At 62.3% G+C, this 474,544-nt stretch overlaps 43 protein-coding genes, 1 long non-coding RNA gene and 3 other non-coding genes across 76 annotated transcripts; 26 read left to right on the top strand and 21 right to left on the bottom strand.

The window, feature by feature from the left end:
• Positions 1-7,633: 7,633 nt before the first annotated feature.
• NDUFA4L2 (NDUFA4 mitochondrial complex associated like 2) lies at positions 7,634-12,658 on the top strand. The gene is made up of 5 exons (XM_054004771.1): positions 7,634-7,696; positions 7,857-7,967; positions 10,853-10,941; positions 12,161-12,221; positions 12,441-12,658. Exons 2-5 carry the CDS (start codon positions 7,911-7,913, stop codon positions 12,495-12,497), a joined length of 264 nt encoding a protein of 87 aa, XP_053860746.1. The 5' UTR covers positions 7,634-7,696; positions 7,857-7,910; the 3' UTR covers positions 12,498-12,658.
• Positions 12,659-13,263: 605 nt separating this feature from the next.
• SHMT2 (serine hydroxymethyltransferase 2) lies at positions 13,264-19,838 on the bottom strand. Its single transcript, XM_054004732.1, has 12 exons — positions 19,720-19,838; positions 18,161-18,355; positions 17,972-18,051; positions 16,991-17,191; positions 16,827-16,908; positions 15,743-15,865; positions 15,535-15,674; positions 15,283-15,448; positions 15,094-15,193; positions 14,478-14,633; positions 13,845-13,952; positions 13,264-13,670 (listed from the first exon to the last, which is right to left on the bottom strand). Exons 1-12 carry the CDS (start codon positions 19,741-19,743, stop codon positions 13,543-13,545), a joined length of 1,503 nt encoding a protein of 500 aa, XP_053860707.1. The 5' UTR covers positions 19,744-19,838; the 3' UTR covers positions 13,264-13,542.
• Positions 19,839-21,092: 1,254 nt separating this feature from the next.
• On the bottom strand, positions 21,093-35,166 carry NXPH4 (neurexophilin 4). The gene is made up of 2 exons (XM_054004763.1): positions 35,101-35,166; positions 21,093-22,543 (listed from the first exon to the last, which is right to left on the bottom strand). The coding sequence occupies exons 1-2, from the start codon at positions 35,149-35,151 to the stop codon at positions 21,770-21,772; spliced, it is 825 nt and encodes a 274-aa protein (XP_053860738.1). The 5' UTR covers positions 35,152-35,166; the 3' UTR covers positions 21,093-21,769.
• A 3,651-nt stretch (positions 35,167-38,817) lies between these two features.
• Positions 38,818-117,452, bottom strand: LRP1 (LDL receptor related protein 1). 7 transcript variants are annotated; one of them, XM_054004701.1, is made up of 90 exons: positions 117,373-117,452; positions 102,426-102,548; positions 97,425-97,562; positions 95,801-95,920; positions 94,465-94,593; positions 94,056-94,319; positions 82,065-82,227; positions 80,925-81,147; positions 80,201-80,390; positions 79,065-79,208; positions 78,667-78,903; positions 78,338-78,518; positions 78,005-78,227; positions 77,661-77,850; positions 77,202-77,327; positions 76,968-77,108; positions 76,584-76,709; positions 76,268-76,384; positions 76,078-76,158; positions 75,094-75,144; positions 73,864-74,031; positions 73,424-73,606; positions 72,830-73,030; positions 72,503-72,748; positions 72,117-72,314; positions 71,214-71,418; positions 70,952-71,116; positions 70,440-70,684; positions 70,059-70,190; positions 69,749-69,976; positions 69,437-69,611; positions 68,955-69,049; positions 68,528-68,677; positions 68,263-68,403; positions 67,940-68,068; positions 67,007-67,138; positions 66,643-66,777; positions 66,439-66,568; positions 65,854-65,980; positions 65,499-65,650; positions 65,260-65,384; positions 64,700-65,071; positions 63,466-63,655; positions 62,895-63,099; positions 62,149-62,341; positions 61,187-61,312; positions 60,973-61,101; positions 60,038-60,157; positions 59,334-59,447; positions 58,825-58,974; positions 58,445-58,579; positions 57,847-57,963; positions 57,521-57,649; positions 57,324-57,446; positions 56,770-56,910; positions 56,494-56,681; positions 55,823-56,006; positions 55,546-55,631; positions 55,174-55,293; positions 54,452-54,639; positions 53,839-54,044; positions 53,482-53,670; positions 52,936-53,084; positions 52,427-52,520; positions 52,031-52,147; positions 51,821-51,940; positions 51,264-51,386; positions 50,622-50,747; positions 49,276-49,392; positions 47,626-47,732; positions 47,350-47,482; positions 46,955-47,074; positions 46,424-46,546; positions 46,029-46,172; positions 45,817-45,951; positions 45,509-45,628; positions 44,930-45,201; positions 44,660-44,838; positions 44,338-44,444; positions 44,035-44,151; positions 43,776-43,952; positions 43,281-43,421; positions 43,004-43,177; positions 42,759-42,920; positions 42,195-42,369; positions 41,776-41,880; positions 41,518-41,582; positions 41,154-41,241; positions 40,899-41,043; positions 38,818-39,984 (listed from the first exon to the last, which is right to left on the bottom strand). In XM_054004701.1, exons 1-90 carry the CDS (start codon positions 117,443-117,445, stop codon positions 39,847-39,849), a joined length of 13,680 nt encoding a protein of 4,559 aa, XP_053860676.1. In that variant the 5' UTR covers positions 117,446-117,452; the 3' UTR covers positions 38,818-39,846. The 7 variants fall into 7 exon arrangements, with proteins under 7 accessions (XP_053860676.1, XP_053860677.1, XP_053860675.1 ...); XM_054004702.1 differs by having other exon boundaries at positions 58,457-58,582; XM_054004700.1 differs by having other exon boundaries at positions 58,445-58,582.
• A 3,332-nt stretch (positions 117,453-120,784) lies between these two features.
• Positions 120,785-130,906, top strand: STAT6 (signal transducer and activator of transcription 6). 5 transcript variants are annotated; one of them, XM_054004723.1, is made up of 20 exons: positions 120,785-120,910; positions 124,144-124,273; positions 124,379-124,517; positions 126,075-126,158; positions 126,245-126,549; positions 126,664-126,795; positions 126,897-127,085; positions 127,157-127,244; positions 127,334-127,456; positions 127,563-127,655; positions 127,800-128,006; positions 128,083-128,177; positions 128,272-128,408; positions 128,508-128,654; positions 128,837-128,906; positions 129,163-129,288; positions 129,374-129,475; positions 129,575-129,640; positions 129,902-130,045; positions 130,128-130,906. In XM_054004723.1, the coding sequence occupies exons 2-20, from the start codon at positions 124,158-124,160 to the stop codon at positions 130,303-130,305; spliced, it is 2,541 nt and encodes an 846-aa protein (XP_053860698.1). In that variant the 5' UTR covers positions 120,785-120,910; positions 124,144-124,157; the 3' UTR covers positions 130,306-130,906. The 5 variants fall into 5 exon arrangements, with proteins under 5 accessions (XP_053860698.1, XP_053860697.1, XP_053860701.1 ...); XM_054004722.1 differs by having other exon boundaries at positions 120,786-120,910; positions 129,902-130,048; XM_054004726.1 differs by lacking the exon at positions 120,785-120,910 and adding an exon at positions 121,363-121,483 and having other exon boundaries at positions 129,902-130,048.
• A 360-nt stretch (positions 130,907-131,266) lies between these two features.
• Positions 131,267-135,440, bottom strand: NAB2 (NGFI-A binding protein 2). The gene is made up of 7 exons (XM_054004737.1): positions 135,143-135,440; positions 133,381-134,182; positions 133,044-133,177; positions 132,540-132,591; positions 132,244-132,376; positions 131,957-132,157; positions 131,267-131,845 (listed from the first exon to the last, which is right to left on the bottom strand). Exons 2-7 carry the CDS (start codon positions 134,173-134,175, stop codon positions 131,751-131,753), a joined length of 1,410 nt encoding a protein of 469 aa, XP_053860712.1. The 5' UTR covers positions 134,176-134,182; positions 135,143-135,440; the 3' UTR covers positions 131,267-131,750.
• LOC128822804 (basic proline-rich protein-like) lies at positions 134,567-136,609 on the top strand. Its single transcript, XM_054004604.1, has 3 exons — positions 134,567-134,910; positions 135,054-135,243; positions 135,344-136,609. Exons 1-3 carry the CDS (start codon positions 134,567-134,569, stop codon positions 136,193-136,195), a joined length of 1,386 nt encoding a protein of 461 aa, XP_053860579.1. The 3' UTR covers positions 136,196-136,609.
• Positions 136,610-137,060: 451 nt separating this feature from the next.
• Positions 137,061-142,771, top strand: NEMP1 (nuclear envelope integral membrane protein 1). Of its 2 annotated transcripts, none has more exons than XM_054004752.1 (10): positions 137,061-137,262; positions 137,794-137,915; positions 138,855-139,065; positions 139,301-139,373; positions 139,476-139,569; positions 139,712-139,826; positions 139,989-140,214; positions 140,989-141,162; positions 141,370-141,578; positions 142,048-142,771. In XM_054004752.1, the coding sequence occupies exons 1-9, from the start codon at positions 137,163-137,165 to the stop codon at positions 141,575-141,577; spliced, it is 1,323 nt and encodes a 440-aa protein (XP_053860727.1). In that variant the 5' UTR covers positions 137,061-137,162; the 3' UTR covers position 141,578; positions 142,048-142,771. The 2 variants fall into 2 exon arrangements, with proteins under 2 accessions (XP_053860727.1, XP_053860726.1); XM_054004751.1 differs by having other exon boundaries at positions 137,090-137,262; positions 139,989-140,034.
• Positions 142,772-144,234: 1,463 nt separating this feature from the next.
• MYO1A (myosin IA) lies at positions 144,235-152,508 on the top strand. Of its 2 annotated transcripts, XM_054004718.1 has the most exons (28): positions 144,235-144,357; positions 145,076-145,191; positions 145,374-145,468; positions 145,577-145,681; positions 145,784-145,830; positions 145,976-146,039; positions 146,384-146,482; positions 146,577-146,680; positions 146,759-146,906; positions 146,995-147,113; positions 147,197-147,283; positions 147,367-147,432; positions 147,545-147,649; positions 147,897-147,959; positions 148,067-148,267; positions 148,932-149,158; positions 149,235-149,435; positions 149,515-149,608; positions 149,727-149,876; positions 149,975-150,043; positions 150,298-150,384; positions 150,654-150,728; positions 150,832-150,966; positions 151,068-151,174; positions 151,243-151,375; positions 151,533-151,685; positions 151,756-151,883; positions 152,252-152,508. In XM_054004718.1, exons 1-28 carry the CDS (start codon positions 144,235-144,237, stop codon positions 152,373-152,375), a joined length of 3,225 nt encoding a protein of 1,074 aa, XP_053860693.1. In that variant the 3' UTR covers positions 152,376-152,508. The 2 variants fall into 2 exon arrangements, with proteins under 2 accessions (XP_053860693.1, XP_053860695.1); XM_054004720.1 differs by lacking the exon at positions 150,298-150,384.
• Positions 152,509-154,642: 2,134 nt separating this feature from the next.
• On the top strand, positions 154,643-156,242 carry LOC128822894 (serine/threonine-protein kinase LMTK3-like). Of its 2 annotated transcripts, none has more exons than XM_054004769.1 (4): positions 154,643-154,756; positions 155,346-155,552; positions 155,647-155,740; positions 155,912-156,242. In XM_054004769.1, the coding sequence occupies exons 2-4, from the start codon at positions 155,457-155,459 to the stop codon at positions 156,055-156,057; spliced, it is 336 nt and encodes a 111-aa protein (XP_053860744.1). In that variant the 5' UTR covers positions 154,643-154,756; positions 155,346-155,456; the 3' UTR covers positions 156,058-156,242. The 2 variants fall into 2 exon arrangements, with proteins under 2 accessions (XP_053860744.1, XP_053860745.1); XM_054004770.1 differs by having other exon boundaries at positions 155,364-155,552.
• A 977-nt stretch (positions 156,243-157,219) lies between these two features.
• On the top strand, positions 157,220-161,951 carry ZBTB39 (zinc finger and BTB domain containing 39). The gene is made up of 2 exons (XM_054004728.1): positions 157,220-157,284; positions 158,591-161,951. Exon 2 carries the CDS (start codon positions 158,683-158,685, stop codon positions 160,810-160,812), a length of 2,130 nt encoding a protein of 709 aa, XP_053860703.1. The 5' UTR covers positions 157,220-157,284; positions 158,591-158,682; the 3' UTR covers positions 160,813-161,951.
• Positions 161,952-165,074: 3,123 nt separating this feature from the next.
• Positions 165,075-168,824, bottom strand: GPR182 (G protein-coupled receptor 182). 2 transcript variants are annotated; one of them, XM_054004753.1, is made up of 2 exons: positions 168,766-168,824; positions 165,075-167,762 (listed from the first exon to the last, which is right to left on the bottom strand). In XM_054004753.1, the coding sequence occupies exon 2, from the start codon at positions 167,752-167,754 to the stop codon at positions 166,660-166,662; it is 1,095 nt and encodes a 364-aa protein (XP_053860728.1). In that variant the 5' UTR covers positions 167,755-167,762; positions 168,766-168,824; the 3' UTR covers positions 165,075-166,659. The 2 variants fall into 2 exon arrangements, with proteins under 2 accessions (XP_053860728.1, XP_053860729.1); XM_054004754.1 differs by having other exon boundaries at positions 165,075-167,796; positions 168,766-168,819.
• A 1,951-nt stretch (positions 168,825-170,775) lies between these two features.
• On the bottom strand, positions 170,776-172,788 carry LOC128822897 (retinol dehydrogenase 16-like). Its single transcript, XM_054004774.1, has 4 exons — positions 172,446-172,788; positions 171,904-172,162; positions 171,129-171,292; positions 170,776-171,051 (listed from the first exon to the last, which is right to left on the bottom strand). Exons 1-4 carry the CDS (start codon positions 172,759-172,761, stop codon positions 170,831-170,833), a joined length of 960 nt encoding a protein of 319 aa, XP_053860749.1. The 5' UTR covers positions 172,762-172,788; the 3' UTR covers positions 170,776-170,830.
• Positions 172,789-173,340: 552 nt separating this feature from the next.
• Positions 173,341-175,405, bottom strand: LOC128822888 (retinol dehydrogenase 16-like). 2 transcript variants are annotated; one of them, XM_054004761.1, is made up of 4 exons: positions 175,005-175,405; positions 174,463-174,721; positions 173,875-174,038; positions 173,341-173,721 (listed from the first exon to the last, which is right to left on the bottom strand). In XM_054004761.1, the coding sequence occupies exons 1-4, from the start codon at positions 175,318-175,320 to the stop codon at positions 173,504-173,506; spliced, it is 957 nt and encodes a 318-aa protein (XP_053860736.1). In that variant the 5' UTR covers positions 175,321-175,405; the 3' UTR covers positions 173,341-173,503. The 2 variants fall into 2 exon arrangements, with proteins under 2 accessions (XP_053860736.1, XP_053860735.1); XM_054004760.1 differs by having other exon boundaries at positions 174,463-174,763.
• Positions 175,406-176,218: 813 nt separating this feature from the next.
• Positions 176,219-186,977, top strand: PRIM1 (DNA primase subunit 1). The gene is made up of 12 exons (XM_054004745.1): positions 176,219-176,417; positions 177,102-177,259; positions 177,335-177,441; positions 177,522-177,595; positions 179,155-179,291; positions 180,010-180,068; positions 181,190-181,299; positions 182,732-182,953; positions 183,794-183,863; positions 184,552-184,637; positions 185,669-185,767; positions 186,813-186,977. The coding sequence occupies exons 1-12, from the start codon at positions 176,315-176,317 to the stop codon at positions 186,830-186,832; spliced, it is 1,245 nt and encodes a 414-aa protein (XP_053860720.1). The 5' UTR covers positions 176,219-176,314; the 3' UTR covers positions 186,833-186,977.
• A 1,141-nt stretch (positions 186,978-188,118) lies between these two features.
• NACA (nascent polypeptide associated complex subunit alpha) lies at positions 188,119-198,331 on the top strand. The gene is made up of 8 exons (XM_054004772.1): positions 188,119-188,223; positions 188,607-188,678; positions 196,855-196,940; positions 197,032-197,109; positions 197,360-197,506; positions 197,640-197,768; positions 197,990-198,112; positions 198,204-198,331. Exons 2-8 carry the CDS (start codon positions 188,609-188,611, stop codon positions 198,216-198,218), a joined length of 648 nt encoding a protein of 215 aa, XP_053860747.1. The 5' UTR covers positions 188,119-188,223; positions 188,607-188,608; the 3' UTR covers positions 198,219-198,331.
• LOC128822868 (basic proline-rich protein-like) lies at positions 193,967-196,848 on the top strand. The gene is given in 2 exon segments (XM_054004729.1): positions 193,967-194,968; positions 194,971-196,848. Coding segments are annotated over 2 exon segments (1,779 nt in total). The 5' UTR covers positions 193,967-194,049; the 3' UTR covers positions 195,831-196,848.
• Positions 198,332-199,668: 1,337 nt separating the features above from the next.
• PTGES3 (prostaglandin E synthase 3) lies at positions 199,669-208,107 on the top strand. 2 transcript variants are annotated; one of them, XM_054004767.1, is made up of 8 exons: positions 199,669-199,909; positions 205,073-205,186; positions 205,280-205,349; positions 205,813-205,911; positions 206,117-206,206; positions 206,394-206,456; positions 206,758-206,782; positions 207,220-208,107. In XM_054004767.1, coding segments are annotated over exons 1-8 (483 nt in total). In that variant the 5' UTR covers positions 199,669-199,907; the 3' UTR covers positions 207,240-208,107. The 2 variants fall into 2 exon arrangements, with proteins under 2 accessions (XP_053860742.1, XP_053860741.1); XM_054004766.1 differs by lacking the exon at positions 199,669-199,909 and having other exon boundaries at positions 205,029-205,186.
• Positions 208,108-209,155: 1,048 nt separating this feature from the next.
• Positions 209,156-212,525, top strand: ATP5F1B (ATP synthase F1 subunit beta). The gene is made up of 10 exons (XM_054004730.1): positions 209,156-209,297; positions 209,835-210,017; positions 210,324-210,498; positions 210,651-210,772; positions 211,014-211,198; positions 211,311-211,469; positions 211,555-211,677; positions 211,763-211,975; positions 212,064-212,265; positions 212,346-212,525. Exons 1-10 carry the CDS (start codon positions 209,156-209,158, stop codon positions 212,441-212,443), a joined length of 1,602 nt encoding a protein of 533 aa, XP_053860705.1. The 3' UTR covers positions 212,444-212,525.
• Positions 210,058-210,131, top strand: LOC128822899 (small nucleolar RNA SNORD59). Its single transcript, XR_008441611.1, has one exon. It is a non-coding gene; the product is annotated as a small nucleolar RNA SNORD59 (small nucleolar RNA).
• Positions 210,862-210,936, top strand: LOC128822898 (small nucleolar RNA SNORD59). Its single transcript, XR_008441610.1, has one exon. It is a non-coding gene; the product is annotated as a small nucleolar RNA SNORD59 (small nucleolar RNA).
• A 797-nt stretch (positions 212,526-213,322) lies between the features above and the next one.
• Positions 213,323-231,224, top strand: BAZ2A (bromodomain adjacent to zinc finger domain 2A). 3 transcript variants are annotated; one of them, XM_054004710.1, is made up of 29 exons: positions 213,323-213,404; positions 217,027-217,164; positions 217,820-218,401; positions 218,732-218,917; positions 219,420-219,605; positions 219,829-220,053; positions 220,139-220,199; positions 220,564-220,672; positions 220,850-220,951; positions 221,039-221,249; positions 221,361-221,422; positions 221,514-221,579; positions 221,684-221,875; positions 221,968-222,222; positions 223,009-223,223; positions 223,336-223,410; positions 223,535-223,697; positions 223,791-223,850; positions 223,941-224,076; positions 224,162-224,739; positions 225,151-225,376; positions 225,461-225,616; positions 226,352-226,515; positions 226,590-226,873; positions 227,541-227,673; positions 227,755-227,901; positions 228,539-228,768; positions 228,849-228,992; positions 229,818-231,224. In XM_054004710.1, exons 2-29 carry the CDS (start codon positions 217,029-217,031, stop codon positions 229,984-229,986), a joined length of 5,253 nt encoding a protein of 1,750 aa, XP_053860685.1. In that variant the 5' UTR covers positions 213,323-213,404; positions 217,027-217,028; the 3' UTR covers positions 229,987-231,224. The 3 variants fall into 3 exon arrangements, with proteins under 3 accessions (XP_053860685.1, XP_053860683.1, XP_053860682.1); XM_054004708.1 differs by lacking the exon at positions 213,323-213,404 and adding an exon at positions 214,345-214,426; XM_054004707.1 differs by lacking the exon at positions 213,323-213,404 and adding an exon at positions 214,492-214,575.
• Positions 231,225-232,421: 1,197 nt separating this feature from the next.
• Positions 232,422-233,911, bottom strand: LOC128822893 (uncharacterized; the record flags this gene model as incomplete). The annotated part of the gene is made up of 1 exon (XM_054004768.1): positions 232,422-233,911. A coding segment is annotated over one exon (1,059 nt), but the record flags the coding sequence as incomplete, so codon positions are not given.
• A 305-nt stretch (positions 233,912-234,216) lies between these two features.
• Positions 234,217-242,684, bottom strand: RBMS2 (RNA binding motif single stranded interacting protein 2). Of its 2 annotated transcripts, none has more exons than XM_054004749.1 (13): positions 242,462-242,684; positions 240,750-240,898; positions 240,570-240,628; positions 240,389-240,480; positions 240,139-240,296; positions 238,697-238,776; positions 238,491-238,615; positions 236,762-236,809; positions 236,582-236,676; positions 236,424-236,471; positions 234,650-234,757; positions 234,484-234,562; positions 234,217-234,384 (listed from the first exon to the last, which is right to left on the bottom strand). In XM_054004749.1, exons 1-13 carry the CDS (start codon positions 242,525-242,527, stop codon positions 234,304-234,306), a joined length of 1,188 nt encoding a protein of 395 aa, XP_053860724.1. In that variant the 5' UTR covers positions 242,528-242,684; the 3' UTR covers positions 234,217-234,303. The 2 variants fall into 2 exon arrangements, with proteins under 2 accessions (XP_053860724.1, XP_053860725.1); XM_054004750.1 differs by having other exon boundaries at positions 238,506-238,615; positions 242,462-242,682.
• A 2,891-nt stretch (positions 242,685-245,575) lies between these two features.
• Positions 245,576-247,953, top strand: LOC128822891 (aquaporin-4-like). The gene is given in 6 exon segments (XM_054004764.1): positions 245,576-245,678; positions 246,428-246,748; positions 246,813-246,965; positions 247,041-247,121; positions 247,581-247,746; positions 247,749-247,953. Coding segments are annotated over 6 exon segments (777 nt in total). The 5' UTR covers positions 245,576-245,663; the 3' UTR covers positions 247,790-247,953.
• Positions 247,954-248,622: 669 nt separating this feature from the next.
• On the top strand, positions 248,623-250,587 carry LOC128822889 (lens fiber major intrinsic protein). The gene is made up of 4 exons (XM_054004762.1): positions 248,623-249,127; positions 249,648-249,812; positions 249,911-249,991; positions 250,333-250,587. Exons 1-4 carry the CDS (start codon positions 248,768-248,770, stop codon positions 250,552-250,554), a joined length of 828 nt encoding a protein of 275 aa, XP_053860737.1. The 5' UTR covers positions 248,623-248,767; the 3' UTR covers positions 250,555-250,587.
• Positions 250,588-251,224: 637 nt separating this feature from the next.
• Positions 251,225-260,390, top strand: TIMELESS (timeless circadian regulator). Of its 6 annotated transcripts, none has more exons than XM_054004712.1 (30): positions 251,225-251,268; positions 251,950-252,086; positions 252,160-252,313; positions 252,404-252,518; positions 252,593-252,655; positions 253,141-253,242; positions 253,333-253,491; positions 253,569-253,702; positions 253,782-253,869; positions 254,635-254,811; positions 254,886-255,103; positions 255,510-255,613; positions 255,691-255,860; positions 255,936-256,061; positions 256,139-256,290; positions 256,365-256,462; positions 256,543-256,660; positions 256,738-256,939; positions 257,683-257,834; positions 257,907-257,992; positions 258,073-258,196; positions 258,299-258,381; positions 258,454-258,602; positions 258,717-258,888; positions 258,965-259,033; positions 259,107-259,225; positions 259,320-259,458; positions 259,534-259,573; positions 259,696-259,799; positions 259,947-260,390. In XM_054004712.1, exons 2-30 carry the CDS (start codon positions 251,990-251,992, stop codon positions 260,066-260,068), a joined length of 3,636 nt encoding a protein of 1,211 aa, XP_053860687.1. In that variant the 5' UTR covers positions 251,225-251,268; positions 251,950-251,989; the 3' UTR covers positions 260,069-260,390. The 6 variants fall into 6 exon arrangements, with proteins under 6 accessions (XP_053860687.1, XP_053860689.1, XP_053860688.1 ...); XM_054004714.1 differs by having other exon boundaries at positions 251,231-251,268; positions 251,979-252,086; XM_054004713.1 differs by lacking the exon at positions 251,225-251,268 and adding an exon at positions 251,540-251,870.
• APOF (apolipoprotein F) lies at positions 260,385-261,578 on the top strand (the record flags this gene model as incomplete). Its single annotated transcript, XM_054004605.1, is given in 3 exon segments — positions 260,385-260,526; positions 260,529-260,573; positions 260,655-261,578. Coding segments are annotated over 3 exon segments (1,092 nt in total), but the record flags the coding sequence as incomplete, so codon positions are not given.
• Positions 261,579-262,906: 1,328 nt separating this feature from the next.
• On the top strand, positions 262,907-273,254 carry STAT2 (signal transducer and activator of transcription 2). The gene is made up of 23 exons (XM_054004721.1): positions 262,907-263,467; positions 263,581-263,712; positions 263,803-263,953; positions 264,030-264,128; positions 264,213-264,305; positions 264,378-264,456; positions 264,541-264,626; positions 264,710-264,858; positions 264,931-265,089; positions 266,462-266,614; positions 267,587-267,607; positions 268,322-268,415; positions 268,507-268,563; positions 268,700-268,783; positions 268,867-268,965; positions 269,644-269,779; positions 269,874-269,923; positions 270,394-270,482; positions 270,558-270,694; positions 271,121-271,309; positions 271,394-271,451; positions 271,784-272,454; positions 272,949-273,254. The coding sequence occupies exons 2-23, from the start codon at positions 263,582-263,584 to the stop codon at positions 273,104-273,106; spliced, it is 2,943 nt and encodes a 980-aa protein (XP_053860696.1). The 5' UTR covers positions 262,907-263,467; position 263,581; the 3' UTR covers positions 273,107-273,254.
• A 73-nt stretch (positions 273,255-273,327) lies between these two features.
• IL23A (interleukin 23 subunit alpha) lies at positions 273,328-274,866 on the bottom strand. The gene is made up of 4 exons (XM_054004606.1): positions 274,696-274,866; positions 274,288-274,386; positions 273,561-273,686; positions 273,328-273,468 (listed from the first exon to the last, which is right to left on the bottom strand). The coding sequence occupies exons 1-4, from the start codon at positions 274,864-274,866 to the stop codon at positions 273,328-273,330; spliced, it is 537 nt and encodes a 178-aa protein (XP_053860581.1).
• A 1,517-nt stretch (positions 274,867-276,383) lies between these two features.
• PAN2 (poly(A) specific ribonuclease subunit PAN2) lies at positions 276,384-291,381 on the top strand. 2 transcript variants are annotated; one of them, XM_054004641.1, is made up of 26 exons: positions 276,384-276,453; positions 277,664-277,950; positions 280,168-280,337; positions 280,545-280,665; positions 281,036-281,113; positions 281,206-281,473; positions 282,468-282,810; positions 283,677-283,773; positions 284,243-284,362; positions 284,487-284,606; positions 284,680-284,808; positions 284,935-285,134; positions 285,489-285,631; positions 285,892-285,998; positions 286,358-286,456; positions 286,871-286,947; positions 287,462-287,603; positions 287,776-287,913; positions 288,497-288,556; positions 288,634-288,724; positions 288,804-288,961; positions 289,066-289,209; positions 289,814-289,993; positions 290,107-290,200; positions 290,281-290,478; positions 291,130-291,381. In XM_054004641.1, exons 2-26 carry the CDS (start codon positions 277,678-277,680, stop codon positions 291,162-291,164), a joined length of 3,585 nt encoding a protein of 1,194 aa, XP_053860616.1. In that variant the 5' UTR covers positions 276,384-276,453; positions 277,664-277,677; the 3' UTR covers positions 291,165-291,381. The 2 variants fall into 2 exon arrangements, with proteins under 2 accessions (XP_053860616.1, XP_053860617.1); XM_054004642.1 differs by having other exon boundaries at positions 285,492-285,631.
• Positions 291,382-292,350: 969 nt separating this feature from the next.
• Positions 292,351-296,830, top strand: CNPY2 (canopy FGF signaling regulator 2). The gene is made up of 6 exons (XM_054004675.1): positions 292,351-292,450; positions 293,160-293,396; positions 293,769-293,884; positions 293,960-294,157; positions 294,240-294,336; positions 296,438-296,830. Exons 2-6 carry the CDS (start codon positions 293,180-293,182, stop codon positions 296,479-296,481), a joined length of 672 nt encoding a protein of 223 aa, XP_053860650.1. The 5' UTR covers positions 292,351-292,450; positions 293,160-293,179; the 3' UTR covers positions 296,482-296,830.
• Positions 296,831-297,732: 902 nt separating this feature from the next.
• On the top strand, positions 297,733-304,467 carry CS (citrate synthase). The gene is made up of 11 exons (XM_054004637.1): positions 297,733-297,912; positions 299,846-299,893; positions 300,444-300,551; positions 300,649-300,714; positions 300,789-300,920; positions 301,200-301,388; positions 301,482-301,681; positions 301,901-302,030; positions 302,711-302,812; positions 302,889-303,098; positions 303,691-304,467. The coding sequence occupies exons 1-11, from the start codon at positions 297,859-297,861 to the stop codon at positions 303,859-303,861; spliced, it is 1,410 nt and encodes a 469-aa protein (XP_053860612.1). The 5' UTR covers positions 297,733-297,858; the 3' UTR covers positions 303,862-304,467.
• A 142-nt stretch (positions 304,468-304,609) lies between these two features.
• Positions 304,610-309,668, bottom strand: COQ10A (coenzyme Q10A). The gene is made up of 5 exons (XM_054004638.1): positions 309,567-309,668; positions 307,660-307,800; positions 306,602-306,794; positions 305,687-305,788; positions 304,610-305,600 (listed from the first exon to the last, which is right to left on the bottom strand). The coding sequence occupies exons 1-5, from the start codon at positions 309,644-309,646 to the stop codon at positions 305,433-305,435; spliced, it is 684 nt and encodes a 227-aa protein (XP_053860613.1). The 5' UTR covers positions 309,647-309,668; the 3' UTR covers positions 304,610-305,432.
• A 1,235-nt stretch (positions 309,669-310,903) lies between these two features.
• On the top strand, positions 310,904-357,380 carry ANKRD52 (ankyrin repeat domain 52). The gene is made up of 30 exons (XM_054004607.1): positions 310,904-311,010; positions 314,826-314,909; positions 315,648-315,726; positions 316,471-316,541; positions 318,191-318,391; positions 319,791-319,878; positions 320,772-320,914; positions 322,409-322,621; positions 325,105-325,183; positions 326,476-326,590; positions 327,768-327,850; positions 327,943-328,060; positions 328,807-328,875; positions 329,693-329,833; positions 330,500-330,568; positions 331,397-331,508; positions 332,619-332,690; positions 333,773-333,901; positions 335,561-335,633; positions 336,531-336,618; positions 337,419-337,536; positions 339,396-339,615; positions 340,553-340,640; positions 341,553-341,636; positions 345,137-345,282; positions 346,550-346,632; positions 347,891-347,973; positions 348,875-348,966; positions 349,623-349,922; positions 356,544-357,380. Exons 1-29 carry the CDS (start codon positions 310,984-310,986, stop codon positions 349,904-349,906), a joined length of 3,252 nt encoding a protein of 1,083 aa, XP_053860582.1. The 5' UTR covers positions 310,904-310,983; the 3' UTR covers positions 349,907-349,922; positions 356,544-357,380.
• Positions 357,381-358,832: 1,452 nt separating this feature from the next.
• SLC39A5 (solute carrier family 39 member 5) lies at positions 358,833-364,023 on the bottom strand. The gene is made up of 11 exons (XM_054004665.1): positions 364,002-364,023; positions 362,904-363,294; positions 362,673-362,826; positions 362,377-362,551; positions 361,336-361,505; positions 361,117-361,254; positions 360,977-361,022; positions 360,686-360,886; positions 360,029-360,109; positions 359,748-359,938; positions 358,833-359,353 (listed from the first exon to the last, which is right to left on the bottom strand). The coding sequence occupies exons 2-11, from the start codon at positions 363,269-363,271 to the stop codon at positions 359,213-359,215; spliced, it is 1,665 nt and encodes a 554-aa protein (XP_053860640.1). The 5' UTR covers positions 363,272-363,294; positions 364,002-364,023; the 3' UTR covers positions 358,833-359,212.
• A 342-nt stretch (positions 364,024-364,365) lies between these two features.
• Positions 364,366-367,773, bottom strand: NABP2 (nucleic acid binding protein 2). Of its 2 annotated transcripts, XM_054004680.1 has the most exons (8): positions 367,710-367,773; positions 366,342-366,360; positions 366,152-366,236; positions 365,934-366,072; positions 365,786-365,857; positions 365,608-365,689; positions 364,694-364,760; positions 364,366-364,603 (listed from the first exon to the last, which is right to left on the bottom strand). In XM_054004680.1, the coding sequence occupies exons 3-8, from the start codon at positions 366,228-366,230 to the stop codon at positions 364,449-364,451; spliced, it is 594 nt and encodes a 197-aa protein (XP_053860655.1). In that variant the 5' UTR covers positions 366,231-366,236; positions 366,342-366,360; positions 367,710-367,773; the 3' UTR covers positions 364,366-364,448. The 2 variants fall into 2 exon arrangements, with proteins under 2 accessions (XP_053860655.1, XP_053860653.1); XM_054004678.1 differs by lacking the exon at positions 366,342-366,360 and having other exon boundaries at positions 366,152-366,256; positions 367,710-367,749.
• A 183-nt stretch (positions 367,774-367,956) lies between these two features.
• RNF41 (ring finger protein 41) lies at positions 367,957-381,182 on the top strand. The gene is given in 8 exon segments (XM_054004677.1): positions 367,957-368,151; positions 370,236-370,372; positions 374,876-374,988; positions 376,127-376,398; positions 377,438-377,573; positions 378,771-378,874; positions 380,734-380,761; positions 380,763-381,182. Coding segments are annotated over 6 exon segments (954 nt in total). The 5' UTR covers positions 367,957-368,151; positions 370,236-370,372; positions 374,876-374,898; the 3' UTR covers positions 381,087-381,182.
• Positions 381,183-382,961: 1,779 nt separating this feature from the next.
• On the bottom strand, positions 382,962-383,043 carry TRNAS-CGA (transfer RNA serine (anticodon CGA)). Its single transcript has one exon. It is a non-coding gene; the product is annotated as a tRNA-Ser (tRNA).
• Positions 383,044-384,236: 1,193 nt separating this feature from the next.
• SMARCC2 (SWI/SNF related, matrix associated, actin dependent regulator of chromatin subfamily c member 2) lies at positions 384,237-396,925 on the top strand. Its single transcript, XM_054004676.1, has 28 exons — positions 384,237-384,367; positions 384,512-384,631; positions 387,041-387,126; positions 387,406-387,487; positions 387,575-387,667; positions 387,764-387,833; positions 388,195-388,264; positions 388,354-388,429; positions 388,511-388,642; positions 388,725-388,840; positions 388,927-389,051; positions 389,141-389,200; positions 389,280-389,317; positions 389,546-389,676; positions 389,774-389,845; positions 389,930-390,043; positions 391,866-392,019; positions 392,145-392,237; positions 392,488-392,613; positions 392,682-392,744; positions 393,280-393,538; positions 394,761-394,922; positions 395,011-395,075; positions 395,150-395,279; positions 395,357-395,523; positions 395,610-395,744; positions 395,825-396,141; positions 396,722-396,925. Exons 1-28 carry the CDS (start codon positions 384,257-384,259, stop codon positions 396,834-396,836), a joined length of 3,282 nt encoding a protein of 1,093 aa, XP_053860651.1. The 5' UTR covers positions 384,237-384,256; the 3' UTR covers positions 396,837-396,925.
• A 915-nt stretch (positions 396,926-397,840) lies between these two features.
• On the bottom strand, positions 397,841-401,422 carry MYL6 (myosin light chain 6). 2 transcript variants are annotated; one of them, XM_054004681.1, is made up of 7 exons: positions 401,343-401,422; positions 401,038-401,065; positions 399,480-399,623; positions 399,225-399,398; positions 398,601-398,678; positions 398,458-398,496; positions 397,841-398,043 (listed from the first exon to the last, which is right to left on the bottom strand). In XM_054004681.1, the coding sequence occupies exons 1-6, from the start codon at positions 401,343-401,345 to the stop codon at positions 398,468-398,470; spliced, it is 456 nt and encodes a 151-aa protein (XP_053860656.1). In that variant the 5' UTR covers positions 401,346-401,422; the 3' UTR covers positions 397,841-398,043; positions 398,458-398,467. The 2 variants fall into 2 exon arrangements, with proteins under 2 accessions (XP_053860656.1, XP_053860657.1); XM_054004682.1 differs by lacking the exon at positions 398,458-398,496.
• Positions 401,423-402,311: 889 nt separating this feature from the next.
• Positions 402,312-418,578, bottom strand: ESYT1 (extended synaptotagmin 1). The gene is given in 32 exon segments (XM_054004683.1): positions 402,312-402,794; positions 402,908-402,957; positions 403,050-403,155; positions 403,237-403,368; positions 403,449-403,541; positions 403,648-403,802; positions 403,875-404,021; positions 404,110-404,196; positions 404,289-404,360; positions 404,453-404,552; positions 405,662-405,747; positions 406,568-406,616; positions 406,995-407,100; positions 407,859-408,036; positions 408,818-409,075; positions 409,077-409,172; positions 410,244-410,315; positions 410,317-410,331; positions 410,417-410,488; positions 410,581-410,673; positions 410,775-410,864; positions 410,949-410,997; positions 411,095-411,177; positions 412,046-412,222; positions 413,079-413,202; positions 413,278-413,333; positions 414,575-414,664; positions 414,752-414,824; positions 414,935-415,008; positions 415,649-415,783; positions 417,125-417,166; positions 418,302-418,578. Coding segments are annotated over 32 exon segments (3,270 nt in total). The 5' UTR covers position 418,578; the 3' UTR covers positions 402,312-402,760.
• Positions 418,579-418,984: 406 nt separating this feature from the next.
• ZC3H10 (zinc finger CCCH-type containing 10) lies at positions 418,985-421,527 on the bottom strand. 2 transcript variants are annotated; one of them, XM_054004643.1, is made up of 2 exons: positions 421,451-421,527; positions 418,985-420,410 (listed from the first exon to the last, which is right to left on the bottom strand). In XM_054004643.1, the coding sequence occupies exon 2, from the start codon at positions 420,388-420,390 to the stop codon at positions 419,218-419,220; it is 1,173 nt and encodes a 390-aa protein (XP_053860618.1). In that variant the 5' UTR covers positions 420,391-420,410; positions 421,451-421,527; the 3' UTR covers positions 418,985-419,217. The 2 variants fall into 2 exon arrangements, with proteins under 2 accessions (XP_053860618.1, XP_053860619.1); XM_054004644.1 differs by lacking the exon at positions 421,451-421,527 and adding an exon at positions 421,085-421,101.
• A 536-nt stretch (positions 421,528-422,063) lies between these two features.
• On the bottom strand, positions 422,064-424,324 carry LOC128822839 (uncharacterized). The gene is made up of 3 exons (XR_008441609.1): positions 424,192-424,324; positions 422,413-422,435; positions 422,064-422,260 (listed from the first exon to the last, which is right to left on the bottom strand). It is a non-coding gene; the product is annotated as an uncharacterized LOC128822839 (long non-coding RNA).
• Positions 424,325-425,995: 1,671 nt separating this feature from the next.
• PA2G4 (proliferation-associated 2G4) lies at positions 425,996-438,876 on the bottom strand. Its single transcript, XM_054004669.1, has 13 exons — positions 438,708-438,876; positions 436,574-436,702; positions 435,764-435,869; positions 435,466-435,535; positions 434,149-434,241; positions 433,805-433,868; positions 432,307-432,385; positions 431,128-431,206; positions 430,901-431,034; positions 429,848-429,942; positions 428,568-428,695; positions 427,432-427,485; positions 425,996-427,330 (listed from the first exon to the last, which is right to left on the bottom strand). The coding sequence occupies exons 1-13, from the start codon at positions 438,793-438,795 to the stop codon at positions 427,265-427,267; spliced, it is 1,185 nt and encodes a 394-aa protein (XP_053860644.1). The 5' UTR covers positions 438,796-438,876; the 3' UTR covers positions 425,996-427,264.
• Positions 438,877-439,621: 745 nt separating this feature from the next.
• Positions 439,622-461,137, bottom strand: ERBB3 (erb-b2 receptor tyrosine kinase 3). 2 transcript variants are annotated; one of them, XM_054004673.1, is made up of 27 exons: positions 460,992-461,137; positions 459,829-460,015; positions 459,079-459,204; positions 458,217-458,282; positions 457,987-458,105; positions 457,081-457,222; positions 456,875-456,988; positions 456,667-456,787; positions 456,507-456,580; positions 456,328-456,418; positions 454,478-454,677; positions 453,404-453,536; positions 452,449-452,539; positions 452,205-452,359; positions 451,304-451,357; positions 450,726-450,867; positions 449,905-450,024; positions 449,202-449,300; positions 448,123-448,308; positions 446,776-446,931; positions 445,769-445,844; positions 444,835-444,981; positions 444,014-444,111; positions 443,308-443,475; positions 442,335-442,406; positions 441,392-441,656; positions 439,622-440,741 (listed from the first exon to the last, which is right to left on the bottom strand). In XM_054004673.1, the coding sequence occupies exons 1-27, from the start codon at positions 461,070-461,072 to the stop codon at positions 440,200-440,202; spliced, it is 3,825 nt and encodes a 1,274-aa protein (XP_053860648.1). In that variant the 5' UTR covers positions 461,073-461,137; the 3' UTR covers positions 439,622-440,199. The 2 variants fall into 2 exon arrangements, with proteins under 2 accessions (XP_053860648.1, XP_053860647.1); XM_054004672.1 differs by having other exon boundaries at positions 443,308-443,478.
• A 4,413-nt stretch (positions 461,138-465,550) lies between these two features.
• Positions 465,551-470,454, bottom strand: RPS26 (ribosomal protein S26). The gene is made up of 4 exons (XM_054004625.1): positions 470,198-470,454; positions 469,003-469,180; positions 466,884-467,014; positions 465,551-465,642 (listed from the first exon to the last, which is right to left on the bottom strand). Exons 1-4 carry the CDS (start codon positions 470,198-470,200, stop codon positions 465,607-465,609), a joined length of 348 nt encoding a protein of 115 aa, XP_053860600.1. The 5' UTR covers positions 470,201-470,454; the 3' UTR covers positions 465,551-465,606.
• Between the last annotated feature and the right edge of the window lie 4,090 nt (positions 470,455-474,544).

Below are 474,544 nucleotides of genomic sequence, written 5' to 3' on the forward strand. Positions count from 1 at the left end.
TGTTTCCCCCCCCCCCCCCCGTGTTTTCCATGGCTGAGGGGGAGGGTTTGCTTGTCTGGGGGGCTGTTTCCCCCTCGGCGCAGGCTGTAAACACTCAATTAAGCGGGAGCCGCGGTCCTGCCTTCCCTGTCGCTGCGGGTAATTATGTCGGTTTTTCGGTGTCAGGCGCGGCGGGGAAGCACGATTCCAGCTAATTGGAGCAGCAATCCCAGCCCAGAGCCTTCCGCAGCTGCTGGTGCTGCCGCTTGACAGCGGCCCGGGCCCCCCCCGGATCGGAGCCCGCAGGACGCCTGGAGTCACCTGGCCCCCGGATCCAACCCCCCTGATTCCAGCTGTTCCCTGGATTCCATCTTCCCGCTGGATCCCGCCTGTACCCCGGGTCAAATCCATCCTCTGGAGCCCACCTGTACGCCAGATCTGACCCATCTCCTGGATCCAACCTACACCTGGATTCTGCCCACCTCCTGGATCCAACTCTCCCCCTTGGAGCCCACCTGCCCCTGAATCCAACCCTTCCCTTGGATGCCACCTGTACCCGGGGTCAAATCCATCCCCTGGATCCCACCTGCCCCTGGATCCAACCCTTCCCTTGGATGCCACCTGTACCCGGGGTCAAATCCATCCCCTGGATCCCACCTGCCCCTGGATCCAACCCTTCCCTTGGATCCCACCTGTACCCGGGGTCAAATCCATCCCCTGGATCCCACCTGTACCCTTAGATCCCACCTGCTCCCTGGATTCCACCCACCTTCTGGATCTGATTCTCTCCCTGGATCCCCCTCCCCCGATTCCACTTGTCCCTTGGATCCCACCCTCTCCCCCGATCCCACTTTCCCCACCCTTCGCTGCTGCGGGACTGCCTGAAATCCCTGCTGGGTGCTGTCCTCTGCTCTGCTCCCTGCTGCCCTTGGAGCCCCCTCCCAGCATTTCTCAGGGATCTTTTTGGGCTCCCCAGTCCCCCCAGAGACCTGGGGGGGGCTGAGCACCCCTGGCAGCCGAGGTGTGCAGGACTGGGGAGCCCTGGAGGATCCGGGGAAGGATCTGCAGGGAGAAGGGAGCTGCCCATCAGGGTGGGCCCTGCCAGAAGTGGGGTCTGGTGGGGGAACCCGGGATTTGGGGGTGGGGGAGGACCCGCTGGCGCCCATCCCAGGGGAGCCGCACCGGGAGCTCAGCGTCTGCCATTGATTTCTTATTATGGAGTTCAGGAAGAAAAATGAGGCGCTGGGGCTGCGGAGCCGCCACTGTGATTTGTTGCCTTCTTGGCGTGTCCTGGCGGGGATGGGAATTGATTTTGGAGGCTCTGGAATCAGTCAGCGGGGCCGGGGAGGGGGAAATGTGGGGGGTGGAGAGGGGACAGCTGCTGGGGGCTCGGCACGGCCCCCAGGGTGTGGGAGATGGGACCCCCAGGACCTGCTCGTGGTGGTCCCCACGCTGTGCTGGGGGTGACAGCTTCCATGGGGGGGGGGGGACACAGGTCCCTTTTGGGGTCCCTGCTCTGCTACTGGGGGTCCTGGGGCCGCGCTGAGTGGGACCAGAGCGGCTCATGGAGGGGGGGGGCTGTGGCTGCAGGAGGAGAATAAAGAGAAGGACTGAAGGAGCAGGAGCTGCAGGAGAGTGAGGAGCAGAAGGAAAAGGAGGAGAAAGAGGAGAAGGATAAGGAGAGGGAGAAGGAGAAGGAGGAGGAGAAGGAGAAGGAGAGGGAGAAGGAGGAGGAGGAGGAGGAGGAGGAGGAGGGCTCGGCGGAAGGCACGGGCCCAGCCGTGTCCCCCGCAGCCCCTTCCCGGTGCCCGTCCGGTGCCGGTGCCCCGGGCCGAGCCCCGCCGCCGCCACCAGAGGGCACCACAGGCCTCCCGCGGGCCCCGGGGCTGCCCCGGGCGGGACCGGGCGGGACCGGGCGGGACCGGGCCGAGACCCCGCGGGAGCGGCCCCGCTCTGCCCACGGGTGTCCCCGCCTGTGCACGCGTGTCTCAACGTGTGCACGTGCCTCACCTCTGGGCAGGTGTGTCCGATGTGCTCACGCGTGTCCCAGCCGTGTGTCCGTGTCCCAGCTGTGTGTGTCTGACGTGTGCTGTGTGTGCGTGTCCCAACCATGTGCACGTCTGATGTGCGCCTGTGCATGCATGTGCCAGCCGTGTGTGTCCCTGCCATGTGTGTCCCTGTCCCAGCTGTGTGCATGTCCCTGCTTGTGCATCCATGTCTGTGTCCCAACCACATGTCCACGTCCCAGACATATCCCAGCCATGTGTGTCCCTGCCATGTATATCCATGTCCCAGCCCTGTCTGTGCCCCAGCCGTGTCCCTCTCGTGTCCCAGCCATGTGTATCCATGTGCCAGCCGTGTGTCCCAGCCGTGTTCCAGCCATGTCCCAGCCATGTTTATCCGTGTCCCAGCTCTGTGTGTGTGTCCCAATTACGTGTCCATGTCCCTGCTCTGTGTATCCATGTCCTAGCCATGTCTCAGCCGTGTGTGTCCATGCCCCAGCTGTGTGTCCCAGCCATGCGCCAGCCGTGTGTCCCTGCTGTGTCCCAGCCATGTGCATCCATGTCCCAGCCATGTGTATCCATGCCCCAGCCATGTCCCAGCCATGTGTATCCATGTCCCAGCCATGTGTATCCATGTCCCAGCCGTGTCCCAGCCATGTGTATCCATGTCCCAGCCATGTGTATCCATGCCCCAGCCGTGTCCCAGCCATGTGTATCCATGTCCCAGCCATGTGTATCCATGCCCCAGCCATGTGCATCCATGTCCCAGCCATGTGTATCCATGTCCCAGCTCTGTGTGTGTCCCAACCACGTGTCCATGTCCCTGCTGTGTGTATCCATGTCCCAGCCATGTGTATCCGTGCCCCAGCCGTGTCCCAGCCATGTGTATCCATGTCCCAGCCATGTGTATCCATGCCCCAGCCGTGTCCCAGCCATGTGCCAGCCGTGTGCTCCTCTGGGCCCCACCGGTGTCTTTGGCAGATGAAGGACGAGGCCATTGTGTTTATTAAATTGTAGCGCGGCGCGGCGCAGCCCTCGGAGCCGCTGACCCCGGTTATTTATAACGCGGGCGGGGAAATCGTGGCTCCGGGCTGGGGCTTTTCTGGGGAGAATTATGGAAAAGAGGATCGATAGTGCGGGCTGGGGCCGAGCTGGTGGGGAATTGTGGGGTCAGTTCCAGGAATCCCTTCAGTGCCACGGCCGAGCTGAACCCCACAACTCCCCAGGACCACCCCCAGCTCCCCAGGATCTTACCTGGCTCCCCAAAACCCCCTCGGCAGCGGGGGGAGGCTTTTGCAGCAACACTGGAGGATGTCAGGGTCTGGGGGTGTCAGGGGTTTGGGGGTGTCAGTATTTGGGGGTATCAGGGTCTGGAGGAGGCAGAATCTTGGGGTTTCAGGGTGTGGGGGTATCTGAATTTGGGGGTGTCAGGGTTTGGGAGAACAATGGTCTGGGTGTGCCAGGGTTTGGGGGTGTCAGTGTTTGGGGTATCAAGATCCGGGGGAGTCAGGATGTGGGGGGGTCAAGGGTTTGGGGGTGTCCAGATCAGGGTCTATCAGGGTCTGGAGGAGGCAGAGTCTTGAGGGTTTCAGGGTGTGGGGAGGGGTCAGGATCTGGGGGTGTCAGGGGTCTGGGGGTATCAAGGGTTTTGGGGAACAATGATTTGGGTGTAGCAGGGTTTGGGGGTATCAAGGTCCGGGGGTTTCAGGGTGTGGGGGTGTCTGGATCTGGGAGTGTCAGTGTTTGGGGGTATCAGGGTCTGGAGGAGGCAGAGTCTTGGGGTTTCAGGGTGTGGGGGTGTCCAGATCCGGGGGTGTCAGGGGTCTGGGAGTATCAAGGGTTTTGGGGAACAATGATTTGGGTGTAGCAGGGTTTGGGGGTATCAAGGTCCGGGGGTTTCAGGGTGTGGGGGTGTCCGGATCTGGGGCGATCCCCGCACCCCGCCGCGGCTGTGGGTCGGAGCTGGGCTCTCCCGTGCTCCTCCCGCCGCTCCCGTGATTAATGGGGGGAATTAGGCCGATAATGGCTCTTAAATGACGGTGCCAGTCGCAGGCGCCGCGCCCCGATGGGTGATGGATGCTGCCGGGCCCTGGGTGGGGATCGGAGCCGCGTCACGATCAGGGCAGCAGCGAGGAGGGGGGGTTGTGACGTCATGGACATCAGTGACGTCACGGGACAGGTGTGACATCACACGCTGGCTCAGCGCCGCCGACCGCGGGCACGCGGGGTCTGGCGGGGCCGCGGCTGCTCCCCCGTTATGGGGCCGTGCAAATCACCGCGACATGTCGCGATAGTGCTGCGGTGTGACGCCCATTCGTGTCCCTGGCAGCAGCACGGGATCGCCGGGATCGCTCCAGGGCTGATCCCGCGGGGTTACGGAACCCATCCCGTTAATTCTCCCGTTAATTATCGGCTGTTTGTTTCTCGTTTGTTTGCTTTACTCGGGATGAATTTTTGATGCCGGTTTCCATCGTGCCACGCCAAAACCCCGTGGGAATTATGGCTCTGGAGGGAGCAGAGGGGAAGGGCTCGTGAGCAGCGAGCGGTGGCCCCGTGTCACACGGGGGCTCCTCCAAAAGTTGGGGGGGCACAACTCCAGGGGGGCTGGAGGGGCTGGGGGCGTGTAGGATTCCCTCCGATTGTAGGAATCCCTACAATCCCTTGTAGGGATTGGGAGGGCTCGGGGGGGGTTGTGACCTTGTCCCATGGGATGTGTGGGGCTGGGATGGGGACAGGGGGGGCTGGACTCGTTCCGTGTGGATTGGGAGGGATCTGGAAGGGCAGGAACTTCACCCCAGGGCTGTGTGGATCCAGAGGGGTCAGGGGGAGCTGGAATTTCACCCCAGGGCTGTGTGGATCTGGAAGGGTCTGGGGGAGCTGAAACTTCCATGGACCGTGTGCAGGAGCGTTCTGGGGCGGTTTTGACCTCGTCCCATGGGATGTGTGGGGCTGGGATGGGGACAGGGGGGCTGTGGATTTATCCCATGGGATGTGTGGATCTGGGAGGGCTCTGTGAACTTCATCCGTGGATTGTGCCTGGGAGGGCTTTTGGGAGGGGCTGTGGATTTGATCCATGGAATTGGGAGGGATCCATCAGGGCTCTGTGGACTTTTCCCCCTGGATGTGTGGATCTGGATGGATCCAGGGGGGAAGCTGTGGATTTGATCCATTGGATGTGTGGATCTGGGGGGATCTGGGGGGGGTCTCTGTGGACTTTTCCCGTTGGATGCGTGGATCTGGAGGGATCCTGGGGGGGCTGGGGACTTTTCCCCCTGGATGTGTGAATCTAGAAGAATCTGGGGGATCTCTGTGGGCTTTTCCCGTTGGATGTGTTGATCTGGAGGGATCTGGGGGGCGGGCTGTGGATTTGATCCATTGGCTGTGTGGATCTGGGGGGGCTCTGCGGACATTTCCCGTTGGATGTGCGGATCTGGAGGGATCCTGGGGGGGCTCTGTGGAGCCGGGGGGGCTCTGTGGGGAGGGAAGGGGCTCAATGCCGAGGCCGGGAGCCGGAGGAAGCGCGTGCTCAGGTGCAGGAGGCACGTTCATGCCGAGCCGCAGCATCTCCCATTAATGAAGCACTTCATCACGGCGCCGTGCCAGGGGGGGCACCCAATTCCGGGTGATAAATTCCCGGCGACGGCCCTCGCTCGCTCGCAGCAGCCGTGATTCTCCTTCATCTTGAATAATATTTTTGGAGCGGTTGTAAAATAACCCAACGCAGCGGCTGCCAGTGGAGCCGCGGGCTCCAAACCCCCCCACCCCCAGCCCCCCACCCCGACCCGCCCGGCCCCCCCAGCCCCCTCTGTGTGTGTGTGTCACACGTGCGTGGCCATAGGGACACCGAGCACGTACAGCTGCACCCCAGAGCCTCGGGGTGCCCCTCCCGGACCCTCGGGGTGCCCCTCCCGGACCCTCGGGGTGCCCCCCAAGCTGCTGGCAGCTCCCTTGATCCCTGATTTTTGTGGTCACCGTCCCCCTTGTCCCACCCACATCTCCTGAGTCCTCCCCTGGGTCTCTGAATTTTGGGGTGAGGGTCCCACCCAGGCCCTTGGGTGCCCCCCCGGATCCCTGAATTTTGTAGTGAAGGTCTACCCAGACCCCTAGACCCTCCCCTAAACTCCTGGATTTTGGGGTGAGGGTCCTACCCAGGCTCCTCCCAGACAGCTGGGTTCCCCTGGACCCCTGAATTTTGGGATGAGGGTCATCCCCAGACCCCTGGCCCCACCTTAAGACACTTCTGTCCCCCCATCCTGGACACCTGATTTCCTCCCAGATCACTGAAGTTCGGGGTGAGGGTTCCCCCCAGACCTCTGAGTCCCCCCAGACCTCTGAATTTTGGGGTGGGGATTCCTTCCCGGACCCCTGGGTCCCCCAGGTGGGTTCCCATGCATTGAATGGGAGCGCTGGTGTGGGTGGTGGAGCTGCCCAGATGTGCACATCTGTGTAGCACACGCATGTTCCCACATGTTCACATGTCCCAGCTTTGGCTGCTGTGATTCCTTTCTTTCTGAGAATCTGGGGAAGTTCTTCCCCTAAAATGCTGACCCCAAACTCCACGTGGGCCAGGCTGGAGGAGAAGCTCCCGTGGCACCTCTGTGCTGGTGGTTATGGTGCCACTCTCAGGGGGCTGGCGCCCACCTTGGAGCCCCCCCAGGTCCCCATCCCGGCTGCTCCCGAGGGCTCCTGGCACCCCCACGGAACGGGGAAGCACCGCACGGAACGAAACTCTTAATTACTGTCATTAACGAGCCCTGCTGGGCTCCGTGGGCAGGGAATCCCGTGGCATCCCAGGGGAGCTCCTGCAGAAAATGGGGGTCTGGGGGTGCAGGGTGTCCCAAAGCAGAGCTGGGAGTGACAGGACCGGGGTCCCCCAGACCCTCTGGACCCGGTGCTGTGGTGCTGGCCCAGCATCCCACCCCTTACACGGGTGCACAAATCCCATGGATCCCTCATGCCCCCCTCTCTGTACCCCCCCAGTGCCCCCCTGGCTGCCCTGGGCACAGGAAGGTGACGAAGGACACGCAGGCCGTGCCCAGGGCAGGCTGCTCCCTCTCGGGGAGTGGCACTTAATCAATCACATCTCAAATCTCTAATTATATCACCCGAGGCCTTGGATGCGCCTCAGCCTTCTCCTGTATCCACCGTACCCCCAGAAATTCCTCCCCTTTGTCCCTTGGACTTGGCTGGACGCGGAAAGGGGGGGATGGCACCGGGGTGGGGTGGGAGAGGGGAGCATCCCGGGGCGGCTCCAACACCCCCGAATTGGGGGCTCACGGGCTGTGCCGGCACTCGCTGCTGCCATAGCATGACCAGCCCCCCCTTCACCGAGGCTGGGGGTCCCCATCCCTGCTGGCTCCATCCCGCCGCCCGCTCCTTCCCTCTCGCGGCCCTTTGTTGGGCACTAATAGCCGCTTTCCATATGCACGGCAGCATCTGTTCCTGCCAGGGAGATTTGCATCGCTAAATGTAAATTGGGTGTTCTATCATTTATCATAACCGGGAGGGCGGGGGGGACGGGGGGGGGGGGCGGCCAAGCCCGGCCAAGTTGTCACGGGGAATCACACGGCTCATCCTTCGCCCCTGCGCAGCCACCCGCGATGGGGCTGCACGTGGAGGGACGGGGCTGGCCCCGCGTGGGGAGGGACAGCGAGGCCGCGTGGGGACACCGGGGCTCGCTCATCCGTCCCCCAGACAGCAAGGTCACCCCTGAGGTGAGGGGGTGAGGCTGGAAGGAGCGGTGGGCGCTGGATTTGGTGTCCAGCTTTCCTCTCCCTCCCCCTGCTCGTGTCCCCCGGGCCGGGATGTCCCGACCCGCCCCGTCCCTCCCAGCCCGGCCGCAGCGCCTCCCTCGCCTCCTGCCCACCCCTCCAGCCTCGGTCGGACCTCGGAACCCGCCGCCACCGCCGGAGCGATCCCACCCTGGCCATGAAGGGTCCCCTGCGTGGAGGAATGTTCTCCCGGCATGTCAAACGGCACCCCGGAGTGAGTGACCCAGCCCCCCCCTTTCCTCCAGGGCCCCCCATCCCTCCCCTGCCCTCTCCCCCTCCTCCCAAGGACCCCGTGCAGCCCCCAGCCCTCAGGCTTGTCCTTGCCCACCTCTCGCCACGTGCCTGGAGCCCCTGGCCTTCCTCACATCCTTCTGCCTCCATCCCATCATCCCACTCCCCATCCCTCCTGTTCTGTGTCCTTCCTCAGCCTCCTCTTCCTCCCACTCCCCAAAACCCTCCTCAGCCCCCCCAGTCCCGCCTTGTTCCGGCTCCCCCTTCCCGCTGTCCCCCCGCTCTCCCTGCACCCTCCAGCAGTCCTGAGGATCCCCGTTCCTCCTTCACCAAGGAAAGGTGAGACCACCCCGTGCTTCCCACCCCATTCCCTCCATCCAGCGCTGCCGAGGGGCCGGGGCTCCTTCACCGAGCCCGGCTGGGCCACCTCAACTCTTACCCACACCCCAACAGGCAGAGGTGGGTGAGGGGACCTTCCCCGTGTGCCTCCCCCCACCCATCTGGGGACATCTTTGTCAGGGAGGATGGAAATGAAGCCCCCTCCCCACTCACCCCAGCAGCCCCAGGTCTGTCCCTGTCACCCCTCGAAATGTCAAGCTGAGGGGTTTGGCTAAAAAATGCCTCAACCTTGGGCTGGGCACTGCCGGGGGGTGCCAGCACCGTGGGCACAGGTAGCTGGCACCCCCAGGGTGCTTCCCAGGGCAGCACAGGCTGAGGCTCCTCACTGCAGGACGGGGAGATTTGGGCTGTTCCTGTTCCTGCCGCCGCTTCCCCAGTCAGTCCCCGTGAGTGAAAACCCCAAAGAAAACCCCAAACCGGAGGTGTAAAACCAAGGGGGTGTCCTGGGTGCTTGTACACAGCAGCGCTGTTGCTGGGGCAATTTCTGTGGTGTCACCCGCTCCATGCAGTTCCGTCTGTCCGTCCGTCCGTCTGTCCGTCCGTCCGTCCGTCCCACGCGCTCACCGCGGCGTTGCCGGCCAGGTGTAGCCGCGCTCTCGCCCGGCAATGGCTCCTCCGCCGCAGCGTGCCCGGCTGCCTGGCAGTGATGGATGGCCCAGCCACGCCGCGCAGCACCGCGGCCGTGAGGCACAGCAGCGCTGGCAGGGCCACAACCCCGCTGGCACGGCTCGGTGGGCACCGAGCGGGCACCGGGCAGAGGCTGGCACAGCGCCCCGCCGCCCACGCACCCCGTGCCTGGGGGAAATCGGGCTCCACCGCTGGCACCTGCGGCTTGGCAGCCTCCTCCTGGCACTAATTCTTCCCAGCCATTAATTACCCAGACGGTGTCGGCAGCAGATGGCGAGACGGCCCCGCTGCCCCGAAACCTCTCCAGCAGCCACAGCAATTCCCGGCGCTGCGGCGAGCTCTCGATTCGCCAGCGCCTGGGCAGCGGCTGCTGCCAGCTCCGGCTGGCACTCGGTGCCAAGGACCGTCATCCGCTGATGGCCCTGACCTCCCGGATGGGCGCTGGCATCTGCCGGCCGCTCCGTCGTTCCAGCCTGGCTTGGGCACTGCCGGGTGGGAGCTGGGCCGTACTGGGAGCGCTGGGAGAGGCTGGGCAGGGGGACACGTCTGTGCTTCCCCCTTTCCCCGCGCGTGGATGTGCTTGGCAGCGAACAGATGGCCTGGACTGACCCTTTCCATCACATTTTCCAACCGTGCCCCCCCCCTCCCGCCGCGCCCGGTGTCATCCCAGTGGGGAAACTGAGTCACGGAGCGGTGGGCGTTCAGTCTGGGGGCACTTTCTCGGAGCTGCGGCTGCCGAGCCAGAAGAGCTGCGAGCAGAGCCAGGTGCTGGCGATGCGGCTCGGCGCGGAGCCGTCGGCAGCGCTCCCGTTAATGGGCAGGACGCGGCTCCCTCCCCGGGGCACGGGCTGGCGCCGCTCTCATTACGCTCCCCGCGTCCTCCCCGGCGCGGGGGCCGCGGCAATTTGGGGGAGGTCAAAGCCGCCTCGGCTCGGCTCCGATTGAGGCCGCGTCGCTCCGGGCACTGGGGGATTGGCAGCCCGAGCGGAGATGAGGAGATGGAGCCGAGGTGCGATGGGAGCCACCGTGGGCACGGAGCGGGGGGTGAGGGGACCTGCTGGCAGGATGAGTGTGGCGGGGCTGGGGTCGCTGAGTGCCCCCAGGACCCGCTTCGGACCCCTGGCTGCTCAGCCCCAGCGTGTCCCAGTCCATCCCAGTAAGATGAACAGAGCCTCCTTGTTTCGTGCTCCATCAGGAGATGGTGCAGAGGGGGTGCAGAGCCTGGGGGGCTGTGGGGGGACAGGGACCCTGTCTGGGGTCACAGACCTTGCCCAGGGCCGAGTATCACAGGGAGGAACCATGAGCCAAGGCTCAGCCCTGAGTGGAGTCACTGGGAGCACTGGGAATGATGGAAATGGGGTGCTCAGCACCAAATCCTTCAGGGAAGAACCATAAACCGAGGTTCGCTCTGACCGGGGAACACTGGGAGCACCGGGAATGGGGTGCCCAGGACCAAATCCTTTAGGGAGGAGCCATAAACTGAGGCTCAGCCCTGAGCAGAGTCCCTGGGAGCACTGGGAATGCCGGGAATGGGGTCCCCAGGTCCTCAGCAGCGCCAGCGCTGGGCAGCCACAGGCGGAGGGGAAGTGATTTCTCATTCCAAATCCAATTCCTCTCCAACACGAGCCGATTTTTCTCTCCCTCTTTTAATTCAGTCACTCAAGCTGACAGCTACACTGTGTACCGCAGCCCGGCTACAGGATTGCTCTGCCATATTCCCCCTGTAAATCTCCCGGCGTGTCAGCTCTCCCTTTCACTCTCCAGTCCGCCTGATAAATATTCATTTTATTGGGGTATTTTTCATTTCTCTCTCTCTCTCTCTCTCTCTCTCTTTCTCTGCAGCTCGTTCCCCTCATTGGCTTCATCAGTGTGGGCCTGGGCAGTGCAGTCCTGTACCTGCTGCGGCTGGCACTGTACAGCCCAGACGTCAGGTACGCCTTGAGGTGCCCTGGGCACCCCCCGGGGCACCCCTCGGGCTCACCCCACACCCCCAGAGCATGGGGGGGCTCAGCCCAGGTGTGGCAGCAGGTGCTGGCATGCCCAGACACAGCTTCACGGTGAATGATGGGGGGGAAATGTGGGTTCAGAGGTGTCCAGAGCACAGGAGGGAAGTTGGGGGGTTGGATCCCCTCTCCTTGGTTTGGGGGGATGGGAGAAGGGCCCCTCCAGACCTTTTACCCAGGTAAGAGCTGAATGTGGCTGATGGGCACTGGGCAAGGGTGGGACTGAGGGGAAGGGGAAATGGTGGGAGGGATGGCTGGAGGAGGGAGAGGGAGATGGAGGGAGGGAGGGACAGACAAAACGAGCAGGGAGGGCTGAGCAGAGGGAGAGGTGTGAGGATTAAATCCATGAGTGGTTTTGGGATGGATAGAGGGGTGTGGGGAGGGTGGGATGGTCAGATGGGTGGTTGGAGAAGGGATGGGGAGAGGGAAGAGGGAGGGACAAAACCAGTGGGGAACAATGAGCAAGGAGGCAGGTGTGAGGAGGGATGGGTGGATGGACAGACGGACGGACGGATGGATGGAAGGAGGGCTGTGGGATCACAAAGGATGGGTGGGCAGGACAGTTCCACGTGCTGGGGTGACCAGGCTGGTTTCCCCACATCCCCCCCCCCCTGCCCCCCACCTCGTTTACTCCTGGTAAAACCACTCCTGGATTTAATCTGGCACCAGGTGAGCTCAGCTCCACAATTAGCAGATCCAGACACCTTGGCTTGGAGGGTGGGAGTGCAGGGGGGGGGGTGTTTGGGAGGGAATAACACCCCCCCCACCCCCTAAACCCATTAATGCCATTAAACAGCTCCGGGGGGGGGGTGTGTTTGCAGCACGGCCCCCCCTCCATCCCTCAACACACACACAAACATCTTCCCAGATGGAAAATTCTGCTCTTGGCCAGCACCAGTGGAACGGGGGGGACAGAAGAAGGGGGGGCAGCACGAGCTGCTCTCTCCAGGGATCCCATCCCACGGCTCTGCTGGCCTCCCACAGCCCCTCCCGGGACAGGACGGGATGTGGCCAGTTTGGAAAGGCTTCAAGGAGAACTGGGGATGGTGGTGTTGGGGCTGGGGGCACATTGGGGGGCTCCAGTGGGGTATGGGGGGGTCTGTCCCCCACTCCTTACAGGCGCTGATGTCCCTGTCACCCCTCACAGCTGGGACCGGAAGAATAATCCGGAACCCTGGAATAAGCTGAGCCCCACAGACCAATATAAAGTGAGCACTGGGTGAACTGGGGGGGCTGGCAGTGTGGGGAGGGGGGAGGCAGCCACATTTAGGGCAAACACTGCGTTTTCCTCAGGATGGGGAAAGGGGGATCAGTCCTGGAGCTTGTGCTTGAATTTGGGGAAGGGGCACTGTGTGACACCAAGGCCAGGCTGCAGGGACAGTGGCCAGGAGGCCACGAGCCCCCCCTGACCTCCCTCCCTTCTCCAGTTTCTGGCAGTTTCCACTGACTACAAGAACCTCAAAAAGGACCGTCCCAGCTTCTGAGCCACCTCCGGGACGTGCTGGGGTGGAGGGGGAGACCCCCCCCCGCCCCCAAAGCCCCCCGAGCTCCACCACAGGTCCCACTGCTCCCCCAGCACCCCCAAACCGTGTGGTCGTGTCCCACCCCCCAATAAACCACATCCCTGCGGGTGCCCCCGCGCCCCTCACCCCGTGCCTGCATTAAACTCAGCACAGGAATAAATTATGGGGTGGGGGGCAGCAAACTGGATCTTTTATGGTTTCCCAGAGCCTGGAGAGCAGGGGGGGCAGCAAAGTGGATCCTTTATGGTTTCCCAGAGCCATTAACACGGGAGATGCTCTCACCCCGCCCCCCGGCAGGGCTGGGGCAGGGGGGGCTCACATCCCGCTGGAAGCAGGACAAGCCCTCGGGTGCTGTTTCCGCTCTCTCACGCTCCAGGGTCCCCTCCCCGGCCCCTCCGGAGAGGGAAGGAGCTGGGAGGGGTGGAGGGGTCACACCCACACGTGCGAGTGACGTCCTGGAGGCGCGTGCACCCTCTGGAATACGTGACATGGGACAGAGCCCTGCTGGTGCCCATCCGGGCAGGAAGAGGAGGGGAAGGATCCCAGGCTGTCCCCTCACTGCACCCCACATGTTCCAGGGCTCAGCATCACCCCCTGCCCTCAGAGCCCAGTGGGGGAAGCACCGAGATGGGGACACTGAGGCACGAGAGCGCCGGGGCTGAGGGGCTCCAGGGAGCTGCCCCCAACATCCCTCTGCCCCCCCCCCAGCACAGCACCCACACACCTCCAGGCTCTGCCCCCGCTTTTATTAGCAACCCCTCCCCATAGAAAAGTGCAAGATGAGGCTGGAGCAAGCAGTGCCCCCCACCCCAAGCAGGGTCTGGGGGTTCTCCGTACCCTAACACTGACAGCAGGATGGGCGCGCGCCGCCCCCACCCCAGGGACGCAGCACCCAAAGGTGAACACGGGGGAGAAGGGGAGGGGGAGAGGCAGAGGGTGGGTCTCAGCCTCTCTGTGCCCCCCTCCCCCAGTGAGCCCAGCCTGGCAGGAGGGGTGCCCCCCCCTCTCAGTGGTCGCTGAAGCCGGGCATGGGGAAGGCACGGGCGAAGGTCTCGACGCGCTGGCGGAGGTCGCTCAGGCGCCGCTGCGTCTCCGGGTCCTGCAGCAGGAAGGTCTTGAAGTCCTGGAGCTTACCTGGGGGTAGGGGGGGGCACAGGTGAGCCCCAGGGCAGCTCCATCCCTTCCCAGGTACCCACAGCAGGGGCTGGCACCGGTCTGGGGAGCAGGGCTGGCACCACAAGGGGAGAAGGGCTGAGGGGCACCCAGGAAGGTGGGAAATGGGGAGAGAGGGGCCCCCCCATCGCTCACTGGTTTTGCTCTTGACGTCCAGGGCCAGAGCGATGCCCTCGTCGATGAACTCCACGACCTTCTGGAAATCCTCCTCGCGGAAGTGGCGGGAGGTCAGCGCGGGGGCACCTGGGGACAGAGCCCATCAGGGACAGGACCACTGTGGGGGCACCAGCCCCACAAGGGGCTCCGAGTCCCAGGCCCCCAAGGAGCTTCCCAGCCCCACAAGGAGCTCCCTGGTTCCCAACCCCACAAGAAGTTCCCTGGTTCCCAACCCCACAAGGAGCTCACTGGGTCCCAGCCCCACAAGAAGTTCCTTGGTTCCCAACCCCACAAGAAGTTCCTTGGTTCCCAACCCCACAAGAAGTTCCCTGGCTCCCAGCCCCACAAGAAGTTCCCTGACTCCCAGCCCCACAAGGAGCTCCCTGGCTCCCAGCCCCACAAGGGGCTCCCTGAATCCCAGCCCCCCAAGGGGCCCCCTCGGTCCAAGCCCCTCATTGCGGCTCCCCAAGAGGATCCCCAAGTTCGAGTCCCTATGGGGTCCTGCCCCCTTTCCCAGCCAAAACAAGCTCCGAATTCCCACTCAGAGAAGGGTGAAACAGAGTGGGGCTGCTGTGGGGTGAAAATGGAGCCTGGGCAGGGCCTGTCCCTCACCGAGGCGCAGCCCCCCGGGTGTCAGCGCGCTCCTGTCCCCCGGGCACGTGTTCTTGTTGGCCGTGATGGAGACGAGCTCCAGCACCCGCTCTGCCCGCGCCCCGTCGATGCCCTTGGGCCGCAGGTCCACCAGCACCAGGTGGTTGTCGGTGCCACCTGAGGAGCAAAGGAGAGGGGTGAGGATCCCTGAGCACCCCCAGACCCCTCTGCCGCCCCTTTCCTGCTCTGCAGTGCTGCCTCTGTTCCGCCTCACCCCCAATCCCCCTGCACACCCCACTGCTGCCCTGAGACCGAGCAGAGCCACTCGTCCCCACCACAGCTCACCCTTCCTTGACCCCAAAAACAGCAGGACTGGAGCAATACCTGACACCAGGGTGTACCTCATCCCCACCACAGGGTGTACCTCGTCCCCACCACATCTCAACCCTCCTTGACCCCAAAAACAGCGGGGCCAGAGCATCACCTGACACCAGGGTGTACCTTGTCCCCACCACAGCTCACCCCTCCTTGACCCCAAAAACAGCAGGACTGGAGCATCACCTGACACCAGGGTGTACCTCATCCCCACCACAGCTCACCCCTCCTTGACCCCAAAACCTCAGGACTGGAGCATCACCTGACACCAGGGTGTACCCCCGCTGCAGCAGCGCCCGTGCCATGGCCTTGGCGTTCCTCAGCACCTGCTGGCAGTACTCCTGGAAAGCTGGGGAGCTGGCCTGGGAGCAGGGGGGGAACACCCCATCAGCACAGCGGGGACAGGTCACCCCCTGCCCCCTGCCCCAAGCCCCCCCAGCCCGGCACAGACCTGTTTGAGGGCCACAGCCACGGCAGCAATGGCGTGGTTGTGGGGTCCCCCCTGCAGGGAGGGGAACACGGAGAAGTTGATCCTGTCCTCCAGGTCGTAGAGGGTCTCCTTGCCCGTCTTCTTATCCACGGAGCGCACGCCCTTGCGGTAGAAGATCAATCCCGCCCTGGTGACGCGAGACACTGTCACCTCTCCTCGCCAGGGGACACCAGCCCCATCCCCACGGCCACAGCCCCGTTCCAGGGCTCTCACCTGGCGCCACGCAGGGTCTTGTGCGTGGTGCTGGTGACCACGTCCGCGTGCTCGAAGGGCGACGGGATGGCCTTGGCCGCCACCAGCCCGCTGATGTGGGCCATGTCGGCCAGCAGGTACGCCTTGACCTCCTCGCACACCTGGGGACACCGCGGTCACCGGCTGGCCCCGGAGCCCCGTCCGCAGGCCCCGGGCCCTCCCCACGTACCCTCCTGATGCGGGCGTAGTCGATGAGGCGGGCGTAGGCGCTGGTGCCCGCGATGATCAGCCGGGGACGGAAGAGCCGCGCCGTCACCTCCAGCTGGGCGTAGTCAATCAGTCCTGTGGCGGGCTGGGAGGGACAGACAGACAGGCAGGTCAGCCCAGGGACAGGCAGACAGACAGACAGACAGGTCAGTCAGCCCAGAGACAGACAGACAGACAGATAGGTCAGTCCAGGGACAGACAGACAGACAGACTGGTCAGTCAGCCCAGAGACAGACAGGCAGACAGACAGACCGGTCAGTCCAGGGACAGACAGACAGACAGTTCAGTCAGCCCAGGGACAGACAGACAAGTTAGTCAGCCCAAGGTCAAGCAGACAGACAGGTCAGTCAGTCCAGGGACAAACAGATTGGTCAGTCCAGGGACAGACAGACAGACAAACAGACAGACTGGTCAGTCCAGGGACAGACATACAGACAGGTCAGTCAGCCCAGGGATAGACAGACAGACAGATTGGTCAGTCCAGGGACAGGGGGACAGGTCAGTCAGTCCAGGGTCAGACAGATGGACAGACAGCCCCATGGCCAGCTGTGAGAGATGGATGAACAGTTCAATCAGCCCAGGGATAGACAGACAGACAGACAGAGCTCCATCAGTCAGCCTGGGGACGGACAGACAGAGAGGTCAGTCAGCCCCGGGGACGGCTGTGAGGGATGGACAGACAGGAGAGCTTGGTCAGTTAGTCCAGAAATGGACAGCCAGCTTGGTCAGGCTGGGAATGGACAAATGGATGGACAGACAGACAGCTTGGACAGACAGACAGCTTGTGGAGGAACCCCTCTGCCCTGAGCACGGCACGTCCACCTGAGCCCTGGGCACCTCCCTTGGCACTGGGACACGGAGGGGAGGGAGGGCAGGGGTTTGCCAGAGCAGCTCGGACACCTCGAGGACACCTTGGGGACACCTTGGGGACACCTCGAGGACACCTTGGGGACACCTCGAGGACACCTTGGGGACACCTTGGGGACACCTCGGGGCTCCCCTCACCCGCAGACCCTCCCTTCCCCCAGACCCTGCCCCCAGCTCACATCAAGCTTGTAGGGCATGGACTCGAAGAAGATGGAGGTGGCCGAGATCCTCTTGACGTCGGTCATGTACCCGTGCGTGAGGCTGCGGGGGAGGCACGGGGTGAGGCCGGGACCCCCGGGGGGCAGCGGGCCCCACGTCCCCCCCCCACCAGCTCCCCACTTACTGGCCCCCGTCGGGCAGGTCCAGCCCCATCAGGCGGTCGTGGGGCTGCAGCAGGGCCGTGTAGGCGGCGAAGTTGGCCGGGGAGCCCGAGTAGGGCTGGACGTTGACGCCCCAGCGCGCGGGGTCCAGGTCGAACGCTTCCAGCGCCCGCCGCTCGCACAGCAGCTCGATCTGATCCACCACCTCGGCCCCCCCGTAGTACCTGGGGACAGGACGGGGTCACCAGGGGGTCCCCGCTGCCAGCCCGACCCCATGGGAGGCTTGGTGCAGAGGGCGGCCCCCAGCGACGCCTCAGGTTTTAGTTTTTGTATGTTTCGGATCCTGTGCTGCTTTAGGGTGTAGTGCTGACATTCATGTTGTGATGCCTCAGGTTTTAGTTTTTATATGTTTCAGATCCTGTGCTGCTTTACTCTGTGGGTCTGGGCTTCATATTATGGGATGGTGAGCTCTGTTCACAGAGTAGGGAGACAAAACAATTCCTTCTCTAGCTGGGGACCAAGGACAACTGATCGAAATCTCAGGCCCAAGAGCAGAAATAACATGGACTGAAGAGAGAAAAACAAGGATGGGACTGGATAACCTAAAGCTGTAATTGGACAATTAACCCCAATATGCAAATGAACCAAAACTTATAAAAGTGAGAGACCCCGTGACCAGGCATCCATTTTTGTGACCATTTTGGGTTCATCCTGGCTTCATTTTGTGACCATTTTGGGCTCATCTTGTGACCATTTTGGGTTCATTTTCTGACCATTTTGGGCTCACCAGGCGTGTAGCCCTGGCTGGGCTCTTGTGCTGCTCAAGGTGGATCCATTGAGGCCTCCTAATAAATCCCTAATTTATTCTTTACCTCCGTCTAGTCTCTGTTCTAGGTCAGCCTTCTCAAGGCATCACCACTGTGGACCCTGGGGCTCCCTGGATGTCTCCTGCAGCTGAATCCCAGCTGAACCCCGGTGCCCCCCCAGCCCACTCCCCACTTTACCTCTTCCCAGGATACCCCTCCGAGTATTTGTTGTTGAGGCAGGAGCCCAGGGCTTCCAGCGCCGCCCGGCTGCAGAAATTCTGGGGTGGGGGGGGAAAAAGGTGGATGGGAATCGGAGCGGCCAAACCCCCTAAGCAGGGGGTCCCCCCAGCCCCCACCCCACCCCTGCCCAAGCCCCCCGGGCCCCACCTCAGAGGCGATGAGCTCCAGCCCCCGGCACTGCCGATCCTTCTCCTTCTGCACCAGGCTCCACATTTCGGGGTCGCTCTCGGCCAGGCTCTCCTGCCCCGTCCAGCCGGGGACGTGCCCGGCGGCGGCGGCGGCGGGGCCGTGCTGTGCCCGCTGGCTGCCAGTGCCCACCCGGCCCCCCCATCGCTGCAGGGTCTGCTCAGAGAGGGGGGGGGACACAAGCTGTGACCCCCCCGGAGCCCCTCTAGCCCGTCCCAGGACCTACAGGTGACAGTGGCAGGCGCCACACCACCATGATCTGTCTCCAGCCACCGGTGTCACCCTGCAAGGTGGGAGCATGGGGACACCAAGGACCCCACGGGGCACATGGGGATCCCACGGGGCACATGGGGACCCCAAGGACCGCATGGGAACCCCAAGGACCCCACGGGGCACATGGGGACCCCAAGGACCCCCCAAAGTACATAGGGACCCCACAAGCCACATGGGGATCCTCCCAAGGCCCCCACAAGGCACATGGGGACGTCCAAGGACCCCACAGGGTGCATGAAAACCCCTTTAAAAGTCCTCACAAAGGACACAAAGACCCCCGGAAACACTTGGGGATCCTCCCACGGCCCATGGGGACCTCCAAGGACCCCACAAGGTGCATGAAGACCCCCTCAAAATCCTCAAAAAGCACACAAGGACCCCCCCCCAAAACCCCACGGGGATCCCCCCCAAGCTCAGGTGCACAGCGGGACTCTCACCCATGGGACCCCCCCCCCTCGTTGTACACGGTGGCTGTGGGGGGACACCCGCGGGGTGCCCCCAGTGCCCCCCTCATCCCGGTGCCCGGTGCCGGGTGATGTAACCGCTGCCGCCCCATTGCATCACCCGCGGGGCCGCGGGCACCGGGCAGGGGCCAAGGCCGGTGGCGGTGCTGAACCGGCCCCGGGGACCTTTGGGACGGACGCAAAGTCCGCGGGGGTGGGTGGGGGGGGGGGGGGGGCGAACCGGGCCGCGGTGGGGGGGGGGGGGGGGAACCACACGACACCGGGATGGGGGTCCCGGTGCCCAGCCGGGGGCGAGGCGGAGGAGCGGGATGGAATTGAGAGCCCCGGGGGCGATGGAGGGTGGGGGAAGGGGTACACAGGGGGGGAACGGGGGCACCGGGACACCCCCCCCCCGGCAGCGGGGACCGGCACCCCGCACTGGGGACCGGGACCCGCCCGGTACCGAGACCCCTGCGCCACCGGGGCTGCAGCACGCTGTGGGCACCGGGATCCCTGCGAGCACCGAAATCCCCCGGGCACCGGGACCCCTCTGGGATCCGGGACCTTCCCTCCGTGCACCGGGACTTCCCGTGCACCGGGAACCCCAGCGGGTGTCCCCCCCTCCGCTGTCCCCCCGGGCACCGGGACCCCCTCCGAGCACCGGGAGACACCGGGACCGCAGCACCCAGCGCGCACCGGGGGATGCGGGAACCGGGGATCCTTACCGGGGATCCTTACCGGCAACCGGGGACCCCCCCCCCCCCCCCGCGGGCACCGGGCCCCGCTCCCAGCCCCGAGGCTCACCCTGCCCAGGCGGAGCGGCCACATGTCGGTCCGCGCTGCACGTGGGTCCCGGCCGGGTCCCGGCGCCGGTCCCGGTCCCGGTCCCGGCCCCCGCCTGGCCCCGCCCCCACGCGCGCGCTGCCGGGAGGGCGGAGCCACCGGAGCCGCGGGGGCCGACGGGAAACTGGAGGTCCGACACGTCCCCCCCCCCCCCCCCCCCCAACCGGGGTCAGCCCGATCCCCGCACCCCCCTTCCCTAATTCTGGGGTCCCCTATCCCTGCACCCCCCATCCCAAATTTTGAGGTCCCCCGTCCTTGCACCAGCCCCATCCCTAATTTTGGGGTTCCTCGTCCTTGCACCCCCCCATCCCTAATTTTGATCCCATATCCCCGCAATCCCCATCCCTAATTTTAGGGTCCCCTACCCTTGCACCACCCCTATTTCTAATTTTGGGGTCCCCCGTCCTCGCACCACCCCCATCTCTAATTTTGATCCCTTATCCCTGCATTCCCCATCCCTAATTTTAGGGTCCCTCATCCTTTCACCCCCCCCATCCCTAATTTTGGGGACCCCCATCCTTGCACCACCCCCATCCCTAATTTTGGGGACCCCCATCCTTGCACCACCCCCATCTCTAATTTTGGGGACCCCCATCCTTGCACCACCCCCATCTCTTAATTTTGAGATCCCCCGTCCTTGCACCCCCCATCCCTAATTTTGGGGTCCCCCATCTCTGCAACCCCCTCACCCCAACCCGGGGTCCCCCATCCCTCCCCCCACGCCTTATCCTAGAGTCCCCATCCCTGCACCCCCCCGTTCCCTAATTCCGGGGGTCCCGCCTCCTCGCTCTCCCCCCATCAAACACAATCCTTTTTATTTTCCCAGGCTTTCCTTTATTTTCCACTTTTTTTCCATTTTCATTTTCTTTACAAAAAAAAAAAAAAAAAAAAAAAGAGATGAAGAAGCCCCTCCCCGAGAGGAGGGGGCAACCCCCCTGGAACCCCCCCCCCGCCCCAAATCGCATCCCTAACCCCCTCCTGGCACTTTTTCACGGCGTTGGGTGGAGGGGCTGCACACCTTGGAGGGGGGGGGTCCCCATGGAGGTGGGGGGGGTCCATGGGGCACCGAGGGCTCGGATGTGGCACCAGTGGAGGGGGGGGGGGGGGGCTCCAGAATACCTGGGTGGGGCCTTGCACACGCGTGGTACAGGTGTGTCACACGCACACACGCGTTCCCCCCCACCCCCCCAGCAGCACCACCCTGACCTGCCCCCCGTGCCCCCCGTGCCCCCCCGGAGGTGGCATCGCACGGGGCTGTGCCCCCCCCCCAGTGCACCCCCACACTGCCAGCGACCCCAGCCCAGCCCCCAGCATGGGGGGGGGCTCCGTGCCTGCACCCCCCCAGCTGCAGTGTGGGGGGGGGGTCTCAGTGGGTGGGGGGGCCGGGACCCCCAGCACCAGTTGTACCCGATGGGTGGGGGGGGGGGGGATGGAGTTTCAGTGGGTGGGGGGGGGGTCTCAGTGGGTGGGGGTCCAGGGTTCTCAGCACGGGCAGTGCTGCAATGATGGGGTGTCAGCGGGGGAGGGGGCTGGGACCCCCAGGAACAGGTGTACCCCAGGGATGGGTCTCAGGGAGCGGAGGGGACCCCCAGTACCCCAATGATGGGTCTCAGGGGGTGGGGGTCTAGGACCCCCAGCACCAGCTCTACCCCAGTGATGTAGTGATGGGATGTCACTGGGGGGGGGGGAACTGGGACCCCCAGCACCAGCTCTACCCCAGTACGGGGTACTCAGTGATGGGGTCTCAGTGGGTGGGTGGGACCCCCAGAACTGGCTGTACCCCACTGTGGTGCAGGGATGGGATGTCATTTTAGGGGGGGAACCTGCAACCCCCAGAACCAACTGAATCCCAGTGATGGGACGGCACTGGGTGGGGTCCAGGACCCCCAGCACCGACTGTCCCACAACCCAGCACAGAGTGATGAAGAGGAGGCTGGTGTGGGGGTGACAGGGGGCCCCCGAGTGACACTGAAACCCCCCTGTCCCCCAGCCATCCCCTGCCCCGGTGCCGTCAGCCGAAGTAGGGGTTGTCGTGCTGGAAGTTGTAGTCGGGACAGACCTTCTGCACCAGCTTGTAGTCGATGCTGAGGAAGGAGATGAAGATGCAGATGACCTTGAAGGGCTTGGCGCAGAGCCAGGCCGCGTGGCTCTGCGTGTGCTCCGTGAAGCACACCTTGGACGGGTCGTACAGGCACGGTTTGTTCTTCCGCGCCCGGTTCGTCTTCTCGTACTCCACGTGACAATTGAGCGCCTTGGCCGGGCGCCCCTCGGGCAGGGTGCTCTGCTGGGGAGGGGGCGGTGGCCGCAGCAGGGCTGGGGGGCCGGGCACCAGCACCTCGAAACCCACCGCCTTGGAGGGGGGCACGATGCTGACGGAGACGTTGCCCAGGCTGGAGGAGTTGTGTCGGAAGTAGACGCTGAAGGTGCCGTTGATGTGGTCGACGATCTTCCCCGTCACCAGGAGGCTGAACTTGAGCGTCTTGATGTTGAAGTAGAAGTCGCCCCAACCAAAAATCTTCTTGGTGCGGCTCGACTTGAGGGTGGGCTTGCGGTGGGCGCGGGGGCTCAGCAGCTCCCCGGCCGTCTGGTTCTTCTGCCAGTCCCAGGGGCTCCGTCCGGTGCCCGCCGGTGTCCCCGCGCCCCGGGGGGGCTCTGCCGGAATCAGCCGCCCGGGGTCGAGCACCGGGGGCTTCAGGGTGCCGTAGGGGACATCCTTGAGGAGGCCGGAGGTGCCCATCTCCAGGTACCCCAAGGTCTTGGCGACGTGACCGCCAGCACACACCGTCTGGGGAGAGAGGGCAGAGAGGGCGTGAGCTGTGCCTGTGCCCTTCCCCGTCCCTCTGCCTGCACCCTCCTCATCCTCTACTTACTCCTCCTCCCTCCTTATCCTCCCGCCTGCACCCTGCTCATCCCCCTGCATGCACCCTCCTCATCCTCCTACGTACAGCCCCCTCCTCATCCCTCTGCATGCACCCTCCTCATCCTCTACTTACTCCTCCCTCCTTATCCTCCCGCCTGCACCCTGCTCATCCCTCTGCCTGCACCCTGCTCATCCCTCTGCCTGCACCCTGCTCATCCTCCTCCCTACAGCCCCCTCCTCATCCCTCTGCCTGCGCCCTCCTCATCCTCTACCTACTCCTCCCTCCCCATCCTCGTGCCTGCACCAGCTGGGCTGGCACCACACCAGCCCCTTCCCAAGGTTCCCCCAGTCACTGGGATGGACACCAGCGAGCAGAGCCAGATGCCAGCCCTAGCCTGGGACCCCAACTCTGACGTGTCCCCTGTCCCTCATCCCCCTGCCCACCTGCCCCCCGTGCCCCCATCCCTCATCCTCCTGCTCCCGGGGTGCCCGCTGTGCCCTCCTGCCCTGCCAGCTGCTCCGGCACGCGGGATGCTGCTCCGGCAGCCCCGGCCTCGTCAATCACTGTCGCCCTGAGCTGGCAGGTGCTTGGCTGCTCCGGCAGTTTCTGCTCTGGATGACCTGGATCCCGGGAGGAACGAGGAGGGGGAGTGGGGAGGGGGTGGTGAGCAGAGGCACCAGCTGGAGGGGCTGGGGGGAGCGTGGGGGGCTGTGCTCTCATGGGAAGTTGAGGCAGGCCCTGGGAATGGCTCCTGTCATTGCTGGGGGCTCATCCTGGCATCACTCACCCTACAGAATGGCTCGATGCCGTTTCCTGCTTGGGAATGATCCCCCATCGGGAATGACAGGGGTCCCATGAGCCCCATCTGAGAGGGGTGAGCCCCCCATGTCCCCTCCTCCATGGCTGGGCCGCTCTCAGTGCAGGGTCTCCCTGCAGAGATGGAGCAGCACCACGGGGGGAGCTCAGCCAGGGACCTCCACACCCTCTGCTGATCCAGAGGCTCCATCTGATCCACCCCTGGCATCCCCCCGAGCTGTGCCAGGCTGAGCTCCTAAATCTGCTCTGGCTGTGCTGCACCAGAGAGAGGAACCCTGGGCAGGGCATGCAGCCCCGCCATGTCCGTGGGAAGGGGATTTGGGGTGTTTCAGCCCATCGTGGGGGGCCAGGGTGTGCGGTGCAGAGCTGCAGCTCAGCATCCATCCCTGCACCCCCAGCCCGGCCAGCCCCCCGCTCCCCCCGGCTCTTTCCCAGCTCGGCTGCTGCCTTCGCCCTTATCTATATTTCAACGCAGCTTCAAAGCCGGGCGCCTTCGCCAGCCGGAGAGGGGGGGCAGGACCGGGATGGTGAGATAACGAGGGGAGCGGGAGAGGGGCACCCCCCAGCTGAGGGAGCTGCGTTTTTGGGAGAGGGGTGGTGTCAGCACCCCAACTCTGCTCCGTCTCTGCATCCGTCAGGCCTGGGACCCCCCACACCCCACTGTGACCCCTCAGCTGGGAGCCCCCCAAATCCTTCTGCACCCACGGCGAGGGGCTGGGGCTGCAGCCCACGGGGAACACGCACGGCAGCGCATCCTGCTGAGCCCCCACCACCAGCAAGGATTTCTGGAGGTTTCCGAGCTCTGCGCTGAATTTCCATCTCAGCCAGGGCTGGGAGCCAAGGCCGGTCCCCAGCAGTGCCGCAGGTGCCTGTGCCCTTCCTCCCCTGCCTCAGTTTCCCTTTCCAATCCCCCCTCTCCATGACTCCGTGCAGGGGTGAGGGGGTGTGATGTGATTGGATTGGAAGAGGCTGTGATGGGAATCGCTGGAGGGACAGGGAAGGGACAGGGAAGGGACAAGGAAGGGACAGGGATGGGCAGTCGGGAGGGGACGCAGTAGGAACAGAGGGGGACAGACACTGGCAGCCCCCGCTGTGCTCCTGGGGCTGCGAATCCCCAGGCCAGCCTGGCACGGGACAGAGCCAGGGGCTGGGGGGCACAGGCCGGGCACAGACAGAACCAACACCCCCCATCTCTGCAGAACTAGAGGTACCCCAGCCCCTGCGGGCGAGGGGCCAGATTGGCAGCCCCCCAACCCCTCCAGTCCCTCGGCAGGAGCTGCTGGGGGAGCGGGGGATGAAAGGGAATTGCAGAGCAGGGCAGCGGCTGCGATGCAGCCAGGGCGATCGATTGCGGCACCGGCGCAGCCCGGATCGCGGGGGGACCCTCGCTGCCCGCAGCCCCCGCTGAGCCCGGGCCGGGGGGCTCGGAGCCTGCGGGGATGAGCAGGGGTCGCTTCAGCCTCGCCAGCGCCGAGGGGAGCCAAGGTCACCCCCCCGCGCCCTGGCAGCGCTGTCGGCATTCAGGGCAGGTCCCGTACACCTCGCGTTAAATATTAATGCTCCTGCTGTGCCGTCGGGGTGCAGCCGCCCGCACGTGCCCCTGAACCTCCTGGACATGCGTTGTGGGTGCACGGGGGGGTCCCAGTGCCGGCCCCCTCCCGCCCTGTTCTCACCAGGAGCCGTGGCCAGTGCCAGGCCAGTGAGGGGCTCTGCTGCCACACGGGTTACCTGAGATGGTTGTTTTTCACCGTCACATGCACCGCTGGATCTACACATCCCTGCTGCTCCCCTCCTCGTCCCCTTGCCTGTGCTCCTCCTCATCCTCATCATGATCCCCACAGCATCATTCCGTGGTTTAGCTGCTCTCAAGCCCCTCGTGTGCCCTTCTGTAGCCGTGTGGGGCTGCCGTGTGTCCGCAGGCACCGTGTGCCACCCCCCGCCCCGTGAGCACACGGAGCCAGGCGAGGATGCGGGAAGGGCTGGAGGCAGCTGCAGAGGGACCGGGAAGGGCTGGAGGCAGCTGCAGAGGGACCGGGAAGGGCTGGAGGCAGCTGCAGAGGGACCGGGAAGGCTCTCGGTGCCGGCATCAATTTGGTTTGTCAGGCCCGGCTGTGATGGCCACTCACATCCCATTTGCTGCTGGGGCCGAGCGCCGTCAGCTGCTCCCCCGAGACCCTCGGTCACCTTGGTGGAGGGGAGTGGAGCAGCAGGGAGGGGGACAGGGGGGCCTGGCTGCCCCGGTGTGGGTTGGGATGAGCTCCAGCACCCCGAGAGAGGGGCTGGGAGTGATGGGGTACAGGCTCAAGGCAGAACAGCCCCACCAGCACTGTGGGGGGAGCAGAGCACCACAACACCCCCAGCAAAGGCCTCATCTCCACCACCAGCCTGTCCCTGTCCCAGGCGTGTCCCCATCTCTACTGCCAACCTGTTTCCATTCCTACAGCCAGCCTGTCCCTGTCCCCATGGCCAGTCTGTCTCCATGCCCACCACCAGCCTGTCCCCATTATTGCCACCAGCCTGTCCCTGTCCCTACCGCCAGCCTGTTCCCATCCCTGTCCCCATCCCCTTTCCCATCCTATCCCCACACCTCGGCGGGGTCCCTGGCAGCACGGACACTGCTCCACTGCTCGGGGGTCTCCTGCTCTCCCCATGGGCGCAGGGTCAAGCCAGCCTCTCCCCTGTCACCCCGACGCCTTCGTTAGCGCGAGGAGATTAATTGGAGGTGGTGAGCGACAATCCCCGCGGGCCCGCTCCCCCCGGCACGCGCAGCCCGGGGCGCCGTGGCATTTCCAAAGGTTAGCAGCAAACAAGGTGCCTCTGACAGCTCCCATTTATCTCCCGGCGCCGCGCGGGTGCTAATGCGGTGCCGCGGTGCCGCGCCGGGCTCCGCGGGGCTGCGGGAGGCACCCGGCGTGCCCAGGCGTGTCCGAGTGGGCGAGGGAGCACGGGGAGCTGCGGGGTGGCTGTTCCCGAGTCTCTGGGTGAGCGTGTGCACCCGTGGGTGCCGCAGGTGTGTGCCCGGGCCACCTGCGTGCCCGAGTAATGCAACGAATTGCCAGCGGGTGCTCTCGAACACACGCGCTGCTGCCCATGCAGCTGGGTGTGCATAAAAAACTCCACGTGTCCTGCATGGCCCCGCGAGCACGTCGGTGTGTGCACAAGCACGGTGACACGTGTGGTGACACACACAGGGTGACATGTGTGGTGACACACACAGGGTGACATGCACATGGTGACACGTGTGGTGACACACACATGGTGACACATGTGGTGACACACACAGGGTGACATGTGTGGTGACACACACATGGTGACATGTGTGGTGACATGCACATGATGACAAATATGCGGTGACACACACATGGTGACACGTGGTGACACAGGGTGACACGCAAACGGTGACACACACAGGTTGACACGTGTGGTGACACACACATGGTGACATGCACATGGTGACACGTGTGGTGACACACACATGGTGACATGTATATGGTGACATGCCCATTGTGACACGCACATGGTGACATGCACATGGTGACAGGTGTGGTGACACGCACATGCATGGAGCGAGGTGCTCAGTGTGGCTGCACATCCTGGGTGACGCATTCCCGTGCTCCCTGTACGCCCACCCCCGTCCCCACTGCCAGCCTGTCCCCATCCCTACACCCAGCCTGTCCCCATCCCTACACCCAGCTTGTCCCCATTCCCACTGCCAGTCTGTCCCCATCCCTACACCCAGCTTGTCCCCATTCCCACTGCCAGTCTGTCCCTATCAATGCCACCACTGCCATCAATGCCACTGCCAATGCCTGTCCCCATCCCTACCAATAATTTGTCCCCGCCCCACTGCCAGGCTGACGCTGTCCCTACAGTCAGCCCGTCCCAGTTCCTGCAGCCAGCCTGTGCCTATTCCTACCACCAGCCTGTCTCGGTCCCTATCCCCTACCTGTCCCCATCCCCACTGCCAGCTCGCTCCTGTCCCCATCGCTGTCCCCATCCTCACAGCCACGCTGTCCCCGTCCCTACCAGACGGGCAGGGCACGGCCGTGCTGCTGCCACACTGAGCTGCAAGTGACCATCCTGGGCAGCGCTTGGTGCCAGGGCAAAGGACTGGTGTGCTGCTGGGCACCCCTGGGCTGGGGGCACTGGGGAGGGGGCACCTGGTCCCTCCCCGGGATGGCTGCAGTCGAGGATACTGGCAAGGGATCAAGGGCGAAAGGACACGGAAGAGGTGACATGCAGGGACAAGTCAGGACATGCCCGAGCACGGCCACCCTGCCACGTGTACAACCACAGTGGTGGCTGGATGGATCCTGCCTGGAGAGGGGCTCAGCGAGACCCCCTCAAGGCTTCCTCGGTCCTTCCTCTGCCCCTTGTGTGCTGCTGCAGCCACAACCCCTGACAGGGGGGTGGGCAGGTGAGCTCGACACCCCCTGCACCAGGATGGGCATCCCAACACCAGGATGGGCACCTCCAACACCAGGATGGGCATCCCAACACCAGGATGGGCACCTCCAACACCAGGATGGGCACCCCCAACACCAGGATGGGCATCCCAAAACCAGGATGGGCACCCCCAACACCAGGATGGGCACCCTCAACACCAGGATGGGCATCCCAACACCAGGATGGGCACCCCCAACACCAGGATGGGCATCCCAACACCAGGATGGGCACCTTCAACACCAGGATGGGCATCCCAACACCAGGATGGGCATCCTAACACCAGGATGGGCATCCCAAAACCAGGATGGGCACCCCCAACACCAGGATGGGCATCCCAACACCAGGATGGGCACCCCCAACACCAGGATGGGCACCTTCAACACCAGGATGGGCATCCCAACACCAGGATGGGCACCCTCAACACCAGGATGGGCATCCCAACACCAGGATGGGCACCTCCAACACCAGGATGGGCATCCCAACACCAGGATGGGCATCCCAAAACCAGGATGGGCACCCCCAACACCAGGATGGGCATCCCAACACCAGGATGGGCTTCCCAACACCAGGATGGGCTTCTCAACACCAGGATGGGCATCCCAACACCAGGATGGGCACCTTCAACACCAGGATGGGCATCCCAACACCAGGATGGGCATCCTCAACACCAGGATGGGCATCCCAACACCAGGATGGGCACCCCAGCACCAGAATAAGCAACCCCAGCACAGAGAAGGGGTCCCCCAACATTGGGATGGGCACCCCCAACATTGGATGGGCACCCCCAGCACTGGGAAGGGCACCCCAGCAGTGGGATGGGCATCTCCAGCATCAGGACAGGTGAATCTGACACCAGCACCTCTTCAGCCAGAGAGCCTGGATGAACTCACCAAAGCCAAACCCACCAAATTCACCAAATCCAACCAAATCCACCAGACCCACCATCAGGTCCTTCCAGCCGCGTGCTGAGGTCCTGCTCCAGGTGACACTGACGTGCTGCGTGCCCAAGGCCTGGTGTCACCTCGAGCAGCACCACGACCCGCACGGGGCCGGCTTTGGATCAGCTTTGGATCAGCTGTGCCTTCACCCCACAAACAGACACCTCGCTCCTCGCTGACAGAAAAAAATATGCAAATGCTGCAGCTTTATTAACGCGCTCGGCACGCGCTGGCTAATAAATATTTCATAGCCCGAGTAGGACTTTTTTTCTCCCTCCTCCTTCTTTCTTTCGTTTTGGTTCCTTTTCCCTGTCACTCGTTTCCTGCCTTTTCTTTCCTCAGCCGTTGTTTTATTTATTTATTACTTTTAAGGGCTTCACGGTGAGGTAGGAGCTGGGAGGTGGATGGGGGGGAGCCGGGAAGAATGTACATCCCGAGTCTCTCCCCCCACGGGTGAAAAAGGAAAGTGCTGTTAAGAGCAAAGGAAAAAATATAATAGAAGGGAGGAGACGGCAGCAGGCAAAGGATTCGGGGCTTGTGTGACTCATTGGGCTGGAGGAGAAAAGGGAATGAATGGGAAAACAGGAGATAAACGGAGCGGGAGGGGGAGAGGGGGTGCGGGCGGGTGGGCAGCCGCCAGCAGAGAGGGGACACGGGGGCGGCGGGGGACAGGGACATGCGGCTGCTGGGCATCTGTCACCCTGCAGCTCCCTGAGCTGACCGGAGGCCAACAGGCCTGGGAACCCCCCTGGGCTTCGGCGGGATCCAGCTCCTTGTGGGGGTCACTGGGGCGGGGGGCTCCTCCCGGCCACCCCCAGTCACTCTGAGCAGGACGTGGGGACACGGGCAGCTCGCGAGGATGGTGCGTGGGGACAAGGAAGTGCAGCCAGCAGGGACGGGTCCCACGTCACTCCCGCATCTCCAGTGCCAGGGATGCCCCCCCAGGATGCTCCCCCTCCTCGGCCCTGCCTCAGTTTCCCCCCAGCAGAACAGGCTGTGGGGTTCCATCCTACCCCTCTTCCAGCTCTTCAGCAGATGAGAGCAGAGAGGCAGCAGCTTCCTCCGAGTCCCCCCAAAACAGGGGGACCCCAGGCCCTCAGCAATGCAGCCCCCACCTTATGCCCGGCTGCTCCCCCCCCCCCAGGCACCCCCACCCCTTGCCTCACCGATTCACTTTATTATTGCAATAAATGTAGCCATAAAAGTGGCAGGTATTGGCGCGCACAGAGATCGCTGCTCCTGAGCTATGGAAATGTAATTTCGAGTGTGCCCGGGAAATTTTATAAGATCGTATCAGGCGGGATCATAAATCCCATTCCCAGCCCCCCCCGCCCCCTCCCCACCTCCCTGGATGAGACAGGGCCAGTGCGAAGGTCACCAGAGAGAGGGAAAATGCCAGGCTGTCCCCCAGGTGGGACCCCATCCCTGCGGCCCCCACACTGCACATCTCCTCCCGACATTCCCAGTGCCAGCAGGGATCTGCTCCCCCCAGGAAGTGGGGGGGCAGCAGCAAAGACACGGCTGTCCCCACACCCCCCGGCAGTGGACTTTGATTGAGACCCTCCAAGAGACCCCCGGGGGCGGTGGGGACCCTCAAGGGCATCGCTGGGACCGCAGCTCCTCTGGGGTCACAAGGACTGTGACCCACCGCAGCCAGGCACTGGCTCCCACCAGGAGCAGGGGACAGCGTGTCCCTGCAGCCCCCTGGGACCCTCCTCGTGCCCCCCAGGGCTGGATTCAGCCCCGCTGTTCACCCATCACCCAACCCAGGCCCCGTGCCAGGTGCCAGGTGAGGCTTTGCTCTGCCTGCTGCAGACCAGGCTCCGCTCCTGTGCCGGGGGGCCCGAGGGGACAATGAGAGGGTCTCCCCCACTGTGACATCAGCCCAGCAGCTGGGACGGTCACGGGGGTCTCACGGGATCTGTGCCCAGCGCGGTGCACCGGGAATTGATTTGGGATTGATTCGCGTCCCTGCTCTGTTCCTCCACAATGACTTTCCTTTTGCAACAGGGAAAAAGGCGGGGGGGGGGGCTGGAGGGGGTGGGGGGGGGGCCACGGGGACGTGATTATTCCTTCAGCAGCAATCCAAGCGGCGGGAGAGGAAGCTTCATCTTTCCTGGGCCATTTACCTCCAGCGCCCGAGCGCGAAGGCTGAGCCAGGCACCGCGGCGAGCCTGGAGCTCGGCCAGGCCAGGGGGTGGGGGGGCTCCAGCTGCGGGGTCTCACCCCACGCTTGGGCCACCGGCCTCGGGGACCTTGGCTCCTTGAGAGGAGGAGCTGTGGATGCAGAAGGGGCGGGCAAAGTCATCCATCCGGGAGTGTTAATTGGCAAGAGTGTGATTAGCGGTGGGGGCTCAGCTGGGGGCTGCTGTCGCAGGGGGGAGCGCCCGTCTTGCCCCCCATCCCGGCTCGGCCACCTCTGCCAGTCCCCAGCGGAAAACTGGCAATTAAAAACAGGAGTGAGGGGGGAAAAAGCAATAAAACCGGCCCCGGCTTGGAGCCAGATCGGCACCGGGAAGCGCAAGGGTGGGTGGGTCTGGCTGGGGGGCACCCCTGGGTGCCCCCCCCTCCCCAGCCACTGCTCCCCCTCCTCGCTGAGGCTGCGCCAGCCACGCTCCAGGCTCCAGCCTTATTGAATCTCCCAGCTTGGGGTGCAAAGGGCACCAGAGGGAAGAGTTATTAAAAAAAGGGAAATGAGTCGCTTGGAAACCTTCTTTCGGAATAACAGTGTGTGTTTGTTTGGCGATAGATTAGCTCAGCCATGCTGAGCACACAGCACCCGCCGCAACGGCGGGCGGCTCCGGGAGCCGCAGGAACGGCACCGGGGGATGCACGGAGCCGATCCCGGCCCCGCGGGCACCGGCCGGGCACCGGCCCGCTGCAGCCCGGCCCTGGAGCTCAGCACCCCCAGGGACCCCCGGCCAGAGGGGGCTGCAGGGCAGCAGCACCACCACCCAAACCCCACATCCTCTCCTCTGGCCCCAGATGTGGTGCACACCCCCGAGCCACGAACCGGGTAAATTGCCCCTAAAAATGGGAGCTGGGGAGGGGGGAATTGGGGTGTCCTTGTGTGGAAAGGGCTGGCAGCATCTGCTGAGAGCAAAGCCATCTGTCAGCCAGCAGCCCAGGAGACAGCTCCTGGGTGACAGCAAGGCGAAGGAGGGGACAAAGTGGATGAGTTTGGCATCCCGGGCCACCAGGCTCCGGCTGGCATGGCCACCGGCAGAGCAAGGCGGCATTTTCCCGCGAAGGGTTAATCCAAGGAGGAAAAGCTGCCAGCAACACTCAGGTGCTTCACAGACAGCCGCTGCCTCACCTGCCTGTGCCAGAAAGGAGGGAAACCGAGGCAGGGGCGCAGGGGGTGTGGCGGGACACATTCTGGCAAAGGCAGCAGAGGTGGGGCAGGGTGAGGAAGGACAGCATTGTCCCCGTCCTGGTCCTGCTGTGGCGCTCAGCCATCCCATCGCGGCTTCATCCCGGTGTTCTTGCCTGTTCCAGCCTGTTCCTGCCCAACCCAGGGCCAGCATCGCTCATCCCTCCCCGGCTGAATCTTGCTCAGGACTGGGTGGGGTCACCCCATCGCCAGGGCATGGGGCACCCAGGGCCAAGGGTGGCATCTGTCTCCCAGGAACGCAGGGAGAATGGCCCTTCCTCCATCCAAGTCCTGCTGTGCCCAGCCGAGGGTCCTGGGTGTGCCTGGGGGACCGGCTGAGACCCTCAGCAGCGGGGAGCCAGGCTGGCCCCCACCCGGGGGGACCCCCAAGATTTAATGCTCAATGAAGAGAAAATAACGGGATGCATAAAAATAACGCAGGAGCCTGGGAAAGGCCGGGGAGGGGAGGGTGTCACTCGCAATCAGAGCTGGGCTCGTCCCCCTGCCTGCTCCAGCACTGCCAGCACAGCAGCAGCCACCAAGGGTGGGGGGGGCCGGGGAGGGGTGGGCTGCACCCCCACAGTGGGAACAGGCACCCCCTGGGCTGGCAGAGTTTGTCCATGCCGGCAGGGGTTGATCCCCGCACACCAGTGTCACCCAGCTGGCACTGCCAGCAAGCCCACGGCACGGGGGGTGACACCCCGGGGGTCCCACACCTTGAGGGTCCCACACCCCGGGGGTCCCACACCCCGGGGGTCCCTCACTCCTCCGCAGGGACAAGGTTGTCACTGCTGCCCTGGGGGGTGCAGCCCCCCCTGCCCCTGTGCCCAGTGCCCCCACCACCGTCCTGCTGGGATGTGGCACTGGGAGCCCCAGTTTAAGGTGCCCACCAGAGCCGGGGGGAAGCCAGTGGGATCCCCCCACCCATCCAGCTCCCTCCTGACCCCCAAAAGAGACCGGCAAAGTTTCTCCCCAACAGGCCCGCAGAGCCGAGGGGCTGGAATGGCTCTGGTACCCTTCCCTGGCACACGGTGGGCACACGGCTGGGCAGACCCCGGCCCCTCCTGGAGCCCTGGGAGCGGGGGAGGCTCCTGGACCCCCACGGCAGAGGGATCGGGGCTCAGGGCATCTCCCGGGGTAATCCCTGTGCAGGAGGCTCCTGCACCCTCGTGCCCACCCCATGCCCCAGGCCATGTCCGTGCCCCCCAGCTTTGAGCCCCCCGTGCCCCCCCCTCAGCACCGCCGCCTGCGTGGGCGGGGCGGGGGGGCCAGGGCAGCGCCCTGCTCCGGATTTCATCAAAACAAACCCATTTGTCTTGAAGCAGCTCCAGCACCGACAGATGCTCTGCAATGGATGGACACGGGGAGGGGGGGGGTCACGCCGAGCCACCCCCACACGCGGGCACACGTCTCCCCCTCCCCACGCAGGGAGCAGCGTGCCAGGGAGAGACAAGTTGCAGGAGCCTTTGCCTTGGGGGGGTCGCGTGGTGCGGGGCGGGGGGGGGGGGGGGTCCCTGATGTGCATCCAATTCCCGAGAGGGAATTGACTCGTTTGATTTTATTCATGAAACACAGAAAGTAAAAATGGAGTGTCAGGAAATCAGATCTGCTGGGTGATGAGCCCGGCCCCCCCGGCTGGGCTGGGGGGGGGGCTCCATCCCCCCCTCCTGACCACCACGGCGCTGGTGGATGCAGCTGTAGCCCCCCGAGGGGCTCCAGGAGGAGGTGGCAGAGGGGGGACACGCGGGGGTGAGTGGCCTTGGGAGGATTTAAGTATCTGGGACTGGGGGACATTGTGGGGGGGGGGGGTCTCTGCGGCTGCAGCCGCTCCTCAGCTCCCACAGAGCAGCAAAGGGGGGGAACAGGCAAAGTCCCCCCCCGCTCCCAGGCCTGTCCCGGCGGTCGAGACCCCCGTGCGTCCTCCCCATGGCTGGGGGGCACTCGGTGAGGTGGGAATGGGGCGGGTGGGAGAAGACCCCCGGCAGGGCTGAGCCCCCCCCCGTGCAGCGGCTGAGGCCGAACGGAGTCGGGACAGGAATGAGGCGTCGCCTCTGCAGGTGGTTTTGGGGCTCACGCCCTTGGCACAACCAGGGAACAGCTGGGCCCCCCCAGTCCTGTGTGGGTGCCCCCCCCCTCTCCCCGACACGGCCGCCGTGGGGATGTCACCCTGCTCCCCCCTCCCCAGGTGTGCTGCAGGTGCGGGGTGCGGGACAAGGGCTCCCCCCGAGCCCCCCGCGGAACCCTCGGGCAGAGGGTCCGACCCACCCACGCGTGGCCGCCCCCACGCTCACGCGCGGCTCCGTCTCTCTGCCCCCCCCCCCCCCGCACCTGCCAGACGGCGCCTCCCGAGCTCTGCAACCGAGGGGGGGGGGGGGGGACCGGAGGGGCTTCACCGGCGACGGGACCCCCCGAGGCTCCCCCCGACACCACAACTCCGCCCGAGCTCCGGGACAGCCCCGTGTCCCTCCAGCTTGGGGGGGGGGGGGGGGCAGGACCCCCCCATATGCGACCCCTGTCAGCCGCCCCCCCATACAACTCTCCCGTTCACCCCCTTACGCCCCCTCCCCCCGTGTCTGACCCCCCCAAACCGTCCGCGCTTTCCGTGACTGCCACAGCCCCCCCAATGCACGACACCCCCCCCGAACCGAACCGCGCCCCCCCCCACTCTGCACGACCCCCCCCAGGACCGACAACCCCCCCCCCAGGACCGACAACCCCCCCTCCCACTGCACGACCCCCGCCAGGACCCCACTCCCCCTCCCCCGGATTTGTCCTACGCCCCCAAAAACTGCACGACTTCCCCCCCCCCCCCCCGCCCGGTAATCGCCCCCTGCCCGGTAACCGCGCCCCCCCGCACGCCCCGCGGCGGCGGCAGCTCGCCCGGCCGGGGGTCCCGGATGCCCCGTACCTGCAGCAGCAGCAGCCCGGGCCCGAGCAGGGGCAGGCGGCGGCGGAGCATCGCGGGGCTCCGGGAGCGGCGGCGGCGGCGGCGGCGGCGGTGAGGGGCGGCGGGAAGAAAGTTGGAGACTTGCGGGGCCGGGCGGCGCCTCGGCGGCCCCGCCAATCCCGGCCGGCGGGGGGGCACCGGGGGGCGGCTCCGGGGGCGCCGGGACCCCGCACCGGCCCCGCGCGCACCGGCGGCTCCGCCACAGAGCGGGGCGAGGGACGCGGGGAGAGCCCCGCGCCTCGAGGTGCCTCCCATCCTACTCCCCCCGAGCCGCCCCCCCCCCCCCCCCGCATTTCGGGGTGCCCCTGGTCCTCCCCCCGCGCCTCCTTCAGCATCCCGGGGTGTCGCCGATCCTGCCCCCCGCCTTCTCCATCAACCCGAGGGGTCTCCTGTCCTACCCTCCCCAACTTCCCTCGCACCCCGGGGTATCCCCAGTTGTGCCCCCCCCCGTCTTCTCCATCACCTCGGGGTGCCCCCGGTCCTGCCCCCCCTTTCCTGGAGGCCCCCGCACCCCGGGACATCCCGGTCCTGCCTCTCTCTCCCGCGGACCCTGCACCCTCCGGATCCCGGTCCTGCCCCCCGATCCTCCAGCACCCCGGGGTGCCCCCCCCCTCCTGCTCCATCTCCCCGCTCCCCCCGATGCTCCCGGACTTGTCCCGCTCTCCCCCCCGCCCCCCGGGACGCTCCCGGTGCTGCCACCCCCCCCCGCCCCATCTCCCGGAGACCCCAAAGCCCGGTGGAGGCACGGGGGGGACACCGGCGGTGCTGCCCTTCCCGGCGAGGGCAGAGAGACCCCCCCTGCTTGGACCCCCAAAACTTCAGCAGGAAGGGATGGGGGCACCCAGGGGGGCCCCCCCAGACCCTGCCACACCCGGGGGGGGGGTTCCTCTCGTCCTGCACCCCCACCCACCTCGGGCTGGACACGCCACCTGCGTCACCTGCACGGACACGTGTGTGCACATGGACACGCGTGTGCGCATCCCCCAGCGCCGCGCCGGGCCCCTCTCCCAGGGGTTCTCACCCCCCCCCCCCCCGAGGGGTTTTGGCCACCCACACCCCCCCACCCCAGCCCCCTCCCCACCCTGTCAATTCATTGATCGTTATTCCCATTATTGCTGTTATTGCTGCGATTATCCCGGGGAGCTGCCGGCGGGGACTTGGAATCGGCGGGGCTGGGAACATTCGGGGAGGGGGGGTCTGGGGGCACTCGGGGGGCCTGGGGGCACGCGGGGGTGGTGGGGGCACGCGGGGAGGGCACTGCAGAACCGCGTGGACATGCGGAGACGGAATGATAAAAGGAGAAACGGGAAAAGGGAAGGGAGAGGGCGAGGAATGAGGGAGACGGAGCCGGGGAAGAGAGAGGAGAGAGCAGAGCCGCGAGGAGCGGGGCGTCCAGAGGTGCTGGCATCAGGGGGGGGGTCCCAGCCAGCCCCAGGCCAGCCGCGTGGGGGTCTTGGGCACGTGGGCACGCGGTCCTTTCTGCCCGGAGTCAGAGGAGCCTCCCCCACTTCAAGGAGAATCCCTCCAGCCCCCCCCTCCCCTGCTGCCCCGGTGCCAGCGCTGTCGCTGGGTGTGAGACCCACCGCCCGCCCCAGGGCCCCCCGCTCCTCCCTGGGCCCCCACTTCCCGCACTGCAGGAGCCTCCGTGCCCCCCTCCCCTTCTCTCCCACCGGGGTCCCCCAGCGCTGCTCCCCCCCGTGCCACATCCACCCTGCAGAGGGTTGGGGTGGCTGAAGCCTGCAGGGGCTCTGGGGGCACCCAGACCCCTCGGGACCTCCCCCCACATGGCCAAGAAAACTCCCCGGGTGGGTCCCGGTGCCCCTGATGGTCTCACCGGGGAGCAAACGCATCCCGGGCCCTGAGAGGGGTTGGGGGGCTCTGGAAGAGCCCCCTCCCCACCTAAACAGCCCACGGGAGGGGCAGAAGCAGGCGGGGGGAGGGTGGGGATGAATGGGGAAAAGGGTGAAAAATAGAAAATATTGAAGGAAAAAGATAAAAATAATTTGGTGAGGGGGGGGGGGGCGGGGGGAGAGGGGAGAAAAGGAGGAAAAACCTCGGGAGGAGATTTAAGGACCGATAAGTGAACAAAGAGCCGGTATTGAAATAGATCTGAGGCCGCCGGCACCCGGCGCGGGGCTGGGGGGGCTCAAAGGCAGCGGCTGCGGGGGGCCGGGGGCTGCGCCGAGGCCGGTAGTGATGGGGGGGGGGCGAGGGGCGACCCGCTGTGCTGAGCCACCGGCCGGGGGGCACCGGGACCTGCCATGGCCCTGGGGGTCCCTCGCAGCCACCTGGCACGTGGCGAGGCTGCTGGCGATGCCACCAAGGCTCCACGCCCTGAGCCCCCCTGAGCCCGGCCTGAGCCCCCCACCCCCGCAGCACGAGCCCCCCCGGGGCCACCACGAGCCACGGGCGGCAGCCCACCGGCCCTGCCCCTGGTCCCTGCCGCTGCCCTGGGTGAAAGGGGGGTCCCAGGTGAGCCCCCCACCCACAGACCTGCTGCTGTCCTGGTCACCCCTGTGGCCGTGGCAGGGCTGGAGGGTGACAGGGACACCCCCACGGTTGTGCCAGACACGGGGGGACGCGGAGTGGGGGGCACGGGGGGGGCACAGGGGAGGGACACGGGGGGGTACATGAGAGGGACACACGGGAGGGGAAAAAGGGGAGATGGGGGGACCTGGGGGATGCTCAGGGGACATGGGGGACACAGTGGGGGGACCTGGGGGATACTCACAGGACATGGGGGACACAGTGGGGGGACATGGAGGATACTCAGGGTGGGATTACGAGGGGGGATCCATGGGGGCATACAGGTGGGACACACGGGGGACACGTTGGGGGACAGCGAAGGAAGTACAGAGGGGATACAAGAGCGGATACACGGAGGCTCACGGGGGAGACACACGGGAGGACTGGGGGGGACACGGGACGGGATATGGGGGGGGGTTACACGGGGGGACACGGAGGGGGTGACATAGAGGGGGCCATACAGGGGGACATAGGGGGGCCACACAGGGAGACACGGAGGGGGCCACACGGGGGGGAAACGGAAGAAGTGACACTAGGGGACACGGAGGGGGTCACAGAGGGGGGGACACGGAGGGGGTCACAGAGGGGGGGAAACAGAGGGAGTGACACGGGAAGGACACGGAGAGGGTCACCCGGTGGGGGGGACACGGAAGGGGGACAAGGAGGGGGTCACGGGGGGGGGGGGGACACGGGGACGCGCGCGCTGCCCCCCCCGCTCGGTTCTCGATGGCGGTGTCGCCACCTGGCGGCGGCTCCCGGGACTGCGCGCGCCGCCGGCGCCGGTTCCCGGTTCCCCGTTCCCGGTTCGTCGGTGCCGGTGCCGGTACTCGGTGCCCGTGCTCGGAAATCCCTGTGCCCTCCTCACCCCAGCGCTGCTCGCCCTGCGCCACGCCATGGAACAAGTGGCCCTGGTGGGATTCTCCTGCCTTAGAGCAGCCAGCTGTGACCCCCCTCCCCATGACCCCCCTACACATCACTCCCCCCGAGCCCCCTCCTCTCCACACCCCATAACCCCACCCCGACCTCCCCTTCTCAGTCCCCGGGGACAAGATTGGCATCTCTGGGCTTTGAGGGCATCATGGCCATGACCCCCCGTGCCCAGGCTCCCCCCAAATCTGCCCCCCAAACTCCCCTCCAACCAGCAGCCTGTGCTTCAGTTTTTAAAAATTTTATTTATAACAATATCTGTTTTGTTTAGTTGTAAAGTAATCCAGCAAAAATTATTAAAACATTTCCCCCCAATAAAAGGATGGGGTCCCCCCCCCCGCCCCCCCACATGCGTTTATTTATTTCTACTATAAAAGCTAGGTCATTTCCAGGTTTTTTTGTGGTTTGTTTTTTTTTTTTTTCTTCTTTTTCCTGTTAAAAAATGTGCATGTTGGAGAGCGGGCGAGGGGCAGGTGAGAGGCTGGAGCAAGGGGGCTGAGGGGCTGGGGACCCCCCCGCACCGCAGTGGGGCTGGGGGCTTCATCCTGGCCCCAGTAACAGTCGGGCAGAGAACGGGGGAAAGGGAGGCAGAGAGAGGGAGGGGAAAGCTGGAGAGGGAGGGGAAAATGGGAGGGGGGAAGGCAAGGAGGGAGGGGGACAATGGGGGGGAAACGGGAGGGAGGGGAATGGGGGGCTGGGGGCGATTGCAGAGGCCAAGCTGCAGGAGAAGGGGGAAGCCGGGGAGCAGCAGATTTAGGTGGGGGAAGGAAACGGGGTCCCTGGGGAGGGGAGCTGCTGCAGCTGGGGGGGGAGGTTGGGAGATGTGGGACCCTGCTCTGCCTCCCCCCGAGCTGTGCCCCCCGCAGCAGTGACCCCACGTGTCCCCTCAGCCCCAGCCCCGGTGTGTTTGCCCCGGTACCGCCGCACGCCGGCCTGTCCTGGGGGCTGGAGGGGGTGAGAAGGGGCAGGGAGGGAAAGGGAAGGGATGTGTGTGTGCAGGAGGAGGGGGGGGGGGGCTCCATGTAAAGAGATTTAAAATAAATCAAAGCCGGGTCTGGCAATGAAGACGCCGAGGCCGGGGACCGGGGAATATACAGGTAATAATACTGCTCACATAGAAAAGTAATAATCCTTCATTTGTACATTTATACAGCGGCTCGTGGCCCCCCACCCCGGCCCCCCCGCCCGCCCCTGCGGCGGGGGCTGTGCCGGGCCCGGGCACCGCGGCCCCGCGGCCCCTCGCCCCCCATGCCCCTATGCCAGGGGGTCTCCCAGGTCGTCGTCCCCCCGTGCCAGCAGCTCCCGCTTCTCGTCCGTGCTGGCCAGGGAGTTGCGGCTGTTGTGGGCGCCCATGTACAGCGTGGCGTAAACCGGGTTGGTGAAGTTGGTGGGCTGCAATGGGGTGGGGGGGGGAGCAGGTGGGAGGGGGCACGGGCATCCCCCCTGCCCAGAACTGCTGTCCCCAGGGGTGTTCTCCACCCTGGGGTGACTCGGTGAGAGCCCCCCACCAGCTGTGACCTCCTCCTGGGACATGGGACAGCCCCGCTGGTCCTGCCTGCACCCTCCAGCCCCAAAGTCTTTGTGACCCCTCAGAGCCCCCCAACCCCAAAGCCTTTGTGACCTCTCAGAGCCCCCCAACCCCAAAGTCTTTGTGACCCCTCAGAGCCCCCCAACCCCAAAGCCTTTGTGACCTCTCAGAGCCCCCCAGCTCCAAAGCCTTGGTGACCCCTCAGAATACCCCCAGCCCCAAAGCCTTTGTGACCTCTCAGAGCCCCCCAGCTCCAAAGCCTTTATGATTCCTCAGACACCTCCAAGACCTGAAGCCTTTGCAGCCCCTTGGAGTATCCCCCTTTCTCCCACCCCAAAGATTTTGTGAGCCTTTGGAGCATCCCTCGGAGCATCCCCAGTTCCAAAACCTTTGTGAACCTTCAGAACCCCCCCAGACCCAAAACCTTTGAGACCATCAGAGCACCTCCAGCCCCAAAGCCTTTGTGAACCTTCAGAGTCTCCACCAGCCCCAAAGCCTCTGTCACCCCTCGGAGTTCCCCTAGCCCCAAAAGGTTTGCAAACCCTTGGAGCTTTGTGATCCCTCAAAGCCTTTGCAACCTTTCGGAACTCCCAGCCCTGAAACCTTTGAGACCCTCAGAGACCCATCAGCCCCAAAGCCTATTCAGCCCCTCAGAGCCCCTCCAGGGCTGCTGCCCAGAGAGCCCTGACAGCCACAGCAATGTGCCCCCCACCCCAGCACGTGTCCCCCCTGCACCTCCCACTTGGGGCAGGACCCTGCAGAGCCGACAGCCCCTCACCTTGTCGGGGTCCAGGGCAAAGTCAGCATCCAGCAGCTCCCCCACGTCATCATCGGGCTCCCCCTCGTACATTTTGTAGGTGGGATTCCCGATCTCCACGTTCATGGCACCGTTGGTCATCCGCTGGTGCTGGAAGCCCTTGGCACTGAGGTGGGGGAGGCAGAAGGTCAGTGCCACCCCCCGGCTGCCCCCCACCCTCGAGGCTTTCACAGCCAGCAGAGGCAGCTCCCGTCCCCTCCACCCCACCAGACTCACCCTTTAATTCTCCACTTGTACCAGACAAAAGCCACCACGGTGAGGAGGATGAGGAGCAGCAGGATGGGGATGACGATGGAAGCTGTTCCTGTGGGAGAAAGGCACGGGAGCATTCAGAGCCTGGGGTGGGGACAGTGCCCAGCCTGGGCTGGCCCTGTCCCCCACCTTTCCACCACAGAATGGGGTTCAGGAGTCGCTCAGGGGCAGCCCTGGATCACCAACAAACCCCCTGGGTGTGGCGTGGCATGGGAGGGGGGGTCACCCACTGCCCCCCACTTAACCTGCCCACCAACAAACTGCCCACCAAACCCCCTGGGGTGTGGCGTGGCATGGGAGGGGGGTCACCCACTGCCCCCCCACTTACGGCTGCTCTGCTGCTCGCCCACGATGAAATCCTCGCAGCGCGTGCCCGTCATCCCCGCGGGACACCTGGGAGCGCAGGGAGAGCACCGGGATTAGCGGGGCAGGGCCATGCAGGGAGGGAGGGAGGGAGAGCTGGGCACAGACCTGGGGTCAGGGTGGGGTGGGGGCACACAGATCGGGGTGTGTCAGTGATGTCTCGGGGGGCAAACAGCCCCCCCTGTCCCCCCCTCCCCTGCCCCCCGGGCCCCTCCTCTCTTACAGGCACTCGGGCAGCTGTGTCTTGTCGCTGATGGAGCAGGTCCCGCCGTGCAGGCAGTAATTGTCACAGGTCAGGCAGCTCGGTGCTATCTTCCCATCAGGGCAGCTGGGGGGGCACAGAGGATCAACCCCATGGGTACCCCATGGCTGCCCTGTGCCCCCCTGGGTGTTCTGTGCTCCCCCCAGCCCCTCGGGACTCGGCTGTTGGCTCATCCCACCCGCACAGCTCATGGCTGGGACACCAGGATGGGCTCTGGGGAGACACTGAGACACATCCACCTCCTCCTGCCAGGACCACCAGGTCCCCCGGATTTATCTGCCCTGAATTACCAACCCTGCCACAGGGGGACAGCTTTTTTCTGGGGTCCCTGCGCCCACCACCCCTTTTCCCCCCTCCAGCTCGACATTCCCAGCACCTACATGCAGGAGACCTCCCCGCTCTGCTTGTTGATGCTGCACTTGCCCTCCTGGCACCGGGAGCACTTGTTCTCCTGGCACTGGGCACCCTCGAATTGAGGGGGGCAGCGGCACTGCTTGGCACCGCTGGCTGTCATCTGGCACACGCCGTCATTCTCACAATAGTCAAAGCACTGCCCTGTGGGGGACAAGGGGGTCAGCGTGGGCAGCCCGTGGCCCCAGTCCCCCATGGAGCACCACCCCCCCCACACACAGCATCCCACCAAAGAGGGGGACCTGGAAATCCAATCCCACAGGTGCTGTTCCCAGGGATTCCCCCATAAGCGGGGGACATGGGAGCCCAACCCCTGATGCTGTCCCCAGGTATTCCCACGCAGATGGTGGGAAAAACCCAAAAGAGAGTTGGGAGCCCAACACTCTGGCACTGTCCCCAGAGGTCTCCCCCCAGACACCCCCAGGTGAGGGACACCCACCTTTCTGACCCCAGACACCCCTAAGTGAGGGACACCCATCCTCCCGACGCCCCCACTGCTGTCCCCACCCCGTGGCACAGCGGGTGGCACTCACGGTACTGGCAGCGGTCGCCGATGAAGGTGGGCAGGCAGCGGCAGGTGGGCTGGTTGCCCTGGTTGACGGTGCAGCTGCCGTTGTGCTGGCAGTAGTCCGTGCACACCTGCTGGTTGCACCGGGGCCCGGTGAAGCCGGTGGGGCAGCGGCAGGTCGGCATTCCTAGGGATAAAACCCGTTAGCTCCGTGCCCACCTGTCTGTCTGTCTGTCTGTCCATCTGTCCGTGACCCCCACCCCGGCTCACCTGAGGGGGAGGCGGCGCAGGTGCCCCCGTTCTGGCAGTAGTCCCAGCACTGGTCGATCTGGCACTTGTCGCCGTTGTAGCGCGGTTGGCAGCGGCACTTGGCCTGCTTGCGGGCGTTGAGGAAGCAGCTGCCGCCGTTCAGGCACACCAGGTCACACGTGTCGGTGGTGGGCACTGGGAGGGAGGCACGGAGGGGATGGAAGTGAGCAGGACTGCGCTGGCAGGACCCAACCTCCCTCCTCACATCCTCATCCTCTCCTCCTCCGGTGTCGCCTACCGACGGGGGAGACGGTGGGCGAGGGAACGACCACGCAGGTGCCGTTGTCCAGGCGTTTGCCGTTGGGGCAGGTGCACACGGGGCCGCTGGGGCTGAGCAGGCAGAGCCACTCGCACTTCTTGCGGTCACAGGGGTTGGTCACTGCGGGAGGGGAGGGCACAGGTGGCGAGGACAGCAGGGAGAGGACAGCGGGGTGGTGACAGCATGGGTGACCCGCAGCCCTTCTTGCTCCACAGCACCTCTAGGACATTCCCCTCCGCAGCCCTGTGCCCCTCCCGTGCCCTGAGGTTGCCACCTGACCGCTCATCACCGCAGTTGGACGCCCCCAACCCACCTCACCAACCCCCTGCTCTGCCCACCCAGACACCCCCACTTCGGGCAGGGAGGGTCTGAGTCCCCTCTTCCCAAGCTCTGCCAACGCCCCCCTCAGATATCAGTCCCTGGCAGCTCCCCACCACCCCAGGAGCAGGGTGGGGGTCCCGGGCCCCCACGCACCCTCCGGCTGCTTGTACTGGTGGTAGAGCACGACGTCGGTGGCGTGGTTGAGGCCGGACGTCAGGTTGGTGACGGGCTTGTGCCCGAACTTGTGAATCTTGAAGATGCGGTTGTTGATGTAGGTGACGCCGTAGATGTAGTCCTCAAAGATGTCGATGCTGAACGGGTGGCTCAGCCCTGGGGAAGCCAGGAGGGGACATGTGGAGGCAGGGATTTGGGGTGGGTCTGAGGCCAGGGACCCCCACGGGGCACCCCTTACCCTTCTTGTTGTCGATGGCCACGACGGGGTCGGTGCCGTTGAGCCGGATGCTGCCGATGACGGAGAGCTTGGCGTCGGCCCAGTACAGCCTCTCGTTGTGGTAGTCCACGGCCAGGCCTGAGGGGACACAGCCCCCAGTGAGCCCCCAGTCCACCCCAAGCCCCTCCTGAGCAACTGACCCACAGAGCAGCACCACCACTGGCCCTACATCCTCCTGCCATGGGGCTCTGAGTCCCCAGAACAACCCTCCCCAAGACAAATGGTTCCCCATCATGGCTTTTGTCCCTCTCCTGTCTCTCTCACCTGTTGGCCACTGGATGTTGTCCTGCACCAGGGTCTCCCGCAGCGTCCCATCCATGGCAGCTGTCTCGATCTTGGGGTGGTTGCCCCAGTCTGACCAGTACATCGTTCTGTAAGGACACAGGCAGGTCATTCCCAGGGGAACAGGACAGCCCAATGACCAGGGAGGAGAAACCCTCCCACACTATCCCCACGGCATCCTGGAGTCACCAGGCAACTCCGGGGCAACTCGAGAAGACACAGAGAGTGACACTGGGACACATGGGTGGGCTTGTGATGAGGGGAGTGTGGTGAGGGCTGGGCAGAGGGATGACAAGTCCCTCACCCCCGTAGTGGGTCAACCACGATGGCGTGGGGCTCATCGATCATCCCCGAAATCAGCGTCTTGCGGTTCTCTCCCTTCATCTGCGCCACCTCGATGACGTCCCGCCCCGAGTCCGTCCAGTAGATGTTCCCGGCCACCCAATCGATGGCGATTCCCCGCGGCATCTTCAGCCCTGAGATCTGTGCGGGGCAGAGTGGGGACAGGTGAGGGAGGAGGAAACCATCGGCCCGTCCCCGTCGCTCCCGCCGTGCCCTGGCAGAGCTCGCTCACGTTCAGGTGGGTGACGCCGCCGTCGATCTGGCGCCGGTTGCGGTTGGAGGCGGTGGAGGCGGAGGAGGAGGCGGGCAGCTCCCGGTACGAGATCCGGCCCGTGTGCCAGTTGGTCCAGTAGATCTTGTTGCCCTTGACGTAGATGTCCATGGCGTCGATGCGCACGTTTTCATCACCCTGGAAGGCTGGCTCGTAGGCCGAGTTGGGGTTGAAGGGGTACATGCTCCTGATCTTGTTGTCGTCCGCGATGTAGAGGATCTGGTGCTCGGAGCCTGCAGAGGAGGAGGAGAGGTTGGCATGGGCTGCACTGGGAACAGGGGCTCAGCCAGGAGTGGGGACTCAGCCAGGAACGAGGGCTCAGCCCAGCTCCCTGTTGGGACAGGGACAGAGTCACTGGGAGCTCGTCATCGCCTTGGGGCTCACTCTGCCGGGGATGGACAGACTGACAGCACCAGAGGTACCAGAAGGGTGGGCAGAGCTGCAGGGGGCTGGAGGGAAGAGCAAAGGATTCCCACAGGAGCTCTGGGGGGGGGTCCTGGGCACGCACAGAACCCATGTGGGTCCCTGTTCCCTCCTGACCTTCTGCCTTGCACATGTTGTCCGTCTTCATGAAGTTCTTGGCGCAGCTGCAGACGTGGGAGCCCTTGGTGTTGTTGCAGAGCTGGGAGCAGGTCCCGAAGCGCAGGCACTCATTGATGTCTGGGCAGTGGGAGATGGGATCAGGGGGAGAACTGAAGGCTGACCCCACAGACCCCAACTCCACCCCAAGGACACCATTCCTGCCACCCCAGTCCCATCCCAGCTGTGAAATCACATCTCAGGGTCAAAAAGCAATGCCAGACCCCACAGCCTGATCCCGAGCCCTCTCCAGCAGCAGCGGGAAGTACCTTGGCAAAAATTCTTGTCCGGCACCTTCTGGAAGCCTCTGCGGCAGGTGCAGTATGAGGTGGACTGGGACTGGACGCAGTGGGCCTCGTCCCCGCACATGGTGGTGTTGGTCATGCAGTCGTATGACTTGTGCTCTGCGGTGGGACGCGCCGTCACACGCGTGTCACAGCGAGGTCCCCCGCCCCCACCGGGCCCCCGGCTCCCCACCCACCGTGGGAGCAGGATTCCTCATCGGAGCCGTCTCCGCAGTCATCGAAGAAGTTGCAGCGGAGGTTGGCGCTGATGCACTTCTTGTTCCCACACAGGAACTCGTTCTTGTCCTGGCTGCAGCTCTTGGGCTTGGCCGTGGGTGACTCTGCGGGCGAGGGGCAGCAGCTGGGACCCCCATGTCCTGGGCACCCATCCCCATGGGACCCTCTGGGAGCAGGCAGGGACTTGGGACCCTGCATCCACACCCTGATTTTGGGAGGAAAGACTGGGCAAAGCCAACCCCAACACCTGGGCTGAACCCTGGGCTCTGGGAGGACCATCCCAAGGGCCACGGTGACCACGCAGGCACCTCGGCCAGGCAGGCTCAGGGCTGTGCCCGTGGGCAGCCCCACTCACCGCAGTCCTTCTCATCCGTGTTATCTCCACAGTTGTCAATGCCGTCGCACTGTCGACCGATCCACAGACATACCCGGTCGTTCTTGCAGCGGAACGGTCTGTTGGGGGGACACTGGAATTTCACTGCACCAGCAAACAGAAACAAACGGTGACGGTGAAAGGAGACGCCGTAGCCAGGCTGTCACACATGTCACGAGCTGCTGCTCGGCCTCTGCCCGCTCTCCGGGGAGGGCTGTCCCACGCGGGCGAGCGGGCTCCGGAGGCTGAAGCAAAGAGACTGAAGCAAAGACAATCGCCCGGCTGCTGTGAGCCCTCTCCTCACCCCGCCCCGGCCCCCCCAGCCCCCTCCCCACCACCAGCCCCTCTGCAACTCCTGTCCCTCAACCAGAGTCACCTCCAGCCCCTCACCCCCACTGGCCACCCCCAAGAGGAGCTGCCAGAGGTCCCCACAGTGGTGCTCAGGCTCCGGGGCTGTCCCCCCATCCTGGGGTATGGGAGGGCTTGGGGCAGAGGCATTGCAGTGTCACTCACAGCACTCCTCGGGATTCTCATCCGAGTTGTCCCCACAGTCGTCCTCCCCGTCGCACTTCCAGGCCAGGGGCTTGCACAGGGTGTTGTTGCACTGGAACTCGTCCAGGGGACACGTGCGAACTGCGACAGTGCAAGAGGGGACACGTCAGCTCGTGCTGCCCTGCTGCCAAAACCCCAGCCTGGGGCTGCAATTCCAATTTCCAGCACGGACAGGGGGTCTCCAGGGCTGGGAGGGCTCCAGGGCTCGGATACATGTCCGTGCGTGCTCCAGGGAGGGGCAGAGAGAGGGGGACACACACAGGGGAGCGCTCCCACCCGCAGCGGGGACACAATGACACCAGGGCAGGGAGTGGGGGACACAAGCAGCCCCGGGGGACACACAGCTCTGCCGTTACCCCCTGTGCCACAGTTCTCCTCGTCGCTGCCGTCCATGCAGTCGGCGTCGGCGTCGCAGCGCCAGCGCATGGGGATGCAGTGCCCGTTCTTGCACTTGAACTGGTCAAACTCGCAGCGGGGCGTGCAGTCTTTCTGCAGGGGACGGGCAAGGGACACGGGTCAGCAGGGACAGGGTGGCCACGGCAGGCCCCTGTCCTATTGCCACAGCCAGGCTCTGAGCCCCAGGGCCACCGGCAGGGGCAGAGGGTGGGGATGTGTCCCCGTCCTGCTCGTACCTCGTCGGAGCCGTCGGCGCAGTCGTGGTCCCCGTCACATTTCCACCTGCCCGCGATGCAGCGGCCGTTGGCGCACGAGAACTCGCTCTCGGAGCAGGGCCGGGGCGCTGGGGACAGAGAACACAGCGTGTGCCCTGAGCGTGGGGACAGCTGTGAGGGCAGGGGGTGTCCCTGGCCAACAGCTGGGGGGGCACAGGCTGACACGGACACACGGCCGGTGGCACAGGGGACAGGGGGTACAGGCAGAGCTGTGGGAGCTGCCAGAGGGGCACAGCTGGTACCACCTCCCAGCACCCTTCCCACCCCACTCCAGGGCTCCCAGATCCCTGTGTGGGTTCTGGGGGGGCACTGTGGCCGCACAGCCTGGCTGCCCCCCAGGTCATTCACTCTCCACAGGGCAGCACCAGCCCCACTGCTGCCCACCCCAGCTGCCCCCCAGGCAGGAGGAACTGCAGCAGTGCCCTGGCAGAGTCTCATCGCTGTTCTCCCTCACAGGGCATGGGGACAGGTACACAGCTCACAGCTCACTGGCACAGCCACTGCCAAACCCAGGAGGACAGCACGTGGCACAGCCGCCCACCTGGCACGGCTCTGGGACCCTTCCCCTCCCCACAGCCCCAGGGTATTCGGTCACAGAGACCCCCAGTCACAGCACAGGACAGTGGGGGAATAGGGGAACAGGGGGTGTCCAGGGGGAGCAGGGAGAGTCACGGTGGGGATGGGTTTTGGAGCCAAGTCCAAGCCATGCATGGGCCCTGCAGAGCAGCAGGGTTGGACCCTCCCTGGCTGTGGCTCCATGGAGGGAGATGCTGGTGCTGATGCTCAGTAAATCCACCAGGATTGTCCAGTCCCGACCCCTCTGCCCTCACCTAGAAATTATTGTCTTCATTGGTTTTAGAGAGACTGTACATGGAATTAAAAGATTTTGGCAGGAACCTACCTCTGAGCGCCCCATAACGACAGTGTGAAAATGGAGAAAAACATAAGATGAAGTGAAATGGCACAAACTCAAAAACACGACGGGAAATCAACAGAAAAGAAAACAAAAGCTGCACCCTGAAGAGCTGCAGGAAGACAGAGGGACCCAGTGGGCACTGCGGGGTAGGAGAGGGCTGGCAGCAGACCCTGGTGCCATCCCATGGGCAGCCTGGAACCCTCTGGGTGCTGAGGGGTGGGAGAGGGTCTGGCAGCAGACCCTGGTGCCATCCCACAGGCAGCCTAAACCCAGACCTGAGGTTGTGACCTGGGTCCCTCCTGACAGCTCTGTGCGTCCCCACCGCCATCCCAGGTGCCACTGGCAGGCAGGGGGTGACACAAGGGGTGATGCTTGGTGGCAGAGCAGGACAAGGTGCCCTCAGGTGACTCTGCTGGGCCCCCATGCTCCTGCAGGGAGTGTGTTGGGGTCACCCCTTAAGTGTCACTCGTCACCCTTGGGGTGTCTCCTTGGCACAGCCCCCTCCCCCTGCAGGGCCAGGCTCTCCAGCCCCCTGGAGTCAGGGGTGTCCTGGCTGGGGGACACGGTGACTCTCCCAGCCACCAGCCTGACACTCCCAGGCAGCAAAAGCGGGGCTGGGGGGGGGGGGGGCCAAACTTCTCCCCTCTCCACTGCTCCACCCCGGGGACAGCAAGGGCTGGGGGGGTGGCACGTACTGCAGCTCTCCTCGTCCGAGTTGTCCCCGCAGTCGTTGTCGTAGTCGCACTGCCAGCGGCCCGGCACGCAGCGGTTGTTCTTGCAGCGGAACTGGTACGGCTCGCAGGTGCGCTCGTCTGGGGGGCAGCAGGGACAGGGACAGGGTCAGGGACAGGGACAGCAGTGCCCCAAAGGAGGGCAGGGACAGGGACAGGGACAGGGACAGCAGTGCCCCAAAGGAGGGCAGGGACAGGGTCAGGGACAGCAGTGTCCCAAAGGAGGGCAGGGACAGGGACAGGGACAGGGTAAGCAGTGCCCCAGAGGAGGGCAAGGATGGGATGGGACAGGGTCAGCAGTGCCCTGCCATGAAGGGAAGGGAAGGGAAGGGAAGGGAAGGGAAGGGAAGGGAAGGGAAGGGAAGGGAAGGGAAGGGAAGGGAAGGGAAGGGAAGGGAAGGGAAGGGAAGGGAAGGGAAGGGAAGGGAAGGGAAGGGAAGGGAAGGGAAGGGAAGGGAAGGGAAGGGAAGGGAAGGGAAGGGAAGGGAAGGGAAGGGAAGGGAAGGGAAGGGAAGGGAAGGGAAGGGAAGGGAAGGGAAGGGAAGGGAAGGGAAGGGAAGGGAAGGGAAGGGAAGGGAAGGGAAGGGAAGGGAAGGGAAGGGAAGGGAAGGGAAGGGAAGGGAAGGGAAGGGAAGGGAAGGGAAGGGAAGGGATCAGAACTGCCCCAAACGAGGCAAGGGATCGACAGGGACACCTGTCAGCACCACCCCACACAAGGGGACAGAATGGAGACGGGGACAGGGGTCAGCATCGCCCTGAACAAGGCAACGGATGTGACAGGGACAGGTGTCAGCACTGCCCCGCACAAGGGGACAGGAGGGGACAGGGACAGGGGTCAGCACTGTCCTGAACGAGAATAAATATGGGACAGGGACAGGTGTGAGGATTCTGCTGCATGAGGGGAGGGACAGGACAGGGACAGGTGTCAGCACTGCCCTGCACAAGGGGACAGAGGGGACAGGGATGGGGTCAGCACTGCCCTACACAATGGGAGATATGGGACAGGGATGGGATCAGCACTGCTCCAAACGAGGGGAGGAATGGGACAAGGACAGAGGTCAGCACTGCCCTGTATGATGGGAGGATGAGACAGGGACAGGTGTCAGCACCGCCCTGAACATGAGGAGGGACAGGACAGGGACAGAGGTCAGCACTGCCCTGCCCTCCCTCTAACCCAGCCCTGCCACTCAGAAAAGGAGCAGCTGGAACTCCTGGGCACCCCAGAGGAGACAGCCAGTGCCAGGCCAGCCTGTCCCTCAGGGATCAGGGACACAAGATGACAGTGGCTTGTCCCCACGGCCCCTGCTCACCGCATTCCTCCTTGGGCTCATCGGATCCATCCCCACAGTCGTCCTCCCCGTCACACTTCCAGCGTGCCGGGATGCACCGGCCCGAGTCCTTGCACCGGAACTCGTCCACACCACAGGTCATTTGGGCTGGAGGGGACAAAGTGACACAGGCACAGGGCAGGGATCAGCACTGGTCAGGAGTGTGCTGCTCTCTGCAGGGCTGATGAACAGCCTGGAGCTGGGTGAGATTCCCCCTTCCCTTCCAAGCAGTTCTCCAGGGAGAAGTCAGGGGGAGGAGGATCCCAGCAGGACAGATCCAGACAGAGCCACCAACACCATCACCCACTGCCCACAGGGACTGAGCAGGGACCGAGGAGGGACTGGGGTAAACTGAGCAGGGACTGAGGAAGGATTGGGGTAGAACTGAGCAGGGACTGAGCAAGGACTGAGGTAGAACTGAGCAAAGACCAAGGAGGGACCAAGGAGGGACTGAGCAGCGACTGAGGAGGGACCAAGGTAGAAGTGGGCAGAGACTGAGCAGAGAGAGAGCAGGGACCAAGTAGGGACCAAGAAGGGACTGAGCAGGGACCTGCCACGCCACCAGCACACAGAGGTGGGTATTTGACAGGTGGGCAGAACCCCCTCCCCACACAGGTCCCTTACTGCAGTTAGCAGGTTCATCGGAGCCGTCCACGCAGTCGTTGTCACGGTCACAGACCCAGACACGGGGGATGCAGCGCTTGGTGATGGCACATTGGAACTGGTTGGGGGCACAGGTCACCTCCGCTGCAGGAGGGAGAAGGGGTCTCAGGAAGGACAGCAGGGCAGGCAGGGCCAGCCACCCCTTTCCCCAAAAAGCAGCCGTGGGGTTGAGAGGTGTGTGGATGCTCCAGGGATCACTGGAGCTGCTGTGCTCAGTGGGGGAGATGGAGCAGAGCCAGAAAATGGCCCCAGAAGACTCCAAGCTATGGGGGGACAGGGCAGAGGCAACCAGATCGCTCAGCTGGGCAACAGGCTCAGCCCAAATCCACTTCAAGGGACTTAAGGATTTCATTCCCACTAGGAAACAGCAGCGTCTGTAGGGGTGATGGGGACAGAGACCAGGGGTATGGAGAAAGCCCTGGGGCAACCCAGGGAGCCAAACACCCCAAGATACAGACCTGAGCCCCTCAATCTGACCCACACTTGCTCCCACCTGACACCCTGAGCCCCCCACTCACGACAGTCCTTCTCGTCCTCGCCGTCCCCGCAGTTGTCCTGCCCGTTGCAGCGGAAGATGCCGGGGATGCAGCGGTTGGTGTTGGTGCACTTGAACTGGCTGGGCAGGCAGACGTGGATGTCTGGGGAAGAGGTGACACAGTCAGGGGGTGGCAGGCTGCAGCTCCACGCTGTGGAGGCCTGGGGGTCACAAGGGGACACAGGGGACCTACCACAGTTGGCCTCGTCCGAGTTGTCCTGGCAGTCGTTGTCGCCGTCGCAGATGAAGGCGGGGTTGGTGCAGATCCCTGTGGAGCACTGGAACTGCCCCGGCCTGCACTTGAACTCAGCTGTGGGGTAACACAGGGCCACAGGTTTGCTCTGAGGAACATTTTCAGGGCACACCTCAACCTCAAACCCCCGCTCCACCCCTCTGGGGTCCTCTGCAGGGACCCAGCATGCAATTCTGGGCTCGGGCCCCACTCCATGGGACAACCCTGACACAGGGACAGATGTGTCCCACTGCTCCCTGAACCCTGTTATTGGACTGACCCTCCCCTCCACGGGGCTGTCCCAACAGCCGTGGGGTGCTGGGACTCGGGGGGGCTGTGTCACCCCCTGGCACTCACGGCAATCCTCCGGCTCGTCCGACCGGTCCCCGCAGTCGTCCTCGGTGTCGCATTTCCACCAGAAAGGGATGCACTTGTCGTTCTTGCAGACAAACTGATGGAGAGAGGAGCTCATGAGATGATTCAGGATGGGGAGGGGGAACCCCAAAAGATTTCATCCCAGTAAGCTCACTCAAGGGCACTGATCCTGTGCTGTCCCCTCCAGGTATTCCCAAATCCTGACCCAGAGCAAAGCCTTAACCCCACCCAGGCCCTGGGGTTTGAGGAGAGGGGTAGAAGAACATTCCAGAGCTGGAGGGTCTCTGGCTCCCCTGCACAGCCCCAGACATGAAGTGCCACAGGAGGGAGGTGCTGCCTGTACCCACAGAAGACTGTGCAACATCCCATCACCCCTGGGGAGATCATGGCAGGAGGGACACAGGCATGGGGAAATATCCAGGCAGGCAGGGACAGGCAGGGACAGGCAGGGACAGGCAGGGACAGGCAGGGACAGGCAGGCAGGGGCTTACCTGGCTGGCAGTGCAGTTGGACACGCAGGTTTTGCCATCACTGCCCAGGTAGAAGTTGGTGGGACAGGCACACTTGTGCCCCCCGCCCGGCGAGAGCAGGCAGAGGTTGCTGCAGCCGCCGTTGTTGGTCTTGCAGGGATGGTTGGGAACTGGGGAGAGCAGGGAACAACAGCAAATCAGACTGAGCTGGGGACCCTCTTGGTGGCATGGGAGTAGCAAGACCTTTGTCACCCTGCTCCTGCTCCCCCTGGCCAACCTGGTGTCCCCCCATGTCCCTTTCCTGGGGTGGTTCCCCAGCACCCCCAAGCCGTGCTCCGTGGGAAATTAATTTGTACTTCTGTTTCTCTAAAGTATCCAGTCTTATTTGCAAGGCCGCTCTTTGAAACTTGTTTCTAGTTCCATTTCTCTCTCAACAATGCCCGTCCTATTCCATGGCATGTGTAAGTCAGCATTTCTTATCTCCAGGTTTGCATACAGATGCACACTGCGTGAGCCTTCTGTCAGGCTTGGAGAATTTTCTACCAATCCATTCCCCACACTGCTCACCGTCGGGCTGGCGGTAGGGGTGGTAGATGTGGATGTCCATGGGCCGGTGCAAGGTGCTGATCAGCAGTGTCTTGTTGGCTCCTGTTGTCTTGTGGGCCCGGTTGATGGACTTGGTCTCCCAGTCGGTCCAGTAGATGAAATCCTCGAAGAGGGTGAGCGCGAAGATGTGCGGGATGTCCTGGCTCAGCACTGTGAGGGGAGCGGGCGCTCAGCGAGGGGCTGTGCGTTGTCCCCCTCCCACAAGGAAGCAGCCTGGACACAGAGGAGTGGCCAGAGCTGGGCACTGTCCCCAGCAGCCTTGGGGACACTCCAAGAGCTGACCCCCAGCTGGCACGCCGGGAGCCCCGGCGCTCTCACCCGTGTGCCGGTTGGAGCCGTCCAGGCTGGCGAACTCGATGTAGTCCTCGCGGGCATCGGCCCAGTAGATCCGGCTGTTGATGTAGTCGAGGGTGAGGCCGTTGGGCCACGTGATCTTGGTGTCCACGATGACGCTGCGGTTGGTGCCGTCCATGCCGATCTTCCCGATCAGAGAGTGGTCCCCCCAGTCCGTCCAGTAGAGGTAGCTGGGGATGAAACGGAAGAGCAGGAAGATGCTGAGTTGGAAACCACAGAAATTTCTCCCCGTGAGGGTGCTGAGGCCCTGGCACAGGATGCCCAGAGAAGCTGTGGCTGCCCCATCCCTGGAAGTGTCCGAGGTTGGAGGGGGCTTGGAGCAACCTGGGATAGTGGAAGGTGACTGCCCACAGCAGTGGGGTGGAACAAGATGGTCTTCAAGGTCCCTTCCATCCCAAACCACCCCATGACTCTGTGATAAATGGAGGTGCACAGGAACAGGGTAGGGAAAAGCATCCCAGTGTCCCAGAGGCCAAGAGGGAAGGCTCCATCCCATCTCCCAACCTCTGGGACTACGGCAAGATGACCACAGCTCCCTTCCCAGAGCAGAGCAGGTCCACGTCCCCTGGGCTCTCACCCGTTCTGCACGTCCACCACAAGCGCGCGGGGCTCGCGCAGGCCCGAGTTGACCAGCACGGTGCGGTACGCGCCGTTGAGCTTCGACACCTCGATGGTGTCCCGACCCTTGTCACACCAGTAGAGGTTTCCTCCCACCCAGTCCACAGCCAGCCCGTCGGGGTTGCTGAGCCCTGTGCGGTGAAGGACCTGCCAGGAGGAGTCAGAGGTGACAGGGCTGAGCAGAGAGAACCAAACCCTGATCTCTCAGGGGCGACAGCATCCCCCTCCCCAGCTCAGATCTTCTTCCTCACTCCCCTCTTAGGTTTAGATGGGATTTTGGGAAGAAATTCCTCCCTGTGAGGGTGGGCAGGCCCTGGCCCAGAGAAGCTGTGGCTGCCCTGGATCCCTGGAAGTGTCCAAGGCCAGGTTGGATGGGGCTTGGAGCAGCCTGGGATAGTGGAAGATGTCCCTGCCCATGGCAGGGGAGTGAAACTGGATGAACTTTAAGATCCCTTCTGACCCAAATCATTCCACAACTCCATGACCCTTCCCCCAAACTTCCTTGTCCCACATTTCAGGGCAGTGTGGAGCCCACCCTTGCTTGGGATGGGGCCGCAAAACATCCCACAGCAACTGGGGCTGACTCCCAAAGCCCAGTGATGACCCCACAGCGGGGCAGGAGGTGGGTGAGGCCCGGCTGCCCAGCTCAGGGGTGCCCCAGGGGCTGCCCCACGTCCTCACCTGGACGTTGCTGCCGTTGATGTGCATGCGGCGGATCATGCTGCCCTGCGTGGTGACATCTGTCCAGTAGATCATCTGCTCCCGGTAGTCGAAATCCAGAGCCACGGCGTTGTTCAGCCCCTGGAGAGCAGGGAGGGAGAAGGCTTGCAGCAGCCTCAGTGGCTGGCATGGGCTCTGGGGGGTTTTATAGAGCCCACAGCCTCCCTGCCTGCTCCTCGCTCACAGTGACCTCCTGACATTTAGATGGATCTACCATTCCCCAAGAGCCCAAACTCCTCAGCTGGCAGCTCCTGTGTCCTTCAGGGCCTGCTCCATCCCCAAATCCCAGCCACATGGGGCTGGTGTGCCTCCTGCTCCCAGCTCACCCCGCACCTGCTTGAGCAGAGTGTAGTTGGAGCCGTCCAGGTTGAGCTTCCGCAGATAGTAGCGGTTGGCGAAGATGAGGAAAGGCTCTTCATCTGCACGGGGAAAGAGGGAAAAGTGGCAGGGGAGCACTGCTGGGATGTGGGCAGAACCTCGCAGACCTGCCACCCTCCCAGCTCCACTCCCTCATGAGCCTTGCAGCCACTTCACCCTCCAACTCCAGCGCCAGGAGCATCCCACGGTCACCAGGAACATCCTGGGCTCTGCGCCCACACCTGGCTCTCACCTGTGACAGCCTTGCAGCTGGTGGGGTTGTCAGGTCTGAGCTTGTAGCCCTCAGTGCAGAGGCACTTGTAGCTGCCCAGGGTGTTGATGCACTTCTGGCTGCAGGGGTAGGTGGTGGAGCACTCGTCGATGTCGATGCACGTCTTCCCGTCGTCCTTCAGCCGGAACCCGGGACGGCATCTGCACTGCAGGAGCAACCCGGAGCTGTCAGACACCTCCAAGGCCCTCGCTGGGAGGTGGCAGGTGCTAGGAGGTGACAAGTGTCACCACGGGACACGCAGACTCAGCAAGGACAGCTGAGATCCACAAACACTGCCTGAAGCGCCCGTGTCACGTCCCTGGCCCAGCTGGCACAGGACAGACACAAGCCTCACGTCTGAGGAGGAGGAAGGAGAGGGAACAGCAGGAGCTGTGCCAGGGGAGGTTTAGGCTGGATATCAGGAAAAGGTTCTTCCCCCAGAGGATGGTCAGGCACTGTTGGCTGGCACAGCCCCAAGGCTGCCAGAGCTCCAGGAGCATTTGGACAACTGTCAGGCACAGGGTGAGATTGCTGAGGTCTCCTGTGCAGGGGCAGGAGTTGGACTTCAACAATGATTGTAGGTCCCTTCCAACTCAGGGCATTCTGTAATTCTATGACCTCTGCAGCCAGCCCCCCACCCCGTGGCCCCCTACCTTGTACCCAATCTTGAGGTCCTCACACTCCTGGGAGCAGCCACTCAGCTTCTTGTTGAGGCACTCGTTGATGAAGCAGTTGAGCTCGTCAGAGCCGTCGGCGCAGTCGTTGTTGTTGTCGCAGAGCAGCGCCTCAGAGATGCAATTCCCGTTCTTGCAGAGGAAGAAGGAGTCGTTGCACTTGTTTTCTGCAGAGGGGAGGTGGCAGTGGTCAGTGGGGGGTGGCTGGGGTTCCGCTATCCCCCCCCAGGACCCCACCGTGACCCCAGCAGGTACCTGGGCTGCTGCAGCGCGGGTTCTTGGGCGCCTCGTCCGAGTGGTCGTGGCAGTCGAACTCCCCATCGCATTCCCACTGCCGGTTGCTGAGGCAGCGGCCGTTCTGACAGCGGAACTCGTGGGGGCCACAGGTGGGATACTCTGAGGGAGGGTGAGGGGCTCAGCCAGCATCCCACCTTCCGGAAACTTCCGGAGGCACCGTGGAGCCGCTCGGAGAGATAGAGAGGCACCATGGAGCCAAACCTTCCTGAGCTGCTGGGAGTGACAGGGACACCACACTGGGACAGGGCTGCCCTGCACACACACTCTGTTTGGATCTCTCTGTGCGTTTGGATCTCTCTGTGGGTTTGGATCTCTCTGTGGGTTTGGATCTCTGTGTCAGGGATGGGGGGCTGCTCTCCACTAACAATCCCCTTCTGCTGCCTCTCTGGGTTCCCTCTCACCACACTCACACCAATCCCCCTCTGGGGTGATGAAGACCCTCCCAGGGTACTGTCCCAAAGCCCAGGAGGACACAGCTGGGTCAGTGCCCCGGGGGTCCCACAGACACCCACCACATTCCGGGGACTCGTCGGAGCCGTCGCCGCAGTCGTCGTCGTGGTCGCAGACGAAGTGCTTGGGGATGCACTGCCGGTTCCCACACATGAACTCCCGCTCGTCACAGGTGTTGTTGTACACTGCAACGGGGCACCACCACCGTCAGCCCCCGCCAGCCCCCGGCCTCCCCCAGCCCCCGCCCTCGGGCACTCACAGCAGCCGGCAGCGAGGGTCTCATCGGCCCCGTCCGCGCAGTCCTTGTCCCCGTCACAGAGCCAGCGCTCCGGCACGCACACGTAGCTGCCCGGGCACTGGAAGGATCCTGAGCTGCAGGTGGTCAGCCCTGGGGAAGGGAGGAGCAGGATGGAGTCCGGTCACCCCACTGCTGGAAGCTCTGGGGAGCCCCAAGATGCAGAGCTCGGGAGAGCGGTGAGACCACGGGTGGCAGAAGGGATGGGCAGAGGCAGGAACATGGATGCAGGAACATGGAGATGGAGCAGGCAGGGACTGAGAGGGGGAGAAGGGCTGGAGCAGACTCACGGCAGCGACTGTCCTCATCAGAGCCGTCCCCGCAGTCATCGGCCCCATCACACACCCAGAGCTTGGAGATGCAGCGGTGGTTGTTGCACTCGAACTGCACGGGGTAGCAGAACTTGTCTGGGAGAGGAGAAGAGGAGCAGATGGGGGTCAGAGCGAGGTGATAAAGGCAGGAAGCACCAGCAGAGTGTGGCCAGGCTGGGTCAGCTGGGCTCCAGGGGCCCAGGGGGGTGTTGGGGGTACTGCTTGTGGTCCCACAGGGCTGGTGTGGGACTCGCTGCTGCTGGATCTGAGGAAGATCCCCAGCTCCTGAGCACTGTTTGGGGCTTGTTCCAGGAGGTTAGAACTGAAAATGCAGCTGAAGGGAGCCATAACTGGTCCCATTCAAAAGGGCCACAGACACTTGTGCATGTGCTGAGCAAACCAGCACAAGAGGACATTTACACTGGTCACAGCTAAAAGCCCAAGAGTGTGGAGTAAAACCACAGAGGGGGGAAGAATCTGGGGTCTGTCCTTGGCAAATGGATGTCAGGGAGAGAAGAGGGTCCTGCCCACCCTCCAGCACCACCCCGTGCCCCAGGCAAATCCTGACTGTCCCCACCCTGCCGCTCACTGCACTGGGTCTCATCTTCGCCGTTCTCGCAGTCGTCCTCCTTGTCACAGGTCCAGGTCATGGGGATGCACCTCCCGCTCGGGCAGGCAAAGTAGTTGGATGGACATTTGGGCTTCCTCCCACCTACTTTGTGATGGAAACACCAGTGAGGATGACGACACGGCCACATCCTGCCTCCTCCCAGCCCAGAACTGAAGGATTCCTCCCCAAAATCCCCCTGAGGTCCCAGATCCCTGCGGCACCATCTGTGCGGGAGCCACACGAGCAGAGGACAACAGTCCCAGTGGGCAGACAAAGCCTCCACAGCCCAAGCAGACCCCAAAGGGGCATCCCTGCCCCCAGAGCCCCCTCTGCCCTCCTGCTCTCACCGGGGCAGTTGCGCTCGTCCGAGTAATCGCCGCAGTCGTTGGAGCCGTCACACACCCAGCTGGGCGCGTAGCACAGGGACGTGTGCTCACACTTCTGGAACGTGGTGCCCTTCACCCCCAGCTTGAAGTAGCTGCTGCAGTCGGTGGCAGCTGAGAGGAATCACAGCAGAAGCCCCGGTGACACAGCAAGAACCACGGCAGGAGCCCCCTGGTCTGGCTCCACCACGTGGCATTGGCCCTGCTGCCAGAGCCCACCACACCCCACACACCCCAAAATGTGCCCACACATGCCCAGAGCTGCAGGGATCCAGCAGGTGGTGGGGTGCTGAGCATGGCACAGGGGGGCTGCAGGGGTGGGCTGGGGCTGCCTCATCCCAGGACAGGAGCAGGACCCTCCTCCCTCCCTGACCCAGCCCAAATCCCAAAGCCCCAGGTCCCTGCTGCCGGCACCGAGAGCAGGAGCATCTCCAGAGCTGAGGAGGGGCCAGGGGCAGCAGCTGGGCACTCACTGCAGTTCATTTCATCAGATGCATCCTCGCAGTCGATGAACTGGTTGCAGCGGCTGGAATTCCCGATGCAGGTCCCGTCCCGGCAGCGGAACTCGGTCGCGGCACAGCTGGTTTCTGCCAGGGGGAAGAAGCCCCCACAGTCAATGAGGCAGGGTGGGGGGACCCCACGTGCACACCCACCCCATGGCACCCACACCCCCCCACTGCCCACACAGCTCTGGGATGCTCAGAGTGCTCCCAAACCTGATCCCTTTCTGGATGAGACCCGGTGCCTCCCAGCTCACAATCTGCCTGGCAGCCTGAGCCCCTCTCCCTGGCACAACCAGACCTGGACAGGACTCTGAGAAGCTCCCGACTGCCCCTGTCAGTTTGGAACCGAGCAGACCTATCCTGCAGCCCCCTAAGGGGATGCCTGGGAGCCATGAGGAGCAGTGACACTACGCCGTGTGCCCCTCCTGGCTGTCAAACCACTCTCTCTGGGAAGCTCCGGGTGCTGCGTGCCCATGCCCAGGAGCTTTTCCTCTCAGCTGTCACTCTGTAAGCTTTACTGAGCAGCACAAGCTTGACCTTGACTCTCCGTTAAGCCCTGGCTCTGCTCTGCTCCTGTCAAGCTGATGGTAACTCCCTCCTGAAGCTGCTGTCCCTGTCCCAGGCAGCTGACGGAGCCCTGGCAGGGGCTGGCGGGGTGCCAGGCAGACACTCACTGTTACAGGGCACCTCGTCCGAGTTGTCCCCGCAGTTGTCCACGCCGTCACACCAGTAGCGACTGGCGACGCAGCGCCCGTTCATGCAGTGCAGGTAGCCCTTCTTGCACTTGCGGCTGCCTGCCAGGGAGGAAGAGGAGGAAGAGGAAGAGGAGAAGGTGAGTAGAAGGAGGGCAAGCATCCCTGAGGGTCTCAGATCCTTGGGGACCTTCCAGCAGGGGAAGAAACCACAGAGCAGGATCAGGGAACCCACTCCCTCGTGGAGAGGGGAGAGGGCTGCTCTTTGAGGGTGCTGCAGACCCCACTGGCTCAGCTCCAGGGTTCCTGTGCTCTCCAGCATGTCCCCAGCACTGGGAAAGGTCTGGAGACCTTAAAGCCTGGCTGGGTGAAGCTCTGGGAGGACAGGAGGGACCGTGAGCACCTGATGGATGGAAGGACACCCTGGAGTCCTTGTGCCCTTTGCTGAGCAACCCTGGCAATGTCCAAAGCCAGGCTGGATGTGGCTTGGAGCAAGTCAGATGTGGCTGGGCTAGTGGAAGATGTCCCAGAGTGAAATGAGCTGAGCTTTAAGGTCCCTCCCAACCCAAACCATTCCATGGTTCCATGACCTTGAACATAGGAAAAAGGATTGATTTACTACAGTGCTGTGAATCCTGCCTTCCATCCTTTTAGTTTTTGCCTCCATCCTCTTTAAGATTTAATGGCAAACTGGAAGAGGTTCTCAGACTAATTAACGAGGGACAGACCTTGCAAGGCTGTGTGGAGGTACGTGCCTCGTGTGTTTGGTTGCCTTGAAGGGGAAGCCTCTGATTTTGTTCCCTTCCAACCCAAACCGTTCTGTGATTCTCTGAGTGGAGCTGGCAGCTTGGGCAGGGTGTCTGGGGGTGCTGGGGTGCGTGTGTGGGTGAGCAAGGCAGCAAGAGGAGGAACCTTACTGCAGTAGGACTGCTTCTCGTCCGACTTGTCCTTGCAGTGCACGACGCCGTCGCAGGTGCGGCTGAAGTCGATGCATTCGCCGTTCCCGCACTCAAACTCCTCGTGCACGTTGCAGGTGGAATTCACAGCTGGACAGAGCACGGGAATGTCAGCTCAGCCAAGCTGGGATCAGCCTCGCCCCTTCCTTTGCTCAGCCCCTCCCACCCCCCTCACCTTTGCAGGTGAGATCCTCCTGCAGGACCCGCTCCCCACGGCAGGAGCAGTTGACGTGGCCCTTGGGGGTGAGCAGGCACAGGTCCTGGCAGCCGCCGTTGTTCACCTGGCACAGGGACAGCTCGCCTAGGACAGAGGGACAGTGGTCACACCACAGACAGACCCAGCAGCCCTTGCCCCTCGTCCTCCCTGCTGGGACAAAAAGTAGGGATCCCTCCCCAGGGATCTCTTCCCATGGGGCTATGGAAGGTGTAGGGGGCTGGAGGCACCTGGTTTCCCCAGATTTTACAAGGAGATGCCCTGGGAAGAGCAGGGACAGGGCAAATCCTCTCTGTCTTCAGCCTGGACTGGGTTTGGGGATGGACAACTCCGGTGTGAGAGTCACAAAGGGGCAACAATAAGCTGGGAAGGACAATGGGATGATTCCCAAAGGGCTAGGAAGGATGAGGGGATGGATTCCCAAAGGGCCCGAACGGACAGAGAGCTGGCTTCTCAAAGAGCCACGAAAGGACGGTGGGATGGGTTCCCAAAGGACCATGAAGGATGGTGGGGTGGGTTCCCAAAAGACAAGGAAGGACAGTGGGATGGGTTCCCAAAGGACCATGATGGACCGTGGGATGGGTTCCCAAAAGACAAGGAAGGACAGTGGGATAGGTTCCCAAAGGATCATGATGGACAGTGGGATGGGTTCCCAAAGGACCATGATGGACAGTGGGATGGGTTCCCAAAGGATCATGATGGACAGTGGGATGGGTTCCCAAAGGATCATGATGGACAGTGGGATGGGTTCCTGAAGAGCCAGGAAGGATGGTGGGATGACTCCCAAATAGACAATGAAGGATGGTGGGATGGATTCCTGAAGTGCCAGAAAGGACATTGGGATGGGTTCCCCTTCCCCAGGACTGCTGCCAGGGTGAGGGGCAGAGGGCAGGGACACTGCAGTGACACCAGAGGGTCCTCACAGCTGTCGGTGTCGTTGGCCACGGCGATGATGCCCATGGGCTGCTGGGGGATGTCCACGCGCAGCAGCTTCATGTCGGTGCCCACGTATTTGTTGGCACGCTGCACGGCCCGGCGCACCCAGTCCGTCCAGAAGATGTAATCGCCGTACACGGCCAGGCCAAAGGGGTGCACGGGCTCCGACTTCAGGATCACCTGCCGGGCACAGAATCGTGGGAGGGGTTGGGTTGGAAAGGATCTTAAAACTCATTCGGTTCCCACATCCCTGCCATGGGCGGGTACACCTTCCAGGGTTGCTCCAAGCTCCATCCAACTTGTCCTTGGACACTTCACAGAATCCTCGAGGTTGGAAAAGATCTCCAAGATCAAATCCAACCTGTGACCAACTCCCTCCAGAGCAGTCAGTGCCATGTCCAGCAGTTCCTTGGACACCTCCAGGCATGGTGACTCCACCACCAACCTGGGCTGCCCCTTCCAATGTTTAACAACCCTTTCCATAAAGAAATTCCTTCTCATGTCCAACATGAACCTCCTCTGATGCAGCTTGAAGCTATGTCCTCACTTCTCAGGGACACGGCCCAACTGGGAGTAGGAGGAACCCACTGTGGGATGCAGCCCCACAGCCCCCTAAACACAGTGGCCACCCCAGTGGGATGCCTGACCTCTCCAGCCCCAGGAACAGCTCTGCTTCCCTCTGGCCACACTCCAGCCCCAGTTTTCCTCCCCATCTCACTGGCCTCAGACTCACATGGCGATGGGAGCCGTCGTATTCGCAGCGCTCGATCTTGTCCAGGGTGGCATCAGAGAAGTAAATCTTCTCAGCCTTGTGGTCGATGGCCAACCCGTTGGGCGTCCGTATGTCCTGGTCGATGATGATGAGGACGTTGGCACCAGAGAGGGTGGCCCGCATGATGCTGGGGTGCTGCTCATTCCAGTTGGTCCAGAACATCAGGCTGGGAGGGGAGGGACACACAACGGCTTTGGAGCCCCAGCTCAGCCACATCCAGGCTGGCTCAGCCCATCCCTCCACATCTGGGGGGGCTTACAGAGACTGGGGCACACATGGGACATCATTCCCACGTAAAACGAGTGGGAAGGGGGCGAATGAGGCTGCTGCAGCCAGCTGGGAAATGTGGCACCCCATGGATGGGGATGGGACAGGGGGTCTGGAGCTGCTTTGTGGGGAGGGGGCTACAGGGTCTTTCCTCCCTGGGGGTCCAATCCTCTCTGTGCTGGGATCCAGAGCTTCCTCCCCACAATGTCCACTGGGACCACGTGGATCCCTGGCGGGGCTGGCTGGACCATCAATGGCCACTCACTTCTGGCACTCGTCCAGCACGAAGGCTCGGGGGTGGTCGTCCCCTGACATGGTGATCACGGTCTCCCTCTCAAAGGCCCCGACCCGGCTCTGGTTCACGGTGTGCCGGGTGATGGTGGAGGTGGTGTAGCTGGTCCAGTACAGCGTGTCCCAGCCGCGGTGGTACGCCAGCCCCTCCACCGAGCCCACGTCTGTGGGGACAGCAAAGGTCACACCCAGCGCGGACCCCGGCAAGGCTGTGGGTCACCCTGCATGGCCAGCGCTGACCCTGACACTGGGATGTTGAAGTTTTTGCTTTTAATTACAGCCCAAAAATCCCTCGGAGGCTTTGGCTGCCGGGTGGGGACTCAGTAGGGCTGGGGGCTGTGCTCAGGGGGGCACAGAGACCCCTGAGACTCCGGAGTCTCGTGGGTAGAGCTGTGTTGGAATGACCCTCCCTTGCAGGAAAGCTGAGGGATGCACACCTACAATGCACCAAGGACTTGAATTTGGCTCTCAAACTCCACACCAGCCAGACCTTGCTGTGGGTCCACAGCAGCAGTGCTGGGAAAAGGGAGGGTTTCCCTCTGCCAGGGGACAGCTGAGCCTCTGGGGCACAAAGTGACAAGGCAAAGCCTGGTGGGGACCAGGGAGCCCTTCCCCGCTGGGAACTTGAACCGTGCACCCATCCTCCCCCTAATTAACGCTTGGAAAGGGTTTAATGAGGCGGCTGTGAGAGCTGGGCCATGCTCTCCCCTCCCAGGGAAAAAGCACCATGAGCACCACTGTGAATTCCCTCATTAGCAGCACGTCCAAGGCCCTGGCTCAGGGAGCTCCTGGAGCAGCAACCGTGGTTCTTTGAAGCTGCTGCAGGTGCCAATAAACCCAACCAAGTGCAAGGTGAGGCCTGGAGGTGAGGCCAGGGCTGGGCACTCCAAGGGTCAGGGCTTAGGGCGCTGCCTCGAGAGGTGAGTGTGAGCACAGAGCTGATCTCAACTTTGCTGCAGTGCCTGTTTCTAGAGCCCAAGCCTCGTGACACGCTCTCCGTGCCAGAACGAGCTCTGCAGGCTGCTCCCAGTGCCTCTGTCCATTGCCAGAGGCTCCTCAGAAACTTCTCACAGCTCAACATGTACTCACTGCCCCTCCAAACACCTCCAAAACCCCTTGGGCAAGAACAGAGGGAGTGTGGGAGGAGGTGGGGGAGCGAGAGACGGGTCTGAGGGCAGGCACAGAAGGGACAATCCCGTGCCACTCACTCTCCACGATGGTCTTGCGCCCCGTGCCGTCGTCGTTGATCTGCTGGATGTTGCCGAAGTGGATGTCGCTGTAGAAGATGCGGTTGCTGCCCTTGGAGCCGTAGCGGTAATCGAAGGCCAGGGCGATGACGTTCTTCATGTGCTCCGCGTCCTCGAAGGGCTTGATGGGCGCGTTGAGGTTGTTCTCGTCCGAGAGGTGGATGCTCTTGAGGATGGTGCGCTCCGAGTAGAGCAGGTACCCGTCGTAGTCCCGGCAGCTCACGCCGTCCTCCGACAGCATCCCGTGGGCGCAGGCGCACGTCCTCTGCCCGCCGCCGCGGAACAGGCACAGCTGCTGGCAGCCCCCGTTGTTCTGGGCACAGATGTTGGTGCCTGGTGGGGGGGACAGGGGGGATTGGGTGAGGGATGGGGCAGGACGCACCCACTCGGCCACTTTCAGCGCTCGGCACTCCCGGAGAAGGAACAGGCTCGAAGCACGGTGCAGCGCGGCTCCAATGGGGACAGTGTGATTCCATCCCTGTTCCCCACATGCGGAGCTGCCCCCCCGTGCTCAGACCTACCCTTCTGCCGGGCCCGGTTGAAGACTTTGATGTCCTTGAGCTGCACGCCGATCCCAGTCCGCAGGGACACCGACTCGGTGGCGTTGTCCTTGTTTCCTCTTTTGATGGAGCCGTTGGCGTGAGTCCTGAAGGAGGACAGAGTCACCAGATGACCAGCACAGGACCCCTCCCCACCTTGCCATGGCACCCATCAGCTCCCCCCACCCTCCACACAGCCCCCAGCCCCCTTGGCACCGCACCTATCGCTCCAGTAAATGTATTCCTCGAAGACCGACACGGAGAACATGTCCATGTTGTTGCTGGACAGAACAACCTCCCGGTTCTCGCCCGTCTCCAGGTCAATCCGTTCGATTTTGTCTGTCCGGGCATCACACCAGTACAGCTTCCCATCCTGCAGGGGTGAGACAACATCCCAGTTGGCGTGGGGGCAGCACTACCCTCTGCACCTCTGGCAGGATGTCCTGGGGTTCAGACCACCCTGGACAACCCTCCTGAGACTCTGGAGCCCCAAGGAGGGCAACCGTGTCCCCAGCAGCAGGACACGGCCACAGGGACCCTGGGGATTGGTACCATCCTCCCAGATGCCAACTGTACCTCGTAGTCCACGGAAATCCCGTTGGGCCAGCTGATGCTGACGTTGACCAGCACCATCCTCTCGGTGCCGTCCAGGCGCGAGCGCTCGATGCGGGGGTACTGCCCCCACTCTGTCCAGAACAGGTACCTGAGGGGACAGCGGGGATGTCACCACAGGTTCGTCACCAGGAGCAGCATTGACCCTTTGAGTAAAGGACAGACACCACCCCATTCATCCCCCCACAGTGGGGCCTCAGTCCAGACCCTGCTCCCAGACCCGGCATCACATCCCCTGCATCTCCATCCCTCCCCAGATCCAAACACCTCTGCTCTCCATGGGGCTCTGTCCAAAGCTGAAGCCACTCTAAGGAGGCTCCACATGGATTTTCTGAGGTGCTGACACCCACCAGGTCCCAGGGGGCTCCCAGGGACTTCAGCCCATCAGTGAAAGGAGGATTAAATCCAGGGTTTGGACTCCTTGGTGTGGCAGGAGACCTGCAAGTCCTTCCCTGCTGTGTGCACACACACGGCTCTGCCGGGAGGTGTGGGGGGTCTCACCCTGTGCCCACCCCAGAGGTGATGCCCCTCTTTGGGGCGGTGTCTCACCCCTTCTCTGGATGAACCGTGATGGCCCGTGGCTTGTCCAGCCCCTGCGAGATGACCACGTAGCGGAAGGACCCGTTCAGCCTGGCCACCTCGATGACGTCGAAGCCCTGGTCCGTCCAGTAGATGTTTCCTGCAAGAGGGGATGGTGAGCCCCCACACGAGCCCCACGGCCCCGCTGCCCCCGGCTCCAGAGCCCCATCCCACCTGCGATCCAGTCCACGGCGATGCCCTCCACGCGGCCAATGCCGTTGGTCACCACGTCCTCACGCCACGTCTGGTCCCGCTTGGCTCGACTGATGGTGCTCAGGCCCATGTCCACCCAGTAAATCGTGTCATTCTCTGAGAGGGACAAGGAGGCAGGAGGGGACGAGTCAGTGACCTCCTCTGGTCACTCCAGAATGGTAAAAACCTGCACCCTGGAGCCCTGAAATCCTTTCTCACCCAGTGCTGCTGAGGGGGCATTCCAGGGCAAAGCACTGCCAAAAGGGTGATGGTGATGGCCCCCTCATGCTCCCCCATCCCCTGTCCTCTTCCCAGCCCCCCTGTCCTGTTCCCAGCCCCTCATCACCTGCATGGAAGTCGATTCCCACAGCCAGGGAGGTCCCCGACACCGGCACGAGAGCATCTGACTTGTCATTGGGGTCCAGGGGAATGCCCCGGATCCCCTCGTGCACCGAGTACAGCAGGAAGGAGCCAACACCTGCGACACAGGGGCAGGGACAGTCAGACACATCCCAAAACCCACAGGCTGTCCCTCCACCGTGGAAAACTGTGACAGGGGAGGAGCATGGGCCTGGCAGGGCCCTGGGGGCTGCAACTCCCCGTCCCAGCCCGTTCCAGCGTCCAGCCCTGCTCCAGGGGGGCACGAACGAAGCCCCTTCCCACCAGCCACCACCCCCACCCCGGTGTTGGCAAAGGCTCCGCAGCGCATCTGGGTCAGGGCAGCACTTGTTATTCAGCCCCTGCCCTGACCCAGATGGTGCAGAGCTCTGCCAACCCCCCCCCCCCAAAACCACCCGGAACACTTTGCACACAAACAGCCTTTGAGAGGCCCTGGCAGCGCCCGAGGGGATGGCGGCGAGCGCGGTGGGGACGGGGGATCTGCAGAGCAAGGGCTGTGCCTGGCCCTGCTCCCAGTGAGCCCAGCCTGCTGCCCACAGCGAGGGTCCCACCTCTCCCTGGGAGGGTCCACTGTGCTGTCCCACTCCCCTCCACCAGTGACACCCTCGGTGGCCGGGCAGTGCCCCCACGCTCATCAGGGACAGCCCATGCAAGGCTGTCACTGCCACCTGAGCCCACAAGCCCTCCAAGCCCCCCCAGTGTCCCTCTGGTGCCCAGCATTCCCCTGCACTGACGTGGGACACAGAGCAGTGGGGAGGAGCCCATGTGCAGCCAGAGCGAGGGGTCACCGGCTGAGGTGGCCACAGGCATGGCCGGGGTGGCCACGGGGTCTCGCTGCACCGAGGGATGGTTCAGGGAGGGGACAGGGACAAGCACTCACCTTCACAGGACTGCTGCCCGCTCTTGAGGCTGTAGCCTGCGGTGCACATGCAGGAGCGGGAGGTCTCCGAGGTGGGGAGGCACAGCTGCGAGCAGTCCCCGTTGTTTTGGCTGCAGGGGTTGGTCCCAGCTGTGGCAGAAAAAAAGGGGTGAGGGGCTACAGGGGGCCAGGGTGCACCCACCAAGGCTGGAGCAGATGTGAGTGCCCTGCACCAGTCAGCAGGCTTGGCACGAGGGCAAGGGCAAGGCTTGGGCTAGCTGTCAGAGATGAAGCCACCACAGAGGGGCTGAGCACTGCCCAGCCCCACGGGACCCCAGACTGACCTTGCTGGATGCTCTCGTCGTACACCTTCATGTGCATCACCAACGTGGTGCTGTTGCGCAGCACCGTCACCTCCGTCCCGTCCTTCTTGTTGCAGGTGCCCATCCTCTCGGAGGCCTGGTCAGCCCACCACAGCTTGTCCCCTGTGGAGAGAGGCCAGGAGCATGTGGCAGCGCTCCCCATCCCCTCCCACCCCAGCTGAGGTGGGCAGGAGAGTTTGGGAAGGGCCAGGAGACAGGGGAAGGTGTCCCCCTTCACAGCCCTCACCCATGATGGCCAGGGCAGTGGCCTTGCTCAGCTGGCCCCGCACGGACTCGATCACCTCCAGGTTGCTGCCATCCAGGTCACACCTGTTGATGGTGCCATTGCCAGAGCTGATCCAGTACAGTTTGCTCTCCGGGTAGTCGATGGCCAGGCCTGGAAAGGACGGGAATGTCACCAGGGTGGTGGCACGCAGGGACCATCACAGAGCTGGAGGTGGGATGGGATGGGATGGGAAGGGATGGGATGGGATGGGATGGGATGGGATGGGATGGGATGGGATGGGATGGGATGGAGACAGCAGGCAGGTAAGGTCATGGTGACCCAGCACAGGACAGCTGCCACCCCCGCAAGGAGCCAGAGTGGGCACTTGAGGCTCTGCAGGACAGCAAGGTGAGGTGGGGGATCCCGGGGGCCATGGAGGGGTCCGTACCAACAGGTCCCTTCTGGTTGGTGAAGAGGAGCGTGCGGTTGCTGCCATCCATGTTGGCCACACTGATGTTGTCCCCATCTGTCCAGTACAGCTTCCTGCAAGGTGAGAGGACAATGGGCGAGGGGCCGTGGTGCCCCTGCACCCTCCCAGTCTTGCAGAGCCCCTCACTGCTCGTGGCGCAGCCTGGGCAGCCCCACAGCCCCTTGTCCCCACCCAGGAGGAGGTTTGGGGGTTGCCAAAGCCCCGTGCACACCTGGATTGTCACACACTGGTGGGTGCTCACTTATCACAGCCTGCTCCCCTTCACACACGTGTGTGCAGACACACAGCACGCCCCCCATCTCCAGTGACACTGCTCCTACACGCTGACACACAGGGACAGCCCCCGTTCTCTCCCCCATCCCAGGTGTGCACCATCACACACACACCTGTGCCTGCACACACACCTCTCTCCCATCAGCCCCACGTCCCACCAGACTCACCCCCGGAGTGGGTGCACCACCAGGCAGTGAGGCTTGTCCAGCCCCTGGATCACAGCGTTCTTGAAGGAGCCGTCCAGCCTGGCCACGTTGATCTGCTTCTTGTTGGCGTCGTAGCTGGTCCAGAAGAGGTTTCTGGAAACCCAATCCACGGAGAGGCCATGAGCGTTGGGCAGGTCTGCAAGGGAACAGAGACAGGAGCTCGTCAGCTGTGAGGACGAGGCTGGGATGATGCTCAGATGAAGAGGAAGGGCTGATCTCAGGGAGCTGAAGGCTCTGGAGGGCTGGGGGGGTCCCAGCTCCCCCCACACCAACCTGCAGAGACGACGGTCTCCACGCCGGTGCCGTTGATGAAGGCTCTCTTGATGGTCTGGGTGCGCACATCTGACCAGTAAATGCGCTGCTCCAAAGCGTCGTAGTCCACCACGGTGACGTTGTCGATGTCGGGCACGGTGAAGGAGATGATGTAGTTGTAGTAGGGGTTGTCGATGTCCACGCCCCGGATCTCCATCTGCCGCGCGTACAGCAGGAACTTCTTAAACTCTGGGAGAAGAAGAAGGGCAGCGGTGGGATCGCGGCTCCAGAGCACCCCCTCATCCCCCCAGCTCCCCTGGCAGACCCCTACCATAGCAGGTGGTGTTGTCCTTGTCCAGCTTCATGAGGTGGGGGCAGGCACAGGACAAGGTGCGGTTGTAGTTGATGAGGCAGAGGTGGGAACACGGCCCTTTGCCCCCGTTGGCTTCGCAGGGATTAGGAGCTGCAAAGGGGACAGGACTCAGCGACATCCCAGCCTTGGGGACACCCACCCAGGAGACCCCAAGAGCTGCAGCCCCCCCCAGACCCATCAAGCATCACCCTCATCACCTGACGGGGCAAAGGGGCAGCCACAGGGATGAGAGCAGCATCCACCTGCTGCTCCAAGGGGGTGTGAGCACAGACCAAGTGCCAGAGCCACCCCCTGTTGTCCCCCCACCTCGTCCCCCCTCCTGCACTCTCTCAGCCTCACCCAGGGGCTGCCGGGAGGGGTGATACACCTGCAGGTCAAAGGGCTGCGTGTTGGTCCTCTGCACCACGGTCACGTTGTGCCCCGTCCACTTGTTGGCCTTGGCCAAGGTGTTGGTGCGCCAGTCGGTCCAGTACACCTCGCCCCCGTACAGGGTGACAGCGAAGGGGTGGGACAGGTACTCGTGTCCCCTCAGCACCTCGATGTGCCCCGTCCCATCGTACAGGGCTGAGTAGATGGCATCCGACCTGTGCCGGGGTGAGATGAGGGCGAGGGAGGTGAGGAGGGGGCGCCACGGGGTCTTTAACCCAACAGCAACAGCCAGCAGGGTCTGAGCAGCCATGGTGGAAATCCTGCTGATTTACACCAGGATCCACAGAGGACACCACCCAGAGCCAGGCCTGGCACGTGTTGGAGCCCACAGCGTGAAGGCTTCTCTCTCCCAGCCCAGCACAACGCCGGAACCAGGGGAAGATCCAGACTGGGAGGGACAGAGAGAGGTGTCCTGGCGCTACCTGGCATCGATCCAGAGGATCCGCTTCTCCAGGTAGTCCACAGTGAGCCCGTTGGGCCATCCCCCCGAGCCCGTCTCCTTGTGGATGGTGCGTCGGCCCTCACCGCTCATGGAGGCAGCCTCGATGCGGGGCAGGCTGGCGTCCCAGTCCGTCCAGAACAGGATCCTGCCAGGAGGGACTGTGAGCAAGGACAGGAGCCCGTGGCCTCATCCCCCCACAGGTGCTGGCGTGTCCCGGTGAGCGCTGTCCCCTCCTGCCTCACCCATAGCGAGGGTCCAGGGCGATGGCGCGGGGGTGCTCGATGTCCCCGGCCAGCAGCGTGGTCCTCATGGTGCCATCCAGCTTGGCCACCTCGATCTGGTCCAGGTTGCTCTCCACCCAGTAGATGTTGCCAGCGATCCAGTCCACGGCCAGTCCCTCGGGGGTGGCCAGGCCGTACTGTATCACCACCTCGAAGCTGGTCAGAGCTGTGGGGCACAAGGTGAGGGCTCAGCCTGGTGCCCCTTCCCCAGCCCACCCAGCATTACCACCCCTGTATCCCCAACAGCTCCAACCAGCTCAGCTGGGGTTTATTGTGGGGGGACATGTCCTCCCCAAACAGAGCCTGAACTACCCCTGTCCATGGTCCAAACCCCAAAGGGCTCAGCACCCCCTACCCATGGTCAGACCCCAAAGAGCTCAGCACCCACAATCCATAGCCCAGACCCCAAAGAGCTCAGCACCCCCTGTCCATAGTCCAGATCCCAAAGAGCTCAGCATCCATCCATGGCCCAGATCCCAAATAGCTCAGCATCCATCCATGGCCCAGATCCCAAAGGGCTCAGCATCCATCCATGGCCCATATCCCAAAGGGCTCAGCATCCATCCATGGCCCAGATCCCAAAGGGCTCAGCCCCCCATCCCTAGTCCTGCCCCTGGGCTCCTGCAGGAGCAGCACTGATGGGGAGGGTGTCCTCTCTGTGCCCAGCTGCTGGGCTGCAATTACCAGCAGGGAAGCGCTGGGAATGCTAATTAACTACTGCATAATGAGAGCAGAACAGGATCACTATCAGGGCTGTGGGCTTCAGCTGCCGCATCACCGTGGGGTGCCACAGGATCACTGACCCCAGACCTGCACCCCTGCTTTCCCTCCAAGCCCCAGCTCCCCCAACCCAAGGCTCCGCACCCCCGTTCTCCAGCAGCTTTCCCCTGTAGATCTTGTCCTCCACCACGTCGGTCCAGTACAGGGAGCTCTGGTTGAGGTGGAAGTCCAGGGCGATGGTGTTGCGCAGCCCGGGCACCAGGACGCTGTAGTCCCCTCGGTGCAGGTCGATGCGCCGGATCTCGTGGCGGTTGGAGAAGATGATGAACGGCTTGAAAGGGTCTGGGGGAAGCAGGGCAGGGTCAGGGACAAGGCAGGGGACAGTGCACCCAGCCCCAGCTACACTGCCAGCACAGATCCCACCATCACCCAGCCACGTCCATCAGCACAACCCCCAGCTCCACCAGAGGACAAACTCCCCGAGGCAGCTGGGGAGCTGCTCCCAGTCCCTGGTGCCCCCCAAAACACACCCAGGCTGCGGCAGCTCTCGCCATCGGGCTCCAGCATCCAGCCCTCGTAGCAGGAGCACTTGACATTGTACTTGTCCTGCTCGCACTTCTGGCTGCACTTGAGGTGCTTGGCACAGTAGCTCTGGATCTGGCAGGTCTTGTTGTCAGCACCCAGCTCCATGCCCAGGGGACAGGAGCACACGATGCCCTCGCCAGGGGCCACGGTGCAGTTGTGGCTGCAGCCGCCGTTGTTGAGGGAACACTGGTCTGTGGGGACAGGACAAGCTTGTCACCTCCTCGTCCCACTCCCGGGTCACCCCGTGTCCCCACGCCCGGCCCCGCGCTCACCGCAGAGCTCGCCCTCGTCGGAGCCGTCGCCGCAGTCGTCGGAGCCGTCGCAGAGCTTCTCGGGGGGCAGGCAGATGGAGGTGTTGTTGGCACAGGTGTGAGAGGGGGGTTTGCACACCAGGGACTCGCAGTTCTCCTCGTCAGAGTTGTCCTCGCAGTCGCTGTCCCCGTCACAGACCCAGGCCTTGCTGATGCACCGGGCTGACGGGGAGCGGGCAGGGAGGGGGCAGAGCAGAACCAGAAGGGACGTTATTCCAGGCATTTCCAGATGTTATCCCACGCACAGGGGGCATGGGGGTGTTTGAGTAGCTCAGGGCTCCCCAGTAGTTGGACCAGAGCTGGCCCAGATGGGACAGGTCAGGGAGGGCCTGGGGGCTCACAAGGTGAGCCCCAGAACTGGTGTCCCACCACCCTTGTCCCCAATCCACCAAAGTGTGTCCCAGCCCCTTCCTCAGAGAAGAGCAGAAGGGATCTGAGGATGACAGAATCCATCAGGATCATGGTTCACGGGTCGGCTGCTTTCGTTTCCCCATTATCCCGGCACTGAGGACAGTCCAGCACTCCCAGGTGGGATCCCCTGCCCCCTGCTCTCACCTGAGTCCTTGCAGCCGAATTTGACGTTGGGGTCGCAGACGTGGGTGACCCCCTCGCAGTTCTTCTCGTCGCTGGAGTCCATGCAGTCCGTGTCACCGTCACAGCGCCAGCGCATGGGGATGCACAGCCCGTCCAGCCGGCACTGGAACTCGTCCGTGTGGCAGCCCCCGGGCGGGCGCGTGGCTGTGGGGAGGGCACTGCTCACTGCCTGCACCCCATGGAGCTGGGGGGCTCCGGGATTGGCTCAGGACCAGGCACTCAGCCAGCAGCAAAACAGCTGGAGGCACCCAGAGGCACAGGAGGGGGATCTGGCCACTGAGTGTGGCCAGAGAAGGCTGCAGAATTCCCTGCCTAGAAGCAGGGCGGCTCTGCCCGGGGCAGGGTTTGGCTCTTTGGGCAATGGCTGTGGTTGGGGGTCCCCCCCACGGGCTGGGGCTCACCCTGGTTGGTGCAGTTGGCGTGGGTCTCGTCGCTGTAGTCGCCGCAGTCGTTGTCCCCGTCGCAGGTCCAGTGCACGGGGATGCAGCGCCCGCTGTTGCACTTGAACTGGTTGCTGGAGCAGGAGTGGCTGCAGCCGGCCTCGTCACTGTTGTCCCCGCAGTCGTTGTCTGGAGAGGGAAGGGGGGCGGGCAGGGGGTCAGCAGGGGCCCGGCCAGGAGGGGGCTGGCAGGAGGGAGGACAGCAGAGACCCCTCGCCGGGGGAAGCGGGGAACAACAGGGACCGGACAGACCACGCCGGCAGACGGGGCGTGGGGTGACAGCAGCCCCTGAGTGCTGGCGGTGAGACCCCCGCCATGGGCTGCAGACCCCCAGCCCTCCCACCCCACAGCACCAGCAGCACACAGAGAAAATGAAACACAGAAACTGCATAGATCAGCCATGAACCTGAGGGGCCCTGGGCTCCACTCTGGGGGGAGCAGGGCTGGGGGACGGGCGCTCCTTTGGGGGTGCACCCATGGGGAGGGGGCTGGAACAGCCAATTGGGGGGGTCAGATTGCCTGGAGGAAACCCCCACGCCCGCTGTGGGCAGGGGGAGGTTTGGTCTGAGGGTACCTGGACACTGGCAATGCAGCCCCTCTGCCTGCCTGGCACAGGGGGCCTGGCATGGGGACCACCACAGGGCTCCACTGTGGATGCCCTACCTGAGACTGGTCAAGGGGATTTGCTTCCTGGTGCCTCAGGATGGGCAAAAGGATGATGGCACTGGTAGGGACAATGGCACTGACTGGGACAGTGGCACTGATGGGGACAGTGGCACTGCCAGCTGCCATGTGGCCTCGCCAGCAGCTCAGCTCCTGCAGCTGCAACCCTTGACCTCTCTAGTCTCCCACCAAGAGCAGCTTCCCAAGTGGCTCTGCTTGGTGAGCTGGGAGGAACCATGGCTCCCTGGCACCTGGCACGTCCCTCCTGCTGCTGGGGAGCATGAGGGACATTGCTGGAGAGCTGGAGGACATTGCCAGAGGCACCAGGGACATTGCCAGAGGCACCAGGGGGCATTGCTGGAGAGGAGGAGGGCATCACCAGAGGCACCAGGGGCATTGCCAGAGAGGACAGGGGGCATTGCCAGTGTCCAGCAGCAGCCCCCGGGGCTCGCAGCCCTCTGGAGGGGGCAGGTCTGGGGGCTCGGGGGGCCAGGTGGGGGTCTGGTGCATGTTGATCTATGCACTAACCGGTAGGCTTTGGACAGTTCTTTTCGTCAGAGCCATCCCCACAATCTTTTTCTGAAACACAGAACCACCAGACAGGAGCGTGGGCACGGTGACAAACACAACACACCACAGTGACAAACACGGCACACGCACAGCGGGTGGCACAGAGACACCGGGACGTGGACACGGACACGGACACACAGAGGCACCGGGCAGCCTGGGAGGCGAGACCAGAAGCAGCAGAGGGTGCTGGGGGAGCGGGGGGCAGCCGGGGTGGGGGTACCCTCGTGGTGCTGCAGCCCCTGCCCCAGGCACCTGGCGAGGCTTGGGGCTGCACGAGGGGCTCCACGCCACGGCCTGGCTGCCATAGTGGGGGATCCCAGGAGAAGGGACCATCCCTTGGCAGGGCCAGCTCCAAGGGAGCTCAGGAAGACTCCAGGGAGAGTCCTGCACCCACAGCTCTGCTCAGCCAGGCACCACTGTCTCGCCTGCTCTGAAGATGTTAATTATTCCCAACAAGGCAGAGCGGCTCAAAGACCGACATAAACTTGTGGGAAAGGAAAGCAACCTTAGGGCAAACCCTCTGTCCCAGGCCTGGCTCTGGAAAAATCCAAGGGCAGATGGGAGCAGGCTGGGAGAGCTCTCCTGCCTTCCCTGAGGCTGCAGGACCTGGCTCAGCCCCGCCAGCAGCTCTGGCCATGCCACACTCGGTTCCAGCACCAGGGCAGGGTTTTGGAAACCTTGCAAAGGGTGCCAAGGTCTGGAACAATCCCTGCCAGGTCATTCCTGCAGCTCTCCCTGCTCCAGCACCAAGGGAAATACAGGGCTGGGGGCTGCAGGATGGGCTCATCTTTGTCTCATGCCCGCTCGCCATGGGGCCTGCGTTCTGCCCTTCAGCACATGTTGAGAACCGGCCCAAATTGCCAAAATGGGGTCCCTGCCAGGCTGCACCCCCGCCTCGGGTCTCGCCGTCCCCTCGGGAGCACCCCGGGGCCGGGTCCTCACCGTTGTCACAGCGCCAGTTGATGTTGATGCAGCGCCCGTTGTTGCAGGTGAACTGTGTCAGGGGGAAGCAGGTCGGGTAGGCTGCAGGGGAGGGAGAGGCACCGTCAGCACGGGGGAGACTTCATGTGCACCCCAACCTCACAGCCCCGGGGAGCACCCCGTGCTCCCAGTGCTCCCAGTCCCAGCTCACCACACGAGGCAGACTCGTCAGAGCGGTCGCCGCAGTCATCATCCAGGTCACACGTCCAGGAGATGGGGATGCAGCGGCCACTGGCGCAGGAGAACTGGTTGGGGGAGCAGGTCCGGGCTGGCCAGGAGGAACAGATGGAGTGTTAATGGCCCACGGTACCTTGTTTTGCCAGGGGAAGGTGAGGAACAACCTCCTGGTCCCCTGCAAGGCCCAGGTGCAAAGCCAAGGTGTGGGCACATGTGAGACTGCAAAAGCTCAGGCTGTGGCTCAGCACGGGCTCTCCTGAGACTCCCTGAGGACAAGGCAGGGTCCTCACCTGAGCAGGTGGAGTTGGACTCGTCCTCGTTGTTCCCACAGTCGTTGTCCCCGTCGCAGAGCCAGCGGTTGGGGATGCAGCGGTTGTTCTTGCACTTGAAGCGGTCTGAAGGGCAGGTGTGCTGGTCTGTGGGGGAAACCACACTCAGGACCTGCCCCTCATCCCACCCCATCCCTCCTCTATGTCCAACAGAGAGAAAAACTGGGACAGAAAAGGGCTGGAGCCTCAAACTTGGCATCAGAATCCCAACCAACATTTTCCTCCTATACCTCCTCCTCTCCTCAAGTTGGAGAGGGGACAGAGGGGTTCTGGCTACCCAACCCTGCCCCAACCACTGCCTCCACATCTGGGGGAGCCTTAGCCCAAGCAGGAGGGGTCACGCACGGCAGAGCTCGGGGGCTTCGTCGCTGTTGTCCAGGCAGTCGTTGTCCCCGTCGCATTTCCAGCGCTCTTGGATGCAGCGGTTGTTCTTGCAGGCGAACTCCCCGGGCTGGCACTGCGGCGGGGGGATGTAGGACGGATTGGCTGCCAAGGGGAAAGCACAGGCAGGATTTTAACCAGGTGACCAAGTGCAGCTTCCCATAGGGAAAGAGAGTCCCCACGAGGGTCCCAGCCTACCCTCGCAGGTGACAGTGTCCAGCCCCAGGATCTGGTCCTCGGCACAGGCGCACTGACGGCCCCGGGGGGTGGCCAGGCACAGGCTGCTGCAGCCCCCGTTGTTGACACGGCATTTGTTGGAGCCCACTGCGGAGGCAAAGGGGTGAGGAGATGGCACCTCAGTGCCCAGGGACCTCTGCAGACCCACAGGGGTGCTGGGAGCCCCTGGCCCCCTGGATCCCCTCAACAGCAGCCACAGTTGGAAGCCAGCTGGAAATCCCTCAGGGGACACAGAGCCTGATGGAATTAGGGTGGGAAAAAGAGGGAAGGCTGGAAGGGCAGGGCACGAGCAACAGGAAAGAAAAACAAGGAGTATGGGGACGGCTAAAAGGAAACAAAAAGAGGTGGGGGGCTGCTTAGGAAGCTCAGACTCACCCCCCAGCCCCATCCCTCCGAGCCCAGCCCCCGGTGCCCTCGCACCTTGCTGCTGCTGCGCGTCGTACATGCGGATCTCGAAGATGGGCGGGCGCTCGTTGCGCAGCAGGCTCACGCCCTTGGAGGCCTGGTCCAGCCGGTAGATGCTGCCGCTGCGGTACTCGGTCCAGAACAGAAAGTTGCTGTAGTGGCACAGCCCGAAGGCGTGGTTCAGCTCCGGGCCCTCATACACGATCTGCGGGTGCGGGGAGGCGGAGAGGCTCCGTTAGCTGGGGTGGGCACTCAGGGACAGGGACAGGGTGATGGAAGGGGAGAGCAGAGAGGCCACGGCTCAGCTGCCCCAGTGCTGTGGGTGATCAGTGTCCCAGGCCCACGGGACCCCCACTCGCCTTCCGCTCGGTGCCATTGAGATAAACCATCTCGATGCGGTCGTAGAAAGCATCCACCCAGTACAGGATCTTGGCCGGGATGTCCAGGCTCAGCCCGTTGGGCCACAGGACGGTCTTGGAGGTGATGAAGATGTTGCGGTTGGAACCATCCATCCAGGCCCTCTCGATCTTGCCCCTCTTGCTGTCCTTGGGATCCTCCTCCCAGTCCGTCCAGTACATCCACCTGCCACAGACATTAAGCTGAGCCCTGGCCTGGCCACCACAGCTCGTGACAAGACCCAACCACGTCCCCATGGCCCTGCCAGACAGCCCTGCCCACCCAGGCACCCTCACCCATTCAGGGGGTCCACCACGATGGCGCGGGGGTGCGTCATCTTCCCCTCGATCAGCGTCTTCCGCGTCTGGGCGGCCTTTTCCAGCCGTGCCACACTGATGGTCTTCTTGGGGCCATCATCTGTCCAGTACAGGTTGTTCCCCATCCAGTCCACGGCGATCCCCTCCACGTTGTGGATGCCTTTGGGGGAAAAGAGGAGTGGGAGTCACCAGCTGGGAGGTGAAAAGTGGAAGCAACAGCCCCAGACGGTGCCTGATCCTGACCCAAACCGATGGGGATGATGGATGCCCGGCCCCACAGGCACTGGCCAGGCCCCTCGGCCACGCACCGTCCTTCAGGATGGTCTCCCGCTCCGTGCCATCGATCTTCTGGCGCCCGATGAGGTAGCTGGTGGTGTCGGCAAAGTAGATGAAGCCGGTCTCGGCGTGGAAGTCCAGGGCCCGGGGGTTCATGAGGTTCTCGATGGGGATCATGTGCTCATCCGGCACCTTGGCGCCCATGTCCATCCCACGGATGATGCCGGGACGCCCCTTCCCGTACACCAGGAACAGCTCGTGCTCGGGCTCTGTGGAGACACAGGGACAGCCGTGGCCACCAGCAGGGCCGGGGCAGTGCCATGGGGGTGGCACGTGGCACCGGGGCCGTTGTGGGGTCACAGCAGATAAGGCAGAGCCCATGGCTCCAGCCCCTCGCCCCCCACATTCCCCCAGGAAGGCCAGCACTCACTTTTGCAGGATTTCCCGTCGCTGCCCAGGCTGAACCCGGAGCGGCAGCGGCAGGTCCGGCTCTTGTGGCTGTTCCCCAGCAGGCAGATGTCCGAGCAGCCTCCCGGCTTCCCAAACTGATCCGGCTCGCAGGCGTGGCTCCGCACTGCAACACAGAGCAGGGCTGCAGCTGCCGGGGGCATGGGGGGACAGGGACTCGGGGCTGTAGCCACAGGGACATGGGGATGCTCCCTGGGGTCCTCCCCGGGCTGTAGTGGGGCTCATTCCTCCTGGGAGCTCCCAGGGAGGGGAAGGGCTGGGCACAGCACAAGACAGCACAGAGATGGGAAAGGATTTTCCCACGGGAAGGATCCCTGGGGAGAAGCCAGCATGCCCCAGCACACCACCACAGCCACATGGCCACACTGCCCCATCCTGCTGCACCGGCAGGACAAGCCCTGGGAGCAGTGACAGCCAGCACCGCCCGGACAGCCCCTTAATCACACTCCTTCCCCGCTCAGAAATCTCCTGATTAATTTTAAATTCTGGAAAATGCCGAGCAGGCTGCAGACACTAAGAGGATTTATAAGGAGTAAATTGATTAACTGCAGGAAGGTGCTGGGGGTGGAGCAGGCAGGCAGGGATGGATGCAGGTAGGAGTTGGTGCAGCACTGGAGCCTTCCAACTCCCTGGAAATCCCTCAGTGCTTGGGAGCACCGGGGTGAACATGCTGGCAGTGGGGGACAAGAGAGTAAGAGGGACCATTAATATTTTAAAATGCCACATTTGCTCCCATATCTCTGTATTCTCCATGATCCATCAACCATGTGGTGCAGCTCTCACAGGAAGAGACGCAGCGCTAGCAGGATAAAGGGGGCACCCCAGGATGTTCAGCAGCCCCCAGGGCCCTGGGGAGCAGGAATCCCAGAATCCTTGAGGTTGGAAAAGACCTCCAAGATCACTGAATCCAACCCGTGACCAATCCCCACCATGTCAACCCGACCACTGAGTGCCACATCCCGTCAATCCTTGGACACCCCACGAGACGAGGACTTCCAATGCCTGACCACCCTTCCCATGGAAAAATTCTTCCTGGAATCCCACCCAAGCTCCTGGCTGAGGAACCAGGGAGCTGTTACTCCAGAATCAGGGCCCCACCTGTGGGCTGGCGCCGCTGGTGGTAGATGTGCAGCGCTCCGCCCTTGTCCACCCGTGTCACCACCTGGTACTCGGTGCTGTTGAAGCGGTTGACGCGGATGACGCTGGTTTTCTGCTGGGCGTTGGCGTTGTCCGAGTTGGTGGCGTACAGGTAGTTCTCAAAGACAGTCAGCCCGTACAGGTGTTCGATCTGGAAGGTACCAGGTGAGCGTCCACAAGGGGTTTAGGAGTTGTGAGGGCCACAAGGGGTTTGGGAGTTGTGAGAGCCTCAAGGGGTTTGGGAGTTGTGAGAGCCACAAGGGATTTAGGAGTTGTGAGAGCCACAAGGGGTTTAGGAGTTGTGAGAGCCACAAGGGGTTTAGGAGTTGTGAGGGCCACAAGGGGTTTGGGAGTTGTGAGGGTCACAAGGGGTTTGGGAGTTGTGAGAGCCACAAGGGGTTTGGGAGTTGTGAGAGCCAGGCTCCAGGACACGCAAAACCCCCATCCCACCTGATGGCTCTTGTCCATCACAGGCCATCCGTGATGGCCATCACACCCAATGGCTCGTGTCCATCACTGGCCATCAGTGTGGTCTTGACCATCAGTGGCACAAGATCATCCTTGGCAGGACCATGCCCAGGGCTCAGCATGCTCGTCACTGAACCAAGTGACAGTTGCAACTGCAGAGCAGTAGCGCCCAGGACAGCGAGCTCCAATCCCAACCCTCTCCCCCAAACCCACTCACCAGGATGCCCTGGATGATGGTGTGCCTGTTCTTGCCCTCGTAGTCCACCACCTCGATGTAGTCCAGGTAGGCATCAGCCCAGTACACCAGGCGGTTCACCAGGTCCAGGGTGATGCCGTGTGGGAAGACGATCTTGCTGTCCACCAGCTTGGTGCGGTTCTGCCCGTCCATGTCGCAGCGCTCCACCTTGGGGATCTGCCCGTAGTCGGTGAAGAACACCTTGCTGTGAGAGAAGAGCAGGGCAGCGAGCTCAGAGCCAGGATGAGCTCTGGGAGAGGGAGGATAGGGATGTGTGGATCCCCACGGGGATGGCTGGGGTCCGGCACGGAGCTCCCAGGAGCTTCAGGTGTGTTGGTGTCACTGGAAGAGGTCCACACGCAGATGTGGGGTTGTACATGTGAAAACACAACCTGAGGCAGCTGCTTGTGCAGCCCAGAGCTGTCCTGCCTGTGGTGGCAGCTCCCAGCACAGCGCTTCCCAACGCAGCACAGCAGAGCCAGGGATCAGCACTGCCACCACAGAGCCCAAGGGACTCAACTCAGTCACCTGTGGGGCTTGTCTGCACCAGCCCTGCTCAAGCCTGGAGTTTTTCTCCAGGATTCTCTGTGGTATTTGTTTGTTTATCTGAAATACTCCTGATTTTCTGCTCAATAACACCAGCTTTTTCCATCCGAGCCTGGAGGGAAGTGCCCATCAGGAAAGCAGCTGGTAAGGGGGGAGATTTCCTCTTTAGTGGTTACTCTGCTCTGCCTGCCGTGGCCACAGCAGCTCCCAGGGGCTGGCAGCTGCCGTGGGTGCCCTGAGCTGCTCCCATGATTCAGCACCCTGGCATCCCCATCCTCGGGGCTGTGCAGAAGGCAGTGGCTGGACACGAGGGCACAAGGGAGTCACTCCAGCTCCCAAAAGCTGGAGCAAAGCTGTGACCTGGAGCTGTGTGGCACGAGCTGGAAGCAGCAGCTTATCCTGAGCTGGGCCAGGTGTGTCCCACAGGACTGAGCCCTGCACAGCTGCTGCCAGCGCAGGCTGGGTGGGAAGTGTCCCTGCAGAGAGGGCTCACAGAGGTACAGGAAACCCCCCACCCCAGAGGGACAGACCACCCTTGCCAATTGTCCCCAAGGGCAGTGAATTCCCAGGACTCACCCCATGGCTGGGTCCAGCGCAATTCCCTTGGGATTGTACAGCTCCAGGTCCAGCAGTGTGACACAGGTGTCCCCGTTCTTGTTGCACACGAAGATCCTGTCATCAATGTCATCCACGAAGTAGAAGTTGCCCGTGAGCCAGTCGATGGCCATCTGCTCCACGTCTGGGCCAGGAGAGGGAAGGAGGGGGGTGAGGCAAGGAGGGACAGAGCCAGGAGCCCCCAGGATCACAAACACCAACACAGCCAAGGAATGAGACCATGGGAGCCATGAAGGCAGTGGGACCTGCACCCATACCAAGGGTCTGCCCTGGTCACCCTGCATGGAGTCACAGGGCACCCACAGCACCCACAGCACCCATGGCAACCCATCCTCTGCTCCCCAGGGAGACCCGCTGCCCCCAGACAAGCCAGAGACATCACACACAAGCAGGAGAGCACCTGGTGTGAACACGGGGAGAGCACCCTGCAGAAAACACTGGGAATTCACCCTGCAGAAAACACTGGGAATTTATCCTGCAGAAAACACTGGGAATTCATCCCTCAGAAACACTGGGAATTCACGCTGCAGGAATACTGGGAATTCACCCTACAGAAACACTGGGAATTCATCCCTCAGGAATACCAGTGGAGCAGGGGGAAGCTCTGCAAGGTGGGTGCTGGAGAAGGGAGTGGGCAGCAGGGAAAGGGCTCCATCAGCAGCACTGGGATGAGACACATGGCAGCGAGGAGGGGCCGAGGGCAGATCCCACTGGGCAAGGTGGGAGCAGAGCTAATCCGGAGCTGCAGGGACACCCCGGGGCCCGGAGCAGGTGAGAGACAGCACCTGGCGTGTGAGTATTTAATTAAACCAGTGAAAGCCTGTTAAATCGGATAAACCCAATGCACCTGAATTCCTGCCTCGCCACCGGCTCAGTGCTCAGCGCTGCTCAGCCCCTCCTGAGCCAGAGGCCAGGCTGAGGGGCTGCAGCTCCCGGAGATCCCAAGGGCTCTGGAGGGCTGTCCTTTGGATCAGTGCCCCCCGAGACCCCACATCCCCACCACTGCAGCGCCACAGCCAGCACGGACAGGGCGGAGCAGGGGCAGGGGCACGGCAGCCCTGGTCAGAAGGACCCAGAGGTCAGAGGGACTCAGAGAGCCCTGGAGGAGGGAGCAGGGATGGGGCACAGTGACCCCCTAGTCCCAGCATCCCGAGGCCAGCAGGACCTGGGCAGCCCTGGAGGAGCAGGGATGGGGCACAGCAACACCCCAGTCCCAGCACCCCAAGGCCAGCAGGATCTGGACAGCCCTGGAGGAGCAGGGATGGGGCACAGCGACACCCCAGTCCCAGCACCCCAAGGTCAGCAGGATCTGGACAGCCCTGGAGGAGCAGGGATGGGGCACAGTGACACCCCAGTCCCAGCACCCCAAGGTCAGCAGGATCTGGGCAGCCCTGGAGGAGCAGGGATGGGGCACAGCAGCCTCTCAGCCTGAGCACCCCGGGGTCAGCAGGACCCAGACAGCCCCAGAGGAGCAGGGATGGGGCACAGCAGCTCCCCAGCCCCAGGACCCCAAGGTCAGTGAGACCCAGACAGCCCCGGTGGAGCAGGGCCAGACAGCACTGAATTATTAACCAACGCAGGAGCTCGGGAGGGAAAACATGAATCAAGCCAGGAGGTTTTGCAATGCCCCCACCCACCCTGGTCCCGGGGCTCTCCTCGGCGATGCCGACTCCATCCACGCTGCCGGGCTGGGATGAGCACGCAGAGAGTTCGGGGTGCACAAACCCCAACCCCCATGCCTGAGTTAGCCAGGCCAGCTCACTCAGCCCTTCGTGTCCCGGCCGTGGCCCTGGGGACGGGGATGGGGACACGCAGCCGGCGGTGATGCCGACAGTGACCCCCCCCCTCCGGAAGGGTGAGGCCGCGGCGCCCGCAGCCACCACCCGGCGAGAGGCAGCTCGTAAAAACAAGTGGAAACAGCCCGAGCCAAGGAATGAGCATCAACCCCAAACCGAGCCCGGCGCAGGGCTCCCAAAGCGCTGCCCAACGTGCCGGGGCTTGGCACAGGGCTCCTGCTCCAGCCGGGACCCCCTACCCCAGCTCCTGGGGTAAGAGGGGTTTGTGATGAGCACAAACCACCTAAAAATGTACACTGGGGTGCCAAGGGCCACGTTCTGCCCCCGAGACAGAGTCCTGCTGTCACAAGCAGCACCCACCGCCCTCCCCTGCTCCCCACCCAGCACCCCCAAACCCCCCCTGTGACGTGGGGAGGGGGCGGCAGGGCCCTGCCGGGGCGAGAAACACTTCAGCAAAGGGATGTGCAAGAATTCCCCAAAAAAAGCAGGTCTTGGCTGGCGCCTGCGTGGCTGAGTCAGAGTCACAGGACCGGGGGAGCGATCCAAGCAGGGGCGGATGGGGAGCGTTGGCAGAACGGCTCAGGGGCCCTCGCCCCCCACCCACAGCTGCAGACCCCCGGATTCTCCTCCTCGAGGGGGTCCAACCATCTCTGTCCCGTCGCCAGCGCCCCTGTCCCGGCGCTCTCCCGCCGCATCCCTGCGAGCCGGAGCTGAGCCCAGCCCAACACTCAAAGAGGAATCCAAAGGGAAAATGGCCAACACAAGCCACAGACATCCAGCTCCACACTCCCCTCACACCCATCCTGCCACAGCCCAGGGGAGCTGAGGGTCCTGGTGCACCCGGGGGTCTCTGGACAGGCCCCAGCTCCGAGCAGGGCAGCACAGGGCTGGGGGGCTGGGGGTGACGCAAGCACTTGCTCCTCTCCCAGGCTTTATTTTTGCAGCTGGAAAGCATTACCCTCCTCAAAGGCTTTTGTTTTCCAGCTTTGCTCCTTCCCTCCCTGCTCACCATCCTCCCCTCTCCTTCGCAGGAATCACTTTTTATTTTTTTCATTATTATCATTATTGTTATTATCATCATCATTGTTATTTTCATCATCACCATCATTATTATTATTATTATTATTATTTTCAGCTCTTTCTTGTAGCCTCAGCTAAACCTGGATTTCCTCTTGAACTTTTGGTGGAAGCTAATTTAGAAAACATCTATTTTTAACCCCTGGCGTTGGCCTGCAGAAACTTTAGCCCCCTCCTTCTCAGTCTTTGGAGAGGGAGGGAGTGGGGGGCACAGAGTCTCCCCCTGTGTCCCCAGCCCCCCAGAATGGGTGCCCAGGGACTGTGCCACGGCCACCCGTGGCCATGAAAACACCTTTTGTACCCATCTGAGGGGACCAGCAGGGACGAGCCTGTCCCCTGGAGGGGTCATACATGATTTCCACGGAGAATCCCGAGGGCAGAGACCACCCCCCTCCCTCCTGCAGCCCCCCTCGGGTGCCTCTCCCCACCAATTCCCATCCTGGAATCAATCCTCCTCCTTGCTCAACCTCGGCGGGGCGTTGCGGGCGATTGCGACACGCCGAGCTCATTTCCCAAGATTTATTTATTTGAGAGCGTTTGGAAGGGAGCTGGTGGGGGCAGAGAGTGGGGAATGTCGGCTTTCCAAGGCTCTTCCTGGGAGAGGCAGCCAAAAAAACCTCACGGGGACGGGGTCCAGGCCGGCAGCCCCACTCGGGGGGGAGGTGGCCTTGCCAGCAGGGAGGGCAGATGGAGGGAGGATGGAGGATGAGGGAGCACGGAGAACTTCATCAAAGTTGCTCAACATGGGCGGGTTGGCAACTTCAGCAAACCCCAAAACCCACCCGCACAGATGTTTCCTGGTTTCACACCCGCCAGGGCCCGAGTGATCCCGACCGAGCTGTCCCTGAGGTCCCTGCCACAAAAACCCTGCGTGTCACACTGTGCTTGGGTTTTCCCTTTTCACAGAATCCCGGAATGGTTTGGGATCTTAAAGATCATCTCAGTCCCACCTGAGAAACCTTCCACTGTCCCAGGCTGCTCCAAGCCTGGTCCAACCTGGCCCTGGACACTTCCAGGGATCCAGGGGCAGCCACAGCTTCTGTGCCAGGGCCTCCCCACCCTCACAGGGAGGAATTTCTTCCCAAAATCCCACCTAACTGTGCTCTGTGTCAGTGGGAAGCCATTCCCTGTGTCCTGTCACTCCAGTCCCCCGTCCCCAGTCCCTCTCCAGCTCTCCTGGAGCCTCTTCAGGCACTGGAAGAGGCTCTGAGCTTTCCCTGGAGCCTTCTCAGCTCCAGGTGAACACCCCCAGCTCTCCCAGCCTGGCTCCATGGCAGAGCTGCTCCAACCCTCAGAGCATCTCCATGGCCTCCTCTGGCCACATCCTTCTTCTGCCAGGATCCCAGAGCTCCAGGTGGGACAGTCCCACTCAAAGAACTCCTTGACACAAGCGGGTCATGGACCCCACATTTCCCACTGGAGCTGCAGCCCGAGGTTCTCCTCCCCTTTAACCCGGGCCCACCCGATTTACCTCACTCCCAGTGAGGCACTGCAGGGCTGTGGGTTTTTTGGGGAAGGAGCTTTGCTGACCCAGCACATAACTTTGCTCTGCATGAATCAGTTGCTGTGCAGTCTGCAAACGCATCAATTGTGGCCTGACAGGAGGAGGAAGGAAACACACAATCTTCCCTCAGATTAAACCAGGGATTTCGACAGTCCTCAAGCAGCTGCGAGGGGGACGCAGCCACTCAGCCACTCCAGACTCCTGCACAGTTGAGCAAGGAAAAGGAGAAACCCCCTATATCCACAAAGGTTCAACAAGTTCAGCAAAAAAATCCCTGAATTCCAGAATCCCTGAGGTTGGAAAAACCCTCCAGGACCATCGAGTCCAATCTGTCAGATCCCTCAGTGCCACATCCAGTTGTTCCCCGGACGCCTCCAGGGATGGGCACTCCAGCACCTCCCTAAGCAGCCCCTTCCAATGCCTGACAACCTTTTCCATGAAGAAATTCCTCCTGAAACGTGTGGATGTGGCACTTGGGAACACATTTCAGCCATGACCTGGGTTAATGGTTGGACTCGAGGATTTTAGAGGGCTTTTCCAACCTTAGTAATTCCATGATTCTAAATCTGAGAGAAACTCCACTTCCCAGCTACCCCTCAAGGGAGCACTCCCAGGAGAGCAGGACAGGGATGGTGGGCAGGAGAGGTCCCAGCTCTGCTTGAAGCAGCCAGAAACATCCCTGGGCACGGAGCTCCGACACCAAATCCTTGTTCCCATTCTGCTGAGGAGCATTTTCCCCCTTGCCCCAGCACATAGGGCAGAGAACAGAAATGGACTGACCACCGCTGCCGACATCTGGCTTTAAATAAAGAATAATAAAGAAATAAAGAGCAAATAAAGAATATCAAGGTCCTATAAACAGCTGGTTCTTGCTTCCCCAGGGTCACCCAGCCTTGACACAAACCCCAAGTGCCTCAGGAGAACCACGGAACCCATGGTTCACATCAGAGCAGCCCATCCACAGCACATCCCACGGAGAGCAGGACACCGCGTCCCCTGCTCCGGGCACAACCCACCCCGCGGGGCAAGCAGGGGCCGTGGCCAACTTGCCACCCAGCGAGAAGCCCGGGCGGGCTGGCGGGTGGCCCCACGAGCCCCCCGGGCGCCCGGAGCCGCCGGCACGCGGCCTCAGCGGAAAAACAGCTTGGAAAAGTTGCCGAATATTTCGGCTCAGAAACGCCGGCGGCGGCGCAGGAACGGAGGCTCGTCAGGAATGCGGTCCCCAGGGCTGCTGAACTCCATCGGCTTCCTACTTTCCTTTTTATAGGGAATGATCCGTTTGATACATTTACATAATGCCATAATCTGGAGGAATTTCTGTCTCTTCCCTCCACAGACATCCTCTCCGCGGGAGAACAAGACCGTCTCTGTGACGGCACCGTGCTCCGTGGATAAACACTGCTCCTGGGGACAATTTTCCTTAATTAGAAGTGTGTTAACAGGACGAGCACAAAGACAAACTCCCGCCCCCAAGGGCGCCGGACGGCCGGACGGACACCCCGTGCCCCCGAGGGTCCAGCACGGCCCCCCTGCTCCCAGGAACAGCCAAGTCCTTGTGTCCGAGCAGGGCAGGAGGGGACGGCTGCCACCACCACACACGGCCACAGCCGTCACGTCAGCCTCGTTCCCTCAGCAAACCAGGCTCAAAAATAAATAAATTCACCCCCCTCTCTGCTAAGATGTTTCGCTGCGAGGAGGAACCGCTGGGTGGAAGCCGGTGGCCCGCGGCCAGCATGTCTGACTGGCTCTGGGATGGATCCCTGGGGCTCTGCGCACACTCGTGCCCGCCCTGCACAAGCCAAACGTTTCTCCGGGGTGACACGGCACCCCCGGGCTGTGCAGTCCCCACAGAGGGACATCCCAGCCTGGGGACAGATGCTGGAGCGCTGCCCTTCTCCAGGGAGCCCTGGCACCCCCAGTCCACGTGCTGTCTCTGTGCCTCGGAGCCCCAGTGCAGCACCACGGCTGCATCTGAAGGGGAACCACGTCCAAGGGATTGCCAGCACCTCTCCAGCCCCTCAGTGACACCATCTCCAGCTCCCCAGCGTGGGGACACCCCAAACTTGCCTCCCCTTCAGGCCGTGTTCTGCTCCAGTGCAGCACCGTGGCTGCCTCTGAAGGGGAACCGTGCCCAAGCAGTCACTGGCACCTCTCCAGCCCCTCACTGACACCATCTCCAGCTCCCCAGGGTGGGAACACCCCAAACTTTCACTCCTCCCCATGTCCTGGCTCAACCCCGCAGCATCCCTGCGGAGCCTGGCTGAGGCACCAGAGGTGGGAAGAGCAGGAACAGGGATGGAACGAGCTCTGGGCTGCGAGCTCCGGGCTGCGTGGAGGGCAGCCAAGGGACCGCTAATTACTCTGCCTTAATGAGACCGTTCCATGGGCACAAATATTCCACAGAGGCTGAGGGAGGGACGGGGCACTTGGCTTCCTTCTGGGTGAGAGGAGAGAGACACAGGCTCGATGGGAACCTGTCACTGGGGTGACCTGGGGGGAGGGGGGGATGAGAAAGCAGAAATGGGGCCAGCGTGGGCAGGAAGGGTCCCAAGGGGCTCCTGCAGTGAGCCTGGCACGAGGCAGTGCAGGATGGACACACAGATGTGTGCTGGGACACACAGATGTGTGCTGGGACAGACACGCTCCTGTCCATGTGAAATCAAACCCATGAGCATCCTGATGACTCAGGACATTCGTGTCACCCTTTTGTCTCCAGCAACGTGGGAATGCAGCTCAGCCCTGCCACCACAGCCTGGGGGGGAATAAATCTCCCCTTGGGAGATTTATTTCTGTTCCCTACGAGGGGAAACACCAGGTAAGGGGAGTCAGAGGCGCTGGGCAGAGACACAGCAGGGTCCTGAGTGTCAGATCTTCGTTAACAGATTGATTAAAATCACCATCATGATGTTGTCCCCTGCTACACAATGAGCTGGTGGGAGTGCACAGCTCCAGACATGGCCCCCAGTCCCTGTTCCTTCCATCCCCTATTCCCCCCATCCCCTGCTCCCTCCAGTTCCTGCTTGCCTTCATCCCCTGCTCCCACCCAATTCCTGCTTTCCCATGTGGTCCCTGCTCTCCTTTATCCCCTTCTCCCACCCATCCCATTCCCTGCTCCCATCCATCCTGGTCCCTGCTCTCCCCTATCCCCTGTTCCCCTCCATGTCCTGCTCCCATTTATCCCCTGCTCCCATTTATCCCCTGCTCCCATTTATCCCCTTCTCCCATTTATCCTCTGCTCCCATTTATCCCCTGCTCTCCTCCATCCCCTGCTCTCCCCCAGCTCCCACTTTCCTTCATCACTGCAGCAAGAACAGCCATAAACGGTTAAAAAAAAAAAAAAAAACCCAACAGAAAGGAACCACGAGATGAAGTTACCAATCATCCCGCTCTCCTGCCAAGTGAGTTCACGTCGGAGCCTCTTTCTTGGCCAGGATGAGGCAGCAAGGAAGAAAAATAGCTTTCCATGCAAAGTGGGGGAAGAAATGTACTTGGATTCCTCTGCAGAGCAACACGGCCCTGAAATCAATCTGTCCCAGCACCCACAGCTCCTCTGCCCGCTGGCACGGGGACAGGCCATTCCGAGTGACAGTGAAATGGAGTCAATGAAAACACCCCCCGAGCCGGGCGGGCTGGGATTGATGCTGCCCAGGAAGGTATTTTAATGGTGGCCAGATTGCTGGCGTTTAGGGTTTATAATGCGCTCGGGATCAAATGTCCTGATATTTCAAACCCCTTCCCGGGGGCTTGTTTTATAAAGGAAAACAACAAACCTTAAACTGAAGAATAATAAATCACGGCACCTCCGCAGCCCTTCCCCAGCAGCCCCACATGGATCCTGCCGAGCTGCAGAATTCCTGCCTGCTCCTCCTGGGAAGGAGCAGTGCTGGGACTGGGAAGGAGCAGTGCTGGGACTGGGAGAGCAGTGCTGGACTGGGAAGAAGCAGTGCTGAACTGGGAAGGAGCAGTGCTGAACTGGGAAGGAGCAGTGCTGGACTGGGAAGGAGCGGTTCTGGACTGGGAGAGTGGCACTGGGACTGGGAAGGAGCAGTGCTGGGACTGGGAGAGCAATGCTGGGGCTGGGAAGGAGCAATTCTGGGACTGGGAGAGCAGTGCTGGGGCTGGAAAACAGTGCTGGACTGGGAAGGAGCAGTTCTGGACTGGGAAGGAGCAGTTCTGGACTGGGAGAGCAGCACTGGGACTGGGAAGGAGCAGCACCAGAGCTGGGATGAAGCAGTGCCAGCTGCAGGCACCTGCCAGCACAATAAATGCATTCCCTGGCATCACCAAGCTCAGCTGCTGATCAGATCCTCCCGGTTCTGACCATGCAGAAAGCCACAGAAAAGGGGAAGAAGAAAGAGAAAGAGTGTGAGAAGGGGAGGGGTGGGGCAGGGAGAGGGGAGCCACCCCAAGAGCCACAGAGAAGCCCAGTGCTCTGGCTCCTGACACGTGTTCCCCAGTATTTTTCCACAGCCCAAGCAAAGGGCTCCTGCCTTCCCCTGAGAGCCGAGTGTCACCCGATCACAGCGCACCGGAGATGGGGATTTAACGCCGCTGTCAACGCCGCCCTGGGGGCCCAGAGGTGACCGGCACAGCCTTGGGCTGCTGCCAGCTAAAGGTGGCCTCCTAAGGATGGTCCTGGCCTCTGTGCACGCTCCAGAGAGGTGTTCCCACCTCCTGATGTCACCTCTAGGGGATAGGGACATGAATCTGATGGAAGGAGGCACAAATCCCCCAGCACAGCTGCTTGCCTTGCTGTCCCAGCCCTGCGTCCATGGCCGAGCAGTGAGGATTGCTCAAGGATGTGATCCCTGACAAATGGCCCCAGGATGGGGGGACAAGGCCAGCGAGATAAGCTTGGAGAGCAGGGGGAGCTGGGGGAGCTGGGGGAGCAGAGAGCTGCGGCTGTGACACAGGAAGCAGCAGCACAAGAGCCCAGTAACAGATTTTAATTATTATTTTTTAGTGCTCTGTTTGGCTCTGAAAATTCCTTGGAAGCCCAACTCCAAACAAACAAGGACATTGTCTGGGGAAACACGTGGAGGTTGGAATCTGGTTGAGAAAACCCACGGGATCACAAAGTCCCCGGAGGTCAAGGATCTGCCACGGAGCACAGAGGGTCCAAGGGGAGCTGTGACAGGTCCCCAGCTGTCCCCTGCCCCACGCCAGAGGGGCTCAGGGCTGACAGGGGGTTCAGGGTGAACCCCCCTGTGCCATCCCCATGCTCCAAGGGGTCGGGCAGCCTGGGCACAGGCGCGTGCCTCCGTCCTTGAGCGCGAGCGGACGCGCGATGCCTGCCAGGATCCTCCCGGCCAGGAACACTGCGGGATTGTCACCCGGAGAGGAGGAGAGGGACAGCGGGATGGGAGGGAGGATAAGACAAGCTCCCCTTGTTACAGTTCAGTGCTGGCAGGAAGGACGAGCCCTTCCCGTGCCGTGGCTTGTGCCTCATCCTCATCACGGGGGTGAGCAGAGGGACACCGGGCTCCCGGGGCTGGCAGGACAGCGCCACTTCCAAGGTCCCTGTGGAGATGGGCACAGGCTGGACCCCTGCCCAGTAAAGGACCACATCATGCCACCTGTCCTGGCCATTGGCACCGAGCCCCACAGGTCCCCCCGAGGTGCCCAGAGCCCCCCCAGCCCACTCCGACTGATGGTGGAGAGAAATGATCCAATTCCAAGAGGAAGCAGGAATTTTTGTAAGAGAAATGGATGGAAAGCTTCACCAGCCTCTGATTTTTAGTGTGTCCCCGGAAAAAGACCTGGGGGTAGGGAACCAGCCAGCTCAGATCAACTGAGAAAATCAGTGCCTGTGACAAATATCCACGGGCAGCGAGGTGGGAGCCGAGGGGGCGGCGCTGCGGGAAGCCCTGAGGCTCCCGAGCCTGCGGAGAGCAAAAAGCTTCGGGAGTGTAAGGACCAGGCAAACAACAAAGCTCTGAGGACAGCGGGTCGTGCCAAGGGCTGTTAACAGCCTTCATTTAACACATCTCCCAGAGCACAAGTGACAGTAATCTCTGCAGGAGCGGAGCAGGACAGGGAGGCAGGGGAGCCATCGGAGCCAGGCTCATCCCGGGTCTCCCCCTGCAGCTGGAGCTGCTGCTCTCCAGCCCCTCAGCATCAATCTCCCCCCATCAGATGCCAGCTCAAGCCCCATTAGCAGCAGGCACCAGAGAGGCCCCGTTCCTGCTGGGAGCAGATAATGCCATAAAGAAGCAAATAAAGAGGGAAACCACTAATTGGATTCACGGGTCTCGCCAGTGTCCTGCAGGAGAGTGACATTATCTCCTCATCGTGACACCCAGCACTCAGCGCTGGGGGAATTCACTCCTCCTCCGCTTCCTTTGTGCTCTGAGGGAACCTTTGGACAGGGGCACCAAAACCAGAGACCCCCTAAATCCCAGAGACTCCCCCTAAATCCCGGGAGGGGAGCGGGAAGCCGAGCCCTGTCCAGCTCAACTCCACGCTATCGCCTGTGAGAGCAAAGGGTGAGGCCTCTCCCTAAAAATACACCCTGCCCTAAAAATACACAGGGTGAGCTTAAATTAACTGTGCACACACACCCTCGGCAGTGCCCGCAGCCTGCCCGGCCCAGCCACACGCAGACCCCGGGACCCCCAGCACCCCCAGGACCCCCAGGACCCCCGGGACCCCCAGGACCCCAGCTCACACCCCACTGCCCTCAGCAGAGAATCGCTCTCAGCTCCAAGATCCCCCCAGGACCTTCACTCCTTTGCACAGATCTGTTCATCCCAATTTGCTGGACGAGCCATTGCTCACCCAACAGCACAGTGGGGTGGGGTAAGGGGTTCCCTCTTGCTTCAGGCCCCCCTGGAAGCCTCCCCAGTTTCAGGAGGCAAAAAACACCCCCAGGGGGACGATACCAGGGAAGCAAAAACCTGACAGAGACCCACTGCAAGCCCCAGATCCCCCAGTTCCACCCCAGCTGACTTGGACAAAGGATAAAGCAGTGCCAGGAATGGTGTCCCACATCCCAGCTCTCCTGCTGTGGCACCCACCTGCTTTCCCTATGGGGGGACCCCACCAGCCCCACTGCTCTGTGCAGGCAGGGAAGGTGCTGGAAGCCCACAGGGACTCCTCAGAGAGCACCGAAATCCCAACCAGTAACTCTCCCTCCCGTCCTGACTGCAGAACTGGGACCAGCAAGCCCAAACAGGAGCTGTAACCACACTCATTCTGGCCACGGAGCCACCAGCAGAAGGAAACTGCCACCAGCCACTCACACCGTGACTCAGTGGCACCCACAGAGGCACCTTTGGGTTGGGAGTTTGTTCTTGGTCACTTTTTGGGGTGGGACTCGGTCACTTGTTTGGGGTGGGACCAAAGGAAGCAAGAACTGCCGTCCCAAAACCTGCTGCACAGGTAGCAGCTCCACTCCTCCCTGTATCGCTTCTCCCCATATCTGCACACCAAGGAACTACTGAACTGGACAGAAATAATAATAAAAGGGAAGGGAATGACCTGTGGGAAGCTGCCTCCTTCCCAGTTTCACCCAGCATGGCCTGGGAATTGGGGATGGGGGAGCAGGACGGGGTCCCCAGGGGAGTGGGCACTCACGGTGCAGGCTCAGGGAGATGTTGATGGACCGTTCTTCCACAAAGCCCTTCAGGTTGGGGATCTTGGCACACTTGAGGATGGTCTGGGAGGCGCTGTCGCCCACGTGGACCCAGCACACCGTGTCCTCCACGTAGTTGAAGTCCATGGCCGTGGTCTGCTTGGCACTGGTGGGGGTGATGTTGGGCACGGGGGCTCCGCTCAGGTACGTGGCCAGGATGTTCTGGGAGTTGGCAATGAGCAGCACAGGAGGGCGATCCACAGGCTCTGGGGGCAAGGAGGGGACAACAGGGTCAGGGCACACCTCAACCCCGTGGCTGTAACCCCAGGGAAGAGCCCGACGTGGAGAACTCAGGGCCGTGGTCTGCAGAGCTGCCCCGAAGCACCACGCTCGCCCTGCCGGGGCTCTCACCGTTCTTGGCTTTGCAGGATCTGTTGTCTGGCTGCAGGAGATACCCCTCGACACAGCTGCACGTGTAGGAGCCCTCTGTGTTGGTGCACGTCTGGCTGCAGGTCCCATACACGGTGCATTCATCGAAGTCTGGGAAAGACAGGAAAAAACCCCAAGGTTTGGACCAGAAAAAAAGCCCTTCTTCGATGTTTGAAGAGGAAATGAAGCTCCCTAGTTTCTCCAAGGTGGAGCTGGAGAGAAGGGGATGATCCCTGAGCCAAAGGGACCCTCACATCAGCCTGACAAGGAATCCAAGGGACCCTCACATCAGCCTCCAGAGGAATTGGAGGGACCCTCATATCAGCCTCCCAAGGAATCAAAGGGACCCTCACTTCCAAGGCCACCCCATGACCAGGCAGGCAGCTCCTGGTCCCCTGCTCCAGCATCAGCTGCAGCAGGACAGTCCCTGCCTGGCCACTGAGCCTCCCCCCAGCTCTGCACCTCCATTCCCACTCCAAATCCCTCTAATCTCCAGCTCCCAAACCCCTGCCTTGGCTGCTCTTTCTTCTGGCAGATGAAAGTGATGAATCCCCCAGAGCTCTGCACCAGAGCTGGGAATGGTCCCTTGCACCACATGAAAGGGATGCCAGCACAATCTCTCACTTCCAGATTTGTTTCCATCACACTGATGCCATCAATCCTTGCTGTGACCCTCTCCTATTTTCCCCATCCTCTCTGAGGCAGGGATGCCAGGAACAAGCACCAGCCCCTGACTCCGTGCACGAAGACAAAGCCTTTTCCTTATTCCCAGTATTCCTCACTCAGGCTTTTGGGAGCCACATCCACAGCGGAGGGAGTCCCATCCCATAAATCCCATCCCATAAATCCCATCCCATAGATCCCATGGATCCCACCAATCCCATAAATCCCATCCCATGGATCCCACCAATCCCATAAATCCCATCCCATGGATCCCATCCCATGGATCCCATCCCATGGATCCCATCCCATCAATCCCATAAATCCCATCCCATGGATCCTATCCCATCCTATGGATCCCATCCCATGGATCCCATCCCATGGATCCCATCCCATCAATCCTATCCCATCAATCCCATTCTATCAATCCCATAAATCCCATCCCATAAATCCCATCCCATCCCATCCCATCCATCCCATCCATCCCATCCATCCCATCCCATCCCATCCCACCTGCCCCGTGTTGAGTCAAGCTCTGCCCAGCCCCTTTCCCACGTGGCCAAGCCCCAGCGCTGCTGCCAGAGGGTGGCATTGGCCACATCCCCGGGGAGCCACGGTCACCAGCACGGAGTGGGGGCTGTGCCCACCCCAGACCCACCTCTGCAGCTCCTGCGGTCCTCGGCCAGCTGGAAGGAGTGGTTGCAGTAGCAGACGGGGCCGGACAGCGTCGGTGCGCAGTGGTGCTGGCAGCCCAGCGCCGAGCAGTTGGCCAGTTGTTCTGTGGGGACAGGGAAGATGGGAGAGAGAGGATGTCACCCAGGGAAGAACAGGATGGACACCAAGGACCAAGGGTTGGGTGAGCAGGATCACCAGACACCCCACCAGGATTTGCTGGGAAATTTCACACTTCTCCCACCTCCCCAGAGAGGAGAGAAGGACTGAGCCCCTCAGCAGAGGGAGGGAAGACAGGTGGGATACAGAGCTCTCCAGGGAGGGGGGTCTGAGCAGCCCCTGCCATCCCCAGTGCTGCTGATTCTGTGCCAGTTCCAGAGGCATCTGAGACCTGGCACCCCTTGTGCTGGGGAGTGGCATGGGATGCAGTTCCAGGGCATCCTGAGGGATGTGGATGCACCAGAGAGCCCAGAGCTCCCCTCCTGTCCAGCCCTGGAGTGCTCAGAGGGGACAATGTGGGGGTTCAGCACGGGGGATCCACTGGCATTACCACCCCCAGGATGTCTGCAAGGGCAGCAGAGAGTCCCCAGCTCCCTGGGGGAGCAGGATGGGGGAGCATTGGTCCAGCAGGCAGAACAGGAACAGGGGTTGGGGTGACAATTTGGGGTCATGGCTCAGGGTGACAGCTCAAGGTGATCACTTGGGGTGACAGCTCGAGGTGACAGCTCGGGGTGACAGCTCACCTGCCCAAGCCTGGGGCAGTGGCAGGCTGGGACTCGCAAGCAGCTGCGAGGAAATGGAGGAAATGCCTCCCTGGGGTGGCACCTGCCGTGGGCAGGGGGGACTCGGCATCTGGCTTGAGCACCACCAAGGGCTGGAGGCCCCAGCGTGCCCAAACCTGTGAGCACCAGGTGCCCAAAGCCCTGAGCAGCTGCCCCAACACGGCTCACGTGGCTCACGTGCTGCCCAGCCGTGAAAAATCAGATCCCACTTAAGTAACGAGAGCTCTTGCTGAAATATTAATTCTCAGCTCAGCCACAGCTGCAGGAGCTGCCCCGGGCTGCTCCCATGGGATCCAGGCAGTGGAGAGGAGCTGGGTGCCAGCAGGGAGCCCTTTGGGGTCAGGGGTCTTGGTGGAGCAGGACAGCAGCCCCCCAGCCCAGGCAGGGAAGGGTTGGGGAGCAGAGAGGCTCCGGAACGCAGGGTCAGCCCAGGACACACGTTTCTGAGCGATTAATCTGCGCAGCAGCACGCTGGTTTAGGGAGTTTTCCAGCAGGATTAGCCACGGGGACAGGCCAGGAGCGGGGACAAAGCTCCTGGAAATTAGGAAAAAACCACAGCGGTATCTCTTATCTGGACCAGAACCCCAGGCCTGGAGCTTTTAAGCCCAGGAGACAATGCAGCTATTTCATGGCTGCAGGCTCAGGAATGATGGGCATTTCACTTCCAAGCGGATCTGGATAATCTCTGGATCTGTGCTGAGCTGAGCTGAGCGTGGCGAGGCTCACACTCAGCAGGAGAAACCAGGGACCTCATCACTCCCACCCCACTGGGGGGTACCCCATGGGGCAGCCCCCCTCTCCTGGGACCGTGTGCCCCCCAAACCTACCCCGGCAGTGCGGCCCCTCGTCGGAGCCGTCGAAGCAGTCGTGGAGCCCATTGCAGAGTTTGCTCATGTGGATGCAGAGCTCGGTGCCCAGGCAGTTGTGCTCGTTGGGTTGGCAGCGGGACACTTTGCTCTGGGGACCTGCAGGGCACCAAAGGGCACAAGGGTCAGCACAGGGACCGTGACTCTCTGGGTGCCAACACCCTCCTTGTCCCGAGGCCGTGGCACAGGCGGGTTCATGGGGGGCCCCTCTGAGCCAAGCACAAGGAGACTTAATCTCCATTATTAACTGGAAAAATTACAAAGAAAGCCAGGCTTTATTTTTAAGCTCCTCTGAAAAGAAGCAAGGCATGGAGACAAACAACAAACACGCCATAAATCCATTAATGGCCTGAAACCCTCACGGAAAGCTCCTGCAACGTCCAGCACGGCTTCACCCCAGTCTGGAGGTGGCTGCAGGGGTGACAATGAGCCCTGGCACAGCCCCTGCAAATCCTGACCCCCTCCATGAGGTCTCCTCCCCTCCCTGCCCCAAATCCACATTTCAGGGCTGAACACGCGGCGTTTCACCAGAGCTACCAACACATCTCTGCCCAGCCAAAACACTGAAATCCCATTTTCCAGGGGCTGTTCACGCCTCACCCTCCCCTCAGCAGGGCTGGCAGAAATAGCTCCGTGGATCCCCCCGGGCCCCCACGAGCAGCAAGAAGGGCACAGCACACACCGTGTCCAGGCACGGTCCCATTTTAGCCCAGTCACCTTCACCAGAGGCTCCAACAGCAGAGTTTGCCCTAAATAAGCTCCAGCTCTCCTTGGAGAAGAGTGTGACATCACACACAGAGCTCTGTGTGCTGGTACATCCTCATCCCACACCTCTGAGAGACACTGGGTGTGATCCCACCGTGGCCCTGGGCTAAAGGAGGGGATTAAAGCCCTTGGAAGCACACAGGGCTGTGGGAAGGGGATCACAAAGCCCAGAGCTTGTGACACCTTCCCCCCCACACTGAGCAGGATCCTCAATCCACCCCAGCCAAAACTTCCCTCTGTCCATCCTGGGCACTGACCCCCATTCCAGCTCAAGGGGTGGCAGAAAATGGGAATTTAACAGGCTCCAGATGCTCCCCTGAGTCTCAAACACCTCCCAGTATGCTCCCAGTGAGCAGACTGGCCTGGCACTGGGGTGATGGGATCCTCCAGGATGCTCAGGACACCCAGGCTCTGTCACAGCCAGCAGAGATCTGAGCTTCCCAGTGCCAGGGCACCCAGCAGATGATTCCTGGGAGAATTTCTTACCGGGTGTCACTGCACAGATTTATTTTTTGCAGGGGGTGGGCCCCCTGTAATTGCCAATTATGGGTTAATTAAGTAACGTCGATATATGGACCAGAAGAATGGAAGGGCTGGAGTGAAGCGCCCAATTCATCAGTCAGAACTGCTCTGCCGTGTCCATTATTCCCTGCAAAGAGCCTGGATCAAACCACTTATCCCAAACAGGGCAGGATTAATCCACAAGCCACTTTGTTTGCTTTTGACCGTGTTGGCGCTAATAAATGAGCCAATTTATTACATGTGACAAGCTTGTGGTACACCCCAAGGAGCCAAATTAGATAGGAATGTTTAACCTCGAGAAACCACTCAGAAAAAAAAAAAAAAAAAAAAAAGGAAGGATAGAAGAAAAGCAATTCTTCCTCCTGCAGTTGATTTGGCAACAGCCCAGGGAGACGCAAAGGGGGGAACACAATGAGGGAAGAGGGAGGAGCAGGGGTGGGATGATCCCACTTGTCCCACCAGGATGGACATGGATGGCAGCACTGAGGGACCTGGTGCTGCCTCTGGGTCACTTCAGAGCTCATCAGGACCCTGCCAACAGCAGATCCAGCACAGCAAGATGAGGGATCCAAGGCGTCCTGAACCCTGGGATCAGTGGATGGACCAAGCAGGCACAGCTGAGCCACAGCAAATTCCTTCCTCGGAGCCCCTCATCTTTGATCTCCAACAGGATGGAGGCTCTTGTCCAAGTGTTTTCCTCTCAGGAAAACTCCCTGGAGCAAAAAACTGACGGTGCAAGAACCGTGCGCGAGCCACTCGCACCAAGTGAGCAGGAAGGGACCTGAACAAAGCCAGGGAATACTTCAGAGGATTCCCCAGGGAGGAAAACCTGGCACGTGCCTGACAGCATTTCAAGAGGCTCCGGCAGGAGAACGTCAGTGCCACGCAAACACCGCGGCACCGACGGGCTCCGGAGCGTCGGCAGGAGCGGCGCTCGCAGCCCGGCTCAAACACGGATTAAATGAGAGTAATAAAAGTCCTTCTCTCCCTGCCAGAGAGATAAGGGGGATGAGAGGCTGCTGGAAGCCCCGGTGCCGGAGTGGCGTGAGAAAAGCCGGCCTGGCAACCCCGGAGATACCGGGGGCCCACGCTGACAGGTCGGGCTCCACGGGAACAAGCCTGGGCAGGAGCAGGCGGGAGGCTCCACTCATCCCCTGGCCCATGGCAACGGCACAGATGTGCCCTGGCACCCCAATCTCCATGTCCTGGGGGGCACAGCATCCCCCTGACTCCCTTCCAGTGTCTAGGGGTGCAAAGTGGGAACTGGGGGAGGTGGGCAGAGCCACTCAGGAAGGTCCAGCCCCTCCAGGTCCCCAGAGATCAGCAGGGGAGGGAACTGCTTCTGAAGAACGAAGAGACGCCAAAGTCTGGGGTCTGTGGTGGTGATGGAAACACACGGATTCAGTCCCACACATGGTGGTGAGGAGAGAGGAGATGCCAGGCTTTGGTCTGTGTCTCACAGAGGCTCCCACTTCCCTGTCCTGGAAGTGCCAAGGGTGTTCCGAGGGGCACAGGAGCAGAGGGGGTCCCGTGTGCTCCAGGGATGAGCCCTGAGGGGGCTTGGACCAAACCCAAGAGTCTTCCAACATCCACGACCTCCATAAAGAGGGACACGAAGTGCATCCACAGCACCAGAGGCTGCTCCTGGCACCAGGCCCCTCAGCAGCCCCAGGGAAGAGAGAGGAAGAAGGTGGAGAGAGAAGAGCATCCCAGGGGTCCGCGCTGCGGTCACCTGTCCCCGTGGATCGAGCACAGATGCCCGCAGCAAGCGGAACATGCCAATCAGGACGGATCTCTTCCAGCCTCCGAGTCCTCCTGCTGTAATTTTCCAGGGCTGCTGATTGACTGGAGCCAGGCAGCCCATCCCAGCCCCCCATCCCTCCCACGGAGGGGCCATTGCATCATTTTGCCTTAAGGAATAAACAAACCCGGAGCCGAACCAGGAACGGCTCTGGAGGAGACGGTTCTGCCAAGCACAGCGTGAAGTGGGAATCTGGGTGGGATGGGGGACAAGGAGATTCTGCTGGGCCCCGTGGTGGCTGTCCTGTGTCCATGTGAGACATGGGGACAGGTGGTTCCTTGCTCCAGCCTGGCCACAGCAGAGCTCCCGGCACAGCTGCTATCCCCGGTGTCACCACAGCTCTGACCCCTCTGCTGGGACATCCCCCATTCCCACCCCCACACCTCACCTAACCCATCCCAGTCCTCTGTTTCCTCCCAGAGAGACTCCACCACCCCGTGTGAGGGAGCTCCTCCAGAGCTGTGCCCACCGGTGTCCCAGTGGCTCCAACAGCTCAGACCAGTGAACCCAATCCAGCATCCTAATCCCAAAACCCATCTGGGACAGCGATGTCCCCTTGCCAGCTGCTCCCTGGGACTCCCAGAGATCTCCTTCCCTCACTCCCCGTGCCCAGGAATGCCAAGGTGCTGAGGATGGGGTGACACTGCTGCTGGCTCTTCCTTCCTCGTGCACATCCATTTGGATGGAAAAAAACACAAATGAGCGATTCCCCGTTCCCAGGAGGCTGGTTTGGAACCGTGGATGGACGGACGGACGGACGGACGGATGGATGGATGATGGATGGATGGATGGACGGATGGATGGATGGATGGATGGATGGATGGATGATGGATGGATGGATGGATGATGGATGGATGGATGGATGATGGATGGATGGATGGATGGATGATGGATGGATGGATGGATGGATGGATGGATGATGGATGGATGATGGATGGATGGATGGATGGATGATGGATGGATGGATGGATGGATGGATGGATGGATGGATGGATGGATGATGGATGGATGGATGATGGATGGATGGATGATGGATGGATGGATGGATGGATGGATGGATGGATGACGGATGGATGGATGATGGATGATGGATGGATGGATGGATGGATGGATGGATGGATGGATGATGGATGGATGGATGGATGGATGGATGATGGATGATGGATGGATGGATGGATGGATGGATGGATGGATGGATGATGGACGGATGGATGGATGGATGGATGATGGATGATGGATGGATGATGGATGGATGGATGGATGGATGGATGATGGATGGATGGATGGATGGATGGATGGATGGATGATGGATGATGGACGGATGGATGGATGGATGGATGATGGATGATGGATGGATGATGGATGGATGGATGGATGATGGATGATGGATGGATGATGGATGGACGGACAGATGGATGGATGGATGATGGATGGATGATGGATGGATGATGGATGGATGGATGGATGGATGGATGGATGATGGATGGATGGATGGATGGATGGATGGATGATCGATGGATGGATGGATGATGAATGGATGATGGATGGATGATGGACGGATGGATGGATGGATGGATGATGGATGGATGATGGATGGATGGATGGATGATGGATGGATGGATGGATGGATGGATGGATGGATGGATGGATGGATGGATGGATGATGGACTGGATGGATGGATGGATGGATAGATGGATGGATGGATGATGGATGGATGGATGGACGGATGGACGGAATGGACACCCCCCACCCCGAGGGGCTGCAACGGGAGCTGAGGTAGAACGTTGTGAACGGCTGCTTGGGGCCCTGGAGCGCTCGTGGAGCGGTGGAGCAAACCCAGAGGAAGAGGATTAGGAAGGAAAGGCATACATACATATCTCGGGAGATTCATCCGAGCCATCCGGACAATCCTTCTCCCCGTCACAGCGCCAGCCCTTAGATATGCACGTAATCTGATCTTTGCATGCAAACTGTTTGGGGCTACAAGTCTTCGGTGCTGGATGAGAAAAGAAATAACGATAATAAACAACATCAGTTTCTTCCCAAGGACAAGTTGTTTCAAAAGAAAAATCAAATTTCAATTAAAGGCCAAGATTGGTTTGGGGTTTTTGGTTGTTGTTTCTGGGGGGGATGATTTCTTTCCTATGTCTTGGCAGAAGTTTGAGCCCGGCACCGGATCCATCAAGCTTGCCCCTAAGGAAAGGAGGAAATTTAAGCTGGAGCATTAATTACACCGGGAGAAAACAGGAGTCGAGCACTGTGATGCACTCGCGGATTTTAAAGATCATTTAACTTGGATGAATTAGCTCCTGGGAGCCAGAGGCGCTTCTTTTTCTGTGCTAGGCAAGAGAAAAACAGGGAAAAAACAAGAAAACCCAAATGAGAACAAATTAAAAAGTAATGCTTTTTTAAATCATGAGGACAACAGCGGGATGGGGATCCATCCATCCCATGTCCAGGACCCCAGGGAAGGCTGACCCCACATCCCTCACCTCATGGGGAGGGAAAATGGACAGAGGGAAAACCAGCAGGAAAAGCCAAAATCCAGAGTCTGGGGAGGGAGAAAGGCTGGGAAGAGCCTCCTGTCCATGCCTTGGGGGGGGTCACTGAAACGGGAGGGGACATTGCACCCTCCCAAAAGGAGAGGCTGCAGTGGGGGGCACTGAATTGGGGGGGGCACTGCACCCCCCAAGCATGGGCTGCAATGGGGATCACTGAAAAAGGGGTCACTAGAATGGGGGGGCCATGGCAATGCGAGGTCACTTGGGGTCCCCTCAAAACACAGGCTGCAGCTGGGGGGCATCACTGCAATGAGGGGTCACTGCAGCCCCCCCCCCCCCCCCAGAGATGAAACTGCAATGGGGGCATCATTGCAATGGGGGGGGTCACTTCACTCCCCCAATCCCAGCCTGCAATGGAGGGGTCACTGCAATGGGGGTAACTGAAATGAAGAGTCACTGAAAATGGGGGTCAGTGCTCCCCCAGAGCTGAGACTGAAATGGGGTGGGGTCACTACAATGGGGGGGGGGTGGTTACTGCACCCCCCAAGTGGAAGTTGCAATGAGAGGTCACTGCAATGAGGGGGGGACAGCCATGGGGGGGGGGGTCATTGCCATGGGGGGGGGTCACTGCCATTGGGGGGGGTCACTGCCATTGGGGGGTCATTGCCATGAGGGGGGGTCATTGTCATGAGGGGGTCACTGCCATGGGGGTCACTGCCATTGGTGGGGGGGGTCACAGCCATGGGGAGGGGTGTCACAGCCATGGGGGGGAATCACAGCCAGTGATGGTGGGGGGGGGTCACTGTCCAGCCCCAGCCCTGGGGTTGTTGGAGCTCTTGCAAACCCAACACGACTGTGAGCCCTTGTTCAAGCAAAGGCAGCCACACACGCAATTCCCAAAACATTCATCTCGTGGCATCCCTGCTCTCCTGCCAAATTCCCCGCTCCCAGGATCCACTTCACTTCCTGCTCAGGCCGGGAAAGGGGGGGGGGGGGTCTCTGTGCCTGCATCTTCCTCCTGCCACAGGGCTGCTCCACAGCACGGGAGGCTGCGAGGGGAGACGATGGGGATGATGCTGTCCCTAATCCCAATCCCATCCCCGAAGGATGGGAGGAAACTTCCCACCCTGTCACAAGCCTGACTGCTCCTCGGAGCTGCACAGGGCTTTGCCTGACGCTGTTTGCTCTGATGGCAGCACGGCTCCTCCTGCCAGCCTGCTTCCCTGCTTCCCTGCCTCCCTTCCTCCCCTGCTCACCGGCGGCGTGGGAGCTGCTGCTCGGCACAGCCAAGATGGAGCCTGGACGGATCAAAATGGATGGAGCATCCCTGTCCTTCCCCTCCACCTTCCCTAGGCCAGAGGCACAGCCCCAGCCTGTCCCCTTTCCCCTTCCTCCCACCGGGCTCAGGGACAGGATCCTCCTGGTCCGGCTCTGCTCCAAATCCAGCCCTTCCACCCCCTCTTCCCGCAGAGCTCATCTGACGCCTCCATCTCCCGGCCACAGGCGCATCCAAGGCAGGATTCATTAAGAAAACCACAGCAAAGAACTGACACTCTCTTGGATTTCCTGCTCCTCCTCATCCTCCCAGGTCTCCAGCAGCCGCAGCGTGACCTACGGCTGCGGCAGCCGCTGCAACCCGCAGGTTTCACTTCCCGAAGGAGCAGGCAGAGCTACAGGAGGGCAAATCCCTGGGAACTCATTGCCAGCTGGCTGTTTGTGGGATGGGAAACCAGGAGCTTGTTTTGCACTGGAGACACCAATCCTGGAGCAGGGATGCTGGAAGGAGTCATCACTCAGCACCAGCATGTCCGTGCTGAGCATTCCCAGCTCCAGGACCAGAGCAGAGCAGGAATTCCTTCCAAGCACTGACACACAACCATCCTGAGGACACCTGCCTTTCCAGACAGGTGCTGATCCATGCAGGATGACCCCAGAGGGCTCCTCACCACCACAGGGCACCCAAACCCACCCAAACCCATCCCCTCCAGCATTCCCAACCACGGGGAGAGCCAGAAGCACCGCGGCTCTGGCACGGCCACCACGGCTCAGGGCAGGGAGAGGACGGAAGGCGATCGCTCCCGGGGCTCCTCGGCGACCCCGCGCATTCCCTGTCCTCGCACAGCGCGTTCCCGGCGGGTTGGGTGCCAGGTGGACAATCAGAGAAGGTGTCTCTGTTCATGCATCCCGGAGCCAAATTCCCTTCCCGAGCCGGGCGCTCGCCCCAGCGGCGGCGATGGCAGCGGAGCTCCGGCTCCGGGATCGGGAATAAAGGCGCCTTCATCGGCGCACAATGGGCGGCTCAGAGCGGGGCCGGGGCAGCTGCAGGGACACGTCCCCGCCTTGGCAGCCAGAGGAGAGACCCCGGATCAAAAGGGGACTCAAAGGGGACAAAACTGCGCTAAAAACACGGCAGAAGTTTGTCAAAATAGCCGAAAGATTATGGGGGGACGGTGGGAAAATAAACCCACCCAAAGGAGGGTCCGAAAGCAGAAGAAATGGTTGGGGAAAAGGGCATTAAAATATGGCCCAAAAAAAAAAAAAAAAAAAAAAAAAAAGGGAATGAAAAGCGGAGAAATAAAAGTGCCTCAAATAGGCACATAAGAAAAAGGCCCCCAAAGAGGCACCAAAAAAAAAAAGAGGTCCCCAAAAAAAGGCCCTACCCCAAAAAAAGGGCCTCCCAAAAATGGGATAAAAAAAGGGCAAAAAAAAAGACCCTACAAAAAAAGGGTCCCCCAGAAGGCCGGAAAAACAGAAAGGCCAAAAAAACTAAAAGGCCCGAACCCAAAAAAGGTCCAAAACCAAAGTGGTCCAAATAAAAGGTCCAAGAAAGGGGATTGCTCTCCAGGACAGGTTGTGAACAGACGGCCCAGGTGGGAAGGGCACCAAGAGCCTGACACCAGAATTCCATGGACACGCAGAGGCTTTGTGTTGGAGCATGGTGGGCTGGGAAAGGGGTTGGCCAGCACAAACACCAAAAACAATCTGATTTTTTTTTTTTTGCCTTAAATAAGAAATGGACAGCAAAACGGGCTGTTGGAGAGGTGGAGAAGCAGATCCTGGAGCAAAGGGTGCACGACCTTCAGTCCACAGATGAGGACGACATAAAAATCTGGACAGACTGGAAGCAAAGCACAGAAATATGAAGGAGATCCTGCCCTGCTTCCTCCTCAGCCCAGCTCCTCCTCCTCTCCTCGGGAGGAGGCGTCCGGCCAGGAAACGGCGCTGGCCATAAATACGAGCTGGGACGGGCGCAATTCGCAAACCAGATGTTCTGGGGGAGAAGGGAGCACAAAAGGGAGGGAATGAACCCACTCCAGAGGGAAATATTCCCACTCCGTGCTCCTCCAGGTCTCCAACCCCACCTCGGGATGGAGCACCCCCAAAACAGGGCAGGTTTGTGTTTGGGGCAATTTCGGCCTTTCTTTGGCAGAGCCTGTTCCATCAGCAGGATGAACACCACATCTTCATCCCAGTGTTCCTCCTCTTCCTCCTTCCCTGTGGATCAAGGCTGAAATTCATGGCCACTCTTCCCAGCCAGAGCCGAGCCCACGGCCCCTGCGGGACCTTCCCAGGGCCAGCTTGGAATCTGTGACACGGAGCCTCCGAGTCACCCAAGACACAAACTCAACCACATTCAACACACAAAATCCACCAAAACCACATCAGCCACTTGAGGCTTCATTTCTCTCCCCCACATCATCCGTCCTTTGTCCCCGAACTACAGAAAAAAAAACAGGATTTGTTCCGTTTTTTGTGTTTTCAGAACTTCCAGTGTCCTGGAGTTTCTCTGCAGCCTCAGGACAGGCGTTGGGAAGGCCAAAGCCTGGAGCTCATCCTGCTCCCTCCTCCCTGCACTGGGGCTCGAGGCTGATCCTCAAGCCCCAAATCCAGTAAATTTTCCGCCTCCCAAAAGCTGAACTAGGTAATAGAGACATTTAAAATACCAAACCCTCAGGTTTGAGGCACATTTTTTTCCAGGGGGAAAGGGAAAGGAAGGCTCAGCTGTTTGTTTTGCATTTAAGCACACCATCCCAAAACAGTTCAAATGCATTTTTGCAATTCTTCCATCCGGCCCCCTCCGAACGGGGAAGATTCAAACCAGATCCCTGCTCCAGAGCTTCCAGGACCGACAGGGCTCCCGGCCATTCCCGCGGAGGAGCCGCAGGTATGCGGCCGAGCTGGGGGGAAGGGCACGGCCCATTGCTAAGTAAATATTGACTTTAAAATACGGTTTTCCCCCCCTTTTCCCTTCAAGTCGGACTATGGAATCATGAGGCATTCACCTTCCTCAAACAAACAAACAAAAAAAAAAGATGATTTGGAGAAGGCAAGCCTGGCTCTGCTGTGCCAGAGGTGCTGGAATGGAAGTGCTGTGCCATTCCTGGGACAGGCTCTGCCTGGATGTGGACCCCGGACAGGGTTCCCTCCGATTCTCCCCCTTTTTGGAACCCCCAAGGAGACAACAACAAATCCAAGCAAAACCAAACCCCACCATTGCCTCAGTTCCAGCATTCTGGTGCTTCTCTGGTTTTCCATCCCTGGTTTCCACCCGTGTTCCCAGCCCTGACCAAGGGATGATGCTGGTGGGAAGCAGCTGGAAGATCCCACCTGCCCCCAGACCCATCCTGGGGTACAGGCAGGGCTGTCACGCCCCTGTCACATGCCAGAGGGACAGGCAGGATGGGCCCAGCACCCTCTGCTCATTCATCCCAGATCCCACCAGCACATCCCTGGCCCTTTCCCACTGATCCTGCTCCACACATTCTCCCATTGTTGCCCCACCTGGACACTCCCCATGGCAAGGGACACCCATCCCTGCCCACGGGACGTGGATTGGGAGCCACTGGATCCCCACACCGGCTACCCCAGGGAGATGCCATCCCAATGTCCCCCTTTGGGGTCAAGCCCAGCTCCCAAGAGGTGACAACTCCAGGGTCCCCAGCACCCCCAGCACCCCCAGCACGGGCACTGGGATGGGATTCCCAGCAGCCAGGACCTGCCAACGCTGCCTCCAAACCCAGACAAAGGAGCAGAGCGAGGATGGGGCGGGGGGGGGACAGGGGGGAGGAGGAAGGACGGGCGAGCGCATCCCAAGGGAGGCAGGAGATGGAGGCAGGAGCTGGGAGCTGCCCACAGCATCCCCGCGGAGGGGGAAGGGGGATAAAATCATATTGCGGCTCCCAGGGCTGCGTCCATCCCGCAGCTCCGCGTCACCTGACTTCAAACGCATCCGGGGGGAGACGATTTCCATGCGAACACGCATCAGGAAATCTGCGAGGAATGCGCTCCCCCCCCGCCCAGCCCCTTCCCCTCCCGCTCCCCAGGCTCCAGCAGCTCCGCCGCCTTCAGATGAAATCCATTAAAAAGAAAAAAAAAAAAAAAAAAAAAAATGGGGGAATAAAGGAAAGATTTGCATTTTAAACCAAATTCAGGAGCCGGGAGAGCCGTGCCGGAGCGCGATCCCCCCGCGTCCCCTCCCACCTCCAGCCCCGCGGAGAGTCCGCAGCAGAACGAGCTGAAAAATGGCAGGAGATGGAGCCAGATGAAAGGAAAGCTCCGGCATTGCCAGAACTGGGGATAATAATAATAAAAGAAAGAAAAAAAAAAAAAAAAAAAAGAGCTGGATCATCCAGACTGTGGTGGGGAGGGGCAGCTCCAGCCCCACAGCCAAGCGGGATTCAAGGGAGAATCCCACTTTTTTGGTATTATTCTTTTTGCAGCTTATCTGCAATTTAAATGGGGAAAAAAAAAAAATAGGTGTAGGGGGGGAGGAAAAAAGGGGAAGAAAAAAGCATTTGCAGCCAAGAGAAAGGGGCTTAAGTCCTCTGGGTGCAGTTGGATGGGCTGCAGCCAGCCCTGGCCTGTGGCAATCCCTGCCAGGGTGCCCCGTGTCCCCTTTTTCCTTCCTCAGAGGAAAGATGGGGAGGGGGCAGCGGGCCTGCAGAGCCCCCCCACCTCCCCTACCTGCCCAGCCTTTATTCCCTGTATTTATCCCGGCAATAGGAGTGGGATGTTTATACCCTGGGCAGTTGGGAACCCAAACAGGATCCGCCGTGGTTATTTATGGCCTGTGGCTGGAGCTGATAACGCTCCCTCCAGAGCCCTGCCTGCGCTGGGAATAAAGCAATTCCACAGGATAGATTAATAGGCATTTCATCCTGGCAGCTGGAAGGGAGGGAGGGAGGGAGGGGAGGCTGCCAGGGGCTTGGTGGGGCAGGAGGGTTTGTGCTTCCTCCCGCCGGGCCGGGCATCAGCTCGCCAAGGCTTTCAAAGGGCTGGAGCCCGGCCAGAACCATTGGCCTTAATTCATTAGTCAACTCAATTTCGCTGCCTCCGCAAATAAGGACTTTGTCTGGGATGGGGAAACGGAGCAGAGCAGCTATTGTGCCCTGGGAGCGGGCAGAAAGGGCCCTTTGAGAGGACACTCTGCTGGAATAAAAGTCACTTTTATCCCAGAATAATTAGCATGCTCTGAGTACACTAATTATTCCGGCATAAAGGGACTTTTATTCCTGAGCAGCGCGGCCGCGCGGGGAGTTGCTCTGGATTCGGCTCCACCTGCCCGTGTGAACGCAGCCAGGGATGATCCAGCTGGGATTTGGGATCCTCGGGGTGGCCACACCTGTGGGTCCTCGCTGGAGGGCACACGGGAGTCCCACCCCAGCTGGGGCAGGGTCACCCCCAGGAGATGCTGGATGCTCCGAGAGGCTGGAGAACAGCAAGAGGGGCATGAGGACATGGAGACCCAGACCTGTTCCAAGCCTTCCAGGTCACCTCCTGAGGTCCCCTGAGGGACCTGGGTTCCCTGGGGCACCTCAGAGCATCTCCCAGCCCTGGGGAGCACAAGGTCACGGAGCCACCATGGCACGGCACAATCTGCTGCGACTTCAAGGTCTCTCCAGGGATAACAACCCCAGACAACACCGTGGCCCTGCCCTGCTCCTGCCACAGCTTTTGGCTGTCACCAATTCCCATCCCAGTCCCCAAAACCAAGCCCAACCAGCCCGTGGGGACACGGCTCCTGTCACCCATCACCCCCCCCCCCAGCACAGCAACTGCTGGTGAGGGCAAAGGTTTGGGAATTCCTTGACAGCACATCCTGAAAAAGCGAGTCCTGCACGGCTTCCAGGTGGCAGCTGCTCCACTGGAAAAACATCCCTGGCACGGTGAAATGTCCCATCTGTCTGTAACTGGTACAAATGGTGAAAGAGGAATTGGCACAGCCATCCCTGAGCTGATGCTGCGTCCCAGATGCTGCCTGACCCCTTGGCATCTCCACCGGATGCTCCCAGGGGGTTCCTGCAGCTCAGGGATCCTTTTTTCACTGGTTTTAACCTCTGTAAGCTGCAGGAAAAGAAAATTTAGGATTTTATGCAGCTGAAAGGGCGTAGGGCTGGGCATCAGAGCAGCTGGGGAGGAGAGCACGGCGCTGGTGAGTAACCCGGGCTCCAAATCCGCTCCTCCCGGGGGAAAACGCGCTCCAGGCCGGCAGAGGAGAGGCTGAGCAAACCCATCTGGAAGGGCCGGGGGCTGCGGCAGGAAGCGGGGCCTTGGCGTGGGCACCGACCCAAGGATGCGGGGCCGGGCCGGGGCGGAGACGCCGGCACCGCCCCGCTCCACGCGGCGCTCGCCCCGGTGCCCCGCAGCATCCGCCCGGGCGCTGGGAAGGCGGCTGGAGCGGGAAGTATTAAACCCAAGTGCTTCCTTTTCCAAACAATAAAAAAGCACCACGACACCCGCCGGGAGGAAACCCTTCACAGCCTTTCCCTGCGCTGGGGGCCGGGGGGGGTGCAGCTCCCGGTGCCTGGAGAGGACGGGACCACCGTAAGCACCGTGGTTTGGGGTGTCTGTGCCCCCCCCGAGTGTCATAAATCATCCGGAGCCGCTCTCCCGGCAGGGACAGAGCCAGGGACAGCCAAGGGGTGGTGACACCGGCAGCAGGGGACAGGCGAGACGCGTGGCCCCAGTAGAGGCTGGAGTGGGTGGGCACACAGTGGCAGCCCACCAGCAGCACGTCAGAGGGCAGGGTGGGCAGAGGGGCAACCTGGGCAAACAGGGTTTGTGTCCCTGTGCCATCCTTTAGGCCACGACATTCCAGTTCTGAGAAAATCACCGGGTGCCAGCATCGAGGGCGCAGGGAAGCAGAGGGAGGGGACACCGGGAGGGACTCGGTCCTGAGGAGCCCAGGGGGTGCAGACAGTCCTGCACGAGCTGTGGCCACGCTGCTGGCCAGCTGTGACTGTTGGTGGCCTGAACGAGCCATGTGTGACCCAGGAGCACGAGCCTGTGCCCACGAACAAAGAGCTGCAGGTAAACGGGTGACATTGATGCCATTCAAAGCTCTCAGCACATTTCAATTTTTGCCTGGCAGCCCCCAGCAAACAAACTCGGCCAACCCCATGGAGGCTGGGGCATGGGGGCAGCAGCAGGATGGCTCCCAAAGCCTCCCCCAGCTGGAATCCTCCTCAACTGTCACCAAGAGATGGATGGCAGAGCCCTGAGTCCAAGAGCAGAGACTCCTCTCCACCTCCTGACACTGCAGCCCCTCAATTCAGCAGCAACCCCCACACTCATCCCCCTCCTGCCCAGCTCTGGCACACCCAGGATGTGACCCCCAACACCTGCCCATCCTCAGGGTGAGACCCTCACCAATACCTTCCTGTCCCCAGGATGTGACCCCCAACACCTGCCCATCCTCACCATGAGACCCCCCCTATACCTTCCTGTCCCCAGGATGTGACCCCCAACACCTGCCCATCCTCACCGTGGTCTCATTTGGAGAAACAGCATCTGCCAAAAGGCTTAATTAGTCCACTCAATTAAAGATGCAACTTCCAACTCAATTAGACTCCCTCCCAGACATCCACAATTCCCGCTGCTGCCCCAATCCATGCGTTTTGGACATCACAGAGCTGCTCTCACCTTCCTGACACTCCCTGGAGCTCGGGATGCTCTTCCCATCCCTTCCCTTGGTGTCACTGCAAGCACAGTCCCACCGGAGAAGCCCAGAGCTGCCAGCAAGGTCATTATCCAACAATTGTGCTGCCAACCCCACGAGCGGTGCTGGGACCGTCTGGGATCCTGCACAGCATCTGCATGACTGCAGCTCCAGCCCGCTCCGTTCCCTGGCTCAGGAAGGACACTGGAGTCTATATTTAGCCCTAGAAATGGCCGGACCACGTTGGGGAACGCAACCTCTCACGATGGAATAACACCCAGAACAGCCCTCACGGCCCACCCTGTGCTTTTCCTTCAAAAATAAGAGTCGCACAGCAAAGAAAACAACAAGTTTGAGCTGAATTAGAAAATGCTGAAAATATTTGGTGTGGCCACAGCGGGCAGGTCGGGCTGCCCGGGAGCGGTGCGTGGAAAGGGCTGGAAAGTTAAGTCAGCAGCAAAACCTAGGCTGTAAATAGCTCGAGGTGGCCTTGGATTGCAAAATCCCAAGGAGAGGGGAAAAGCATCCCCTGGAAAACAAGCTGCAGCCGGGGCAGATGCTCCGTTTGGGAGAGCCTGAGGATGGCAGTGATGGAGGCAAAACGTCCCCGGGCACTCGGCGAGGCCGCAGCACCATCGGCCACCAAGCCCAAGTCCCTGGAGAGGGATGTCCATGGGAGCACAGCTGGACACGCTCTCTGGGAGGTGATGGAGATAAAGTTCATCCCAAGCACAAGGAGAGTCCTGTCTGCCTGGCAAAGGCAGGACTGTGGGAAGGAACCAGGCTGATGCATCCGCTGCTCTCAGTCCAAGCCAGCCGCCACTCCTGGGGTCAGCACCCACTCCAAGGAGCCCCTTCCCAGCCCTGGGACTGCTGGATTCATCCCAGGCACTTTCAGGGGAGCCCCGTGGCTGGTTGGGGTGAGCTGGGAGAGGACTCTGGGCAGGCAGCTCTCACAGAGACTCAGGGTTCAGACCCCATCAGGGCTGGGAGGTCTGGGAGGCACAAGAAAGGATTTATCTGCACCAGGAAAGTGCTTGGAGTGGATCTGGGAACTGAAATCATCTCTATGCCTGGAAGAGGAACCTCCTGCCCCATGACAAAGCCGCGGGCTCATCGTTGTGCTGACTCAGCAGCATGTGGCACATCCTGTGTGTCCTCCCCTCTCTCGGGGCACTCCAGGGCTCCCGAGGGCCCGGCCCTGGCTGTGATTTCAGGAAGCACCTCCCATACAACCCCTTGCTGGTCAAAGGACACTTGCAGAACCACGTGCTCCCTGCACCGTTCTGGAGAGGCTCCATCCAAAAGACCATCCAAGGGCTTGGGACAGCTCCCCAAAGGCACAGCCAAACCCCTGGAGTGCTGGTGGGGGTCACAGACACGGGCACAGCTCCTGCTGCCTCCCAGGGCAGCCAAACCCCGCTGTGGACACCATCCCCAGGGGCAGGCAGGGACCCCAGGAGCTGTCCCGTTCCTTGTGGAGCATCCCAGTGCTCACGAGATGGTAGCAAATCCTCGGCAGCAGGATCAGTGGGAGCAGATCCCTCCTCACCAGGGCTGCTGCACCAGGATGAGCCTCATGGGACACACCGGGCAGCCACAGGGCAGGAGAGTGCTGGCACAGACCCCAGTGCCCAACATCCTCACCCTGCCACCACCATCACCTCTACAGATGCTACCAGCACTCCCAGTTTCTGCCCAAAGGGTTCCTGGCCCTCACCCTGCCCACCCTCCATCCCCCTCCCCACCTCAGTCAGCACTGGGAGGTGACCTGGATGTTGTCACAACCTTAAGGGGCAGCCAGGTCCCCCCGTGCCCTCCTGGAGGGGGAAGGAGTCGTCCTTGGTCCTTGCCCAAACACCCTCATCCCAGGCAGTGGGAGGATGGATTTTGGGAGCCAACCCTCTCTCCTCAAAGCTTCTTGTGCCACCACCCCCGTCCCCTTGGGCTGACTCCAGGGCTGTTTTCGGGACCCCACCCAGCAGCTGGTTTACGCAGCTTTTCCCTTCATTTGTCTCTGATTTTCCACTCCAGTCTTGCTGTTTCTGTGAGGAGAGGGCAATGCCCGTGCAGCAGAGCAGAGCCTGGACAGCCCCACTGAGCAACCACGGGTCAGGCATGGGCTGGGGGCAAAGAGGAACCACGGAACACCAGCTGGAGCCAGCTCCTCCAGAGGAGGATGCTCCAGGAACCAGGGCCTTGGAGGCACAGGGAGGACCTGGATGGTTTTGCTCCCCGTCATCCCAACCAGTTCTTAACACTGGAGGAAAAGCATCACCAGCTGGAGCAGCCCCCGCTCCTTCCCGGTTCGCAGGCTCCCCCGGAGCACATGGAACCGGCACGGAGAGAACACGAGGAGCGAGTGGTGGGGCTGAGACACCGAAGGCGAGGGGGCTGCCACAGCTGCTCCCACCCCCACACCGCCCACTGCGCCTCGGGAGCTTCGGGAGCGGCGAGGAGGCAACGCCTCGGCTTCACCCCAAACCTGGCACCGCTGCCAGGGATGCTCCAGAGCTGCCCCATCCTCTTGATGCCAGCGCCTGTCGTGGACAGGGAGCCACTGGGAGTGGGATGGGGGCCACTGGACACCACAGCAGCACCAGGCACCTCTCAGGCCAGGAACAGAGCCCCACGGGGCTACTGGAAGCCCAAGCGTCCTGCTGGGATGCTCCACACAGGAATGCTGGACACCTCTCAGAGGAACCCCCGGCCACTGCCCCTCCAGCACCTCCTTCTCCTCCCAGCACCTCAATCCTCCACTCTTCACCTCCACTGAACCCAGCGCAGCTCCGGGCGTGTCCGTGCACGCTTAGGGAAGCGGCGTGTGCACACCCACGCGTGTGCACACGCACGGGAACACACGGAAAAACACACGGGAAAACACCTGGGAACACACAGGCACACGTGGGGACACCTGGGAACACATGCGGGCACACAGGGACGCACAGCGGGACGTGCCAGACCACCAAGGTGGCAAGAGGGAAGTGCTGCACCAAAACATCCCAGCCACCCTCAACCACAGGTATTTCCAAAACAGGAACAGGGTGATCCCTGCCTGTCCTCACTCCACTCCTGGGGCTCTGCCACCACAGGGTCCAGGGATGCCCCACACTGCCCCAGCAAGTGGCAGAGGACCAGGCAGGCAGGAGCTGCACACCAGTGCCCTTTGTTCCTCATGGAAGAGCTTCCTCCCACCCCACAGCTGGACTTTGTCCTCCTCTTCTCCAGAAACAAGCAATGAGCTTCCAGAGCTGCAAACAGAGGCCGTGAGTGTGAGGAATTGGCTCTCCAGACAAGGATGGGGACCTGCATCCTGCTCCCAATGATGTCCTGGCCTCTCCCAGAGCCCCACTGTACCCAGCTGGGACAGGGGGAGACTTGCATCAGGGAAACCAGAGCCCAGCCAGGACCACCAGGGTTGAGGCACCAGCTCAGGTGGCACCTTGGTGGCACATTCTGCCCCTTAACCAACCCAACCACATGCTTGCGGTGCCTCCACATCCGCCACATGCCTCCACATCCTTCCACCCACAGCCTCACACAGCTCCCAGCACCCCGAGGTGGTGGAACAGCACCTCGTCCCCATCACAGTCCCCAAAGGGGAGCCCCTCAGGACGGGGACGTGCACCAGGAGGAAAGGGTGTCTCTGCCCCACTCCAGCTCCTGGGGTGCGGAGACGAGGATGGAAGAACTTCCCTCCAGCTCATCATCTTTCCGCAGCCTCGTTTCCAAAGGCAACGCAGCTTATGCAATGAGCGATGCCTCCCTTCCGCCCCCACCAACTTCTGGATCCGCCGGATGCTCCGAGCCACCTCCGAGCGGGGACGATGCCTCTGAGCCGGGGTGTCCCTGGAGGGGTGACCCCGGAGGGCTCGGCTGTTGGCCACCTGCACCGCCGAGCTCACCGGGCGGGTGCCAGCGCCTCAATCAGCCCTGCAGGTGCCACCGAGGGGAGGCTGCAGGGTGCCCTGTGCTGCTCCGCTGCTGTCACCTCCCTCCAAGGGACACAGATCAAGTGTCCACATCCCCAGTAGGGTGAGGAGGGGCTGGAGGATGGAAACCACAGGCTCCGGCCTCCTGCAGCCCCAGACATGAATCTGGGCCAGGGATCTGGCGTTTGCCCAAACCTCCTCCTCCTCCTCCTCCATCCCTCCGACCCGGTGACGGGTCAGATGCTGCCACTGCCACGACACCAAATCCCTTCTCCCGCTTTGCTCCAAGGTGGGCAAAGAAGCGGGACAGAAAAACCTCCCCCTAAAACAAAAAAAACCAACCCCCTCTCGTTCATCCATCATTCTGGCCTCTCATTTCACCAGGCCGTTCCCGTACGGACAGAGGGGAATCCGTCACGGGAAAGCCGAGACTCCCCCATTTCGCTGCTTTTGAAGGGAAAAACAGCCCGGCGCTTCCAAGCGTTGCGAGAACTTCGCCACGGCCGCCGGTTCCCGGCTGGAGCGGCTGCCAGCGCGGAGCACGGGCGCTGCCAAGAGCGGCCCCTCGCACATTCCCAGCCCGGCCATGGAGCTGACGAGCTCAAGTATTTACTGAATAGATCAATAAGGGCCGGGAACGCGACGTGCACGGCTTGGGAACGAGCGGCTGGCAAGGAGCTGGATGGACCGATGGGGGGAGGCTGGGCAAACGGACACACGGACGGGGGGACGGACAGCCCCGGTCGCTGGATAAACATATTCCCAGTGCCACCAGGCCCGGTCACAGCCAAACTCCGCAGCCGGGCGTCGCGGCTCCGGGAGAAGCAGCCCCGGTTATGCAAGAGGGGGCGCGTGGGGCGAGGCCGGGCTGTCACGGGCACCCCTGGGACCGGCGGGACCCCGGACCCGGCCACCCCCGGCACACCGGGACCCCCGGCCCCGGCTCCCGCAGCGGTGCGGAGCTCCAACTTTCCTGCTTGGCTGCGGGGAAAACTTTGGATTCCAGAGGAAAATGGGATGGAGGGCGGGTGGGAGCCACGGGAACGGGCAAAGAGGAGAAAACGGGGAGCGCGAGCGAGCGGCCCCCGCGGCTGCGGAGGGACGGAGCGGGGAGTGCACCGTGCGCTGCGGAGGGGTGCGGGGAGGACGCGCCTCCCCAGTCCGGCCCGCTGCTCCCCGCTGCTCCCCGGTCCCTCCGGTGTCCCCACGGCGCAGCGGGGCCGGGCTGCGCCCGCTCTGCTTTGTCACGGCGGCGGTGGCGGCGGCGGCGGAGGGGGGGGGACGCGCAGCGCCCCCCGCCCCCTCCCCTCCCCGGCCCGGCCGAGCCCCGCGCCCCCGACAGCGGCTGCGGGGCCGCGCGGCTGCGGCGCCTCCCCCTCCCCGCCGGTGTCCCCCCCTCCCCGCCGGTATCGCCCCGCGGGGGTCCGGCCCCGCCGCCCCCCGACTCACCTTCGAGGGCGCGGGCGGCGGGCGCGGCCAGCAGGGCCAGGAGGCTCCCGGCGAGGGCCAGCAGCGGCCCCATGCCGGCGGCTCGGCGGCGGCGGCGGCGGCGGCTCCTCACGCCGTGCTGCCCGTGGGGCGGCGCGTCCCGGGCCCGCGCACCGACATCCGCGGGGGGCGGGCGGGGGCGGGCCGGCGGCCGGGCCGGGCCGGGCCGGGGGGCGGGCGGACCCTCCGGGCTGGGCGGCGGCGGCGGGGCCGGGGGGCGGCGGGGGATGGGGAAGGGGGGGGGGGGGTCTGCGCGCGCCGCCGCCGCGGCGGAGGGAGGGAGGGCGGTGATTTTGGGGGGGTGGGGGGAGATGGAGCGCGCGCCGCCGCCCGCCTGACGTCACCGGGCTCGAGCCGCCGCCGCGGACGGGAACGGGGAGGGGGGGGGGGACACGCGCGTGGCGTTGGAGGGGGGGGGGTCCCTGCGCGCATGCGCGTGCGGTGCCGGGGCTGCGCCCCCCGGTGGGTGTGGGTAGGGACAGGGTCCGGGCAGGGGTCCGGGGTCGGTACCGGTATCGGTCTCGGTATGGTCCGGGCAGGGGTCTGGTGTCGGTGTCAATAATGTACAGGCAAGGGTCCGGTACCGGTGTCAGTATGGTCCGGGAGGGGTCCGGTGCCGGTGTCGGTGTCGGTACCGGTGTCAGTATGGTCCGGGAGGGGTCCGGTGTTAGTGTCGGTATCAGTGTCAGTATGGTACGGGCAGGGGTCCGGTGCCGGTGTCGGTGTCGGTACCGGTGTCAGTATGGTCCGGGAGGGGTCCGGTGCCGGTGTCGGTATCGGTGTCAGTATGGTACAAGCAGGGGACCGGGGCCGGTGTCGGTATCGGTGTCAGTATGGTACAAGCAGGGGACCGGGGCCGGTGTGGTACAGGTACAGCGCTGCCGGTCCCGTGCCCACACGCGGTACCGGCCCGCGGTGCCGCTCCAGCGCCCGGCCCGTCCCTGCTGTGGTGGTCCCCAGGTGCGGGGGAGGCCCAGCTCCCCTCCACCGACACACGGTACCGGCTGCGGGTCAGAGACGGACGAGGCAGCAGGACCCCGTCATCCGCAGGGGCAGCGGGACCCTCGGCGTCCTCTCAGGGCTGCAGGACCTTCAGTGTCCCCCAGGGCACTGGGCCCTTCACCGTCCCCAAAGGCAACAGGAGCCTCGCCATTCTCCCAGGACAGCAAAACCATCACCACCCCCAAGGGCGGTGGGACCCTGACCGTTCCCCCAGGGCAGCAGGACCCTCGCTATGTCCGAGGGTAATGGGACCCTCGCTGTCCCCCAAGGCAAGGGGTCCCTCGTCACCCCCAGGGCACAGGACCCTCACTGTCCCCCCAAGGCAAGGGTCCCTCGTCACCCCCCGGGCACAGGACCCTCACTGTCCCCCCAAGGCAAGGGTCCCTCATCACCCCCCAGAGCACAGGATCCTCACTGTCCCCCAAGGCAAGGGTCCCTTGTCACCCCCCAGGGCACAGGACCCTCACTGTGGTCCCAAGGCAAGGGTCCCTCATCCCCCCCCAGGGCACAAGGACCCTCACTGTCCCCCAAGGCAAGGGTCCCTCGTCACCCCCAGGGCACAGGACCCTCGCCGTCCCTCCAGCCGTCCCTGCGGGGGCTACAGGAGCAGAGCTCAGAATCGGGGGGCCGGAACAGCCCCGTCATGGGGGTCCCGCCATCCACAAGGCCGGCCATCACTCACCCAACTCCAGCTTTGACTGAGAATCGTGACGTCAGAGCCATAGCCGTGACGTCATCAACTGGCCACTCCGCTGCCTGCCAAGGCCCGGGGCCGAGGAGGGAGATGGGCAGCGGTGCCGGCGCCGTCATCAGGCACCATCCGACCCCTCGGCGTGATGTCATATGTTTTTTTAATTATGTCATACGCCTGCTCCGCCCCACCCCGGTCAGGCAGCTGCGGGGGGGGGAGAGTGATTCAGGCTGCTGCGGCGCCAGATGTTCGGGAGGAGGTCCAGATGTTCCCGGGACGCCGCCCCTGCAGAAGCGCCAGGGTGGCAAAAAGCGGTGGGCTGGAGGGGTTCTGGGGGCCAGCTCTGTACCCCCCATTCCCCCAGAGCCCCCAAACGTCGCGCAGGACCCGGGGAGCGGGGGCGATTCTGATTCCTCCCACGCGTGGGTCCCGACCAGCGCTCCACAGCCCTGCCCACTCGAGACCGTCCTGGACGGGGGCGTGGGGAGGCCGGGAAGCCCCTTCCCAGTCCCGAACAACCCCGGCGGGTGTCCCGCTCTCCCGGGATGTCCCGGTGCACAGTGGACGAGCCGCGCTCACGGGGGCCCCCCGGGCACGTTTAGTGCTGGAAATGGCAGCACGGAGCCACGGCGGGAGGAGCCGGGTGGAACGCGGGGGAACCCCGTGGTCCTGCCCCAGCCCCGGTACCGCATCCCCAGCCCCGGTACCGCATCCCCAGCGCCGGTACCGCATCCCCAGCCCCGGTACCGCATCCCCAGCGCCGGTACCGCATCCTCAGCCCCGGTACCGCATCCCCAGCTCCGGTACCGCATCCCCAGCTCCGGTACCGCATCCCCAGCCCCGGTACCGCATCCCCAGCCCCGGCAGCCCCGGCCCCGCAGCTCTCGGTTCGCCCCGGCGGCACCGCGGTGCGGCAGCGCCCCCTGGCGGCCCCGAGGCAGCCGTGCCCCGTGCTGCCCCGCCGCTCCGGTGGGCGCGGGGGTCGGAACGGCTGAAGGAGCGCCCCGGGGCGGGGCGGGTACCCCCGTGAAGCACCAAGTCCCCCCAAGCAACGAGCACCCCTTTTCAGTGCCCCCGCTCCCGTGTTCGGCTCGGTACCGGAGGGCGCTGGCAGAGGCGGGCACAGCCCGGGACCAGCCACGGGCTCGGATCTCAGGACGGGGACCGGGGATCAAACCGTGCGGGGAAGGCGCAGTCCGGGACCAACGGCCCGGCCCGGTGCACACAGGAACAGCGGTGCCACGGAACCGGGCCTGCCCCGGTGCGAGAGCACCCGCGGGAGTGGGCGGGGGGCACCCACGGGGATGGGCGGGGGGCTTGGAAGGGCAGCAAAGAGGGACCTGATTAGAGCAGGAGTAGGGTCAGGAGTGGGTGTCACAGATGGGGCGGGGGGACACGCGTGGGTGCGAGCGGTGGGTATGTGAGGGCTGAATGGGGCAGATGTGCGGTCACGAGTGGGATATGGGGTAAGAGTGTGGTCATGATGGGGGACAGGAATGGAGATACAGGGCAGGAGTGGGGTCACGACTGGGTGGGGGCTGACATGGGACGGACGCGGAGCCGGCGGGTGCCTCAGCCCCTCGGTGGGGACGCCCGAGGATCCCAGGTCCTACCGAGGCTGGTCCCGGTCCCGGCGCCCTCCCATCCCTTCGCTCGCGCGTCTCCTCCCCCTTCCTGCGCTCGGCGCTTCCCGGCGGAGCGGGGCCGCCGCGGGGACCGGCCGCGCCCGCCGCCGCTATGGAGTGAACGAGAGGCCGCGGGGCCCGGCCGCACCGGCCGCCCCCCGCCCGCCGCTGCTCTGGCCAGGTAACGGCGGACGGGACCGGGGACTCTGCCGCTGCTTGGCACCTCCCGCCCCGGCTCAGAACTCGTGCAGGGGCACCGAGCGGGGAGCCGGGGGGGGGACAGGGCTCTGCGGGGTATCCCAGGGGTGGGGGCTGCCCGGGATCGGGGGGGCTGTCCAGGGGCACCTCCCTGCTCCGGGGGTGGGCAGTGCGACGTGTGACAGGCTGAGCGAGGCCTGTGAGGGGGAGCGGAGTGACTGTCAGCCCCTCACTGCGGTGTTTGGGGACGGGATGGGATGGGGAAGGGGCTCCGGGACCGGTGGCGCCGAGGCTGCATCGGCCGCCCAGGTGGAAACACAGCCCAGCTCGACCCAAAGTCCGGAGCACCCGCTGCTGGGTGTGTGCAGAGGATGGCACCCAGCTCTCCTGGCACCCAGCTCTCCTGGCACCCCGCTCTCCTGGCTGGGCGCTGTTTGGGGATGGGGCGTGCGTGGGGCAAAGGAAGACCCCTTCATTCCCCCGTCCCGCCGGCGGACGTGGACAGCAAGTTCCTGAGACGGGAGCGGCACCGAATCCAGGCCGGGCTCCCCGAGACGTGAGTCATCCTGGGCTGGGTCGGCTGGGAAGGCCCCACTCCTCTTCCAACGAACCAGAGGAACTTTCATGCCCCGAGTGGTCAGCAGTGGGCAGCTCCCCAACACGTGGGTGTCCTCCCCGTGGCACTGTCACCAGTGTCCCACCGTGTCCTGTGTTCTGGCCTCGGCCTGGGCTGGCAGCAGTGGTGTCCTCAGCACCCCGGGGAAACTGAGGCACGCTGAGGGGCAGAAATGTTCCTCGGGCTCTTCCCGGCGAGGGCAGAGTCAGTGAGAAGTCCGGGTGTTCATAGCATTTGGAAAACCTCGAGAGTCGGTGTGAGAGCCCCGAGGAATTTGCGGGCAGGATAGGGAGCGTGCTCTGAGGTGCCCCGCAGGGTGAGGAGGGCGCGGAGGGACCCACCCGCACCAGGCTGGGAGATCGCGGAGGGCAGCGGGGACATGGCCAGGGGTGGGATCCGTCCCCGTCTCCCCGACACAGCCCGCCCGAGGATGCGGGGCTGCGGTTGGCTGCCAGCAAGGGCTGGTGGTTAATGAGTAACATCCGTGGGATGTACGGCACCGCAGGACCGGGAAGGGGACGGGGAGCGTACGGCAGAGCCGGCTTGGGAGCAAGGTTTCCTGTTGCAGTGAGAGCACAAAGCCCGTACTGAGACTGTGGGGGTCCCTGAGCCCCCTCTCCGTGCCGGGGCTCCTCCTGAGCCACCTTTCTCGCCCGGGAGTCCCCCAGCCCCACGGGTAGGCAAAGCCCTTCGGGTGGAGGAGGAAGCGAAAGTGGCTGCGTCGAGGAGGTTTGGGGATGGGGAGCGGGTGGGGGGCGGCTGCTCCCCCTCCCCGGGGGCCGTGTCCTGCCCCGTGTCCAGCCGGTTTCCCCGACCACAGCACAGCTGCGACCTCGGCTTCCCGGGGTGACCTGGAGGAGGGACCCCACGGGATGTTGCCCCCAGGAGGGAACTGGGAAATGCTCTTCTGCAGAAGGAGAAGGAGAGGGAAACCTGGAAATTATGATGGGAAATATCCAGGGCACGGCTGGGCTGAAGGAGCTGCTGTGACTGATGCCAGGAGGGGACAGGCAGGTCTCCTGCCTCGAGCTCCTCCTGAGCTGTGGGAGGAAGGAGCAGAGCAGCTTCTCCTGCAGCCTCTCAGCAGATCCAGGCATGCCTGGCTTAAGGCTTACGCTGCAGGTTGGCGGTTCCAGCCAGCAGCTGCCTCCCAGGGCTGAGCAGAAATACAGGTTTAATGGGGCAGGAGGATGGGGATTAACCTCGAGGGTGGCAAAAGGAGAGGCTGTTTTTCCCCTCCTGCCAAGAATCCCGCTGGGACTGTGGGGAAAAGCCCAGCAGCATTCCCAGAATTGCTGTGCGCGTTTCCCACTGGGCATTGACCCCCTCGGAGTAACCTCATCCCCTGCGGTGAATCCTCGGGATCTGCTTGCTCCGGGCAGCGTGGAGTCGAAAGCCAAAAGCATTTCTGGAAGGCGCCAGCCTCCAGCCACCGTGGTCGGTCCCTTCCTGGGGTGTCACACGGTGCTCCGTGAGGGCTGGTGACCCCACAGGCAGCGGCCACGCCGGGGTGCTCCCGCTGCAGGGCCCGGGGCAGGCCGCAGGCGTTTGTTTGCTCCGGCTGCGACGTTGCCCAGTGACGCTGGCTTCCTTCCCCTCGCAGGGTTCTCGGAGTCTCTCAGCTCCACCTCCGCCCTGCGCCTTCGGCGGCTCCGCGCGGCCCAGGCCCGTGGGGAACGCGCTGCCCCCGCGGGGACTCGGGACGTGACGCGGCTCCGCGCTCGCCCGTTCGCCTGAGGGCACGGCGGGCCGGGCCTGCGCCGCCCGGGGGTCCCGCCGGTGCCCCGGCCCCTCGGCTGGGCCGTGAGACGCCGGCGCTGCGGGATCGGGCCTTGGCCCCGGGCGGGGCCGGCGGAACCGGCAGCGAGGTGGGGCCGGGCCCGCGGGGCTGCGGCGGGGCCCGAGGGTGCGAGCGGGGCGGGAGCTGTCGGGAAGAGGCGCGGGCAATGCTGAGGGGACGGGCTGGGATTGTTGGGGTTCCAACGCCCACCTTGGGGTGCGGTGGGGCCCTGAGCCTCCAGCCCGGGCATTCCAGGTGGAATTCCCCACGTAGCGCCTCATTCCAGTTCTGTTCTTGCTTTTCCTGATCTCTGGAGCCCAGCGAGCGTGAGGGGCGGCTGGGGAAGGGGCCTTCCTTGCGGGGGACACCTGAGGAAGTTCTGGGGGGCAGCCAAGCCGCCTCACTGGGGTCACCCCAGTGGAACGGCCTCACCAGGTTTGGGGGAGTTCACACTTCTCCCACTCCCCGGAGTTCCGCACTGTTCTGGCTCTCCCAGCTCTCCTATGCCCAGTCCAGCAGCACTTGCCCATCCCTTTGGATGTCCTTGTGGCAGAAGGAGCAGGGAATCCCCGGAGATGCGGGAAACTGAGGCACAAGTGGGCTGCCAGCCCGCCCAGGATTGCCCAAGAGGCTGATCCTAGATCAAGCTTCCCACTCCTCCTTCTCCTCCTCCCCAGCCCAGTGGAGCAGCAGGTTCAGACGTGGAGGGACAAGCAGCAGCTCTCGCCCCCTTCCTGAGGGGCTCTTGACCCTCAAATTCCCATGGCTGGGCTGGGGGCTGCTCGAGTGGCCCTGACCCCATCCCCTCTCCTGTCTGCAGGTGACTGTTCCAAGATGTCCCTCTGGAACCTCGTGTCCCACATGCCACCAGAGGAGTTCAGCAGCCTCTCCACGGAGTTTCCCCGGAGCCTGCGCTGTCTCCTGGCCGAGTGGCTGGAGAACCAGCCCTGGTGAGTCTCCCAGGACCCTTCCTCCCCAGAGCAGCGCGGGGCTGGGGGTCACACAGGGGAGGGTGGGGGATCCATGCCCATTCTCCCAACTTTTCCCCTCTCCAGGGAGTTCATCAATGGCTCAGACGCCTTCTGCAGCAGCATGGCCAGCAGGATGCTCTCAGACATGCTGGAGAAACTCCGCAGCGCTGCCGGCAGCGATGGGCAGCAGTGCCAGATCCTGCAGCAAGTCAGCAACATCGAGGTGTGCAGGGACCCTGGGGCTGGGTCACGCCAGGATTGCAGCCAGCTCCCAGGAAAACTTGATTATTTTATGCTGGAAGGGCTCAATGCCTAAGGACAGTCCCCATGTGACACCCTTTTCCAGGCTTGTGAGCAATGAGCGGACTCAGCAATTTGGTTTTTGGGGTCTCCCAGAGGACAGAGGGGGTTTGTTTGCATCCCAGGGCTGTCCCAGGTTCTGCAGCCCAGTGGCCCACAGGCAGCTGCCACATCTTCCCTGAAACAGTCCTGTGGGGCCTCTCCTGAGCCCCTCAGCCCCCACAGCCCCACTCGCCCCCAGTTGTTGGCACCTGGGGGCTGTCTCAGCAGATGTTCCCCATTTTCTGCTCGAGTGTTTGATTTCTCCTTCCTCCAGGCCGTGTGGGTCTGCATTTCCTCCTGCCGTGAGCTCTGGGTTTCATTTTTGGGGCTCTTTCTCTTATCAAGGCTGTTGGAGTTGCTCTGTTCCTTTCACAACCCTCTGATTTATCCCCTCTGGCCAGCAGAGCTCAGAGTGCCTCAGCTGAGCAGGGCTCACTCCCAGAGCCCCATTCTGGTTGAAAACTCTGCTTTTTTGGTAACAGACCTTTTTAATATCCAGCATTTGGGAAAGGATCAGCTTTAGTCACAACTTTTGGGGAGCAGGGTGACTTTTCAAAACAAGACTGTTGCTTTTTGCTGTAGGAAACAAGCAGATATTTCGGCTTAGGGATTGTTTATGATTATAAATGCTGATGCAGAGCAGCCCTCCTGTGTTCCCTCCTCCCTCCATCCCTCATCCCAGAGCACCAAATCTTCATTTCTCCATGCCTGGCCAGGCTGTTCCCTGCTCTTGGTGCTTCTGTGGCTAGGTGGCCCCCAGGATGGGCAACCACAGGGCTGGGAATGCAGGTGGGAGCCAAACCTGGGCCTCTCATCCCCTGAATCCCACGTTTCCCTTGGAAGAGCCCACGGGGCTACCAGTGCTGCATCCAGACCCCCACACTGGAGCTCCCACCAGCACAGGAACCCACCAAGCACGTCATCAGCCATTCCCCCATCGTGTTTCTGCTGCTGTTTTGGGAAGTAGCTAATTTGGGAAATGCGTGAAGGCCGGAGGAGCTGGCACGGGACACGGCAGGCAGAGCCAGCAGGGGAATTCCTTTGCCTGTTTTCAGTGGAAAGCATTGATCCACCCAGGGAGAGAGTCTCCCCCAGGTGTCAGGCTGGAGGCTGGAGGAAATGCTCACAGGAATGGAGAATTCCTTTCAGTTTGGATGTTTTTGGTTTTTTTTTCAATTTGAAGTTTATTCTTCTACTTTTTATTCCAAAAAATGGAGCCGGGGGGCCGATGATCCTGATGTTCCCTCCAACTCCAGATGTTCCATGATTCTCTGCACTATTTAAAGTGGTTTTAAAGCTGGAAATCAGCTCTGTGGTGGTTGTGGAGCCCCTGAATTGCCTTGGCCAGTTGTTGTGAGAAGGGGGTTGGTGGGAGGGGGCCAGGAACAGGGGGCACGTGTCCTGTCCCCCCTGACACCCCCCATTTGTGTCCCCCCAGAACACCTTCCGCCGGGACCCGCTGCGGCTGGTGGCCATCGTGAGAGCCGTCCTGGAGGGCGAGAAGGCGGCCGTGCTCAAACGGGTGGGTGCTCCCTGCCCCCCTCCGGGGCACCCCGAGGTGCAGGACCAGCCACAGCCCCCGCTGACCCCGCTCTGCCCTGCCCCCAGGACCACCACCTGCCCCTCAGCTTCCACCGGCGGCAGGAGGAGCTGAAGTTCAGCCTGGGGCTGCAGCGGCTGCAGCACCGAGTCCGTGAGATCCAGGCGCTCCTGGAGGAGGGGCCAGGGCCGGACAGGGCTGTGCAAAGCCCCGTGGCCCCCAGGGAACTGCCCACCCTCATCCTGGAGGCTGTGAAGGAGCTGGAGGCGGCCAAACAGCAGGTCCTGAAGAGGATCCAGATCTGGAAGAGACAGCAGCAGCTTGCAGGGAATGGGGCCATCTTTGAGGAGAATCTGGCACCGCTGCAGAAGAGGTGAGGGAGCACAGGGCAGGGCTGGGAGACCCTGAGCAACCTCCTGCTCCCTCCGCCGGCCCAAAGGGCTCTGGGTGAGTGAGGGTGGGGTGCTGAGGGTCCCCCTTTCCCCAGGTGCGAGAACCTGGTCGAGGTTTACTTCCAGCTGCAGCAGCAGGTGATGGCAGCAAGCACAGAGCTGGGGCCTGAGCTGCTGTCCCGGCTCCTGGAGCGCTTCAACGAGGTCTTGTCCGGCCTGGTCAAGAGGTAACAGGCTGGGGGCTGTGGTGGCCAGGGGTTGAGGTGGGCCTGCAGGGGCTGGAGGCAGGGCGTTGTGCCAAGTGCCATGGTGTCCCTTTGTACCTCAGCTCTTTCCTGGTGGAGAAGCAGCCCCCACAGGTGCTGAAGACCCAGACCAAATTCCAGGCAAGCGTCCGGTTCCTGCTGGGCCCGCGGCTGCTGAAGGCAGCGCCCAAGCCCTACATGGTGAGGGCTGACATGGTGACAGAGAAGCAGGCACGGGAGCTGGAGCTCAGCAACTACAGCAACACCCTCAGGTGAGCAGTGGGTGTGGGGCCAAGGGGGCTTCCCCACTGCTGTTCCTCCCCTGACCCCCTCCTCTACCCAGTGAGAGCACGGGGGAGATCTTGCACAACACGGTGGCCCTGGAGACCAACCCCACCAGCGGGAACTGCTGCGCCAACTTCAAAAACGTGGTAAGTGCCACCAGCAAGAGGCTGGGCTGGGGGCTCCACTGGGTTTTTGGAGGTCCCGAGGCTGGGGATGCTCAGCTGTCCCTCCCCAGCTGCTGAAGAAGATCAAGCGCTGCGAGCGGAAGGGCTCCGAGTCGGTGACGGAGGAGAAATGCGCCGTCCTGTTCAGCACCAACATCACCTTGACCCCCAGCAACGTCTCCATCCACCTCCAGGTACCATGGGATGGGGCTGAGCCTTCCCCTGTGGGACATGTGTGCTGCACTGGGACAGTCCCAGGGCAGCCACCACGCCTGGCTCAGGGCCACTCTCTGCCCCCAGGTCCTGTCTCTGCCCATTGTGGTCATCGTCCACGGGAACCAGGACAACAACGCCAAAGCCACCGTGCTGTGGGATAACGCCTTCTCTGACATTGTGAGTGCCAGGAGCTGGAGGGAAGGAGCTGGAATGTGGGGTTGACTGGGCTCTGAACTGGGGGGAACAGTGCAGGTGGGAGCAGGAGCCCAGGGGTGGTGCATGGTGGGTGTCCTCTCCTGATGATCCCCTGCCTGGCCACAGGACCGGGTGCCCTTCGTGGTGGCCGAGCGCGTGCCCTGGGACAAGATGTGTGACACCCTGAACCTGAAGTTCATGGCAGAGGTGCAGACCACCAAGGGGCTCCTCAAGGAGCACTATTTCTTCCTGGCCCAGAAGATCTTCAATGACCACAGCGCCAGCCCCGAGGACTTCCAGAGCCGCCACGTCTCCTGGGCCCAGTTCAACAAGGTGACTGGGAGGGCTGGCCAGGGTGGGCAGGGGCCAGCATGGCCATGGGGAGCCTCATGGCCTCTCTCTGCCTCAGGAGATCCTCCCTGGCCGGGGATTCACCTTCTGGCAGTGGTTTGATGGAGTCCTGGACCTCACCAAGAGATGCCTCAAAAGTTACTGGTCAGACAGGTGGGTGCCCTGGGGTTGGGCTTTGGAGGTCCTGATCCCACCCCACTGCCCTGGATGGTCCTGATCCCTGTTCCCCACCTGTCCACCTCTCCAGGCTCATCATGGGCTTCATCAGCAAGCAGTACGTGTGCAAGCTGCTGAGCATGCAGCCGGACGGGACCTTCCTGCTCCGCTTCAGCGACTCCGAGATCGGGGGCGTCACCATCGCTTACGTCATGCGGGGCAAGGACGGTGAGAAGGGGTCAGGTGCTGTGCAGGGGGGGGGGTCCTCACTGCCAGGGGGTGTGGGCAGTTACGGGAACCAGCAGTGATGTGTCTCCCCTCGCTCAGGCTCCAGCCAGGTGGAAAACATCCAGCCCTTCTCTGCCAAGGACCTGTCCATCCGCTCCCTCGGCGACCGCATCCGCGACCTGGGGCAGCTCCGTAACCTGTACCCCAACCTCCCCAAGGACCAGGCGTTTGGGAGTCATTACAACAGTGAGTGGGGAAGGCCGGGATGGGCCCTGGGCTGCCCCTCTGCACCCCAGCAATGCTGCAGGGGGGGTCATGTGTCTCACCCAGGTGGCCCCAAGGCTCACAGGGGCAACTGGGGCTGGCAGAGATGGTTGGCAGGGCATGGTGAGGGTGGTGGCTCACGGATGCTTCTCCTCCCTGAGCAGAAGAGCAGACAGGCAAGGACGGCCGGGGCTACGTCTCCACTGCCATCAAGATGACTGTGGAAAGTGAAAGGTGGGTGCGAGGCCATATCTGTGCTGGAGGCGTGTGCACATGGGCCAGGCTGGCCTGAGCATCCCCCTGGGCAGAGAAATCCCTGACTGGGAAAAGCAGAGCTGTGCTGGTGAGCGAAGAGCCCCCCCCGTGGGCCCCCAAGCTGTGCTGGGGCAAGTCTGTGCACCTCCCGGCCTCCCCCCGAGCACCCACTGGCACACGTCCCCTTTCAGAGCCTGGACCTGGCAGTGCTGAAGGGGTCCATGTGCTTTTGCAGGGACCAGCAGCCTCCAAGCACCATGGGGGCCCCCCCCGAGGCCCCCCAGGCGCCAATGTTCAACCTGCCCGTGCTGCAGCACGAGCTGCACCCGGAGAATCTGCAGGCACTGCTGGCCCCCATCTGGTGAGTGCCCTGCTGTGGGGTGTGGGGTGGGGGCTGTGGTAGAGCCCCCCCCCCCAATCTGAACCTCTGTGTTTGTGCACTGCAGCCCTCCCACTCCATTCTGCCCCCAGCCCATGCCCACGGGCTACCCCACGGTTGAGAGCAACATCATGATGGTCCCCGACAGGCTCGCCTCCCCCTTCCACAGGTAGGAGCAGGGCAGGGTGGGGGGCAGGGTGGACACCCCTCCACCCCCAGCAGGGTTAGGGGTGTCCCCCCCCTCTCTGAGTGCTCCTGCTCCCCACAGCCCATCACCGATGCTCTCGCCTCCTTCGCTGTCCCACTGCCAGGACCCTGCCTTCAGGCCCCCCGGGTAAGACCTGGCACGCAGGTGGAAGGGGGGGCACCCTGCCCTGCACCCCTTTCTCCCACCCCCAAACCCCCTTCCCAATCCCGGGCTGGCAGACCTGGAGTGGCCATCCCCAGCTGACCAGTGCTCCCAGTGCTCTGCTCTCCTGTGCTCCCGGGAGGAGCTCCACACCAGCCCCCCACAAAGCGAGCAGTGCCCCCCCAGTGCCTTGGGGCTGGTGAGTGCCCTGTGGGACAGGGTCTACACCGTTCCTTGCCACCCCAGACCCTTCATGCCCAACCAGTACATGCCTGGGGAGGTCTCGCAGCTGCTGCCCGCGGGTCCCCCTGCGGAGCCGCGGGACGAAGAGATGCCCGAGCTGCCCCCGTTCCAGCCCGTGGAGGATGCGTCGCTGCAGAGCCCTCCGAGGTGGTAAGCACGGGGAAGGGTCAGCAGGGGGAAGCCCCTCCCAGTCCCCCCCTCCCGGTCACCCTGCTGCTTCTGTCCCCAGGATGTCGCCCAGCATGGAGCAGCCATCAGCCTCGGAGTTGGAGCAGCTCCTGGAGGTGCCCCTGTTGCCCCCCTTCGCGCCCCTCCCGCAGCACAGCGGGTACCCCAATTCCAGCCTGTCCTCCTGGGGGCTGGGGGACGCGCGGTGGGATGACAGCATCCGGCCAGGACACGCGTGAGGGGGCTCCTGGGGTGGGCATCGGACTGGGGACCTCCCCCCCACTCTCTCCCAGCCTTGCCTGGGTTCATGGACTTGATACGACTCCTGCAGGAGTGGAAACTCCGGCTGGGAAAGGCGGGGTTGGGGGGATTTGGGGTAACCCCCGTCCCCCCCACCTCCGTGCATTGCTGCCCGCCCCCGCCGCTGCCGGGGGGTCCTCGGGTGAGGGGTGCAGGCTCAGGGGCCCCGTCCTGCGTGGGGAGCACCGGCAGCCGCACGCGGTGCCCCCAGCCCACGCCGCCGGCATGAGTCACCGCGGGGGCGGGAGGCGGCAGCGCGAACGGCGCCGGGGCGGAGGTGCCAGCCCGGTGCCCCCGGCGGGAGGGACACCGGGACCCCCGTGGAGGGGGACACGGCCCCCCTGCACCCCCGCAGTCAGCGCTTGCTTTGGGGTTTTGAGCTGTTTCCCCGCCCCTCCCTCCAGGCTGGAGCAGGGGGGGGTAGGAAGATAAGCCATAAAATAAAGTTTTATTCCAAAATAACAAAATAAATAATCTACTGTACACGGTACAAAGGAAGAGTCGCTAATGCTCTAAAAAGACACCACACAGTCCTAACGGGGGGTGGGGGGGAGGCGGGTGGGAACCCCGGGGCTGGGCACGGTTTGTAGGGGGGGAAGGAGAAGGAACCCCGAGGGTTTTTTTTGGGGGGGAGTGTGGGGCGGGCGGGGGGGGGGGGGGGGAACAGCACCTCCCCAGTGCCCGTCAAACGCCGCCTGCGTCGTGCTGGGAGGGGGGTGACACCCCACGGCACGTGTGACGCCCCCCGGCACAGGGACCATGCTTGAAGCACACGCAGGTATCGGGGTGCGGGGCGGGGGGGGGGGGGGCGTGCGGGGGCTGCGGGGTTGGGGGTGGGGGGGGTATTTACAGCCGATGCGGTGCTGGGGGGGGGTTTGGGGGGGGGTCGCAGGGTGGGGAGGGGGGGGGTGTGCACAGTGAGCTGGCACGTGCTGCGGGGAGGGGGCTGGCGGCTGGTGCGTGGGCGCTGCGGGTGGAGGGGGGGGGGGGGTGGAGGGGGGACCGTGTGCCCGGCGTGGGCGGCAGCGCTGACGCGGGAGCGCACAGAGCGACGCGTCTGTCCCCGCGCGGTGATGGGGCCGGGGGGTGGGTGGGGTGGGGGGGGGGGGACGGTCAGCACGGGGAGGGGGGGGGCTGTACAGGGAGCTCCAGTCCATCGAGGGCTCCCCAGCCCTGGGGCGGGATGAGGGTATTGCTGCTGCGGGGAGTCGCATCCCGCCGCGGCTGAGGTAACCAGAGCGTCGGTGTGGGACGGGAGGGGGCCGGGGGGGCTGTGGCTGAGACCCCCCCCCCACCCCCAAGCTCTCCGGGCCCGGAGCGCCGCCGCACCCGTCCCCCAGCACGTTATTGCTTCGTTAATGGTGGCGGGGGGGCTACAGGGGCCTCACTGCCTGCTGGTCTCCTGCTCCACCTTGATGGTGCCCCGAGGGGGGTCTGGGGGGGCCGGAGGACCCCGTTCTGCCAGCCCGTCCTCGAACTCTGTGGGGAGAACACGGAGATGGCGTCAGGACACGATTCTACAGCAGAAGGCAGCGGTGCCGTCCTGACCCCTGCCCGCGGCAAAGCCCCCCCGGCCCCGCGGGGGCTCACCTGGTCCCGGGGGCTTCCCCGGCAGGCAGGGGCTGAGCCGCCCCACGCGGTCGTGCGAGACCAGCCGGGCCAGGCGCAGCCCCTCGTCCATCAGCGTCTGCTGGAGGATGTGGCGGCTCCAGAGCCCGTGGGGTGCGAGGCCGAGGGGCACGTCCGGGGCCGCACCGGGCGGAGGGGTCAGCCGGGGACAGGCCCCCGCCGCTGCCGAGAGAGGGGCGACAGTCAGCGCGAGGAGCCGGGGGCCGACCACCACCAGCCCCCCAGGAAGGGGAGGGACCCCCACTCACCTTGCAAGTGGCCGTCGAGGCTCTCCCCGGAGAGGCTGCCCGTGTCCTCCTCCAAGCTGGCTCGGTACCCGGCCCCGGGGGGCTCCAGCCCCACCGGCAGTGCCAGGAGCTCAGGGCGGCTCTGCTCTCCCGCCTGCCAGGAGCACACAGGTGAGCAGGTCCCCTGCACCACCCACCCCAGAACACCCACGGCCGTCACCCCGAGCTGGCATGGGCAGCCCCGGGCACGTTGCACCGTCACGCCCACGCTCACAGGTGTGCACACCTGCACACGCTCCCGCTGCACCTGCACCCACCTCCTGCTTGAGCCGCTTGGCCACGACGGCACCGCTGTCCTCGGGATGGGCCCTGGGGGTGGAAAGGGGCTGTGTCAGGAGTGGGGGTGGCCACGCTGAGCAGAGCCACCAGGCAGGGCAATGCCAGAAGCTGGGGTTCTGGCACGGGTGGAATTGGGGGCAGAAAAAGAGGGAAGCAGCTGGAGAGCAAAGGGAAAACGCAGCCCTGGCACGGCGGGCAGGGGACTTTGGGGATGGAGGCAAGAGATAGGGCATCCCCAGCGGCATCCCTTTGCTGCCTGGCATCCCTTCCCACGCCTGGCATCCCCGTCATTCCCATCCTCCCCACGTCCCACGCTCCGAGGTCAGGCACAAACCACCCACGCTGGCAAAAGGGAACTGGGGGCTGCAGGGTCCTGGCCCCATCCAGAAGTGCTGGGCCATGGTGCAGCTCCCAGGGGGCAAGGGGGGTGACAGCCAGGCCCTCCCAGGCCTACAAGGGGGGTTTCCCAGGCGTGGGCTCACCTGGCGACCTTGAGCGAGGACAGGTAGGTGCTCTCCCGTGCCACCTGTCGTGACAGCGAGAAGAGCTCGACGCGCCGCAGCAGCAGCGAGTTGTCCCGCAGGCAGAACTGGGCCGCCGCCTCATTGATGATGAGCTGGGGGCAGAGATGATGCGTGAGTGGGGACAGGGACGGCAGCGCCCACGCAACCCTCGGCGAAGGCAGTGCCGGCTCCAGGCTGCCGGATGCCACCTGCGTGGGAGGAGACCTCGAATCCCACCCACTCACCACGCCCCCAGAGCCGCCCCGCTCTCTGTCCCAACCCAGCACATCCCAGGAACTTCAAGCTCGGAGCCCACCTCGTGCAGGGTGAGCTGCTTGCCCTCGCGGCGCCGGGCCTCGCCGCGGCCGTAGATCGCGCTGTGCCGGCGGATCTCCTCCTCCTTCTGCCGGTCACCATCCTCCAGCTGGAAGATGTGCCCCACGGCCTTGGCCAGCTTCTTGTTGAGCTTCATCAGCGCCCGCAGCTCGGCCTCGCCGCCCCGCGGGCAGCTCTGCAGCAGCCGTTCCACGCTCTCCACCACCGTCCGTGCCAACTCCGGCTCCAGCTCCGTGCCCACCGCCTGCTCTCCGCTGCTCCCGCCCGGGGAGAAGGGGGGACCCCCCGGCTCCTCGTCCCCGCCACCCTCCGACTCGGGGGTGCTCCTTCCCGGCCACGGTGGAGCCGCTGACGGTGACAGCTTCTCCCCTGGCTCCGTGGGGCTGCGGGCTGGGGGCGTCCCGGCGCTGCCCCCTCCCTTGCCCGCGGCCTCGCCGGGGCTGGCGTGCCCGTTGCTGAGCGCCTTGCGCCCGCCGGCCTCAGAGAGCTTGAAGAGCGGGATGCTGCTGACCGGGACAGCCGAGACGGGCTGGCTGAAGAGCCCCGGGTTGGAGGCCCACTCGCGCAGGGCCTTCTGGAGGCGGCGGACGTGGAGGGGCTTGGTGGCCATGCCCACCAGCGCCATGATCTCCAGGAACTCCTCCTCGCCTGCCTCGCAGAGCTGCTGCACGTCGTCCCCCCCTTGCTGGATGAAGGTCTCGTAGTAGCCCAGCAGGTTGGCTCGCTGCAGCACCCGGTACAGCTGCAGCTCCCCCAGCGTGCGGGGCAGGGCCATGACGAGCCTGTGATGGACAGAGGACAGACGGACTCACCACCGGGATGGACGGACATGCAGGAGAAACCCCCTCCCCACCCTTGGGCCTGGGGGTACAGGGCAGAGGGAGCATTCCCGTGTATGGGTGTTCCAGTAGTGTCCCTAAACCCCACGGGGTGCCCATCTCCAGGCTGGGATGGTCCCTGCAGCCACAGCCCCTGGACACGGCACAGACGTGAGTGGGGTCACCCTCATCCCAGCCCCTACCCCCTACCCTGGGCTGTGCCCAGCCTCTGCCCCCCCCCAACCAGCAGCCCCTCCATGTCAGGTCCTCACATGGGGCAGGATACACATCTGGGGGCTTCCCCCGGCCCCCCCAACCCCGGGGGGATGTGCCAGTGCCGATCCCACCATGGCCCCAGCCCCCTGCCCTGCCCGTGCCTTGTTCCCCTGTGGTCCCCTGGATCCCATCCCTTCCTTGGTGACCCCGCCCCGCTCGGTGCCCCCATCCTCACCCCGGTCCCACCAGGGCCATCCTCCCCCAGCGTCCCCGCACCTGCGTGGTGCCCTGCGGCGCCCCGAGCCCACCCTGTGCCCCACTCCCCCCCCCATTCCTGCCAGACCTACCGGGGTCACCCCTTCCCCGGGCTCTCTGCTCTGCCCGGTGACCCCCGCAGTTCCATCCCCCCCGCCGTCCCCACGGTCCCTCTGTGCCCCCAACGCGGCCGTCCCCCCACGAGCCCCCGACCTCTCCCGGTACCCTCCGGTGCCGCGGTGCCCCCGGTCCCATCCTCTCCCCGTGCATCCCGGACCCGCCCGGAGCCCCGTGGCCAACACCCCTTGGGCCCCCCGCCCTGCCCGGTGTCCCTCGTCACCCCGTCCCCCTCCGGTCCCCCCAGTCCCACCATGGCCACCGTTCCCCGGGACTCCCGCCCTGGCCGGTGCCCCCCGGTGCCCCATCCCCTCCCGCCGTCCCCCGCTCGCTCACCGCCGCCTGGAACCGCCTCCGTCCGCTCCGCCCGCCCCGCCGGGCGGCCGGGGAGGGGCGGGGGGGGCTCCGGGGCCGGCTCTAGCCGGGGGTCCGGGGGGGTGCCGGGGCTCGGGGGGTCCCGCGGCCGGGCCGGGCGCTCTCCCTCCGCCGCGCCGCGCCGCTCTGCGCGCCGCCCACACGGGCGGGACCGTGAAATAGCAGCGGCCCCGGCTGCGCCGCGCGTGGGAGGCCCCGGGGGCGGATCCCGCGGCTGCCGCCCCCGCCGAGCGCGGGGGGGGGGGGCAGCGGAGGGGGCGGCAGCACCGGCCCCCCTTCTTCCCCCCCCCCCACCGGCACCGGAGCAGCGGGAGGGGAGCGGGAGCGGCGCCCCGCACGGCGGCATCGGGGGTCCCGCAGCCCCGGCAGGGACCGGGCAGGACACGCGTGGCACGGGGGGTCCGTGGGAGAGGCAGAAGCCCCCTGTGGGGACACGGTGCTCGGTGCTGGCGCGGACACCCTGAATCCCGGCGGGCCCGCGCTCGCAGCATCCCCGGTCTCGGTGACAACCCGACCGGGCGCGGGGATGCTCCGGGTACCGGCAGCGCTGTCCCGGCAGTGCCCCCCTCGGTGCCGGAGCCCTCGCGGAGGGCTGGCACTCGGTGTCACCGGCACGCACACGCTGCCACCGATGGGCTTCGGGGTGAGCACGCCGGCGGCGCCCCGGAGCAGCGAGAACGGGAGCGGACGGAGGTTTCTCGGGTGGGCTGGGGGGATGCTGAAGCCCCTCGCCGGCAGCACCGGGGTCCCTCCCGCCGGAGCGGAGGGGAGGGGGGGGTGTCACGGCCCGCACCCCGCTCCGGCCCTGCGTGGCTCGGCGCTATTTATACCGCGGCCGGCGCCTGGCGTGGGGCCAGAGCCGCCCCCGCGCGATCCTGGCCGGGGGGGGGCCGTGCCGGTGGCCGGGGCACATCCCCGGAGCTGCCGGGGGGATCCCGCACGGGCTCGGTCCCCATGGCGGGGGTCCTGCCCCGGCCCTCCCGCTTCACCCTCTCCCCACCGCCCCCCCTGTGACGCCCCCCCCCCCCCCCCCTTTCTCCGCGACCAAGCGTCCGGCGCGGCGGGGCCGTTCCCAGCCCCGGCGCTGCCCCCGGCTGACGCACATCCTCCGCCCACGGCCCCGCCGCTTCCCGGCTCCGCCGCCCACGGCCCGCGGAGGGGGAGCGGGAGGGGCCGCCCGAGCCCGCTCCCCGCTGCCCGCCCACGGGCGGCCGCCGCCCCACGGGGGGCGCGGGGGGGACCCACGCGGAGAGCGGCGCCCCCTTCCCGGGGCTGGGTGGGCCTCGCCGCGAGGGGACGGACGGTGCCGGCAGCGGGGCGAACCGGAGCCGCCGAGCTTGACCCGTGGGATGCGGGACCCCCTCCGCGCCGCGGGTCACCGGTGACCGTCGCGCCACGCCCGCGCTGGCAGAGCCCCGTCCGGGCCGGTGGGACCCGTTGGGATCCGGTGGGACCCGGTGGGGCCCGGGACCCCGGGCTCGGCTGCCGGGGGAGGGGCGAGGGGCGGGGGGCGGGACCTGCGCGCCCCCCACGCGTGACCCGTTCACACAAACAACGCGAGGCCGCGCCCTGATAGGCGGAGGCGGTTGTCAATCACGCTGGAGAAACGAGGGGGGTGGTGGGCGTGGCCTGTGGTGCCTGCGCTCTGATTGGTCGAGGGGCGAGTCTGTCGGAGCCGTTACCGGGGTGGGGCGTGGCCGTTGGGTCAAAGGCGGGCACGTTGGTCACCGTGGTAACCGAGGGTCGGAACGTGGCTTCTTCCGGCACGCGCACTGCTGATAGGTTAAAGGCACTGTCAATCAACGTGGCAGAAGCAGAGGGGCGGGAGCGAGAGCAAAGCTGAATTTTGATAGGTTAAACCAGCTGTCAATCGACGACAAAGCCCGGCGAGCGCCTCTCCTATTGGCTGTGGGCGCTCCCCGGCGGCCGGGCTGTGCGGGCGGCGGAAGCGGAAGCGGCCGGCGCAGCCGCGGCGGGAGGGATGAAACCGGCTCCGGGGCGGCGGCGGCGGCGGCTGCCGGGACTGCCCGTGCTGCTGTTCCTGCTCCTGCTCCTGCCCTTCCTGCCCCTGGAAGCTGCAGGTGCGCGGGGCAGCGGCGTCCATAGGCGGGGACCGGGGCGGCGACAGCTCCCGGGGCAGCATGGCGGGACAATGGGACCGGCGGCCGCGGGCCGCGGGGAGCTGCCCGGTGCCCGCTGAGAGGCACCTTGCGCCCCCGGGGAACCCTCTGAGCGCTTCCCGGGGCCTCCACGCTGAGGGGGTGGGTGCGGCCCGGTGGGACCGGGATTTCGTGTCCCCCGGTACAGTCGGGCCTTCGGTGCCAGTCGGGAGCCGCTTCACCTCGGGGGGCGAGTGCGTGCCCGGAGGCACCCTCGGTGTCGGTGAGCTCGGATTTTGGAGCTAGGAGTCGAGCCGGGAGGGACGCAGGGATGGGGCTGATCCCGACGGCGCCGGGCACGGGGTTATCCCAAAAAAGAACCGGAGGGCGAATTCCGAGCAAAACAGCGGAAATGGGGAACACGGCAAAGTGCAGCATCCCCGGGGAGGGAAAGCGTGGGGCGGGCGAAGCAGGGGGCAGCAGGGCCTGAACCCCTCCCCGTGTGCTTCCCAGGCTCCAAGGATGCGATCGTCCCGCTGCAGGAGGGCCACGGGGCGCAGTACCGGGAATCCCTGCGCTTCTGCCACACCAACACGCGCAGCCCGCGCTGGAACGACGTCTGGACCAGGACACAGGTGGGAGGAAGAGGAGGAGGAGGAGGAGGCAGCAGGTCGTCCCTGCTCCAGCCCCTCCATCCATCCACTCACAGAATCACTGGCTTGGAAGAGACCCTCGAGGTCATCGAGTCCAACCCAGCCCCAAGAGCTCAACTCAACCCTGGCGCCCAGTGCCACAGCCAGGCTTGTTTTAAACACACCCAGGGATGGTGACTCCACCACCTCCCCCCGGGCAGAACATTCCAGAACTTTATGACTGTGACATTCACGTTTTCTGGACAGAGATACATAACTCTGTCTCTCAGGAGAAGCACAGAGAGAAGAAAAGAAAGCAATTTTTGTACTAAATTCCACACAGAGAAAACAAAAGAACAGAGGTAAAGATTGCTTTCTTTTCTTCTCTCTCTGCTTCTGCTGAGAGACAGAGTTGTCTCTCTCTCCAGAAAATGTGAATGTCACATATGACTCTTCCAGTGAAAAACCTTTTCCTGATATTTACTAATACTAATTTTCCTAATATTTACTGTCAGAACAAGAGGACACAGCCTCAAGCTACGTCAGGGAAGGTACAGGTTGGATATTAGGAAAAAAAAATTTGCCTAAAGAATAATAAATACTGGAATTGTCTTCCCAGGGAGGTGGTAGAATCACTGTCTCTGTTGTGTTTAAAGAAAGACTGGACATGGCCCTTGGTGCTGTAGTTTAGTTGAGGTGTTAAGGCATGGGTTGGACTTGATCTTAGAGATCTCTTCCAACCTCGTTATTCTGTGGTATCCAACCTCTGGCTCCCTTGATGCAGCTTGAGACCCTGTCCTCTGGTTCTCTCAGTTCCTGGAGAAAGACACCGACCCCCACCTGACCACAGCCACCTTTGGGGAAGTTGTAGAGAGCAGTAAGGTCACCCCTGAGTCTCCTTTTCTGCAGGCTGAGCACCCCTGTCCCCTTCTCTCCCCGCAGATCCGCGTCACCAGCAGCCGGATGATCCGCGTCACCCAGGTGGACAGCGAGGAGGAGCTGGAGAAGTTCAGCGTGTGGAACGTGGTGTTCTCCTTCCTGAGGGGCAAGCTCAACGACACCAGCATCGACGTGGACCTCTACAGCAACAAAACCTGCCTCAAGGTCGAGCTGCTGGAGCCCGGCACCACCTACTCCGTCGTCCTCTTCCGACGTACGTCCCCTCCCCGCTGGGGGAAGGGGGGGCCTGGGGCTGCCCCGGGCACAGCAGGACGGGGCAGCTCATGCTCCAAGGATCCATTCCTTCCTCAGGAAGGGAATTTGGTCTGCAGAAGGAATTTGGGGCACTTGGAGGTCCCATCCCTGTCCTTTGTGACCCCGTGGCAGGTGGGAGCTTCCCACCGTGCTCCTCTCCACTGGGATTAATTTTTTAAATTTTTTTTTCACAGGTTTTGACCCTAAGCTGTTCCTTGTTTTTTTCCTGGGCCTGCTGTTGTTTTTCTGTGGGGACACAATGAGCAGGTGAGCCCCCTCCTTTCCCTGGGGGCTGCTGGGTGGGGGTGTTTGTGCACAGGTACCCATAAAACACCTGCTGTGATTGATTCCCTGCTGTGATCATTGCAGGAGCCAAATCTTCTACTACTCAGCTGGGATCAGTGTTGGCTTGTTGGCCTCGCTGCTTGTCCTCGTCTACATGATGTCCAAGGTCATGCCCAAGGTAGGTCTCACGTCTTGAGGGGGTCAGAGGCCTCGTAGCCCTTTCCATGCCTGTACTGGGATGGACTGGGTTTGGTACAGAGCAGCTCAGCACCTGGGGGAGGTATCCACAGCCTGCCTGCAACCCCCCTGTGCTCCCCCAGAAAAGCCCTGTGTACTTCCTGCTGGTTGGAGGTTGGTCCTTTTCCCTGTACCTGCTTCAGCTGATCTTCAAGAACCTGCAGGAGATCTGCAAGTCCTACTGGCAGTACCTGTTAGGTAGGTGGTGGGAGCTCTGAGATTCACCTGTTCACCAGGTGAACATCTCCTAGTGGAGCTGGGGAGCAATGCTGAGGCTCCCTGTCCCTGCTGGTGGTGTCAGGTTCTCCCTCATCCTCACGGAGCCCCCAATTTGTGCCCCATCCCTGTGCTCTCCCACAGGTTACCTGCTGTTTGTGGGCTTCCTGAGCTTCGCCGTGTGCTACAGGTACGGCCCCTTGGAGAACGAGCGCAGCATCAACCTCCTGTCCTGGGCCCTGCAGCTCCTGGGGCTGCTGCTGATGTACTCGGGCATCCAGATCCACCCCATCGCCCTGGGCCTGGTGCTCGTCGCTGTCTGCACCAAGAACCTGGATTACCCCTTGCAGTGGGCCTTTGCTGTCTACCGGTGAGGCCTGTGGGACCCCAGCGTGCTCACGGCTCCCAGCCGGGTCAGGATGAGCTGCTGGATGGAGCCTGTGCCACACAACGGGGTTGTTTTCACTGGGGGTTTGGGAGCGGGGTGGGTAACTGTGCCCTTTTGCCTCTGGGATTGGTACGGGAGAGGGTCCTTGGGAGCAAGGAGCACAGGCTAGAGGGGTGTGTTCCACTTCCCCACTGCCAGCTGGCCCTGGAGGTCAGAGCTCGGGCTGCCCCAGGGATTCATGTTCCAGGAGCTGGTTCTGCCCCAGGGATTCATATTCCAGGAGCTGGTTCTGCCCCAGGGATTCATGTTCCAGGAGCTGGTTCTCTCCTGGGAGCTTGGTCTGTCCCAGGAATTCCTGTCTCAGGAGCTGGTTCTGCTCCAGAGATTTGTGTGCCAGGAGCTGGTCCTGCTCCAGGAGCTGGTTCTGCCCTGGGAGCTGGTTCTGCCCCAGGGATTCACATTCCAGGAGCTGGTTCTGCCCCAGGGTTCCTGCCCCAGGAATTCCTGTCTCAGGAGCTGGTTCTTCCCCAGAGATTTGTGTGCCAGGAGCTGGTCCTGCCCAGGGGTTCTTTCCCTGGGAGGTGATCCTGCCTCAGCTGCTGGTCTTGCCTTGGAGTTCCTGCTCCAGGGATCCTGCCCTGGAGGGTGATCCTGCCCCAGGGGTTCTGTCCTGAGAGTTCCTGCCCTGGGGTCCTGCCCCAGGAGCTGGTCCCACCCCATCCAGGCAGGCATTAACTGGTGTTGCCCCCCTGGCAGGAGGGTGCAGAGTTCCAAGCTGGGCCCAACACCCCCTCGGCTGCTGACAGAGGAGGAATTTCAGCTCCAGGGTGAGGTGGAGACCCGCAAGGCCCTGGCAGAGCTGAGGAGCTTCTGCCAGAGCCCCGAATTCTCTGCCTGGACCACGGTGTCCCGCATCCAGTCTCCCAAAAGGTAACATCCCTGACAGCGAGCTCGGGATGGCCACCCTGTGTCCCTCTGTGCTGTCCCCTCTGTCCTTAGACACAGAGACACAGATCTGTGGTGTGTGGGGGGAAAGGATGGATAACACCAGGTCCCAGCAGCAAAATGCTTTACCTGTGTGTGTCAGGGCCTCTCCAGACACACCTGCCCAACGTGCTGCTCCATGGCTTCTCCCAGGTTTGCTGACTTTGTGGGTGGTGCTTCCCACGTCACCCCCAACGAGGTGTCAGCCCACGAGCGGGAATTCGGCCTGGAAAGTCTCTCCATTGACGAGCAGCTCTTTGAGGAGGATGATGATGATGAAGAGGAGGAAAACGTCAGTGACTCCTCTGGTGGGAATCAAAAGAGTGATTCCCTGCCCCGCAGCCATGTGGATGTCCAATGAGGTCAGCTGCCATGACCTGGCCAAGGAGCAGAACCACTGCTGGGCTGCTCCAGGCACGGTGGGGATGGACCCTGTGGGCATGGTCCTTTTGGGGATGCTCCTTGTGGGGATGGACCCCCTCTGGCAGGGAGAAAAGGGCTCTGACCTCCCTTCCCCTGCAGCTCCTGCCTGAGGCGTGGATGCTGTTGTCAGCACAGCTCTGGGTGTTGGGGGGGGTGGGACACATGGGAAGCCCCCCCCCAGGCTGGGAAGTCACCAGGATGCAGCCTGGACCCACCCCAACCTTTGCAGTGGATGTTTGTGAGCTCCCAGGGTGGCACCCCCGGGGCAGGGACCCCTTCCCAAAGCTGGGTGCTTATCTGGCTCCATCCCCCAGTGCCACAGGAGCTGCAGACAGGAGCCCCTTTCCCCTCGCTGGGCACTGGACAGCCTGGGGTGGGGATGGACCTTCCCCTCCATCTCCTGTGCAGGTGCCTGAGGGTGACACACACCAGAGGAACTTTGGACCTGTCCTGCTGGTACCTGCGTGCTCAGCACCTGCCTGGAGCCGTGGTGAGGGAGCTGCCAGTGACCTGCTCCTCCTCCTCCTGTTACAAATATGTCAGAGGACTCCAGCTGGTCGGGCCACACCTCTGCTTGGCTTCAATCCCGTGTGGATACCAAAAACTCCGTCGCTTCCTCGATGGAGCTGTGGAGCCTCGGGGCCTGCAGGCTGCCCCTGGAAGTGGTGTTGGGGTAGAGGCCGTGCTCAGCCCCCTCTCCCCATGCCAGAGCTGAGGATGAGTGTGGATGTGCTTCCTCCCTGCCTCACTGCCCTTCTCCTGCTGTTACTCCTCTCCCAGTGGGTGTGAGCATGGACTGAGGGTGACCCCACTGATATTCCAGTGGGGAACTCTGGGGAGCTCTGCCAAAGCCCAAAGCTGGAGGGGACACCCCAATCTATGCAACTTCCTAAGCAATAACGCTGCCCTCACCTCCTCGCAGTGTCTCAGCTGCCCTGGGGATGCCCAGCCCAGCCCCTACCTCACCTGGAGCTTCTGCCATCAGTTTGTCCCAGTCCCAGGTCTGTCCCTGTCCCTGTCCCAGCCCTTGTGCTTTCCTCCCTGCTCAGGTGTGAGCTGTCTGTTACTTCATTCCCCCCCGCCTCAGCGTGGTGGATGACTGATTATATTTTTAATAAAGATGTATTTTTTAGGTCCTGAGCCTCATTTGTTCGTCCTGCTCTGACCCCAGGGCTCAGCCACCTGTGGGAGTTCATTCTTCTGGGGATGATGTGTGGGGACACAACCACCCCTGGGTGACACATTCCCTGGCTGGGCTGGGACCAGGTGTGCTTCCCTGGGGACAGGTGTCCTCCTTGGGGACAGGTGTCCTCCTCGGAGCAGCCCTGAACATTCCCAGTTCTCCAGCCCCAGCTATTCCCGGTTCTCCAGCTCTGTACCTTGCCCCTGTTTCCCGCAGCCCAGGAGAGGAAGCTCCCTTTGTTTGCTCGGCTCCAGGATTTTCCCTGCTTGTTCCTGCTCTGAGCTGCCGGGTGGGGAAGGCTGAGCCGGGACCGCAGGCAGGGGCTGTAGCCGGCGGCACTCTTGGGGTTGATCCCCGCTGGCTGCTCCTTCGTGCCTCAGTTTCCCCATCTGGGAGCTCTGGGGGAGGGCCCTGCGGCCCTTCCTCCCCTCCGTGGGCCGGACGGGGCCAGCACCGGGCGCTGGGCTGGGCTGAGCCCGCCGGTTCCGGGGCAGCTCCAGCTGAAGCCACTCCAGCAGCTGCTGCTCCGCGACCGGAGGTGAGTCGGGGACCCAGAGAGCAGCTGAAGCGCCCGAGCCCCCCAGTCCTCAGCTGGATGGGGGTACCCTGTCCCCACAACCCGCATACCAGAGCACCTTCATCCCGCGGGGCGTGGGGACCAGGTGTCATTGGGAGCCCCGGGGTGAGCCCAGCGCTGTCCTGGAGCTGCGGGGGGCTCTTGCTCTGGCTCCCACCCGTGGCTGCTGACCCTGGGGTCTCACCCAGCAGCACGGGGGGCTCAGACCCCTGGAGGGCTCTGCCATCTCTAGAGGCTGCTGGTGCAACCTCCATCACCCTTTTTGCCCCATATTTCCCCACCTTCTCGGCGCTCGTGAACTTTCCCCGGGGCACCGATAAGTGGGGCTGGGTTTACAGCCCTGCGCTCCAGCTGTAAAGTGGGGGTGAAGGTCACCCCCAGGAACGTGACTGCGCTGTCACAGACAGGTGAGAGATGGAGGAGAGTGGGGGGAAAGCAGCTCCCGGGGGTGACCTGTCGGGGGGCTTGGGCTCCCCTCCCCGCCTCGGCTTCCCCCTGCCAGGAAGGAGGGAGGAAATGGAGGCTGAATTAATCCCTGCCCCAAGAATAGGGACCAGGTGTCCGCATTTCCTGCCCGAGTCCTCGCTTCCCCCCAGCATCCGGCTGCCCCCAGCCCCACCACGGGGTCCTGGGCACCAGGATACCCCGGGAAGGTGCCCCCCGTGCCTCCGTGGGTGTGTGGCTGCCTTGTCCCCTATCCCCAGAGTTGGGGGGAGCACCCAAGATCCCAGAGACTGCTGAGGACCTGGTGGGGAGTTTTGGGGTGGGGGCTGCGTGTCCGTGGCTGCAGCCCCCGCCCCGTGCTGTGTCCCAGCTGCCCCGGAGCTGCCCGGCCATGGAAGGCGCCTCCTCGCTGCTGGACGCCGAGGCCGTCGCGGACCTGGTGCTGCTGGACCCGCTGACCGAGGAGTCGCTGGTCCAGACGCTGCAGGAGCGATTCCGCCGCCGCGACATCTACGTGGGCAGCGGGACGGGGGGGTTTGGGGGGGCGCGACAGGGGCTGCTGGTGTGGGAGTGGGATATGGGGTCTGGGATGGGGATTGGCAGGGCTATAGGGTCTGGAATGGGGAATGGGATATGGGGTCTGGGATGGGGATTGGCAGGGCTATAGGGTCTGGAATGGGGAATGGGATATGGGGTCTGGGATAGGGATTGGCAGGGCTGCAGGGTCTGGGATGGGGGGGTGAGATATGGGGTCTGGGATGGGGAATGGGATATGGGTTCTGGGATGGGGATATGGGATATGGGTTCTGGGATGGGGATTGGCAGGGCTGCAGGGTCTAGGATGGGGAATGGGATATGGGGTATGTGATGGGAAGAGGATATGGGGTCTGGGATAGGGAATGGGAAGGCTGCAGGGTCTGGGTTGGGGAATGGGAGGGCTTCAAGGTGAGCAGGATATGGGGTCTGGGTTGGGGAAAAGGATCCCCAACTCCCAGGAAAGTGGGAGAATTGCAGAGTCTGGAGTGGGGAGCAGGATATGGAGTCTGGGATTGGGAGCAGGAGAACTTTGGGGTCCAGAATGGGAACAGGTAATGTGGCTTGGTATGCGAAGTGGGAGGGCTGCAGGGTCGAGGGTGAGGAATGGGATTTGGGGTCTGGGATGAGGAGAAGGATCTGGGATGAGGATGGGGAGCACCAGGACCTCCCGACCCCTCATCCCTGCTGTCCCACAGACATACATCGGGAATGTGGTGATCTCGGTGAACCCATACCAGTCCCTGCCCATCTACACCCCGGAGAAGGTGGAGGAGTATCGCAACTGCAGCTTCTTCGCCGTGAAGCCCCACATGTGAGCACGGGGAGGCTGGTGGTGCCCTTGGTCCTTTGGATTGTGTCACTCTTGGGCAATCCCAAGATGTTGGGGTCTAAGAGAATGCACCTGGGGCAACACCACAGCCACAACGGGGAGCTCGTGACATTTCCTGAAGCCCTCACATGGCTCCGGCCCCTTCCAACCCCTCTTGCCCGCAGCTATGCCATCGCTGACGATGCCTATCGCTCGCTGCGGGACCGGGACAGGGACCAGTGCATCCTCATCACCGGCGAGAGCGGCGCCGGCAAGACAGGTACAGCCAGGGCTGCAAGGCGGGCTCAGGGCAGTGCGAGGGGCCGGTGGGGTGAGGGGCACAGCCCCAGCGCCCACGACCCCACAGCAATGACCCCCTCGCCGGCAGAGGCCAGCAAGCTGGTGATGTCCTACGTGGCAGCCGTGAGCAGCAAAGGGGAGGAGGTGGACAAGGTGAAGGAGCAGCTCCTGCAGTCCAACCCTGTGCTGGAGGGTGAGTGCCCGACATCCTGAGCCCCGCCTCCCGCATCCCGGACCTGCCAGGGCTCGGCGCTGTCCCCCCGGACCGCACCGTAACCCCCCTCCTCTCCTGCAGCCTTTGGGAACGCCAAGACTGTCCGGAATGACAACTCCTCCCGATTTGTGAGTGACCTGGGGACGGGGGCTGGACCCTGCTGGGGCCATGCGGGCCCTGATGGGGCTGGGAGCACAGAGGGGATGGGGCTGGGGGGAATGGAGCTGCCAGTCCCACCAGGACCCCCTCCCCTGACCCAGCCCCCTCCCCCAGGGCAAGTACATGGACATTGAGTTCGACTTCAAGGGCGAGCCCCTGGGAGGGGTCATCAGCAACTGTGAGTACCCACCACCCATCCCGGGGGTTCCACTCCACACACCCCAGTGACACTGACCCTGTGGGAAATTGATTTGTAGAAAATTCTCAAAACCTGACAGGAGGTTGACATAGTGTGCATCTGTATACAAGCCTTGAAATAAAAAACACTGACTTAAAAAAAACGTAGAATGAGACAGACATTGTTGAGAGAGAAACAGAACTAAAAACGAATTTCAAATTATAGCCTTGCAAAAAAAGGCTTCGTGAAGCTTTGCAAAATTCGGAGAATTTGCAGAATACATTATTAAATTATTCATGTTAAATTATTAACATGACTTAATCTAACATGACCCCTCCCTGCAGACCTGCTGGAGAAATCCCGCATTGTCCGGCACGTGAAGGGCGAGAGGAACTTCCACATCTTCTACCAGCTCCTGGCTGGGGCCTCACCACAGCTGCTCCGTAGGTCCAGACCCCACGGTGTGGGGGATTTGGAGGTGGAACAGGAGCTGGGGAGGATCATGGCTGAACTGCCACCTCCTCTCCCCTCTGCCAGAGCAGCTGAAGCTCCGCCAGGACTGTGGGCACTATGGATACCTGAACCGGGAGGGTTCCAACCTGCCCGGCATGGATGATGCAGCCAACTTCCACACCATGCAGGTACCCACGGGAAAACAGGACCCTCCCCAAAAATCCTGGAGCCCACCCCATCCCCTGAGCTGTTGTGTCCATCCCCAGGATGCCATGAGGATCATCGGCTTCTCGCCCGCCGAGGTGACAGAGCTGCTGCAGGTGACGGCCGTGGTGCTCAAGCTGGGCAACGTCCAGCTGAGCAGCAGCTTCCAGGCCAGCGGGATGGAGGCCTGCAGCATCACCGAGCCCCAGGGTAGGGATGGGGGATAGGGATGGGAATGGGGGGTGGGGGGACCCCCTCAGCCCCTCCTTGGCTCTGGCACCGCCGTCTCCTCACACAGAGCTGCGGGAGATCTGCGAGCTGATCGGGCTGGACCCCGGCACGCTGGAGCGGGCGCTGTGCTCCCGCACGGTGAAGGCGCGGGATGAGACGGTGCTCACCACCCTCACTGTCCCCCAGGTGAGCAGGACCACCCCCAGCCGTGGGGCTGATGCCTGGCAGCCCCCCATGAGCTGGCACCAGCCCCTCTCCCCTCTCCCCAGGGCTACTACGGCCGGGACGCGCTGGCCAAGAACATCTACAGCCGCCTCTTCAACTGGGTGGTGAATCGTATCAATGCCAGCATCCAGGTGAGCTCCAGGGGATCCTGGAGCGCCTGCAGGACCCTGGACCCCCACCCCACACAGGGCTCAACACCCCATTATCTCCCCAGGTGAAGTCGGACAAGCAGAGGAAGGTGATGGGCGTCCTGGACATCTACGGCTTTGAGATCTTCCAGGTGAGTGAAGGATCCACCAGGCCCCGTTCAGGGGGTTGGGAAAAGCATTTGAGACCCGGGGCAGGGCCGGGGGCTCGGGAAGCAGCTGCCACACAGGACCCTTCTCCCGCAGGACAACGGCTTTGAGCAGTTCATCATCAACTACTGCAACGAGAAGCTGCAGCAGATCTTCATCCTGATGACGCTGAAGGAGGAGCAGGAGGAATACATCCGAGAGGTACCTCCAGCCCCTGCCAGAGCACGGCCTCAAGGAGTTTCGGCCCCCCGGGATGCGGACGTGCTGGAGACGGCTCCGCCGCACGTCCCTCCCTCGCCCCGCTCCCTGCCGAGGCACATTCAATGGCAGGAAGGGATTCGGGATCCTCATCCCCGTGGCCGGACATCCGGTTCCTGCCCCACATCAGCAGGGTGTCCATGGGGCAGGCTCTGGGTTATCCGTGTGTCTGACCCACATCTGCTCTCAGGGCATCCAGTGGACCCCGGTGGAGTTTTTCGACAACAGCATCATCTGCAACTTGATTGAGAACGTGAGTTGCCCACCCAGTGCTGGGATCTTGGGCTTCCAGCTCCCCCCACAGCCCAAACTGGGACCCTCTGGGGCTGGTTTGGGGTGACACCATCCACCATGGCACAGAGCACCACCGGGATCCTGGCCATGCTGGATGAGGAGTGCCTGCGGCCCGGCGTGGTCAACGAGGACACCTTCCTCACCAAACTCAACCAGCTCTTGGCCACGCACAAGCACTACGAGAGCAAGGAGACGCAGAACGCCCGGCGTGTCACCGACAGCAGCCTGCCACCGCGCTGCTTCCGCATCCACCACTACGCCGGCAAGGTCCGGCAACGCCGGCTCCTCTTCCCAGTGCCACACTCTTATCCCAGCACTCTGATCCTCTTCCCAGTGCCTCAATCCTCTTGCCAGAGCCCTGATCCTCTTCCCAGCACCCTGATCCTCTTCCCAGTGCCACACTTCTCATCCCAGCACTCTGATCCTCTTCCCTGTACCTCAATCCTCTTCCCAGCACTCTGATCCTCTTCCCAGAGCCCTGATCCTCTTCCCAGCACTCTGATCCTCTTCCCAGCACTCTGATCCTCTTCCCAGCACTCTGATCCTCTTCCCAGTACCCTGATCCTCTTCCCAGAGCCCTGATCCTCTTCCCTGTGTCCAAATCCTCTTCCCTGTGCCCAAATCCTCTTCCCAGAGCCCTGATCCTCTTCCCAGACCCCTGATCCTCTTCCCTGTGCCCCAACCCTCTTCCCAGACCCCTGATCCTCTTCCCAGCGCCCTGGTCCTCTTCCCAGCACCCCAGACCTTTTCTCAGCACCCCAATTCTCCTCCCAGCACCCCAGTTCTCTTCCCAGTGCCTCAGTTCTCTTCCCAGTGCCCCGCTCCCCTTCCCAGCTGTGCACAGGAGATGTGGGGCTGGACTGGGAGCAGGCTGGAGATGCTGCACCGTGCCCCACTCCCTGCCCGGGTGCTGACCCCACTGCCCCCCCAGGTGACCTACAACGTGACGGGCTTCATCGAGAAGAACAACGACCTGCTCTTCCGCGACCTCTCGCAGGCCATGTGGGCGGCCCGGCACGCGCTGCTGCGCTCGCTCTTCCCCGAGGGAGACCCCCAGAAGGTCTCCCTCAAGCTGCCCCCCACTGCAGGCTTCCAGTTCAAGTCATCCGTGGCAATGCTGATGAAGAACCTCTACTCCAAGAACCCCAACTACATCAGGTAGCGGCCCCAGCAGAGACCCCCGGGGGTGGCTCCGGCGCCCCAAACCCCCCCAAACCACCGCTGCGCCCCGCAGGTGCATCAAACCCAACGACACCAAGTCAGCCATGGTGTTCACGCCGGAGCTGGTGCTGGCACAGGTCCGGTACCTGGGGCTGATGGAGAACGTGCGGGTGCGGCGGGCGGGCTACGCCTTCCGCCAGCTCTACGGCCCCTTCCTGCAGCGCTACAAGATGCTCAACCCCCGCACGTGGCCCCGCTGGGACGGTGGGGACAGGTACGGGGCTGGCACGGACCGTGAGGGTCAGGGGGCTGCCGGGGGGGCTCTGACCGGCCTCGTCTCTGCCGCGGTGCAGGGAGGGGACCGAGGTGCTGCTGGCAGATCTGGCGTTCCCCGCCGAGGAGCTGGCGTTCGGCCACACCAAGATCTTCATCCGCTCGCCACGCACTGTGAGTCTGGGAATGGGGGAGTCCAGGGGGGGGATCCAGACTTGTCCTGGGAGTTCCCGGTGATGCCACAGCCCCTGGGGCTGCTCAGTGAGCCAGCGCTTGCCGTGGTTGTCCCCAGCTCTTCGACCTGGAGCGGCGGCGCCAGGAGCGCGTGGCCCAGCTCGCCACCCTCATCCAGAAGACGTTTCGGGGCTGGCGGTGCCGGACCCAGTACCAGCTGATGCGCAAGAGCCAGATCCTCATCTCTGCCTGGTTCCGTGGCCACAGGGTGAGGACAGGGCAGGTCCTGGCCATGCTTCCCCTGCCCATCCCTCTCTCCCTCTGGTTCTCCAAGCCCACCCACCTCACCCCCTTGTTCCCCCGCAGCAAAAGAACCGGTACAAGCAGATGAAGCGGTCAGCACTGATCCTGCAGGCTTATGCACGGGGCTGGAAGGTGAGGGCTGGGCAGCCCCAGGGCCGCCATGGGACTGGCCTGGTGTGAGGGAGCAGGGTGGGTGGGGACAGGGGCTCTGCGTGCCCCACGGTGGGACCAGGAGCTCCGTGTGTCCCACGGTGGGACCAGATTCACCCTCATCTCCTCTCCCCGTCTTTTCTCCTTCTCTCCTGCCTCTCTCCTGCCTCTCCCCTCTCGCTCCATGTCTGTGTTGGTGTCTCCCCCTCGGGCTCCCTGGGCTCTCACCCCCACAGTCTCGCCGGCTCCTCCGGGAGCTGAAGTCCCAGTGCCGACGTCACGCGGCCGCCACCACCATCGCCGCTCACTGGAGAGGGTACCAGGTAACGGGGCCACGCGCCCTCAGGCCACCTCTGTCCTGCTGTCCGTGCCGCTGTGTCCGGGCTGTCTGTCTGTCTGCCCACCCTGTCGGGCTGGAGCCTCTGTCCTCTCCACTGGAGCCAAACAGGGAAGGGGGATGTGGGGGATGAGGGGGATGTGGGGGATGACGGGGACGTGGGGGATGAGGGGGACGTGGGGGTTGGGACACCCTTGAACTTTGTGGGGCTGGTGGTGGCGTCCGGTGTCCTCACTGCTGGCGCTGTCCCCGCAGGCACGCAGGACCTACAGGAAATATTTCCGTTCCAACGCCAGCACCTGCCTGGCCAACTTCATCTACCGGCGACTGGTGAGTGGGGCTGGGGGAGAGGGGCCCACGGTGCCTCCCCAGCCCCCTGCCCTGCTGGATGCCCCTGTCCTCTCCTGACCCCCTGCCGCGTTGTCACCCCCAGGTGCAGAGGTACCTGGTGGGGCTGGCAAAGAACCTCCCGCCGCTGTCGGTGACGGACCGGACCTGGCCCCCGGCGCCGTACAGGTTCCTGGATGACGCCAACCAGGAGCTGAAGAACATCTTCTACCACTGGAAGGTGGGAGCAGGGGGAGATGGGGAGAATTCCAGGTGGGATCTGGCTGTGCCAGCTCACCCGAGAGGTCTTTGGCGGCACCAAATCGCCCCCTCCCTCGGCAGTGCAAGAAGTACCGGGACCAGCTGCCGGCGTCGCGCCGGGCCCAGCTGCAGGCCAGGCTCTGCGCCAGCGAGCTCTTCAAGGACAAGAAGACCCTGTACCCCAAAAGGTGCCAGGGCAGGGGGCTGGGGGTGCAGGGGAGCTCAGGGCAGCAGTGGCTGATGGCCTCGTCCCCAGCCTGCAGCAGCCCTTCCGCGGGGAGTACCTGGGGCTGAAGCAGAACCCCAAGTACCAGAAGCTCCACGCCGTGGCCAAGGACAAGCTGGTGATGGCCGACACCGTGAGGAAGGTGAACAGGGCTAATGGAAAGGTGAGATCCTGCTTTGACCCCGTGCCCTGGGCAGGGGGAGGGCACACAGGGCCACCGTGACCCCCGGTTCTTGGTGACCCCCTGCCCACACTGATGCTCTGCCCATGCTGATGCCCTGCCCACGTTGACCCCCACCCACGTGGACCCCCACCCACAGACAGTCCCGCGCCTGCTGCTCCTCACCACCGAGCACCTGGTCCTGGCTGACCCCAAGGCCGCCCAGCCCAAGAGCGTGCTCAGCCTCAGTGACATCCGTGGCGTCTCAGTCACCCGCTTCTCCGACGGCTTCCTGGCCCTGCACCTCAAGGAGGTACCTGGGGAGGGGGGCCCTGGGGGCTCAGGGGGTCCCCAGCAGGGCTGACCGCCCGCTTGCCCCACAGGTCTCCACAGTGGGGGCCAAGGGCGACTTTCTGCTGGTCAGTGACCACCTCATCGAGCTGGTCACCCGCCTGCACCAGACCTTCGAGGCCACCACGGGACAGGCGCTGCCCCTGCACATCACTGACAGGTGTGGGCGGGGCTTTGGTGGGCGTGGTTGCAGTGGGTGTGGTTACAGTGGGTGGAGCCTGAAAGGTGGGGCAGGACAGGGCTGGGACACAGAGGGCGTGGCTTCTGTGGGTGGGGCTACCTTGGGTGGGGCCGGGAGGGTGGGGTTAATGTGGGTGGGGTTATTGTGGGTGGGACAGGGTGGTGCCCAGGGTGGGATTGAGGCGGGGGTGGAGCCTCCAAGGGTGGGGCACCGAAGCCGCTGAGGAGTGGGTGTAACCAAGGCAGCTCATTGGGCAATGAGGGGATGGGCGTGGCCGTGTCCCCCTCCCACCTCTCCATCCTGGCCCCTCCCCATCCGAACCCCTCCCCTCCATCCTCCCCTCCCAGGTTCTCCACCCGCTTCCCAAAGGGCGACGTGTCCATCACCGTGGTGGAGTCGCCCAAGGCCGGCACCAACGGCCCCGTCTGCAAGAAAAAGGGCAGCAACAAGATGGAGGTCCTGGTGCACTGAGGGGACCCTCGCCCCTCAGCAGGACCCCCACCCTCACACCCGACCCCGCCTTGTGTCATCCCCCACCCCTGTGGGTGCTGGCAGCACCCAGGCATCGCTCCAAACCCATTAAAAGGATGCTGAGGTGTCGGTACCAGGGTGGTGTCACCCCGTTGCAGGCGGGGTGGGACCTCAGGACACAGTGCCCAAGCCGGGGGGCACAGCCCAGCCCGGTGATGTAGCCCCTCACCCTGGCCTCCTGCTTTTCCTGACTTTTCCTGATGCCTGATTGCAGCCAGCGCTCAGCTAGTGGTGATTGGAAAGGCTCCAAATTGTGGCCACTTTTCCCATCAAGTGGCTCACAGCTCATGCTGCTTCAGAGGCAATTTCTTGGCGGCCGTGGGTGGCTGCATGTGAGGTCCCTGTCATCCTCCTGCCTGCACTGGATGTCCTTGTCCCCCTGCCCAGGGTCTCCCCACCCTGCTGCAGGACACCCGTGCAGGGGCTGGTGCTGGAGCTGCTCTTGGGGACCAGGGATGTGGAGAATGGGATAAAAGGAAGTCAGTGCACAGCCCCAGTGATGCTGCAGCCCAGGACCCGTGGGACCTCCATCAATCCGGCTCCCCCCAGGTGCCTCAGGACCCCCATCACGACCCCCATCAGTCCTGCAGTGCCCAGGACTCTCTGGACCCCCACCATTCCTGCAGCTCTCAGGATCTGCCAGTTCTCCAGCCTTGAGAATCCTCAGGAGCCGCATCAGCCCTGCAGCCCCCAGGTCCTTCAGGAGCTCCATCAGTCCTTCAACCCCCCAGGATCCATGGGACCCCCGCAGGCTCCAGGACCTGCAGAACCCCTGCCAGCCCCCAGAACCCTCCAGACCCCCATCAGTCCTCCAGCCCCCTGAACCCTCAGGACTCCCACCAGTCCTGCAGCCCCCAGGACCCCCGTGACAGGGTCTCCCCTGCTTTGCTGCCTTTCCCCCCGTGCACTCATCAGGCTCTTGAAGAGGGTTTTTATCCTGTCCCCACACATCACCCGCGTTACCTTCGGGAGCTGCCAACTCCCCGTCACGTCACCATCAGCACCAGCTCCCAGGTGGGCCCCGGAGCTCAGTTTGTCGTGCAGGGGGAGCGTGTGCGGGCAGCTCCCGCACGTGGGGGGGGCACGTGCGTGTGCGCGGTGACACTTTGGTGGCCTGGCCGTGTCCCAGCACCGAGGGCTCCCCGCTCTCCGCCGCGGGCTCCGTCACGTCCCAGCACAGGGACCTTCCCCCGGCGAGGGGCGAGAGCCGTAAACAAGCCCGGGGCACCGCGGCTCTTCACAGCTGCGTCGCACTTGGCATCGCACAAGTAGGTGTTATTAATTAATTAGACCGTCTCTGGCCAGGCTCCGATTTAATTAACGTTCCCGGCACTGCAGATGCTGCCCTGCCCCGGGCTGTGTTGCCACGTGAGCCGCCGCTGCCGGCCGCTTTCCCGAGGGGCTGCCGCAGCCACCGGAGCAGTCGCCGCTGCCTGTTGCTCGGGATGGAGTCCTTGGCTCTCATTTGTTGGCCCAGCCGTTCCCTCTTTCCTTGTGCCCCTCTGCTTTCCCCCAAATTTTCCTCCCCGTCTTCCACCTGGGCACATCCTGGCGCAAGAGCGGGCAGGCCGGGCACGCTGCAATGGGGCAGGGTGTGAGGTGCGTGCGAGTGTGTGTGTGTGTGTGTGTGTGTGTGTGTGGGCACACCTGCGCTTGTGTGTGCAGGTGAACGCGTGCGTGCATCGCGTGGGCACGGTGGGAGCCTGGCCCATCCCCTCTCCCCCGTGAGACCCCCAAACCCTGGCTGCAGAGCCCAGCATCCAGCCAGGACCCTTCCTCCATGCGTGTCCCCACACGTGCCAGCAGGCACATGGTGACGTCCCCACAATGAGGGGCCGGGGGCTGCGTGGGCACGGTGCCCGTGCGCTGACCCCCCACCCGGGGGTGCCTGCGTGGGCACGCGTGTGCCGCTGTGTGACTCCGCGTGTGTGACGAGCGCTGTCGGTGTCACGGTGCCTGCGTGGGCGTGAAGCTGCAGGGTGGGGGTACCACCCCACCGGCCCCCATTGGCGGCTCTCCTCTTGCCCACCCACGCCGTGCCATGGGCAGAGCCCCTTATTTAGCGTCGCGCAGCAGCCGCTGCCCCGGTACTTCACCTCCCGGCTGAGCCCGGGCCGGGGGAGCTGCCCACCACCACTGACCACCGCTGCTGACCACTGCTGCTGACCACCGCCCCTGCCCACCATCACTGACCACTGCTGCTGACCACCACCACTGACCACCACCGCTGCTGTCCACCACCACGCCTCGAGGAGTTCCTGCTCTGCAGCCACCAGCGGCGAGGGTCCCTCAGCCCTCGACTCCACCGGAGGGCTCGGCAGGTCTGTGTCCCTGTGCCCCACGGCTCTGGGGGCTCCCCAGGGTCCCGGGGAGCTGCTGTGGCCTGTCCTCACCCCGCTGGGGCTAGGGGAAGGCAGAAGGATGAAGTGGAGGTTGGGACAGCGCTGGGGAGGGCACAGACAGGAGGAGAGATGGGGTGAAGGTGTCGCTTGAATTTGGGGAGGGTTTGGTGTGGGTTCTAAAAGCAAGTCCGGCTGAGGGCAAGCACATGCGTGCCAGGGAGCGTGTCAGGGGACACGGGTGCGCTGAGACGGGTGAACGAGCAGGACGGAGCCCGAGCCGTGCCTGTGCCCCACACTCGTGAGTGTTTGCACGGCTCGTGTGTGAGCGCACAGCCGTGGCACCACGGGCACAAGCGGGGACACGGGACCTGCGGGGCCACAGCACGGCAGTGTCCCCCTGCACTGCCCGGAACGGGCCCCCCCACCCCTGTAATGCACGCCCGGCGTGCAGCCCATCCAAGGGACACCGGCAGCCCGGGAAGCGGCGCGGCCCCTCCTCCGCACACCCCAGAGGGGTCCCGCCGCCCCCGGCTCCCCCGGCTCCCGTCTCGCTGCTTTCCCTCCCCAGAGCCCGGTTCGGTTCCAGGCTCATCCCGGGCCGCCCTATCGAGGGGCCGCCGGCTCGGAACAACCCCCGGGCCCCGCCGCTCCGTCGCTGATCGTTGATCTCCCCCTGAGGATGAAGAACCGACCGGTGCTGGCCGTGCTGCTCTTCCTGGCGCTGCCGCTCGCCCTCGCCCGCCGCGCCCCCGCCGCCCCGCCGGGCCCCGCGCTGGTACGGCCGTCGCGGGGGGAGCGGCGGGCGGACCCCAGATCCCCGGGAGCTCCCGGACCCCTTCCCACCCCGCTCACCCGCTTCGCTCCCGCAGGGGATGCCCGTCCCGGAGCCGCTGCCGTGGAGCGCCCGCGGCAGCCCCGGGGCCGCCGCCGCCGCGCTGGAGCTGCTGCGGGAGGAGGGCGCCGGTGAGGGGCTGGGGGGCTCGGGTGGGAGGGTGTCGGTCCGCCCGGTCCTCTCTCACCCGCTTCGGTCTCTTCCAGGTCCCCCCGCGGCGTCGCAGAAGAGTAAGTCCCGCCCGGTGCCGGCGCCGCTGCCGGCGCCGGTGCCGGTGCCGCTGACGGCCGGTCTCTCCGCAGGAGACATGCACGATTTCTTCGTGGGGCTCATGGGGAAGCGAGCAGCGGAGCCCGGGCGAGCAGCGGGGCGGGGGGGCGGCGGCCCGGCCCCCCGGTGTTCCCCGGGACCCCCCGCGCCCGGCGAGGCCCCGCTGCGGGCGGCCTGAGCGGCGGAACGAGCCCCCCACGCGCGGAGGGGCCCGGGCGGGGTTGTGCCCCGTGTCCCGGGGACGGTGGGACCGACTGCGGGAGCGTCCCGGGCGCCGGCGCCCACGGAGCTGTCGTGGGAGCCGCCGGGAGCGCGGCCGTCCCGCCCCACGCGCGCGTGTCCGTGCACCTGTGTACACCTGGACGTGCCCCGCTATACACCCACCCGTGTCCGCGCGGGACACGCGCAAACTGCGGCTCTGTGTCTTGGCTGCGCCTCCGGGACCCGCTCGGGACAGCCCAGGGGATGGGGATCCACGGGGATGAGCCCACGGGACCTGCGGGGCCGGGGTTCGGGGGCTCTTGGGCTACAGCGACCTGTCCCTTCCCCGCGGCAGCCCCCGTGACTGGAGAAGTGCCCGTGACCCTGTCCGTGGGTCCCTTCCAGTGTCCATGTCCATTATTGTGTCCGTGCGTCCCATCCCTTGTCCCGCCCCGTGTCCGTGTGTCCCTCCCCGTGTCCGTGAGTCCAACCCCGTGTCCGTGTGTCCAACCCCGTGTCCGTGAGTCCAACCCCGTGTCCCTCCCTGTGCCTCCGTGTCCGTGTGTCCCTCCCCGTGTCCCTCCCCGTGTCCATCCCCGTGTCCGTGTGTCCATCCCATGTCCGTGTGTTCCTTCCCGCGTCCGTGTCCCCGCCCCGTGTCCGTGTGTCCGTGTGTCCCCGCCTCGCGTCCGTGTGTCCCCGCCTCGCGTCCGTGTGTCTCCGCCCCGTGTCCGTGTGTCCCTCCCCGTGTCCGTGTGTCCCGCCCCGTGTCCGTGTGTCCCGCCCCGTGTCCGTGTGTCCCCGCCCCGTGTCCGTGTGACCCCGCCCCGTGTGTCCATGTGTCCATCCCCGTGTCCATGTGTCCGTGTGTCCCTCTCCGTGTCCGTGTGTCCATCCCCGTGTCCGTGTGTCCGTGTGTCCCCGCTCCGTGTCCGTGTGTCCCTCTCCGTGTCCGTGTGTCCCCGCCCCGTGTGTCCATGTGTCCATCCCCGTGTCCATGTGTCCGTGTGTCCCTCTCCGTGTCCGTGTGTCCCTCCCCGTGTCCGTGTCCCTGCCCCGGCCGGTGCCCCTGCTCTGTGTCCTCCGCGCCGCGCGGGGGCGCTGCCGGCGGCGGGTCCCGGAAGGCGGCGCGGGCCGGGGCGGGCGCGGGGCGGGTCGGCGCCTTTGTGTGAGCCGGGCCGGGATGGTGCGGGGCGCCGGGCGGGTAAGGAGCGACCCCCGCCCGCGACCCCCGGCCCCCGCAGGGCCCCCGCGCCGCGCCCCCCGCCGCCAGCCCCGCGCCGACCCTCTCCTACCCTCCCCGGGGCCTCCCGCTGCCTTTCGTGGCTCCCCCCGGGGGCCCTTCCTGCCCCCCCTCCCCGGGCCCCACCGGGGACCCCGCTGTCCCCCCCCCCCGCCCCCGCCATCTCCTCCCGTTTCTCGCGGAGCAGCTCCGGGACTCCCCGTCCGCCGCCGGCGCGGAGCCCCCTGCCCGCCCGCGCCCCCCTTCCCGCTGCCCCCCAACCTCTGTCCCGCTCCTTCCCCTCCTGCCCCATCCCCTCCGCAGGGATCCCCACGCCGCAGCAATCGCCCCGGTGCTTTTGGCCTTCCAGAGCCTTCCCCGCGGCATCTTCATCCTCCTCCTCGCCCTCCCCAGCTGCCAGTGGTGTTCTCCCCATCCCTCCGCATCCCCGGGGAGAACAGCCCGTCCTCTGGGCCTCGGTTTTCCCCGGAGCTGGGGCAGAGGCAGCTCCAGCCCCTCCAAAGTCCTGCTCTTTGCTGCCTTCTGGGCTCGCTGTTCCCTGTCTCAACGAGGGGAAAGCAGGGAATTAGGAATAGGGGAATTAAGGATAGAGTTTCCTGGGTAAGTTCGTGAAATCCCAAGAGCTCTTGAGGCATCTGTGAGCAGGACAGAGGGACAAAGGCAATGGGATAAGCTGGGAGGACACGGGAATGGCCGGTGCTGTGGGACAGGTGTGATGGCAGCTGAGGAATCTGAGCAAAATCCCCGGGGAATCCATCCCAGGGGAATCCATCCCAGGGGAATCCACAAGGCTGGAATGCAGAGAATCCCACCTGGGAGCCTGACGTGTCCTTGTGGCTGCAGGTGGAATCTGAAGTGAAGGAATGAAGTGGCTGCGGCTGGAGGAGACCTAGAGGCGAATCCAACTGGCGTGTCCAGCCTGAGTGACATCTCTTTGGAGAGGAGCCTCCTCCCCGGCTCAGGAAGAGGGAGATGTCTGGAACAGGCTCCAGTTGGGTCTCAGGGTCAGCAGGATCTCTGTCCCTGCCCCAGTAGCCGTGGGACCTTCAGGCTGCCTCGGAGAGTCGGTGTCTTTTTGTTTTGACTTTGCTGCTTTGCACGTCCAGCCTTTTACTTCCCAAAAGTGAGGTGACAAGACAGGTTTAGTCCATCTCCAGCTGAGCAGCTGCTCCGTGGCTTCTCAGAAAGGTGCAAAATGGGAGGTATGACCAGAATGGGATTGCTTTGTTTGTTAAATAACTTTTTTTTTTGCCTTTCCCCTCTGCAGAGCCCCTTGCCCTGCCAGTTCCTGCTCCCGCCGCGGATGAAAGTGTGAAGGCCGAGCTGACCAGGAGAAGGGACTCTTAAGCAGCTGCTAAGATGGGCATGAGGATCAAGCTGCACAGCACCAACCACCCCAACAACCTGCTGAAGGAACTCAACAAGTGCCGGCTCTCCGAGACCATGTGCGACGTCACCATCCTGGTGGGCTCCCGCTCCTTCGCCGCGCACAAGGCCGTGCTGGCCTGCGCTGCCGGCTACTTCCAGAACCTCTTCCTCAACACGGGGCTGGATGCTGCCAGGACCTACGTGGTGGATTTCATCACGCCAGCCAACTTCGAGAAGATCCTGAGCTTTGTGTACACCTCGGAGCTCTTCACCGACCTCATCAACGTGGGCGTCATCTACGAGGTGGCGGAGCGGCTGGGCATGGAGGATCTGCTGCAGGCCTGTCACTCCACCTTCCCCGACCTGGAGAGCTCGGCCATCACCAAGCAGCCTGCCCTGTCTGTGGGGGAAGGCCGGGCCGGGCCGCTGAGCAGCACCTCCTCGGAGCAGAGCCACTCTTTGGGGGACATCCGGAGCGGCGCGGAGCACTTCGGCCCCGAGCGGAATTACCTCCTGCACGGGGACGTGGTGGGCAGCTACAAAGAGGATGACAGGAGTGCCGTGGGTGAGGCCAGCCAGGCTCTCCCCATGATGCACCCCCAGCAGACTCCCAAGACAGAGCAGGAGTCGGATCCGGGGCAGTTCGCTCCGGTCGCGGCTCTGGGGGCCCAGCCCGGTGGGAATGTCGTGGCACAGACCACCGGCAGCTCCTGCCCTCAGTACAAGGCCCAGAGCAACGGTGACTACGGCAAGGGCGGCTTCTTCCCCACCGACCCCTCCCTGGATGTCTCCACGGGGAGCAATTCCTGCCCCAGCAACAGCGACCACTCCAAAGAGCCGGGATTCGAGCAGATGGATGAGCTCCAGCTGGAGGATTTGGGAGAGGCCGAGCTGCATTTTGAGGATGCTGGAGAAGAGCTGGTGCCGTCTGAGGAAGTGATTGAGCTGAGCGATGACAGCGAGGAGGAACTGGCCTTCGAGAGCGACAGCCGGGACAGCAAGGCCATGCCCTGCCAGGTGTGCAAGAAGGTGCTGGAGCCCAACATCCAGCTGATCCGCCAGCACGCCAGGGACCACGTCGACCTGCTGACAGGGAACTGCAAAGTCTGCGAGACCCACTTCCAGGACCGCAACTCCAGGGTCACTCACGTGCTGTCCCACATCGGCATCTTCCTCTTCTCCTGCGACATGTGCGAGACCAAGTTCTTCACCCAGTGGCAGCTGACGCTGCACCGGCGGGACGGAGTCTTCGACAACAACGTCATCGTCCACCCCAGTGACCCCCTGCCGGGGAAGGTGGCCGTGTTTGGGGGAGGGCCCGGCCCCGAGCTGGCCTGCGCTGCCTGCGGGAAGCCCTTGGCCAAAGATTTCCACGCCGTCCGGAGCCACCTGCTGGAGCACGTGAACCTGAAGAGCCAGACGTGCGGCGTGTGCGACCAGCGGCACCTGAGCCTCTGCAGCCTGCTGTGGCACGCCCTGTCCCACCTGGGCATCTCCGTCTTCTCCTGCTCCGTGTGCGCCAGCAGCTTCGTGGACCGGCAGCTCCTGGAGAAGCACCTGGCCGTGCACCAGCACGTGGAGGAGGCTCTCTTCCAGTGCCACTTCTGCAGCCAGAGCTTCAAGCTGGAAGCCGCCTATCGCTACCACGTCAGCCAGCACAAGTGCGGGGGCAGCCTGGACATCCGGGCGGGATTTGGGGAGCGCCTGCAGCCGCAGGGGCTGCCCAAGAGGAAGCTGCCCGAGGAGTTCCTGAGCGAAGAGCTGGCGCTGCAGAACCAGCCGGGGAACAGCAAGTACAGCTGCAAGGTGTGTGGCAAGAGGTTCGCCCACACCAGCGAGTTCAACTACCACCGGCGCATCCACACCGGGGAGAAGCCGTACCAGTGCAAGGTGTGCCACAAGTTCTTCCGCGGGCGCTCCACCATCAAGTGCCACCTGCGGACGCACTCGGGGGCCCTCATGTATCGCTGCACGGTGTGTGGCCACTACAGCTCCACGCTCAACCTGATGAGCAAGCACATAGGGGTGCACAAGGGCAGCCTCCCGCCGGACTTCACCATCGAACAGACTTTCATGTACATCATCCATTCCAAAGAGGCCGAGAAAAACACGGATAGCTGATGGGGGCACGGCTGGCGGAGGAGTGTTAACGATGGAAGCTTTGGAGGAGGAAAAGGAGGGGAAAAAAAAAAAAAAAAAAAAAAAGTTGTTTTGTTTTATTTAATGGTCAGGCATCATGGATGGAATTCTCTTTTGGTTTTGGTTTAATTTTTTTTTATTTTTGTTTTTTGGGCCTTCCTAGGGCTTTTTAGATTGGTGGCGTTGTACAAATTAACAGCACGTGAGGTACATCACTGTTCCAAGGAGTCTGTCGTGTTTACTTACCTCTGGTCCTGTTAGAGGGCATCAAGTTCTGTGCTTTTAGCATTTCTCACTAGTTTTTGAGTCTAGATTCTATTTTTTTTTTTTTGAGCCTTTTAGCCCACTTGACCAGGCTAACCCTGAGCTTGTCCACAAACTGATGCTGCTAAGATTTTCACACCTGACCTCAGTGGAGAGGGACAGAGCCAGAGCAGGCGCTGGACTCGAAGGAAAGGAACAAAAGAGAAAGAAAGAAGGAAAGAAAAAGACACTCTGGGCATCCCTGGTGTTCTGCTGCTACTGCCAGGAGACGAGCAAAGCGTGCTCTGGGATCGGCCATTGCTGTGTTGCTGGGGAGAGGAGCAGGAAGCACCTGAATGTGTAAACAAGGAGGGATCCCCGCAGGGAACCAGGAGCAGGGGATTTCACAGATTCCCAGGCCGTGTTTGCTCTGCCGTGGCTGGGACTCGCTCGTGCCCTGAGACCCGGAGGAGGAGCTGAAGGAGCAACACAACCTCCCTGCAGAGCTGGGCACAGACGGCTGCGTGAGCACGGGGGTCTCCTGTAGGACTGGAGAGGGAGGGGGGGAGCAGGTCCAGGCTCCCTGTGGGGTGATTTGTGGTGGCCACAGAGAGCCAGGAGTCTCCTGGCTCTGCTCTGCCCCAGCCTCACGCTGTGCCCCGGGCAGACGAGTCAGGCTGAAGCTGTTGCCTTAACTCCCTGGAAGGAGGAGGGACCCTTCTCCTGCCAGAGGGATCCCCCCTCCCACGCCCTGCGTCGCCACATCCCGGACGCGCTCCGGTGGCAAACGTGTGTGCTTGGAGTGATGTGAGTTTGTTCATGGAGTGGGAGCCACAGCGATGGCTTGGCCTCTCCTGCTGCATGCTGGGCACTTCTGGGGGCTCCCCTGGGCGTGGGGGGGCTCTCCTGGGCATGGGGGGGCTCTCCTGGGCATGGGGGGGCTCTCCTGGCCGTGGGGGGCTCTCCTGGGTGTGGGGGGCTCTCCCCCTCTACGTTTCAGTGCCCCTTGGTGCAGGAGGCACTTCTGGGCATGGGGAGCTGTCCTGGACACGTGTCAGGCTCTCCTTGGCACAGGGGGTCTCTCTTGGCCCTGTGTCAGGTCCACCTCAGCATGGGGGGCTCTCCTGGCCACTCCTGGGGGTCTCTCCTGGCCACCCTGGTGAGGTCAGCTGGTGCCAACAGTGTTAACACTGGGAAGGGCATGGATTAGCTTCTCCCCTTGTTATCCTGCTGTGGGGCAGAGGTGGGGAGGAACAGATCTTTCCAAGCTGGGACTGCCCTCGGGTAACTCATTCTACCTCACAAACAAGGAAGTGCTCGGGGCTCTCCAGCCTCGGCGGTCGTGGATCGGCTCCTGCGCTTCTGTCAAGTTTTACTGTTACAAAACTAAAACTAAAACTAAACTAAACTAAACTAGTGATTTGCAAACCCTGGAAACTCACCCCGCTGCCCTCTCCCTGTGAAGGGACACCCAGGAAGGGACCCCTGGGAAGGGACACCCAGACAGGGCCATCCTGCAGTGGGGGCTGGACTCAGAGAGCTCAGAGCACCCGGGGTCTCTCTTCCAGCTCCGCCGTGGCCTTGGGCAAGTCACTTCACCTCTTTGCCTCAGTTTCCTCATCTGTAAAATGAGGGTGGTACCTCCCGTGGTACCGACCTACCTCCGGGAGCAGGGAGGGTGCCTGGAGCCTGGCTTTGGAGGAGGGGAGGCCCCAGAGCCAAGGTCAGCTCTGGGTTGGCCTGGCTGCTGCAGCTCTGAGTTCTGAACTCCAGGCTCGTGGTCCTGGGGTCACTGTGGAGCTGTGTGGAGCTGTGTTAGGTTTTACAAGAGAAGGGGTCATTTTGGGAATGGCGTGGTGCTCTGGGCAGCGTGGGAGCTGGTGGGCTCCTCTGAGCTGCTCTCTGGGTTCCAGGGTTTGTGTCATGGAATCGTGGGATGGATGAGGCTGGAAGGGACCATCGGGGGTCACCCAGTCCCACCCCCTGCTCGTGCAGGGTCCCCTCGAGCGTGGAACTCAGGGCTGTGCCCGGCTGATGACAGGCTGGGGACAGGGACAGGGACAGGGATGGACGCGAGCTGCACTGCTCTGGAGGTGGCTGTGAAGGGTGTGAGGGACAGACAAGGCTGGGAGAGCCTTGAGACCCTCCTGGAATGTTCCAGAAGTTGTGGTGAGCTTCAGGGAGGGTCTGCAGCCCCGGATCTCACTAAGCTGAAAAGCAAAAGCCTTTTGTGCACATAAACCAAAAAGAGAAGCTTTTACACCGAAACACCAACAGGCACAGCCAGCCCTTGCTCCTGCCTGGGGGGGGGGAAAGCAGGAGCCCCCCTCTTGCTGCTGCCTCTGATCCAGGGAACTTCTGTTTGCCTGGGTTAAAACGGATCATTCCCATGTGGAACACCCCAAATCAGCAGTGGAGGGGCTGCAGGGATGGGTCTGGACCTGCTGCTGCTACTCCTGAGGGTGATTCCCAGAAGGCTCAGAGACCTGAGTGGGGGTCCTGGGTGCTCCCGAGCCTTCAGGGGTTGGCAGGGATGTCATCCCTGTCCCCAGCCTGCCTGGGAGCTCCAGTTCAGTGTTGGGAGAGCCAGAGCAGTGGCTCCATGCCGGATTTCGTTCCTTCTCCACCACCACGGGCAAACCTGGCTCTCTCCTGTCCCCACGGCCCTTGGTGGCTGTGGGGACACCAACCTACCTCCCCTGGGGCAGCCTGAGGTGTTTGCAAAGTGCTTTGGGATCCTGGGGTAGGAGAGGGAGTTGCGGAGGGGAAATTCTGGCAGCGTCCAGGTCACGGAGCCTCCAGGGGAGCCCAGACAGAGAATCCCCTCTGAGGGCCCAGCTCTGAGCCCAGGCTCACTCCCATCCCCAACACAAAATTCACTTTCCCTGTTCTCAGTGGATCCAGGTCTGTCATCACAGTAATTGAGCAGAAGAAGAAAGAACAAGAGTTGAACTTGCTGTCTAACCTTTTCGTTAAGTTAATCGTAGGTACTGACCTCCTGCTATTTAAGTGTTTACTATCTATTTGCTGTAAAGTTTTGTATATTTTGTAAACTTTCCCCCCCCAAATCGTAGATGTCTAAAATCGTTGTACATCGGGTTCTTTTCTACTCCATTGTTCAGCACAAAGTGTGGTTTTTATTTAGAATAATAAAATGGAAAACATTGACCTCTTGTAGCTGCTTCTTCATGAAACATGTTCCTCCCAGGAGTGCCTGGGAAGCAGGCGAGGCCATCCCTGTATCATGCTCCCACTGGATTTGTGACACGGCTCCAGGACTGGCTCAGGGGAACAGTTTGGGACATTCCTGTGGGATACAGGAGCAGGAGGGAGAGAGGGGTGCAGCAGCAGGGTGGGAGCAGAGCCAGGTTTGCGTGCCTGGATGAGCCTTTTCTGCACCATGTTTGCCAGGAACTGGAGCTCCATGGGCTGGGAACTGAGCTCAAAATGGTTTTGAGGGGTCTGGAGCAGCTCAGTGATGAGGAGAGACTGTGGGAGCTGGGCTTGATTAATCTGGAGAAGAGGAGACTGAGATGGGATTCTATCAATCCATAAAAATATCTCAGATGTCCATATAAACATCTTATTTGAGAGGGGACCAATCCATAAAAATATCTCAGATATCTGTATAAATATCTTATTTGAGAGGGGATCTCAACAATCCATAAAAATATCTCCAATAGCTCATTTGAGAGGGGATCTCAGTCCATAAAAATATCTCAGATATCTGTATAAATATCTCATTTGAGAGGGGATCTCATAAATCCATAACAATACCTCAAAGGTGGGTGCCAAGAGGATGGTGCCAGACTTTTCAGTGGTGGGACAGGACAAGGAGCAGTGGCCACAAATGAAACCACAAGAAGTTCCACCCCGACACAAGGAAGAACTTCCCATGGATGTGGGAACAGGGTGCCCCAGCCCAGGTCACCACATGAGTGACAATTTATTTGAGGCCACTCTGGCCCTAAGGTCTATGGACAAAAGTGCAGAGAAATTAAGACAGTTAAAAATTAAGTTTATTAGGTAAAATACCAAATTTTACATGTTTAAGTATCTTGAATATATTTTTGCCCTGCTGAGTGGCTGGTTGTTTATTTATCATCCATTTCTTCCTTGGAAATGGGAGGGAATTAGCAAAGGGAAGCTCAGGGAGGATTTGGGATCAGGGAATGAAGGTGGTGGGGTCCTGAGGGTGCAGATCTCAGCCTGGGGGTCTCACAGCCCCGGGGGTTCTGCACTCACAGGTGTGAGGAGCAGAGAAGGGGAACGGCCTGAGCTGCTGCCCTGAGCAGGGAATTCTGACCAGGGGGCTGGAGCCTTCCCAGGGTTTCTGTGGATTTGGATTGTTCCCTCAGTGCTCCTTTCCCGGGATACAGAGGAACATCCCTGCAGAAGGAACCCTGAGGAATTTAGGGTTTTTACCCCATCAGGGACCCCTGGAAGTGGCAGAGCTTTCCCAGCCAGCCCCGTGATAACTCCGTATCCGTCTCAACCCCTGGCCATGGGCTTCTCCCGGGACATCCTGCTCCCACCCCTGCGCCAGCATCCTGTCCCCAGAACTGCTTATGCTTTGCTTTTTTCACGACGTGTTCCTCGAGCAGCTCAAGGCCTTTGGTAGATTTATGGTCACTCTGTCACCTTCCCCCAGCGAGGGCCTGACCCGCAGCACGTGACTGGGATCAGGATCCAGACAAGGATGAACTTTCTCCGGATGCTCCAGTTCCTTGCACAGCACAAGCCCAGCCCGTGCTCCAGCTCTGAGGTTTTCTGCACATGCCCGTGCTCCCACAGGGACTTTGGTGGAAGGGGAAGGGCTGTTGGGGCCTGATGGAGTTCAGAAATGTATCCAGTGGCCATAAAATTCTGCCAGGGACGCTCCAGAGGAGGCTGGAGTTAATGGGATGGGGGACCAAAAATCAGTCTGGAGTAAAACTCAGTTTAGCCCTTACTAATTTACAAGCGGGTTTGCAAAATTGCTCTGAAGGAGTGGTTGATCTCAAATCCAAGTTGTTCCCCCCCTCAGATCTGTGCCCTGCTCAGCCCCTTGGGCTGCTTCGCCTTCATCTGTCAAAAATCAGGCTCTGGACGTTGCTGGGCACTGTGGGGGGAGTTTTGTGTTCCAAAGGGAGGATTCCTTCTCTCCCACCCGGGATGGCTCTCACCAGGCAGTGCCGTGCCCAGGGCTGGGAGTCAGGGGCAGTTTGAGGATGCAGGAATGCCCGTGATGGGGCAGATGGTGCACTCCAACCCCACAGCTTGGGGCAGGATGGGGCTCTGATCTTGGGGTTGGGTTGTGTCAGACACCGAGTGGAGTAACAGGCTTTATTATTGCAAGGGTTTCTCTTGTCAAAGAGGAAATACAATTTTCTCTTATCCTTTCTTTAGGCTGGACACAGCAGCACTCCAGAGGCAAGATGTCCGTAGCTCCCAGCTCTCCTCAAACCTGGCACCTCAACCTGCCACGGGAGGTGCCCAGCCAAGAAGGGCTGTGCCCAAGCAAGTTGTGTGCTCAGCAGCAGGAAAACCAATCCCGCTGTCCCTGGGGAGCCACCACAGCGGAGGCTGGGAGAGTCTGACCCCCCCTTAGTTGGGAGGGCTGTTGTCCTTCGCGATGACTATGGAGTGCTGCGTGCTGGAGGAGGAGTTGCCGGCGCCCTTCTGGCCGCCGTGGTCCTTGGGGATGTACTTGACCACGGCAGAGATGAGTTTGCTGCGGAAGTTCTTGCTGAGGAAGTTGTAGAGGATGGGGTTGACGACGCAGTGGAGCAGCGTGAAGCAGTCTATGATGTCGTAGAAGAAGTAGAGCAAGTGGGCGAAGGTGCAGTGCAGGATGATGTGGTTGCCCTCGAGGGTGAGCAGCGTCAGCACGGCGTGGAAGGGCAGCCAGCTGAGCAGGAACACCCCGATGTAGGCGTAGATGAGCAGGCAGTGCTTGCGGCTCTCCGGCTTGGTGCGCCGGATGAACCGCGCCGTCAGCACGTTGAACACCGCGATGATGGGGAAGGGGATGAGGAAGCCGATGGTGGTGGTGGCCAAGCTGACCGCCAGCGCCCACTCGTCGTAGGTCTCGAAGGGGGCCATGAAGATGCAGATGGGCTCCCCGGTGTTGACCAGCTGCATGTGAGCCACCTCCAGGACGGGGATGGCGGCGGCCAGGACCCAGCTGCAGGCGCAGACCACGCGGCGCGCGCGGTGCTGGTGCCGCTGCCAGAAGAGGGAGGAGCTGGTCAGGGTCACGTAGCGATCCACGCTCAGGCAGGTGAGGAAGAAGATGCTGGCGTACATGTTGGCGAAGTAGAAGTAGTGGGTGAAGCGGCAGAGGAAGCTGCCCCAGAGCCAGGTGTAATCCAGCATCACCTCCAGCATCCAGATGGGCAGCGAGAGCAGCACCCCGAGGTCAGCGATGGCCATGTTGATGATGTACAGGTTGACCAAGCTCTTGTTGCCCCGTGTCTGCCAGTTGACCCAGATGACGAGGAGGTTCTCCACCAAGCCCACCACGAAGATGACCAGGTAGAGGATGAAGAGAATCACTCGCTTGATGTTCTCATCCAGGCTGAACTCACAGTAGGTGTAGGTGTGGTTCAGGAGGTAGAAGAGCTCAGACAAGTTGTGGTAGTCCCCGTACTCACTTGGGACAGTGTGTGTCTCCATGGGGACAGTGGTCACCTCGGCCATCCTGGTGGCTGCAGGGAAAGGGAGAGCACTGAGCTGGGCAGCCTGAAACAGAGACCCATCAAAAAGATCCTTCAAGGGGCTTCTAACCTAATTTTTACTCCCATGGTGACTCCCTACATCAACCTTCAAAAGATGCTGAGTCCACCCAGGTGATCCCCTCATATCCCAGGATAAATGCCAGCCACAAACAACAGTCACCACGTGTGGTTGCTGTTCCCTGTCCCAGAGCCTGGCCTGGGACACAGACAGGTGTCGGTGACTCTGTCCAGGAGACAGCTCCAGCGGGAAAGCCGCCGTTCCCACCCGAGCCCTCGGGGCGTGGTCACTCGCCAGCCACCCTCACTCTGCCGGGAGCCATCGGGGACATCCAAGTAGGTGACAAAATTATACATTTCAGGGAAATGCAGTTGACCTGAACATCCTCTTATTGCCCCAAGTGAGAGCTCCGATCCCAGCACAGCTGCATCCGCACCGCGAAGACGCTGCGGAGCCCGTCCAGCCTCGTGCTGCTGGAGCAGCCGTTCCCTTGGGAATGCTGCGGGACTCTGCCCTTCCAGAGGGGTCTCCCTGCTTCACTTGGAGCTTGGCAAGCCGGGACCAAGCCACAGCTGGTGTCCCCCGTGAGAGCGTCATCCCTGTGGCACCCACCCAGGCTGACACCCACCGGCCCCAAACCAGGGGGAGGCTGGACCTGCCACCCCCAGGGCTCCTGAACCTCCCCTCCTCTCTGCACTGCAGGTCCTGAGAGGCTGCTGGGGCTGAGAGACAGATGGAAGATGGGACAGATGGACGGGAGAGGGGATATATGGACAGGAGAAGGGGCAGAGAGATGGGCGAGGGGACAGGTGGATGGTAAAGGGGACAGACGGACAGGTGAAAGGACAGGCAGACAGGGCCAGGGACAGACAAACGGGAGAAGGGGCGGACAGATGGGAGAGGGGACAGATGAAGGTAAAGGGGACAGACAGACAGGAGAAGGGACACGAGGGAGGAGGGACGGTGCTGGCTCACCGGCGGCTGGGCAAGGGCTGTGCTGGGGTTGTTCGGGAGCGGGGGGATCGGATCCTCTCGGCTCGGCAGCTCAAGCGCCTCTGGGCACGGAGCTCGGGTGGGCTTGGTGGCCGCTTGCTGGGCAGGAAATGACCGTCGTGGTGCAACATCCTGAGACAGCCCAGCGCGGGTGACATTTGACTGGATTTCCAGCGCCGGGACTCGGCTCCCATTTGATTTTGCCGCAGGGTGGGGACGGGAGTCGGGAGCGGGGAGGCCCCGGGCAGGTGTCGGTGTGGAAGCCGCAGGTGCCTGGGGAAGGACGGGGGTCCCCGAGGCTTCCTGAGTGTCCCCTCCACTGTCACCCCACCGGGCTAAGAGGCTGGATCCTGCCTGGATCCTTCTGTGGGGAAAATGCATCCCAGGTCCTGCCCCGGCGCTGGGAATCCTGAGGGGTTGGGGTGGCTTATAACAAAGGTGCCAAAGCTGTCCCTGATGCCACCCCGATATCAGGGTGAGCTCAGGGTTCTTTTCGGGGGAAAGCTGAACTCTGCCGGGCAGCGCTCCTGCAGGAGCCGATGGCTGATGGATGTCGCCAGAAAAGCACCTCTGGCCAGGCAGCAATTAATCACAGAGCCGTGATTGCCCCGCGGTCTGGCAGGGGAAGCCAGGGGGCTCAAGCCTTGCCCCGGCGCTGGGGAGGGGGCTGATAGGCAGAAAATTTTGCATCGGGCTGCAAGTCCTGCGAAACAATTGCAGGAAATCTCCTTTTTTCCAGCGCAGCCAAGACTGCGGGATCAACAATTGGCTCGGAAGGAAGGCACGGGGAGCGGGGAAGCGCGAGGGCACTGATAAGTCGGGGCTCACAACAACAAGCCCAGCGCTGGTGACCCCGTGTGCAGGTACCAACCCCGGCAGGACCGGCTTCCAAACAGGAACTCGGCAGCTTCGTGCTGGCCCCGGGCACATTTTGGCTCAGCTGGGGCCGTGGGGGTGGTGAGGGGCCGCTCTGCCACCGAGGGGCTGGGGGGGCTTTGCCCCACCCGAGGGGCAAGCAACGCTCAGCTGGTTCTATTTTACGGGTCAGGCAATTTCCACACCGAAATCTGGGGCTGAGCGGGATCTGGGAGCCGTCAAGGATTGTGCAGGGGCTGCTGATCCTGGTGGCAATAGCGAGGTCTGGGAGCCGGCTGTATTTCCAAGCCAGCGGGCTTGGGGCAGGCGGCTCAGCCCCTTCTGCCCATCCCTGCCGCAATGTTAGGACGCCCCAAGGCTCCCAGCACCCCAAATTAGTGCCCAGGAGCCCCCAGCCTCCCTCAGGGTCTGGAGAAGTGGGCTCCAGGCAGAGGCAACCCGAGGATCTGCCGCTCTCCCGCTCCTTCCCTCCCCGGGCAGCCGTCGCCGGCCCGCGGTGCTGCCCGCGGCTGCGGGCACGGGTGTCCCACGGCAGGTACGGCCAAGGCTGCAGCTCCCGGGGGGTTGGCACGACGCGACCCGGCCCCTGGGGACACGCGGGCCCCGAACGCGACGTGCGGGGGCTGCCGGGCACGTTGTACTTTCTAAGCCAAAGAAAACACTTCGGAAAAGCTTCCTTGGCTGGAGAAGCAGCTCGGCGAGCTGAACGCAGCTTGTGCAAGGTCCCGGGTCCTCCTCATCCCTCTCGCCCTCCCCGTCGCATCTCGGGGGTCCCGGTCAGGCGTGGGCTCGGCCTTTGCCAGAGCCGGGGGGAGGGGGACTGCATTGGCGCTGCTCTGGCCCCGCAGGCAAGTGCACAATCTCAGAGGCCTGCCCCTCACCTACTGATCGTTAATCAGCTCTTAATTAGCTCGATGAGTGACGCAGGGATCACCGCCCACGAGCCCAGGGGATGGATAAACACCGCGCAGCCTTTCCCAGCCCGTTCCCTGCCAGCCGAGCCTATCCCGGGTTACGCGGCTGCTCTGGGCACAGGCAGCAGCCGGGATCCTGCCCCGGTGGGACGGGGTCACCAGCACCGTGGCCATCGGACACCGCCAAGTCCCAGCACTGCACCGCCTTTACTGAGCACGTTCTCGAGGCCGTGAGACACCCGCGGGCGCCCTGTCCATCAGGGGATCCCGCTGGCCGGGATGGGCAGGAAGAAGCCAAGGATGGCGTCGGCCAGCCAGGCCGGGCAGTAGCTGAGGGGCAGGAAGATGAGCCAGGCGTCCCAGCCGGCGGCGTAGCGGCTGCGGGGGCAGCGGGACAGCAGCGCGTGTGTCATGGCATCGGTGACGAGCGACAGGCGGGAGCTGCTCAGGCGGTGCAGCAGCGTGGTGCTCTTGGCATCTGTGTGGGCAGAAGGGGGTCAGCCCCATGGATGTAGGGTCAGCAGGGGTGGTGGTGCGGTGTGGGGATGGACTCACATTTGTCCAGGTAGTGGCGGCCGTAGGCTGCCTGGGCTTCTGCCGGGAGCCGCTCCCAGAGGCGAACGAAGCCCTTCACCAGCGGGGCGGGGTCGATCATTCCCGTCTGGAAGCCTCCAGGTTCGATGATGGAGACCTGCACCCCGAAGGGACGCAGCTCCCGCCTGCCCGAGGTGGGGGCGTCAGCAGGAGCTGCTGCCCCGAGGAGGGCAGAGACCGGGGGGGGGGATGGAGCGAGGGGCTGCTTGTGACACCCCCCAGGCATTCCATCATGGGCACAGGGGAACCTTGTCCTTGCTCCATGGACCCTCCTGGATCCTGAGACATCCCCCGACCTCCGTGCCCCGGGACCCCTCTGGATCCCGGGATCCTGGAATCCCCCTCAGTGCCTCGGGACCACCCCAGACCTCGGAGCATTCCTGGATCCCAGGACCTCCCCAAATCTCAGTGCCCCAGGACTCCCCCGGCCTCCAGAATTCCAGACCCTGGGACACCCTGGGACGCCGGGACCTCCTGGACTGGTCCATCCCCCCCACCCAAAGATCCTTCTAGAGCTTTGCTCCAGAGCTCCTTGAAACCCTTTCCCCAGGTTGCACACCCACGGCTCCAGCCCTGCCCACGCTCCCAGCCCGCTTGTGGTCAGCGTTTCACAAGTTCTCTGGGGAAAATGAAACCGGGAATAAATTTGTAAATAAAACCCTGCCAGAGAACAGCAGGGAAATGCTGGGGCTGCTGGACGAGCACGGGAGAGCTCCGGGGACTGCCACAGCCGTACCTGAGGCTGTCAGAGAAGGCTTCCACGCCGAACTTGGAGATGCAGTACCCACCACCGAAACAGGACACGCGGCCCATCACGCTGGCCACGTTGACCACGCGGCCCCGCGCCCGCCGCACCAGCGGCAGGAGGCTCAGTGTCACCTCCACCAGCCCCACCAGGTTGACATCCAGCACCTTGACAAAGTCCTCCTTGGTCAGCCACTCGTTCGGGGCGGTGGGGATGGCGATCCCTGCGTTGTTCACCAGTCCCCAGAGCCCTGGAGAGGGGATGGGATGAGCTGGGGCTGCACCAGTCCCGCCTGTGCTGGCACAAGCGAGCAAGGTGGCAGGAGAGCTGTTGGGGCTCTTAATTAGCTGATTTTTGGGAGGAAATGGCTGAAAGCTGAACTCTCTGCCCAGGCAGCGCTCCTGCAGGAGGCGATGGTGGAGTCGCCAGAGAAGCACCTCTGGCCAGGCAGCAATTAATCACAGAGCCGAGATTGCCCCGCGGTCTGGCAGGGGAAACCAGGGGGCACAACAGGGCTGTCAAGCCCGTTTTACCTTGGTCACCCACACGCTCCCGGACCCAGGCGGTGACGTGGGCGATGCTCTTGCTGGAGGTGACGTCCAGCAGGACGGTCTGCAGCCGGCTGGAGGTGGCCGCCCGCAGCTGCGCGGCCCCGGCCTCGGTCAGGCAGGCGGCCAGCACCCGCAGCCCCCGCGCGTCCAGCTGCCGCGCCAGCAGGTTCCCGAAGCCGCTGTCACATCCTGTGATCAGCACGTGCTTCTCCCAGAGCCGCGGCACCGTCTGCCGCTCCCGGTGCCAGCGCCGCAGCAGGAGCAGCCCCAGCAGCACGGCCACCACGTACAGCCACATCCTCGGCGGTGGCACCGCTCGGTGACAGCCCGTGCCAGCCGCGCTCCGGCCGCATTTATAGAGCCGGGATTGCGGCAGCACCCGGGATGAATTTTGTCACCCTGATTTGTAGTTTTTGTGATTCCCGGCTTTGCCTTGCACCATTCCCTGTGCCTGGGCTCTGCTGTGCCCTTAGCAGGTGGATCCCAATGTCCCACGGAGCTGGATTTGGTGGAACCCCCCCAGACACCGTCAGCAGCACCAACCCTGCATCTTTCCCTCTCTCCCAGCGTTGGGGGGCAACAGTGTCCCCAAATGTGGTGATGGAGCTGGACAGTCCCCCCCAACCAGCTCTGCAGGAGGAGGAGGAGGAAGCAGAGGAGGAGGATTCTGTAAGAGGTTGCTTGGTTCTTTGCCTAGAGGGAAATCTGTTCTGGTTGGAACAGGTCTGAGTTTTACCTGCATGTGTCAATCCTGGGGTGCCAGTCTGGGCAAGTCCCCTGGCAACTTGTCCGGGGCTGGACCCTGAATGCAGCTGGTGCTCGGGGATGTCAGAGCCTCCAGGCACAGCCTCGGTGCCACAGCCTGAGAGACACCACGCTCAGCCAGGAGGGGACAGGGGTCTTTATTCAGGACAAACCCATCCATGAGCCGGGGACAGAGGGTCAGACATGCAGTCACAAATTCAGGGACCTCGGTGCGGCCTTGGCTGCATCCAGTTTTGGATCTCACTCTGATCCTGGCTGCCAGCTGCAACCCCACCTTAGGCTTTCCCAACAGATTTGGGGTAGAAAAAGGTGAACAGGGCATCGCTGAGGGCTGAGGGCAGGTAGCTGAGGGGGAGGTAGAGCAGCTTGGCGTCCCAGCCAGCAGAGTAGCGGGTGCGGGGGTGGAGGCTGGTCAGCGCGTGCTCCATGCAGTTGGTGACCAGTGACAGGTTGGAGTTGAAGCTTTTCTGCAGCACCTTGAGCAATGCCACAACTGCAGAGGCAGAAAATGTCCCTGAGACCCTGGAGCCGAGCAGAGCCAAGTGGCTCCATGGGGTGTTGGGTCAGTGGGACCCTCGTGGCCCTGGGGATGTGCCTTGTGTCAGGAGAGAAAGAGGATCACTCAGCCTTTGGGGCAGGTACTTACACTCCCTTAAGTAATTCTCCCCATAACTCGCTTTGATTTCCTCAGGAAGCTTCTCCCAGCTGGCATAAAAATTCTTCTCCAGGTTCTCAACATTGGTGATCATCGTTTTGAAGTAGCCCGGCTCGATCACACAGACCTTCACCCCGAATCTGTGCATCTCGAGCCTGGAAGGGATTGAATCCCGTGGGACATGGGAGCAGCACCCGAGCATGTCCGTGCCCACATCTCCCATGGCATGCAGCCTCATGCCAGAGGCGTGGAGCAGAGCCTGACCATGCCAGTGGACCCTGTGCCAGCCTGGCACACGGCTGAGATGGTGTATCAGCAAACATTTGCCACATCTGGATGGGCTGGGAACAAAGAAAAACTCGGGGCAGCAGGGTCATGTCCTGCAGGATCTTGGACAGGGGCAATGTCCACAGGGGAGGCTCCATGCCAGGATAGGAGCTGCTCACACTTCAGCAGCAGATATGAGTTCAAGCTGCGCTCAGTCACGGTTGTGCGAGGATGGGAGTTGACCGCTGTGCCAGACAAAGTCCAGAAAAACAAATGGGGAAACCATGACGAAGCCTGTTTGTCTAGTCTTACCTGAGGCTGTCAGAGAAGGCTTCCACGCCGAACTTGGAGATGCAGTACCCACCACCGAAACAGGACACGCGGCCCATCACGCTGGCCACGTTGACCACGCGGCCCCGCGCCCGCCGCACCAGCGGCAGGAGGCTCAGTGTCACCTCCACCAGCCCCACCAGGTTGACATCCAGCACCTTGACAAAGTCCTCCTTGGTCAGCCACTCGTTCGGGGCGGTGGGGATGGCGATCCCTGCGTTGTTCACCAGTCCCCAGAGCCCTGGAGAGGGGATGGGATGAGCTGGGGCTGCACCAGTCCCGCCTGTGCTGGCACAAGCGAGCAAGGTGGCAGGCGAGCTGTTGGAGCTCTTAATTAGCTGATTTTTGGGAGGAAATGGCTGAAAGCCGAACTCTCTGCCCGGGCAGCGCTCCTGCAGGAGGCGATGGTGGAGTCGCCAGAGAAGCACCTCTGGCCAGGCAGCAATTAATCACAGAGCCGAGATTGCCCCGCGGTCTGGCAGGGGAAACCAGGGGGCACAACAGGGCTGTCAAGCCCGTTTTACCTTGGTCACCCACACGCTCCCGGACCCAGGCGGTGACGTGGGCGATGCTCTTGCTGGAGGTGACGTCCAGCAGGACGGTCTGCAGCCGGCTGGAGGTGGCCGCCCGCAGCTGCGCGGCCCCGGCCTCGGTCAGGCAGGCGGCCAGCACCCGCAGCCCCCGCGCGTCCAGCTGCCGCGCCAGCAGGTTCCCGAAGCCGCTGTCACATCCTGTGATCAGCACGTGCTTCTCCCAGAGCCGCGGCACCGTCTGCCGCTCCCGGTGCCAGCGCCGCAGCAGGAGCAGCCCCAGCAGCACGGCCACCACGTACAGCCACATCCTCGGCGGCGGCACCGGCACCGGCACCGGCACGGAGATGGGGAGTAGTAAGCGACCGGGAGCGGTTTGTCCCGGCCTTGGCTTTGTGCTCCGGCCGCTGTTAATAATTAATTAGCGGATTCCGGGGCAACGGTCGCGGAGATTCCGCTGGGCCGCCGGACGCTACCAGGATGCGGGATCGGCTCCGCCCCGTCCTCTTACGGGGCTCGTCCCGCTGCTGCCGCCTGGAGCCCGCCGGGCTCCGGCCAGTGCCCCGGGATGTGTCCCGGGGCTTCGCTCCCGCCGCTCTGCGGGGAGCAGTTAACGGGAGCAGGGCAGCGCCCCGGGGTTCCCGCACCGATGCGCTGCCCTCCCGGGAAGCACCCGGACTCCGCGACCACCCCGGAGCCCGGAGCATCCCCGCGCCCCCCCCGCCCCCGCCCCGGGAGCTCTCCGGATCACGGGACTACCCCGGGACCCTCCCAGATCCTGAGACCATCCCGAAAGCCGAGACTCCTCTGGACCTCAGCACCCCGGGGTCTACCGGACTCCGGGACAATCCCGGACAGCCCTTCCTTGGACCTTCTTGGACACCGGGACGCCCTCGGACCCCCACGCCCCCGGACCTCTCCGGATCCCGGGATACCCCCGAACACCGGGACATCCCGGGACCTCAGCGCTCCCGGACCCACCCGCCCCGGGGCATTGCAGACCCCGAAATCCCCCCTAACCTCAGCTCCCCGGCTCCCACCCACCTCGGGACCCCCTCGGATCCCGGGACATCCCCGGACCTCACCACCCCCGGAACCCCACGACCCCACGGACCCCGGGACATCCCCTCCCCTCCATCGCGGGACCTCCCCGGGGCTTTGCTCTCCTCTCACTCCCCCCGAGCCGCGCCCCCCCGGTCCCCGGTGCTCCCCGCCCTCGCGGCCCGGGGCCGGACTACAACTCCCGGCGGCCCCCGGGCCCGGCGCCGCCGCTTCCCGCCGCCTCCCGCCGCTCCGCTCCCGCCATGGCGCGGTTCGAGCCGGCGGCGCTGCCCGAGCTGCTCCCGGTCTTCTACCGGCGGCTCTTCCCGCACGGCCCCTACGGCCGCTGGCTCAGCTACGGCGGCGGTGAGCGGGGAGGGGGGAACCGGTACCGGGCGGGGGGGCACCGTCGGGGATGCGGCGATACCGGGCGGGGGCACCGATATGGGGCAGGGGGCTCCACCGGGAACCGTGATACCGGGCGGGAGGCGTCGGTACGGGGCGGGGGGCTCCGCTGGGAACCGTGATACCGGGCGGGAGGCGTCGGTACGGGGCGGGGGGCTCCGCTGGGAACCGTGATACCGGGCGGGAGGCGTCGGTACGGGGCGGGGGGCACCGTCGGGGATGCGGTACCGGGCGGAGGCATTGATACCGGACTGGGGGCACCGATACCGGGCCGGGGGTATAGCTGGGGACACCATGGGAGGAGCGGGGGACACCGTGGGGGGCAGCGATACCGGGCCGGGACCACCATACTGGAGGAGAGGCACCGATACCGGGCGGGGGGCAGCGATACCGGGCGGGGGGCACTGATATCGGGCGGGGGGCACCGATACCGGGCGGGAGGCAGCGATAACGGGCAGGGGGCACCGGTACCGCACGGCAGCACCGCGATCCCGGGTCCCACAGCACGTTGGTGCGCCGGGGCGGGCAGTGGGTGGATTCCCTGACCGGGACCCCGGGAGGAGCAGGGAAGGGGGGTCTGGGGGTGACTGTAATGGGGGGATTTAGGAGGGCATTGACCCCCCCGAGCCTCCCGTGTCCCCGCAGTGGTGAAGAACTACTTCCAGCTGCGGGAATTCTCCTTCACGCTGCGGGACGATGTGTACCTGCGCTTCCAGTCCTTCGGCAGCCCGCAGGAGCTGGAGCGGGAGCTGCAGAAGATCAACCCCTACAAGATCGACATCGGGGCCGTCTACTCCCACCGGGTGAGTCCTGGCCGCCGTGGTGGGGGGTCTGCAGGGGTCTCTGGCCGTGCTGAGCCCACCCCGTCCCTCCTGCAGCCCAACCAGCACAACACGGTGCACCTGGGAGCCTTCCAGCCGCAGGAGAAGGAGCTGGTCTTTGACATCGACATGACGGATTACGACGACGTCCGGACGTGCTGCAGGTTCCCCGGGGGGGGCTCTGGGCTGGGAGGGGGTTCGGGGATGTGGGGTGTCCACCTGACCCCCCTCGCTCTGCCCCCAGCTCGGCCGATATCTGCTCCAAGTGCTGGACGCTGATGACCATCGCCGTGCGCGTCATCGACCGCGCGCTCGTGGGTGAGGGGCTTGGGGACCCCCGTGGGCCCTGGCTGTGCGTGCCCAGACCCCAGAGAATTCACAGAATTCACAGAATCGCTGGGTTGGAAGAGACCTTCAAGATCATGGAAGGTCAAGATCATCCAACCCAGCCCCAACACCTCAGCACCCAGTGCCACATCCAGGCTTGTTTTGAACACATCCAGGGATGGTGACTCCACCACCTCCCCGGGAAGAACATTCCAGAACTTGATCACTCTTTCCATGAGAAACTTTCTCCTAATATCCAACCTCAGTTTCCCTTGGCGCAGCTTGAGACTGTGTCCTCTGGTTCTGACAGTTCTGCCTGGAGAAAGAGACCGACCCTCACTGTGGGAAATGGATTTATAGAAAATTCTTTGAGTTTGATAGAATCGACTTTATTCCAAATCCCCTATCAGCTTAAACCACACTGTACTGTAAATACCTTAAAACTAATCATTTAGAATTACCCCTCGTAAGTCCTACTACAATACATCTTCCATAGTTCTATTTCTCCAAAATATCTAATCTTACTTACAAGACCATCCTTTTAAACCTGTATCTAATTCAATCTCTCTCTCAACAATACCTATCCTGTTCCATAACATTTCTAAGTCAACATTTCTTATCTCAGAATTTACATACCAATACACACTATGTGAACCTTCTGGCAAAATTTAGGAATTTCCTACAAATCCCACACCCCACCTGACTACAACCTCCTTTTAGGAAGTTGTAGGGTGATGAGGTCACCCCTGAGTCTCCTTTTCTCCAGGATAAGGAACCCCAGCTCCCTCCTCAGAGGGCTTGTGTTCATGGGGTTAAAACGTGGGGTTAAAATTAAAACATGGGCTTAAAATGGGGTTAAAATTAAAGGAGCCTTGTTGCCCTCCTCTGGGCACGCTCAGGAGGGGCTGGGCTAATGCTGTCACCGAGCTTGGGGACACGGCAGGCTTGTGGCACCATCAGCTTTGGGTGGTTGCCACAGCCTGTCCCAGTGTGGCCCCAAACCCATCTGTGCCCCCCTAAAACCTATCTGTGTGTCCCTAAACCCATCTGTGACCCCCTAAAACCTATCTGTGTGTCCCTAAAGCCATCTGTGCCCTACCAAAACCTATCTGTGACCCCCAAAACCCATCTGTGCCCCCCAAAACACGTCTGTGCCCCCCCAAAACACGTCTGTGCCCCCAAATCCGTGTCCCCAAACCCCTCTGTGACCCCTCAAAACCCATCTGTGACCCCCTGAAACCCATCTGTGCCCCAAATCCGTGTCCCCAAACCCATCTGTGCCCCCCCAAAACCCATCTGTGCCCCCCTAAAACCCATTTGTGCCCCCCCAAAACCCGTCTGTGCCCCCCAAAAACCTGTCTGTGCTCCCCCAAACCCCATCTGTGCCCCCCAAAACCCATCTGTGCCCCCCCAAACCTCGTCTGTGCCCCCCCAAAACCCGTCTGTGCCCCCCAAAACCCATCTGTGCCCCCAAATCCGTGTCCCCAAACCCCTCTGTGACCCCTCAAAACCCATCTGTGCCCCCCTAAAACCCACCTGTGCCCCCGCAGAGGACCTGGGCGTGCGGCACCGCCTGTGGGTGTACTCTGGCCGCAGGGGTGTGCACTGCTGGGTGTGCGACGACGCCGTGAGGAAATGGTCCCCAGCGCTGCGGGCGGCGGCCGTGGAGTACCTGAGCCTGGTGAAGGTGGGTGCAAGGGGGGCCAGGAACCCCCTGCCCACCCCTGAGCCCGGTGAAGGTGGGTGCAAGGGGGGCCAGGAACCCCCTGCCCACCCCTGAGCCTGGTGAAGGTGGGTGCAAGGGGGGCCAGGAACCCCCTGCCCACCCCTGAGCCCGGTGAAGGTGGGTGCAAGGGGGGCCAGGAACCCCCTGCCCACCCCTGAGCCTGGAGCAGATGGGTTTGTAGGGTTTGGGCACCCCTCACCCTGTGGAAGGTGGGTTTGGGGGATTTGGGCACTCCCTGAGCCTGTGGAAGGTGGGTTTGGGGGGGTCTAAGCGCCCTGTGACACTGATGAAAATGGGTTTGAGGGGTTTTGGGCATCCCCTCACCCTGTGGAAGGTGGGTTTGGGGGATTTGGGCACTCCCTGACCCCGGTGAAAGTGGGTTTGAAGGGTCTGGGCATCCCCTGAGCCTGGAGCAGGTGGGTTTGGGGGGGTTTGGGCACCCCTGACCCTGGTGGATGTGGGTTTGGGGGGTTTGGGCACCCCTCACCCTGTGGAAGGTGGTTTTGTGGATGTTTGGGCACCCGTGTCCCTGGAGCAGGTGGGTTTGGGGTGCCCAGCACCCCCTGACCCTGGAGCAGGTGGATTTGGGGGGATCTGGGCACCCCCTGAGCCTGGAGCAGGTGGGTTTGGGGTGCCCAGCACCCCCTGCCCACCCCAGGCTGACCCCGCTGTCCCCCAGGGCGGTGCAGACACCGTGAAGAAGGTGAACCTCTCCCACCCCATCCACCCCTTCATCAGGTGGGTGAGGACCTGCCAGACTCAGCCTTTTTCTGGCTCACAGAGGAGGCAGCTGAGAGGTGCTTTAAACTTTTATTCTAAAACGTAAAAACTTGGCTGCTAACAAGTATTCTAAAAAAATTTATTTCCATTCTTGCTACTTTTTTTTCCTTTCATTACTGTGAAGAAACTTTTGAAATTTTATCATTTCAAAGCCTGCTTTGCCTTTCTCCTAATCCTATCCCACAACAAGAAATCAACACATCGGTGATTGGGCAGAGATAAAAGCAGCCACAGCCATCAACACATGAATGATGAACGTCCCAAAATTAGGAAAAAAATTAAAAATTAACAAACCAAAAGCACTACAAACAACCAGTGTAGATGAACAAAGCTGCTTTAGTCATGGTGAATTATATATATATATATATAAAAATATATATCTAATATACATATATATAATACATATTATAATATATAATATATACTATAATATATTATAGTATATATATTTTATATAAAAATATATGTTATATATAATATATACAATTAATATAATATAATACTATATAATACTATATAATACTATATAATACTATATAATACTATATTATATATCGTATTATATATTCTATATTACACATTATATATTATATATTTTATATTATATAATATCACCTATAAAATATAATAGTATTATATATTATTATATTGTATTATATAAATATACATAATATAGATAATATGTAGTATATATTTTATATAATATATGCAATATAAATATAAATAATATGAATATATTATATATTATGTGTTATGTATTATATACTACATATTATATTATATCATATTATATTATATTATATTATATTATATTATATTATATTATATTATATTATATTATATTAATTGCAGATATATATTTTTATATATATATATTTATATATATATATTTTATATATGTAGGTATATATTTTTTAATATATATATATAAAATTAAAATATATATCTATAACATCTCTATTGTCCCACCCTTCACATGAGAAAATAGAATAAAAAATTTATAAGCCACCTCTCAGTTGCCCCCGATTTGGGTCAGGAAGGGCCCTTTGGCTCTGAGCCCTCCGTGCCTCGCCCCGCAGGCGCTCGCTGGCCCTGGTGGAGAAATCCTTCGAGGAGTTCGCGCTGCTGGGGCAGGACATCCTGGGCAGCCCCGAGAGATGGGCCAAGGTGCTGGCCCTGCTCCCGGAGGGTATCCTTGCACACGGGGCTGCGGGGCGGGGGCACACCGGGGGGGATGTGGGCTGAAAATGGGGATGGAGTTAAAATATGGGGTTAAAATATGGGGTTAAAGTTAAAATATGGGGTTAAAATATGGGGTTAAAGTTAAAATATGGGGTTAAAATATGGGGTTAAAATATGGGGTTAAAGTTAAAATATGGGGTTAAAATATGGGGTCAAAATATGGGGTTAAAGTTAAAATATGGGGTTAAAATATGGGGTTAAAGTTAAAATATGGGGTTAAAATGGGGATAAATTTAAAATATGGGGTTAAAGTTAAAATATGGGGTTAAAATGGGGATAAAGTTAAAATATGGGATTTAAAGTTAAAATATGGGGTCAAAATATGGGGTTAAAGTTAAAATATGGGGTTAAAATATGGGGTTATAGCTAAAATATGGGGTTATAGTTAAAATATGGGGTTAAAATATGGGGTTAAAGTTAAAATATGGGGTTAAAATGGGGTTAAAGTTAAAATATGGGGTTAAAATTAAAATATGGGGTTAAAATATGGGGCTAAAATTAAAATATGGGGTTGAAAGTTAAAATATGGGGTTAAAATTAAAATATGGGATTAAAATGGGGATGAAGTTAAAATATGAGGTTATAATTAAAATATGGGGTTAAAATTGAAATATGGGGATAAAGTTAAAATTAAAACATGGTGTTAAAACATGGGGTTAAAATGGGGTTAAAGTTAAAATATGAGGTTAAAATGGGGTCCTGAAAGGCTGAATGGAATCCTGGAAAGGGTAAATGGGCTCCTAGAAGAGTAAATGGGGTCCTGGAAGGTTAAAAGGGATCTTGGAAAGGGTAGATGTGCTTCTAGAAGGGTAAATTGGGTCCTGAAAGGCTAAATGGGATCCTAGAAGGGTAAATGAGATCCTGGAAGGGTAAATGGTGTCCTGAGGGCCAAGTGGGATCCTGGAAAAGGTAAATGGGCTCCTAGAAGGGGAAAAGGGATCCTAGAAGGGTAAATGGGGTCCTGGAAGGGTAAACGGGGTCCAGGAAAGGGTCAATGGGGTCCTGAAAGGGTAAATAGGCTCCTAGAAGAGTAAATAGGCTCCTGGAAGGGTAAATGGGCTCCTGGAAGGGTAAATGCACTCCTAGAAGGGTAAATGGGCTCCTAGAAGGGTCAGTGGGGTCCTGGAAGGTTAAATGCAGTCCTAGAAGGTTAAATGCACTCCTCAAAGGGTAAATGCACTCCTGGAAGGGTCAATGGGCTCCTAGAAGGGTAAATGGGGTCCTGGAAGGGTAAATGCACTCCTAGTAGGGTCAGTGGGGTCCTGGAAGGGTAAATGCACTCCTAGAAGGGTCAATGGGGTCCTGGAAGGTTAAATGCGCTCCTCAGAGGGTAAATGCACTCCTGGTAAGCCGCGGGGATGAGCCTTGACCCCCGGCAGAGCTGCGGGAGCCGCTGCAGGCCGAGTTCCCGCGCAGGAAGGACTCGGTGCAGCGCTGGGAGCTGCTGCGGGCCCGCGCGGAGCGGGAGCGGGAGCGGGGCCGGGCCGCGTACCCCGACTGGGAGGTGATGCTGCAATTCTGCTTCCCCCGGCTCGACATCAACGTCAGCAAAGGGCTCGGCCACCTGCTCAAGAGCCCCTTCAGCGTCCACCCCAAAACAGGTGGGAACCGGGAAGAGAGGAGGAAAACGGAGCTGGAAAGGGGTTTTGAAAAGTGGACTCCAAAATAAGAGTGGATGTTTTAGTGGCTGTGCTGGTAATGTATTGGGGTGAAGAAATAGGTTCTAGTTGTAATAGCAGTTTTATTGTATTGTAAATTGTAAATATTATTGTATATTAATTATATTATATTATAGTATATATAGTATAGTACATTGCATTATATATAATATAATATAATATAATATAATATAATATAATATAATATAATATAATATAATATAATATAATATAATATAAATATATTAATATATTAATATCAATATATTAATATATTATAATATAATATAATATAATATAATATAATATAATATAATATAATATAATATAATATTATATTATATTATATTATATTATATTATATTATATTATATTATATTATATTATATTATATTATATTATATTATATCTATTCTATTAATAATAGATATTAAAATATCATATATGACAGTAAATAACATATAAAAATATATAAAATAGATAAAACTATTTAGATATATTTTAAATATATAATTTATATATAAATTTCAAATAATATCTATTATATAACATAATCAAGTATTAGACTAGCTTAGCTGTGATCTTATTTTATAATTACAATTTTAGTAGTATTAAATTGTTATTATTATAAATAATAATTACAATTGCGATTATAAATTAGAAGATCTGTATTATCCCACCCGTCACATAGAACTAAACACAAAACAAAAGCTTTGAGCACAGCTCTCAGTTTCCCCATGGCCAAGTCCCAAAGTCCCTTGTCCCTCCCCTGCTCTGTCTCAGGGCGCATTTCGGTGCCGCTGGACCTGCAGAGGCTGGAGCAGTTTGACCCCTTTGCCGTGCCCACCATCAGGTACAGCAGCCCTGAGCCTGACCCGAACCCTAAACATAACCCTAACCCTAACCCTAACCCTAACCCCTAACCCTGACCCTAACCCTAACCCTGAGCCTGACCCTGAGCCTAACCCTAACCCTAACCCTAACCCTGACCCTAACCCGAACCCTGACCGTGACCCTGACCCTAACCCTGACCCTGACCCTAACCCTAACACTAACCCTGACCCTAACCCGAACCCTGACCCTGACCCTAACCCTAAACATAACCCTATCCCTAACCCTGACCCTAACCCTGACCCTGACCCTAACCCTAACCCTTTGCCGTCCCCACCATCAGGTACAGCAGCCCTGATCCTGACCCAGACCCTAACACTAAACCTAACTCAAACCCTAAACCTGACCCTAAACATAACCCTAACTTGACCCTGACCCTAAACCCTAACACTGACCCTAACCCTAACGCTCACCCTGACCCTAAACGCTAACCCCAACCCTGACCCTGACCCTAAACCTGACCCAAAACTTAACCCAAACCCAAACCCTGACCCTAAACCCAAACTCTAAACCCAAACCCTGACCCTAAACCCAAACCCAGACCCTAAACCCAAGCCCTAAACCCAAACCCTAACCTAAACCCAAACTCTAAACCCAAACCATGACCCTAAACCCAACCCTGTCCCTGCCCTGCCCCGCCTGTCCGGCAGTTCCCTGTGCCAGGAGCTGGACGCGGCCGGCAGCGATGGCGAGCAGGAGGACGGGGGGGAGACGGAGCCCAAACGGCGCACGAGGGGTGAGCGGGGTGGCTTTGGGGTCAGGGGTTGGGGTCAGGGATGGGGTTTGGGGTCAGAGATGGGATTTGGGGTCAGGGGTGGGCTCTGGGGTCAGGGATTAGGGTCAGGGGTGGGGTTTGGGATCAGGGATTGGGGTCAGGGGTGGGCTCTGGGGTCAGGGTTTGGGGTCAGGGGTGAGGTTTGGGGTCAGGGGTGGGGTTTGGGGTCAGGGTCTGGGGGCAGAGATGGGGTTTAGGGGTCAGGGATGGGGTTTTGGTCAGGGATTGGGGTCAGGGAGGGGGTTTGGGGTGCGGGGTAGGGTGTGGGGTCAGGGTTTGGGGTCAGGGGTGGGGTTTGGGGTCAGGGTTTGGGGTCATGGGTGGGCTTTGGGGTCAGGGATTGGGGTCAGGGATGGGGTTTGGGATCAGGGGTGGGCTTTGGGGTCAAGGTTTGGGATCAAAGATGGGGTTTGGAGTCAGGGCTGGGCTTTGGGGTTTGGGGTCAGGACTGGGCTTTGGGAACAGGGGACAGGTTGGGGGTCAGAGGTGGGGTTTGGGGTCAGGGATGGGCTCAGGGATGTGGTTTGGGGCCAGAGATGGCATTTGGAGGTCAAGGTTGGGGTTTTGGGCATTAGGGTTAGGGTTAGGTGGTCATGGCTGTGGTTTTGGGGGTCGGGGCTGTGATTTTGGAGGTCATGGCTGGGGTTTTGGGGGTCATGGCTGTGGTTTTGGGGGTCGGGGCTGTGATTTTGGGGGTCGGAGCTCTGGTTTTGGGGGTCATGGCTGTGATTTTGGGGGTCGGGGCTGTGGTTTTGAGGGTCGGGGCTGTGGTTTTGGGGGTCGGGGCTGTGATTTTGGGGGTCATGGCTGTGGTTTTGGGGGTCGGGGCTGTGATTTTGGGGGTCAGGGCTGTGATTTTGGGGGTCATGGCTGTGGTTTTGAGGGTCGGGGCTGTGGTTTTGAGGGTTAGGCTTGGGGTTTGGAGCTCAGGGTTGGAGTTTGGGGGTCCCCAGCACCCACTCCTGGCCCTGCCCACTCCCCAAATCCTGCAGACTACAGGAAGACGAGCCTGGCCCCGTACGTGAGGCTCTTCGAGCACTTTGTGGAGGGGATGGAGAGCGCCCGGCGGGGAGAGCGGATCCGTCGCAGCGGTGGGTGCCCCAAACAGGACCCCAAGAGGGGCCTCTGCCTCTGATAACGGATTTAGGGGGTCTCCTGTGGGATTTGAGGGTCTGTCCCGTTGGATTTGGGGGCCTCCGATTAGATTTGGGGTGTGTCCCTTTGGATTTGCGGGTCTTTCATTGAATTTTGGGGTCTATCCCTTTGGATTTGGGGGTTTCTCACTGAATTTTGGGGTCTGTCCCTTTCAATTTGGGGGTATTTTATTGAATTTTGGGGTCTGTCCCTTTGGATATGGGAGTCTTTCATTGAATTTTGGGGGTCTCTGATTGGATTTAGGGGTCTTTCATTGAATTTTGGGGGACTGTCCCTTTGGATTTGGGGTCTGTCCCTTTGGATTTGAGATCTGTTCTGTTGGATTTAGGGGTCTCTCACTGAATTTTGGGGTCTGTCCCTTGGGATTTGTGGTCTGTCCCTCTGGATTTGGGGGTTTTCATTCAATTTTGGGGGGTCTCTCATTGGATTTGGGGGTCTCTCACTGAATTTTTGGGGTCTGCCCTGTTGGATTTAGGTCTGTCCCTTTGGATTTGGGGGTTTCTTACTGAATTTTAGGGTCTGTCCCTTTCAATTTGGGGGTATTTTATTGAATTTTGGGGCCTGTCCCTTTGGATTTGAGGTCTTTCATTCAATTTTGGGGATCTGCCCCATTGGATGTGGGGGTGTCTCACTGAATTTTGGGGGACTGTCCCTCTGGATTTGGGGTCTGTCCCTTTCAATTTGGGGGTCTCTCACTGCATTTTAAGGTCTGTCCCTCTGGATTTGGGGGTCTTTCATTCAGTTTTGGGGCTCTGTCCTGTTGGATTTGGGGTCTGTCCCTTTGAATTTGGGGGCCTCCCTTTGGATTTGGGGGTGTCTCCCTGAATTTTGGGGGTCAGTCCCTTTGGATTCGGGCTCTGTCCCATCAGATCTGGGACCACGAGGTGACAGGGAGGGACACAAGGAAGGAGCTGAGCCATGGCTCTCACCGTGACAGCTTTGTTTTGTCTGGAAAAACCTTCCCACTTCTCCTTTTTGCAGATCTTCAAGGAGATTTCTGAGGCCTTGACACTGCCAGTGTCTCACGTGTTGTCACTGTCACCTCCTCATGGAGCAGCCAAACCACCGGGGCCCCCTGGCCCTGCCCTTATTTTTTGTACTTTTTGTACTGTTTTCTACACAAACACCATTAAATGTTTCTGGTCACCCGTGTGCTGGGACGTGCTGAGGTGAGGGGGGGGTCCCCTCCCTGTGGGGAGGAGCTGGGGAGGGGTCCCTGCTCTGCAGTGTGGGGTCACTGCCCCCAGTCCCCTGCCTGGACCCCGCCCTGACCCCCTAAACCTGCCTGGACCTCCTTCTCTGACCCCCTAATCCTGTCCTGATCCTCTAACCCTGCCTGGATCCCCTGTCTGACCCCCTAATCCTGAATGGACCCCCTGTCCTGACCCCCTAACCCTGTCTGACCCCCTAAACCTGCCTGGAGATCCTGTCCTGACCCCCTAATCCTGAATGGACCCCCTGTCCTGACCCCCTAAACCTGCCTGGACCTCCTACTCTGACCCCCTAACCCCACCTGGATCCTCTGTCCTGACCCCCAACTGTGCCTGGACCCCCTGTCCTGACCCCCTAACCCTGTCCTGACCCTCTAACCCCACCTGGACCCCCTGTCCTGACCCTGTAACCCTGCTCTGACCCCCTAAGCCTGTCCTGACCCCCTGCCTGACCCCCTAATCCTGCCTGGACCCCCTACCCTGACCCCCTAAGCCTGTCCTGACCCCCTAATCCCACCTGGACCCTCCCACCCCGGGGGGGATCCCAACCCCCACCCGGGGATCCCAAACTCCCCCCCTCAGGAGATCCCAACTCCCCCTCGGCATCCCAACCCTCCTCAGGATATCCCAAACCCCCTCAGGAGATCCTAACCCCCCTTAGGAGATCCTAACCCCCCTCAGGAGATCCTAACCCTCCTCAGGATATCCCAAACCCCCTCAGGAGATCCTAACCCTCCTCAGGATATCCCAAACCCCCTCAGGAGATCCTAACCCCCCTCAGGATATCCCAAACCCCCTCAGGAGATCCTAACCCCCCTTAGGAGATCCTAACCCCCCTCAGGAGATCCCAAACCCCCTCAGGGGATCCTAACCTGCCTTAGGAGATCCCAAACCCCCTCAGGGGAGCCTAACCCGCCTTAGGAGATCCTAACCCGCCTTAGGAGATCCCAAACCCCCTCAGGGGATCCCAAACCTCCTCAGGGGATCCCAAAAGCCCCCGGGGCCTCCCCGGACCCACGCTCGGTCCCGAACAGAGCCCGGAACTCCGGAGCGCGGCCGTGGGGGCCGGGCCGGACCGTGTTGCCGGTTTCTCCCCCTGCCCCGGAAGTCCCGCGCTCCCGGAAGTCGCGCTGCGCTCTCGGTCTCTTTCCGCCGCCATCTTGGGCCCCGCTCCCCGCACAGTGAGTCCCGCGCCGCCATCCGCCGCCATCCACCGCCATCCGCCGCTCAGGGCGCCGCTCGCCGCTAGTGGGATGAGCGGGTGGCAGGGAGGACCCGGCTGGGGCCACCGATGGGGTCGTGGGCGCGGCGGGCAGGGCGGAGGGGGCAGCCGGGCGCACCGGCGGGGGGGGGGGGGAGGAGACGGCCTAGGCCCGGGACCGGGACCGGGATCGGGATCGGGCTCTGCCTGTCCCGTGCGGCCGAGTTGTCCTGCTAGATTCTCCCGGTAGTGGGAGGCGCGCGGTGTCCGAGCGGGGTGGGAAGGACGAGTTACCGGTGGTGGCCCCCGGGCTGTCCCGGAGCCCCGGCGAGCCCGGGCCTGTCGGTTTATCCATTCCCGTAGAAATGCCCGGCGAAGCCACAGAAACCGTCCCGGCCACGGAGCAGGAGCTGCCGCAGCCTCAGGCGGAGACAGGTGAGGCCGGGGGGTGCTCCGGGGCGGTTTTGGGGCTGATTCCCGGGATCAGCTCCGAGCGGGGAGCTGCAGCTTCCCGGGGAGGGTGGGTGAGCCGGGACCCGGTGGCGGCGGGGGTTGTGTGACCCCGGTTCGAGTCTTGTCACGTCCCCCGCGGGGGTTTTGGGGTGTCCGTTCCGTGGTCTCGCTGTGGCCGAAACAAACCGGGCCGGTTCTGTGGTTTCCCAGCCGAAGCACGCGGGTTATCCCACGGGGAACGTGAGCGGAGTCGGGGGAGCGGGGACTCCTCGTGTCCCAAAATCCCGGGGACGGGCACGGGGGTGGCTCGGAGCCTGCTTTGGGTGGGACGGGAGGGCAGCGGCCGTGGCCGGGTCGGGCTGTAGGATTTGGGGCCCCGTCCCGTTGGATTTGGGGGGGCCTGTCCTATTGGATTTGGGAGCCTGTCCCATTGGATTTGGAGCCCTGTCCTATTGAATTTGGGAGCCTGTCCCATTGGATTTGGGGCCCTGTCCTATTGAATTTGGGAGCCTGTCCCATTGGATTTGGGGCCCTGTCCTATTGGATTTGGGGCCCTGTCCTATTGAATTTGGGAGCCTGTCCTATTGGATTTGGGGCCCTGTCCTATTGAATTTGGGGGGTCTGTCCTATTGAATTTGGGAGCCTGTCCCATTGGATTTGGGGGCCTGTCCCATTGAATTTGGGGGGGGCTGTCCTGTTGGATTTGGGGCGCCTGGCCTATGGGACTTGGGGTCATGTCCTGTTGGATTTGGGGGGCCTGTTCCACTGGATTTGGGTGTCTGTCCCATTGGATTTGGGGATTTTCCTGCTGGATTTGGCTGGATTTTGGGTGTTGTCACCCGATCTGAGGGTGAACTGTTGGATTTGGGGGTCTCCCCCGTTGGAGTTGGGGGTCTTCCAGTGGATTTGGTGATCTGCCCCGTTGGATTTGAGGGTTTCCTCCACTGGATTTGAGGGTCTGTCCCTCTGGATTTGGGGATCTTTCATTCAATTTTGGGGGCCTGCCCCGTTGGATTTGGGGGTCTCTCACGGAATTTTGGGGGTCTGTTCCTATGGATCTGGGGGTCTGCCCCTTAGGATTTGAGGGTCTCTCACGGAATTTTGGGGCTCTGTCCTGTTGAATTTGGTGTCTGTTTTGGGGGGTATTGGATTGGGGGTATTTCATTGAATTTTGGGGGTCTGTTCCTTTGGATTTGGGATCTGTCCCTCTGGATTTGGGAGTTTCTCACTGAATTTTGGGGGTCTGCCCTGTTGGATTTATATGTCTCTCACTGAATTTTTGGGATCTGCCCCCTTGGATTTGGGGGTGTCTCATAGGATTTGGGCACTGTCCCATTGGGGGACCACCACTGAGGGTTGGTGACAGAGAGGGGACACAAGGAGGGAGCTGAGTGATGGCTGTTGCTGTGACAGCTGCGCCGATGATTCCCAGGAGCTGCTGAGCTCCTTATCCCTCCCGGCGTGGCTGGAATTCCTGTTTGGGGCCCCCTCCCTGGCATGGCTCTTCTGTCCCTCTCAACTGACAGCTCCCAAAATTCTGCTGCTCTCAAGTCTCTGGTGGGATTCCTCAGGCAGCTCCTTGGATTTTCATCTTGTTCCTTGGAGGTCTCTGGAAAAACCATGGAGATGGGGCTGATCCAGAGGGACTCTGGGCAGAAATCCCCTGGTTTTGGGGAATGCTTTAGCTTGGGATGTTTGAGAAGGGCCCAAGGAAAGGTGGGGCTGTGGGGGAGAAGGAACAAGCAGGAGTGATTGTGTTCATCGGGAATGTGCTCAGACGGTGCCAGTGGAGCTGGTGAAGGAACAGGGAGAGCGGGCAGGGACAAAGGATTGTTCTGGAGAGGGTGGCTCTGCACGGCCTGTTCTGTGAGGGGCCGGGCCCAGCGCAGCCCTTGGCAGCACTTGTTCCTCCTTCAGGAGGCACCAGGACGTTCCCTGGAGCAGGAAGTGTCCTGGCACCCGCTGGCACTGCTCCAGGCCTGCCCATCCTTCCCACAGTGCCGTGGTTTGGGGTAAAACAGGGCATTAAAAGCAACTTTCAGGACCCCATTCCTGGGACAGGGACGTCATTCCCTGCATTCCATGCACGTGTCACTGCCCTGGGTGGCAGCGAGAGCAGGACACGACTGTGACCCTGATCCCAGGGTGGGACAGGGTCCCTGGAACGGGGCTGGCTCTGGGCTCCGCAGCTCCCGGTGCTGTGCAGGACGCGCTGCCCGAGGGCGGCACCGTGCCCGGGCCGGTTCTGCTCCCCCAGCCAGCAGCACCGGTTGGACCAGCACTGCCCTCCCTTGCATCTCGAGCTCTTCCCTCCCTTGGATTTCCAGTGGGTGCTGGGAATGACGTTGGGAATGTCAGGGCTCTCTCCAGGCTCAGCTCTGGCTTAGGGGCTGGAAGCTGAACCCTCTCACGGCCTCTTCCCCAAAGAGTGCCCTTTGATTGCTGGTTGGCATTGGGAATGTCATTGGGAATTTCATTGGGAATGTCTCTCCAGGCTCTCAGCTCTGGCTCAGGAGCTGGAAGCTCAGCCCTGGCATGGCCTCTTCCCTCAACAGTGCCCTTTGATTGCTAGTTTGCATTGGGAATTTCATTGGGAATGTCAGGGCTCTCTCCAGGCTCAGCTGTGGCTCAGGAGCTGGAAGCTGAACCCTCTCACGGCCTCTTCTCTAAACTGTGTCCTTTGATTGCTGGTTGGCATTGGGAATGTCTCTCCAGGGCTCTTCTCCAGGCTCTCAGCTCTGGCTTAGGGGCTGGAAGCTCAGCCCTGGCATGGCCTCTTCCCTAAACGGTGCCCTTTGATTGCTGGTTGGCATTGGGAATGTCGTTGGGAATGTCAGGGCTGTCTCCAGGCTCTCAGGAGCTGGAAGCTCAGCCCTGGCATGGCCTGTTGCCTGAGCAGTGCCCTTGGATCACTGCTGGTGCTGGGAATGGCCAGGCTCTCTCCAGGCTCTCTTGGACCTGGCTGGGGAGCTGGGAGCTGCTCCTGGTCAGTGGGACTTGCCTTAATAAACTCTTGTTCTCCCCGTTCAGCTCCAGCTGCCCCCGTTCCTGCTCCCATCCCTGCTCCAGGTACTCGGGACCCTCCTGTAACCCCTCGTGTGCCGCATTAACCAGCGTGTGCCATTCTGGGGGTTGCATTCCATTAACCCTAACAGCTGCCAGGGAAGTGGGGGGCACTGGGGGGCCTGGCCCCACCACCCCCATGTCGTTGTGCCCTCAGGGCATCTGCCAAGTCACTCACAGCTGGAGGGAGGGGGCTCCCAGGGCACTCCAGGAGTAATTCCATATGCTGGTGGGTTATATTTGACTTTTCCTTCCTCTTCTTCAGTGGGTCTTTGTTCCCCCCATGCTCCCTGCAGCTTGGGGGGTGACCCCAGGCTTGTGAGCAGCCCTGGGTGTCCTGACAGACCTCTGGGGCTCCACAGAGGTTGTGACAGCCCCTTTGGTAGGGCAGAGCCTGTGGCAGAGCTGCATCCCTGCATTTCTGGCCCACTGGGGATTCCTGGTGGTTCAGGGAGTGCCTCCTGCCATTCAGGGCTCTCAGGAAAATCTGTTCTAGAAGGGGATGAACATCCTGGTCCGTGCTGACCCTGGCAGTGCCTGCTGGGCCACAAGCCAGGCACAGAGGCCAGAGGAATGCCAGGGCTGGCTGCACGCCCCCTCCCTTTCTCTCCCTCTCTCTCTCCCTCCTCTCATGGCTCACTCTGTTTCTCTCCTTTAGCTGTTCTTCATGCTGCTCATTCCCCACCTCTGACTCCATCTCCATCCGCCCAGGCTCTCCCAGCACAGCTGCCCAGCACTGCCCCAGCTCTGCCGGGCCCCCCGGGCCCCGTTTCCCCCCCCATGGTCCCGGCTGCAGCCATCCCCGTGTTCTCCATGCCCCCCCAGCCCCCTGCCCCGGCTCTGCTGGGCCCAGTCACCACTGCCCCTCCTCCAGCTCCGCAGGCCCCCGTGGGTTTTGCAGCCCCAGGATCTCCAGGGCCTGCCCCGGTTAGCCCAGTGTCCCCAGCATTCCCAGCTCCAGTGTCACCTGGCCTGGCTGCTGCTTCTGCTGCAGTGACAGTGGCTCCTCTTGTCCCCCCAGTGAGCCCCAGTTCTCTCCCAGCTGCTGTCAACTCTACCATGAAAACTGCTCCCACTGCATCCTCTGTGGCAGCTGCATCTCTGGCCCCTCTCCCTGCCTCTGGAGCAGTCCCAGCTCCTCTCCCTGTCTCTGGAGCAGCCCCAGCCCCTCTCCCTGCCTCTGGAGCAGTCCCAGCCCCTCTCCCTGCCTCTGGAGCAGCCCCAGCCCCTCTCCTACCTCCCCCATCCCGTCCCCTCCTGGCATCTCCCCCACCAGTGCCTCCCACTTTGCTGCCTGCTCCCACTGTGGCAGTGTCCCCCCAGAGTCCAGGATCACCCCCACTTCCCACAGTCCCGGTGTCTCCTGGAATTCCTGCTGTTCCAGCCTCTCCCCGAGCCCCAGCTCCAGCCCTGGTCAGTGCCATCTCTCCCCCTGTCTTCCTGGCTGCCCCCAAAGCTCCCTTGTCACCCCCTATCCCTCTGCTGCCAGCTGGGATGTCCCCTGGGCATCCTGCTGCTGCCCCACCTGGCCCAGCCCCTGGTGCCCCAGTCTCACCACTGCTCCCAGTTGCTCCTTCTGTTGCCAAGGCCTCTCCCATGGGCCCTGCCCCGGTGGTCCCAGCTGTGGGACACCCAGTCCCTCCCTCAGTAGCCAGGACCCCTCCTGGGAGCCCAGCTCCTCGGGCAGGGCCTGTGGCAGCTCCGGCGGCTCCTGCCCTGTCCACACCCGCACTGGGAGCTGCCACCTCTGTCCCAGGGCCTCCAGCGAGCCTCGTGTTCCCAGCAGCAGCTCCTGTGCCTGCTGTCCCCTCTGCCAGCTGCCCCACTGTCACACCGGCCATGGCAGCTCCAGCCACCCCTCCAGTGGCCAAAGCAGCTCCTCCAAGTCCAGCTGCTGCCCCCTCTCCTCCTGTCACACCGGCCACGGCAGCTCCAGCCACACCTCCTGTGGCCAAAGCAGCTCCTGGGAGCCCGGACACTGCCCCAGCTGTCCCCTCTGTCCCTGTCACAGCTCCCATGGCACCTCTGGCCACCCCTCCTGTGGCTAAAACATCTCCTGCTGTCCCTGTCACACCGGCCATGGCAGCTCCAGCCGCCCCTCCAGTGGCCAAAGCAGCTCCTGGGAGCCCGGTGACTGCCCCTTGTGCCCCTGTCACACCGGCCATGGCAACTCCAGCCGCCCCTCCAGTGGCCAAAGCAGCTCCTCCGAGTCCAGCTGCTGCCCCCTCTCCTCCTGGCACACCGGCAGTGGCAGCTCCACCCTCTCCAGCTGCCCCTCCCTCAGCCAAAGATGCTGCCAAGGGCTCTGTTGCTGCCTCAGCTGCCACTCCAACTCCCCCCACCCCAGCTCCAGCCGCCCCACCTGCAGCCAAAACCACTCCCAAGAGCCCAGTTGCTGCTCCCCCATCCCCTGCCACCCCAGCTCCACCAGCTCCAGCTGGCCCCCCAGCAGCCAAAACACCCCCAAAGAGCCCTGCCAAAGCCACCCCAGCTCCAGCCACCCCCACTGAGGACAAGGCACCCCCAAAGAGCCCTGCCAAAGCCACCCCAGCTCCAGCCACCCCCACTGAGGCCAAAACACCCCCAAAGAGCCCTGCCAAAGCCACCCCAGCTCCAGCCACCCCCACTGAGGACAAGGCACCCCCAAAGAGCCCTGCCAAAGCCACCCCAGCTCCAGCCACCCCCACTGAGGCCAAAACACCCCCAAAGAGCCCTGCCAAAGCCACTCCAGCTCCAGCTTCCCCTGGAGCAGCCCAAAAACCTCCCAAGGGCAGCCCCATCACTGCCCCATCCACTCCTGTGGCTCCAGCTGCCCCTGCTGAGGCCAAGACACCCCCAAAGAGCCCTGGCAAAGCTGCCCCTGCTGAGGCCAAAGCACCCCCAGAAAGCCCCGTTACAGCCACCCCAGCTCCAGCTGCCCCTCCAGCAGCCAAAACACCCCCAAAGAGCCCTGCCAAAGCCACCCCAACCCCTGCAGCTGAGGCCAAAACACCCCCAAAGAGCCCTGCCAAAGCCAGCCCAGCTCCAGCAGCCTCTCCTGAGGCCAAGGCACCCCCAAAGAGCCCTGCCAAAGCTACCCCAGCCCCTGCTGAGGTCAAAACACCCCCAAAGAGCCCTGCCAAAGCCACCCCAACCCCTGCAGCTGAGGCCAAAACACCCCCAAAGAGCCCTGCCAAAGCCACCCCTGCTCCAGCCACCCCTGCCGAGGCCAAAACACCTCCAGCTCCTGCCCAAGTGCCTCCCAAGAGCCCTGCTACAGCCACCCCAGCTCCTAGTGCCCCTCCAGCAGCCAAAACACCCCCAAAGAGCCCTGCCAAAGCCACCCCAGCTCCAGTGGCCCCTGCTGCAGCCAAAGGACCCTCAAAAAGCCCTGCTGAGGCCAAAGCACCCCCAGAGAGTCCTGTCAAAGCCACCCCAGCTCCATCTACCCCTGCTGAGGCCAAGGCACCCCCAAAAAGCCCTGTCAAAGCCACCCCAGCTCCAGCCACCCCCACTGAGGACAAAACACCCCCAAAAAGCCCTGTCAAAGCCACCCCAGCTCCATCTACCCCTGCTGAGGCCAAGGCACCCCCAAAAAGCCCTGTCAAAGCCACTCCCCCTCCAGCCACCCCTGCTGCAGCCAAAGGACCCTCAAAAAGCCCTGCTGAGGCCAAGGCACCCCCAAAGAGCCCTGCAAAGGCCACTCCAGCTCCAGCAGCTCCAGCCACAGCTCCTGCTCCAGCCACGGGTGTTTCTGGTGCCCCTCCAAAGCCCCCAACCCCCGCCAAAGCAGACGCCGGCCGTCCTGGCTCTGCCCCGAGCGCTCCCCCTGCCAAGAAGCAGCAGCCCCCCGCCAATGACAAGGTGGCCAAGCCGGCCGCTCGCCCCCCCTCGAAAGCCCCGCCCGGCGCTGACGATGAGGACCTGCCGCCTCTGCTCCCCCCCGAGCCGCCCGTGCTGCTGGAGCTGTCCCCGCCCGCGGGGGTCCCGGCCCCCCTGGCGCCGCAGCCCGTCCTCAAGAATGACAAGGGTATTTTGCGGCCGCGGTTTGCCGTGTGCATGGAGTGTCACTGGCTGCCCACGGGGTACTAACCGCGCCCGGGGCCGCGGCGTGCCGGGCTAGAGCGAGCCGAGCAGCCGGTGAGCCGGGGCACGGGGAGGGACGGGGCTGGGCGCGGTGCCGGCGGTCACTAACGCGTGTCCTCGGGCACGGAGCACGGTGTGGTTTGTGGCATGGGCACCGCGAGCTGAGCTGGCTTCACACGGAGGAGCTGCCACGTGCCTGTCCCTGCTGTGTGTGGTGCCCACGTGGTGTCCCCGTGGCCGGCTGGCGGCGGAAGGGGGGCAGTGGGCAGTGTTGGTGCCAAACTGGGCTGTCCCCACGCTATGCCTGAAGTGTTGGGAGCCCTGGGCACACCCTGACGCCTGCAGAGAGCTTTGCCAGGGCTCCTGTGTGCCGTGGGCACAGAGGATTGAATCCAGGTAATGGCTGCACGGGAGCATCGTGGTCGCCTCCAGGTGACCTCTGGCCTCCGAGGCTGGGGACACCCAGCTCTGCTTCGATAACTGGTGTGGTCGGTGACGTGGGTTACAAGTGGTGGTGGCACTCTGGGCACCCAGAGGTGCTGTTCCCTGGGAGGGGTTCGGGCTTATCCCAGATCATCCCTGTAGTGAAGCCACGGATGTGCAGCAGCCCTGAGGGCTCGGTGAGTCGGGTCTCGGTGCCATGTGTCAGCTCTGGGTTTGAGGGGAGTCAAGAGGGGCTCTGTCACACTGGGCTGCTGCCACCTCAGCACCCTGGGAGTGCCACCCACCTCCTCCTCGAGCCGGTGCCACAGGCTGGAGCTACCTTGGGATTCATTCCAGAGCCTCCGGGCACCTCTGGGGCTCTGGCACCCGGCTCCCACCATGGGCCGAGGCTGAGGACCCATTCGTGCCACCCTGCTGATGCCATTTGGGGCACAGTGGGAGCTCCTGATGGCACTCAGAGTGCAGGGAATGCCCCATCCACCACCTAACTGGGCTGACTGGTGGCTTCACTGGGAGCCAGCAGCAAAGGCCTGTGTGCCCTGGACCTACCTGAGGTGGGAAGAGTGAGGGGTGTGTGTCTCTGCAGGGTCTGGCACAGAGTCCGACAGCGATGAATCCGTACCAGAGCTCGAAGAGCAGGACTCCACACAGGCCACGACACAGCAGGCACAGGTAGGGCAGGTGGCACAGCCGTGGTGGATCAGAGTCCCTGCAGTGTCACCCCAGCATTGTCACAGATCTCTCTGGTTTTCCCTCCCTGCAGCTCGCGGCAGCAGCCGAAATAGACGAAGAACCCGTCAGCAAAGCAAAACAGAGCCGGAGTGAGAAGAAAGCTCGGAAGGTGTGGCTTCACCTGTCCCTGGTGAACAGCCCCAGGGCTCAGAGTCACACTGGGGATCTCACCAGTCCTGGATGGGAGTGTTCCCTCCAGCTGACGGCCCGGGAGTGCTGCTCCGTGGCAATACACGCACATTTCCACGTGCATCCATGCAGCAAATGTCGGATCTGGGACTCTGGAGAGAGGACTGGGCACATCTGGGCTGGCTCCAGAGCTCTTCTTCCCTCGGTGACCTCTCCCCGGTGTTTTTCAGGCAATGTCCAAGCTGGGCCTTCGCCAGGTGACAGGAGTCACCAGAGTCACCATCCGGAAATCCAAGAACATCCTCTTTGTCATCACAAAGCCAGACGTGTACAAGAGCCCGGCGTCAGACACCTACATCGTCTTTGGCGAGGCCAAGGTGAGCCCACCCTGGAGCCAGCAGGACAGGGTTCCTTCCTGTCACCTGTGCACTGTGTGGCTCCTGCCAGGGAATGTGCTGGCACTGCCTAGGACTGGCCTCACCGCTCCTTCCCTTCCCTTCCCTCCTGCAGATCGAAGACTTGTCCCAGCAGGCTCAGCTGGCAGCTGCCGAAAAGTTCAAAGTGCAAGGAGAACCCGTTTCCAACATCCAGGAAAACACACAGACCCCCACCGTGCAGGAGGAGAGCGAGGAAGAGGAGGTAAGGCCTTCCCCGGGCTCTCTGTGGGGCCGTGGTTTGGGTTAATCCATAAATTCCTCTCCTTCATCTGCGTTTCTGCCGCGATGGCAAAGGGAGAGCACAGGCTCCTACCCCGGGGGTGTTTAGAGTGCAGGCTTGGCCTCCTGGCTTCCAATCCAAACAATCCCAGCCCGTGCCAAGCCTGGAACTGGCACCAATCCTGGGCTCTGTTTCTCTTTGAGGTTGACGAAACCGGCGTGGAGGTGAAAGACATCGAGCTGGTGATGTCGCAGGCGAACGTGTCGCGGGCGAAGGCCGTGCGAGCCCTCAAGAACAACAGTAACGACATTGTAAACGCAATAATGGTGAGTGCTGGGGGGCAGCAGCTTTGGGGGGGGGGTCCCTGGGGGGAGCTGCTGGCTCTGGGCTGGCTCCTGACTCCTGTTCTCCCCACAGGAACTGACGATGTAGCCGCCGGAGGGAGGAGCCTTTTTTGGTGTTTCAGAGAAAAGTAAAATACAGCTAAATTTAAAATTTGTACTATTTCTATCGGTTAATAAAGTTGTGGCTTATTGTTGGTGAAATCGCTGCTCCCTGGTGCTTTGCTGCCCGCCCTTCCCTGGGAGCCGAGGCCCCAGGGTGGAGCCTTCCTCCCGGGAAGATCCCGGCGCCGATACCCCGTCCTGGAACACCACCTGCCCGTTCCCTCCTTTCCTTCCTGTCCCAGAGCCTGGCTGGACACGAGCCCAGGTCAGCTCAGTCAGCTGCAGGGTCACCCCTTCATCCCCTCAGGGTTCCCTTCGGAGGGGGGCTCCTCACTTCCCTGCAGCAGGCAGGAGCGGGGATCATGGGATGATGTGGATGTGGGCTGTGGGCTGCAGTAAAGCCTTTGGGACATGTGCACTCCTTGGGGTTCACACCTGGTGGGGAGCTGGGCTGCATCCAGGTGGTGGATGGACATGTCCCCTGTCAGGGACAGCCCTGTGTAATGCCTTTATCCGTGATCTGGGTGAGGGGATTGAGGGCACCTTGGTTCGTGGATGACACCAGCTTGGCTGGGATGTTGATCTGCTGGAGGACGAAGCTGCAGAGCCAGCTGGACAGGATGGATCCATGGGCTGAGGCCACTGGGTCAACAAGGCACCACCAACCCCGTGGAACACTCCAGGTTGGGGGAGAGGGGCTGGAAAGCTGGGAAAGGCCCTGGGGGTGCTGGTGCCAGCGGCTGGACAGAGCCCAGGTGTGCCCAGGTGTGGCCAGGATGGCACCTGGGCTTCCCAGCCATGGGCACAGGGATTGTCCCCCTGTGCTGGCACTGCTGGGGCCCCCCCAGTGCCGGGTCCAGCCCTGGGCCCTCCCGGCCACACAGACATCGAGGGGCTGGAGCGTGGCCAGAGCTGGGGAAGGGCTGGAGCAGCAGGACAAGGGTCTGGAGAGGCCCTGAGGGAGCTGGGAAAGGGGCTCAGCCTGCAGGGAAGGAGGCTCCGAGGGGAATTTCCACCCCACAACTCCCTGATGGGAGAGCAGGGTCGGGATCTGCTGCCAGGAACAGCAGGAAGAGAAGGAACAGCCCCAAATTCCTCCAGGAGAGGTTCAGGGTGGACATCAGGAGGAATTTCCTCCTGGAAAAGCGGCTCAGGCTCTGGAACTGCCTGGAGGGAAGGAGGCTCAGGAGGGACCTTTCCAGCCCACAGCTCCCTGACGGGAGAGCGGGGTCGGGTCTGCTCCCGGAACACACCGGGACCAGGACCGGGGGTGGTGGGGGGGGGTCCCGGGGGTCCCTGCCCGCTCCGCTCCCCCCAACCCTTTCACCGGGCCGCACTGCGCATGCGCGCCGAGAAGCTGCTGGAAGGGCAGCGGGCGGGGGCGCGCGCGGGGCGGGGGCGCGCGGCCGCGCACGCGCGGCGGCGGCGGCGGGAGGAGGCGGCGCGCGCGGGGATTTTGCTGCGTCACCACGGGCCGAGCGCGCGCGGGGCATTGTGGGAGCGAGGCCGCGCCGAGCCCCGAGCCCGCCCGGAGCCACCGGAGCCGCCGCCGGAGCCCCCGGAGCCCTCCCGGCACCGCCCGAGCGCCACCGCGCCGCCCGCACGGCCCCGCGACACCGCCCGGAGCCCGACCCGCAGCCCGCAGGAGCGCCCGCCGGAGCCGTCGCCATCCGCCATGTGAGGGCCCGGGGATGGGAGCGGCGCGGGCAGGCCCCGCCAGGCCCCGCCGGGCCGCGGGAGCCGCCCCGGCGCCGCCGAGCGCGGGCTCCCGCCGCGTGCTGACCTTGGGCGGCCGCACCGCCGCGTCTTGCCCCGGTTATCGGGTGGGCCCGGCCCCGGTTGCCGGCTGAGGGCGGAGCGCCCCGGCTCGGCCGCCGGCCCCGGTTGCTGGCTCGGCCCCGGTTGCTGGCTCGGTCCCGGCGTACCGCGATGCGGGCGGGATCTCCCGACCCCGCTGCGGAATGAATGGGGCCGCGCGGGTGGCGGGGGGTGCTCGGGGGTGTCGCGCGTTTCTCGGCGGGTCGGTGGCCACCGGCACCCGCCGAACGGTGGCGGCCGAAACCGCGGAAAACTCCCGGTAAGTAACGCGTGGAACAATCCAGAGCGTGCAGGCGAGCGAATCTGTTTGTATACTTCGGATTTTCCCCGTAAAATCCGTCCCTGCGCTTGGCGCTGTCCCTGGAAGTGTCCAAGGCCAGGCTGGACAGGGCTTGGAGCAGCCCGGTCCGCTGGAACGGGATGGGATTTAAGGTCCCTTCCAGCCCAAACCATTCCAGAATTCCACGGAAAACCGAGGAATAGCGAAAAGGCCCCTGAGGAGGGGGTGGAGGCTCACGGAAAGCCCCGGGGCAGCCGTGGTGCTGCTGTGCCCGGTGCAGGTGAGCCCCTGGATCTCCTCCCCGAGTGTCTCCACGTGCATCCCGGGCGGAATCCCGCGCTCCCGCCTGCCCCGGAGCTAATTAACCCTAATTAACCGCCTTCCTTCCGCCACCCGAAACCAGCTCGTGGTTGAGCTCTGGTGGACGGGAGCGTTCCCTCGAGAAGAGCCGGAGTTTTCCACGTGCAGGGTAGAAAACACACTCAGGAGGGAAAACTGGCTGGGGAAAGAAGAGCTGCAGGCAGCATTCCCACGTCTCCAGTGGCATTCCCACGTCACCAGGGCTTCCAGCTGCCAGAGAGCAGGGTTAGGTGGGACACTGGGGGGAAAATTCCTCCCTCTGAGGGTGGTGGAACACTGGAATGGATTTTTCCAGAGGATGCCCCATCCCTGGAGGTGTCCAAGGCCGGGTTGGACAGGGCAGGCTGGGATAGCTGGAGGTGTCCCTGCACATGGCAGGGAGAGGCTGAATGAGCTTCAAGGTCCCTTCCAAGCCAAACCATTCTGTGATTCTGTGACCTCCACATGCCTGGCTGGAAGGACTGGAGGCAGTAGCACCTCCTGAGGTTTTGTTTTGTCAGGAATTCGGGCTGGGGACAGCGTTAACCGATGGTCCCTTATCCCCAGCCAGGCTTTTACTTTTCTTCTGAAGCCCTGAACAGTGGAGATGCTTCATCTTAACGTGAGTGAAAGTGAGAGAAGTGTGATCAAGTTGGAGTTTTTTCATGTAATTTCTGTAGATTTCATCATCCTGAAACTGCAGCGCTGCTGCATCTGCATAGAATTGTCTAAAATCTAAAATGAGGCTTATTTTAATGAAAAAAAAAAAAAAAAAAAAAAAGGTGCCTTTCCAGGGTGTAAAAATGAAAGGAAAAGTCATTTTGTAAAACAGGTTTTATTGGTGTCTGGATGGGGAAAGTCTTGTTGAGGGCCTTGAGCTGTAGGAACTGTCAGGATGCTCCCAGGAGACAAAGATGAGATTCCACAGGCACAGGATACAGACAGAGAACACAAGAACAGGTTTGGGAACTTCCTCAGTGCCACAGATGGGGAGATTTGAGGTTCCCCTGGTGAGTTCAGCGTGCCAGAGGCCAGGATACATCCAGGGCTATCCAACAGAGCCCCCCTGGATCAGGCAGAGCCTTGAGGGCTCTGCGGTGAAGCTGAGCCTCCACGCTGCCCATCAGTGCTGCTGGGAAGCTTCTAGAACCTGTTCCACAGTGCTGGAATAAAGATTGCCATCGGAATGTGGGGACTGGAAGAGCCAGAGGAGCTGCAGGGGTGGCTGTGGCTGCTCAGGAAGTCCCCAAAGCACAGGTGGATGGGACAGAGGAAATCCTCACTGGAACAGAGCGCTGGGAACCACCCAGGACAGAGTTCTAAATTCCCTTTTAAACGTTTCAATTCCCTTCTCTTTTCCAAACCCCGTGCTTGGTGGGGGTGCTGGATAAACAAAACACCCTTGGCAGGAGGCTGAGCTCCCTCGGGGTTTGGGTGAGCAGGATGGAGCTCTGCCAGGTGCTGGGTCAGTGCCTGTGAGAGGAGATTTTCCACGGGCGTGTGGGAGCACTGGGAGCACGTGCAGGGCTCCCCACGGGCTGCTCCTGTGTGTGGTTGTCTCCTGGGAATCTCCGTGTGGGCAGGAGACAGAAAGGAGCTGTGGCTTCCGCCTCATCCCAGCTCCCCGGCGGGTCCTGCAGTACTGGTTGGAACTGGTGAGTCCTGACTGAAGCTCGCAGGGAGGTTTCTCTCCTCCCTTTGGGAGGATGAGATTGGAAAAGCAGATAAAAGGAGGAGAGGCAGCTCCAGCACGTTCCGAGCACTCTCGGGGTGAGTTCCCAGAAAAGCAGAGCAGGATTAGGCTCAGAAAGCTGGAATTATGAAAATTAGGTCCCAGAAACCTGGAACCAGAATTATGGCAGAGTCAGACTTAGCTGGGATCTCACTGCTCTGCAGCTGGGACGTGCGTGTGCAGCCTCGAGCTGAGTGGGATTTCTGGGAGGTCACGGGTTCCGAGCACTCTCAGGGTGAATTCCCGGGAAAGCAGAGCAGATTTAGATTCAGAAATGTGAATTATGGCCAAGTAAAACTCATCTGGGATCCCGCTGCTCTGCAGCTCGGGCGTGTGAGCCGAGTGGGGTTTCTGGGAGCGCTGTGAGTTCTGGTGGTGCCTCAAATCCCCCATCCCGGCGGAGCTGCCGAGGTTGCGGGTTCCGAGCGCTCTCGGGGTGAATTCCCATGAAAGCAGCACAGATACAGGTTCAGAAATGGGAATTATGGCCGAGTCAGACTTATCTGGGATCTCACTTCTCTCCAGCTCGCACGTGTGTGCGTAGCCTTGAGCCGAGTGGGGTTTCTGGGAGGGCTGCGAGTTCTGGTGGTGCCTCAAATCCCCGATCCCGGCGGAGCTGCCGAGGTCACGGCCCAGGGAGCCTCCCTGGGAAGGCTGGAGATGTCTCCATTGACATTGAAAGCTGGGAAGTGTTAACACCATTCAGCCCCTGCGTCACCCGGGCAGGGACACTGAGATTTCTGTTAATAACGGGGCTGGAGCGACGCTCCAAGCGCCCCACGCTGGGGGGTTTTGTCTCCCAGCACAGAGGGAGCAGAGCAGGGCATTTCTCATCCTCCTTTCCTCTTGAGAGTCTTTCATTCCCCATTAAAAGAGGAAATCTGTGTCCAAGAAGGGTTTAAAAATACCACAGTAAGAAAATTGCTGCTCTGCTGCTGCACTTCACCTGAATAAGGTGATAATTAACATTCCCTGAAATGCTGCTACGAGGGAAAGCAGCAGGTTTTCACCCCTGGAACAGCTGAAACTCAAGGCTGAATTCAGAATCCACTTGTTTTTATGCTCTTGGAAATTAAATCCTTGGACATTGGTCTCTGCCCAGGTGCTGTGGCACCTACAAGAGGTGTTTGGGCTGCCCAAGGCATCGTGGCCATTCTGCTGCCTTTCCCTGAGCTGGCAGCAGTGTGTGCAGGACCTGTGGCACTGGGGGAGCTCAGAGGTGGCTGGTTTGGGGTTCAGCTGGAGCTGGGCTGTGCCATGGTTGGATTCCTCCCCAGGAAATGTGGATGGGAGCAGCAGGAGCCTTTGGCTGAGTCCCTTTGCTAAATGTGCCACAGCTCACTGCCAACAATTAATTGATGATGAGGGGAGTCAAAATCTTCATCTGGAAGTTTAGCAAAAGTCACCTTAATAAATGGTCTGAAAAGTTATTTTTTGGTCAGACCCTGGCTTAGAGAGCAGCACAAAGGGCCTCACCTTGGTGAGGTGGCAGCTGCTGTCACAGGCCATGTCACATCAGCTTCCCTGGTTTAGATCCTTGTCCAGCTCAGAGCCTTCCCCCTCATCCCACTGCAGGTCTCTGCAGGGCCATCAGCTGGGAAAAATTCCTCCCTGTGAGGCTGGTGAGGCACAGCAATGGCAGATAAAGGGGGAGATAAAAGGTTAAAGAGTAGATTAGGATGGGATATTGGGATGAAATAGCTCCCTGTGAGGCTGGTGAGGCCCTGGAACGGATTCCCCATCCCTGGAAGTGTCCGAGGCCAGGTTGGACAGCCCGGGCTAGTGAAAGGTGGCCTTGCCATGGCAGGGGGTGGCACTGGCTGAACTTTAAGATCCCTCCCAAGCCTTCCACTGCTCTTAGGAAGACAAAGGAGAGTGAGGAACACCCGTGGGCTCTGTGCCTTTGCAGCAGCCCTGCTGGGAGGCCGTTTGGTTCTGGAATGCAGCCGTTCCCTGGGCTGGGCCTCGGTTGCCAGGGGAGGACTGGAAGGGGGAGGAGGTGTCTGAGCCCAGCCAGGTCGTTTTCCCCGCTCCACGGAGCAGTGCAGGTGAGTTCTCAGGGTGGGACTGCAAACACAGGAGTTGCTCTGGAGCTCTGTGGCTTTCCCAGCTCCCCTGGACGCGCTGTTGCTTTCCGAGGTGGTTGTGCAAAGGCAGAAGAATTCCAAAGTGCGTGGCAATCCCAGTGTGAGCACTTGGGAGGCTGTAAAGAGCTTGGAGCAGTGATTCTCCAACCTGTGCTGGCTTAATTGAGTCTTAATCATAGCAGATCCATTTTTTATAGTATCAATACCCAAAGTGGGGTTTTTTTTTGGTAGTTTTCTTTAGGTTTTGCATGACAAAAACCACTCTGAAGTCTGCCCGTGCAGCTGCTGGAGGTGGTGGAGCTGCTGCCACAGTCTGTAGTAGCTCATCTTGAAGTTTATCAGAATTTTGATCTGCTGAAATGTTTATTTCAGTCTCAGATTTCAGTGGCTCCTCCCAGGAGCTTTCTGGGGGCGTCACACTCCAAATACATAATTTCTTTTTATTCCAGCTCTCTTTTCAGCTTAAAGCACCTTTAAAGAATAACAGTAAGCTCAAAATGCAGATTTTAAGTGCAAAAACCTTTTTTTTTTTCTTGGATTTCTTGATGAAAATCAATGCCCTTGTGTCCCTGCTGTGCCCACAGGCAGCCTGCCTCTGCAAAGTGGTACGACCGGAGGGACTACGTCTTTATTGAGTTCTGTGTTGAAGACAGCAAAGACGTAAATGTAAATTTTGAAAAGTCCAAACTCACGTTCAGGTGAGTAATTCAGGCACAACGAGTGCTAAGGAGAAGCAGATTTGTTCTATGAGATGTTTTTGGGCTAAATACTGATTTATTTTTCTCTTGCAGTTGTCTTGGAGGAAGTGATAACTTTAAACATTTAAATGAAATCGATCTTTTTAATATTATCGATCCAAATGTGAGTATCCTCCTGACTCTTCCTGAGTTCTTGATGCTGGTGAGGGGCTGGCACAGCTTGTCCAGAGAAATTGCAGATATTCCATCCCTGGAAGTGTTCAAGGCCATGTTGGAGCAGCCTGGGCTGGTGGAACGTGTCCCTGCCCATGGCACGGGTTTGGAACTTGGCTTGTAAAGTCCTTTCCAACCCAAGCCACATCCCTTGGTTCTGTGATCCTAAAAAATACCATCTGTTCTTTAGGCTGCTCCCAAGATTTTATTCCTTAAAAGTAGGAATATGGAATATTTTCTAAGGAAAATTATTCCTTAGGACATAAAAGCTCCAAGTCAGATCCAGGAAAGCTTCTCTGGAGGGTATTTTTCAGGACAAGGAATAGGGGAAGAGGTGAAGATAAAGGAAGGATGTCAGCAGTTCCTGGTGAAGGTCATGCTGATGGTGCTAATGGATATTTGCTCTTTTTCAGGAATCAAAGCATAAAAGAACAGACAGATCCATCTTGTGTTGTTTACGAAAAGGAGAGTCTGGTCAGGCATGGCCAAGGTTAACAAAAGAGAGGGCAAAGGTGGGTCTGGGCATCTGCTGCCTCCCCTGGCTTTTAATTTAGTGAATATTTGGGTCACGTTCAAACTCTGGAGCAGTTTTGGGTCACTTTCCTGCTCCTGATCCCACGGCAGCTCTTGTTAACCTGCCTGTTCCAAGTGACAGCCACTCACTTCCTTGTCCTTAAATAATTCCTTGTCCTTAAATAACTCCTGGTGTTGCTGCAGCTCAACTGGCTCAGCGTGGACTTCAACAACTGGAAAGACTGGGAAGATGATTCAGATGAAGACATGTCCAATTTTGACCGCTTTTCTGAGGTAGGGAACGACAAATTCCTGGAGTTCTGGGAGTTGCCAGGCAATGAATCCGAGCTTTTTGTGCACCATCACTTTGTAATTCCTGCATGGGGGCAACTGATCTGTTACAGCAAGGGGGGGGCTGTTGGTTTAGGATTGTTTTGGGGTTGGATTCACCCCAAAGCGTGGCTGTTCTGTCTCTGAGCAGATGATGAACAACATGGGAGGAGACGACGACGTAGACTTGCCAGAAGTAGATGGGGCAGACGATGTGAGTATGTGGGTGTAGTGAACACCTGCAGGGCTGGCTCAGGAGTCCTGCACTCACCCCTCAGCACTAAAAAAGGCTTAAATAGCCCCAAACCTTGTTTGTATGTGTGATGTCACCTGGGGAGGCCCTTTCCCTCCCCTCTCAGCAGTGCTGAGGGTGCTGGGGACACCAGTTTGGTGTGTGTGTCTCTCTGCAGTGAGGCCTCAAAATCCAGATTTGGGAACAGCAGCTCTCTGCTGGCAGGGGAGGGTGGTAGAGGAGCCGTCTGCTCCACTTAAAGGTTGTTTGTTCTCCTTTCCAGGACTCACCAGACAGCGATGATGAAAGTAAGTTGTTGTCTTTGTTGTTTTCCCCTCACACACCTGCTGAAGGCTCCGAGCCGGCCTCGGGCAGGGCCGGCAGATGTTCATCCTGCCTGCCAGCTAAAGCCAGCCCTGGGAGACAAATCTAATCTGGGAAAGCCTCTCCACACAAGCCCCAAATACCAGTTTGACCTTCCCAGGCAGCTGCAGTCCCAGGGAGGCTTTGGCTTTAGGGGCAGCACGTGCTCGGGGTGGCTTTCCCTTGAGAAGAGCCAGGGGGGAGGGCAGAGGCCCCAAACTGCCCCGTGACCTCCTTGGTTGGAGGCCAGGTCGTCTTGCTCGTGTCCCTTGTGACATAATAGTGCCCTGGGAGCTTTTAGAAACCAACCAAGCAAAAAATAATAAAACCCACAAAGCAACCTTAAAACCAGTAATTCTCTTCTCTTCTCTCTTCCCTCTAGAAATGCCAGATCTGGAGTAAGGCAAACTGTCGTCTTCAGGGTTTTGGGGAAAGAAGTTCATCACAACATTTCATAATTGAGATAAGAATTCCTGAGTTGATAGCCCTAAAGGGAGATCCTGCATCCTTTAACCCATTTTCAGTCCATTTTAAATGGCTTCACTGATGGTAGGTGTGTCCCATGGCACGGGGCGGTCTTAAAGCCACGAGAGGCAATAACAGTTATGCATGAACCGTTTTCCAGACTTCCAAAAAAGAAAAAAGAAAAAAAAAAAAAACCAAACCAACCCAATTGAGGTGTAGGCAATCCGTTGAGAACAGTTGCAATAAAGTTTACAGAGCCTCCTTGCCTCGTAGCAGATGTAATTACAATGGGAGAACCCTGAATTAACACTGAGCGGTAAACGAGCTTTTTATTTTTTTTTCCCCCTTTCCCCTCTCCACGGCCTGAAATTGTCTGTTTGTACTGGGAACAAAAACTGTTGTCATTGACTCCCCAAATTCAGCAGGCGAGGCGCATCCCTCCGTGGTGTCTTCAGGTCTGTTCCACTAACTAAAAAGTTCATCTTGAAAAGGAAACTTCAAAATTCTCCTTGTTTTGGTGTTCGCCCCCGAGCCCCGACCGGTGCCGGTGGCCGGAGCCTGCCCCTGGTCCCGTGTGACCCCAAACCTTTCCACCTCCTCGCCCGGGGTGCGAGTGGCTGTACATTGTTGCTTGTCAATCTGTACATTTAGACCAAATCGTATTTGCACTGTGGGTTTGGCAGCAAGTGACAGACCGTGGGGCGCGCGGGCGCCTGCGAACCGGGCTGAAAAACCTCAATTTATGTTCAGAGCAGCTGGGATTTTTTTAATGTCTGCATTCTTTCTAATAAACTGTTGAAGACTCCCTGGCTCTCCCTTCGGCCTGGGCCCTGTGCATTCCTCAGCGCCGCGGGGGCAGGGGGGGCAGTGGGGTGGGATCCCCTTCTTTGGGGGTCATTGGGGTGGGATCCCCTTCTTTGGGGGCTCAGTGGGGTGGGATCCCTTTCTTTGGGGGGGTCAATGGGGTGAGATCCACTTCTACTGGGGATCTGTGGGGTGGGATCCCCTTCTTTGGGGGCTCAGTGGGGTGGGATCCCTTCTGAGGGGGATCTGTGGGGCAGGATCCCCTTCTGAGGGGGGGTACTTGGAGTGAGATCGCATTTGGGGGGTCCGTGAGGTGTGATCCCCTTCTTTGGGGGATCTGTGGGGTGAGATCCCCTTCTGTGGGGGGCACTTGGGGTGGGATCCTCTTCTGTGAGGGGTCAGTGGGGTGGGATCCCCTCCCACCGGGGACAAGAGTGATCCGTTCCCCTCGCGCGGGGAAGCAGGAGGGTGGGATCCCGTCCCTTGCGGGGCAGGGGAGGAGTGGTGCGGTGTCCCCCAGACCCCGGGGGGAGCGATGGGGTGAGGTTTGGGCCTCTGGGAGACAGCCCGGGCCGGTGCCGCGGGGCCAGCTCGGTGCGGGGGGCGGCCCGCGGGGCACCGCAGTGACACCCGGGGCGTGAGGCGGGCACGGTAACCGGGCGGGGCTGTGCTGTGGCGCGGGGTGGAGCGGGCCCGTCACGGGCCCGGTGCGGCTGGCGCGGCCTCGGCCGCGGTCACGGCGCCCGCCCAAGGACAAGCGCGGGCCACGTGCGCCGCCACTTCCGCTGACCTTCGCTCGGGACACGCCCCTTCCCACCGCTCTGCCCTATCAGGCCGCAGCGCGTTTTGACGGATGGATCCACAACCCAATGGCGAGGAGGCGCAGAGAGGGCGCCGCATCGGCGCGACCAATGGGAGCGCGAATCCACCCGGCGCCCCTCCGCGGAGCGGCCAATGGGCGCGCGGTGCGGCGGTGACGCGCGCTCGGCGGCCCCGCCCCGCGGGGGCCGTGAGGGGCGGGCGGGACGCGGGGCTCAGTCGGCGCCGCCATGTTGGGGCTCGCGGGTCGTTCCGCCGCCGCCGCCGCCGCCGCGGCCCGGCCGCTGCTGCCCCGCGGGGCCGCCCCGGGCCGGGACCTCCTCCCGCTGCTCCTCGGCCGCGGGGCCGCCCCGGCTGTCGCCGTCGGGGCGCGTGAGTGCGGGGCGGGCCGGGGTCACCTTGGGGCCTGCGCGGGCGGCGGACGCGGGGTGCCGGTGCTCAGGGCCCCGTTAGCGGGGCGCGGTGAGGGGTGCCAAGCGGGCAGGGCGAGGGGATGGGCTGCGGCAGAGGAGCAGCGGCCCCGGGGGGTGGGCGTGGGGGCACTCGGGGGCTGCAGGGACTGCGGGTGCAGCGGGGAGGGGGCTCAGGGGGTCCTGGCAGCGCTGAGGGAAGGGGGCTCAGGGGGTCCTGCGTGCACTGAGGGCGTGCAGGGGCTGCGGGTGCACCCGGAGTGGGGTGCAGAGCTCCTGGGGGCACCGAGGAGGGGCCGGGGAGTCCTGGGTGCACCGAGCGGGGTGTGGGGATCCAGGGTGCGCTGAGGAAAGGAGTTCAGGGCTGCACGCAGGGAGGTTCAGGGGTCTCGGGCACACCCCGAGCCTTGCAGGGGAGCCCCATCTCCGCACCCCCAAGGCCGCCACAGCCCGGAGCTGCCCTGCCCCGGCCGACCTTGACTCGTCCCTCTCCCCCCAGGACGGGACTATGCCGCCCAGGCAGCCCCTGCCGCCAAGGCCGGCTCCTCCACCGGCCGCATCGTGGCCGTCATCGGGGCCGTGGTGGATGTGCAGTTCGACGAGGGGCTGCCCCCCATCCTGAACGCCCTTGAGGTGCAGGGCAGGGAGACGCGGCTGGTGTTGGAGGTGGCTCAGCACCTGGGTGAGCAGCTGGCACGGGGAAGGAGGGGACGGGGAGGGCTCCTCCTGTGATGATGTTTCCAATGACTTTCGTTCTCCTGAGCTTGCTGAAGCCACGGATTTCAATCTGAGGAGGAGGAAAATGGCTGCCCGAGGGCTGTGGCCGCAGGGCTCGATTTTCCTCAGGGCTATTTTATTCCTGCTGCTCCTCTTGGTCCTTCTCCCAGCAGAATGTCCCCTTGGCAGGGCCTGGGGGAGCCAGCAGCAGCTGTCCCCAGGGTCAGCCCGAGGACGCTGTGGTGACTGTGCTGTCCTTGGGCCTCGGCAGGGGAGAACACCGTGCGCACCATCGCCATGGACGGCACGGAAGGGCTGGTGAGGGGACAGAAGGTGCTGGACTCTGGTGCTCCCATCCGCATCCCCGTGGGCCCCGAGACCCTGGGCAGGATCATGAATGTCATCGGGGAGCCCATCGACGAGAGGGGCCCCATCACGACCAAACAGTGAGTGCTGAGGGGCTGCAGGGCACACCAGGTGCCAGCAGGGAGGTGGCTCTGGCTCTTCTGGGTCACAGCAGGGACTGTCCCCTGCCAGCCCCCAACCCGGGGGGCTCGGAGCAGCTGCCCACCCCCTTCCTCTCCTCCTCCTGCTCCAGGTTTGCTGCTATCCACGCCGAGGCCCCTGAGTTCGTGGAGATGAGCGTGGAGCAGGAGATCCTGGTGACGGGGATCAAGGTCGTGGATCTGCTGGCTCCCTACGCCAAGGGTGGCAAGATCGGTACGTGACTCCCAGAGCAGGGGTGGGTCTGGGGAGTGGGCACCTGCTGGTCCCTCTGGGATTTCCAACAGTTCCTCTGGGGAACTTTTCCTTCACTGATGATCCACTCCGTGACTTTCGTTCTCCTGAGCTTGCTGAAGCAACGCTTGTTGTATCTGAGGAGGAAAAAGCTGGAGGGAGACCCTGGGGGCAGCCAGGCTGGCTTGGGGCTCAGCAGGACCCTTATTTCCCCCCTTCCCAGGTTTGTTTGGAGGTGCTGGTGTCGGCAAGACTGTGCTGATCATGGAGCTGATCAACAACGTGGCCAAGGCTCACGGTGGTTACTCGGTGTTCGCCGGCGTGGGCGAGAGGACCCGCGAGGGCAACGACTTGTACCACGAGATGATCGAGTCTGGGGTCATCAACCTCAAAGATGCCACTTCCAAGGTGTGCAGAGACCCTGAGGGAGGATCTCCTGAGGAGGTTCTGGTTCTGGGACCCTTGATGTAGTGCCAGGTGTGGCAGTGACAGCATGCTGACCCCAGGGTCCCACCCGCAGGTCGCCCTGGTCTACGGGCAGATGAACGAGCCCCCGGGCGCCCGCGCCAGGGTGGCCCTGACGGGGCTGACGGTGGCCGAGTACTTCAGGGACCAGGAGGGTCAGGACGTGCTGCTCTTCATCGACAACATCTTCCGCTTCACCCAGGCCGGCTCCGAGGTCTGTGCTGGGCACAGGGCAGTGCACCTGGCCCCCACCTGCACAGCCCCTCGTGCTCTGTCCCTCACGCTCTGTCCCCTCACAGGTGTCAGCCCTGCTGGGCAGAATCCCCTCGGCCGTGGGCTACCAGCCCACGCTGGCCACTGACATGGGCACCATGCAGGAGCGTATCACCACCACGCGCAAGGGCTCCATCACCTCCGTGCAGGTGAGGGCAGGACCAACCCCGGGGTCCCGGGGGGCTGTGTCACCTGCCTGGGACCCACTGTCCCCCCTCCCCTCCGTGTCCCCAGGCTATTTATGTGCCGGCCGACGACTTGACTGACCCTGCGCCCGCCACCACCTTTGCCCACTTGGACGCCACCACGGTGTTGTCCCGTGCCATCGCTGAGCTGGGCATCTACCCGGCCGTGGACCCCCTGGACTCCACCTCCCGCATCATGGACCCCAACATCGTGGGGCCCGAGCACTACGACGTGGCTCGGGGCGTGCAGAAAATCCTTCAGGTGAGGGGGGCTGGGGCAGCCCCTCCCCGTGGGCTGCTGGGGTGGGGGATCAGCTCTGGCCACTCACCCCCTGTGTCCCCCTCCCCAGGACTACAAGTCACTGCAGGACATCATCGCCATCCTGGGCATGGACGAGTTGTCCGAGGAGGACAAACTGACCGTGGCCCGCGCCCGCAAGATCCAGCGCTTCCTGTCCCAGCCCTTCCAGGTGGCCGAGGTCTTCACGGGCCACATGGGCAAGTTGGTGCCGCTGAAAGAGACCATCAAGGGCTTCAAGCAGATCCTGGCAGGTGAGGTGGCCCTCGGGGGGAGCTTGGGGGTGCCCAACTGGGCCTCCCACTCCCGCCGTGACACGTTGTGTCCCCCCCAGGTGAATATGACCACCTGCCTGAGCAGGCTTTCTACATGGTGGGGCCCATCGAGGAGGCGGTGGCCAAGGCAGAGAAGCTGGCAGAGGAACACGCCTGAGCCCCCCCCGAACACCCCCGGCTCCGCTGGGGCCGGACCCCCAGTATTTAACATTTCCAATAAAACATCGGTGAAAAACGTTCGCAGGCTTTTGTGTGCTGTGGCTCCTGCTCCCGGGGGTGGGGGCTGGAGGGATCCAAGTCCTGGGAGCCCCCCAGCCCTGGGGCTCGCCCTGGCCCACCCACCCCAGGATCCCCTCCATGGGGGGGGGGGGTTGTGCTGGGTTCTGTCTCCCTGCTCCACTGCAGGGACCCCCAGCCCTGGGGGGCTCCCCTTTGTCCCCCTCCTCCCTCCCCAGAACGGCAGCGTCGCCCCTCCGCTGCAGGGACAGCCCGGGGAGGAGGGGGGGGTGACAGATGCTGGTGCTGTGTCGCTGCCCAGCCCTGTGTCCGTCTGTCTGTCCCAGTGCCCGTCGTTCCCCCCCGCCCCCCCGCGCAGTTCCAGCTCCACCATTTCGCAGCACAAAGAAGGCGCCCCGGCCCGGCCCGGCCCCGGCAGCTGCCACTTTGTCCACGGGGTCCCGGGGGGCCGCTCCGGCCCGACCTCGCCCACTGCGGGGCTGGGGGCCATCCCCCGAGGGTACCGGGACCACCCCCAACTCCCGCCCCCCCCCCCCCCCGCACCGCTCCGCCGGTGACCCCCCGGTGACGGGCTCTGCTCCGCCCCACGGAGGAGCGGGGTCCCGGGGGTGTTCCCGCGGGGGCGGCAGCCGGTGGTCCCTGCGGCGTGCCCCCTCTTGGGGGGTGTCCCCGGCCCCCCCCACACACACCCCACGGAGGGCGGCGGTCCCTTTAAATGGCGGCGCGGCCCCGGTGGCGGAGGGGGCGGCGGCGGTCGCTGACATCACGCGGGGCCGGGAGCACCTGCGCCCCGCCCGGCTCCGCCACCGGCACCGGCACCTCAGCGCACCGGGCCGGGCGGGCACCGGGGCTGGTGCGGGCCGCCCCCGCCGCCCCCCCAGGTACGCAGCGCGCAGGACGGGACCCGCGGACGGGGATACCGGGACCCACCGGGACCCCCTAGGGGGCTGTGATGGCTGTATAGGGACCCCCGGATCTGTACCGGGACCCCCTGAGACCGGGCCAGCTGCACCAGGACCCCCGGCTCCGTACCGGGACCTCCCCAACCCCCCGGGAGCCTCCAACAAGCGGGGAACCCCCGCACCGGGCTCCGCTGCCCCGCACCGGGAAGGGACACCCCCCCTTCCTTTCCACTGCGGCCGCACCGGGACAGCCCCCCCGCACCGGGATCCCCTTCTCCCCCCGCCGCCCCCGGAGCCGGTGTCGCCCCCGGGCCCTGCGCAGCGCGGCCCGGCCGGTGCCACGTGACGTCACCGGGGATCCCGGGGGCCGGGGGGAGCTGGGGGGGGCCGGTGACCCCGCGGCCGAACCAGGGAGCACCGGTGCCCGGCAGGGTCCCGGTCCCGCTGCGCCGCCGTTCTCGGGGGTCGAGTTGGGGCTGCGGGGAGCGAGGGGGGGGGAAACGGACGAGAGAGCGCGGGGAGGGGGGGGGGGGGGGGGAACGGGGGGGACGTTCCCGGGGGGTGCCGGTGCGGGCTGGGGGAGCCCCGGGGGGAGCCGGGGGTCCCGGAGCCAGGGGTGGGGGGGCGTCCCCGCGTGGGGATTCCCCCCGCCCTGACCCCGCCGGGGGCGGGGATCCCCCTCCCACGTGGGCGCGCGCCCGCCCCCGGTGACGCCACGGCGGCGCCGCTCCCGGTGACGCCACTGCGGCCGCCGTGACGTGCGGGGGGAGGCGGGGGGGGGGGGGGAGGACGGGACGGGACGGGGGCGGTCCCGGGACCGCCCGGCGGCGCGAGGCGCTTCCTGCCGCGGCCGCGGGTTCGGCTCCGCGGCCCGGCCCGGTACCGGAGCGCATCGGAGCGGAGGGGCCCCGGCCCGGCCCGGTGCGGCGGAGGGGCCGCGCCATGCCGAGCCGCCCCCCGCCCCGCGCCGCCTGAGCGGGGCCCGCGCCGCCGCCTGCCAGGTGCGGGGTCGCGGCGGAGGAGGGGCGGGCGGGCGGTAACGGGCCGTTAACGGCCCGGCTGAAGGGAGCGAGGGGGTGGGAGGGTCGGTTGCGGCGGTTTGGGCCCGGCGGCGGCGGCGGCGGCACCCCGCTCCGCTTTCCTGACCTCGGTGAGACGCCGTCCTCTCCCCGCCGATGCCCCCTGCGCATCCCGGTCCCATGGCGTGACCCCCCCCCTTCCTCCTCCGTTACCGGCTCCCGGTGACCCCCCCGCTTCCCTCCCTGTGCAGCGGCCAAAGGCCCGGACCGGGAGCCCGAGCCCCGTCCCCGGTGGCCGGTGCGGTTTCCCCGCAGCCCCGTCCCGGAGCTCGGGGGGAGCCCCCTCCTCTCCGGCACTGCCCGTCCGTGTCCCCCCTCCCCTCACTCTCCGGGACCGAAACCCCCCTGCGGCGGCGGGGGGGCGCGGACACCGAGCCCCCCCCAATCCCTCGAGACCCGGCGGGGGGCTGGTGAGAGGGCTGGGGGTGTCCTTGCCGCAGGGACCGGGGGGTCCCCGGCGGGTGCGGCGCTGCGGGGCCGGGGGGGGCCGGTCCCGTGTCCCCCCGTGTGTCCGTCCCCGCAGGAAGTGGCCGGGAAATGGCAGCCGGTTGTTGCGTCTCGTTGTTTTTGAAACGTCCTTTTTAATCAGGTCGCGTCACGCTCCCGGGGCCTCCCGGTGCCACCGGCCCGTGGGGGCCGCAGAACCGGGCAGGCCGAGCTCTCTGCCCGGGGAATGGCACCGGCTCCACGGCACCGACAGTTCCCCCCCAGCTCAGCTCCCAGGGGCAGTCGTGGCCCCGGTGTCCCCGCGGGGATCCCAGGGCCCGGTGGTGCCACCGCCACCGGGTTTGACACCCAGGCGAGCGGCGCTGCCACGTTGGCCGTGCCCGGTGTGACAGGAGCCGGGGTCAGCCGCGGGCTCAGCGCCCACCTTGTCACCCGCCATCACCGAGGTCCCTGCAGTGCCACCATCCGAGGCTCCTGCCCCTCGCCCTCCTCACCTTGCCTGGCTCCGGTTTCTCTCCGTGGCCCAGTTTCAGCTCCACACTCGGTGGCTCAGGGCGGGGGGAGCGGGGCCACAGGAGCCCCGGTGCGGGTGGGAGGTGACGGGTGGCCGTGGATGGCCGTGGATGGCCATGGATGGCCATGGATGGCCGGTGTCCACAATGCACCTGGCACTGGCTGAGCTCCCAGCGATGCCAAGGGCGGCTCTGGCCTCTGCTGGGCCTGGGCTGTCCCTGGAGCAAGGGTGACATTCCCACTTTGCTGGCTTTTATTTCCTCCCGGCCCCCATCCCACGCTGGCACGTGCCCCGACCATCCCAGTCCACCTCAGTCTGCGACCTGCAGCCGCCACCTGCCCGGTTCTGGCACATCCCTCGGCCGCCTGCTCTGACCTCCAGAGCCGGCAGCGCCTTCCTGGCCGGCACATCACACGCGGGGTGGGACCGGAAAGGCTTTTCCTTATCCAGCCCTGCTGCTCCCGGTGTCCCCACGCCCGGGGGTTCCAGCTGGGTCGGGGCAGAGGCCGGTTCACGGCTCAGGGGAGGCGGCTGCGGGTCCATCCCGGCGTGTCCGGGAGCCGCGCGCGTGTGGCAGCTGCGTCACCGCCCATACGGGTTTCTCCGGTGGATGAATCACCGGGTGGCCCTGGCCAGGCTCGGTGGCCCCTGCGGCCCCTGCCAGGGCACCAGCTGAGGCGGGCGAGGGTGTGATGAAATCCGGGTTTCGACACGGGCTGTGCCACCAGCAGCTGCTGAAGGGCCGAGTGTGGCGGCCTTGGCCCTTCCGGAGAGGTCGGCGCCGCCTTGGCCGGTGGTGGGTTTGGCAAGCGTGGCACAACCAGGAGTTGCCGGCGGTGGCAGCTCTGGGGGTGTCCCTGTGGGTCCCCACCAGCACTGGGGCTCCCTCCTCATCTGCTGGGCTTGCAGGGCTTTCAGTTCGCCTGTGCCCCATCCCAGGGCTGGACCCACTGGGATCTCTCCTTGCAGCCTCGGGTTTGAGGGAGCGTTTGGGGTTCCTGGGGGGTGAAGGTCACCAGGCTCCTGCCCGAGCCAGCGCTGGGGCTTCAGCTCCTGCTTGCTCCCAGCATGGCCTGGCCTCAACCCCTGGAGGTGTTCCTGGGGGACGGGGTGTGGGGGAGATGGCAGGGACACTGTCTGTCACCACAGGGTCATTGCTGTGCCAGGGGCGTTGGGTTATGCTGGCTCCTCATGGGGTCACAGAGCTGCTTTGGGGGGGTCTGTATGGTCCTTGGCTGGGAGCCCAGGACCAGCCACGGGATGGTGGCACACGGTGATCACACCTTGGCGGTGGCCGTCCCCGGGGACGCCGATGACAGGCTGTGCTCAAGCAGGTGGCAGCTCATCCAGCTGGGGTGCCTGGGCCTGGGCCAAAGCGCAGCACAGGTGGCATCTCAGTCCTGGGGGGCTTCACTGTCACTCCTCACCCTCCCCAGCCCTCAAGCCCCAGGCTGGGGACTGCAGGGAGAAGGAACAGAGGGTCAGTGGTGGGTGGGTCACCACACTGGCAGCCCCAGTCCACGCCAGTGACTGACCCGGGTCCATCTTCTCCCCCGTGCAGAAATGGAAACAAACAACCATTTTAACTTCACTGGCCTTTCCTCTGCACCCGCTGCCTCAGGACCGAAACCCACGCCTGCCTCAGGGGACTCCCCCTTCACCCACAGCTCCCTGCTCAGCTTCCCCCAGCAAGGGAAAAGTAAGTGACCCCACGGGGACAGGGATGGAGGGGCTGCAGGGATGGGGTGGCCGTGGGGCCAGAGGGGACGCAGGGATGGGAGGGCTGCAGGGATGGGGTGGCCGTGGGGCCAGAGGGGACGCAGGGATGGGAGGGCTGCAGGGATGGGGTGGCTGTGGGGCCAGAGGGGACGCAGGGATGGGAGGGCTGCAGGGATGGGGTGGCCGTGGGGCCAGAGGGGACGCAGGGATGGGAGGGCTGCAGGAACAGAGGGATGGAGGGACTGTGGCCGGCGGCAGCTCCAGCGCGTGGGGCCAGGGCCGGGGTCTGTGCGTCCCTGCCGCCGCCTTGGCCTAGAAAAGCGGCCGCGCCGGCACAGGGGCCGTGCGTGGATTTGGCTGGTCAGCTGATCCGGCACAGCCCTGCCAAGCGCTCGGCTAATCCCCGGCGTCCTGCGGCGCTCGGCCCGGTGCCGGCAGAGCCTGTGGCAGAGCCGGTTTGGCAAACGGGGACTGTGCGACTCCCCCCCCTCTCCCCCTGCTTCTCTCCAGGCACTGGCGGGGGGGGGGACAAGAGCAGGGCTTTTGCAGCTGCCCAGCCTGGTCATTGATCCATCCTCAAACCCACTGGAGAGACCCCGCGGCGCTGACCTCGCCGTCCCTCTGCTCCCTCGCAGGTCTGAACGGGGGCATGAATGTCAATGGCTTCTCTACTGTATCACACCCCGGTACTTCAGGGACCTTCTCGCCCGGCTCCGCGCCCGCCGGGGCCCAGCCCCTCCGCGCCTACGACTGCCTGTGGGACTACGCGCCCTACGCGCCCGCCGGCGGCCTCAAGGACGGGGGCCCGCCCGCCCTCGGACAGTTCCCCCTCAACGGCGTGGCCGGGGGGTCGCGGCCGGCGTCGCCGGGGCACGGCACCAACCTGCGGGCGGCCGGGCAGGAGTTCTGGGGCAACGGCACCGCCGGGCCCATGGGGCTGAGCTTCGACTCGCAGGAGCTCTACGACTCCTTCCACGACCAGAGCTTCGAGCTGATGCAGAACGGGCCTGACGGCTTCTACGCGGCGGGTCAGTCCTCGCCCATACTGAGCTCGGACACGCAGCCCTTCCCACTGGCTCCGGACGAGCCGGACCCCGGCCAGGGGGATGCTGACGGCGCAGCCAAAGAGATGCCCACCACCACCACCACCACCACCACCATCACGGAGAACGGGGGTGGGCTGGTGGGCAGCCAGGAGCTGGAGGAGGCACAGCCAGGTAGGAGCCCGGGAGGGGTGGCAGAGCTCTGGGATGCGGCGCTGGGGCTCCAGCACGTGGGTGCTGGGTCCTGGTCGAGTTGGGCATCGCGTTCCTTGGGGAATCGCAGCTGCTCTGACCCGCCTGCCCGGTGTCCTGGATGGGGTTTGGCCAGTCACAGCTTGGAGTAGGCGTCGGGATCTCATAAAACCAGGCTAGGCACAGCCCGGGGTGTCACCACCCAGTGCCATGGAGGGCTGGGTGTCCCAGCACAGGGAACGGCAGCGGGGATCCCCCGGCTCTGTCACCGTCACGTCTCAGGGTCTGTTTTCGGTCGATTGTTCCCTTCAGACCTGAAGATCTGCAGCTACAACGGGGCTGCAGCCGCTGGCGCGGGCTCGCTGGGGCCGGAGGGGCCCGTCCTGGCACCCAGGGCCAGCGGGTGCCTGGGGGACGCGTCGCCCATCGCCCCGCGGCTGGAGGACACCCACATCCTCAGCGAGGACCCCCTGGAGCCCTTCGAGTCCCTGGCCAGAGGTACGGGGGTGTCAGGGAGGGGGTTGGTGTCGGGGTAGGGCGCGGGGGGGGGCACAACCATTCCCTGGCCGCGGTGCCCGGGAAGCAGCGCCAGCCCTTCCCCGTCCCGGTGGGGCGATGCGGCGGCGGAGGCGGCGGTGGCCGTGGCCTTCTCCCGAGGCAGGGGCGGGCCCGCGTCCCCGCCGCGCTGCCGGCCTTCCCTGCCTTCCTTCCCGTCCTTCCCAGCTCCGTGACGAGGCGGTTACTCAGCGCCTGAACTTCCGCGCTGCTGAGCATCGCCACGGCCATTTTGGGCTCCTCCGCTTCCCAGAGGAGGAGGAGGAGGAGGAGGAGGAGGCGGGGCTGGGGAGGGGGGGGGGGTGGGCAGCCCAAACCCCTTTTAACCCCTCTGCTGCCGGAGCCTTTTCGGCTGCTCCACACACACACACACACCCCGCTATTCCCCGGGAGCGGAGATGTGGGTCCGTGTGCCCCCAGCCCTGGTGCTCACCCCCCTCCCCAGACCCCGGCACCGGCGACCTGTACGCCATGGACGACTCGCAGCTGGTGAGCGACAAGTCCTCCTTGGAGGAGCCCCCCGACCTGGCCGCCAGCCCCCCACTCCACGCCGGCCCCTTCAGCCTGCTGCCCGCCAGCCCCTCGCCCGCCCCGCTGCTCGATGGCCCCGGCTCGCCGCCCGCCCTGCCCGGTACGTGCGGCCCCGGGATGTCCCCCCACACCGGGTGGGAAGGGGGGGGGGGGGGTCACCCCACCGGTTCCCCACGAGGGATGGAGCGTGTGCCAGCGCCGGTGTGGAACGCGTGAGCCCCACGGGGGTCTCGGTGGCACCAGCGAGGCCCCCGGGCAGCGCAGGGAGGGGACGCGCGGCCCCGGTGACGTGTCCGGTGACGTGCCTGACCTTGGCTCCTCAGGCGACAACGCCGAGCTGAAGAGCGGCGACCACGCGGGGCTGCGGGAGTCGGGGTCCCTGGAGCTCGACCCTCCGCTGGAGCCGGAGTCTCCGGCCCCGTCTGCGGAGGAGGAGGAAGAGGAGGACGAAGAGGAGGAGGAGGAGGCTGCCGATAGCTGCCCGGACACTTCGGCCGCGCCAGAAGGAGAGAGCGAGGAGCCCGCCCTGCTGAGTGCCTCGGGGGCAGGTGTGGCGGCCACCTCACCCCGCCGTGCTGACCCCTCGGTGCCCCCGCCCGCCAGCCCATCGTCCCATCTGTCCCCTCCCCGCAGGTGATGTCCCTCGCCGGCGCATCGCCACGCAGGAGGAGGTGCGCTTCCCGCTGCAGCACGGGTACGTGGGGTGGCCCCCGACCCTGTTCCCTTTCCACCGCCCTGTCCCTGTCCCCCCCCCCGGCCGTCCTGCCCCACAGCTCTGGCCCCCTCCCACCGTCCCCTCCCCATCCTGCCTCAAAAACTACCGTCCCCTTGCCACCATGCTGCTCCCGAAACTCTCCCCGTCCTGTCCCCATCCCCATCGCCATCCCCTTCCCATCCTGCCCCTGTCCCCACCCCTTTCCCATCCTGCCCCTCTCTCCATCCCCATCCCGTCCCCATCCCCACCCCCTCGCACTACTCTGTCCCCTCCTCGTCTTGTCCCCGGTACTGTCCCCTGCCCATCCCGCCCCACGGCCCCGGGCTGACGCTGCCGTGCCCAGGTGGAGGCGGGAGGTTCGGATCAAGAAGGGGAACCATCGCTGGCAGGGCGAGACCTGGTACTACGGCCCCTGCGGGAAGAGGATGAAGCAGTTCCCGGAGGTGATCAAGGTACCGCCCCTGGGGACAGCGGCGCGGGGGTGGCTGACCCGAGATGTGTGTGGGAGGGGGGGTTCTGCTCCACCACAGACCCCCCCAACGCCCAGGACCGCAGCTGATGGAGGCTGTGGCGAAGCGGGAGCGCTGAGCCTTCCTCACAGCCTTCCTCCTCCTCCTCCCTGTCGCCAGTACCTGAGCAGGAACATGGTGCAGGACGTCCGGCGAGAGCACTTCAGCTTCAGCCCCCGCATGCCCGTGGGAGACTTCTACGAGGAGCGGGACACGCCAGAGGTGGGTCTGGGGGCGGCTGAGCCCCCCCTGTCCCCCCCCCACAACCCCTCGCTGTGCCCGGGGGTGACCCCAGCTCGTGCCCCACAGGGCGTGCAGTGGGTGAAGCTGAGCCCCGAGGAGATCCCCGGGCGCATCCAGGCCATCACGGGCAAGCGCGGCCGGCCCCGTAACGCCGAGAAGGCCAAGCCCAAGGAGCCCCCGGCCACCAAACGGGGCCGGGGCCGCCCGCCCAAGGTCAGGATGGTGGATTTGCTGAGCAAGACGGACGCGCGGCTGCTGAAGAGGCTGGAAGCACAAGGTACCCCCCCTTCCCAGCCCCGGCGTGGGGGGTGCTGGGGAAGCCCCTCACAGCCTGGCCCCGGTGGGATCCCAGCGCCCGCTTCATGTCCACTCTGTGCCCCCCCACCAGAGGTGCTCAGCGAGGAGGACAAGCTGAAAATGAGCAAGATCAAGAAGAAGATGAGGCGGAAGGTGCGGGCATGGGGCTCGGGGGCTGCTCAGGTTTGGTGGGGGGGTTTCCCTGGTGCAGGGGGTCTCTGAGCGGGTCTTGTCCTCCCCTCAGGCCAAGAACAAGCAGAAACAGGAGGCCAAAGCCCCGAGGGCCAAGGAGGCCAAGAAAAAATCTAAGGTCAGTCCGTGGGCACGACTAGGCCGTGGAGAGGGAGGAGTTGAAAAATGGATTTTCCCCTTTATCTTTTTTTTTTTCCCCACACATCCGGACTCTTGACTCAGGCCAAGGAGAAGAAGGGGAAGCCAGAGAAGGGCAAGGACAAGGCCCGGCCCAAGGAGAAGAAGGGCAAGGGGCCTCGGAAGGCGGACAAGGGGCTGCTGGCCCAGCGGCGCCTGGAGGAGCGGCAGCGGCAGCAGCTCATCCTGGAGGAGATGAAGAAGCCCACGGAGGACATGTGCCTGGGGGACCACCAGGTGGGCTGTGCCAGGGGGCTCACAAAGGTCACCCCAGGGAGCCTCCAGCTGGTCCTGACCCCCCCCCCCCCCTTCTTCTCCCTGCTCCGCAGCCCCTTCCAGCCTTCTCCCGCATCCCGGGGCTCGTCCTGCCCAGCCGCGCCTTCTCCGACTGCCTGACGGTGGTGGAGTTCCTGCAGAGCTACGGGAAGGTGCTGGGGCTGGAGCCGGCGCGGGACGTGCCCACGCTGGGCGCGCTGCAGGAGGGGCTGCTGGGGGTGGCCCCCGGCGCGGGGCAGCTGCAGGACCTGCTGGTGAGGCTGCTGCAGGCAGCGCTCTGCGACCCCGGGCTGCCACCCTACTGCCAGGTGAGACCCCTTTCCCTGCCAGGTGAGACCCCTTTCCCCGCCAGGTGAGACCCCTTTCCTTGCCAGGTGAGACCCCCCATTAGGTGAGACCCCCACCCCCACCAGGTCAGACAATTCCTTCCCTTCCCTTTCACCCCTTTTCCCCTTCCCTTATTTTTCCCCTTCCCCTATTTTTTTCCCTTTTCCTTTCCTTTCTCCCTCTTCTTTTCCCTTTCCTTTTCCCCCTTTCAATTTTGCCCATCCCTTTTCTTCCCTCCTCTTTGTTCCCCCCACTTTCCTTTCCCTCTCTTTCCTTTTCCTCCCTTTTCTTTTTTCAATCCTTTTCCCACCTTCACCGTTCTTTTCTTTTTTCTCTCATTTTCCTTTCCCTTTCACCCCTTTGTTCTTTCTTTTCCTTCCCTTTTCTTCCTTTTCTTCTCACCACCTTTTTTTTTTTTTTTTTTTACTTCTGCTTTCACTTTCCTTCCGTCCCCTTTCATTTTCTCTTTCTTTCTCTCTTTTTCACCACCTTCTCCCCTTTTTCCCCCTCCCCTGGCTGGGGCTATTAGTGCCTGTAAAACTCGGGATAGGGAATCCTAAATTTGGGATGTGCTGCGTTCCCTGCTCTCCTCCCCTGTGGCCAGCCCCCTCCTCACCCCCAGCATCTTTTGGGGTGTCCCCCCATCTGTCCTTGTGGTGGGAGCACACCCAGAACACCTTTGGGCAAGAACCCCCTCCTGACAAACCCCCATGGGGGGGGGGGGGCAAGGAGGGGACTCCCCAAACCTCTCCATTTGCTCTGCCCAGTCCCTGAAGATCCTGGGGGAGAAGGTGTCGGAGATCAGCCTGAACCGCGACACCGTGTCCGAGGTGCTGCGCTGCTTCCTGACGGCGCACGGGGCGGGCGCGGAGCTGTGCGAGGGGCTGCGCACCAAACCCTTCCAGGCGCTGCCCCCGGAGCGCAAAGCCGCCATCCTGGTCTTCCTCATCAACGAGCTCAACAGCAGCGCCCTCATCATCAGGTGGGGCTGGCTGGGGGGGGGCACCAAAATCCTCTGATTCTGGATGCTGGAGTGGATCCTGCTGCGCTCGTGCAGCTGCTCACTGCAGCCACCCCCATCCCCTGTTCTGCAGCGAGATCGACAAGACCCTGGAGAACATGTCCAACTACAGGAAGAACAAGTGGATCATCGAAGGCCGACTGCGCAGGTTGGTGGGGAAGGGGCTTCGCTTGCAGCCTCAGCACCTTCCCCTCCGGGTGACCAGGTGGCCTCAGGGGGCGTGGGGTGAGCAGGGGGACGGGTACCCAACGCCTCCAACTGTGTCCCGGCAGGCTGAAGTTCGCCCTGGCCAAGAAGACGGGCCGTCCCGAGTCGGAGATCACGGGGCTGGAGGACGGCCGGCGCCGGCGCAGCTCCCGCCTGACCGAGGACGTGGGGCTGGAGATGGAGGAGGAAGAGGAAACCCGGGGGCGGAGATCCCGCCGGGAGGAGGAGGTGGGGTGCTCCGGGCTCTGCTGGGTGGGGGGAGCAGAGGCGGGGGTGCCACCTCGGGGATCCCTTTTCTGACTGATCCATGCCTTCCCCCAGGTTGACACGTCTGCATCCAGCGTCCCGGAGCTGGAGCGGCAGATCGAGAAGCTGGCCAAGGTGAGCGGGTGCTGGAGGGCTGGAGTTCAGCCCTGCTGGGGGGGATGCAGCCCCCTCACCACCGCCCCCCCCGCCCCACTCTCCCCACAGAGGCAGATGTTCTTCCGCAAGAAGCTGCTCCATTCCTCGCAGACCCTGCGTGCAGCCTCCCTGGGCCAGGACCGCTTCCGGCGCCGCTACTGGGTCCTGCCCCACCTGGGCGGCATCTTCGTGGAGGGCGCGGAGGGTGAGCGGGGAAGGGGCTTTGGGGGGGGTTGTCACAGCTGGGAGAGGACCCCACATCTCACCTGCTCCTCGTCCTCCTGTCACAGCAGCTGAGCCGGTGGCTCAGGAGCCTCCAGAGGAGAAGGTGTCCCCGCACGTGCCCCCGGTGAAGGAGGAGCCGGCCGCCGTGCCCGTTGCCAGCCGGACGAGCTCCTCGGCCTCGCGCGCCCGCGGGCGGCCCCGGAAGAGCAAAGAGGAGCTGGCACAGCACTGCGAGCCCTGCCCCGTCCCGCTCAACGGGGTCCTGGAGGAGCCAGAGCCCCTGGGGCAGAGCCAGCACGACCTCAGCCAGTCGGCCTTCCTGTCCTGGCTGAGCCAGACCCAGTCGTCCCTGCTCAAGGACTCAGTCCTCACCCCCGCCAGCAGCCCCGGCAAAGGGGACACGGGGCTCCCGCCCCCCGGGGCCCCCTCGGACCCCATGGAGGAGGAAGAGGAGGAGGAGGAGGAGGAGGAGAGAGCCCCGGAGGCTGTGGCAAAGCGAGGGCCCTGGTTCAACCTGCTGCCCCGCACGCCTTGCGATGACCGAGCCGCCCTCGCTACCTCCTCGGCCGAGCCCTCGCCGCGAGCCCCCGCAGCCCCCCGCAGCCAGAGCCGTGGGGAGCCCCCCAAGGGCTCGGCACGGCAGGTATGGGCTGGGGGGGGCTGCACCCTGCACTTGCACCCCGACCTGAGGGGTTGTATGGGGAGGGGGATTCTCCCTGGGCAGCTGCGGGGAGTGGCGTGGGACCCTGTGTCTGACCTGGGCAGGGGTGGTGGCACAGGGGGCTCAGTCCTGCTGCCCTGGACAGGCTGGTGAGAAGGGAAACAGCTCCAGGGGTGGGGAGGCTGCAGGACTTGGGGCTGTGGGGTTGAGGGGCTGAAGGATTGGGGGTTGTAGGGTTGGGGGGCTTTGGGATCGCGGGGCTGCAGGATTGGGGGGGGGTGCGGGATTCAGGGGCTGAGGATCCAGGTGTGCTAATCCTTGTGGGTCCCTTCCAAAGCAGAATATTTTATAATTTCCTGTGTGTCTTCTCTGATATTCCCCCTGTCCCTCCAGCTGAACGGCCTCCCCGCAGACGACCCCACGGCTCCCCTGCTCGCCTCCACGCCGGTGCACGCCGGCCCCAGGGCCCACGGCGCCTGCCCCCGCAGCCAGGGCAGCCTGGAAAAGCTCCAGGACGTGCCGGGACAACCCAAACGCCGAGGGAGACCCCCCACCAAATTCTTCAAGCAGATGGAGCAGAAATACCTGACGCAGCTGACGGAGCAGCCGGTGCCCACCGGTGAGAGCCGGGAGCCCCCGGGACCCCCGTGGCGGCGGTGCCGGTGCCCCGGCACGGTGCTGAGCTGTGGCACTGGCCTTGCAGAGATGCAGAGCGGGTGGTGGTGGCTGCGGGACCCCGAGGAGCTGGAGGCCGTGGCGCGGGCGCTGCACCCGCGCGGCATCCGGGAGAAGGCCCTGCACAAGCACCTCACCAAGCACAAGGAGTTCCTGCGCGAGGTTTGCCTCCGGACCACCACCGGTGAGTCTGCCCGGCCCCCCCCCAGAGCCCACCCCTGCCCCCAGACCCACCTCCCTCCTGCTTGTCCTTCTGTGAGCCCCAAGACCTCACCTTCCACCCCTCCCCTGGGGCAGGGGGCTGCTCCCTGTTACCCCCCTGAGCCCATGCTCTGGTTCTCCAGCCTGCTCTCTAGGTTGGGGGGCTACTGCTCCTGTGCCCCCCCACCAAGCCCACCCTCTGCCCCCCAGACCCCACATTCCACCCACACCACCAGGGTGGGGGGCTGCCGCCTGTCCCCCTGTGAGCCTCCCCTGTGCCCCTCCAGACCCCCATCTTCTTGCACCTCCAGCTTAGGGAGCTCCTCTCCGTCCCCCTTTTCTCCCCTCAGACCCCATCTTCCCCTTGTGTCCCAGGATGGGGCTTTGCTGCCTGTCCCCCCTTCCCGACTCCCCATTTTCTCCTCTCCAGACCCCATTATGTCCCAGGATGGGGCTCTGCTGCCTGTCCCCCATCCCTGACCCCTTTTCCTCCTCTCCAGACCCCATCGTGTCCCAGGATAGGGAGCTGCTCCCTGTCCCCCTTTTTCTCCTCTCCAGACCCCATCTTCCCCCTGTGTCCCAGGATGGGGCTCTGCTGCCTGTCCCCCCTTCCTGACTCCCCATTTTCTCCTCTCCAGACTCCATCTTCCCCCTGTGTCCCAGGATGGGGCTCTGCTGCCTGTCCCCCCTTCCTGACTCCCCATTTTCTCCTCTCCAGACCCCATCTTCCACCCGCGCCCGGACTCGGCCGCTGCCGCGGTGTCTCAGGAAGCCCTGGCGCAGTGGTCAGTGCCGGACAGAGCCTACGAGACCGACCTGGGCGTCCTGCAGTGGGTGGAGGAGCTGGAGCAGCGCGTCCTCATGGCCGACCTGCAGATCCGGGTGGGTGCCGGGCAGGGCGATCCTGCTGCCGGGGTGACCAACTGACCACCGCTGACCCCGCTGTCCCTCCGCAGGGCTGGACGTGCCCCAGCCCGGACTCGACGCGGGACGACCTGAGGTACTGCGAGCACAAGGTGGAGCCCCTGGAGGACATCACGGTGCGCAGCCGGCGGGACGGGCTGCCCCTGCGCCGGGAGCTCACCAACCCCCTGGACCTGGCCGTGCTCCGGCTGGCGGCGCTGGAGCAGAACCTGGAGCGCCGCTACCTGAAGGAGCCGCTGTGGCCGCTGCACGAGGTGGTGCTGGAGAAAGCGGTGCTGAGCGGCCCCGAGGAGCTGAGCCTGGGCCCCACCGAGATGTGAGCACCCCACACATCCCCCCCCTCCCTGAGCCCTGCCCTGGGTTAGGAAGGGGTCATTCCTGCCCTCCCCCGGAAATGTGGGGGGCCAGCAGGGTCTGTCCTGGGGGTGGGGATGTCCCAGGGATGGGATGAAGGTCCCTTGTGTGTCACCGGTGTTCTTCCTGGGATAGGGATCCTTCCCAGGAATGTGGGAGACCCTCAGAGGTCCTTGGGGTCTCTCTTGGAGGTGGGAGTGTTTTCTGGGGGTCCCTCACAGGAATGAGGGGCCATCGGGGTTCCTCTTGGGGATGAGAGTCTCTTCTGCGGATCAGGACCCTTCCTGGGAATGTGGGGCGCCAGCAGGGTTTGTCCTGGTGGTGGGGGTCTCTCAGATGCCATCGTGGTCCCTCTGGGGGATGAAAGACTTCCCTGGGAATGAGGAACCCTCACAGGGGTTTGGGGCTCCCTTGGAGACCCTTGGGGACGGGGGTCTCCCCTGGGGACGGGGGTCTCGTGAGGGTCATTGCGGTCCTGCTCAGGGCTGAGCAGGGACCGAGGCTCCTCCTTCTGGGACCCCTTCTGGCATCACCCAGGTGGGCTGTGGGGGGGTTCCCCATGACCCAGCTGGGAGCCTGGGCCAGGGCAGGACCCCCGTGCCGGGCTGAGCCCCCCGCTGTCCCCGCAGCGCCTACGAGATCACGCCGCGGGTGCGGACGTGGCGGCAGACGCTGGAGCGGTGCCGCAGCGCGGCCCAGGTGTCCCTGTGCATCTTCCAGCTGGAGAAATCCATCGCCTGGGAGAAATCCGTCAACAGAGTGGTGAGAGCCCGCGCCGGGGGGGGACGGAGGAGTGGTCCAGGGGGTGCCAAGGCGGCTCTGAGCCCCCCCGTGTCCCCGCAGACCTGCCTGGTTTGCCGGCGAGGGGATGACGACGAGCACCTGCTGCTGTGCGACGGCTGCGACCGCGGCTGCCACCTCTACTGCCACCGGCCCCGCATGACAGAGGTGCCCGAGGGCGACTGGTTCTGCTCCGTCTGTGTGGCCCGGGTAGGTTGGGGGGGGGGCAGCCCTCACACCCCACCAGGGTGATCCAGGAGGGATCCCAGACCCTGCTGGGCCCCCCGTCCCCAGGAGAGGTCCTGGGCTCTGGAAGAAACTCCGGTTCCCAAGAGGGACCCTGATGGCCCCCATGGGACCCCCGTCCCCAGGGGAGAGCCCCATTCTTGGAAGAGACCCCCATGGTCTCTGAGGGACCCCCATGTCCCTGGGAGGGGGGGGGGGTCCCCTTTTCTAGAAAAGACTCTCATTTCCAGGAGGGACCCTCATGGACCCTCATATCTGGGCAAGACCCCCGTATCAGTGGGAGGGATCCCCATCCCAGGAGGAACACTGGTGACCCCAGGGGGACTCCCACCCCTCTGGGGTGAGGACTTGGTCTCCAGGAGAGACCCTGATGGTGTCTGAGAGACCCCCAGCCCTAGGAGAGACCCTGGTGGCCCTTCCATTGCTGCGAGGGCTCCTGACCCCCAGCAGAATCTCTCATCCCCCAGAGACCCCGATGGCCTTTGAGGCACCTGATATCCCTGTGAAGGACCCCTGGGGGTCACCTCGGGGCTCAGGCAGTGGAGAAATGAGCCCAGGGTCCGGGGGGGGCAGAGGGTGACCCCCTTTTTCCCCCCAACAGGCAGGGCAGTACCGGGACCCCATCTCTCCGCGGCGAGGCAAGAAGCGGAAACGGGGCCGCGGGGTCGGGGGCAGCCCCGGCGAGGAGGAGCCGAGCCCGCGGCGCCGCCCAGCCCCGCGGCGTCGGGAGGGGCTGCCCGTGTCCCCCCGGTGCCCGGGGGAGGGTCTGACCCCCCCCCGCCGGAGGAGCTCGGCCCTGCGGGGCCAGCCCAGCGACCTGACCTTCTGCGAGTGAGTGGGGCCGGGGGAGCGCGGGGAGGGGGCTGCGGCCGCGCCCGCCGGGGGCTCCCCCTGATCTCCCCCTCTGCCAGGATCATCCTGATGGAGATGGAGTCGCACGAGGACGCCTGGCCCTTCCTGGAGCCCGTGAACCCCCGGCTGGTCCCCGGCTACCGCAAGATCATCAAGAACCCCATGGACTTCGCCACCATGCGCACGAGGCTGCTGCGGGGCGGGTGAGCTGGGCCGGGGTCCCTCGTGGGGCTGGGGGCACCTCCTGGGGGTGGGGGCTCCTCCAGGGCTGGCAGGGTCCCTCCCAGGGATTAGGTGTCCCTCTCAGGCCAGTGGTGTCCCTCAAAAGGATGACCCTTAGGGGTTTGGGGGCTCCTCCAGGGCTGGCAGGGTCCCTCCCAGGGGTTGGATGTCCCTCAAAAGGATGACCTTTATGGTTTTGGGGGCTCCTCCAGGGCTGGCAGGGTCCCTCCCAGGAATTAGGTGTCCCTCCCAGGCCAGTGGTGTCCCTCAAAGGGATGACCCCTGTGGGTTTGGGGGTCCACCCAAGGCTGGCAGGGGTTAGATGTCCCTCCCAGGCCAGTGGTGTCCCTCAAAGGGATGACCCCTGTGGGTTTGGGGGCTCTTCCAGGGCTGGCAGGGTCCCTCCTGAGCGTGAGGGTCCGTCAAAGGCCCTTGGGGATGGGGTTTCTTTGGGGCTGACAGGGATCCCTCCCAGGTTTGGGGTCTCTCCAGGAGATCACCTCCCTTCCCAACCATGAGGCTCTTGCCATTAGGGTTTCCTCCTAGGGATGGGGCCCATCCTGGGGACAGAGGTTTCTCTTGGGAATGGGGGTCCCTCCAGGGCTGTTGGGGTCTCTCCTGGGCTATGGGGGTCTTTCCTGGGGATCCCATCCCCTCCTGGGAATGGGGTTCCTTAGGGGGTTGATGGGGATGGGGGGATCAGTTCTCCTCCCAAAGTTCCCTCATGGGGACAGGGGTCCCTCCCAGGGACGGGGGTCCCATGAGGGGTCCCGGCCGCCCCCCACCCACCCCGTGCTGTCCCTCAGGTACTCGAGCTCGGCGGAGTTCGCTGCCGACGCCCTTTTGGTGTTCGACAACTGCCAGACCTTCAACGAGGACGACTCGGCCGTGGGCCGCGCCGGCCACGCCATGCGCCGGTTCTTCCAGAGCCGGTGGGAGGAATTTTATCAGGGAAAACGCGCTCCCAACCCGTGAGCGGGGGGGCCCGTGCCGTGCCCCCCACCCCCGGGGCCGGGGGTCTCCCCACGCCCCCACGAACTGCCTCCTCTGGAGCTGCTCTCGCTGCCTGCTGATCCCACACTGGGGGGGTGACCCCACAAAACCTCTGGCAGCGTGAACGGGCCCCCCCCCCCCCCCGCCCCTAAACTCCCCCTCCCCACCCTCAAAGCGGCCCCTTCCCGCTGCCAGGACCACCCCCCCCGCCCAAACCTCCCCAAAATCCTGCCCGGTTCCCTCCCCCCCACCCCGTCCCCCCCAATCCCCCTTTTTTTTTTTTCCAGCACCACAAACTCACAGACTTGTGTAAGCCAAAAAGGAAAAAAAAAAAAAAAAAAAAAAAAAAGAAGAGGTGGTTTTTTTTTTTTTTTTTCTTGCTTTCTTTCAAATTTCATTTTCGAATTAAGAGCAGAAACAGGCCCCACCCACCCCCTACCACCACCACCACCTTGTCCTCCACCCCCCCCCCCCAAAAAAGGGGAGATTTTCCCCCCCCCCACGTTGGGAATATTTAACGATAGCAATAGTTTAGTGAATGTCCGAGCACTCCTGTGCATCGTCTCATGCATTAACGGCCAGTAAAGTGGACTTAGCCCCCCCCCCCACCCCGGCCGGGACCCCCCCCCGCCCACGCAGACACTTTACGGGGAGGGGGACCCCCGGTGCCGCCCCCTCCCCATCCCACTCTGCTCTCGGACCCCTCCCCACCCGGCTCCAGGGACCAAACTGGGGAGGGCTGAGTGGGGGGGGGGGGTCCCGGCACCCCCCCCTTTCCCTGCCTCCACTTCTCAGGAAGAGCCCGGCCCCCCCTCCCCGGCACGCGGACCCCCCCCCTCCCCGGGGAGAGCTGGGGGGGGGGGTCCTGGCCGCCCCCCCACCCCCGACTGAGACCCCTCAGGGATGCTACTGCAGGCCCCGGGGCTGGGGGGGGGGGGGTCCAGCCCCCTGCCCACCCCCCCCCACCATGGACTTGAAGCCTCAGGCAGGTGTGACCCCCCCCAGACCCCACCGGGGGGGGGTTGCACTGGGTGGGGAGAGGTCCCGAATTTGGGGCAGGGGTCCCCCCCCCGGGTCACCCCATGTTTGGGGGTGGCCAGGGAGGGGAGCCAGGACCCCCCCACCCCCAGCCCGGCCCCCCCCCCCCCCGGCCAGGATATTACGGGTACTCGCTCTGGGGGTTCTGCGGCCAGAGGGGCTTTTTGGGGGGGGTCCCGGCACGTCCCCCCCCCCTCCCCAGCCCCACAGAGCACTGAAAACAACTCACCTACCTGGGCAGGGGGGGTCCGGCCGCGCCCCCCGCCCCCCAACCCCCCCCCCCCCCGTCTCAAAGTAGCCTTTTTTCTATCAGATAAACCTCAGAAACTTTTTATTTTATTTTATTTTTTTGCTTTGAAACTAAGAGGTGATTTGAAGTCTATTTGAACTGACTTTATATTATGCATAAATATTTATATTTTATCTAAATAACTGCGCTGTAAACGGACTTTTTTTGTGGTTTTAAGTCACGTTTTCGGATCTGTCAGGTTTTTTTTTTTTTTTTTTTGCTTTCTGGGTTGTTACTTTTTTTTTTTTTTTTTGGTTTTATTTTTTTGGTTTTTTTTTTTTTTTTTCAGTCGTGGGAAACTTTTTCGGGAGTCTCCGTATTGTTCTCGTGTTCGTTCAGTTAAAAGTTGCTCCCCCCCCCCCCACCTTTCCCTCTCCCTCCCCCCACCCCAGTTTGACACCCCCCCACCCCCAAAAGCTCCCCCCGGCTGGCCCCCACCCCCTCGGGGGGGCTGGGGAGGGGCTGGGGGGGGGTCTCTCTTTGTCCCCCCCCCCCCATTTACGGTGTGGTCGGGATCATTGTGCCCCCCCCTCATTTGGGGGAGCACCGTGTTCCCCCCCCCCCCCGGTCCCCCCCCCCCACCCCACCGCCGCCTTTTCTATAACCAGCCGTGTTGTTTTAGTGACTTTTTGATAATTGTACAGGTTTTTTGTGAATTTAAATTTATTTCTTTCTATATTTTTAGGACCAATCTCGTTTTTGATAAGGTTTAGAGGAGGGGGGCGGCCCCCCCCCCCGCCCCACCCGCCCTCCTCGCTGTTGCCTGTTGATGTCCCCCCACCCCGACCCCCTCCCCAAAAGAGTTGTAGGACCCCCCCCCCCCCCACCCGCGTGTTGCGTTCGAGAATAAAAAAATTCACGTTTGATAAACAAACCATGGTCTGAGCCTTGTTTTTTTTGGGGGGGGGGGCGCTGTGGAGGGGGGGTTTGTGACCCCTGAGTTTGGGGGGGCGTTGTGGGATTCCCTTCCCCCACCCTTTTCTCACCACACAAACGCTTTTTGTCCTTTTCTTGCCATTTTTTTATTTAGAAAAAAAAAAAAAAAAACAACCAAAAAAACAACCTCGAAGGGGGGGGGGGTGTCGGGGGCGGGGGGGGGGGGTCGCGGGGGTGTTTTTGGGTGGGTGGGGGTCGCGGGGGAGGGGGGGGCGAGCGCGGAAGCAGGAGGAAGAAAATACAAAACTAGAAACCTCTCGAGTTTTTTTTTTTTTTTTTTTAAAAAAAAGCAACTTAAAAACCTGTACAAAATGCGCTACGTATAAATTAAAGGGGGGGCCTGGGGGGGGGCCGAGGGGGCGAGGGGGGGGGGGGGTGGTCTCGGCTTGGCAGCTCGAGCTTCCCCCCCCCCCCCCACATCGCACCCCAGGACCGATGGGACCCCAAATCTCAGCCCCCCCTCCAAACCAGCAGCGGGGCAGGGGCTCAGCACGGGGGTCCCAGCGCCCCCCCCAGCCCCGGGGGGGGGGGTCCAGGGTGTGGGGGGGGGGGGGGTCTCCCTCTTTGGTTCCTTCCTTGGGGGGGTCACAGCCCCCCGACCAAAGGGGCCGTGCCCGGGGGGGGGGGCCGGGCCGTAGCAGCAACGGGGGGGAGGTGGGTGATGGCTGGAAACCGGGGGGAGGGGGCGTCACCCCGGGGGAGAGGGGGGGGGGGGCAAAAGACTGAAGCCCCCCCCCCCCGACACCCCCAGACCAGGGCTAGGCGCCCCCCGAGCTGTGGGGTGAGGTAGATGTGTGGTGGGGGGGGGGGTCCCACTGCCCCGGGGACCCCTCTGGGGACCCCCCCTGCATTTTGGGGGGGGGGCTGGAAGAACCGGGAGGCCCCTGGGCAGAGCTGGGGGGGGGGGGGGGGGCACGGCTGGGCCCAGAGCTGGAAGCAGTTAAGGGGCTGGGGGGGGGGTTTTGGGGGGGATGCCCCCCCCCCAATAGCGGGGAGGGACGGACGGACAGACCCCCGGTGAGGGGGTGCGAAGCTTTTTTGGAGGGGGGGGCCGAGGCTGCTCAGCTTCCTCCCCCCCCCCCCGCGACCCCCCCCCCAATCTTTGGTTGCAAGAGCCGCCCCCATGGGACCCCCTGATTGTCGCTGGGCGGGGGGGGGGGGGGGGGGGGGACAGCGGGGATGGGGGGGGGGCCGGGGTCCCCCCGGGGGGGGCACGGGGGCTCTAAAGTGCCTGGTTGACCCTCGGGGTGCCCGTCGAAGCTTGGGGAGGGGATTTTGGGGGGGAGTTGGGGGGGTTATTGCACTTGACCGACCCCCCCGGGGCAGGAATGGCTGGGGGGGGGGGGGGTGGGGAGGGAAGCACCCCCGGCCCTGCGGGGGGGCTGGTGCCCGGAGATTGGGGGGTGGGGGGGGGTTCTCCATGGCCCCCCCCCCAGCACCCCGGACCCCGAGCCGGGGGCACCGGGCAGCAGAAGGCACGGGGGGCACCGGGGCCGGCGGGGGCCGCGGGCCCTGGAAGCACGAGGGGGGGGCGGCCGGGACCCCCGGACCCCCCCGGGGCAGCGCACGGCAGCGGCGGCTTTTGCCTTTTTTTTTTTTCCTTTTTTTTTTTTTTCTCTTCCCCTTTTTTCTTTTTTTTTTTTTCCTTTTTTCTTTTTTTTCTTTTTTTCCTTTTTTTTTTTTTTTATCGCGTGTATGGACTTTTTTTTTTTTTTTTTTCCCTTTTTTTAGTTTTTTAGAAAACGCGGGAGGAAGAAAAGCCCTCCGAGGGGGGGGAGGTGGGGGTGGAAGGTGGGGGGGGGGGGCAGCGGGACCCCATCCCCACCTAGCGCCGGGACCCCCCCCACCCCCACCCGGGCTCAGGGACCCCCGGCCGGGGCTCGGCTGCGGTGGGGGGGTGGGCACCGGGCGGGGGTCCCGGCGCGGCCCCTCCCGGTGGGTTCGGGGTCCCTCGGGCCGGGCGGGGGTCCCGGCGCAGCCCCTCCCGGAGGATTTGGGGAGGGGGGGGGTCCCTCGGGCCGGGCCCCCCCCCGCCGCTACTTGGGGTAGGGGTAGGGGAAGGCGCCGGGCTCGGACGGTGACTCGATGGGGCCGTGGGTCGGGGCGGCTCCGCCGTCCTGCGGGGAGGGGTTAATGCACCCCCTAAAATCCTGCACCCCCAAAATCGTGCACCCCCCCCCAGCCCAAACCCCCTCCCGGACCCCCCCCTCACTCACCTCCAGCGGGAGGGCGGGGCGGCACCGGCGGGTACGGCGGGATGAAGGCTCCGGGGACGGCGGCGGCAGCGGGGACGTACTGGGGACAGAGGCGGGGGCGGGGGGTCAGGGGGGGACGGGAAGGGGTCCCGGGGGTTTTTGGGGGGGGGTCTCGGGGGGGTCTTACCGTGCCAGTGCTGCCCAGAGAGAGGTGGCCGAGCTGCTGGGCCAGGGGGGCCACCACAGAGGGCTGGAGGGGGACAGCGTGGTCCACGGCGGGGGCCAGCACCGCGCCCTGCACGGCAGCGTCAGCGCGGGGACACGGGGGGGACACGGGGACACGGGGACATGGGGGACACTGGGGACACTGGGGGACACGGGGACATGGGGGGGGACACTGGGACATGGGGGGACACTGGGGACATGGGGAGGACACTGGGACATGGGGACTTGGGGGGGAAACTGGGACATGGGGGGACACAGGAGGGACAGGGGAGCGACACAGAGACACTGGGGACACAGGGACATGGGGGACATGGGGGACACAGGGACATGGGGGGACACGGGGACATGGGGGACACAGGAGGGACAGGGGAGGGACACAGAGACACTGGGGACATGGGGACATGGGGGACATGGGGGACACAGGGACATGGGGGGACACGGGGACATGGGGGGACACGGGGACATGGGGGACACAGGAGGGACAGGGGAGGGACACAGAGACACTGGGGACATGGGGACATGGGGGACACTGGGGCATGGGGACATTGGGGACACTGGGGCATGGGGACACAGGGGGACTCGGGGCACATGGGGGACACTGGGGACACTCAGGACACGGGGACCGGGGCCATGGGGGGACATGAGAGGGACACAGGGACATTGGGGACTTAGTGGACACTGAGACATGGGGACACAGGGGACACTGGGGACAAGGGTCTGGGGCCATGGGGACACAGGGGGGACACAGGGACCGGGGCCATGGGGACAGGACCTAGGGGGACACAGGGACATGGGGGACATGGGGACACTGGGGGACACAGGGCCATGGGGGGACACTGGGACATGGGGGACACGGGGACATGGGGGGACACAGGGGCATGGGGGGACACTGGGACATGGGGGACACGGGGACATGGGGGGACACGGGGACATGGGGGGACACTGGGGACATGGGGGACACTGGGGGACACAGGGGCATGGGGGACACTGGGGCATGGGGACATGGGGGACACGGAGACTGAGGCCATGGGGACACAGGGGACACTGGGGACAAGGGTCTGGGGCCATGGGGACACAGGGGGGACACGGGGGGGACACAGGGACCGGGGCCATGGGGACAGGACCTAGGGGGACACAGGGACATGGGGGACATGGGGACACTGGGGGACGCAGGGACATGGGGGACACTGGGGATGCTGGGGGACACTGGGAACATAGAGAGACACGGGGACACTGGGGGACACTGGGGCATGGGGGGACACAGGGGACACTGGGGACACGGGGACTTTGCAGCCATGGGGAGGGGACACCGGACAGGGCCCAGGGACCCCCAAAAGTGAGGCCAAAATGGGCGGGGCCTGTGACATGTGGGTGTGGCTTTATGGCAAAGTGGGAGGAGCTTGACTGCAGGGGGTGGAACAAAGGTGGGTGGGGCAGGGGTGGGGCTCCAGCATCCCTTCCCCCATCAGGGTGGGGCATGTGTGGGTGGGGCAGGGGTGGGGCTCCAGCATCCCTCCCCCATCAGGGTGGGGCAGGTGTGGGTGAGGCAGGGGCGGGGCTCCAGCATCCCTCCCCCATCAGGGTGGGGCAGGTGTGGGTGGGGCAGATGTGGGTGGGGCAGGGGCGGGGCTCTGGCATTCCCTCCCCCTTCAGGGCGGGGCAGATCCAAGCAGGGTTCCCACCACCCCTCCCTCCCTCAGGGCGTGGCGCCGGGCGTGGCGCCGGGCGTGGCTCACCGTGGGCTGCACGAGGTAGGACTGGTGCATCCAGGTGGGGCCGTGGACCTGTGGGTGACACCGGGTGGGAGCACCCCAAACACCTCAGCCCTTTCCCAGGTGAGGACCCCACCCCAACACCCCGCGCCCCCCCAGGACCCCCCCAAACTCCCCCGTACCTGGTAGGAGGAGACCGGGGAGGGCAGGTAGGGGGCCAGGGCGGCGGGGGGGCAGCATCCGGCCGGGGGCCAGCCCGTAGGGCGCGGGGTAGAACCTGCGGGGCGGGGGGTCAGGGCTGGGGGGGGCCGCGGCCGGCAGCCCCCGCCCCGCCGGGCCCGGGGGGGCCCTGGGCCACCCACCCGTTCTGCAGCGCCGCGGCGGGGGTCGTAGGCCAAGGTCACGGTGCCCTGCGGGGAGGGGAAATGCACGTAAATAAACACAGATAAAATAAAAAATAAGTGTAAATATCAGTTAAAATAAATAAAATCTATAAAATAATTGTATCAAGTATTAATGCCTGATATTGATATATTGAAATAAATAAAGTATATGTATATATAAGTAAAAAATAGAAATATAAATGTAAATATCAGTTAAAATAAATAAAGTATATAAAATAATTGTATCAAGTATTAATGCCTAATATTGACATATTAAAATAAATAAAGTATATGTACATATAAGTAAAAAATAAAAATAAAGTATATAAGTATACTTATATATAAATAAAAAAAGTATATGTATATATAAGTAAAAAATAGAAATATAAATGTAAATATCAATTAAAATAAATTAATTAAAGTATATAAAATAATTGTATCAAGTATTAATGCCTGATATTGATATATTAAAACAAAGTATATGTATATATAAGTAAAAATAGAAATATAAAATAAATGTAAATATCGATTTAAAAAAATTAATTAAAATATATAGAATAATTGTATCAAGTATTAATGCCTGATATTGATATATTAAAATAAATAAAGTATATGTATATATAAGTAAAAAAGAGAAATATAAAATAAATGTAAATAAAAATTGAGGTAAATTAATTAAAAAATATTAAATATTTGTATCAAATACTAGTATCTGATATTGACATATTAAAAAAATAAAATATATGTATATATAAATAAATAAATAGAAATATAAAATAAAGGTAAATATAAATTAAAGTAAATAATGTAAAATATATAAAATAATTGTATCAAGTATTAATGCCTGATATTGATATATTAAAATAAATAAAATATACTTATATATAAGTAAATAAATAGAGATATAAAATAAATGCAAATATAAATGAAAATATATGAAATAATAATAATATTAAGTATTAATATTAATGTTTGATATTAATATATTTAAATAAAGTATATGTAGATATAAGTAGGTAAATAAACTAAAAAATAAATGTAAATACAAATGAAAATAAATAACATCTATAAAATAATATTAAGTATTGTTAATATTTTATATTAATATATAAAATAAAAATATATTAATATATAACATATAAGCATATAATAATATATATTAGATATATTATATTATATATTATATATTTATACATATCTATAGTATTATACATAAATAAACAAAAATATGACAGAGCTGACAAAGCCACTATATATAATATATAGTATATTTATACATATTATTTATATATATAGGAACTTCTGTACTTTTATTTATAATAATTTTATATTTTTGTTTATTTATGTTATTAAATTATTAATTTATATTAGTATTATATATAATATATTATATAATATATTAATACAATATATTAATATAAATCTCATATGATTATGATATGATATGATATGATATGATATTATATTATAATTATTATATTATATTATATTATATTATATTATATTATATTATATTATATATTAAATAATATAAATATATTATACTAATTTCTTTACTAAACTAAAAATTAATATATCTATTACATAGAACATTTAAAATTTCTAATCCTTAAAACTCACAAAATATTTCTTCGTAAATTCGGTCCAAACGCATCATTTTTGAATAAAAGTGACACTAAATTATAAAATCAACTTTACAGCCCCCCACCTGCCCCCCCCTCACCGTGTCGCCGTCCCGGGCCCAGGCTCTGCCGTTGGACACGAACTTGCCCTGGCTCTGCCGCTTCTTCTGCCCCCCATCAGCAAACTTGCAGAGCAGGGGGTCTGGGGGGGCTGTGGGGGGGGGTGTCAGTGCTGCCAGGCAGCCCCAGCACCCCCAAAATCCCCTCCCGGGACCCTCCCCCCCCAACCCACCTGGCACCCCCGGGGGGGTCTTGATGAATTTCCCGTTGAAGTGGGTGATGACGGCCTCGCATTTCTCCGTGGATTCCATCCTGGGGGGAGCGGGGCTGGGCTGGGGGGCCACAGGTGGGGGGCCCCCCAAGATTTGTGTGCCCCCCCCCCCCCAGATTCATGTGCCCCCCCCAACGCCCTTCATCCCTGCAGGTTTCCCCATCCTTATGTGCCCCCCACCAAAGCTCCCCCCCAAGTCCACACCCCCTCCAGCACTCCCCATCCTCCCGAGCCCCCCCCCAAACCTGTGTACCCCCCCCCCCTTAATTTCAATGCCCCCCACGGAACTCCTCAATCTCCTGAGCCCCCCCAGCCCCATGTGCCCCCCCCAGTTCTGTGCAGCCCCCCCAAGTCCCCGTCCCCACCAGCCTTCCCCATTCTCCTGAGCCCCCCCAGCCCCATTTACCCCCCCATCCCCTGCAGCCCCCCTCGATCTCCTGAACCCCCCATCCCCTGCAGCCCCCCCAGCTCCAGAAGCCCCCCCAAGTCCCCGTCCCCCCCAGCCCTCCCCATTCTCCTGAGCCCCCCAGCCCCATGTGTCCCCCCATCTCTGCAGCCCCCCCAGATCTGTGCAGCCCCCCACAAGTCCCTGTCCCCCCCCAACCCTCCCCATCCTCCTGAACTCCCCCAGCCCCATCTACCCCAAATCTGTGCAGACCCCCCCCCAAACCTGTGCAGCCCCCCCGAAATCCCTGTCCCCCCCCCAACCCCCAAATCTCTGCAGCCCCCCCTAAGTCCCTGTGCCCACAACCCTCTCCAACCTCCTGTGCACCCCCAGCCCCATGGACCCCCCCATCCCCTGCAGCCCCCCAAATCTGTGCGGCCCCCCAAATCCTGCCAGCCCTCCTCATCCTCCCGAGTTCCCCCAGCCCCATCTAACCCCCCCATCCCCTGCAGCCCCCCCAGATCTGCCACGCCCCCCAAACCTGTGCAGTCCCCCCAAGTCCCTCTCCCCACCAGCCTTCCCCATTCTCCTGAGCCCCCCCAGCCCCATGTACCCCCCCCATCTCTGCAGCCCCCCACAAGTCCCTGTCGCCCCCAGCCCTCCCCATCATCCTGAGCACCCCCATCCCCTGCAGCCCCCCAAATCCTGCCAGCCCTCCTCATCCTCCTGAGCTCCCCCAGCCCCATCTAACCCCCCCATCCCCTGCAGCCCCCCAGATCTGGCATGCCCCCCAAATCCTGCCAGCCCTCCTCATCCTCCCGAGCTCCCCCAGCCCCATCTACCCCCCCGTCCCCTGCAGCCCCCCCCAGATCTGGCACGCCCCCCACATCTGGCATCCCCCCCAACTCTCCCCATCGTTCTCAGCCCCTCCAGCCCCATCTACCCCCACCCCCTGCAGCCCCCCCAGGTCTGTGCAGCCCCCCTCCCAGCAGTAGCAATCCTCCCGGGCCCCCCGTACCGTGCGAAGCCCACCCCCCGGCTGGCCCCGTGGGGGTCCCGCAGGATGCGGGTGGAGACCACCTGCCCGAAGGGCTTCAGCAGCGCCTCCAGCTCCTGCTCGTCCACGCCCAGCGGCAGGTTCGAGATGTACAGGTTGGTGGGGTCCTGCTCCTGTTGCTGTGGGGAGGGGTCAGGGGGCTGCCTGGGCTCCTGGGGGGGGTCCCGGGGGGGCTCTGGGGGTCGGTGGGGGTAGGGGGGGGCGTCCATACCTTGGCCATCTGTGCCTGCACCCCGCTGGCCTTCAGGGCCGTCACGGCTTTTTGGGCGGCTGTGGGGCTGTCAAAGTCCACGAAGCCATAGCCTGGGGAGGGGGGGAGAGCTCAGGGAGACCCCCCCCCCCACCAGAGCCCCCCCGGACACCCCCCCCCTCCAGCCCTGCTGCCCCCCAACCTTTGCACTTGTTGGTTGTTTTATCCAGGATGGCTTTGGTGGAGACGATCTTCCCATAGCTGGGAGGGGGGAGGAAAAAGGGGGTGTCAGAACCCAGTGGGACCCCCCAGCCCCCCCCGAGGGGCTCTGGGGTGAGGGGGGGGGGGTGTCAGAAGCCAGCGGGACCCCAGCCCCACTCACGGCTGGCAGAGCTTGACCAGGTCCTGGTCTGTGGTGCCGGGGTGCAGCCCCCGGATGTAGAGGTTGGTCTTGCTGAGCTGGTCCGGGGCCCCCCCGGCCGGGCTGGGGCTGGGGGGGCCCAGGGGCTGTGCCGGGGGCACATAGGGCTGCTGGGGGGGGTGGGCAGGGGGTCAGCACCCACCACGCCTCTGCTGCAGCCCCCCAAAATCCTCCCCTCCCCAAGGAGACAGGCAGAGCCCCCCCCAAGTGGGGTTCAGCCCATCCTGGGGGGCTGCGGGAAGCCCCCCCGGGGAACCCCCCCGCCACTCCCGGGGACCCCCGAGCCCCAGCGGCAGCTGGAAACCTCCAGGCTGATGTCAACGTGCAGCCATGAACCACCCCCGCACCCCCCCGGCCCCCCCCAGACCCCCTCACCCCCCCCGGGAACGCCGTCACCGCCCCCGGGAACCCTGGACCCCATTATCTCCCCCCTGGACCCCATAATTTCCCTCTGGACCCCATTATCCCCCCCTGCACCCCATTATCTCCCCCCGACCCCATAATTTCCCCCCTGGACCCCATTATTTCCCCCTGGACCCCATTATCTTCCCCGGACCCCATTATCCCCCCCTGGACCCCATTATCTCCCCCCAACCCCATTATCTCCCCCCTGGACCCCATAATTTCCCGCTGGACCCCATTATCTGCCCCCTGGACCCCATAATTTCCCCCCTGGACCCCATTATCTCCCCCCGACCCCATTATTTCCCCCCTGGACCCCATTATCCCCCCTTGGACCCCATTATCCCCCCTTGGACTCCATTATCTCCCCCCGACCCCATTATCTCCCCCCTGGACCCCATAATTTCCCCCCTGGACCCCATTATTTCCCCCTGGACCCCATTATCTCCCCCCAACCCCATTATTTCCCCCCTGGACCCCATTATCTCCCCCCGACCCCATTATCTCCCCCCCAACCCCATTATCTCCCCCCCTGGACCCCATCATCCCCCCAACCCCCCCTGCTCCCCACCCTCCCCTCCCGGGGGTCCCCACCCTCCTCCCTCCCCCCCCGGGGACCCCCCCGACCCTCTCCCCCGAGGCTCCCCATCCCCCTCTCCACCGGGCTTCCCATCACCCCACTCTGGGGGTCCCTACATCTGGGGGACCCCCGCACCCCTCACCCCCCCCCCATCCAGAGCCCCTGTCACCCCCTGTCCCGGGGTCCCCTCACCCCCACAGGGGGGGGTGTCCCTGTCGCCTGTCCCCCCCCCCAGCTCCGCGATCCCCCCCCAAATCCCGCCCCTGCCGAGCCCGGGGTGTCCCCCCGGTGGAGGGGGGGGAGGGAAGTGGCCATGGGGGTCCCCCCCGCCTCCCCCAGCACTACTGACCGGGGGGGGGGGGGGGTGGGGAAACTGAGGCACGAACGGGGTGGGAGGGGCGAACACACACGACCCCCCCCCCCCCCCCGCCGGTAGAACCGGAGCGGGGCGATAAGCGGAGCTCCGGTCGCCGCCGCCGACCGGGGCGTCCCCGCTCCGTTCCCGGTGGGGGGGGGGGGGGTTGGCTCCCAGGGGTGTCCCCCCCCCTTCCCAGAACCCCATTCCCCGCCCCCCACCCCGGGCCTGTCCCGCCGGGACGGCCCCGGACCCGCCCCCGCTCGTTCCCCCCCCCCCCGCCGGGCCGGGCCCCCCGAGCCCCCCCGGCCGCCGTTCCCCCCCCGGGGCCGGTACCTTCTTGCCGCCCTTGTTGTAGGCGAAGGCGGGGAGCCCCGAGCGCGGCGGCACCGAGAGCAGCATTTTCCCGAGCGCGAGGGGCCGGGACCGGGCGTGACGTCACACCGGGAGCCAGCCTGGAATCCGGGCGGGCCCCGCCACGCCGGGTCCTAGCGCCGATCCCCGCCCCGGTGCTGCCCGTTCTCCTCCGGTGTTCCCCGTCACCCCCCGGTGCTGCCCCGTCCTTCCCCCGGTTTTTCCTCGTCCTCACCCCGGTGCCTCCCGTCCTCCCCCGGTGTCACCCCTCGGTGTCATCTCCCGGTGTCACCCCCCCCCGGTGCCGCCCGTCCTCCCCCCGGTGCTGCCCGTTCTCCCCCGGTGTCGCCCCCCGGTGTCACCCCAGGTACCGCCTGTCACCCCCCCCCCAGTGACCCCCGTCAGCCCCACGACAGCCAAGAACCCCCCGGGGGTCTCACCCCCCCCCTCCCAAATGAGGCGTCCCCCAGTGAGACCCCCCCAGACCGCCCGGGACACCGGGGGGACGCGGCGGGGGGGGGATCCCGCACCCATCCTCTGCCGCAGCGGCGTCAGCCGGGAGGAGGGGTCACTCTCACGAACCCCCGGGGGGGCTGCACCCCCCGGGCCCCCCTCCGCACCGGGGGGATGTCACGGACTCCCCACCCCGGTACGGCGCGGCCCCTTTAAGTGAAGCCCCGCCCACCGCCGCCATTACCCCCTCGGCCCCGCCTCCCCGCCCTCATCGTGGGCGCGGCCATTTTGGAAGCGTTGGTCACGTGGTTCGACACCACACCCCGCCCGCCGCCATATTGGAGTCTTTCCTCCGTCACGTGACTGTGGCAGGCCCCGCCCCGTTCTGAGGGAGCGGTGGGGGCCGCCATCTTGGAGTCGGGAAAGGGAGAATTTGGGGGGCACCTGAGGGGTCTGGGGGGCACCTGAGGGGTCTAGGGGGCGTCTTGAGGGTCTGTGGGGCGAGACTGGCGTTTCTAGCGGGCTCTGGGGTCTGCAGGGCAGGACTCAGGGGTGCTGGGGGTTCTGTAGAGTAGGATGGGAGGATTCTGAGGGCACCTGAGGGGGCTCTGGGGCATCCTGGGTGCCCACACAGCTGAGTGTCTGTAGGGCAGGACTGGGGGACCCTGAGGGGCGTCTTTGGGACAGGTTGTGGCATCTTGGGGAGTCTCTAGGGTAGGACTGGGGGTGCTGGGGGCACCTCTGGAGGAGTCTGTAAGGGAGAAGGGAGCTCCTGAGGGAGTCCATGGGCAGGGTTGGGGGGGGTCATAGGACACTTGGGGGGGCTCTGTGGGGCATCGTGGGGGCACCTGAGCTGGAGAACAGACCTGGGAGTGCTGGGGGGGCCTGTGGGGCAGGATGGGGCAGCTGGAGGGTCTGTAGGGCAGGGTTAGGGGGATCGTAGGGCACCTATGGGGGTCTACAAGACAAGATGGAGGGGGGGGTCTTGGGGGCACCTGAGGGGTCTGTAGGTCTTGGTGGTCCCCAGAGGGTCAGTGAGGTGACACAGAATCCCAGGAACATTCTGTCAGGACAGAATGGGGGGTCCCAGCCCTCGCATGAGCTCAGCCGGGGGGACAGGGATGGCACAGGGGGGGCACAGGGTCTTGGGGACCCCCTCCATTTCTCTCCTTGTCCCACTCAGTATCCCCCCAAATGTCCCCTCCCTGTGTCCCCCCCGTGACTGTCCCACCACAGTGTCCCCCCAGTGTGTTCCCCACATGTCCCCCTCGAGTGTCCCCCTCATCTCCTCTCCCCATTGTCCCCCCCTTATAACCCCCTGCGTCTCCCCCACATATTCCTGCCATATTTCCCCTGGAACCCCCCCCCAAGCCCCCCAGGCCTGTCCCCCCGGTGTCCCCCCCGGATAGAACTCCCCCCCCAAGCCCCCCAGGGTTGTCCCCCCGGTGTCCCCCCCGGATAGAACCCCCCCCCAAGCCCCCCAGGGTTGTCCCCCCGGTGTCCCCCCGCGTGTCCCGGCGCTGTCCCAGCCCTTTGTGGCCGCGGATTGTTCTGGCTTTGCCGGGCTCAGCAGCGCCGGGGCCCCCCCGTGCTGAGCCAGGGCTTCGCCCGCTGACTCACCCCACGTGCGGGGCCGGTGCTGAGCCGGCAGAGCTACGGCCCGGGGGGGGCACCGGGGCTGGCCCCCCCACCCCCGGACCCCTCCCACCGCCCCCACGGGGACCGGCACGGTGGGCTCAACCCCGGCGGCCCCGAGCTCGTCCCGGGTGTGTGACCCCCCCCCAGGACAGCCCTGTCCCCCCTGGTTTTGTGGCAGGTAACCCCCCCCCACCCCCTCGGGGACAGCCCTGTCCCTGAATTGTGGCAGGGGTGTGACCCCCCCCGGGTCACCCCTGTCCCCCAGTTCAGGTCGTGGCAGGTGTATGACACTCCCTGGGACACCCCTGTCCCCCAGTTTGTGTCAGGTGTCCCCCCCGCCGGGGACAGCCCTGTGCCCCCCAGTTTGTGTCAATTGTGTGACCCCCCCGGGGTCAGCCCTGTCCCCAGTTCTTGTCCCAGGTGTGTGACCCATCCTGGTCCCCCTGCCAGGGACAGCCCTGTCCCCATCTCAGTCCACGTGTGTCACCCCCTCCTGTTGCCCCACGAGGGACCCTGTCCCCACTCTTGTCCCACGTGTGTGACATTGCCACCCCCCCACCACCACCACCAGGGCACAGCCCCGTGTCCCGTGCTCATCTCAGGTGTGTCACCCTGTCCCCTGTGACCCCCTCAGTCCCCCCAGGACCCTGTCCCCATGCTCATCCCAGGTGTGTCACCCTGTCCCCCGTGACCCCCTCAGCCCCTCCCTGAGGGTCCCTGTGCTCATCCCAGGTGTTCAACCCCCTCCAGGGACAGCCCTGTCCCCACTCTCACCACAGATGTGTGACCCCCCCCCATCCCCCCCAGCCTTTCATCCCAGCCTTTCATCTCTGGTTGTCCTGGCAACATCTCAAAGGGTCCCGGGGGTTGCCATGGCACCCAGGGATGCTCCAAGCCAAGGACCCCCGCAGCCCCCTCCCAAAGTCCTGCCCCACCCTCAGCACCTCAGGGCTGCCCTGTGCCAAGGGGGTGGCAGTGCTGGGGGGTGACAGGAAAGCGGGGGGGGTGACAGGGACAGGGGTGGCAGTGCCAGGGGGCAGGAGGTGCCCCCGCCCCGGGTGTGCTCTGCGCTCCCCTCTCCCACAGCTGCACCATGGCCATCAGGGAGGTAAGACCCTGCGAGCAGCCCCGACCCCCCAGCCCCCCCAAAGCCACAGCCCCAGTCCCTCCCTGCCGGGGGGGGTGGGTGAGCAGCCCCTAACTCATGGGGACTCCCCAAGCCTGTCACTTCAGTGCCCAGCCCGTAGCCCTGGCACAGGGGGTCTCTGCGTGCCCCTCACCGTGGCCCCTGGCCCTGTTGTGGCTCTGTCCCCACCTTCATCCCTGTGACCCCCCTGCAGCCCCATTGCCAGGACATCCTGTCACCGCAGTGCCCAGAGACTGAGGGGTCCCATCCCTGAGGTACCCCATCCCCGTGGGTACCCAAAAACTGGGGCATCCTGTTGCCATGGCACCCCATTGCCCTGGTACCCCCCCAATGTGGTGCCCAGGTGCTGAGGGGTCCCATCCCCAAGGTACCCCAACTCTGAGGTACCCCATCCCCGTGGGTATCCAAAAACCGGGGTATCCTGTTACCAGGGCACCCCATCACCAGGGTACCCCATCATCAAGGGACCCCCCCTCTGTGGTACCCAGGTGCTGGGGGGCGCCCTCACGAAAGTACCCCATCACCCTGGTACCCAATCACTGGGGCATCCTGTTGCCAGGGCACCCCATCCCCGAGACACCCAATCCTTGGGCGCCCCACCCCTGAGATACCCCGTCCCCAAGGCCCCCTGCCCCCATGTCATCCCCTCTCTGTGCCACCCCCTGCTGGCAGTGCCCGTGGGGTGACCCCCGGCCCCGCTGTCCCCCCAGGAGCTGCGCAGCGGCCGCTTCTGGCGGTGGGTGCTGGCGGAGCTGGCGGCGACCCTCATCTTCGTGGGGGTGGTCCTGGGGGCTTCGGCAGCCCCGGGGCCACTGGCACCGGCGCTGGCCGGGGGGTTGGTAGCCGGGGGGCTCGTCTGCACCCTCGGGGGGCCCCAGGCCAACCCCGCGCTGACGCTGGCCCTGCTGTGCACCCGCAAGCTGAGCGCCCTGCGCGGGGCCGCGGGGGTCCTGGCCCAGTGCACGGGGGCCACGCTGGCCTCTGCTGCTGCCCGTGCAGCGCTGCCGGACGACACCGGCCTCGTCACCACGGTGAGTGCCCCCATCCCCGTCCCTGTCCCCGTCACCTGGCACTGCACAGGTGTCCCTCCCGCAGGTGAGCGCGGTGGGGACAGCGGGGACAGCGCTGGCCTGGGAGACCTTCGCCACCTTCCAGCTGGCACTGGCCGCCTTCGCCGCCGCTGAGCACACGGCCCCACAGGCCGGGCTGGCCCTGGGCAGCGCCGTGGCCGCCGGTGCCCTGGCTGCAGTAAGGACCCCGCTGTGTCCCACCCGCCCCGGGGGTCCCCACGCCACCAGCCCCTGACCCCCCTGTCTCCCACAGGGGCCGTTCTCGGGGGGCAGCATGAACCCCGCGCGCTCGCTGGGGCCGGCCATCGTCACCGGTGTCTGGGATCATCACTGGGTGAGTTGGGGGCACCCTCGGGCTCCCCCGGAGTCCCCAAGTAAGGGTGGGTCCCCCGTCTGCAGCGTGTGACCGCTGCGGCCCCATCCCCACCCCAGGACAGCGAAGGTTCCTGGTCTTTCCTTCCCTTGGCTGGGTCCCCCTGGCATAGGTCAGCACCAGCTGTGTCCCCCAGGGTCCTCAGGGTGTCACCATCGCAGGACCGGTGTGTCCCCCGTATTGCCATCCTTGGGACAAGCCCCACCTCGTCCCCATCCCCGGGATTGGCCCCCTTCCCCAGTCCCCCTGCCCCAAACAAGTGACACCCCCTCCCCACGGCTGCCCTCATCCCTGGGGGCGGGTTCCTCTGCTCAGTCCCCATCCCTGGGGTGGGGTCCCCTGTCCCCCCCCACCCCCGGGCAGCCCCCACCCCTGCTCCCCCCCGTCCCTGGGACACCCCAACGCTCTGTGCCCCTCCAGGTGTACTGGCTGGGGCCGGTGCTGGGCGCGGTGCTGGCCGGGCTCTCCTACGAGTTCATCCTGGCGCCCGGAGCCTCCCGGGAGAAGCTGGGTGCCTGCCTCGCCTGCCGGGACGTGGCTCTGGTGGAGACCCCCAGCCTGTCCCCCTCCTCGGTGGCCCACGGACCCCGGCCCCCCCGGCCGAGCAGCGGGAGCAGGGCACTGCCTGAGCCCCCCCGCTCCACCGTAGCCCCCCGATCCTCCACACCCTGGCACCGGATCCTCGCCGCCGCCAGAACCTTCGTGGGGCACCCACAGGATGGGGGCCTCCGTGCCCCCTCCCCTTTTACTGTCCTCTCCCCCGTGCGGGGATTAAAGGTGTGTTGGGGTCGCAGGTGGGTGCGGAGTGATGCTGTGAGGGGACGGGGGGGGTAACGACCACCGCCCTGCGCCCTCGGTGTGCCCCGGCACCGCGACACCGGGGCTGCGGGCGGGCGCGCCCTCCCCGCGGCCCCCCGGCGAGGGCGGGGGCCGGGACCCCCCGTCAGCCCGTCCCGTGCCGGGGAGCTGAGCGCAGCAAAGCCCTTTGTGGTGGCCTCTGCAGCCCCGGCAGATTCCGGCGGGCGCCAATGGCCGGGCCGAGCCCTAATCCCCCCGGCCGGGGACTCAGCGCCCGCTAAGCCGGGCTGAATAAACCCTCCCGCAGACAACAGCACCGGGGGGGGGGGGACACCCCGCGGCCCCCAGCGGGGCTGGTCCTGGGGGGGCCCACCCAGGGCCCCTCCCGCGGGGTGGGGGCGGCTCCCAGCGGTGGTTGCCCCAAAGTGTCCCCAAAACATTTTGGGGGGGGGGGGTGTGGGAGGTGTGTCAGTGCTGGCCCCGAGCAAGGCGGTCCCTTAAACCCCCCTAAACCCCACTGACGGCACCAGTGGGTCACAGCCCCCCCCTCCCCAGGCAACCCCAGGGATGGGGGCGGCGCAGCTCTGGGGGGATCCCCACTATCGGGGGGTGCGGGGCTGCGCGGGGGGCTCGGGGGGAGTTCCTCGCCGCGTGTCACCGGTCCCGTGCCCCGGGCGGCGAAGCGGTTAACGGGGGGTGGCGGAGGTGGGATCCCACCCCCGGGGCCGGCCCGGGGGGGCCTTATAAAGGTGGGCGCGGGCGGCCCCCGGGGAGGGGAGCGGGGCCGTGGAGGGCAGCGGGGCCAGGCCATGCGGGAGCTGCGCTCGTCCGCCTTCTGGAGGGCCGTCCTGGCCGAGTTCCTGGGCAGCCTCCTCTATGCCCTGCTGGGGCTGGGGGCCTCCCTGCGCTGGGCCCCGGGCCCCCCCAGCGTCGTGGGGTCCGCCCTGGCCTTCGGGCTGGCCCAGACCACCCTGGTGCAGGCGCTGGGCCATGTCAGCGGGGGCCACGTCAACCCGGCCATCACGCTGGCCTTCCTGATGGCCTCGCAGCTCTCCCTGCCCCGTGCCCTGGGCTACCTGCTGGCCCAGGTGCTGGGCATGCTGGCCGGCGCCGGGGTGCTCTACGGGGTGACCCCGGGCCCCGTCCGCGGCACCCTCGGCCTCAGCGCGGTGAGCAGGGGCACGGGGGGGATCGGGGGGCTGGGTGTGTCTGCAGGGCTGGGGCACCATGGGGTGGGGGCTGGAATGAGGGTTTGGGGGGATTGAGGGCTCCAGGAGGTGTTTGGGGGTCTGAGGTGCTTTGGGGATTTGGAAGGATTGGGGGAATGCAGGGATTGTTTTGGGATCTGGGTTACCATGGGGCGGTAATGGGGGGATGAGGGGTTTGGGGGAATTGGGGTGGGGGTGGTCCAGGAGGTGTTTAGGGATACCATGGGGCTGTAATGGGGGTTCTGCGGTTCAGAGGTGTTTGAGGGGTCTGATGGTGGATCGGGGGGTCCAGAAGATGTTCTGGGGTTTGGATTGATGGGGGACAGTATTGGGGGCTGGGCGTCCCGGAGGAGTTTGAGGATGAGGGGGGTTTGTGGTACAGTGGGGTTTTGGGGTGTGGAAGGATAACAAGGGAGGGTTTGCGGTGCTGGGGGGAATGGGGGAGCAACTTTTCGGGGTGCTGAGCCCTCTCCCCGCGCAGCTGCACCCCGGCGTGGGCCCGGGCCAGGGCACGGTGGTGGAGCTGCTCCTGACCGCCCAGTTCGTCCTCTGCGTCTTCGCCAGCTTCGATGACCGTCACGACGGGCGCCCGGCCATGGCCGCCGTGCCCGTCGGCTTCTCCCTCGCCCTCGGCCACCTCTTCGGGGTAAGGGCGGCCGCGGGGACCCTCGTGCTGGGACCCCGGGGGTTGGGAAGGGGGTGGGGGGCAGTTGTCCAGCCCCCCACTGCCCCATCCCCCCACAGATCCACTACACGGGCGCCAGCATGAACCCCGCTCGCTCCTTCGCCCCCGCCGTCATCACCCGCAACTTCGCCAACCACTGGGTAAGTGGGGGGGACGCGGGGACCCCCAAAAAACCCGCCCCGGGCCCCCCCCGGTCCCTCCCCAGCCGCTGTGTCCCCACCGAAGGCGGGCGGCTGCCGGTGTCACCACGGTGACAGCAGCACCCCAGGGTGCTGGGTACCCCCCGATATCCCGGGGAGCGGGAGACGAGTCCTGCCCCCCGATATCCCGGGGAGGGGCACACGCGGCCGTCCCCCGCTCACCGGGAAACGGTGAGCCCCGACTGGGCTGGCGCCCGAGCGTCAGCGGGGTGGGCGCCGTGCCCCGAAGGGCGGGGGGCCGGGGGTCCCCCGATGCCGGTGCCCACGCCGCCCCCCCGCAGGTGTACTGGGCGGGCCCGCTGCTGGGCGCGGCGCTGGGCGCGGTGCTGTACGAGTTCGCGCTGTGCCCGCGGCCACGCAGCCTGGCCGAGCGCCTGGCCGCCCTCAAGGGAGAGCCGCCCGCCCCCACCGCCGTCACCGCCGCCGTCGCCGTCGCCGCCGCCGCCGAGCCGCCGCCCGAGCCGCCGGCAGAGCCGCTGGAGCTGAAGACGCAGGGGCTGTGACGGGGCCCGTCCCGGGGCGCGGCCCCGCGCCCGCCGCTGCTTTGCTGTGACGGGGCCGCCGCGGTGCGTGTGGTGCGTGTGTGTGCGGCGCGGCGCGGCGGGCGGGCGGCGGCGGGGCCCCGCTGCCGGGAACCGGCCACTGGGCTGCCCGGGGCTGCCCGTACCGGGCTGGGGCCGCCCCGCCCCGCCGCGGCGGGACTTCTGTGTTCGGTGAATTAAACCTGCTCTTTTATTTTGGTAACCGCTCGCGGCCGTGCCCGGCGCCGGGAACCGGGAGGGACCGAGCTGTGTGGGGGGGGGGACACCGGAGCCCGCTCGGCGGGTGGCGGGAGGTGCCGGCCGTTCCCGCGCCCGGGGCAGGCTCCGCCCAGCCAGCGCCGTTCTTAAAAGGGCAACGCCGCCACCGCGTGTCTTCCCCGCAATGAGCCCCTCCCGTCTTCCACCCCTCAACGCCGCGGGCCGGGGGGCGACGGCAGGGGGATTGGGGGCACCCCGGGGCACCGAGCCGCCGGTTTGTGCCGGTGGTGGACGGCGGGGGTTGTGCGGAGGAGGGGGGGGCACCAGGGGGAGCACCGGGGTGCTCAGTGCGGGTTGCCGCTTGAAGGGTGCGGGCGGGGCGGGGCCTCGGCCCGCGGGAACTGGGGCGGTTGTGTAACGCCGCCCCCGCGCCGGGACCGGGAGCGCGGCCGTGAGGGCGGCGGGGACGGGGCGGCGGTGAGCGGGACGGGGCCCGGCACCGGGGGAGACCGGGATCGGAGGGTCCGGGGGCGGGGAGTGTCCCAGGACCGCCCGGGACCGGGGACTGGGAGTCATCCGTGGTCACCGAAACCAGGGGGGTGTTTCGGGATCGGAGGGGATCGGAACGGGGGGGTTGATACGGGATCGGGGGAACCGGGACCTCCGGGTGCTGCGGGCTCTGGAGGGTGTTCCGGGATCGGCGGGCCCGGGGAGTGCTCCGGGATCGGGGGGGAGGGTGTCCAGGGGAAACTGGGGGCTGAGATCCGAGATCGGGCGAGGAGGGGGTCAGGAATGCTCCGGGATCGAGAAGGCAGCGGGGCCGACTGGGATCCGTGGCTGGGGAGGAGCCCAAATTGGAAGGGTGTTATGGAATCGGAGGAACCGGGGCTTGGGGTGCGCCGGTATCGGGGTGGACCGAGACTGGGAGGTGCGCTGGGATCGAGGCGGTAACGGAGCCTGGGCGTTGCTGTGGCATCGGTGGGGTCCGGTACCGGGCGGGACCGGGCCTGGGAGGTTTGTCGGTGTTGGGGAGACTGGGACCGGAGGGTGCCCCAGGATCTGGGGACCGGGACCAGCAGGTGGGCCTGTACCGGGGGAGCCCAGAACGGGTGGGAGAACTCCAGCCCGGGGGTACCCAGTGCTGACAGCGGCCCCCAGGTGGCCCCCGGTGCTGGTCCCGTGTGCAGCCCCGCGCTGCATGGACTGGTACATGATGAACTGCGAGCTCCTGGCCACCTGCAGTGCCCTGGGCTACCTGGAGGGCGACGTGTACCACCGGGAGCCCGACTGCCTGGGTAGGTGGGCACCGGGGGGATTGAGGGGTGGGGCGGCCGGGGATGGCGGGGACTGATGGCCCCGTGTCCCCAGAGAGCGTCAAGGACCTGATCCGGTACCTGCGCCACGAGGATGAGAGCCGGGACGTGCGGCAGCAGCTGGGGGCAGCCCAAATCCTGCAGAACGACCTCCTGCCCATCCTGGTGCAGTACCCCCAGGAAAAAGTGCTCTTCGATGCTGTCATCAGGTATCGGGGGGCAGGGTTGTGGCCTGGGGTGGCCCTGTGGGGGGCTCCTTGCTGGGCAGGGGTCCCTCACACGCCTCTACTCCCTCACAGGTTGATGGTGAACCTGACGCAGCCCGCCCTGCTCTGCTTTGGGAAGGTGCCAGCAGATGCCACCTCCCGCCACCACTTCCTCCAGGTGCTGTCCTACCTGCAGGCCTACAAGGAGGTGAGTCTGCCCAGGGACGTGCTGTGGGCGAGGGGCTTTGCCCACATTCCCGTGCTCACGTGGGGTCTCTGCAGGCTTTTGCCAGCGAGAAGGTGTTTGTGGTGCTCAGTGAGAAGCTCTACAACCTCCTGCAGCTGGTGAGTGCCCTGTCCTCGGGGGGCTGTGGGTGGGATCCTCAGGGGGCTGCAGGCTCTGTTCCTGCTGGGGGTTCCTGTGGGGGCTGCAGGGTCTTGGAATTACCAGGGGGCTCCAGGGTCCATCCCTGCCACGGGTCCCTGGGGGCTGTGGGATCTGTCCTTGCCGAGGATCTCTCAGGGGCTGCGGGGTCTGTCTGACCCCGTCAAGGGTCCCAAGGAGGCTGCAGGGTCTGTCTTTGCCAGGAGTCTCTGCTGAGTCCATCTCTGCTGGGGTCCCTCAGGGGCTGTGGGGTCTGTCCCTGCTGGGGTCCCTCAGGGGCTGTGGGGTCTGTCCCTGCTGGGGGTCCCTCAGGGGCTGTGGGGTCTGTACCTGCTGGGGGTCCCTCAGGGGCTGTGGGGTCTGTTGTCCCACAGGGCTGTGGGGTCCCTCCCTGCCAGGGACCCCCAGGGGGCTGTGGGGGGCCCTGACAGCTGTGTCCCCCCAGGATTGGGAGCAGCGGCAGGAGGAGGACACACTGCTGATCGAGAGGATCCTGCTGCTGGTGCGCAACGTGCTGCACGTGCCCCCAGACCCCACGGAGGAGCAGGTACCGAGACAGGGCCCTTCCCTGGCTCCCTGACAGATCTGGGGCCTCAGTGGCTCCACGGGGACCCTGACACCACGCCACCATCCCCAGCAGGGTGTGGACGGTGACGCCAGCGTGCACGACCGGGTGCTGTGGGCGCTGCACATCAGCGGGATGGACGACCTGCTCAAATTCCTGGCCAGCGCCCAGGTGGAGCAGCAGTGGGCTCTGCACGTCCTGGAGATCATCTCCCTCATGTTCCGTGACCAGGTGAGCTGGGGCAGGAGTGGCAGGGCAGGGACCCCCCCCACCCAGAGCCCCCACAGTGCTGACAGAGCTGCTGGCAGAGCCCAGAGGAGCTGGCGGCGCTGGGACAGGGGACAGCAGGGGCCGAGCACAGGGAGGACATGCAGGAGCTGGAGACCTTGAGGCAGAGAGAGCTGGCAGAGAAGAGAACCCGGGCACGGCAGCGCCCATCCAGGTGAGGAGGGGGCACCCCCGTGGCAGGGATGGGACCCCCGAGGTGGGGACAGCATCACTCAGCCCCTGTTCCCTGCCAGGCATTCCCGCTTTGGTGGCTCCTACGTCCTGCAGGGCGTCAAGTCCATCGGGGACCGGGACGTGGTGTTCCACAAAGGGCTGCACAACGTGAGTGTGGGGCAAGGGCTCAGGGCTGGGGACGTGGCAGGGGGACAGGGACGTGTGTGGAACGTGGTGCTGGGGATGTGGCACAGGGTGGAGGGACAAGGACGTGGTGGGAGGTGCAGGAATGTGGTGAGGGGCATGGGGCTGGGGACATGGTGGGGGCACAGGGCTGGGGACACGGTAAGGGGTAGGGGAACAGGAACGTGGGTGGGACACGAGGATAAAGATATGGTGTGGGGCATGGGGCCAAGGATGTGGCAGGTGGCACTGGGATGTAGGTGGGGGGGTACAGGTATGGGGGTGTGGTGGGGGTCACATAACCAGAGGTGGCAGTGGGCACAGGGACAAGGACATGGTGGGGGTTACAGGGACAGGGATGTGGTTGGGGGGCATGGGGCTGGGCAGGGGGCACAGGGACCCAGGGCCAGGGATGTAGAGGGTGCTATTAGGACAGGAACACAGTAGGGGCATGGGGCCAGGTACATGGTGGGGGGACACTGGGACGAGGATGTGGCAGAGGTCATTGAGATGGGAATGTGGGTGGGTGGCACAGGGACGGGAACATAGGTAGGACACAGGATTGGAAGATGGGATGTGGAGCACAGAACCAGGGCTGTGGTGGGGTCGCAGGAACAGGGACGCGGTGTGGGGCACTGGAATGGGGACACGGTGGGTGGCACGGAGGCAGCAGGGGGCATTGGGATGGGATGTGGCAGGGGGCACCAGGACAATGCCACAGGGATAAATCTGGCACTCCATGTGCTGCAGCTGAAGAGCTACACCCACGACCTGGGCAAGGAGCCCCGGCGGCTGCCCCGGCGCCGCCAGGCCGCCCCCGAGGCCGAGCCCTCGCGCCGCTCCGCCCGCAACGTCCGGCTCTTCCTGCGCCACTTCTGCCAGGACTTCCTGGAGGGCTGCTACAACCGCCTGATGCTGCTGGTCAAGGTGAGGGGCTGGGAGGGCCGGGATCCCCTCTTCAGGCTGTGGGACCCCCTCTGAGACCCCCCGGTCGCCCCCAGGACCAGCTGGTGCGGGAGAAGGCTCAGCAGCACGATGAGACCTATTACCTGTGGGCCACCGCCTTCTTCATGGCCTTCAACCGGCTCCACGGCTTCCGGCCCGAGCTGGTGTCCGAGACCGTGGGGGTCCGAGCCTTCCACTTCATCGAGCAGAACCTCACCACCTATTACGAGATGGCACTGATGGACAAGAAGGAGGCGACAACCTGGGCCCACAGGTGAGCAGCTGGGATGCCCCAGGGCACCTGGGACACCCTTTGGTGGCGAATCCCAGTACCTGGGGTTCTCCTTGAGTACTTGAGGCTCCCCATGGTGTCTGGGACCATGGGACTCCCACAGTACCTGGGATACCCCCAGTGCCTGGGACCCCTTGGATACCTGGGACACCCCTTGGGTGTCTGGAACCCCCAGCTACTTGGGATCCCCTGGTGCCTGGGACCCCTTGGACACCTGGGACCCCCCTGGTCACCTATGACCTCCCTGGTGGCTGGAATACCCTGGGAACCCAGGAACCCCTGGACACCTGGGACTCTGTGTTGCCTGAGACCCCCTTGGGCATTTGGGACTCCTGGGGTACCTGGGAACCCCCCATGGCACCTGTGACCCCCCCACTGCCATGCCCAGGATGCACTTGGCCCTGAAGGCGTACCAGGAGCTGCTGCGGACGGTGCAGGAGATGGATCGCTCGCCGGAGCAGGCGGTGCGGGACAGCAGCCAGGTCATCAAGAGTGAGTCCCTCCGTCCCTCTGCCCGTGCCTGGGGTGTCCCTGACCCACCCCGTCCCACTGCCAACCCTCCTCCCCAGGCAACATCTTCTACCTGATGGAATACCGGGAGCTCTTCCTCACGCTCTTCCGCAAGTTCGACGAGACCAAGCAGCCGCGCAGCTTCCTGCGGGACCTGGTGGAGACGGCCCACCTCTTCCTCCGCATGCTGGAGCGCTTCTGCCGCGGCCGTGCCAACCTCGTGGTGCAGGTGGGGTGTGGCTGCCCTGCCTTGGGGGTCCCTGGGGGTCGGGCAGCCCCTCCTGACCCCGTCCTTGCCCCCCAGAGCAAACGTGTGCGGAGGAAGAAGAAGAAGAAGCCTCATGTGCCTGAGGCCCCCGCCCCGCCCAGCGCCGCGGAGCTGGAGCAGCTGTGGGAAGGATTGGCCCCGCAGGTCCAGGCCTGCCTGGAGGTACCAGGGAAGGCTCTGGCCCCACGGGGGGTTCTGGGGGTGCTGGTGGGGCACAGGGTAACCCTGTCCTGCCCCAGGGCGAGGTGCCCCTCCCCGAGGACATGGTGCCCTTCGACGCCGCCTCGGAGACGCCGGTGGAGGAGCAGCGCGCGGAGGCTGTGCTGCGGATCCAGGAGTGCCTGCGGGATTCCCGCGTGCCCCAGGCCCTGCAGCTGCTGCGCTCAGCCAGGTACCAACACCGTGATGCCCATCTCGTGCCCGGGGCGTGGGGACACGGTGCCAGCCTGTCCCCACTGTCCCCAGGGAGGTCTGGCCCGAAGGGGATGTGTTTGGATCCGCGGACGTGGGGCCGCCCGAGGAGACGCAGCTGCTTCGGGAGATCCTCGTCGCTCCCCTGCCCAGTGAGTCCCCACCTGCGACCCTGGGAAGTGGGAAAACTTTGGGCCATGGCGCTGCAGACCCTCAGCACATCCCACCGCAGGGAACGCACCCGCCGAGCCCGAAGAGCCGGAGGAAGAGGAAGAGGAGGACGAGGAAGAAGAGGAGCAGACCCTGCAGGTGTCGGAGAAGGAATTCAACTTCCTCGACTACCTGAAGCGGTGAGAAGGGTTTGGGGAGGGTCGGGGGGGGGGGGGTCCCGCTGCGGGGCGGCCGCACTGACGGCGCTGCCGGGCAGGTTCGCCTGTGCCCCCGTGGTGCGGGCGCTGGTGCTGCTGCTGCGGGGGTACGCGCGGAACAGCGCCCACACCAACCACTGCGCCGCGCGCCTGCTGCACCGCCTGGCCCGCGACCTGCACATGGAGCCCCTGCTCTTCCAGCTCTCCCTCTTCGCCCTCTTCCACCGCCTGCTCAGCGACCCCGCGGCCGCCGCGCACCAGGTCAGACACGGCTTTGAGCCCCCCCCAGGGAGGGATCTGTCCCTGCAGCCCCCAGCCCCAGTCAGTCCCCAGCATCTCCCAGCCCCCCGATTCCCCAGCATCTCCCAGCCTTGCTCTGTCCCTGGAGCCCCTAGCCCTGCTCTGTCCCTGCAGCCCCCAGCCCCGCTCAGTCCCCAGCATCTCCCAGCCTTGCTCTGTCCCTGGAGCCCCCAGCCCTGCTCTGTCCCTGCAGCCCCCAGCCCCAGTCAGTCCCCAGCATCTCCCAGCCCCACCAAGTCCCCAGAATCTCTCAGCCTTGCTCTGTCCCTGGAGCCCCCAGCCCCGCTCAGTCCCCAGCATCTCCCAGCCCCACCGAGTCCCCAGAATCTCCCAGCCTTGCTCTGTCCCTGCAGCCCCCAGCCCCAGTCAGTCCCCAGCAGCGCCCAGCTCTCCCTCTGTCCCCACCGAGTCCCCAGAATCTCCCAGCCCTGCTCTGCGCAGGCCCCAGCCCCACTCTCCATCCCTGCTGTCCTCCAGCCCTGCTCAGTCCCTGGTGTCCCCCAGCCTCACTCTTTGTGCTCACATCCCTCAGCCCCTCTGTCCATCCCTGGTGTTCCCCAGCCCTCCTCTGTATTCCAAATTTCCCTCAGCCCCACTCTCTGTCCCCAGTGTCCTCCAGCCCTACTTTTTGTCCCCAGTGTCCCCCACCCCCACTCTCTGTCCCTGGTGTCCTCCAACCCCTCTCTCCCTCCTGCTGTCCCCAGGAGTTGGTGACCTTGGCCAAGTTCATTCTGGGCAAGTTCTTTGCGCTGGCGGCCACCAACAAAAAGGCTTTTGTGGAGCTGCTCTTCTGGAAGAGCCCGGCCATCGTCTGTGAGATGACCAAAGGCTACGGCTCCCTGCAGGAGGGAGAGGGGTGAGTGGGGCCGGGGAGGGGGCTGCCACTCCCTCCTCCCCTCCCCTCACCTCCCTTCCCTCCCCTCCCCAGGACCACCCGGAGCCGGGTGCCCCCCTGGACCCCTCAGGAGGAGCAGGAGCTGCGGGAGCTGTACTGGAAGTACAAGGAGGTGGAAGGTACTGGGGGTTTCTGGGGTCTCAGCAGGACCCCCGAGGGGTGGCAGGGGCTCTGTCCCTGCATCCTTTCTGTCCCACAGGTGGGGACATCATTGCTGCCATCCTGGCCCATCTCCCGACGCCCGGGCGGACGCGGAAGCAGGTGGTGAAGCAGCTGGTGCGGATGGGGCTGGCCAGCAGTGCCAAGGACTTCCCGCGGGAGAGGTGGGTCAGGGACCCCCGGGGACAGGGCAGGGACCCCTGGGGACAGGGCAGGGACTCACCTTCCCCCAGGGCAGGGACCCACAGCTGTTTCCCACCCCCCAGGAAGGGCACCCGCATCGTGCTGTGGACGCAGGAGCAGGAGGAGGAGCTGACGCGGCTCTTTGAGGAGTTCCACGGCTCGGACGGTGAGCTGGACACGGGGGGCAGACCCCAAAAATCCCCCTGTAGCCCCCCCACCCTGACCCTCCTCCCCACAGACGTCCTGGGGAACATCATGAAGCACCTGACGGCGCGGCGCTCGCGGGCTCGCGTGGTGGAGAAGCTGCTGGGGCTGGGGCTGGTGGCCGAACGCAAGGAGCTGTACAAGAAACGCCGGAGGAAGAGCCACGGCCCCGGTCCCGGGCAGGTACAGGGGGCTGGAGGATGCTGGGCTGTGCCCTTGGGGTGCTGTCCCACCCTGGGGGCACCCAAACGTGGCCTGTCCCCATCCTGGGCACCCAAACACTGCTGGCTCCCACAGGCTGCCACAGGTGTCCCGGCCATGCCAGCCCAGGACAGCTCAGGAGATGATGAGGACAGCGAGGAGGAGGAAGAGGAGGATGAGGATGAAGCAGAGGAAGGCCGCATGGAGGAGCACTGGGTGCCCCAGGAAGGGGCTGGGCAGGACCTGGCGCAGCGCCTGCATCGGGAAGGTGAGCGAGGGGCTGCAAACCCCGAGCTGGGCTTGGCCGTGGGGCCGGATCCTGTGTCACCTCCTGCTGTCCCCAGGGCTGGCCGGGCCCCTGCGGTGGCTGGAGAACTGCCTGCGGAGGGCGGCGGGGGACCGCGAGGAGGACGGTGAGCGGGGTGGGGGTCAGCTGGGGGGGGGGGCTGCGGGGTCGGGGGCTCGCTGACGGCGCTCCCGGCCCAGGCGTGTCCCACCCGGTGCCGCTGGTGCCGCTGACGGAGGAGAACGAGGATGCCATGGAGGACCGGCGCTTCCGGAGCCTGCTGCGGCAGCTGGGGCTGCGGCCCCCCGCCAGCGAGCAGGTGAGGTCCCTGTCCCCATCCATCCCTGTCCCCTTCCCTGTCCCCAGCCCCTGGCTCCCAGCACGGCCCTGCAATGTCCCCCCTCTCTTCCCAGGAATCCTTCTGGCGCATCCCGGCTGCCCTCACCCCGCAGCAGCTCCGGCGCGCGGCCGCCTCCATCGCCCACCGTGGCCCCTCAGGGTCCCCCCAGGAGGTGTCAGAGCCACCCGGGTGCCCCCAGGACCCGGCTCCAGGTGCGGGGTGGGGCTGGGGGTGTGGGACCCCCAGGTGTGGGGCTGGCTCTGAGCCCCCCTCCTTGTGCTCCTCAGCAGAGCCGCTGCCGGCGGGGCTGGGATCAGACTCGGAGAGGTGAGAGCGGAGTCCCCTTCTCAGTTTGTGGGGTCCTGGTTTGGGGTGGGGGGTCTTCTCCCTGCCTGGGGAGGGGATGTGGCCCCCCACCATGTGGGGCTGAGCTGTGCCATCCTCTGCAGCGAGGAGCCCGTCCCTGTCCCCGTCCCCAGCCCGGTGCAGCCACGCACCAAGAGGCGCCGGGAGCTCGCCAGCGAGGACGAGGATGAGGATGGTGGGAGCTCAGGTGGGTTCAGCCCCTCTGCTCACTCCTGGGGGCTGAGGGGGCTCTGGGTGTCACCAGGGGCACTGCTGGCTCGGGGTTGTCCTGTCCTTGTCCCTTTTACCACATCCCTGGGGGGCTCAGCCCTCTCCCTTCTCCCTCCATCCACAGGCACCAGGCTGGCCCCCCCAGCTCCCCGCTCCGAGGAAGATGAGGAGGAGGAGGAGGATCCACAGCCCCGGGGGCGGCGGAAGCGCATCCGCTGCGTGGAAGAGGAAGAGGAGGAGGACTGAGTGGCTTCTCATACCCTGCCTGTGCCCAGGCCTTGTGCTGTTTTCTAGGATTTTTGCAGACTTTATTGGATTTCTGCAGTTTTTCTGGGGTTTCTACAGGTTTTCTGGGGTTTCTGCAGATTTTCTTCTGCAGATTTTGATGCTATTTTTAAACGCTACATAAGCAACCAGGTTCTCCACCTTCCCCCACTTCCCCTGGTGTCACCATCTCCGTTTTACCCCAAATTCCTTCTTTTTCCTCAGCTGTTGGGTTTGGTTTTTTTTTTTTCCTAAAACTTTTTAAACCTGGACAGGGCCTAAATAAATAAAAGTGACTTTTGGCCTTCTTGGGTGTGTGTGGGTCTGCAGGGGGGCTGGGGGCTCGAGCTGCCCTGGCCTCAGGGAGTGCCCGGTCCCTGTCCGTGCGTCGGACGTGTCGCAACTCCCTGATAACAACGGCTATAAAGGGGTCACGGGGCCGGCGCGGCCGCAGCGGCCGGACAGGGCAGGGGACAGCGGCGAGCGGGTGAGCCGGGGCACGGGGGAGTCGCGGGGGGCTGCGGCCACGGGGCTCTGACGGGGCTCTGTCCTTCTCCCACCTCCACAGACCCTCCTGGAGCTGCCACCATGCCCCGAGTTCTGCTCTTCCTCCCGCTGCTCATCCTCGGCCGTGCCATGGCTGTGTCCGTCGTCACCCCAGGGCTGGCTGCCGGTGACCGGGCGCTGCTGGCCGAGCTGGAGGGGCTGGCAGAGCCCATCCCGCCGCGGGCGCCGGGGGTCCCGTGCCAGACCCTTCGCCCCGACACCCTGCCCGGCTTCTCCCGGCTGCCGCCGCTGCCCCGCGGCCTGGCCCGTGCCGCCATGGCCCTGGCGCTGCGCGGGGCCGGCTGTGCCCCCCAGGCCGAGGCCGAGGCGCTGGAGCTGGCGCGGGAGCTGGGGACCCCCACGGCCGCGGCGCTGCTGCGGGGGCTGGCGTGGGTACCGGGCGCTCCGGCCCCACGGCCGCTGGCCCTGCTGCTCCTCAGCCTGGCACGGCCGGGGGGCTCTGCCTGTGTGGATCCCGCCCAGCTCCGGACCCCCGCGCCCGGCACGGAGCCCTTGGGCCAGGGCGGCCGGGAATTCCCGGGGGTCCGGCCGTGCCGCGGCGCCGTGCGGCGCCGGCGGGAGGACAAGGACGCCTGCAGCCCGGTGGGGGAGCAGGAAGCCCACCAGGTGCTGGAGTGGGTGCCAGGAGTCAGCATCTTCTACAACCTGGGCACCAGCGTCTACTTCGCCTTCCAGGGCTGCGAGGCCAAGGCGTCCACGCGGGCGCTGGAGGCCGCCGAGGACCTGGGCTACACCGGGCTGGCCGCGCTCACCGGGGGCCTGGGGGGCCCCGTGGCCATGGGGGTGCAGCTGGGGCTGCAGCCGGGGCTCAAGGCCGGCGTGCGGGCGCTCATCAGGTACTTCACCTCGGCCGGGGAGCCCTCGCCGGTGCCCACTGCCCACAGCGGCGCCGTGGTCATCGTCTGAATAAAGGCCGCATGTGGCAGGCGGTGCCGGGTCGTTGTTTGGGGCAGCTGGGGACGGATTGATGCGGGGTCACCCTGTCCCGGGGCACCCGGACCTTGGCCACGTGGTGGCCTGAGCCACGTGGTGGCAGCGGGGCTGGGCCTGTCCCTGTCCAGCTGTGGCTCTGTCCCATCCCCAATGCCTGTCCCTGTCCCTATAGCCCCAGCTCTGTCCCCACAGCCAGTCAGTCCCAGTGGCCACACTGCCTTGTCCCTTGTCCCTCTTTCCCTCTCTCCCTCCAGCCTGTCCCTGTCCCCAGGGCTCTGTGTCCCTCTCCCCACAGCCCTGACCCTGTCCCCACCCCTGCAGTTTCTCCCTGTCTCCCTGACTCTGTACCCGTCCCCACAGCTTGTCACTGTCCCCAAAGCTCTGCCCCTGTCCCCATGGCTCTGTCACTCCTGTCCCCATGGTTTGTTCCCATCCCCATGGCCTGTCCCCATAGCTCATCCTGCTGTCCCCATGGCTCTGTCCCTGTCACCTTGGCCTCTCCCTGTCCCCATGGCTCTGTTCCCAGGGCTCTATCCCTGTTCCTATAACCTGTCCCTATAGCTCTGTCCCCGTCCTTGCAGCCTGTCCCCATGGCTCTGTCCCTGTCCCCAGACTGTCCCCATCCCCCTGTCCCCATGGCTCTGTCCCCATCCCCCTGTCCCCCTGTCCCCATGGCTCTGTCACTGTCCCCAGGCTGTCCCCATCCCCCTGTCCCCCTGTCCCCATGTCTCTGTCCCTGTCCTTACGGCCCGCCCTTGTCCCCATGGCCAGTCCCGGTCCCCTCTGTGTCTGTCCCTGTCCCCCCGCCCATCCCGAGCCGCCGCCGTTCCCTCCCCCGGTTCCCGCTAACCCCGCCCCCATGGCCACGCCCCAGCGTTAACTCCGCCCACACCGCCCCGCCCCGTGTGACGTAAATTTGGGGAAATGAACAAACCGGCCCGAAGCCGCCGCTCGCGGGGGCGTGGCCTCGGCGCCGCTCTCCGCCAATCACCGAGCAGAACGGAGAGGGGGCGTGGCCAGCCCGCCTTCCTGCTCCGGCGGCGGCGGAGGTGGGTCAGGGGTCCCGGGGGGACACCGGGGGGACATGGCCGGTTCTGGAGCCCGGGGGAGCCCGCAGGAGGGGGGCACAGGCAGGGGACCCCGGCTGGGCCACACAAAGCGTCCCTTGGAGGGCTGTCCCGCTGTGGCGGGGGGCGTTCGGGGGCACTCATCCTACTGGGGGTGCCCGAGGGGTTCCATGGGGGTCCGGTCTAGGGGGGCCTCTGAGGAGGGGGCTGGGGTGATGCACAAGGGGTGCTGGGGGCCCTGCTGTGGGCGTTCTGTGCGTGTGCCCCCCGCCCCGGGTGGGGAACCCCCCCTCGGCTCACCCCCTGCTCGCACCGCAGGACGCGGCTGCCGCTCCGCGGCCACCCCAGCGGGAGCTGCCGGGGCTGAGGCAGAGCAGAGGGACCCCCGGGACCACCCAGAACCAGAGCAGAGGGACCCCCGGGACCACCCAGAACCAGAGCAGAGGGACCCCCGGGACCACCCAGAACCAGAGCAGAGGGACCCCCGGGGCCACCCAGAACCAGAGCAGAGGGACCCCCGGGGCCACCCAGGACCGAGCAGGAGCAGAAGAACCCCAGGGACCGAGCAGGGGCGAGGGGACCCCCGGGACCACCCAGAACCGAGGAGGAGCAGAGGGACCCCTGGAACCGAGCAGGAGCAGAGGGACCCTCGGGACCACCTAGGACCGAGCAGGGGTGAGGGAATCCCCAGGACCACCTAGGACCGAACAGGAGCAGAGGGACTCCAGGGACCGAGCAGGGGCGAGGGGACCCTCGGGACCACCCGGGACCGAGCAGGAGCAGAGGGACCCCCGGGGTCCTGTGCTGCAGGCAGGTACGTGGGGGGCAGAGGTGCCCACCTGGGCGGCACACGCAGGTGTTTCTCGTCCTCCGGTCCTGCCGTGGCCGGGGGCTCCTCGGGACGCCCCTGACCCGCTGTCCCCCCAGCATGGCGCAGTGGCAGGAGGTGCAGAGCTTGGCCAACACTTACCTGGAGCAGGTGCACCAGCTGTACGCGGGCTCGGCGCTGCCCATGGCCGTGCGGCAGTCCTTGGCCGCCTGGATCGAGAGCCAGAACTGGTAACGGGGAGCGGGGGGGATCCGGGGCTGGGGGCGGCACCGGGGGGCACGGGCAGGGTCGTGCCCGCGCTGAGCCCGCGCTGCCCGCAGGCGCCAGGCGGCGGAGCCGCTCTGCTCGCACGCCCGGATGCTGTTCCACTCCTTACTGGTGCTACTGGGAGAGCGCCTGGGCAGCCTGGGCTCGGACCGCGAGGATTTCATGCTGAAGCACAACCTGCGCAAGGCCCACCGCGACCTCCAGGTGCGCTTCGGGGCGGGGGGGAGCGCGATGGGGAGGGGTCTCCGCGCCGCGCTGACCCCGCCAAGCCCCTCCGCAGGCCGAGTTCGAGGAGACGCCGGAGAGATTCGCCAACCTGGTGGCCAACCTGCTGCAGGAGGAGCGGCGGATCCTGCGCCTGGGGCAGGCGGGGGGGCAGGTAGGGCAGGGCTGTGTCCCCCCCCCAACACACACCCCCCGGGGGTCCCGCGGCCGCTCCCACACCCCGTGTCTCCCTCCCCAGGGGGGTTCGGCCCCCACGCCCAGCCCAGCCCCGGAGAGCGACCGGGAGCAGCAGATCCAGCAGCGCTTGGGCGACTTCCACAGGGCCCTGCAGGTAACCCCCCCGCGACCCCCGCCGAGCCCCCCGGGGGCTGCCCGGCCCCTCCTGACCCCGCTGTGCCCGCAGGAAGCCGATCGAGCCTTCAGGCACCTGGAGGATTTGCAGGATGCCTTTGACTTCTGCTACAAGGTGCACTACCAGCCAGGTGAGCCCCACGCCGGGGAGATGGGGGGGTGGGCACTGCCCCGCGCCCCCCCCCAAAACCCTGAGCCCTCTCCCCTGCCCGCAGGTGAGGAGAGGAATGAAGACCCCGAGTACATCCAGGAGCTCAAATCCCTCCAGGACAAACTGCAGAACCTGGACCTGCAGCGGCGGGTGAGAGGGGCTCGGCTGCGTTTTGGGGGGGGGGGGGCCGTGCCCACCCTGAGCACCCCCCTCAGAGCCACGTCTCCCCCCAGGAGGTGCTGGCTCAGATGCAGCAGCTCTTGGGGCGCAGCGAGACCCTGCAGGAGCTGCTGCAGCAGGAGTTGGGGTGCTGGCGGGCGCGGCAGCAGCGCCTGTGCCTGGGGGGCCCCGGCGACACCAACCTGCGCCCGCTGGAGACCTGGTAGGGCCGGGGGGCTCGGGGGGCTCGGGGGGGGCTGCAGCCGGACCCCTCTGAGCTGCCTGACGCCCGCAGGTTCACGGAGCTGGGCCAGGGGCTGTTCCAGCTGCGGCAGCTGCTGCGGGCGCTGGGCGACCTGCGACAAAAGGTGACCTACGCCAGGGACCCGCTGGTGGCAGAGACGCCCCTGCTGGAGCAGCGGCTGCAGGAGCAGCTCACGCACCTGCTCAAGAGGTGTGGGGCGGGGTCGGAGCGGCTGGAGCCGTGCCAGGAGGGTTCGAGGGTGGAGATCAGGGAAAAAAAAAACCAAAAAAAATCTTCCCCCGAGGGTGGTTGAGCGCTGGGGCAGCTCTCCCAGGGAATGGTGACGGTCCCGAGGTTGTCAGAGCTCCGGGAGGGTTTGGACAACGCTCCCAGGCACGGGGTGGGGTTTTGGGGTGTCTGTGCAGGGCCTGGAGCTGGGGTCAGGGATCCTGGTGGGTGCCTTGCAGCTCTGGGTGTTGTGTAATTCAGGAGGTCAGGGAGGGCCCGGGCAATGCTCGCAGGGATTTGGGGGAAACTTTGTGGTGTCCTGTGCTGGGCTGGACTTTGATCCCAATGGGTCCCTTCCAGCCCTGGGTGATCCAAGAGGTCAGGGAGAGGTTGGACAATGCCCTCAGGTGCTGGGATTTAGGATTTTTGGGGGTGTCCTGGGACTGAAAGATTGCTGTGGGCCCCTTCCCACCTCAAGGAGCATTTGGAGAAGGCTCTCAGGGACAGGGTGGGGTTTTGGGGTGTCTTGAGCGTGGAGCTGGGCTTTGATCCCTGTAGGTCCCTTCCAACTCAGGATATTCCATAATTCCAGGGGTCAGGGACTGTTTGGACAACGCTGTCAGGCCCTCAATGCTCTTGGGTGTTGTGATGTGGGGACTGGGCAGGTTTTGGGGTTGTCCTGTGCCAGGCCAGGAGTTGGACTCGATGATCTTAGAGGTCTCTTCCAAACTCATTATTCCGTGATTCTGTGATCCTGATGGGTCCCTTCCATCTCTGGATATTCAGGAGGTGTTTGGACACCACTCAAACGTCAGGATTTAGGACTGGGGAGACTTTTTGGGGTTGTCCTGTGCCAAGCCAGGAGTTGGACTCGATGATCCTGATGGGTCCCTTCCATCTCTGGATATTCAGGAGGTGTTTGGACACCGCTCAAACATTGGGATTTAGGACTGGGGAGACTTTTGGGGTTGTCCCATGCTAAACCAGGAGTTGGACTCTTGATGGGTCCCTTCCATCTCTGGGTATTCCATAGCTCAGGGGGTGTTTGGACACCACTCAGACGTTGGGATTTAGGACTGGGGAGACTTTTGGGGTTGTCCTGCGCCAAGCCAGGAGTTGGACTCGATGATCCTGATGGGTCCCTTCCATCTCTGGATATTCAGGAGGTGTTTGGACACCGCTCAAACGTTGGGATTTAGGACAGGGCCGTTTTTGGGGTTGTCCCGTGCCAAACCCGCAGTTAAACCCGCGTGCCCCTCCTGGCTTCCCTCCACGATTATTCAGACGCGGGGGCAGCACGGGGTGGGGGGGGGGTCTCGGGGCAGCCCTGACTCCCCCTCCCCGTTTTCCCCAGCGCCTTCGTGGTGGAGCAGCAGCCCAGCACCCCCAACGCCGGGAAGCGGCCGCTGGTGCTCCGCACCGCCGGCAAGTTCTCGAGCCGCGCGCGCCTGCTGGTGCGGCTGCACGACCGCAACCACCGCATGGAGGCCAAGATCCACATCGACAGGTGGGACCTGCACCGCGCCAAGGAGTGGGGCACGCTGCAGTCAGTTATTGCATTTGTGGCATTGAATGAATGTCCTAAATTCAGTTATTTCATTTATCGCATTGAATGAATGTCTTAAATTCAATTATTTCATTTATCGCATTGAATGAATGTCTTAAATTCAGTTATTTCATTTATGGCATTGAATTAATTTCATAAATTCAATTATTTCATTTATGGCATTGAATGAATGTCTTACATTGAATAATTTAATTTATTGCATTGAATTAATTTCTTAAATTCAATTATTTCATTTATTGCATTGAATTAATTTCTTAAATTCAGTTATTTCATTTATTGCATTGAATTGTTTGCTTTCATAAATTCAATTATTTCATTTATGGCGTTGAATGAATGTCTTAAATTCAATTATTTCATTTATTGCATTGAATTAATTTCTTAAATTGAATTATTTCATTTATGGCATTGAATTAATTTCATAAATTCAATTATTTCATTTATTGCATTGAATTGTTTCATTTCTTACATTGAATAATTTAATTTATTGCATTGAATTGTTTACTTTCTTAAATTCAATTATTTAATTTATTGCATTGAATTAATGTCTTAAATTCAAATATTTCATTTATCGCATTGAATTGTTTCATTTCTTACATTGAATAATTCAATTTATTGCATTGAATTAATTTCTTAAATTCAATTATTTCATTTACTGCATTGAATTGTTTACTTTCTTACATTTAATAATTTAATTTATTGCATTGAATTGTTTCATTTCTTAAATTCAATTACTTAATTTATTGCATTGAATTAATGTTTTAAATTCAATTATTTCATTTATTGCAGTGAATTAATTTCTTAAATTCAATTATTCATCCCTTTAACTGATACAACCACAGCTGCAGGACCCCCCCGAGCCCCCCCTGCCCCCCCGGGGGTCCCCTGGCCCTGACCCCCCCTTGTCTCTTGCAGGGACCCGCCCAACATCAGAGGGTGAGAGCTGGGAGAGCGCCGGAGGCGGCAGCGGGGCTGCGACCCCCCCGGGGGTCCTGACCCCCCCCCATCCCGGGGGTCCTGACCCCCCCAGCCCAGCCCCTGAGGGGTGACCTGAACCCCCCCTGCCACCCCTGGGAGGATCCTGACCCCCCCCTCGTCAACCCTGGGGTGTCCTAAAACTCCCCCTGCCACCCCTGGGGGGGGGGGGTCCCGACTCCCACCTGCCATTCCTGGGGGTCCTGAACCCCTCCTGTCCTTCCTGGGGGGGGGGTCCCGACCTCCATCTGCCATCCCTGGGGGGGTCCTGAACCCCCTCTGCCATCCCTGGGGGGGTCCTGAACCCCCCCTGCCCTCCCGGGGGTGTCCTGAACCCCTCCTGTCATTCCTGGGGGGTTCTGAACCCCCCCTGCCCTCCCTGGGGGGGTCCCGACTCCCACCTGCCCTCCCGGGGGTGTCCTGAACCCCTCCTGTCATTCCTGGGGGGGGGTCCCGACTCCCACCTCCCATCCCTGGGGGGGTCCTGAACCCCACCTGCCATCCCTGGGCAGGGGGTGTTGGGGGTCCCAGGGGTCCCAACCACCCCCCGGCTCCTCCGGGGTTCCTGCCCCCCACCCACAGCCTCCCCCCCCCCCCCCACGGGGGTCCTGGCCCCCCCACGTGCCCTCCCGGGGGTCCCGGCCCCCCCTCCCAGCTCCCGCCCGTGCCCCGCAGGTTCCGCAGGTTCAACATCCTGACGTCGAGCAGCAAAACGCTCCTGGCCGGGGACAGTCCCCAGGAGGGGCTGGTCTGCGACTTCCAGTACCTCGTAGGGACCCCCCCAGACCCCCAGATCCCCCCCCCAGGAGCGGGGAGCAGGGTGAGGACCCCGCCCTGGGCTGACTCTGCCGTCCCCACAGACGCTGAAGGAGCAGAAGGACAGCAGGGCTGGCAAGGGCAAAGGCACCAGCGGCGAGGTGGGCACGGCGTGGGGCCGGGGGGGGCTTCAGGGGGGCCGGGGGGGCTGCAGGGGGGTCGGTGGGGCTGCAGGGGGGTCGGTGGGGCTGCACGGGGGTCGTGCCGGGCGGTGACCGCGGTGCCACCTCCCCGCAGGGTCCCCTGGTCGTGACGGAGGAGCTGCACCTCATCACCTTCACGCTGGCTTACGCCTACTGCGGGCTGGAGCTGGAGCTGGAGGTGAGGGCTGGGGGCGCTGGGGGGCTTGGGGAGGCCGGGGGGGGGGCTGGGGACAGCCAGCCTGACCCCTGTCCCCTCCCCAGACCACCACGCTGCCCTTTGTCATCATCTCCAACAACAACCAGTTCTCCAGCGCCTGGGCCTCCATCCTCTGGTTCAACATGCTCAGCTCTGACCCCAAGGCGAGCCCTGTGCCACCCCCAGCCCTGCCACCCCCTGCCTCGTGTCCCCCTGTGCTGCTCCCTGTCCCATCCCTAGCCCTGCCCCTCGCCCAGTCCGGGTGTCCTGTCCCGGGTCCCTGGTCCTGGTTGTCCCCTGTCCCCAATTCCGGGCCCGGTCCCTGCCCCATCCCAGGTGCAGGTCTCTGTCCCTTGGTCCCAGTGCCCTGCTCTGCTTCATGTCCTTGTCCCTGGTCCTTGTCCCATCCCCTGCTTTGATGCCTGTCCTTGGTCCCTGTCCCCTGATGCATTTCCCTGTCCCTTGGTCCCTGTCCCCTGCCCTGGTGCCTGTCCCCATCCCTCAAACCCCGTCCTCTGCCACTTATTCCCATTGCCTGGTCCCTGTCCTGTCCCTTGATCCCTGTCCCATCCCCTGGTCCCTGTCCTCCTGTCTGATCCCTGTCCCCTGCTCCAGTGCATGTCCCTGTCCCCTCCCTCTGTCCGTGTCCCCTTCTCCTGTCCCCATCTCCTATCCCAGTCCCCTCCTGGTCTCCCCATCCCCTCCCACTGTTCCCATCTCCTGCTCCAGTGCATGTCCCTGTCCCCATCCCTCCCCATGTCCCCTCTCCCGGTCCCCATCCCTCCCCATGTCCCCGGCCCCGCTCACCCCGTGTCCCCCCGTGTCCCCCCCGTGTCCCCCAGGCCCAGCAGTTCTTCTCGTCGCCGCCGCCGGCCCCGTGGCCCCGGCTGGCTGAGGTGCTGAGCTGGCAGTTCCAGAGCGTGGCCGAGCGGGGCCTCAGCCGGGACAACCTCCTGATGCTGGCCAAGAAACTCTTGGGTAAGGCCGGGGACACGGGGGGACACGGGGGGACATGAGGGGACACCGTGGGACATGGCTGCACTGTCCCCCCTCACCCTGCTCTCACCTCAAGGCTCGAAGCCGTCACCGGACAGCACCGTGGCCTGGCACAAGTTCTCAAAGGTCAGTAGGTCCTGTCCCCATGGCCCCATGGCCCTGTCCCTTCTGTCCCCATGGCCCTGTCCCCTCTGTGGCCCTGTCTTGTTAGTCCCTGACTGGCCCTGTCCTTCCATGACCCTGTTCCCCCTGTGGCCTTGTCCTGTCATCCCTCCATGGCCCTGTCCCTTGTCCCCCTTGTCCCTCCATGGCCCTCTCCCCTCAGGGTCCTGTCCCACCAGTCTTCTATGGCCTCACCCCCCATGTCTCCCTTGTCCCCCCTGTCCCCCATGTCCCTCCATGTCCCTCCATGTCCCTCTGTGTCCCCCCATGTCCCCCCATGTCCGTCTCCCCATGTCCCCCCTGTCCCTCCCCTCCATGTCCCTCCATGTCCCCCCCATCCCTTTGTGTCCCCATGTTGCCCCCCTCCCTCCCTGTCTCCCCATGTCCCCCCTGTCCCTCCCTGTCCCCATGTCCCCATGTCCCCTCTCCCACAGGATGGAGGCGCCGGTTTCTCCTTCTGGGCCTGGCTGGACGGGATCCTGGGGCTGCTCCAGGAGCACCTCAAGCAGCTCTGGAAGAATGGGTAGGAGCGGGGCTGGGGGGGGGGGGCTGGGGAGGGGGCTGGGGGTGCCACAGGGGCTGACGGTGCCTCCCCCAGACTCATCCTGGGCTTCGTGAGCCGCAAGCAGGAGGAGAAGCTGCTCAAGTCCAAGCGGACGGGGACGTTCCTGCTGCGCTTCAGCGAGAGCGTCCTCGGCGGCGTCACCTTCACGTGGGTGGAGCACCACGAGACAGGTGAGTGACCCCCCCCCCCCCCTCGCCCAGGACCCCCCCAGGGAGCCCGGGGTGCAGCCCCTGGCTGTGCTGGCCAGCAGTGGAGCAGTGAAAGCCTCTGGAGAGATGGGATTTCTCAAGTCCGTGGAGGGGTTTATCACGCCTGACTGTGGTGTGGACGGGGCAGACTGGCTGTTGCAGGCAGGTTTTGTCCTGGGGGATTACACCGGGACACCCTGGAGGTTCAGATCCTTCGAGAAGGTCGGTGCCTTGCTGTAAGGCAAAGAAGAGAAAGCTCCCTCCCCTGAAGTTTAGCGAGCAAGAGGATAAATTCAGATTTCGCTTAAAAATGGATGAGAATGGTGAAGCTGAATTCCCGTCTCCAGCAAGGCTTTCTGTGGGACGCGGTGTCACCCCTCCAGCTGACCCCCGCTGTCCCCCCTGCAGGGTCCCCCACTTTCCACGCCGTGGAACCCTACACGGCCTCGGAGCTGGTGTCGCTGGCGCTGCCTGACATCATCCGTGACTACCACATGAGCATGGAGGAGAAGAACCCAGAAAACCCCCTCAAGTTCCTGTACCCCAACATCGCCCGGGACGAGGCTTTCGGGCCCTTCTACAGCCAGAGGCTGGAGGGTACGGCCTGGCATAGCCTGGCACGGCCTGGGACTGAGCCAGGGCAGCACCTGCCACCCCCCTGACCCCCCTCTTTGTCCCCAGGGAACATGAGCGAGTCGCAGAAATACCTGAACCGGCGCCTCATCCGTGTGTCCTCCAGGTGAGGGGAAGTGGGGACACCTCCGGGAGCCTGTGAGATCCCTGACCCCAATCCCTGACCCCTGACCCCGACCCCAATCCCTGACCCCTGACCCTGATCCCTGACCCTGACCCCAATGCCTGACCCTGATCCCTGATCCCAACCCTGATCTCCAACCTTGATCCCTGACCCCAATCCCTGACCTCGATCCCCGACCTCGATCCCTGATCCCTGACCCTGACCCCAATCCCTGATCCCTGACCCCGATCCTTGACCCTGACCTCAATCCCCGATCTCGATCCCCGATCCCTGACCCTGACCCCAATCCCCAACCCTGTTGTCTCTCCCTCCAGGCCGCCCAACAAGCGGCAGACAGAGGAGGAGCTGTTGGGGGCCACGGAGCACCTGGAGATGCTGCAGCTGCAGCCCCGAGGGCAGGGGACACAGCAGGCTGGTGGCCTGGCATTGCCACAGCCCCAGAGCTTGGGGACACCGCAGGTCACCCCTGGGAAGCTGGGGACCCCTCAGGGGGTGGCCAGTAGGCTGGGGACACCACAGGTGATGGCCATGAACCCGGGGACCCTGCAGCCCACGGGCTTGGGGATGCTGCAACCACAGCCCCAAAGCCTGGAGCCACCACAGGTGACATCAGGGGTCCCCAACATCCACCAGACACTGCAAGTGGCACCAGGGGCTGTGGGGACCGTGCAGGTGCTGCCTGGGGGGCTGAGGATGCTGCAGGTGGGCTCTGGGGACTTGGGGACACTGCAGGTGCTGCCAGGGGAGCAGGGGACAGCGGCTGTGAACTCGGGGACGCTGCGGCCGGGGGCTGCGGAGCCACCGCAGGTCCCCGAGGAGCAGGGGACACTGCCACTGGAGCTGAGGGACCTGGAGCTGCTGCCGGGGGGCCAGGACATGCAGAAGCTGCTGCAGTCGCTGGAGGGGCTGGAGCCAGGCTTGGAAGTGGCCGAGCTGATGCCAGACGAGGTGCCAACCTTGGAGGAGAGTTTCCAGCTGAGCCCCGGTGAGTGTTGGGGCTGGGGAGGGGACAGAGATGTCCCCCTGGGCACTGAGCTGTCCCCTGGGCATTGAGCTGTCCCCCTGGGCATTGAGCTGTCCCCTGGGCACTGCCCTGTCCCCCTGGGCACTGCTTTATCCCCCTGGGCGCTGCTTTGTCCCTCTGGGCATTGAGCTGTCCCCTGGGCACTGCCCTGTCCCTTGTGCACTGCTTTGTCCCCCTCGGCACTGCCCTGTCCCCTGGGCACTGAGCTGTCCCTTGTGCACTGAGTTGTCCCTCTGGGCACTGAGTTGTTCCCCTGGGCACTGCCCTGTCCCCTGGGCACTGAGCTGTCCCTTGTGCACTGAGTTGTCCCTTTGGGCACTGAGTTGTTCCCCTGGGCACTGCCCTGTCCCTTGTGCACTGCTTTGTCCCCCTCGGCACTGCCCTGTCCCCTGGGCACTGAGCTGTCCCTTGTGCACTGAGTTGTTCCCCTGGGCACTGCCCTGTCCCCCCCGCAGGCAGCGCCGCGCTCCTGGACCAGCACGACCCGTTCCTGCCGCAGCCCGAGGAGTCGGTCCTGCCCGTCGTCCCCTCCCTCTTCACCGACTTCCCCCCCGCTCCACATCGACGCCAGCGACTTCCAGTGACCCCTCCCCGGTCCCTTCCCTTCCAGTGACCCCTCCCCGGTCCCTTCCCTTCCAGGGACCCCTCCCCAACCCCCTCGCTGTAAATAAACCCCTTCCCACCCCGCCGCACGCAGGAGCCGCTCGCTCGTCTCCGTCAGACCTTTATTAGAAACGTATAAATAAAGATAAATAAGGGAACGTCGCGCATCATAAATAAACCCCTCGGAGAGGGGCAATAAATAGTGGGGGGGGGGGCGGTGTCCGGGGGCGCTCAGCGGGCGCTGTGGTTGAAGACGCGGCTCATGACGGCGGCGAAGGAGCGGAGCCGCTTCAGCGCCAGGTGCCGCTGGAGCGGCTGCTCCCAGACCTTGGTGGGGGCCAGGGGGTGCCGGGGGGGGCGGCCGTGCCCGTCCTGCGGAGACAGCGCGGTCAGGGCGGGGCTGAGGGGGTCCTGTGCGCCCGGCGCGGCTCCCCCGGGCCCCCTGCAAGCCCCCGGTTCCTCACCTGGACGTGGCGCAGCAGCTGCTCCATCGTGGTCTCCAGCTGGGGCTGGGGCTGGTCCCGGAAGATGTCGGAGCCCAGCAGGTCCCGGTAGTGCTGGAGCGCCTGGCGGATCCGGTGCAGGCAGCGCTGCGGGGAGTGGGGTGGGGTGAGATGGGGGTCCGGGACCCTGCCGGGACATCCCCACACCGCCACCGGCATCCCGGGACCCCCGAGCACTCGTGGGAGCCACAGGCGCATCCCTCGGCATCGCTGGGACCCCTCTGGGACCTCCAAATGCAACCTTAGCACCCCCAAGACCCCCCAAGTGCATCCCCCAGCATCCCTGGGACCCCTCCGGGACCCCCAGGCACATCCTCAGCATCCTTGGGAGCTCCAGACGCATTCCACAACATCCCCGGGCACCCCCGGGCACCCCTGGAACCCCAGAGAATCCCTTGGACCCCCCCCCCCCGGACACATCTGGGAACCCCAAAGCACATCCCGTGGCACTCCAGGTGTATCCCCCAGGACATTTTGGGGACCCCCCGGGTACATCCTTGGGACCCCCAGGCGAACCCCAGAGCATCCCCGGACACCCCGGGACCCCCCAGGCACCCTCAGCGTCATCCCCGAGCACCCCTGGGATGCCCAAGCGAACCCCCAGCATCCCTGGGGACCCCCCCCCCGACCCCCGCAGCCCCCTCGGTGACCCCGGCTGCCCCCCCGGGCCCCCCGCAGCCCCCGGTACCGTGTGGTTGCTCTCCAGCGTCAGGGGGTCGCAGGCGTCGCTGCAGCGGATCCGGGGTGGCCAATTTTGGGGTTCCTCCTCCAGCAGCTGCATCCCCTCCTGGAGCAGCGATCGGTGCGGTCCACACGCGCCCGGTACCCCCCCGGGGGGACACCGAACTCCCGGTCCCACCCCCGCCGCGATGCCCCCGCACCTCCCGTTGCTTCCCGAGCCCCCCGGTGCCCCCGCCGAGCACCCCCGGTGCCTTCGGCCGAGCTCCCCGGTGCTTCCCGAGACCTTCGGTGCCCCCGCCGAACCCCCCGGTGCTTCTCGAGTCCCCCGCTCCCCCCGGCCGAGCTCCCGGTGCCCCGGCCGAGCGCCACGGTGCTTCCCGAGCCCCCCGGTGCTTCCCGAGCCCCCCGCTCTCACCAGCACCGGGTGCGGCTCTCTGACGGTCCCCAGCAGCCGCGAGAGCTCCCGGGACAGGACCCTGCAGGCGGCCCAGTCCGGGCGGCGGAGCGGCGCCGGCGCCGGTGCCGCGGGAGGCGGCGGCAGCAGAGCGAGGAGCAGCCAGAGGCAGAGGCGGCGGAGCGGAGCCATCGGAGCTCGGTCTGTGCCGCCACCGGCGCCGCCACCGGGCTCTTATGGGGCGGCGGCAGGTGGGGAATCCCGGGGCAGGTGGCTCCCGCCCCTGCGACATCGCCGCCGCCTCCCCTCGAAAGCAGAACCGATACCGGGCCGGGGTCCCCGCGCTGCGCCCGCCGCACCGGGACGGGACGGGACGGGACGGGATGGGACAGGCAGGAAAACCCGGGGCAGTTCCTGGCGGGATGGGAGGCACCAGCACCAGCACCGGCACCGGCACCGGCACCGGGGACGTCCCCTCGCTGCACCTGGGCTGCCCCGGCACCGGCACCGGGGAGCCCGCGCTGTCACGGCGGTGGAGCCGCGGGTGCCGCGGTGTCCGAGCCGGTGCTCCCGGCTGTCCCCTCGCTGTCCCCTCGGTGCCGGGCCGGACCGGGCCGTGCCGCAATCTCGGCGGCCCCGACGGGGCGGCTCCGGCGCTTCCCGCCCCGCCCGCCGGGGCTGCCCCCGGCCTTCCCCGGCACCGGGCGCGCCGCGGGCACCGGGGCTGGGGCGGGGACACTGCCCGGAGTTCGGGACACTTGGGGACCTCGTGGGGCACTGAGGGACCCCGGGGGGTGCTGGAGGACAACGGGGACGGTGTGGGACAGGGTGGGACAGGGTGGGACACCGAGGGACATTGGGGGACACTGAGGGACACTGAAGGACAGTGAGGGACACCGGGGGACACTGAGGGACACTGAGGGACACCGTGGGTTGCCAGGAGAGTGCAAGGGACACTGAGGGACATTCGGGACACTGAGGGACCCAGTGGACACGGTGTGATACCAGGGGGCTGCGTGGGGCACTGGGGGGGTATTTGGGGACACTTTAGGATCCTGCGGGGTGCCAAGGACACGTTGGGACCTCGTCGGGCACCGTGGGACCCCGTGGGGTGGCAGAGGACACCGTGGGACAACGGGGGACATCGTGACATGCCAGGGGACAGCGAGGGACACTTGGGGACACTTTGGGATGCCGCGGGGTGCCAGGGGACAGCGGGGGACACTGAAGGGCATCTGGGGACACTTTGGGGACCCCACGGGGTGCCCGGGACATCGTGGGACCCCACTGCACGCTGTGGAGGAATGCCAAGGGACCGCGCGGGACACCGTGGGACACTTGGGGACACTTTGGGGACCCCGAGGGGTGCCAGACACCCGCGGGCACCGCGGGAAGCCCCGGGCTGCTCCGTGACGCACCGTAGGCTCTCATAGGTGACCGGGCACGCTGCGTGACACCCGTAGCACCCCACAGGCCGGCAGCGCCCGGGAGTCCGAGAGGTGCTCGGGGGTCCCGGGACTCCCCCCGGGGCTCCCCCGCCGCGAACCAGCCGATTGCAGCCTTTTTGTCCCGTGCGCCGCCCCGTCCCGCCGCGCCGCTTAGTCCCGCCCCCCTCGGGCGCTGATTGGCCGGCGGCCCGGGGCGGGCCCGGTTTACCGGGCAGGGGGCGCGGTTGCCGTAGCGACGGCGGGAGCGGCCCCGGCCCCGGCCCGGCCGCGGCGGCGCAGCGGGACGAGCCCGGGAGCGCGGCCCCGGCGCGGCTCTGCCCGCGGCGGCTCGGTAAGGGCGCGCGCGGCGGGCTGTGGGTGGCGGCTCCGAGCTCGGTGAGCGCGGCCGCTCGGGCCGGGCCCCCGCCGTGCCCCGCCCGGCACTGCGGCCGCTGATACCGCCGATCCCGCCGGCGCCTTCGGTGTGGGCCCGCGGTGATAAAGGCGGCGGGTGCGGAGCTGGCCCGAAGCCCCGGGGGTGGGGCGGGGCGGGGCCCGGTTTGGCTCCCCGGGAGGCTGCCCGGTGCTCAGAGACAGTGCCCGGTGCCCGGTGCCACCTGCTGGGTGCCCAGGGACTCCTGCCCGGTGTCCTGGGACCCCTGCCCGGTACTCAGGCACCTGTGCCCGGTGCCCAGAGATCCCTGCCCGGTGCCCAGGGAACGTCCCTCAGTGTCCCCAGGTGTCCCTGAGGGTCCCTCAGTGTCCTAAATGTCCCACAGTGTCCCTCGGTGTCCCTCACTGTCCCTGAGGGTCTCTCACTGTCCCTCAGTGTCCCTCAGTGTCCTAAATGTCCCTCAGTGTCCCTCGGTGTCCCCGGCTGTCCCTCAGTGTCCCCGGGTATCCCTGAGGGTCCCTCAGTGTCCCTCAGTGTCCCTGGGTGTCCCCGGGTGTCCCTGAGTGTCCCTCACTGTCCCTCAGTGTCCCTCAGTGTCCCTCAGTGTCCCTCACTGCCCCTCGGTGTCCCCAGCTGTCTCTGGGTGTCCCATAGTGTCCCTCAGTGTCCCTCGGTGTCCCCGGCTGTCCCTCAGTGTCCCCGGGTGTCCCTCAGTGTCCCTTGGTGTCCCTCAGTGTCCCTCAGTGTCCCTTGGTGTCCCCAGGTGTCCCTCACTGTCCCTCACTGGGTGTCCCCAGCTGTCTCTCAGTGTCCCAGGGTGTCCCTCAGTGTCCCTGAGGGTCTCTCACTGTCCCTCACTGTCCCTCAGTGTCCCCGGCTGTCCCTCACTGTCCCTCGGTGTCCCTTGATGTCCCTCAGTGTCCCTCACTGTCCCTCAGTGTCCGTCACTGTCCCTCGGTGTCCCCGGGTGTCCCTGAGGGTCTTTCACTGTCCCTCACTGTCCCTCACTGTCCCTCAGTGTCCCCGGCTGTCCCTCACTGTCCCTCGGTGTCCCTCAGTGTCCCTCACTGTCCCTCGGTGTCCCCGGGTGTCCCTGAGGGTCTTTCACTGTCCCTCGGTGTCCCCGGGTGTCCCTGAGCCGCCGCCCCGTTTCCCGTCCCCGCTGCAGGGCCGGGATCCACCATGAACTTCGAAGGGCTCGACCCCTCCCTGGCCGAGTTCGCGCCTCCCCTGCACCCCGCGCTGGAGCCGGTGCTGGACCCGCACCTGCCCCCCAGCCTGGTGGAGCTGGACCCCGAGGGGGTGTCCCTGGAGGGGCTCCCGGTGCCCGACCCGGTGCACCTGATGGAGGGCATGTACAGCGAGCTGCACACGGCCGTCTCCGAGGTCGGCGTGCCCGTCTCCGTGGCCCACTTCGACCTGCACGAGGAGATGCTGTGGGTCGGCAACCACGGCGTACGTGGGGAGGTGGTGGGAGGCTCTGGAGGGGTTTGGGCAGCTCTGGAGGGGTTTTGGGCAGCTCTGGAGGGGTTTGGGGAGCTCTGGAGGGGTTTGGGGAGGTCCTGGAGAGGTTCTGGGGAGCTCTGGAGGGGTTTTGGGCAGCTCTGGAGGGGTTTGGGGAGGTCCTGGAGAGGTTCTGGGGAGCTCTGGAGGGGTTTGGGGAGGTCCTGGAGAGGTTCTGGGGAGCTCTGGAGGGGTTTGGGGAGGTCCTGGAGAGGTTCTGGGGAGCTCTGGAGGAGTTTTGGGAAGGGTTTGGGAAGGTCTGGGGAGGATTTGGGATGGTTTTGGGAGGTTCTGGAGAGGTTTTGGGCAGCTCTGGAGGGGTTTTGGGCAGCTCTGGAGGGGTTTTGGGGAGCTCTGGAGGGGTTTTGGGCAGCTCTGGAGGGGTTTGGGAAGCTCTGGAGAGGTTTTGGGAAAGGTTTGGGAAGGTCTGGAGAGGATTTGGGATGGTTTTGGGAGGTTCTGGAGAGGTTTTGAGCAGCTCTGGAGGGGTTTTTGGGAGCTCTGGGGAGGTTTTGGGATGGTTTTGGGAAGGTCTGGAGAGGTTTTGGAAAGGTCTAGAGAGATTTAGAAAAGGTTTTGGGGAGCTCTGGAGGGGTTTTGGGGAGCTCTGGAGGGGTTTTGGGAAGGTCTGGAGAGGTTTGGGGGAGGTTTTGGGAAGCTCTGGGAAGGTTTTGGGGTTTGGTGGAGTCGTGGGATGGAAAGGGAGAAGAAAACTCATCCAGTGATGCCTGGAGAGGTTCCCTAGAACAGAGGCTAGCCAGAGTTGAAGGATAAATGAAATTATTTATTGAAAAGCCTTCAAAGGTGCACCTTGGGCAGTGCAGGAGCTCGCAGAGCCCACACCCAGGTGGGATGAAAACCCACAAGATTTTCAGCCAGATAAAAGTTTGGTCTATTTGCATATCAGAGTTTAATTGTCCAATTACACCTTCAAGTAATTCAGTCCCATTCCCCCAGTTTGCTCCCCCCAATTCACTTTTTGTTTGCATTTTTCAGGGCCTGAGACAGTCAGGTGTCCTTGAGTGTCAGGCCTAGAGAGGAACTGTTTTGTCTGAGTAAAAAAGCAGCTGACAGGCTGTGAAGTTTTAGAGTTACACCCTAAAGCAGTCACTGATCTGGAAAATAAAAAACTCAAACTTAATTTGAGTTAAAACTCAAAATTAACATCACCTGTTCCACCGCCCTGCCATGGCCTCCCACCAGCCCAGCCTGCTCCATCCAACCTGGCCTTGCACACTCCCAAGGATTGGGAATCTTCTGGGAAATCCATTCCAGCACCTCAGAGGGAGGGGTTTCTTCCCAAAATCCTGTCTAACCCCACCTTGTGTCACTGTGGAGCCGTTCTCCCCTGTCCTGGTGCTCCTTGCTGATGTCCCAAGTCCATCTCCAGCTCTCTTGGAGCCCCTTTAGCCACAGGAAGGACTCCAAGGTTTCCACACTCATCCCATTCCTTGTCCTTCCACTACCCCAGGGTGCTCCCAGCCCTGTCCAACCTGGCCCTGGACACTTCCAGGGGCAACCACAGCTTCTCTGCGAGATCCATTCCAACACCTCACCATCCTCCCAGGGAGGAATTTCACCCCTCTGTCCCATCTAAATCTCCTCTTTTGGTTTAAAACTTTTCCCCTTTGATCTGTCCTTGTAAATTCTCGGAGCACAAACCTCTCACTGCTTTCCCTATCACTGCTGTGGGGTCGTGTGGGGATTTTTTATTTATCCAGGGAAAAGCCTGAGCTGCTTCTCTGGTTTGGAGCACCCAGGAGTGCCAGGAATGCTCCCATAACCTGGAAAAGCCTAACCCATAACCTGGGGTTATGGGGTTAATGGGTTTTGGGGTTAATGAGTTATAGTGTTATGGGTTATGGGAAAACCTCCATAACCTGGATCTGACAGAGGGTGAAGTGAGGCTTGGCTGTGTCACACCCACTGGGACACGGGGTTGTGACATCCCTGTCCCCTCTGCTTTCAGGGCTCAGGGGATGTCTTGGGACTTTTTATTTATCCAGGGAAAAGCCTGAGCTGCCTTCCCCGGTTTGGAGCACCCAGGAGTGCCAGGAATGCCCCCATAACCTGGAAAATCCAGGATCTGGCAGAGGATGAAGCGAGGCTTGGCTGTGTCACACCCACCAGGACAGGGGGTTGTGACATCCCTGTCCCCTCTGCTTCCAGGGCCACGCCACCTCCTTCTTCGGGCCCACGCTGGAGCGCTACTCCTCCTTCCAGGTGAACAGCAGCGACGACATCCGCCAGATCCAGAGCCTGGAGAACGGCGTCCTCTTCCTCACCAAAACCAACCTCAAGTACCTGTCCCGGGGCGGCCTCATCATTTTCGACTACCTGTGAGTGCTCCTGGCCCCTCCAGCCCTTCCCTGATCCCTCCAGGGGCTGGGCAGGGTCTCAGGGGTCTCAGGGGTGTCAGGGCTATCAGGGTGTAAAAGGGGTGTCAGGGTCTCAGGGCTGTCAGATTCTCAGGGGTCTCAGGAGTCTCAGGGGTCTCTGGGGTCTCTGGGGTCTCAGGGGTCTCAGGGTGTCCTGCCTGTCCCCAGCATGGATGAATCCGAGGACATGCACAGCCTCCTGCTGACGGACAACAACACCCTGCTGGTGGCCGGGCTGCAGAACCACGTCCTGGAGATGGACCTCAACACTGTCCAGGAGACGCAGAAGGTGTGGCAGGGCCAGGGGCTGCTCCCTGGAGCTTTGCTCTGGGATTTTTCTCTGCTCATCCCTGCTCTTCCCTGCTCTCATCCCTGCTCTTCCCTGCTCTCATCCCTGCTCTTCCCTGCTCATCTCTGCTTTCTTTCCTGATCATCTCTGCTCTCTTCCCTGCTCTTCCCTGCTCTCTTCCTTGTTCTTTCCTGCTCTTCCCTGCTCGTATACCTGCTCTCATCCCTGCCCACTCCTGTTCTTCCCTGCCCATCCCTCCTCTTCCCTGCTCTCATCCCTCCTCTTCCCTGCTCTCATCCCTGCTCATCCCTGCTCTTCCCTGCTCATCCTTGCTCTCTGCTCATCCCTGCTCTTCCCACCTCTCTCCCAGTACACCGTGGAGGTGCCCGGCATCACCATCATGAGGCAATCCAACCGCTTCTTCTTCTGCGGGCACACCTCGGGCAAGGTAACGCCTGTGCAGGGGGGGAAATCCCAGAATTTGGGCTCTTCCCAGAGCTCCAGAGGCTGGGTGGCCACGGCCAGGACGTCCCCTCGCAGGTGTCCCTGCGTGACCTGCGCACCTTCGTGGTGGAGCACGAGTTCGACGCCCACTCCGGGAGCTTGTCGGACTTCGACGTGCACGGCAACCTGCTGGTGACCTGTGGCTTCTCCAGCCGCATGAACGGCCTGGCCTGCGACCGCTTCCTCAAGGTCTACGACCTGCGCATGATGAGGGCCACCACCCCCCTGCAGGTCCACATCGACCCCTTCTTCCTCCGCTTCATCCCCACCTACACCTCCCGCCTGGCCATCATCTCCCAGACAGGTGCGGGGAGCTCCGGTCACGCTGTGGGTGACGCTTCCATCGAGGTTTAAGAATTCTCTACGAATCCATTTGCCACATGTGGGGACGGTCCTGGTGTCCCCAAGTTCAGGGTTGGGTCCTGTGGGATTCAGGCTGGAGCAGAGGAGGATGAGGGGAGAGCTCACAACTTCCTCACTTTGCTTTCTGGGATGGTGACAGGACCCGAGGGAATGGCTGGAGCTGTGTCAGAAGGGGTTTAGATGGGATTTTGGGAAAAGATTCTTCCTCCAGAGGGTGGTTGGGCACTGAACAGGCTCTTGGTCATGGTCCCAGGGCTGCCAGAGCTCCAAGAGTGTCTGGGCAGTGCTCTCAGGCACAGGGTGGGATTTTGGAGCGTTCTGTGCAAGGACAGGAGTTGGACTTTCATCCCTGTGGGTCTCTTGCAGCTCAGGGTATTCCATGATTCCAGAGACCAGAGAGTGTTTGGACAATGCTCTCAAGTCCTTAACGCTCTCAGGTGTTGGGATTTGGGGATTTGAGGAATTTTTGGGTGGACAGGAGTTGGACTTCAACCCTTGGAGGGTTCCTTTTAGCTGAGGATATTTCATAATTCCATAGGCCAGGGAGTGTTTGGACAGTGCTCTCAGGTGTTGGGATTTGGGGACTGGGGAGTTTTTGGGGTCCTGTGCTGGGCCAGGAGTTGGACTCAGTGATCCTTGTGAGTTTTTCTTCAGCTCAGGATATTCCATCACTTGAGAGGTCAGGGAGTGTTTGGACAATGCTCTCAGGTGTCGGGATTTGGGGACTGGAGAAGTTTTGGGCTTGTCCTACTCAGGACCAGGAGCTGAACTTTGATCCTTGTGGGTCCCTTCCCACTCAGGACATTCCACGACGCTTGTCCACGTGCTGTTGTCCCACGTCCAGCCACTTCCAGTGGCGTGACACCTGCGTGCCACCACATCCTGACTCCCAGCCACCCCCAATGCCACATTGCCCCACTTTTCCCTCCCCCCAGGCCAGTGCCAGTTCTGCGAGCCCACCGGGCTGGCCAACCCCGCCGACATCTTCCACGTCAACACCGTGGGGCCGCTCATCATGACCTTTGATGTGTCAGCCAGCAAGCAGGCGCTGGCCTTCGGCGACTCCGAGGGCTGCGTCCACCTCTGGGCCGACTCCCCGGAGGTCACTTTCAACGCCTACTCCCGGGAGACCGACTTTGCCCTGCCCTGCATGGTGGACACGCTGCCACACCTGGACTGGAACCAGGACCTGGTGCCGCTGTCGCTGATCCCGGTGCCGCTGACCAGCGACGCGCTGCTCTCCGACTGGCCGGCCGCCAACTCCGCCCCGGCGCCGCGGTAATTCCCTAATCCCCGGTGAAAGAACACGGGAAAGGCTGCCTCTGGAGAGTCCCTCTCTTTCCTCAAGCCTGGAGTGGCTACCTAGAACAGAGGATAGAGGAAATGAAAAGCAGGTGCTTATTGAAGGCCTTCAATAGGTGCACCTTGGGCGGTCAAAGCCTCCCAGAGGCTACGCCCAAGATGTTGGTCATGAGTTTTTCACACTTTTATAAGTTTGGTGTGTTTACATACCAGGAGTTAATCCTCCAATTACAGCCTCAGGTAATGGAGTTATTTACTCCAATTACAGCCTCAGGTAATGGAGTTATTTACTCCAATTACAGCCTCAGGTAGTGGAGTTACTTACTCCAAGTTTGCCCCCCCTCAATTCGCTGTTGTTTACATCTCTGGGAGCTTGAGATAGTCAGGTGTCCTTGAGTTTCAGAGAGGAATTGTTTCATTTAAATAAAATGGAAGAACAGCAGGCTGTGGAGTTGTAGAGTTACACACTAAAGCAGTACAGGGTCTGAAAAATAGAAAAGCTAAATCCTAAGGCATCATTCCTGCTTGCCTGTGAAACACCAGATGAGTTCCCTGCAGTGAAGGTGTGACTGGGCAGGTGTGAGGATGCTGGGACATGGTCCAACCTCCCTCCCTCCCACTCCCAGTGGGATCCTGGCTCTGCTCTGCCCCTGTGGGATCTCCTTTTCCCTCTTCCTACCCCCAGCACCCCCGTGCTCAGCGCTGCTGCCCCAGCACGTCCCTCGTTGGGATGGGAAATGAACGTGGGGAGGGGGGAACGCTCAGGACCACCCTCAGGGTGGGTCTCTGAGCACCCCCTGGGTGGGTGGGAGATGCTGCTCTGAGTCAGGGGGTGTTTCCAGGCGAGCCCCCCCGGTGGATCCCGAGATCCTGCGCACCATGAAGAAGGTGGGATTCATCGGCTACGCCCCAAACCCCAGGACCAAGCTCCGTAACCAGGTACCCACTCCCAGGAGGGGATTTTGGGAGGGTGGAGCTCTGCAGCCTGGGAGGGGATGGAGCTCTCTGCGTGCTGAGGGATCCCCGAGGTTCCAGGACAAGAGGTGGAATTCCCTTGGGATGGTGCAGGTGTAGTTTGGAGGTGGCAGCTTCTCCTGAGCAGAGAAAGGGATGGACTTTTCCCAGTTCCATCCCTCCGTGGCTCTGTGGGCAGGGGAGGTCTGAGCTGTTGGGAGATTCATGGCACGTCCCTCACCCTTGGGAAAACACTGCCCTGTGCTTTCCCAGAGTGACAAATCCCTGCGAGCAGGAAGGTGTGGAGGCCTCGTGCAGGTCCAGGGAGGGCCCCACTCCAATCTGGTGGATCCCTTTGCTCATTCAGGGAGGCAGGAAAGCCCGGGAGTTGCTTGTGGGGTTTCTCCCCACCTCAGGGTTCAGCTGCTCACCCCTTCTCTCTCCCTGCTCGAAGATTCCTTACCGGTTAAAGGAGATGGACAACGAGTTTGACAACTTCAGCCAAGTCCCCGAGTCCCCGATCGGGCGTGAGGAGGAGCCACACCTCTACAGGGTGGCCAAGAAGTACAGGAAGGTGGTGGCCTTGGGGGGCTGCCCCGGGCACGGTGGGGAAAAGGCTCTGTGGGGAGCACCGGGGGTCCCACGGGGGTCCCGTGGCGTGGGGAGGTGTTTGTTTCACCTGCCACGTCTCTGCTCAGGTCACCATCAAATACTCCAAGCTGGGGCTGGAGGATTTTGACTTCAAGCATTACAACAAGACGCTGTTTGCGGGGCTGGAGCCTCACATTCCCAACGCCTACTGCAACTGCATGATCCAGGTGGGAGCTGCCCCAGTCCCACCCAGACCTCTGTGGCCCCCCAGAGCCCCCCTGACTGCTGGCTCTCTACCAGGTGCTGTATTTCCTGGAGCCAGTCCGCTGCCTGGTCCAGAACCACCTGTGCCAGAAGGAATTCTGCCTGGGCTGCGAGCTGGGCTTGCTCTTCCACATGCTGGACCTGTCCCGAGGAGACCCCTGCCAGGTCCGTGCTGGGCTGGGCTGCCCAGGAGGGTCATGAGGCTGGCAGAGGAAAGGGAGTGGTGCTGGGCAGGCAGATGGAAACTCCTGTCACTTGACCTCGGTGACATTGCTCTTGCTCCATCCCCAGGGAAGCAACTTTCTGCGGGCTTTCCGCACGATCCCGGAGGCGTCGGCGCTGGGTTTGATCCTGGCAGACTCAGACGAGGCCACGGGGAAGGTGAACCTGGGGCGGCTGATTCAGAGCTGGAACCGTTTCATCCTGACTCAGCTGCACCAGGAAACCCAGGAGCAGGAGGGACCCCAGGCCTACCGGGGGGCTGGCAGCAGGTGAGGCCCTGGCATGGGGATGGGACAGGGAATGAGCCAGCTGGGGAGGGGGACTGGTCACCAGAGACCCCACCCATCCCTCGGGAAGTTTTCTTGCCACTCATGCCCTGAGGGACTCATTAGAGCTGCAGCTCCCCTCATATTTGAACCCTGTGCTGAACCTCTGCCCTCCTAAAACCTGTTTGGAGGCTTGAGGCTTTACAGAGGACACCAGCTGAGGGGCTTGGAAGGTTGGGACTGCTCAGATGGCTGATTCCCCGAAATCTGCTGGAATTTGGGAGCTGGCCCTGTGCAGCCTGAGCTGTGGGTCCCCAGCTTAGGGATCTCTGCTGATCCCAGTGCTGTTTTTTCCAGCAGCTTTGGCTCCTCGGGGGACTCTGTCATCGGGCAGCTGTTCAGCTGTGAGATGGAGAACTGCAGCATGTGCCGCTGTGGGAAGGAGACTGTCCGTGTGTCCTCCACGCTGCTCTTCACCCTCTCCTACCCCGACAGCACGGGTAACAGCAGGGCCCAGCCCCCTCAGCTGGGTGGGGTTTGTTATCCACGATTTTTCCAGCTGGAACACACCCACAGCCAGGAGCTGCCTCAGCTCCAGGGGTGGGTTTCCAACCAGCCCAGCTTTTGGCTTCAGAAAGATACTTTTGGGGCTTGACCTTCTGGCTGGTGGTTGCGAGGAAAACCCCAGAGGTTTGGCTGAGCTCAGCTGGTCAAGGTTTGTGTGTTGGGGAGGTGACGTTATTCTCCTTTCTCCCTCCAGAAAAACCAGCCAAGGATTACGAGTTCGCTCAAATTTTAAAGCGCAGCATCTGCTTGGAGCAGAACACGCAAGCCTGGTGTGAGAACTGTGAGAAATACCAGCCCACGGTGAGCCTGGCATGGGGGGACAGGCACGAGGGGCTGTGGGACACGGGCCCAAGGGGGGCAGTTTCTCCTTGAGTCACCAGGGAACCTCCTGAGCAGATGCCAGAGATTCGGTTCCTGGCCTGGCTGGCAGCCGTGGGGTATTTCCTGGGCTCTGTGAATTCCTCTCGCAGGGGCAAGGATTCAGCAGGGAGAAACAACCCCCCAGGAGCTGCTGGAGCAGCTCTGTTGTCCTGGAAGTGCCCCCAGGACTGCAGCCAGGCAGGGGAGGAAGCGCTGCAGGCCAAGGCATTGGCGGATGTCCCAAATCCCGCTCGGAGCCTCTCCAAGGCTCTCATTCCCATCTCCCCCTCTCCCTGCAGGTGCAGACCCGGAACATCCGCTGCCTGCCAGACGTGCTGGTCATTAACTGTGAGGTGAACAGCTCCAAGGAGGCAGATTTCTGGAAGACACAGGCTGAGGTGGGGGAGACACTCCGGGGCCGGTTGTCCCGGCACGCGGGGGTTGCGGTGCCCGGCCCCGCCGAGGTTTTCACTCTGCTCTCGCTGTCTCTGGCCTCTCTCCCTCCACCTGAGCCATGCTCACAGAGGACCTGGTGCAGTTGGGTCATGCCTGGGGCATGGTCCGTGCCCGTGGAGTTGGAAAAGACGAGATCTCCTGGCGTGGCAGAGCTGAAGGGACTGCAGGAGTGACTTTGTCCTTCCCCCGCCCCCTCTGAGAGCACCAAGGCAGTGACCTTGGGACATCGGGTTTCCCTTGCTTTTTCCCTGTCACCAATGTTAATATCCCTGTCTTTTCCCTGTTCCTGGCCTGGCTGTCACCCACAGGGCTGGCCTGTCACCGTGTGCTGACGCTTGCCTGTGTTTCGTTGCCAGTATTCCTTTCAGAAAGCCATGATGAAGAGAGGAGGCTTTGACATCACCAAGGGAAAGGAGATCTCTCTTGGAGAGTGGTAGGTGACTGTGCAGGAGGAATTTCTTCATGGAAAGAGTTTAGACCTGCCCAGGGAGGTGGCGGAGTCACCATCCCTGGAGGTGTCCAAGGAATGACTGGATGTGGCACTCTGGTCTGGGTGACAAGGTGGGGATTGGCCAGAGGTTGGACTTGATGGCCTTGGAAAGCTTTTCCAACCTCAAGGATTCTGGGATTCTTTTCCTGGGGTGGCATCTCTGAGCAGTGACACCTCCTGAGTGATTCTCTGGGCTATTTCTCATGTAAATAATGCTAATTTGATAACCTGCCTGTCTGAGGCTGCACCACATCCCCTTTGTCACCCACCTCGTGCCCCTTTTGTAACTGACAAAAGCCCCAAAACCACATTGGCTGAGCACCTCTCCCAGAGTCCTGCTCCAGGCAGCTCCAGCTTCCCACAGAAATGTCAGGAATCGGCTGGAGAGCAGGTGGGTGGGAGTCCTGGCCTGGGTGACATCTCCCTCCAGCTCAGCTTTCCATGATTCCCCATGCAGGAAGGATCTGGGAAACCCTGACACAGGGCATTCATATCCTTCCGTGGAGGAACTGAAGAACATTTGGATCCCTCACGCCATCAAGATGAGGTTGACCAAGAGCAAAGAGCTCGACGTGAGCAACTGGAGCGAGACTGATGAGGTAAAGTGACAGAATCGCCGTGGGTGAAGTGACAGAGGCACGTGGGGCTGTGGGAGCAGAGCTGCCTCAGAACCACTTTCTGCTGAGAGATGATGAGGAGATAACTCAGGGGAGCACGGAAATGTCTGGGCTGGTGGTTTGGGGGCTCGGACGTTCCCGGTTCCTCCCGCAGCTGAGCCCGACGGACGACCCCGAGTCCGTGTACATCTACGACCTCATGGCCACCGTTGTCCACATCCTGGATTCCCGCACCGGGGGCAGCCTGGTGGGGCACATCAAGGTGGGAGAGACCTACCACCAGCGGAAGGAGGTGAGACCCTGCGGGACCCCCACGGTACCCACTGGCTCCCGGGAGCCCCCCGAGGGGGATCTGTCATTCCCGGGTCTCTCAGCCAAGTGTGGAGGGTTTGGCTGAACGTGCCAAGAGCTGCTGGGGCCCCTCACGGGGAGGGAAGGGTTCTTCCCTCTTCCCACACCCACTCAGGCTGGTTCCTCCTGGCCACGGGCACCGTGCCAGCTTGTCCTCGTACTTCCAGGTAAGGGCAGGGACGTCATCTCCCTTCCCGAGGAAAGGGCTGGTCTGGGCAGTCCTGGTTTCTGCTGGAGATGCCCAAGGCAGGAATTCCCAGAGTGTGTCAAGGCTCCATCCCTGTCTCTTATCTCTTGCATCTCCCTGGAGTTTTGCTCGGGAGCTGGGCAGAGCCCGGAGCCCGTCCAGCCCAATCCTTTCTCGTCCTCTGTCACCACCCAGGGCAGCAGGGATTTCCCCACCGTGTCCCAGGAAGGGCGGGGGTTCCCACATGGCGCCGTCACACCCTCCTTTCCCTGGTAACTGGGCAGAGGAGTCACTCTCTGGCCTGGGGGGGCCCCTAAGGCTGTGCCTTTCCCCCCAGGGAGTCACACACCAGCAGTGGTACCTCTTCAATGACTTCCTCATCGAGCCCGTGGACAAGGTGAGCGCCGAGGTGACACCGTGGCCACCCCCGTGGAGCCACCCGGGCTTCCCCTGACCGTCCCCCATCCCCTGCAGTGCGAGGCTGTGCAGTTTGACATGAGCTGGAAGGTGCCAGCCATCCTCTACTACGCCCGGAGGAACCTCAACTCCAAGTACAACCTCGTCAGTGAGTGCCCGGCGTGGAAGTGGCGGCGGGGCCGGCGCCGCCGCGGCACCGCTGAGCTCCTTCCCCTTTCCCTGCGCAGTCAAGAACCCCATCGAGGCCAGTGTCCTGCTGGCCGAGGCCTCGCTGGCCCGCAAGCAGCGCAAGTGCCACGCCACCTTCATCCCCCTCATGCTGAACGAGATGCCCCAGGCCGGAGACCTGGTGGGGCTGGACGCCGAGTTCGTCACGCTGAACGAGGTGGGGGAGCCCTGGGGCTGGGGACAGAGGGGACAGGGGGGTCAGGGCACAGGGATGGCCCCTCTGGGGCTGTTGGTCACCACGTGTCCCGTCCTTGGTGGCAGGAGGAGGCTGAGCTGCGCAGTGATGGCACCAAGTCCACCATCAAGCCCAGCCAGATGTCGGTGGCCCGGATCACCTGCGTGCGTGGGCAGGGCCCCAACGAGGGCGTCCCCTTCATCGATGACTACATCTCCACCCAGGAACAGGTATGGGGGCCCACCTGGCCTCACGCAGCTCCCCAGGCCCCTAGGAGGGACATGGGCCTGCTCTACAGGTGACAGTGACCTCACGTGGGCCCCTGTGTTCTCCATGATGACCTCACTTGGACACCTGGCTGTTCTCCATGGTGACCTCATCTGGGCACCTGTGTTTTCCATGGTGACCTCATCTGGGTGCCTGTGTTCTTCATGATGACCTCACCTGGACACCTGAGTGCTCCCCATGAACTCCTCTGTCCTCTATGGTGACCATATTTGGACACCTGGGTGCTCCCCATGGACACCTGGATGCACCCCATGGACACCTGGCTGTTCTCCAGGGACTCCTTTGTCCCCTTTGGTGACCTTACCTGGACTCCTGTGTTCTCCATGGTGACCTCACTCGGACATCCACCCACCTGGGTGCTGACCATGAACACCTGGGTGTTCCTCTGTGTCCTCTGTGGTGACCTCACCTGAACTCCCATGTCCTCACCTGGACACCTCTGTGCTCCATGGTCACCTGGGGCTGTTGTCCTGCAACAACCAGAACTGGGGAGGGGGCAGAGCCCCTGGGCCCTGCAGCCCCCTCCAGGTGCCCTGGTCTCCACAGGTGGTGGATTACCTGACCCAGTACTCCGGGATCAAGCCAGGAGACCTGGATGCCAAGATCTCCTCCAAGCACCTGACCACCCTCAAATCCACTTACCTGAAGCTGCGTTTCCTCATCGACGTGGGCGTCAAGTTCGTGGGCCACGGGCTGCAGAAGGACTTCCGTGTCATCAACCTGATGGTGACGGCCTGACCCCCTCCCTGGCCACGGTGGGGGGCTGGGGTGGGGCTGGGAGGGGTCGGGCCGGGTCCCTGCCCCCCTGCCCCGGCAGCAGGACGCTGTCCCCTCCCCAGGTGCCCAAGGACCAGGTGATCGACACCGTGTACCTGTTCCACATCCCGAGGAAGAGGATGATCTCCCTGCGCTTCCTCGCCTGGTACTTCCTGGGTCGGTAACCGAGCTCTGGGATCCGGGAAGGCGTGGAGCCCCCCGAGGGTCCCCCCGCTGAGCCAGGGGTGTCCCCACAGACCTGAAGATCCAGGGGGAGACTCACGACAGCATCGAGGACGCGCGGACGGCGCTGCAGCTCTACCGCAAGTACCTGGAGCTGAGCCCGCAGGGCTCGGAGCCCGAGGAGTTCCGGAAGGTGCTCAAGGGGCTCTACGAGAAGGGCCGCAAGCTGGACTGGAAGGTGCCCGAGCCCGACAGCCAGAGCAGCCCCAAGCGTAAGATGTCACCGCCGACCCCTCCCCGTGTCCCCTGTCCCCTCCCCGTGTCCCCTGTCCCCTCCCCGTGCCCCTCTCACCCCGGTGTCCCTTCTCACCCCACCGTGTCCCCGCAGACGGGGCCGCGTTCCCCCCTGTCCCCTCTTCCCCCTCCCTATGTCCCCTCTTACCCCCATGTCCCCTCTCCCCTCCCCGTGTCCCCTCTCCTCCCGGTGTCCCCTCTCCCCCCAGTGTCCCTTCTCCGTGTCCCCTCTACCCCTGCCATGTCCCCTCTCCTCCCGGTGTCCCCTCTCACCCTTGTGTCCCCTCTCCCCCGGGTGTCCCCTCTCCCTCGGGTGTCCCCTCTCCTCCCGGTGTTCCTTCTCCGTGTCCCCTCTCCCCCCGGTGTCCCCTCTCCTCCCGGTGTCCCTTCTCCGTGTCCCCTCTCCTCCCGGTGTCCCCTCTCCCTCGGGTGTCCCCTCTCCTCCTGGTGTCCCTGCTCCGTGTCCCCTCTCCCCCCGGTGTCCCCTCTCCCCCCGGTGTCCCCTCTACCCCCGGTGTCCCCTCTCCCTCGGGTGTCCCCTCTCCTCCTGGTGTCCCCTCTCCCCCCGGTGTCCCTTCTCCGTGTCCCCTCTCACCCCCGTGTCCCCTCTCCCCCCGGTGTCCCCGCAGACGGGGCCGTGTTCCCCCCGGTGCTGGCCCTGTGACCGGAGCCGCCGCGAGGAGCAGCGCCGGGAGAGGCGATCACGCGTGGAACTGGAACCAGCAGCGGGGCCGGGGCTGTCCCCGACCCGCCCGACCCCCACCCCGGGCCCGGCGCCCCGGGGCTCCCCTTTCCCTGCCGGTACCGGGAAGCACTGCCCTCCCTCGCCCCGCTCGCCCGCCGGACCGGGCGCCCTCATAAAGCAGCCTCGGACCCCCGTGCGAGCGTGTCCTCCTTGGCTCCGGGGGGCGGGACCGGCACCGGGACCGGGGGCACGGCGGTGCCGGGACTGGGGCCGGGAGCGCGGCACGGAGGAGCCGGACCGGAACCGGGACAGGACGGGAAGTCCGGGACCGGGCACAGAGCAAGAAGCGGGGCTGGCACCGGGGACAGGGCAGGAATGACCGGGACCGGGGCTGGGAGCGGGGACATGGTGCAGCGGAGCCAGTCCGGGGCTGGCACCGGGGATACGGCAGGGACCGGATTCGGAACGGGACCAGCACCGGGGTACGGCGGGACGGACCCGGGCCCGGGCACAGACGAGGCTGGCACCGGGAATACGGCAGGGACCGGATTCGGAACGGGACCAGCACTGGGGCACGGCGGGACGGACCGGGACCGGACCGGGAGCACGGCAGGACGGACCCGACCCAGGTTCGGTCCGGGGCTCAGACCGGGGGCACGGCGGGACGGACCGGGACCGGACCGGGAGCACGGCAGGACGGACCCGGCCCAGGTTCGGTCCGGGGCTCAGACCGGGGGCACGGCGGGACGGACCGGGACCGGACCGGGAGCACGGCAGGACGGACCCGGCCCAGGTTCGGTCCGGGGCTCAGACCGGGGGCACGGCGGGACGGACCCGACCCAGGTTCGGTCCGGGGCTCAGACCGGGGGCACGGCGGGACGGTGACGGTCCCGGCCCCGGTCCCGGCGGAGGCGTGGCCAGACCGGTCCAGTGGGCGGGGTCACTCTAGCCCCCGCCCACTCGGGGCCGAGCGCCACGCGGCCGGGCCCTGGCAACGGCGGGGCCCTCGGTACCCGTCCCGGGCTGCCCGCGGCGCCGCCTGCTCGCGGGACGGCCCCGCCGCGGCCCGAGGAGCCGCCCCTGCCGGTCTGACCGGTCCGACCGGCTCTGCCGCTCGGCCCGGCTCGTCCGCCGCCCGCTCCGAGCGGCCGTGACCCGCGGTGGTGCGGGCCGGGGCGGGCGCGCCGGGACCGGCGGCGCCGCGGGCAGTCCCGGGGCAGCCGGTCGGTGTGAGGGGCGGTGGGAGCGGGACGGGAGAGCGGCCGGTACGGGGGGCGCAGGACGGGGGGGCTCGGCCCGGGCCCGGGGCTCGGGATGGGGGCCCGGGATGAGGGGGCTTCGGGGGAGGCGCTGGGCTCGGCCCTGGGGGCGAAGGGCTCCATAGGGGGCTGTGGGGCATCCCGGAGGGGAGGGGGCTCTGTGGGGGCGGCTGAGCGCTGCCCTATAGGGGAGGGGGCTCTGTAGGGTCTCCGTGCTCCTGTGGAGGAGGAGCATCTGTGGGACCTCTGGGCTCTGCTCTGTAGGGGAGGGGTCCCTGTAGGGGCTTTGGGCTGTGCCCTATAGGGGAGGGGTCCCTGTAGGGGCTCCGGGCTCTGCCCTATAGGGGAGGGGTCCCTGTAGGGACTCCGGGCTCTGCCCTATAGGGGAGGGGTCCCTGTAGGGGCTCCGGGCTCTGCCCTATAGGGGAGGGGTCCCTGTAGGGACTCCGGGCTCTGCCCTATAGGGGAGGGGTCCCTGTAGGGGCTTTGGGCTGTGCCCTATAGGGGAGGGGTCCCTGTAGGGGCTCCGGGCTCTGCCCTATAGGGGAGGGGTCCCTGTGGGGTCCAGCGGCACTAACGGGACTCAGAGCGGACCGGGAAGGGGAACGCCCTGGATGAAGCCTTGAGGAGAGCCGGGCTCTGCAGGGAACGGGGGTCCCGGAGGGGTGGGACGAGGTGTGGGGACAGCGCTGCTGGAGCTGCCCCGCGCCCGCAGGTGACAGCGGAGCCCTGAGGATGCGGGGCCGGATCCCGGGAATCTGCGGAGCCCTGAGGATGCGGGGCCGGATCCCGGGAATCTGCGGAGCCCTGAGGATGCGGGGCCGGATCCCGGGAATCTGCGGAGCCCTGAGGATGCGGGGCCGGATCCCGGCCCTGCTCGGCCTGGCCCTGGCCTTGGCATCGCTGCTGCCCACGGCCGGAGCGCGCCGGAGCCAGGACCTGCACTGCGGAGGTGTGGGGGGACACGGGGGACAAGGGGGGGACAGTGTGGGACACGGGGGACCGGATGGGACAGGGGGAACAGTGGGGACAGGGCAGGACAGGTGGGAAAGGGGGAAAAGGGAGCACAGGGACATGGGGACAGGATGGGACAGGGACAGAGGAGACAGCAAGGCAGGCCAGGGTGGTGGCACAGGGCTTGGGGGTGTCCACTGGGTCCAGCTGGACCCCCAATGTCCAGAGGGACAGGCTGAGGGTCTCCAGGCCATGGGGACTCCTCCCCGCACGCCCTCCATCCCAGTGTGCCCCAGTCACACCAGTCTGGCTCTGGGCAGCCACAGGAGCACCCGTGCCAGGTGTCCCATGTCACCGTGTCCCCTCGCAGCCTGCAGGGCGCTGGTGGACGAGCTGGAGTGGGAGATCGCCCAGGTGGATCCCAGAAAAACCATCCAGATGGGCTCGTTCCGCATCAACCCCGACGGCAGCCAGTCGGTGGTGGAGGTGAGGCCTCTCCCGGGGTCCCCGCTCCCGGCGCCGCTCCCGGGGGACCCCGCTGACCCCTGCCCGGGCCCGCAGGTGCCGTACGCTCGGTCCGAGGCGCACCTGACGGAGCTGCTGGAGCGCGTGTGCGAGAAGATGAAGGAGTACGGCGAGAAGGCGGACCCGGCCACGCACCGCAAGAGCTACGTCCGCGTCATCTCCCACGACGGCACCAAGATGGACCTTTCCGGGGTCAAGTTCGACGGGGATGTCACCTCCAGCCTGAAATTCGCGGTGGGTGAGGGGACGGGGAGGGGGGCGTGGGTGGGACGGGGGCTCCCGGGGGCTGGCGGTGTCACCGGTGTCACCGTTGCAGTGCGAGAGCATCGCTGAGGAGTACGAGGACGAGCTCATCGAGTTTCTGTCGCACGAGGCTGAGAACGTCAAGGACCGGCTCTGCAGCAAGAGGACGGGTGAGACTGGGGGGCATGGGGGGCTCTGCTTCTGCTCCTGGGGACGTGGCTGCTCCGCTGGTGCCGAGCTGAGCCGAGCTGAAATGAGCTGAGCTGAGCCGAGCTGAAATGAGCTGAGCTGAGCCAAGCTGAGCCGAGCTGAGCTGAGCTGAGCCGAGCCGAGCTGAGATGCCAGCCCAGAGCAGGGGCTGTTCCTGAGGGTCTTTGCTGCTCTCCCAGGGGGTCTCTCCTGCTCCATCACTGCTGGGATGGGAGGAGATGCCAGCCCAGAGCAGGGGCTGTCTGGAGTCTGTGCTGTTCCAGAGGCTGAAGCTGCTCTGTTGGTGCTGGGATGGGAGGAGATGCTGGCCCAGAGCAGGGGCTGTCCCTGGGGATCTTTACTGCTGTCCCAGGGGGTTTCTCCTGCTCTTCCAGGGGTCTCTCCTGCTCTGTCAGTGCTGGGATGGAAGGAAATGCTGGCCCAGAGTAGGGTCAGTCCCTGGGGATCTTTCCTGCAGTTCCAGGGAGTTTCTCCTGCTGTTCCAGGGGCTGTATCTGCTCCATTGGTGCTGGGATGGGATTTGGGGCTGTCCCAGGGGGTCTCGGCTGCTCCATCACTGCTCTTAGCCCAGAGCAGGGGCTGTTCCTGGGGGTCTTTGCTGCTGTTCCAGGGGTCGTGGCTGCTCTGTTGGTGCTGGGATGGGATTTTCTGCCAGCCCAAAGCTGGGGCTGTCCCAGGGGGTCTCTCCTGCTCTTCTGGGGGTCTCTCCTGGTGTTCCAGGGGTCGTGGCTGCTCTGTTGGTGCTGGGATGGGGTTTTCTGCCAGCCTGAGGCAGGGAGGAGCTGCAAGTTCTTCCCCAAATCCCAGCACCCCATTGCAGAGCCCAGACCCTGCTGGCACTGGGGTTGTTTTGGGATGCTGGGGCCGAGCCAGGGCAGCTGCTGTGCTGACTCTGTGGCCTCTCCTGGCGCATCCAATGGCCCTGTCCCATTCTGGGGCTATTTCCAGCTCAGAAACACCCAGGTCAGGGCACAGTGTGACCTTTGGGCCACTGCAGTCCTGGACGGGGCCCTGGACGGGGCCAGGGCAGGTCCCTTTGTACCTGGCACAGCCATCAGGGCAATGCTCTGCCCCAGGGGGTCCTGAGGGTCTCCACAGCTGCTCCTGGGGCTCTTCCTGCAGCGTGGGGGCCGGAGCAGGGACAGGCCAGGCTGTGGCTGTGTCCAAACAGCCACATTTGTCATTAACCACAGGATAAAGGCGGGGAAATGCCGCTGGCCCCGGCTCAGGTCACAGCAGGGACCAGCAGGGACCGGTCCTGGGAGGGGACAGGGCAGCAGGGGGAGTCCCACGGGGCTCTGATGTGTCCTGAGGGTCCCAAAGGGCTCCAGCACTGAGGGTCCCACAGGGCTGCTGTGTCCTGGGGGTCCCATGGGGCTCCAACACATCCTGGGGGTCCCACAAAGCTGCCTTGTCCTGGGGGTCCCAAAGGGTCTGGTGCATCCTGAGGGTCCCATGGAGCTCTGATGTGTCCTGAGGGTCCCACAGGGTTGTCATATCCTGGGGATCTTGTGGGGCCTCTGCATCCAGAGGGTCCCACAGGGCTCCAGCACTGAGGGTCCCACAGGGCTGCCATCTCCTGGGGGTCCCATGGGGCTCCAACACATCCTGGGGGTCCCACAGGGTTCTGATGTGTCCTGAGGGTCCCACAGGGCTGCCTTCTCCTGGGGGTCCCAAAGGGTCTGGTGCATCCTGAGGGTCCCATGGAGCTCCGACACCTCCTGGGGGTGCCACAGGGGTCTGGTGCATCCTGAGGGTCCCACAAGGCTCGGATGTGACCCAAGGGTCCCACAGGGCTGCCGTGTCCTGGGGGTCTCCTGGGGGGTCCCACGGGGCTCCAACACATCCTGGGAGTCCCACAGGGCTCAGATGTGACCCAAGGGTCCCACAAAGCTGTCGTGTCCTGGGGTTCTCCTGGTGCATCCAGAGGGTCCCACGGGGCTGTGGCCACGGGAGGTCCCACGGCTTTGTCCCATCCCTGGAGTCCCATGGAGCTCCAGCACACCCCAAAACTTCCATCGGGCTCCAGCACACCCCGATTGTCCCCCGTTGTCCCCGCAGACCTGTGTGACCACGCGCTCCACATCCCGCACGACGAGCTGTGACTGCCTCCGGAGCAGGGACCGGGACAGCGCCGGGACCCACCGGGACGGCCCCGGGACCCACCGGGATGGCCCCGGGACAGACGGATCCGCCGGGACCTCCACGGCTCCGGAGCTGCTGCCTCGCCCCGTGCGGAGCTCCCGTCCTATTTATTCCCCGTCCGGGGCCACCGGGACGGCCACGGGGCCGGGGCCACGTCCTCGCTCCTGCCGGGACATTTCAGGGACATTCCTGCCCCGCTGCCGGGGGACACGGGGGACACACCGGGGCTCAGCCCCCGCGGGGTGGGGGTTTGGGGACCCCCCCTCCCTTTTGCAGGCAATAAAGGGGCCGTGGGCCCACCCGAGGGCAGCTCTGGTCCGGTGTGGAGTGGGGTGGGGTGGGGGACAGCAGTGTCCCCACATGTCCCCGGTGGCTCGAGTGCCCTCGAGGGCAGCGTTCACCCCCTCGTGGCTCGGCTGGTCAGCCCATGGCTCTGTGTCACCCCAAGTCACCCACTGCAGGGGCACCATGGGGGTCTGGCCACCCCGTGTCACCCCGTGTCACCTCATGTCATCCACCGTGGGGGTGCTGGCTCTCAGCTGTCACCCGGTGTCACCCCACCCGCCCCCCCCCCCCCCCCCGCTGAAAGGGCTCTGTGAGGGTTGTGGCCTCTCTGCCGTGGCCTGTGTCACCTCATGTCACCTGGCCAAGGGACAGGAGCAGCAGGAGGGCTCTGCCCCTCTTCTGGCACCCGCCACCCCATGGTGTCACTCCACTGTGTCACCCCATGTCCCTCGGCTGTGTCACCCGTTGCACCAGGGGCCAGCAGGACAGTGCCCTGGGCTCAGCGGGGGTGGTGACGTCACCACCGAGCCTCATGCCACATCCTATCACCTCAAGCCACTGTGGCCACATACAGGATGACGTCATGGGCTCCCGTGACCTCATACAGCCCGCCCGAGCGCCTGGTGACGTCACGGGGTTGCCCCCCCGCCCCCGCAGCCGAACCCCACCGAGACACCGGCGCGGCCGCAGGGATGACACCAGACCATGACGTCACGCACTGCGGCCGGTGACGTCACGAGAGGGGGCGGGCACCCCCTCACCCCACCCCTGGTCCTGATCAGGCGAATGCGGCGGCCACCTATAGCTTGCGCCCCCCGCCACTTCATTAGCGTGGCCCCGCCCCGCGGCGCGCCACTTGGCCAATAGTAAGTGGCTCTGCCCCGAGAGGGGGCGGGGTTATGCTAATAACCAGCGCCGCGCTCCGCCCCGCCCTCACGTTGAGGACCCCCGGCCGCCGCCGCTCCGGCCCCGCTCCCGCCCCGGTCCCGCTCCCGGCCCCGCTCCCGGTCCCGGCCCCGTTCAGCCCCGGCCTGTCCCGTCCCGGTACCGCCATGACGCTCCTCGCCGCCGGCAGCCGGGCGGCCGCGCGCCTCCGCGGGCCCAAGGTGAGCGCGCCCGGCCCGGCCTCGCCGCGCCTTAAAGGGGCGACGCCGCGGGGGGAAGGGAGAGCGGGGGGGGTCCGGTTCTTAAAGGGGCGACGCGGGGGGCGCTGCCTTAAAGGGGCCGCGCGGCGGCGGCGGAGGAGGGGGGATGGGACCGGGGTGACCGGGATCGCGACCGGGAGCGGGATCGGGATGGGGACCGGGGTGGGCGCGGGGCCGCAGCGGCAGCACGTGGTGGGAGCCGGCGCCGGGCGCTCCCGCCGCAGCCTTCTCAGCGCCGGGGGCACCGGGAGTGGCTCGGGGAGCTCCGGGCCCGGTCCGCGCCCGGGGGGCTCCGCTGCTGCCTCAACCCCGTGTCGGGGCCTCCGCCCCGGGGCAGCCCCGCTGGGGGTTCCGGTTCCTCGTTGTGCCGCGCTGGGCTTGGGGGGTCCGGGACGCCCCCCGGGAACCCCGCACCGGCCCCGGGAGCCCGCGCCCGGTGGCACCGGCAGTCGGGGGGGTGGAGGCGGGGACCGTCCCCACCGCCACCGCCCTTCCCCAGCGTCCCGGTGCCGTAGAGGACACCGGGGTCACAGCGAGGGGACCCCCATGCTTGCCGAGCGCCGGTACCGGGCCGGGGCGGCCCCGGCCCCTCCGCTCTGTTTGCCTTGGCCGCGGCCCCGGCGTTTCGTAACGGGCGTTGCGGTGTCTTTATCGACCGGGCGATATTTTGGGATATTCGCCATGCCCCACTTAGCCCTGCTCTCCCGTCAAACCGGGCGGACCGGAGCCGCCCCCCCGGCTTGAGCCGTGATCCCGACCCTCCTCCTCCTCCCCTCGGCCTCACCCCGCCGCCTCGAGCCGCGGAGCCCCCGCAGCCCCGAGCACAACGGGAGCCCCCGGAGGGTCCCGGCGTGCCCCCGCACTCCCCCCGGCCGGTGCCCGGTGTCCCCGCCGACACGTGTGACCTTGAGCCAGCGGCACCGCGGTGACAGCGGGACGAGCCGTGGGGACCCCCAAAACGGGGCGACACGGGGGTGACACACCGGGGGGAGCGGGGGGGGGAAGGTGACGGGGCCCCCGCGGCGGCGGCAGCGGCCGCCTTGACCTTGGGCTTCCCGCTGCCGCCTCCATTGTTCCGCCGGCATTTTCCCTTCCCGGAGCCGCCTGTTGCGGGGGGACGCGGCCTCGCCACCTGCCACGGCCACACCGGGCCCACCGGGGACCCCCTGGCCGGGCCGGGGGCTCGCGGGGGGCCGGGGGACACCGGGGGGGTGGGGGGGGGGGTCGCTGCAGCGCGGCCCCCCCGCGTCCTCCCGGCAGCCAGTGGGAAAACCGAGTCATGTTCTGGCTCTGCCGCAGGCGCTGCCGCAGCTCCCGGCCCCGGGGAGTCTCCGGGTGTCCCTGTGGATGGCAGCCCCGGTGTCCCCCGGTGTCCCCCAGCCCCCGTTGCCCGGCGGGGCGGGCGAGCGCGGTGTCCCCGCGGCGGGCGCTGCCAGGCCCGGGGTGTGTTCCCGGGGAGTCCCCGCGGTTCCCGGTTCCCACGCGTGGGCGAGGAACAAAGTTCGGATTCCCCGGCTCAGGAAAACCGCGGCCGTGCCTGGCCGGGCGCGGCTCCAGGAAGGAGAAGGCGGCCGCGTTCCCCGTGCCAGGCCCGGCTCCGGCTGCGAGGGCAGCGCGGGGCCGCCCCGGCTGATCCCGGCTCGGCTGATCCCGGCCCGGCTGATCCCGGCTCGGCTGATCCCGGCTCGGCTGATCCCGGCCCGGCTGATCCCGGCTCGGCTGATCCCGGCTCTTGGCCGCGCCCGCCTGGGCGAGTGAAGCGCCCCTGGTGTCCTTGGGAACCGGGGTCTCAGCTCCTGCCACGGTGCTGGTGGGGGGCTCGTCTGGCTGCACCCCCCCACAAAAGAGGCTCTGCCCTGGTGACAGGGGGGTCTCTGTGTCCCTTGTCCCACAGAATGCACCGTGTGTCCTCTTCGCTGCTCGCCACGCCAGCACCGCCACGGTAAGGGGGGTCCTCTCCTGTGACCCCTGTCCTGTCACCTGTTCTCTTCTCCTGACTCCTCTTCCCTGTGGCTGCCTCTCCTGAGACCCCTCTCCAAGGGGAGGCCCTTCAGTTGTCATCCTCTTTCCTGTCCCTGTCTCTCTTTTGTCACCCCCTCTGCCATGAACCCCCCTCTCCTGTCACCCCATCCACTCTCCTCCAATGGGAGCTCTCTTTCCTGTCACCCCCCTTTCCTGTCACCCCCCTTCCTGTGGCCCCCTCTCCTCTCACCCCTCTTCAAGGGGGGGACCCTCTCTCATCACCCTCTCTCCTGTCACCCCCTTTCCTGTCCCCTCTCTCCAAGGGGAGCTCCTGTTCTATTGCCCCTTCTCCTGTCACCCTCTTTCCTGTCCCCATCTCTTTTGTCACCCTCTTTCCCATCACCCCTCTCCAGGGGGAGTCCCCTCTCCTGTCACCCTCTCAGTCGTCACACCTTTTCCTTGTCCCTCTTCTTCTGTCACCCCTGCCCTGTGCTCAGCCCCCACGTCACATCCCTGTCCCTCGTCCCCAGAACCTCAAAGACGTCTTGGCCACCATGATCCCCAAGGAGCAGGCGAAGATCAAGAGCTTCCGGCAGCAGCACGGCAGCACGGCCATCGGGCAGATCACGGTGGACATGGTGAGTGTGCGGCCGCACCGGGGCCACCGGGGCCACCGGGGCCACCGGGCCCTGCCGCCGCCGCCGCCCCTCACCGCGGCCTCCCGGCCCTTTCCAGGTGTACGGCGGCATGAGGGGCATGAAAGGGCTGATCTACGAGACCTCCGTGCTGGATCCTGACGAGGTAGGGCCCCGTCCCACCCCATCCCGTCCCCGTCCCACCCGGCTCCGGCCCCGCTGACGCTCCCGGCTCCGCAGGGCATCCGCTTCCGTGGCTACAGCATTCCCGAGTGCCAGAAGAAGCTGCCCAAAGCTGCGGGGGGAGAGGAGCCACTGCCCGAGGGGCTCTTCTGGCTGCTGGTGACTGGAGAAATCCCAACCCAGGAGCAGGTACCACCAGCAGGGGGCTGGCAAACGGCTGAGGGGGGTCTGGCAGCCCCCAGACCCAGGAGGGGAATGGCAAACGGCTGAGGGGGGTCTGGCAGCCCCCAGACCCAGGAGGGGAATGGCAAACGGCTGAGGGGGTCTGGCAGCCCCCAGACCCAGGAGGGGAATGGCAAACGGCTGAGGGGGGTCTGGCAGCCCCCAGACCCAGGAGGGGAATGGCAAACGGCTGAGGGGCTCTGGCAGCCCCAGGCCCTGCAGCTCAGCCCCGGCGTGTCCCCGTAGGTGACCTGGCTGTCCCGGGAGTGGGCCAAGCGTGCAGCTCTGCCCTCCCACGTGGTGACCATGCTGGACAACTTCCCCACCAACCTGCACCCCATGTCCCAGCTGAGCGCCGCCGTCACCGCCCTCAACAGCGAGAGCAAGTTCGCCCGCGCCTACGCCGAGGGCATCCACCGCGCCAAGTACTGGGAGGTACGGGGGGAGCTGCTGCCCCAGCGCTGACTTTTGGGGGTGGATTGGGGTGCAGGGGGTCGGGGGAGCACGGTCTCACCCCGCTGGTCCCAGTTTGTGTACGAGGACGCCATGGACCTGATCGCGAAGCTGCCGTGCGTGGCCGCCAAGATCTACCGCAACCTGTACCGCGAGGGCAGCGGCATCGGGGCCATCGACCCCAACCTCGACTGGTCCCACAACTTCACCAACATGCTGGGCTACACCGACCCCCAGTTCATCGAGCTGATGCGGCTCTACCTCACCATCCACAGGTACGGAGCTGGGAGCTGCACCTGGAGCAGCTGGGGACGTGGAGTAGGCGGGGGTTTGGCCCCGAACATGCCCGGGCTGCTCCTGGGGTGTCACCGGGAGCAGGCAGGGCTGGGGTGGGGCTGAACCGGGCTGGCAACACCGTGCTCCCCACCCCCAAAATGCTGTGAAAGGTGTTTGGTGGGGCTGGGGGAGTCCTGATGGCCCTCTCACCCCGGCAGTGACCACGAGGGAGGGAATGTGAGTGCCCACACGAGCCACCTCGTGGGCAGCGCCTTGTCTGACCCGTACCTCGCCTTCGCCGCCGCCATGAACGGGCTGGCCGGGCCCCTGCACGGCCTCGCCAACCAGGTGGGCACTGCTCCCTGCCCAGTGTGTCCCTCTCCCTGTCTGTCCCTCTCCCTGTCACTCTGTCCATGTTCTTCTCCCTGTCTCTCTCCCTGTCCATGTGTCCCTCTCCCTGTCTGTCTCTCATGTTCATGTATCCCTCTGCCTGTCCCTCTCCCTGTTGGTTTGTCCCTCTCCCCATCCTGTTCATGTGTCCCTCTCCTTGTCCATGTGTCCCTCTGTCCCTCTCCCCATCCACGTGTCCATCTGTCCCTCTCCCCATCCATGGATCCCTCTCCCCATCCTCGTGTCCCTCTGTCCCTCTCCCCATCTCCAATGTCCCTCTCCCCATCCATGGATCCCTCTCCCCGTGTCCCTCTGTCCGTTTCCCTGTGTCCCTCTGTCCCTGTCCCTCTCCCCATGTCCCCGTGTCCCTCTGTCCCTCTCCCCGTGTCCCTCTGTCCGTCTCCCCATTCTCGTGTCCCTCTGTCCCTCTCCCCATCTCCAATGTCCCTCTCCCCATCCATGGATCCCTCTCCCCATGTCCCTCTGTCCCTTTCCCCGTGTCCCTCTGTCCCTCTCCCCATCCCCGTGTCCCTCTGTCCCTTTCCCCGTGTCCCTCTGTCCCTCTCCCCGTGTCCCTCTGTCCCTCTCCCCGTCCATCTCCCCGTCCATCCCTGGCCTCACTCCGGCCATTCCCACAGGAGGTGCTGCTCTGGCTCACGGACCTGCAGAAGGAGCTGGGCAAGGACGTGTCGGACGAGAAGCTGCGGGATTTCATCTGGAACACGCTCAACTCGGGCAGGGTGAGGCTCGGGGCCGTGCTGGGGCTCGGGGCCGTGCTGGGGGTCAGGAGCAGGCCCTGAGCCCCCGTCCCTGCAGGTGGTGCCGGGCTACGGGCACGCGGTGCTGCGGAAGACGGACCCGCGCTACACCTGCCAGCGGGAGTTCGCCCTCAAGCACCTGCCCAAGGACCCCCTGTTCAAGCTCGTGGCGCAGCTCTACAAGATCGTCCCCAACGTGCTGCTGGAGCAGGGCAAGGCCAAGAACCCCTGGCCCAACGTGGATGCCCACAGCGGGGTCCTGCTGCAGGTGAGCCAGGGTCCTCTGTCCCTTTGCCTGGTTGTGTCCCTCTGTCATGTCTGTCCCTTTTCCCTGTCAGTCTGTCCTTTTCCCTGTCCATGTATCCCTTTCTATCTTCATATCCCTCTCCCTGTTCTGTCTGTCCTTCCTCCTGTCCATGGGTCCTTCTCCCTCTCTGTTCTCCTCCCTGTCAGTGTGTCCCTCTCCCTGTACTGTGTGTCCTCTGTGTCCCTCTCTCTGTCCTGTGTCCCTCTCTCTGTTCTCTTTCCTGTCTATGTGTCCCTGTCCTGCCTGTCCCTTTCCCTGTCCTGTATGTCCCTCTCCCTGTTTGTGCGTCCCTCTCCCTGTGTGTCCTCTCTGTCCTGTGTGTCCCTCTCTCTGTTCTCCTCCCTGTCTGTGTGTCCCTCTCCCTGTCCCATCCCTCCCTCTCCCAGCCTGTTCCTCTCCCCATCCACCCACCCCTCACCCTGTTGCTCTCTCCCTCTCCTTGTCCATTTGTCCCTGTCCCACCTGTCCCTTCTCCTGTCCTGTCTGTCCCTCTCCCTGTGCCCTGGGGGGCTCCTGGCTGCCCCCTGCCCACGCCGAGCCCCTGTCCCCGCAGTACTACGGCATGAAGGAGATGAATTACTACACGGTGCTCTTCGGGGTGTCGCGGGCCCTGGGCGTCCTCTCGCAGCTCATCTGGAGCCGGGCGCTGGGATTCCCCCTGGAGCGACCCAAATCCATGAGCACCAAGGGCCTCATGCAGCTCGTGGGCTACAAATCCGGCTAAAGAAGGGACGGGGACAGGGCTCCCCCAGGGAACGCCGCGCTGCCGGGCCCGGCCCGGACGCCCTCGGCACTGAACCCCCCTCGGGGCCCCCCCACCCCAGCTGCTCCCCCTCCCCCCCCACCCGCCTTGGGGAGGGGCAGAGGCAGCCCTGGGGTCCCCCCCCCCAGCCCCACACCCAGATCCCCTGCCCTGGTGGGGTGTGGGGGGCGCTCCCGTGCCCCCTCCCCACCCCAGCAGCTCTCACTGCGCACACTGGGAGCCCCCCCCCCCCAGGCTCCCCACACTTGGAGCCCCCCCCCCGGCTCCCCCACTGCTGGGCTGGGGGGGCTCCTGGGGGGGGGGTGGGGGGCACAGCCCCCGCTGCAGCCCCCCGAGAGGGGTTCAGTCCAGCCCCGTGTCCGGGCCCCCGCAGGGACTCGATACACTCCTCCCCGGCCGCGCCCCCGTGTTTGTGTGACCCCCTTCCCCCCCTTCCCCCCTGCCTGAAGCCCCCGGGAGCCAGAGCTGGGACCCCCCCCCCGGGCCCCCACCCCGGCTCCTCGCAGCTCTCGGGCACTTCTGTACAAACAACAACAAAAATGCAAAATAAATGTTTTTATTAACAAACCCCCAGCCTCCCACCTCCCTGCCCGAAGCGGGGGGGGTCAGGGGATGGTGCCCCCACCCCACCCGGGGGTCTCAGCATGCAGCCCCCCCCCCCCCCCCCCAGAATCCCCCCTCCCGTGCTGAATGAGGACCAGGAGGCTGCTGACCCTTGGAAAATTCTCTTTATTGGCCTGGCAAAGCCCGCCCTTCCTCGGGCAGCACGGCCAGGACAGGCTCGGGGGGCTCGGGGAGCCCCTCACCCCCCCGGGGGGGCTTCGTGGTGGGGGTGGGGGGGAAACTGAGGCCTTCCCATCCCCCCCCCCCCCCAGTGAGGAACCGCGAGTGGGGCCGGGGGGGCGCTGGGGGTGGGGTCGGAACCGTGTGGGTCCCTGCGGAGGGTGCTGGGGTGGGGGGCAGCGGGGGGGGGGCAGCGGGAGCCGCCCCCTCCCCACCCTGTGCGTGTGGCTTGTGCAAAGTGTGCGACGGCTCGGGGGGCTCCTCCCTGCGCCGGCTCCTTCCCTTTTGTTCCTGGAAGAGCTGGGGAGGAAGCGGAGGGGGGGTCCCAGCAGCTTCCCCCCCCCCTCACCAAACCCCCCCACCCCGTTCCTCCGGCTCTCCCGGAGCACGGCGGGGCCCAGGCACCGGAGCTGCCCCCGCCGGGGCCCTCCGGCCTGGCCGAGGAGTTTAAAAACAACCAAAACAACCAAAAATAAAAGGGTTAAAAAAAAAAAAGAAAAAAAAAAAAGAAGAAGAAAAAGAAACAAGAAACGCAACCAAAAAAAAAAAACAAAAAAACAAACAAGAACTAAAATATTAAAACCCCAAATCAGCTGCAAAACCAGGGAGTCCAGCGCCGGGACGCAGCTCCTGGGACCGGGGCTCACGGCAGCCCCGGGGGCGTTGAGGCAACAGCAGCGCAAACGCATTTATCGAATAAATATTTCTGGGGGGTGGGCACAGTCCGGGGGTGCCCGGCCCGGCCGCCCTCACGTCTGGTGCACCTCGTGGAACATCAGCTCCCGGGGGATGCGGGTCTCGGGCCCGAAGTTCTTGGCCGCGCGGCGCTCGAAGGCGGCCACCATCTGCTTGACCACCTCATCGAAGAACACGGTGGCCAGCTGGGAGTGCAGCAGGGAGCGGAACTCGAAGGAGATCTGGGCAGGAGGAGGAGGAGGAGAGCAGGTGAGCCCCGGCGGGTGAGCCCCGCCCTCCCCGGGGGGGGGCCCGGGCGGGGTCGTACCGAGAAATCCACGGTGCTGGTGCGGGGGTAGCCGGGGATGCCGGGGCTGAAGCGCCAGTTGGTCTCCAGGTGGTTGAAGAGGCGCCCGTCGGTGCAGACGGCCTGGGCAGGGGAAAAGGGGATGCTCAGGGGGCCTGGCAGACCCAGGGTTAGGGAACCCTCCAGGCTGGAAACCCCTCCTGGCTCCAGCCCAACCTGGGATCCCCCAGAGAGCCACATCCCGGACACCTCCAGGGATGGGCACTGCAAACTTCCCTGGGCACTTCCAGTGCCTGACAGCTTTTTCCATGGGGAAATTCCAACCTGAACCTCCCCTGGAACAATTTGAGGCTGTTTTCCCTTCTCCTGTTCTTCCCTGCGAGAAGATCTTGACCTCACCCCAGCTCTGCTCTCCCATCATGGAGTTGTGGGGTGAAAATTCCCCTCTGAGCCTCCTTTTCTCCAGGCAGCTCCAAAGCCTGAGCACCTTTTCCACGAGGAAATTCCTCGTGATGTCCACCCTGAACCTCTCCTGGAGGAATTTTTGGCTGTTCCCTCTCACCCTGGGAAACAGATCCCTGAGAACAGATCCCGACCCTACTCTCCTGTCAGGGAGTTGTGGGGTGAAAACTCCCCTGTGAACCTCCCTTTCTCCAGGCAGTTCCAGAGCCTGAGCACCTTTTCCAGGAGGAAATTCCTCCTGATGTCCACCCTGAACCTCTCCTGGAGGGATTTGGGGCTGTTCCTTCTCCTCCTGCTGTTCCCTGGGAACAGATCCCCATTCCTCTCTCCCATCATGGAGTTGTGGGGTGGAAATTCCCCTCGGAGCCTCCTTCCCTGCAGGCTGAGCCCCTTTCCCAGCTCCCTCAGGGCCTCTCCAGACCTTTCCCCAGCTCTGGCCGCACTCCTGGTGTCCAGCCCTTGCTCCCAGCTCACCTTGACGAGGTGGGGCCGCACCAGGGTGACGATGGAGGTGTAGCGCTCCAGCACGGGCGGGAACCCCACCTCCAGCTGCGCCTTGACGTGGCCCGAGCGCCGCGACACCACCACGGACTTCTTGCACCAGGGCACGAAGTTCTTGTAGTCCTCCACGTTGGCCACCACGTCGTACATCTCCTGCATGGAGTACCTGCGGCAGAGACGGGGTTGGGATGGGGCTGGGATTGGGGTTGGGGTCAGGGCTGGGATTGGGGTCGGGGCTGGGATTGGGATTGAGGTCGAGGCTGGGATTGGTCTTGGGTCAGGGTTGGAATTGGGGTTGGGGTCAGCGTTGGGATTGGGGTTGGGGTCAGCGTTGGGATTGGGGTTGGGGTCAGCGTTGGGATTGGGGTCGAGGCTGGGATTGGGGCTGGGATTGGGGTTGGGTTGGGGTCAGAGCTGGCATTGGGGTTGGGGTTGGAATTGGGTTTGGGACTGGAATTTAAGTTGGGTTGGGATTTGGGTTGGAATTGGGGCTGGGGTTGGGGGCCAGGGCTGGGGTTGGGATTGGGGTCAGGGGCAAAGTTGGAGCTGGGGCTGGAGCTCCTGCTTAAGGTCAGAGTTGGAGCCGGGGCTGGGGTTGAACAGGAAGGGGTAGGGGCTGGGGTTGGGGTTTTGGGGTCGGGATTGGGGCTGAGATGGAGATTGGAGCCGTGTTTGGTGCTGGGATTGGGGCTGGGAACTGGGACTGGGGTCAGGATTAAAGGCTGGGGCTGGGATTAGGATTGGGCTGGGAGCTGGGACTTGGGGTCAGGATCAGGGCTGGGGTCAGGCTCAGGGCTGGGGCTGGGGTCAGGCTCAGGGCTGGGGCTGGGATTAGGATTGGGCTGGGAGCTGGGATTAGGGTTGGGCTGGGAGCTGGGATTAGGGTTGGGCTGGGAGCTGGGATTAGGGTTGGGCTGGGAGCTGGGATTAGGTTGGGCTGGGAGCTGGGATTAGGGCCGGCTCAGGGCTGGGGCTGGGGCTGGGGTCAGGCTCAGGATCAGCGCCGGGGCCGGGCTGGCAGCCTCACCCACCCGATGATGCGGCGCTCCGAGTACTCCTTGCGCTTGTTGGTGAGGTTGAGGAAGCCCCGGCTGGGCTGGGCTCGGGGCTCCCCGGCCGCGGGGCACGGCCGGCCCGGCCGGGCGAGCCGGAGCCCGCACGGGGCCGTGTGCCTGGGGGGACAGCGCTGTCACCGGCAGCACCGGGACCCGGGGCAGCACCGGGACCCGGGGCCCTTCCTGGTGGACAAGGGCCCCTCCCGAGCTTCCCAAATTCCTTCCAGGGCTTCCCAAATCCCTCCAGAGCCTCACAGGTCCCTACAGAGCTTCCCAAATCCTTCCAGAGCCTCACAGGCCCCTCCAGAGCTTCCCAGGTCCCTCCAGAACTTCCCAAATTCCTTCCAGAGCTTCCCAAATCCCTCCAGAGCCTACAGGCCCCTCCAGAGCTTCCCAAATCCTTCCAGAGCCTCACAGGCCCCTCCAGAGCTTCCCAGGTCCCTCCAGAACTTCCCAAATTCCTTCCAGAGCTTCCCAAATTCCTTCTAGAGCTACCCAAATCCCTCCAGAGCCTCACAGACCCTTCCAGAGCTTCCCAAATCCTTCCAGAGCTTCCCAGGTCCCTCCAGAGCCTCACAGACCCCTCCAGAGCTTCCCAGGTCCCTCCAGAGCTTCCCAAATTCCTTCCAGATCTTCCCAAATCCTTCCAGAGCTTCTCAGGTCCGCTCCAGAATCTCACAAGCCCCTTAGAGCTTCCCAAATCCCTCCAGAACTTCCCAGGTCCCTACAGAGCTTCGCAAATTCCTTCTAGAGCTACCCAAATCCCTCCAGAGCCTCACAGACCCCTCCAGAACTTCCCAAATTCCTTCCAGAGCTTCCCAAATTCCTTCTAGAGCTTCCCAGGCCCCTCCAGAGCTTCCCAAATTCCTTCCAGAGCTTCCCAGGTCCTTCCAGAGCCTCACAGGCCCCTCCAGACCATCCCAAGCCCATTCCCACCTGGCCTGGGTCCCTTCCCAATGAACTCTGATCCCTTCCAGCCCTTCCCTGCTCCTTTCTGGACTGGCCCAGGTCCCTTCCAGACAATCCCAAGCCCCTTCCAGACCAATCCAGATCCCTCCAGACCACCCCAGGTCCCTTCCACACAGCCCAGGGTCCCTTTCCGAGCACTCCCTGTCCCTTCCTGGCCACCCCAGGTCCCTCCAGACCTTCCCGGGCCGGGAATCCCGGCTGGGGGCTCCGGGCCGGTGCCGGGGCTGATGCCAGGGCTGTGGCTGGCAGGAGGAGGAGGAGGAGGAAGGCCGGGAAACCCGACCTGGGGACACCTAATCCCGGCGGGGCCAAGTGCCCGCTGCCCCCCCGGCCCCGTCCCGTCCCTCCGGTGTCGCTCCAGGGGGGAGATCCCGCCTTTCCCACGGGAATTGTCCCCACCGGAGCCACCGGAGCCACCGGGGGCGGCCGGTCCCGCTCGTGTCCCCCGAGCAGAGGTCACAGCCGCGGCCGCACGGCCGGGTGACCTCGGCACTGTCCCCTCGCCCGGTGACACCGGCGCCCGACCCCGCCGGGGCTCGGCGACCCCGCGGGCGGCGGCGGCACCGGCCCGGTCCCGGTGTCCCCACGCGGGGTTTGCTCCAAGGTCAGACACCCCCAGCGAGCGTTCCCCACCCAGCGGCCTTCCACGGGAACCGGGAGAGCGGCACCGCCGGCACCGCCGACCCCGCAGCCCCGGGACCCCCGGGCCGGCCCCGCCGGGACCCCCCGGCTCCGCCAAGGTGCCCCCGGACCCCCCCCCCCCACCCCGCGGGGGCCGGGAGCGCGGCCAGGCCCGGAGGAGCCCCCGCAGCACGATCGCCTCCCGGGGCCCGCCCCGGTGTCCCCGGGGCCGGTGTGACCTCCGGGCCCCGCTCGCCCGGGGGCCGCCGCCCCGCGGGGCCGCCGCCGCTCACCTGCCGGGCGGGGCCGCCGCGGCCCGCAGGCGCTGCCGCGCCCCGAGCTGGAGGGCGGCGCGGAGCCGCCGGGCCGCCATGACCGGGCCGGGACCGGGGCCGGGCCGGAACCGGGACCGGGCCGGGACGCGGCGCCGCCGCCGCCCTGACCTCTCACCCCGTGACGTCACCGCGTCGCCATAGCGCCGGGTACGTCACGGGGCGGGGCGAGGCGACGCCTCCCGAGCGAGGAACGATGGGAGTTGTAGTCGGAGGGTGCGCGGGGCACCATGGGAAATGTAGTGCGGGCCGGGGCTGCGGCTGCTCCGGGACCGGGAGCAACCGGGAGCAACCGGGAGCAACCGGGGCTGCCCCAACCGGGGCTGGGCTCTGCCCCAGGGGGCGCACGGCCCCGCATCCCACGTGTGCCCCCGGTCCGTGGGTCCGGAGAGGGGCGGGGAGCCGCCGGTGCCGTGTCCCGGTAAGGGCCCCGCTCCGAACTGGGCAGAGGAGCCGAGAGACCGGGAATTCACCGTGGCTGCGGGAACCGTGTGGCCCAGTGCCTCCCAGTGCAGCCCAGCACATCCCAGTGCCTCCCAGTGCAGCCCAGTCCAGTCCAGTATTACCCAGTGCCAACCAGTCCCAGCCAGCACAGCCCAGTCCAGTTCAGCCCAGCACATCCCAGTTCCTCCCAGTACATCCCAGTTCAGCCCAGGGAATCCACCACCAGCTCCCAGCCCGACACAGTTCCCGGTGCCGGCCCGGCCCCGCTCGGAGCTGCAGCCGGGCCCGTGACCCCCCCCGAGCCCCGGGACCCTCGCCCGGAGGTCACGGGATGGGTTTGGACCGGGGGAGTCACTCAGGGACCCCCCAGAACCAAGAGCAGCTGCCTCGGGTTGGAATTCCCTCCGGAGAGACCCCACAGGGGGATGGAGGTGGCGAATGAGACCCCCGAGACCCTCTCCCACTGCCCCAGTGCCCTTTGGGCCGGGGACGCCGCTGTCCCGGGACCCCCTGGGACCCCCAGGACCACCGGGGGATGTGGTTCCCACCGGACAGACCCCACAGAGGGATGGAAGTGGCACACGGGGACCCCCGGGGTTACCGACAGCTGATCCTGGATGCGATTCCCACCGGGGACACCCCGGAGCGGGTCAGAGCAGCGACCCCCGGGACCCTCTCCCACCGCCCCGCCGCCCCTCGGGCCGGGGCAGCCGCTGCCGGGAGACCCCCGGCCACTTCCCCCGTGGACCCCCGTCCGGCCGGGCGATGCCGCTGCCCCGGGGCCGCCCCCGCTGCCGCTGCCCCCGTCGGCGGCGGCGCTCCGGGGCGGTGGGCGGCGCATCCCCGGCGCTCCATCCCCGCCCCGCAGCCGCCAGAGCGGAGCCGCCGCGGCCGGACCCGATGCCGGGAGCTGGGCGCTGAGGGCGGCCCCGACATGGGGGTTCTCAGCATCACGGACCAGGTACGGCCGCCGCCCCGTCCTCCCCTCCCTGCTCCCGCCCGCCGCCGCCGCCGCGCCGCGCCCGGGCCGCGCCGCTACGGCAGCCCGGGGATGTGCGGCCTAGCGCGGCTCCGCCACCGGGCCCGGCCCGGCGCCGCCCCAGGCCGCGGGCCCCGCTCCGCCGAGCCCTCCCCGCCGCTCCCGGCCCCGCCGCAGCCCCGGGACGGGTCGGGGTCGCCGCTCGCAGCCGCTCCGGTCGTGCCCGCCGGGCCCAGCGCGGCCGGGACGGCCCGGGCCGGCAGCGGGAGAGCCCCGGGGATGGGAGGCTCGGGAGAGACTCCTCGGGCCGGGAACGGGAGAAACGCGGGGTTCTCTGGGCCGCGGATGTGAAGCATGAAAGGTGGATCCTGCCCCGGGAGAGCCCCGGGAGTGGGACCACGGAACCGGGAACGGCGGAGCCCCCGCGATGGGACATCCCGGCTCGGGAACGGGAGAGCCCTGGGGCTGGGACACCCGCGTTGGGAATGGGAGAAGGCCGGGAATGGGACCCCGGCCCGGGAATGTGAAGCATCACAGGGGGATCCTGCCCCGGGAGAGCCCCGGGGATGGGACCCCCTGGTCCTGGGGACCCTCGGGAGGGACCCCCTGGCCCGGGGACCGCGGAGCATCGAGGGGAGATCCCGGTCCTGGGACCTCCCCGGCCCGGGAACGGCGGAGCCCGCAGGGATGGGACATCCCGGTCCGGGAACGGGAGAACCCCGGGGTTGGGACAGCTGGGTCAGGAATGGCAGAACCCCGGGGATGGGCCCGTGGAGCAGGAACGGCAGAGCTCCCGGGAATGGGACCCCGGGATTGGGAACGGGAGAACCCCGGGAATGGCAGAACTCTAGGAATGGGAGAATCTTGGGAATGGCAGAAGCTCAGGACTGGGATCCCCCGGCCCTGGAATGGGAGAATCGCAGGAATGGGACACCGGGATCGGGAACGGCAGAACCCGCAGGGATTGAACATCCTGACTCGGGAATGGGAGATCCCTGGGGTTGGGACACCTGGATTGGGAGCAGGAGAACCCCGGGAATGGCAGAATCCTGGGAATGGGATTCCCCTGCCTTGGAATGGGAGAATCCTGGGAATGGGACCCGTGGATCAGGAACAGGAGATTGCTGAGGTTAGGATACCTGGATCGGGGACAGGAGAACCCCAGGAATGGCAGAACCCCGGGAACGGGAGAACCCTGGGATTGGGAGAACCCCAGGAATGGGACCCCTGGATTGAGAACAGGAGAATCCTGGGATTGGCAGAACCCCGGGAATGGCAGAACCCTGGCAATAGGAGAAGCCCAGGATTGGGATCTCTCAGCCCTGGAACGGGAGAATCCAGGGAATGGGACACCGGGATTGTGAACAGGAGATCCCCGGGGTTCAGGCACCTGGGTCAGGAGATGGAGAATCCCGGGAATGGCAGAACCCCAGGAATGGCAGAACCCCAAGAATGGGACGGGAGAATCCCAGGAATGGGACACCGGGATCAGGAACAGGAGATTCCAGGAATGGGAGAATCCTGGGAATGGCAGAACCCCAGGAAAAGGAGAACCCCAGGATTGGGATCTCCTGGATCGGGGAGTTCAGAGCATCAAGGGGGGACCCCAACCCCGGGACCCCTGGGATGGGACCCCGGCCCCGCTGCGCTTCCTGCTGCCTCCCCAGCAGCTCCTGGGTTTTAGGGGTACCCCTGGGCTGCAGGGCGGCCTCAGGGGGGTTTTGGGGACACCTGTGGGGTGTGGGGTGTTCTCATCGAGGTTTTGGGGCACCCTCGGGGCGCAGGATTTCCCCGAGGAGTTTTGGGGGTACCCTTGGTGTGTAGGTTGTCCCCATCAGGTTTTGGGGACACTCTTGGGGTGCAGAGTGTCCCTGTCATGTTTTAGGGACAAATGTGGGGTTCAGAGTGTTCTCATCAGGTTTTGGGGACACTCTTGGGGTGCAGAGTGTCCCTGTCATGTTTTAGGGACAAATGTGGGGTTCAGAGTGTTCCCATCAGGTTTTGGGTACCCCCCTGTGTGGCTGTGCTGTCCCCAGAGCTGTGACCCCGGGGTCACCTGGGCTCGGAGCCCCTTTTACCCACGGATTTCCCCAAAAGCTCCTTTGTCCCCTGGATTTTGGGGTCAGGGGCTGCCAGAGCCCCCCAACCCCAACCCCACACCAAGCCCTGATTCGCTCCTGCTGTAAATCCAGGGATGAATTTTGGAGCCCTGGGAAGAGCTGAGGATGAGGGGGATGAAAAAAGGGGGAATTTGGGGTTGGGAGGGGATGAAGGAAGGGGGAGGATCTGTGGGATCAGCCTCTGATTTAAACAGAATTTCATTTTTTGGGATACCCCAACCATTCCCCTCTCTGACTTTTTTGGGGCACCATTGGTGTTTTCCAGCCTTTCCCAAAATATTTTTTTTTTTGATTAAAAAACCCTTTTTAAAAAAAAAATATCTTAACAAGTGATGCTGAGGCTGCTGCATTCCAGGGGGATGAGGCAGCCTTGCCCTGACCCAGGATGTGTTCCCGGGGTTGGAAATGCCCTTTAAATTTGGGATGAGGCAGGGCTGGGAAGGGATCACTGCCAGACAGAGCTCAGAGAGGCTGGAAAAAAGCAAAATTTGCTCATTTTGAGCTTTAAATTTGCCTTGGGGGATCACAGCACCCAAATCCCTCCATCCCAAAAAGCCTCAGCGGGGCCGTGTGGGGTGAGGCAGCAATTGGGGGGTGCTGAGCATCCCAAGAGCAGCTCAGCCCCTGGTTTTTTGGCAGAAAAATGGAATTTTTAGGTGTGGGAACAAGGAAGGGGGTCAGTTCCAGAGGGGTTTGGGGCTGTGGCCAAATTTTGGGTGGCAGGAGCTGGAGCCTCAAGAGCTGAGCTCTGGTCACGGAGAGCAACAGGTAACTTTTCCATCCTGGGAAAAAAAAACTGTGAAAAGATCAGAAAAAAGAATAAGAGACAATTCTTAGCTCAATTTGTTCCACCTGGTATTGAGAACACAAGAAATGTATGATAGAAATTTGTTTACCAAGGAGCAGTTTCTTAATTAACCGATAGGAATAGTGTTTTAATTAAAGACCCGTCAGTTCCACTGGGGTGAAGGAGGTGCTGGTGTGGGGCTGCAGCTGTGTCCCCTGTCACTGTCACCTCTCCTTGTGTCCTGTCACTGTCACCCCCTGTTCCAGCTGTGTCCCCTGTCACTGTCACCACTCGTTGTGTCCCCTGTCACTGTCACCCCCTGTTCCAGCTGTGTCCCCTGTCACTGTCACCACTCGTTGTGTCCCTTTTTACTGTCACCCCTTGTTGTGTCACTGTCACCCCCCATTCCAGCTGTGTCCCCTGTCACTGTCACCTCTCCTTGTGTCCCCTGTCACCTCTCCTTGTGTCCTGTCACTGTCACCCCCCTGTTCCAGCTGTGTCCCCTGTCACTGTCACCTCTCCTTGTGTCCCCTGTCACTGTCTCTCCTCGTTCCAGCTGTGTCCCCTGTCACTGTCACCCCTTGTTGTGTCACTGTCACCCCCTGTTCCAGCTGTGTCCCCTGTCACTGTCACCCCTTGTTGTGTCACTGTCACCCCCCGTTCCAGCTGTGTCCCCTGTCACTGTCACCTCTCCTTGTGTCCCCTGTCACTGTCACCCCCCGTTTCAGCTGTGTCCCCTGTCACTGTCACCCCTCCTTGTGTCCTGTCACTGTCACCCCCTGTTCCAGCTGTGTCCCCTGTCACTGTCACCCCTCGTTCCAGCTGTGTCCCCTGTCACTGTCACCTCTCCTTGTGTCCCCTGTCACTGTCACCTCTCCTGTCCCTTGCAGCCCCCTCTGGTCCAAGCCATCTTCAACCGGGATGTGGAGGAGGTTCGGTCGCTGCTCAATCAGAAGGAGAACATCAATGTACTGGTGAGGGCTCTGCTGCTGCTCCCCAGATCCTTCCTGGCCCTCCCTCGGGGCTCCCCAAATCCATCCCATCCCATCCCCATCCCCATCCCATTCCATTTCCATTCCAATTTCCATCCCCATCCCATCCCATTTCCATCCCATCCCCATCTCCATCCCTCTCTTGGTGCTTCCAGAATTGTTTTTAATCCCTCACCTGGTGCTCCCCAAAATCCTTCCCAACTTCATCCCTCTCCCAGGGCTCCCTAAATCCCTCCCATCCCCATCCCTTGCCTGGTGCTCCCCAAATCTTTCCCATCCCCATTCCCAGCCACATCCCAGCCTCTCCCAGCCCTTCCCATCCCTTTCCCAGCCTCTCCCTGCCCTCTCCCAGCTTTTCCCACCCTCTCCCAGCCCTTCCCAGCCCCATCCCAGTCTCTCCCATTTCTCTCCCAGCCCCATCCCAGTCTCTCCCAGCTTTTCCCAACCCTTTCCCGGCTCCATCCCATCCTTTCCCAGTCTCCCATCCTTTCCCAGTCTCCCATCCTTTCCCTGCCCTCTCCCAGTCTTTCCCAACTCTCTCCCATCCTTTCCCAGCCTCTCCCATCCTTTCCCATCCCTCTCCCAGCCCCATCACAGTCTCTCCCAGTCTCTCCCAGCCCCATCCCAGTATCTCCCAGCCTCTCCCAGTCTCTCCCAGCCCCATCCCAGTCTCTCCCAGCCCTCCAAGCTCACGGATGTGTTTTCCCCGTGCCCCTCCAGGACCAGGAACGCCGGACGCCGCTCCACGCTGCTGCCTACATCGGAGACGTTGCAATCCTCGAGCTGCTCATCCTGTCAGGTGAGAGCCAGGAGCCCCCCAAAATCTGGGGCGCAGCAGGACGGGCTCTGCTCCCCTCCAGAGCAACCAGGGGTGGAGTTGGGAATGGTGCCACCATCCTAAAAGGTTTCCACATCTTGGAACCAAAATAGCCGAGGTGGAGACAGAGCCAGGAGGGGGATGTGGGGTGCTGGAGGAAGAAGGGGATGCTCAGAGGAACAGTTCCACTTGATCCCAGAGAAAATCCCCCAAAATCTGTGGGGTGCTGGAGGAGGGCAATGCTCAGAGGAGCAGTTCCACTTGGTCCTGGAGAAAATCCCCCAAAATCTGTGGGGTGCTGGAGGAGGGCAATGCTCAGAGGAGCAGTTCCACTTGGTCCCAGAGAAAATCCCCCAAAATCTGTGGGGTTTTGCTCAGTTTTGGGTTGTGGCACCCGTCACCCTCCCCATTTGAGTTCTGTGTGTTGAGGTTTGAGTGTCCCCATCTGCTCCTCGCCCTCGGGAGCCTCAGGAGGAGAGGGGGAACCCCGAGGCTGCCCTGATCCTGTGTAACCCCATCAGGGTCTGCTGATCTGTGATCTGATTGGTCATTAAACAACTTTCGCCAGAATCTAATTAAGCAATCACTTCAGGTAAACCAAATTCCGCATGGGGAAAACAAAGGAGCAGAGCTAAAGATTATTTCCTCTTCTCCAAGAAATCCTGAGGGACGGGATTTTGTCCGAATTCTGTCCAGAGGATGTGAATGTCACTTGTGTCCCCACAGGTGCTAATGTGAACGCCAAGGACACGGTGTGGCTGACGCCGCTGCACCGCGCCGCGGCCTCTCGCCACGAGGTGGGTGCTCTGGGAGGGGAGAAACCCTGTGGGAACGGGGCTGCTGGGGGACAAAAGGGATTTTCTCCTCCCCTTTCCCCTCTTTTGGGGTTTGGCGAATGCAAAAAGTTCTGGAGAGAGCTGGAAAAAAAAATTCTCCTTGGTTGCCTTCCCTCCATCGCCCAGGGATTTCCCTGCTGCATCTCTGGGGGTTTGGGGGTTTGGACGCCCCCATTGTGTCTCTGGGAATTTGGGGGTTTGGGCACACCCATTGCTTGTCTGGGAATTTGGGGGTTTGGGCACCCCCACTGATTCTCTGGGGGTTTGGGGGTTTGGACATCCCCGTTGTATCTCTGGGAATTTGGGGGTTTGGGGGCTTGGACACACCCATTACTTCTCTGGGAATTTGGGGGTTTGGGCACCCCTGCTGCTGATTCTCTGGGAATTTGGGGGTTTGGGTACCCCCATTGATTCTCTGGGGGTTTGGACACCCCTGCTGCTGCTTATCTGGGAATTTGGGGGTTTGGGCACCCTCATTTTTCCACCTGGGAAGTTCTGACCTGCCCAGCTCCCCAGAGGAACCTTGCCAAAATGCTTTCCCTGCCTCTGTGGGGTGGCTGGGTTGGTTTTTTGGGGCGCTGGCAGTGAAGTTCCATGGGGTTGGGGTCCCTGGAAGCTCTGCCCTGATGGCAGAGGGAGGGCAAGCCTTGAAGCCAAAGCCTCGGCAGGAGCACGGGGAAATAAATGTCAAATGTAGGTCAGTGGGTCAGGTTTGTCATCCCCCGGGCCCCGCTGAGTCACTGGGGAACGTTCACTCCCGGTTCCTCACGTGGTTCTTCCCGTGGCTCTGGGGTTTTCCTTCCCCCAGCCAGGATTCCCGGCTGGGATCGGGTGGGATGAGCCCACCTGGCTCAGGTCCCACCTGCAAACGGAGCTGGAGCAGCCCAGGTGAGGGTGGGGCATTCACAGAATCCCAGGAGGTTTGAGCTCGGGAAAGATCTCCAAGTCCAAGCTGGGACTGATCCCCACCAGGGCCCTGGAACCTCAGGGATGGGGACTCCAAACCTCCCTGGGCAGCTCCAAAGCCTGAGCACCTTTTCCATGAGGAAATTCCTCCTGATGTCCACCCTGAACCTCTCCTGGAGGGATTTGGGGCTGTTCCTTCTCCTCCTGCTGTTCCTGGGTGCAGATCCCGACCCCGCTCTCCCATCAGGGAGTTGTGGGGTGGAAATTCCCCTCGGAGCCTCCTTCCCTGCAGGCTGAGCCCCTTTCCCAGCTCCCTCAGGGCCTCTCCAGACCCTTGTCCTGCTGCTCCAGCCCTTCCCCAGCTCTGGCCACGCTCCAGCCCCTCGATGTCTGTGTGGCCGGGAGGGCCCAGGGCTGGACCCGGCACTGGGGGGGCCCCAGCAGTGCCAGCACAGGGGGACAATCCCTGTGCCCATGGCTGGGACAGCCCAGGTGCCATCCTGGCCACACCAGTCCAACCCCAGGGCCTTTCCCAGTGGGAATATCCCTTCTCCCAGCTCTCACACTTGGAGAGAAACCCCCACCCGTGGCTTCAGGGACACAGAGAGCTCCTTCCCTTGGGGGAAATCCCACAGCTCTGGGATCACCAGGGACTGGGATGTGGGGCTCGTGCCCGAGCCTTTCTGTGCTCTGCCACCCCACAGAAAGCCCTCCACCTGCTCCTGAAGCACTCGGCCGATGTCAACGCCCGCGACAAGCACTGGCAGACGCCGCTGCACGTGGCCGCGGCCAACCGGGCCACCAAGTGCGTGGAGGCGCTGGTGCCGCTGCTCAGCACCGTCAACGTGGCCGACCGCACCGGGCGCACGGCGCTGCACCACGCCGTGCACAGCGGCCACCTCGAGGTGCGACGGGGACAGGGTGGGCAGCAGGGACACGGGGGCGGACAGGGATGTCGGGGTGGGCAGCAGGGACGTGGGGGTGGACAGGGATGTCAGGGTGGGCAGGGATGGGGTGGGCAGCAGGGACACGGGGGCAGACAGGGATGTCAGGGTGGGCAGCAGGGACACGGGGGTGGACAGGGATGTCAGGGTGGCAGGGATGGGGTGGGCAGCAGGGACACGGGGGCGGACAGGGATGTCAGGGTGGGCAGCAGGGACACGGGGGCGGACAGGGATGTCGGGGTGGGCAGGGATGGGGTGGGCAGCAGGGACACGGGGGTGGACAGGGATGTCAGGGTGGACAGGGATGTCGGGGTGGGCAGCAGGGACGTGGGGGTGGACAGGGATGTCAGGGTGGCAGGGATGGGGTGGGCAGCAGGGACATTTGGGGTGGACAGGGATGTCAGGGTGGGCAGCAGGGACACGGGGGTGGACAGGGATGTCAGGGTGGGCAGCAGGGACACGGGGGTGGACAGGGATGTCAGGGTGGCAGGGATGGGGTGGGCAGCAGGGACATTTGGGGTGGACAGGGATGTCAGGGTGGGCAGCAGGGACACGGGGGCGGACAGGGATGTCAGGGTGGGCAGGGATGGGGTGGGCAGCAGGGACGTGGGGGTGGACAGGGATGTCAGGGTGGGCACCAGGGACATTGGGGCGGACAGGGATGTCAGGGTGGCAGGGGCATTGGGGTGGGCACGGACATTGGGGTGGGCAGCAAGGACATCAGGGTGGGGAGGGATGGGGTGGGCACCAGGGACAGTTGGGGGCAGGGACATTGGGGTGGGCAGGGACATCAGGATGGGCAGGGATGGGGTAGGCAGCAGGGACATTTGGAGTGGACAGGGACAATTGGGGTGGGCACCAGGGACATTGGGGCGGACAGGGATGTCAGGGTGGCAGGGATGTTGGGGTGGGCAGCAGGGACATTGAGGTGGGCACGGACATTGGGGTGGGCAGCAAGGACATCAGGGTGGGCAAGGACATTGAAGTGGGCAGGGACATTGGGGTAGGCAGCAGGGACAGGAGTGGGCAGAGATAGGGGTGGATTGGGACATCAGCGTGTGGATGGTGGTTGGGGTGGGCATCAGGGACATTGAGGTGGATAGGGACAAGGGTGGGCAGATACATCAGGATGGGCAGGGACAGGGGTGGACAGGGATGTCAGGGTGGGCAGCAGGGACATTGGGGTGGGCAGGGATGGGGTGGGGACGGTAGTTTGGGATGGGCAGGGATGTCAGGGTGGCAGGGATGTTGGGGTGGGTAGGGACAGGGGTGGGCAGCAGGGACTTTGGGGTGTACTGGGGCATTGGGGTGGGCAGGGCCATCGGGGTGGCCCCGCTCACGCTGTCCCCACACCCCACAGATGGTGAACCTGCTGCTCAACAAAGGTGCCAGTCCCAGCACGTGTGACAAGAAGGACCGGCAGCCCCTGCACTGGGCGGCCTTCCTGGGTAGGTGCTCCCTGCTGGTTTCACCTCCTGCTCCTCCTCTCCTGCTCTCCCACTCCCTCTCTCCATCTCTCCCATCCTTTCCCTCCACCTCTCCCACTCCTCCTCCCCATCTCTCCCTTTTCTCCACCTCTTGCATCCCTTCTCACCATTTCCCCCCCATTCCTTCTCTCCATCTCTCCCTTCTCTCCATCGCCCTCATTTCCTCTGTCCACTTCTCCCATCCCTCCTCTCCATCTCTCCTGTTCCTCCTCTCCATCTCTCCTGTTCCTCCTCTCCATCTCTCCTGTTCCTCCTCTCCATCTCTCCTGTTCCTCCTTTCCACCTCTCCAATCCCACACGGATTCCCCTCCCTGTGTTTCCTGTCTGTCCCATGTCCCCCATCTCCCCATTTTTCCTCCTCTCCCCAGTATCCCCATCTTCCTGGTGTCCCCCATCTCCTTGATGTCCCCATCTCCCCATTTTTCCCCATCTCTCCCCATTTTTCCCCGTCTCTCCCCGGTGTCCCCATTTTTCCCCATCTCTCCATTTTCCCCATCTCTCCCCATTTTCCCCATCTCTCCATTTTTCCCCATCTCCCCATTTTCCCCATCTCTCCATTTTTCCCCATCTCTCCCCATTTTTCCCCATCTCCCCATTTTCCCCATCTCCCCATTTTTCCCCATCTCTCCCCGTTTTTCCCCATCTCTCCCCATTTTCCCCATCTCTTCCCATTTTTCCCCATCTCTCCCCATTTTCCCCATCTCTTCCCATTTTTCCCCGTCTCTCCCCGGTGTCCCCATTTTTCCCCATCTCTCCATTTTTCCCCATCTCTCCCCATTTTCCCCATCTCCCCATTTTTCCCCGTCTCCCCCGTGTCCCCGGTGCCGTGGTGCTGTCACAGCTGTCCCCCCCAGGTCACCTGGAGGTGCTGAAGCTGCTGGTGGCGCGCGGGGCCGATGTCATGTGCAAGGACAGGAAGGGTTACACGCTGCTGCACACGGCGGCCGCCAGCGGCCAGATCGAGGTCGTGCGTCACCTCCTCAGGCTGGGGGTGGAGGTGAGACCCCGGGACCTGCCCAGGGGGGCTCTGGGGCTGGGAGAGGTGGGGACAGGAGCTTTGGGTGGTGGCAGAAACCTTGGTGGTTCTCAAAATCCCAAATCCTTTGACTTCATCGCTTCTGCAGATCTAAATTCCATCACCCTGAGCAGTGACAGAAACCTTGGTCTGGTTCTCAGAATCCCAAATCCCAAATCCTTTGACTTCATCACTTCTGCAGATCTAAATTCCGTCACCCTGAGCAGTGACAGAAACCTTGGTGGTTCTCAGAATCCCAAATCCCAAATCCTTTGGACTTCGTCACTTCTGCAGATCCAAATTCCATCACCCTGAGCAGTGACAGAAACCTTGGTGGTTCTCAAAATCCCAAATCCCAAATCCTTTGGACTTCATCACTTCTGCAGATCCAAATTCCATCACCCTGAGCAGTGACAGAAACCTTGGTGGTCCTCAGTTGCCTTTTTCCCTCCTAAATCCTCAAATCCTCTGAATTTTGTTGATCCCTGAGATCAAGGAACCAAATTCATTTCCCCCTGGGTGGTTCTTGGCTGCCTTTTCCTTTCCAAATCCCAAATCCTCTGGACTTTGTTGCTTCTGCAGATCCCTGAACCAAATTCTGTCACCCTGAGCAGTGACAGGAGCCCTGGGTGGTTCTCAGCTGCCATTTCCCTCCTAAATCCCAAATCCTCTGGATTTTGTTGATTCCCTGAGATCAAGGAACCAAATTCCTTCCCTCTGGATGGTGACAGGATCCCAGGGCAGTGACAGAAGCTTTGGGTTCTCCTCATCCACCTTTCCCCATCTGGAACCCCCAAACCCCACAAATCCCATGGATCCCACAGATCCAATGGATCCCACGGGTCCCACAGATCCCACAGACACCGTGGACCCCACGGATCCCACAGATCCCGTGGATCCCCACAGACCCAATGGATCCCCTGGATCCCACAGACCCAATGGACCCTACAGACCCCACAGATCCTGTGGATCCCACAGATCCTGTGGATCCCATGGACATCACAGGCCCCAGGGACCCCACAGATCCCACAGACCCCGTGGATCCCCACGGACGCCACAGATCCCACAGACCCAATGGACCCCGCGGATCCCCACGGACCCCAGAGATCCCCTGGACCCCAGAGATCCCACAGACCCAATGGACCCCATGGACCCCAGAGATCCCACAGACCCAATGGACCCCATGGACCCCACAGATCCCCTGGACCCCACAGACCCAATGGACCCCACAGACCCCAGAGATCCCCACAGACCCAATGGACCCCACAGACCCCAGAGATCCCATGGACCCCAGAGATCCCACGGACCCCAGAGATCCCACAGACCCAATGGACCCCATGGACCCCACAGATCCCACAGACCCAATGGACCCCACAGACCCCAGAGATCCCCTGGACCCCACAGACCCCATGGACCCCACAGATCCCACAGACCCCATGGACCCCACAGCCCCCACAGCCCCCGTCTGTCCCGCAGATCGACGAGCCCAACTCCTTCGGGAACACGGCGCTGCACATCGCCTGCTACATGGGCCAGGACGCGGTGGCCAACGAGCTGGTCAACGTGGGGGCCAACGTCAACCAGCCCAACGAGAAGGGCTTCACCCCCCTGCACTTCGCCGCCGTCTCCACCAACGGCGCCCTGTGCCTGGAGATCCTCGTCAACAACGGCGCCGACGTCAACTTCCAGGTCAGGGCTTCGGGGGCAGCGGGGCTGGGCTGTGGGTGCAGGCCAGGGGATTGGGGTTTGGGGTCAGGGGAGGTGTTGGGGTGTGGGTTCAGGACAGGGAATTGGGGTTTGGGGTGAAGGAAGGTGTTGGGGTATGGTTATAGGTGAGGGGATTTGGGTTTGGGGTCAGGGAAGGTGTTGGGGTGTGGTTATAGGTGAGGGGATTGGGGTTTGGGGTGAAGGAAGGTGTTGGGGTGTGGTTATAGGTCAGGGAATTGGGGTTTGGGGTCAGGGAAGGTGTTGGGGTGTGGTTATAGGTGAGGGGATTTGGGTTTGGGGTCAGGGAGGTGTTGGGGTGTAGGTACAGGTCAGGGAATTGGGGTTTGGGGTCAGGGAAGGTGTTGGGGTGTGGGTACAGCTCAGGGAATTGGGGTTTGGGGTCAGGGAAGGTGTTGGGGTGTGGTTATAGGTGAGGGGATTGGGGTTTGGGGTGAAGGAAGGTGTTGGGGTGTGGTTATAGGTCAGGGAATTGGGGTTTGGGGTCAGGGAAGGTGTTGGGGTATGGCTCCAGGACAGGGGATTGGGGTTTGGGGTCAGGGAAGGTGTTGGGGTGTGGGTTCAGGACAGGGGATTGGGGTTTGGGGTCAGGGGAGGTGTTGGGGTGTGGGGTGCAGGCCAGGGGATTGGGGTTTGGGGTCAGGGGAGGTGTTGGGGTGTGGGTGCAGCTCAGGGGATTGGGGTTTGGGGTCAGGGAAGGTGTTGGGCTGTGGGGTGCAGGCCAGGGGATTGGGGTTTGGGGTCAGGGGAGGTGTTGGGGTGTGGGTACAGGTGAGGGGATTGGGGTTTGGGGTCAGAGAAGGTGTTGTGGTGTGGTTATAGGTGAGGGGATTGGGGTTTGGGGTCAGAGAAGGTGTTGTGGTGTGGTTATAGGTGAGGGGATTGGGGTTTGGGGTCAGGGGAGGTGTTGGGGTGTGGGTACAGCTCAGGGAATTGGGGTTTGGGGTCAGGGAAGGTCTTGGGGTATGGTTACAGGTCAGGGAAGTGGGGTTTAGGGTCAGAAGGTGTTGGGGTGTGTGTACAGGTGAGGGAATTGGGGTTTGGGGTCAGGGAAGTTGTTGGGGTGTGGATACAGCTCAGGGAATTGGGGTTAGGGTTAAAGAAGGTATTGGGATGTGGGTACAGGTGAGAGGATTGGGGTTTAGGGTCAGGTAAGGTGTTGAGGTGTGGCTTCAGGAAGGGAATTGGGGTTTGGGGTCAGAGAAGGTGTTGGGGTGTGGGTACAGGTGAGGGGATTGGGGTTTGGGGTCAGGGAAGCTGTTGGGGTGTGGTTATAGGTGAGGGGATTGAGGTTTGGGGTCAGGGAAGGTGTTGGGGTGTGGTTATAGGTGAGGGGATTGGGGTTTGGGGTCAGGGAAGGTGTTGGGGTGTGGGTTCAGGACAGGGAATTGGGGTTTGGGGTCAGGGAAGGTGTTGGGGTGTGGGTTCAGGACAGGGAATTGGGGTTTGGGGTCAGGGGAGGTGTTGGGTTGTGGGTTCAGGACAGGGAATTGGGGTTTGGGGTGAAGGAAGGTGTTGGGGTGTAGGTACAGCTCAGGGGATTGGGGTTTGGGGTCAGGGAGGTGTTGGGGTGTGGGTTCAGGACAGGGAATTGGGGTTTGGGGTGAAGGAAGGTGTTGGGGTATGGTTATAGGTGAGGGAATTTGGGTTTGGGGTCAGGGAAGGTGTTGGGGTGTGGTTATAGGTGAGGGGATTGGGGTTTGGGGTGAAGGAAGGTGTTGGGGTGTGGTTATAGGTCAGGGAATTGGGGTTTGGGGTCAGGGAAGGTGTTGGGGTGTGGGTACAGCTCAGGGAATTGGGGTTTGGGGTCAGAGAAGGTGTTGGGGTATGGCTCCAGGACAGGGAATTGGGGTTTGGGGTCAGGGAAGGTGTTGGGGTGTGGGTACAGGTGAGGGGATTTGGGTTTGGAGTCGGGTTGGGGAAGGTGTTGGGCCGTGGCTGATCCCCTCCTGGGGGAGTTGTTTTTTTGGGGTGGTTTTGGGTTTTTGGGGAGGTTTTGGGCTGTGGCTGAGCCCCTTCAGGGAGTATTGGGTTTTTTGGGGTTGTTTTGGTTTTTTTGGGGTGGTTCTGGGTTTTTGGGGTGGTTTTCAAGTGTGGCTGAGCCCCTCATGGGAGTGTTGTTTTTTTTTAGGGTGGTTTTGGGTTTTTTGGTGTGTTTTTGGGGAGGTTTTGGCTGTGGCTGAGCCTCTGCAGGGGATGTTGGTTTTTTTGGGGTGTTTTTGGGATTCTGGGGAGGGTTTGGGCTGTGGCTGAGCCCCTGCAGGGAGTGTTGGGTTTTTTGGGGTTGTTTTGGTTTTTTTGGGGTGTTTTTGGGTTTTTTTGGGGTGTTTTTGGGGAGGTTTTGGCTGTGGCTGAGCCTCTGCAGGGGATGTTGGTTTTTTTGGGGTGTTTTTGGGATTCTGGGGAGGTTTTGGCTGTGGCTGAGCCCCTCCTGGGGGTTCCTGCAGAGCAAGGAAGGGAAGAGCCCCCTGCACATGGCGGCGATCCACGGACGCTTCACGCGCTCGCAGATCCTCATCCAGAACGGTCAGTGGGACCTTCCTGCCTCATCCCGGATCTTCCCGGCGCTTCCAGGACCTCCTGGGAGCTCAGGGAGGGGGTTCAGACCCTCCCAAGTCATCACCCAAACCCCCCCGGGGGGCTCTTGTGGTGTTTTTCCCAATATTCCCGTCATAAAATTGCAATATTCCCATATTTAATCCAAACATTACTGTGAGATCCTCGACTGTTCCAATATTTTTCCCAATATTCCCATCAGATCCTCCAATATTCCCATATTTAATCCAAACTTTCCTGTGACATCCTCGAATATTCCAATATTTTTCCCCAATATTCCCATCAGATCCTCCAATATTCCAATATTCATCCCAAAATTCCTGCCAGATCCTCCAAAATTCCAATATTTTTCCAAATACTCCTATCAGATCCTCCAATATTCCAATATTTCCCCAAAATTCCCATCAGATCCTTCAATATTTTTCCCAATATTCCCATTACAGCCTCCAAAATTCCAGGATTTTGGATCTGGCGGTGTCCCCGGGGTGGAAATTCCAGGATTTTGGATCTGGGGTGGGAATTCTGGGATTTTGGCACTGATGCCATCCCTGGTTTGGAAATTCCGGGATTTTGGAGCCCAGGGCTGTCCCTGGTTTGGAAATTCCGGGATTTTGGAGCCGGGGGTATCCCTGGTTTGGAAATTCTGGGATTTCAGAGCCCAGGGGTGTCTCTGGTTTGGAAATTCCAGGATTTTGGAGTGTGGAACCATCCCTGGAGTGGGAATTCCAGGATTTTGGAGCCCAGGGTTGTCCCTCGTTTGGAAATTCTGGGATTTCAGAGCCCAGGGCTATCACTGGGGTGGAAATTCCAGGATTTCAGAGCCTGGAACCATCCCTGAGATGGGAGTTCTGGGATTTCAGAGCCCAGGGCTGTCCCTAGTTTGGAAATTCCAGGATTTCAGAGCCTGGAACCATCCCTGGGGTGGGAGTTCTGGGATTTCAGAGCCCAGGGCTGTTCCTAGTTTGGAAATTCCAGGATTTCAGAGCCTGGAACCATCCCTGGGATGGGAGTTCTGGGATTTCAGAGCCCAGGGCTGTCCCTAGTTTGGAAATTCCAGGATTTCAGAGCCTGGAACCATTCCTGGGGTGGGAATTCTGGGATTTCAGAGCCCAGGGCTGTTCCTAGTTTGGAAATTCCAGGATTTCAGAGCCTGGAACCATCCCTGGGGTGGGAGTTCTGGGATTTTTTTGGATCTGGGGTGGGAATTGCGGGGTTTCGGGGCCTGGAATGTTCTGGAGCAGAGCAGAAGCTGTCCCCTGCAGGCAGTGAGATCGACTGTGCTGACAAGTACGGCAATACCCCCCTGCACGTCGCTGCTAGATACGGCCACGAGCTGCTAATTAGTACATTAATGACCAATGGTGCTGACACTGCCAGGTGAGCCCTTCTGGAACCTTCTGAGGGGGCCTGGGGTGGTCTGGGAGGGTCCTGGAAGGGTTTCCAGAATGTTCTGAGCTCGTGGAAGGGTTTCCAGAATGTTCAGAGCTCCTGGAAGGGTTCATGGGATCTTCTGAGAGGGTCCTGGAAGGGTTTCCAGAACGTTCTGAGCTCCTGGAAGGGTTCCCAAAGTGTCCCGAGAGGGTCCTGGAAGGGTTTCCAGGATGTTCTGGATTCTTGCTGGGTCCTGGAAGGGTTCTGGGGTGGCCTGGGCGGGTCCTGGAAGGGTTTCCAGGATATTCTGGGTCCTGGAAGGGTTTCCAGGGAGTCTTGGGCTGCTGCTGGGTCCTGGAAGGGTTCTGGGATGTTCTGGGTTCTGCAAGGGATCCAGTTTCCTAATTTCCAATCCGAACCTCCTTGGTTCAATTTGAGGCTGTTCCCTTTTGTCCTGTTGTTCCCTGGGAGCAAATCCCAGCTCCACCTCAGGGATGGGGACCCCAAACCTCCCTGGGCAGCTCCAAAGCCTGAGCAGCTTTTCCATGAGGAAATTCCTCCTGATGTCCACCTTGAACCTCTCCTGGAGGAATTTGGGGCTGTTCCCTCTTTTCCTGCTGTTCCCTGGGAACAGATCCCCATTCTTCTCTCCCATCAGGGAGTTGTGGGGTGGAAATTCCCCTCTGAGCCTCCTTTTCTCCAGGCAGTTCCAGAGCCTGAGCACCTTTTCCATGAGGAAATTCCTCCTGATGTCCACCCTGAACCTCTCCTGGAGGAATTTGGGGCTGTTCCTTCTCCTCCTGCTGTTCCTGGGAGCAGATCCCAACCCCGCTCTCCCATCAGGGAGTTGTGGGGTGGAAATTGCCCTCGGAGCCTCCTTCCCTGCAGGCTGAGCCCCTTTCCCAGCTCCCTCAGGGCCTCTCCAGACCCTTGTCCTGCTGCTCCAGCCCTTCCCCAGCTCTGGCCACGCTCCAGCCCCTCGATGTCTGTGCGGCCGGGAGGGCCCAGGGCTGGACCCGGCACTGGGGGGGTCCCACCAGGACAAAAGAACTGCCCAAGGAGCCAGAGACCCCAAAGAAGTTCCCAACCCTTCACAGAGGATCCATTTCCTCGCTGGCAGCCGCTTGAGGAGGGTTTTAATCCCAAAATTCCCGAGCCCAAACTCCTCCCTGCTCCCCCGCAGGCGCGGGATCCATGACATGTTCCCTCTGCACTTGGCCGTTCTCTTCGGATTCTCCGACTGTTGTCGCAAGCTGCTTTCCTCAGGTGACCCTCCCCGCCCTGTCCCCGTGCCAGCCACGCCCAGGTGACCCTTGGGGACGCCCAGGTGACCCCGCTGTCCCCTGTGCCACCCCCAGGTCAGTTGTACAGCATCGTGTCCTCGCTGAGCAACGAGCACGTGCTGAGCGCCGGCTTCGACATCAACACCCCCGACAACCTGGGCAGGACCTGTCTGCACGCTGCTGCTTCCGGAGGGTGGGGACATGGGGACACACCTGGGGACATGGGGACACCTGGGGACAGCCTAGGGACACCCTGGGGACACCTGGGGACATGGGGACAGCCTGGGGACAGCCTGGGCAGGACCTGTCTGCACGCTGCTGCTTCCGGAGGGTGGGGACATGGGGACACCTGGGGACAGCTGGGGACATGGGGACAGCCTGGGGACACCTGGGGACATGGGGACAGCTGGGGACACCCTGGGGACATGGGGACAGCCTGGGGACACCTGGGGACATGGGGACAGCCTGGGGACAGCTGGGGACATGGGGACACACCTGGGGACATGGGGACACCTGGGGACATGGGGACACACCTGGGGACATGGGGACTCAGGAACCCTGGGATAGCCTGGGGACAGCCTGGGGACACCCTGGGGATATGGGGACACACCTGGGGACAGCTGGGGACATGGGGACAGTTGCTGCTCCCGGCTCTGAGCGAGGGCACGGACCTGCTCCCTGCGTGTGTGAGGGAGACGCTGCTGGTGGGGACACTTTGGGTGACATGGGGACATTTTTGGGTGGCATGGGGGACACTTCGGTTGTCTAAGGGACACTTTGGGTGGCACGGGAACACTTTGGGTGCCTGGGGACATTTCTGGGTGCCATGGGGACACTCTGGGTGCCATGGGGACATTTCTGGGTGGCACAGGGACATTTCTGGGGACACGGGGACATTTCTGGGGACACGGGGACACTCTGGCTCTCTCCCTGCTGCAGGAATGTTGAATGTCTGAACCTGCTGCTGAGCAGCGGCGCTGACCTGAGGAGGAGGGACAAGTTTGGGAGGTGAGCGTTGGCACCCCCGGGGCCACCTGGGCGGGGACGCTCCCGATGTCCCCAAATCCCAGAGCCACCAACGGCCCTGGGGGCTCCAAACCCCCCGCAGGTCCTGGAAGGGTTCCCAAAGTGTCCTGGAAGGGTTCCCAAAGTGTCCTGGAAGTTCTTGGGGTGTTCTGGGAGGGTCCTGGAAGGGTTCTTGGGATGTCCTGGGCTCCTGGTGGGTCCTGGAAGGATTTCCAGGATGTTCCAAGTTCCTGCTGGGTCCTGGAAGGTTCCTAGGGTGTCCTGGGAGAGTCCTGGAAGGGTTCCTGAGGTGTTATGGGAGTCCTAGAAGGGTTCTTGGGGTGTCCTGGGCTCCTGCTGGGTCCTGGCAGGGTTTTCAGAATGTTCTAAGCTCCTGGTGGGTCCTGGAAGGATTCTTGGGGTGTCCTGGGCTCCTGGTGGGTCCTGGAAGGGTTTCCATGGTGTTCCAAGTTCCTGCTGGGTCCTGGAAGGTTCCCAGGGTGTCCTGGAAGGGTCCTGAAATGGTTTCCAGGGTGTTCTGGGTCCTGGAAGGATTTCCAGGCTGTTCTAAGCTTCTGCTGGTCCTGGAAGGGTTCTCGGTGTGTCCTGGGCTCCTGCTGGGTCCTGGAAGGGTTTCCAGGATATTCTATATTCCTGGTGGGTCCTGGAAGGTTCCTAGGGGGTCTTGGAAGGGTTTCCAGGACATTCTAAGCTCCTGATGGTCCTGGAAGGGTTCTTGGGTTCCTGCAGGTCCTGGAAGGTCCCCAGGGTGGGTCCCTGAGGCCGTGCTGACCCCTTTGCCCCCTCCCCGTGTCCCCAGGACCCCCCTGCACTACGCGGCGGCCAACGGCAGCTACCAGTGCACGGTGACACTGGTGACAGCCGGGGCCGCCGTCAACGAGGCCGACGGCAAAGGCTGCACCCCCCTGCACTACGCGGCCGCCTCGGACACCTACCGCAGGTGAGCGGGCACCGCGGGCACCGCGGGCACCGCGGGCACGGGCACCGGCCTGGCCTGGCACTGGGGGGGCACTCTGGGCATTGTCACCAGCCTGGCGTGGCACTAGGGACACTGCAGGCATTGGCATGGCCTGGCATGGCACTAATGGCACTGGGAGGGGCACCCTGGGCATTGTCACCAGCCTGACATGGCACTGGGGGGGCACCACGGGCTTTGTCACCAGCCTGGCGTGGCACTAATGGCACTGGGAGTGGTACTGCAGGCATTGTCACCAGCCTGACGTGGTACTGGTAGCACTGGGACTGGCACCGTGGGCCTTGGCACCAGCCTGACATGGCACTGGGGACACTGTGGGCATTGCCACCAGCCTGACGTGGTACTGGTGGCACTGGGAGTGGCACTGCAGGCATTGTCACCGGCCTGACATGGCACTGGGGGGTCACCCTGGGCATTGTCACCAGCCTGACGTGGCGCTAATGGCACTGGGGGTGGCACCATGGGCATTGTCACCAACCCGAGGTGGCACTGGTGGCACTGGGGGTGTCCCTGTGGGCACTGTCACCGACTTGGGGTGGCACCCTGGGCACTGTCACCCACCTGTGGTGGCACTGGGGGTGGCACCCTGGGCACTGTCACCCACCCGCGGTGGCCCCGGTGACATTTCAGAGCTGAGGCTCACTCAGGAGCCAGCGAGGAGGAGCCCCTGAAGGAGTCCAGGCTGAAGGAGGCGTTCTTGTGAGTGCTGGGATGGACTGGGAATGGACTGGGAATTCCATGGGTGTGGACTGGGAATTAACTGGGATTTAACTGGGAATGGACTGGGAATTTACTGGGAATTCCATGGGTGTGGACTGGGAATGGACTGGGATTTAACTGGGAATGGACTGGGAATTCCATGGGAATGGACTGGGAATGAACTGGGAGTTCAATGGGGATTTAACTGGGATTTAACTGGGAATGGACTGGGAATTTACTGGGAATGGACTGGGAATTCCATGGGAATGGACTGGGAATGAACTGGGAGTTCAATGGGAGTTCAGTGGGAATTAACTGAGATTTAACTGGGAATGGACTGGGAATTTACTGGAATTCCATGGGAACGGACTGGGATTTAACTGGGAATGGATGGGAATGGACTGGGAACGGACTGGAAATTCAATGGGAATTTAATAGGAATTCACTGGGACTTTACTGGGTATTCCATGGGAATTTACTGGGAATTCAATGGGAATTTACTGGGAATGGACTGGGAATTTGATGGTAATTTAAGTGAATTTGCTAAATTTTACTGGGAATTTGCTGGGAATATTGCTGGGAATCTGACAGCAACTTTGCTGGGGATTTACTGAGAATTTCCTGAAATTTTACTGGGAATTTTCCTGGAAATCTGCTGGGAATTCCTCTCTGCAGATCCTCAGGGAGAAGGAACCACGTGCTGTCATTCCGGGCCAAACCCGCCCCTCCCTTCCAGCACCCTCTGTGGGATTTTGGGGCTTTCCCTATAGATTTTCCAACCTTTTCCTTAATTTTTGGGGTTTTTTTTTGCCTCTTTCCCAATTGCAGCTGTTTGGAATTCCTGCTGGACAACGGTGCTGACCCCTCCCTGCGGGATAAGCAGGGCTACACCGCCGTCCACTACGCGGCCGCCTACGGCAACCGGCAGAACCTCGAGCTGGTGAGGGCTCCAGGAGAGGGGAGAGCACCCAGGAAAAGGGGGAAAATCATCCAGGAAAAGGGGGAAAATCATCCAGGAAAAGGGGGAAAATCATCCAGGAACTGAGGGGAAATCATCCAGGAAATGAGGGGAAATCATCCGGGAAAAGGGGGAAAATCATCCAGGAAAAGGGGGGAAATCATCCAGGAAATGAGGGAAAATCATCCAGGAACTGAGGGGAAATCATCCAGGAAAAGGGGGGAAATCATCCAGGAAAAGGCGGGAAATCATTCAGGAAATGAGGGGAAATAATCCAGGAAATGAGAGGAAATCATCTGGGAAAAGGGGGAAAATCATCCAGGAAAAGGGGGGAAATAATCCAGGAACGAGGAAAATCATGCAGGAAATGAGGGGAAATCATCCAGGAATTGAGGGGAAATCATGCAGGAAAAGGGGGAAAATAATCCAGGAAAAGGGGGGAAATCATCCAGGAATTGAGGGGAAATCATGCAGGAAAAGGGGGGAAATCGTGCAGGAAAAGGGGGAAAATAATCCAGGAAATGAGGGGAAGTCATGCAGGAAAAGGGGGAAAATAATCCAGGAAAAGGGGGAAAATAATCCAGGAAATGAGGGGAAATCATCCAGGAAAAGGGGGAAAATCATGCAGGAAAAGGGGGAAAATAATCCAGGAAATGAGGGGAAGTCATGCAGGAAAAGGGGGGAATCATTCAGGAAAAGGGGGAAAATAATCCAGGAAAAGGAGGAAAATCATCCAGGAAATGAGGGGAAATCCCCCAGGAAAAAAAAAAGAAAATTGCCAGAAAAAAAAGAGGGAGAATCTGAGCTGGAGAGAAAACTTGACCTGAGAGAAAAGCGGGGAATACAAGGCAGGGAAAATGGGATTTTTGGGAAAAATGGGATTTTTGGGATAGCAGCAGCCCCAGGCAGGTCAGGGATGGGATGTCTCATCCCTGGTTTTTGGGAGGTTTTGGGGTTTTTGGGAGGTTTAGGCGTTTTTGGGAGTTTTGGGGTTTTTGGGAGGTTTTGGGGTCGGATTTTTGCCCTTCTGCAGCTCAGGGTGGGGTGGGAAGCCTCGGGATCAGTTCAGGATTTGGGGTTTTGCCCTTGCAGCTCCTGGAAATGTCCTTTAACTGCCTGGAGGATGTGGAAAGCACCGTTCCAGTCAGCCCTTTGCACTTAGCTGTGAGTTCCTAAGGGTCCTGGAAGGGTTCCTGAGGTGTCCTGAGAGGGTCCTGGAAGGGTTTTCGGGGTGTTCTTCTGGGTCCTGGAAGAGTTCCTGAGATGTTCTGGGCTCCTGCTGGGTCCTGCATGGGTTCTCAAAGTGTCCTGGGAAGGTCCTGGAAGGGTTCTCAGGGTGTTCTGGGTCCTGGAAGGGTTCTTGTGGTGTTCTGGGAGTGTCCTGGAAGGGTTCTGGAGGAGATATTTCTGGTGGGGACATTTCTGGGTGCTTAGGGGGTACTTTGGGAGACACTTCTGGGTGCCTGGGGGACACTCTGGTTACCTGGGGGACAGTTCTGGTTACCTGAGGGACACTTTGGGTGCCTGGGGGACACTCTGAGTACCTGAGGGACACTCTGAGCACTTCAGGGACATTTTGGGTGCCTGGGGTACACTCCTGGTTACCTGAAGAACATTTTGGGTACCTGAGGGACACTTTGGGTGCCTGAAGAATACTTTGGGTGCCTTGGGTGACACTCTGGGTGCCTGAAGGACACTTTGGGTACCTGGGAGACCTTTCAGGGTGCCTGAAGGACACTTTGGGTACCTGGGGGACATTTTGGGTACCTGAGGGACACTCTGAGTATCTGAGGGACACTTTGGTTACCTGGGAGACCTTTCTGGGTGCCTGAAGGACACTTTGGGTACCTGGGGGACATTTTGGGTACCTGAGGGACACTTTGGTTACCTGGGAGACCTTTCTGGGTGCCTGAGGGACACTTTGGGTGCCTGGGTGACACTCTGGGTGCCTGAAGGACACTTTGGGTACCTGGGGGACATTTCTGGGTAGCTGAGGGACACTTTGGGTGCCTGGGGGACATTTCTGGTTGCCTGAGGGACATTTTGGGTACCTGAGTGACACTCTGAGTATCTGAGGGACACTTTGGTTACCTGGGAGACCTTTCTGGGTGCCTGAGGGACACTTTGGGTGCCTGAGCAGCACCCTGGGCACCACTTCCCCCTGCCAGCTGGGTGTCCCACGAGCTGTGACCTGTGTCCCCTGTGTCCCCTGTGTCCCCTGTGTCCCCTGTGTCCCCTGTCCCCAGGCCTACAATGGTCACTGTGAAGCCCTCAAGGCGCTGGCCGAGACGCTGGTGAACCTGGACGTGCCGGACCACAAGGGCCGCACCGCGCTCTACCTGGCCACGGAGCGCGGCGCCAGCGAGTGCGTGCAGGTGGGTTGGGGGGCCCTTGGGGGTCCCCCGGGGGTCCCCAGGGCGGGGGAGACTCCACACGGCTCCCGAGGGTGCTAATTAGGTGAGGGTTAATTGGAGGTGATACCCCCAGGAGCAGCGTGGTTTCTGAGGGAGAGGGAGAGAGGGGCCAAGAGGCAGCACTGACACAACGATCTCAAGCTGAGTCAAGGGAAATTGAGGTTGGATATCAGGAAAAAGTTTTTACAGAAAGAGTGATCAAGTTCTGGAATGTTCTGCCCGGGGAGGTGGTGGAGTCACCATCCCTGGGTGTGTTTAAAACAAGCCTGGATGTGGCACTGGGTGCCAGGGTGACACTGGGTGCCTTTAAAAATCAAGGGAACAGACAGCAGCAAGGAGACTCCACACGGCTCCTGAGGGTGCTAATTAGATTATGGTTAATTGGGGGTGATACCCCCAGGAGCAGCGTGGTTTCTGAGGGAGAGGGGGGAAAAGGGGAGAGGCAGAGAGGAACCAAGAGGCAGCACAGACACAACCAGAGCTCACAGTGTCAAGCTGTGCCAAGGGAAATTGAGGTTGGATATCAGGAAAAAGTTTTTACAGAAAGAGTGATCAAGTTCTGGAAGGTGATAAAGTTCTGGAAAGTTCTGCCTGGGGAGGTGGTGGAGTCACCATCCCTGGGTGTGTTTAAAACAAGCCTGGATGTGGCACTGGGTGCCTTTAAAAATCAACAGACAGCAGCAAGGAGACTCCACACGGCTCCTGAGGGTGCTAATTAGGTGAGGGTTAATTGGGGGTGCTACCCCCAGGAGCAGCGTGGTTTCTGAGGGAGAGGGGAGGAAAAAAGGGGAAAAGGGGAGAGGCAGAGAGGGGCCAAGAGGCAGCACTGACACGAGAGGTAACAATCTCAAGCTGAGTCAAAGGAAATTGAGGTTGGATATCAGGAAAAAGTTTTTACAGAAAGAGTGATCAAGTTCTGGAATGTTCTGCCTGGGGAGGTGGTGGAGTCACCATCCCTGGATGTGTTTAAAACAAGCCTGGGTGTGGCACTGGGTGCCTTTAAAAATCAAGGCAACAGACAGCAGCAGGCAGGCAAGGAGATTAGGAAAGGAAAGAAAAAGAACTAAAAAAAGGAAACTTTTTTTTCTGACTCCACTATATATAGCATAGCAAAAGTGGCAGTGGATTGGAGGGGGAAATTGCCAGCTCTCCAACCACACTGGTCAAACCAGCAGTCCATCAGTTCTCTCCACCCACAAAGAATGCAAAACAATCACTGTTTATATGAACAGCGAGTGAGAACTGCAGTAGAAATTTGTAAACACCAGAAAGCATTAAAAGCTTCTAAAAGAACTTCAAACCTCTCAAAAAAACCCAAAGCAATAGGGGAGGATCCCAGGCTTGGAATAAATTGTACAATTTAGAGGGGTGAGGATCACAGGCTTGGAATAAATTGTACAATTTTGAGGTTTGAGGATCCCAGGCTTGGAATAAACTGTACAATTTCAAGGTTTGAGGATCCCAGGCTTGGAAAAAACTACAATTTCGAGGTTTGAGGATCACAGGCTTGGAATAAATTGTACAATTTTGAGGGGTGAGGATCACAAGCTTGGAATAAACTGTACAATTTCAAGGTGTGAGACAGAGCACACCATTTAATTAAAATGTTACACCACACAGGTGCTCACCAGCCACGGCGCCTCCGCCCTGGTCACGGAGAGGAAGAGGAATTGGACGCCTCTCCACGCTGCAGGTGGCACACGGGGATGGGGACAGGGAACCCAAAACCCCCGAGGGATGAGTCTCTTCCAGGGGGGTTGGGGGTTTCTGGCTTGTCATGCTTTTTTTCTTGTCCCTCTTCCTCATCCCCCTTTTGCTCATCTCTTTTTTCTTTGTCCCTCTCTGCCTCATCCCTCTTTTCTTCATCCCTGTTTTCCTCGTGCCTCTTTTCTCGTCCACATTTTTCTCATTTCTCTTTTCCTCATCCCTTTTTCCTCATCCTTCTTTACATTGTTTCTCTTTATCTCATCTCTTTTCCTTATCCCTTTTTTTCCTCCTCCCTCTTTTCCTCATCCAATTTTTCTCATCTCTTTTGCTTGTTTCTCTTTTCCTCCTCCCTCTTTACCTTGTTTCTCTTTATCTCATCTCTTTTCCTCCTCCCTCTTTTCCTTCTCCCTCTTTTCCTCCTCCCATTTTCCTCATCCCATTTTTCCTCATCTCTCTTTACCTTGTTTCTCTTTTATCTCATCTCTTTTCCTCCTCCCATTTTTCCTCCTCCCTCTTTTCCTCATCCAATTTTTCTCATCTCTTTTCCTTGTTTCTCTTTTCCTCCTCCCTCTTTACCTTGTTTCTCTTTTATCTCATCTCTTTTCCTCATCACTTTTTTCCTCCTTCCTCTTTTCCTCATCACTTTTCCTCCTCCCATTTTCCTCATCCCTCTTTTCCTCATCTCTCTTTACCTTGTTTCTCTTTATCTCATCTCTTTTCCTCATCACTTTTTTCCTCCTTCCTCTTTTCCTCATCTCTTTTCCTCCTCCCTCTTTTCCTCCTCCCATTTTTCCTCCTCCCATTTTTCCTCCTCCCGTTTTTCCTCCTCCCTCTTTTCCTCCTCCCATTTTTCCTGCTCCCCTTTCCCCGTTCCTGTGCCCAGCTGCCAACGGGAACACGGATTCCCTGCACCTCCTGATCGACAGTGGGGAGTGCGCGGACATCACCGACGTCATGGACATCCACGGCCAGTGAGTGTCCCTGGGGGCCACCAAAGCCACCTGGGCGAGGGAGGGGAATCTGCTGGAAGGTCCCAGCTTGAGATCAGGACCAGGAAAGGTCCCTCACCAAACTCCAGCACAGGCAGAACGGGCTGGAATTTGGGATGTTCGTTGAGTTAATTTGGTTTATCGGTGCTAAAATCACGGCGGGATAACGAGAGGGAAAACACTTCCAAAGTTGCTTCTCCTGACTCTTCCCAGCTCTTCTGCTCCTTCCCGAGGGTGAAGGGACATGGGAGCAGGGTGCTGTGCTCAGTTCATCCCACGTCCTCTGCACAAGAACCTTCCACTTTTTCCTGCTTAAATATCTTATCCCAGAGGTGTCACCACCATCCTAAATGTCCCTCAGCACCATTCCCAATTGTCCCTCAGCACCATCCCTGACTGTCCCTCACTACCATTCCCAATTGTCCCTCTCCACCATTCCTGTGTCCTTCAGCACCATTCCTGTGTCTCTCACCACCATCCCTGATTATCCCTCATCCCCATTCCTGATTGTCCCTCATCCCCCTTCCTGTGTCCCTCATCCCCATTCCTGACTGTCCCTCACCATTCCTGACTGTCCCTCACCCCCATTCCTGTGTCCCTCATTCCCAACTGTCCCAGAAGCAGATCTGGAATTCCAACCATCTTGGAATTACCTCTGCTGTACCCATGGGAACCTTCCAGACCCTTCCCCAAACCCACCCCTGCCCTGCCAGCCCCTGCAGGCTCTCCGTGGGTTCCGTGAGCTCTCCGTGCCCGTCCCAGCTGCCCTTGTCCCTCCCCAGGACCCCGCTGATGCTGGCCATCATGAACGGCCACGTGGACTGTGTCCATCTCCTGCTGGACAAGGGATCCACGGCCGACGCCGCCGACAAGAGGGGCCGGACCGCCCTGCACCGAGGGGTGAGTGGGGGGTGACCCTGCACCGAGGGGTGAGTGGGGGGTGACCCCTGCACCGAGGGGTGAGTGGGGGGTGACCCCTGCACCGAGGGGTGAGTGGGGGGTCCTGGACACCCGTGGGCTGGGTCCCCTTTTGACCTGAGATGGTCACCCCTGCACCGAGGGGTGAGTGGGGGTCACTCCAGCACTGAGGGGTGAGTGGGGGGTCCTGGACACCCGCTGGGCTGGGCTGGGTGTATATATATATATATATATATGTATATGTACCTAAGTCCTAAGGCAGGCAGCTCAGCCAGCACAGAACCTAGATAATATACAAAAATATTAAAAATAACAAGTATATGAATAAAACCCTGAATGCTGAGGCAGGCAGCGCAGAACCTAGATAATATACAAAAATACATTAAAAAAATGTGTGTATATATATATATATATATAACAACCTGAATGCTGAGGCAGGCAGCACAGAACCTAGATAATATACAAAAATATATTTAAGAAATGTATATATATATATATATAAAAACCTGAATGCTGAGGCAGCCAGCACAGAACCCAGATAATATACAAAAATATATTAAAAAAATGTATATATAAATGAACCCCTGGGTGCTGAGGCGGGCAGCACAGAACCCGGATAATACACAAAAATACTAAAAATAAAAAGTATCTATATAAACCCCTGGATGCTGAGGCGGGCAGCGCAGAACCCAGATAATACACAAAAATATTAAAAATTATAAGTATCTAAATAAACCCCTGGATGCTGAGGCGGGCAGCACAGAACCCAGATAATATACAAAAATATATTTAAAAATTGTATATATAAATGAACCCCTGGATGCTGAGGCGGGCAGCACAGAACCCAGATAACACACAAAAATACTAAAAATAACAAGTACATAATAAACCCCTGGGTGCTGAGGCGGGCAGCACAGAACCTCAGATAGATAATATACAAAAATATTAAAAATTAAAAGTATCTAAATAAACCCCTGGATGGTGAGGCAGGCAGCACAGAACCTGGATAATACACAAAAATATATTTTAAAAATGTATATATAAATGAACCCCTGGGTGCTGAGGCGGGCAGCACAGAACCCGGATAACACACAAAGAGTATCTCTGTATAAAGCCCTGGATGCTGGGGCGGGCAGCACAGAACCTAGATAATATACAAAAATATTTTTTAAAAAAGTACATAATAAACCCCTGGGTGCTGAGGCGGGCAGAACAGAACCCAGATAATACACAAAATATTAAAAATAAAAAGTATCTAAATAAACCCCTGGGTGCTGAGGCAGGCAGCCCAGAACCCAGATAACACACAAAAATACTAAAAATAAAAAGTATCTATATAAACCCCTGGATGCTGAGGCGGGCAGCCCAGAACCCAGATAATACACAAAAATATATTTTAAAAATGTATATATAAATGAACCCCTGGGTGCTGAGGCGGGCAGCCCAGAACCCAGATAATACACAAAAATAATAAAAATAAAAAGTATCTATATAAACCCCTGGGTGCTGAGGCAGGCAGCGCAGAACCCGGATAACACACAAAGAGTATCTCTATATAAACCCCTGGATGCTGGGGCGGGCAGCACAGAACCCAGATAATATACAAAAATATATTTAAAAAATGTATATATAAATGAACCCCTGGGTGCTGAGGCGGGCAGCACAGAACCCTGATAATACACAAAAATATATTTTAAAAATGTATATATAAATGAACCCCTGGGTGCTGAGGCGGGCGGGCCGCGCCCGGCTAACCGAGGCGCGAGCGGCAGGAGCAGAGCGAGCGGCAGGAGCAGAGCGAGCGGCAGGAGCAGAGCAGAGCGCTGTGGCTGTGCCCGCAGGCCGTGACGGGCTGTGAGGATTGCCTGGCTGCCCTGCTGGACCACGATGCCTTCGTCCTGTGCCGGGACTTCAAGGGCCGGACCCCGATCCACTTCGCCTCGGCCTGCGGGCACCTGGAGGTGCTGCGGACGCTGCTGCGCGCCGCGCTCTCCACCGACCCGCTGGACGCCGTGGTGGACTACAGCGGCTACTCGCCCATGCACTGGGCTTCCTACAGCGGTGAGTGCACGGGAGGAGCCCCTGTGCACAGCTTCTCCTTGTTCTAGTGGGGATGGTTGTGCGGGTATCTGACCACGTCTGCCTCCGGGTCACAAGGGTGAAGGATCTCCTTCGTTCAAAGTGTCCTGGGTTATCCGGGATGTAGTAAGCTCTCTTTAGATAGTGTGTTAATATAATAATGTGGATTATTATGATATGATATGATATGATATGATATGATATGATATGTTGTGATATGATTTATATTATATTATATTATATTATATTATATTATATTATATTATATTATATTATATTATATTATATTATATTATATTATATTATATTATATTATATTATATCATATCATATCATATCATATTATATTATATTATATCATATCATATCATATCATATCATATCATATCATATCATACCATACCATACCATACCATATCAATTTTGATGATGTCTGCCTCTGGATCAGAAGGGTGAAGGATCTCCTTCATTAAAAGTATCCTGGGTTATCCAGGATGTAGTAAGCTCTTCTCTTTAGGTAGTGTGTTAATATAATAATGTGGATTATTATATTATTATTTGATGTCTGCCTCCGGATCAGAAGGGTGAAGGATGTGCTTCATTCAAAGTATACTGGGTTATCCGGGATGTAGTAAGCTCTCTTTTAATAGTGTGTTAATATAATAATGTGAATTATTATTATATTATATTATATTATATTATATTATATTATATTATATTATATTATATTATATTATATTGTAATTTGATGATGTCTGCCTCCAGATCAGAAGGGTGAAGGATCTCCTTCCTTAAAAGTGGCCCTCAGGCCTGGGGGTCACTCCCAGCTTGGACTCGACGCTCTGGGAGGGATTTTCCAGCCTCTGGGATTTTGGGATTTAGGGAAAAACTGCTCCAACTGCTGTTGCTCTCTCCTCAGGGCACGAAGATTGTCTTGAATTGTTACTTGAACACAACCCGTTTGCGTACCTAGAAGGAAACCCCTTTACTCCATTGCACTGTGCAGTGTAAGTGACACCCCAAAATAATCCCGGGGCTTGGAGTCCCTGGGATGGGCTGAAAGGGGAATTTTACCCGAAAATAACTCAAAAAATTCCAGGCCTTGGAGCCCCTGAAAGGGCTGTTCTACCCCAAAAATAACTCCAGGCCTTGGAGCCTCTGGGATGGGCTGAAATAGGAATTTTACCCCAAAAATAACTCAAATAATTCCAGGCCTTGGAACCTCTGGGATGGGCTGAAAGGGGAATTTTACCCAAAAATAATTCCAATAATTCAAAGCCTTGGAGCCCCTGAAAGGGCTGTTCTACCCCAAAAATAACTCCAGGCCTTGGAGCCTCTGGGATGGGCTGAAATAGGAATTTTACCCCAAAAATAACTCAAATAATTCCAGGCCTTGGAACCTCTGGGATGGGCTGAAAGGGGAATTTTACCCAAAAATAATTCCAATAATTCAAAGCCTTGGAGCCCCTGAAAGGGCTGTTCTACCCCAAAAATAACTCCAGGTGTTGGAACCTCTGGGATGGGCTGAAAGGGGAGTTTTACCCCAAAACTAATTCCAGTAATTCCAGGCCTTGGAACCTCTGGGATGGGCTGAGAGTTTTACCCCAAAAACAATTCCAGGCTTTGGAGCCCCTGTAAGGGGAATTTTACCCCAAAAAATAACTCCAACAATTCCACATCTAATTCCCCTGGGATGGGCTGAACGGGGAGATTTACCCCAAAAATTATTTCAGGCCTTGGGCTCAGTGGGATGTGCAAAAGGGGATATTTTACCCAATGGATAATTCCAGGCTTTGGAGTCCCCCAAAAGGGGAGTTTCACCCTAAATATCTGCAGGCCCTGGATGTTTTGGGATGTTGTGCTCTCATCCCAGAGCTGCCCAGGCCTTTCCTGACTTCCCTTTGCTCCCTTTCCCACAGAATTAACAACCAGGACGGCACTGCTGAAATGCTGGTGGAAGCATTAGGTGCCAAGATTGTTAATAGCAGAGATGCCAAAGGAAGGTGAGCGTGGCCTTGTCCCCTCCTTGTCACCCCTGACACCTTGAGATGCTCCTGGAGCAGAGGCAGACAGAGCTACAGCATTAAATTGTGGATTTATTAATAATAATTAAAATGGAAACACCTCAGGCAGTGCAAGAGCCCAGCCAGGGCTACACCCAAGATGGGCTCAGTCATTTTAATACAATTATAAATTTATTTATTTATAAATAATATTTATTTATTATTTATTGATACCTTTCAGGCTCTGAGGCTGTAGGTGATGCCTTAAGAAGCTCCTGGAGCAGAGGCAGAGTTAAAGGATTAAATTGTGGATTTATTAAAAGGATGCACTTGGGCAGTACAAGAGCCCACACCCAGTCATGAGTTTTTAATACAATTATAAACTTTTATTTATAATTATCAGTCCCTGAGGCTTTAGGTGATGCCTTGAGAGGCTCCTGGAGCAGAGGCAGACAGAGCTACAGCATTAAATTGTGGATTTATTAATAATAATTAAAATGGAAACACCTCGGGCAGTGCAAGAGCCCAGCCAGGGCCACACCCAAGATGGGCTCAGAGTCACGAGTTCTTCATTCAATTATAAATTTATTTACAAATAATATTTATTTATTATTTATTGATAATTTTCAGTCCTTGAGGCTGTAGGTGATGCCTTAAGAAGCTCCTGGAGCAGAGGCAGAGTTAAAGGATTAAATTGTGGATTTATTAAAAGGATGCACTTGGGCAGTACAAGAGCCCAGACCCAGTCATGAGTTTTTAATACAATTATAAATTTATTTATTTATAAATAATATTTATTTTTTATTTATTGATACTTTTCATGCCCTGAGGCTGTAGGTGATGCCTTGAGAGGTTCCTAGAATGTAACTAGAGAGACTTAAAGGATTAAAGTAGGGATTTATTAATAAAAAAGCCTCAATGGATGCACCTTGGGCAATACAAGAGCCCAGGCCCAGTCATGAGTTTTTAATACAATTATAAACTTTTATTTATCATTTTCAGCCCTGAGGCTTTAGGTGATGCCTTGAGAGGTTCCTAGAACAGAACTAGACAGAATTAAAGGATTAAATTGTGGATTTATTAAAAGGATGCACTTGGGCAATACAAGAGCCCAGCCAGGGCCACACCCAAGATGGGCTCAGTCATGAGTTCTTAATTCTGTTATAAATTTATTTATAAATAATATTTATTTATTATTTATTGATACTTTTCAGGCCTTGATATTGTAGGTGATGCCTTGGGAGATTCCTAGAACAGAACCAGACAGAATTAAAGGATTAAAGTAGGGATTTATTAATAAAAAAGCCTCAATGGATGCACCTTGGGCAATACAAGAGCCCAGGCCCAGTCATGAGTTTTGAATACAATTATAATTTAATTTATTTATAAATAATATTTATTTTTTATTTATTGATACTTTTCAGTCCCTGAGGCTGTAGGTGATGCCTTGCAAGGCTACTTGGAATAGAGCTAGACAGAGTTAAAGGATTAAAGTAGGAATAAAATGAAATCATATCAATAAAATGAATTGAAAAATAGGAATAGTATGAAAATATGAACATGAAATGTATTAAATAAAAATAAAATAATTTTTTAAATGAAATAAGGATATGAAATATGGATATGAAATTGAAAAATAGGAATGTTCTGAAAATATAAGAGCTAGAACTTTAAGCATCACCATGCCCACTGAGAAAATATGACTTTTATGAAATAAAAATTTTTTACAAAGAGAATGGAATAAAATAAATTTAAATTACCATTAAATGAAATAAAATGAAAATAAAATCAAATAGAAATATGAAAAAATGTGTATTTAAAAAAAGATATAAAAATAAGAGTATTTTTAAAAATGAAACAAAAATATGAGTATTTTAAAAAATGAAACAAAAATACGAATATTAGGAAATAGAAAAGCTAAATATTTCCATCCCCACTAAGAGAAATCAAATAAATAAAAATATGAGTATTTTAAAAAATGAAATAAAAATCTGAGTATTTTAAAAAATGAAAGAAAAATACCAATATTAGGAGATAGAAAAGCTGTATATTTCCATCCCCACCAAGAGAAATCAAATAAATAAAAATATTAATATTTTTAAAAAATGAAACAAAAATACCAGTATTAGGAAATAGAAAAGCTGTATATTTCCATCCCCACCAAGAGAAATCAAAGAAATAGAAATACTAATATTTTTAAAAAATGAAGCAAAAATATGAGTATTTTAAAAAATGAAACAAAAATCTGAGTATTTTAAAAAATGAAACAAAAATATGAATATTAAGAAATAGAAAAGCTGTATATTTCCATCCCCACCGAGAGAAACCAAAGAAATAGAAATACTAATATTTTTAAAAAATGAAACAAAAATATGAGTATTTTAAAAAATGAAACAAAAATCTGAGTATTTTAAAAAAATGAAACAAAAATACCAATATTAGGAGATAGAAAAGCTAAATATTTCCATCCCACCAAGAGAAACCAAATAAATAAAAATCTGAGTATTTTAAAAAATGAAACAAAAATATGAGTATTTTAAAAAATGAAACAAAAATCTGAGTATTTTAAAAAATGAAACAAAAATATGAATATTTTAAAAAAAATGAAACAAAAATATGAATATTAAGATATAGAAAAGCTGTATGTTTCCATCCCCACCGAGAGAAACCAAAGAAATAGAAATACTAATATTTTTAAAAAATGAAGCAAAAATATGAGTATTTTAAAAAATGAAACAAAAATACCAATATTAGGAGATAGAAAAGCTGTATATTTCCATCCCCACCAAGAGAAATCAAATAAGTAAAAATCTGAGTATTTTAAAAAATGAAACAAAAATCTGAGTATTTTAAAAAATGAAACAAAAATACCAATATTAGGAGATAGAAAAGCTGTATATTTCCATCCCCACTGAGAGAAACCAAAGAAATAGAAATACTAATATTTTTAAAAAATGAAACAAAAATATGAGTATTTTGAAAAATGAAACAAAAATATGAATATTAAGAAATAGAAAAGCTAAATCTTTAACTGCCACCATCCCCACCAAGATAAATAAAATAAATGAAATAAAAATCTGAGTATTTTAAAAAATGAAACAAAAATCTGAGTATTTTAAAAAATGAAACAAAAATACCAATATTAGGAAAAAGAAAAGCTGTATATTTCCATCCCACCAAGAGAAATCAAATAAATAAAAATATTAATATTTTTAAAAAATGAAACAAAAATACCAGTATTAGGAAATAGAAAAGCTGTATATTTCCATCCCCACCAAGAGAAATCAAAGAAATAGAAATACTAATATTTTTAAAAAATGAAACAAAAATATGAGTATTTTAAAAAATGAAACAAAAATCTGAGTATTTTAAAAAATGAAACAAAAATACCAATATTAGGAGATAGAAAAGCTGTATGTCTCCATCCCCACCGAGAGAAACCAAAGAAATCCAGTGCCGTAGATGAACTAAGAAGGGCGGTGTGTGTTGTGGCTCCCCAGGACCCCCCTTCACGCCGCTGCCTTCGCAGACAACGTCCGAGGTTTACAGCTGCTCCTGCGCCACCAGGCCCAGGTGGACACGGCCGACAAGCTGGGCAGGACCCCCCTGATGGTGGCGTCGGAGAACGGGCACACGGCAGCGCTGGGTGCGTGGGCAGGGCTGGGCTGCCAGGTGGAGGCAGCACGTGGGGTTCACACCGGCTGCTTGTGCTCCATTTTACAGCACTTCGTGTTCACACTCGGGTGTTTGTGCTCCATTTTACAGCACGTGGGGTTCACACCGGCTGCTTGTGCTCCATTTTACAGCACTTCGTGTTCACACTCGGGTGTTTGTGCTCCATTTTACAGCACGTGGGGTTCACACCGGCTGCTTGTGCTCCATTTTACAGCACTTCGTGTTCACACTCAGGTGGTTGTGCTCCATTTTACAATATTTCACACCGGGGTGTTTGTGCTCCATTTTACAATATTTCACACTCACACCCGGCTGGTTGTGCTCCATTTCACAATATTTCACACTCAGGTGTTTATTATCCATTTTACAGCAGTTCATGTTCACATCTGGGTGGTTGTACTCCATTTTACAGCACTTCGTGTTCACACTCGGGTGTTTGTGCTCCATTTTACAATATTTCACACTCAGGTGTTTATTATCCATTTTACAGCAGTTCATGTTCACACCCGGCTGCTTGTGCTCCATTTTACAATATTTCACACTCAGGTGTTTATTATCCATTTTACAGTAGTTCATGTTCACACTCAGGTGGTTGTGCTCCATTTTACAATATTTCACACCCGGGTGTTTGTGCTCCATTTTACAATATTTCATGTTCACACCCGGCTGGTTGTGCTCCATTTCACAATATTTCACACTCACACCCGGGTGTTTGTGCTCCATTTCACAATATTTCACACTCAGGTGTTTATTATCCATTTTACAGCAGTTCATGTTCACACTCGGGTGTTTGTGCTCCATTTCACAATATTTCACACTCACACCTGGGTGTTTGTGCTCCATTTTACAGCTGTTCATGTTCACACTCAGGTGTTTTTGCTCCATTTTACAATATTTCACACTCACACTCAGGTGTTTGTGCTCCATTTTACAGCAGTTCACACTCAGGTGTTTATTATTTATAATCACAATATTTCACATTCACATCAAATGTTTATTATTTATAATCACAATATTTCACATTCACACTCAGGTATTTATTACTTATCACAATAATCACTATTTTATTTATACATGAAATTGTGTGGGAACTCTGACTCTTAAATATGTAAACATTATCAGTAGGCTAAAGAAGTTTTCTGAGAACTTTCAAAAAGAACTATAAAAGAAAACTTAACACTTCTAAAAATCAAGGCAACACTCCTCCTCACCCGTTCTTCTCCTCCTCCTCCTTGCAGAGTTCCTGCTGTTCCAAGCAAAAGCAAATATTACTGTGCTGGATGTCAACAAGAACACAGCTCTTCACCTGGCCTGCAGCAAGGTGGGGACATGGCTGGCGTGGGTGGCACCTCTGTGACACCTTGGTGTCCCCCTGGGCGGTTTTGGGTGGCTCAGGTGGCACAGAGCCCTCTGTGCTTTTCCTGGGGAGCTCCTCGCTGAATCTCCAGGGTCATTTCCATGCCTGGAAGTTCCCCAGACTGGGTCATTGTCTCAACTTCCAGGGTCACTTCCAGGATTGGAGGTGCCTTGGTTGGGTTCTGAATCTCCAGAGTAATTTCCATGCCTGGAGGTGCCTTGGTTGGGTCATTCTCTGAATTTCCAGGGTCACTTCCATGATTGGAGGTTCCTTGGTTGGGTTCTGAATCTCCAGAGTAATTTCCATGATTGAAGGTGCCCTGGTTGGGTCACTCTGAACTTCCAGGGTCACTTCCACGATTGGAGATGCCCAGGCTGGGTCACTCTCTGAATTTCCAGTAATTTCCATGCCTGGAAGTTCCCTGGTTGGGTCACTCTGAGTCTCCAGAGTCACTTCCATGCCTGGAAGTTCCCCAGACTGGGTCATTCTCTGAACTTCCAGGGTCACTTCCATGATTGGAGGTTCCTTGGTTGGGTTCTGAATCTCCAGAGTAATTTCCATGCTTGGAGGTGCTTTGGTTGGGTCATTCTCTGAATTTCCAGGGTTATTTCCATGCCTGGAGGTGCCTTGGTTGGGTCACTCTGAACTTCCAGGGTCACTTCCATGCTTGGAGGTGCCCAGGCTGGGTCACTCTCTGAATTTCCAGTCATTTCCATGCCTGGAAGTTCCCTGGTTGGGTCACTCTGTCCAACCCACGGTGGAAACCAGAGGCTTGTGGTCACTTTGTCCATGGCAGAAGGGTGGGAACGAGGTGATTTTTATGGCTATTCCCAACCCAAACCATTCCATGGTGGCAACCAGAGGCTTGTGGTCATTTTGTCACTCCCAACCCATGGTGGCAACCAGAGGCTTGTGGTCACTTTGTCCATGGCAGAAGGGTGGGATCTTTATGGTGATTTTTATGGTCACTCCCAACCCCAACCATTCCATGGTGGCAACCAGAGGCTTGTGGTCACTTTGTCCAACCCATGGTGGTCACTTTGTCCAGCCCATGCTGGTCACTTTGTCCAACCCATGCTGGCAACCAGAGGCTTGTGGTCACTTAGTCCACGCCGAGGTGGAGGCCAGCAGGTGCCAGAGTGGCCCGTGGCACGAGGACAGGTTTTGGGGTTTGGGATCTCCTGCCCTCTGCCCCTGCCCTGAACGCCCCCGTTGTCCCCAGGGCCATGAAAAGTGTGCCTTGTTGATCCTGGGGGAAACCCAAGACCTTGGCCTTATCAATGCAAGTAACAGTGCTCTGCAGATGTGAGTGCTCGCACGGCCGGGCCGCGGGGAACGGGGGGAAAAACGGGGAATGGGGGAAAAACGGGAATGGGGGAAACTGGGAATGGGGGAAATGGGAATGGGGGAAATGGGGAATGGGGGAAAAACTGGGAATGGGGGAAACGGGGGATGGGGGAAACGGGGGATGGGGGAAAAACTGGGAATGGGGGAAACTGGGAATGGGGGAAACGGGGAATGGGGGAAATGGGGAACAGGGGAGAAACGGGGAATGGGGGGAATGGGGGAAATGGGGAACGGGGGGGAAAAACGGGGAACGGGGGAGAAACGGGGAATGGGGGGAACGGGGAAACGGGAAATGGGGAATGGAGGAAATGGGGAATGGGGGGAACGGGGAATGGGGGGAATGGGAATGGGGGGAATGGGGGGAACGGGAAATGGGGAATGGGGGAAACGGGGAATGGGGGAAACGGGGGATGGGGGAAACGGGGAATGGGGGAAACGGGGAATGGGGGAAAAACTGGGAATGGGGGGAAACTGGGAATGGGGGAAATGGGGAATGGGGAATGGGGGAAATGGGGAATGGGGGGAAACTGGGTACGGGGAAAAAATGGGAAATTGGGGAAACTGGGAATGGGGGGAAAATGGGGTATGGGGGAACTGGGAATGGGGGAAACTGGGAAATATGGGAATGGGGAAAACTGGGAAATGTATGAATGGGCGAGCCATGAGCCCACCCTTGAACCCACTCAAAGATTTCAGCACATGGTGTTCTGTGGGGTTTTGGGGTGGGATTTGGGAGGGAGTTTTGGGGTGGGATTTGGGATGAGGTTTTGGGGTGGGGTTTGGGATGAGGTTTTGGGGTGGGGTTTGGGGTGGGGTTTTGGGGTGGGGTTTGGGGTTGTGACGCAGTTTCCCCCTCCAGGCCGCTGCACATCGCGGCGCGGAACGGGCTGGCCTCGGTGGTGCAGGCCCTGCTCAGCCGCGGGGCCACCGTGCTGGCTGTGGATGAAGAAGGTGCATGCCACAGCACCACACCCCATCCCACGACCCCACAACCCCACAGACCATCCCACAGTCCCACACCTCATCCTGTGACTCCACAACCCCACAGACCATCCCACCATCCCACAGTCCCACACCTCATCCTGTGACTCCACAACCCCACACCACATCCCACAACCCCACAATCCCGCGATCTCACACCCCATCCCACAGCCCCAGAATCCCACACCCCATCTCGTGACCCCACGCCTCAATCCCATATCCACACAATCCTACACCCCCACAATCCCCTGATCCCACACCCCATCCCACAGCCCCAGAACCCCACAATCCCGTGATCTCACACCCCATCCCACACCTGCAGAATCCCACACCCCATCCCACAGCCCCAGAACCCTGCACCCCATCTCGTGACCCCACACGCCAATCCCTTATCCACACAATCCTACACCCCCACAATCCCCCGATCTCACACCCCATCCCACACCTGCACAATCCCACACCCCATCCCACAACCCCACAATCCCCCGATCCCACACCCCATCCCACACCTGCACAACACCACACCCCATCCCACAACCCCATAATCCCCTGATCCCACACCCTATCCCACATCCCCAGAACCCCACAACCCCCTCACCCCCCTGACCCCTCCGTGCCTCCCTCAGGTCACACCCCAGCCCTGGCCTGTGCCCCCAACAAGGACGTGGCCGACTGCCTGGCACTGATCCTCTCCACCATGAAGCCTTTCCCGCCCAAGGACGCGCTCGGCTCCTTCAGCCTCAGCCTCCTCACGAACTGCGGCATCGCGGCCAAGGCGGCGGCGGCCTGCGGGGCCCTCCCGGCCTGCGGGGCCCTCCCGGCCTGCGGGGCCCTCCCGAACGGCTCCTCCTGCCCCTACTCCAAGGAGCGCCACAGCGCCATCGGCCTGGACGGCTGCTACTCGGAGTGACCTCCCCCGGCCACGGGTGACCCGATATCTTATTCTATTTATTTAGAAATTCTATAAATATAGGGCACTTTAAAGGAGAACAAGACCGGGCGGGCCCAGCGTGGGGTGGGTGGGGGTGAGGCCAAGAGTTCGGGGTTTTGAGCGTTCCCGGCGGTGCCAGCCCCGTTCCCTGTGCCCTCCCCGGCTGGCAGGAGCTGGAAGGAGCAGGATTTGGGCTGGCACGTTCCTGGGATGGAAGGGGCAGGATTTGGGCTGGGATTTGGGCTGGCACGTCCCCCGTGCCCTCCCAACCTTCCCTTGGCTGGGCAGGAGGTGGAAAGGGAGGATTTGGGCTGGCACATTCCCTGTGCCCTCCCAACCCTCCCTGGTGGGCAGGATTTGGGCTGGGATTTGGGCTGGCACGTTCCCAGGATGGAAGGAGCAGGATTTGGGCTGGCATATCCCCTGTGCCCTCCCAACCTTCCCTTGTGCTCTCCCAACCTTCCCTTGGGCAGGAGGTGGAAGGAGCAGGATTTGGGCTGGGATTTGGGCTGGCACATTCCCTGTGCCCTCCTAATCCACCCTGGCTGGCAGGAGCTGGAAGGGGAAAGATTTGGGCTGGCACATTCCCAGGATGGAAGGAGCAGGATTTGGGCTGGGATTTGGGCTGGCACATCCCCTGTGCCCTCCCAACCTTCCCTTGGCTGGGCAAGAGCTGGAAGGGGCAAGATTTAGGCTGGGATTTGGGCTGGCACATCCCCTGTGCCCTCCCAATCATCCCTTGGCTGGGCAGGAGCTGGAAGGGGCAAGATTTAGGCTGGGAATTTGGGCTGGCACATTCCCAGGATGGAAGGAGCAGGATTTGGGCTGGCACATCCCCTGTGCCCTCCCAACCCTCCCTGGCTGGCAGGAGGTGGAAGGGGCAGAATTCGGGTTGGCACGAGGCAGATGCTGCTGGATTTTCCCTTCGAGGTTGATTGGAGCATTTCCTCCCCTGTGTTCTTGTTTCCTTCCCAGGGTCTTTGTTTCTTTCCTGGCATCTTTGTTTCATTCCCGGTGTTTCATTCCCAGCGTTTTTGTTTCATCCCTGGTGGTTTTGTTTCACTCCTGGCACTTCCTTCTCAACATTTTGTTTCATTCCCAATGTTTTTGTTTCCTTCCCAGGGTTTTTGTTTCATTCTTGGTGTTTCATTCCTGGTGTTTCCTTCCCAGGATTTTTGTTTCCTTCCCAGAGTTTTTGTTTCCTTCCCAACATTTTTTGTTTCCTTCCCAGGGTTTTTGTTTCATTCCTGGTGTTTCATTCCTGGCATTTCCTTCCCAGGATTTTTGTTTCCTTCCCAACATTTTTGTTTCATTCCCAACGTTTCACTCCTGGTGTTTCATTCCTGTCTCCTTCCCAGATGTTTTGTTTCCTTCCTGGTATTTTCATCTCATTCCCAACATTTCCCTCCTGGAAATCCCAGGAATTTCCCTTCCCATTTCCATCCCCTGTGCTCAGCTGGGATCAGGAAAAACCCGAACTCTTGGCCAGGGTGGGGATTTGGGGATTTGGGAATGTCCAGCCAGGGTGGGAATCGCTCCTCCCCTCTCCTCTCCTCTCCTCGTGCTTACCCCCAAAAAAAACACTTGAAAAACCCCAAATCTACTGTACCTGGCACACTAAAAACCCTTTGGCAGCTCATTTTAGGGAAAATAAAAACGGGTGCCCCTCTGGAGCCTCCTCCCCACACCAGGCACTTTAGGGATTCTGTTGGTTTTTGATTTTTTTTTTAGGGGTTTTTATTTTGGTTTCTTCCCCTCCTTTTGGCAATTTGTCAGATCCTAAAAATTGCTTTTTTTTTTTTTTTCCCTCCTGGTTTGCGTGGCCGTTTCCATGAGAGAGTCAGTGTTGGTTGCTTGCTTGGTTGCTTGCTTCTTTTTTTTTTTTTTTTTTTTTTTAAAAAAAAGAGAATTATTTATAAAGAAACGAGCATTTACCTTTAAAAAAAACAACAAAAACCATTTAAAAAAAATTATAATTCAACATTTTAGCCTTTACTAAGGAAACAAATGCACTTGCAAGTCCTTATTCACAAAGCCTGTGTTGATTTTTTTGGGATGCAGCATCCTGGCAGATTTTGTGGATGTGAGTGGGATGGTTGTTTTTTGGTTTGGGTTCTCATTTTTCATTTATTTTCACTTTTGGAAATCCTGTTTATGCTGCAGGTTCGAAGCATTCGAGAATGTTGCACTGTTGGGTTTTTTTTTTCCGTTATTTTTTTTTTCTTTTTTTCTTTTTTTTTCTTTTTTTTTGGGGGCGTTTTTCCTTCTGAATTACTGTAACAGCATCAAAAAGCAATTTTTCCCTCCTTCCCACGAGTCTGTTCAAAGCCAAAGACGGGGATGCACAGAGGAAGGGGCTGGAAGGGCAGTGGAATTCCAGGAATTTCGGGAATTTCAGGAATCTCCGAGCTCCTCACCCCCTGAGAAAAGGGCATTTCTGTAACCAAAATCCTATTTTTTTTGTTGGTTTTTATTTTCTTTTTCACTCATTTGGAGATGAAGGTGGCTCCCCTTCGGGAGCTCTTCCTGGGGGATCCCCTGGCACTGTTCCTTTCTTTTTTTTTTCTTTTTCTTTTTGAACCAAAGCCAAACTTTTTCGAACCAAATATGAAGTTTCAGTCTTGGCCTTTGGGTGAAAAGCACATTTTTCCTTCGGGGTTCCCCCACCCCAAGCACTCAACAAAAACCCACCCTGGGTGAGATCCAGGCACTTGAGAGGGGCAGGGATCTGAGGGATTTCCCCTTTTTTTTTTGTTTTTTTGAGGATAAAACCCCTCCCTGCTCCCCCCCCCATGCCCCTTGTTCTGCACCGGATACCTCAGCTCAGAACCAGAATGAACTCAAACAAAACTTGAATTAAAAAATTAAAAAAAGAAAAAAAACAAGAAAAAAAAACCTTTTTTTTTTTTTTTTTGAAAAATCCTTTTCATTCTTTTGAAAAATCCTTTTCTCTTTTTTTGAAAGCTCCTTTTCCTTTTTTTTCTGAACATCCTTTTCCTTTTTTTTTTTTTTTTGGAAAATTTTTTTCCCTTTTTTTTGAAAGATCCTTTCCCTTTTTTTGAAAGATCCTTTCCCTTCTTTGGGAAGATCCTTTCCCTTTTTTTGGAGGATCCTTTTCTCTTTTTTTGGAAGCTCCTTTTCCTTCTCTCAGAACATCCTTTTCCATTTTATTTGAAAGATCTTTTCCCTTTTTTTTGGGAGCTCCTTTCCCTTTTTTTTGGAAGCTCCTTTTCCTTTCTTTGGGAAAATCCTTTCCCTTTTTTTTTTTTTTTGAAAGCTCCTTTCCCTTTTTTTTGGAAACTCCTTCTCCTTTTTTTTTTTTTGGGAAGATCCTTTTCAGTATTCTGCGGAGGAGAACTGGAAAAAAAAAAAAACCACAAAAAAAAAACCAAAAAAAAAAACACAAACAGAGAGAACTTGTTTACATTTCGCTGCAGCTCTTTCCCTTTTCCCAGCAGGAATTCCCTTGATCCCTCCCTCTCCCAAACCCAAAGCCCTCCCAGGCTTTTGGGTGCTTTTGTAGGATTCCTTTTGGGTGCTTTTGTAGGATTCCCACATTTCCAGGATGGGAATTCTCCCGTTCCCATGGAATCCATCCCTGCCCTCCTTTGCTGTCCCCATCCCCTTTTATTTTTTTTTTCCCAGCACGTGGAAAACTCTGCTTTTCCCTCCACTTTGCTGGAGGGGGGGATTTTTTTTTTAATTATTATTTTTTTGGGGTATTATCCTGTTTTTTTTGGGTTTTTTTTTTTGCTCTGAGGAGGAAGCCCATCCCTTCCTGCTGGCCTTGTCCCCACCGTGTCACCTCCACTCCGAGACAATCAACGCCATCTCCAAAAGGGCTTCCACCCCCGTCCTTCCCCTTCCCCGCTTGAAAAATAATAATTATAATAATTAATAATGACGAGAATGGAGGGAAACGAGGCTCCAGCAGCGCACCCAGAGGGGAGAGGGGAGAGGGGAGGGGATGGGGGTGGCAGAAGGGGGGGGACGTGCGTGGCCTTTTTTTTTTGGGGTTGTCCCAGTCTTGTTCTCCTTTAACGCTGTATCGTTATCGTCGACAGCACAGCTTGACAATTTAAGTAATAATCAAAGTGTTTGGTAATAATTGCATTTATTTTGCTAAATGAGATTGATTGAAAAAAAAAAAAATTTTTTTTTTTTTTTTGGGGTTGGTCTTTTTTTTTTTTTTTTTTTTTTTTTTTTTTTTTTTTTTTTTTTTTTTGGTGATGGTTTTTCCCCCGGTGCGTTGTAAAAAGAGGGATGGAGGGAAACTTCCGCTGCCCCGCCTGCTCTCCCCAAATTTTCCATCCCTTTATGCCAAAGTTGGACCATTCAGCAAAATTTATTTCACCTTCATCCCATTAATTGGTTTGGAACGCTTGGATTCCTTTCCCAAACCCTCTGGAAAAAAAAAAAAAAACAAAAAAAAAACAACAAAAAAAAAAAAGGAAGTTTCTCTCCGACCCCTTGGTCCAAAGCACTTGCTTCAAGTAATAAGCACTTTTGTTAAAAAAGCATGAGTCTGGATTCCCTTTAGCATCCCACGGGATAGAGAGCAGCGAGAGGGAGGCGAGAGTGTCTTTGGCTTTATTTTTTCAGTTGGAATTTAAAAGAGAGGAAGAAGATGAAAAAAGAGGAAAAAAAAAAAAAAAAAGTTCATTTCTAAGGAATGAATGGACAAAGGGAAGTTGTGGTTTTGAGAGAGAGAGGAAGAAAAAAAATGAAAAAATATTTTAAAAAAAAGCTAAAAAAGAAGGAATTAAAAAAAAAAAAAAAAAAAAAAAAAAGAACCCAACAGCACAAAAAAAAAAAAAATTTACATTTCAAAGTCAAAGGTGTTTTTGCACTGCCATTGCCCGAGCGAGGGGCGCCGCCCCCTGAGCCATAGACCCTGCGACAAACACTGAATGTACCGGCGGCTCCGGGGACAGCCCGGGACAGCCCGGGACAGCCCGGGATAGGCTGGGATAGCCCGGGGACAGCCCGGGATAGCCTGGGATAGCCCAGGGATAGCCCAGGGACAGTCCAGGGATAGCCCGGGATAGCCCGGGATAGCCCAAGGACAGCCCGGGACAGCCCGGGACAGCCCGGGATAGGCTGGGATAGGCTGGGATAGCCCGGGATAGGCTGGGATAGCCCAGGGACAGTCCAGGATAGCCCGGGATAGCCCAGGGACAGCCCGGGATAGGCTGGGGACAGCCCGGGGACAGCCCGGGATAGGCTGGGGACAGCCCGGGGACAGCCCGGGGACAGCCCGGGATAGGCCGGGATAGCCTGGGGACAGCCTGGGACAGTCCAGGGATAGCCTGGGACAGCCTGGGACAGCCCGGGATAGCCCGGGATAGCCCAAGGACAGCCTGGGATAGCCCAGGGACAGCCTGGGATAGCCCAAGGACAGCCCGGGATAGCCCAGGGATAGCCCGGGATAGCCCGGGATAGCCCAAGGACAGCCCGGGATAGCCCAGGGACAGCCTGGGATAGCCCAAGGACAGCCCGGGATAGCCCAGGGATAGCCCGGGATAGCCCGGGATAGCCCAAGGACAGCCCGGGATAGCCCAGGGACAGCCTGGGATAGCCCAAGCACAGCCCGGGATAGCCCAGGATAGCCCCGGGGCCGCTGCTGCCGCCACTCCCCGGCCACGGGCACTTCAGGTTGTTAGGGAAGCGTGTCCCCGTGTCCCCGTGTCCCGATCCTGTCCCTCTGTCCCCTCCTGTCCCGTCCCTGTCCTGCTCCTGTCCTTGTCCCTCCCCTCTCCCATCCCTTCCCCACCCATTCCGCTTCCCCCACCCGTTTTTCCTCCTTCTCCCTCTCCCTTTCCCTCCCCTTCTCCCGTTTTCCCTCCCTTTTTCCCATTTTCCCTCCCCTTTCCCATCTCCCTCTCCCTCCCTTTTCCCTGCCCATCCCTCTCCAACCCATCCCACCCTTCCATTCCCTCTCCCTCTCCACTCCCATCCCTCTTCCCACCCCTCCCCTCCCTCTCCCCTCCCCTCTCCCACCCTTTCCCCTCCCTTTTTCCCCTCCCACTTTCCCCATTCCCGGTGGGAGCGAGGATCCCTCCCCAGTCCCCCAGGAGCAGCCCCAGCCCCACCCGGCCGCATCCCGGGGCTGGAATCCGGCAGATCAAAAAATAAAAATAAAATAATAATAATAATAATAATAAAACATAGCACTAAAAAGCCAAGCAAAAAAACCCACCAAAATCTCCAAAAACGTGGAACCACTTTTGGTTTTGGTCCCGTTTTTGGGGAGCTCCGTGCAGATCCCAATTCCCAGCACGGGGAGGAACAAGGAAAACCCCAAACCTACAAAAGCAGAGACTCCAGAAAGAACCTTTTTTTTTTTTTTTTTTTTTTTTTTAATTATTAATATTCCTTGATTTTATCCCGATGTTCCGCGGGGCCTGGGCAGCTCCCGGGGCTCCTTCCCGGGTGGGAATGTCGGGGTGGGATCCCACCTTTGCCTTCAGTGAGAAACCAAAGGATAAAAACCCAACCCCTTCCTGCTGGACACCGGCACGGACACGCGGATTCCTCGGTTCGGGCTTTTTCTTTTTTCCCTTTTTTCTTTCCCCCCCGCCTCCTTTTCCTCCTTTTCTTTCTTTTTTTCTCCAAGGACACAAGGAGCTGTTCAATCCTCTTCTCCTGGCTGGAATTTTTTGGGCTCGGCAGTGAAAGGAGATGTAATAATAATAAAAAAAAATATTAAAAAAAAACCCCAACAAAACGCATCTAAAAAAAAAAATTTAAAAAAAAAATATATAAAAAAAGCCGAGGCTCACCCAAAACATCGAGGGGAGCTCCGGAGCTGCCCTAAAATCCTTGAAATTGTGGGGTGAGGCTGGAGGGGGCCGGAGCCGGAGCCCCCCGGGGCAGTTGGGGATGGGGGGGACGCGTCTCTAAGGCATCTGTAGCAACTCTGTGTCTTTAATATCCTCCGTGTCAATGCTGCACCTCTGTATTTTATGCACATAAATGTTCCTTTGATGCCGACAGGACAAAAAAAAAAAACACACAAAAAAAAAAACAAAAAAAAAAAACCACACACACACAAAAAAATAAAATAAATATACAAAAACCTCATCATCACCTGTCAGGTACAGCCGACTCCTCCGTGTGCGGGTCCGTGTCTCGTCCGGGCCTCGTCCCCCTCTTCCCGTGCAGGGGGACAAAAAGAGGGGGGGGGGTGGTAAAAAAATAACAAAAAATAACAAAAAAATTAAAAAGAAAAAAAAAAAAAAAAAAAAAAAAAAGAGGAAAATAGCCTTACTCGACCCAGTCGTTATCGATATTGTTCTTCGTCAACTTGAAAATAAATAAAGGAAACTTCGCATGGAAAGCTTTGGCTGTGGTGGTTTTGGGGAGCCCGGGGGGTTCCTGCTGCTCTTCCCGAGTTCCTCTGGAGCTTTGGAGATCCTGGCCCTTCCTCCTGTCCCTTTTTTTCCTTTTCTGAGCCCGGTTCCTCACGGCTTGGCCAAAAGCTGTCGGGTTTCAGCGCTCTGTGTGGATTTTGGGGAATTTCAGGGGTTCTGCCCCGGGAATGACCCTCGGGGATGGGTCAGAGATGGACAAAGCGCGGTGGGAGGAGAGGCCGGAGGCACGAGGGGTCCTGCACCCCCCTGGGGGGGTCCCAGAACCTTGAGGGGTCCCAAATCTTCAGGGGTCTCAGAACTTTGAGGGGTCCTGGACCCCCCTGGAGGATCCCAGAATCCTAAAGGGTCCCAAAACCTTGAGGGGTCCCAAAACCTTGAGGGGTCCCAGAATCCTGAAGGGTCCCAGAACCTTGAGGGGTTCCAGAACCCCCTGGGGGGAGTCCCAAAACCTTGAGGGGTCCCAAAACCTTGAAAAGTCCCAGAACCTTGAGGGGTCCTAAAATCTTGAGGGGTCCCAGAACCTTGAGGGGTCCCAGAATCTTGAGGTGTTCTGGACCCCCCGAGGGGTCCCAGAACCTTGAGGGGTCCCAGACCCCCCTGGGGGGGTCTCAAAACCTTGAAAGGTCCCAGAACCTTGAGGGGTCCCAAAATCTTGAGGGGTCCCAGAACCTTGAGTGGTCCCGGAATCCTGAGGGGTCCCGGACCCTTGAGGGGTGCCCGAATCCCGGTTTTTTTTGGGGCTGTTTCGGACCTTTTCGGGGAGCGGGGTCTGGGCCGGTTCCTGCCGCAGCTCCGGAGCCTCCGGTGCGGGGCCACCCCCGGGACGGGTCCGGACCGCTCCGTGCGGGATCTGCCCGCGCCGAGAGAGGAGCCAGGGGCGGGCTGATGAGGAAATGAGGAAAATCCGCCTTAATTCGTGTCTTTCCCCACCTTTTTCCGGGCTGCGGAAACATCTCCCCAGCTCTCAGCATCGCCCGGGCTGGATCCTCCTTGCACGGGGTGTTTGGGGGGAAAAGCACCCCCGAACGACCCCCCCCCCGGCTGCGGCAGCGCCTCCTTCCCCCCAAAATTATCTTTTTTTTAATCCTCCGGGCTCCGTTCTGCTCTGAAATGTGAGATCTGCTGATCCCAGCCCATCCCGGCAGGGATTTTTCATCTCCCTCCCCTCCGGGGGAGTTTCTCCCTCCCAGCGCCGACTCAAAAGCTCCGTCCCGGGGGGTTCCCAGCCCCTCGCCCCCCGCAGCCTCGAGCAGGGCAGATTTTGAGGTGCAGTTTAAAAATAGAAATAAAACAAACTGAAATGCCGGCTCAAAACCGTGTCCCCCCGCCCTCCCCGATTTTGCTGGTTTCTCGCCCTTCCCGTGCGAGCAGAAGCCCCAGAGAACCCCAAAAATCCGAATTTCGTCGCCGATGTCCCATATCCGAATTTTCAGAAATCCTTCTTCATTTTCAGAGAGGAGGGAGGGAAGAGAAAGGAATTCGAAATAATTTTTAAAAGGAGGGAAAACCAAAAAAAAACCCCAGCAAAACCATTCAGACTTGATCTATTTTCTACCCCGTAACTGTGACCAAATCCTGCTCTTTTTATTGCGGCTCTGGCTCAATTCTGTTTATTAAACCGCGCTTGCTCCGGGGTTGTTCCCCCTCCTCGGCTCCTCCGGGGGGTCAGCAGGGGGAACACGCTCGGATCCAGCCCCGGAGCCGCGGGTGACCCCGGGAGAGGACGGGGGGCAGCGAGGGGACCCCGATTCCCTTCCCTCGGGGCTGCTCCGGCACCGCGGATTCCTCCCGGGGCTTCTGGAGGAGGGGGGAAAATCCAAGCCGGGGGTCCCGGGGGTCCGCTCGGGCTCCGGCCGCGGCTCCCGCTGGGGTCAGCGGCGGGGCCGAGCGGGGCCGAGCGGGGCCGAGGCGCTCAGGGCTGCAGCCAGGAGCGGAGGTGCCCCTCGGCCAGGGCGATGCCCAGCATGATGCCAGCGCCCAGCAGGAACCCCGCGTTCTGCAGGAGGAAGCGGCTCCAGGTGCCCTCGCCGGAGCCCCGCAGCGCCTCGGGGAGCTGGGGAAGAGCAGGGGGGGCTCCGTGAGACCCCCGGACACCCCCAAACCTCTCAGACCCCTCCGTGAGACCCCCCCCCCCGGACACTCCCAAACCCCTCGTGAGACCCCTGGACACCCCTAAAGCCCCCAGACTCGCCGTGAAGCCCCCCGGACACCCCCAAACCCCTCAGACTCCCCCGTGAGACCCCCGGACACCCTCAGACCCCCATGAGACGCCGGACACCCCAAAATCCTCCAGACCCCCCGGGAGACCCCCCCCGGACACCCTCAAACCCCCCGTGAGACTTCCAGACACTCCCAAAACCCTCAGATCCCCCGTGAAACCCCCAGACACCCCCAAACCCCCCGTGGGACCCCCCGGACACCCTTAAACCCCCCAGACCCCCCTTTACCATGTCGGCCAGGGCCACGTAGAGGAAGATGCCGGCGGTGGCGGTGAGGACCCAGGGGGCGAGGGGGGTCCCGCTGTGCCCCAGGGCCACCCCCGCCACCACCCCCAGGCAGGAGAGCAGCGCCGAGAGCAGGTTGAGGAGCAGGACGGAGCGCGGGGCCGTGCCCGCCCGCAGCAGCACCGCCAGGTCACCTGCGGCCACGGGAGGGTGGCACGGGGGGTTCAGGGGTGTCCCCGGCTCTGGGGGGAAGGGGGGGGACAGGGCGGGGGACAGGGACTCACCCAGCTCGTGGGGCAGCTCGTGGCAGAGCACGGCCAGCGCCGTGCTGAGCCCGCTGGAGAGGCTGTGAGAGAAGGCGGCTCCTGTGGGGAGGGAGAGGGTTCCTCGTCCCGGGGCCGCTGCGCCCCTTGTGCCCCGTCCCCGTGCCTGAATCATCGGGCAGCCCTTGTCCCCTTGTCCCCTTGTCCCCTTGTCCCCTTGTCCCCTTGTCCCCTTGTCGCTCTGTCCCAATCCACCCCTGTCCCCGTCCCTGAATCACCGGGCAGCCCCTGTCCGTCTGTCTGAGGCACCCACCCCTTGTCCCCCCTGTCCCCAACATTCTTCTGTCCCTGAGGAAACCTCTTCCTCCTGTCCTTGGGCACCTCTCCTCCCTCCATCTCCATCCTCATCCCCATTCCCGTCCCCATTCCCGTTCCCGTCCCCGTCCCCGTTCCTGTCTCCGTCCCCATTCCCGTCCCCGTTCCCGTCCCCGTCCCCGTTCCCGTCCCCATTCCCGTTCCCGTCCCCGTTCCCGTCCCCGTTCCCGTTCCCGTTCCCTTTCCCTTTCCCTTTCCCTTTCCCTTTCCCTTTCCCGTTCCCGTTCCCGTTCCCGTTCCCGTTCCCTTTCCCGGTCCCTTTCCCTTTCCCTTTCCCGTTCCCGTTCCCGTTCCCGTTCCCACCGATGGCCAGCCCGTCCGTCAGGTTGTGGACGCCGTCCCCCAGCACCACCATCCACACGATGTCAGCGGCGCCGGGCCCGAGGGGCAGCGCGGGGCCGTGGGAGTGTCCGTGGGAGGGTCCCTGGGGGGGCTCCTGGGGGGGCTCGGGGGGTCTCAGCTCCAGCTCCGGCTCCGGCGCCGTCAGGTGTCGCAGCTCGGTCCCTGCGGCGGGACGGACACCCCGGGTCCGGTGGGTGCCGGGGCCGGGGGCTCTGGGTTGGGGGGGGGGGGGGGGGTGGGAGGGGGTCGTACCTGCCCGTGACGGTGCCAGGCCGGGGGTCTCTCCGTGGGGGCGTCCCTGGGGACAACGGAGGCGTTGCGTGCAGAGCCGGCCCCGGGGGCGGCCCCGTGCCCGCCCGGTGCCCGCCGCTCGCTCGCTCGCTCGCTCTCACCGCGGCCTCCCGCCGGCGCCGCAGCATCCCCAGGAGCAGCTCCAGCACGAAGAGCAGGTAGATGCCGCCCAGCACCGCCAGCCCCTGCAGCACCGCGGGGCTCGGCTCCCCCGGCGCCTCCGGGTGCCTCCCGTGCGCCTGGACACGGGGCACGCGGCGGCTCAGGGCACCGCGACGCCGCCGGTGTGCCCCCGGTGCCGCCCCCGCGGCGGTACCTACGTGCGGCCAGAGGTGCAGCAGGGCGTCCCCGCAGAGCGTCCCCACGGCCAGGGCCACCAGGAAGGCGAGGAGCGAGCGGAAGGAGCCGCGGGCGCGCAGCGGGAGCAGCAGCACGGCCAGCGCGGACGGGAGGCTCACGGAGAGCACGGCCAGGAGCGCCCAGCCCAGCGCTGCGGGCAGCGTCAGGGGCACGGCCCGGAGAGGGGGGCTTGGGGAGGTGGGGATGGGGGACCCAGGGATGGGGACCCGGGGATGGGGGAATGGGGGTCCCAGGGATAGGAACCCCAGGGATGTGGGAATGGGGGTCCCAGGGAAGGGAACCCCAGGGATTTATGGACGGAGACCCCCGGATGGGAACCCCAGGGATGTGGGAATGGGGACCTCAGGGATGGAGACCCCTGAGATTTAGGGACAGGGACTCCAGGGATGGGGACCCCAGGGATGTGGGAATGGGGACCCCAGGGATGTGGGAATGGGGGTCCCAGGGATGGGAACCCCAGGGATTTATGGACGGAGACCCCCGGATGGGAACCCCAGGGATGTGGGAATGGGGACCTCAGGGATGGAGACCCCAGGGATGGAGACCCCTGAGATTTAGGGACAGGGACTCCAGGGATGGGGGCCCCAGGGATTTAGGGATGGGGACCCCAGGTATCTGGGAATGGGGGCCCCAGGGATGGGACCCCCAGGGATGTGGGAATGGGGACCTCAGGGATGGAGACCCCTGAGATTTAGGGACAGGGATAGAGACTCCAGGGATGGAGACCCCAGGATGAGGAATGGTGGGGGGGGGGGGGGCACAGCTCAAGTTGGAGGGCACAGGGATGGGTGTGGGGAATGGGGGGGGGCTTGGGGATTCAGGGATGGAGTCCCCCACATCATAATGGGGACAGGGGACCTGGGTCAGGACACGGGGACCCCTGGGGAGGCAGGACCCGGGGACCAGCTCGGGGGTCCCAGGATGCGGCTGCAAGGACGGGGGATCCCAGGGACGAGGGACGTGGGGCCGGGGACCAGCGAGGGGCCCCGAGTCGGGGTTACCTGGCCACGGGGCCCCCCCCGGGGGAGGCAGCGTCACCTCATCGCTGTGCTGGATGCAGACGCGGCTGTCGATCTGGTAGAGCAGCGCCGGGCACAGCAGCGTGAACTGCTCCGGCGTCAGCTGCGCCACCGAGTCCAGCCCGAAATTCACCAGCAGCTGGGTCACGTTCAGGCACTGCGGGCGGGGGGCTTGTGCTGAGCGGCTCTGGGGGGGTCCCGGGGAGCACCGGGGGCTCCCCCGGGCTCCCGGAGCGCGGCACAGCGCGACCACCCGCCCCCCCCCCGTCCCCACTCACGTCGTCGTGCGGGTGGTCGGCGCTGGAGTGCTCCAAGCCCAGCACCCTCCCCAGCAGGCTGAGGGTGGGCTGGTACTGCCGGGGGACCCCCGCAGCCCCGGGGGGCTCGGCGGGCACCGCCTCGGGCCAGCTCGGCGTCTGGGAGGGCGGGGGGCTGCGGGAGATCGGGGTGTGAGCCCCCCGGCACAGCGCGGGCCGGGGCAGCCCCTCGGGGAGGGGACCCGCGGCTACCTGAGGGGTCCGCCGGTGCTCGGAGCCGCGTCCCCGCCGTGCTCCCACACCGGGTGCCGGTGCCGGTGCTTGTCCTCCTGCACCTCCAGCAGGTCCAGGTGGCTGACGTGGCCGTGGCCCAGCTCCTCGTGCTGGATCTGGACCACCTGCACCCTGCCCAGCCCGAGGCTGCCCAGCAGCCGCGCCAGCCCCTCGAAGGGCAGCGTCCCGTTAGCCCCGTACTGGCCGAAGAGCTGCTGCAGGTAGTAGCCGTGCTCCTGCGCCGCGTCCTCGGGGAGCCGCCCCGGGGTCCCCGCGGTCCCCGGAGCACCCCCGGCCCCCAGAGCCAGCAGCCCCAGCGCGGCCAGGAGGAGCCCAGGGCGGCTCATGGGGCCGGATCCCGCGGCAGCAGCTGGGGGACAGCGCGATGTCGGGGTCACCCCGGTGGTGGTGGTGGTGGTGGGGGGGCTCTCCGGGCAGCCCCCTGCCGCCACCCGTCCGTGGGGAAAGCGACAGGCGGCTCCAGGGTCACCTCCCGGGACACGTGCGGCGCACCGGGGCTCGGGGACACCCGCGGGGAGCGGGGCTGGGGGTGAGGGGGGGGGGGGGGAACGCGGCTGCTGCGCCCCCCCCCCCCCCCAGGGGGGCGGCGGGGTGGGATTTGGGGGTCACCGGGACCACAGCGGGGGGGACAGCGGGTGACCCTCGTCCTTGAGGCGAGGTTTTGCAACGGGCGCGGGTTTGGCGGGGAGTTAATGTTTCACCGAGAGGCAGATAAAACCCTCCGCACCCCCCAGCCCCCCCACGCGGCCCCCCCATCCCCAGCACCACCGGGGGACGCGGGACAGCCCCGCACGGAGCCGCGGTGGCCGCGCCCCCCCCCCCCCACCCCACACTCCACGTGTGGCCCGGCCACGCCGCGGGGCCGGGAAATCGCGGCAGCCGCCGCCGCACTGCCCCCCGCCCCCGGTGTCCCACGGGTGTCCCCACCCCCCCCCCCGGAGCCCACCCAGCTGCCTCTGGCTGCCCCCACCCGCGGGACCCCCGCGGGGGCGGTGCTGGCACCGCCCGCGCCCCCCGGGACCCCTCCCGTGCCCACCTGTGCCCACCTGAGCCCACCTGAGCCGATGGGGACGCGCCCCCCCCCCCGATCGTCCCCTCGCTGTCCCCGAGCCCGTCCCGCGCCTGTCGCGCCCGACCCGGGGGGGGCCAAGGGTCACCCCGGAGCTGCTCCCAGCCGGCCCCGGTACCGGGAGGGGCCGCGGGGAGGGCCCTGGGGGCGGGGGGCGGGGGGGGGGGGGTCCGGGCAGAGCCGCTGAGGCGGGGGCAGAGCTCGGTTCTTTATTAACCCCTCCCGAGAAGGGGGCGCGGGGGGGGGGGCACGGGCTGGACCCCCCCGGGACCCCCGAGCACCGGAGGGGGGGGTCCGGACTAGCCCCGAGCGGGGGGGGAGTGCGGGGACACCGGGCAGCCCCTCCCCGCTGCGGGCTCGGCGAACCGGGGAGCCCCCGGTGGGTGGCGGTGCCGGGGGGGGGTTCCGGGGGGGTTCCGGGGGGGGGGTCCCCGTTATCTCTTGCCGCTCCGCCGCGTCTCTTTGCCGTTGCTGACGGGGCCGGGCTGGCTGCGGGTGATGCGGCCGCTCGGGGGGTGCGGGGCCGCGGCCGGGGGGTGCGCGGGGGGGCCCCCGGAGCTCAGCCCGTTCCCGTTCTGGCTCTCGGGGGCTGCGGGGAACCGGGAGGTGAGGGGGGGGGGGGGGGTGTACCGGGGTTGTGGGGGGGGGGTACCGGGGGGGTTTGGGGTGCGGTACCGACCTGGGGGAGCGGCGGGGGGGCCCGGGGGGGGCTGCGGAGCTGCCGGGGTCGAGGTCTCGGGCGGGGCCTGGGGAGGGGATGGAGACCCCCGAGTGTCACGGGGGGGGGGGTTTGGGGAAGTCTGGGGGGGGTTTTGGGGGATTTGGGGGAAGTTCAAGGGGAATTGAGGGGATTTTGGGGGAAGTTAGGGGAGGTTTTGGGGGAATTTGGGGGGATTTGGGGCAAATTTTGGGGGGATTTGGGGGGTTTGGGGAAATTTGGGGGGACGTGGGAGATTTGGGGGGAATTTAGGGGAAACTTAGGGGGATTTTGGTGGGGATTTGGGGGAAATTTGGGGGTGGACTGGGAGAAATTTGGGGGAAATTCACGGGAATTAGGGGATTTGGGGGAAATCTGAGGGCATTTGGGAAAAATTTGGGGGGATTTGGGGAAAATTCAAGAGAAATTAGGGGATTTGGGGGGAATTTCAGGGGGATTTGGGGAAATTTGGAGGGATTTGGGGCAAATTTGGGAGGATTTAGTGTAAATTTGTGGGGCTTTGGGGTAAATTTGGAGGGATTTGGGGCAAATTTGGAAGGATTTAGTGTAAATTTGTGGGGAATTGGGGTAAATTTGGAGGGATTTGGGGCAAATTTGGAAGGATTTAGTGTAAATTTGTGGGGAATTGGGGTAAATTTGTGGGGATTTGGGGCAAATTCATGAGGATTGGGGCAAATTTGGAAGGATTTTGTGTAAATTTGTGGGGATTTGGGGTAAATTTGCGGGGATTTGGGGTAAATTTGTGGGGATTTGGAGTAAATTTGTGGGGATTTGGGGTAAATTTGTAAGGATTTGGTGCAAATTCATGAGGATTCGGGGCAAATTTGGGGGAAACTCGTGGGGATCCAGCTCTGCCCCCCCCCCCCAACACTCACCCCTTTGCCCTGCGCCTGCTGCGCCACGTACTCGGGGTTGGGCTCGCTGAAGTTGGGCACCTCCGAGTAAACCATGCAGAACCTGCGGGCACAGCGGGGCTCTTTGGGGTCCCCCCGACCCCAAAAACCCTCTAGGACCCCAAAACCCCCCCAGGACCCCCCAAAAACCCCTCCTTACTCGCCGATCTTCTGCAGGTCGCCGCCACGGCCGGTGTAGAGCGTCAGGCAGCCCTTGAAGACGGAGGCGTAGCTGAGGATGAGGAGGATGGGGGGGGTCAGGGCGGTGTCCCCAAGTGTCCCCAAGCGTCCCCAGGTGTCCCCAGTACCCCTTGGTGAGGCGGATGATGTCCCCGGGCTGGATGAGGTTGCCCACATCGTCCCACACGGAGATGTTGATGCTGCCGGTCTTGTCGGCCACTTTGCACGTCCGCACCTCGTGGCCGTCCTTGGTCTTGGTCACCCGGCCTGGAGGGGACAGCGAGGGGACGTCGGGGTCACCGGGCACCTCAGGGGGCAGAGGGGACCTCAGGGGGGTGGCACTCACCGGTCTCCAGCACGATGAAGATGAGGTTGAGGTTCTTGAGGCCGGGTTTGACGTCCTTGACCAGAGTCTCGGCGCTCATGGTGGCAGGGGACACGGAGGGGCAGCCTGGGGGCACAGAGTGGCACCTTGGGGACAGGGAATGGCACCCTGGGGACATGGAGTGGCACCCTGGGGACAGGGAATGGCACTGTGGGGACAGGGAATGGCACCTTGGGGACACGGAGGGGCACCTTGGGGACAGGGAATGGCACCGTGGGGACAGGGAATGGCACCTTGGGGACAGGGAATGGCACCCTGGGGACACGGAGGGGCACCTTGGGGACAGGGAATGGCACCGTGGGGACAGGGAATGGCACCTTGGGGACAGGGAGTGGCACCGTGGGGACAGGGAATGGCACCTTGGGGACAGGGAATGGCACCGTGGGGACAGGGAATGGCAGCCTGGGGACAGGGAATGGCACCTTGGGGACACGGAGGGGCACCTTGGGGACAGGGAATGGCACCGTGGGGACAGGGAATGGCACTGTGGGGACAGGGAATGGCAGCCTGGGGACAGGGAATGGCACCTTGGGGACAGGGAATGGCACCTTGGGGACACGGAGGGGCACCTTGGGGATAGGGAATGGCACCTTGGGGATAGGGAATGGCAGCCTGGGGACATGGAGTGGCACCCAAGGGGACAGGGAATGGCACTGTGGGGACAGGGGATGGCACCCTGGGGACAGGGAATGGCACTGTGGGGACACAGAGTGGCAGCCTGGGGACACAGAGTGGCACCTTGGGGACATGGAGTGGCACCTTGGGGACAGGGAATGGCACTGTGGGGACATGGAATGGCACCCTGCAGACAGCAGGGACAGGGCACCCTGGGGGCACGGAGCGGCACTTGAGGGGACAACAGGGACATGGCACCGTGGGGACACTGAGTGGCACTCATGGGGGCGGTGGGGACAGGGCACAAAGGGGACATGGAATGGCACCAGTGGGACAGGGAATGGCACCAAGGGGACAGGGGATGGCACCGTGGGGACAGCGGGGACATGGAACGTCACTCATGGGGACACTGGAGGGGACACGGGGAATGGGGGACACCGGCAAAGGACAGCGGGACTGGGGGACACCGGGGACCGGGGGGACACCGGGGGGACACCGGGGACAGGGAGGGCTTTGGGGACCGGGGGGACACCGGCGGTGGCAGCCCTGGGACCGGCCCGCAGGGAGGGGACAGCCGGGATGCGGCACCGGGACACCGGGGATGGGACACCGGGGATGGGACAGCGGGACCCGGGCGTGACATCGGGGGTGGCACTTGGGGACATCGCTGCTGGACACGGGGACCGCGGGGACGGGGCCACCGGGGACCGGACAGCACCGGCCGGCGGGGGACACCGGGGACGCCACGGTAGGAACGAGACACCGGGGACGGCGACGCGAAGGCAGCACCGCGGGGGACGGGACAGCGGGAGCATCCCTGCTGGGGCACCGGGACCACCGGGCTGCGGGGACGCGGGGGCCGCCGGGACACCGGGGACAGGACCGCGGGAACGGGACTACCCACGAACGACACTCCGGGGCCACCGGGACCGGGAGCAGAACCAGGACCGGGAGCGGGACCGGGAGCGCCCTCCCTCCCGTCCCGCCACCAGGGGGCGCTCGCACCTCCCGCCGCGCTCTCACCGGGCACGGCGCCGCCGCCGCCGCGGGCGCTCCCGGAAGTCCGCGACCGCAGCCAATCAGCGCGCGGGGAGGCGGGTGACGAGCGGCGCCTCCAACCAATAGCGACGCGGAGAGGGCGGGACTTGGAGGCTAAACCCCGCCCACTCTCCCCGCCCTTACCACCGAGTTCCGGCCCGCGCGGCCAGAGCGGCACTTCCGGCGCGGCACTTCCGGCGCGGCGGGGCCGGGCGGGGGCACCGGGAGGAGGCCGCGGCCGCCGCTGAGCCCCGAGCGGCCCCGAGCGGCCCCGAGCGGCCCCGAGCGGGCCGGGCCCGCCGCCCGCGGTACGTGCGGCTGTGGGAAGGGCAGCGGAAAGGGCCCCGGGCGGTGTTCGCGGCTGCCGGGGCGGGCGGGCGCGGTGCGGCCCCGGTAGCACCGGGAGAGCGGGGAGAGGCCGCGGGCGGGGAAACCTTCGCGGGTGAGACCGGGAGAGCCCCGGGGGGGTCGCGGTTGGAGGAGGAGTCCGGTGTCGGTAGCGGGCAGCGGGGAATGGAACGGGAACGGAGCCCCCGGGGATGGGGAGGGGAAACCGGGAGCGGCTCCGGGAACGGAATTTGGGGAGAATCCCGAGGAATTTGGGGAGAAAATGGCGGGGATTTTTGGGAGAATCCCGGGGAATTTTGGGGGAACGATCCTGGGGGAATTTTGGGAATAATTGGAAGGAATTTGGGGAAGAATCCCGGAAAAAAACGGGAACGGTTCCGAGGAGCTCCCGCGGGAATTCCCGGGTCAGGCTGGAAGGATTTGGGGGAATTCCGGAGGAATTTGGGGGAAATTTGGAGGAATTTGAGTGAAAAATCCAGAGAAATTTGGGGGGAAAATCAGGAGGAATTTGAGGGAAAATCCAAAAGAATTTGGGGGAAAATCCAGAGAAATTTTTGGGGGAAAATCCAAAATAATTGTGGGAAAATCCAAAAGAATTTGGGGAAAAATCAAAAAGAATTTGAGGGAAAATCCAGAGAAATTTTGGGGGGAAAATCCAGAGAGCTCTGGGGACGACTCCAGAGAAAACTGGGGAGAAATCCAGAGGAATTTTGGGGGGAAATTCAAAATATATTTTTTTTGGGGGGAAAATCCAAAGGAATTTGGGGGAAAATCCATAGAAAATTGGGGAGAAATCCAGAGGAATTTAAGGAAAATCTGGAATTTTTATTTTGTTTATTTAGCTCCCCACATTCCCCAAATCCCAGAGGGATTTGGGCAATGTGGGGAGCTAAATAAACAAAATAAAAATTCCCCAAATTTCCAGGGAAACCTCGGAATTCCCAAATTTCCAGGTGCCCAAACCCCTCGGCTGGTTTTTCCCTCGTTGCTGAACCCCAAAATCATTTTCCCCACTTTGGATTCCGAGGGGAAAATTTTGGATTTGGAGAGATTTCCAAAGGGAGGGATTCCAGGAAAATTTCCAGGAATTTATAGCAGGATGGAGGGACTGAAGAGCTGGGAATGGGGCTGGAATTCCCAAATTTCTGAGCATGGATCCCATTGGAATTGGGGTGGAATTCCCAAATTTCTGAGGTTTGATCCCATTGGAATGTGGCTGGAATTCCCAAATTTCTGAGCTTTGATTCCACTGGGAATGGGGCTGAAATTCCCAAATTTCTGAGTGTGAATCCCATTGGAATGGGACTGAAATTCCCAAATTTTTGAGCTTGGATCCCCGTGGGAATTGGGGTGGAATTCCCAAATTTCTGAGCTTTGATTCCACTGGGAATGGGACTGAAATTCCCAAATTTCTGAGCTTGGATCCCAGTGGGAATTGGGCTGGAATTCCCAAATTTCTGAACTTTGATTCCTCTGATCCAACTGGGCTGGAATTCCCAAATTTCTGAGCTTGGATCCCATTGGAATGTGGCTGGAATTCCCAAATTTCTGAGCTTTGACCCCAGTGGGAATGGGTCTGGAATTCCCAAATTTCTGAGCTTTGATTCCACTGGGAATAGGGCTGGAATTCCCAAATTTCTGAGCTTTGATTCCACTGGGAATGGGGCTGGAATTCCCAAATTTCTGAGCTTTAATTCCACTGGGAATGGGGCTGAAGTTCCCAAATTTCTGAGCTTTGATCCCTCTGATCCATCTGGGCTGGAATTCCCAAATTTCTGAGTGTGAATCCCACTGAGAATTGGGCTGGAATTCCCAAATTTCTAAGCTTGGATCCCTGTCCAAGGCTGGCTGGGGGCTCCATTATTCCCAAAATTCCCAAAAAATCAGAGCAGGGGGAGGATTTCTTCCCATAGTTGGGAATTCCATGTGGGAATTGGCTTTTCCAGGAAATTCCAGCTCTTTTCCAGCCTGGGGGGCGCCAGGACTTTCCCTCTCCCTCCTCCCCATCCTGATTTTCCCGTTTTTTCCTCTTTTTTGGGATCAGATCCGTCCTCCAGGACCTCGCGGCTCCGCCCTGTGGGAGAGGAGAGGGAAAAATGGGAGAATTTTGGGAGAAATTCCCTGCACAGAGTGAGGCCAGCCCAGCCCTGCGTCGTTCCAGGAGGAATTCTGCCACGGGAGGTAAATCCAGCATCCTTTTCCCAAGGGAATTCCTTCAATCTTTCCTTTTCCCAAGGGAATTCCTTCAATCTTTCCTTTTTTCCCTTTTCTCTTTCTTTTCCTTTTCTTTTTCCTTTTTTGGGAATTCCTCCAATCTTTCCTTTTTCCGTAATTCCTCAAATTTTTCCCTTTTTCCTTTTGTTTTTCCTTTTTTGGGGATTCTTTCAATCCTTCCTCTTTTCCTATCCTCTCCTTTTTCATTTTTTGGGAATTCCTCCAATTTTCCCTTTTTCCCTTTTTCCCTTTTCCTTTCCAATCCTTTTTCCTTTTTTGGGAATTCCTTCAATCCTTCCCCTTTTCCTTTTCCTATCCTTTCCTTTTTCCATTTTTTGGGAATTCCTCCAATCCTTCCTTTTTTCCATGGGAATTCTTCCAATCCTTGGAGGAAAATTGGAGAAGAGCTGGGAATTCAGATGGAATTTGGCTGGAATTTGGAAGGTGGTTGGGATTGGAAGCTCAGAAGTGAAAGGCGAAGGAAAAGCAGAATTTTGGGATGAGTCTGGTGAGATCCCAGAGGAGTTTTGGGATGGGTCTGGTGAAATCCCAGAATTTTGGGATGGACCTGGTGAAATCCCAGAGGAGTTCTGGGATAAGCCTGGTGCGATCCCAGAGTTTTGGGACCAGCTTGGAGCGATCCCAGAAGAGTTTTGGGGTGGGTCTGGTGAAATCCCAGAATTTTGGGATGAGCCCAATGAGATCCCAGAGGAGTTTTGGGATGGGTCTGGTGAAATCCCAGAAGAGTTTTGGGATGAGCCTGGTGAGATCCCAGAGGAGTTTTGGGATGAGCCTGGTGAGATCCCAGAGGAGTTTTGGGATGGGTCTGGTGAAATCCCAGAATTTTGGGACGAGCCCGATGAGATCCCAGAGGAGTTTTGGGATGGGTCTGGTGAGATCCCAGAGGAGTTTTGGGGCCAGCCCAGTGCGATCCCAGCCGGGCAGGAGGGGCTGTTCCCGGAGCTGCTCCTGGCTCTGGGAACACCTGAAATCCAGGGAATTTTCCGGAGCCGTGGGAGAGGTCCCGGCTGTGCCGAGGGCTCCCGGGTTTCTCCCGGGTTTCTCCCGGGTTTCTCTCAGGTTTCTCCCGGGTTTCTCCCGGGTTTCTCCCGGGTTTCTCTCAGGTTTCTCCCAGGTTTCTCCCGGGTTTCTCTCAGGTTTCTCCCAGGTTTCTCCCGGGTTTCTCTCGGGTTTCTCCCGGGTTTCTCTCAGGTTTCTCCCGGGTTTCTCCCAGGTTTCTCCCAGGTTTCTCCCAGGTTTCTCCCGGGTTTCTCCCGGGTTTCTCCCGGGTTTCTCTCAGGTTTCTCCCGGGTTTCTCCCAGGTTTCTCCCAGGTTTCTCCCGGGTTTCTCTCAGGTTTCTCCCGGGTTTCTCCCAGGTTTCTCCCAGGTTTCTCCCAGGTTTCTCCCGGGTTTCTCCCGGGTTTCTCCCAGGTTTCTCTCAGGTTTCTCTCGGGTTTCTCCCAGGTTTCTCCCGGGTTTCTCTCAGGTTTCTCCCGGGTTTCTCCCGGGTTTCTCCCAGGTTTCTCCCAGGTTTCTCCCAGGTTTCTCTCAGGTTTCTCCCGGGTTTCTCCCAGGTTTCTCTCAGGTTTCTCCCGGGTTTCTCTCAGGTTTCTCCCGGGTTTCTCCCATGTTTCTCCCAGGTTTCTCCCAGGTTTCTCCCGGGTTTCTCTCAGGTTTCTCCCGGGTTTCTCCCATGTTTCTCCCAGGTTTCTCCCAGGTTTCTCCCGGGTTTCTCCCGGGTTTCTCCCGGGTTTCTCCCAGGTTTCTCCCGGCTTTCTCCCAGGTTTCTCCCAGCTTTCTCCCGGGTTTCTCCCGGCTTTCTCCCGGCTTTCTCCCGGGTTTCTCTCAGGTTTCTCTCAGGTTTCTCCCAGGTTTCTCCCGGGTTTCTCCCGGGTTTCTCCACAGCTGCTCTGATCCCATGGGAAGGGCTGGGGAGGGATTTGGGGCGGTTCCAGGCTGTGGGAACGGCCCTGACCCCACACCCCGCAGCTGTTGGCCCTTATCGAAGCCTGGCATGGGATTTTCCAGGGTTTTTTTCGGGAATAAAGGATTTGCCAGCACCTGGAGCTGGTTTGTGGGGACAGGGGAGGGGACAAAATCACCCCCTGGGGCACAAGGAGGGTCCCCAGGGCCGGACACGGAGCGGTGGCCTCTGTCTGGAAGGGCAGGTTTGGGGTGTTGGGCACTGAAATCCCAAAAAAAAAAGGGGGAAAAGTGGCTGGGCTGATTGTGGAATTGGGCTGGGCCATGCCAGGGACTCCAGAAATCCCAAAAACCCCAAAAAATCCCAAAGAAATCCCCAAAAAACAGGAAAAAATGTGCTGAGGGGAAGTTGTGGGCTGAGTGTGGCTCTGTGGGTTTGGACTGGGTCGTGCCAGGGACTCCAGAAATCCCAAAAAACCCAAAAAAAACAGGAAAAAAAGGCTGCGGGGATGTGTGAGTTGAGTGTGGCTCTGCAGGGGTTGGTTGGGCCACACCAGGGACTCCAGAAATCCCAGAATCCCAAAAAAATCCCCCAAAAACCAGGAAAAAATGTGCTGAGGGGAAGGTGTGGGCTGAGTGTGGCTCTGCAGGGATTGGTTGGACTCCAGAAGTGCCAGGATTGGGTTGGAAAGGGGCAGATTTGGGGTGTTGGGCACTGAAATTCCAAAAAAAAATGGGGGAAAAGTGGCTGGGCTGAGTGTGACTCTGTGGGATTGGGCTGGGCCATGCTGGGGACTCCAGAAATCCCAAAGAAATCCCCAAAACCCAGGAATATCGTGCTGAGGGGAGCAGTGGGCTGAGTGTGGCTCTGCAGTCATTTTTAACCTGCTCTGCTCCTCGGCTGGGGCACATCTGGGCACAGCTGGGCTGCAGGAGCTCAGCACATCTGGATGTGTTTGGGAGGCCACATCTGGCCAGCACCTCTGGAACAGCAGCAGGGCCAGCCTGTGCTCCTGGCATGGGCACAGCTGGAATTCCTGGGTCCCCTCACAGCTGGAATTCCTGGCATGGGCACAGCTGGAATTCCTGGCGTGGGCACAGCTGGAATTCCTGATGTGAGCACAGCTGGAATTCCTGGCATGGGCACAGCTGGAATTCCTGGGTGCCCTGACTGCTGGAATTCCCGGGTCCCTTGCACAGCTGGAATTCCTGTTGTGGGCACAGCTGGAATTCCCGGGTCCCTTGCACAGCTGGAATTCCTGATGTGGGCACAGCTGGAATTCCCGGGTCCCCTCACCGCTGGAATTCCTGATGTGGGCACAGCTGGAATTCCCGGATCCCTTGCACAGCTGGAATTCCTGATGTGGGCACAGCTGGAATTCCTGATGTGAGCACAGCTGGAATTCCCAGGTCCCCTCCCAGCTCCCGGGGCCGTGTCCCGGTGTCCTCCCCCACCCCGTGCCCCTCCCGCTGGGGTTTGGGGTGGGGACTCCTTATCGAGCCTGTGTCACCGCCTTTGTCACCGCCTTTGTCACCGCCTTTGTCACCGCTTTGATGTCGGGGAGGGGCGGAGGGAGCAGCAACGGCCGGGGCAGAGCTCAAGGCCGGCGCTGGCGGAGGGGAAGGGGCCGGAGGAGGGAATTTCCCGGGAATGCCGGGCTCGGAACGCTTCCGTTTGCAGAGCCCGGCGCCAGGAGCGCTCCCTGTCACAGGTGCAAACCAAATAAACCACCCCAAAAACCACCCCAAGAGTCCCAAATCAAACCCACACCTGGAGGATTTAGGGTTAGGATTAGGGTTACCAGGATTAGGGTTCCTAGGATTAGGTTTAGGGTTCCCAGGATTAGGGTTAGGGTTCCAAGGACTGGGATTAGGGTTCCCAGGATTAGGGTTCCCAGGATTAGGATTAGGGTTTCCTGGGATTAATATTAGGGTTCCCAAGATTGGAAATTGGGTTCGGGTTCCCAGGATTAGGGTTAGGTTTGCCAGGATTGCGTTTAGGATTAGGGTTCCCAGGACTGGGTTTGGGGTTAGGGTTCCTAGGATTCAGAGTAGTTTTCCTTGGATTAGGATTCAGGTTCCCAGGTTTGGGATTAGGGTTGGGGTTCCCTGCATTAGGCTTAGGGTTCCCATGATTGGGAACAGACTTAAAATACCTTCCCAACCCTTTCCCTGCAGGTCCTTGACCTTCAAACCCTGGTAGACCCCAGTCCCAGGGGCTGGAATGGCTCTGGGAAAACTCAAAAAGCTCCAAGGGACCCAAGTTCCTCCCCATCCCTGAGCCAAGAGAGCTCCAGAAGGAACGGGTTTGATTCAGAATCCCTTCCCAACCCTTTCCCTGCAGGACTTTGTCCTTCAAACCCTGGTAGATCCCAGTCGCAGGGGCTGGAATGGCTCTGGGAAATCCCAAAAACCTCCAAGGGACCCAAATTCCTCCCCATCCCTGGGCCACGGGGGCTCCAGAAGGAACGGGTTTGACTCAGAAGCCGTTGACGTGCCCCCTCCTGGCGCTGCCAGCTGTGCCCTGACCCGTGCCCGCCCCGCAGGGTTCTGGCGCCGGTGACGAGCGATGGGGTATGATGTGGCTCGGTTCCAGGGGGACGTTGACGAGGACCTGATCTGCCCCATCTGCAGCGGGGTCCTGGAGGAGCCGGTGCAGGTAGGACCCACCTGGGCACCGCGGCGGGATGCGGTGGCGGCTCCGGGCTCAGGGGTGTTGGGACGGGGCGTGGGGGGAGCTGCAGGGGTGTGGGGGGTCCTGGGAAGGGTTGGAGCAGCACAGCTGGGGGGTCACAGGTAGATGGTCAGCACAGGTAGGAGGGTCACAGGTGAGGGGTCAGCACAGGTGAGGGTTCAGCACAGGGGGAAGGAGTGGAGGTGGCACTCAGGGCTCTGGCAGGGATTGCTCACAGGTTGCACTTGATGATTTGGGAGTTTTTTCCCAAACTCAACGATCCTGTGAGTGATCCCATGAAAATTCCATGATCAATCCCATGAATGGTTCCTGTGAATGATCCCATGAGTGATCCCATGAATGATCCCAAGAGCAATTCCATGAGTGATCCCATGATCAATCCCATGATCAATCCCATGAATGACTCCATGAGCGATTCCAAGACTGGTTCCATGATCAATCCCATGACTGAAGGAGCAGAGGTGGCACTCGGGGCTCTGCTGGGGATCAGTCCCAACCTGGCCTCGATGCCCTGGGAGGTTTCCCCAATCCCAGCCATTCCACAAGTGATCCCACGAATGATCCCATGAGTGATCCCATGACTGAATGAGCAGAGGTGGCACTTGGGGCTCTCCAGCCTGGCCTCGATGCCCTGGGAGATTTCCCCACCTCAGCCAATCCACAAGTGATCCCATGAGTGATCCCATGATCGATCCCATGATCAATCCCATGACTGAAGGAGCAGAGGTGGCACTCGGGGCTCTCCTGGGGATCAATCCCAACCTGGCCTCGATGCCCTGGGAGGTTTCCCCACCCCTGCCATTCCATGAGTGATCCTGTGATCGATCCCATGATCAATCCCATGACTGAATGAGCAGAGGTGGCACTCGGGGCTCTCCTGGGGATCAGTCCCAGCCTGGCCTCGGTGCCCTGGGAGGTTTCCCCAATCCCAACCATTCCACAAATGATCCCATGATCGATCCCATGATCAATCCCATGACTGAAGGAGCAGAGGTGGCACTTGGGGCTCTCCTGGGGATCAGTCCCAGCCTGGCCTCGGTGCCCTGGGAGGTTTCCCCAATGCCAGCCGTGCCACGCGTGACCGCGGCGTCGTTCCCCGCAGGCCCCGCACTGCGAGCACGCCTTCTGCAATGCCTGCATCACGCAGTGGTTCTCGCAGCAGCAGACGTGCCCGGTGGACCGCAGCGTGGTGACGGTGGCCCACCTGCGCCCGGTGCCGCGGATCATGCGGAACATGCTCTCCAAGCTGCAGATCACCTGCGACAACGCCGTCTTCGGCTGCACGGCCGTCGTGCGCCTCGACAACCTCATGGCCCACCTCAACGACTGCGAGCACAACCCCAAGCGCCCGGTCACCTGCGAGCAGGGATGCGGGTGAGGGCGGGCACGGGGCGGGCACGGGATGGGGATGGACACGGGATGGGGATGGACACGGGATGGGGATGGACATGGGATGGGGATGGACACGGGATGGACATGGGATGGGGACGGACACGGGATGGACACAGGATGGGGATGGACATGGGATGGACACGGGATGGGGATGGACACGGGATGGACACGGGATGGGGATGGATACGGGATGGACACAGGATGGGGATGGACACGGGATGGACATGGGATGGGGATGGACACGGGATGGGGATGGACATGGGATGGGGATGGACACGGGATGGGTACAGGTTGGGGATGGACGTGGAATGGGGATGGACACAGGTTGGGGATGGACACGGGATGGGGATGGACATGGGATGGACACAGGTTGGGGATGGACGTGGAATGGGGATGGACACAGGTTGGGGATGGACACGGGATGGACATGGGATGGGGATGGACTGGGGATGGACACGGGATGGGGATGGGATGGAGATGGACATGGGATGGACACGGGATGGGGATGGACACGGGATGGACACGGGATGGGGATGGACATGGGATGGGGTGGACACAGTATGAGCACTGGGATGGACACAGGATGGGGATGGACAGGGGATGGCCGTGGAATGGGCACAGTATGGACAGTGGGATGGACACAGGGTGGACAGTGGGATGGACACAGGATGGGCATGGGATGGGGATGGGATGTAGATGGACACAGGATGGCACTGGGATGGGCACTGGGGCTGCCCTGGGATGGCACTGGGATGGGCAAAGGATGCCACCAAGATGGACACAGGAAGGGCCCTGGCATGGGACACCTCCAGGAGAGGTTCAGATTGGACATCAGCAGGAATTTCCTCCTGGAAAGGGCTGTCAGGCTTTGGAACTGCCCAGGAAGGTGGCAAAGGAGAAAAATCCCCATTTATTCCCCAGCCTGGCACTCAGAACCCAGCTTTCCACGCCTGGATAAGCTCTGGAAGGTGTAAATTCCCCTAATTTGGGGTCTCCACCTTTTTTCCCCCGCTCCTGGCAGGTTGGAGATGCCCAAGGACGAGCTGCCCAACCACAACTGCATCAAGCACCTGCGCTCGGTGGTGCAGCAGCAGCAGACGAGGATCGCCGAGCTGGAGAAAACCTCGGCCGAGCACAAGCACCAGCTGGCCGAGCAGGTGGGCCAGGAACACCAGGATGGGGCTGGAAGGGCAAAATCCCCCAAAAAATCCCAAAGGAATCCCAAAACAATCCCAAAAAACCAGGAAAAAATGTGCCGAGGGGAAGGTGTGGGCTGAGTGTGGGTCTGTGGGATTGGGCTTGGCCATGCTGGGGACTCCTGAAATCCCAAAATCAAGAAAAAATCCCAAAGAAATCCCCAAAAAAAACAGGGAAAAAATGTGCTGAGGGGAAGGCGTGGGCTGAGTGTGGGTCTGTGGGATTGGGCTTGGCCATGCTGGGGACTCCTGAAATCCCAAAATCAAGAAAAAATCCCAAAGAAATCCCCAAAAAAAACAGGGAAAAAATGTGCTGAGGGCAAGGCGTGGGCTGAGTGTGGGTCTGTGGGATTGGGCTTGGCCATGCTGGGGACTCCTGAAATCCCAAAATCAAGAAAAAATCCCAAAGAAATCCCAAAAAAAAAAAGGAAAAAATGTGCTGAGGGGAAGGTGTGGGCTGAGTGTGGCTCTGCAGGGATTGGTTGGACTCCAGAAGTGCCAGGATTGGGTTGGAAAGGGGCAGATTTGGGGTGTTGGGCACTGAAATCCCAAAAAAAAAAAAAACAGGGGAAAAGTGACTGGGCTGAGTGTGACTCTGTGGGATTGGGCTGGGCCATGCTGGGGACTCCTGAAATCCCAAAATAAAAAAAAAAATCCCAAAGAAATCTCAAAAAAACAGGAAAAAATGTGCTGAGGGGAAGGTGTGGGCTGGGTGTGGCTCTGTGAGATTGAGTTTGGCCACACTGGGGGCTCCAGAAATCCCAAAATCCAAAAAAAGTCCCTAAAAAAAATAGGAAAAAATGTGCTGAAGGGAGCAATGGTTTGAGTGTGGGCTCTGTGGCCCATAATTTTTAATGTTGTAAAAGATCTGATGTATTTAAAGCCTATAAGTTAAATCTGGTAGTAGTTATTATTTACCATTCTAATTTTGTCTGGTTTAATGTCTTAATTCAAACTTTACGTTCATATTTGTATTTATTATTTTTGTAAGATAAAGGGAGAAAAAAAACAAGGGGCAGGTTTGGGTTCTTAGGCGCCAAAAAGTGGGCAAAAACAAGGGTCAGTTTTTGGTGCTTGGACACCAAACCCCCCCCAAAAAAAAAGGGGGAAAATATTTTTTTTTTCCATTCTTAATGCCATTTTTCCCTACCTTGGCAGAAGAGGGACATCCAGCTGCTCAAGGCCTACATGAGGGCGATCCGCAGCGTCAACCCCAACCTGCAGAACCTGGAGGAGACCATCGAGTACAACGAGATCCTGGAGTGAGTGCGGGGACTTGTGGCATTTTTTGAGGGAAATTTTTCATTTTTTGAGGGAAATTTTTCATTTTTTGAGGGAAATTTGTCAGTTTTTGAGGGAAATTTGTCAGTTTTTGAGGGAAATTTGTCAGATTTTGAGGGAAGCTTATAGGTTTTGGGGGGGAATTCATAGGTTTTTGAGGGCTTCTGTTGTTTTTTGAGGGAAAATTTTTCATTTTTTGAGGGAAATTTTTCATTTTTTGAGGGAAATTTGTCAGTTTTTGAGGGAAATTTGTCAGTTTTTGACGGAAGCTGGTAGGTTTGGGGGGGGAAGTTCTTAGGTTTTTGAGGGCTTCTGTTGTTTTTTGAGGGAAAATTGGTCATTTTTTGAGGGAAATTTTTCATTTTTTGAGGGAAATTTGTCAGTTTTTGAGGGAAATTTGTCAGTTTTTGATGGCAGCTTGTAGGATTTGGGGAGGAATTCTTAGGTTTTTGAGGGCTTTTGTTGTTTTTTGAGGGAAAATTGGTCATTTTCTGAGGAAAATTTTTCATTTTCTGAGGGAAATTTTTCATTTTTTGAGGGAAATTTGTCAGTTTTTGACAGAAGCTTGTAGGATTTGGGGGGGGAATTCTTAGGTTTTTGAGGGCTTCTGTTGTTTTTTGAGGGAAAATTGGTCATTTTCTGAGGAAAATTTTTCTTTTTTTGAGGGAAAGTCGTCATTTTTTGAGGGAAAATTGTTGTTGAGTGAGGGAAATTCATAATTTTTTGAGGGAAATGAATCTGTTTTTGAGGGAAATTTGTCCGATTTTGAGAGAAATTAATAGATTTTTGAGGGAAATCCCACCCCAAACCCCCATCCCTGACCCCATTATACCCCCCCAGGTGGGTGAACCCCCACAATTCCATAATCCCACCCCACCCCTGACCCCATAATGTCCCCCCACATGGCTGAACCCCCACAATCCCACCCCAGACCCCCATCCCTGAGCCCTCTGTGTCCCCCCAAGTGGGTGAACCCCCAGAATCCCACCCCAGACCCCCATCCCTGACCCCATTATACCCCCCCAGATGGGTGAACCACCACAATTCCACAATCCCACCCCACCCCTGACCCTGTTATCCCCCCCCACATGGCTGAACCCCCACAATCCCACCCCGGACCCCCATCCCTGAGCCCTCTGTGTCCCCCCACATGGCTGAACCCCCAGAATCCCACCCCAGACCCCCATCCCTGACCCTGTTATGCCCCCCCAGGTGGGTGAACCCCCACAATCCCACACCAAACCCCCATCCCTGACCCTGTTATGCCCCACCAGGTGGGTGAACCCCCACAATTCCATAATCCCACCCCAGACCCCCATCCCTGAGCCGTCTGTGTCCCCCCAGGTGGGTGAACCCCCAGAATCCCACCCCAAACCCCCATCCCTGACCCTGTTATCCCCCCCCACATGGCTGAACCCCTACAATCCCACCCCAGACCCCCATCCCTGACCCCTCTGTGTCCCCCCAGGTGGGTGAACCACCACAATCCCACCCCAAACCCCCATCCCTGACCCCGTTATGCCCCCTGAGATGGGTGAACCCCAACAATCCCACCCCAGACCCCTATCCCTGACCCCTCTGTGTCCCCCCACATGGCTGAACCCCCAGAATCCCACCCCAGACCCCCATCCCTGGCCCCTCTGTGTCCCCCCAAGTGGGTGAACTCCCACAATCCCACACCAAACCCCCATCCCTGATCTGTCTGTGTCCCCCCACATGGCTGAACCCCCAGAATCCCACCCCAGACCCCCATCCCTGAGCCCTCTGTGTCCCCCCACATGGCTGAACCCCCACAATCCCACCCCAGACCCCCATCCCTGAGCCCTCTGTGTCCCCCCAGGTGGGTGAACTCGCTGCAGCCGGCGCGGGGTGACGCGCTGGGGCGGCATGATCTCCACGCCGGACGCGGTGCTGCAGGCGGTGATCAAGCGCTCGCTGGTGGAGAGCGGCTGCCCGGCGTCCATCACCAACGAGCTGATCGAGAACGCCCACGAGCGCAACTGGCCGCAGGGGCTGGCCACGCTGGAGACGCGCCAGATGAACCGGCGCTACTACGAGAACTACGTGGCCAAACGCATCCCCGGCAAGCAGGCCGTGGTGGTGATGGCCTGCGAGAACCAGCACATGGGCGAGGACATGGTGCTGGAGCCGGGGCTCGTCATGATTTTCGCTCACGGCGTGGAGGAGATCTGAGGGAAAAAAAAAAAATGATTTCCGCCCTCGGGACGGCGGGGAGGTGGGGGGGGTGTTTTCCCGGATTTGGGTTTTTAGGTGGTTTTCGCTCACGGCGTGGAGATTTGGAAGGAATCGACGGTTCCGCCGTCTCGGGACGGCAGGGGTTTCCTGGACTTGGAATTTTAGGGTTCCCCGCTTGATTTGGACCCGTTACAAAGCCAGCTCGGCTCGCCCCGTTTCAAGGAGAGGGGGAGCGGGGGCTCCACGCACTGCCAGACCCCTCGGGGGTCCCCCAAATCCCGGCCCTGCTGCCCGTCTCCTCGCCCCCTCTGGAATTTCCACCTGGCTTGGTGTCCCCCAGTGGGCACTGCTGGTGTCACCAACCCTGGAGTGAGGGGTCCTTGGCCTTGGGGACCCTCCTGTCCCCCTCGCTTTGTGCATGCCCCGTTCCCTGGCCCCGGGAGCAGCCGGATCCCCCCCGGGCATCTCCCACCTCCTCCCAGTCCGTGTTTGGCTCTGCTTTCTCCACCCTTGGTGTTACTTTTCCAGACACTCGTGATTGTGGTTCTGTTTTTTTTTGGTTTGTTTTTTTTTTTTTTTTTTTTTGTACTTTAATTTTTTTTTGACCTTTTCTCATTTTTACTCCCCCTTTTTATTTGATTTTCCAAGTACCGTGGGCAGGCACCTCTGGCCTGGGTCCGTGGGACTCGTTGGGAATTTAATTTATTTGCATTTATTTTGGTTATTTTTTACCATTGTTTCTCCTCCGGTGTCGGTCCCGGCAGATCCGGCGGGAGGCAGGGATTGAAGTGATCAATAAACAGAATTCTGGTTGCTTTATCCCCGCTTTGGGGGCCTCCTCCTGCACCCCAAACCCCTCCCCGTGTTGGGGGGCTCAGTCTTGGGGTAAAAATGGGTGGCTTTGGGGCTGTTCTCCCCCACCCTGGGGGCATCTGGGGGTCAATAAATGTCACTCCTGGGAGGGAATGGGGGTGGCTGAGGGTCCCGGGGGTTCCCCCTGCCCTGAAGCCCCCCGGATGTGCTCCCCAAAAAGGATGAACCTGTCCCCCTTGTTCCCACCCTTAAAAGAGCCGGGACCAGAGTGGGGTCCCCACTTCTCCTGCCCTTAAAAAGATCAGAGAATAAAGTGGGGGTCCCCACTGTTCCCACCCCAAAAAGAGCTGGGGCCAGGACTGGGGGGTCCCCACCCCAAAAAGAGCTGAGACTGGGACTGGGGGGTCCCCACCCCTAAAAGAGACTGGGACCAGAGTGGGGTCCCTGCTTTTCCTGCCCTTAAAAAATCCAGGATCAGAGAGGGGGTCCCTGTTTGTCCCACCCCAAAAAGAGCCGGTACTGTAGCAGGGGGTCCCCACCCCAAAAAGAGCTGGGACTTGGGGGGGTCCCTGTTGCTCCCACCCCTAAATGAGCCGGGATTAGAGGGGGTTCCCCATTGTTCCCACCCCTTAAAGAGCCGGTACCGAGCTTGGGGACTCTCCGATCCTCCCGCCGTTAAAGGAGCCGGTACCGGAGGGGAGAGCACGTGTTTTTCCCGCTGCTGCCGCCGTTAAGAGCCGGTAACCGAGGGAGGATCCCAACGGTTCCCCCCGTTAGAAGAGCCAGGACCTGTGAGGGGGTCCCCGTTGTTCCCGCCTTTAAAAGAGCCGGTACCGGGGCTTGGGCGATCGGTGGTTTTCCCGCCGTTAAAGGCGCCGGTACCGGAGGCTGAGGGTGTGTCTTCCCCGCTGTTCCCGCCGTTAAAGGAGCTACTACCGACGGGCGCGAGGCTCCGTGATGCTCCCGCCGTTAAAAGAGCCGGTACCGGAGGGGCAGCGTGCGCTGGCCGGTACCGGGGCAGCTCCCACGTGTGTCCCCCACCAGCAAAAGTGAGCGTGGCGTCACGGACAGGATTCGAACCTGTGCGGGGAAACCCCATTGGATTTCGAGTCCAACGCCTTAACCACTCGGCCACCGTGACTCTCGCGCCTCCGTTCGCCGCGCTCCGTATAGACCCGGCCCCACCGCCGCTCCCGGCCTCGCCCCGCTCGGTGCCCGGTGCTCGGAGCCCGGTGCCCGGTGCTTGGTTCCCGGCTTGGCGCTCAATGCCCGGTGCCCGGCGCTCGGTGCCCGGCCTGGTGCTCAGTGCCCAGTGCTCGGTGTCCGGTGCTCGCTGCCCGGCTTGGCGCTCAATGCCCGGTGCCCGGCTTGGTGCCCGCTGCCCGGCGCTCGGTGCCCGGCCTGGTGCTCAGTGCCCGGTGCTCGGAGCCCGGTGCTTGATGCTCGGTGTCCGGTGCCCGGTGCCGTTCCGGGGCTCCCGCCGGGGCTCATCCCTTCCCACCCCCTGCCCTGGGCAGGGACGCCTCCCGCTATCCCGGGCTGCTCCAAACCCCATCCAACCCGGCCTGGAACACTTCCAGGGATGGGGCAGCCACGGCTGTCCTGGGAAATCCATTCCAACCCCTCCCCACCCTCCCGGGGAGGAATTTCCTCCCAATATCCCGTCTAAACCCAATCTCCTGGGATTTTAACCCATTTCTCCTTGTCGTGCCTCTCTTGTCGCGCTTGCGGGCGGCGGGGCCGGGAACGGCGCCCGGGGGCAGCGGGACCAACAACGGGCGGTAGAGCGGGGGCTCGGGGCCCGGAACAGCGCCCGGAGCCCAGAACAGCGCCCGGGACCGGGAACAGCGCCCGGGGGACAGCGGGAACGGCGGGAGCGGGACCAGCAGGAGGCGGTGGCGGGCGCGGCGGGACCGGTGGCGGGCGGTAGAACGGGGGCGGAGGGGCCGGGAATAGCGATCGGCGTCGGGAACAACGATCGAGGGTAGCGGTGTGCGGGAGCCAGAACTGCGACCGGGACCGGAAACACCGGGCGGGAGCGGGACCAGCGACCGGGACCGGCAACACCGGGCGGGAGCGGCAGTGCGGGAGCGGCACCGCCAGGGGGCGGCAGCGGGGGCGGCGGGAGCGGCAGTGCGGGAACGGGAGAGCACCAAAGGAGGCGGCGGGGCTGTAACAGCGACCGGCGGGGACAGCGACCGGGATCGGGGACACCGGGATCGGGGACAGCGACCGGGAACGGGGACAGCGACCGGAGGCGGCGGCGGCGGCGGCGGGCGCGGCAGTGGCGGCGCGGGGCCGGCAGGGGGCGGCAGTGGCGGGCGGAGGCGGCGGCGCGGCCCGGCCCGCTCAAGATGGCGGTGCGGAAGAAGGACGGCGGCCCCAACGTCAAGTACTACGAGGCCTCGGACACCGTCAGCCAGTTCGACAACGTGCGGCTCTGGCTCGGCAAGAACTACAAGAAGGTAGGTCCGCGGAACCGCGGGGCCGCCGCCGCCGCCGCCCCCTCCGCCCCGCCGGGCCCGGCCTGTCACGGCGCCGCCGCCGCCATCGCGCCCCCCCCTCCCCTCAGCGGCCCCGGCGGCCGCGCTGAGCCCCCGGCCCCGCAGTACATCCAGGCCGAGCCCCCCACCAACAAGTCGCTGTCGAGCCTGGTGGTGCAGCTGCTGCAGTTCCAGGAGGAGGTGTTCGGGAAGCACGTCAGCAACGCGCCCCTCACCAAGCTGCCGGTGAGAGCCGCGGGGGGACGCGGGGGGACGCGGGGACACCGCGGCCGGGCCCCCTCGGGGCGTGTGGGGGACACGCGGGGACCTGGGGACAAGGCTCAGAGCAGGGACAGTGCCCCGGAGGTGCGGGGATGGATCCTCGTGGCCCCGGGCTGAGCTGGGGAAGAGCCCCGAAGAACGGGGGACAAAGCCCAGACTGGGGAGAGCGCCTCAGAGACCTGGGGACAGCATCCCTCAGAGCTGGGGACATGGCCCTGGTGGGCAGGGACACGGCTCTGAGCGGGGATGGTGCCCCGAAGGTGCGGGGATGGCCCTGGGATGGGGTCCTGGAGGGACCCAGGGAGGAGCCCAAAAGAAGAGGGGACAAAGCCCTGATTGGGGACAGCACCCCAATATCCAGGGAAGGCATCCCAGTACTCAGGATGTCCCCTCAGTGCCCAGGGACAGAGCCCTGGTGCCTGGGGACAGGGCCCTGCTGAGCAGGGACAAGACCCTGAGCAGGGACAGAGCCCAAAGACTCGGGGACAGCACCCCAGTACCCAGGGACAGAGCCCAAAGACCTGGGGACAGCACCCCAGTACCCAGGGACAGAGCCCAGAGACCTGGGGACAGCACCCCAGTACCCAGGGACAGAGCCCAGAGACCTGGGGACAGCACCCCAGTACCCAGGGACAGAGCCCAAAGACCTGGGGACAGCACCCCAGTACCCAGGGACAGAGCCCCAGCGATTTGGGGACCCCAGGGATTTGGGGACCCAGGGATTTTTTTGACCCTGATGAGCAGGGACCGTGCCCTAAAGGCCTGGGGACAGACCCCAATGACCCTGGGGTGAGGCCCCAGTGACCCACAGACAGCACCCCAAAAACCTGGGGACAAAGCTGAGTGGGAACGAGGCCCCAGAGCCCCCCAAAAAGGCCCCAGAGAACAGGGGACAGGCCCTGAGTGGGGACAGCACCCCAATACCCAGGGACAGCATCTGAGTACTCAGGAACAGAGCCCCAGTACTTGGGGACAGCACCCAGGGACAGGGTCCCAGTGAGGTGGGGACAAGGCCTGAATGGGGACAGCATCCCAAAAATGCAGAACCAGCACCCCAAACCTTGGGGCAGAGCCCCAGTGAAAAGGGGACAAGGACAGTGATGACCAGGGACAGGGTCCTGAGCAGGGACTGTGCCCCAGAGACAGGGGGACAGCCCTGGGGATGTGTTCCCAAAGACCTGGGGACAAAGCTCCGAGCAGGGACAGCACCCCAATACCTGGGGACAGCCCCAGTGAAGGGGGGACACGACCCTGAGCAGGGACAGCACCCAAAGCCTCAGGGACATGGCCCTGGTGACACCGTTCTGCATTCGGGTGGCTCGGGGACAGCAGCTGACCATGGACAGCAGCCAGTGACAGTGACAGTGGCAGGTCAGGGACACGGCCTGGAGTGCTGGGGACAGTGCCGGGGACCCTGGGACACCACTGTCCCCAAGAACCAGGGGACAATGTCCCCACATAGGGACAGAGCACGGCAAGAACAGCGCCCTGCCAGGAGCATTGTCCCAAAAGGGGACACCCCAAATCTGGGACAGGGCCTCAACCAGGGGACACTGCCCCAAGGGCCCTGGGACAACCCCCAAAGGACCTGGGGACAATGTCCCCACACAGGGACAGAATCCCAAGGACCAGGGGACACTGCCCCAAGGACCCCAGAACAACCCCCAAAGGACCTGGGGATAATGTCCCCACACAGGGGCATGTCCCCAACTGGGGACAGTGCTACAACACTGCAGGGACCCCATCCCAGCTTGGAGACAGAGCCCAAGGAGGGGGCACCTGGGAGAGGGGATGGCACCCCAGTGAGGGGACATCACCCTGACAAAGGGATGTCACCCTGATGGGGATGTCACCCAGAGATGGGAATCACAGCCTGGCAAGGGGGTGACACCCACACCTGGGGATGGGGGACCCTGACAAGGGAGTGGCACCTGATGATGGGATGGCACCCAGACATGGGGATGGCACCCAGAGACGGGGATGGCACCCAGAGACAGGGATGGCACCCAGACATGGGGATGGCACCCAGAGACAGGGATGGCACCCTGTGAGAGGGTGTCACTCAGATACGGGATGTCACCTTAACATGGGGATGGCACCCTGTGAGGGGATGTCACCCCAACAAGAGGATGTCACTCAGACAAGGGAATGGCACCTAAATGTGGGCATGGCACCCAGACAAGGGGCTGGCACCTAAACATGGGGATGTCACCCCAACAAGGGGATGTCACCCAGACATGGAGAAGTCACCCAGACATGGGGATGGCACCCTAACAAAGGGATGGCACCCAGGCACGGGGATGTCACCCCGAGGAGGAGATGTCCCCCCAGCAGGGCGGTGTCCCTGTCCCCCTGACCCCTCTCCCGTTGCAGATCAAATGCTTCCTGGATTTCAAGGCGGGGGGAGCCCTGTGCCACATCCTGGCAGCCGCCTATAAATTCAAGAGCGACCAAGGATGGTGAGCACCCACCTGCACCCATCGGGGTGGGGGTCCTGGGGGGGGCAGGGGTGGGGGTCCCCTCCAGGGGTGGCCTTGGCCGGGGGTTCCCAGGGTGGGGTGGATGTGGGACTGTCACCTCCAGAGCAAACAGGCGCTGGGACGTGTCCCCCTCTGTCACTGTGGACCCTGATGGGGTCCAGGCACGTGTCCTACTCCCTCCCCCTCCCCAAATTTCGGGTGCTGACGAGGAGACCTGAGCTGTGGCTTTCATGAGAGTCGCTCTTTTCTTCCAATAAGGCGGCGTTTCGATTTCCAGAATCCCTCGCGCATGGACCGCAACGTGGAGATGTTCATGACCATCGAGAAATCCCTGGTGCAGGTAAGAGCCCACAGCCCCCACCCCGGGACCCCCCCACCGTGTCCCCCCTCCTCAGCTCACAGCTCTGCTCTCCCCCTCCCTCCCCAGAACAACTGCCTGGCTCGGCCCAACATCTTCCTGCACCAGGAGATCGAGCCCAAACTGCTGGGAAAGCTCAAGGACATCGTCAAGAGGCACCAGGTGGGTGGCAGTGCCAGGGTGGGGGGCACGGGTGGGGGGGCTCATCCAAGGCCTCACCCCAATATTAACCCTGGATTCATCCCCTGGCTGTCACAGGGCACCGTGACCGAGGACAAGAGCAACGCGTCGCACATCGTCTGCCCCGTGCCCGGGAACCTGGAGGAAGGTGGGTGCTGGAGGGGGGCTTGGGGGGCTCTGGGGGATCCAGAGGAAGGTGGGTGCTGGAGGGGAGTTTGGGGGGTCACAGGTGGCTCAGGGGGGGCAGAGGAAGGTGGATGCTCAAGGGGGGTTTGCGGGGTCATGGTGGGCTCTGGGAGATCCAGAGGAAGGTGGGTACGGAAGGGGGGTTTTTGGGGGGTCGTGGGGGGCTCCGGGGGGGGGGCATAAGGTGGGTGGAGGGGGGTTTTGAGGAGTCACAGGGGGCTCTGGGAGATCCAGAGGAAGGTGGGTGCGGAAGGGGGGTTTTTGGGGGGCCATGGGGGGCTGGAGGATCCATGCTCAGCCTGGCCCCTCCGTGTGTCCCTCAGAGGAGTGGGTCCGGCCCGTCATGAAGCGCGACAAGCAGGTGCTGCTGCACTGGGGGTACTACCCCGACAGGTAAAGGGGGGGATGAAGATTTCGGGGACCCCAGACCCCCCCCAGACCGCTGTGGGTGCCACTCTGATCCTATCCCACTCTTCCCCCAGCTATGACACCTGGATCCCGGCCAGCGAGATCGAGGCGTCCGTGGAGGATCCCCCGACACCGGAGAAGCCCCGGAAGGTACCGGGGGGACCTCCAGGTTTGGGGGGGCAGCTGGAGCCCCCCTCCCTGGCCTGACCCAGCCGCTCCCCTGCCCGGCAGGTCCACGCCAAGTGGATCCTGGACACGGACACCTTCAACGAGTGGATGAACGAGGAGGATTACGAGGTGACGGACGAGAAGAGCCCCGTCACCCGCAGGAAGAAGATCTCGGCCAAGACACTGACAGACGAGGTCAGAGCCAGCTCAGAGCCCCTCGGGGAGGGGTCCTGGGGGTCTCACCGTGCTCAGCTGGACCCCCACGGTGCTCCCCCAGGTGAACAGCCCCGACTCGGACCGGCGGGACAAGAAGGGGGGCAACTACAAGAAGAGGAAGCGCTCGCCCTCGCCCTCGCCCACCCCCGAGGCCAAGAAGAAGAACGCGAAGAAGGGGTGAGCTGGGGGGGTTTGGGGGGTCTGGGGGTGGGGGAGTTCAGCCCTGAGAATCAGTAGTGACGGGGGGGTCTCTCCTTTGGCAGACCCTCTACCCCCTATAACAAATCCAAGCGTGGGCACCGCGAGGAGGAGCAGGAGGACCTGACCAAGGACATGGACGAGCCCTCACCTGTCCCCAACGTGGAGGAGGTCACTCTGCCCAAAACAGGTCGGTGTCGGGGGCAGCAGCCACCCCCTGGGGTCCCCAGCAGTGTGGGAGGGGTCCCCGGGGTGCTCAGCACCACTTTCCCCCCACAGTCAACACCAAGAAGGACTCGGAGTCAGCGCCCGTCAAGGGGGGCACCATGACAGACCTGGGTGAGTCTGAGGAGCCACAGCAGAGCCCTGGGACCCCCGGCCTGGCAGTGCCCAAACCCACCCCTGTCCTCCCTTCCAGATGAGCAGGAAGATGAGAGCATGGAGACAGCTGGCAAGGTGAGCCTGGGGAAGGTGTTCCCAGCACGGGGGGCACCGTTGCTCGATGATCACCTGGTTCTCTGTCATTCCTTGTCCCTCTTTTGGGTACAAAACTGCTCTTTTCTGCCCTTCCCCTCACCCCTGGGGCTGCAGCCGGGGCCCTTGGTCTCATCCTGCTGTGGGTGAGGATGATGAAGGGCGCTGAAGGGGCTCCCTTTGCCCATGGGGTGCTGCTCTGTGGGGCAGGACGAGGAGGAGAACGGCACCGGCAGCAAAGGGGAGCAGGCCAAGAACCCCGACCTGCACGAGGACAACGTGACAGAGCAGACCCACCACATCATCATCCCCAGCTACGCCGCCTGGTTCGACTACAACAGGTACAGCCAGCACGGCCGGGGGGTCCCGAGCCGCCCTTCATCACCTGAGGATGAGGAGGCTGCTCCCGGAGCCCTCCCCGAGCCTCTCCTCCCGCAGCGTCCACGCCATCGAGCGCCGCGCCCTGCCCGAGTTCTTCAACGGCAAAAACAAATCCAAGACCCCCGAAATGTGAGGCCAAACCCCCTCTCCCCGCCTGCCCGCAGCCCCCCCGGGGCCGTGCCCGGCGCTGAGCCCCCCCCGTGCCCCCCACAGCTACCTGGCCTACCGGAACTTCATGATCGACACGTACCGGCTGAACCCGCAGGAGTACCTGACCTCCACGGCCTGCCGGCGCAACCTGGCCGGGGACGTCTGTGCCATCATGCGGTGGGTCCGGCTGGGGGCTGGGGTGGCACCCTGGTGCTGCCAGGGGTTTGGTGCTCCTGGTGTTCTGGGGGTTGGTTTGGTACCCGCATGCTGCCAGTGGTGCATGCTCGTGGTGTTTTGGGGGTTGGTTTGGCGCTCCAGTCCTGACAGGGGGCTGGTGCTGGTGGGGCTGGGAGTCAGCGTGGCACCCCGGGGTTGGCAGGGGGTCAGTGTGGCACCCCAGTGCTGCTGGAGGGTCAGCGTGGCACTGTGCTGAGTGGTCAGTCTGGCACTCAGGGGTTGGCAGGGGGTCAGCATGGCACCCCAGTGCTGCTGGAGGGTCAGCATGGCACTCCAGGGTCAGCAGGGGGTCAGCGTGGCACACTGCTGAGTGGTCAGTGTGGCACCCTGGTGCTGAGTGGTCAGTGTGGCACTCCAGGGTTGGCAGGGGGTCAGTGTGGTGAGTGGTCAGTGTGGCACCCCAGGGTTGGCAGGGGGTCAGTGTGGTGAGTGGTCAGTGTGGCACCCCAGGGTTGGCAGGGGGTCAGTGTGGTGAGTGGTCAGTGTGGCACCCTGGTGCTGGCAGAAGGTCAGCGTGGCTCCTGAGTGCTGCTGGAGGGTCATCGTGGCACCACAGGGTTGGTGAGGGTCTGGTGCCAGCAGGGTGGTGGCATTGCTGTGGCACCCTGGTGGTGGTGCCAGGGCAGGGGGATTGGTGTGGCATCTGTCACCAGCAAGAATCTGGCACCAGTGGAGCTGAGGGCTTGGTTTGGCACCCTGGAGGTGGCAGGGGGTCAGTGTGACACCCCAGGTGTGGCAGGGATCCAGTGCCACTGGGGCAGGGGGATCATTTTGGCACCATGGGGGTGGCAGGAATCTAGTGCCAGTGGCAGTGGGGGGTCCACACCAAAGGTGTGGCACCCTGGCACTGGTGGGTGTCCAGTGCCATGGCACAGGGTGGTCAGTTGTCACCCTGGCACTGGTGAGTGTCCAATACTGGTGGCACAGGGGTGGTCAGTTGTCACCCTGGCACTGGTGAGTGTCCAGTACCGTGGCAAAGGGGTGGTCAGTGTCACGCTGCGCTGCCCATGCTGGGTCTGGCAGGCTCTGACCCTCCTGCCACTGGCACAGGGTGGTCAGATGTCACCCTGGCACTGGTGAGTGTCCAATACTGGTGGCACAGGGGTGGTCAGTTGGCACCCTGGCACTGGTGAGTGTCCAATACTGGTGGCACAGGGGTGGTCAGATGTCACCCTGGCACTGGTGAGTGTCCAGTGCTGTGGCACAGGACTGGTCAGTGTCACCCTGGCACTGGTGGATGTCCAATACCGGTGGAACACTGTGGTCACTTGTCACCCTGGCACTGGTGAGTGTCCAGTGCTGTGGCACAGGGTGGTCACTTGTCACCCTGGCACTGGTGGCTGTCCAGTGCTGTGGCACAGGGTGGTCAGATGTCACCCTGGCACTGGTGAGTGTCCAATACTGGTGGCACAGGACTGGTCAGTGTCACCCTGGCACTGGTGGCTGTCCAGTGCTGTGGCATAGTGTGGTCAGTTGGCACCCTGGCAGTGGTGGCTGTCCAACACCGGTGGAACACTGTGGTCACTTGTCACCCTGGCACTGGTGGGTGTCCAGTGCTGTGGCACAGGGTGGTCAGTGTCACCCTGTCACTGGTGAGTGTCCAATACTGGTGGCACAGGGGTGGTCAGTGTCACCCTGGCACTGGTGGATGTCCAATACCGGTGGAACACTGTGGTCACTTGTCACCCTGGCACTGGTGGCGCTCCAGTGCCATGGCACAGGGCTGGTCAGTGTCACACCGTGCCACCCCGGCTCTCCGCAGGGTCCACGCCTTCCTGGAGCAGTGGGGTCTCATCAACTACCAGGTGGACGCCGAGAGCCGGCCCACCCCCATGGGCCCCCCGCCCACCTCGCACTTCCACGTGCTGGCCGACACGCCCTCGGGGCTGGTGCCGCTGCAGCCCAAGACGCCCCAGGTGGGTGCCGGGGGCGGCCGCCCCGCCCAGCCGCGACCCCCCCCTGCCGCCCCCCGGTCCCCGCGGGGGCCGGGCGCGGGGTGGGGCGGGGGGTGGGGGATGCACAGCTTCGATCCGTGCCTCAGGGCCGGCAGAGCGACGGCGACGCCAAGACGGGCCGCAAGAGCAAAGAGATGGAGGAGCTGGTCAGCGAGACGGTGAAGGGCAAGCCGGAGCTGGTAGGCGGCTCCTTGGGGGTCCGTGCCCCCCGCCGCTGGCCGAGGAAGGCTCCTTCCCTCCTCCCCCTCGCATGCCGCCCTGCCCCGGGGAGCAGGGACGCGGCGGGGACACCGTGATGGGGACACCGTGATGGGGACACCGTGATGGGGACGCCGTGACACGAAGGCTTCTCCGGGACAGCGGGGAGGAGGGGACACGCCGATGTCCTGCCCCGCGGGCCCGGCCCAGCGTGTCCCCTCTCCCCCCCAGCAGCAGCCCACCTCGGCCTCGCAGCAGATGCTGAACTTCCCGGACAAGGGCAAGGAGAAGCCGGCGGACATGCAGAACTTCGGGCTCCGCACCGACATGTACACCAAGAAGAACGTCCCCTCCAAGGTGGGCACCCCCCGGGCCCGGCCCCGGACCCCCGCCCGCCGCCCCTCACCCCCGATTTCCCCCCGCAGAGCAAAGCCGCCGCCAGCGCCACTCGGGAGTGGACGGAGCAGGAGACGCTGCTGCTGCTGGAGGTGCGTGGGGACCCGAGGGGACGTGGGGACAGTAGGGGATGTGGGGACAGGGAAATGGAGACAGGGATGTGGGGACCTGAGGGGACGTGGGGACAGTAGGGGATGTGGGGACAGGAAAATGGGGACAGCAGGGGATGTGGGGACAGGGAAATGGAGACAGGGATGTGGGGACCTGAGGGGACGTGGGGACAGTAGGGGATGTGGGGACAGGAAAATGGAGACAGGGATGTGGGGACCTGAGGGGACATGGGAACAGGGAAATGGGGGCGGGGGACGTGGGGACAGCAGGGGATGTGGGGACAGGGAAATGGGGACAGCAGGAGATGCAGGGACAGGGAAATGGAGACAGGTATGTGGGGACAGGGGATGTGGGGACAAGGGACATGGGAACAGGGAAATGGGGACAGGGATGTGGGGACGGGGCATATAGGGACAGGGGATGTGGGGGCAGGGGATATAGGGACAGGGGATATGGGGGCAGGGGATGTGGGGACAGGGCTGCCAGACCCCACTGACCCCTGTCACCCCCCCACAGGCCCTGGAGATGTACAAGGACGACTGGAACAAGGTGTCGGAGCACGTGGGCAGCCGCACGCAGGACGAGTGCATCCTGCACTTCCTGCGCCTGCCCATCGAGGATCCCTACCTGGAGGACTCGGAGGCCTCGCTGGGGCCCCTGGCCTACCAGCCCATCCCCTTCAGCCAGTCGGGCAACCCCGTGATGAGCACCGTGGCCTTCCTGGCCTCCGTGGTGGATCCGCGCGTGGCCTCGGCCGCCGCCAAGTCGGCTCTGGGTGAGACGGGGTGGGCAGGGGGCTGGAGGGGGCCGGGGGAACGGGGATCGGGGGAGAGGGGATGGGGACTATGGGGACAGGGATGTGGGGAGAAGGGATGGGGACTATGGGGAGAGGAATGAATCCTATAGGGAGAGGGGATGGGGATGTGGGGAGAGAAATGAATCCTATAGGGAGACAGGACAGGGACTGTGGTGAGAGGGGACGGGGGTGTGGGGAGAGGGGACAGGGACTGTGAAAAGAGCAATGAATCCTATAGGGAGAAGGCACAGGGACTGTGGGGAAGTGGTTGAGTCCTGTAGGAAGAGGAATTAATCCTATAGGAAGAGGGGAAGAGGAATGAATCCTATAGGGGACTGTGGGGAGAGAGATGGACTGTGGGGAGTCCTGTAGGAGAACAGATGAGTCCTACAGGGAGTTCTGTAGGGAGACAGGATGAGTTTCACGGGAAGAGGGACAAATCCTATAGGGGGTTCTATAGGAAGATGGGATCAGTTCTGGAGGGAGTCCTGCAGGGAAATAGAGTAAGTGTTAAAGGAAGAGAAATGTGTTCTTTGGGGAGAGAGAGATGAGTCCTGTAAAGATTCCTGTAGGAGGATGGAAAGAGCTCTTTGAGGGGTTTTATGGGGAGTTCTGTAAGAGAATGGGATGAGTCCTGTCGGGGATTCTATAGGGAGACAGGACAAGTCTTACAGGAAGAGGGGCAAGTCCTGTAGGACGATGGGGTGAGTTCTGTAGGGAATCCTGCAGTGGGGTGGGATCAGTCTTATGGAGAGAGGGAGATGGGAAGACTTCAGCTGGGAGAAGGGCTGAGCCCTATAGGATGTCCTACAGCCTAATGGGATCAGTCCTACAGGAGATGGGATGCGGAATATGGGGATGAGCCCTATAGGGAAATGGGAAGACTGACAGGGCGAAGGGCTGAGTCCTATAGGATGTCCTACAGGGAACTGGGATCAGTCTGATGGGGAGAGGGATGAGGAACATGGGGAGGCGACCAAGTGCTGTGGAGATTCCCCTGGGGACATGCAACAACTCCCAGGGGGATGGGATGAGCCCTCCCTGGGATGAGCCCAGAACATTCCATAGCCAGCCAGGACGAGCCCGGAGGGGCTGGGCCAATCCCCCCATCCCGGGTTTTGCGGGGCTGGGGGACACAGGGTTGGCTCCGAGGGGCTCCAGGGTTCCCTCTGGGGGTCCCGCTGAGGAATTCTGCCCGCAGAGGAATTCTCCAAGATGAAGGAGGAGGTGCCCACGGCGCTGGTGGAGGCCCACGTGCGCAAGGTGGAGGAGGCGGCCAAGGTGACGGGCAAGGCCGACCCCGCCTTCGGGCTGGAGAGCAGCGGCATCGCCGGCACCACCTCGGACGAGCCCGAGCGCATCGGTCAGAGGGGCCAGGGGGCTGGGCAGGGGCTCACGGGGGTCTGGGGGCGGGATGGCACCGGGGTCTGAGCCCGGGTTTGTGTCCCCAGAGGAGAGCGGGGCGGAGGAGGCGCGGGCAGAGGCGCAGCCGGCCGAGGAGAAGAAGGAGGCGAAGGTAAAAGGAGTCCGGGGGTCTGGGGGGAAAAACAGGGCAGGATTTGGGTGCCCACAGGGCTGGTCCTTCCCCAGGAGCCCCGGGATGGCACCGCCGAGGAGGAGGCCAAGGAGAAGCCCGGGGAAACCCCCAAGAAGGAGGAGGACAAGGGGAAGGAGGTGGAGGGCGAGAAGGAGCCCGACAAGGGTGACAGTGACAGCACAGGTGAGGAGGGACCCGCCGGGGCTGGGGGGACGCTGAGCCCCCCACGGCGCTGCTGACACGGCCCCACCTGGCCACAGGGGAGCCTGAGAAGGAGAAGGAGGTGAAGGAGGGGCCCGACGAGGCGCCCAAGGAGCCCCCGGAGCCCGAGGGCGAGCGCAAGGCCAAGGTGGAGCGGGACATCGGCGAGGGGAACCTGTCCACGGCCGCCGCCGCCGCGCTGGCCGCCGCCGCCGTCAAGGCCAAGGTGAGGCCGGGGCTCCGGGCTGCGCTTGGAGCAGGTGGGGACACTCCAGGTGTGAGCTCTGACCCCTCACCACTTCCCCCTCGCAGCACCTGGCGGCCGTGGAGGAGCGCAAGATCAAGTCCCTGGTGGCGCTGCTGGTGGAGACGCAGATGAAGAAGCTGGAGATCAAACTGCGGCACTTCGAGGAGCTGGAGACCATCATGGACCGCGAGCGCGAGGCCGTGAGTGCCCGCGGGGAGGCCGGCAGCTGCTTGTCCCCACCCCTGCGTGCCCGGCTGACTCCTCCTTGCTGTCCCTCCAGCTGGAATACCAGCGGCAGCAGCTGCTGGCCGACCGCCAGGCGTTCCACATGGAGCAGCTCAAGTACGCGGAGATGCGCGCCCGGCAGCAGCACTTCCAGCACCTGCAGCAGCAGCAGCAGCAGCAGCAGCCCCCGCTGCCCCCCGGGGCACAGCCCCTGCCCGCCGCCGGTGCCCCCCTGGCCCCCGCCGCCCACCCGCTGGCCGCACCGCCCGCCCCCGCCATGGTGGGGCCCCGCCGAGCCCGTGGGGCAGCCCCTGCCCGGGGCCCCCCCGCCGCAGCCGCCGCCGCCCCCGGGAGCCCCGGCTGTCCCGCACGGTCAGTCGGGGGCTCTGGGGGGTGCGGGGGGGATCAGTGGGGGGGGTCTGGCAGTGTTGAGGTGGGTGGGGGTGTCACCAGTGGGGTCTGTGGGCGGTGTTTTCCAAAGGGATTTTGAGGGAGGGACGGGCTGGTGCTGAGGATTTGGGGGTGGGGGTCTCACAGTGCTCTCCCCTCTCCCCCACATTGAGTGGAGCCTGGATTAGGGTGGGGGTCTCACAGTACTCTCCCCTCTCCCCCACATTGAGAGGAGCCTGGATAAGGGTCAGGGGTCTCACCTGTGCTCTCCCCACTGCCCCAGCTCTAAGTGATGGCTGAATAAGGGCGGGGGTCTCAGGGGCACTCTCCCCATTGCCCCCACATTGAGTGGTGCCTGGATTAGGGTGGGGGTCTCACAGTGCTCTCCCCACATCCCCCACATAGACTGGAGCCTGGATTAGGGTGGGGGTCTCAGGGGCACTCTCCCCCACATGAGTGGAGCCTGGATTAGGGTGGGGGGTCTCACAGTGCTCTGCCCCCTGCCCCAGCTTTAAGTTATGGCTGAATAAGGGTGGGGGTCTCACGGGCGCTCTCCCCGCAGCCCCGGCGCCGTTCCCCGGGCAGCAGCCGCCGCCCTCGCAGAGCCTGGCGGGGACCCTCGGCGGCGGCAGCAGCGGCAGCAGCAGCAGCAGCGGCCACCCCGCCGTGCCCGGTAATGCCACCGCGGCCCTGCCCTTCGGGTTGCCCGCGCCCACCGTGCCCCCGAGCATGGCTAACCCCCCCTGCGAGCCCTTCCCCGCTAACCCGGCCCCCCTCCCGCTGCATGGGGCCCTGGCCAGCAGCATGCCGGGGGTGGGGGGGCTGCCCCCCAACTCCCACCCAGCCGGCCTGGCCCTGCCGCCGCTGCCGGGGGGCTCGGCCGCCGCGCACAGCCCCGCCATCGTGGCCGCCGTGCAGGGAAGCCTCCTTCCCAACCCCGGCCTCCTCGCAGGTGAGAAATTTTTGGGGGTGTGGGAGCAGGGGAGGGGCGGGCGGGGGTCGCGCGGAGGGAGGGGAAGGGGCGGCGCTCGCCTGTGCCCCCCCCCGCCCAGCCCGGCCGTGACCCCCGCGCCCCCTCTGTGTGTTCTCTCCCCGCAGACCAAGGTCCCCCCCTGCCGCCGGACCCCATCGTGCCCACCCCCAGCACGGCCACCCCCGTGCCCCCCACGCAGTGAGCCCCGGCCGGGACCCCCCCCGGACGCCGCAGCCCCCCCGGCCCGGCCCCTCCCGCCCCCACAAGGCGCCTCGAAGGACCCTCCCCACGCCCCCCGCCGTCGCCTCCGCCCCTCCCCGCCCTCCTCCGCCCCCAGCTTTGGTATTTTTTTATGATTGTCCCAAATTTTATTTAAGTGTTGGTCTCCCGGGGGGGCCGGGCCCCTGCTCCCCCCGGTTATTTATGAGACAGCTCCGATCCCACCTGGCACATGGGCATTTCCCCCCACTCCAAAAACCCCACCTCGACCTCCCCTCCCAGCTCCTCCTCCTCCTCCTCCTCCTCCTCATCCCTTTTTTGGTTTTGTTTTGTTTTTTTGGGTTTTTTTTTCCGTTTGTTTCTTTTTTTAAAAAACCAATAAAAATAAAAATTCCAAGTCCCCGGGGCGGGAAGAAGCGGCCTGCTGGTGCTGGGTCTGTCTGGAGGCGGGGTGGGGGGGGGACACACACACGAGGTGGGGGGCACAACGACCATTCGGAGAATTTATTGGATGCTGTGGAGCAATAATTTAGCCGGTGGGGCTGAGGGGGGGCTTGGGGACGTGGTGGCGGTGACAGGAAAATGAGGGGAAAGGCACAAAACTTGAGTGAGGAGGGGACAGAAGATGATTTGGGGGGGGGACACAATGATGGGGAGGGGTCTTCAGCCGCTCAGCACCATCCGGACCAGCTCTGTGGAGAGAAGAGAAGGGGGGGGGTGAGGAGGGGTCTGCCGGCCCCCCCACCCCAAATCCCGGAGAGAGGCAGGAAAACCAAAAGTCAAAACGGCTGAAGAGCGCAGGGAGGACCCGGCAGCCCCGTGGGCGGGGGGGCTCCTGCAGCCCCCTCCCCAAAACCAGCCCTGGCACGCAGGGGGGGCTCCATGCAGAGGGGCATGCGGGGGTTGGGGGGCACAAGGGGGGCTGCACCAAGGGGCGAGAGCACAAACCAGGACCAGGCGGCCTTTTTTTTTTTTTTTTTCCTTGCATTAAAGAAAAAAAAAAAATTAAAATAAAAAAAAGACACCAGGGCAGGAAGAAAAAAAAAGGAAGGAATGGAAAAAAAAAAACTGGAAGTAACTGAGGAGGGGGCGGGGGGAGGCGTTACCCCTGCGGCGTCACCCTGACAAGATGTGTCGCACAAAGGCTGGGGGGAAGGAACGAGACATGATGGTCAGGGAGGGAGTGGGACCGCGGGTGACCCCCCCTGGGACCCCCCCCCGGGACCCCCCCGGGACCCCCAGCCCTCACCTTCGTAGTTGATGCAGCCGTTGCTGTCCTCGTGCCCGGCCACGAGCTGCTCCACCTCCTCCTCCGTCATCTTCTCACCTGTGGGACATCCGTGTCACCCTGGGGGGCTGGGGGGGACACTCCGGGGGTCCTGGCTGGGGAACCCCTGGGACCCTCAGGGCACCTAAACCCCCACCCTGGCAGCACCTTTGGGACCCCTGAGGTACCTCCAGGACCCTCAGGGCACCTAAACCCCCACCCTGGCAGCACCTTTGGGACCCCTGAGGTACCTCCAGGACCCTCAGGGCACCCAGACCCCCCCCTGTGTCAGCAGCACCGAGACCCCCAGAGCACCTGGACCCCCTCATCAGTGTCTCCAGGTGCACCAAGACCCCGGGACACCCCAATGTCAGCACCTCTGGGACCCCCAATGCACCAGAACCCCCCCAATCTCAGCACCTCCAGGACCCCCAACCCACTGGGACCCCCCAGACCCCCCCACCTCAGGACCCCACACCCAAATCCCGAGGATCCCACACCTCGGGTGCTCCATTCCCCAAGCCCTCCACACCCCCCCTCTCCTTTCCCATTTCCTGGTGGCGACCCCAGGGGTCTGGGGGCTCGCAGAGGGGGCCGGGGGCTCACCCAGGGTGACGAGGACGTGGCGGATCTCGGCCCCCATGACGGTGCCGTTGCCCTCCTTGTCGAACACCCTCAGCCCCTCCACGTAGTCCTCGAAGCAGCCCTGGTCCTTGTTCTTGGCGATGGTCTGCATCATGGGCAGGAACTGCTCGAAACTCAGCGTCTTCACGTTCATCTCTGCGGGGACAGGGAGCGTGGCTGGGGGTCCTGGGGGTCCTGAGGGCGTGGGGAAGGGGGGAGATCCCTCCCCCAACTCACCATCGCTCTTGGGGTTGCCCAGCACCTTCATGACCTCGGCGTTGGTGGGGTTCTGGCCCAGCGCCCGCATCACGTCCCCGCACTGGCTGTACAGGATCTTCCCGTCGCCCGTGCGGTCGAAGAGCTGGAACGCCTCCTTGAACTCTGCCGGAGCCCCCCGGGTCAGCACGGGACCACCGGGACCTCCCCAGGTCAGTGTGGGACCACCGGGACCCCCCAGTCAGTGCGGGACACCAGGGCACCGGGACCCCCCCGGCTCAGTGCAGGACCACTGGGACCCCCCCAGTCAGTGTGGGACCACCGGGACCCCCCAGTCAGTGCGGGAACACCGGGACCTCCCGGGTCAGCGCGGGACCACCGGGACCTCCCGGGTCAGTGTGGGACCACCGGGACCCCCCCGGTCAGTGTGGGAACACCGGGACCCCCCAGTCAGTGCGGGACCACCGGGACCCCCCCGGTCAGTGTGGGACCACCGGGACCTCCCGGGTCAGTGCGGGGCCACTGGGACCTCCCGGGTCAGTGTGGGAACACCGGGACCCCCCAGGTCAGCGTGGGACCACCGGGACCTCCCGGGTCAGTGTGGGAACACCGGGACGCCCCCTGTGTCAATGGGGGGCCACCGGGGCCCCGCCCCGGGTCATCACAGGGACACCGGGACCCCCCCGGGTCAGTGACCCAGGGACCCCACACCCACCGGGAGCCCCATGACAGCAGCACCGGGACCACCGGGACCCACCCCGTGTCAGTCGTGCAGGGACCCCAAACACCCCGGGAACCTCCCTCAACAGCCGTGACCACCGGGGCACCGGCACGCCCAGGGCACCCCGACCCCCGTGTTAGTACAGCCGGGACTCCCAGAGCACCGGGACCACCGAGTCAGCACTGCCGGGATCCCCCGGGACACCGGGACCCCCACGTCAGCACCTCCGGGACCCCCGACACACCGGGACCACCCCCGCCACCCAACACCTCGGGGACCCCAGAGCCGCATCCCCGGGACCCCGAACCCCTTCAGACCCCCCCGCTCTCCGGCCGCGGGTCGGGTTTCGCTCCCCGGTAGGATCCGGTTTCCCGTTGGGATCCGGTTTCCCGGTGGAACCCGACGCCAGCCGGGATGCAGGTCGGGCCCCCGCCCTCGGGGATGCTGCCCGTGCCCGATGGATCCCGGAGGACCGGGAGGAGCCCGGCGGGTCCCGGGGAACCGGGAGCGCTCAGGAATCCACCGGCCCCGCCCCGCAGGAATGCGCGGCCGGCGCGCGCCATGCCCATATAAGGGCAAATTGCGCAGGAGGGGCCCGAACCCCCCCGGTCCCGGTTCCTGTGCCGGTTCCTGTCCCGGTCCCGCACCCCCGCTCCGGCAGCCCCCGGTCCCGCAGCCCCCCATCCCCCGGTACGAACGGCCCCGCCCGGGCCGGACTTTGCCCCGGGAAAGGCCCCGCCCGAGGCCGCGCAGGAAGCGCCGGGGGCGGCGGGGCCGGGCCGGGGGGGTCCCTTCGGCGGGCCCCGAGCTTGGGGGGGCTCCGCTCCCGGTGCCCGGTGCCCGGTGCCGGTCACTCACCCGCGGTCTGCTCCTCCGAGAAGTCGCACTGCGGGGAGAGCGCGGCGGTCAGCGGGCACCGGCGGCGCCATCCCCCGCGGATGGAGCGGCCGCCCGCGCTCGGTGCCCGCCCGGTGCTCCCGGTGCCTCCCGCGCCATCCCCGCCCCAACCTCTCCCCGGTGCGACCCCCGCCCCGACACCCCCGCGCCGCCCCGCCCGCGCATCCCCCGCCCCGCCCGCCGCTCCCGGGCCCGGTGCCCGTCCCGGTGCCCGTCCCGGTGGCCGCTCCCGGTGCCGATGCCCGGTGCCGGTGCCCGGTGCCCACCATGGCGGCGGCCGCTCCCGTCCGTTCCTGCGCGCTCGGGCGTCACCGCGCGGCTGCGTCACGGCGGTAATGAGGGTGTTAATTATTCATGAGGGGGGCGGGGCAGGGCGGGAACACGCCCCTTTCCCGCGTGGGATGTTTTGGCTATAGATGGGCACGGAGCTGCCGCCCCCACCCCCCACGGGGACACCCCAGACCGAGGGGGACACCCCCCCCCCACGGGGGACAACGCCCGGGGACCCCCCCCACGGGGGACGTCACACGGGGACACCCCAGGGCCACACCCAGAGGAGGGACATCACACGCGGAGGTCACCCGCGACTGGACACCCCAGGGGACACCTCAGGGAGGTCACTCGGTGTCTGGAACCCACGGGGGACACCCACAGGGACACCCCCCATGGGGGACATCACACCGGGGGACACCCGCAGGGACCCCCCCCTATGGGGGACATCACACGGGGGGACACCCACAGGGACCCCCCCCATGGGGGACATCACACGGGGGGACACCCACAGGGACACCCCCACGGGGGACATCACACCGGGGGACACCCGCAGGGACCCCCCCCCACGGGGGACATCACACCGGGGGACACCCGCAGGGACCCCCCCCATGAGGGACATTAGACGGGGACACCCACAGGGACCCCCCCCCCCCATGGGGGACATCACACGGGGACACCCCGCGGCCACACCCCAGGGAGGTCACCCGCGAGTGGACCCCACGGGGGACACCCCGCGGGGGACACCCCAAGGACCACCCACCCCCTCAGGGGACACCCCCATGAGGGACACCCAGCCCCCGGTCCCCACAGGGGACAACCCCAAAAGGACACCCCAAGGACCCCGCTTTGGGGACACCCCGCTCTCCACTGGGGCCAGCCCAGCAGGGACGCCGGGCTGGGGACACCCGCGGGGGTGTGACAGAGGGGACACCCCCACCCGCCGAGGCCACACGAAGCCACCGCCGTGTCCTCCCTCCTTTATTAGCGCGGGGGGGGGGGGGGGGACGGGGGCGCAGCCCCGGGAAGGCAGCGAGGCGGTGGCGCGGCGGTGGCGGCGCGGTGACATCCCGGTGGCGGCACGGTGGTGGCATCACGGCAGTGGCATCCCGGCGACATCCCGGCGGTGACATCTTGGGGACGTCCCGGCGGTGGCAGCAGCAGCTCGAACAAGCGTCCCCCTTGGCGGGGGGGGGGACACCGGGGGACACAACCCCGGGGGTCCCCCCGGTGCCGGGGGGCGCTCGGGGGGTGGGGGGTGAAAGGCACGAGGTTCGTAACAGTCTGGGGGGCGCGGGGGGGGCCCGGCCCGGCGCGTCTTTGGTCGGGGGGGGGGGCGGCAGCAGCCGGGGGGGTCCCGGGCCCCCCCTCGCCCTCCCCATGGGGATTGGGGGGGTCCGGGGGGTCCCCAGATTTAGGGGATGCTTCGCTCGTCCTGCAGCTCGTACCTGTATGGGGGGGGGAAATGAGGGGGTGCCGGGGGGGACCCCAACCCCAGAGACCCCTCCCAGTCCCCCCCACCCCACAGACCCCCGCCCCCCCCCCCCCCAGCCCCACTCACCAGCGCGGTTCTCCCTCGGACAGATCCACCTGTGCCAGGTCCAGCTGGAGCTGTGGGGGACCAAAGGCTCAGGGGGGCTCCCCCGGCACCCCCAAAACCCCCCAAACCCTCCCCAGGACCCCCCTCCGGGACCCCCCCGGACCTTGCCCAGCGCCTCCTTCTCGCGGGTCACGAAGGACACGGTGGATTTGACGGTGGCCTCCAGCCGGCGCCGCGCCGCTTCCTCCAGGGCCAGCTCCCACTCGAACCTGGGCACACCGGGCTGTGCTGGGCCGCGCTGCGACCCCCCCCTGGGACCCCCCCCGGGACCCCCCCCGGGACCCCCTCACCTCTCGTTGAAGTCGGGGTTCAGGGTCCTCTTCTGCACGCCCGTTTTCCTCTTGGTGCCGCGGCTGCGGTCGGGGAGCAGCACCAGGGACACGTAGGGGTCCGGCAGCTCCTTGGCCGCCGCCCGCAGCTCCCTGGGGAGGGGTCGGGGGCTCAGCTCGGGGGTCCCAACCCCGGGGGTCCCCGCCCGGAGCCCCCCCCCGCCCATGCTCACCTGCAGGCGTGCACGATGGCCACGAGCTTGCGCTGCTCCTGGTGGTACCACAGCGAGAGCTGCACCCGCGGACCCTGCGGGGGCTCGGGGCGGCTGCGGGGGCGCGGGGTCAGCACCCCGAAATCCCCTCCCCGCGCCTCACGGCCGCGGTTTGGGGCCTTATTCGGGAATTGGGGGGTTGGAGCCCCCCTGTCCCCACCTGTCCGCCGGGGGCAGGCGCTGGCGCAGCCCCCCCGCCCCGCGCTCCTCATCTTCATCCCCCTTCTCCTCCTCCTCCTCCTCCCGCGGCTCCGTGTCCCCCCCCTCGGGGACTCTGCTGGCAGCCCTCTCCTCCACCTGCTGCGACACCAGCACCTGGCGGGGGAGCGGCGCGGTCAGGGGGGGTCTCCCCTCGCCCCCCACCCCCTCCCCGGGACCCCCACTCACCCCGAGCTGCGCCCGCAGCAGGAGCTGAGCGCCGGCGCCGCCCCCGGCCAGCGGCACCCAGCCGTCCATCGCCAGCCCCTCCTGGGCCAGCAGCTGGGCCAGCGGCAAGCTGAAGGTGCCCAGGGCTTGCCCGCCTTCGTCCTTCACCTGCGGGCACAGCGCAGCTCAGCGACCCCCGCGCGGGACCCGCGGGGGGCGGCGGGGCGGGACCCCCGCCCCAGGCACGGGGCCGGACCTGCAGCTCCAGCGACTCGGCGTGCGGCCGCTTGATGAGGAAGGAGAAGCCTTCATCCCACACGGGCTCCGTGGAGGGGGCGCAGGTCTGGGAGGGGGGAGCGGCAGGGGGTGAGAGACCCTTCGAACCCCCCCCCCCCACAAAAATCCTCCCCGAGCCCCCTCCTCACCGCGCCTCACCTTGGTCTTGAAGGAGACATCGCGCACGGCCAGGCTGGCGAGGGCCGCGGGGGGCTTGGAGCCCTTCCGGAGCTGGGGGACACGGCGGGGGTCACGCTGGGGACATTTGGGGACATTTGGGGACATCTGGGGACATCTGGGGACACTCGGGGGTCTCCTCTCACCGGCAGCTCGGCGGCTCGGTCCAGGAAGACGCAGAGCAGCGCGGCCGAGAGCTCCTCGCCGCGGGCGGGCTGCAGGAGGCTGTTGGTGTGCAGCACCTGCGGGAAGCGGGGCGGGGGTCGCACCGGGGGTCGCACCGGGGCGGGGAGACCCCCGGGGGTCGCAGCGGGGCGGGGAAACCCCCGGGAGGGCGGGGATGGGGGGCAGAGAATGGGATGGAGGTGGCGGAGTGGGGTTTGTGGTCTGTGGGGAGGGCGTTTGGGGTTCGTGGGGAGGGGGTTTGGGTGGGTCGGGGGTCGCAACGAGGGGGGAAGACCCCCGGGAGGGAGGGGATGGCGGGGAGAGAATGGGGGGAAAGGGATGGGGTGGGTTTGGGGTTTGTAGGACGGGGATTTGGGGTCTGTGGGACGGGTTTGGGGTCTGTGGGATGGGGATTTGGGGTCTGTAGGGATGTATTTAGGGTCTGTGGGATGGATTTAGGTCCTGTGGGATGTGTTTAGGGTCTGTGGGATGGATGTGGGGTCTGTGGGATGGATTTGGGGTCTGTGGGATGGATTTGGGGTCTGTGGGATGTGTTTAGGTCCTGTGGGATGTGTTTGAGGTCTGTAGGATGGGTTTGGGGCCTGTGGGATGTATTTGGGGTCTGTAGGATGTGTTTGGGGTCTGTGGGATGGATTTAGGTCCTGTGGGATGGATTTAGGTCCTGTGGGATGTGTTTAGGTCCTGTGGGATGGATTTAGGTCCTGTGGGATGTATTTAGGGTCTGTGGGATGTGTTTGGGGTCTGTGGGATGGGTTTGGGGTCTGTAGGATGGGTTTGGGGTCTGTGGGATGGATTTAGGTCCTGTGGGATGGATTTAGGTCCTGTAGGATGTGTTTAGGGTCTGTGGGATGTGTTTAGGGTCTGTGGGATGTATTTGGGGTCTGTGGGATGTGTTTGGGGTCTGTGGGATGTGTTTGGGGTCTGTGGGATGTGTTTGGGGTCGGTAGGATAGATTTGGGGTCTGTGGGATGTGTTTGGGGTCTGTGGGATGTATTTAGGGTCTGTGGATGTGTTTGGGGTCTATGGGATGTATTTAGGTCCTGTGGGATGTGTTTAGGGTCTGTAGGATAGATTTGGGGTCTGTGGATGTGTTTGGGGTCTGTGGGATGTGTTTGGGGTCTGTGGGATGTGTTTGGGGTCTGTAGGATGGATTTAGGTCGGTACCCCGCTCGAGCAGCGCGGGGCTCCCCCGCGGCTCCAGGCTCTCCAGGCGCACGTGGAGCCGGCCCGAGCGCACGTCCTGCAGCGGCAGCCACTGCGGGGGGCACCCGCGTGAGACCCCGCTCTGGGACCCCCCTCAGTGAGACCCCCCCCCCTCAGTGAGACCCCCCCTCAATCCATGAGACCCCCGCTCTGGGACCCCCCTCAGTGAGGACCCCCGCTCTGGGACCCCCCCTCAGTGAGACCCCCCCCCCAATCCATGAGACCCCCCCTCAGTGAGACCCCCGCTCTGGGACCCCCCTCAGTGAGACCCCCCCTCAGTGAGACCCCCCCCACTTTAGGAGACCCCCCCCATTGCTGAGACCCCCCCCTCAATCCATGAGACCCTCCCTCAGTGAGACCCCCCCAATCAGTGAGACCCCCCCTCAGTGAGACCCCCCCCCCCACTTTGGGAGACCCCCAGAGGGGAGACCCTCCCAAATCCGTGAGTCCCCCAGCAGTGAGACCCCCCCCATAAACGGTGAGGACCCCCCCTCACTTTGTGAGACCCTCATTGTGAGACCCCCCCCCTCCCTTTGGGAGACCCCCCAGCACTGAGAGCCCCCCCAATCTGTGAGAACCCAACGATAACACCCCCTCATGTGAGACCCACCCCTCACTTTGTGAGACCCCACCACTGGTGAGACCACCCCCAATCCATGAGACCCCCCCCCTCTTGAGACCCTCCCAAAGTAAGACCCCCCCCCCTTTATAAACCCCCCCCAGGTGAGACCTGCCTTGATGGACCCCCCCCATCCCCTGAGACCCCCCCTCACTCCATGAGACCCCCCCCATCGGTGAGACCCCCACCCCCAATAACCCCCCCCGGGTGTGACCCCCCCCCCCTCAATGCCCCCCCCCAGCCCCTCCCCCACCTCATCCACGACGCGGCCGCTCAGGACCCTCCTCAGGGGCACCTTGCACCTGGGGGGGGCACGGGGTGAGACCCCCCCCAAAACCCCCCAAACTCCCCAAAATTCCAAAAAACCCCAAAATCCCCCAAAACCCCCCAAAATCCCCTAAAACCCCCCCAAAAATCTCCCAAACCCCCCCAAAACTCCCCTCAAAGCCCCCCAAAACCCTCAAAAATCCCCCCAAAAATTCCCCCCCAACTCCCCCAAAAACCTTCCAAACCCCCCAAAACCCCCCAACCCCCCCAAAACTCCCCAAAATTCCCCCAAACCCCCCCAAAACCCCTCTTGACCTCCCCAAATTCTCCTCAGCCCCCCCAAATTTTTTTTTGACCACACAAATCCTCCCTGACACCCCAAAATCCCCCCGAATCCCCCCCAAACTCCCCACCGGCCCAGGAAATCGTCCTTGTCGATGTCCTTGTCGAAGAGCTCGAACTCCACGTCCTGCCCGGGGACGTCGTCCACGATCACCTGGGGACAAAAAATTCAAATTACTGATCATTACAGTTCGATGTTCTTACGGTGCCTCAGTTTCCCCGTGCCTCAGTTTCCCTGCTGTGCTTCAATTTCACCTTCCAGAACTGTCCCGTGCCTCAGTTTCCCCTCCCGTGCCTCAGTTTCCCCTTCCAGGACCCCCTGAGCCCCCCCCGTGCCTCAGTTTCCCTGCTATGCCTCAGTTTCCCCTCCTCCCGTGCCTCAGTTTCCCCCCGTGCCTCAGTCTCCCCCCCTTGCTGTGCCTCAGTTTCCCGTTCCAGAACCACCCCCGTGCCTCAGTTTCCCCCCCTCCCTCGGTTTCCTGGTACTTCAGTTCCCCCCGTCTCTCAGTTTCCCCGTGCCGTGCCTCAGTTTCCTCCCCGTGCCATGCCTCAGTTTCCCCCCCCTTCCTGTGCCATTCAGTTTCCCCCCTTCCGTGCCGTGCTTCTGTTTCCCGGTACCCTCAGTTTCCCCTGTCCCTCCATTCCCCTCCCGTGCCTCAGTTTCCCAGTACCTCAGTCCCCGCCTCAGCCGTGCCGTGCCTCAGTTTCCCGGTACCTCAGTTTCCCCTGTCCCTCCGTTCCCCTCCCGTGCCTCAGTTTCCACTGTCTCTCAGTTCCTCCCATGCCGTGCCGTGCCTCAGTTTCCCCTGTCCCTCAGTTCCCCCCATGCTGTGCTGTGCCTCAATTTCCTGGTACCTCAGTTTCCCGGTACCCTCAGCGCCCCCTCCCCGTGCCGTGCCTCAGTTTCCCCGTGCCGTGCCTCAGTTTCCCGGTACCCTCGTAGCTCTCGTTCCAGCGCGGGTTCAGCTCCTCGCGCACCACGCGGCTGCGGAAGCTCCTCCCGCCCGCGCGGACCTTGGCGTAGGGGTCCGAGCGGCCCCGCACGAGCCCCCCGAGCCGCTGGTCCTTGGCCACCAAATCCTCCGCCTCCAGCAGGTGGATCCGCAGCACGCGCTGCACGCGGGGCCACCGGGAGCTGCCGGGGGGCTACCGACAACACCGGACACCCCCGGGCACCCCTGAACCCCCCGGGACCACCGGGACCCCCCCGGGACCACCGGGACCACCCGAACCCACCCAGTATCACCGGGACCCCCCCCAAACCCCCCGAGACCACTGGGACCACCCGAAAACCCCCGGGACCACCGGGAGCTGCCGGGGGGCTACCGATGGCACCAGACACCCCAGGGCACCCCTGAACCCCCCGGGACCACCGGGACCACCCGAACCCTTCCTGGACCACCGGGACCACCCGAAACCCCCTGGGACACTGGGACCCCCCCAAACCCCCCCTGGGACCACCGCAAGCTGCCAGGGGGCCACCAATGGCACTGGACATCCCAGGGCACCCCTGAACCCCCCCGGGACCACCGGGACCACCTGAAACCCCCCCCAGGACCACTGGGACCCCGCGAACCACCCCGGGACCACCAGGAGCCCCTGAACCCCCCGGGACCACCAAGAGCTGCTGGGGGGCGACCGACCAACGCCCCTGGACCCCCCCCCCCCCCAGGACCCCCATCCTGATCACCAGGACCCCCCCCCAAGACCTCCTCGGGACCCCCCCCGACCCCCCAAGACCCCCATCCTCAACCCCAGGACCCCTCCCGACCCCACCAGGACCCCCCATCCTGACCCCATGACCCCCAAGACCCCCCAGACCCCCATCTTGACCCCCAGGACCCCTCCCGATCCCCCAAGACCCCCTCGGGACCCCCCCAGGACCCCTCCCCACCTCGGTGCCGAACCGGGGGTCGGGGCTGGCCCGGCTCGGTCTGGGGGGGGGGTCCCTCGATGTCACTTTTGGGGGGCTCCGCTTGTCCCGGGGTGGCCTCGCCGGGCTCGGGGGGCTCCGGGAACAACACCTGGAGGGGGGTGGGGGGGTCAGCAGGACCCCCCAAAACCCCCCCCGCGACCCCCCCCCCAGCCCCCTCCTCACCCGCAGCACCAGCTGGAGGTGCAGGCGCGCCCCCGGCCCCGAGCGCTGCAGCGGGGAAGGGCTCGGCCAGCGACAGCGACGGCGACTGCAGGAGTCGCGACAGCGGCAGCGACAGCGAGCCCAGAGGGGCCTGGCGGGGGTCGTCCTTCACCTGCGGGGACAGCGGGGACACTGCGGGGGACACTGCGGGGACACTGCGGGGACACTGTGGGGACACTGCGGGGACACTGTGGGGACACTGTGGGGACACAGTGGGGACACTGTGGGGACACTGCGGGGACAGCGGGGACACTGTGGGGGACACTGTGGGGACATTGTGGGGACACTGCGGGGACACTGCGGGGACACTGCGGGGACAGCGGGGACACTGCGGGGGACATTGTGGGGACACTGTGGGGACACAGCGGGGACACTGCAGGGACACTGCGGGGACAGTGGGGACACTGTGGGGACACTGTGGGGACACTGCGGGGACACTGCGGGGACACTGCGGTGACAGTGGGGACACTGCGGGGACACTGCAGGGGACATTGTGGGGACACAGCGGGGACACTGTGGGGACAATGCAGGGACAGCGGGGACAGCAGGGACAGCAGGGACACTGCGGGGACAGCAGGGACACTGTGGGGACACTGTGAGGACACAGCGGGGTGGGGAGGGGAAGGGAGAAGGGGGAAATATGGAGGGGTAGGGGAGGAGCGAGGGGGGAAAGGAGGGAAATTGGGTGGAAAAAGGGGGAAAAATGGGGAAAAAGGGGGGGAAAGGGGGGAAAAGGGGGGAAGGGGGAATAGGGGATAAAGTGGTGTGAAAGGGGAAAGGGGGGAAATGGGGAAAAAAGGGGAGAAGGGAGGGGGAAAGGAGGGGGGAAAAAGGATAAAGGAGGGGGGAAGAGGAGAAAAAGGAGGGAAATTGGGGGGAAAAGAGGAGGAAAGGGAAAAAGAGGGGGGGAAAAGGAAGGAGGGGGGAAGAGAAGAAAAAGGGGGAAGAAGGGGAAGAATGAGGAATGGAAAAGGGGGAGAAAAAGAAGGGGAAGGGGGGAAAAGGCAGGGAAAAAAATGGGGGGAAAGAGGGGGGTTGGAGGGTTTGGGGAGGACACAGGAGTGGGGATTTGGGGGGATCTGGGGGGATTTGGGGGGGATTTGGGGGGATCTGGGGGGATTTGGGGGATTTGGGGGATCCTGGGGAACCAGCGGGACACGGAGCCCGGGTTTTGGGGTCTCACCTGGAAATCCACGTCCTGGTTCCGGGGGTCGTGCAGGAAAAAGCGGAAAGCGTCTTCCCAGACGGGGGGCCGAGGTGTTGCAGACCACCTGGGGGGGGGGGGGGGCCTCAGGTCAGACCCCCCCCCCAAAACCCCCCCAAAACCCCCCAAAACCCCCCTGACCCCCCTCCCACCTTGCTCTCCCTCGTGACGTCCTGCACCGACACCTGAACCACGGGGTTGGGCTCCTTGCCTGGCTTCCTTACCTGCGCAAAAACGGGGGGTCAGGGGGGGTCCCCCACCTCTGAACCCCCCCCCGGGCAGTGCCCAGGACCCCCCCAAACCCCCCCAGACTCACGGGCAGCCCCTCAGCCCTGTCCAGGTACACGACCAGGATGGCGGCGGAGGGGGGGTCGGGTTTGGCCACGATTGTCCGGTTCCTCTCCAAAACCTGAGGTGGGGGGGGGGGGTCGCGCCAAAAATGGGGGGGGTCGGATGGGGCAGACCCCCTCCCCCACCACAGCTGAACCCCAAAATCCCCCCGGCACTGACCTGGTCCAGCTTGGAGGCGTCGGAGAGCAGCGAGAGCCATTCCAGGCGCAGGTGGAGCCGGCCCTGCCCCCCCTCCTGCAGCGGGAACCACTGGGGGGAGGGGGGCGTCAGCGCGACCCCCCCCCCCGCACCCCAAAACCCGCCCCGTCCCTGCCCCCTCCCCCCAGCACCCACCTCCTCCATCACCCGTGCTTTGAGCACCTCCCCGAGGTCCAGCTTCATCCTGGGGTGGGAAACACCGGGAATTTGGGGAGGGGATGGGTTGGACGGGGGTGGGGAGCAGCCCCCTCCCCAAATTCGGGGTGCGGGCCCCCCCTCACCTGCCCAGGAGATCGTCCTTGTCGGGGTCTTTGTCGAACAGCTCCACCTCCAGCTCCTGGCCCGGCACCTCGTGCACCATGAACTGGGGGGGGACAGCGGCGGCTGGGGGGGGTCCCCGTGTCCCACCCGGGGGGGTCGGGGGTGTCCCTGTCCCCACGGCCCCGCTGGGGGGTCCCCATGTCCCACCCGGGGGGTCGGGGTGTCCCTGTCCCCACGGCCCCGCTGGGGACACTCAGAGCGCCAGGGAGGACATGGGGGCACTCTGCAGGTCCCCCTCTCCCTGCAGCCTTCTGTCCATCCCACGTCCATCCCTCCATCCCACGTCCATCCCTCTGTCCCTCTGTCCATCCCTCTGTCCGTTCCTCCATTCCTCTGTCCCTCTGTCGGTCCCTCTGTCCCTCTGTCACCACTGTCTGTCCCTCTGTCCATCCCTCCATTCCCTCTGTCCCCATTGTCCATCCTTCTGTCCGTCCCTCTGTCCCTCTGCCCACTCCTCTTTCCCCACTGTCCATCCCTCTGTCCATCCCTCTCTCCGTCCCTGTGTCCATCCCTCTGTCCCTCTGTCGGTCCACCGTCGGTCCCCCTGTCCCTCTGTCCCCCCTGTCCCTCTGTCCCCCCTGTCCCTGCTGTCCCTCTGTCCCCCCTGTCCCTCTGTCCCCGCTGTCCATCCCTCTGTCCATTCCTCTTTCTCCATTGTCCATCCCTGTGTCCGTCCCCCTGTCCCCCTGTCCCTCTGTCGGTCCCCCTGTCCCTCTGTCCCTGTGTCCGTCCCTCTGTCCCTCTGTCCTTATGTCCATCCCTCTGTCCCTGTGTCCGTCCCCCTGTCCCCCTGTCCCTGTGTCCGTCCCCCTGTCCCCTGTCCCTCTGTCCGTCCCCCTGTCCCTCTGTCCCTCTGTCCATCCCTCTGTCCCTGTGTCCGTCCCCCTGTCCGTCTGTCGGTGCCCGCTCACCTCGTACACCTCGTCCCAGCGGGGGTCGTTGTTGTCGCCGATGACGCGGCTGGTGGCCGCCTGTGTCCCCACGCGCAGCACCGCGTACGGGTCCGAGCGGCCCTCCACGAGCCCGCCCATGAAGCGATCCTTGCAGCGCAGCGCCCGCGCGGCCACCAGCGTCACCCGCACCACGCCCTGGGGACACCGGGGGGACACCGGGGTCACCGAGGGGACACCGGGGTCACCGAGGGGACAGCGGGGTCACCGGGGGTCACTGCAGGGGGACACGGCCACCAGCGTCACCCGCACCACGCCCTGGGGACACCGGGGGGACACCGGGGTCACCGAGGGGACACCGGGGTAACTGGGGGTCACTGCAAGGGGACACGGCCCCGAGAGGGGTCACTGCAGGGGGACACGGCCAGCAGCGTCACCCGCACCACGCCCTGGGGACACCAGGGGGACAGAGGGGGGACAGTGGGGGACACAGCCCCTGGGAGGGGACAGCAAGGGGGGGACATGAGCCCCGGGACAGGCGGTGACAGAGAAATGGAGGAGGGACATGAAAGGGGGAAAGGGGAAAATGGGGGGAGAGGGAAGGGAGGAATAAGAGGGGAAGAAGGCGAAAATGGGGGGGGGGAAGAGGAAAATGGAGGGGGAAATGAAAATGGGGGGGGTCAGAAGGGGAAAATGGGGGAGTTGGGGAAAACGTGGGGTGGGAAAAGGGGAAAATGGGGGAGTCAGAAGGGGGAAAACGGGGGGAAAAAGGAAAATGGGGGGGTCAGAAGAGGAAAATGGGGGGACAGAAGAGGAAAATGGGGGGGAAAAAGGAAAATGGGGGGGTTAGAAGAGGAAAATGGGGGGGGGCAGAAGAGGAAAATGGGGGGGAAAAAGGAAAATTGGGGGGTCAGAAGAGGAAAATGGGGGACAGAAGAGGAAAATGGGGGAGGTCAGAAGAGGAAAATGGGGGACAGAAGAGGAAAATGGGGGGGGTCAGAAGAGGAAAATGGGGGGGTCAGGAGCCCCCCGGGGACCCCCCCGGCAGCCTCACCCGCGGCAGGGGCCAGCGGAGCCGCGCGGCCTCGGGCAGGTCGGGCAGCAGCGGCACCAGGAGCCGGTTGGGCAGCACCAGGTAGGAGGCGATGCTGTCCATGATCAGCGTGTCCGACATGGAGCTGGGGAGGGGGCAGAGGGTCACGGGGGGCCCGGGGGGGGTCCCGGGGGGGGCCCCGAACCAGGGTGGGGCTCACCTGAGCCCGGGGATGTCCAGCAGGTTGGTCATCCCTGTCCAGTTGATGTCCAGCGTCTGGAATGGGGTGGGGTCAGAGGGGTTCTGGGGGGTCTGGGGTCCTTTTTTGGGGGGGGGGGATCCTCGTTGTGTTGGGGGGTGTGGGGTCCCTTTTTTGGGGGGGGGTCTGGGGTCCCTTTTTGAGGAGGGAGGACCCCCGGTGTGTCCTGGGGGAGGTTCAAGGTCTGGGTTTGGCGGTGGGGGCACCCCCGGGGTGTGCTGGGTGGGGGTCTAGGGTCCTTTTTGGGGGGGTCTGGGGTCCCTTTTTTGGAGGGGGGGAATCCTCAGTGTGTGCTGGGGGGGGAATTCTGATCCTGTTTTTGGGGGGGAGGACCCCTGGTGTGTCCTGGGGGGGTTTCAACGTCTGGGGCGACACCCCCGGTGTGTTCTGGGGGGGGGGGGTCTGGGGTCCTTTTCGGGTGGGAAGACCCCCAGGTGTCCTGGGGAGGGGTTTCAGGGTCTGTTTTTTTTGGGTGGGGCACCCCCGCTGTATCCCGGGGGGGGGTTCCCGTTCCTTTTTTTTTGGGGGGGGCACCGCTGCTGTGTTCTTGAGGAGGTTCTGGTCCTTTTATTTTTTGGGGGGGGGGCACCCCCGCTGTGTCCCGGGGGGGTTCCCGTTCATTTTTTTGGGGGTGGGGGGGTAATCCCCACTGTGTCCTGGGGGGCTTCCGGACCTGTTTTTGGGGGGAGGGCACCCCCGCTATGTCCTGGGGGGGTTCCCGTTCCTTTTTTTTGGGGGGTCACCCCCGTTGTGTGCTGGGGGGGTTCCCATTTCTTTTTTTGGGGGGGGGGTCTCGTTCCTTTTTCGGGGGGGGGGTCACCCCCGTTGTGTGCTAGGAGGTTCCCATTCCTTTTTTCGGGTGGGGTTCCCATTCCTTGTTTTGGGGAGGGTTCTCGTTCCTTTTTCGGGGGGGGGTCACCCCCGTTGTGTGCTGAGGGGGTTCCCGTTCCTTTTCTTTGGGGGGGGTTCCCGTTCCTTTTTTTGAGGGGGGTTCCCGTTCCTTTTTTCGGGGGGGGGGTCACCCCCGTTGTGTGCTGAGGGGGTGCCCATTCCTTTTTTTTGGGGGGGTTCCGTTCCTTTTTTTGGGGGGGTTCCGTTCCTTTTTTCGGGGGGGGTCACCCCCGTTGTGTGCTGGGGGGTTCCCGTTCCTTTTTTTGTTGAGGGTTCCCATTCCTTTTTTCGGGGGGGGTTCCCGTTCCTTTTTTTCGGGGGGGGTTCCCGTTCCTTTTTTCGGGGGGGGTCCCGGTGCCGAACTCACCGGGCGGCGGATGAAGAACATGGTGAGCGCCCCCACGATGGGCGCCTCCCCCAGGAGGGGCTCCAGGATGACCCGGAGCATCCCGTGGAGCTGAGGGGGGGGTTGGGGGGGGTCAGGATGACCTGTGACCCCCCCCCAGGACCACCCCCACCCCCCCAAAACCCCCCCCACCCTCACCTGCATCCCCTTCACCCCCGCCTTGCAGAAGAACTTCTTCACCTCCACGTCGATCTGGACGTCACCCACGTAGCTGAGGGGACAAAATATTGAGGGGGGCGTCACCACGACACCCCCGGACCCCTCCCCAGCGCGGGGGGGGGGGCAGCAGAGACCCCCCCCCCGCCCCCCCAGGTCGCTCACCTGATGTTGAGGTCCAGCAGGATTTGCTTGTTGTGGGTTCCAGGGTGGGCTCGGACCCCCAGGACACGGAGGGGCTGCGGGGGGGTCGGGTTGGGATTTTGGGGGGGGGGTCTCACGGTAATTTGGGGAGGGGGGGCTCGGGGTGGGTGGGTGAGGGGTTCCAGGTCGTGGTGGGTGAAGGTGGGGACCCCTCCGGATGCCCCCAGACTCCCAAAATCACCAGGTGGGGCCCCCCTGGACCCCCCCAGCCGCTGCCATCAGTGTGGGGAGGGGGGGGTCGCCAACATTGGGGGGTCTGGGGGGGGTTTAGAGGGTCCTGGAAGGGGTTTAGGGGGGAATTAAGGGGGTCCTGGGAGGGGTTAGGGGGGATTTAGGGGGGTCCTGGGGGGGTTAGGGGGGATTTAGGGGGGTCCTGGGAGGGGTTAGGGGGGTCTTAGGGGGTTTAGGGCGGTATGGGGGTATCGGGAGGGTTTAGAGGGGATTTTGGAGGGTCCTGGAGGACTGGGAGGGGTTTAGAGAGGATTTGGGGGGTCCTGGGGTGTTTAGAGGGGATTTTGGGGGCTCCTGGGGGGATTAGGGCAGTATGGGAGGATTGGCGAGGTTTTGGGGGTCCTGGGAGATCAGAGGGGTTCTGGGGGGTCCCCGGGGGATTGGGGAGGGGTTGGAGCGGTTTTGGGGGTCCCGGGGGGGTCCCGGGGGGGTTTCGGGGGTCACCTTCTGGCCCATGTCCACCCTGGTGAAGGTGAAGGTCTGCAGGTGGGCGCTGGAGGCGCGGATGGCCGGGGCCACGCTCTCCTGCAGCAGCTTCTCCAGGAACTGCCCCAGGAACGGCCAGGCCTGCGCCAGCACCTGCCGGACACACGGACACGGGATGGACACACGGACACGGGATGGACACACGGACACGGGACGGACACACGGACACGGGATGGACACACGGACACACGGGATGGACACACGGACACGGGATGGACACACGGACACGGGATGGACACACGGACACGGGGACGGACACACGGACACGGGATGGACACACTGACACGGGATGGACACACGGACACGGGATAGACACACGGACACGGGATGGACACACGGACACGGGATGGACATGCGGACACGGGATGGACACACGGACACACGGGATGGACACACGGACACGGGATGGACATGCGGACACGGGATGGACACACGGACACGGGATGGACACACGGACACGGGATGGACATGCGGACACGGGATGGACACACGGGATGGACACACGGACACGGGATGGACACACGGACACGGGATGGACACACGGACACAGGATGGACACACGGACATGGGATGGACACATGGACACGGGATGGACACACGGACACGGGATGGACACACAGACACGGGATGGACACACGGACACAGGATGGACACACGGACACAGGATGGACACACGGACACGGGATAGACACACGGACACACGGGATGGACACACGGACACGGGATGAACACACGGACACGGGATGGATAGATGGACACGGGGGATGGAGGGATGGACACGGGGACAGACAGACACAAGGGGGACACTGGGGATGGAGGGATGGACACAGTGGATGGACAGATGGACACGGGGGATGGACAGATGGACACAGTGGGGGCACTGGGGATGGAGGGATGGACATGGTGGGGGGGCAAGGGAAGGAGAGATGGACAGAGGGAATGGAGGGATGGACACAAGGGATGGACAGACGGATGGACATGGGGAGTGGAGGGATGGGCAAGGGATGGACAGTGGGGTTTGAATGGAGGGGTGGACACAAGATCCAGGAATGGACACAGGGAATGGAGGGATGGACACTGGGAATGGACACAGGGGGATGGGGAGATGGACAGAGGGAGGGACAGAGGCAGAGATGGACAGAAGGACTCGGGGAGGGAGGGAGGGAGGGATGGAGAGAGAGGGAGGAGGGAGGGATGGAAAGAGGCCAGGAGGGATGGAAGGATGCAGGAGGGAGGGAAGGAAGGAAGGATGGAGGAGGGAGGGAGGGACGAAGGAGGGACGCAGGAGGGATGGAGGAGGGAGGGAAGGGAAGAGGCCAGGAGGGATGGAGGGATGCCGGAGGGATGGCGGAGGGCCCGGGGGCGCCGGAGGGATGCGGGAGCGGCGGGAGGCGGCGCAGGGCGCGGCGCGGGCCGGACACACGGACGCCTCACCTTGTTGAGCCATTCCGCCCGCTCCACATCCGGGAAGCTGACCTGGGGGACAGGGGGGGCCCTGAGCCCGGGGGGGGGGCCGCCCGGGACCGCCGAGGACACGGCCCCCTCCCGGCCCCGTGCCTCAGTTTCCCGAACCTCCCGCTGCCTCCCCGCTCAGCCCCGTCACCCCCCAACACCTGCCCGTTCCCAGGGGTCCCCAAAGGGGGGTCCCGGTGTGGGGAAGTCCCGGGAAAGGGGATCCGGACCCTTCCGACACCGCGGGGAGGGGCGCCACGGCCCCCCCTCGGCCGGGCAGGAAACGGCCCCCCCGGGCCCGGTGAGTCACGGCACTGCCGGAAGGCCCGGGCGGTACCGGGGCCGTCCCCTCGCTGCGGGCAACGGAGCGCGGGGACCCCGCCCGGGGGCAGCGGGGGGCGGCCACGGGGGGGGGGGCCGGTGGGGCGGCGATCCCGGCCCCGGGGGTCCCGCACGGCCGCCAGCTCCGAGTGGGGCTCGGCGCGGCCCCGCCCGACCGGGAAACCCAAGGAACGGCCGGAGAGCAGCGCCGAGCGGAGCGGGCAGCGGCGCCCGGAGATGCCCGGGGGGGGCTCAGGGGGTCCCGGGAGCCCCCAGCGGGGTCTGCGGTGCAGAGAGAAGGGACCCGGAGCGGGGATCCCGGGGGTCCCGCAGCGGGGCCGGTGCGGGATGCGCGGCACAGCCCCGGGGTCCCACCGGGGACCGTGCGGTGCCTCGGGGTCCCCCTGACGGGGACAACTCCAGCGGGGCTCGGTGCGGCGGGGCCCCGCGGGTGTCGGGGCTCCCCGGGGGTCCCGCCGGGCGGGGAGTCCAGGCAGGTGCGGCAGCGAAGCCCGGGGGGGTGCGGGGGGGGTCCCCAGGGGCGCCAAGCGGGGCCCGCAGCGGAGCAGAGAACCGGGACCCGCCCGGGGGTGCGGGGAACTCAAGCGGTGCCCGCAGCGCGGCAGAGCCGGGGGGAGCCTCAGGGGGCCCGGGGAGGACGCAGCGCCCAGCCCGGAGGTCCCACCGGCGGCGGCTGCGCTTCCCAAAGCCCGCAGGTCCCGCCGGGGCGGGGGGGGGGGGGAAGGCGGTGCCCGGTGCGGGGATCCCGCCCGGGCTTTCCGCCGAGCCCTTCCCGCGGGCGATAACGGCGCTGCGGGGCCCCCGAGCACCCGCTTACCCAGGCCGGCAGCTCCCCGCGGGCCGCGCCCAGCCCGGCGGCGGCGGCGGCGGCGCGCACGGCCGCTTCCTCGTCGCGCTGCAGGCGCTCGGCCGCGCGCATCCCGCGCTCCCGGGCGCGCCGCCGCCGCCGCCAGCCCGCGTAGAGCGCGAGAGCGAGCACGACGGCGCCCGCGCCCAGCCCCAGCAGCCCCGCGGCGTAAGCGGGCAGCGCCCAGAGCAGCCGCCGGCCCAAGGCGCCCAGAAGCGCCAGCCCGGGCCCGCTCCGCCGCTCCATCGCTCCCGCTCCGCTCCCGCTGCTCCGCCGCCGCCGCCGCCGCCCCGGCCACGCCCCACGCACGCACGCGGAGCTCATTGGCCGAGCGGCACAGCCCAGGGCACGCCCCCTCCGCAGGCACGCACCGCCTATTGGACGCCGGCCAGCTCCTGGCCACGCCCATTGACCGCCCGGCTCCCCTGGCCACGCCCCCCCACGCGTCACTCATTGACCGCCCGCCAACTCTCGGCCACGCCCCGTGGGCGTGTGTGGCCACGCCCTTGTTTACTATGTGGGCGTGGTCTCGGCGAGGGGCGTGTCCCCGTTCCGGTGTCCCCCCCCCGCTCCCCGGCCCTTGCCGGCGTTACCGGGACAGCCGGGCCCGAGTGGGTTTGGGGCTTTTTTTTTGTTTTGTTTTAATAGCCGAAAACATGACAGGGCACCGGGAGCCCCGGCGCCACCCCCGGGACTCCGCCCCGGCGCCACCCCCGGGACTCCGCCCCGGCGCTCAGTCCATCCCGGGGCGCCCCGGCACCGGGAGGGCGTCGCACACGCAGCACCCACAGCGTCCGTGCGTCCGTCCGTCCGTGTCCCGCCGCCCCACCCCGGGCTCAGCCGGGCTCACCGGGGTCCCGGTGGCTGCCCCGGTGCTGGGGGGGGGTCAGTGGGGCATGGCCGTTATCCTCATGCTCTGCGAGGCGATGGGGTAGGTGACCATGGGCGTGGTGGCGTGGCTCATGGTGATGCCACCGAGCGGCTGCGCCATGGACACGGCCACCGGCGCCACCGACACGGCCACGGGCGCCATGGAGACGGGCGGCGGCGCCATGCCCTGGGCGATGGTCTGCGCCAGGGCCGCCGACAGCGGCGCGATCTCGGGGTTCATGGGGGGCGCGGCGTTGGCCGGAGGGGCGGCCTGGGCGCCGGCCGGGGCCACCAAATCCTGCTGGGTGACGGGGCGGGGCTGCAGGGCCTGGCTGCTGAGCGTGGTGTGCGTCTGCGCGATGCTGTGGTTGTAGTTGGTCACCGTCCCCACCGTGGGCGCCAGAGTCTGCTCGGTGGCCGTGGCCGTGGAGCTGAGCGTCATCACCTTGGCCTGGTTGCGGAACTGCGCGTTCTGCTCCAGCAGCACCTCGTTGGTGGCCAGCAGGTTGTTCACCTGCTTCTTGAGGTCCTCCACGCGCTTCCGCAGCAGCACGTTCTCCTCCTCCAGCAGCCGGTACTCCACGGCCCGCGGGCTGGCGAAGCCGTACTCGTAGCTCTCGTAGAGCCCCTCGGCCCGCCGCCGCTTCAGCACCGGCTCGTCGGGGTCGTAGAGGCCGTCGTAGGGCTCGTAGCGGCGCCCGCCGGGGCCCAGCCCCTGCTCGCGGCCCCGCGCCTCGTACTCGTAGTCCCGCTGCAGGTGCTGGAACTTGCACTTGGCGCCGCGCTGGCAGTCGCCCTTCAGGAAGTCCCGGCAGATTGGCACCTCCTCCTTGCTGTTGGGGAGGTCTGCGGGCGACAGCCCCAGCCCGGCGGCCACCTTCTGGCGCAGGCGCGGCGGCAGCTCGCCCGTCTTCTTGTAGCAGTCCTCGTCCTCCTTGGTGCCGTGGATGAAGCGGCAGTTGAGGCGCACGCACTCCTTGTTCTGGAAGTCGTGGCAGAAGATGAACTCGTTCTTGCGCACGCCCAGGTTGGTGACCTCGGAGATGTCGGGGTGCCGGAAGCGGCAGCGCTTGCCGCGCTTGCAGACGTTGCGGAGGAAGTCGCGGCAGATGTCGTCGGCGCCGGCGCCCGCCTCGTCCCCGCTGCCGCCGTTGTTGGCGTAGCCGTCGCGGCCGTCGCGGTCCGGCATCTTCCAGGGAGGGGCGGCGGCTGGCGGGGAGGGAGGGACGGGGTGAGGGAGGGACAGAGCGGGAGTGGGGGACAGGGAATGGGGGAAATCCCACCCCGGGGCACCGGGAGGGAGGGAGGGAGAGGGTGAGGGAGGGAAGGAGAGACCAGGAATGGGGGGACTCCCACCCTGGGGCACTGGGAGGGAGGGACGGGGTGAGGGAGGGGCACCGGGAGGGGTCACCAGAGGAGGAGGGAGGGATGGGGTGAGGGAGGGAAAGAGAGACCGGGAATGGGGGGACTCTCACCCCGGGGCATCGGGAGGGGTCACCGGTGGGTGGGGAGGGAGGGACGGGGTGAGGGAGGGACACCGGGAATGGGGGACAGGGAATGGGGGAAATCCCACCCCGGGGCACCGGGAGGGGTCACCAGAATGGGGGTCGGGACACCGGGAGGGAGGGAGGGAGAGACCGGGAATGGGGGGGACTCCCACGCCGGGGCACCGGGAGGGGTCACCGGAGGAGGGAGGGAGGGGCAGGGTGAGGAGGCACCGCGAGTGAGTCCGGTGCTGATGGGGAAGGGCTCTACACCCAGCCCGGGGCACCGGGCAATGAGGCAGGGACCGGGACAGACTCCGGTAGCGGTGGGGAGGAGAAAACACCGACCCCGGGGCACCGGGCACGGGGAGAGGGACGGACCCGGAGCGCCCCCGGTACCGAGGCCGCACGGAGGGGGGAACACCCGCCCCGGACACGGAGGGAGGGACGGGAGCGACCCCGGCGCGGGGGAACACCCGCCGCGGGGTCCCGGCGCCGCGGCGGAGCCGGTGCCGGGGCAGCACGGCCGGGGAGCCTCCGCCAGCCCCGGCGCCCGCCAGCGCCGCCGAACCGCGGGGGGAACCCCGGCGCCTCCCCCGCGGCCGCTCCCCCAGCCCCGCGCGGCTCCGAGCCCCAGCGCTGCGGGACCCGCGCCCCGTGACAGCCCCGCAGCCGCCCCGGGACGGGCGCGGAGGCGCTCCGCCACCGGCGGGGCTGGCGGAGCGCGGCCTCCCCCGGCGCGGCGCGGCCCGGCCCCGCACTCACCGGCTCGCGGCCTCCCCGCGGGGCCTCCGGCGCCACCAACGCGCGGCCGGTGCCGGCGGCGGGCGGGACCCGCTCGGCGCCGCTTCCGGGGCGGCCCGGAAGGACCCGCGCGGCGCCGGGAGCGCGCGGCGCGCCGGAACTGCGTCGCCGTGACGTCATTTGCGGGAGCCGCCGTCGCGCCGGGCTCCGCGTGGGCGATGCCGGAACATCCCGGTGCCGGTTGGGCCGGACTGAGCCCGATCTCCGCCCGCGGCACCGTTACCGGGGGATTCCTCGCCCCGCTCCCGCGGCCCGTCACCGCAGGAACCACCGGCCTCGTCCCGCTCACCTGTCCCGTTACCGGAGGATTCCCACCCCCGGTCCCACCCACCTGCCGTGTTACCGGAGGATTCCCGGTCTCGCTCCCCAGCCTCACTGAAGAGAAACCCCCGGTTCTGACCGTCTCTCGTTCCTGGAAGACCCCCCAGCCCCAGCGCCGTTACCGGGGGATCCCCAGTTCCGCCCCCCAGGCCCCGTTACCGGCGGGACCTCCACCCCGGTGCCCCGTTCCCGGAGAAGCCCCCCCGCCCCCCAGAACCCCCTCCCCGGTTACCGGCAGAGCCCCCACACCGTGTTAGCAACAACCAACTTTTATTCACGGCACGGCGGCCGCCGCAAAGCAAAGAACGGGACCGCCCCGCGGCACCGGGGGCGTCACCGGGACAGCACCGGGGGCGTCACCGGGACAGCACCGGGACGTCACCGGGCCGCGTCCCCGCTGGGGGCGGTTACTTGGACCTCTGCCTCATCTTCCTCCTCTTGCGCTTCAGCCTGGGGACAGAGCGGCGGCGGCGTCACCCCCCGGAGCCCCCGGGCCGGGAGGGCACCGGGAGCGCCCCGGAGCCCCCCGGGCAGGGAGGGCGGGCACCGGGAGCCCCCCCCGGCCCCTCCCGGTGCCGCGGGGCTCTCGGTCGCTCACGTACCTGCGCATTCGCTTCTTGCGCCACTGCGGGAGAGACGGAGGGGAGGGAGAGCGGCGGGGTCAGAGCCCAGTGCCCACCAGTGCCACCAGTGCCACCAGTACAACCAGTGCCACCAGTACAACCAGTGCCACCAGTGCTCCCAGTGCCACCAGTACAACCAGTGCCACCAGTGCTCCCAGTGCCACCAGTACAACCAGTGCCACCAGTACAACCAGTGCCACCAGTACAACCAGTGCCACCAGTGCTCCCAGTGCTCACCAGTGCTCCCAGTGCCACCAGTGCTCCCAGTTCACACCAGTGCTCCCAGTGCCACCAGTACAACCGGTGCCACCAGTACAACCAGTGCCACCAGTGCCACCAGTGCTCCCAGTGCCACCAGTGCTCCCAGTGCCACCAGTACAACCAGTACAACCAGTGCCACCAGTGCTCCCAGTGCCCACCAGTGCTCCCAGTGCCACCAGTACAACCAGTGCCACCAGTGCTCCCAGTGCCCACCAGTTCACACCGGTACAACCAGTGCCACCAGTGCTCCCAGTACAACCAGTGCCCACCAGTACAACCAGTGCTCCCAGTGCCCACCAGTTCACACCAGTACAACCAGTGCCCCCCAGTGCTCCCAGGTGCCTCCCAGTACCCACCAATATTCCCAGTACAACCAGTGCCCACCAGTGCTCCCCAGTTCCCACTAGTGCTCCCAAGTGCCCACCAGTGCTCCCAGTGCCCACCAGTACAACCAGTGCCCACCTGTGCCCCCAGGTGCCCACCTGTGCTCCCGGTGCCCACCAGTACAACCAGTGCCCACCAGTGCTCCCCAGTTCACACCAGTACAACCAGTGCCCCCCAGTGCTCCCAGGTGCCTCCCAGTACCCATCAATATTCCCAGTACAACCAGTGCCCACCAGTGCTCCCCAGTTCCCACTAGTGCTCCCAAGTGCCCACCAGTGCTCCCAGTGCCCACCAGTACAACCAGTGCCCACCTGTGCCCCCAGTGCCCACCTGTGCTCCCCAGCCCCACACTGTTTTCACTCTCCCAGTCCCCACCAGTGTCCCCAGTCCCATACTGGTTTATTTCCTTCAGTGCCACCAGTTCCCCCAGTCCTGTACTGGTTTATTTCCTTTCGGGTTCCCAGTCCCACACTGGTTTCTCTCTCCCAGTGACCCCAGTCCTATACTGGTTTGGCTCCCCAGTAACCCCAGTAACATACTGGTTTGGCTCCCCAGTAACCCCAGTAACATACTGGTTTGGCTCCCCAGTAACCCCAGTATCATACTGGTTTGGCTCCCCAGTAACATACTGGTTTGGCTCCCCAGTAACCCCAGTATCATACTGGTTTGGCTCCCCAGTAACATACTGGTTTGGCTCCCCAGTGCCCCCAGTCCCCACCAGTCCCCCCACGCCCCAGTCCCAATATGGACTTGGCTCTCCCAGTTTGGTTCTCCCAGTCCCAGACTGGTTTGTCTCCCACTGTCCCAGTCCCAGACCGGTTCTGCTCCCCCGGTACCTCCAGTTCCCCCAGTCCCACACCGGCTTCTCTTTCCCAGTCCTCCCAGTTTCCCCCCACATTCCTCCCAGCAAAGGCACCCCCAGGGACCCCCCAGCCCCTCACCGGGACCCCCCGTTCTCTGACCCAGGGACCCCCTCCCGTTCCCCGGTTCCCCTCACCGGGACCCCCCCCCCCCACCAACCCGGGGGCTTGTCCAGGCCTCAGCCCCCCCCATCCAGGCCCGGCCATTACTGAGGCGCCATCGGCCGCCCCCGCGCCGCCCCCCGCCGCTCACCTTGGCCCTCATGGCGGTTCGGCGGGGCCCCGCTCAGTCCCGGCGGGCGGGGGACGGCGGATGGAGGCGGATGGCGGCGGATGGAGGCGGCGGCCGGTGAAGGCACCAAGATGGCGGCAGCCGAGAGGGGCGCGCGCCGCCCGGTGGGGCCTATTTATAGGGAAGCGCTCACGCCGCGCCCACCACTGCACGAGGCACGACGGGAAGTGTAGTTCCTCGCTCTTGGAGCATCACGGGAGTTGTAGTCCGGCGGCCGGCCGCCATTTTGCGCCGCCGCAGGGTTCAGTCCCTCCCCACCTCCAATTTATTGGGAATAAAAACACCAAATAGAAATTTTTCCAGGCAATTTCTGCTTATCCAAGGCTTTAACGGGATTGTTGTTGCATCCCCAAGCCCCTCCGGAGACTTTCCTTTCCAGTGAAAATATAAAATATTTTCGTATTGTAGCATGGAAGATACAAAATAGAAAATAAAATAAACCTCCGGTGAGTCTTGGCGGTTTTTAAATCCCTGCTGAGGATTGGGAGAGCTTTTGGCTCTTGCCTCCAGGCGGAATATTGATTTAAAAGCATAAAGTTTGGATTTTTTTCCCTTAAAAAGAGTTTTTTTTCCCCTCACAAGGAGATTTTTTACACCTGCAAAATGTGGGGAGTTTACCTCAAAACGAGTTTTTCCCCTCAACATTTATTTTCCCCTCAAAATTTGTTTTTTCCCCTCAAAATAAGGTTTTTTTCCACAAAAAGGGGCTTTTCCCCTCAAAATGAGGGCTTTTTCCCTTAAAACGAGGGATGGTTCTACCTCAAAATTTAGATTTTTTTTTCTTTCAAAATGAGGGGGTTTTCCCCTCAAAATGAGCTCTTCCCATCAATTTTACATTTTCCCCTTCAAATCTGTTTTTTCTCCTCAAAGGGAGGGAGTTTTCCCCTCAAAATCAGGCTTCTTCCATTAAAATGAGGGGATTTTCCTTAAAATGAGGGCTTTCCCTTAAAAGTAGGGGGTTTTCCCCTTAAAAATGAACTTTTCCCCTTAAATGAATTTATTTCTTCCTTTCAAAGTGAATTTTCCCCTCAAAAATTAACATTTTCCCCTCAAAAATGAATATTTTTCCTTTAAAAAAGATTTTTCCCTCACTAACAAGCATTTTCCCCTCACAAATAAGCATTTCCCCCTCAAAAATGAGCAATTTCCTCTCGAAAATTAATATTTTTCCTTCAAAAAAGGAGATTTTCCCTCAAAAATGAGCAATTTCACCTCACGAACAGGCACTTCCCCTCAAAAATGAGTACTTTCCCCTCAAAAGTTAGCATCTTCTCCTCAAAACTAAGCATTTTCCCCTCAAAAATGAGTGTTTTCCACTAAAAACTGAGTATTTTCCCCTCAAAAATGAGAACTTTCCTTCAAAAATGAGGACTTTCCCCTCAAAAATGAGCATTTCCCCTCAAAAATTAGCATTTTCCCCTCAAAAATTAGCATTTTTCCCTCAAAATGAGGATTTTCTCCTCAAAAATTAGCATTTTTCCCTCAAAAATGAGGATTTCCCCTCAAAAATGAGCATTTTCCCCTCAAAAATTAGCATTTTTCCCTCAAAAATGAGGCTTTTCCCCTCAAAAATTAGCATTTTCCCCTCAAAAATTAGCATTTTTCCCTCAAAAATGAGCATTTTTCCCTCAAAAATTAGCATTTTCCCCTCAAAAATGAGCATCTTCTCCTCAAAAACCCCATTTCCAACCCCAAACCTACCCAGGCGGGTTCCACCCCACAATCCCAAATCCCCAGAAAAAAAGACGGAGGAAAAAACCCGGAATAAAATCCAATATCGCATCGTTTATTCTCTTTTATTTGACTTTGGTAACATTTGCACGTGTGGAGTTTTTTGTTGTTTTTTTTTTTTTTTCTCGGGGTGGAAAACTCGGATTTCGACGAGGAAGCACCGCGGCCTGCGGAGAACGCCCGGGAATGTTGGGTAAGGCGGGAATCAGAATTCCCAAAAAATTGTGGGTAGGGGGGGGAAAAAGGAACCAGGGGTATCGGCAAAGAAAAAAAAAACCTCAAACATTCAACTGACGGCGTTTAATCGGCTTTTTTTTCTCGTTTTTATGTGGTTTTTTTGTAAAAAATTGACTATAAAAGAGCGATACCCCTTGGCTCGGGCCTATCCCGGATCAGCGCTTCCCTCACCTCTCCCCTGAGGAATTCTGGTGGGATATTTTTTTTTTTTTTTTTTTTTTCCCCCCCCACCAAAATGAGCAAAGAATCCTGAGGGAAAAAAGTGAAAAAAAAAAAAAAAAATTATCTCCTCACGGGAAAAGGTGGAATGTGCTCCCGGGGATATTGGGAAGGATAAAAAACACCCAAACCCGGGATTTTAGGGAATTCAGCTCCGCAAGGCCGGAATGTCGGCGGCTTCCCGAAGGTTTGCATCATTTTAAAAACCAGTTTGTGTTAAAAAATAGTGATTTTTTTTTTCTTTTTTTGAAATCCCATAAATCAAGGCAGAGGCAGAAAAGGCTCCTGGTGGGTGGGGGAACTTCAAATTTGGTTTCTTTCCCAATTCTTAAAGTACAATCCCAAGAGGGAAAAGACAAAATCCCGGATTGCTCGCACAGGGCACTTTTCTGGGTGGAATCACTTGGTTTTTGGGGTTTTGTGAAAATTTCCAAAGGGAAAAAATTAAGAAATTAAAAAAAAGGCAGCAGGAGGAGGAGGAAGAGGAAGGAATCAGCAGCTCCCTCCGCTCCCTCTCCCTGGATTTTCCAGATTCACCTCTCCAAACATGGGGAATATTAAGGATTTAATAGTGACTTCCACTCCTAACTTTTTTTTTTTTTTGCTGCTCTTTTGGGGGTGTTTTTATTTATTTAATTTTTATTTTTTTTTTCAGTTTTGAAGTCTGAAGTGGCCGAGAGATTCCTCCCTCCTTGGCAAAGTCGACGGGAGCTGTTGGATTCTGTGGGAATTCCAGACTGCCTGGACCAACACCGGTGCCAGATTCTTTCGTTTCCAGATGGAATTTTGTTTTTCTGGGGGTTTTTTTTTGGGGAAAAAAGGGGCGATTTGAGAACTCCAAGGGCTCTCAGTCGCCGGCCTCGTTCTCCTCCGCTGTCTCCCCCGTGGTGGCGTTTTCAGCGTTTTTGGAAGCCTGTGGGGGACAAATCCAGGGATTTTTCAGGGTCTTTCCCATAGGAACACCCCGAAAATGCAGATTTGGGAATTCCCACCACAAAAAGTGCCCAATTTTACCTTCTTTTTCTTCTTTTTCTGGGTCTTCCGGCTGGCGGAGCTTTGTAGAAGGGCCTGGAAGGGAGGGAAGGGTGAGGAGGTGGGAAAAGATCCTGGTGGTTTTTGGGGTAACGGGAATTTGGGTCATTTTGGGGGGGTTTGGTTCCCTTTCCTTCATCTCCCCTCCATGGGAGCAAGGACAGGTGACCCTGGGGAGGTGCTGCTTTTTTAATTAGCAGTCTTTTATTTATTAATTTAAATTAATTCTTAATTTACTAATCATCTAATAATAATAAATTAATAATAAATTAGAATTAATGAATAATAATTTTATTATTTAATTCTCTATTAATTTAATGTTTAAATTATTAACCTTTCAATTAGTAAGTATTCTATATTAAACAATACTTCAGTTGTTCATATTTTAATTATCAACATTTCCATTATGATCTCAGTTATTAATATTCAATTAATATGAAATTGTTCCTATTTTACTCTACAATATATAAATTAACATGTTATATGTAGATACAAATATACTGCTTCTATCTTTATATATTAATTAGACTATATAATCTATATTTATATATATATTCATAAAAATATGTAATATATAATCTAATTAATACAGGCTATTAATCAGACTATGTAATTAATATTATTCCTGTATCTTTATATATTTGTATAAATAAATGTGTATGTTTATTAGATATTTTTTAATTTGATATATTTTTATTTATACATATTTAATGTCATTTTTTATTTATTATATATAAAATTTATTTTAAAATTAATTTTTATACATAAAGAATTATTTCTTATTCATTAGCAATTAATCTATTCATACCAATAACTATTATAAACACATTTTCTCTTTTATTTTCCAAGAAAATATAACTATTAAAAACCAATACAATTAATAAAAACACTAAATAATAATATTTTAAAATAATATAACTATTATAAATGAAAATATAACTATTAAAAAACAACGTAAGTAACAAAACCACTAAATAGGTACAAATAGGTATGAAGAAAATATTAATTTCTCCTATGAATATTTTATATGGAAACAGAAACAAATTAACTTTATGTTTACGTGGACACTTCATTTGCATATTACCATGATTAATGATGAATATTAACGAAGAACCAACCTTGAGCTCCCCGTCCTGCACCTCCAGGTCGGATTTGTAGAGCTCGGGCTCGAAGGGGCCGCTCGTGATCCTCATGGGGCCGTTGGGCATCAGCAGCACCGTGAACTTGAACTGGGCCACGAACTCCCCTGCGGGCACAGAGGGGTTAACCCGAGCTACAGCCCTGCCAGGACCTGGGGGTTAACCCGAGCTACAGCCCTGCCAGGACCTGGGAATGACCCTGGGCTACAGCCCTGCCAGGACCTGGGAATGACCCTGAGCTACAGCCCTGCCAGGACCTGGGAATGACCCTGAGCTACAGCCCTGCCAGGACCTGGGGATGACCCTGAGCTACAGCCCTGCCAGGACCTGGGGATGACCCTGAGCTACAGCCCTGCCAGGACCTGGGGGTGACCCTGGACTACAGCCCTGCCGGGACCTGCGAGTTAACCCTGAACAACTGGGGATAAAGGGGTTAACCTGAGCTACAGGCCTGCCAGGACCTGGGAATGATCCTGAACTACAGCCCTGCCAGGACCTGTGAGTTAACCCTGAGCAACTGGGGATAAAGGGGTTAACCCGAGCTACAGCCCTGCCAGGACCCTGAGCAACTGGGGATAAAGGGGTTAACCTGAACTACAGCCCTGCCAGGACCTGGGGGTGACCCTGAGCTACAGCCCTGCCAAGACCTGTGAGTTAACCCTGAGCAACTGGGGATAAAGGGGTTAACCTGAACTACAGCCCTGCCAGGACCTGCGGGTGACCCTGAGCTACAGCCCTCCCAGGACCTGTGAGTTAACCCTGAGCAACTGGGGATAAAGGGGTTAACCTGAGCTACAGCCCTGCCAGGACCTGCGGGGACAACCTGTTAACCCTGCCAGGACCTGTAGGGCTGCACCTCCCTGAGCCAGGACCTGCAATCCCTGCTCCTTACACCTGCCAGGACCCACAGGTGCCTTACACCTGCCATGACCTGCAATCCCTGCTCTGTGAGCGGCTCTGCAGCTCCAAACTCACCTGGATCCGCCCTCCCCTGTCCCTCACCTGTCCCCAGGTCCTACCTGTCCCCTCCCCTGTCCCCAAGTGTCCCCACCTGTCCCTATCTCAGTCTCACCTGACCCTGTGTCCCCCAGGTCTCCCCTGTCCCCACAGGTGTCCCCACCTGTCCCCCAGGTCTCCCCTGTCCCCACAGGTGTCCCCACCTGTCCCCCAGGTCTCACCTGTCCCCACAGGTGTCCCCACCTGTCCCCCAGGTCTCACCTGTCCCCCCAAATGTCCCCACCTGTCCCCTCGGGTCTCACCTTCCTTCTCGTAGAGGACGTTGAAGGGCTGCAGCAGCTCGTGCTTGGCGCACTCCACCACCCCCATGCGCGCCTTCTTCTCGTCCTCCAGCGCCCTGAGGGGACACCGCACCTGAGTGCACCTGGGAGCACCTCTGGGCACACCTGGGCACACCTGGGAGCACACCTGAGTGCACCTGGGAGCACACCTGGGCACATCTGAGATCACACCTGAGAGCACTGGGATCACACCTGGGCACACCTGAATGCACCTGGGATCACACCTGAGCACAGCTGGGCACACCTGAGCTCAAATGTGAGCCAACACCTACACACACCTGCCTGGCAAAGGCTCCAACCCCTGCAATCCCAGCCCTGTCCAGGTATCCCAGGTGCAATCCCAGCCCCATCCCGGGCAGAATTCCTGGGATTACCGGAGGGTGAAGGGCATGGTGTTGAAGCACCGCTCCACCTCGCTGAGGGAAGCTCAAATCCCTGGAATTCCAGCCCTATCCAGGTATCCCAGGTGCAATCCCAGCCCCGTGCAGGTATCCCAGGTGGAATCCCAGCCCCATCCAGGTACCCCAGGTGCAATCCCAGCCCCGTGCAGGTATCCCAGGTGGAATCCCAGCCCTGTCCAGGTATCCCAGGTGGAATCTCAACCCTATCCAGGTACCCCAGGTGCAATCCCAGCCCTATCCAGGTATCCCAGGTGCAATCCCAGCCCCGTCCAGGTACCCCAGGTGCAATCCCAGCCCCGTGCAGGTATCCCAGGTGCAATCCCAGCCCCATCCCGGGCAGAATTCCCGGGATTACCGGAGGGTGAAGGGCACGGTGTTGAAGCACCGCTCCACCTCGCTGAGGGAAGCTCAAATCCCTGGAATCCCAGCCCTGTCCAGGTATCCCAGGTGGAATCCCAGCCCTATCCAGGTATCCCAGGTGGAATCTCAACCCTGTCCATGTACCCCAGGTGCAATCCCAGCCCTATCCAGATACCCCAGGTGCAATCCCAGCCCCGTGCAGGTACCCCAGGTGCAATCCCAGCCCCATCCCGGGCAGAATTCCCGGGATTACCGGAGGGTGAAGGGCATGGTGTCGAAGCGCCGCTCCACCTCGCTGAAGAAGGCGCGCGAGGTTTTCATCTTCAGCCCGTACTGCTTGGAGGGGTCCCGCTTGTAAATCGTGGTTCTCTGCCCCGCGTCCTTGGCCTGGAAAACATCCCCAGGGAATTCCCGGAATCTGGAGAGCCGCTGGAGCCATCCAGGCTGGGAATTCCTGGGATTTATGAGGGATGGGCTGACCTTTCCCTCGCCGCTGCTGACGAGGACGTCGACGGCGTAGACTTCGTGCACCTCGAATTCGGCTTTTTCGTGGTCCTTCCTGGGGGGAAAGGAGGGTTGGGGAGGCAGGAAAATCTGGGAATTCTGAAGGGAAAAGCTTCCAGGAAGCCGAGAAAACATTCCTGGAAATTCACAACCTTCCACAGGGAAAACTTCCAGGAAACCCAAAACCTCCCAGGAGACCCGAAGCATTCCTGGAAACTCAAAACATTCCTGGAAACTCCTCCTTCCCAAGAGCCCCCGTTTCTCATCCCGACTCCCCCATTTTTCCTCCCGATCCCATTTTCCTCCCGATCCCATTTCTCACCCTGACACCCCCATTTTTGTCCCTGACCCCCTCATTTTCCCCCAACCCCTCAATTTTTGCCCCTGACCCCCCATTTTCCCCTGATCCCATTTTCCTCCTGACTCCTATTTTCTCACCCTGATCCCGTTTTTCACCCTGAACCCCCCCCACCATTTCTCCCCCAACCCGAATTTTTGCCCCTGACCCCATTTTTCCCCCGACCCCATTTCTCATCCAAACCCCCCCATTCTCATCCCAACCCCATTTCTCACTTTAACCCCCAATTTCTCACTCTGACTTCCCCATTTTTCCCCAATCCCATTTCTCACTCTGACCCCAATTTTTCCCCTGGCCCCATTTCTCACCCCAACCCCCCCATTTCTCCCCTGACCCCATTTCTCACCTTAACCTCTAATTTCTCACCCTGACCCCCTCATTTTTCCCCTCATCCCCCCCATTTCTCACACTGACCCCCATTTTTTCACCTCAGTCCCCTCTTTATCCCCTGACCCCCAATTTCTCATCCCACCCCCCCATTTCTCACCCTGATCCCCCATTTTTCCCTGACCCCATTTCTCACCCCGATCTCATTTCTCATCCCAACCCCATCATCTTCCCCTTAGCCCCCAATTTTTTCCCCCAACCCCAATTTTTGACCCTGACCCCCCATTTCCCCCGACCCCATTTATCACCCCAACCGCCCCATTTTCCCCCCAAGTTTTGCCTCTGACCCTGCAGTTTTTGCCCCTGACCCCCCATTTCTCACCCTGAGCCCCATTTTTACCCCCCAAGCCCCATATTTGCCCCCGACTCCCCAATTTTTGCCCCTGCCCCCCGTTTTTGCCCCCGCTCACTTCTGCTGGTCCGAGGGGTTCTGGATGATGGTTTTCTCCCCGTCGATCACGTGCTGCTTCAGCTGGTGCGACAACATCCCTGCGGGCAGACTGGGCTTACTGGGATGGACTGGGCTTACTGGGACGGACTGGGATGGACTGGGCTTACTGGGATGGACTGGGATTACTGGGATGGACTGGGCTTACTGGGATGGACTGGGGTTAATGGGACAGACTGGGATGGACTGGGGTTACTGGGATGGACTGGGGTTAATGGGACGGACTGGGATTACTGGGATGGACTGGGCTTACTGGGATGGACTGGGGTTAATGGGACAGACTGGGATGGACTGGGGTTACTGGGATGGACTGGGGTTAATGGGACAGACTGGGATGGACTGGGGTTAATGGGATGGACTGGGCTTACTGGGACAGACTGGGGTTAATGGGACGGACTGGGGTTAATGGGACGGACTGAGCTTACTGGGACGGACTGGGATTACTGGGATGGACTGGGCTCACTGGGATGGACTGAGCTTACTGGGACGGACTGGGATTACTGGGATGGACTGGGTTTACTGGGATGGACTGCGATGGTCTGGGGTTAATGGGATGGACTGGGTTTACTGGGATGGAGTGGGGTGGACTGGGCTGGTCTGGAATGGACTGGGGTGACTGGGACGGACTGGGACGGACTGGGCTGTACTGGAGCTCTAGGCACCGCGCACCACTGGGCTGGACTGGGCTGTACTGGGTTGAACTGGGCTGTACTGGTCTGTACTGGGTGGCGAGCCCAGGCGGAATTCCCACCCTGGGCCGTGCGGGATCCAGGGGGGTTTTGGGGGACTCCCCCCCTTTTCCCACCCCTCACTCCCAGGCCAATCCTGGGAAGAGCCCCCGGCATTCCCAACATTCCCAGCCCACTCCCGGGGCAGCGGGAATTCCCGGAATTCCAGGGAATTTAACCAATAACAGGGATTTCAGGACAGCTGGAGAGCCCACGGGGAAAAGGGATCGGGATGAGCTCCAGGATCCCAATCCAGCAGCCCCAGAGCCTTCCCAGCCATCCCGGGATCCCTTCTCCCCATGATCCTTTTTTCCCTGGGATTCCCATCTTCCTGTTATCCCTTTTCCCTGGGATCCTTTTTTCCCTAGAATCCTTTTCCCTGTGATCTCCTTTTTCCATGATCCCCTTTTCCCCAGGATCCTTTTTTCCCTGTGACCCCCCCTTTTTTTTCCCCATGATCCCTTTTCCCTGGAATTCCCTTTTCCTGGAATTCCCTTTTCCCCATGATCCTCCTTCCCTGGAATCCCTTTAATTCCTTTCCCCTGTAATCCCTTTTCCCTGGAATCTCCTTTCCCTGGAATCCCTTTTCCCTGTGATTCCCCTCTTCCCTGGAATTCCTTTTCCCCCTGGAATCCCTTTTCCCCTGGAATCCCCTTTTCCCTGTGATTCCCTTTTCCCTGGAATCCCCCTTTCCCTGGAATCCCCCTTTCCCTGGAATCCCTCTTCCCTCACCTTCGATGGGTGTGCAGTGGAACGCGTGGGCGATTTTATTCCATGCCTCTGTCACTTGTGTGTTCTGGGACGACCAAAAAAAACCCAGAAAAAAACATTTTATGGACAAAAAAAATCCCCGCCCCGAGCTTTCCTTAAATCCCAAATGTTTTGGGAGAAACCCCACAGCTTTCCCAACCAGCAGCTGCTTCCACACCTCCAAAGAAAACCGGGAAAAAGCGTTTTTCCCACAGATCCCCCACAAAATCCCACAGGTTGGGTCCCAAAATCCCTGTGGTGACTCCCAAAATTCCCAAATTCCCACCTGATTCCCAGAATTCCCACCTGATCCCCAAAATTCCCACCTGATTCCCGGGTTTCACCAGGCGCAGGGCGGCCTCGGCACACAGGTGAGCCGCCTTGACGACGTCGGCTTTGCGGCCGGACACGGGATTTTCCTGGGAAAAAAAGGGAAAATTTGGGATTTCTGAGGGTTTGGGGGTTGGGATTCAACGTTTGGGATTTGTTCCAATCCCTGGAATCTGGCTGGGAGGTGGAAAAGTCCCAATCAACCACCCCCAAAAGAATTCCAGAGGATTCCCAGTCCAGGCATCCCAATATGGACTGGGATAAGTCCAGCAAAATTCCAATGGGGAATTTTTGGCTTTTCCCTCAAAACCACTGGAGCAAAACCATTCCCGAGCTGGTTTTTCCCAATTTTCCCGTTTTTTTTCCTCAGGATTTATTCCAAGAGGATGGGATAACCTGAGGAAATCACAGCAGGAACTCCCAAGGTATCGGACCGGCCAAATTCCAGGGGAAAAGCAGGAAGCAAGGATTGGTTTTGGGGTGGGGAATGGGAATGTTCATCCTGGGAATTCCAGCAGGAAAAAGGGGGAGCAAGGATTGGTTTGGGGAAGCAAGGACTGGTTTTTGGGTAGGAAATGTTCATCCTGGAAATTCCAGCAGGAAAAAGGGGAAGCAAGGATTGATTTTGGGGAGCAGGCACTGGTTTTGGGGTGGGAAATGGGAATGTTCATCCTGAGGAATTCCAGCAGGAAAAAGAGGAAGCAGGGACTGCCTTGCCAAGGATCTGGGTGCTGCCACCTGGGATCCAGAGATTTTGGGCTGGTGCCACCTGGCATCCAGAGGCCCCTGGGCACTGCCACCTCAGATCCTGACACCTCAGGATGGTGCCACCATGGATCCAGAGGATTGGTGCCACCATGGATCAAGGGGCTCCAGGATAGTGCCAGCATGGATCCAGAGGCTCAGGATTGGTGCCACCTCAGATCCAGAGGTTCCAGGGTGGTGCCACCATTGATCCAGAGGCTCAGGATTGGTCCACCTTGGATCAAGGGGTTCCAGGGTGGTGCCACCTCAGATCCTGACATCTCAGGATGGTGCCACATCAGATCCTGAGGCTCCACAGTGATCCCACCTCAGATCCAGAGGCTCAGGGTGGTCCCACCTCAGATCCAGAGGTTCCAGGGTGGTCCCACCTCAGATCCAGAGGTTCCAGGGTGGTCCCACCTCAGATCCTGACACCTCAGGATGGTGCCACCATGGATCCAGAGGTTCCAGGGTGGTCCCACCTCAGATCCAGAGGCTCCAGGGCGGTTGCCCCTGGCACCCCGAGGTTGCCCCATTCCCAAGGAGACACCCCCCGATGACAAACCCACCTTGGAGGCGCCGAGCACGAAGGTGTGCGCCACGTTGGCGATGAAGCCGTCCACGTGCACGCCCAGGTCGCTGCAACACAAGAGGGAAACGGGAATTCCAGGAATTCCAGGTGGATCCCAGAGGCACATGGAATGGTGCCCCAGGAGCCCCTCCAGGCTCGTTATTAGGCTTTAATTAGCAAGGAATTAACGCCGTGGTAAAAATGCGGGGTGGTCTGACAGGTCCTTGCAACCGGAATGACGTTGGGATTTTGGGAAGGGAGAGGGAATTCCCATGGAATGAGATCCAGGCACTCACATTTTGACCAAATCCCCGTCCTTGAGGATGTAATCCTGGTCGCTCTTGAGCGGGGAGAAGTGACACACACAGTTATTTACGGATATACTCGTGGGGAAGGCGATTCCTGGGAGAGGGAACAGGAAAAAAACATGGATTGGAGGAATGCTTTGGGATTTAGGAGGCCTTAAAGCTCCTGTCCACCCTCTTGGGACACCTTCCCCCACCCCAGGCTGCTCCAACCGGGCTTGCAGGGATGGGAATTCCATTCCAGCACCTCCCAGAGAGGAATTTCTTCCTGATTTTCCACCTATACCTCCTTCCAGCACCTCCAGCTTTGGGATTGGGGTGACCTTAAAGCTTGTCCATCCTCCTGGGACACCTTCCCCTGCTCCAACCCGGCCTGGGACACTCGAAGGGATGGGAATTCCATTCCAGCACTTCACAGAGAGGAATTTCTTCCTGATTTTCCACCTAAACCTCCTTCCAGCACCTCCAGCTTTGGGATTTGGGGTCCTTAAAGCTCCGTTCCACCCTCTTGGGACACCTTCCCCTGCCCAAGCTGCTTCAGCCTGGCCTGGGACACTTTGCAGGGATGGGAATTCCATTCCAGAACCTCCCAGAGCGGAATTTCTTCCCGATGTCCCACCTAAACCTCCTTCCAGCACCCTCAGGATGGGAATTTGGTGACAAATCCCAGCGTCCCAAACCCTCCCGAGTCACCTTTTCCAACGGATCCATGAAAACTGGAAGCTGAGGCACAGCGGGGAGGAGGATTTGGGTTAAAACCAGGGAAGAGCAGGGAATTCCTCATTCCCAGGGACCTCTCACCTTTCTTCATTTCCTTTTCCTTCTTGAAGATTTTCCCGGTCTCTTCCATGATCATGGCGTCGCCCTTCTCGCACAGGCACAGCACGGACGCGCCGGGAGCCGCCGCCTCCACCACGGCACGCAGCACCCCTGGGATTCCCAAAAAAAAACCCATTCCATGGATCCACAGCCCCAAACCCAACACCTCCAACTGCTTTCCCGAGCTTCCAGACCCGGATCTCCACGGGGAAAGGCGTAAATCCCGCTGGGATTCCTTTATTTGGGAAAGGTTTTGGGAGGAGGGAGTGCCACGCTCCCAAATTCCTCCGGGAGAAGTCAGAGCTCTGGGAACAGGTTTGGGAATGACTGGGAGACATCAAAGGCCACTCCACGAGTCCCTGTTTTCCAAGGAATCCATGTGCTGACACAGGCAACGCCTCAAGAAGTTTGGGGAATGCTCCACTCCCAAAAAAAAATCCACCAGGAATTCCAGCCTGCCTCGTGCCTTAGGGCAAAGAGGTGTCCCCAGACCTCCTCCACAGCCCTGAGCCCAAAATATTCTGGGATCCTGGAATGGGACCCCAAAATATTCTGAGATACTGGAATGGGATCCCAAAATATTCTGGGATCCTGGAATGTCCCCTCACATTCCTCTCTCTGTCCCAGCTTCCTCAGGATTCCAAGGAATCCTCAGGAGTGCTGTGGCACTGTCACCTGTGCAACGACTTCAAATTCCACCCCCTTTTTTCCATGGGAAAGTTGGGAATATTTCAAAGCAAGGATAACGTTCCCGATAAGAGCCGGCGGGACACGGAGGGGGGAATAAAACAAACTAGGGAAAAAAAAAAAAATGCAGATAAAGGGGAAAAACCCTCGGTGCATTCCAAGGGATCAGAGGAACAGGAACATTCCTCGAATCCCTCTCTCCTTCCCGATGTTTTTTAGGGAGTTAAGGCACTTTTTATCCCTAAAAACCGACAGCTGGAAGGTTTTTTTTGCCGGGTTTTTGTGTGTGTTTGCTCTTCCCAAGGGAGGAGAACCTGCGTGGAGCTGCCTTTCCCCCCGGGAAGGGAGGCGGCCAAACTTCCAGTCTGCCCAGGAGCCCTCCCTCCCTTCCCGAAGGGAATCCCCGCTCCCAAACCGCCTCCCGGGACACCGGCACCAGTTCAAAAGAAGCTCTGGAGTCAGCAGGAAGCGGGGTGGGACACCGGGGAGCCCCGCGGAACCGGTCCGGGCGGCTCCCGGAGCCGGGACACCGGCAACGGCGGGGAAAGGGCTTAAAAAATAACCGGGAAAGGGAGGGGAGCGGAGCCTGCCGGGGGTGGGGGCAGCGGCTGGAGCCCCGTTCCCGGGACAGGAGCCCCGTTCCCGGGGCTGGATCCACATCGTGACCGGGACAGGAGCCCCGTTCTCGAGACAGGAGCCCCGTGACCGGGGCTGGATCCCGTTCCTGGGATGGAACCCCCAAATCACTTCGGGGCCCCACTCCCAGAACCGGATCCCCAATCCCGGGGCAGCACCCCCAGACCGGTTCGGGATCCCATTCCCAGAACCGGACCCGATTTCCAGTACCGGACCCCGTTCCCGGGACAGGAGCCCCAGACCGGTTCGGGACCCCATTCCCGAATCTGGACCCCCATTCCCAGCACAAGACCCCGTTCCCGGAGCAGCCCCCACCCCCCAACCCAGCCAGGCCCCCCCGCCTGGGGCTCCCCCCGCTCCCGTCCCGTCCCCGCCGCCAACCGGGACCGGACGGGGGGGGGGGGTCACAGCCGAACAAAAGCGGCACCGGCGGGGTTTGGGGCAGCGGGGGGCGGCGGGCCCGGCCCCGCTCCCCCCGCGCCGCCGGTGCACGTGGGGCGCGGTACCACGTGCCGGCAGCGGCGGCGGCGGCCGCGCGGGGCCGGGCCCCGCCGGGACCGGGTGGGTCCCGCGCACCGGGGTCAGGGGGGGATCACACCGGGACAACGGGGAGTCCCGACCCGCTCCCCCCCACGCCGCCCCCGGCCCCGAGCAGCGCGCCCCAGCCCGCGGGGCCCCGGCCCGGGGGTCTCCCGCCGGCGGCGGCGGCGGCGGCGCTCAGGCCTGGCCGCTCCCCCCTCAGCGCTTCCCCCGCGCCCTCCCCGCCGCCCCCCCGGCCGCGGCCCGCACTCACGGTTGGCGATGTCCCCCCCCATCTTGTACTTGGTCACCACCAGGTCCTCGGCGATGGTGAGCTCGCTGGCCTCCTCCTCGCCCGACATGGTGGGAGCCCCGCCGAGCCCCCCGGAGCCCCCCGGGCCTGCTCGAGCCCCCCCCGCCCGGCGCTGAGGAGCCCCCGGGACCGCGAGCCGGAGGCGCGAGCAGGGCAGAGCGCGGGCTCCGCGCGGGGCACGCTGGGAACGCGAGTCCTCCCCGCCCCCCTGGACTACAACTCCCGGCGGCCACCGCGAGCAGAGCCCCGGACGGGCGCGTGCCGCCGCCCCCCACCCTGCGGACTACAACTCCCGGCGCGCAGCGCGGCTCTCGCGAGAGGGGGTGGGGTGCGAGACCGGAAGCGGCGCGCGGGGGGTTGATGGGAGATGTAGGCGGAAGGAGGGAACGGGAGAAGAAGCGGCGGGTGCGGAACCTCGGTACCGGGGCGGCACCGGGACCGGTCGCTCTGCCCCGCTCTTGGCTGTCGGGGTCGCCGGCATGTTCCTGGGTCCAACCCTGCAGCACCGCTCCCATTCACAATCCCCAGACCCGCGACCCCGTCCCACTCCAGCCCCCGGTCAAGCCCCCCACCCCAAGCACCGGCACCGGGGCCACACCGGGGCCGGTCCCTGCTGTCCCCGGGCCGTGGCACCGGACCCACCCACCGGCCTCAGCCCCGCGATCCCAGCCCGCCGGACCCCCCCTGTCCGGTGCTCCCCCCGACCCCCGCTCAAGCCCCCGGACCCCCCCCCAGCACCGGCACCGGGCACTGCCCGGGGGCTGCCGCTGTCCCCGGAGCGTGGTCCCGATCTCCGCTCCGGTGTCCCCCCCGCGAGCCCCCGGTCCCGCTCCTCCCCGACCCCCCAGGCCTCACCCCCGAGGTTTTTACTCAAATTCTTTTATTTCCATTCATCACGCGCGACCCCCGGGGCGGGGGGCGATCCCTGAGCGGGGGTTCCCCCCCCCCCAACCCGGGCACCCCCCCGAAAAACCGGGAGAAACACCCCAAAAAGGGATCCCCCCGACCTCAGGGGAGGGGGGACACCCCCAAACCTTCACTCAGCAGGGAATGGGGAAACCTGAAAATGAGTCTGGGGTCCTTCAGAAATCCCGCCTGACCTTGTCTGGCAGCCCCGGGTGGGGCTCGGGGGACCCCCCCCCCCCAGGGATTTGGGGAGCACCTTCAGTGAGTGGGGGGCAGGGCGGAAACGATGGGAGGGGGATCCCCGGGGGGGAGGGAGGAGGGGGGGGTCTCCACTGCCCCCTCCCCACCTGGGCGTGCTCAGTCTCAGCCCCCTCCCCAAAAAAAAAAAAAAAAACCAAACCGAGGAGAGGACAAAAAGCGCTGAGACCCCCAAGCCCCACCCTAACCCGGTGGGGTGGGGGGGGGGGGATCCTTCATATCCAAATCCAACGCGAGCCCCCCGAGGTGGGGGGGGGTCCCGGGGGTGGGTGGGGGGGGGGGGTCTCCCCTACGTCCGCTGGGCATCGGCCTTGGCGAAGAGGCGGCTGTGCCAATAATCGGGGTTGTCGAAGGCGCAGTCCGAGGCTTCCAAGCTCCGCAGGGGCTTCATGCCGGGCGCGGGGGGCCCGCGGCAGCCGGGGCAGCGCGGCCGCAGCACCGCCTCCATCTCCTCGTAGCCCTGCTCGTCCTCCCGGTGCCTCGCGGCGCCGTCCCCGGCTCTCATGTCGGTGTAGCCGTCGTGCCCCGGGGGTCCCGGGGTGGGCGCGGGGGGCTCGGTGCCCAGCGAGCGGCTGAGCCGCGGTTGTTTGTTCATGTATTCGTAGTCTTCCTCTTCCTCGTCGTCTTCATCCTCAGGGCCCCCCCGGCCTTGGGGGGCACCCGGGGGTCCCCCCGGCTCTGAGCCCACCTCCATGTATTCGTAGCCGAGCTCTTCCAGCGAGGCCGGCCGCGGTTGGGGGGCTCCCGGGGCGCCCCCCGGCCGCCGGTTCATGTACTCGTACTCCTCCTCCTCCTCCGGCTGCGGTACCGAGCCCGCGGCGGGGTCTGCGTCTGCCGGGGAGGGGGGGTCAGACACCGGCCGGGCCCCCCCCGGGGTGCCCGCAGGACCCTCCGTTTGGGGGGGGCTCACCTGGGGTCAGCCCAGCCCGAAATCCTAAAAGAGCGTCCCCGAAATGATCCCCCCCCCCCCCCCCAGCCTGGAGCCCAAACCCCAAAAAACAGGGGATGGACCCCCCCCAGAAACACAGGAACCCCCCCCCAAAGCCTGCGGGATGGGACCCCCACCCCAAAAACAGGGGATGGATCCCACATGAGCCCCACAGGAGACCCCAACCCCAAACTCTGCAGGATGGGACCCTCACCCCAAAAACAGGGGATGGACCCGCCCCAGAAACACAGGAACCCCCCCCCCCCAAACCCTGCGGGATGGGACCCCACCCCAAAGACAGGGGATGGATCCCCCAAGAGCCCCACAGGAGACCCCAACCCCAAACCTTGCGGGATGGGACCCCCCTCCCCAAAACCCTCACGGACAGGGGGAGCCCCCAGCCCCGATCCAGTGGGATGAAACCCCCCCCCTCAAAGGACCCCCATGGACAGGGGGAGCCCCAAAACCCGATCCAGTGGGATGGGACCCCCCCTCCCCAAGACCCCCAGCCCGGATGCAGCGGGATGGGACCCCCACAAGGCCCCCCCCTCACCGCGGAGGGCGCAGTTGGGGGTGACGTATCCGTTGGGGTCCTCCTCGCTGCCCTCGGAGCTGGGGGGCGGCGGGGGGAAGCTCTCCCGCTGGGACAGGTAGGCGCTGTCCCCCCGCGAGCGGAGGCTGCGGCACAGGCTCCCGGCCAGGGACCCCCCCTCGCCCAGCTCCAGCTCCGAGGCGGTGCCGCGACCCTCGGACGACTCCGACACCGTCCGGCCCAGCGACTCCTGGCGGCTCCGCCGCAGCGGCCGCGACCCCCCGGCCTGGGGACAGCGAGGGGGGGACAGCGGGAGTGAGGGGGGACAGCCCAAACCCGCCCCGGGACCCCGAACCCGCTCCGGGACCCCGAACCCGCTCCGGGACCCCAGACCTGCCCCAGGATCCTAAACCTGCTCTGGGACCCCAAACCTGCCCCGGGACCCCAAACCCGCCCCGGGACCCCAGACCTGCCCCAAACCCCCTTTGGGACCCCAGACCTGCCCCGGGATCCTAAACCTGCTCTGGGACCCCAAACCCGCCCCGGGACCCCAAACCCGCCCCGGGACCCCGAACCCGCTCCGGGACCCCAAACCCGCCCCGGGACCCCAAACCCCCTTCGGGACTCCAGACCTGCACCGGGACCCCAAACACGCCCCGGGACCCCAAACCTGCCCCGGGACCCCCCAGCATGGGGACACCGGCAGTAGAAGGGGGGGGAGACCCCAACAGGACCCCAACCCCGCCCTAGGGACACTGGGGGTCGTGGGGGGGACCCCAACCCAGCCACCTCCCACCCCCCTGGGATCCCCCACCCTGAGGGACACGGGAGGTGAGTGGGGGGGCCCCTGCGGACCCCAACCCCCCTTCCTGTCCCTTGTCACCCTTTGTGTCCCCACCCTGGTGCCCCATGGTGGCCCCTGCGAGCCCCCCGAGCCCCCCGAGCCCCCCGAGCCCCCCGGTACCTGTCGGGGGCAGCCCAGGCTGGGCTGGTTCATGGGGATGTACCCGGCGGGGGCGCTCAGCAGGCTCGGGCTCTGCGGGGACACGGCGGGGCTGGCACCGAGGGGACACCGCGACACCGCGGGGACATCACGGGGACACCACGGGGACAGGGGGACACCGCGGGAACACCGCGACACCGCGGGAACATCACGGGGACACTTCAGGGTCACCGCGGGGCTGGCACCGAGGGGACACGGGGACACCGTGGGAACATCACGGGGACACCACGGGGACAGGGGGACACCGCGGGGACACCGCGACACCGCGGGGCTGGCACCGAGGGGACATGCAGACACCGTGGGGACACCACGGGGACATCACGGGGACACGGTGGGGACACCGTGGGGACATCGCGGCGATACCACGGGGACATCACGGGGACAGGGGGACACGGCGGGGACACGGCGGGGACACCGAGGGGACAGGGACGCCCCCTCTGCTGCGGAAATTGGGGGGAGGGGGGGGCCGGCAGGGCGGGGAGGGGGAAATGGGGGGGGGGCAAAGCAGGGGGCGGTTCCCCCTTTCCCCCGATTCCCCCAATCCCCCCGATCCCCCCCAATCCCCCCGATCCCCTCGAACCACCGATCCCCCCCGGTCCCCCAATTCCCTCAATCCCCCAATTCCCCAATCCCCCCAGTTCCCCCGATCCCACCTTTCTCCCTTTCCCCCAATCCCCCCAATCCCCCCAATGCCCCCTTTCCCCCGATCCTCGATCCCCCCCCGATCCCCCCAATTCCCCCAATCCCCCCTTCTCCCTTTCCCCCGACCCCCCCAATGCTCCCTTTCCCCCCGATCCTCGATCCCCCCCCGATCCCCCTGATCCCCCAATTCCCTCGATCCCCCCCTTTCTCCCTTTCCCCCAGTCCCCCCTTTCCCCCGGTCCTCGACGCCCCCGATCCCCCCCAGCCCCCGCGGGGGTCCCGGGGGTCTCACCCGGGCACAGCTGCCCCGCGGGCGCTGCGGGCACAGCCCGGGGGCGAGGCCGAAGGCCACGTCCAGCTCCTCCTCCTCCTCCTCCTCCTCCAGCTCCAGCGTCTCCACCTCGTCCAGCTCCTTGTCACTGAGGGTGGGGGGCTCGGCGGGGGGCGCGGCCCCGCTCTCCTGCTGCGGGGGGGGGCAACGCCTCAGGGTTGGGGTCTGGGGGGTCTGAGAGGGGGGTTTGGGGGGGGTCTGGGGGGGTTTGGGGGGCTCACTTTGATCACCAGGTGAGGGGGGACAAGGGCTCAAGGATGTGGGTCTGGGGGGGCTTTGGGGGGGCTCACCTTGATCACCAGGTGTGGGGGGACAAGGGGTCACGGATGGGGGGTTTTGGGGGGTCGGGGGGGGGGCTCGGGGGGGTTTGGGGGCTCATCTTGGTCACCCGATATGGGGGGGGACAACAGGTCAGGGATGGGGGTTTGGGGTGTATGGGGGGTCTGGGAGGAGTTTGGGGGCCTGAGGGGGTTTGGGGGGGGTTTGGGGGCTCACCAGGTATGGAGGGGCAACGGCTCAGGGATGGGGGTCTGAGGGGGGATGCTTTGGGGGCTCACCTTGATGACCAGGAAGGGTTGGAGGGTTTGGAGGTTCTGGGAGGGTCTGGGGGGCTCACCTTGATGACCAGGTAGCTCGGGGGGGTTTGGGGGGTTTTGGGGGGTCTCACCTTGATGACCAGGTAGCGCGGCGGGTCCCGGGCCATGCGGGTGAACTCGTTGGCCAGCTCCTTGAAGGTGGGGCGGATGTTCTCATCGATCATCCAGCCTGGCGGTGACAGGGGACACGGTCACGGCCTGGGGACACTGCCCTGGCGTGGGGACACGGCCAGGACACAGCCTGGGGATGGGGACACGGCCAGGACCCAGCCTGGGGACAGGGACACGGCCAGGACACAGCCTGGGGATGGGGACACGGCCAGGACCCAGCCTGGGGACAGGGACACCGCCAGGACACGGCTCTGGGGATGGGGACAGGGGTGAGGGCAGCAGCAGGAACTTGTCCAGGGCTGGGGACAGTTCTGGGGACCCCTCCCCACTCTGGGGACCCCAGCTCTGGGAACAGCCCTGGTGACACCCCCAATGACACCCTGGTGCCATCCCTGGTGACACCCCCGGTGACACCCCAGGACAACCTGGGGACAGCCTGGTGACAGCCCTGGTGCTATCCCTGGTGACACCCCCAGTGACACCCATGGGGACAGCCTGGTGACACCCCCGGTGACACCCCCGGTGACAGCCCTGGGAGAGCCCTGGGGACACCCCAGGGACAGCCTGGGGACAGCCTGGTGGCATCCCCGGTGCCAGCCCGGGACAGCCTGGGAGAGCCCGGGAGAGCCCGGTGCCACCCCCGGTGCCAGCCCCGGTGCCAGCCCGGTGCCAGCCCGGTGCCAGCCCGGTGCCACCCCCGGTGCCACCCCGGTGCCAGCCCCGGTGCCAGCCCCGGTGCCAGCCCGGTGCCAGCCCCGGAGAGCCGCGCCGCGCTGCTCACATTTCACCATGACCATGTAGACGTCGATGGTGCAGATGTGCGGCTGCGAGAGCCGCTCGCCCTTCTCCAGCAGATCCGGCACCTCGGCCAGGCGGATCCCGGCGTACGGCTCGGCCCCGAACGTCATCATCTCCCACAGCGTCACCCCTGCACCGGGACAGCCCGGTGGGGACAGCGGGGACAGCGGGGACAGCCCGTGAGCCACAGGGACAGCGGGGACAGCAGGGGACACCGGGGATGTACAGCTCGGCCCCGAACGTCATCATCTCCCACAGCGTCACCCCTGCACCGGGACAGCCCGGTGGGGACAGCGGGGACAGCGGGGACAGCCCGTGAGCCACGGGGACAGCGGGGACAGCGGGGACAGCGGGGACAGCCCGTGAGCCACAGGGACAGCGGGGACAGCCCGGGAGCCGCGGGGATACTGGGGACAGCGGGGACAGCGGGGACAGCCCGTGAGCCACAGGGACAGCGGGGACAGCAGGGGACAGCCCCTGAGCCACGGGGACAGCCCGTGAACCGCGGGGACAGCCTGTGAGCCACAGGGACAGAGGGGACACTGGGGGACAGCCCGTGAACCGTGGGGACAGCGGGGACAGCGGGGACACCGGGAACACCAGAGGACAGCAGTGGACACTGGGGATACCGGGGACATTGGGGACATGGGGGACAGCGGGGGACAGCAGGGAACAGCAGAGGATAGCAGGGACACCGAGGACACTGGGGACAGCAGGGGACATTGGGGACACTGGGGGACACTGGGGACAGCAGGGGACACTGGGGACACTGGGGGACACTGGGGACAGCAGGGGACACTGGGGACACTGGGGGACACTGGGGACAGCAGGGGACACTGGGGACACTGGGGGACACTGGGGACAGCAGGGGACACTGGGGACACTGGGGGACACTGGGGACAGCGGGCTGGGCTCACCGTAGCTCCACACGTCGCTCTGGTGCGTGTACTTGCCGAAGTGAATGCTCTCCAGCGCCATCCACTTGATGGGCGTCTGCGGGAGAACGGGACATGGGGACAATGGGGACAATGGGGACAATGGGGACATGGGGACAAGGCAGGGACAACAGGGGACATGGGGACAATGGGGACAATGCAGGGACATGGGGACAAGGCAGGGACAATGGGGACATGGGGACATGGGGATATGGGGACAACGGGGGGACATGGGCACATGGGGACAACAGGGGACATGGGGACAGCAATTTGCTGTGCCCCGATGCAGTTTTGGAGGTGACAGGGATGCCATTTATCTGTGACCCCGATGCCATTTGGGGGTGCCCCCGATGCCATTTGCTGTACCCCAATGCCATTTATCTGTGCCCCAATGCCATTTATCTGTGCCCAATGCCATTTATCTGTGCCCCAATGCCATCTGCTGTACCCCAATGCCATTTATCTGTACCCCAATGCCATTTATCTGTGCCCCAATGCCATTTATCTGTGCCCCAATGCCATCTGCTGTGCCCCAATGCCATTTGCTGTGTCCCAATGCCATTTATCTGTACCCCAATGGCATTTATCTGTGCCCCAATGCCATCTGCTGTGCCCCAATGCCATTTGCTGTGTCCCAATGCCATTTATCTGCGCCCCAATGCCATCTGCTGTACCCCAATGCCATTTATCTGTGCCCCAATGCCATCTGCTGTGCCCCAATGCCATCTGCTGTGTCCCAATGCCATTTATCTGTGCCCTGATGCCATCTGCTGTACCCCAATGCCATCTGCTGTGCCCCAATGCCATTTGTTGTGTCCCAATGCCATTTATCTGTACCCTGATGCCATCTGCTGTGTCCCAATGCCATTTGCTGTACCCCAATGCCATCTGCTGTGTCCCAATGCCATTTGCTGTACCCCAATGCCATCTGCTGTGTCCCAATGCCACCGGGGCGGGAGGTGCCACCCCCGCGGCCGCCCCCAGCCCACCTTGAGCTCGTTGTAGAAGTACTTCTTGTCGTCGGGGTAGAGCAGGTCGGCGATGCCGAAGTCGGCCACCTGCGCCTGGCTGGGCGACTTGAGCAGCACGTTGCGCGCCGCCAGGTTGCGGTGCACCATGCGGTGCTCCTCCAGGTAGTACATGCCCTGAGAAACGGCCCGGCCCGCGTCAGGTTGTCGGGTTTTTTTTAAAAAAAAAAAAAAAAAAAATAGAAAATACACCACGAGAAAGACGGCGTATTCCGGAATTGTTTCGCGTTACGAAATGAATGAGGTGTTTCGGTTACGGATACGCTCGGCTCAGTCCGAGAGGAAAAGAGGTTTTTCTGACTTGGGGGAAATAATGTGGATAATTCTCTAAATCTCCTTTGTCGCTCACGGTGTTTAGAGATCCGTGGTGCCAAATGCGCCAGCGGAGTGAGATGTTTTTGCTCCAAGAGCAACGAAAGGAACGCGCGGCGCTCTCTACAAACACGGCGGCGCGTTTGGAATAAATCCATTTCATCCCCGCCCGTCTGCCTTGGAGCGCTGCTCCCGTCCTGCCCAGCAGCCACATGGGGCACGTCTACTCCTCTCTCTTCCCGAATTTTTTACCCAGAGAGACAAAGAAAGAGAAACCAATTTTTATTTCTGCTTTTTGGGGTTTTTTTTTTGTTTTTTTTTTTGTTTTTTTTAATGCAGAATGGGCTTGGAGAATTGTTTACCCGGGCTGATAGCTTGGTTAGATCCCTTATCCCTCATGCTTTACCCCTTACCCCGTGCGACCTGTGGGTTTTTGGGACAGAAGGAGGGCGCGGAGCCCCCAGAACCCTTACCCCTTACCCTTTACCCCTTACCCCTTATCCCTCATCCCTTATCCCTCATCCCTGTGTGACCTGTCGGTTTTTGGGATGAAAGGAGGGTGCGGAGCCCCCCAGAACCTTTATTCATTATCCCTTATCCTTTACCCCTTACCCCGTGTGACCTGTCGGTTTTTGGGACGGAAGGAGGGCGCGGAGCCCCCAGAACCCTTATCCCTTACCCTTTACCCCTTACCCCTTACCCCTTATCCCTTACCCCTTATCCCTCATCCCCGTGTGACCCGTCGGTTTTTGGGACGGCAGGAGGGCGCGGAGCCCCCAGAACCTTTATCCATTATCCCTTATCCCTTATCCCTTATCCCTCATCCTTTACCCCTTACCCCGTGCGACCTGTCGGTTTTTGGGATGGAAGGAGGGCGCGGAGCCCCCCGAATCCTCATCCCTTACCCCTTATCCCTTATCCCTCATCCTTTACCCCTTACCCCGTGCGACCCGTGGGTTTTTGGGACGGCAGGAGGGCGCGGAGCCCCGCACTGACCTTGGCCACCTGCACGCACCAGTTGAGCAGCAGCTGGGGGCCGATGGAGCCGCGGTTCTTGCGCACGTAGTCGAGCAGCGAGCCCAGCGGCAGCAGCTGCGTCACCAGCTGCAGCTGCGGGCCCGGGCAGATCCCCAGCAGCCGCACGATGTACGAGTGGTCCAGGCTGCCGATGGCCAGCATGTGCTGGGGGGACAGTGTCAGCACCCGCAGTGTCCCCGCAGTGTCCCCAAATCCCCCCGGCTTCGGTGGGACAGCGTCAGCACCCGCAGTGTCCCCGCAGTGTCCCCAAATCCCCCCAGCGTCAGCACCCGCAGTGTCCCCCGAGTGTCCCCAAATCCCCCCGGCTTCGGTGGGACAGCGTCAGCACCCGCAGTGTCCCCGCAGTGTCCCCAAATCCCCCCGGCGTCAGAACCCGCAGTGTCCCCCGAGTGTCCCCAAATCCCCCCGGCTTTGGTGGGACACTGCAGCAACCCCACAGTGTCCCCAAAACAGCCCTGGAGTGTCCCCAAATCCCCCCGGCTTCGGTGGGACACTGCAGCAACCCCACAGTGTCCCTGGAGCAGCCCAAGGGGACACCTGGAGCACCCCCAGAGCACCCCCTGAACCCCTCCCCTGGCCCCAGAGGGGACCCCCAGAGCCCCCCCAGAGCAGCCCTGGAGTACCCCCAGACCCCCCCCCAGCCCAAAGGGGACCCCCAGACCCCCCTGACCCCACAGGGGACTCCCGGAGTCCCCCCAGAGCAGCCCTGGAGCACCCCCAAGACCCCTCCCCTGGCCCCAGAGGAGACCCCCAGAACCCCCCAAAGCAGCCCCAGAGCTGCCCTGGAGCACCCCCAGACCCGTCCTGACCCCAGAGGGGAACCCCAGACCCCCCTGGCCCTAGAGGGGACCCCCAGAACCCCCCCAGAGCACCCTCAGAACCCCCCTGGCCCCAGAGGGGCCCCCCAGAACTGCCCAGAGCAGCCCCAGAGCAGCCCTGGAGCACCCCCAGAGCACCCCCAGACCCCTCTGGCCCAAGGGGGACCCCCAGAACCCCCCAGAGGGGACCCCCAGAACGCCCCGGTGCCCGGCACTCACGTCGGTGACGGCGTGGAAGGATTGCTGCCCGCTCCAGTCCTGGATCACCTTGATGCTCACCGGGATCTTGATGGAATCCCCGTCCGGGATCCAGATCCCCTGCGGGATTGGGATCCACGGGGTCCGATCAACGGGGTCCATCATGGGATTGGTGGGATTTATGGGATGGATGGGATTTGGGATGGGATTTGGGATGGGATTTGGGATGGGATGGGATTTCAGGTGGGATTTATGGGATTTATGGGATTTATAGCATGAATGGGATTTGGGATAGGATTTATGGGATGGATGGGATTTATGGGATGGATGTGATGGATGGGATTTGGGAAATGGGACGGGGTGGGATGGGATTTATGGGATGGATGGGATTTATGGGATGAATGGGATTTGGGATGGGATTTATGGGATGGATGTGATGGATGGGATTTGGGAAATGGGACGGGGTGGGATGGGATTTATGGGATGGATGGGATTTATGGGATGAATGGGATTTGGGATGGGATTTATGGGATGAATGGGATTTGGGATGGCATTGATGGGATGGGATGGGTTTGATGGGATCAATGGGATGGGGTGGGATGAGTGGGACAGGATCAATGGGGTGGGATTTATGGGATGGGATCAATGGGGTGGGATCAATGGGGTGGGATCAACAGGGTGGGATTTCTGGGATGGCAGCTCAGCCCCCTCCCCAAGCCCCCACCTTGTGCACGGTGCCGAAGACGCCGGAGCCCAGGACCTTGAGGCGCTTCAGCTCCGACTCCTTGAAGATGCGGGCCAGGACCTTGTTGGCTTTTTCACTGGGATCCAGCGGCTCCAGGCTCTGCGGGGACACGGCGTGGGAACGGGGACGGGGACACGGGGTGGGAACGGGGACGGGGACATGGGGTGGGAACAGGGATGGGGACAGGGACATGGTGTGGGAACGGGGACAGGGACACAGAGTGGGGACAGGGACAGGGACACGGGGTGGGAACGGGGATGGGGACGGGGACACGGCGTGGGAACGGGGACACGGACACAGAGTGGGAATGGGGACAGGGACGGGGACAGAGGGTGGGAACGGGGACAGGGATGGGGTGGGGATGGGGACAGGGATGGGGACACGGGGTGGGGACAAAGACGGGGACACGGCATGGGGACGGGATGGGGACGGGGACGGGATGGGGACGGGGATGGGGATGGGGACACAGGGTGGGGACAGGGATGGGGTGGCAATGGGGACGGGATGGGATGGGGATGGGGGACACGGGGTAGGATGGGGGTGGGGACGGGGACAGCATGGGGACGGGATGGGGATGGGATGGGACAGGGAAGGGCACAGGGACAGGAGCACAGCAGGATGAGGATGGAGAGCGACTGGGATGGAAGCAAAGCTGGAGACGGACGGGGCCGGACGGGGACGGGGCTGGCGAGGGCCGGACGCGCCTCTGCCCGGCCGGACACAGGAGCCAACCCCTCCCGCCGCCCCGGGGCCGCTCCCGGGGCCGCTCCCGGGGCCGCTCCGGTTCCCCCGGCGCTGACCTCGCCCCGCTCCAGGTAGCGCCGCATCGCCCGTTTCTTCTGGATCTTCTTGCCCCGCCAGTAGAGCAGCGCCAGCAGCACCAGCGAGCACGAGAGGAAAACGGCCCCGACCACCATGACCGCGATCAGCGTCGGGGTCCGCCTGCGGCACCGGGAACGGCACCGGGAACGGCACCGGGAGCGGCACCGGGAACGGGCAAGGGACGGGAATGGGAATGGGGATGGGGATGGGGACAGGGATGGGGAAAAGCACAGGGTTAGTGTCCCCGCAGTCCCTCGGGGTCCCTGCAGCCCCCCCGGGATGTCCCCATAGCCCCCCCCCCCCCAGGGATGTCCCCGCAGCCCCCTCAGGGTCCTCACAGTCCCCGGGATATCCCCGCAGCCCCCAGGATGTCCCCACAGTCCCCCCAGGGATGTCCCCGCAGCCTCTCGGGGTCCTCTCAGCCCCCTCAGGGTCCTCACAGCCCCCGGGATGTCCCCGCAGCCCCCAGGATGTCCCCACAGTCCCCCCCAGGGTCCCCACAGCCCCCGGGATGTCCCCGCAGCCCCCCCGGGCTCCCCCGAGCCCCCCGCGGTACCTGGACACGGGCAGGGCGTCCCCCAGGCAGTCCCGCAGCAGCGGCCCCACACACCTGTGGGGAGGGAGATGGGGCTCAGCCCCTGGGGGACCCCCCAGGGGACACTCGGGACCCCAACTTGTGCCCCGGGGGGTCCCCAGACCCCCAACATGCCCTGAACGATGGCTCAGGCCCCTCGACCTGCCCCTCGGGGGGTCCCCAGACCCCAAAATGCCACCAGTGAGGTCCCGAGTCCCCCAGTCCTGCCCCAAATGATACCCCAAGACCCCCACCCTGCCCGCAGTGACACCTCAGGACCCCCACCCTCCTCCCAAAGAGGTTTTGGGACCCCCACCTGCCCTCCACGGGGGTCCTGAGAATCTCCATCCTTCCCCCAGTGGGGTCCTGAGCCCCCCAAACCGCCCAGGACCCTCACCCTGATCCCAGTGATGACCCTGGACCCCCACCCTCCTCCCAAAGAGGTTTTGGGACCCCCACCCTGCCCTCCACGGGGTCCCAGTGGGGTCCTGAGTCCCCTAAACTGCCCAGAATCCTCATCTTGCCCCCAGTCCTGCCCCAAATGATACCCCAAGACCCCCACCCTGCCCGCAGTGATGCCCCAGGACCCCCACCCTGCTCCCCAAAGAGGTTTTGGGACCCCCACCCTGCCCTCCACGGGATCCTGGGAACCTCCATCCTTCCCTCAAGGGGGTCCTGAGCCCCCCAATCTGCCCGCCCCCCCCCAGTGATGCCCCAGCGTTCCCAAAGACTCTCCCCAAAGAGGTTTTGGGACCCCCACCGTGGGGTCCCAGTGGTGTCCTGAGCCCCCCAGGCTACCCGGGCCCCCCCAGCCCCCCCAAGCCCCGCTGGGTGGCGGTGCCGGTGCCCCCCCGGGGGGGGGGGGGGAGGGCGGGGGTCGCACCCCCGGCTGCAGTTCTCGTGGCAGGGCCGGCACTCGCGGCTCCCGTCGGGGAATTTGTAGATGGGGCCGCGCTCGCCCAGGACGCCGTCGGGACATCGCTCCACGCAGTGCGGCCCGTCGCGATAGTGGGCGCAGCGCGTGCAGGTGTCGGCACCCTGCGGGGGGGGGGAGGGTGACACGCCTGGGGACACGCGCGGGGGACAGCGGGGACACCGCGCGGCGCGGCGCGGCGGCCGGGCCGTACCGAGCCGTTGCAGGTGGCGCCGCCGTCGATGCGCTCGCACTCCGGGTGGCACTCGGAGCATTCGCCGCCCTGCGAGAACTCCCGCGGGTCCCTGCGGGCACCGGGGGGGGGGGTCACCGAGCCCGCCTGGCGGTGACAGGGCCACCCCGGTGGTGACAGGGCCACCCCGGTGGCGACAGGGCCACCCCGCGGTCCGCACCTGCCGTGCCCCTGTCGGTCCCACCCTGGGACCCTCCACGCCCACCCCACCCTGGGGCTGATCTCCCACCCCACGACCCCCCCACCCCAGTGCCCACCCCGGGGGTCTCCGCAGTGCCGGTGCCCCCCCCCCCCCCACGTCCCCTGTGTCGTCCACACCCCCTCCTTGTCCCCAGTGTCCCAATGTCCCCCGTGCCCCCATATCCCCCCCCACCGTGCCCGTGTCCCCCGTGGCCCCAATGTCCCTCATGCCCCTCGTGGCCCCTGGGTCCCCCTTGCCCCCCACGTCCCCCTTGTCCCCTGTGCCCTCCATGTCCCCCTTGTTGCTCCATGTCCCCCATGTCCCCTGTGCCCCCCATGTCCCCCTACCCCCTGTACCCCTCTTGCCTCCACTTGTCACCCCATGTGGCCCTCATGCCCCCCTTGTCCCCCCATGTCCCCCCATGTCCCCCTGTGCCCCCTTGCCTTTTCCCCCGTGTCCCCCCCGTGCCCTCCATGTCCCCCCGTGCCCCTCTTGTCCCCTTTGCTCCCCCTCTTGTCCTCCGTGTCCCCCCGTGGCCCCCCGTGCTCCCCCGTGCCCGCTGACCCCTCGGTGAAGTGGCAGGTGGGCACGCAGACCCCTCTTGTCCCCCGTGCCCCCCCGTGCCCCCCGTGCCCGCTGACCCCTCAGTGAAGTGGCAGGTGGGCACGCAGACCCCTCTTGTCCCCCGTGCCCCCCCGTGCCCCCCGTGCCCCCGTGCCCCCCGTGCCCGCTGACCCCTCGGTGAAGCGGCAGGTGGGCACGCAGACCCCCCTCCGGCTGTAGTAGCGGCAGGACAGGCACTGCCCGGGGCCGGGCCCCCAGCAGCCCTCGGCCGAGCACAGCGGGTCACACACCTTGCCCTCTTGCTCTGGGGGGACAGGGGGGGCACAGCGGGGCTGGGGTCACCCGGGGGCTCAGAGAGGGGCTGGGGGTCAGAGAGGGGCTGGGGGTCAGAGAGGGACTGGGGTCACTCATGGGCTCAGGGTGGGGCTGGGGTCAGAGGGGGCTGGGGGTCAGAGAGGGCTGGGGTCAGAGGGGGCTGGGGTCAGAAAGGGGTTGGGGGTCAGAGGGGGCTGGGGGTCAGAGAGGGCTGGGGGTCAGAGAGGGCTGGGGTCAGAGGGGGCTGGGGTCAGAAAGGGGTTGGGGGTCAGAGGGGGCTGGGGTCGCCCCGGGGGTTCAGAGAGGGGCTGGGGGGGTAAAAAGGGGGTTGGGGTCAGAGCGGGGTCTGTTTGTTCCCGTGCCCCCCTCCCCTATGGGATGCACGGGGGGGGGGGTCTCAGTGTGGGGTCCCCGGGGGTCTCAGTGTGGGGTCCGCCCCCGGGGAGGGGTCTGGGTGTCCCCCGAGGGGTCCCGGGGGGGGTCCCACGCCCCCTCCCTGTGTAAGGAATTGGGGTTCAGTGCGGGGTCTGGGGGTCGCAGTCTCCCCTTCCCTGTGAGATGGACCGGGGCCCTCTTGAGGGGTCTGGGGGTGCCCAAGAGGTCCCGGGGGGGTCCAACGCCCCCTCCCTGTGTAAAGGATTGGGGTTCAGTGCAGGGTCTGGGGGTCCCGGTCTCCCCTCCCCTATGGGACGGATGGGGGGGTCTCAGTATGGGATCCCCCCGGGGAGGGGTCTGGGGGTGCCCAAGAGGTCCCGGGGGGGGGGGTCCCACGCCCCCTCCCTGTTTAAGGGATTGGGGTTCAGTGCGGGGTCTGGGGGTCGCGGTCTCCCCTTCCCTGTGGGATGGACCGGGGCCCTCTCGAGGGGTCTGGGGGTGCCCAAGAGGTCCCGGGGGGGGTCCCACGCCCCCTCCCCAGCCCGGCCCACGCACGGCACTTGCTGCGGGGCCGGTTGTTGCGGATGTCGAGGTCGGCGCGGCTGCGGCTGAGCGCGGCCCAGTGCACGGTGTGCAGGAAGCAGAGCCGCCGGTTCTCCGTGATGTACACGCGGCCCGCGCTCACCTCCCGCAGCGAGCGCAGCCCCAGCGACGTCACGTTCTCGTTCTTCATGATCAGCAGCGAGAAACCGCGGCTGCGGGGAGGGAGACGGGGAGTTCGGGGGGCTGGGGGGGCTCCGGGAGCCGCGGGATGAACCGGGAACCGGGGATGAACCGGGAGCCGGGAGATGAACCGGGAGACGGGGATGAACCGGGAGACGGGGATGAACCGGGAACCGGGGATGAACCGGGAGCCGGGAGATGAACCGGGAGACGGGGATGAACCGGGAGACGGGGATGAACCGGGAACCGGGGATGAACCGGGAGCCGGGAGATGAACCGGGAGCCGGGAGATGCTCCAGGAGCCGGGGGATGAACCGGGAAGGAGCAGCCGGGGATGCTCTGGGAGCCAGGGATGCTCTGGGAGCCGGGGATGAACCGGGAGCCGGGGAATGTTCCGGGAATGAGCAGCCGGGGACGCTCCGGGAGCGGGAGATGAACCAGGAATGAGCAGCCAGGGACGCTCCGGGAGCCAGAGAATGAGCCCAGAATGAAGGAATGCTCCGGGAGCTGGGGGTGCCCCGGGATCCGGGGGATGAACCGGGAATGAGCAACCGGGAATGCTCCGGGAGCGGGGGATGAGCAGGGAGCCGGGGGATGCTCCGGGAGCCGGGGAATGTTCCGGGGATGAGCAGCCGGGGACGCTCCGGGAGCCGGAGAATGAGCCCAGAATGAAGGAATGCTCCGGGAGCTGGGGGTGCTCCGCATGTGAGGAATGAGCCCCGAATGAGCGGATGCTCCGGGAGTCAGGGAATGCTCTGAGAGCCGGGAGCTGTTCCTGGAAGCGGGAGCTGCTCCGGGAGCCGGGGGATGAACCGGGAGCCGGGGAATACTCTGGGAAGGAGCGGCCGGGGCTGCTCCGGGAGCTGGGGGTGCTCCGGGAGTGAGGAATGAGCCCCGAATGAGCGGATGCTCCGGGAGTGAGGGAATGCTCTGAGAGCCAGGGGATGAACCGGGAATGAAGGAACGCTCCGGGAGCCGCTCCGGGAGTCGGGGAAAGTTCCGGGAGCCGGGGGATGAACCGGGAGGATGCCCCGGGAGCCGGGGGGATGACTCCGAGGAGGAGGAGACGCTCCCGGATACTCCAGGAGCGGGGAGGATGTGCCGGGAGCCGGGAAATATTCTGGGATTGAGGGGATGCTCCTGGAGCCGGGGATGAGCCCGAGCTGGGGAGAGACTCCGGGAGCGAGGGAGGGAGGGAGGGAACACAGGGACGAGGACAGGGGGATGGGAGGTGCCAGGACGAGCAGGGATCCGGGGATGAGGGGATGCAGGAATTGGGGAAAACGGGGAATTCAGGGATGCCGGGGAATGCAGGAATTGGGAAAAGAGGGAATTCAGGGATCAGGAATGCGGAGGATGCAGGAATTAGGGAAAACGGGGAATTCAGGGATTGGGAAAAAGGGGAATTCAGGGATCGGGGAAAATGGGGAATTCAGGAATTGGGAAAACAGGGAATGCAGGAATTAGGAAAAACAGGGAATTCAGAGATTGGGAAAGCAGGGAATTCAGGGATTTGGGATGCCAGGGATGCAGGAATTAGGGAAAAGGGGAAGTTCAGGGATTGGGAAAACGGGGAATTCAGGGATTTGGGATGCCAGGGATGCAGGAATTAGGGAAAAGGGGGAGTTCAGGGGTCGTGGATGCCGGGGAGGGGCACAGGACAGGCGGCAGGGGCTCCTCACTTGTACAGGCTCCGTCCCCCGATGGTCTCGAGGTTGGAGAAGACGCTGAAGTTGTGCATGTGCTTGGGCCAGGACTGGATGTTCAGGTACCCTGCGGGGCCACCGCGGGCTCAGGGGGGTCCCGGGTGGTCTCGGGGAGGCTCCAGGGGGGTCCCAGCACCCCCAGCCCCGCTGCTCACCCGTGATCTCCCGCACCGTCCGGAACACGTTCAGCTTCTCCGGGTCCAGCGCCGAGATGTTGCGCCAGGGGTCCCTGCGGGGCCGGAGCGGTCAGCGGGGCCGGGGAGGGGGGCTGCACCCCCTAAACCCCCCCTGAACCCCCCAAATGCCATCCCTCACCCCTCCAGGCCCGTGATGAGGAAGTCGAGGTTGCCCAGGATCTTGGTGCAGTTGATGAAGGTGTCGATGTTGCTGGAGTCCACGGTCTGGTATTTGCTGCCGGCGCCGGTGCCCTCGCAGGCTGCGGGGCGTGGGCAGGGGGTCAGGGGGGTCCCACAGCCCCCAGACCCCCCCGAGGACCCCAGACCCCCCTGGGGGACCCCCGTACCCTTGGGGCACAGCCCCGCGCAGGGCTCGCAGATCTTCAGCCCGTTCTTCTCCACTTCCATCTTGTCGTTGGGGCAGGCGCGCACGCACGAGCTCTGGTCCACCACGAAGTTGTCTGGGAGGACGCCCCGGGGGTCACCTGGCGTCCCCCGGCCCGGGTCCCCAGAGCCCCCCAGAGCCCCCCAGGAGCCCCAGACCCCGACTCACGGGGGCACTCCCGCACGCAGACCCCCCCGTACTGGTACTTGGTGTCGGGGTTGGGCTCCAGCTGGAAGGTCAGCTTGTTGTAGATGAGCGGCTGCGGGCACAGCGGCACACACGAGCCGCTGTCGTTGAAGTGCCGGCAGGCCTGGGGACGGACAGATGGACACGGGATGGACAGGCGGACATGGGATGGACAGATGGACACAGGATGGACAGACGGACACAGCCATGGACACGGGGATGGACACGGGGATGGACACGGGGATGGACAGATGGACAGATGGACACGGGATGGATAGATGGACACAGCCATGGACATGGGGATGGACACAGGGATGGACATGGGGATGGACACAGGGATGGACAGATGGACAGATGGACACGGGATGGACAGGTGGACACGGGATGGACAGATGGACACAGCCATGGACACGGGGATGGACACGGGGATGGACACAGGGATGGACAGATGGACAGATGGACACGGGATGGACAGATGGACACAGCCATGGACATGGGGATGGACACAGGGATGGACATGGGGATGGACACAGGGATGGACAGATGGACAGATGGACACGGGATGGACAAATGGGCACAGGATGGACAGATGGACACGGGATGGACACAGGGATGGACACAGGGATGGATGGATGGATGGATGGATGGATGATGGATGGATGGATGGACACACGCACATGGGGACGGATGGACGGACACGTGGATGGACAGACGGATGGGCAGACGGACACAGAGCGGACACAGGGGCGGGTGGATGGACGGCTGGACGGACAGACAGCCGGACACGGGGGCAGACGGATGGCTGGATGGACGGACAGACAGATGCAGGGGCGGGCGGGCGGATGGCCGGCTGGAGGGACAGACGGACGGACAGACAGACAGACGTACGAAGCAGTCGGTGCGCAGGGGCCCGGTGCAGCCGCCCGCGCACTCCTCGTGGCAGCACTCGTTGGGCGCGCGGCCGAAGCAGCGCCCGTTGCACTGCGGGGCGCAGATGGTCTTGGTCACTGCGGGGACACCGGGGGGCACCGGGGGTCACCGGGGGGCACCGGGGGTCACCGGGGCCGGGGGGGTCCGGCCCACCCCCAAACCCCCCCCCCGAGCCCCCCGGTACCCACGTTTCTGGCAGTCGTCGGGGCCCGGCCCCCAGCAGTGCCCGCCGCAGCTCTCGTGGCACGGGGCACCTGCGGGACAGCGCGGCGGGGTCACCCCACGGGGACCCCAGAAACAGGGGCACCCCAAAAGCAGGGTCACCCCACAGGGACCTCACAGGGATCCCAAAAACAGGGTGACCCCACAGGGTCACCCCCACGGGGACCCCAGAAACAGGGGCACCCCAAAAGCAGGGTCACCCCACAGGGTCACCCCCACGGGGACCCCAGAAACAGGGGCACCCCAAAAGCAGGGTCACACCACAGGGACCTCACAGGGACCCCAAAAACAGGGTCACCCCACTCCCAAGGGTCACCCCAAAGGGACCCCAAAAAACAGGGTGACCCCACAGGGACCCCAAAACCAGGATGACCCCAAACCCAGGGGTGACCCCAAAGGGACCCCAAAGGCACCCCAAAAACAGGGGTCACCTCAAACCCAGGGGTGACCCCCAAAGGGACCCTAAATCCAGGTGTGCCCCAAAGCCACCCCAACCCCGGGGTGACCCTGAAGCCACCCCAAACCCAGGAGTCATCCCAAAGCCACTCCAAAGTGACCCCAAACACAGGGGTGACCCCAAAGCCCCCCAAACCCAGGGGTGACCCCAAACCCAGGGGTGACCCCAAAGCCATCCCAAACCCAGGGATGGCCCCAAAGTGACCCCAAACCCAGGGGTGACCCCAAACCCAGGGGTGACCCCAAACCCCGGGGTGACCCCGAAGCCCCCCAAACCCCGGGGTGACCCCGATTCGCCCCAAACCCCGGGGTGACCCTGAAGCCCCCCAAACCCCGGGGTGACCCCGATTCCCCCGCTGTCCCGGCACGCACAGCCCCGGCCGTTGTCCCTCACGAGGGGCTCCAGGCGCGTGTCCCTCATGATGTCCCTCCACTCCACGGTGTCCACGTGGCACAGCTGCGCGTTCTTCTCGATGTACACCCCCCCCGCCAGGATCTCTGCGGGGACAGCGGTGACAGGGGGGGACAGGGGGGGACAGGCGGGGACAGATCCCCCCCAGAGCCACCTGGCAGCGCAGGGAGGGGACAGGGACCTTGGGGACCATCCCCGCTCCAAGGGACAGCACAGGGGACACGGGTGACAGAGGGTGACAGGGGGGACAGGCGGTGACAGGGGGTGACAGGTGACAAAGGGGTGACAAGGGGTGACAGAGGGTGACAAGGGGTGACAGGGGGGACAGGCGGTGACAGGGGGTGACAGGGGGGACAGGGGGTGACAAGGGGTGACAGGGGGTGACAAGGGGTGACAAGGGATGACAGGGGGTGACAGGGGGTGACAGGGGGTGACAGGGGGGGGACAGGGGGGGACAGGGGGGGACAGACCCCCCACACCCACCTGGCAGCACAGGAAGGGGACAGGGACCATCCCTGCTCCAAGGGACACGGGGGACAGGGGGTGACAAGGGGTGACAAGGGGTGACAAGGGGTGACAAGGGGTGACAAGGGATGATAAAGGGTGACAGAGGGTGACAGGGGGTGACAAGGGGTGACAGGGGGTGACAAGGGGTGACAGGGGGTGACAGCCCCCCAGCCCCCCGCCGTGTCCCCAGCTCGGTGTCCCACCTGTGAGCTGGTTGAGGCCGAGCTGGCGCAGGGCGTGCGTGGTGTTGGGGTTGTAGTTGAGCAGCACGAAGAGCGCGAACCTGTCCTCGTAGAACTGCGTCCCGCGGATCACGCGCAGGTTCTGCAGCGGCAGCGCCGCGAACACGTTCATGGCGATCAGGATGTAGCCGGTCACCTCCCGGATGGTCTGCGGGGGGCTCGGGGTCACCTGGTGGCCGTGGCCGCGCTCCCCATGGCGGCTGTGTCACCTCCAAACCGGCCACGTCCTCCTCCTGATGTCCCCATGGACATGTGGCCTCCAAACTGGCCGTGTCCTCCCCTTGATGGCCACTGTCCCCATGGTGGACATGTCACCTCCAAACTGGCCACGTCCTCCTCCTGATGTCCCCATGGACATGTCACCTCCAAACTGGCCGTGTCCTGCACACGGTGGCCATGGCCATGGTCCCCATGGTGGACATGTCACCTCCAAACTGGCCACGTCCTCCTCCTGATGTCCCCATGGACATGTCACCTCCAAACTGGCCGTGTCCTGCACATGGTGGCCATGGCCGTGGCCCCCATGGTGGCTGTGTCACCTCCAAACTGGCCACGTCCTCCCCTTGATGGCCACTGTCCCCATGGTGGACATGTCACCTCCAAACTGGCCACCAAGGCCCAGGGGTCGCCCCAAAGTGACCCCAAACCCATGGACCCCAGGGGGGACCATGTCCTCCCCTTGATGGCCATGGTCCCTGTAATGGACACGTGACCTCCAGACTGGCCGTGTCCTTCACATGGTGGCCATGGCTGTGGTCCCCATGGCCGCTGTGTCACCTCCAAACTGGCCACGTCCTCCTTTTGATGGCCATGGCCCCCATGGTGGACATGTGACCTCCTCAATGGTCACGTCCTCCTCTTGATGGCCATGGTCCCATGTCCACATGTCCAAACTGGCCATGTCCAGCACATGGTGGCCACGGCTGTGGCCCCCATGGTCACCTCCAAACTGGCCACGTCCCGCACATGGTGGCCATGGTCCCTGTAATGGACATGTGACCTCCAAACTGGCCACGTCCTCCCCATGATGATGGCAGCGATGTCCCCTCTGAGGTCCCTGCCCCCTCGGCGCTGGCCACATCCCCCCCTCAGTGGCCACCCCCCGCGTGTCCCCCAGGGGTCACCTGGAGGAAGGAGAGGTCCTGGGTGTGGTCGATGAGGACGATCTCCAGGTTGCCCATGACGATCTCGCAGTTGTTGTACATCTTGTGCAGGGTCTGGTACTGGTGCTGCGCGTCCCCCGTCACGCTCAGCCCGTTCAGCGTCCCCGCGCACACTGCGGGCACCCAGCGCGTCACCGGGGCCACCGGGGCCACCGGGGCCACCACGGGCATGGGGCCGCCACGGCCACCCCCGCATGGCCACGGCGTCCCCTGCACAGTCACAGCAATGTCCCCTCCCAGCTGGCCATGCCCTGCCCGTGGTGGTCACGGTCGTGGTGGCTGTGTCACCTCCTCCATGGCCATGTCAGGCCCTTGATGTCCCTTGATGTCCCCGCGCCCTCCGAGCTGGACATGTCCAGCTCTTGATGGCCACGGTCCCCGTGGTGGCTGTGCCACCTCCTCAGTGGTCACATCCTCCCCTGAATGGTCACTACTCCTGTCCCCTCAGAGCTGGACATGTCCTGCCTGTGGTGGCCGTGGCCATGGCCCCCATGGTGGCCATGTCACCTCCAAACTGGCCATGTCCCCCAATGTGGTCCCTGTCCCCTCCCAGCTGGCCATGTCCTGCCCGTGGTGGCCGTGGCCGTGACCCCCCAGTGATGGCTCTGTCACCTCTTCAATGGCCACGTCCCCCCCTTGATGTCCCCTCCAAGCTGGTCACGTCCTCCCCTAGACAGCCACGGTCCCCCCTCAGTGGCCGTGTCCCCACTTCAATGTCCTTGTCCCCTCCATGGTGGCCCTGTCCCCTCCATGGTCTCCTGCCTATGGAGGAGTCCCCATGGGGTCCCTGTCCTTTCCATGGTGTCTCTTGCAAACGTCCCCGGCCCCTCCATGGTGTCCCCCTCACAGTGTCCCCTCCACCATGTCCTTGTCCCCTCCATGGTGTCCCCTCCACGATGTCCTTGTCCCCTCCATGGCGTCCCCCTCACGGTGTCCCCTCCACCATGTCCCTGTCCCCTCCATGGTGTCCCCTCCACGATGTCCCTGTCCCCTCCACGATGTCCCTGTCCCCTCCACCATGTCCTTGTCCCCTCCACGGTATCCAGCCCGTGGTGTCCCTGTCCCCTCCCTCTGCCGCCCTTGTCCCCCAGCCCCCTCCCCAGCGCTGTCCCCGCCCCGGGTCCTCCCCCGCCGCTCCCGTCCGGTCCCTCCCCGCTGCCGGCGCGCGGTGCCCGAACCGGCCGGGCGAGCCTTGCGCAAGGCGGGCGCCTCGGGCACGGCCCCCCCGCCCCGCCACGCCCGCCCGGACTTCGGCCCCGCCGCCGCCGCCGCCCCGCGGGCCGAGCCCCGCGGCCACCCCCGGCTCCGGGGGCGCGGGGTCCCCGCGGGGGCGGCGGGCTCGGGGTCCCCCCCGTTCTCGCGGGCGCACAGGGCCCCCTTTGTGCGCGGGGCCCCCTCCCCGGGCACCGCACAAAGCCGCGATTGTGGCGGGCGGCACCGGGGGGAGGCCGAGCCCCCCAAACCGGGACCCCCGGGGGCACCGAGGGGTGCGGGGCCCCCGCGGACCCGCCAGACGTGACTCAGGCCCCGGCGCGGGGGGGGGGGGGGGCGCGGTCAAAGGCGGCTTTGTCCGGCCCGGGACCCCTCCGGGGGCGGCCGCGGAGCTCGGGGCACGCACGGGAAGGGCCCCCCCCGCCCCGGCCCGGGCTATTTGAGCAGGGATGGGGCTATAAAAAGGTCCCAGCTGCGATGGCAGCGGCTCCCAGGGCCCGGGGAGGGGCACGGGGGGCCCGGGACGGGGGGTGCTGCGACCCCCATGAAACACCGAGGGGGGGTCCCCAGGGTGTTGGGGGGCAGCATCCAGCCCTGCCCCCCGGACCCTCGGAGCCTTGAACGCGCCGGTGAATCATTAACGGCGGCTCCGAGGGTCCCACGGGGGGATTGGGGGGGCCGCGACCCCCGGGTGCACCTGCCCGCGGGGGGTTGGGGGGCGATGCTGGGCGCCCCCCGCCCTGGGGCGCCGCGGCGGCGGCGGGACCGGGCGTTATCAGCGCGGGGCCCCGCTGGCAGCTCCGGCACGTCCCCGCTATCAGCCGCGTGCCACCGCGGCCCCCGCCGCCAGGAATAGCACCGGGGGACCCGGGGGGGGGGGGGGCACCGGGAGGGGCTCGGAGCGACCTCCTGCCCTCGGCCCCGGCGGCGGCACAAAGGGGGCTGTGTGCGCCGGGCCCCGGCCCCGAACAAAGGGGGCTCTCAGAGACGGGGCTTTGTGGGGTGCAGAGCTGGGGCCGCTCCCCTCGCTGTCCCCGAGCCCCCCGAGGTGTCCCCGAGCCCCCCGAGGTGTCCCCGAGCCCCCCGGGATGTCCCCGAGCCCCGCGCTGTTCCCTCTCTCCCCTCGGATCCGGAGCCCGCGGGTGGCACCCGAGGCGTCGCCGGTGGCACATGGAGCGGGGGACGCAGCGAGGGGTCCCTCCGGTGTGCCCCCCGCCCCGGGCACCCCCGGGCAGCCCCGGGCACCGCCGGCGTTTTCGGGGTGGCGCCGGCCCCACCTGCGCGTCCAGCCCTCGGTGTTTTTCCTTTGGGGACTGAAAAACAACTCCCGGGCGGCCGCGGCCCTTCCGGGGTGCCGGGGGTGCGGGGCGGCCGCGCGGGCAGGGCCGGGGGCCCCTCCGGGGGTCGCCCCTGAAGGATCCCCCCCGTTCCCCTCGGGGGTCCCGCCCGGATCCCAAAGGCATCGCCGGGCCGGGCCCCGCAGCCTAAAATTAGCCCGGGCAGCTGCGGGGCCGCAGGTGCCGAGCGCGGGAGGGGGCACCGAGAGCGGGACCGACCCCGGGAGGGGGCACCGAGAGAGGGATCGAACCCCGAGAACGGGCACCGAGCCCCTGGACCGATCCCGGGAAGGGCCACCGAGTCCGGGGCCGGGTCCCGGAAAGGGGCACCAAGCTCCGGGACCGAGCCCGGGAGCGGCCACCGAGCCCCAGCCCCGCCGGAGCCGCAGTCCCGGGGAGGTTTCAGTGCCGGTCCCGGTGCCCCCCGGAGCCGTGCGGTCCCCCCGGGGCAGCGCCGGGGGATCCCGGGACGCCCCCGCGGCGGAAGCGCCCGCGGGAATTGCCGGGATTGGATCGGGGTCCGGTACCGGCGGAATCGGGACAGCAGCACCGCCGCGACCCCCCGAGCGCTCCCGCTCCCGCCGCCCATCCCGGGACCCCCCGAGCGCTCCGGTGTTTTGCCGGTTCCCCTTTGCCCGATCCCGCGGCGCAGCCCCGGTTCCCCCGTGCCCCGCCGGTGCCGGTGCCGGTGCCGGTGCTCACCTGCCTGTGCGGAGCCGGGCGCGGGGGGCGCGGAGCAGCAGCGGCAGCAGCAGCAGCAGCGCCCGGGGCCGCTCCCGGTGCCGGTGCGGCTCCATCGCGGCGCGCCGGTAGCGGCGGAGCGTGCCCGGGAATGCACCTGGCGCGGGGCCGCGGGGCGGGCGGGGCCGGGCCGGGCCGGGCCGGGCGGGGCAGCGCCGGGGAGCGGGGGGGGACACCCCGCACCCCTCCCCGCCCCTCCCCGGGACCCGCCCGCCGCGCCCGGGGCGGTGGCACCGGCACCGTCCGCCCCCGCCGGGCCGGGCACGGCCGGGACCGGCCCCGTTGCGGCGCCCCCAGCCCGGTCCGGGTCCCCCCGGTCCGTTCAAGTGAAGCCCCCCCGCCCCCAGCCCGGTCCTGCCGCCCCCCCGGTCCCGGTGCAAAGTTCGCTCCTCCGAGCCCCCGGTCCGGTCCCCCGGTGCCCCCCAGCCCCGTTCACACCCCCCGGCCCCACCGAGACCCCTCCCCAAAAAACGGACGGGGGGGTTGGGAACCATTGAAGCCTCCCCAAAACACGGGGAGGGGTCGGGCCCCACCGAGACCCCCCCCAAATGCAGCTCTCAGGGTGAAGCCCCCCCCAAACACCCCCAAAATGGGAGGGGGGGTCCTGACCTTAAATACCCCAAAAACGGGAGTGGGGGAGTCTGACCCCAAACACCCCAAACCGGGGGGGTCTGGCCGCATCCCACCCCCCTCGGGGCAGCTCCTGGCCCTGGGGAGGATTTGGGGACCCCAAGGCCCCCCCCCGGGACCAGATCTGTGTTCAGGGGAGGGGTCTGGGGGCACCAGGAACCCCCCCCAGGTGACCCCAAATTCCCCCAGACACCCCCGGGGGTCAGAGCCCCCCCATTTCCTCCCCTCCAGGGTGGGCAGCAGCCCCCAGACCCGCACTGGGGGACCCCAGAGCCCCCCCAAAAGAAAGGGGCTGGGAGTCCCTCAGGGAGCCCCCCCACCCCCAATTCCTAAATCCCCCCAAAAACACAGATTAGAGTCAGAGCACCCCAAAATAAGGGGGCTGTGAGCCCCTCAGGAAGCCCCCCCCCAAATCCCCCAAATAGGATCAGAGCACCCCAAAGTGACCCCCCCCCCCCCCAATCTCCCAAAACCACGAAGCCAGGCTTGGAGCAGCCCCGCCCCCCCACTCAAATACGGGGTGACCCCATGAGGAGGGGGCTGAGAGCCCCTCAGGCCCCCCCCCCCCAAATCCCAAATCCCCCCAAAAAAGAGAGCGGCTCGGGGCAGATCCTTTATTGACTCTGCTCTGGGGGTCCCGCGGGGCCGGGGGCTCCTCACATGGGCTTGGGGGGGGGCCGGGGGGCTGCTCCCTGCAGAGAGAACCCAAAGTTAGGGGGGGCGTGAGGGGGGGGCACAGACCCCTGGGACCCCCCCAAACCCTTCCAGGACCCCCCAGAACCCCCCCTGGGATCCCCAAAACCGTGTGGGACCCCTCCAGGACCCTCTCAAACACCCCAGGAACCCCCCAAACAGTCCTGGGAGACCCCCAGATCCCCCCAAGACCCCCCCCAGACCCCTCCCATGCACCCCTGGGACCCCCAAACCCCTCGGGGATCCCTGCAGGCCCCCCCCTGAACCCCCCAAACCCCTTGGGGACCCCCTGAAACCCCTCGGGGACCCCCCCAGATCACTCCTGAGCCCCCCCAGACTCACGGCGGGGCAGAAGTGGAGTGTGGGGGGGGGGTGAGGTCTGGAACCCCCTGACCCCTCCAGGTCCCTTCTGAACCCCCAAACCCCTCGGGGATCCCCCAAAACAGCCCTGGGACCCCCCCAGACCCCTCGGGGACCCCCCGGACTCACGGTGGGGCAAAAATGGGGTGGGGGGGCAGTCTGGAACCCCCCAGACCCCTTGGGGACCACCCCCAAACATACCTGGGGCCACTCAAACACCCCTGGGACCCCCCCAGACGCCTCGGGGACCCTCCCAGACTCACGTCAGGGCGGAAGTGGGGTGGGGGGGTGCGGTCTGGATCCCCCCAGACCCCTCCCAAACACCCATGGGACCCCCCGGACCCCCTCGGGGACCTCCCCAAATACTGCTGGACCTCCCCCGGACCCCTTGGGGACCACCCCCAAACACCCCTGGGACCACTCAAACACCCCTGGGACCCCTCCGGACCCCTCGGGGACCCCCCCGGACCCCTCGGGGACCCCCCAAACACCCCTGGGACCCCCCCCAAACCCCTCGGGGACCCCCCCAAATACCCCTGGGACCCCCCCCCAGACCCCTCGGGGACCCCCCCGGACCCCTCGGGGACCACCCCAAACACCCCTGGGACCCCCCCAGACCCCTCGGGGACCCCCCCAGACCCCTCGGGGACCCCCCAAACACCCCTGGGACCCCCCCAGACCCCTCGGGGACCCCCCCAGACCCCTCGGGGACCCCCCCAAACACCCCTGGGACCCCCCCAAACCCCTCGGGGACCCCCCCAGACCCCTCGGGGACCCCCCCAGACCCCTGGGACCCCCCCAGACCCCTCGGGGACCCCCCCGGACCCCTCGGGGACCCCCCCAGACCCCTCGGGGACCCCCCCGGGACCCCCCCACTCACGGCGGGGCGGAAGCGGGGCGGGGGCGTGCGGTCCTTGCGGGCCTCGCGGGAGCGGTTCCGAACCACCTTGCTGTGGATGGCGCAGCTGACGCAGTAATGCAGCTTCACGTAGAGCTTGGGCAGCACGTAGGCTGGGGGGCAACGGGGGTCAGGGACCCCGAAACACACCCAGGGACCCCAAAACACACCCTGGGATCCCGAAAAACCCATAAAACACACCCTGGGACCCCAAAAACACACCCAGAGCAGCTTCACGTACAGCTTGGGCAGCACGTAGGCTGGGGGGAAACGGGGGTCAGGGACCCCGAAACACACCCAGGAACCCCAAAAACCCCAAAAAACATACCCAGGGACCCCAAAAACACACCCAGGGACCCCAAAAAGAACACCCAGGGACCCCAAAAACCCCAAAAACACACCCAGGAACCCCAAAACCACACCCAGGGACCCCAAAAACACACCCAGGGACCCCGAAAACACACCCAGGGACCCCAAAAACACACCCAGGGACCCCAAAAACCCCAAAAAAACATACCCAGGGACCCCGAAAAACACACCCAGGAACCCCAAAAACCCCATAAAACACACCCTGGGACCCCATAAAACACACCCTGGGACCCCAAAAACACACGCAGGGACCCCAAAACCAGCCCCAGGGCAGTAATGCAGCTTCATGTACAGCTTGGGCAGCACGTCGGCTGGGGGGAAACGGGGGTCAGGGACCCCAAAACACACCCTGGGACCCCAAAAACCCCATAAAAACACACCCTGGGACCCCGAAAACCCAAAAAAACATACCCAGGGACCCCAGGAACACAATCAGGGACCCCAAAAACACACCCGGGGACCCCAAAACACACCGGGGGACCCCAAAAACACACCCGGGGACCCCAAAACACACCCGGGGACCCCAAAACACACCCGGGGACCCCAAAAATCCCAAAAAACAAACCTAGGGATCCCAAAAACACACGCAGGGACCCCAAAGGCAGCCCCAGGGCAGTGTTTTTGGGGTGACCTGGGTGCAGGATTTGGGGTGACAGTGAGCAGAATGAGTTAGGGGTGGGCAAGGGGGACAAATCTGGGGGGCAGCGGGGCTGGCTTGGGGGTCAGAGCCCCTGGGGGGGCAAAGGGGGTGACTTGGGGTGACAGAGACTGTTTTGGGGTGACACGGGCACTGTTTTGGGGTGACAAAGAATATTTTTTGGGGTGAGCAGTGTGGGATATTTGGGGTGACAAAGGGATGATTTTTGGGGTGACAGAATGAGCAAGGTCAGATCTTTTGGGGGGTCAAAGGGAGCTACTTTGGGGTGACAGAGGGGCTATTTTGGGGTGACACAGGCACTGTTTGGGGGCACAGGAACAATTTTTTGGGGTGAACAGCGTGGGATATTTGGGGTGACAAAAGGACTCATTTCAGGGCAGACCAGGGGTTGATTTTAGGGGTGACAGAAACACTATTTTGGGGTGACACAGGCACTGTTTTGGAGGGATAGTAACAATTTTTTGGGGTGAACAGCACGGAATATTTGGGGTGACAAAGGGACGATTTTTAAGCTGACAGAAGGACTCATTTCAGGTCTGACCAGGGGCTGATTTTGGGGGTGACAGGGACACTATTTTGGGGTGACACAGGCACTGTTTTGGGGGAACAATGGGGCTGTTTTGGGGGGACAGGAACAATTTTTTGGGGTGAACACCGTGGGATATTTGGGGTGACAAAGGGACAATTTTTAATCTGACAGAAGAACTCATTTCAGGGCTGACCAGGAGTCAATTTTGGGGTGACACAGGCACTGTTTTGGGGGAACAATGGAGCTGTTTTGGGGGTGACACAGGCACTGTTTGGGGGTGACAGGGACTATTTTTTGGGGTGAACAGCACGGAATATTTGGGGTGACAAAGGGACGATTTTTAAGCTGACAGAAGGACTCATTTCAGGTCTGACCAGGGGCTGATTTTGGGGGTGACAGGGACACTATTTAGGGGTGACAGGAAGAGTTTTTTGGGGTGAACACCACGGAATATTTGGGCTGCCAAAAGGGAATATATTCAAACTGATTTTCAGGGCTGAGCAGGGGCTGATTTTGGGGTTCCCAAGCCTTCACCCCACACTCACAGTCGAAGACGCTGGCCTCGGAGATGTCCCTGACAGCAGCAGCCTCCACGATGTTCCTGATGACGAATTTCTTGATGGCCTTGTCCTTGGGCACGCAGCGGGCGCAGTTGGTGCAGCGGATGGGCTGCACGTGCCCGCGGCCCTTCTTGGCACGCCCGTTGTTCCTCCTCTTCTTGGTCTGTGGGGAAAGGGGGTCAGCCCCGGAGAGAGCCGGGATCAGCCCCAAAAATACCCCGGAGAGAGCCGGGATCAGCCCCAAAAATACCCCGGAGAGAGCCGGGATCAGCCCCAAAAATACCCCGGATCAGCCCCAAAAATGCCCCAGAGAGAGCCGGGATCAGCCCCAAAAATGCCCCGGAGAGAGCCGGGATCAGCCCCAAAAATGCCCCGGAGAGAGCCGGGATCAGCCCCAAAAATACCCCGGATCAGCCCCAAAAATACCCCGGAGAGAGCCGGGATCAGCCCCAAAAATACCCTGAGAGAGCCGGGATCAGTCCCAAAAATACCCCAGAGAGAGCCGGGATCAGCCCCAAAAATACCCCAGAGAGAGCCGGGATCAGCCCCAGAGACCCCCAGATCAGCCCCAGAAAAATCCCGGAGAGATCCCCCCGGATCAGCCCCGGGAAAACCCTGGAGAGAGCCCGGATCAGCCCCATAAAAACCCCACAGACCCCCGGGATCAGCCCCAGAGACCCCCCCGGATCAGCCCCATAAAAACCCCACAGCCCCCCCCCGGATCAGCCCCGTCACAGCCGCCCCCCAGCCCCACACAAAATCCCAGAGAACTCAAAGGTTCCACCCACAACCCCACACCCCTCTTTGCGCCCCCCAAATCCCCCTCCCAAAAGACCCCTCAGCATCCCCTGCCCCACATCCCTCTTGGATCGCCCCCCAATCCCTCTGGAGACCCCAAATCCTCCCCTGAGGCGCTCAGGGACCCCCCCAAATCCCCCCCAAATCCCCCCTCAGCACCCCCTGCCCCACACAGACCCCACATCCCACTCCGAGCCCCCCCCCTCAAACCCCTCCCGGGCCCCTCCCACGCCCCCCCCCGCCGCTCCCGCACCCCCCCCCAAAGGGCCCCTCTGAGCCCCCCCCCGCCCCCCACGGGCCCCGCGTCTCTTTCCGAGCCCTCTCGGGCCCCTCCGAGCCCCCCCGGAGCCCCCCCGGGCCCCCGCGGCCACGCCGCGCTCACCATGGCGGCTCTGAGGGAGAACCGGAAGAGGCGCGGGCGCAGCACCGCTGTCCTTATATCCCTCCGCTCCCCTCCGCTCCTCCGCCCGGAAGCGCCGCCGCCGCCGCTCCGGTCCCCGCGGGAACACCCGAGGAGGGCTCGCAGCGCCTCCACCCCGAGGCACCGGAGCGGGCGGAGAGCGGCGGGAGCGGGTGGGGGGGAATTAACGGGAGCGGGGACGGGGTAAGGACTATTTTTTGTGCGGCGGGCGGAGGGATCCGCGCACGTGGTTAAAAGCTCCCGCTCGGTGCGTGTGACGTCACCCGCAATGCGTGCGCGCCGCGAGGGCTGCTGGGAAATGTAGTCCGGAGAGGGGCGGCGCCCCCCCCCGTTCATGGGGGACCCCCCGTGACGTGGGGGTGTCCCCAAACCCGGGTGTCCCCAGTGTCCTCTGTCCCCTTTTGGGGATCCCCAATGTCCCCCCCCCCCATCCCTGGGTGTCCCCCCCGCAGTGTCCTGTGTCCCCCCAAAATCCCTAAGAGAGACCCCAGTGTCCCCTGTCCCCATTTCCGTGTCCCCTGTCCCATTTCTGGATGTCCCCAGTGTCCCCTGTCCCTCCTGGGTGTCCCCAATGTCCTTTTCCCCCATTTCTGTGTCCCAAGTGTCCCCATTCCTGTGTCCCCTGTCCCATTTCTGGATGTCCCCAGTGTCCTTTGTCCTCATTTCTGTGTCCTTTGTCCACTGTCCCCATTTTTCTGTCCCCAGTCCTATTTCTGATGTCCCCCATCTCTGTCCCCAATGTCCCGTCTGTCCCCAATGTCCCATTTCTGTCCCCAATGTCCCATCTCTGTCCCCAATGTCCCCATTTTTGATGTCCCCAATGTCCCATTTCTGTCCCCAATGTCCCATCCCTCGGCTGTCCCCAATGTCCCATTTCTGTCCCCAATGTCCCATCTCTGTCCCCAATGTCCCCATTTTTGATGTCCCCAATGTCCCATTTCTGTCCCCAATGTCCCATCTCTGTCCCCAATGTCCCATTTCTGTCCCCAATGTCCCATCTCTGTCCCCAATGTCCCATCTCTGTCCCCAATGTCCCCATTTTTGATGTCCCCAATGTCCCCAGTGTCCCCATGTCTGTCTCCAGTGTCCCCTGTCTGTCCCCAATGTCCCATTTCTGTCCCCAGTGTCCCCAATGTCCCATTTCTGTCCCCAGTGTCCCCGATGTCCCCATTTCTGTCCCCAATGTCCCGTGTCCCATTTCTGTCCCCAGTGTCCCCTGTCCTGTCCCCAATGTCCCCATTTCTGTCCCCAGTCCCCATTTCTCTGTCTCCAATGTCCCCATTTTTGATGTCCCCAATGTCCCAGTTCTCTGTCCCCAATGTCCCATTTCTGTCCCATTTCTGTCCCCAATGTCCCATTTCTGTCCCCAATGTCCCCATGTCCCATTTCTGTCCCCAATGTCCCCCAGTGTCCCCTGTCTGTCCCCAATGTCCCCCATGTCTGTCCCCAATGTCCCCAGTGTCCCCAGTCTGTCCCCAGCCCTCTCGGGCACGTTAAATTATTCCCGTTTATTGTGAAGCAGAGCCTCGGGCAGTACAGTACAAAACTTACAGTAGATCTCGTTAACAACAAATCATTAATTACAATATTTTACAGGTACAAAAGCTCCCGGGAAAAGGCTGGAGGGGGAAAAAAGGGTCCAAAACCTCACAAAAAAAAAAAAAAAAAAGGGGGAAAAGCGAAAAAAAAAAAAAACCAGGAAAAATGAAAAAAAAAAACCAACAGCAAATCCATGAATCGCTCGGGATTTTGGGGGAGTTGGGGGTATTGCACATCCTCGTTTGTTCTTCATCTGTCGGGTTTAAAAAATAGATATTTACAGGGCAAAGCCACCTGGAGGTCGTAGAAAATTCCTAAATTCCTACAGTTTGGGGTCTGGCGCCGAAAAAAACGGGGGGGAAAATGGGGAAGGGGGAAAGAAATGGGGAAGGGGGAAAAGGAGATAAAATGGGAAAGGGAAATAAAATGGGAATGGGGGAAAAAAGGAAATAAAATGGGAAAGGGGGAGAAAAAAGAATAGGAAAAAGGGGAATAAATTGGGAATGGGGGAGAAAAAAGAATGGAAAAAAGGGAAATAAAATGGGAAAGGGGGAAAAGGAAATAAAATGGGAATGGGGGAGAAAAAAGGAAATAAAATGGGAAAGGGGGAGAAAAAAGAACAGGAAAAAGGGAAATAAAATGGGAATGGGAGAAAAAAAGGGAAATAAAATGGAAAAGGGGGAAAAATGGGGGAAAAAGAATGGAAAAAAGGAGAAAAATAATGGGGAAAAGGGAGATAAAATGGAAAAGGGTGAAAAAGGGGGGAAAAGGGAAATACAATGGGAAAGGGGGAGAAAAAAGAATGGAAAAAAGGGAAATAAAATGGGAAAGAGGGAAAAAGGGGAGGGAGAATGGAAAAGAAGGAAAAAAGTGGAAAAGAAAATGGGAAAGGAGGAAAAATGGAAAAATTGGAAATGGGGGAAAAAGGGAAAAGTGAGGGAAAAGAAATGGAAAAGGGGGAAAATGGAAATGGGGGAAAAGAATGGAAAAGAGAGAAAAAAAGGAAAAGGGGAAAAAAATGGAAAAAAGGGGGAAAAGGGGGAAAAGAAAATGGAAAAAAAGGGAGGAAAAAGGGCAAACAGGAGAAAGAAAATGGGAAAAAAACTGAAAAGGAGGAAAAAAAAACCCAACCCAACCAACCCCAGAGGGGCTGGAAACGGCAGAGCTTTGATTTGGGTTCAAAAATCCCATTTTTGGGCTTCAAAAAACCCCTTTTGAGGTTAATAAAACCCTGTTGGGGCTCAAAAAAAACCCTTTTTGGGGTTTAAAAAAACCCTTATGGGGTTCAAAAAAACCCATTTTTGAGGTTTAAAAAACCCTTTTGGGATTTAAAAAACACTTTTTGGGGTTGAAAAAAACCCGTTTTGGGGTTTTTTGAACCCTTTTGGGGTTGAGGAAACCCATTTTGAGGTTTAAAAAACCCTTTTTTGGGTTTATAAAACCCATTTTGGGGTTTAAAAACCACTTTTTTGGGGTTTTTTTTGAACCCTTTTGGTGTTCATAAACACTTTTTGGGGTTGAAAACCCCATTTTGGGGTTATTCGAACCCTTTTGGGGTTCAGAAAACCCTTTTGGTGTTGAAGAAACCCATTTTGAGGTTTAAAAAACCCTTTTTGGGGTTCATAAAACCCATTTTTGGGGTTCAAAAAACCCTTTCTGGGGTTCATAAACCCATTTCAGGGTTCATAAAACCAATTTTTGGAGTTCATAAACCCTTTTTGGGGTTCATAAAACCAATTTTGGAGTTCATAAAACCCATTTCTGGGGTTCATAAAACCCTTTTGGGGTTCATAAACGCCATTTTTTGGGGTTCACAAAACCAATTTTGGAGTTCATAAACCCCTTTTGGGGTTCATAAACCCTTTTTGGGGTTCATAAAACCAATTTTGGAGTTCATAAAACCCATTTCTGGGGTTCATAAACGCCATTTTTGGGGTTTATAAAACCCAATTTTGGGTTCATAAACCCTTTTGGGGTTCACAAAACCCATTTTTGGGGCTCATAAACCCTTTTTGGGGTTCACAAAACCCATTTTTGGGGTTCACAAAACCCATTTTTGGGGTTCATAAACCCATTTTTGGGGTTCATAAACCCTTTTTGGGTTCAAAGCCCCCGGTTTTGGGCTCCAACAAGCCCCACTCTGGGGCTCAGACCCAGTTTTGGGTTCAAAACCCCTTTTTTGGGTTGGTTCCGGCGCCGGGGGAGGGCTGGGGGGTACCCCAAAAAGGGGGGGCTGGGAATGGGGGGGACCCCCCTGAGCGCCGTGGGGGGAGGGGAAAAGGGGGAAAGTCCCCCAAAAGTCCCCAAAGTCGGGCAAGGGGGGCAGCGGGGCGCTGCTGAGGTGCTCGGGTGTCCCCTGCGCGGGGACGGCTTTGGTTCCACTGATGCCTCCTGGGCCGGGGGCACCCCCAAAACGGGGCTGGGGGGACCCCCAAAACGGGGGGGCACGGGCTGGGGGGACCCCCAAAGTGGGGGCTGGGGGTGGGGGGAGCCCCAAAGTGGGGGCTGGGGGGTGGGGGGAGCCCCAAAGTGGGGCTGGGGGAGCCCCAAAACGGGGGGAGTGGGGTGGGGGGAGCCCCAAAGTGGGGAGATGGGGATAAAGGGACCCCTAAAGTGGGGGGAGTGGGGTGGGGGGGACCCCCAAAGTGGGGGGTGGAGGGACCCCCAAAGTGGGGCTGGGGGGGAGCCCCAAAGTGGGGGGAGGAGGGGAAAGGGACCCCTAAAGTGGGGGGAGTGGGGTGGAGGGACCCCCAAATTGGGGCTGGGGGT

This window comes from Vidua macroura, unplaced genomic scaffold (assembly GCF_024509145.1).
Source record: "Vidua macroura isolate BioBank_ID:100142 unplaced genomic scaffold, ASM2450914v1 whyUn_scaffold_107, whole genome shotgun sequence".
NCBI classification, from domain to species: Eukaryota; Metazoa; Chordata; class Aves; order Passeriformes; family Viduidae; genus Vidua; species Vidua macroura.

Bases quoted from the DNA above. Each gene is read 5' to 3' on its own strand.
- PTGES3 (XM_054004766.1), top strand. From the start codon at position 205,044: ATGCCCTTGTGTCCCTGCTGTGCCCACAGGCAGCCTGCCTCTGCAAAG. The intron at 205,912-206,116 runs GTGGGTCTGGGC...GTGTTGCTGCAG, and splicing joins TAACAAAAGAGAGGGCAAAG to CTCAACTGGCTCAGCGTGGA. The intron at 206,783-207,219 runs GTAAGTTGTTGT...TCTTCCCTCTAG, and splicing joins ACCAGACAGCGATGATGAAA to AAATGCCAGATCTGGAGTAA.
- STAT6 (XM_054004724.1), top strand. From the start codon at position 124,086: ATGGCTGGGCTGGGGGCTGCTCGAGTGGCCCTGACCCCATCCCCTCTC. The intron at 127,457-127,562 runs GTACCATGGGAT...CTCTGCCCCCAG, and splicing joins ACGTCTCCATCCACCTCCAG to GTCCTGTCTCTGCCCATTGT. The intron at 130,049-130,127 runs GTAAGCACGGGG...TTCTGTCCCCAG, and splicing joins CTGCAGAGCCCTCCGAGGTG to GATGTCGCCCAGCATGGAGC.
- CS (XM_054004637.1), top strand. From the start codon at position 297,859: ATGACGCTCCTCGCCGCCGGCAGCCGGGCGGCCGCGCGCCTCCGCGGG. The intron at 299,894-300,443 runs GTAAGGGGGGTC...CCTCGTCCCCAG, and splicing joins GCCACGCCAGCACCGCCACG to AACCTCAAAGACGTCTTGGC. The intron at 302,031-302,710 runs GTGGGCACTGCT...CCATTCCCACAG, and splicing joins TGCACGGCCTCGCCAACCAG to GAGGTGCTGCTCTGGCTCAC.
- PRIM1 (XM_054004745.1), top strand. From the start codon at position 176,315: ATGGCGCGGTTCGAGCCGGCGGCGCTGCCCGAGCTGCTCCCGGTCTTC. The intron at 176,418-177,101 runs GTGAGCGGGGAG...GTGTCCCCGCAG, and splicing joins CTGGCTCAGCTACGGCGGCG to TGGTGAAGAACTACTTCCAG. The intron at 181,300-182,731 runs GTATCCTTGCAC...GACCCCCGGCAG, and splicing joins GCTGGCCCTGCTCCCGGAGG to AGCTGCGGGAGCCGCTGCAG.
- PAN2 (XM_054004641.1), top strand. From the start codon at position 277,678: ATGAACTTCGAAGGGCTCGACCCCTCCCTGGCCGAGTTCGCGCCTCCC. The intron at 280,666-281,035 runs GTGTGGCAGGGC...CCTCTCTCCCAG, and splicing joins CTGTCCAGGAGACGCAGAAG to TACACCGTGGAGGTGCCCGG. The intron at 282,811-283,676 runs GTAATTCCCTAA...GGGTGTTTCCAG, and splicing joins AACTCCGCCCCGGCGCCGCG to GCGAGCCCCCCCGGTGGATC.
- TIMELESS (XM_054004712.1), top strand. From the start codon at position 251,990: ATGGACTGGTACATGATGAACTGCGAGCTCCTGGCCACCTGCAGTGCC. The intron at 254,812-254,885 runs GTGAGGGGCTGG...GGTCGCCCCCAG, and splicing joins GCCTGATGCTGCTGGTCAAG to GACCAGCTGGTGCGGGAGAA. The intron at 256,463-256,542 runs GTGAGTCCCCAC...ATCCCACCGCAG, and splicing joins CCTCGTCGCTCCCCTGCCCA to GGAACGCACCCGCCGAGCCC.
- NABP2 (XM_054004680.1), bottom strand. From the start codon at position 366,230: ATGAGCGCCGAGACTCTGGTCAAGGACGTCAAACCCGGCCTCAAGAAC. The intron at 365,858-365,933 runs GTACTGGGGACA...CCTCATCCTCAG, and splicing joins ATCATCCGCCTCACCAAGGG to CTACGCCTCCGTCTTCAAGG. The intron at 364,604-364,693 runs GTCGGTACCGCA...GGTTCCCCGCAG, and splicing joins CCCCCCCGCCGCTCCCCCAG to CCCCCGAGAGCCAGAACGGG.
- NDUFA4L2 (XM_054004771.1), top strand. From the start codon at position 7,911: ATGAAGGGTCCCCTGCGTGGAGGAATGTTCTCCCGGCATGTCAAACGG. The intron at 7,968-10,852 runs GTGAGTGACCCA...CTTTCTCTGCAG, and splicing joins ATGTCAAACGGCACCCCGGA to CTCGTTCCCCTCATTGGCTT. The intron at 10,942-12,160 runs GTACGCCTTGAG...CACCCCTCACAG, and splicing joins CTGTACAGCCCAGACGTCAG to CTGGGACCGGAAGAATAATC.
- RPS26 (XM_054004625.1), bottom strand. The intron at 467,015-469,002 runs GTGAGTGTGGGG...GTTGCCCCCCAG, and splicing joins CGAGGCCAGCGTCTTCGACT to CCTACGTGCTGCCCAAGCTC. The intron at 465,643-466,883 runs GTGAGTGGGGGG...TTCTCTCTGCAG, and splicing joins CGCCCCGCTTCCGCCCCGCC to GGAGCAGCCCCCCGGCCCCC.
- ZC3H10 (XM_054004643.1), bottom strand. From the start codon at position 420,390: ATGCCGGACCGCGACGGCCGCGACGGCTACGCCAACAACGGCGGCAGC.
- LOC128822894 (XM_054004769.1), top strand. From the start codon at position 155,457: ATGAAGAACCGACCGGTGCTGGCCGTGCTGCTCTTCCTGGCGCTGCCG. The intron at 155,553-155,646 runs GTACGGCCGTCG...TCGCTCCCGCAG, and splicing joins CCCCGCCGGGCCCCGCGCTG to GGGATGCCCGTCCCGGAGCC. The intron at 155,741-155,911 runs GTGAGGGGCTGG...GTCTCTCCGCAG, and splicing joins GCTGCGGGAGGAGGGCGCCG to GAGACATGCACGATTTCTTC.
- PA2G4 (XM_054004669.1), bottom strand. From the start codon at position 438,795: ATGTCGGGCGAGGAGGAGGCCAGCGAGCTCACCATCGCCGAGGACCTG. The intron at 436,703-438,707 runs GTGAGTGCGGGC...TGGGAATCCCAG, and splicing joins GGGGGGGGACATCGCCAACC to GGGTGCTGCGTGCCGTGGTG. The intron at 433,869-434,148 runs GTGGGAATTTTG...TGGTCGTCCCAG, and splicing joins TGGTGAAACCCGGGAATCAG to AACACACAAGTGACAGAGGC.
- MYL6 (XM_054004682.1), bottom strand. The intron at 399,399-399,479 runs GTGAGTTGGGGG...CTGTCCCCGCAG, and splicing joins GGGCAACCCCAAGAGCGATG to AGATGAACGTGAAGACGCTG. The intron at 398,044-398,600 runs GTGAGGGCTGGG...TTCTCTCCACAG, and splicing joins CGGCTGCATCAACTACGAAG to AGCTGGTCCGGATGGTGCTG.
- SMARCC2 (XM_054004676.1), top strand. From the start codon at position 384,257: ATGGCGGTGCGGAAGAAGGACGGCGGCCCCAACGTCAAGTACTACGAG. The intron at 388,643-388,724 runs GTCAGAGCCAGC...GTGCTCCCCCAG, and splicing joins CCAAGACACTGACAGACGAG to GTGAACAGCCCCGACTCGGA. The intron at 394,923-395,010 runs GTCAGAGGGGCC...TTGTGTCCCCAG, and splicing joins GGACGAGCCCGAGCGCATCG to AGGAGAGCGGGGCGGAGGAG.
- ERBB3 (XM_054004672.1), bottom strand. From the start codon at position 461,072: ATGTACAACAACTGCGAGATCGTCATGGGCAACCTGGAGATCGTCCTC. The intron at 454,678-456,327 runs GTGAGGAGCCCC...CCCTCCCCGCAG, and splicing joins GGGGGACGGAGCCTGTACAA to CCGCGGTTTCTCGCTGCTGA. The intron at 449,301-449,904 runs GTGGGGGCTTGG...CCAATCCCGCAG, and splicing joins TCTTCGGCACCGTGCACAAG to GGGATCTGGATCCCGGACGG.
- COQ10A (XM_054004638.1), bottom strand. From the start codon at position 309,646: ATGGCGGCCCGGCGGCTCCGCGCCGCCCTCCAGCTCGGGGCGCGGCAG. The intron at 307,801-309,566 runs GTGAGCGGCGGC...CTGTCCCCCCAG, and splicing joins GCGGCGGCCCCGCCCGGCAG to GCACACGGCCCCGTGCGGGC. The intron at 306,795-307,659 runs GTGGGTGAGGCT...TCTCTGCCGCAG, and splicing joins TCGGAGCGCCGCATCATCGG to GTACTCCATGCAGGAGATGT.
- IL23A (XM_054004606.1), bottom strand. From the start codon at position 274,866: ATGGCTCCGCTCCGCCGCCTCTGCCTCTGGCTGCTCCTCGCTCTGCTG. The intron at 274,387-274,695 runs GTGAGAGCGGGG...TCGCTGCTCCAG, and splicing joins GAGAGCCGCACCCGGTGCTG to GAGGGGATGCAGCTGCTGGA. The intron at 273,687-274,287 runs GTACCGGGGGCT...CACTCCCCGCAG, and splicing joins CGCTGGAGAGCAACCACACG to CGCTGCCTGCACCGGATCCG.
- SLC39A5 (XM_054004665.1), bottom strand. From the start codon at position 363,271: ATGAGCCGCCCTGGGCTCCTCCTGGCCGCGCTGGGGCTGCTGGCTCTG. The intron at 362,552-362,672 runs GTGAGTGGGGAC...CCCCGCCCGCAG, and splicing joins CCGACCACCCGCACGACGAC to TGCCTGAACGTGACCCAGCT. The intron at 361,023-361,116 runs GTGAGAGCGAGC...CGTTGTCCCCAG, and splicing joins GGCGCCGGCGGGAGGCCGCG to GGACGCCCCCACGGAGAGAC.
- RBMS2 (XM_054004749.1), bottom strand. From the start codon at position 242,527: ATGCTGCTCTCGGTGCCGCCGCGCTCGGGGCTCCCCGCCTTCGCCTAC. The intron at 240,297-240,388 runs GTATGGACGCCC...CCCTCCCCACAG, and splicing joins TGCAGGCACAGATGGCCAAG to CAACAGGAGCAGGACCCCAC. The intron at 238,616-238,696 runs GTGGGTTGGGGG...CCCCCCCCACAG, and splicing joins GACCCCCCCGGGGGTGCCAG to CCCCCCCAGACCCCCTGCTC.
- NACA (XM_054004772.1), top strand. From the start codon at position 188,609: ATGCCCGGCGAAGCCACAGAAACCGTCCCGGCCACGGAGCAGGAGCTG. The intron at 197,507-197,639 runs GTGAGCCCACCC...TCCCTCCTGCAG, and splicing joins TCGTCTTTGGCGAGGCCAAG to ATCGAAGACTTGTCCCAGCA. The intron at 197,769-197,989 runs GTAAGGCCTTCC...TTTCTCTTTGAG, and splicing joins AGGAGAGCGAGGAAGAGGAG to GTTGACGAAACCGGCGTGGA.
- LOC128822897 (XM_054004774.1), bottom strand. From the start codon at position 172,761: ATGTGGCTGTACGTGGTGGCCGTGCTGCTGGGGCTGCTCCTGCTGCGG. The intron at 172,163-172,445 runs GTAAAACGGGCT...TCCCCTCTCCAG, and splicing joins GGAGCGTGTGGGTGACCAAG to GGCTCTGGGGACTGGTGAAC. The intron at 171,052-171,128 runs GTGAGTCCATCC...CTGCCCACACAG, and splicing joins CCGCCACTACCTGGACAAAT to ATGCCAAGAGCACCACGCTG.
- NXPH4 (XM_054004763.1), bottom strand. From the start codon at position 35,151: ATGCTCCGCCGCCGCCTGCCCCTGCTCGGGCCCGGGCTGCTGCTGCTG. The intron at 22,544-35,100 runs GTACGGGGCATC...CTCTCTCCCCAG, and splicing joins CCGGGCTGCTGCTGCTGCAG to ACGGTGTGTGCTGGCGGTCA.
- BAZ2A (XM_054004710.1), top strand. From the start codon at position 217,029: ATGGAAACAAACAACCATTTTAACTTCACTGGCCTTTCCTCTGCACCC. The intron at 225,377-225,460 runs GTGAGAGCCGGG...CTGGCCTTGCAG, and splicing joins GGAGCAGCCGGTGCCCACCG to AGATGCAGAGCGGGTGGTGG. The intron at 225,617-226,351 runs GTGAGTCTGCCC...TCTCCTCTCCAG, and splicing joins TTGCCTCCGGACCACCACCG to ACCCCATCTTCCACCCGCGC.
- GPR182 (XM_054004753.1), bottom strand. From the start codon at position 167,754: ATGGCCGAGGTGACCACTGTCCCCATGGAGACACACACTGTCCCAAGT.
- NEMP1 (XM_054004752.1), top strand. From the start codon at position 137,163: ATGAAACCGGCTCCGGGGCGGCGGCGGCGGCGGCTGCCGGGACTGCCC. The intron at 137,916-138,854 runs GTGGGAGGAAGA...CTCTCCCCGCAG, and splicing joins ACGTCTGGACCAGGACACAG to ATCCGCGTCACCAGCAGCCG. The intron at 140,215-140,988 runs GTGAGGCCTGTG...CCCCCCTGGCAG, and splicing joins TGGGCCTTTGCTGTCTACCG to GAGGGTGCAGAGTTCCAAGC.
- LOC128822889 (XM_054004762.1), top strand. From the start codon at position 248,768: ATGCGGGAGCTGCGCTCGTCCGCCTTCTGGAGGGCCGTCCTGGCCGAG. The intron at 249,128-249,647 runs GTGAGCAGGGGC...CTCCCCGCGCAG, and splicing joins GCACCCTCGGCCTCAGCGCG to CTGCACCCCGGCGTGGGCCC. The intron at 249,813-249,910 runs GTAAGGGCGGCC...ATCCCCCCACAG, and splicing joins CCCTCGGCCACCTCTTCGGG to ATCCACTACACGGGCGCCAG.
- ZBTB39 (XM_054004728.1), top strand. From the start codon at position 158,683: ATGGGCATGAGGATCAAGCTGCACAGCACCAACCACCCCAACAACCTG.
- ATP5F1B (XM_054004730.1), top strand. From the start codon at position 209,156: ATGTTGGGGCTCGCGGGTCGTTCCGCCGCCGCCGCCGCCGCCGCGGCC. The intron at 209,298-209,834 runs GTGAGTGCGGGG...CTCTCCCCCCAG, and splicing joins GGCTGTCGCCGTCGGGGCGC to GACGGGACTATGCCGCCCAG. The intron at 210,773-211,013 runs GTACGTGACTCC...CCCCCTTCCCAG, and splicing joins CGCCAAGGGTGGCAAGATCG to GTTTGTTTGGAGGTGCTGGT.
- CNPY2 (XM_054004675.1), top strand. From the start codon at position 293,180: ATGCGGGGCCGGATCCCGGGAATCTGCGGAGCCCTGAGGATGCGGGGC. The intron at 294,158-294,239 runs GTGGGTGAGGGG...TCACCGTTGCAG, and splicing joins CCTCCAGCCTGAAATTCGCG to TGCGAGAGCATCGCTGAGGA. The intron at 294,337-296,437 runs GTGAGACTGGGG...TTGTCCCCGCAG, and splicing joins GCTCTGCAGCAAGAGGACGG to ACCTGTGTGACCACGCGCTC.
- LOC128822804 (XM_054004604.1), top strand. From the start codon at position 134,567: ATGGCCCCAGCCCCCTGCCCTGCCCGTGCCTTGTTCCCCTGTGGTCCC. The intron at 134,911-135,053 runs GTACCCTCCGGT...CGGTCCCCCCAG, and splicing joins CGAGCCCCCGACCTCTCCCG to TCCCACCATGGCCACCGTTC. The intron at 135,244-135,343 runs GTGCCGGGGCTC...ACCGTGAAATAG, and splicing joins CTAGCCGGGGGTCCGGGGGG to CAGCGGCCCCGGCTGCGCCG.
- MYO1A (XM_054004718.1), top strand. From the start codon at position 144,235: ATGGAAGGCGCCTCCTCGCTGCTGGACGCCGAGGCCGTCGCGGACCTG. The intron at 145,192-145,373 runs GTGAGCACGGGG...TCTTGCCCGCAG, and splicing joins TTCGCCGTGAAGCCCCACAT to CTATGCCATCGCTGACGATG. The intron at 150,967-151,067 runs GTGGGAGCAGGG...CTCCCTCGGCAG, and splicing joins ACATCTTCTACCACTGGAAG to TGCAAGAAGTACCGGGACCA.
- LRP1 (XM_054004700.1), bottom strand. From the start codon at position 117,445: ATGGGGCCGCTGCTGGCCCTCGCCGGGAGCCTCCTGGCCCTGCTGGCC. The intron at 79,209-80,200 runs GTGGGGCCCTGA...TCTGTGTTGCAG, and splicing joins CCAGCGGCGCCAGCCCACAG to TGCGGAGCCACGCCTGCGAG. The intron at 77,109-77,201 runs GTAGGCTGGGAC...TCCCCTTGGCAG, and splicing joins GGACACTGTCACCTGCGAGG to CCAATCCGTCCTACATCCCC.
- SHMT2 (XM_054004732.1), bottom strand. From the start codon at position 19,743: ATGTGGCCGCTCCGCCTGGGCAGG. The intron at 17,192-17,971 runs GTAAAGTGGGGA...TCCTGTCCCCAG, and splicing joins GAGGGGTATCCTGGGAAGAG to GTACTACGGGGGGGCCGAGG. The intron at 15,675-15,742 runs GTACGTGGGGAG...CGGTGTCCCCAG, and splicing joins ACTACGCCCGCATCAGGAGG to GTGTGCGAGGAGGTCAAGGC.
- ANKRD52 (XM_054004607.1), top strand. From the start codon at position 310,984: ATGGGGGTTCTCAGCATCACGGACCAG. The intron at 315,727-316,470 runs GTGAGAGCCAGG...GTGTCCCCACAG, and splicing joins CGAGCTGCTCATCCTGTCAG to GTGCTAATGTGAACGCCAAG. The intron at 346,633-347,890 runs GTGGGGACATGG...CGTTGTCCCCAG, and splicing joins TTCACCTGGCCTGCAGCAAG to GGCCATGAAAAGTGTGCCTT.
- NAB2 (XM_054004737.1), bottom strand. From the start codon at position 134,175: ATGGCCCTGCCCCGCACGCTGGGGGAGCTGCAGCTGTACCGGGTGCTG. The intron at 132,592-133,043 runs GTGAGCCCACGC...TTCCACCCCCAG, and splicing joins TCCTCGCTCAAGGTCGCCAG to GGCCCATCCCGAGGACAGCG. The intron at 132,377-132,539 runs GTGGGTGCAGGT...TGCTCCTGGCAG, and splicing joins CCAAGCGGCTCAAGCAGGAG to GCGGGAGAGCAGAGCCGCCC.
- LOC128822888 (XM_054004760.1), bottom strand. From the start codon at position 175,320: ATGTGGCTGTACGTGGTGGCCGTGCTGCTGGGGCTGCTCCTGCTGCGG. The intron at 174,764-175,004 runs GTAAAACGGGCT...GTGCCAGCACAG, and splicing joins GGAGCGTGTGGGTGACCAAG to GCGGGACTGGTGCAGCCCCA. The intron at 174,039-174,462 runs GTAAGACTAGAC...AATCCCTTCCAG, and splicing joins GCCTTCTCTGACAGCCTCAG to GCTCGAGATGCACAGATTCG.
- STAT2 (XM_054004721.1), top strand. From the start codon at position 263,582: ATGGCGCAGTGGCAGGAGGTGCAGAGCTTGGCCAACACTTACCTGGAG. The intron at 264,306-264,377 runs GTAACCCCCCCG...CTGTGCCCGCAG, and splicing joins ACTTCCACAGGGCCCTGCAG to GAAGCCGATCGAGCCTTCAG. The intron at 264,457-264,540 runs GTGAGCCCCACG...CCCTGCCCGCAG, and splicing joins CAAGGTGCACTACCAGCCAG to GTGAGGAGAGGAATGAAGAC.